At 37.8% G+C, this 524,437-nt stretch overlaps 5 protein-coding genes across 5 annotated transcripts; 2 read left to right on the plus strand and 3 right to left on the minus strand.

Annotated features, from left to right (window-relative positions):
- Positions 1–41,200: 41,200 nt before the first annotated feature.
- On the minus strand, positions 41,201–186,844 carry BTBD9 (BTB domain containing 9). Its single transcript, XM_026122935.2, has 12 exons — positions 186,746–186,844; positions 184,639–184,806; positions 178,997–179,207; positions 177,440–177,803; positions 175,559–175,823; positions 173,069–173,288; positions 169,439–169,558; positions 101,887–101,996; positions 86,715–86,904; positions 77,612–77,719; positions 57,625–57,703; positions 41,201–50,502 (listed from the first exon to the last, which is right to left on the minus strand). The coding sequence occupies exons 2-12, from the start codon at positions 184,718–184,720 to the stop codon at positions 50,308–50,310; spliced, it is 1,944 nt and encodes a 647-aa protein (XP_025978720.1). The 5' UTR covers positions 184,721–184,806; positions 186,746–186,844; the 3' UTR covers positions 41,201–50,307.
- A 2,253-nt stretch (positions 186,845–189,097) lies between these two features.
- Positions 189,098–198,809, minus strand: GLO1 (glyoxalase I). Its single transcript, XM_026123021.2, has 6 exons — positions 198,656–198,809; positions 197,403–197,485; positions 195,012–195,152; positions 194,031–194,098; positions 192,803–192,892; positions 189,098–190,283 (listed from the first exon to the last, which is right to left on the minus strand). The coding sequence occupies exons 1-6, from the start codon at positions 198,734–198,736 to the stop codon at positions 190,195–190,197; spliced, it is 552 nt and encodes a 183-aa protein (XP_025978806.1). The 5' UTR covers positions 198,737–198,809; the 3' UTR covers positions 189,098–190,194.
- A 1,902-nt stretch (positions 198,810–200,711) lies between these two features.
- On the plus strand, positions 200,712–368,624 carry DNAH8 (dynein axonemal heavy chain 8). The gene is made up of 94 exons (XM_064509531.1): positions 200,712–200,909; positions 202,722–202,959; positions 204,546–204,837; positions 205,490–205,624; positions 208,190–208,274; positions 210,169–210,317; positions 211,112–211,301; positions 211,658–211,821; positions 213,698–213,874; positions 214,220–214,333; positions 218,384–218,491; positions 221,411–221,512; positions 225,098–225,244; positions 226,079–226,276; positions 227,192–227,268; positions 227,718–227,817; positions 230,069–230,188; positions 231,480–231,615; positions 232,510–232,697; positions 233,739–233,819; positions 236,007–236,123; positions 238,677–238,796; positions 239,617–239,758; positions 240,809–240,915; positions 242,178–242,284; positions 243,801–243,861; positions 248,334–248,514; positions 250,627–250,820; positions 252,451–252,577; positions 257,406–257,641; positions 260,750–260,854; positions 263,889–264,002; positions 266,498–266,560; positions 267,735–267,835; positions 268,646–268,783; positions 271,783–272,023; positions 273,107–273,306; positions 273,678–273,831; positions 273,929–274,092; positions 274,973–275,075; positions 275,643–275,747; positions 276,019–276,180; positions 277,736–277,960; positions 279,027–279,199; positions 281,838–282,016; positions 284,009–284,196; positions 286,811–286,897; positions 287,032–287,139; positions 287,916–288,050; positions 289,759–289,920; positions 295,086–295,332; positions 299,591–299,832; positions 299,913–300,053; positions 303,906–304,143; positions 305,153–305,295; positions 309,128–309,262; positions 312,025–312,147; positions 313,920–314,133; positions 314,674–314,783; positions 315,345–315,508; positions 318,165–318,357; positions 318,789–318,911; positions 320,085–320,215; positions 320,532–320,685; positions 321,186–321,350; positions 321,793–322,019; positions 322,413–322,531; positions 326,599–326,702; positions 328,515–328,691; positions 330,005–330,172; positions 331,417–331,629; positions 332,960–333,097; positions 333,447–333,574; positions 334,672–334,843; positions 335,615–335,770; positions 337,946–338,101; positions 339,471–339,653; positions 340,082–340,187; positions 340,864–341,116; positions 341,216–341,406; positions 345,363–345,484; positions 348,157–348,275; positions 349,179–349,381; positions 350,319–350,392; positions 353,462–353,614; positions 354,933–355,088; positions 357,228–357,344; positions 358,065–358,166; positions 358,602–358,762; positions 363,033–363,189; positions 363,738–363,890; positions 363,982–364,171; positions 367,462–367,583; positions 368,167–368,624. The coding sequence occupies exons 3-94, from the start codon at positions 204,547–204,549 to the stop codon at positions 368,452–368,454; spliced, it is 13,992 nt and encodes a 4,663-aa protein (XP_064365601.1). The 5' UTR covers positions 200,712–200,909; positions 202,722–202,959; position 204,546; the 3' UTR covers positions 368,455–368,624.
- A 10,245-nt stretch (positions 368,625–378,869) lies between these two features.
- On the plus strand, positions 378,870–464,650 carry GLP1R (glucagon like peptide 1 receptor). The gene is made up of 13 exons (XM_026122947.2): positions 378,870–378,998; positions 410,140–410,236; positions 411,570–411,680; positions 432,362–432,471; positions 435,218–435,324; positions 438,804–438,957; positions 440,512–440,671; positions 449,099–449,159; positions 453,394–453,463; positions 454,196–454,284; positions 458,000–458,138; positions 459,090–459,131; positions 463,275–464,650. Exons 1-13 carry the CDS (start codon positions 378,915–378,917, stop codon positions 463,440–463,442), a joined length of 1,392 nt encoding a protein of 463 aa, XP_025978732.2. The 5' UTR covers positions 378,870–378,914; the 3' UTR covers positions 463,443–464,650.
- Positions 464,651–467,840: 3,190 nt separating this feature from the next.
- Positions 467,841–468,734, minus strand: SAYSD1 (SAYSVFN motif domain containing 1). Its single transcript, XM_064509532.1, has 3 exons — positions 468,541–468,734; positions 468,189–468,460; positions 467,841–467,981 (listed from the first exon to the last, which is right to left on the minus strand). Exons 1-3 carry the CDS (start codon positions 468,682–468,684, stop codon positions 467,972–467,974), a joined length of 426 nt encoding a protein of 141 aa, XP_064365602.1. The 5' UTR covers positions 468,685–468,734; the 3' UTR covers positions 467,841–467,971.
- Positions 468,735–524,437: the final 55,703 nt, after the last annotated feature.

A 524,437-nucleotide genomic window follows, 5' to 3' on the forward strand; every position in this document is an offset into this window, starting at 1 on the left:
TTTTAGAATGGTGAACTACAATTTGTGCATACTGTGCAATACCATCACTAGATAACTGCTCTTCTAAAGCATATGAAAAGGATGAAAGCATTATAGGCTTGTAATGGCTAGTTTTTAATCCTTTATTTTTAAAGCATATGGATAAGGGATTGATCGCCTAAATACAGAAGGAGAAGTCAAAAGTAGCAAATTCTTCCAAGGAACCTGTGTAATCTTTTCCTAACACTAATTCAGAGCTGCAAGATAAATCTTCTTTGACTTAAGAAACAAACAAACAAAAAAAGACATAGCTTCAACCATAAGCATATTCTTCATGCCATGCTCCAATTGCATATAAATAATTCGATCTGCCATCCATGACTACTGGGGCCCTCTCTGTGCCAGCCAGACAAGCACAAGTCTTGCATGCCAACTCTTACAGTCTCTGAAGGTGGCAGAACTTGAGAGGTTTGCAACAGATGAAGGGCTTACATAATGCTAGTGTAACCAGTCTGTTGTATCACCTCTCTCTGGTGGTATGCAGGCTATAGGGAGAAAGCATCACAACTACTTTTATGTTTGTGAAGAGCCCGAGAAACTAAGATTTGGTCCAACACTGGAATAAAAAAAGTCTTTCCTTCTTGGAGATACAGAGCTTGGTCACATTCCTAGAGTTGCAATAGGACTAGGACACTCACAGGATAGTTACACATAACCATATCATCTGAATCTGAGATGACAGACTACGCAATATCTACCTGCAGGCAGTTCACCAATTCATTTGTGTAATTTGGCGAGGATAGAGAAGTAATACTTGGCTCTGAAGTATCCACTTATTCCCAATTTATTTGATTACAGTGCCCGCATCTCATTTGGAGTTACAGTCCAAACCCACCCAAGGACAAGAATCAAGCTCCACTTGTGTATTCAAACATGCCGAATATACCAAACTAGTAAAAAATAAATAAATAAATAAATAAGAAGAAAAAAAGAAACACACACCCTATCATCCACAATGTGATTGCCATACAATACATATACGCACACAAGGTAATCCTCATCACTCTAGACTTGCAGGCCATACCAAGGAGCTCAGAGTCACTGTTATGCTGAGACCAGCGTGACAACCTCTCTTCAAAGAAAAGATTAGAGAACTCTGCTACCATGCAGAGAAGTCTCTGTGAGACTTCCTGCTCCTTCTCTGCCAGACATCCAAGACAAAAGAGTGATGATGTGCGATATACTGAGAGCAGTCTTCACACAGCACAGGAGCTAGTGAGGTATCTCCTATATTAGTCTTGTGCTCTATACCACTTGGCCATGATCTGCCTTTACTCCAGAGCTGCTCTCCTCCAGCAGTAGGAAAGGGCTTAAGACCAGCTTCCACTCCCTTTCTAATGTCATCCACCCAGTTTCTCTCCTCAGATAAGTACCAGATCAGGACTGTTGCAAACACTGGATCAAAAGCTCTAGAAGAGAAGGAAAAAAAGAGTGGAAGGTCTCCCGATGCCACCTTGGGCTGCCTATTCTTTCCTCTCCCACCCCGAGACTTGTTTCAGGCCCTGAACAACTGGGAAGTAAAGATCAGTGAAGGGACATACATACCCGACACAAACTTCCTTCCTACATGCCACTGTCCCAAGTTCCACTGGCGGTTTGGTATTTGACAGTAGTAGGATACTTTCTTGTTGGGGGTACAGATGCAAGACTTGGGTGGAATGACCTGCCCTCCTGGCAGGCAACAAGAGGGTTGCTTGACTAGTTTCAGGGTACACACAAATCAGCCCCTCGTGGTGGCCAGGTTGTGGCAGTTTCTAGCTGTTCATTTAGTGAACCAACAGTGCCCATTTTATCATCTTGAGCACAGAGCACAAGCCTGCAGAAACCAGCTTTACGTATAGATCCACCCTATGGGCAAAAAAGACCAAACTGTTCTTCAGTATGAAACAGTATTAAACAGTCACTAACTTGAATAAAGACATGCTTGCTGCGATATGTAACCAACACCAGGATCTAAAATTTTCTTTATGACATGCCAAAGCACTAGCCTTACAGTCTGATGGCATCTTAGCAAGCAAACAAAGCAACTATCCACATACTTTCACCAGCAGCTTACAGCACTGAGGAACGCAAGCAGTAGGTCTCTACCATAGCATCATTCTCTGTTTGCACAAGATGAGCACCTTGGCCATATTATTTCACAGGTTACACCTTGCTAAGGTGCAAGTCCAGCACAGGATAAGCCCTGCGCTAATGACTGCACAATGCTAAGATACAACATCATTGACTCCGTACTGAAGCAATGCTTTCGCTCAGTATTTGACTTTCAGAAGAGAAAGAAAACAAATACACATGGAAGACTACTGAAAGGACAAGGCATTAGCCAGGATGACTGGGACCTATACTAGATGCGACTTCTGACAAGCCAGCTAAGTTTCGTAAGGTTAGCTGGAGAACTATTCTTCTCTTTCTCACCCTGTTTGATTTTGCTTCAGATATTGCAAATGTGGCTGTTTCCTGCCAGAGGCAGCCCTTTGGGAAAGGATTCAAAGCATGCAATAGTATGTGTAAAGCACTGAAATACTTGTAAAAAGTGTTACATACAGACTATTAACAGGCCGTCTGCCAGTACTAATTTCAGAAAAGCATAAAGAACCCTTTCTACCAGAAATAAGCTGCCTGGGCGTAGGAGAAATGGTCACACATGTATTTATTTTAGTAAGTATAAATACAGCCAGTATGTGGGTCCTGGAGGAGAATGTGAACAAAATAAACCCAGGAGCTGAAGGTCGGGGTTTAAAGGACTTTCCTTTCATTTAAGTTCTAACAGCCTTTAAAGTAGAAATTCTCCCCCATCTCCCAAGGCTACATCTTCTATAGTCTAGCTCCTTGGTAGCACTCCAATTTCACATCTATATTTATCTAGTGATTGATGGACAAAATTTATTAAACTGTGGCATTTACAGCTGAGAAGTAAAGCTGAGAAGTAAGAGATTTATCAAATAAGTATGAAGACTTCTGGCACCTGGCTGAAATGAAACTTGTTCCTAGAAAAACTAGCAGCTCCTTCAATTTGACCATTAAAATTCCTTCCCTTGTCACTGGTATTTAAAAAAAAAAAACTCTAGGAATGCTGCAACGTCAGAGAAATTGCAAAAAGACTTTTCTGGGTTGTTAGTAAAAACTTCCAAAAAAAAAAAAAAGCGCTAAATGCCAAAAAATTGAGTTTTCTAACACTTCTTTAGGCAGCAAAGGCTGCAGATGATGTCACTCTTCAAAAAAGTCTTAGTTTTATACTGCTAATAATAATTCTGTAGACAGAAATGAAATGCATAGCATTATGCAACTATGTCACTATATTTCGGTGTAAGGATTTCTATTTAGAGTACCATGGGAAATAAACTGAGCAATAAACTTCCTTATAGCAACAAGAGGATCTGATGCCAGGAGACAAGCAGCAATCCCAAGGGCATAATGTACTGTGTGGGTGGGGTTGCACTAAGCATCCTTCAGCTCCACTCGGATGCAAAGGCAGTCGTGTACCTCACTGGAGTATTAGTCAATGTATGCTGCTTGTCTTGCAAAGGCGTTGATCAAACTAGCTGGCAAATTCAGTCAACAGCATTAGGGCTGTACTTGTATACAATAAATCTGGCTGAATCCTCGCCACCAGTCTGAGCCTGTGGGTGTTGGACAAGTCCAATGCAGAGATCTCCTGACTGTGAATTTGCTAGCAATACAGTGCTCAAGATCTCAGCATAACACACCCCACCACCCAACAAGGCCAGGAGCAGCAACACTGACTGGATGTCACTGACCACTTTTACAACACAAACAACACTGGTGACTCCCAACACAATACTGTACTAATATGTAATGAGGTATTTGTTTCCATAAGCTGTTGCTTAGCCTGGATGTGCAGATGAAGCTTGTTTTGTGAACAGCAGGACCAATCAGCCGGGACATTGAGACCTTCTTGCAGAGCAATGGCAGTAATCAAGAAGACAACAGCTTCCCCATTGTCATGCTTGACTTTACAGCCTGCAGGGCTTACCACGCACTGAGGCAATAGCCTTTGAACAGTTAAGCATATAAAGATCAAATTATTCATTTAATCACACAGAATTAATAAAAGTAACAGCTAACATATGGGCTATTTGAGGCCTGTGGATTAGGCTCAGGAACACGAATGGCTAGGTAGCAGAGATTCAAGCTTTCCACATACTTGTTTCAAAAAGGATATGGTATTCCTATCAGTCTGGCTCAGTGAGAAAGAGAAGTGAATCAAGATTTTGCAAAGCATCCCACTGTTGTGAATGATAGTGATCAAAAAACTAAGTACACAAACTTAAAAGGGTTCCAGCATCAGCAAATTTCTAAACTAAATAATCAGATTTCCAAGAAGTCTGGGCTATTTGCATGGCTCTGTCTATACAAGTTAATATTTCAGTGTCCATTAGGAAAGCTGAGTGATATGGGATGTGGATTTTTTGTGAGTACCAAGCACTCTCTGGTTTTATTAGAAGATGAAATTCTGCAAGATCAGGCCATAAGTTGTCAAAGGAACCCGACACAGTACATGGAGCTTTCTAGGAGTGTTTCCTATATAAGATCAAATAGGAACGTTCCCGTTCCAAATCCATTTTAGGAAGATTACTGGGCTCATTCACCCGGGCTCTCTTTACCTGAAAAGTGTATGTTCCAAGGCAAGTTGACAGGTGCAAGCAGTCTGAAGTGGTATTTCGTGAACAGGCATCATAAGAGTTACTCCTAAAGCAGAAAAACTTCCTGCTCTCTTCAGGAACACTTCTGTTAATGAATAACTGGCAGAAGTAGTTGGTACAGCATTTGGGAAAAGGAAATTAAATCTCAAACATGTCCATAACTGTCCTCCATTTCTTGGAGCTCTTATATTTGGGAGAATTGTCATTTTGGCAGCTAAACTGTGCCCAGCCTCGCTGAACTGAACCTTGTGGCCTACTCTCTGACCTCGATACAGCTGATATATTGGCAGAAAGACCATTTCCTGCTGGGGTGGAAACTGGGCAAGCTCTATTCTAAAATCACCAGGTCATGCTAGCCTGCAACTGCTAAGCTTTGTCATTGCCTTTGCTTTTAAAGCACTCCGGACAACCACAATGCTGCAAAAACACACCCATTTATTTAGCCAAATAACATTAGTTCTGCCTCCTATACTGATGCAGGAAAACTCACATTTTTATTGATCTAGGTAGCCTGTTTTATGTCCCCTCTTCATTATTTTCCATTTGTCCAATTAACGTTAAAGGAGAGAAGAAAAATACGCTGTGACAGGACCCTGAATCAGCTAGAGTATTCATGTGGAACTACTCCCCACCTTTTCTTTCAAATGAGCACATTTAAGTACACCAAGAAGCTCCCATTCTCTGAACTAGAATATGTTTTAGTTCATTAGGCTCTAAAATAAGCCCTCTCTTTAAATAGGGGAAAAATTGAGATGTGCTTGGTATAGCAGTCAACAAAAAAGTTTCAAAGCAAATCCTCCCTCCCTACCTCCCTCATCACTCCATCCTTGTGGAAGGAGAGAGAGAGACAGTCTGTTCTGCTGGGGACTCCCTACTCCGGTGTCTCTGCTCTTCTTTCCCTCTAAAAGATTTTCCCAGCTGAGAATGCCTGTTTCCTCTGGGAGAAGGTGCAAGGTTCTCCTCCTTGGGCAGCATTTCACCTAAGTGCAGCAGCTACAAGATAAACAGGCAGCTTTCCTCACTGCTACTCAGCTACAACACACTACACTTAAAACAAACTGAACAAGCAAACCGAGCAGCTATCCCATTTGTCACATATGCCATCTGGTGCCCTTTGCATCTAATAACACAAAAATAAGAACTGTCCTAGTGCAGCTAAATGGACATGCCTGAAATCCACATTATCACAGTAAACCCAATATGATGACTGCACACCAAGGGTAGCTAAGAAGTCATTTAGTATGAACAGAAGAGCTGGGAACAACCTAGCTAAATTTAAGCCAAAGAGTATTAAACCTTGATTTTTGATGTCAGATTTGACATGCAACTTAAAAATAAGCCACAAAGAGCTGTAAAGACAATATTCTTCACTGCACAAACAAGAAACTAAACAAAAGGCAGGTGCCAAAAAGGTAGCATTTGTTTTAGTCACATAAATAACATTTTCTATAACCTCCATTTCTTGATGTCAACAAATGGCAGTAATAGAGAAACTAAGATAACAGCAGGTCTCCATGAGCCCTGAGGTACCATTCGGTCTCAAGTGATGGACAATTGAGCACTGTGTGCCAGATGGTGTTAAAACCTGTGCTGTGGCTCTGCTCCTTCCGAATGGCTTATCTTTGCAGTAGTATGTAACTCGTGCACGTTTACTAAGCTTTGCAGGAATCAGAGGGGGATGGTTTGTGTTTTTTGTTTTATTTTTAAATGAAATGTGTGAACCTGTAATCAAAATGTTTTTTTAAAAAGCTCTCCATTTTTACAGCTTCCTTTGCCAGCTGCTGACATGTTTTATATCTATAAGCTTTGAGAATTTTCCTGGCTTTTTGATGTAATAGTTTTAAGAGCAGTTGTGTGGTTGTTCGATGCTTATAGAGATATCTAATTAGCTGGGATGAGTTTGGTGCCTAATCTGTTCCATTTCTGTTTCCTCCAACACATTTCCACTGATATCAGAATGCTAGAAACAGATTCAAACCGCACAAGCCAATCAATGTCAGATGCTGAACCCAGCAGATGAAGCTGCAAGAAGCACCTTTTGAACCGCAGAAATAGATTTTTTGTTACTAACAGTTTTACTGCACCCCTCTCTCTCCCTCATCTTCCCCACCATCCAAATAGGACATCTGAAAAAGTGTATTTTGGCTAGGCTGCTTTTCTCTTGCTTGGCATTATATCGGGCAGAAACAGCAGGGGTCCAGGAGTGGGGGCAGCAGGGGTGCCCTGTGTGGGAGGAGGTCATGATCTGCCCTGCGCTGGTCACAGCTGTTCCAGCTGGCTCTGCAGCAGATTAAAGCAACCCACCCTATGCCAAAACTGCAACCAGTCAGAGGAGCATATGTCACCTCCACTCAAACTTATTTAAGGGCAGTAGCCACTAGAAGCAGGAGACATACGAGGAGATGAAGACGAGGCGGTACAGGAGGACATGAGGACACACAAAAAGAACAATGCAAAGAGACACAAAAAGGAGACACAGGAGGTACGCTCCCAAAGGGACTGCGGCCCGTGGGAACCCACACTGGAGCAGGACATCCCTGAAGGGACTGCAACCCACAGCAGTTAATCATGGGCCTCCATCCTTTGTCTCTTAACTTTTGTACGTTTCGTCATTTCAGACCAATCCAGGCACTTCAACCCTGTGCTTCCAAAAAGGAGCTAAAAGCCACTGATTCTGGGACGTGGAAATGTCTCAGATACTTGGAAATTAATTGATTTCCACTGCTTTACTTCAATAGCTGAATAAAAACTATAATTATAAAATGGTGAACAATCCCACATGTGCAGCTCTCAAGTTAGACAACTACACAAGCTTGAAAACATTAAACCACTAATGAGGCAAAACTATCCAGCACTGAAAAGCTCTGCTGGACCACATGCCTACTGAAAACTCCAGGGCACAAAGATCTAAAGATCTGCTCCAGCAACTAGCAGTCAGTCTCCTTCAAAGGAAACAGAACTGCCTGTTAAGAGTGCAAGAACCATTAATAAGGCTGCATTATTTTCACAATCATCATGTATTTCGAGAGAGGAAAGTAACACAGGCGGTTTGGTTCCCAATGTCTGTAAAGATGCAAATTCAGACTTCCTTTCAGTATTGTTTACCCTAAAGCAGAGGCACACAGGAAGCAAGTGTAAGATCCAGCAGGTTCACTATTCAAGGTGTGCAAGGACAGAGGTACATGCAGACAACACTAGTAACTCCAACATGCATTCTGTTAACACAGAGCTCTCAGGTGTGATAAACAAGCAGCTTGGCAGGGCACCTAAATCCCACAGCTAGGCACCAGAAGATCCTCAAAATCCCTGTTCAACTAGTAGGAGTCCACTTTTAAGTGGCAAGGCACTTAAAAGTTAAGTGTAACACAGTGTCCAAGTAATTTTGTTATTCTATATGCAAGTGAAAATTAGTGCAATTAGCACATATTTCTCAGTGGCAGCTGAACTGTCCTACACTGCATATGCAATTTCTCCTTCTTCCAAGTGCATGGCAGCATCTTACCTTCAGCAGTATGAAGGGAAAATCAAGTCAGTTAGTGGTAAGAAAGAAAAAGAGATTCAACATCAGTAGAAATGCGACTCCTCTGTCATACAGAGGAAGTGCTGACTGTAGAGCTCCATGAAGCTGACACTAGCAGGAACCTCCTGCCCCCTAAACACACCCTTCAAGCATTTATCAATATGCTTATTTGTAAGGCCTTGTTTGAAAAATGATAGTCATTTGATTGATCTTTTTCTACAATGACAGAGGCACAGGGAAGTGGGAAGTACTGCTTGTGTATAAAAAGGGAACAATAAGTACTATATAGATCATGCAGTTCATTACGTTCTTTTTCATCTTAGATTCTAAAAAACAGCAAAAATGCTAAAGTATCATCAGAACTATTTGATATGAGTCTCTACACTCATATCAGGTCTAGATGCAACAAAGAGATATTAAAAATCCCATGCGAAGCCTAGGTGCCCAGGTCAGGGAACTGGAATGCCTCACATGGCATTTGGAATGCCTCAAAGCATGAGATAGCCTCTTCAGAGATGATACTAGATATCAATTCAGCTCATTATCATTTCCATTAGAAAAATGTAAATGTTAACTCCGCTACTTAAATTTTACTGCGAGACTCAGCCTCATTTGCCATTTGGCTATGTAGCCATGAAGAATTTGTTCTTACTGAAAGAAAACCTTGAATATGGAGAACATAAAGTGTGACAAATATTATAGTGTTTATACTTAATAGTTTCATCTACAGGGGGCTTTGGCAGTAATTAGCAACTCAGTCACCTGCCTTTCCTTCTGCTTTACACGGGACTGAGCTTCCTGAATTGAGACAAACAAAACAACCCTTTTCACACAGAAAAATCCTCAGTCATGTGGATTAAACATAGATTAATCACTAAGCTCCCAAAGCACATTGGAAACACTACACATTGCTTTGACAAGGAAAAAAAACCGGACCATGTCCAAATGAGATCGTTGTCTCCATCCAGGATATGGTTACAAGTGATTGAGTTACCATGGTGTACACCAAATTACAGCTTGTCAATTGAGCAACAGTAGCCAAGGCCACCTATGCCCTTAGCCCATTGCAAATGTAAAGTAAAACCACTTTCATGCTGGTTTAAGCTAAAATCTTTTACTCAACAGAGCTTCAGTAACATTTCACATGCTTTCTCCTAGTCTAGCAAACATAGTCCTTAAAACACAGTCGCTCAAACACTTGCTATCATATGAACATAGATTTAGGGAGGCAGCACTGAAGTTGTTTACATGGAAATTTGAACAGTCCACACAAAATAAGAAAATATCCTATTCCTTGGGATGTCTTATGCTGCAACATGGACTAGATGCAATTTTCATGCTTCGTATGAATGACGGCACTTCCAAAAGCTTAACATACCTTGTTATCACACTGAGGCACTGAGCCAGCACTTGAAGAGGAATGCCAACTCCTCCATCAAAAAAACACCACCCCTTGCAGCACCTGACTCTTCCTTGGCAGTCTCTCACCTAAGCAGTGACCAAGCTTGAAACTGCCTAACCCACAAGGGCTGGCAGGACTGCAGCCTGTGGCGGTCTGCTGGCAGGCCAAGTAAAATACTGCTCTGATCTGTGCAGTCAGAGCGTCTTTTCTCCAGCCTTGGCTGACTGCCTTTGAGCTGGATCCTGAGCCCCAGTGACCTCTTCAAAGAGACAAACAACTGCAACATATTGGAGTGATTGACTAGCACTAAAATGGCTGTGAAATCTCACTGCATCAGAATGAAGCACAGATATTATAACCCAACATGGCTGTGAACTGGAATGGATGGGCAAGAAACAGAATTCAGCATTTACTGATCCACAGTCACTATTGTTTTTCTCCACCTGTGCAAGTCTCAGCCAGGTCCAATAACATAGCCAGGTTTAATAACGTTGTAAGGTCACTAGTCAGGCTGAGAATGAACCATCTGCCAGTGTTTCTAAGTCAGCCTGGCTTGTTACTGGTTTTGGACCTACATTCATGGCACAGCCCCATGTTTATATCATGTCCAATATCCTTGGATTGGAAGACACCTCCATAGACTGTAAATGCTCTAGGATTCTAGATTAAAGCCAGGGATAACATGGCAGAACACAAGGAACATAGTTTTCACAAAAGGAATTTCATATGCACAGCCAGTTACTCTTATGAGCCCTAAAAACTGGATCCATAAAGGGACCTGCCTTTTACAGTGCTTTGCACTGCATCATTTTGCAATGCCAGAATAACCAGTGGAACCCATAGCCCTGGTTACGTGCCTAGGCTCAATATAGGATACATGAGGAGAATCACAGACCAGGATTCACAAACCCCAGCTCCCTGACAAGGGAGCCACCTAAGACAGGCCCCTGGAGATGCTAAGGAAGAGCGTAAAGAACTAGACCTGCACGAGGACCTCAGCAGGTATGTTGTGCCCAACTCCATCCAATAGGTTCCAACCACTGAGGCAGGCCTCAGCAGCAAGGGTCACCAGCGGTAAAAGTGTGGAATGGAAAAGGGGCCCTAGATAACAAACTTGAACTAACAAGCTGGAACCAACACTGTGGAAACGGGATGGGGGCAGCCAGAGCTACAGCCATGGCACTAAGGAATCCTAACATGCTGCAGGAATCCCAGATGGCATGGAGGATGTGGAAAGATGGGAGAATCAGCATGACATCTTCCTAAGAAACACCTGGGAGCCAGCAGTCAGGTACTTTACAGCCTTCCACTTACAGCCAGCAGCTGTGTGAGGGTTTTGGGTTTTGTTTTTTGGTTCTTTTTTTTTTTTTTTTTTTTTTTTTTTTTTTTTTTTTTTTGACACAGGGGCTAATAGTCTACAGAAGCATGTGTTTTCAATGCTAAATGTTCCTGTGCATCTACACAACCTCAGGGATGGCCTGGACCTGTGCACATTGCTGAAAAGAGTTACACATTTTAGCCATCTATTCAAAAGGCAGACTTGGACTATGAACCAAATTTTGCCTCAGCTTCATCAAGAAGAGCCAAGAGATCAGGGCAAAAAATGAGAGAACCAGAAGTTGGGTCACAAAGTGAGACTGGAGAACAAGGTGTCTAACCAAATAGGAGCTGCATGCAGGAGTCAGAAACACTCTCTTCTTCCACGTGCTCTCTGTACTCAAGAGTTGGGAGCAATTGGATGTGCAATCACTGCCTTCATAAGGCTGGAGCTGGGAGCATGTGCACATCTCAGAAATGAGAGAATAGACCTCAGGGTAAACTGAATAGCTCTGCAGTAGATGCTCCTCAGCCTCTGATTTTCTTGAAAGATCCAAGCTGGGAAATGTTGCTATAGCTAGCCCCACAGTCTGACTCTGTAGAAGAGTTATTAAATGAAAAGTTCCCCTTATTTATTAGCTCAGCAAGTAGAGAACTCATCCAGGACACAGATGGCTCACAAACACCTTGTTCCCTTTGTGTGTAAAGGTCAGAGCCTTAAGTCAGTTCCTTAACTGTCAATAGCAGGGGTGCTCCAGGCTAAGCTCTCTTTCTGCTATCCCAGCTGTTACTGCTACTGGGCTAGGTAGAAATCCTAGAAGCAAGTTCTCCCTCCCCCGGGAGGAATGCCCCATTCACTAGACAATGCAAAGACTGAAAGTGTGAGCCTGACCAACAAGAAGACTTGAGAATTGCTGCACAGCCTAAATGTGCCAGATACTGCCTCCTAAAATAGCCTCCTCAATAACTTCATCAGCTGTTGAATCACCAGAACAGCTCTCTTCACACCTGCTGCAATTTAATTTGTTTGACCACAGGTGACTAGGCTGTATATAATATTCTACATAAGGTGATATGGTCTCAGTACTTTCCCATTTCTGCTGAAAAATCCTCACTGAACTTGTCTGGGAACAGAATGCCACAAGGCAGGTTTAAGCAGGCATTCAGTAAGGAATACAAAAGGGAGATCATCATGGAGCACAGGCAGAGCCAGCTCTGTCATAACACCTGGTAGCCACATTCAGTTGGTTGAAATTCTCTCAGGATTCTCTTTTCCCCAACAAACTGGTTCCACTGTCATTATTACCGCTACCACACACACAGTGAAGGTCTTCATCACTCAGGAAACACTTTACAGTTCAGTTCCCTTTGCCCTCCAATTTTTTCTTCTAATATTGAGCCAAAGTTTATCACTCATCAATCCAAGTGTGCCTCAGAGATACACTTCCTGTGCCTCTCTTTACACACAGAAGCAGTCGCACAGTAAAATCCAAAGGGACATTGAATTGTTCAGCTCCTCAGCACTCATCTTTGCTATCTTAACAAAACACATGACAATGGTTGAACAGGCCATGGTGTTCCAACACTGGTTACTTTCCAAGTTGTAATTTTTTGCAATATATCCCTCTCTTATTTCTTTATTCGTATAATTGCTTAAAGGTCTTTGGGCTTAGCTTTTCATTATGTACAGCAGAGTCTTTAATCTGATTCAGGCTCTTAGGTGCAATGATACAAAATAATAATAATAGCTGCAGAATGGAGGTAATACTCCCCAGTTGTGATAGGTATGCTGGAAAGATTACTTGATGTTTATAAAGCTCTTTGAAACTCTCAGATGTAAGTCAAGCTAGTGATGCACAGGATTTATTATTCCTTTCACCACTTCAGAATCCAAGGCTAGCATCTCATCTAGCTGAAAAAGATTTTTATTGTATTGTAAAATGGAAACAAAACAGAATATATATAGTGCATGGTGCTTTATATATAAGGCACAGGCAGCACAGAAACAGAATCTTGTTATTGAAATAGATGTAGCTGAAGCTACACAGCAGGTAAAAGACCAGATTCCATGACCTCATATTCCATTTAATCAAAATTGTTCATATCTGGTTTCCAAAGGCCAAACAAAATTTCTGCATTTTTTTTCTCTTCATCAAGCATTTTATCAGTTTGTAATAAACCTTTGTAGTTGTTTATGATGTGAATCCCAGGCAGACCTGACCAGCAATGAAATGAAAATAAAGTGGATGTACTCTTAAACGAAATCACAGTTGTTCTGTAATACTCCATCCATTTAACCACCAGATCCTCACCATCCAAAGAAGCTGCACTCCCTCTTCCCCATCACAAGCTTCTGTTCATTCTCACAGCATCCCCCACTGCTCTATTTAGACACAGGTCCCCAGTAAGTTTTCCCCCCTCCAGTTCTGCGCTTGCCCAGCACACAGGGGAGATCATGCTGTTTTAATGGTGCTAGTTACATTATATGTGGTCCTGCTGTTTCTAGGAATAGACATGCTCAGATATCAATTAACATCTAATTGTTGGAATTAATCTTGTTCCTCTGCTATAGATGCCACAGAGATCAAACGAAGCCCATTTACAGCTCTATTTTTAATTTAGTGGAACTACAGTTTTTCCATCCAGTGAAAAATAATTAAGGGACATGGTGTCCAGAGAATATACAGTTCAGGAATCAGGATATTTATGAAGAAATGAAACAGGCAGCAAGAGATCATAATTGTTCGTTATAAAGCAAAAGCATCTTTGTTATTTCAAGTCTTTCCTCTCTTCTTCACCTTCTCACGAGCATTTCTCTTCAGTCCTTATTGCTTGAGTGATCCTCCCAGAGACACTGAGGTTCATGAGAGTGATTTGGGAAGAAGCTGACTTTATCAGCCTGGTGGACAAACCCTAACTCTCTGGGACAGCCTGTACACGAGGGCAGTACTCATGGCTGGGAAAACAAGTCCAGAGAGAGATAAAACAAGGAAATGGAGGGAAGGGATTAAAAACACACAAACAAAAAGTGTTTTTGCAACACTGCCTTGAAACAGTCACTTGTCCCTTTTATTATCTGCTAGAGAGAGAAATTATAGGCTACAGACAAGGCTTATCTGGCACCCCTTTGCACTGAATGAAGCCAACAATCTTCAGCAGACATTGCTCCCAGTCTTAAGCTACTGCCCCCATTTCCTATGTGCATGAACAAGGAAGACTTGAACTGGGCTGGTGAAGTCAATGTAACAGATTGGTAACAGATTGGATTAATCAGCAAGAGAAAATTGAGTCCTATATGATAAGAAAAGGGTGAACCTACAACAGATGCCAATGTAGAAAGCTTTGAGCCTAATCTTCTAAGAGGCCCTGTGAGATAATTCAGTCATGAGAATACACTCCTTCATGTATTAAACCAGAAGAAGCTGAAGGAGTCCTTGTATGCACTTATAATGCAGACCAGTGACATATATTTCTCATGCTATTAAGAAGGACTCTGACCTCTCCTCCAGTTTTCACAAAGGACTGAAGCGCTGCTTCCCCACTCCTTGACAAAGTGTAGCAACAGCAAGTTGGCTGGCTGGTGTTTCCTGAAACAAAGGAGAGATCTGATCCCTTCCTGGAAGCATCTGCCAGCTAATATTGATGAGATGGAGGGGACTGAGGCATCAGTGAAGTATCAACTGGCAAATAACGAGGTTTCTCAGCAAGCATGACAGCCCAGCTGGGTGAAGGAAGGGGTGAGGACTGATCTGAATAACAGAAGGTTAAACTGGCTAACTTCTCACACGTATTTGGGTGTTACAGGGCTCATTTGTAAATCCAGACATTGGTATGGCTACAAAGCTATAAAGAAGGCTGTGATTTCTACTGGTTTAGGTTACCTCTTGGGGGGGAAGGGCAATTGGTGTGAAGTGTAACTTCTCTCACTTCTACTATTTGTGAGAATCCAATTATTCTCTTAGTTCTTTGGCATCAGTGTCTAGACCAGAGTTGATCTCACGTGAGTCCACAGACCCTTTGTTCCCCTTTTCTGTCATTTCCAAATACAACACATAAATACCTTCTTTTATTTCCTGCTACTAAAGTCAGGTGTGGAACATTCCTGATTTGGTATCTTCATAACAGCTCAAACTACCTCTACAAATGCAGCTCAAAGAAAAGATGCAAGTCTGAAGCTTCTGTCACCTTTGTGGTCAGTTATTCCCTGTGTGAAGAGCTCATTTGGAGTGGATGAACGCATGCCAGATCTGCACCCAAAGAAATGTTAGAATTAAACAAGAGATAAGAACGGCGGCGGAGAGGCACCACCATTCCACGTGCTCTGAGCTCTCACAGGGCATCAAATCCCATTCTCTTATTTTAAAAAAGGGGTGGTGCCTGAGCTTGGACAACCAGACCCATCTTTCTCACGCTGAGTTACACAGCACAGTAGCCCTAAAGGTGACAAGTGTTGGCGGAGATCTGCTACATGTCACACTTGATTCAAAAACCTTCTGGTTCTTGTACGAGGGGGAAGATACTCAAAAATAAGAATCATCAGCTTGGCAAGACTTTCCTAGAAACAGGTCAAAGTTAAACATGCTTATGTGTGGGTGAAGGGCAGATGCAGGCAGTCCGCAGCAAACTGCATTAAGATAGCAAACAAAACTCTTTTTTCTATGCACATCATTAATTAGTTAATTTACATCCCTGCCAAGCAGCAACAAACATCCTTCTGCTGCTTCCCCTCCAACTCCCCCCACCTCCCAACCTTCCCATTAGGAACTCAGCTGGAGGCAAGGATGGAGTCGGACAGTAGGAGAACAGAGAACCTAAGGCATAAAGCAAATCCTAGTTCTCAAAATACTGATATATAATTCTGGCAATACATGTCAGTCCGAGACTTATAGCCTCTCTGTCCCCCTGCAGTCCTTACTCATCTCTGACAGTACAGCTCCAGACTGCTGACACTGCATCTCAATTCGTTTGATTTGCTTGCTACTTTTACTACCTTATTCCTTGAGTTCTCCCCTGTCCCTCCAAATTATATCCCTCCAAATCACTGCTCACCAGCAACTCTGGCTACCAACATCCATACCCTTGTGATCCAGGACTGTTCTGGAGCAAGAGAAAGTTATGTGATCAGTGAGAGAACTGAAAGAATCTATCCCATACTGCTTCATCGTCTCTTACAGTAAATGAGCTCTCTTTAAAAGACTGACATTGCAATAAAACAAGAACATAAAGAAAAGTGAACCTTTCCCAACACAGAGGTCTTAATGCTCTGTCCGGCTGAAACACCCACGAAACACAGAAAATAAGAACCATTCTAACTGGACTGGTAATTAACTCATTTGTAAATTACACAGAATTTTCTGGTGAGAAAAAGCACTTGCTATCACCTTGGAAATATATCCGATGGCATGAAAGAAAAGAGAGAACACAGAATTAAAACTTTCAGATAAAGAAATTAACCTTATTGTAAATCCTACGCATAAAAACAGTGCTTAAAACAGTAAGCCACACTTGAACACAAACACACTTAGATCCAGAGAAGTTAATAATCGCACTTCTTTCTTTCTTTGCATACCTCAAAGGCAAAAAATGAGATACGGTGATCTGGAAGCAATCAGCTCATGTTTTCAGAGCAACAGATACAGAGTTGAACTCAATAGTAACAACAGTTACAATTAAAATGGCACAAAAGTGAAAAAAGAATTCAAATTGCTAAGCACAACTGTGGTTTGGGGAGCCTACCACACGCATGGAAGGAATGCCAAAACACACGAGCAGACCCTGCACAGTCATGCATTAGATTTTTAAGCATTTTACACAGTATTTGTAAATAACAACCAGGGTTTTACTGAGTAGAACAAGGTGTCTAAATGAAAAACTGCAGTATTCTTTTTCTGACTTCTGTATTAAGTTGCAAAGCAACCTGAAATGTGACCTACATTCCTACCTCAGCTTCTTATCTGTACAATGAAGATACTAATATTCAGACACTTAAAAAATATATGTTACTATCTTTGACAAATGCAATATTAACTCTGTCATTTCTATGGTACTCATTACCTCTGCTTGAGGACTTCACAGTTTTATTAAAGGCACCAAAACCGCTTCATAAATTTCAAGTACCTAGTACAAATCATTATTACTATTATTTTATTAACACTTGTGTAATTGCCTGTTGTGCATACAATTATACAGTTAATATATGTAAATCCCACTTTAGATGTGCTTTCTCTACCTTTATTTGCATAACTAGCACCTACAGATGTGCATGCTTACACAGTTTTTTTCCCTTAGCTTTGAAATCTTCTGAAGTTTTCACTATGCTTACACATACTGGTGTGTTTTAGACATTAAAACACATTGTTGTGTGATATTGTTTACTGCAAAAGCAGCCATTTGCATCACTGCCAAAAAAATGTCATCTTCACATTTACATGTATGCAGAAGTATTTGTATTTATAGGAAATACTGAAAGAGAGCATGGTATTACAATGTCTTTTTTTTTTTTTTAAAGGGGAAAACAAAAACAGCCACCAAGTTAGGTCTTAGGCAGAATTAAAACAGCCAGATTCCAAACTATGAACCAAACACCTCCACTCAGCTGTTGCCTATTGATGGCAAGGGTCTCCTTTTATAGAGCAGCTGAGGTGCTGAAAGATGCACCTGAGGGCAGAATTAGGTATTGAGCATTACTCCAAGGACCATTATTAACTGGTAAAATGTAATATGACTAAAGAGTCCCTGAGGCATAGACTGGAAATACGGACTCCCATGTGATCTAACTACTTCGGTGGGAGCCAAATTTCCTTTTCCCAAGTATTATTTTTTGTATGATGACACAGCTTCAATAAGGCAGGTAACAAGTATTCCACCTCTTTCCAAATAAGCCACAGACTAGTATTTCTCAGGGTAGGGACAGATGTCACTTTGAAAGCCATGAGGTTGCAAAGAAAACAGTCTCTCATTTCCTGTACAGTTTCTCCAACAAGGTGTTATATACCAAGGTGACATCCCCATCTGCTCTCCTCCACTGAGGATATACTACGGAAAAAATAAAAGCTCTCCTCTCTTTGTAGGCACCTCCACTCAGTAAAAAACTCCAGACTATATCCCAGGTGTGTGGAGGCACCTTTCTGATTCAAACATTTGAACTCTACAGAAAGGCGTGATGGAAGATGAACTCTTCTACTCAAAACTTCCTACTGGCTAGCTCTGTCCTGCTCAACACACTGTCTTTTCTGAGAGTTATTTTGGTATACCTAGCTCTTCCTATACCTCATTCAAGGAGCGCAGGCAGCATTTGTTACAAGTTTTAGATTCAACTCCAGGGACAGGTGATTAAAAATAATGCATTATGACATTTAAATTGCCATGCTTTTTAGTGCTGAATCATTTTCAGTATCTACATCTTAGAGACTGACATAATGCAGCTGTACTTATTTGCCTTCTCCAAAATTAACAAACATCTTACAGATAAACACTGAGGGTTATTAAAAAAAACAGAGGAAAAAAAGTACAGAACTGAATTGATGGAAAACAGGAAAACATCTGCAATATTAGAATATAAGAAAAGATTTCAGCTAAGACTATAGTAGTCTTTCCTATGCAAGGGTGAGCAGGTCCCATATAGACCCTACTCTTTTCTATGATGTAGCACAAACAGGTGACCACCACCTCATTAGCCATGATACATGGCAGTCCCTAAGAATGATACGGGAAGGGGGAGATCAGCTATTATGAAGCCATGATTGGAAAAGCAAGGAAAACAACAGACAAAAATTGAACAAATCACACGGCATCTCTTGCAAATAAACCTAACGACAATGGAATTACTGTCAAATCAAATTATACAAATTACAGATCATAACAATAGCTCCAAAGCAGCCTGACTGTTTACCCAAAATGAAATGAGAAGCGGGAGGAGGACACCTCCAGCATATTAAGCAGTTCCTCATCTAGCAGATGCACGGCCTCACTCCACCAGCCTCCAAGGCCAGGCCTGCGGCAGGGCCAATGCACAGCCTGTTCCCCAAAACTGAGGGGTGCCAGAAGCAACCACCCACAGGAGCAAGTCGAGGATGAACTACACCCAGAAGCAGCATAATTCACAGTGTGCTGTTAACAGAATATAAATGACTTTTTGGTCTTGTTTATCCACAAGCACAGTACAGCCCTTGGTTATGGATGTGACTACCCTGTTGGAAAAGCATTTACAGAGACAGCCTGTCACCCAGAGAAAGATGAACACCCATAGCAGTAATGCTAACTTACCTCGCCAAGCGTGCCTACTGCTATAGCGGGTGAACTGTTGAGGCTAAAAAGAAAAGTCACTCATTTAATGAAGAAGCGACGCAGGAAGGACCTCGCCGCCACACCGACCCCGGCTGCCCCCACCTTACCTCCGCTGAGGCGCCCGCGGGGCCGCCGGAATCCAGCTCTCCCCGCCGGGGCTCCGCCAGCGGCCGGCACCCTCCCTCCGCCGAAAACCTTGCCGCCGCCGCCGTCCCGCACGCTCCGCGGCCCAAACGCGCCCACGCAACCCGCCGAGGCGACGGGTCGCCCCCCTCCGCCGCGCCCCGCGGCCACCATGAGGGGCGCCGCTGCGGCCGCCGCGGGGGGCCGCTCGAGCCGTTGGGGGCGACCGTTAAACGGCCGCGGGGCAGCGGCTGCTGCAGGGGCAGCGGCGGTTTTCCACCAGCAGGCGTTGCTCGGGATAGCGCCCCTCGGAGAAAAGGGGCTTTCCCGTGCAGGGCCCCAGCTCTGCTGATTAAACTCTGAGAAGTATTAAAGGTTGGGAGATTGCCGCTTTCCGAGGAACACCCTTCGGCTTGCCCACCAGGTGCTTTGTGAACTTCTCCTCATAGGTCTTTCTCTGCTATGTCTTTTACAGCAATATCTGATGAGAGGAAGATACCTCTCCCTAGGATGGATGAGCCACCTTTTTTGTAAAAAATAATCTCATTTTAAATTTGAATGGTCTCTTCTATCAGAATGATTTGTTTTTATCTTTTATTCTCTCTGTACAAACCACGCTAGATTTGTCGCTTGAGAGAAAGCTATAGCAAAGAAAAACTAAAACATGATTTCTCATAAAGCAATACGCAATATACAGTTGACATTATTAATACCAAGAAAAGAAATAGATGGCTTGGTACATCAGCCATCCCCAGAGGAAAAAGGAGGAAAAAGGACCTTTCCGCAGCAGGTTTTATGGAAAACTTGTCCTGGGCCCCAAAAAGTCCCAGCTGGCTCTTTCAACTGCATTTCACTGAGGATCATAGAAAAAAATAACAACCCTTAAATGTGTGATTGCATTAAGCTCACAGTGTCAGCCTTAATATGTCACTTACTCATCTGGCTGGGTGTGTAAAGATCAGAAAGCATTAAATAATTTGTAGGTTGTTTTCCCTTCACTCTTTGCTTGCCCCTCAGTCAAACTGCATTTGCTAGTGACTCTCTGCAAAAAAAGTATGTGAAAGAAACAAAACCAAATATTTCCCAGCTCAATTTCCATAGCAGTGTGAAGCTTGCACTGTAGCTCAGTTAAATCTTGCTTTGTGGTCTTGGCCAGACAAAGTGTTATTTAAGTCACCTGCTTTTGTTTTTTAATAAAATTGTCTTTAAAATGTATGAGGCGCATCGGAGGGGACAAGGTGTACAAGGACAGAAAGTGCACTGTCAGCCAAGTAAACAGATAAATGCTATAAATAAGTAACGAGAGGAAGCAGAAGGCCCTGAAAGACATGCTCATAAAGATGTGGGAATGCCCAAGAGGGCAATCTCATACAAGAGCAAATGCTGTAGCTTTGCTCCAAGACAGCCACCCAGCACAGAGACCATGGAGGAGAAAGCTAACGCTTCTCAGAGCAATAAGGCTCCAAACACAGGCACAGTCATTTCCAGGGCTAGAAATATTTATGTTTTACATAGAAATAGCCAGGCAGATACTAATTGGAGGTCACATGGGAAAAAAGAATCAGTTCCTGCTTACCCTGATGAGTACCGTATGAGTGCCCTGGAGGGATTAGATAGTCCGCAGTTTCAGTTGACTAAAAGTATATGGCATTGTTCAGTGATGACTAAGGCCAATTCAAGCAAATCTGGAACTGCCCCGTCTTCCTCCTCTCCCTTTCCCCAAGATGAGAAGGGCAGTACTTACTTTTCCTAACCTCATGTGCCCAACAAGTCTGAGATGCTAGGTAGGGTTTTTAAACCTTTACAGAATGGGCAGTAAATAATGTGCCCAGGCTGCTTGTTTGTTTTTAAGATATAAATGAAGAGCAGGGTGTCTGCAATCTGCCATAACTGATACATGAGGAAATACAGGAGGAAAAATCCCAACATCCATTTGATGGAAAGTGACACTGTCATGATACTGTTATATCTGAGTTGATGCCATTATTCCCAAGCATTTCACTGATTTGTTACATCACCAAAAACATAACCAACTGCCCAAATCACCGTGTGCCCTTTGCTTTGCATTTCTCCATTTAAACAGATGGAGACTGGGGGAGATACTTTCACACAGAGGTGCTATAAATTTAAGTACTATCTGATTTTCAGAGATGCTGAGACTTCTTAACTGCCAGTGAAATGAATGGGAGGGGTATTTACTCAGCACTGCTGAAAATTAGAGTATTTTTGCTCAGGTAGTGCTTAACTGAAAACAAAAGCCTAGTTTATGCACCCAGGTTAAAGATTTTGACGAAGATTTTGGTCGAGTGTCAGCCTGAGGCCAAGCACGAATTCCATGTGGGACATACAGAAAATCCTCATTTCTTTCTTCACTAATGGTAAGTGCAGCAATTTTGTCTCAGCTTGCTTTGTCAGTAGTGCATGGTGCTCTGGTGATTAATGGGTCTGCTCTGTTATGTTAATTCTTACTTGCCTATTAATAGAACTGCCCCCTTTTGGGGGGGGGGGAGGAACAGGAGGACTGATAGTTAAAATTTCTAAAACATTGGCTGTGGAAAGCCCTTTTCTCTGTTTCTTAAGATGGGGAAACCTATAGATAGATTTATTTTACCATGAAAATGCAACAGAGCCTGTGGCACATTAATTTTTCATATGGAGAAGATACAAACAGGTTGCAAGTTAAATAATTTACTTAGAACCCTGGAAGAGGTTACATCCTCCTTTTTATCTATCTCATTCACTTTTTAAATATAGATGTTTCTGAGAAACAGGCTACTGCTGGCTACTGAACAATTGTTGTGGATGTGTTTTTACTGGCTCAGTGGAAACCCCAGCTGATGAGCCCCTAATGTCAACGCTTCTCACCACAGCAGGATCAGGTGAACAGCAGTGTGAGGGAGAAGAAAGGACAGCTCTGTCAAGACATCTATCATAAAATGCACAGGTGAAACTCAATAAACTACTCCATAAAGGAAAATAAATCCATATGGTGATACCCTTATGAATTTATTCTCAAACCTTCTGGAACTGGTATTATTCCTGGATTCCCATCTACCAGGATTTCTGGGATTATCTGTAGATAGAGACTAAACCTTACCATGACTATTCATGTCTTTGTTATCTCCAGAGGAATGACTATTGTATGCTGTTTCTGGGACAGTTCTCAAACAACTTGAATGATTATTTCCTAGGGGCAATTTGCAACTGTAGATTAGTCTCTAACAATTTCTGTAGTCTGATATCAGACTACCAAAGTGACCTATATGTTCTTGCTATACTGTTCAGTTGCACAAATCAACATCAGGAAGGCAAAGCGCACAACCATTGGGAAACTCCTGTCCTTGAATTCAGCTTCCCGAGCTGTGGAACTCACTGGCTGTTCCTGCCTGTTACTGCTTGTGAGCTCTGTGCACGGCTTGTCCTTTGGCCTAATGGATGTTTTACCTTGTGCTTAAACTACAGAGAAATTTTTTACGTTGTGGTGAGTGATAGGAGTCTGAGAGCCTCGATTTTTAGTGCATTAAGGCCATGATGACTGATGCTTGTTTTTCTTAGGTTTTGTACGTAGAAACCAATGGAAATACACAGCTAGTATACAAACAAATAATAACAGTGCTTAAGAACAGAACTATTTCTGAATTATTAGTAGAGAATTAGTCCTCCATATATAAAAAACTAGTTATTGGATGAATACGGTAGTGCTAAATACAGAAAAAGAACAGAAAATGTTTGAAATGCACCAAAAACATTCAAAATATATCATAATATGAGAAAAATGTGAGACATTGTTTATTTACAACCAGTCCCATATTTCAGAAATCTCAATCTAAATATTAACATTGGAAGCACTTCTTTGCCAAGTATTCACTCTAGTTAGAAACTGATTTAGAGAACAAATTCTCCTGCTGCTTTCAACAGCTCCCCCAACAAAAAAGATCATCACAAGCACAACAATAAAGTGTATTTTCTAAGGCATTGCTCTCATGCTAGGACAAGAGGCTTTGGAACCTGTGTAGCAGCACCACTTGGAGCCTCCCACCACATCAGGAATGGCATTAGCAAAGAAGCTCCCAGAAGAGGAGTGTCTTAATCTTAGCTGAGTGATACCAGATTATAACCGCTCACAAAGGTCTTTCTACCACGCAAGGCCTACTAATAATGAATTAGATCACTGTCTTTTGTCTCTCACTGTAGAATGGTTTTTTTAAACTAAAAGTTTACAGAAATAACTGTTTTGAAAATTCCATGTTACAAAACTATCTGACAGATGGCACCTGACAGGGAATGTGGCTGCTTTGACCTAATTTACACATCTGAGGAGCAAAGAGCTCTCTGCACTCAGGATGGATAGTTAAATCATGCTTTACTATTTGCTGATGATCAGTTTACAAGAGCTGATTATATCAGATATTAGCTATCTTCCAACAGCTGTATGACTTCATGGAACAAGCCATAGCAGCCTGATTTTTGATTGCAGACATTACAGTGCCAAACAGTGATGAGTATGTGTGCAGTCCCTGCACTGAAATTTCTTCACACAAAATACACAGCGAGTAGCTCTGGGTATAGGATCCACTTATAGAAACTGTTACCTGTTCAGAAACAAAATTCAAATTCAGTGGGTAAATAATTTGCTGCAGATCGTTTGGACAGATCTACTGTGGCAGGCTAGGCATACTGTCACTGTTCTCCTCTGTACCCAGAAAAGAACTCTCATAAGGGTACATGCTGCAGATCAACATAAAGCAGAAGCAGAACATGAAGCATCTTCTGTATGGAAAAAGTGAATGTGATGCTTTTGTCAGCTGCTTCCAGTAAACGACATGAAGCTTTGGGCAGGAAATAGGAAGCTCTAATAGAACAAAGCCTTTCTAAAGGGCAAGTCAAGCAAGCAGTCTCTGAAATTTCCAAAAGAGCAAGCACATGTATTCCAGGCAAATCTGCTGTCCGGCTGGATCTGTTTGCCACCTGCCTTATCTCAAAGGCACAGCTGAAATAATAACAGGGATTTTGATGCTGATGAGCTTCTTTAAACATAGCTCATTAAAACCCAGGGTGACTTGGGAATGCAAAATGTTTACTGTAAGACACAGTAATGTGAATATCAAGGACTGCCTCTTTGAAGGCCTCTTTGCTGGCCAGCTTATGGCTGTGTGTTCAAGGGGAATGGAGTAAGACTCGTTTTACCTTCAAGAGGGGGTTGGGGAGGATGTGGGGAAAAGGGGGAATGTGTATTAATCCTAGAAGGTGCAGATAGACTAGATCTAGTCTATGCCAACATCATTGCCAATTACATGCTGGCCAAGGTAAGATTTACTCTTCTGGAGCTGTTACAAGGAGAGCTTTGAAGCCTCCAGGCAGGCTGGAGAGAGAACTACAGCAGGACTGGGTATGACATAGCGCTCTCCTGATTAAAGAAGCATGATTAGCCTACTCTTTACTGCACTTCCTAAGCTTGGTGATTTGAAGCCTGTTTCATGCTGATGATACCTGGCCTTGATCCTAGTGCATGGGGCCTTGCTGTGGAGGCAGCCAGCAACCCAGCAGGGATGATTAGTGGTTCCCCCCAGTCACGCCCACCCAGAAAAGGAAGAGGATAACTTCTTTATCTGAGCTCTGCAGAAAACCAGAAACCTCCACCAGCATTAAGAGCCAAGGGAAGTAGATACTGATCAGTAGGAAGCTTGCCACTCATATGCCTGGTCCACTCCTGTCTGCCTTCAAAGTACATTGTCTTTTGCACCCTCCCAGAAAGGCTCGTACTTCTCCCCTGGCTCCTGAATCATCTTTTTATTGTCACAGGGCAGATGGTTATTCGCTGAAGCTGGGGACAGTTAACCAGGCCTTTTCTATTAACATTCATTCTGAATCCTTATCCACAAGGGTGAAATGTCAAGGGGAGACAGAGCTCGTCTTTGTTGCTTCACATACATAAAACAATTGATTCTTCATGGAATTCAAGCATTGGCACAGAGGTATCAATCAAAATCCTAGCCTCTAACCTACAATTGTTTTAGGATGCGCATACCAGAAGAACATGCCAAAAGAAACAATGTACGTTTACCTCATTCATTGTATAGTAATAAAGAAGGATTTTCTGATACTGTATCTGACTTGCTGTTCTCCCTCGTCTCTCTGAAGCAGGGCAACAGAACACCTGTAAGCTCTTACCCAAATCCAGTATTGAAGACAGCAGAAAACTGACTATAATGCTTTGCTCTGCCAGCTCTCCAGAGATCGTACAAAAGTTCATAAACATTATTTCAGCCTCAGAAACTCCAGTGAGAGGCTAGAGACATTATTTCAATTTTTAAATGTGAAGAAACTGAGGCACACTGAAAGGCTATGACTCTGACAGGTGCCACACAGGCAAGCGTGGAACCCTGGATGGTGTAACCCACAGAAGAGGGGTTTGCTCCAGGCTGCTTCCTGAGAGCTAATGAACCCTGGGTGCACCATGGCCAAAGTCACCACACTGTGGGGTTGCTGCAGCCTAGAGGCACACCCTCCAACGACCCCATGATTGACAAGTCCAGACAAAGGAGAAGTGACATCGCAGACTCACACCATGAACATCTAGGTGCTGTGCAATTCTCCACAAAACAACCTGTTAATGGGTGCATTGTTACCAACCGAGTAGTGTTGTGGGCTGAGCACTAGGTTGTCTGTTGATAGGCACGCTGTTACTGACTAGAGCCATGTGGCTTTTGTGTGACTGTGGGCTGGCATTGTTTTGACTGGCTATAAAAGAGAGTAAGCCATATGTTGTCTGCAGACACGAGGACCCACCCATCAGCGGGGACATTCCGATGTCAACGGCGTAAGAAAGCTCTACCAGAGGGGTGGCCCATAAGGGCAAGGGCAGTCGTTGTGTCGTGCACCCATGATTTAACTGTAGAGCTCTGATATGTATATATTTTCAGTTCTATTTCTAGCTTTACTATACTTTTAGCTTTGCTGTAACCTCTTATCTCTAATAAATTTTCATACTTGACCAATTACGATCTCTTGAGCTCAGTGCAACTAATCCCGGAATCCGAAAGAATCCGGATGCCCCTCTACTGGCAGGTCACAGATTCGCACGTATTGCCTCAAGAAAAGATTTTAGAAATGTGGATTTCCTGCAACACAGCAGACTGGTCCAGGAAGACTGGGTCCCATTCCTACTGAAAGCAATGCCCTTGCTTATCTTAAACATGTTGGTCACACATTGACCATTGTCACCACCAGATAAATCAGAGGAAGGTATAAAATCCCAGTGCATACACTGCTTCCAGGGCATACGCTGATCACCCTTCTAAAAAGCCAGTCTTCCACTTGCTTTCTGGCTCTGTGTGTCTTACATTATTAGCTGTACAGCAGCCAAGCTTTAACAGGAGAGGGGAAGCTCCCTACAGCTATCTCTGTGTTGTATTATGGCACTCTCCTGGGAGATGTGAACTGTGAGGGTCCTTCAGATGGAAAAGCTAGAGCTCAGCTATCCAGATTCCTAGACAAGTACTGTAACTATTTATTTTCTAAAAGTTAGAGGCACCACCACAACCACAACATTTTAATAAGGTGCCTGTGACTGCAGTGCTCTGTGCTGAACTTAGAGCTGTTTAGGTAGAGGAGACTTAGATATCCTCCATGTCTTCTAGATGAGGCCCTTCAGCTTTCTTGTCTGATTTCTGTTTCATCATCAGGGCATTGCAGTTCCAGATGTTCTTTAAAGGGCATATTGCAAGCTTCTACTCAACTTTAGTGTCTCCAGGATTGGCCAAGTTTTGGAGGAAGAGGCTATTTTTGCTTTTATTTTCTCCAACTGTAATTTTGGAGAAAAGTGCCTGAAGTGCATCTAAATTCGTTGTAGACACCTAAAATCCTTCTTTCACACTAGCCCATCCTGAGTCTAAAGGAAAGTACTGTACAACATTCCAGCTCTGTAAAACAGAGTAACTAGTCCCTTACTGGGGAAAAAGGTATGCTTTTAACTTCAGCTGTTATGTTTCTCCAGGAACATCTAGCTCTTGAAATCCATATAATATTGGATTATTTGCTTTGTTTGAGAGCCAATTTCTTAACATGCCACAGAGTAAAACCTTCTTTAATTCCATAGAGAAATTAAGTAATTCTAGTGAGTGGGGTGATTGTCACTGTTCAATTCTCCCTTACCCATTAGAGAATCAGGAAAGTATATTAGTGCGGTTGTAGTGAAAATACAGCTCTCCATCACAGTCTTTAGAATGGCAAAGCAGCTGCTTTTAGCAGTTGGTTACATATTCATTTTAATGGATTTTTCCTTCCTCCCCCATTAGTGTCTGTGTTAGCCAAGAAGTGGAACATTTCAGAACGCTGCAGTGCCCTGCAGTTTTCCATGTTCTCCCAGGGAGGTGAATGTATCCAGGAGGCAAATGAAACCTGCATTGGTTCTCTCTAAATATTTGAGTACCTGGGATTTCCTTCAGTGATTTTTCATTTAGCTCCCTCTCTTTCTGCATATACATTTCAGTGGATGATCTAAGAAATACATCCTATTTTTCTGCTGAAAATGCTGACAAACAGGCTGATTTATGCAGGAAATCCTACCACTTGAGTATCTTTTTGCAGCCAGCTCCACCAAGGTCAAAGAGCTGATGCTATAGCCATCACATGACCCTGTGGAAGACTAGCATTTTTCCATGCTCAGGTCAAGACAGCTTTGCAATCCATCTTCCTCTCCTGCACCCTCAATTCATCTAGTCACCCTAGCCTTGCAGAGCTGTGATTTGCAGAAATCTATCCCATGCACATTACCGCACAATCACCTCTCTATTTTCTGGGACTGGATTATCTAAACTCTGATTTATCTATGCTATGGATACAGACATAGCTCAACTCTGATACACTTTTTATTATAGATCAGGTGCAGTGAGGGGGAACATGGACACACCACTTACAGGCTTGGAAACCATAGAGCTGTTTTGTATGGCATGGAGCCCCAACTATAAACCCTGGTGGTCTCAAAGCATCTCATGGCCTGCATCACATTGCAAAGACCAGGTGGGCTGGCAGACACAGCATGCAGGGACAACTTCCAGAGCCAGAAGGAGTAATGCTGAGCACAGCTGTGCACAGTAGCTCTGCTCAAGCTGGATCTGAGCTAACCTTGTGCAGAACCACCTGCACCTGCAGCTCAAAGCTCTCTGTTCCAGAGCTTGTTATTTCAGGCCATGATGTAGCTTGAGACCCAGCTCAGGGCTAGCACTGTACCGGATTAAATCCTCTCTCTGGAAGACTAGAGAACCCTCTGTGACTCTGCAAGAGCCAACCTGGCTCTGATATGGCCAGAGGTAATAAGTTCAACTGAACCCAGACTTGCTCAGACACAGAGATTGGGTATATTATAGTACACTATCAGCTGCACCCAGTAATAACTGGGTTTCTCATCTCATGAGTTCCCCATTACATTTGATAATGGAGAGTTCACTATAGAATCTCATCTTCTAGGCAACAGGATTTATACACATGGGGAGAAGACCAAATATTGCAGCTGAGATGTGCAAAGTTGCCAAAAGAGTGTAACTACAGCTACTCAGCATGCACATTTTCATTTTCAGTTCAATGCGTTTTGTACCAGAAGATTTTAAAGATGAAAAAGATGCCTCTGCAACCTCCACTGAGGAAGCAGCGCAAAACTTACAGATATGGCTTCATCAAATGCAACTTTGTTCTTAGCTCATTTGCTGTCTCTGATGCTTTATTTATTTACACGGAGATAAGATAGATGGATTCACTCTAGAGCAGAGCCTACCTTACATTTCCAGGGAATGACCAGGCAGAATACCATGACTAAGGAAGCTACTGGAGAGGCCACCTGACACAGAAAAAAATGGACTGGGTTTTCTAGTAGGGATGCTAAATAAGTTAACTGTAGTTTGTAATACATTTGGCATACTTTGAGCCCTTTCTCAGTGACTTTTATGTTCAGGAAAAATACAATACTTTGGAGGGAAATATCAGTAAATATTTTTTAAAGTAACTGATGGTGCCTCACTATTTCTCAACTTTTATCTTCACTCTCAAGTCCATGGCTGTCTTTTTTGCCCCATTTATGTGCATGACTTCCTTGAAACTGATTTCATTGTAAAGAGCACAATTTGTATGTACTTGCATTCTCCAAAACAGAGCTTTTGAGGATTTTTGGCTTCCCATGTTTGATTTTTGCCACAGCTTCTCGGTTTTCTCTTTGTTTGGTCTGGGATATAAAATCTGAGGTCCTGAGCAACTGTGTTTATTAAGGTTCCACTTTTTGAAAGAACCAAAAAATAACTAACTTTTCTTTGGTGAAATTCTATCATCTGTTTTCGTTTTTAATGTCTCTTTCATCTCTTTTTTAGGGATCTATACTGCCTTTCTTATTTATCCTAGTTCCCACATATCTCTTCTTTTCCTTCTCCTATTCTTCTTTACTTTCCCCCCTCTAATCAGTCTTTTCTCCTTCCTTTCCTACTTTTCTCCATTATGAGGTAGAAAATCTTGTTCTGCTTCTCAGTCATGTGGGATTTTCAACTTAGCCATGTTTTGATTGAAAAGCCTTCTCCTTTAATCGCTGGCTAGAATAGATAAGTATACCTTAATGTCAACCAGGCATGGTAGCACCAGAAAAAGGAAAGACTGAAGAAGCTAATGGTGCAAATGCCATTGCTCCCTACTAAGCATCCAGTCTTGCCTCGCTAGTCATATATTGGGAAGCAAGGAAAAGAGGCACAGAACAGAACAGCTGCCATTGCTTCACTCTCATTTGAACATAGCATTCAATTCTGACTGTTACAGCTAAATTTAACTGTCCTCTTCCCTACCACCTCTTTCTATCTGGCATTCTCCAGTGTTGTCCCAACTTCATGGGCAAGCCATGAGGCAGGCACAGCCATGTTTACCCAAAAGTCCTGCTCTAAGGTTGAAGTCAACTTCATGGGTTGCTGGGGCTTACCAGAAGTTTTGAGGTGATTGTTAGCTGACTAGTAATTATAGGAAAATGAATAATCTCCCTAGCCAAATCACTCCTGTCAGCAGCATCAGACCCCATTTGAATCCTGAGATATTTACACAGGTTCAGTTTCACCAAAGGGGACATTCGGGGTGGATGTTAAAAGGGAAAAGCATATTTTAGCAAATAAAATTTACATCAGTAAAATGTGAATCTGTATTTTTGCATCTGCAGTCAAGTTACAGTCATAAATTATACAAGAACATCTATCTGATTGCAGGGACCAGTCTCTGGTAGTCAGAACTGCAAGTATTTTGAATTTAAATCTTTCAGATGAGGCCTAGGCTTACCACTTTTGAGCGTGTATCCTACAGAGAGCTTAAACTATCCTACAACTATGGACTATAAATCCTAAACTTGACATTGTATTGAGGGATTTCTGTTTGCTATTTCCTCACTACAACCATTAGAGAATGCTTTTTCTTGATCAGAGTCCAAAAAATTAATTCCTACAGATCTCAGCCTGGCTGGTTGGTTAGTTAGCCTCTTCCTCTCTTTCTCTCATTGAAAGAGTATAACATATATACAAAGAGGCAATGGACATGGAAACTGTAATTATTTCAAATCCGTATTTTTACCAGTTAATCATCCAACAGTTTCCTCCCACTCTGCTTCATGTGTTGGGCCTACTCATTTCTTTTAACCATGAAGTAGTGCATCTGTCAAACAAAAGATTCTCACAAAGTCCAAGGCTGTTCTGAATTTAGTGACTGTCAGTCCTGATAGCCTTTTAACTAAGTTGATTGGGCACCTTTTAGCAACTCCATTCATGGAAAAAATGTCTTTCACTGAGCTGAGACATCAGATTGAATTCTGCTGGTCAAATTCTAGGATAGCCACTTTCCTGAGGGAGACTAGTGTCTCCCAGAGGGACATCTGCACCAAATACATGCAATAAAATGATTGCCCAAAAGAGTAATTGCAAGGAGGAGGAAGCAGAAGGCCAAAACATGCAGCGCTTAGAATTTATTCATCTAAGATGCCCTGCTTAGCTTGTTGGTTTCTCCTCCATGTCTCAGCAGATCTTTCGCTTACCACAGATATTCCTTTCAACCTCTGTAAATTTTAAATTCTCACCTCCCAGGAAGAATACAGTTGTGCGGTTTAGTGGAAGCATGCCAGGCTGAGCTTCACTCTAAATACACTTCTGTAAAAGTCTTAATTTTTTTCCTTAGAGAAGCCATAAATCTTGTTTAGTATCCAAGCCTGTTAAAGGGAAATTTAGACAAAACAGTAATTGAAACACAGACATAGTATTTGAAAGAAAGACAGCCATTACAATTCCTTTTGCCCCACGGTATGAATGAAAAAACCCCAACAGCCCAAGCTAAGTTCCTTATGTTGTCAGCTAGTTGCAGCAAATCTTTAGGAAAGACCATCCCAGGATAGAATATACTGGCTGCTCTCTGTAGATTTAAAACTGAAATGAAAACAGCTTATTATGCTTTCTACTGTGAGAGACTGTTGTTCTGTTGTTTCTCTTTTCTTATAACAGACATTTAGGCAAGTCATTTTGCATCCATAATCCAGTCTATAGTATACAAAACTCCCTTTCTTTCATTTGCTTATGCAAACTTACTGCTTTGCCACAGATCTTCTTTCTGTTTTGCTACCTTACCTATTCCCTCATGTTTGAAATTAGATTTTAAGTTCCTTGACACAGGGGCCCCATAACCTGATTTCCACTCTAGAGGTGTTTAGGATACATCAGGGTGACTTAAAAAACATATGAAAAAGCAAAAAAAAAAAAAAAAAAAAAAAAAAAGGCAATGATTCTGAACTCCACAGGCCCTCATTAATGCACATCTGTAGCAGGTTTTACTTCTGGTAAAAGGATTCTGGGCTAGACTTGAAGTTAAAGATTGCAGGTGGGTAAACTATGAACAAAGGCTATGAGCATGACATTTCCACTATAGTCTAGTTTCATTATACATCCGTTATTTTATGTGGATCTGCTAGTAGCCTGTCATCCATGTAAGTAAAGACAAATCTCTCTGCCAGCTAACTGATCAGAAGAGACTGTTTCCACCACAGACACTTGAGCACGAAAGCCAGTTGCTCAGCAGACTTTTTATAGTGTTACCGGAGTCTTTAAGGATCCCTTTGGCTCATGTGCAAATACCAGCTCTTTGGAAAAGGGATGGTCTTTAAGCCATGCATGCTCCACTGTTTCTATCACTCTCAAACACCTAGTTTTGCCATTGCCGGGAGGCTGATCTTTCATTCTGATTTTAAAATGAGTTTTATTTCAAGCATTTTCTGTAATTCTACGTTACAGAAACTAATGTTGATTCAGCCATAGACTTTAAAGTTACACTCTTAGCTTACTCCGCCTACTGAATCTAGTTAGGCACATGCAGTGTTCATTTCTGTGGTGTCTGAGTGTCTTGGCAGAATATTCCACAACAACTTTCATTAAGAGTAAATAGACTAGTAGCCAGACAATTGTGCAGTTACAAAGAGATCAAAAGCCTCTCTCAGATGTGCCTAGAATCTGCATGGGCTGTTCCACACTTCTCATTGCTTTTGCCAGAGTTCATTTTCTGGGTGACCTGGGACAGCAGGAAGTGGAAAGAAATTCTGAGAAATCACTGCGTTCTCAATTTCCGGGCAGCAGCAACAGCAGCACAAACTGACCTTATCTATCACTGATGAACTCTCCTCATAAATACAAACAATGCAGGAAAGCAGCTGATATTGCAACTTCTTTGGTAAAACTCCATGATTTAGTGTGTAATACAGTGACACTTACTGTGTAACTTTAATACGAAACTCCAGGATTTACAGCAGTTCATGTTGCGAGAACATTGCCAAACACTGTGATTTATAGGAGGTAGAAGTGGAAGAGTAGAAACTGTGGGTCAATATAATACACGGTCTCTGCTGGTTTTAGCTGCTTTGTTAGATCTTTGCTATGTATTTGCCAGTTAGCTGGGAGCCTTGGGGACCTGGATCACAGAGAGATCTCATGTGTGTGCCTTTTTTCATATGTATGTGTATATACAGTCATACATCTATAGCCTATTTATCCAGAAAAGGGGGTGAAGAGTTACAATTACACAAGCTTATACAGTAGTAGCTGCAAGACCAATATCTATAACCAATTGATTATTCTCAGAAGAAACTCTCTGATAAATCTTTTTTTTTTGAACTTACTATTCCTATTTTTGTGACATAAGCGCTATTGTATATCTGATGCTTTAGAGATATGAAGTACTAATAACAAATATTAATAAAAACTACTACTAATAAATGCTACATGCGCCACAGATCTTAGAATATACCTTTTCCTGGTTTACAGTCTTTTGGTACCCACCAATCATCTGCCTGATTTTGACTAAAAGGGAGAGGGAAAATGGAGGAAAAGTGGATGTTGGGATTGAGAGGCAGAACATCACAGCTGCTTGACTATTTTCTATTTTGAAACAGTGTGGAAGATAATGCAAAAAACATTTCAGGTAATAAACTTTTCACACTGTTGTTTGTTGCCATTAATTCATCTTTCTTCATTATATGCCTACACTGTTGCCTTAAAAAATCAAGGCAAAATTTTTCACAATGTTGCTTTTTGAAATCTGATGCCAATGTAATAAGGCATTACGTGCATCTCCTTTACAGCTATGGCTAAGAACAGAGAAATCCAATAGATACCTCAGTGATAAATATTTAATGCAGTAAACTATGCTATGCTGTGCTGTGACATGTCAACTAGTAACCCGAAAGAGCAGCAACTTTTTTTTGCATTGCACTGTGTGCCTTGCCCATCCTGAAGAACCTCACCTAGTCTGCAGCTCATTGGGCTCAGTCTTGGGATTTGTCATCAGTGGTTGCTGGTTTCGCAGATGCCTGCCACGCATCAGATGAGCTGCAGGCAGGCCAATGCACTTGCTTTCTCCCATCAGAATCTCTAGCACGGACGGTCTCCCACCATGACCCTGCAAAAAGCCATGATCTTTAGGACAGCATAAGTGAGACAGCAGGACAAATGCCCAGGCTTGTGAAGAGGGCTTTTTACTGCTTTATTATGAGCAATATGTTTTAAATTGTTTTATTTTTATTATTATTAAAAATCTTCTGAGTACCTAGATTTGTTTTGACAGTGTCAATGAGATATTCTCCTATTTTCGTGTTGAGTGGGTAGAAGTGGGATGCAGTACTACTATCTGTGGTATCCATTACTGTAATATCTCAGTAAAGACACTTCAGCCTGTACCATGCTGTAAATCTGCTTCAATGAAAGAAAATATCCTCCTACTTTAGGAGGAGGAGAGGTCTCTTCACTGTGATTCCCCAGGTTTTGCAGTGGAAATCAAGACATAGTCAGCAGCAACTAGTAGGAAGTCAAAGCTGCCTGCTTGTGATAGCTCCCATCTCAGAATGCTCCAATATGTGATACCTTCTGTTCACAGTTTGGTGTTTCTACAGCTTTCACTACTCAGATATTCAATTTTAAAAGCCTTCCCCAATTTAACATAGAACCCATGATGCATCTATAACTAGGGAGGATAATTAGATGAACCAGGCACACAATGGTGTTCCACTAAGGATGGTCTCTGTGACAAACCTTTGAAAAGCAAAAGACAAACTCCCGCTGGAATACACAAAGAAGCAGTAACCATATGGGGATTGTGATGTTGAATGTATCAAAAAAATCAAGAAGAATATGTCTCAGGATAAGTCAACATATGGCAAGCAGCAGCAAGGCTTAGACATTCTCAGCTTGGGCTGTGTGCTTCTTACACAGGTCACAGAATAAATGCTAATGCTAGGAAAAAACAAATACATGAAAGATCAAAGTTTGCACATGAGTTAAAAGCAACTCAACGTGTGGGCAGAGCAGGTAATCCATGGAGCAAAATAAGCAGCATAATATATTGCAGGCTGATGCTTCTAACACCTGATTGCAACCACAGGGGTTCAGTCATCTCAGTTTCCCCAGCCTCCAGCCTGTTTTTCTGACCACCAAGATTTGCACCATGAAAAAAAGAATAATCATACTTCATATTTCAGGACAGTCACTGATCACATGAAGGGATAAGGAGAATTTCTGTTTGCCTGAATTTCATACTTTGCTAACCACTATGGCATCTGAAAATGCACTTAAGTACAAAAATAAAATACTGTTTTTTCTCCACCTACTGCTTAAGAATTGTTTCCTAACTCTTTACTTTCTTCTGTCCAGGACTGCTCAACAGGTCAGGTATGTTTTAGAGGTCTCTTCTCTTCATTGAAGCATCACACATCAGTCCATGCCAACAACAATACAACTGACTTGACAGAGCAACAGTTGGGTGACAGCATCTACGCTAGGAATAGCTACCACTTTTTCTGGAGGCAGTTCACACATTCACAAACTGGGCAAATTTGTTTTGTGATGCAGCAGTCTATCATTCAGTGAAAATGAGTTGGCAGTTTCCAAGGTTTCCCCTATTCGCCTATGCCAACAGCTCTGACAGAAGGCCCTGGGGATATAACCATTAAGCAAACATCTGCGTAGGTCCTATCTATCAGCATCTCAGCACCTCTAGATGTGGGGATTGTCACGAAGGACCTGCCAGCTTTACCAGAGCCCTAATGCTGAGGCAGCTGAGATGATTAGCAGAAATTCTGACTCAACAGTGGTAAAGACCTAGAGAGACACTGAACTGCGCAAAGTAGCAAATTGCTGTTTTCCTAAATGTATTATGCTCACCTTGATAGGGTATATGTCAATTTTAAAAATAAAAATCTCCCTTGAGAACCTGCTGTAGGATTAGTATTGTCATCTGTCTAGTGTCATCTGTCTGGTGATGATACTTCATATTGTCATCTTGTCAAAATGATTAAGTGAGCTAAAAAGCTAAAGTCTTAGCGCTTTTACGATAATGCACAAAGGGTTCCTTCTGTTTGTCAGCATATGCTATATTTCAGTAATTTGGCTCTGAAGGCAGAGGGGGAGAAAAAAAAGGATGGGGAGAAAGACAGGTAAAGAAAAAACACTGATTTTGAGAAAAGTAATATTGTGTGATCTGCCCATCAACTTTAAAATTAAAATCACTTAAAAAAACAATGGGCGATTTTATTTGCATGGAAAAAATAAAATGACAATGCAACTTGCTGCTTCATAGTCTCAGAAATAAAACTCATATGACAGCCATTATCTAATAGTTTCTACCATGTATTCTGGGGAACAGAGTACATTAGTAGCTTCTTTGCTATGAAATGGACCACCCAACACTTAGATCAAAAATCTTTCCAAGCTTTCCTTCCTGAAATACAAGCCAGATTTCAGCCTTGAACATAGGGTATGGCGTCTGAAGAACATAGCACCCAGCAAAGACTGTTGTCTTTAGTTGGATCACTAGAACAACAGTGAACTTATGGGAAAGAGTTAAGCGTACATATTGACTGAAAAGCTGTTGCCTAGAGATATCTGTACACCCCTTTTGCAGTTTTTAATAAAAAAACACATTTCTTCTAACTGCCTCAAATGCTGACATAGTGCTTCTTTTCCCTATGATCCCCCTATTAGATTTTACCTACACAGCACTATAGCAGCAACAAAAATACAGATCTTTTTCTCATTCCATTCACTTCCAAGGCAAGTTGTTTCTGTTTGATATTATCATTAACAAGCAGGGAAATTAAAATATAACTCTGCTGTAAACTTATATATTTGCATCAATCTTCTGATGCTATACAAGTTCAAACATGGTCAAAAGATCATTATGACATTATGACTTTATATCAACAAAAGTCTGTTTATCTGTTTATTAATAGTGAAAATTTAACTTAAAATATTTTTGTAAAAGAAACAGTGGCACTTCCATTACGTAATGCTGAAGTCCGGGTGGCGCAAGTAGCTATAAAACCACACTGTGACAGCACCTTAGTAAAATCCCTTTTCATCCATAACAGAATAACAGAATGCGATAATGTCATGTCTGAATTAAAATGACAAGGATATTATTCATGCAGTGATCTAGCAAAGTGCACTCAGCATGGAAAAAAACACTTGTCAGAAACACATCTATTTGTACCACATTCACATTTCTTGAAAATACATGTCCTACATGTTCATTTTATTAGATTGTTAGAAAGCAAGACTTTTTGACATCCTTACAGCAGCATCAGTTTAATACATTGCAGTGATGGATTGACAGCAAATTGCCTTGTTAAACAGAATGGACAAGTAAAACTGCACTAGGGATCCTCAGGCTTGCCCTAAGCAACTTTCTAATCCTCTTTTATCATGCCCCTCACTGATGTGTTCAAGTGCATTTGTTTGTATATGATGTCTTCATACATGCTGTGGCTAATGAAATCAAAAAATCGGGCCACACAATGGTTATCAATTAAAAATTGATAACTTAGAAAAGAGCTCAGACTTCATCTCATGTAGATCCTCCAAGGTAAAAGCAATACAGAGTAGGTGGTGCTAAAATAACTTCTACTTCTAAACAGTTTGCAACCTTGAATCCTAGAATCCTCAATTACTCTGACTAATGAATCAACAGCAGTCCATATTTTCAAAGGCTGTAAATTTTACAAATTGAATTAGGAGTTTCTCATTAGCTATGTGCATGCACAGCTTGTAGCTGTTTGCAGAAATATGTGCACGTATGCATGACCTACAGGCAAAGTCGTCTCTATACTACAACAAGCTCAGTTGTCTCTAGACTCAACCCTCCATTGACCTGTGCATGAGCTCCTTCCAGCGGGTCACATAATTTGAGAGTAACTGAGGCACAGGACAGCTACAAGTTAGACTGGGAAGTAAAGCCACTGGAAAGCAGTTAGCACCCCAATAGGTTGACTGAATTCCTTGCCTATTCTGTAGCTGTACCCCTCTGGCTTGGTGACAGGTTGACTAACTGTATATGGCATATGCAGTCCCTCAGTAGAGGCTCCTGCCTTCTAAAATCATTAAGCTGCACACGCTGCAGTGAAGGACTATTAATGAAACAGGGGACAGACAAGCAAGTCTTATGCAAAAGCATAAGATCTGACAGATATGAAAATGTAAAGAATATTCCACAGTGCACAGAAGCATGGTTCTCATCTAAGTTTCTCCATGGTAAGTATGATGCAATAGGAAGAGTCAGGATGGTTTCTGTAGAGGAAATAATTACCTCACAAATATGTGAGGTTCTTTGAAGAAGTCATTGAGCGCAATGATAGGAGTGATCTAGTTAGTTTATTATATTTAGGTTTCTAAAAAGCTTTTGATAACATCCTTCACAGACTCCCACTTTGCTATGGGCTACTGTCAGAAGTACAATACTGGGGAGACTGTATCTCTAACCAAAGGCTCAAAGAGACTAAGCTGTAAGGATAGAGAAGGTACTCTCATAAATAAATAACTGTTCAGAAGACTGGAAAACAAATATACCTTTCATGATTCTATGTTCTAATAATACTTCTCTTCCTGATTAGATTTTACGCTACAGATGGTAGTACTTCAGTGTTAAACAATACTGTTATCTCCTTTATACATGTGCTATGAATCTTAACATTCAAAAACATTGAGATGTTTGATTAAACAGTACTAATAAAAGCTAACATTTCCATACATTGCTAACAACTGGTCCACGTCTTCTGTGCAAGCCAGAAGGAAACGTGTGCAGCAGTCAGTTTGTTGCTGATGGAGCAACAATTCTCTGAATATTTTGTTTCTCCCCAAGTCATTCAGTCCTTAAAAGGCTTAAAAGCTTAAACTGAAAACTTCAAACTTAACACTTGAAAAACCAGACAGTAATGAACATTCATAAATGGCACTAAAGTTGGCACTAGAATAGACAGTTACAACTTCCCAATGTTGCTGCACTGAGGGCTATTTTTATGATACATTCACTGTTATTAAATGGGATGCACTTTTTTCTATATCTGTGCCCTTCTGTTGCTTTTTAGAAAAAAAAATACACATTTCCTGCTACAGTAGCGTGGTGTATTATTGGTGGAGAAAACGGGGAAGAAAAAATGGGAAGGCACAGGAAGATGGAGGCTCAAATAAGATCTTACATGAGCATTTCTTTTTTGCCTTGAGCTACAAGGCAGCCAATACCCGCATACTTTCCATGACATTTAATTTTCTTAGCACAGCCTCAGAATATGTAAGTGGCAGTTAATACAGGGTAAATTACAAAACAATTAAGTAACAAAGATGTCCTGTTTATGTGCATTTTGCTCCCTATCATTAAGGCAAAATGATGGTTATGACTTGGTATGTTATCTGGTCTTTCTAGCTGAAATTCAAACAATGTGTCATAGTGTTTTAAGCTTAAATTGTCATTGTTCATTAATAGGCAAGCCCATCCTTTAGCATTACAAACAACTTTGAAAAAAGACCCCAGGCTGTAGTGTCCAAACTGACTGCGCACTTTGCTACTGTTTGGAATGGTGTCTGTAGCTCCACTTCAGCCTGTGCTCCTGTGTGATCCTTACCAGTAGATGGTGATTTTACAAGCCTAAGCACAAAGATAAGCTGGACACTTATCAGAGCAATGAGCAACATTTCTTCTTAGCTTTGTTCTTATCCAACTTCTTTTTTCTCCTCTCTATGCTTTGTAAGTTTTTTTTTCTACTGGTATAATGTATCCAACACTTGCTACGAGTTGCATTACCTTGAGCGTTACAAACTGCATTATCCCTAGCATGACCAAAATTTTGCCTGAGGGCTGCAATGGAGATTTCCAAAAGCTCTCAAGAAGCCTCTGATTTGTCAAGAAAGAGCAAAAGGCATGTATCTTTTTAACTTGGGTGAGAGGCCTGAGAAGGCAGATGTCTTCAGCATGCTCTACTATTCCTTGACTGGATTGTATTATTTTATGGCCTACATTCAGTCCATATTCTACTGGGCAAACACCATTTCAAAAGTAAGGCTTCCTAATATCAGCATTCCCATATGTTGAAAGTGTAATGGTTCAGTAAGTGAGGTGACTGGCAGCTTATGCTCCAAAATCTACACATCCGTTATTTAAAGGAACAGAAGGATCCTGAAAGTGATCTGACACTTAAAATCATTGGGCATTTACTCTGAAATCTAATGATTACTGTCAAACTTCTTAACTATTGCATGGCTAATCAACGCGCCAAAGAGAGTAGACCTAATTATATTATGTCATTGTATGGCTTGCTGTGGTGCCTCGCTGTGGTGCCTCTGTTTGACATTACAATTTGGTATCATACTTCTGACCTTCAAGTTTGACCTCTCTACTTTCTAAGTAACAAGGGTTAGACATTTATGAATGGTGTAGCAAGGCACACCCACAGCTACTTAAAAGATTACATGATAGAGGAATTGATTGTTGTTACTAGAGAACAGTAACTGCTTTTGGGCACGAAGCTCTGAAATCCAGGCACGGCATATAAAAATTCTGTTAAATAAATGAGGTCAGTAAACTAGGCAGGTGAAGGCCTAGTCATCAATCAAATGCTCAGCACTCCCACCCTTCATGGTAGTCCAAGAGAAATCAAGCGTTAAGCACTGCTGAAAATCAAGCCTTTTTTTTTATTATTTCTTCCTCAAGTTTGAACATATTTGCCGTTTTTGTGTAATGAAATACTAATTCATACATTTCTTCTTCCAGAGACTACAGTGGTACTTTCTGGTAGCAGCCAACTGTACCTGTTGATCTCCACATTCTTAGCAGCTTCAAGGATTCACATTTGCCTAAATGTCACTGCAAAAATCACCAATGTTTTCTATTCTGATATTAGAGTTATTGGGTTCTACATCAATAAAGGCCTTGTCAGGTTGGGAAATGAATCTAATTCTGCCAAAACTCTTCTATTGTCACATACAACATATAGCAGCACCAGACACGCTTTATCATTAGTTTAATAAAACTGCAGACAAGCAGTTAAACACAAAAGATCACTTTATTTCTCAAATCACAACCCTCTCATTCTTGAAAAGGTTCATTGCTAATTGTCACCATCTTAAATATATTCTGTATTTTTCCTGTGAAGTTAAATACTTTAAAGAAAAATCCCCAAAGAAATAAATAAAAAGCACAACAGTTTCACTTTACAATTTGCTTTGAGCATTGTCTGGTCCTGCATTCACTCTGGAGAGTTCTGCCCCTCTTTGAAGCTCTTAAAAAGAAATCCAGGCTAACCTCCCTTGTTCTCCAGAGTCCTCTGCTTATCGGCTTTTAATACAAGTTCTTAATACAATGCTAGAGCATGCACAGTATAGCTTATATTAAGTTTAATAATTCTATAATCTTTCATTACAAATATACACATTTTTACTAAGAAGGTTATAACTGCGATGCTTCTTTTTTACTAGATGTTCATACAAAATTCCATATTACAAAATGCTTGTTTGATGATGTGCATGTCTGCTGGTGAAAAGCTGCAAGGAAATCAGTACTAGCAATGTTTACCAGATTGTTCAGCAGGTAACTTAAAGAAACACACAATTCCCAAAGTTGTTGACTGCATAACCGCAGCACAACCTGCACCCAGCATTCTACCTGAAACCGAATTAGCCAAATGGTCAGCAATGCACATACATTGCAGTATAAAATGTTACCAAGGTGATCCAAACATGCTGTGAGAGGGATTATTCTTACACAACAAGCACAGTCCAGCACAATAGCACAGCTCCTTTGAACAGCCAGGAATGGAGGTCTGATGCAGCAGTTTTTATGATGGTTGTCACATTAAAGATAGATAACAGTAGTCCAGCGCAGGCAATATCATGTTCCTTCAAAGAGCTGAAAGGCCAAGCACTTCCCATATCAGAAGGTGTGCTCCCTAAAAGTTTTTCTTGAAAGAGATACAAATGAGAGCCTGAACATGTGGGGCTGTGAATTCATCCCAGTTAAGTGTCTTACACCAGATGCAGTATTCCTGAAAAGGCGATCACTGTATGCCAGGCTGATTTAGCTACATATTCATGCACTTAAAGAGTATTCAAAGACTACGATAAAGTATTCACTTTAGCTGAAACTTGTATCTGTTCGCAACAAGGTCTGAGGTAGTTTAGAACCAAGCTATGGTTAGGAAATACAAGAAAGAGGGAAAAGGATTTAATGTGCAAAACTACCAAGATACAATTGATAATTGCTACAGAGAAGGGGAGTGTAACCATAAAGTTTTAAACTACCGTCTGTCAAGAAGGAGAAGCACTGACAGAAATGAGTGAAAAAGTTCATTAAAAGCGGAACTCCTATTCAGCCTGGCTCCTAATATTTAATTCATGGTGTTTGAAGGAACAATGTTAACATTCACTCCAGAAAGAAAACCAAATGAAATTCAGCAAATCAGAAAGCAAATGAAATTTTACAAGATATTGGATAAAGTTAATAGACATTGGGCACTGAATGTGAAGTAAAGCTATATTCTCAAGACAAGTCCAAGTGCTCAGTGGGATGTTAGTATCTGCAGACAGCTGAAATACCTTCTTCACACAGGTTTCTCCAGAAACCTGAGAATTCTTTGAAGGTTCACTTTCCATGATGCAGTTTATTGAGAAAAAAACACTTATGTACAACAAATTAAGCATGTATGTGGTGCACAGTGAGAGAGAAATACGTACAATTATGTAAGACTTAAATTAGATAAGCCTGCACACAGCCAGACCAACAGCCAGGAAACCTCTTATTGACTTCTCTCTTCAGGATAACAGACACAGTGCAAACAGATTATGGAAGTACAAGGTCCAAAAGGGCCAGTATTTCCCATATCAACCAAACTGAAATTTTGCTCACGAGCACTTGACAGCCTACTGGTAGTTACCTTTAAAGTTTGATGCCAATGAACTGGGACTGAGATATTTTATTCAGCATATGGCGAAGAGGTAAAAAGAAATCTGTGATACATCACAATTTGGAGGAAAGTTCCAGGGAACACTGCAGCAACAGCAACATGGTGCTAGGTAGGGGGAAAAAGAAAAGGAGTAACAAGGAGATTGGGGGAGTGAGGTAGGAGAAAGTAACTCCTGTGAGCATTGGGACAAACAGCACTAGCTGGGACCACAGGACTCAGATCTTCATGTTGCTTTTCCCCTGAAACGACTGAAGTCGTGCTCCATTCTCTTCCTCTTTGCCAAGCACTCACATTCATGTGAATGATAGATTCCTTAACAAAATTCCCTAAGTTACAAAAAAGGCCACGTAGAAACACATCCCTGCAAATAATCACTACGAGACAGATAGATCACTTTCTAAGCCATATATGCACTGATGTATATATAACTACATTACAGTCTCTTCCCAGATCATTGCTTGCAACACTAGCCCTTGCTACCAGACTGATATTTTTCTAATCTAAGCGTTTAAACCCCATGAACTTGGCATTATTGCTTTAAAACATTAATTCAAAATGTTTATCTCTCCAAACTAATAAATATCATTCCAGTAACAGGTCCAAATCAGGAAATATCAATATTCTTGTTATTAAATTGGCATAAATAAACTCACAGAATGGTCCAAATGGAATCCTGGCCAATGGACAGCAGAAGAAACCTGCCTCTGCTAATCAGAAATGAATCTCTGTGATGATTTCAAAAGCACTTTCTCAGTGTGACATATTTCTATGAGAAATTCCTGTGAAAAATTTTACAATCTTTTAGCAGCTGAAAATATCTATAAAAACAACAGAGCTATAGAAGATGCCAGAAAACAATTCTGGGGACTTACCATGCTTCAAAAGCACAGTCTAAAATTTTTCATTAAAGAGGAAAACTTCTTAGTATCTATCAATAAACACATTTATAGGATTATAGGTATTAACCATAAATCACCTAATGACCATAGCTCAGAAGTAAAGAGACAACAGATATATATGTAGGCCAAAAATGATACCAAGAAAATGATGATTTCTGGTATGTGTGCAAGTTTCATAGCTTTTCCTACAGAAAGAAGCTGCAATAACTACTATTCATTAGGATTACATGGCATACAGTTTTAGAGGTGCAAACCCTGATCTGTACTACAATAACAGCCCTACTTACTGGATGTTTCAGAAGTCACTGGTCCTTTTTGGATACGTAGCATTTGTTGTAAAAGGGTATACAGGTGAGTTTTTTAAATGCCTCAAACGCCTTAACATAGACTGTTGATGTATCTGCCAGTTTTCAGGAGTTGCTGTATAACTCTGAAAATTATGAGAAACTAGGTTACATTCTTTCAATAGAGAGCTGAGGAACTGTACAAAGAGAGTGGATGTGCCAAGATAATAAACACATAAATAACTCAGTGAATTGCTGATGAGAAAATGTACTTGTAACACACAAACAGTGCAGCTCTCCTTCTTCTACAAAAGCCCAGGACCTAAAGTGGCATGAGGCAAAGGAGAGGCATGTTTACACCTCTACGCAGACTTAAGTCATCACTCATATGCAGATTTTTAGCTAAAATAATCTGAACTTCAATTCTCACAGCATGTATATAATAAAATAATTATATCTTTTTTCAGAACATTGAGCTGTATTATTCTATCAGGTTGGAGGCAAACGGAAAAGAAATAATTATCTGATGTCTGATTGGGTGATAATATCTAAAGCCAAGAACATATTATTACTCAATTTACTTACTACCACCATTTGTTTATATATATTCATTTATATATACATACACTACTACAAAACCTGCATATAATTGCACTTGTAGTCACCCTATTGGCAAATGACAGACATCTGCAGTTTTCTCATATGCAGTTTTCCATGTACTATAGCTATTAATTCAGGCTTTCCTCATCTAAGAAAAGTTGAGGGCTGATGTTAAAACTGTAATTTTCTAGTATGCATTTTTAAAATCAAGCATAGACCCAGATTCTATCACGGAATATGGGCATGATTTCTACAGTACTTCAGTCAAAGCTTTGTAATGAAAACTTGTGTAGGGCCAACGAACAGCCTGCAATTTTTTAAAGCAGTTAATGCTCACGTGAAGGCTCACTGTGTAAAGACTGCAAGCCATAGCTTACGAAGTAGAGAGGAGGAATATATACAATCACTGGAAGGCATCACTACCTTCAAGATGAGCATTTAATTTACTCTATTTTATGCACCTCACTACAGCCAAATTGCCAGTCCTTAACAACTGAGCAACAACAGCTTTGGACCTGATCACCCTTGTTTAGTCATTTACACATCTTAAGCAACCATAAAAAAGATTCAGTACCCTGCCACACCACAGCAGTAACCATTTCACACCTGCCTGCACAAAATTTGTTTAGTTTAGCAGCTTTAGAATTTGTTGTAAATTCAAGCTAAATAATTAGCGATTAGCTCAACTGAACACATACATGAATATTTAGGTACTCCGATAAAAACCTGGCCCAGGACTTTATTTGCTGTACCCTGAACCAAGCTTTGTGGAGCTCCTACGTTAATTTGCATTAACTAGGACAGCCGACAACATTAACGGTCAGTTCGGTCAGAGCGAACTAAGGATTCCAACCAAACTATGCCACTAACTGGAGGACAGGGAAAGGGGCCAGACCCCAGCAGTCCTCTGGGGACTTATTATTATTATTATTATTTCTGAAACATGTTTTAGTCCTCTGGCAACTGATATGATACCACATGAGCTTACAACTTTTAAATAGGTTAACACTTACTGGCTCAGATATTTACTAACTGCTGCAACCACGACGACCAAATCTTGCCCATTTTGATGTTCTGTGAGCACCCCTCAAAATTTAAGTCAACAAATATTTCCATGGAGAAAAATAATGCATATCATTTCTACTTTCTGTGAAATCACATCTAAATTCTGATTCCACATTAGTATCTTTGAGTGGGCATCTCAGTATAAATGGAATTAATAAATAACGATCAGATAAGAATATCATTAACTTTGTCTTCTAATCTTTACACAGACTCTAGATTTAAATAACATTGTTGAATAATGAATGCATATTCACACATACATTTGGTTAGAAAAGTTAAGAGTGGAAAAATTATTGATATTACTTCTTTTGCTTTCTTCCTCCCATGGAAAGCAAGCATTGTATTATCAAGTCAGATGCTAAACTGAAAATTTGCTAATTTGATTTCATAATTAGTAAAGATGAAGATGCATTAAGTTCATTTCAATTTTTCAGCAATGCTGAGAAGCACTAAACTCTTTCAAGAGTTGTTGTCACAGTAAACATTCAAAACTGATTTTTGCAGAAAGAGAAATAAATGGAGCTGTAAAGGAAGCAAACTGCAAAGAGGAACAGTTCCTTGCCTAACAAAACCAGTGATTTCTTCTCTGTGCCAAGTCCTTTACATCAGTCTTAGACTGTGATTCCAATTAAAATTACACTTCTTCAGAAGCCAAGATTAAAATAAAAAGAACACTCTACAAAAAGTAATTCCTAGAAGAAAATTCTTTGCTTTTTAATACTTTTCTTTATAATTAAAAAGACATATTTTAGGAACTTGTTTTAGAGCTGTTTGACAGTGGTTTGAAAACAGAGCTGTGCAATTTTTGCTCAGCTCAGAAACTCATTTTCCCAGATAAATCAGTTTTACAAATACTGAATTTGCTCTTCCTGAAATGAGTGGTTTTTGGCCATACATTTCTGTGAATAAAAATCTTTTCAATTCAGTTGGAGTAAGTTAATTAAATGAAGAGACTTTAGGAAGAGCTCTGTTGAGTTCCATATGAGTTAGGGGTAAGTCTGAACTCAACCTGTGGAAGAACAACCAAGAAAATGAAGCATGAGGAATTTAAAGATAGTGATTATTACAACAGAACTACTAAATAGAAATAATGTCTCAGTAATGACAATATAGTTAGTTCTGTTACCTAGAAATCTAACAGAAGAACTATTTTATAGTTTCTGACAAGAAGGCAAAGAACAGCTGGTCAATTTTGTTCTAACGCTGTTGCAAATAAAACATGCATAAGTGATATGCAATTCTGAATAATAAATAATATCTCAGCACTCTGCAGAGAAGCCCTGATGTTAAAAATCACCTCTTATTTAGCCAAACAGCACAACTTCTTTCCACTGAAAGAAAGAAAAAAAAAAGATTTCAGAAGAAAATGCAAGAATCATATCTGAAATTGGGAATCAATAAATACAATATATACATACACCATTAGAAAGAATGGGAATATTCACACCAAACATAAATCAGTTCTGTGTGATATTTTCTTTGTCGCTAGCGTATTATGTTGCTGAGGGAGTATTTAAGGCAGAGGACTACACCAGGCAATAAAGATATTGCAGTTGTTGGGCGAGGTGAACGAAGCAGAGTTGAGGTTCCTTAAACATTTTGACACTATTTCTTTGAATAAATAAGTATTCACACTAAAAAATGTTAGGATATGGTGATGCCTGTCTTAAAGGTTTGAAAGTTCTGTGATCGCATTTGATTCACTTCAATGACAAGGTCTAAGAATAACTGTAACACAAGAAATCATCTGTGAGAAAGGCCAGATGTGACTGAGAATCAGCCTAATACTCAAAAATTCTATTCATCTGTATGAAGGGATAATGCTAACATGGTTTTTGTTTTGACCAATTTATTTTTAAGGGATATTGGAAGTTCCTTAGGACCTAATTCTTTTTGCTTTGGGAATCTCTCATACCTGTTCATTCAGGTTCATCATACCTGAAAAGTGACCAGTACAGCCCTTGGCAGAGAGCTAATGTCATGGGAAATACATAGGCATTTTTATTCAACAGTGAGTCATAAGACAAGAACAAGATGACTTGCAATAGTTTATAGCCTTTTTTTTCTCGGATTGATTTGTATCCTGAAAATTAATTGTACATGTCAGAGATTACAAACTGAAAATCTTGCTCTTTGATAGCCTAAACTCAGAACAGCTGGCACAAACTTTTTTCATTCTTATCTTAACACATTCTCTACAACAGTGACTACTAAAGACTAACACAGCTAGGAAGTTATGGTCTTTGTTTATCCACAGTTAGTGAGAAGCTTGATTGATGAAAGTGCAAAGAAATAACAACACTGGCACTGAAGGACCTGTCTACCAAAGACAAGACATGCTCCATGCGTCTCACTAGTTCCAGCATGGATTACAACTAGAATAGAGGAGTTCTCTGTTTTTTTCTCTTCAAAGGAAAAAAAAAATAGTTCTGAATTTTTGGACCTTTAATAAAAGGGCTTGCTTAAATAAAAGGGTTGTGTCCACATTAGTTAGGCTCAGTTTTTTCATGGTAATTGGCAGCCAGGACTAGCTACAGGCTTATGAGCTATATCCTGCCTCTGAACTCAAGACTGTATAAGGCAGCCAGGGCATATATTGAAAGCTACATATAATGCGATGTGCCTGCATCTTCACTGAGAGACATTATAATCGGAAAAGAGCAGTGGGAAGGAAGGAGGCTGCATGCAAACATCAGAAGAATGGAACTGGGACCTGGTCATGGAAAATACTATAATACTATCAATAAAACCAAACCAATTTTACTGGAAATAAGAAAGAAGCAGCATATCTCCTTTAACGTGTCTACTGATTCATTGCTACCATTTGTTCTGTTTCTTCCTTTTTCAGCCCAACTGATAACCAACATGGAAATTCTTTCAAATTAAGCAGTGTGACAAATTAACATCCTATTTGCTATGCTGATATAACTCATTTTATCACTATGGTTATACAAAGGAAAACCGTATTTAACCTACACTACCTTTCTTTTTTTCTGACAAGACTATCTGTCACCAAGGAAATTCCAAGTTCATAAAACTGGAGGGCCAACATTTTCAAGATAATGTACCTCATGCAGAGGATCAACCCCCCAATCAGTTTTGTCAATTACATCAATGTTTGTCTTAATACGGAAACACTTCATCACATACTGAAAGACCAATGCAGAGCTCTTCCTAGAAGCCATGTGCATCTGGAGAGTAAGAGAGTGCATCATTGTTAATGTAAAAACACTTAAAATAAGCAAAGCAGATAATCGATCCAAACAGTCACAGATGGATAACTAATTCTGTGATGCGCAGTAAGAGCTAGATTTTTTACAATATAGTGTTAAAGCATCTTATTCTATGAAGATCATGAGAAAAGTTTATGCCTGGCCTTTAAATTTTAGGCTCCACAACGTAAAACATTCTTTTCTTGGATAAAAATAATAATCTGCAAATTCCTGTTTTTGTATTCTGAACATCTGCTTGTTAGCAGTCAAGTGCAGTTCCACTTTTCTAAACAAAAACTCTGTTGAACTCTTTTTGGAAATACAGGTAAAATGTATGCAATCATCTTCAAGAGCAGAAAATATGTTTTTCTCAAGATGGAAGCCTGATTTAGGAGTTTCTCCTTTGAGTATAAAAAATGACAAATCTGTACTTTGAAAAGTCAGCTAAGGTCAAGATTAATATAACATCCATTAATTAGTTTGTTGATATCATGAAGGCTTTTCTTGTCATCCCACTGATGAACGAATTTGCATCTCAGCAGGTAAACACGCTTGATACTTCCTTAATCTACTGCACTGCATTTGCTACAGCCAAAAACAAGAAACAAAGTGGTATACAAAGTCAAAATGATTTAGCAGACAGCTTAGTAGTTACAAAGGAATATGAATTAAGAATAAGCTTAAAAATAACATATATTCTGTACTGATGTGTTCCATAAAGATAAACATTTTCTTTGCTAATGGAAGCCTTCAGGGAACAAATACTTATTTCATATGCCTTCCATTCTGCTGTTCACAAGTCGTTTTACATTTCCACTGTAGCTCTGCCTTTTATTTCCTTCCGTTCTCCTTGCCTTGGTTAGATTAGAGAGGTAGGGTGTTAATGGGATACTTGATGAAGATTGAAGACCTATTTTCTCCCCCCTGGAGGCCAGCCTGATTTGAACAAATTGAGGAGAGTGAAGCAGTCTCTTCATGTCCTTGGGAAGCCTTTTCCATTTCAGCATTTCCAGCTTCCAGACATGGTCCCCTTTGTTCACTGAGAGAAAAAAAAAAAAGTGCGAGCACAAGAACATTGTGAATAATTTCATATAATGTCAATGGGTCTTCAAAAGCTCCCTTTCAATTCTTTTTATGGTTGATGAGCATGTGAACGTGAGGTGGATCCAGGAGGCGAATGCAGGGAACTGGTGCTTGCAGCTCGAACAGGGCGAGAAACAAGCTGTTGTCCACCAGTCCCCAAATCTGTTGTTGCCAGTTCCTTACTGCCCTCATCCTTGTGGGTACTGTTCTGTGCTGGGCACTCAAAATGCACACAGTGAAATACCTGGACAGAAAAAAAAAAAAGAAGATAAAGCAAAACAACTGAATGCTTAAATGCTAAATGCTCAAACAATTAACTGCTGGCAAAAGCATGATAAAAATAAAACAAAATCTATACGGAAGCATGCAGGCCAGATCAGTGCCAAAGCACAAATCAGAATGTTCATCATGAGATCCAAAGCATCTGTCCACGTGCCATGAACATTACAAAGTGATACAACTAATAATAGCAAAGAGTGAGAAGGTCTTCAAATTATACAAAACTTTATATATGGCACTGAAAATCAGACAGATTGTTCCAAAGCAAATAGAGATATTTATAAATCATATTTTCTTTGCAAAGTAACCTAAATACCTACTATCAGACAACATGCTCTTGGATGACAACAACAATATTAATTGTCTTAAACATACCTTATGATTTATTCACATCCTCAAAAGACCGAACGTTCACACACACTAGAAATGAAATTTTTATCATTCTCCATATAATTCTATTTCTGGATTGCCCTCTGCTGTAATCAATAATACCTCTGCAGACATATCCTGGAGTATGTAGATATGTCTTCAGAGTGTCCAAGGAGAATGCTCCTTCATCGAATGAAATATTCAAACAGTGATCAATTTCTGATGTTTCAAGGAATACTTGGACCATTGTATAGGTGATTATATCTTAGAGCAAGAGAACCATCTTTTTAAGCATTTTTTCAATTTATTTTCTAGTTTACTTACTCTTACTTATACAATACTTGCTCTCGCAGTGCTTGGGAGGAGAAGGGGAGGAACTCTTTTAAAATGTCACGAAATTTCTTTCCAAGTGATTTCTCATGGCTATAATTGCACAGTTTGTCACATGCTACACAAATATATCTTTTCTTACACTAATTTAAAATTTGCTATTTTCTCATGTATTGTAGTTTTAAAGCTAAAGCTTGATGAAAGTTAAAAATTGAATTTTAAAGTTACTGGTTTTAAACTTTCACTGAGTTAATTTTATATGCTTTTATGACATCTACTATTCTTTTGATAAGATTATAAATTCATGTCTTTAAATCTCTCCCCACAAACAACGGTAATCTCTTATAATCTTAACTGCCCTTGCCCTTATCCTTTCAAGTTAACATGGACAAAATCGAATACCATAAACAAGACATGGGTATACTATAGATTCATACTTCTATTTTTTACTCTCTCTTTCAAACAATTGAAAATTCTATTATTCTTTTTGACCGTCCTTGCACAAATGAACATTGAGTAGACAACTGCAATGATGTGTATGCAATAGTCCCTGGGTCTTTTCTGGGGAGGTAGCTAGTTAATTCAGATTCTGACAGTGTGCATGAAACCAATAAAAAATTATTCACAGTCACTGTTGTTTTTTTTTTTTATAGCTTCATTATATTTTCTGGTGCCTCTCAATGTAAAAATTCTTGCAATTTTTATACAGATACATAATGATGCATATTTATATTTCTATATATACATGCATGTTCACACATAAAGATGTACTGCTATGCCTCTACACAGATACATGCGAACAGACTACAAATATATCTACGCACATACGCGCACACACACATATATATACACATATGTATATACATACATATACCCACAAATACACACACATAAAATGGTTTTTCTCTAGATGCATTGTAGTGAGTCTTCTAAAGTCTGATTTATACAGTGGCATGAATTCTCCCTATTTATTATAGTTCTTGAGAAGCCAATTTTTTCATTCAGTTATATTTCTTGAGAAGACCTTTTCATATTTATCATCCTCTTATGTTTTTGAAGTGACAGCTATCGTCATTTTTCCAGGCACACTTATCAGCATCAGGAATTCCAGAAAAGAACAATAGCTCATCGATTCATCTCTGTTATACGCTGCTTTTCTTGAAAGGCAGTACAGCCTAATGAATAGAATGAAGGTCTACAAGTCAGAAGATTCTGTAATTCTACTGTATCCTATGCCAACTGTTTCTCATTTAAAATTTCCCTTTAAATAGTGATGTATGTATTTTTTTTTAACATAGCATGGATACCGCTAAAACTTAACCAATGCTAGTCTATTAAAACTGAAGCACCAGATTCTTAACTTCTAACTTTCATTTATATTGTTTCTTTCCTACTAAGCTCTTTAACTCTCATCTCAGAATGAAGAAGATACAATCGGTGATGACGATGAGGAAATTGTAGAAGATGTCAATGAAGATTATTGAAAACAACTAATAGTCACAATTAAATACTTACAAATTTACTCATGTAGACGTGCACTGAGACACACTAAGCAGCAATAATCATTTGAGTAAAATATTTGTAGACACAGTGATGAGAACTCTTTAGATGCAAGTGTCATGGAAAGGGAAGACTAGAGATCCATTTCTCACTAAAATCAGCAGGGGCTTGGTCATGAGGTTTATGTTAAAAAGCCACCTCCTTTCAAGGAATAACAGTCAGTGATGCCTGAATCATAAAAGAACTCCATAAAAAAATTTGGAAGAATGGAAATAGGAAAAGAAGGCAAAACCAAATGGAATCAAAAAAGAATGATGAAAAATGAGAACTACTCAGAAATATATTAATCTGTCTGCTGCCAAGTGATGAGCGCAGGAAGGGTGGAAGAAAGCAGTTGTGACTGCTGTGAACTGTGTGACTGTGAATATAGTGGTACGGTGATGCAAAATATCATCAGAATAAAGAGAGACATATAAATGAGGACCAGACCATCATGTTCACAAGAATGTTACAGAATGGAATAGAAGAAAGGGGAAGGGGATGTGGAAACTTAAAGAGATATTTCAGAAGTTAGGACAAATGGAACTTAAGGAACTGAGGTTGCTAAAGACAGTAGCAGGCTTTCCAAGAGATGGTGCTAGGGCATTTTGACCTAGGTAGGAAATGCTGCTAAAACAGTAATGCATCATTGTCTCAGTGTTCACAAAGGAAGATAAGAGCCAGATAACAGAAGTAGATATACTTTTCTCAGAAGAAAGACAAAAAATACTGGAAAAAAACATAAAAGGTGATAAAAAGAAAAAAGGCAAGCCTATCTGAACTTCAGACTAGCATGAGATCAATCCCACAACTCCACAGAAAATGACAAATTTTAGCATTCTGCAGGCATATTTCAAACCTGTTGGAAAACAGAGTGACAGATAGAGCTATGATATGACATTCTCAATAACTAAGCAGGAGTTAGATTTTTTTTTCTTTAAGACAAGATACTCAAATCACAGAGGTGGCAGGCTGTCTAGGCTGTAAGTTCAAGATGTTTGTGAGCTTATGAAAACCTTTTCTTATACAGCTTTGTTCTACTTAATTCCTACCATGCACTGCATTTTACACCTTCATAACGCATGGTAAACCATAACTAGTTGTTCTTACACCTTTTCTTTGTTTTTGCAAGTATTATTCACTCCATTTTAAAGAAAAGGAAAAAAGGGAAAGAATCAACAACTTGCTATACACAGTGCAACATTAACTTGGCGTTTATAACACAAAAGGTGAAATCTCAACCCTATTAAAATCAATGGAAATCCTACCACTGACGTCTATAGGACAAAATTTCAACTTACAGCTTGATTCCAATTCTGTGTTCATTCCATTAAGCTATGTTGCCTTCTCAGCTTATTGCATCCACCTAAAATTTTAAGAATTTTTCCATTTTTGCCTCATTCTCCCAGTATTGTGTGCTTTACAATGTTAGTCCCCAAGTGAGGAAGGCCAGTAGAACTGTTAATTTGAGGTAAATACATGACAATACATGGAAAGGTATGATTTAATGATGTCTGCAGGCATTCATAGAAAATTAATCTTGTTAAATAAATACTGTTTAGAAAAAGTTAAATTGTGAACAGAAGAAAAGTGTAGCACTAGTGTATTTCTTTTGAACTTAAAAGTTTTCTAAAATAATGCAGCACAAAACAGAATTTTTAGAACACTTTCAAAGCACAAATCCACAAGCTTTTCTTTCCTGCTTTCTAATCACAGACAAAATATGCCTTTTTTGGTACTCAGGAACTTCAAATAAAAAATACTTTTACAGTATGACCTATCCCATTGATCTGAAAACAAAAACCATCCTTAAAATGAACATAAATTAAAGTAAGTGTAATTTATACTGTCTCTGTGATCACTTTCTATTTTCAGAGTGATATAAATGGGCCTTAATGCCCATGGTATGTGGAAACAGAAACAGTGCAAAGTAGGAGATTATCGAGATACAGAACTGATTTTGTACACTCTATTGGCTGTATCTATGACTTGAAAGGAGACAGAGATGATGACATTAGCAGAGGAGGAACTATTCTGAATTCAAAGCATTCAATATTCAGCTAAACAGCAGTGGATTAGGGAAAGCCAGACAGTTGTACTTCAGAGAGAGAATTTATGTTGTAAGACTCAAAGAGAAGAAGGAAGGAAGGGGAAAAAGAAAAAAAACCCAAAATACAGTTGAAGGACTAGGAAAAGTATCTATTTTTATGGGGGCCTGACAGCAGAAGGCTTTAGAAGAAGTAAAATGAGTCATCAGGTAGTTCAGAATCAGAGGAAACTGCTTATGTTCTTAGTGAAGAGATTACTGAGACCATCACCTCTGGAACAACCCAAAACTTTGGTTACAGTGTTATTATTAAAACTGAAAGTATTAGGAATGTCTTGTTGTGGTCTTCTGCAAACAAAACCTTATGACAATGTTATGGATTATCAATTTAATACATATCAAAGCAATATAACAGTAGTATGTGCACTCTAATAATGTTGCTCGTATAGATTTTAGGAGAAATGCATTGTTTGAAAAATAAATTTCCTATAGGTTACTAAGACAAAAGAGAAAAGACCTAGAATGGGAACATGTATTTGTAGTCCTATCAAGCTACTATATGAACATCTGTAGCCTGAATTTGCACATACTAATCTTCATCATAGTTTTACAGTGCTTCACATAAATAACAACACGGTATGTTCAGTTCTTCAGAAATTATAATCAATTTCTACTTAGAATTATGCCTAAAAGGCCATTACTTTTCAGTGCTTAAAACTACCTTTAAGAATTAAAAAGTAGTAGGAAATGTTTCTTGTAGGCTGATTTGCTAAGCTTATCCAATGCACCTCATATTGGGTACCACTGGTGACAGAATATTGCCTAAACAGAACACTAATGTGATTTCACCCAGCAGTTCCCAAATTACTTTACTATGCACTTTATCTTGATATAAGTGGATCAAGTATTCAGTGGCAGAAATGGAACCTATTAAAAAGAAAAGCAAGAATAATAGCTAATCATATCCAATGACTAACCTATGAAATCTTTCTTTTACTGTTATCCAGCATAACAGATCTCAGTTTAATCAGATCTTATGTATAACTTTAAAATAAGTTTTGCATATGTAGATAATCTATGTCATTGCCACAGAGGCCAACACAGATGCATTTACAGAGAAAATGGATTTAACTCATCCTCCTTTCACAACCATAGTCTCCCACTCCAGTGGACTATCATATTTACAATTTCCCCACATTTTCACTATTATATTAATATTTATAGGAATATATAAGCTTTTAGATATACTGAAGTGCTTATAAAAAGAAATTAACATGCAAAGTAAATATTACTTTGCTTCTGTATTTTGAAAAACACATAGGCATTTTAAAGGGCTGGATAATACATATTTCCATTTGTGTCTTTATTTACTGATGCTCTTCATGATTGATCTTCTGATATAAAATTATTCATTTTTAGTAGATATATTAAATTTACTACATTTTTAGTATATGGTACTAAAAAAGTCTTTTTTAGTAAAGAGATGAGAACCTACCAATACTGACACGAGAGCAAATAGGACTATCTACATCAACCAGTAATAAAAAGGGCCTTCTGCATGCATATGCAACAAACCTTCCAGAGGCAGCTTCTGACTCTGTATTTCTGAGAATTCATTGATGAAGACTAAATTACACTCTACAAGAGACAGTGCTTACAAAAAGCTTTTTAAATTGCTATTCCCGTTCAGCTCATTGGTCAGCTTCTTTCCAACTGTCTGGTGAGAACTACTATTGACATCTGGTCATGCATATGATAGCAATAATTGCTCTAAAATTGGACATAAACAATGCTATTTTACAATTCTTCCAATGCCTTACTAAGGACCAGCATCCCCATATGCTAAATAAGATCAGAAATCCTGACTTCTTGTATTGTTAGAGTTGACAGACTCAACTAATACTACAAATTTAAAAGCATTATCCAAAGTTCATTGTAAAGGGTGGAAGTACCATGTTTTGTTGTGTTCTACACATGTGGAGTGTAGACAGGTGCACGTAGTGTACACACACACACACACACACAAGCAGCCCTTAGTGCCTCTGCCATCTTGCCATATAAGTTCCTAATCTCAAAGACTTGCAAATATTTCTAAACTTATATATTGTAAATAGTTTCACTGAAGTTAGTAGTAAAATCTGGACTTCATTTGAGACAATACACAACAATTATGAATTACAGAAGCACAAGAAAACAGAAAGAGGATGATACTGAACTCACAAGGTTTCTGCAAAACATGTTTTTTCTATATGAAATAAATGAAAAAATCTCTTGGTTTGGCTACTGTTGGTTAACTGATTTACTGAGTATGAAAATTAATTGTAAAAGAATCTTATGCAAATAAGATTTTCTTCAGAAGAATGAGATTTTTCTTATGTTTTATTCATTAAAAAGATGATATAAAGGTGATAAAACCAAGTAATCAGAGGCTATATGCCTTTCTCTAGTGCATTATAATGGTATTTTGATCATTCATCAAAATAAGGAATAATTTAAATATTAACCAAACCTGATAGGAATGTTTGATGGCACTGTGCAAAAGCCAAAACCAGATGCATTTCTTGTACTTTGTCAGGGGGTGGGGTGGGGCAGCACCCCTCCAGCTCTACAGAGTCTGGGAAGATGACAACAGAGTTCACAAATATTTAAATAAGGAAAGCATTCTTTCTTTGCTAGATTGCCAGCGCAAAAAGATTAGGCATTTTAGAGAGCATTATTACATTCATAGTAATATATGAAAACTAGGTATATTTTTATATATTCATGAAGAATACAGGTTTTCTTTTCTCTAAAGTTCCTTACCTCGTTAGCTGTGTTGTGAGTGCCAACTATTCTGATGAAAGATGCAGGCTGTTTATCAAAAGTGATTGTTTGCCAGGATCTGCAAAAAATCCAAGAAGACCATACAAAAAATATTATGAACCACGATCACAACAGCTTGCAGTAAAATATACAGAGAATCCATTCAAGTGACAGCACAGACTATCACTTAGTGGGACAGACAGAGAAACACTTTCCATGGCCTGAAATCCCAGCACCCCTTGTTCTTTTTTATTTTTAAGCCCCTCATGTTTTCCTGCATAACTTAGTACTATAATTTATATGCAAGAATAATACTTATACTATTGTTAAACTTAACAAAATGGTAACAGAAAATAAAATAAAGTCTAACACACTTCACTCTATTACTAGCAGACAAACAGAAGGACATGCATCCACCTGTGAACTACTTGTGAGAAATCATCAAAGCTGGGTTAAAGAAAATTATAGCTCTAGGAACACCAACAGAGGAACCCCTCCACCCCACTCGGTAACTGGAGGAGCGGAGGCAGAGGAAGCAAGCTCTCCTTGGAGAGGCCCCGGTACTCTCAGTAAATGAAGAGTGACGGATAAGCGTTCTCACTTCAGGTCATGAGGATTTCCCCATCCTAACACAGAGGCAGTGAGAAGAGCAGACCTTCCTGCAACACCTCCCTCCAGAGCTTTTGGGGTAAAAGGGCTAGGTTGGGAATACTATAGTCTTCCTCATTCATACTTTTCGGATTTGGGTGAGGTACAACAGGTCTTAAGTAGCCTAATGAACAGCAGGCAAAGGGCTGATTCCCACCATACTCTTGTGCTTACAGAACACACTGGCAGTAAAACAAAAGAAACAAACAAGAATAACAGGATCTGAAAGTTTCAGTTTTGTGACAGTTTCCATTACCCTAATCACATTAGAATTACAATTTTTTTTTTTTATTCTTAAAACATGAAAGCTAGGTACAGAATTCAACTTTCAGCAAAACTGGACTCTATCACAGAGAGCTTCAGTGATAAAATGTGGTCAAATATCATGATGAGCTTACTAAAGAGGAAAAAAATTGGATAAAGTTTTCTTGAATGTATTCAGAATACCTCCAAAAGTGCTCATAGAAGAAATAAAAGACCAAACAAAACAAGCAAAATCAGAACGAAACACCACTCACCACCAGTAGAATACATCAAAGCCTGGCAGCAGTAACAGCTTTGCTGCTCACTATTTGTCTTGAATTGTCTAGAATTTTTTCCTAATAGAAAACTATCATAATCTGTTTTTCACAAACATGGCATTTTTGGTTCTAATTTACTTGACTTTTATCACTGCTGTCAGGTTATATTTCCTTAAAGAAGATTATGAGCCTGCTAAAAACCCAATTTCAAGTAGCTTGCTGGTATTACTACATGAAGTAATAGATTTGAGTAGAGTTATTCATGATATATAAAGGTGAGGTCTGAATCAGGACTCAGAGGCACAGGAGTTATCTACACTGCATGGTTTATTTATATTCCTTTTACCTTGAAGTATAGACTCTCAAAGATGAGTGGCTGTGACAATTAGGTAACTATAACACTATTTCTCATGACAAACTATTGCCATAGTTTGCATTAATGCATATGCTTTTACACTTAAACATGTACACTTTATGCAAGAAAAGTGATGATGTGAAAATGAGACTTCCCTATTTAGTGATTTGGAAAATATGTTAAAATTGTGCTAAATGAAAGAGCTTAAAATCCTAAGAAAGTTATTAAGAACAGCCTATGCCATCCTAGCCTCTAAGCTGGAGTTTGTGTCCTACGACTGGAAAGAAAGATTAATTAGGGATCATAGAATGAAATATAGATGGTAATACATTTATTTATAGTGCTTCTGAGCACCAGTCAAATAACACTTCCAGAGTTCAGCACAGATTTTCTAAAGGTGGATGAAAATGACATATCTAACCAGTCATACAGCTGTGGAAGTTATTAAGAGAGGCTGATAAGTCTGCTGAAGATCCTTTTGACGACACACTTCTAGATCACCTCCTCCAGGAAACTCCTAAATTCATCTACTTCTCACAGCATTACACATCCCTATTTTCTGCCACACTGCTGTTACTAAGATCAAATTATAATTACCCTTTTATTAATATCAAAACATGATATAATATAGTAAATTTTTTTCTTGAGGATGTGAGACTTGAAGGGAGATTGGGTTTTCAATAAATTTGGTCCTGCAAATATTTTCATGTTTTAGTATGTGTCTATTTTACTTCCTTCCCTTAGAAAAAGAGAAAGTCAGAATTACAAACAGCTTGTAGAAGCGTTATTAAAATTCAATATTGCCACTAGAGAATTAGTTCTTGATGGGATAATGAGAACATTAGGTCTCTTAATTTATTTCCTCAGCAAAAAGGAAAAAGCAAAGTAGAAAACAATCCAAGTGGATTTGCGAAGAAGATACATTTGAAATAAGCAAGGCAAAGCTTCCCAAATAAAAAGTTGCACTAATTTCAATTACAACAGTATATTTGAGAATATCAATAAATGCAAAGCAACACCTCTCCCCAAACTGAATGAAATTATGCAGCAGAGAGATAATTTATACTGTGTAACTATTTCCATGTGGGAAGAGAGATTACCCACAGATCATTATCATGGCATATCTGCCCTCTTTTTCCATTTTTTGCTGATATAACAAATTCAGCAAGACTTCTGTTTATGTATCAAGTCATAACAACTGTGGTGTTCAGTGGTGTTCTTCAATTAAATGGAAGACATCACAGGTAAGCCTTGCATTGAGCTTGAAGTTTCTTTTTAACTTTCTCCTTTTGTTACTAGTTATCTCTTCTGGTACCATTAAAATAATTTCAATTTCTCTGTAGAATTTTTATTTTGCAATAGTTTTGTCAATGTGTAGCCAAGCCATGCATATATGCTTATTTTACTCTTTCCTCACGAGCTAGTCTTTCTATCCTCATAATCGCATCTGATGGTCTTTAGAAAAATTTTTTCCAAACTGTATATGTAACTCTGGTATCGATGCATACATATCCAACTGTATTCCAGGAACAGCTGCACTAAGCCATAATAAAAGCATCTCTTTTCTGATCTGGGATTAGATCCTTCTGTGTAATAGATGCCATTTCTCCACAGTTCTTCCCCTGTGCCAAGCAAACAAATCTTTCAAGCAAGTGGCAATATTTTCACCATTCTCTAACTAGGATACAATCATAAGGAAGCCATCAGAAACTTCTTTCTCCCATAAACTGACACGGTACCCTTGGACTCCTCTGTACTTTTTATTAGCAACCCTATATAGAATGCATTTTTCAGAGTTTGGCTTTTGTAAGCATTCAGGAAGTGTTGACCTTTTTTCTGCTTTCACACCTGTCTTGCTGGCTGATTCATTTTAGATTTGCTGCTCAATCTGCAGCAGTCCTGGTCATCACTTCAACAGCAGAAATAATCACTACCTCAAGCTGAGGTTTACATCTTGAAGATGACTAGCAACTATCAGCCTACGCAAATTTATACTGGATAAGGCATACTTAATGATAAGATAAAGGCACTACTACAAGTTGTTTGGCCAGCAAAAGTCTCCTGATGCCACAGCTCCATCTTCCAAAAGAAATTAGTCTTGTTACAGCCCTACAGTGTTTTATTTAACACTCTACATCTCACCTCAGCCACTCCACTTCTAAGCCTCTCGTTCTGCCTGACTCCCTGAAGGAGATGCAGTAATTGATGATTAGCATTCCAAAGCCATGCTTGCATCCTGTGAGCCTGTCATATTTAATTACATTTTAACTATATTCGTCTTCTATAATAGCCTGAACATAATTTAGATAATTATCTTTTGCTCTCTTATTCTCTGACTCTGTCTGTCCCACTTAGAGCTCCCTGCAACAAAAATCACTTTCTCTGCTCAAACATATAAACACACTCTTGGGCCAAGTGCTTTCATCTCCCCAACAGCAACAGCTGTCACTAGAAAACGCAATGGCTTTGTGCATCCCACAACCTATGTGCCACAATGTATTCAGGGGAAGAAGAAAATCATTATAAACCCCTCCACTTCCATGTTTCTTCCTGTCTTTTTATTTATCAGGCTATTGCAGGAAGAATGCAAGAAATACTGATGTCCACGTAAGCTATAACAACAAGTTTTTATTGTTTAAGCTACGTATAGCTCTACAACAGCATTTCACCTCTTAGAGAATTTAATGGCTTTTCTCAGCATTTTAAATTCTTGCCTAGTCACTCCTATGAAAAGCTGTTATTTTTCTAAGGATTTATTATACACAATGGGATATAAATAGCAATCCTTCCTCTTTATTTCCTTCTCTTCCAGACGGAACAAATTAAGAAAGAAATGAAAGTTTATCTTTTATTGAGGTTTTCTAATGAGCCACTGGCACTACAAAATATTACGACACTGTAGGCTCAACATAGCAGCACTAATTATAGCTGAAATCAAGTTCAGACCAAAAACATCAGACCAAAGAGGAAGCTTTTACATGTAACTAAAATTCATTAAGATCTGTTAGCCATATCGTAGTCTCATTGTGCATGCAGATATGCTTCAAATAAATAAAACTGGAGAGAGCTTGCCTCAGGTTAAGCATATAAGTTCTGTGTGCGAGCATTGCTTGTCCTCATTTTCCAAAGGGGGACACAGCTTCCATTTTGTTCCTCACTTGAGAAGCAAAACACAGTTGGAAGCAAATGTGCAAATGAGCAATATACCTTGAAAAAATTCAGTTATCAGCAAGTAACCTCGATTTCGCCTTGTAATGCTTGTTCACACATGCTTCAGCCTATGACTGACAAAACACCGCTTAAGTTTTTCGAATGTGGATTTCAAAGACTTAGGCCAACGGTGACTAGAAAATCATTTTATGAAATACAGCATTCACTATGATGGAATAGCGAGGAGACACATTTGTAAAAGCAGTAAGAGGGAAAGTACTGAATTCAGTTGTGTTGTTTTCCATACGTCAGTCTGATGGCTGTGCTAATAAAGACAATTAACTGGCATATGAAGCTGCCAAGTAAGAAACCATGTGTGCAGAGGCAAGCCAACAGAGACTCAAGTACTGTAGTATGCTCTGCCTGATAGGTAATACACCCACTTGTTTTATTAATGAGTACCATATCAATCTCTACTACGGAGTACTTGCAACATAAACACAAAAGTGCACTATAAATGCTACAATAACAGTTATTGTTGTTATACAGATTATTTTCATTTATAAAATACAGAAAAGGACTACGGCTACTTTATAAATTCCCTGTAAAATCACATTTAACACACAGATCCTGTTTTCCATTATTACAGTACAAAACAATACAGTGAAGTAAAGCCCGCTCTCCTGTCAAAGCTGTAATTTAACATACTAATTTAGAGAGTGAAGCCCGCAGAGCACAGAAGTCAGTTGTACTTGATATCCAGCTCAGCCCCCCATCCTCCTCTCCATCCTACCCTCCCAAGCCAGCAGAGGAGAAAAGGGAAAGTACGAGAAAGAAGATATCCTGAGGACTCTAAGGTTCTTTACATTTTAGATTTTAAATTAAAATCAAATTCAGTGCAGTTCTTCCCCTTGTCTCCCTCAACGACAAATTGAGGTTTACAATTGAGTTTCCATCTATTCTGCTGTCATCATGACAGCACTCCCACAAAAGGTGGCCTGTCACACTTGGTATTTCTAAAGATGCGAGGAGGGTGCAAGCAAGAAGCAAGGGCTTGCTTTCTGCAGCTCTCTTAGCAGACACGGAGGCAAAACTCATCTATTAATGCATCTTGATTATACCTATGTTATATTCCATTAATGAGATAGCAAATATACTTTATCCAGCGTACTAAGGAAAAAAAACACACAGGACTTGAATTAGTAATGGGAGAGGAAATAAAAGTGGTTGAAGAGAAATATAATGAGAGTCTAAAATAAATGTGAGAATAATAAATATCAGAAATTGTTTGTCGAAGTATTTGTTCCATAACTGCTTTAAATATCGAATAGTCAACATATGTGATCCTACCTTTTGGGAAAACTCTCCCCAAAAGAAGTTTTTATTCTGAATCTACTTCCCATAAGGAACACACAATTTTGCAAGTATCTGAAAAAAAATCTGTAGTTATTTATTCCATATGACTGCTCCCCCTAAAACAAATCCAAATAAAATATCTGTCAGCAGTAAGAGCTCTTTACTGGTCTGCTATAAATGTTTTACTGTGTATGATTTGCTGTAGAAACAAAATGCAGACTTGATAATGTGTATTTATTAGAATAAAAATGTTGACATAAAATAGATTTAATGAAATCTATACTGACTTTCTGACATTTTTATGAAGCTCCTAATGTAAAAAGTGTCCTTTTAGCAATCTCTACTTTCACAGCTTCAGTGTTGACATTTTCGCTGTTTTAGAAACAATATTACATAAAGAAAATGTTAAGATTTAGTCAAATTGAGCAACAGCAAAACTAAATCTAGTAACTAACAGTTAGATTTTCAAATATTGCACGTGCCATATAGGCATCAAGTGTCATTTTTCTATTGCATAAGCTGTGTACATATATATACATATATACATACACATATAATTGTATTTAGACTTTTATTTTTTATTTCAATGGGTTGTCTCTGTGCACTTCCAGAAACATAGTTTATTTTAAAAAATATTCGCCTAAATCAAATTATCATCAATTTGGCAAAACGCCACAAAACAAATTCTTATGCTGTGTCAAGAGCTGCGCATCTATTTCCTACACACAAGCCCTTGGGGGAAAGGGAGGTAGCACAGAGAGGCTGTGAAATAACTCAGTTTCTTGAGTAACTAGATCTATGAGTCAATCTTCTTTACATACTTTCATGTACACAGAGCACACAGGCACAGGATGTACATGCACAATCTGGCTGGATTGATTTTATTGTGTTTACTTGTCAGCAGCATTTATTGCTCCTGATTTCCATGTAGATAGTGAAGGCAATGAAGGGCTATCTCACACGTTAACATATGCACTAACACAACCAGAGGCCTGTTATTAACTTTGAGGAGACTTCCTCTTCCCATAATCCTACAGCAGTTTAGAAGTTATTTTTATTATTTTTCTCCATTCAGACTGAAGAGTTGACTAACAGCAGGTAGATAAACGATATTTTTAGAGACACCATACAGAATCATGCTCCCTATTAATCAGTGCCTTTGTGGCAAGTAGGCTAATGTATTTATCGCTCTTCTCTCTCTCAGTCCCTTGGGTATGATTTCACGGCCCACTCATAAACACTTCACATTCACAGCAACCACCCTTCTATTACTGCCGATAACATCTAATTGACAGGTCAAACATCCAAGGAATACAATAAATTGAACCACAGCATCTAAGAAGAATAAAATGGTGAAAAAAGCAAATCAGCGTGGACCTCCTCATACCAATGTATAAACACACCAAGATTTGCTGCTGGAAGGGAGGAGAATGGTAACCCTTCACCCTACCACCACACTGAATTATGTGCTAACCTCAAGGTCAGAGACAAGGCCTGCTGACTTCAGATTCAGACCCACGTGGGTTGCCTAGGAAAAACTGTAATCTGTATCCATGACTGCAGTAATTCAAGACGTGAGACTAAAGTGAATTAAGGCAGAAAAAACAACAAATACAACTTTAGTTTCTGGTATCGTGTCATAAAATCAAGATAAGGGAGCTCCCCTCCCCTGTGATTCTGATAAAAATAAATGTTAATATTTCATTCAAACTTTTGCGCCTTTATACTAAAAATACATAGACAATGTAGGAAAGTTCGGTAAAATTAATAGATACCATTTTAAAAACAGAGGAAACTGACTCACAATGAAGGAGGAAGAAATAAATTCAGGCAAAACTTGTTAAATTTGCAACTAAGGTGATAGGAAAGAGATAGAATGACTTCATAAATATATAGTTGAAGTGTATGAAGTCCAGTAAGAAAGAAAAAAGTTGTACAGGGATACAAGCAAATTAATGGAATGAAATTAGGTAAAGTGATATTCAGTACTGGTATCAAGAAAAAAAAATTCTTACTGAGGGAACGCAGTGTGATAGAAAAGCAAAAAGCAGAATGGAAGCACCACGTCTTAAAATACATGAAACAACTCACTAAGCATTATTCTAAAAAATATACTACATATGACAGCAGCACAGAAAGCCCAAGAGGATAAAGCTAAAGATCTAATAATTCTTCTCTTTTGTGACTCATGGATATAATCTGTGCTGATAAAAACGTTACTTTGAATAAATCAGTAGTTGAACACTGTGTATATCTTACAGTGTGCTGTGGCAATGCTGAAGACTACACCTGCTTAGGCCAGCATGAGAAAAAGTGCACTTTTCAAAGTTTTGATGAAGCTAGATGCTGAATACCAACAATCTAATTAGGACCAATCTTTAGAAGGAAAGCAAAATGCCACATTCAGCATAAGATGCATTAACGTCTGACTGGGCTCCCAACTATACAAAGAAATATCAACAGTCACTATATTTAATGACTTTGTCTGTAAGAAAGGGTAACTAGAGACAGAATAGGAACTTCCCATATAGTTCATGAACATCTGGGCATCTCCTGTTCACTGGGTTATTAGATGATCTTATGCAATAATCAACTTCAAAGCAAACAAACATTACCACAAAACAATGGTTCAAGTATGACGCATTCCTTTCCCAACCCTAGCAGATAGATGGGCCAGTTTTACAGGAGACATCCATAATTTGGATGAATTTTTGTAGTAATATTTACTTATGAAGGTGATGTGAGTGTGCCTGTGGGTGGGGGGGGTGCACATGTGTAGAGGGTTTCAGAAGAGGAAATACTATTACTCAGTGAAGGCAATCCCATACATTGCCACGGGATCCTTCTCTAACATAACAGCAGTACTGTAATCAGCCTTCTTAAGCCCTTACCCAGAAGCTATGAATTTGTTCCTCTGCTGACTGAAAGATGGGTTGATTAACAGGATGCAAGAGAGAAGTAGTATTCTCAAGAAAATTAGTATTTGTATTACATTTAGCAGAGTTGGTAATAGTTGGCCAAGAACATCTGTTGGGACAACAGGCTTCTCCAGACTTGCTTAACATTTCCAGACTTGCTTAACATTATAGGTCAAACTGGGAGACAAATGCTTGGGGAGGACATTTAACTAAATATTCTTTTGTAGACTAAATATTATTTTGGTCAGAGAGATTTGCAGTAAAGGCAATCAAGAAGGTTTTTTTAAAAAAATACTGGGCTGGTTATACATTAGGTTATATTCAGCTTGCAGAAAAGCAAAATTTTCTTGCGCAACTAGAGCCACTAAATATGAAAAACGGATTTGGTGTGAGACTGATATTTCCACAGTTAACATTTCTGTCTCCAAACTAAAAAAGCAGGTTTTCATGTCATATGATTTCCGTTTAAGTCTGGCAGATAGATTAAGTAAAGAAGCAAGGGTACAAAGAAGAGAGGACAAAGACAGTTTCATAATTAAATTTCAGGACTAAAAAGATGTAGATCAGGCTTTAGAGCTTCAGTATCCAGAAGTGTCCCCTGCCAAAAAATAAAAATCATATTTATCAACATAATACTGGTTCTACAAAGCCCAGTTCATTAATGCGGGCCAAGTAATTTTAGATCTTTTGGTGACAGATGTTAAAAATAGCCAAGGTACCATGTACAAGTAAATGCAGCAGAGAAGCAAGGAAAGTTGAGAAAAATGGAATAGTTCAGTGAAATAGAGGGAGTATGTTCTCTCCCACTATAGGCTGGAATAAGGGCTCTGAATTTGAATGTAAAAATCAGAGGGGTTCAAATTCCCTGTTTCTAAGCAGGGATTTGAATGCAACTCTCCAATGTCTTAGGAGAACAAACAACCCACTCGATGGAGTACTCCAGAGTACACACCCCAAACACACAATATTCATTAAGCTTGTGAATGGCTACTGCTTTTCAAAATCTTTAGTATCTTTTAATGGAAATGGTATCTTTAAATTCATAATTTTTTCTTCCATTTATAGTGGGTTAGCAGGGTTTGAAGCAGGGGATTAGATCTATAAAGTTTTCTTCGTTAGGATTTGGGAAAAAGATATCAGACCATTTTAGACCCTTCACTTCCTCTAAAACAAGCTTTATCTTTCTCATATGGGTCTAATCAAGTAATCCTCTGCATAGGAATGCTACCTCTATAAAGATGATAATATTCAAATTGGTTAAAATCTCAGCCCTAGCTCTGCAACATCTGTTCACAGAATATGACAGATGCAAACAGAAAGAGACTCCTCAGTAACTGAACATTAATACTTCCATGATGGCTGTTAATGCTGACTGAACTAAATCTACTTCAATGATCTAATTTTCTTTTCACCATCTATATTATTTATTTACATTTGTTTTAGCTGTTCAGAAACATGAAGTCTGAGTGATTCCGTAATCTTGATTGCTCAGGGAAACATGCATCTCTTTTGAATTTGCACAAATCTATCATAAGAGTGAGCAGCAAAAACAATATTAGAATAAGTAAAAGCAACTCAGATGCTGATTTTTCCCCTCTCAAATATTTCGCCTACTAAGCCAGGCTGTATCCGAGCACATATTAAAAAAAAAAAGCAAGAAAGTGGACTGAGAAAGACAGTGACGTTGAGGTGTATCCGAATTTACCCAAAGCATATGTGAAAAATACAGCAAATATTCTGAAATAGTTAACACCTCAGAATGACAGGTTTACAAAAGTGCAAGTAAAGTAATCTGTAAAACAGTTAAAAGTAAATTCCCTTTATCTTTAAGAATGACAGAGCCAATAAAAAACCCTGTTTAAAAGCTCTAGAAACTGTGTGCTCATACAAAAACTTTCACACAAATGGGTGTGGAAGAGACACTCTTTACTGCTCAGTGGTTAGCAAAGGTCCTGTGTCAGAGTGGAAGAAAATGATGAGCACTATGCAGGGAAATAACGGAAAGGATAAGTCTCATTATCCAACCCATGACTTTGCATTGGTAAGTTCTAAACTAGAGCTGCTCAATTTATGCAAATTCAACAAATGCAACTGTATATTGGCATATTTTTAAAAGTCAGGGGTATCAAAATGGCAGGTAAAAAGATCTACAAGAAGGCCATGTATCAGACAGATAAATGGCAGCAACAGGTTGTGATGAAAGCACCATGGCATCTTATCATGGTGATTCACAAGACTTACAAGGCAGCACAGAATCAACAATTCTGGCAGCAGCTGGCCTTGCTCAAACTCAGTAGGGATACAGAGTTGCAAGGATGAATATACAGAATTGAAAGAATAGCTAGTGCAGAACACACAAGAATGAGTACAGCAGCCAGAAACCAGAGAGAAGCAATTTCATTCATATTCATAACAGACAAAAACTCCTAACTGGTATGCTTCCTAACTACGCTTTATAAGTAACAGCCCAAGAAGTAAGAGAGTCAGGAAAAGGGAGAGAAAAAAAGAAAGAATATGTTTCAATATCAGAAGCATAATTTGGGGTTCATGAAATAATCAATAATCAACCTTCAGTGCTGTCTTTTCATTATTCAAAGCATAATGAAAACATATTTACTGAAAAACCCTCCTGTGTCCCACACTTACATTAGAAGCAGTGGCTAACTGCAGAGTGAGAACTTCCTTACATGTAATCTCTTGAAATAACAACAACTTGAAAGCTTGCCATTTTATCGCAGATGCTTTAGAAAGCTGCCTTACAAGGATCAAAATGGCAAAGCCATTGGGAAGTTTCACTTCTACTGAAAATTCAATGTAAATGTTCATAAATTCACAAAAGAAAATGCAGTTGAACACTTCCTTTGACTTTTATTTTAAATAGAAGACTATGCAATAGACATTTTACATAAACTTAACTATTACCATTTATTTTGTAAAACAATATCTCAAAACAAAATTGCTCACAAATGCATTCAAATTGAATTTATTACTATGAAAAGTCAGCATAAATTTCCTCTTATTTATCCAAGGGAAGTAGAAAACTAAGACTTGTTCTAAAGCATGACCAGAATATCATACTCATAAGTGGATAATGCGCTCCTGGAGGATTAAGGCATATTCATTTCTTCAGGATTTATATTATTGTTTGAAATATAAAACCCTCAACAGTTAAAGCAAAAAGGAAATCAGTATTACAGGAATCAAGTTGCCCACTCCTAGAAAACACTGTGGTTTTGGAGAACTCCCTGGGATATCGCTTTCGTGGGCTAAAGGTAAGGGCCTCTCTCTGCTTATTCTCTCCAACCCAGAAAGGAATAAATGTAATTCAGCTTGATTAGCACATCTTAGCTCTCCACACTCTTTTATAAAGCTATTTGTGTACATTAATGATAAACTCTGGGATAACAATTATTCTTAGTTCCCTATTCTTCACCAAAACGTATTTTCTGCAGAAGACGTCATAAAATAATAAAACATACACACAATACACTTATAACATTAGCTTGAAAATTTTTACAGGCATCTAAAGAGATGCTCAAGCCTTTAACTGCACAGGAGAAAAATCCAACACCTAACAAATAGTTCCTGATACTGTGGGGATTATTAGGTATTACTTCTGTTTTCTCTGAGGCAGAACTGAACAAACATCCACTCTGATATCAGAGTTCCTGTGCTGTTTTCTTCACTATCTCAGCAATAACGTACATGAAGAGGAGCTGAGAACATGCCAGTCACATGGCAAAGCAGAGTAAAGCAAAAAAGCCATCCAAACTTAAGTGCACACAGTACGTGCAGAGCTGCAGTGAAATGAGTTTATGGAAAAAGACATTCAAAGGAGACCAATGCATTTCAATTTGCAACTCAATGCTTCTCTTCTCAAGGTTTGTTCGAAAGATCCATGCATATTTGTGGCTGAAAAGCAACAGTGAGGACCAGAAAGTAAAAGTGGAAAAACACTGTATGAGACAACTTAGTAAGCTGAAAACCTTCTCACCTTGGCTAAAATAAAAAATAGCAAATTAAATACTAGATGCAGAATTTTCACATTTCTAAGAGCCTTCTAACATTCTGAAATAGGACACAACTCTGTTTTCTGTCTGTGAAAACTTTGTGCTTCATATGGCAGTTTTGTGAAACTGGATCTTTTTTCTTCTTTTGCTTTATTAGAATCCTTTAAAATGTGAACATATAAACACGGAAATTATGTACTTCGATGCCACTATCACTCAGGGCTTTTAAGCTCAATAATTACACAAAATGACCCTTTATATCTGTCTGACTTGCTCTAGCAGGCATTACTAGTAGTGTAATGAACAGATTAATGAGAACGCTCAGTTTATTTTTGTCAAGCAAGACTTGAAATTGAGTTCAACAATGTGAAAATTTCACGGGCATCTTGCTTAAATATATTCCATCTTAGTACTGTATGAATGTGGCTACACTGAGTTCTGCAGTTCTGGAGAAGACATTTGGATTTCACAGAGTTTATGTGAAGTTATCTTTGCATAAAATAGGATGAACTGCAGTCCAAATATACTCAGCTTTAAACAAGACGTACAAGAGCAGTTTTTTACTCTGTTCCACTCTGCCACTTGGCAGCTCAGGCATGAACCAGAATTAAGGACTGTACACAAATTAGACAAAAATGTTCTTTTCTCATTCTAGTTATGATAGGACAACGTAAGACTGCATGCAGCATGCAGAAAATTGATGTAAGCATACAAACAATTGGGAAGAAAAGAGTTGAGAAGTGTTCTATGACAGAAAAGAGTCATATGAAAGTGGTTAGGCAGAAAAATCATGGGTGAAAGTGGACATGAGCGAATTCTAGAGATGGGATCACAGGGCGAACTGGAGGAACTAGAGAAGTGCAGAAGGAAAAACCAATATTCTTGTGGTTAAGAATGAGAAACTACATATATGAATACACATACCACATGGAGCATGCAATTACGAACAAGGGTATTCAGACTGTATGAATCTTATCTGTAGGGCAACAGAAATAATCACATCACGATAAAGATTAGCAAGGTTTCACAAATATACGCCTAGGAGCAGAATCTAAAATTGAGTTAGCCACTAATGATGTGCCACTTAGAAGTATTTTCTTACTTTAAGTCCTTAAACAATATGGAAAATAGTCAATTGTACATTCTGAAAAGTGCTTTAGAACTGTTAAATGTATTAGCTGTTTTTAGCCTTGAACCTCTCCAGAGTGTTCTTTACCATGACTTATTATCGAGGGAAATATAACAGCATCTGAAAACTGGAAATGCACATAGAACATCATGATAGAAATCTTAAACACTGGAAAAGAGCAGTAAACTGAAAGTTGAAAACTACTCTTGAAAACATCAATCAAAAAATATTAAAGAAATAGAAATTTTGTTAATTAATCCCATCTACCCCAAATGGCTTACATAAAGTATTAATTACATTCTATATAAACTACAAAAAATTTATAGCAACTGAGCACAGAATTTAGGAATTGAAATAGCAATAGTACTACTACTACTACTATAATGTTGCAATGGCAACATGAAAGTAAGTCGAAATTTTTAAACATCTACCACAACACAGCAGCATACTTTGAATAATAAACAAGAATACAGCAGAAGAAATGAAATAATGCAATAAAATGTTATAAACCCTCTGAAAATAAAGTCATGCCAGGAAAATGCTAAAACTGGCCTAAAACAGTCACACAGACAGTTGATACCAATTCCCTAGGAACTGCTCATAAATAAACCATGTGTATTGCTCCCAAATCCTATCAGAGTATTCGATTCTTTTTTCCTCCTGGGAAATTGAACATTTTATGACAGCTACCATGGATTAAATCCATTACCCAACAACTACGCAAGAGAGAACTTTAAAGACTGACATTCAGCTGATAACCCTGACGATAGCCGGTTTCATATTTGCCTTTACAGGTGCTTATTTTATCAAAAGAAACATTAGCTCTGAGGTCTGACTCCTACTGGCCTTTGGTGTCTTCTGTTTTTCATTTGACTTTCAGACCTTTTTTCAGCATTTTTTTCTAACAAGTACGTGTCTCTATTGTTCAACAGTAACACACTTAAGCAAACTTTCCATAAATGCTCTTTTTCTAAATAGAACAGAACATGACTGGTTTTCATTACTGTCATACTGTGCAGACAAAAACAGTTTATTCTGGAAAAGAAAAAAATTAGCCTACATGCAGCATTTTAAAATTGACAATTACACAACCAGTATGCATTAATTGGCTCCCGCTTAGGGAGAGTAAGCAAGCTTTCCCTGTAAAGATAACAGACATCCAGTTTCTGTGTTCAGCCTCTTAAAACTATGAGAGAAGAGGTGGTTTAGGAGTAACCTGTCAGGTTCTCGCTGAGCAGTGAATTATTAATTTACATAAAATGCTACATGCAAATACCATTAAAACAAACAAAAGCAGTGTACTCAAAGTTTATGAGGAAACTTCATACTTCAATAGACGCTCAAAACCAATATATGTTATTTAAACATAATTTGTTTTCATTTTCTTTCTCATTATTTTGTTTGCCACTTGTCAAAGATGTCTGGTGAGGTTTCTATTTGCTGTCTTTACGATTCATCCTACTCGTTGTGCCAGAGATTCAGCAGAATTGTTTGGAGACCTCACAAAACACGTGCAAGACAGCAAGCTAATGACTTTAACACAGGATTATAACTTCACTGAAAGATTAGGTATACAGACAAGCCAGGGAGAAAAGGGAACAAATCTTATCTACATTTATCTTTGAAGACAGGGAAGTGAACAGAGAATACTACTAACAAAGTTTTTTTTTTTTTCAGTGCAAATATGTAAATCTCTCTTCAGATGTTTGCCACTGTGAAAGTCTCTTGAGTTTGAACTCCCTCCACTTTCATTTGCTACTACAGCATATGCTATATAGGAAAACAAGCAAGGTCTTATTCCCTTATTCTAAAGTCTACTGCATGACGATACTAGATGCAGAACTAATGCCAAAAAGTGTAAATTCACTACCTGGATTTTGCACGCATATAAAATTTGTAAAGGAAATGGGCATTATCTGGAGTATATTTTTTCCAAAGAATTCATATCTGGGTCTTACAGAAACACATTTATAATGATATCTCATAGCAGACTTAGCTCACTATTGCTCTGAGGGGTACTGGTAGTCGAATAGGTACAGTCTCATGCAGGGATACGTCTACTTTTCATTTCCCTTAAACAAAGGGACACAAGCAGAAACTATAATTTTTATACCAGTGTCAAGGGTTAGCCCTTTTCTGGCAGGGAACCATTGCTTCCACCCTATTATCCTGTAGTCTGGTTAAGGCAAATTGCTCAATGCAGGAATCTTTACCTGGCTGCCTAAACCCTATTAAGTGAGTCAAACACAGGCACAGTGCATGAGTTTGATTCTCACTTATCCTGGGGGAGAGTTTTAACTGCTTTTAGCGTGGGGTATTCTGAATCAAATTTCTCTCTCCTGTTGGAGCTGCGCTGTTTGCGTAAAATGCCTACGTATTTCTGGCAAGGGGATGGACAGAGACAGAACGACTCTTAACTGCAAAGTTACAGCCCTGGGGGAGGTGAGACACCTGCGTTCTGGTCAGAGCTCCATGAAATACTTAACGTAAGAACTCACTGCACAACACATTATGTAAGGTGCCTTAGGTGGCTCTAGGTGCTGGAAAACATAAAGTCAAATTCCCTGTGCTAAAGAATCTCCTGCATCCAACAGGAGTACCTTTACCATGATGCTTTTATATTAAACCAGGCAAACTGTAGCACCTCTACCTTCTTACTGCCTCTGTTCACCATGGTTAACAGGTTAACAGGGCTCTTCGGCCCCTCTATTTTGCTTTTGTTAAAATTACATGAAGTTAAAAAAACTTGTTTTTCTTATCACGTTTTAAATTTGGTTCAATCCACGACACCTTTTTTCAGTTTAGAAACTAAATCAAAAAATCAATTTTTCACATAGTCCTACGAGTGACTAGTTCATTTTTCTCCTTTTTGCAAAGATTTGTCTCCTTCACATACACATGCAGTGTATGAGTCACTGAATGATGATGTCTCTTCCAAAAAACTATTCTACATTTAACCATTTTAGAGCACTAAGAGCATGGCTGCTGAAACAGAAAATCCACTTTTGGGGCATAGCAGCACTTTTCAGTATTTTTCAAAACTCAGCAAACCCATGAAGTGGTCCAACTCTGACTATATGAAATTATGATCTCTTGTACTTTACAAAAAAGTCCTAATATTAGTAGCATTCAGCATTTACATAGTACTTAACTAACTAATCCTCAAATATTCACAAAGAATAGAAATACTATCCTCACATTACACATTAAACAGTATTATTTGTGCTGTATATTGATTTACTTAGTTGGCATTTTGAAAGCGCTTGATCTGTATTAAACAGATTAATGTTCTTTAAAATCAGTTTCTGCTAAAACAGTCTTTTAGGATGTTGGACCTAACTCTGCATACCTTCTGAAGAGACTGCTCAAGAAATAAAACTCAGTATGCAAGTAAAACAATTCATAGGTTTGATACCTATGTCCGGAAGGTAAATCTTCAAGAGAATTTAGATTTATCCATCTGCCACTACAATCAAAGTAATTTTTGAGCTTAAGCCATTTCAGCACTTTTGAAAACCCTACTTGAAAAAAAAATTAAATGTATTTAAAGGGTTTTCTTTTCTGTGCTGGGTGGCTGTTAAAAAAAAAAAAAAAGTCGATCTACTGATGGTAAAGGGCAAGATATTTAAATCAAATACATAAAAATGCTGTCAAATGCAAAGAAACTGCCCAAAAATGGGCAGTGAAGGGGGAATGGCACCAACATTTTAACTTCTATCAGTTACAGGTAACAGAGCATTTAAACATAACTGGATAGGGTAGCAAACTTTCAAAGAGAAGTAAGATTTTTCAAACTGCTCTTTTTTCTTTATACTTTTTAAACTCTCAAAAAATTGAGTTTTTCAGGTGCCCACTGAGCTTTTGTAATTGCTAGCTTTAGGAGTAGGTCTTTGAATTTGTTTAGCACAGATGATTACAGACAGTGCTATGAGGGCTATGCTTAATATTACGCATTTCCCACTACCTGACCCTGTTTAGACTTAGTAGACTGTAGTGTTGAGATTGGCATTTTGAAATATGGATGCTTGTGTGTCAGAGCACAAAATTGAGGAAAATACAATTCTCTAGTTCATATGAACATAGTTGCTGCAGCCATTACTTTCAGAATTTCTAGAGCACCTATGTTTTGAATTAAGATCATGAAGTATACCACAAAGCAGCAGCTATCTCTATTTCCCTGTACTTGTCCAAGGTTAAAGCTTTCAAAAATGGCTGGTTTGAACCTGGTCAGTAGATACCAACTTGAACTTGGCAGCCAACCAGCAATTCCACTTGCACTGTGCATACTTAAGCAACTGTTTTTTTCCACTGCTATGGACTATTGGTATGAATATGTCTAAGGAACAAGTGCAAAAAGACACTCCCCTGTCTCCCCTCTGATTTTGGCCTTCTAGTGTTCCTATTGTTGGGGTCAGACAAAAAGATCAGTCTTACCCACTGCACTGAGATGACTTTGAAAATGATTAAATCTCCTTTAGTCTTTCCCCAGAGCTGGAGATAGAAGCCAGGATTTCTGTTCATCAATATCCTGTCCTTTAAAGACAGTAAAAGCACACGTCTAGCTCTCTTTCGCCACCATGTCTACACCAGATTAGAATGCATGCTTGATTTTCACCATCTGTTAAAAGATGGAATATAAACTTTAGAAAATGTGTATCAGCAGTGTTGCTAGAAAGGACTGAATAGCTCTCTTGCCCAGTGTGACAAACTGAGATATCTCTCTGTCAATTTGTAAACTCCATTTTGGTTTCGTTCACACAAATACAGGATTGATGGTGACTGTCCCCATGTGAGTTGATGACTTCAATTTCATCCCACATGAGAAAGTGTCTCTTATGGGAAATTGACTGGGGGAAAAGGAGGGAAATAGGATTTTTATAAGCTTGAGCTTCCCTAGGGATCATCCAGAAGATCATATCCCATCAACATTCATTGAATGCTGAGCCTGCCTGGCTTTTGGATATGTAATATGTATAAATTTGCAGCCTGTCTTTTCAATCCCATGACAAGTATCTGGATCATTCTTTACTTGGAATTCGGACTATCGAATGGTTTAAGAGAGCTATTGGGGCTATGCACACTGAATTACTCTTTTGTACTAGAACAACAGGTTTTTATCAGCAGACCCAATAATTACAGAAAAGCCAATAGAGAGTACACATGTGCAGAAGGAGCCTGGAATTCTCCTGACTGATGTATACAAATAAAAATGAAATAGTTTTTCTGGTTGTATTTCTTTTTAAGAAGGATGTTTTTCTATGCAAGGGTCCTAGTCAAAAGCAGACTACCTGGACTATACACACTGACCACATCACAAGAGCAAGGCTGAGTTTAGGTAACTGAGTTCAACTGTTGATTTGTTTTGGTTTGGTCTTTTTCCCTGCCCTGCCCTGTCCCTCTAACTCCCCCGCAAAAGTACAATGTTCATATGTGCTTTGTTAAAGGGTGAAATAAAAGTGAAATTTTTGATTAAAAATAATCTTTTGCCAAGCAAGCTCTCTTTCCTCTCCCACTGTGTTTCTCCAGAAGGGATGATTTAACACTAGCATTAACATAAACACATTGAAACTCAGGAAACTTAGTTAAATTTGGAGGGATCACAAAAACAAAGGCATGGTAGTCAGATTGTTTCTGAGAATGAACAATTAAACTGGAAAACACAATAATGATCTGAATCTTCAGAACCTGATTCTAGTTTGAAAGTCCAGATATTCAGCCACACTAAAAGCTTCTATTTTTTAAAGTTATATTTACAAGGGTCTAGAGTTAGTAAGCTACAGGTTATGTAAAAATCATTTTTACAGTCAGTGTCAGCTACGTAACTATTGAACAAAAGGAAGTTCCAGTTCCAGTTTCCAGTTCCTCCTTTGGGCAAATAAGTGGAAAAAAATTAAACTTACTTGCAGGAAATTTTTGTACGATCAGCCACCATGGTCCATTGCTGCTGATTTGTTGAAACCTCAATGTAGTAGCTGTAGCTCCGATCATCACAGTCCCAAAGTAGCAACCTAAGCATGAAGAAGCATTTGAGTGGTGAGTACAATGAACGTTAACCAAGCTGCTCAAGTGTTCTAGTCCTTTATTTCCTCTTCTTAAACCTTTTTAAATTCAGCTGTTTCTTCTGTAATGTGCCTGTAATATTTAACAAGGTCCTTACTGTTTCTCTAACCTGAAACTTGAGTGTCTCTACTATCATTATCCTAAGGCCAATATCCATCTTACTAGCATTATTCTATGACATTCACCCAATTACTTCTAACTTATTTGAAAGTCAATGAGTGAACTAATTTATTTGGCAATGTGGAATTGCCTGCTTTAACCCTGAATAAAAGATCTGGTTGGAAAGTCAATGTAAGAGGAGAAAGAAAAAAAATCCAGTTTCTTTGACTAAAAAAAGACTGTCTTCTTACTTTTATTCTCTTGTTTTGGTAAACATACCAGAAATACTAAGATAAAACAAATTAAAAAACCCAGGAATTCCCAAACCTGGTTTATCATAAAACAAGAAAAAAGGCATTGGAATTGTTGACCAAATTGCTAAAACAAACAAACAGAAAAGTAACAGAGGTCTCAAGGATTTACTCCATACTCATCCTCATGAATATGCAGCCAAGTGATATATTAAAAATTAGCCTTCAGTTTCCATCAGTGTTCCACAGAAAAGGAGACAATGCATCAGGATTTAACCTAAGTACATCTTTTTCAAAAGGCATATCTAGAAAATAACAGTAAGTCATTCTTCTGATAAGTCGTAACCTCTCTACTCCTTTCCCTTAAATAGGGATTATCTCCTTGTTGTAACAGATGTTTGAAACCCCAATATCGTTCCTTGATTTTGTTTTGTTTCTGAGGATATGAATTAAAGAAAGTAGCATGATACTTGCAGCAAGACCAAGAACCTTCCCCTGCTGCCCCCCCCCGGGTTACACATGGGATTGCAGCACAAGCATCCACAAAGGGCAAGAGGGTATCTACAGACTTTAAAGGGGAAAGGGACTGGCCTAAACACTGCCAGACACTTCTGTAATTTCTTCTTTAGGAGCAGTGAAGTGTTTGCCATTTTTTCATTAACAGAGGTGACTTTGCTTCCATTTTACATAAATGCCTTGGCTGGTTTCATTCCACGGATTAGCAGGGTACAGTTCAGGACACTAATTGCTGTTCTAACTGTTTTCATACAAACTCAACAGCAAATGAGATAGTAAAACAACATCTCAAAAATCTTTGCTATTTGAGTTAGAGGTGACTGAAGGCCAGAGCAGCATGCTGCATTTACCATTCTCTGAAATTATGCTCTCTCATCCCTTTACCCAAAGTTTTTGAATTGCAAAATTCTAATTGAACAAGGTGCATCGTGGAAAAATGTTTTGCTGATTTGGTTGTTGTTAAACTCGTATTCTCTGAACCCTTACGCAGTATGCTAATGGAAAATAAACACCATACTACTCATATAAGATACCAGCTGTTACTGGTTTTTACGCTCTTCTGATCCTCAAGCTCTTGTCAGCAAACTTTGCTAGCACTTGCTAAGATGAATGCTTAAATCTTACAATTTATCATAGAAGTCAATGAACCTGCTCTAGTCAAATAACTAAAGCACAGCTAACCGTCCAAAAAAGCTACAACAACGCTGATGACCTAAATGAGAATAACTACAGCCACATACACAAATAGAGAACTATGAAATCCAGGTTATGCAGCCGAATTGGATTTTTCAGCTGTGAGAAAGAACTTCTGTAGATCCACACTGTTCACAGGTGCAATAGTCCACACATCCTTATCTGTGGACTATTAATGAAAACAGCTGAGAGATATTTGAAAAGGAACTTGTGCCATTCTAGACTTTCTTAGGCACAAAGTTTCAGTTTGTCTCTAAGAATTTCTTACAGGCCTGAGTTTCATATTCTAAATTCCCTTCTCCCAGGTGAGAAAGTCTTTCTTGCTTTCAGCTGCTACCTCTGCTGTGAGGACCATAAGTGCAAAAATTACTGCTCACCTTTAACATTAATAAACAAGAGTGCTAGACAGAGAAAAATGACCTAGCTAGTGGCCGAACACAGAATCCTCCCTCTTACAGTGAAATGTCCAAAGCAGAAGCTGGACTGTCTTAGGAATTAATTTATCAAGGACATGTGTGTCTGAAATTTTGCCCTAGAAAACAGTGCTGTTACTTCTGTTCAGAACAATCTGATTTAGCTCTTTATTTCCCATTTTGGAATCCCAGCATTTGAAGTGCAGCCAGGTGTACTGGACAAGCAGATTTAAAGTATGCTATAGTGATGCTTTCAACTCAATCTAGCTCATTAATATTATAAAAAATGATAAGCTATCAACAACAGTTTTAAGAAGTTAAAATAAAATACTTAAAAAGAAGCCTTTTAGCCTACATTTATACTGTCTATTTGCAGATTAAAATTTCAGAACTGATTTAGTAAAAAAATAAAAATCAAAAGAGATCTCCAGGACATCATACGAGACTTGGTTAGAAGAAAAAAAGAACCCTGTTTCATCAGATCCTCCGCATTCTGCTTTTCTACAGCTTCAACGTCTCCAAATACTGAAGAGCTGAATGTAGATTTTCTTTAAAAGAGTCTGAAAGTTTATGTATCAAAATCCTGAATTTGGTAACTACTAATAACAGATACTGAATTGATTTAACATCTAAATTTGGGCTAAGTCTTCTAAATGATAAGAAGAGGGAAAGGCAAAACATACATAAATTGTTTTCTTTTAAACAGGCAATTAAAACATAGCTAATTATGGTTTTCAATAGGATCTTTTTCATCAGTGGGGGCTCAGTGCTGTTTCCTTGATCCAGGTCTTCAAAGGTATGATCAAGAGTTTGAATTTCAGAAGTACACTAGGGACTGTAATTTTAACCAACAATACTGTAATTAAAACACAACTGACTTGGTTTTAGAGTGAAAGGCTAAGAGGACATATGTCCTCCTTTTAAGGACGTATAAATCGCTCTCTCCCACAACAACCTAGCCCAAGTTGAATGGCTTGAAAAAAGCATATGGCTTGGGATTATTATAAAACAAATAAACAATGAGCAAATTAAAGTTGGCAGAATCATTCATAAAGTAACTTAATGTGCATGATAAATACAGATTTTTGTTCCTTTGGGACTTGTGAAAGACAGAAAATACAAGTTTTTCCTTCACCTCCCTGCAACACCTTTTGTAGGAGAGAGAGAGGAGGGGGAGACTCACCATGCAACCTCTTTGGAATTTATTCTGCATGAAATGCCTTTCCTGAGAAACAACAAAAAACTATCAGGCGCTTACATGAATATTCACCAGTGCATACTGGGCATAAGGGCCACTTTTTATGCCAGGTACACTAATCTTTCAAACACATTCCAGGCAAACTACCAGGATAAACTTTTGCAGAGAAGCTATGCTTTCCTGTGATGGATACAAAATGGCTGGAAGGAGAATATTTTGCTGAAAAAGTCAGAACTATATTCATTAAAAATACCTCTGGTTATAGAAATATTGCCCATGTTCCTAGGACATCCCATACCAGAATAAAATGCTAAATTAGCTCTTGTTAGTAAATCTTGCCCTCAGGATTGAGAAAGAAAAGCTGAACAAGACTTCATCCAGCTCATTCTCTGCAACACCAAGAGATTTGAATGTATTTCTCATATGCCAATTCTTTTGGAATCTAAAGGCTAAGACTGTTAATCATTTAATATGGTACTGTTATTTACACTACATGTTGAAAATGATCCATTTTATAAAATAAGTACTTTTCAAATAGAAATAACTTTTCATGTTAACAGGTGTGGAAAACTGATGGGTTACCAGTTAAGTGACTTGTCCAACATTTCAAAGCAATTCAAGGATAAATTCAGGCATAAAAATCAGATCCTGCAGCTCTTTGCGTGATCATGTTTCCTCTCACGATCATAATCTATTATTCCCATAAAGATCTACACAATATTAACTATGGAAGTCCATTCGCTGTTGGCACTAGCTGCTAAAATCCTGCTCCCCCTTTAAGTACCTCACAACACAATAGATGAAGTAGGTCTTGGATGCCCCTTTATGAAGGAAGACAACTTGACAAAAATAAGTCATCCAGGGCAAACTGACCACAAGACAAAGCCAGGTCTGAAGCTGAGCAATGTGGCCTGCGAGGTTCTCCAGCCGCAAAGAACTGATGTGTCCAGAGGACTGCTTCAACAAGCTGTCTGCATATGGGCAGCAGAAAATCATGAGAGTAAAGGCTAATGACTGCGACCGAAGGTGTGAGAAGGGCTCTGACTGGGAGGAGAGAACGCTTCTCAGGCACAATACTTGCCCAAACGGCTAACTGAGGGTACCTTTCATAGCAGAGAAGCTTCCTGATGCTCTTTGTTTCTATTGAGCTCTGAAAAGCAGAACTTCTTAATTTTTTGGTGCAATCATGTTATTTAATAAGAAAGCACACAGACCTGCACCTTCAATTTCTCCTTCTAAAAGAAGTAAACCTGCAGAGCTTCACATATTGGCTGCCTGTTGCACCAAAAGAGCCTACAGTACTTTTTCAACAGTACTTACCACATGCAATATAAATATTTGATAATACCATGTTCTTAAATTCCATGCTTACTGATGGAAAACCGAAAGATGAGAAGAAATTAAAAAATGAGGTAACAACACTTCTTTAAAGAAGGGTGAAAAAACTGAAAATGCTATGAAAAGAGAGTATTTTTTATACAATTTTCATTATATTTTTGTGTGCAGTTGTCTATAATCCCCTTTCATTTCCTGCAGCTATTTGTTTCAGTACTTATCCTGTAGCACACTAATCTTTCTTAAGATCCTACAAAGGAGTCAGAATCCGCATATTTGTTATGTGCCTGCATCATCTTTCATTCTGAGTTATGACTGCACTCTCGAGTCAGGCCTGAATAGCAAATGAGCAGCAAAGAAAGAAAAAGTTCATAAGCAGAAATGGTATGGAAAATTAAGAAGCAAAGAGATGTACAAGATGATGATATAAGCAAACAGAAAACACGTTAAAGCTACTTGATATAATTTGTTAATTTAAGAATTGCTCTGAAGATGAAAATCACAACAGTTGGCCACCAAGTACTAGTATCAGTAATAAAGTCTTCAAAGAGATTAAAAAGGGATAGTGTTTTATCTGTTTTTACAGAGATGAAGAGTATTTCTACTTACTTTAACATGAAAACCACACAGTACAGAAGAATTCTCCCTCCCTCTATCACATAGACTGTAACAAATTCTGCTCTATCAGGATTTTCTTTCCTTTCCCTTTTGGAAAACCACAGAAAAAAATCCTATAAAATTATCAGTCAGAGATTGTAGTATAACATTATTATATTTCTATTCAAGACAAATGCTGGGAGAGAATAAGAGACAGCCATTTTGATATGGCAGCCTTTTCAATACTAAAGTTTTACCCATTTAACAGCTAAATAAAAGACACTTAAATTATGTTTACCATGATAAACACATCAATTGTTTTGTTTCTGTTCCTAGTTAAACATAATATTTTTTCTGTCATTGATAAAGGCCTTTTCGGAGAAAAAAAAATTGGAAGGTTATTTTCTTTCCAGGCAGGCGACAACGTGAAAAAACAAGCTAAAGCAAAGTAGTTTATTTTCTCTGTCTGTTAACTGTTCCAATCACCTTGTAATTTGTCCCAGGTGAAAGTCTTACTAAAAGAATAAACCTCTTAAACTACAAAATGTTTTTACTTCTATAACCTAGAGCATGCGATTTAGTTACAATTATTTGAAACAAAATGTTTTCCAGGCCTTTTCTGGTAAGGACTACTAATGGGCATTGACTGTCATTACATCTGTTTCAGAATTTCTGAGTAAGTTCTGATGTGGGTGTCAAGAGCTCTCAATTTATAAACAAATACTTGAAGTATTTGACATTAACAAGGTTTCAACATGGTCTCCCGCGGCATCACTGCATCCAAGCTGGGATGTTATAGTCTAGATGGGTGGACTACTAAACCAGTGAAAACTGGCCAGATTCTTTAGCTCAAAGGGTAGTGGTTAACGTTTGATAACTTACCTGGAGGCTCACTGCAAGAGGAGTCCCTCCGGAGTCTATTCTGGGACCTATCCTGTTTAAAATTGTTGTCAAAGACCTGAAGGAGGAGATGGAGTGAGCCTTCGCCAAACTTTCAGAAAACAGTAGACTGTGGTTTGCAACAAACACACAGCCAAGGGTACAGCTCACTTTCAGAAAAACTGATTCCTAGCCACTAGGCAGGCTAGAGGAATGGGCAAACAGGAACCGCAGGAAATTCAACAAGTACAAAAGCAAAATCCTACACCTAGTACAGGCCAATCCCCTGCAGTAGTACAGGCTAAGGTCTGACTGGCTCTGATGAAAAGGATATGGGAGCCTTGGTGGACAGAAGAAGAAACTGCACAAAAGGAAAAAAAAATTACACTGTGTGGCTAACTAAGCATTGGTACAGGCCACCCAGAGAAGTCGTGGAATCTCCAACCTTGGAGGTTTTCAAGACCTGACTACATAAAGCTCTGAGCAGGATGGTCTTATTTCATAGCTAACCCTACTTTCAGGAAGAAACTGGAATAAATGACTTCCTCAAGTCCTTTCCAACCTGAAGGATTCTGTGATACTAAGACAAATAGATAAATTTTGCAGAAATCATGCATAGAAGATACCTTCCTGAAACATTTAGTTCTCTATGCATACCTAATGCATATTTGAGTTTCAACAGTTCTTCTGCTTTATTCCTGCTCAGAATTTAGTTGCCATGGTAATATTTTCTGACTTAGAAGCTCTCTCCAGTGGCATGCTGATTTCTATACTACAAGCATTTACTACCCTTTTTCCAAAGGCTCATATACTTTCTCAGATACAACTATATTTAATGACACACCAAAGTTTTTGAACTTAAAAAAACCCATATTTTAACTCGTAATTATTGATTTATAACTTAAACCCACAGATATGATGACTCAGTTTCTGGCTGCGGAGTAATTCTGTGGATGCTCTGTGGATGGATTGTGGCTATCCTAACAAAAATACTCCAGGAAAATTTTTTCAGCTAGGTGGAAAGATGAGATCAAGGCAGTTTTCAAGCAAGGAGACAACAGGAAAAACAGGCAGAGGAACAGAATTCAAGCAGCTGTGGAAGATTCTTTCTTGTTCAAAAAAATCGCATGCTTTCATTAAGATGAAATAGTAATACTTTGTTTTCATCTGCATTTATATGTAATTTGACCTCTGTACCAGTCATAGATCCCACATGTCAGTTAATAAATTCTCTTAGTCTTTCACATGGTCAAGCCTCTGCTGCTACTTAATTTTAAGTTCAAAGTGGCATGCAAATGATATAATTACTTTTCAATTATCTTTCTTAAGAAATCTGAGTACTGTGTCTTCCCGTTCTTTACTTGAGATTCAATACTTCGTTGAACATTAAAAACATCGAACTCTAAAGCATAAAATATTCACTGTGGAAAATTGCTAACAGGCTTTTTATTTAACATGTTTCATGCAGTGAGCACAATGCTGGACTCTCGCTGTGCATAACTTCTATAAGCTGGTAAACAGACAAAAACAGTACTTCTGTTATGCTTAAGGATTTACCCAGATTTTACCTGATTCTAAACTCTATCTTCAAAGTTTTATAATGGTCATAACAATATCACAAGCTGAAATGAAAACACACAGCTTTTGAAGTGGGGAGCAATTATTTCCTTCAATTCTCAAGATTCAGGGCTAGTATGAGCAAAAATGGTATGCCAATTCTGCACTTATTTTTAAGAAAACTCCCTTAAAAACTCTACTTTTAAAAAACATAAATACAGTATGAATACATAAGAGAGTAGGCTCTAAGAGAACTGCCACCATCTCAGACTTTTCTTTACACCTCTGCTGATATTCACCTTAAATGTGGACAAATATTTCAGGCACAAAAATGGGCAGTTACACAATGGATTTCAAATCTCACTTGCTCATCCGTCAGTTGTCTACTGACAGAAAAAAGGCATAGTACTAGCTTCTGGCAATACGTATTTATGTATAGAGCCTCTGTTGCTAGCCAGTACCTAGGCTGAAGTTTCAAATTCTCCCGCTGGTGCTGTAATTTCAGAAAGCTTTCCTTCTTTTCTTCATTGTCACGGAGAATACACGTTCAGCTCCTGACAACATATTGTTCTAAGTTTACAGAGAACACTGTTTACAGAGAACACTAAAACATTAAGACAGGGATTCATATGTCTGATTTTATGAAACAAAACACTCATTTTACAGTCCGTGGATCTGAAGTTGGCAAGAATGTTTTTTTCTTCACCTGGGAACCGTTCTGCTCTCCAATCTATTTCCAAAGCACAAAAGAAAGGGAAACTGAAGAAGCAACTGAAGAAGCAAACAGCTTCTACTTTAGCCAAAACTTTGTTCTGTATACATACATAGGCCTTTACTGCAGAAAAAGCTCAGTGAACTTCATTCCAGATCTAAATACATTCATTAATCCAAATTTGTAAAGTAATATTCAGGTTACTGTGCCCTTATTACACATTCCTTGTTCAGGTAAGGGCTGGAACTAATTGCATAGTGAAAAGGCAAGCTAGGAGCAGGCAGGTCTGACACTGAGATGATAGCTGTCTTCAATAAATGCTTCTGTTTTCATAATGAGATGCATATGACAGAGGAACTGCACCTACTTTTACAACAAGCAAGGCTGTAGTTAAAATTCTATTTTAATATAATAGATAACTATACATCCTTAATATTAAAATTTTAATATTGCTATTATTGTGCCTCTGAAATGTATTTTTCTGGAATTGCATTGCTGCATCCTGACATACAATTCAATAATACATTTAATTTTTAACTTGCCCATTATACCGAAGTAAAAATCCAAATGCCAATTAGTAAAATAGTCCCCTAATTATCATAACTTACAAATGTCATATATTCTAAAGAAAATAACTGTACTCAGCAAAAGTCTCATTGTTGCCCTTAATTTTGAGAAGAATAATCCCCTTACCGTATTGATCCAATCATGTAGGGCTGTGCTAGCTGTACTACAATAGCTCCACTCCCAAGCTGATGGCATGTATACCCAGAATCCCAATCATAGTTTTTTGTGTCTCCATTCAACAAGGCGTTGCGACTTCGGCTTACACCCTCAATCACACTGGCACAGTCTGCAATTGTTGCAACATTCTCAGTGGGAACTGTGAATGTAAACATAGAGAAGACAGATGTAGTAATACAGCCAGAAAACAGTTCAGATGCTAACCGTCTTTACTTCTGGAAAGGATAAAAAAGAGGGAACAAAAATATGATGAACAAATGGAAACGTAATTCTGTTTAGTATGAATTATGAAGCAAAGTCAAGAAGTACAGATAATTTTTATAGCCTTGATTCCAGAACAGTTAGGTAAATTAACAGACAGATTCCTGTCTTGGTGACGACGTGACAGCACTTCTTTAATAGAGCTGAGAAAAAAAAGTCTTGTCTGGCAAACCTTTAAAAAATTTTAAACAGTTTCTTAGCTTCCTGTTCTCATGATGAAAACAAACTCATTTCTAAAAAAAAATAAGTGAAAATAAGCAAGAGAGAGATAGTTGAAAGCACTGATCTGGACTGTGGGAAATCAGGACTCAAATTCTTCAAAACGAGGCCTCACACTCTCTTAGCTCAGGTGACAATTCTCAACAGGTACCTGTTGGTACTCTTTTGACCAGAAATTGCACCTCAAGTTATAGACAACGAAAATATTTTTTAATATTTACTAAATACTTAATTACAAAACATCTTGGGTTACAAGAGGGGAAGGGGGACTGATAGGTCTGTTCAGCCAAATGGAACAGCGACTACAGAAGCATTTCTCACTCGATCAAAATCAGGAAAAAGGAATGACCAAACTCTGCAAAAAAGAAGCTATAATATCACAACATCAAAATAAAAGAAACTTCATAGAACTGATTCTCTTGGAAAAAGAAAAGCCTAAGTATAGGATGATGATTTTCCTCCTGGAGGGAATGATGGAATTATATAAGACTCTTTTTCCCCCAAGTTAATTTCATCAAAAAAAATCTATGCTGGATAATTCTTCTATTTTATATGCTGCCATAAAAATGCCAGCATGCAACTGCCATGCCAAAGAAAATCAAAGGTTTTACTGCAGAATATGGAACTCACCTTCTGTCATAATCCTTTAATGAAGTTATTGGAATAGTACAGGGAAAATGACTACATTTAGATAACTGAAGGAATTTTCAATTTAGTGAAAGCATTCCTTGGATGACCATAAGAACAAGGAGTTTCAGTATCAAATGTTACATTTCAATTCTAATTGAACAGCGTAGCGCTTCTCAACTGCTACCTTGTGCTGCACATCTATAATAAGCTTGCTCTTTCACCTTTACAACCCTCTCTTGCAATCGGTGTACATATCCAATGTTGTGGTCCATGTGTCAGTGCCATCCAACTTCAGTTCCTTCCTCTCCTTGGTACTCCCAAAGCTGAACACTCTAGTTTTGGAACTGCTGTTACAAACTGAGTTAGATAAGTGCTAACTTGACTGTTTACTAGGTATTTTTAGAAGTAAGGGAACGTTACATACCCAGCAATAAAAAATGTTGGTGTACTGGGAGTTATTTTTCTTTGGCAAAGGATGTTAGGACCTGGAAATCTTTCCTAGGAGAGGAATGCTCTTCTATTGATTCTTTAGTCCTGCCTAATCTGACTTAAGATCCAATGTTAAGTAGTTTCCCCTTCTTTTCAAAACAAACACAATTCATAGTAGAGTTAGTGCTGGATGTCATTTCAGCAACGTGAAAGATCAAGACAACAGGAGCTCCTCTGGGAGCAAGCTGAAAGAAGGAGGTGCATTTTCTTGTGCCCAGAGTAATTTCCCAACACTGTTTTACAAGTGCTTCAACATTTATTTTTTGATTTACTTATTATTTTCCTTTGTTAACATTTAATCAAGTACAGTGCTTTGTTTTCATCTGTAATTCAGAGGGACTAAGAACTTCTTCTAAGCTTTCTAGACATCATCTTCCAGTAAGATGACAGATAAATATGACAGGGTATTTAATATGTCCTACTTATGTCCAGCACTTTCTCAAAAAGCTTAGTTTTTGCTAACCTCTTCAGCTTTTCTAGCTCTCTCAGCATTTTCTTGTCTATCTCTATCCAGCAATCGAAAAATTAACATGACTGAAAAATGATGCTCTCTGAACTTGTGAAAAAAAGATCAGGATTACCTGTTTAGCCCTTGTCTTCTTGGGAAATACTGAAAACATTGACTGTTTGAGTTAAATGAGAACAAAAATTCTTCCTTTAGTGGCTACATAAAAAAGGGTAAGATTTTATGTGCCTGCACCTGATGAAGAACAACCAATTTCTGTGTGGTAACACAATCAAAAAAGGGGAGGAATGAATAAGTTGCCAAAAATTATCTGGCTGCCAATGATCAGTTTAACAAAATCTACTCATACAAAACATTTTTGAAAAACAGAACAACAACAGCCAAGCAAAAACATGAACTACACAAAAAAGTTAGAAGAAATACATAAGACATAAAACAAACACTATCTGAATTTTCACCTGGGAAAACAGATGATGTACAGTGCAGATGAAAATGGACTCGTGCACTATTTTAAGCCCACTTCAGACTGAAAACTTACTTACAGAGTTGTAAGGAGCAATGTATTTAAACTACTACTTTGTCTGAAAATGGCTGAAATACAGCCATATGAAATTTGAGAGCTAGCCATAAAAGACTCCAGCCAAAAAAAAAAAAGGTAAAATTTTCCTTGACGAGTTTGGATTCTGTGTTTTAAGTGTGCTATTGTCAGGAGCAGAATCTTCATAAAAAGGAACATGAGAATGTCTAAGTTTATTGCCAAGTAGTCCCATAATTCACTGTACTTGAAAAGCAACTGTTTCACAGAAATCTACCGTACTATCAAACATACTATCATCTCTGTGTGACTCATCAAAAGCTACTAAAACCACCACATTATTATTCTAGAAACCTTCTGATGCACTACCACTGAAAACAGACATTCAGAAGTTCTCAGATTCTTGTGGGGGAAAAAGTGGTAGACATTAGAAGTACTTTGCTAGGAAGGATCTGAATAAAGCAGAGAGATCAACAGTTCAAACTAAAAGCACATTGGCATAAAAAAAAATGTTTAGCTTAGCTTCCTTTCATTCACCGATAGTAAAGAAAACTTCCTTGGGTATCCATTTTATACAGGCATTAAAGAATCTTCCATTCTTCCATATATTGCCACTTTTTACAGGAAAAGGAAGCTATTGATAATTGGCTTAAAAAGGAGTAAAAGACAAAATGCCAAAGTCAACTTTCATATTGAGGGTCTATAGCGTACTCTGGATACTTTGCAAGCTATATATCAGGTATTAATTTAACACAGTGCAACTTCAGTTTATTCACCGTATTTCTTGCATCACTCTGTTCCCACTCACAGTTAATATCTGCACTAACCCACACACTCCCAAGATAATGTCACCCTGAATAGCTGCACTCCTTAATAAATGCCTGGAAACTGCTTTATTGTATATTTAATAGAATTCTGTGATCTTCCTTACAGTGGTAAATTAGAAAGTGATTCTAACTAATTCTAACTAATTGCAGCATGCAGAAGGTGCCACACTGTTCCTTCTCTCCAGCCTTCTCTCCAGGGGATGTCTGCCATTCCTTGTTTTGAATGTTCATAATCATTTTTCATACCCTCCTGATAAATTTATTAAAAACACCATCTGTTGGGGACTCTGCTCTGTGCTATATTTTCAGGTCTTCTGGTTCTCTTACTTTTCCCCCGTTAGAATTTCTGCTTCAATTTGTATCATCTGTTTACAAAAATGTATTGCCAAAACCAATAGCATAGCTTTTCTTTTTGGTTTCCTTTCCCCCCCCCCCCCCCCCCCCATATTCATCAGCTACCCAGCTATTCCAGTAATTAAGGTTGTAAGAGAAGACAACAGAGGCCAGATTACAAGTATGGAAATTCTTTTTTCACTGTTCATATAGCAGTTTCTCTGACAAATCTAATTTGCTTTTATGGAACAAAACGGATGTGAGTTAGCAAAGCATGCATATTCTGTAAGCAAACAAAAGTAGACGATTGAGCTTACAGATAGCAGCATGAAAAAGTTATTAAAACTTATTTCATTGTTTCCTTGTCTTATGCTGCAGTATGGAGTAATGAATAGCATAGCAGGATATTTAATTCCAGTAAAATTATTTTTATAAAGGACCATCATTTACAATTTACTCAGGATCATGGTAGGTATAGGTAGCTATATCAGCTATACTTAAAGATAAGACAGACATGTTATTCAACTGTCCTTAGAGATCTCCCAGAAGAAAAATGTGTTGGGAATGTACAGTAGACCTTGGTCATATCTATTTATTACTGCCTATAGAGATGTATTCTTGTTCATAAAAAGAGTTTTAGCACACTTGGTTTCCATAAAGTTTTTTTTTTTTCCTGAAGTACTCAGAAAAAAAAAATAAATGCAGCCTTTATAATTCATTGGCTTCTGTATCTGAGTCTAAAATAGTTCCTTTCATCTCCCAGTCTGGACAGGTCAGATTCTGCTTTCTTTGCATCCAGTGCAACTTCATTACCTTCATCTGGGTAACATGGAAAATCATGGACTAAAAATTCTCAAAAAAAATCTCTGCGGCACAGGAAGGTACAGAATGGAGCTGCTTCGGAATACGCATTAATAAAACTTTAATTCAATTCCTAAAACAGATACAGAGAGACAGTTGATCTGCTGAGTACAATTAGTTTATAGGAAGGCTGTAGTTCAAAACATTATGGGCTGTTGAATATATTCATAATGTAATCTAGATAATGAACAGTCAAAATTCTCAGCTAAAATGTCATCACTGCAACAAAGCTGCTCATTTTACTGGCTTTTCTTAAAACACATACGAAAGTGTCAAGGTGTACATGCAAGAACAGATAGGGGTGAATGGCATCACCGAAATACATTTCAGTCTATTCCAGAGCGATGCAGTGAGGGCTGTAAGACTTCGGACAACTCTTTATGAAGAAACAATTAACAAGAAATTATACTGGAGGAAGTACATTTTTGTTTTATTTAATCTGAAGAAGTGATTGTTCCCTCACGCTGTCACCTGTTAGATGCTCAGCTTTCAGTCTCTCCATTTCATGGTAAAATCGTACTTTTTCTCTACAGAGATGACAAGTTTCCTCACTAGAAAATGACAGGTAGAAAAAAAGAAAGCTCAAAGCAAAGGAAAAAAGAAGAAAATCAGTTTTTTCACTATCATATTGGGTTTTGCTTTTATTGTATTGAAGCAATTAAAAAGATGTTGGACAGTTTGCTTTCATTATTTTCCACTTGGCAAATTATTATTTTAAGTCTAATCTTTACTCAAGACACAAACTAACACTTGTTTATTTGCTATATGGTAAAAAAAAGTTAAGTCTCCAGACTTCTAATTAATGAGAAGTACAGTCACAAACTGCTCTTTCCCCTTCCACATATTCTTTCTTATTGCCTCGGGCTGAATCTACGAATCATCAGGCTGCAGGATGAGCCGAATCAACTAGCTGATCTGTCAAAAAATGACTTATTTTCCAGTGGTTGAGTCTTCTGTCAAATCAGCTAGCTAATCAAGGTTACTCACAATGCAAAGGAGATTTGACTCAAGAGAAACAACAAAAGATTATGATTGGCATTGGGACCACTAGGTTATTTAAAAAAGAAAACAAATCTTAACACACAGCCTTGCATTCTTAAGTCACAGGCCTGCACATCTTATGCCACATCTTATCATCACATTTTCATTCCCCACACATATACTACTTATGTTATACTTTTTCTCTACTTATTTCATAAACCCCTTGGGAGACAGGAAACTTGGTTAATGTTTGTATATCACGCATCACATTTGGGCCTTGCTGAAAGCCTGCAAGTACACTACCTTTCACAATATAAGTAATTGGCTAGTTGTTGGTTTTGTCCAGAGCTAGTTTATCACATACTATTAGCATAAGCATTTTTAAATATCAGAATCAAAGATGCCAGCACTGATCTGCTGGTAGCATATTCAACCACTGCTACAAAGTGAGCTTTTTCTTTCTTTCTTTTTAAATGAGTCTTTTTTTTTAAAAAAAAAAATTATTCCTTTAGTTTTCTGTGAAAAAGTAGACTTTTTTTTAATAAGGCAAAAAATTAAGGACTAGAATTTGGTTTTCACAACCGCAACTAAAACGGGAGTGAGAGAAACACAAGATAAATTATTCTGGTAATAGTTTTTGGACAAGTGGAATATAGTCAGGGTATGAGGAGAACCCACTCAAGAGGAAGAACTCTTGCAGCCTTTAATATAATGCAACTCCAGCTACAGCTCCTAAAAACACCTATTACCAAGAAAGACAGAAATGGGATGCTGATAACATTGCAAAGTTTCATTTATTTTTCTGAAATTTAATCACAAATTCAAGAAAAATCAATTCCAAATTTCATGCATCTGTTTTGCAATATGACTCCTTTCTATTTCATTTAAAAGCTTTCTGCAAGTCATATTAAACTGAAAACATTACAGTTTGTAAAATTTCAATCACTCTCACTGTTAGAAAGTTTCTTCCTATGTTTAAATGGAACTTCCTATATTTCAGCTTGTTCCCATTGCCTCTTGTCCTGTCACTGGGAAGACAGTGCTGAGAAGAGTCTGGGCTCTGTCTTCCCCCCCATCAGGTATTTATACACATCGATAAAATCCTCCCTGAGCCTTTTCCAGGCTGAACAGTCCCAGCTCTTTCAGCATCTCCTCATATGTCACATGCTACCGTCTTTTAATTATCTTTATGGTCCTTTGCTGCACTTGCTCCACTGTGTCCATGTCTCTATTGTACCAAGGAAGCCAGAATAGGACACAGCACTCCAGATATGGACTGAGCAGTGCTGAGTAGAGGGGAAAGATCACCTCCTTTGACCTGCTGGCGATGCTCTTGCTAACGCAGCCCAGAATGCTTCTGGCTTTCTTTGTTGCAAGGCCACATTGCCGACTCCTGTTCAGTTTCGTGTCCACCAGGACTTTGTCTGCAAACCTGGTCTCCAGCCTGTACTGGTACATGGGGATACTCCTATCCAGGAGCAAGACTTCTCACTTCCCCATGTTGAACTTTGTGAGACTCCCCCTCTGCCCACTTCTCAGCCTGTCGCGGTCCCTCTGAATGGCAGCACAACCCTCTATCAACCACTCCTCCCAGGTTCATATCATCTGCAAAATTCTTGAGGGTACACTCTGTCCCATATTCCAAGTCATTTATGAAGCGGTTAAACAGTATTGGAGCCAGTCTCGACCCTGGGGCACACTGCTGGTGACTGGCCTCCAGCAGGATTTCACGCTGCTAATGATAACTGAGTTCTGCAGTTCATTCAGTTTTCAAACCACCTCACTGTCCACTTATCTAATCCATACTTCATCAGTTTGTCAATGTGGATGTTATGGAAGACAGTGTCAAAAGCTTTGCCAAACTCAAGATAAACAACATCCATTGCTCTCCCTTCATCCACCAAGCCAGCCAACTCACTGTAGAAGGCCATCAGGGTGATCAGGCATGATTTCACCTTCATAAATACATGCTAATTACTCCCTATCACCTTTTTGTCCTTCGTATGTCTGGAAATGGTTTCCAGAATTATTTCCTCCATCACATTTCCGGGTATCAATGTTAGGCTGACCAGCCTGCAGTTCTCTGGTTCCTCCTCCTTGCCCTTCTTGAAGATAAGAGTGACATTTGCTTTCATGCAGTCCTCAGAAACGTCCCCACTGCCATGACCTTTCAAAATGATAGCCTCATGGTGACATTGGCCAGATCCCTCAGCACTCATGGGTGGATCTCATCAGGTCCCACAGGCTTGTTTATGTCTTCATGCTCCCCCATCAACAGTAAGTCTACCTCACCCTGGATTTTCCTACTGGTTTCAAGGGCCTAGTATTGCTGAAGGCCAGCCTCACAAGAAAAAACCAAAGGAAAGAAGTCACTGAGTCACTTCTCTATGTCCTTTGTTACCAGGTCCCCTGCCCCATTCAGCAGCAGGCCCACATTTTCCCTCATCTTCCTTTTGCTGCTGATATACCTGTAGAAACCCTACTTGTTGCCCTTCATGTCCATCCAGGTAGGCTTTGGCTTTCCTAACCCCAGCATGCTTGGAAAGTGTCTCTACATTCCTCCCAGGTTACTTGTTTCTGCTTCCATGTCCTGTATGCTTCCTTTATATAGCTGAGTTTTGTTAGGAGCCCCTTGTTCATCCATGCAGGCTTCCTGCCACCTTTGCTCATTTTTCTGCTTGTTGGGATGGACCATTCTTGAGCTTGGAGAAGATGATTCTTGAATATCGACCAGCTCTCCTGGACCCCTCTTCTCTCCAGGATAGTCTCCCATGAGAGAGAGCCCCCTTGGGGATCTTCCAAACAGACCCTTGAAAAGGTCAAATTCTGCTCTCCTGAAGACCAGGGTTGTGATCCTGCTTTTCACTTTTTTCCCCTCCTCTCAGGATCCTGAGCTCTACCATCTCATGGTTACCACAGCCAAAGCTGTCCCTAATCTTTAAACTATCACTATCATGATTAAGATTTACTGTTGAAGTCACCAAATGCCTACTAAATTCTTGCAATAGCTTTGCATCCTGCCCTCACTGCAAATTGATGATATTTGGGTGCTGTACTCCTACATTTCAAACTCACATTTGTGCCTTTGAAAAGTTCCTGTAATGACACTGAAAAGAAAACTGGGTTTTGGAAACAATGGAAGCCTGTTTTTCCTAATTTACTCAGCAACTCACTGGCAGAATTTGGGTACATATTCTAGAACTCCTGGCAAAGACCTTCTGTTTTCAAACTATTAGATATTGTCACCCTTTCTCCTTAACAACAATATAAAATTTTCATTTTATTAGTTCCGTATCAGATGAAATACACTGCACTCAGGTTACTAAACTTTCCTTCTTAAAACAGCTCAAATACAGTGTTGCACAAAAATCACTGCTATTTTAGTGTTTAAGTTAATTTCTATGGAGTTAGATCCATGTAAGTATACACATATATACTGTACTCTTTGTTCTGAGAGGGATATGTGCAGAACCACCTTCTGCTCTTTCATCTGTTCTCATGGTATAAGCCTATCAAAAAATGAATCTAACAAATCTTCTGATTTAGACTGTACTGTTATCTACTAGTAAAACTAATCCATAGCATAGACATTACACTGGAACCTGAACCTTTACTTACACTCTTACATACTGGTATCTGCTACTTGGAAGAGAGGGGAAATGAGAATTTGACTGGCCTGAAATGAAAGTGCCACTAATAATCATCAATGCTCTCTGCAACTGTCAGTCTGGATTAAAATAACTATAGAGAAGGCTGATTTTTCAGTTGATATCTGCTAGGGCTTGCAACTTCTGATCCAGTAAATCATACTAACATCATTAGAACTGGGCATACTTTTCACTGCCACCCAAGTGGCAGCTACAAGGCTGTTTCTTTAAACATTAGTATGCCTGAAGCAGACTTTCAGAAAAAACAACTGTTTCCGAAAAGCTTTGGAATTGAGCAGCCTTTGCTGCAGTGCTGGAAATGGGGGGGGGGGGGGGGGGGGGGGGGGGGGGGCGGCGGCGGCAGAGGAACTGGAAGTATATAAACAGATCTTTGTTGAAAAACTAAATATATCATGTAGCTGTTCTTTACTGTAGAAAGAGGGGGAAAAAATCCCTGGGGTACTTGGATACTCTTAAAATTTTCATAATTTCCTAAGGCTATGCTTGCAGCAAAGCTGATGTATGTTGCTAGGAAAACTTGTACAGTTTTGAAAGAAGGCTAACCTTTAAAAGGTGAAAAAGAAACAAAATACAACAACTTTGTGTAGATTTAATGCTAAACTGGACAAGAAAACAGCACCTCTCTTCCCTGGGAGAGAGATACAGCAGTATTTCACAAAGCTGTACTACAGACTAGGAAACTGATTTGACTGATTTCTCTCTTTTCACATTTAATTTTTTATTTTTCAATAACTGCCACTGAGTAAAAGACAAGTGAATGATCACTTATTCATTTCATTTTTTTCCCTTTAAAACAAGTTCTCCTACAGCATTGAAAGGTGCACAGCAGAGGGTTCACAATGGTTCATAAGTATTGGACAGCTTTCCCCAGCAGGTAAGGACATTCCAATGGCTTATATCCATCTCCTGCTCTTCAGTCATTATTCACCTTTTGGTGTGTAATGTACAAGTATAAAGACAGTCCTGCAGGCTGAGACAGACCTTCCAAACTGCATTCCCAATAACCTTAACCAGACTCAAGGTAGGATGGTAGACTACTCAAAACCCTTGTGCTTGCAATAGTCCTTGACAGCCCCTCAGCTGTGAGGACTGATAACAATATAAAAAAATTCTTTTAAACACTCGACTAAGTGAGGCTATCAATTTTTTTCCCATTGAAGTAAAAGAGAGGCACAGGTTCCTACACACTAGGGACCAAAAAACTAAATCGAACAAAAACTCAAATGAGGCTTTGTACAGAAGAAGCCTCTTCCCACTGTTGTAGACTCATGCCACTGGGCAGATTAGAAGCTTTTACAAAGCATTGTATCACACTGGATCTTGGATCTGTATCCAAAGAAATACATCTGTCACTTGTGAAAACTTTTATTTAATTTGTTTTGGATTTCAAAGTAAACATTAATGACTAAAGACCATTCAAAATTTCAGAAGCTGAAGTTCATTAAAAGTGAAGAGTGTCTTGTTTTCAGATTTTAAAAATATTTATGTCCATGTTAAATGAGATATTTATGTCAACTGTAGTGATTCCAGTCTGTAGAATTATTAACTTACACACACATTTAGAGACAAACAATAATATACCAAAAGGAAAATTACATCTCAACCCTAACACCTGTATTAGGGAATAACTTCATATGATTGAATTCATTTATGCCACTTCATTTAACAAAACAACGAACTGTAAACCAAGACTAAAACATGAGAAAGTGCTAGAAGGAGTATTTCCTGCTAGTTTTAGCTCAGAACTGCTAGTCAATTGCCAACAGGTTATATCAGTACTGCATGCAGTATTGTATCCTGTAACTGTACACATAATCTTCCATATAAACTTTTAAATGTAGTAAGTCAAGTTAATGGTTTGTCATGAAAACTTTGTATGTAAAAACACAGCAACATAAAATTGTGGCTATCAATCTAATGTATGAAATGACACTTCATTTTTATTACTAGTTTACCAGCCTTCTAATCTTCAGCTTACAGTGACAGTCATTAAAGAGATACTATGTATCTGTAATAATGTATCTGATAAATTACCCCCTACATATACAGCTTTCTGATCAAGTGGAATAGATCTAACGAAAATTAAATAACTACTCTTAAATATCCCTAAACAAATATCTCAGTGGTCTGATTTCTTTGGAATGAGATTTCAAATGACAAACTCCTTGGTTATTACCTTTAATGTTGTTTTGGTAGAAGCTAAGAGTCACAGAGTCTTTCTGAAAGGGTCATGTGGCCTTCAATTGCCTACCAACACTTAATTTCCTTAATAAAACAGGTTCTAGAAACAAGTAGTATGTTTGCTCTTGTCTAGACCATACTACATGAACAATGAATCCAGTAATTCTACCTCACGACGCTTTTCAAGGGTTGAGAATGAAAGCTTTTATACTCAGAAAGCAATTACAGCACTTTCACATATTGTGTGGAAGTTTCCTAGCTGCTTTCCAGTTCCCTCTACGCAATCCTGTCACTGGAGAGAGAGAGACATTCAAAGTCTTCATTAGAGCAGTAAGATAAATCTGTGCCAACTACCCTATTGACAGTCACAGGACTTTCACAGAAGTAGAACTGGGACAGTTTGCTTGCTCAAGGCAGCCAGACAATGTGCTACTTTACATTAACGACTGAAGCTATGTAACAATAGCACTAAATGAATGTAAGGTCATCTTTCTGGATCAAAATTGCTAAGAATACTTTTGAAGGGGTAACACTGATAGCCTTAAATTCAGGTGGAGCAGCTATTGAGCCCTTGCACCATTTCACACCTGCATTGCCCTCAAGTAGTCCCAGAATCTTTTCATTTGCCCCCTTCTCACCATGAATTCTACAAGATCATGCATCCAGCTGTTGCTGCCTCACTTACAGTCAGAAGTTGGTCCACATATGTTCTCTTCCAATTAGCCACTCACTGAATTCTTATTCTTTTAATCTGCTAATTGTATTGACTCCCATCCCTTCAATATCAAGAAGCTCAGACTTCTCTTTGCTTGTTGTAGAACACTTCAAGAGACTTACATATACAACAGCTTGGTTCATCCACACTAAATAACAGTATGGTTCCACTGATCACCGCAAATTGGTGTCTACCATGATTGACATGGAATGCTTGCCATTATGTAGTACAAACCCTATTTACCATGACTACCAATGGGTTTTGGTGGAGACGGTGGATTTCCTTGGATTCTAGAGGAAAGCACGTATGCAAGGACCATTACAGGGAACTCAAAGAACAGCACTATGTGCTGTGCCCTCTCCACACAAAATCTCCTAACGTGTACAATTCAGTATCCCTAGAGACTACCTGGGCTCTACTGACCATTTCTACATATATCCTCATGCCCCTTATCAAAGAGCTTGCCAGGTTTCTCAGAGTCCCATGATATATTCTATAATATGGAAATGCAAGAAGCATGTTATGAGTTGGTACAGAGCTTCTCTTGAGACCAGAGTACTCAGAATGAGTTTTTGAGCAAAACAAACAGCTATAGGCTTGTTCTGTCAAGAAAAGGGACACGAAGTGACTACGGCCATCAGTAATCAGTGGCTCTAGAAAGAAAGCAATGCATGCAGTAATGGCTTACTGCTTTAAAAACATCAAATGTACAATGTCACGGCATATCAAGTCATGGTCAGTGATTTAATCCAACAGTCTGCCAGAGCGTCCCTCATGAGTAAGAGGAAATACTGCAGCAAGCTGAAGCTGTCATTTAAGCTTTTTACACCTAGCCTTTTGCTATGTCCTTCTGCATGTTCTTGCCAGCAATCTACAGGGAATGACTGACACACGGATCCCACTAAGGAACACTAGTCAACCTGAATCCTGACAGACATAGCCCTAAATCTTGTTTTCAGGTGGCTAACCATACATTGCATTGAAATTTGACAGCTGCTCAGACAACAAATGAAGGGATCCTAGTTCTGACTGAGGCTCCTAGTGGACGACTTCAGGGTATATAGGATGGAAAAAGTTGCCAAACAATCAAGGGTATCACAGTTATTTTGAAATACTCAACTTCATGGTTGTACTGACCAACTGATGGGAATATGCCTGAGCAGAAGTGGAAAACACCAGCATCACTGGACACATCAGACCAGTAGAGATATTACTGCTTCTGCCCATGATGCTTTGTACCATCATCTAGGAATGCCGCTCCAAAATATGCAGACACAGGAGCTTCACAAGGCCCAGGCACGAGAAACGTTTTCTGTGGACAGGCTCCCACAGTCAGATGAGCCCCAGGAGTGAAGAGAGCCAGTCAGTTATGATGGAAGTACATTTCCACTAGCGTACATGGACTCACTACGCTGCCTATTGTTGTGACAAAACAACCTTTGAACTATCTAATCCAAAAAAATGGAAAACAAATGTGTTATTTGGGCCCTAAATTGAATATTTACTAAACAAAACTGATCACTGCGAATCAAATGCATATATATGCATCACTAATTTGCCTAAAGTAACTGTGATTTTGTATGAAGTTTCTATAAATTTGTAGCTGGAGGTGCTAAATATGAAATTTACCTCAAGGGTTTCTTCAAACTGAATATATTGTTTCTGTGCTAATTATCTTGCTGAAGTTTTCTTCAAACACTGTTCTTCCTTACTCTTTATTGTACTTTCTTGTCCATAACAACTGCAGTACTACTTGAAAACTTCTTGGAACAGAGAGGAGACTTTCTATTTGCATTATGAGACATCTTGTACACTTTGAGGCCATATGACATAAAAATCAGTAACATAAAGTGTGATTTGCTAGTCAATTTATTTATTCCATGATTCTAAAAAGACATCATGAAATTCCACAGCAAAGCCCAGAGATATTTGTATAATGCATGGGGAAAAGGCTGAAGGGATTTGGGCTAGTTTTTCACAGCCAGATATTGGTGTTTTCATAGAAAAAACTTAAAAGGAATGCGTCTTACTAAAAATCTTCCCTCTGATTGTAGCTTGTTTTTAAAATAGTTTTACCTTCCGTCTATCTTAGGTGCAGACTTAATTTTAAGTCTGGACCTAGAAAACTACTGAAGATGCACAAAGTTATTTTCCCAATGAATTTCAGGATATCTCTCATGTGAGCTTAACTGAAGAAAGGAGAGAGATAATCCTAACTGGATTACCAAGAAATCCATATTAAATCTTACTTTGACACAGTTTATAATTCAGTACTGTTGGTCTGTTTGGGATTTCTACCTTGAATAACGTGGTACCACGTAGAGGTACCTAAACCAGTTCTATACAGGCTAGCTGGGGCACCAGAAATAGCAGAACTCTACGAACGTGGCGTTGTGAGAATGAGGGTAGCCAATGTAATGTTCCTCCACAGCTAAATTTGTCAATGACTCTTTGGGGGAAAATCAACACACTACAGTTTACTTCCAGCAATTGAAACTGGGCTGTGTGAGAGGCCCTAAATGCCCAGATCCATCTTCACTGCAATATATAGCGCTAGTTACTCTATCCCAGTTGCAAAATTCAGGCTAATTGAGCTGGAGGTAAAAGCAACTGTACTATGAAATGAAGAAAAAAAAAATCTGATCAGCAACACAGAGCAACTAAATTATCAGTGTCTTTGTCATCAGAATTTAGCTTAATTTGAACTTTAGCATTCCTGTATTATCATTTAATTTATTCACAGAACTAGAATTTCAAAGCAGCGACAAGGACAAGCCAGCTAACTCTAAGCTTACAGTATCATTTAACTCAAGTTAGAGATCCTGTGTGGAAGCAGAGGCACAGCGAGATTTGCTATAATTTGAGATTCTAATGCAGTGGTGGCCAGTCTTCAAAGCAGAACTGTTCGCACCAATTCAGTTATTCATGTAAAAGGAAAAGGGTGATATCTCTTACCTATCAGACCTTTCTCAAGAGTAAAGGTTTTGTTGGTAAACATGCATTCAAATGCCACAATATGGAAAACTTTGTTCACTGTGTTGTGGGTCCCAACAATTCGGATATACCTATGGAAAAAAAGATAAGTAGCACAAGTTAAGTATGACAAAATTCCACACATCAAAGTATAAATGATTTGGTAGGACGGTATTGTGCAGAGCTGTAAGAACTGAGTAACTGTATTAAAAAAATAAGAATATCACAGCAAAACTTGCATCTGTTCAGGATGCTGGCTCCAGTAGAGTTTGAGAAAAACAGTAAATTTAAGAGCTGTGAAATTTATCATAATCTTTCAAGACTATAACTTGATGAGAAAACCAAAATGAGGGACCCTTCAGCTCAGAAATGGACTGTTAGTGCAAATGTGTGCTCATAATACGAAAACATTTGGAAGTTGCAAATAGCTTCCTGAATCTACCTGTAGCTATGGAGGCTTTGAAGAAAAAAAAAAAAGAAAGAAAGAAAGAAAAAAAACTCATTACCAGCTACTTCCCCACCACTATTAAGGATTCCATACACCCAATACAAACCCAATAAATCAACATGTCTTCCCTGCAGAAGCCATAAATTGTTTTTCTTTTAAAATGATCCTGTTTCTAATTCTACATGAAAATACATTGGATGTACAAGATGTCTGACTTTGTTGCTGTATCTTTTATTAATTACACACACACAAAAAAAGTATCTTAAAAGTCAAATGTTGCTAAACAAAGCTACCTCTAGGTTTCCTTCCTAGTTATACAGCTTGAACTTTTAAACTCTAATGCAAGATCAAATAAAGCTACCCTTGAACACTGAGAACTATTCACCCTTTATATTACATTGGAGGCTTTACCCTCTAATAAACAGTCATTAACCTTGACTCAGTCTGCTCCCTTCATTTTCTGAAGGCATCTGACAGTTCTTACTCTACATTTTGGAAAATCCTAAATGGGTTATTGTACACTATCTCAATAAAGCTAAACAGCATGGAAAGCTGCCTTGAACAAGTAACATTACCCCAGATGATGAGTTACCCACACTGCAGAAAGCTGTGTATGAAATGAACTCATTTCGGTCAAGAAATATCAGAATGCATGTCTTAAGCAATATCCTTTGTATGTTATATAAAGCAATCTTTCATTTATGTAGTATAATTATAGTTCCAATGTAATGGCTATTCACTAACACAATAATTTTGTCTTACATTCTTCATCATATCCAGTTAAAAAGATAAACTGTATTTAATCACCAAGCCTGGAAATTATCTAGAAGCATTTTTAAGTCCATGAGGCTGGCACGCTTGAGACACCCCACAGTTTGACTTAGGCAAGAAAGATGTATTGAGTTATGTTGCTTGTACAAAATACACTCTAGACTAATCAACAGAATATTACTAATAGAGGTACTTTGAGAAACTTCAGTATGCCTTAAAGAAATTAGAGAATAAACAAAACTAACGGTGTTAACAGGAACACAAGAAACAACTTTGTATCAGTACTAAAACCTAATTTATTCTGATTTTATCTGGTACAAAACTGTAACAATAGAGGAAATGTCCTGAACTTCTTTTTTAAAAAATATGCATATTCATATATACCCACACACTCATATATACATATATATGTGTGTGTATGTGCATGCGTGTGTGCATGTATCTCAATATCAAGTGGGTGAGAAAAACAAACCCAAGATTTGAAGAATCTGTCTAGAAAAAAGCACTTTTATAAAAATGCACACTTAGGTTAAATAGCACATTGCACCCTAGTTAGCAAAATTCTCTGTCAACAGGTAGAAAGGAACAGAGGGGTATTTTTATTTTTTATCTATTATTTTGAATAATAGTTGACTGTTTCACATTGGTGGTAACATGAAGTCTTGTGGTAACGTAAAACAAAATCTTATCCATCAAAATGATTATATATACATTAATCTTCAAAAGTATGTTATTTCAACACACTGTAATATTATTGCAATAGAGAACTTACTGATATGACAAAACACGTTTTTCCCCCAATGCAGTATATACATTTTATTTCTTCCTTATTCTCTTCCTTTTTATTCTTACATACGTTATTCATATACAGCTGAACAAAATTACACGACATAAGAGTTGAAAAAGAACTTTTATGTTAATATGACAAGTTTTGCATTCTTTCACACTAAAGAAGTCAAATATATGTTCTTAGGGTATTTTGTGTCCACTCCAGGTATCACATTCCCCTAACACAAACAAGAACAGATTCTGCAGAACCTGGGTGCTATCTAACTCAGTGGCAAAACTGTCTAATCCCTCTTTTCAACAGGTCTGATCACAACAGAGGAAACTCACTTAAAGTGGTAGCTACAGCATCCCTCATGGAAACTTGGGTGTTCTTGTATTCCTGTCAAAATATCATTTATAGAAACACTCAGGGTGTTCACACAGGATATACAACCTCACTGTAAGTTAATCTGCAACATGACGAAATGCAGAAATTCTGCATTTTGATAAGGTTACTCATGTTGGTTGACACTATCAACCAAAACTAAAGCTGTATTTGATACCATAAATTTTAATGGAAAAACATGACTGTTTGTTTTCGGTTTTTCTGTTTAAATCAGTAGGAACAATAGCTCATTAGAAAAGACGTAGATATACTAACATGATACTGCTTTTCGTTTCTGCCTAGCAATGAATCAATGCGCAAGACCTTTCGAGGTTGTTAACAGGGCTAAGGTGTAAACACCTAAGACTGCGCAGCGTAGTACCTAAGAGCCTGCTGGCTCCCACACTGGAATCTGGGTTGAGTACCTGGAGATAATGAGGTAACATGTAACATGCGACAAGCAGGGTGAGCAGGCTCCCTGTGCGACAGTCTACAGCAAAGCAAACCTAGAGAAAGTGCATAGGCCAGATGTGCATTGGAAAAAAATGTATCCTTTCCTCCATGCAGAGTAGGGCAACGTTTCCATCAACTTCAGACTCCAAAGCTGAGACCCTTTTCCAAAGAATACTGGTGCTGATAATCCCTCTTTATACAATAATCTGTTCTTTAAAAGAGCTGTCTGGAAAGAGATTCAAATTCAACTCCTCTTAATGGGGCTTCAAACCTGCAAGAAAGGTCCCTACCCACAAAGAGGTAGGCTATTCTGTAACAGAGCATTCTGTATTAGATTCACTGTATTAGATGCAGGTTTGAGGCCACTCAATGAATCACAGAGAAGTATCTAATCATTCCTCCTTCAGGAAGCATATTTCACACCCTATACACTAAAGAAGGTATAGGTTGAATGCACTCCTTTCTCTCCCCCCCTGCCCTGGCTGTTGCTCTGAAGTGACTGTACCACAAGGCACCACTGCAAGTTCAAAGGATACTCAATCAAAATTGCAGGAGTGAACAATGTCAGTAGTCCCTTACCTTTCAGAGCCTGACTTAGCAAGTTTAACTGTCTTAATATTTGCTTGTATTTATATACTTATACAAAAAAATAGAGTCTACAAGAAAATTAATCAAGTTTGGTTAACAGTATTTTCTTCCTGTCAATGCTGATATTTTGCATGCAACTATGGGAATACAAAAATGACAAGTTGTGGGATTGGATGTGCTGGGATGAGAAACTTCCCCACTTTCTGTACCCACTGTATGCTGTGAACAACAAATCAACTCACACAGAAATAAACTAAACCTTTTAACTGCATAATAAAACATTTGATTTAATCTTGATTCTTTGTGACAATTAAGAGTAAAGGTCAAACTTTGCATTGCTTTACAATTACCTTTCACCTGTTCAAGTGCTGAAGAAAAGAAAATCTTTATTTAAAAAAAAATCTTTATCTCTGTTCATCTTTAATATCATCTGGTGGTTGTCTCCCACCTCCCGTGTTAGATGCTTGTAGTTCTTGTAGTCCTCTGAATTAGAAGAAACATGAGGAAATGAACTAAGGACAATATTTTTAATAGGTGACGTAGTTCCCGAAATCTGAGACAGGTATCTTTTATGCCAATTAAATCAACACAAACAAGTTTATTAATTACCTTAGATAGCCACATAGAGTCATCCATTTGATTACCACAATATGGAGGGAAAAAAACAACAGAAAGCCCAAACCCTCAACCAGCGAAAAGCTTCAGAGCACTCTGTTGTGGGGTGGATGTAAGCTTGGGCAAGCCTGACTTGGTCCAAGACACAGCAAAGATGAAGAATTAACCACATAACCAAAACTCTAATGCCAAACTGTGAATTGGAACTGTATCATTCACTGAGACAGAGACATATGGACAAAACTGAGGAGGACAGACACTAAAACCACTACAGGCAGTTTTACCAGTGATCTAAGAAACTGTTCACTTTCCTCTCAGGAATGAAGCAGCTTTATACAGCACAAAATTTTCTATAAATCTTTTTGTCATGTGAGAGTAGCAAGGGCTAGGCTAGCTCCTCTGTCAAGTGACTTTATAGGCAACTTGTAGATGGCGGGGGGTGGGGTGGGGGACAAAAAGAATGCAGAAACATGCCTTAAAAAAGAACAAAGAAAACCTCGATCACTTTGGCGGGGGCAGCGGTATAAAAGTACTTCACTGACACATGAACAGGCCTATAGCATGAGAACTTTGCTCCTTTAGAAGACATTTTATTTAGGTGTCTGGTCCTTTTTGGGACTAATGGACACAGATGGTATTTAAGCACTGTAGGAGTTTCATCCGCATGTCACAGACTTCTCTAGTCACTTTTGGTTATGCTATACTTGGCCCAGAGACTCCCATGACAGGAATAGCAGATAAATCTGTACTATTCCTTCTCATTACTTATTTTATTTGCACTAACAAGAAAATTATTTTCTTCAATTAGAGGGGAACAGCGAATTCCACAGGAACTTGGCAGAATCTTAAACTATTAAAATTTGAATGAACTGTCTGGATTGATTAATTAGGCAGCCACACTGCAATGCCCTCATTTATTTTCCCATGTTTCCCACAGAGCAATTCTTCACCTGTACGTGAAACTATTACTTGGACACTCTGTTGTGGCTACAAATATTCATATTATATTCCTAAATGACTACATTATGTTTTACTTCTGCTGTTTCTGTTTGTACAGCTGACACATTTAATTCAGGTAACAGCTGCTGGTGGGGATACCACTGATTCAACTGTGGATACCCTGGAGATCTCCTAATATCTCAGCTCAGTAGGCTGCATCACAAAAGTACCTGGGGCATATGTGCCAAAGCATAAAAATGTACATACTCTGATTACTTTTAATTCTTCTTATAAAAGCACCAGTAAAAAATACAGACAAACTCTGGAATACAGTAATCATAGATTCTAATCCTTTAAGAATATTGAGGCAGAAGACTAAAGAGAGGTAAAGGAAATTAACATATATTTTGCATTGATATCCCAACTAATTTACTACCAGTGCAACCCAGAACAGCAAAAGGGAATAAAATAAAGAGCTAAATGCAATAGGTACAAAATTTGCTCTTAAGAACTTTGCATTTTCTTTTCCATTCATGGAGCACTTTAGGAGAGACGTCAGTGCTACTAGCACTACTTACTTCATATATTATATTCTATAATAATATAGAATATTCTCTAATATATTATATTCTATAACCACTTAGAAACCATTACCATCCATATTCTGATTATCACCACAACGATGTAGGAGTTACAGCTCAGCATACAAGGGCATTAGAAGACATTCTGTTTGTCTTTTAGTGAAAAAGGGAACTGTGCCATTCACAGCCATCTAAACCACATTTACTGACAGCTCAGTCAAACACACAATCTGTCAGACTTGAACAGCTGAATCAACAGAGTCATGGCAGAAGAATAAAAAAGGCAAGGACAAAGAAAAAAGCCTTACCAGAATTAAATCATGTGCAAAAGCAGTGCACATATTATACCTTAAAAAAAAAAAAAAGAAAGAAAAAAAAGAAAAAAAAAGAATTAAACTAAAAAAAGTGAAAAGTCTTTCTGTCTTTTGACAGGAGACAGTTTTTCCTGCACAAAGACAAGAAAATCTCTTAAAGCCTATTTTATAAAAATGGAAAACCCAATTGTTTTTATTTGGATATGGCTAGAAAATAGATGCAAAATATTGCTGACTCAAAGTAGCATTTCAAAACTATTTGCCCAGCAAATTATGAAACACGGGGTAATTCATTATCTTATGCTGAGTTTGCCTTATTTAATTATTTATGAAAAAGCATTTAGTATTAATATTCAAGTTGTTTAGATGTGAAGCAAGGATGGCTTTGTTGATTCCTTGTTTCAAGATACGACCTTATGTTATTAATGAAATCTTGCTTTATTAAAACCATTGTACTACCCAGTGATTTACAGATGAAGGTGCCAATAGCAAATCTCTAAGTCACAAGAAACATCAACTTAAATTCTTTAACAGTGGAGAATTTATACTTATAGGAGCAAAACTCCTAAAACATCATAACTAATGCCGTATTTTAAACTAGCAGAATATCAGCCAAGCGCTTTTCCCATGTAATGCAGCAATGCTCCCCAGGCCTTCTCTCACATGGAAGAATTGTGACAAGTTACGAGTAATACCTTTACTATTATTATTATTATTATTATTATTATTATTATTATTATTATTATGACAGATTTTTTCCAAGGGCCAAAGTCCCTCTGTAACCACGAAGGTATTAGAATTTTATTACTGGGCTTAACTTACCATTTCCATGCTTTGTAAATCTGTTACAACCACACACATAGTAGCTTCAATGACTACTTACTGAAAAAAAAAATCTATTTATTAAATTCATAAAGCTCAATATTTCAAGGCTTAATTCACGGATGGTAAACCTATGCACAATTCAGGGGCAGCTACCAACAAGGGATTTTATCTGTCAGCCACTGCACAAAAACCTCTGTTAAGGACAGTTGCACTTAAGAGGTGCAGAATTTATATACAGCTGCATATAAAACCATTACAATATAAAACCTGACACAAGAGCACAGCCTCTGCCAGATTATATCTGAGAGGGATTTTTCGTGTGTATACCTGCACAAATTTCATGCACACAAAGTGCATACATAGCACTCATAGTTTAAAAATAAAAATTCTTTTGTGCATGGCATTCGGCACATCACTACCAACACTTGTTATATAAAATTTCACTTACAACAAACAACAGAACAAAATGACCCAGAAGCCAGGTGTATAAACCTGTTATGTATTGCAACAGTCAGTCAACAGAGGAAACCCTTCTTTAGTAAATTCTTCATACCTAGAGAATTTTTAAACACACAACTCAGCAGTGAAAAGCTGAAGTGTCATGAACAAATTTTTGGCCAGAAGCTACTTACAGAAATTGCTATCAAAAAGTGAAACTCACCAAAACTTATCCCCTTCTTCCCCCCAAACAAGTGTGATTTTAAGACACGCGACATTTTACACCAATTATTTCAAAAGTTTTGTGCCTATGTTAAGACAGTCATTTTTGTCATTACTACACTTTTCAGAACACAGTTCTGGTGTGCAAACAATTATTTCACATAGCCTCTGTAACTGCTAAAGGATCTATTTATTTCAAGCAGTAGCATCACACGAAAATATACTAAACTACCTAAACCATAAGGGATCAGCTGTAATAATTAAGGACACATGTATTTTTACTAAGTGTTTGCGAAGGAGGAGGAAAAGTAGGAAACTGAATCAATCTCATTCTACAGAGTGAAAACAGAATTCCTTGACCAGAGCCCTAGCATGCAAACTTAGCTGGAGAGAGATGGCATTCGCCTTTGTGTTGATCAGCACCAACAACAGCTGAGTCCTGATTCTGAATGACCTTTTAGGAAACACCAAATTTAGGAAAACCAAAGAGCACAGTAATAATAATGGTAATAGAAATAGTACATAAGCCAAAGAATTAGTTAAACTAAAATTATAGTTTGTATTCTGTCTAAATGAGAGAGGTCATAGACACATATGACAGATACATTTTCAGGATGATCTCTTAAAAACTGTTAAAAAACAGTTTATAGGGAAACTGCATTCCAAATGAGCAACTGTCAACTTCAGTGATGAAAGCTTAACTTGGGTGCTAACTTTGTTCAACAGGATGCTCTAGACCAAAACAGAAAGCGACACCTTTCTGAGAATTATGCCTTGAGAGACTATTCAGAAGACAATTTTGTGGATTGCTCATTCAGGGACAAATGTATAATGCAAATATTCAAGGTAGTCTTTCAAATCAGTAATTACACTGCTTATATTATATGAAGGAATATTAAGTGTCACTGCAGTTTCTTCTCACTTCTAAATTGCCTGTACGATGGAGTTACTGAATGAATGGAAAACCACCACCAACAAAAGTGTTCTGATTCTCTCAACTGCCTTTTTTGTCATAGGTTTGTATCATAAATATTAAGAATATCTGCCCGATTTACATTTTACTTAGCCATGAATGTTTTTGCCAAAGTTACAGGAGATCGTGTCTTATACTGGCTTCCAGATCAAGAAATAAGCTGAGGTTTGGACAAGCCGAGTAGCCATTCACAGTAGAAACTCAAAGTTTCTGAAAGCCTACAGAGGCTGGTGGTGATCAAAAAACTCCTGAGTAGATTATTTTCTGGGTTTGTTGACTTTACTGGAATATTACACACATGCAAATACACCAAAGCTTTTAAAAAAACAGAACTGATATGCTACAATGCTTGGATATCTTGATATAACTTCTCCTCTTATAGGATCTCCCCTTTTAAGCTCAAATTGTGATTGTTTTAGTGTTTCTTTTCAACATAATGGAAGTGTGTAGCACATGTTCTACTCCCACAGCTTAACCAAACTCTTAACTATGATCATTCTGTATGAGCATTTTAGAAATGATTTAATAAAGATTCAAATACACAGAGAAATACAAATCAGACACTACAAAAAGGAAGACAAGTCTCATTAAAAATTCTAAGATACATGTTTTTCAGATTGGCAAAGCAAACTTCTGATATGAACCAGATCAGTAAAAACATTAACTAATTATTTCTAGAATCATAAAGTTGTGTTTTATGAGAAAAATCTGACATAATATCAATTAGCAAAATCAGCTGCTACACATATTTATGGTTGCTACCTTAATTAATCAGTGTCTCTAATCTGCATTGCTTACACTGTCCAGTATATTTAAGAACTAATTGTTAATGAATGCAGGTTTGAACTGAGCACTGAAATAAATGACAAAATGAATATATTATTCATGGGACTGTTCATCAGACATGGGCAATGCAACAGATTCAACCCTGTAAGCTTCACAGGTCTAGTTATTTTAAATCAAATTGTATTTTACTGAAAATAATAAAGATTACAAGTAGGCCTACATTAACCTGTACCAAACAATCCCACATAGTTCAGCAGCAGTAAGAAGAGAAGTACGATAACTTCCAATATATGAATACAGATACTAAAAATCGACAGAAACACAGGTTCCTGAAACAAGAGTAGGACTGTGTTTATTTTAAAGCCTTCTTCAGAGTATTTAAGAAAGATAACTACTTTAACGTTAAAGCATTTTTTGCTCTTACCACTTCCCTCTCCTTACGCCTTTTTTCCTGCCATCTGTTCTAACTGTAGAATGGAACCATATTTACCATATACAACTCATCACATTTCTCTTGCTGTTTTAATAAAGAGTCAGCAGAACTGTCTGAATAATTCAGAATAGCACTTTGCAACATTGCACCAACTCAACTGATTACAGTGGGTATGAGTTCACTGAAAGACTGTCATCAGGTTGGGGCACTACATTGGGTGCCATAGACCCAAAAACATTTTATCATTTTGTTAAAATGTAATTCTTAGTCTCTACAACATGCAAAAATCTTGTATTTAAAATGCCTATGAACTATGCTACTAAAACCTGTGAGCAGGTGAGCAGACCTGCAGAGGAGAGAAATATTTACTGAGCTAGGAAGTGAATTCAGATCTCCTACCTCTTTGTGTGGTGCTTTAATCAGTCTTACAGTTCATTTCACATTCAGAATAGCTAAAAAATAATAATCTGTTTTATATCTACTGCTACAAATCCTAAAATCAATTTGAAGGTAATGGAAGAACAGAACAAACATCAAGACAAGAAAGACATTTTTTAACCATATTTCTTCTATTTTGTATGTAACAAAAAGAGTTCTCTCATCTTTCCAAAATTTACTAGACGTGAAGTGAACTGCAGACAGGTTTTTCTAGGTGATACTTATCCATCAAAATAAAAAGGCCCCTGAAAATTAGCCATGAAGTTGCATTCTGCTGAAACATACTTTAACAAAATAATAAAAATCCATACATTTCTGAAAATCAATTTGGTTTTGTGCATCATTGTGGCTGGAACCTTATCTTTAAGCTAATCATATTCTGCCCTGGAATATGAGTTTGTTGTTGATGACAGCTCAGATGAAGCAAGAGTGAATATCTTTACTGACAGATGCAATAAACCCAAGGTGAAATAAATTAAAAATTTGCATGTAATCCTACATTAATAATACTCCATCAAACTTTTACTGAAAAGCTTCCACTATATCTGTAAATGTATGCTGCTCAATCCATACAAAACCATCTTGTCTAGGCCAGCAGTACCTAGGAAAGAGAGCTGAAGGAAGGAATTACCTTTCATTTTGTCTCAAGACATTAACATCACACTTCCACTGGAAAACTGAGAAACTAGGACATATTTATGTTCAAACAATCTTTCACCAAAATTACTGGACTTCTCCAGGAAAACTACAGAGTTACAGATTGTCCCAGATTATCACCTCTATCACTGAGGGAAGAAAGAAATCTCTTTGGAGGAAAACACAGCCATCTGTTATTTATACAATGCCTTCAGGTCACCACAATTTAACAGGACACGAACAACAAAACACTGCATTGCAGTGAAGAGCACTACCACTGCCAACACTTCTAAGGAAAGAATTTTACAAGAGTCCTGAGCACTGATAAAGAGAATCATATTGCATATTTGTACTAGTAACAATCTACCTTGAACTTCCTGAGTAAGGCATATTTCAAACGTTTAATAACAGACCCCACAGAACATCGAAAGAACATGAAAACGTCGGTACTTGCCTGCACAGAAATATTTCTAACAGTTGCAGGATGACTGTAGGTTCTGTACTGAAATGAGTTCTGTGGTCATGGAAAAAACCTAGAGCAATTACTTCCTCCAACATAACAATGAATTTCAGACAAAAAGAAATGATCTGACATAGGTAAAGACATTCTGGCAAGGGTTCTTTAAAATATTTTGTTAAAATACATAACAGATTACAGAGTATAATCAAATTAAAAATACAATGCAGCATGAAATCTGCCAAGGGAGAAGTTATTAAAATTAGTAATGTTTAACTACTGCCTAATACAAGAAACTGTTTTAAAATCCATTTTCAAAGAATGATTTTATCATTCTTTGTTGAAGGAAGCTAGAACAGAAGTAGAATAGAAACAGAGTATTTCCTTTCAGGTAGATAAATATTTATAGGTAAGAAGATGCTGTTTCTAAATCCTTGAACTAGATAAGCTTAAATGGGGGGATATGGGGGGTTGACGGGGGAAGGAAGTTTGAAGAAAAGGCAACATTTGCCTCATGTTATTTATTTGGGAATCAAACAGAGCTTAGTCTGGATACCTACCTTGAAGACAGAATTGCACTCAAACATCACCCTTTTGGCTATACATTAAGAAGTGCAAGAACTTTCATCAACAATTTCAGAAAAGTAAAATAAAATGACTGCGTATAAAAATTGTACTGAAAATGTTGAGAAGTTGCAAATTGAAGAACTTGGAGCCAACTCATGACCAAATGAAATCTGCTTAAATAATTTTAACAAGCTACCTCGGATCCCATTACATAATAAACTTTCCTCTTCTCCATTATGCTCTGCCTTGTTCAGTCAAAAGATTGGTAGTACTCAGAAAGGACAAGCTTTGGTCCCAGTGTAATGCCATCACTGAGAGTCTTTCCACTATTCAAGAAGGCATTGAATTAGGCCTTAATTAAGGTAAATCTTCGATATTTCTCTCCTTCATTAAACACTGCATTATGTCCACAATGAAAATCACCCAAACCTAGCTCTAAATACATTTTTTTCTCTACGTATAAAGTGTGAAGAGATTTAAGTCCTCTGACCCATCTAAACTCTTTATCAAAATACCCCTGATATCACTTTTTAAACTCCTGCATCTGTGTTTTCACCTTGATAGCAGCTGGAACAAGAATCTTGCCCATACAACACATCTCAGATCTCTCACCGAGATACCACAGCTGCTAAAACAAAAGCATGGATTTTATTTTAATAGGAAGTCATTTTCTTTCACTTCTGTTGGCTTTTTAATATTGCTGAATTTACTCAGCTAGAAACTGATTAAGATATGACACTTCCATGGGGGCGGGGGGGCATTCTTCATGAACTAAAAAGAAACTTTAAAAACATACTGGCAAATAAAAATGTTCTGTTAGAATAGAAATTATTGTAAAACCTTTACAATTATAGTTTTTTCAATACTCCCTATCTTGCCTAGCAAATGAGATAGCAAAACTAGTGATTTAAGACATTAGTTCTAACAATTTTACAATTAGGGATGTCCAAGTGAACAACTGAGCAGCCTATCAGAAACCTTAAGTGATACATTTATGTTTGAAGAGATGTGACAAGCTGACGTATTCAGACACCCACTTATACAAAATCCACTCAGGATATCCGATAGCTCTCCCTTGTTACTACCTCGTATTTGGCCTTCCCAAAGTGGTTATGATCATACAGAATTCTCATATTCCAAAAACGAGGCAGTCATTACAATTAGAATGACTGCCAACCAAAGGCACCAGCTTGTACTGCATCTTTTTAAAAACATTTTTCCTCTAAATAACATGATTCTTGTCTCAGAAGTGATACTAGTGCTCAGTGGTAAAGTGCATCTCTAAAAGGAAACCTATGATATAGGTGTATGAATCTGAGCTCCCCAGACATAACCTCCATTAACATATCAATTCAATTTACCTGAATGTGCTATATTATTTTTAAGCCATCCACTTCATTTTATTAAGCTGATAATTTCAACTCAGTACTAGATTGTTTTGATATACAGCTAAAACAGAAGTCTATGTATTGTATATATATTGTATATATAAATGTAATGTATTGTATATATTAATGTAATGAAAACTTGTTTCAGGAAGCAGCTCTTCCTGTCTGTCTAATGTTGTATTCCTAGCAGTGATTGATGTCAGTTATGACTAGAAGGCTATTATCAGGGTAACAGTATCTTTTCTTCCATAATAATAATATTCTCAGAATAATGAAATGAATCTCTATTTGGAAACAGAAGCAGTCAAAATTATTTATTGCTGCATTTTCATTAACTAAAAATTTACAGGGAATACAGAACTATGGCTTATTTTTGTCCTTCCCAAAGTGAACCTTTGAAATTCAGAACTTACTTTCCTCCATGACATGGCTGCCCACCTTCATAACCAACGCTGCAATTCACACTTCATTTTCAGAACTCTTAACATAGCTGCTCTTCTCAGCTCACACCCACCTTCCTAAACCATGTAAGCTCGCTTAAGCTGAGGCACCTCTAACCTGCCTGCTAGGTCTTGCAATTATCCTGGAATAGTAGATCCACCCAGAGTGAAATTGAATATATTTACAATACAACCTCCAAATTTAAGTTGAAATCAATAACTCACCTGTGTACTTTTCACCATAAAATTTGCAAGAACTCTTCTGCCTCCATATTTAGCACTTCCATTTTTATTAAAAAACAAGGTAAACCTGGTATTGATTTATGCAGTATATGTCCTTCCATGTATATCCTATCCATTGCTTCCATGCATGACCACGGAGCTTTCCTGACTTCCCACAACTCCTGATGGCTCAATTACATGAACCTCAAACCTGAACTTATCATTTTTTCACATTGGTGACACTCCCAGCTGTAACGGTGCATGTGTTTTGAGATGTAACACACAGCTTCCTGGGACACTTAAATCACTTCTCTTATTTACCAGTTAACATCTTGCTCTTCGTGTTACTACTAAATCTCCTTGCAAATGTCTTGTAGTTTTGCATACAAATAAACAGCAATCCACAGAGTTTCACAATCTCTCTGCTGTATTTAACTTCTGGTATGACGTATAGTAAGATTCCAAATTTTGTATTTTACGTAGGAGTAGTTTCTTTTTATGAAGATTGAAAAAGTTTACATTTACAAAAGGCTGCACTTCAATTTAAATTTATTGTAAATCTCCTGAGAAGCTACTGCATTTCACAAATTATTCTACTACATCTCCACCAGAATTAATTCAAAAGTCAAAATCCCAAACCCTCCAACATCCCAAATCAAGTGTCTTCTTTTATTAAGCAATCTTTTTCCTAGTAATATTGAGAGCTCTTCATAAAAAACAAATGCAGATCCTTGCTGATAATTTAAAACACAGTTGCAGAATTTTCAAAATATGAAATGGCTATGATATAGTCCAATTCAAAGCAGTTCTTTCTTCACTTTAGTCTTCTTGGTCTTTCTCAGTTCTTCCTGTAGAAGAGGTCCCTGAACAAAACTGAATTCCTCTTAGTGTCCCCAGAGAAATTAAACTCTTCTATCCTTATTTTCTGTGCCAGTTTTTCCTCAAACTGTAGATCGTGGCTACTTTGGGTGGGGGAATGAGAAGCAACTGCTATTACTGGTCAAAGGTCTTTGTATTAACCATGAAAACACTAATACCTGTTTAGTTACTCCAGAAAAGAATAGCCAGTGCTTCTGCCTGCAGCCAATATATACAGAGCCGGTTCTCAGTGTCTCGCCCCGAGACCCTGAACATCAAATCAGGAAATCTAATGAGGGCGAATAAGCCAAAGAAGTCAACAGCTCCAAAATGTTTGTGAAACACTGGTTTACAGAAACATTTTAAACTGATTTCAGGAGGAAGAGTCCCAGAGTATGATTATTTAGCAAAGGTAATTGAAGCACGGGGAGGCAAGATCATCTTAATTTTAATGACACAGCACCATTCATTTTACAACCTGCATCACAGATTAAAGCATATACAAGTCTTATAAGAACCCTCAGAAACTAAGCAGCTGAAATGTGCATCCCTGCACCTTATCTGCTGTTATTATCCATGCTAGCCACAATAAAGCTAAAATTTTAGCTGTAATATGTATGCCTAGCTCATGTTACAGTCATGTTTTCATCTTGATCTACAGACATATCAAAGAAGTAGCATTTCTATACGATCAATTTGCATTTATAATGATCTCTTGTACTCAGGAATTCTGCATTATTTGCTGATTTTCCACAAATAATTAAACAATAATTTAGTGGTTATATCTCAATAAATTTCAGCTCCAATAAGCTAATATAGCTGGAAAACTGATAATCATTTGTCCAGTGTCTGATTCTATTTTCTATACGTAACGGCCAAGTTTATATATTAACCACTGTGCGAAAATATTCCAATTAGATACTAGTTTAAGGGGTACATCTGTACATGACAAGCAATCTGGGAAATGGAAATGGGTAACAAAATGGATAATGCAAAAAGATCAACTAGCATAAGAAACTTGACATCTACTCAAAGAACATAGCTTTTCCTTTAAAGCGAATACGTGCAGGTAACATCAAGATTATTCTTATCAGACTCTCAGAAAACTTTTTGAAGAAGCTTGCTTTTAAAGTAATATTTAAAAACATTTTCAAAGTGAAAAATAATGAAAAAATACTCTTCCTTAATACAAATATGATATGATTTTACTGTACAAGTGGCATCTGTTAACATAATTAGCTTCAAACTTTAAAAATTCAACAAAGTTTTGTGAAAAAAGGCCTTTCAACAGAATCAGCTACCCTCTTTGGCACAACGACCTGACTTTTATCTGGCTGGAACCCATCTGTTCTGCACCAATCTGTTCCATAAACAGTAAAGGAGTATTACTATATTTCTTCAGTTCCTTAAAATACAAAACTTCTTGTCCTACACAAACACAGCATCATTTTGAAAATATCTGATGAGGCACGTATTGCCAATGTTCATTTGTAGGAATTTCAAAGATTATTTTTATTATAAATTGCTGATGTAGAGTAGCAATTTTTAAATGGTAAACCCTGTGCATATGCTTTTCGTTCCACACCTACAGTTTCAGTTTTCCACCTCCGTTTCAAGGTAACAATAACGTACATACACAAACAGAAAGGACATTTACAATGAGTAAGTAAAATAGGAAAGTATGTTATTCATAACTGCAAATTGAGAACATTGTAGTTGCATCCGTAGTATGACTCCAGCCATATATTTTTTGTTTTAGTGAAAAAAATCTTTTATCTTGAAAATGCCTATTCTACACATAAAACTTCAACCTTGAAATGACTCACATTCTCATAAATACTAACCCCAAAGGCCTGAGACACATTTAAAATAAAACCACGTTAAACTTTCATGACCTTTGAAATATTAAAGCATCATCATAAAAAGTAAATTTTTACAGGAATTACATATATTTTATTTCATGATACACTGTGATGTCCTTTCTAGAAAGCAAAATTTCAGACCTGCACTTCAATGAAGTATTTGGACAACAGACAGAGCTTTAACTAACTAAAGACTGAGACTGACAACCTGGTGACCTCTTTGGCCTGGAAATACCAGCCTTGCTTCTGTAGAAATGCATAGTTTAAACGACTCACTATTGAGAGTTCATACATGGCTAGCTTATCCCTTTCCTTTTAAGTCAGAACAAATCCTTCAAATACTCTTTTACCAATTTTCTTTTATATTTATACACAATATTATTGCTAGTGCCGTAAGACCACCATTAAACTTTCAGCCAGTAGATCAGGATAAGCAAGCTTTATCCTCTTCATTTTCAATGGATTAATACTCTTTGGCTCTTCTTCCAAGAGCGAAAAAAATCAGTTCAAGACCTGTTTAATATCACCGATCTCCACAGTATAGAGAATATGCTGTATTACTGATACACAATACAGGCTTACACTCAATATTCTTACTGTATAATAAATACAGTCTGAAAATTATTATTATAGCTATCCCTCTCCCCGCAGCATATGACTATGTTACTAGCCAAAAAACCCACTTTTTACAGCAGTGGAGATGAGAATGATGTTACATTCAGGACAGGACATCAGCAGCAGCACTTGCCCTACACAGACCACACAAATACACTAATTCTAATAGCAGCCTTTGAAATCCCCACACTTGCTCAGCTGAATGCTCACACAGTGGTCAACACTTCCAAACACATCCAGACACAATGAGAGAGAGGTTCTATTCAGCTATACCTGACAACTCACTCGTGGGGGCTCCTCAAGCGGGAACAGTTACGCAAAGATATAGTGTGCAGAAAAACATCATCATCATAACTCCCATTCTTCTTCCCCATACTATTATACTTAATGAGGATTGCCCAGGCAAACTTTAAATATGCTACATATATTTGTTTCTTTATTTATTAAACATATATATCTATATCATAAAAAACAAGTATTTCTGGGGGGGGGGGGTGTAGTATGTATGTGTGTGTGTGGGTACACATACATATTTAAAAATCACTAGAGAAATCAGCACAAAGCCAGAGGTAACAGCTGCAACGGACTTCACATTTGAGCTTTGAGTTTCAGATTTTAAAGTGAAAGTTAATTTTAACCTAGCGCTCAATTACAAAGATCCAATCAAAAATGTCTTAAAAAGGTTGACAAGAATAGCATTGTGCACCTGACCTGCTCAAGAGCAAATGTAAACTAAAGGATGCTCGTGTGATGCAGGTTAAAATGACAGTGTGCAATTGCTGATAAGAGGAACTTTGTGTATATTCAGAAAACTGCTCTTACAGAAAAGTGCTTTTACATAGCGCTTTGATGTTTTTGCATTGGAAAGACGGGAAGGCTGACACTCACAGAAAAGAGGATAACTAGTGAAGTAAAACTATCACAGTTAGAAGCATAAATGTCACCTTATTGCACAGACACCATACTTGGATATTACTAGTTTTGATATTATGCTTTAGAAGTATTTTTAAAAGATTTCTCGTTTGCGTACACATTTTTTTTCCCCTTTTCTCTTCTAAATAAAAATGTCTGGACTCAGAATGAACGAATCTTACAAAAGGTATTCTTAGCCTCTTACAAGCAGGAAGGAGGCATAGAATGAATTCCCTCATATTTAATTTAATATCAATAATACTGCCAGTTAACATCCACATTCAATAAATTCATAAGTTAGTATATGAAGCAGTATTTATCTAACACTTGATGTAAGCTAATTCCAACTTGCCAAGTATATTTGTTTTGGCAAGGCTGAAATTCCTTGAAGAAAAACATCCTTCCCTTTAAAAAAGGTCCACAGAAGGTAACAGAAGATTTGCCAAAATCTCAAAAACATCATCTATTTAACTCCTAAAATATGTGATAAACTTTCTAAACACTACCCCCACTGGACAGGAACTCAACGTTATGACTATTTACTAAGAGTGCGCCCCCCCCCCCCCCCACTGCAATGAATCATTTTATGAACCTACACAGCTTATAAGTTTAATAGCACAGAATATTACGGACAACAAGGGGGGAGAGGGTTGAAATGCCAATATGAAATTTCAAAACAGACTGCCTCCTCCAAATACGTACATTATTTTCTGCAGAAATCCCCAGGCATAAAAGCAGGACCAGCGACTATCAAATTTAAGGACAAATGACAACGATCTTGTCATTCCCAATCTCATAAAAAGAAAACATAATAATGATTTAATTCTTTTAAACTATCCATTTTTTTTTGCCAACCTTAAAACATCAACGTAGCTCTTGTTCAATTCAGTCTCCAGCTTCTTCTTTCTTTCTTTCTTTTTAATCCTCACTCTGCTGCATTTAATTGCCTTGGCATTGCCAGAACAGTGTCTGATCCTAACAGGTCAGCATTGATCACCCCATACCAATTGGTGCCTTCATTAAAGAGAAAATGAAGTAAAGAGAAGAGGCAGGTGTGCTCTCACACAGGCTGCAGGATTTCAGCTTCTCTTGCCCTTCTTCTCCCTCATTAACTAGAAACCAATCGATCAGAAACCTGCTCAGACCCACAAAAATTATTCATCACTTCTGACATGGAATGATTTTAACAGGTCACTTACTTAAAGATAGATACCCCAAATATTCTTTGAAGCCTGTTCCCTTCCATACGCTTTTTAAGCTGATGTCCAAGAGAAGGGAAAATCAAAGTGTTACACTCCTTATAAAGTTCTGGTCTAAACCTTGCACAGAATTCAAAAATATATCTCTATTAGTTATTTGCCCGACAAAATCTTTACTAATTTTACATGTACTTTATTCTGATGAACTTTTAATATGGCAAGAGAGACCATAAGGGGTCACAAGAACAGCCCGCTCCTAGCCTCCACCCCCATCTCACTTCCCTTTACTTCTGTAGACTTCAGAACGAATGTTCATCCTAAGGCTTTATGCAACATTTCCACCTACACCTCTACCTTTTTTAATACCAGACCACTGCTTATATCGCCAATAACTTCCCACCATGTTCCACGCTGTTCCTAATTTGCCTATACATTTGCAACAGAAGCCCTTTATCTCTTTTGTCAAAAACACTAACTGCTCAAATTAATCTTAAAAATTATTCTTCTTGAAATTTTATCTCTACTGGCATTTTTACAAGCTCTTGCTCTAATTAGATATTCCTGCTTTTTTCTTCTCTTTCTCCACTTGTAAACTCTGCAGAACATGGCTTATCCTTATCCTCTAGTCACTAAAACAGGTTTGTTATTTTATATTACTATCAGTTCAAAATACTGTCAGTTCAAAATATTGCCACCAAGGAAGTGCAGGAGGAAGAGAAACCAAAGAGATAATATAATAAACATACATGAGCAGGGAAAAAGATATTAGGAAGAAAAAGGAAAAAAAAAACACTCAAGAAGAGAAGTCAACAGAGAATAAGGGAAAAAGAAAAGAATAAAGGAAAGAGACAGCAGACAACAAGCAGAAATTGGGTAAAGAAACACAGGAAAGCGGAGCTGCTTTGTTTAGGAAGAAAGATAATTCCAATGAAAGAAAGTGACAGGGACTAGTCTCAGAAATACTGAGCAAGGAGGAGGAAGGAAGAGAGAGTAGATGGAGTAGATGACGGGGTAAACAAAAAGAGAAATGGATTAAAGCAGTTGTAATCAATCTTTTCCAAACTAAGATCGTCTCTTTTCACATCATGTTGCATCTAATCAAGATCAAAACATCACTGATGCCTACTAAGCAAAGGAGCAGAGAGAACTCAACTCCTCAGAACCTATTTGCAAAGCCCTGGCTTAGCAAGTCTGTGGGACAGAAACAAACGTGCATGAGCACAAAAACTAATACAAAAGGGGTGTGTGTGTGGGCAGATGGGACACAAAGCACATCACTTAACAATGTAGTCATGTTTGTGATGATATTCTGTTGCATTTCTGTAAGTCAGCCTATACCACTGCACTTCAATGGTCCTATTGCTGGATGAGACGCACTGTTCCAGGGTAAGTAACTGTCATCCAGCCCTGGCTAAAATATCCATGACTTACGTACTGCACTGCAAAAGCCTCACTTTTCTGCAAGAAAGCAAAGCAACAGGGAAAAAAAAACTCAGGAAAAAAGAATACTGAAAGCTGAACACAAACCCAGGCTATCTGCAGTTTCAGAGCCTCCTGGGCTTTGGGTGAATTCTGCACCTTGACCCACTGATCCTTCAAGGAACAAGCAATTGCAGCTAATGTATGGAAAGGAGCAGAGAAGTAGTGCTCATAAACAACTGGGTTTGCATATTACTTTTTGATATACCTCAGGCTTTTCCCCCCTGCTACTATGACCTTAGAATGCACAAAACCCATTATAAAAGGAACTTCAGAGACCACACCAAGGAATTATCTGCTTTAGCAGGAAAGAGAGATGACAATCTCTCCTCTTCCCACCCCTGCCACAGGTAAACCAAATGGCTTATCCCTGAGTCCAACCTCAGTCCAATGTTTTGGTGAACAAACAACACATTAAATTCTGTGCAAAACCAAAACCCTTTAACAACGTGTGTTTTAATACAATGCTTTCTTAATCTAGATAGTCTTTCATATACTTTTTGAAAACAGGTATTTATAAATTGAGTATTTGGGAAAAGTGAGAGTGAAAAACCATTTGCAATGAAATATAAATTCCAACAATTTTAAGAAGAGAGAATGTTTTACAGAAATGTGGTTTTAAAAAAGATAAAAATTTGCATTTTTAGACATAATAAAATTATACAAGACAGTTTCTCAAGATTTTTTTTTTTTAATTTAGAAGACACTGTGCAAGGAGTTTCATTTATTTCTAAAAAGAAGAGAGAGAAAGGAGGTATAGAGAACCAGTATGTCACTTTATGGTACACTGAATGGAAAGGAAAAATTTAAAAAGGCAGCAAAGCAGTCGTATAATCCTTTTATGCACATAAACAGCGTCATTTCTTTCCAAGTTATGTCTATTGTCTCATGAATTAAAAGAAAAGGTTTAGATTATTGTTTTAGCATTGACTGAAGTCATGAAACAACATTAAAAAAACAACAGGTGTTCTGCCTGTGATCTGCATAATAGAAACACGATGAGAGCAGTGAAGCCTATTTCAGCTGGGAGAAATTTTATCCATTTTATCCTATTCATCCTGGAGTCCTATTCCAAGTGTTAATTATACAGTAAAATGAAGTTACTGGGGACAAGAAATTAACTTGCTAAATTCTTCCTCCCCTCTATTTTCCATCGTAAGTAACATAAAATTAATTTCCTCTTGCAAAATAAAGATATGTTTCTTCCCCCCCCCCCAATCTGTGTCTTTGCTACTGGGGAAAGGGGAGATGAGGCATAGTGAGAGAGGGAAGGAAGAGAGGAAAAGAATACAGGCAGAGAACAACAGCACAGACTTCATTTTTCTTATGAAACCAGAGTACATACACTATAAAGGAAACGTGCTACACCATACTATTTACCAGGTACTCATTGACATTGCTCAATAAATCATAGTTTAGACACCACAGGGATAGATTATCCCATGTATCATTTCCAACTCATGATGCACAAGCTGCCAACCTGAACGCAGAAAAGAGAGGCACCGGATTTTAAGAAACAATACTGTATTGACCCTATGGTCATCTTCACACGGCTTTTAATCGAACTACCAATTTGAAAGTCACATACATAATCTACAAATCAGTGTCCAGAAGTCACAGCAAATAGGCTTAAAAGAATTTAAGAGGTCATTTAGTCCATCCCTTTGTCACAAAGAAAGAACAGTCTACATTTATAACATTCCAGACAGGTAAGTGCCTAATTCATTGGTAAAATTATCCAATTATGAAGCTTTCACAACCTTCACAGACAATCTCTATTTAGCTACTGTGACAGTTTTTCTTCATGCCAAATCCAGCTTTTCATCGCTACAATTCATGCCTGTTACTTCTTGTCTTATTCTTTATGAACATGAAGAATATATTTATCTCGCTTTCTAAGAGCTTTTTCCCATTGAGAGGTTTATCATGCCTCCCCTCAGACTTCTCCTCTCTACACCAGGCAATCCCAAATCTTTTCATCTTTTCATGCAGATCAAACTCTAATGGCTCCTGGTGTTCCATTCTAGACTCCTCCCACATTTCTTGAGTACGAAACTTCAATTTCCTCAAATGTCCAGAAGTAGCAGTTCCGATACAACTAAGGTGAACAAACGATGCTGATTTGTCTTACAAGCTATACTCCTGTTTATATATTCAAATATGCCCCCCATCAGCTGTTATGCTAGTCCCATGTCCAGCATGGCATCCACAAAAAATTCCAGATCCTTCTTCTGCAGACTTACTACTTTGCCATTTGTTCCTCATCCTGATTTTGTACATCCTTTTTTCCTGTACAAATAGAGAATCTTGCACTTGTTCTTAGAAATTGGATTCTATTTATTTCAGACCAAGTCTCCAATTTCAGAGTCAGTCAAGATCATTTTGAATTTTATTTTCGTCCTTCCACATAACTGAACCTCCTTTCAGTTTCATGCTCTCCTCAACTTTTCTTTTTTCTTTTTTTTTCTTTTGTTTTAAATATGGTCTCTGTTCTACCATCCAAAGCATTAAAGCATATGCTGAGTAGTATGGAACACAAAATACCCCATACAAAATCCCACTTCTTACATCTTTCCATTTTGCATTTTCGTATAACTATGTTCACAGGTGGCTCTCCAGTTTTATATCCATTTTATTATATTTTCATCTAGACCACATCTCCCTTGCTTTCATATAGAAATACCATGTTAGTGTCAAAAGCTTTACAAATGCTGATGAAATACATCTACTGATTTATTTCTTATGTGTGCCTTTTTCTACCTCAGAAGGAAACTAGATTGACTATTTGTTCTTGACAAATCCAGTTTAGTTGACAGTAATTTCCCTATCTTCTAGTGCTTACAAACAATTTGGTTCAATTATGTGCTCCAATATTTTTCCAGAAGCTGAAGTTGTGCTGTATGGACTATAACTCCTCAGCTCCCTCTTTTTGCCTGCTTTAAAGATGGGAAAAGAACAAACTTGGCCCCATACTCATGCAGTGAATAACTTTTTTAAGCTACTAGGTATAAGTTATAACAACTAGTTCAAAAGTTATTTTCTGGGGATTAGAACACAAGTTATACATTTACATAAATAAATAAAATGAGAATTAGAATATAAACTAAACTAGCACAAAAGGTTTAGTCCTGGTTTTACAACTATCAAATGTTAATTGCTATTACTGGCTCCAAGAAATTGGGGCCTTACACACGGCAAATTTTCAAGACCAATATCTTGTAGTGAAAACTTGTTAGTCACATAAGATGTAATGAATTCCAGAACAAGTACTCCCCACCATTCTGAACACAATTACTGCCTCTTATAGTTCCATTGGGACATAAATACATAATTCTGGAATCAACTTTACATGTCAGGAAATTATGCTACTGTACACATACACACAGTATAAAAGAAAGCAAATTTCAAAATGGAAGAGGAAAACTATGCCTTACATACTATTCTCTAAAGGGTGTAAATCAAGAACATATACAAAAAAGTAGACAAAGCGACTGCAACATTTTATAGCTTTTTTTTGGTCTTGTTTTTAATAGCATTTGGAAGCACGTAGTTTTAAAGAAAGCATTTCAGTGAAAATACTCATCTACAGTGGTAAAAAGTGAGCAGATGTCATAGATGCCAATAGCTCTGTTCTTTAATATGATGCGATAGTGTTCTTTATGATACAATATTAAGCACCTTTCAGAGATGTCCACTGGAACTAGTCATATTCTAATCTAACCTTCCAACAGAAATAATTTAGATAATAACTTAGACACCTCTCTATCCTTCCACCTTTCCCCTAACTAAGATATATGGCGCTTTCTCTGCTATATACACTAAGGAAAAAAAAGCCCCCAAAACAAACAAACAACAAACAAACAAACAAAAAACCACCCTGCCACAAAAACAATTCCTCCAACTTTCTGACCACTTAAGAAGATTCTATTCAAAAGAAAAACCTCTCCAGGGGATAGCTCATCTTATCAAAATAGTTCAGAAACTACTGCTCAATATATACCACGATGGCAAGTTTTACACCTTTTAAATATAAAACTGCATTTTTTTTGTAATACAATGACTGAAATCACTGGAAAATGTGGTATCTGATCTTCTGGTATCTGTAAAGTATCTGTAAAGGTTATCCTTTGTTCATATGAAAGTTTTTGCTTTCTACCAGAAACTTTGTTTCATTGCTACAGAAAAAGGTCTTTCAAAGACTGTCTCACAGCACCATATATGGAGGTTAAGAAAAGTCAAAAAAAAAAAGAAAAAAGAAAAAAGAAAAAATTTCTAAACCTAAATTAGGTGGTGGAAAGCAGAACAAACTGATGGAAGCCAGTTAGCTAAGTGTTGTTTTACCACTGTAAGTAAAATATAATAACGTTGAAGCAAAACAACGTGGAATTTGTTTTTATTACTATTTGACAGAACCATGTTTTATAAAATGGCTAAATGGGAAGCAAGACCAAGAGGGATAATTTATTGCATTTGTTAGTTTCATGGAAACGCCTGCATATTATTTGCATTGTTTCAAAATCCAGGGGCCCAACATCAGTGAGTAAATAGAAATCCAGCTGTGTCAATAATTACTCCTTCTATGCTTTGCAACACAAAGCTGAGAGCAGCCTTCCTACTTTAAATAAGCGTAAAAATTTTTTTTTAAATGGTCAACTCCTTCAGTAACACATTATTGTGTTGGCAACATAGATGGCCATATTTCATGTTAGCATTCTGAGATTATTTAGAGACAGTAATCTCTAGATTAAAGAGCAAAACCCAGAAACCTATGAGACAAATTCTTACCTTATCAGTGGATATGTATACTCTGATTAGACAAATGCTTAAAACCATGCTGGGGCAGCTGAAGTTACTGCCCCGCCTCTGCCCTGCTGGAAGTTACAGGCTATTTATATGAAGCCCTTTTCCTCGGCATTACAAGAGACTCGGTACCTATTAGTGCATCTCTACAGAGACACCAACCTTCTACCTGAGGAGGCAGTAAATAAGAAAAGGATCAGAGGTTTACAACGGGAGATCAGAAGCCAGTTAGATGAGAGGATAATGTGTATATGTTTCATTAGTATTGTATTTAAACAAATGTATGTTCCAGTATAAAGAAAGAAAAGCTATATTTGTACCTTTGGACATACCATATATTGGAGAGACAAGAACAGTCTCTCCAATAGCAGTAAGCAAGCTAAAATACACAGATTAAAGACATCTCAGAAAGAAGCTGAGTACTTCAGTAAGTTTAATTTTCAAAGTCATGTTATCATCCTTTTATGGCTACGATCAGATAACAGAAGAATGAGCAGCATTTCACAAGGCAGATTTATCATCTCTGCTTTTTCTAAAAGCTCAGTTATTTTACATTCCCTTTTCCTTCATTTGGTATGCAGATCTTAAAGGAATCAACAGAACACACCATGATTCTAAACGCTATTTTAAAATTAGAAATGTGAAAAAAATCAAATACAAAAATAAATACAATTAGAATTGTGTGAGAAAGATTTGTATCTTCTCATCTCATTACTCTAAAAATACCTTCAGTTTTCCTCTTCCATTGAGTGATGGGCCTACTACAGAGATTTTTTTTTTTTTTTTTTTTTAAAGAGACAGTTCCGTCCTCATAATTAGGAAGGATGATAGGTGAGAGACAGTAACTGAACGATAGTGTAGGTTTTCAAGGATGGCAGAAGGAAGATGTTTCCTGTTCTACTCAAATGAAGTACATCTCAACAACATCATCTCAAACAACAACAAAAACTGAATATACTGATCTACTGAAAACTGTGCATTATACTGAACTAGTACTAAACTAAGACTTTTCAAAAAGTTTAAGAATATTTAAGTTCTTACTTTCTCAATACCAGATCCTTCAAAAGCAGGCATATCTAGGAGTTCCTATAAATGGCCATATAAGTATCAAAAAAACCCCATATTCTATAAATAAAATATTTTCTCTTTTATCATTAAATCTCATTACAGCAAACCATGATTTATATAAATCAAGACTATACGTTCTGCAATTTAATTCTGTAGAATATCAACTCATTTATACAGCATGTTGCTGTTCAACTCATCTACCAGTAACTAGGCCAAAGTAGTCAAGGAGGACCAAGCAAATTCCCAGTCAAAACTCTAACAACCACAAAAACAACTAGTTCTAACCATGGAATAAAACTTGAAAACAGTGTTTGGAAACCATGCTTCTGACCAGGGATATCCGTATTACAGAGAAAATGCATGCAAGGGAGAAAAAATAGGTGATGTAAAGTCAGTTGCAAGTTAACATAGAGTAACAATGGAAAAGATTCAAAGACAGTTTTAATGTGGACTTCTTAACTCCAACTCTGGCACCATCCATATCTGATTTCTTTTCTAAATGGCCAGACTAGAAGGAAAATACCATGCAAAATAACTCTGAGGAAACAACATTGTCTCCTTCCTCTCCCAGGAGGTCATCCTTCTGTGAGGACATCACATGGAGGTGAACTGCTTAGTCTTCCAACTCCACTAAGAGTAAATTGAAAACTTTTGTAGGTTACAAAACCAAGATAGAAATACAGAACATAAAGCACGGTAGAAAGCACAAACTCTAGTGAGATAAATGTCCCTGAATTTTCAATAATCCAGAATTTTTAAATTACCATATGCTTATCTCTTATAACATTCTACAGGACTCAAATTATTGAAGTTTACAGTACTATACTTGTGATTATTATGTAAACTGTCAGACCATTCACTCAAAATGTGGCAAAGGCCACATGTGCAGTAATATCCAGCAGTTCACATGCTTAACAAAATGTAATAAGCAAACAAAAAGACAGCTTCTGTTCTCTCATATTCATTTTTAGTAGTATAATTTATACGTTTTTTCGGAGTAAAAGAGGTAAGCAAGCAAAGACATCAGCATCCATTAATTCCCAGTTCTGGGGTGCAATCATCTACTACTTGAAAACCTTGCTTGTAGCAGGTATTTGCTGTTTTCAATTTAATAGCACCTGTTCTAACGCAAAACAAGATTCCAAATGTGCATACTATAATCAGAAAAAGCAATACATACTGCACACAAAAGAAAACCACACTGGAAAATGATCAACAAACATTTTAAGACCTAGCTCAAAGGCTAGCCATGGCAAACAGTAATGGTTTGCAAAGTGTCACAAAAAGTACTACTATTGCATCAAGAACCACAAAGAATAATCTTACTGCCAGAAAAATAACACAAGTTTGATTTTAAGACAAGAAGCTAAGTAAAAAGATTAAAAATCAGAAGAACTACTATTCAGCTCTCAGTAACTTCCGTTTCCCCTCTTCTGCCTCATAGATCACCCACGTTACACAATCAAACACTGTTAACCAGTTCTATGTACAGTATATTGAGTCTCATAGAGTTTGTTCAGCTCAGGTACCCCATCGTATACATGCTGCTGTACTGCTTGTAGTGCAATAGCTTTATGCAGTAAAGCCTCTCCCTAGTATTGAGCTCAAAATATTAATCTCAAACCAGTTGTGCTCCAGTGTTTCAACACTGCAGTTCCGAAATTGAGTCCATGAGAGTCTGCAGTGTGGGAACAGGAGCAGTGCCACACTGATTCAATGTGATCCCACCAGGACCGTTCAGCCCACAACCCCCAGGCTGGCCTCTGCAGGGCCACCCAACTGTTTCCCACCCAAGCTTTTCATAGCAGAACATGTGTTAAGAACCCCCCCCCCCCAAAAAAAAAAAAACAAAAAAAACCAAACAAAAAAACCAGCTGCACAGCTGGCATTGGCATTGCTCTCAACCTCCTCCATCCAGAGAGGGAAGGAACGGAGGGCAGAGGCTTCCACGGAGGGCTGCAGAAAGCAAGTCAAGCCCCATGGGTGCTTAGGTGGGGCTAATGAGCCGCTCCAACCCTCAACAGCTCTGAAGTAAACAACTTGGAGGTGTCTGCACTGAACGCAGCAGAACAAGGACGAAAAAACAGACACTGAAGAATGTTATCTGTATTATTGCAGCCCCCTCCATTTTCCCAGTTAATCAACTGCACATAATTTTAAGCAAAGATAAGGGTCTATTCAAACTCCAAAAGCAAAAAGCAACGTCTCTCCCTTTCTCTGTACTAGGAGACTTCACTTCAGTTTAAGAAATAAGGTCTGCACATTAGGATTCATAGTGTTAAAGTAAAATCATTCATCAACAAGCTCTTCAAACTGTTACAGTAAGTTTCCTAACTTCAAGGTTTCATCTTCTTGAATAGTTTTTCCAAAATGAAGGAAGTTTAGTATTGGAATTTCAAAAGGAGTGAAAATGGAAATATCCCATTGTGAAGTTTATGGAATCTATTTTTCAAGTCATTACCGAGAAGAACGTTGAAATGAAACTCAAGACATCAGTTAATTTTCACCTTGGGATCATACTTTGCTTTCTAGGCAATCTCTTTACTATGAATATAACAAAAATAGCAACCTGCATCTACTTATTATTCCATTAATAGTTCATTCTCTATTTTAATATATGCTGATATGATCAATACATGATTTTTATCCCAGAATATCATTAAAAATAAAAACCCACAACACCATGCTAAATATCAATGTTAAGCGTAATAAGCATTCAAAATACTACATTGCTCCAGAAAAGGGAAAAAAAATGCTCCGCTCACTAATAAGAACAAAGTACTTGTGTCAGGCTAAGATCAAACAGAGGACGCCAGGTCATAAAAATGAAATTTTGTTAAGTTTCATGTATTTTTCACATTACTCATATTTTTCAAAATATGAACAGGAAAATATATTTTCATGTTCTCCATATTCAATTCTTAGCATATAAAGATTATGTTGCCAAGACACGAAAGTGAGGAACACCCTTGAAATACCATCATAAATCAGAAAAATAAAATTATTCAATAAGACAGATGTGATGTTGTCACATCTGTGGAATGTGATCAGTTTTCCAGACATACAAAGCATTCAAAATACCAGAAAAATATTTAAGTCATGAATTCTAAATTGTAGTATGAATGAAGTACATTATGAGGTACTTTTATCTTAATGTATACACTTACAGGTTAGAAACAAGTTCCATCTCCTAGATAGCCAAGAGAAACACTCTATTTCTAATATATTTTTCTGCTAGCAGATGACTGTTTATCTGTGAAATAAAGGTGGGAACTTTCCTTTGATCAGAGTTTACTAGTTGACAATCCAGCTGACAGTTAAATGAGAGAGACTGTCTAGATTGAAGTCAAACTTCAAGACATTCAATCTTCTTATTGCACTCTGGACAGTATAAAAGGGTCCTGACCATCAAAGCTTCGGTGACCCTGGCTTCTTTTTTGAATTTAGCTGAGAGAGCACACACACAGAGCAAAACTAGAGTAAAAACTGCAGTGAAGAGGTTGTAATTTGTTCCTTCCTCCACTTCATAAGCATTTTTTGCTTTATGGATGAGCATGAGATGTTAATTCAACAGAAACCATTCTCTGAACACACAAGCACACACAGACACACACCTGAAAATTCTTAAAAGAAATCTTATACATTTCAAAGTCAGAGTCAGCTCCTTTTAACATAGTATCTCAATTAGAACATGAAGAATGCAAACAGAACATATTTGGAAATAAAAAATATTAAACACCACATTTGTACCTTAGAGACACATTTTCAAGTTATCTGCTTGATGCAAGTTTCAAGAACACCAGACGCATAGCTTTGACATTTTTAATTTCAAGAGACATCAAATTTCAGTCTTGAAAAAAGCATTTTAAAAGTCCACAAAATGAGAATTATTCAATTACATTTAACTACTCTATTGAATAACTTCTAAGACAAGACTAATTAAGACTTTCTCTATTGATCCTTTTCCTTTCCCATCACCTTTAAAGGGTGGTGAAAAGACATCAGCAGTTGATTCAGTATTGTTTTCTTAGTTACAATATTGTCTTTTCATTTGAAACACAGACTCTGGTTTTGAAATGATAAGAGACCACGCAACAATTAATCTGTCCAACCTTTGCCTGTCTCAAAGATTTCCCTATTCTGCCCATTACACTGCCATCTTACTGAAAATATAGATGCAACAATAAATCACAGCTAACATAAAATTTATTCTGCAGCTTCTAATAACAGTATTTGGTCTGCACAAATACGATTACCAATTAGGAAATTTTTTCTGAGACAGAGAAGGAAAGGAACAAGTGGGCAGGGAAATTTTTTGAATAGATTTGTCCTTCAGCATTAAGACACCCGATAGATTTAATTTACTTTCAGACCCAACAAAACGGTTTCCAAACTCATGAAATGTTACACTATCATTCCCTCTCAATATATTCATTTTATCTCCAAGAGATAAGCCTTTGTCCCAGAACAATCACCTTGAACATGTCAATTCCCTTATTATACAGTCCTCAATCAGGGTTCAATTTTGGTGATGACATGAAAGACGCTAGACCAGCCTCCAACACTACTGACTCAGCAGGAATGGCAGTGACTCAGCTACACGGCCTCTCTCAGAAACAAGGTATAGATTTAAAAAAATAAAAAAATAAAAAAATAAATCCCTCAAAACATGATGCAAAGTACACATCAGTATCACTACCACACTCAGAGAAGCGAGATTTCTACAAAGTTTGTGCGCTACGTGTAAATGCTTATATTTTTAAACTTTAAATCAGTTTTGCTTTTAAGCTAAAATGGTTACTTTCTTGCAAGAGACAGATGCTAAAGCCTATTTTCAATTAAATTTCTAGTCACCCCATTCTTTGCAAAACCAGGAATGTCACACAGAGGGAATACTTTCAGAATCCAATGTAGATTCTATGAAAAATATCAACTCCAATTAAAACAAAAACAAATCTTCACCTGTCTTTTAGAAAAATGGCAAGACTTCGTTAAATAGATTTCTCTCTTCTTCTTAAAGATACTCCAGCAGATACAGCAATAGTCCACAATGCACAAAAACAAACTCTCAAATTCATCGGTTCACATATTGTACACATATCTACATTACTTTTAATGTCAAAAATAAGATAAAGCACACTGTTACTACTCACGAAATTGCACGGTGTTAAAAATACATCATTACTTCATACTGCTAACAAAAAAATTCAAATGAAAAATATAATTTCTATGATCCTGTGCAACAAAAGTTTTCCATTTATGAGGAACTGAGGAAAATTAAGATTAGTCTTCCAGAAGGGAAGAGAGTAGCCTTTATTTGCTGTCCTATTAACTTGACCAGCACAATAATACTTAGAAACAAATCTTTTGTATAACAATGTCACTACATAGAAAACTAAAATTAAAACCAAGCTATACCTCTGTTCAACACACCTATATTGGGAGAAAATGCTAGAAGGAATGCAGCTACACCAACAAAACACTCTATTAGGAAATTAATTTAAAATGTAGCAGGAAAACAATACTTCCTTTATGAAGGTTTGACAGTATATTACCATTGGTATAGTTATATTGCAGACTCCTTCAGACACAAACAAGCCATTTATGTTTACTTGAGAAGGATTAAGCAAGAGCAAGCTAAGGTTGTTTTATTCCTGAATGACAGAATCATCACAATGACTTAAGATCACTAGTTTGCATATACTGATCTCTCACGATTTAAGTTGATACACTCTGCAGTTCTCCTGGGCCATTTCCATGTATGTGCAACCTGAGCAACAGTTACACCCCTCATAAAATCTTTTTTGCAATGTCACGTCCCACAAAATATATTGTGTAACACACAAAATCTGCACCAGAAGAAGAGGATGCTGCTTACTGGCTACACACTACAACGTACTGGTACTGCTGAATTGCTACTGGAAGAACATTAAGTAGAAATTTTGGCTAGACTGCTGAAAGCAAATTGTTTTTGTCCATCACATTTAATGGAAGCAGTTACCTATCACTTAAATTCAGAACATTTTCCAGTGGACCCACATTCTCTTTTGCTCTTCCCTTGTACGGAAGCAGTGACAATAGCACAACCTTCTATTTCTAATATTCTGCCTACATTCTCCCATCATTCACACTGAGATTTAAACAATGAACAGGTGATAGTACTTTAACTCATTTTATTTGCAGTTTCCTCTGGCTCAACAGACACACAATAAAAGTGGGCTCTTCAAATATGCCTTGTTTTATGAAAGTTAGTTTAAGCCATGACACATTACGGGTTAATCACTTTTTATGCAAATTGTGCATAGCCCTGCCCTAATACTATCAAAAAGTTACTTCTGCTACCCTTAATATCACCTTAGTCTGCAAAAACGGTGAACAGAAGTGTTCATAAACTTCGTTAGTTCTCTGTGTTGAGTATACAAATCCTGGAAGTCCTATACTTTAACCTGAAACATTCCTGTGCATCACATGCCTGAACACCTTAACTTAAGCATTTGACTAACATTCTTCTCTATATTCTTTCTATGCCAAGATCTACACACACCCTAATTCCCCACTCCTGCCCCCACCAAGTTACCCACATGCCTTCCTCCATGGAGTCTCAGATGGTTCCCTTTCTTTTCAGTGCCCCCATTCTTAAGACAAATGATCGGTGTGTTTCATCCATTTGCTTCTGTGCTAAAATAGAGAATGCAATACTCCAAAGGCCAAAGCTCTAAATTCATCCCTGTCATCCCCTCCACATTTATGGTCCTTTTCCCATCTGAATGTCAACTCTCCCCCCCCCCCCCAAATGGTTATAATTAAAATAAGGGGGTACTGCTACAACACTGTGTGCTAATAGCTGCCACCAATAATTTCTTTAATCCATAAACTATTTCTGAGATAGCTAAACATGACAGTTCTGCTAAGCAGATCTGTCATACAGATATGGTCTCTCATTTCCCCTCCAATTTTTAACAGAACAAATAGGTTTTCGCTGTTAACAGCTAAATAGTTGCCTGGGATTCTGGAACAGACTAGATGCAGCTACAGAAATGCCATCAAAACAAGTGTACATGAAGGTACAGGCAAAAAACCCTCCTAGTTACTATACTTACTTTTTAAGTTTTAATTCTTTCACAATTTAAACACTTGCCAAATAAGATAAATAGACAAATATATATTTTCTAATGTTAATTTGAAGCAATCTTTAATTACTTTAGTTATTCCCTAATGGACAATGCTTCAAAAATTCACAACTGATTCTTGTTATCTTAATGGGACTAATTCATATTACCTGTCATAGGCTCAAAAACTAGGAGCCTAGATTCCATATGAATACATAGACATGTGCACACAGCTGCAAAGTGCACGCCTTCAGAGGGCTTTTCAGAGCACTGACACTAGGCAGTAGTCAGGCCCTTCATTTCAGCGAACTGACTCCCAACACAATTTCCTTTCCTTCTCTACTGTGTGTGTTTATGTACATGTATACGCATACATCTAACATACTGTTTCTGGGGGAGTGTAAGAGATGCATGCATCTGTATGTATATATGTATGCACATGTGCACGTGTGTACATACACACAAACACATAAATATATACACGTGTGTGGGTGTGAACGAAGCTTAGGCTCCTAAATTAGATGCATAAATTAGATGGTAGGAGTGTTCTAAAACTATCATCTAGAGAAGAGTAGCTTTGGTTTCATGGTTTTAGCTTGTGTACTAGTTTTCACAGAAAAATCCAAGAACCAGATACAGAAATATGAATAATCTAATACAAGTAGTTCTAGTAACATAGCCGAAGCTAAGCTAGTATTAGCATCAAACTGTGCGATTCTCTCTCACTTATTTCACTTCCTAAAAACATGCATAGCTCTTCTGAAAAGCTTCAGCTCAAAGAGATGAGCTAAAATGTCAGTGAGTAACAATTTGAAATCCACAGCAGAAAGACATTAAAGTCACATTTAGTCGTATGATTCGTTACTTCTTCAACATGCAATGAACAAGGCAGTAAATTGGAAAACAACATTACAATTTGTTCTGTTAGTTTTTCAGAAAAAGTTTATGATACAAAGAGGAAAAAAAAGTTACATCTTTTTAGTCCTACTGAAACTTACTAAATATTTAAAGCGGGTTTTTTTCCTTTTACTAAGTGCCTTATGGGGAGAAGGTCAATGTACATCAGTTGTAGGATTTAGAATCTTGTACAGCATCTATGTAAAACAAAATACCTTGTATTAACAAAATATTAGAGTTGAAATTTCAAGTCTATAGTATTTAATTTAGAATCCTGTTAGTAACAATAACTCATTTTCTTTACATATGCTATTAATCTAATTTATTAAAGATATTCTATAGATTTTCATATATAAAAGGGGTTGAGTTTACACTATTTTGGGAGTCATAGTATTAAATATACACATGCATACAAAATGAGGAAGTATCACATTCCCAGCTATGTTTTAACTTTAACATTTTTAGCACTGAACAGGCTTTAAAACAGCTAAGAATCTAATGTCTTTAATGTTACATTAAGCAAAACGCATTCAAATTAAAACTGAAATTCAAAATTTTCCCTTGGCTAGAGGGATAATTTGATGCTTGAATTGTGATTTTGGGCCCACTAGGTTAGCTAAAATTATTTCCCTAGAAAACAGCCATATTCATTTGTCAAAGTGTGACACACACTCTCTGCTTCCTCACAGAGGAATACAGTAAGAACCAGTAAAAAGATGGATGCATACAGCTGGAGCTAAGTAGTTCAGACTAAAAAGTGGGCTATAGCTTCCAATTCTTAACTTTTACCTATCCCAATGAACCAGGGTTGTACAGGGTTGAATAGAATATATGTGGCAAGACTGACTGCAAGACACCTGCTTTGTTATTACAGAGCACAGAAGTATAGAGTAAAAGAGGAATAAGAGTAAAGGAAAAAAAGAGAGGAAAGCTGCATGCTTCAGACAACTGAATGCTGCCCTGTTGACCTGACAGATTACCTTAATGTTGGTGTTTCCTAACATCCAATTACTGGATTTGCAACTTCACTGAATTTTCAGTGTGAATTTTTTGTGTAATAATTTTTGAAGTTTAAAGCCATAAGTCTATCATATGGTATAATACTTTCATCCATTTAAGCTGACAACAACATCCAGATTTATCATGAACACTTATTAACACTTGGAACTAACAACAACAGCAGATTGTCATTCTCCCTCCAGAACAGCAGGAGAAGTGAACGGGGCACCTTAGCAAGCTTCAAAGACCTTTGCTGACAACTGAGTGATACCAACATTCAGGAATTCCGGGTGCTACTCTAAGAATAAACTGGATGAGAGACAGGGATTCAGTCAGTCTACAGCCTCCTGGAATTATTCCAACCCAACCTTTTTTAAACCAGTGCTTTTCTTCATCATTAAAGTTTGAGATACCTACAGGTGCTATTTGTTACAAATACAAAGGTTACACAATTAGTAGTGTTGCTTCTGATTTTGCTTTGTTTCATTTACTTATGCTCAAAGATGTTTCAGCTTTGCAAAAGTGAGGCTTTCTGGTTTGATTTTTAAATATGCTTTTTGTTGAAAATCCTCTTGTATTTTGAATATATATATATACACACACCTGGGGTATCAATAAGATATTTACCATGAAAACAATCAAGAATAAGGTACACATTACCCACGTTGTTGATTTTAACCTACAAAATAGATGCAGAGGAATACCACCAATGAAATACAAAAATCTGATTTTAATTTTTTAAATCTAAACTTCATAATTAACATACAGGTATTTTAACAGAATGGACAAAAATAATGAGTTATTAGGCCCATAGATTAATATGAATCAAAAGGAAACAGTGAACAATAATAAAGGGCAGTACCAATTATATTAAAGTCCACATTCATTCAAGGCTTTTTCCAAAAGCAAAAGATGAACCCAGTATAGTCGGAAGGTAAAACTTTTTAAGACTATTAAAAATGAAAACCATTGTTTGCTCAGAACACCAATGCAAAACATAATGATTTTTAGAAACCTTACTGAAACATCCACTTAAATAGTATTAATTAAAACAGGCGAAAACCTAAACACTATTCATACATTTGATGCATAAGCTGATCTCTAAGTGATGACAGGAAAAAAAACCTGTGTCAGTCAATTATTGCACAGTTAAAATTCTGTGTTACGTATAACTTTTGTGTTACCTGATCCACAATTTGCAGTCCGCTACTCAGAGACAGGATATTGCCTGGCTAGGCAGACTGTACTGCAAAGGCAAGTATGAAACCCTGTGAAAGTCAAAAGACTTATTACTCTTCCAAAAAAACTGTGAGTAAAGAGAAGGGAGGTGAAAGCCAATCATGACAGCAAAGTGCCTCAAGGTGACTACAAAGACTACAGTCTAACTGGATTTTGATTGCACAGGTTTGTTTCTAAAAAACAAGATCTTTAGGAAAATGTATTTTTTTCCCATTGAGGACACATAGGAAAAGAGCAAATTTTTTCTAACAAGTTTCTCCACATCAATGTCAATATGGCAATTAGCAATGTGAAAATCATACTGCTGAGCTTTATTGCCTTTTCTGTGTTAAAAGATTTTTTTTACTAATTGATTTTGAGAGGGTACTTTGAGGATTGGCAGAAATCTTTCAAGCAGCCTTGGTAATATGCAAACATACAGGTCAAAACAAATCATTACAACTTCTGAGACCCTCAAACACAGACATATTGTCAAGGACATGTCTTGGAAATATCACTATAATCAGTGTGGCAAAATTCTACTGTTGTTTCTATTTTCAAAGTTTTTCCCTGTCCCTTTCTCTCTGTCACCCATGAGAAAATTCTAACACATCCTGAGAAAGATAAAAAGAAGGTAGATCCTCTAGTACCCCATTTTTTGAGAGTACTAGATCCCCTAGTACTGCAATGTTTTGAGATGAACAACAAGTCACAAAACTATTATCTGTTCACAACAAAAAAAGTATGAGGGACGAGAGGTGAAGAATGAGAAGCATGTTTAAGGTTGAACAAAATAATATGGAATAAGCAGAATTTCTTTTTCTCACTTCAGTCACATGAAGAAGCCAAAACATTTTTTGCCTTTATTTCAGAGGGGCTCAAAAATACTGTAGAAAACCTAAATGCTAGCGCTTCTAGTATAAATACAATAAATTCTGTTTTGATTGACTTCCCATGTATACTATTTCCATTATATAATGCAGCAACTCAATTTTTAATTTTAGCAATGCATACACAATGTCAACATTTTTACATGAGTATATGAATGCATCTATAATAATGCCCACTTTGTATTTATGACAAGAATGAAGGTATACGGCTATTAAACTGTTCTCCTAAAGCAGGTTCATGATGCAAACCCAGACTTTACAAGGCAAAAGTCATTTCAGCTCACTTACAAACAGCGCAGCAAATGTAAAAGCAGGTGAGAAGGGTGGAAGTATCTGTAATTTGCCTAAATGTTTTAGAAGCTTGTCCTAGAAAACCATTTTATTGTTATGAAGTGATATTATACTTCAAGATGAGAAAGCAGACAAATAAGGAGGAAAGTATGGCTAAAGAAAATCGCTGAAAGTCCTCCATCAGCTTGTCAACCTATGAAATTGCATAGAAGCTAATCAGCAGAATTTCTACTTTCTCTGAAAAGGCTCTAAGATGTCTATCACAAACATTTTTAATGGTAAACTCTCAGAAGGAATCAAGCCCATAAACTGGTCCAAAGAAGATGGCTTTTAGAAGTGCCATAGAAGTTAATTCCTCCTAAAAACTTGTTTGTAACACTTTGGCAGTTAAGCGTTAAAAAAAAACTTGCCCACCACATAATAACAAAGATGAGAGAGAAAATTAAGTGAAATAGAGTTGCCGGGTGGTGGGGGTGGGAAGCCCTTAAATTCAGGGGGCTTGGGGTTTTCCAAGACCACAAGAAACAGCTTGACAGAGCTCCCCTAGATAATTAGCATGACCCAGAGATTCTTTTTTACTTCATTTCCAATATATGAAGAGTTTTTTCTGACTCTCTGTTTAAAAGGATCTTGGAAAGCCCAAGCCTAACTTCCTCCTTTCTCTTCCTTTATTTTCTACTACATAAAGCTGGCTATTTAAGTTATTGCAATTTTGTTGCTCCTTTTACTACTGAATACCTTCCTTCAAGGTTTGTGAAAAACAGATGCCCTCAGAAACCAGAGGAACAGAGAAGAAATACAGTGCTGAAAACATAAATATGCTCATCTCTTCTAGCTTATTTCCAGCAATAATTGCAAAGCTGTCAGATGGAAATGTGAATTTCAAAATACAATCTTTTAGTTAAAAGCAGAGAAAACAAGATACTAGACTTAATGGTCCACATGGGCATACATCTCATGTTTCAATAAAAGAGTAATTGACCAAGTGCTTCCACAACTAATGGTAAATTCATTTTTACCTGACCAAAAAAGAAAGCAAAATTAATTCAGCTACAGTTCCTTGGGAAGATAGGATAGTTCCATCATGAAGAAATATCCTCATTAAAAAAAAAGGAGGGGGGCTTGTAACTGGACAGAGCATGAAACAGAAAAAAGACCTAAGGATTAGTCAAAAGATGACTAGTCTATAAGGTTATCATATCATGAATTCTCATATGGTCTTGTTGGGCCAGGGAACAGATAGTGAGGGGAGGGAAAGCAAAATCCTGATACTGAAATGATCATGTATTAAAGAGCCATGAAAGGGTAAAAAAAATTAAAATAAAATAAAAAAAAACTTTTATCCATTTTTCCACCTAATATTGTTCATTTTAATATTATTTAAATATTAATTAATTTCAGTTAAGAGAATTGTTATTTTTAATACACCTTAGAGCATGTCACACTAACCTCTAGTTATAAAATATTAATTTCTTTATACACATTGGGATGATGCTTTAACAGTCTCTGTTAAAGGCTGCTTTAAATTGCTATCACTTTCCTAGGGAAGACCCATACTAGAATGACAGGAAAAACATTTCTGCCTCCCTCTCCCCTTAACAGCAGACTTCCCACATACAGTCATTTGCCTGAGGAAGCTGTTGACTACTCATACATCCAAGGATCTTTCTTCTGCAGGAAGTCCACCAATTTAGTCCCTTGATAATGAAACCTTCCCTCAGGAAAGCCTGGAAAGCACTGCTGGTTTCTTTCTATATAGGTTGGCTGGGTCTACTCATTATCACTTTAATGAGATACTTGATTTTCAGCAGTAAAAGGAAAGCACAGTCCTAAAGCCCATCCTTTATCTAGATGTTTAGCATGGTCCTATCTATATACAATGCAAACCTTGTTAAAGATTCCTGAGCTAACAGCAAGTGAGACAGTATTTCTGTATGGATAGTCCAATATTGTTTGTAATATCAACTTAGATTCTGGAAGCAGTATATATACAGCTACATTCACTGGGATCGAGCTAGCTAGACCCTTCAGGAAAACCAGTGAGTCCAGAGTAGACAGTATCGTGAAACAGACTTTACTTCTGAAGTTTGTTCAGGATTTCTGCACAATATTTCATGGTACAGGATCAAATACCTCTAACATTATTCTATATGCCATTACTGTAGATCAGTCAAGATCACTGCCATTTTTTCCAGTTAACACATCTGTTAATATTAGTACTATTTATTTTTCTAATTCTACTGTTGACCTATTTTGGAATTCAAGAAATCGTGCCAGTCAAACAACAAACTTTTTCAGTATAAAAAAATTCAGAGATACTTTGTAGGCATAATGCACATTAGAAGAAACAGTGTCCAATAATCTGCACTTTCCTTCCTTCCATCATTTAAAATTGCTTTGGATTTCTAACAAAACACACCTGGCACAGAACTCTGACAAAAGACAAGGTCCAGGAACAGGGGACGAAGTAGAACTTTGAAATTTCAATTCTAGGGTTTTTTTTTTTTTAATTTCATCTATTTCTGTAATAAAAATCACGCAGAAACAAAGCAAAAGCAGTCTTTTTCTCTAAGTCTCTTAGTATTCAACAGGGTTACTGTTAAATAAGAACAGACAGCTCTAACTTTCAACTTGGGGAAAGAAATCCAATTCAAAGATGGTATTAAGACAGCAGTCCAATCACCCGACAATTAAGAGTTAGAATACAGTAGTTTAATACAAAGCACAGTGATAAAGACCAATAGTTGCAGTGTGGATTCAGTCCTACTGATCACAGATGAATGCACTGTCAAAATACATGCATTTGCAGAATAACATTATTTAACAATTCACAAAAAAAGTTGCTGAAGACAGAAGTCTTTGAATCAAGCATATTCAATTCATAAATATTTCCCTTTCTTTACATTCAAATTCTCATCATGTGTCTATTTGTTTTGGTATCTCACACCCAGGTAAACCCAACTTTCTGCTGCTGAAATTCTGAACTAGCTGGGTCATTTCTTTCCTTTCTACTCATCTGCTAGTCTCAAAATAAAATCACAGGAGACAGTTGAGCTGATCTGACAGCTTCTCTACCATCCAAAAGGAGAGGTCTCATTCCATTTTTACTTTTCTCACCTCAAGCTTCCCACCAGCTATTTCTGCCCCCAAGCAAGGAGTGCCAGCTCTCCTGATCTTATCAGACCTTTCATTTAATCAGCCCAACTCCTTAAGGAGGAGAGAACTACTACCCTATCATAGATCAGTGAGTTGAAAGTGCTCACAAAGAAGCCAGACATGCACCAAAGCCAGCACAATGGAGAGAGAAGAGTACGCTCCCCCAAGATTGGGAGAAAAGATCTACCACTCTTTTCAACTTTCCCATTACTTAGCTAAAGATAGATGTTCTTCCTGTACTTCCACAAACAGCTAAGCTAGCTTATGAACTGATTAATCTCCTAAGTTGTTTCAAAACACCATGGAACAGTTTCTTACAATCAAGAAGCATTACTGTAACAGTGGAACATCTCAGGGACTTAAATGCAGAGAAGCTATTCACCCATCACAAACTGAGTGTTTCTTCTCACGGCATTGGTTCAAAGCAGGGAAACAGCAGAATTCATATGCTGAAGCTGGTGCACTGAGGAACATGAATGCTAAATAATTCATATGAAATTGCATAAGGATTCTAAAGCAAACTAGAGAATCACACCCAAGACACAATTCCTATGTTTGTACTTTAAACAGAACATTCTTCTCTCTCTAGCATCCTCCTAATGAATAAGAGTTCAAAGGGTCATCAACTGAGATCTGACAGATGCATCAACATGGCATAATGTGTGGCAGGATTCAGATACCAAAGCTAGCTCTAAGTGGACTGGTTTGGTTATCAGAAGTCAGGCAGCCATATTTTCAAAAACATCTTACTCAGACCACCATGTCATACTAAGCTGCAGAGCAACTGACCTAAATGGAGCATCACATGTATGCTTTACGTGCTTACCAGTATTTAAGCTACCCTAGCTATCTCTATTTATAATGTTGTACCCACATACTTCTAACTCTCGAAACATAACAAAATTATTTATGACTTTGTAAAATGCAACTAAGCATCAGAATGCTGGACACAGGCACTGTCTTTCAGATATATTTTATACTTCCTTTTCTCTTCTTTAAAAAAGGGGAAAAAGTAGGAATTTCCTTCCAAAATTGTGACAAAATGACAAACTGCAATACGAATGTATTTGAGGCAACATAACACATACATAACATTAAAATATTTAATTAAAAAGACAGTATGTGGAGATGCATAACTAAAATTTAGTAGTAAAACTCAATAGTTCTTTCCCCAAGACACAAGCGTTCCTATTCTTCCTATGTCATTTCAGTTCTGATTAAAATATATTTAAAAAAAATCTCTTTAGGAAATATTACAATATTCATATTTAAAGCATTTTAGACATCACATCCCAATTTACAGCTTATCCATCAAACAGTGATAATACTTCATTTCTTATCAGAGATTGCTGTACGAACAACTGTTGTTCTTCACCCAGACTAAAGATTATTGGTGATGGCTCTAAAGGGAGTTTCAGTAAAGGTGGATTTGAAAGAATCCCGATTACTGCTACTCTGAAGGTAATTAAAACAGTGAACCTTTTGGAAAACAGCAAACAAACAGAATATAAAAATTATAGCCAGCCTGAAGATCTCGTTACAGAAGCTAGAAAAATGAAAAAGGACATACGATACAAGTATTTCATCTCCCACACAAACACTTAAACTTGGGAGAATAGTGGAGTTTTTTGGCTGATATACTGTACTTTTCCAAAACATTTCAAACATTCACTTCAGTGAACCAAACCAGCTAATCTTCATTTTGATTCATGGACATGCTCAGATGAAGCATCGTAAGTTAAACTAACTCCAGGGATTAAAGAATTCTCCGACATGCCATGACATTATTTTTTTTTTCCAAAAGAAAAAAAAACAAAACAATTCTTTTCTGGCTGTACCTTCTGTGCCAACAATGAGGTGGGGAGGATTTTTTCAACCACTATAGCTACGGACTCTTGATAACAGAATACTGTACTAGTTATAGGTTACAAATGAGAATTTGGATGCCCACATAGGTGACCAACTTGATCTTTGAGGCAAAAAATGTAATTGTGTGTTTTATATAAAATAAATTGCATCTAGTGTAAATAAAAACAAGGGTGTAAATAAAAACAAGGTTCCACTAACCTGCACAAAAAAGACTTGAGCTATAAAGTAAAATCTTATACTGAACTTTTAGAAGTAATTTTTACTTTAGGATAAATACTAGTTTTGCACATACCAACACAAATTTATCTGTCACCTAGGAACAAAGACATGAAGTCGGAAGAAAAAGTGTATTTGCTTGTTTCTGCAAGAAATGCAGAGGAATTTACTGGTCTTCAAATCAGCTCATGCCCTACCTTTTCTTCTAATAGCAGGCTTGCAAAGAGGTCTTTATTCTCAACAGTGTAGATTTCCCACTATATTTGTGATAAACAGAAAAGCTCTGTATGTTGCTTTTGAGTGCAAGATCAACTCATTCCCATATTCATGAAATAAATTACTTGTACTTACCTCAGTCTGTAACTCAGCTGCTTTTAAAAGGGAACAAACCACCATTTATTATTTAATGAGTCAGGGAAACACATGCTGATTCCTAAACTCTCATTTTAAGCTATAACTTCAGCTCAAACCTATTTTAGTTTTTATTTTCTGGGAACAAGTACCTTTTCTGGCAGATAGGTAAAATACTAGCTTTATTCTAGCAATAAAACAAGTATAGATGAGAAGATGGGCTAATCCATTTCCAAGACAATATTGCAGATTTTCTGCTAACAACTCTCTATACTAATTCTGAGCCATTAAAAGTGAATTTACATGATGAAAATAATCATTAAAAATATGTTACATTATGAGCATCTGACTTCCAACACAGTTTGCTATAAAAGAAACCACAACGCAAGACTAAAAACCTGAAGGCAGATTAGGAAAACCTTTTAACAAGACATAAAGATTAGATTAGAAAAGATTAGAATTAGTCAGATTTCTAGTCATAACAACTTACTGCATTTTTTAATTTCAAGTTGTTCAAAGGGCCCAGTCATGTCCCCTAATTACCAAATGCAAAATAATGCTATCTAAATAACATTTTTTACACAATAAAACAAAGGTTAAAAACATTTCAATCATTTAAGTGTATTTGGGCCCACTTTCAATCTCACACCTAATCATGCAAACTTACAAAACTAGCTTTACTTTTGCCAACTCTGTTGGTTTGCCCTGGCATGGCACTAGATAGGCTCACTTGGCTTTTAATCAACTAGGAGCAAAGAATGAACTTGCAACTGCTGACAGCAAGGGCAGAGCAGGCTCTGAGCAAAGCAGATATAAGTAAAAGTCATAGATAAAAAAGGCTCTGGCACTTCAAAAAGGACTTGCATATCTCAAATCTACCTTGGTTCAAGAAAGCAGTCCTAAACACTTACAGTCAGGGGATCATCTAGTGCTGGAGGAACTTGAAACTCATTAGAAGCCTCTCAGTCGCTTAATTTCTCCACATGCATAAAACTACATGGACAAGCTCTGAAGCACTACTAATTTCTGATACCTCTCTCCAACCTATGTTATGATCCAGAAACTAGCTAGAAGAGTCTTAATAAGCCAGAACTGCTTTTTAGCTTTTTACATTAACTAGGAGCAAACAACTCCTGTTAGGAATACAAGCTGTCTGGACACCCTTCTTGAAGACTTTCTCATGGCTTTTATTAGAAGTTTAAACTAAAGGAACCAAGTTGGGTATTTGGGATCTTACCTGTTATCCTTTCCAAAACCTGTTTACTGAAAGCAAATGCGCATATTTAGTGTTTTGAAAAGCTACCCTGGCAGCAAACAGCTATATATGGCATATTAATATGGTAGTTTCACAACTCTGGAAAAGAACAGAGGCACAAGGTAGACCCTGGAGGACATCAGTTTCTAATGGGTATCTAGGAATCAGGCAACTATCTTGAGCGCAGCATCACGATTTCTTTATGAACTCATAGCTCACAACAGCTTTGGAAGTATGTTTTATTCCTTTAACAAGAGCTGTATTATAAACATTTTTATAGCTTGAAAATTTACTAGATTCTGAGAAATTCTGTAAGAAAAAAAAATCTTAATCCCTTAATCCCCCCGAAAGATAAAACACAGTAATCACTGCAAACTTGCAAGTTCAAAACATGAACTCAAAACATGAACATGAACTCCCCACAAAGAATATTTTAGCATCAAGAAAATTACTATCCAGACCATCTCTACTAGAACTAATTTTAGCATTTCAGAGTTCTCATTTTTAACAAAGTAACATCTACACACTGGAGGATCCTATCTGAAAAACAGTAGGCTTTTCATGGGGCAGGGAGGGAATCTTTGTTAGCACTTTTAAATACTTTGTGGAAGAAATTTTAGGCTGTAGCATATTTATTCCAAACTAAGTTTTTCTGAATCATTCTTGCTCTTTATATTGATTTAATCAATGGAACACTTAACAAGGAATGTGCGGCTTGTTTTAAGATGAGAGAATTTAGGAAAGGAACTTCAACAGTAGTTTATGCTGAATATTTTATTACATTTTATTTAGTGCACAAATTATAGTTCTAAAATATAGAGTTTTAGACAGAAAGAACAATTTAACAAATCTTATATTATAAAAACAGTTATCCTAAAATATTATTACATGTGGTACCTAGCTATCTAGATAGTCAACATTCCTTGTTTGATCTTAATTGTGACTTTTTTATTATAAGAGGGGTTACATTTATGAAAAAGCTGAGTATTACATACAAGGGGAAGATAAAACAAATTATTGATTTGCAGAAGACTTTCGTTTAATATTCCTGACAGTAGTCTTTAAATCCTTCTAAATATAGTTGTATGTGTGCACAAGCATGTGTTTTCAGGTATACATATATGCAGGGGGGCTTTATGCCGCTACTGAAAATTCGGTTTAAAGGCAAAATCAAGTCTGCATTTGTTACATTTTTTTTTTTTATATGATACAAGCAGATTTCCTTATGCTTTTTCCCCTCGGGCGTTGTCTTCTAATAAAATAATTAGTTTTATTTTACTCCTAGTTACTTTGGTAAAAGGGCTTTAAATGAGAATTTAGTACCCTATGTGGGGGTTAAATACATAAGATATGCAGTTTTGTTTGCTGCTAAGGTGTCACTGTTCACGTTAAATGTTATGTTACAGTAAATTTATGAATGGAATACATAGCCTGTTGCAGGCATATTAGCTTTCGCTGTGAAAATACACTGTAGGCATATGATAAAACTATTGTATATATATGTTTCTCCTCCAGTATAATAAACATTGAACTACTTTGCAGACTAAAAAGCTCAATTTCTTGCTTGCAAGAGGTGCTCTTGCACTATTTAGATTGCAATAGGAATCTGAAAATGGTAGCATGCAATGTCTCAGAAGTGTGAGTAAACATCATCTTTTGCTGACATCTTTCTTTACTAGGAAAGGTATATACTGCATATAAGCCATAAGAACAAAAATTACATGAAATTTCCTGCTTGTATTCCCATCTTAAAACTGATCTGCCTCTGCATTGCAAATTTTAGTATAGTACTATAGCCTAAAGAGCAACAGTTTTTTAATTTGATATCATTTTGATCAATAGGCAAGCAATATACACATAACAGTTTTCATCCTCCAGCCCTTATATTCCTTTCCATGTGAGAATGCAAATGGCCCCAGGTCAGCAGAAAACAGAAAGATGTCAAACAGTAGAGACAGAAACCCTTTTCTGGACCCTTAATGAGGTCTCAAGAGCCCAAGGCAAACCAATAACAAATTGTACTTTCCACACATTGGGAAGGCAGGGGAAGGGGGGAGAGCAAGAAAACCCTGGAGCTTGTCATCTGAAATTAATTGAACTTAGCCATGCCAAGAAAACACTAGTAATAAACCCTCCCCATCTAAATTAAGGTTTTGCACCATGAAAAAGATAAAAATTTATGGCAGTAATCTCATCTTAGGTTTTTCAAGAAGAGCTTGCTGATTTTCTAGCACTCAGTAGAAAAATCCCAGAGCAGCAATGCCGGCAGAAATAAGGCAGACTTCTAAAAAGATACCACTTAATTTCTCACTCCTCCTCTTACACTGTTGCTACTCTTCCACTTCTGTTTATTAACTCTATCACTGTAATATGCTACCACCAGGTTTCTGATTCTATAAAGGCAGTAACTCCAGTGCTTCACCATTTCTCCCACTAAGAGGGGTTCATCAGTAATTTCATCATCCTAAAAGCAATCAGGAAATGCTAGACAACTTGGAATTAACAAAAAGACATCAAAGATCAAAACAGAAGAAAATTAAAGTATTAAATCTCAACTTCGGCCAGAAGATAATCTTCCTGTACAAGAGAAATAGATGTTGCATTTATTCCCTACATACTACAGCAACAAAATGATCCTGCATTTGCAAACCATGGAATACCGCACCTCCAGTTGGTGTTTCATGTTTTACTTCATACCCACTTATGTATCTTATATCCGATGAAAAAAAAAATCCAGCAACTTGTGTTCATTTCATCTGTTTAATACACAGCATCCTAACCCTTCATTAGAACACTAAGACTTTCCGATTCTTGTTTGCTCTGTAACCTAAGGCAAATTAGCCAGTAACTTTTAGCTCCTTTTTCTTCATCTGCAAAATAAGGATAACTACAAATTAATTTAAGAAAATTTTTCTTTAAAATTCTTTCAAGTTTCATAGAGTGCATGGATAATTTTTTTTTTTAAATCAGTGACATCCTTGATTGCTTCACTCTGTGTCATCATATCAGAAAACAAAAATACCTATACAGTTCACACAATAGTCTGTTGTGTCATTCAACAGTTTATTTCGAGATGCTTTTGGCATGTCTGAAAGACTGTCAGAGATCTGCAAGTCATTCAGTTAACAAGTTGAACTTCACACACAGAATCTTTGTGCTCTTAAGCATACTTTGTTCAAGTGAACTGCAGCCATTCATTTCATGGAAAAAGGAATTACTGGCCCCCATCTTAAGTCCACTATCTCAAAGCTGTTCCTCCACTTCACACAATAGTGACTATGCACAAAAGCCTGAGAAACACTCTTCTAGAACCCAATCTTCAGATTATTCTAGCTTTGCTATTCATTTTAAGGTCATGGGTCACTTTGATCCCTGAAAGGCAATGAAGCAGCTAATCCTGGAGACCATTTCCAAGCATATGAGGGACAAGAAGTTGATCAAGAGTAGTCAGCATGAATTCACAAAGGGGAAATCATGCTTAACCAACCTGAGACCCTTCCATTATAGAATGACTGGCTGGGTGGATGAGGGGAGAGCAGCGGATGTTGTCTACCTTGACTTTTGGAAGACTTTTGACACTCTCTCCCATAACATGCTAAGGCAAGCTGATGAACTATGGGCTAGATGAGCAGCCAGCGAGGTGGCTTGAAAAATGTCTGAATGGCAAAGCTCAGAGGGTTGTGATCAGTGGTGCAAAGTCGAGTTGGAGGCCTGTAGCTAGTGGTGTGTCCCAGGGGTCAGTACTGGGTCCAATCTTGTTCAATTTAGTCGTTAAGAAGAGATAGAGTGCACCCTCAGCAAGTTTGCTGATGATACAAAACTGTAAGCAGCGGCTGATACACCAGAGGGCTGTGCTGCCATTTAGAAGGACCCTGACAGGCTGGGGAGATGGGCAGAGGGGAACCTCATGAAGTTCAGTAAAAAGAAGTGCAGAGTCCTGCACTTGGGGAGGATTAACCCCACGCACCAGGACAGGCTGGGGGCTGACCTGCTGGAAAGCAGCCCTGTAGAGAAGGACCTGGGAGTACTGGTGGACGACAAGTTGACCATGAGCCAGCAACGTGGCTTTGCAACAAAGGACAATGGTATCCTGGGTTGCATTAGGAAGAGTGTCGCCAGCACGTTGAGGGAGGCGATCCTTCCCCTCTACTCAGCCCTAGTGAAGCCACACCTGCAGTGCTAGGTCCAGGTCTGGGCTCCCCAGTATAAGACAGAGAAGGAGCTCCAGGAGCAAGTCCAGCAAAGAGCTACTAAGACAATTAAGGGACCGGAGCATCTCTCATGTGAGGAAAGGCTGAGAGAGCTGGGACTGTTCAGCCTGGAGAAGAGAAGACTGAGTGAGGGGGGATCTTATTAATGTGTACATGTATCTGAAGGGAGGGTATACAGAGGATGGGGCCAGACTCTCTTCAGTGCTGCCCACTGACAGGACAAGAGGCAACAGACACAAACTGAAACACAGCGAGTTCCACCTGAACATACAGAAAAGCTTTTTGAGTGTAAGGGTGACCAAGCACAGGAACAGGCTGCCCAGAGAGGTTGTGAAGTCTCCTTCCTTGGAGATATTCAAAAGCCATCTGGATTGGTTCCAGAGCAATGTGCTCTATGTGACCCTGCTTGAGCAGGGGTGTGTGGACTAGATGATCTCTAAAGGTCCCTTCCAACCTCAACCATTCTGTGATTCTGTGATATTGTCTACACTGCGTCAAAGCACTAGAACTTTCCCTGGCATGATTTCAGCCTAGCTGAACTAGCACTCTATTCTCAAGCGCTACTCTTGGGCCCCTGCACAGGCCAGAAGTTTTTCTCAGTCAGCAATGGATGGTCAACCCATTCTGCAGACAAAGAGTTTAATAGTATGGATGTGGACAAACTGTGACAGTTTGTTTCAGGACTAAAGAATGGGCCTTGAGACTAGTTAGTTCACTAATTTTGATTCAGTTATAGACTACCTGAAAAGGTTTCAAAAGTCTACTACAACATTTACTAGAAATAAATATATCTTCTAGATAAAACAATAAATTCTTTTTTCCACGCTCATAAGGATTCCCTAGGCTTATGTTGCACAGTCTGTGTTTCTACATTTTGCACATGTAAGTCCATCTTCTGTACACAGCTTACTTCAATCTTTGGCTAATGCTCTCACTTTAGAAGGCTTTCTCTACTTTGAAAGCTTATCCTTCTATTCTCTTTTTCTATTCAGGCTTTCTAAACCCCTCCAATCTCTTCTGAGTCTCACATACCGCACATTTTTTTAAGACCTTATTTAATCCCCCTGATCAGGTTAATACTCTATTTTTGAAGAAATTCTAGAGAAAGCCAGCTACCTTTATCTAGGATGAAATTAGTTGTTTATTCTTTCAAGTAAGAGCCATAAAATTGGGATCAAGAAAGAAAATAATTTAGCATCTGTTTCCTTTAAATACAATAATGATCAGACAGATTTTCTGACAGTAACTTTGAGAATATACCAGGGTGACATTGACAAGAATTATATTATCTTGCATTTATATATTAATCTTATTATATCATCAAAAGATACACAAAAACGGTCTACAAATAATCTTGACTACATAAGAGGCATGTGTCATTTCATTTGCCAAAACAGTTCCAAAGCTAGGAAAAGTACCACAAACAACAAGGCAAATTATTGGAACAATCAACAATTGTCAACAAACAATCCTTCCTAATTCTGTTGGTCATGTTTGACCCATTTTTGCATTAAGTTAACATAGTACCTACAAGTTGTTGTATCAGGGTTAACCACAGAATTCACCTTGCTGTCCAAAATTTTTATGAATATCTTTTAACTTGGGACATCAACATGCTGCCAGACTAACAACAATCAGTTTCAGAAAGGGACTGAGGGCTGTCCTGGGCCAAGTATAAAACTCTTCCTCTTTCATTTTCCCTAATTCTTCCCTGCAGTGTGACCCAGGGCCCAGGTCTACTGACAGAAAATACCGATGTGCTGTGGTTATCTCTATCACCTTTGTCTGCATGTGAGAGCACATGTAAGCTATTGAGCCATTCAAGATAAACTAAGAACAAAGGAAAAGCACAAACACAAGATCGCTTTAAACTGCTATAGTTTAGTGTTAGCTCAGCAAAGAATTAAGAACATCAAAGATTCAGAAGAAAAGAAACTGATGTGACAAGATACAGAAACCCTGAGAGGCAGCAGAGAGGAAGAGGATAGCTGTTAGCAAAATCAAGGCTCAGCCCATTCCAGGCTATGGCAGGATGAACGTTTTCCCACTTGACTGTTAACTGGTCAGCAGTCACCAGCTGGTTGCACTGAGGGTGGTGGGCATATTCATGTTTAGTCAGATAGTGTGCTTGTCTCAGTTAATAACTGTGTGTATGAACAGTAACTGTCATCTACCCATAAACTATGTATGATTCTGTTTTCAGGAATCCATGGCTGGTAAAAGATACCTAACTGTGATACAAAGATTTCATGACTTCACCATGCATCTCTAACCACTGTGGGGAAAGCAGAGGGAAGAGAGATGGAAGTCTCAAGCTTGGTCCTTGGAGTTTCTGCCTATATTGAAATCAGCATCGTTTTTCCTTTCAGTAAGAGATGGGCAGAATTTCCTGCAAGCTCAACATGGGAGCAGGAACTTCTGGGCCAAGCATAAGAGGGTAAGAGAGGAAGGTGGGAGTCACAAGCTCAGCCTCAAAAGTCCCCACCACAGTGCTAACCTCGGGCACAGGGGAAAGGAGGACCAACAGGAACCACCCATCAAGTCCAGTGAGGCTTTCTGAAAGAAGATGAAGTAGTGGCAGATAGCATGGCATACCGGAGTCATGTTTTATAAATAATCCAAGAAACCAGTTGTGTTTTAACACCTGGTTTTCTAAACGAGAGTGAATCACCTCCAATGCAGCCCTGGCTTGGAAAGGGGTGAAAACATTACTAAAGGAATTAATACTTTTTGTAGCTATGAAGAGGTGTCCAAAAAGGCAGAAGAGGAATGTGAACATCAAGATATTGTTAATGCACAACTGAACCGCTGCTATATTTAACTTGCTCAGCAGAAATTTCAAAGTGGGCAATTGCTTTATTTTATATTTTTGAAAGTTGTCAGAAATTGTATTGTAGAAAACAAGCCACAAAGACAAGGGTGACCCTAGTGGCCCTGGATTAAATTATTACTCATTAAAGTTTTAATCTTACAGTAACAATCAATGACATAAATTCTTCTAATGCTGGAGTGCAACTACAACTCTGAAGATAGTAAAATTTTTAATTTTATTTTTAAGACCACCTTCCCCTAAAACTCTAAGTATGGCACAGTATATTCTGATCAGATGATGGCAAGTAAGTTCACAGAGTATCTTGTATTTTTCCCACCATATCTTACAGAACACCTGCTACTCAAAGCAAAAAGCACAAGTGTATTTCAGAATATTAGGATAGGAATTCCCTGATTCAGTTCTTGATATTGGTACTTTCTGCTTTATTTTTGCTACTTGCTATAACTCTCATATATATCAATGGTAACATAGAACTATGAAAATCATTTGACCTGTAACTGTATAATGCTTCAACACTCAAAACATCTGAATGTTGAGCAAGCTTAATGAAAAAAAAATCAACTGTTTTAACAGCTCACATGTACATATCTGAATTCAAATATCAGGTATTAGACATCACAAGCCATAAAAATTTTCATTATTCCTCTATTTTGATGCCAATTTGTACATTTCAGCTCCTCTTTTATGCCAAAGCTTGCATTGTTATGGAGATGAGACATATTAATCTATTCCATCCTCATATAACTTTGGCCTGGTGCATGCAGGAGTATTTTAGACAGCTTCTGTGAACCACTCAGGGCCCCAGAGCTTACTGATAACTGAAGAGCTGTTATGTTTGTACATTACCTGCTTAACCATAAATCATGATAACCATAAAGCCAACATAAAAGTTCTTCTTAAAAGAGTAGGAAGACAGGATAGCTTCATATTACTGCTAAGTCATTTCTTTCAGACAGTGTATGGAGTAGCACTGTCTGATTCTGAAAACCAGGAGTTGCAAGGAAAAGGAGTAAAGTGTGGAAGAAAGTAAAACACAGGGTGTACAGAGGACCCCAGAAAAATCCTCAGCCCCTTTAAAAAGGCAACTAGAAATAATAATAAAAAAAATACCGCAGACAACTAGAAAGCCAAGTCCCTACCTATCAGTCTGACGTAATGCTTCTTACACAAAAGCACTCTCCGTCATCTGCGATTCCTGTGGTGACCTCTGCTTTTTCTTTAGTTCTGCAACTACTTTAATTAATTTGTGTGGCAAGCAGATACACAGTTCCTAATTTCCAAAACAGAATTTTATTGGAAGGACTGAAATAAAATATGTAATTTAGCTGCTTATGCACATATGATCTAGTTCACAAAGCTAAAATGAGCAAAGATATTCTGAAAATATATTCAAGCGCAGTTACACCTGAAAAAGAAGAGATTGCAATTTTCCAGTTCTACAGATGCTTCTAGAATTCTGTCTGACGGATTAATCTGTAGTTACTCAGCTGCAAAACATTACTTCTGTTCCAAAGATTTTGAATATGAACTATTAAATCTATTTGATGGATAGCAATTCCTCCCACCTGCACTTAAGAAATTGATTTAATGTGTATCATCTTCATAGTGAAACATTTCCTTTTTAGGCAATACAGAAGTGAATAAATATATTTAACTCTTCCAGTTGCATCACGGCAGTTGTATACAATGTAAGCCAGAAGCTACTTTGGAAAGAAAAGGTTATGAATTTCATCAAAATGGCAACTTTAAACATTGTATCACCAGACTTACTTTAGAATAAAATGTGATAACAGATGTTCTTCATTCCCTAGATGCTTCTCTCCCCCCTCGGCTTTTTTTTCCAAGGTAAGCAACAATAAATTTGATTTTAGTTTCTGAACAGCTCAAACACTAGTTAACTAAAGTACAAAATGAGGAAAAGTATCAAATGAAGTAAATATTCAGAGAAGATTCATTTTAAAATCAGACAATTATTTCAAAAGTATTTATAAATGATACAGAACTGAAGTCCTAAATGCTCAGTGGGCTCATCAAAACCAGTATTTCCTCTCACTCCACCCACCTGCAATATATGAAACAATGCATCAGTCAATGACATTTTTAACTCAGAGGTCCCACGACTGCCAAAGCTAATAAAAGAAACAGGCAAATTTGGGCAGACTCTCAGTTTGCATTTCATGCACTGTTTTAAGCCATTTTCCACAGCAGATGACTTAAAGGAGTCTTCAACAATAATTTTTGGAAGAAGCGTGCATTAAATATGCTTGTAATACTGTGTTCAGTCAACTCCTTAGTCACTAAATGCCTTTTTAGATGATTTTAAACACAAACTAACATTGTTTACCAAGATTAGAAATGCATCTTTTGAGAAATTCCAACTTAGATTTTTTCTTTAACAATCCTAAACATTTTATATGAAAACTGTGTGGTAATTTAGCAGAGCTGTCATAAAGATCAGAGTCTCTCTAAAATTCAAAAAACTTATATCAGAGTCATCCTATTTCAGATGATGACAAATACGAAAACCACAATACAGAAATATACTCAAGCAAAACGCAGACTATCATCCCTTGAAATAAAAAGCAGGGACTCATCAGCATTGAGAAGAAATTCCAGAGTCTTCTCTTCTCTCCAGTTTCCCTAAATATAAACTTATGTAGTCTATCAAAGCACTCTTCTTTTACCTTTCACACTTACCTTATAATATTATAGATGTTTCAGGCTGTCCTAAAAGGCAAGCCATCCTTTCTCCTCTCTCCCCTACCAACATCCTCTCTACTTTATTTGACCCAATCCCCCCCTCCAAAAAAAAGTTTATCAGTTAAAACACATCTAATGAAACTCAGAACATTGTTCTCAACTTGTATTTAGCTTTGACATTTCCTGCTTCTCTTTCAGAGCCAAGAAAAATCTTGTTCTGAAAAATTCTTCCAAGAATAGAGACTTTTTCCTAATATCAATCAAATAGTCACGTCCTGAGCATGGGCATTACCTGCACCCTTTCTTTGTATTACCAAAGAAGCAGCATTACTCTCTTCCATCACATGAATATCTCCAGTTCATAACAAGAACACTCCTAACAGATGTTATGTGTCATACCCTTTGCTTTTTGTCAATGACTGACACATTTAAATAGCCTCTGCCCCAGAAAGTATGCAATCATCTAGGTATAGCAATCAGCAAGGATCAAAACCAGACGCAGACAAATGGAACACAAAAGGAAAGAGAAATTATTCACATAATTTAGTTCCAGCCATTTAACTCAGGCAGCTGATGTCATGAGAACAGGATAGTCACCTGAGGTTCCTCCTCATTGTCAGCGAGGAGAAAAAGGTTCCTCTAAAAGGTATTCAAAGCACCAAGTGTAGCTTCATGCTTTCTGTCAAATCCTGGAAGAGGTTCTCCATTCTCTATTAAATATGTATGTAATATAGAAAGATTAGCCTCCTCCTACAATTTGTTCTACCTTATGTTGGCCTCTACGCTGTTGCTATCAAGTCAGCCAACCTCTATCCTTGTTAGATTATTTCTGTGAAATGTTATACAAGTCTGTGCTGTGACAAAACTCACAGCAGTAGTCTCCGAACAATGCTTATGCATCAGAAAAGTAAATGCCTAGTAGCACACTTTTCTGCAGAGCATCTCACTTGTCACATGAAAACTAAGGTGAGCATCTGCACTTCTGCATTCATACTGCTGAGAAGAAACAGATATACATGGAAAGTTTGCTTTAAAAAAAATCCTACTTTTTTTTTTCCTTAAAGTCTTAGTAATAGAAGAATTCATAATAACTAACCAGTTCCGAGTAACCTACAAACCTGTTCTCGTCAAATAATGAATTATTGTCATTTATTCCTGGCATACATATAACTGTAATCTAAACCCAGAAAGTCAGAATTGAGAAACACTGATAACTAAACAAATCTCTAGAAGATTATCATTTTCTAACTACTTTGCCATCTGCGTCCACCAGCAAGATAGAAGGATTAAATTGGTCGAGACATCTCTCTTGAGCAATCAGGACAGTTTGGCGTTGATTCTCTTTGTCATCATCTAGCTGATAGGAAAGGAAAGTTGTGGTGGTTGCAGATACTTCTCCTGCTACCTTGCTCATGTATCATCACTACAAACCCCATAAACTCAGCTTGCACATGGCATTGTGTAACTTTTGAGTACCAATGACAGACCATTGAGTACGGTCTCTCATTCTCTGCAAAATTCGAAGATACTGTCAGTGAGTTGGGGAAATAAAATATTCCAAATATGCTGCTGGCCCCAAACCTTCTTGTAACATTAATTCCCACACAACAATGGAGGAGACAGGTTAAGAGCTAGATTTGGTGATGCCAACACACACCCAGTGTGCCAACAAACTGGCACAATCACAAACTGGAGGACCATAGAGAGCCTTCAGTATCTTCCCAAAAGTCAGATGATACATAGCAATTAAAAGGTGACTAGAAACTTCCCACAAGGCAAAGGATAGAGTGAAAGAAATTTGAATAAGTAAGTTCTCTAACAGTGAACAGCAACTTCTGTTAAAATGATGAATTTATGCTCATCTGTGTAAAGTATGTGAAAGTACTGTGAACTTCTTTTCCTTGACTGTAATTCAGTACTCATGAATATGTCTGACTGCTGTTGATGATAAAAGGAACATTCTCTTATTACTAATCTGAAGCATGTCAATTTGCAGCAAGAGGATAAAATACATTTATAGCTTCCAGTTTTACCCAAGAGTGAATTATTTTGCTTTCATCCATTTTCACTCTAGAGAAATAATATAGATTTGCCACATTGTTTCAATGTTTCCCTTTCTTACACACTTAGCTACAAAGGCAACATGAAGTATGACATAAAAAGTCATCTCTTTTTACAGCCTGTTATGTATGCTTTATAATTTACTACGAACTGGAACCATCAGCAATAATTTCCTGCAGCCCTTCACTTTGTTTTGATCTACTGAAGTTTCTTAAAATCAGTTTTAATCTAAATATACATTAAATCCTTCCTTTAAAAAAAGGATGATAGAAAACAATCTGAACAGGAAAGGTGTTTCTGCATACATATATACATAGTGTTTCACCTATTTTTTACTTTCCCTACTTGTATTAAATCAGAATTAAGAATATTAAGGTGCCTTTCTTAAGGGGGGAAGAAAAGAACCCTAAAGAACTCCAGAAAGAAAACTGAGTGGACAAAGAGGTAGCAGATGAGCATCGGCATGGATAAATCCAAGGAAAAAAGAATCTGAACAATGCTAAACTCAGAACTGAAAGTCACGCCTCAGAGAAGAGAACTTGAAGACATCATTGACAGTTCTCTGAAATCAGTAGCGCTCTGTGCAGCAACAGCTCCCTCCACGCAAAACCCACCCATCGAAACAGCACACCTCATTAAGAAGGGCACAGAGAACAAAACAGTGTCATTCTACTGCTATACCCACATCTTGAGCACTGTTTGTATTTATGGTCTACACACAAGGAAAATACAACATAGTCACAAAAGGCACACAAAATATGAACTAAAAATCATTAAAGTGACAGCAGCTGCAGACCAAGAGGGTTCTGACACTTCAAAGAAAAGAAGGTTGACTGGCACTGTGCTTGAGGTTTACAAAGCCACAATGACAATGGAAAAGGTGAATGCACCACTGTCATGCACCAAATCCTATGATGCTGGAACTAGGAGGTGCTTACTGAAACTAGTACAAGAATTGGCTAAACCAGATAGAAGCACGTACTTTGTGCAGTGGCTAATGAGCTCCTGGAATTTATTGCCTTAGGAAGTTGTGAAAGCAGATGCTAACAGCAGAATCAAAAAGCAAACTAAATAAATGAATGGACAGCAAATCTATACAGATATGTTAAAGGGATCAGGAGGAATATAAGGAGACCGGGCTACCGAAAATGGCCAGGCTTACATGTTCTCCCTAATCAGCATCTCCTGTTGTTATGGTCAGAAACAGGCTGCTTGACTAGATGTCCATTGGTTTAGCTCAACAGGACCTTTAAGTTCTTAGTCAGAATGAAGCTTGATTAGCAAACTTTGAAATTTTCTATTAATAGACACAGGGTAATTGAACTGAATGGAATACAGATTTAGAAATCAATATTTAATACTCCTTCCACCTGCACTGTTATTCCCCAATACAAACAAGGGAGAACATTGTATGAGGCAATGTAAAGAAGACATTACTTTACTGATCACAAATGACATTACGTTATCTAAACATTCAAAGATACTTCTTAGACCTCCAGTGAAGTATGGGAATATTTGTCCTAGTCTTACAACTGAAAAACTAGCATAAAACTATTAAGTTGCAAAAAGTGCTCCGTGGTGAAATCAAAAGTCAAATGCAGAATTTGGTGTGCTACAAAAACCATTCTCTCTCTTTTTTAGATGACATAACAAAAACAGACTAGCAGCTTCCAGTAGCGGCCTAAAAATGATAAATCACACATGCGCCTTTTTCTATAACTATTATCTGTACTGTAAATACACTGTCTTTTTAAAATATTATTCCCCTTAGCATTGAGATCTAGATTTTTTTAAAACATGCTATATTTCCTTTTTGCGATCTTTCTTCTCTTTCATTGCTTTTTCCTTCACTCACTCATTCCTGCCAGTTGAAGATGCTTACGCACCTTTTCACAGCTTGTCCTTCTTCCTATAAGCTTGGTTCTCTGTAACACGTGATTTGTTCATTTTTATTTACGGGTCTTTTCAGCTTGATCTTTTGTTTTCAGCGGTTTCTGTTCCCTCCATCTCCCCCCCCCCCACAAATTTCTCTTCTCTATCATCTTGTTCAGCAGTATCATAAGTCACCTTTTTCTCTGTGTTGATGCGTTCATGGCTGCTGTTCTTCCTACAGAATACATCAGCATGCACACACACAGAATCCATCATCCCTCCCCCTGCCCCTTAAAAAAAAAAAAAAAACATTAGGTGGTGAATTTTCCTTTCATGGACCACAAAGATACTTAACTGTGTCAATGGAACCATCAGCTTAATCTTCCCAACTAAAATTGAGATGAGAAAAAACAAGTACAGTCCAAGCTCAAATTCATGCTCAAAATGGGTTCTACAAGAACTTTTGAAGAGAAAAATTACACTGAACAAAGCAATTTACAGCTTTCCTATTTAGACACAGATTTCTGTTTTATATTAAAAACCAACCAACCAACCAACAGGACTTACTATATAGAAGGTAACTTGAGGTTTGTCAACAGACTCAAGTTTAACAACAAACAGTCAAATGCACTTTATTATAACATTCTTAACATCATCCAAATTATTCCATAAGTGAGCTTGGCCTAGTGCTGGTTGACAGATGGCTTTATAAACTTGGAAGCTGAAAAGCAAATCCATGTCAATGTATTTTTCTTACATACACTATTTGAATATTCATAATAACCAGAAATGGCATCATTATCAGCTTTGTACTTCACATGTGACTAAGTGTGGTACAGTCTGTTTCAAATATACATCAACATCAAATATACATCCCATTATCTGTTTAGAAATAGGGGAAAAACAGGGATGCTTCATACAGTGACACTAAAAAGAATTTGACAGATGGCCCTCATTGATCAAACAAAAATAAACCAAAATTCTTATGAATTCAGCAAAATTACATTTACTTTTCTAAAAGCTTTTCTTGTTAAATATATGATGGCAAGTTTGTACACCTAATTCCAGCTTCTGGAGCATAACAGAAATCACAATAGAGGATTTAAAGAAAAAAAATGTTGAAGATGCCTTTTAAACAAAGATTTGTCTTATGCAACATTAGCTTTAAAACACATAAGATGCTGTATAATTATTATCAACAATTTGTTAATTTAGTGTTTATATGTATCGCTACATATAAATATCAAGCTGAAGAACTACTGATAATTTTGACCTACGTTGAATTTATTTTCTAATGAGGTGAAATAACTTGAAAACAGACCTAAAAACAGTTTAAGAAACTCACTGAGCACATAGAAATTCCATCCATCTTACAGATAAAACTCTCTGCTTGTTATTATGTCAAAGGTGAGAAATATGTCATCTAGATCACTCAAAAGTTTGTTTCTTCTAAGTTATAAGACAAAAAACATAAGAAAAGAATATATCATACTTTTTTCTAATTCATGTCCAATAAACTGGATTGGCAGGCTCTTTCTCATATTTCTATTTATCAACATTATACATGATCTAACACAACTCAAGAATTTCTGTACAAGCCATACTGACCACTCCTATCTACATTTTTTCAGGCAAAGATTAATTTTCAGAAGATGAGCTGTGTAGCAGATTGCCGTGGTCAGCTTCAATGCACACTAGATTTTCTGCTTCTCTCAAATCTCAGACAGGCTCTTTAGTTTAGGATAACTGTAATTGTTATGGCAGAGAAAGGATTTGAAAAGAAGCAGCCATGTCTTGATAAAGTACTTGATAAAAAACATTATTGATTATGCCCATGGAGAAACTAGCTTCTGTATGACTGCTAATAAGAGGAACACACTGGGAGCTGAAATTGAAAGTGCAAGTTTAAGATCAAAAGTATGCATAAACTGAGATGAAAAGATGGATCTTTTAATCATAAAAATTCTTTCACAGACATAACAATAGCTTTCTTGAGCTTGTGTAGAAGATCTGCAGAGTTCGAAAAATCTGAGACTATTTTGTTCTCTAGGGAAGAGAAAAAAATGCCTGATTAAAGACATACTGGAAAAATATGTTTAAACATTGAAAGATAGAAAGATAAGCAAGCAGCAGCTAGCTACAAAAATGGAGACTTCAGGAAATCATTTCCCTGTATCTGACAAATTTAAAAAACAAAGCATTGGAAATGTGCCAAGAAAGATTCCTCAAGATGATCATCTCCTACTAGAAACATTATTTCTTTCTTCCCTCTCCAAAACCAAAAGATAACTGTGTGTTTACAATGAAAAACTGATTTCTCAAAATAACTTCAGTCAGACACCTCAAAGGTCTGGATGACATTTCAAAGTTACTTTCAATATATTTCTGTACCAGAAACTAAGATACTCTATCTTTGGCTATCATATCTTTCCTGTATTTATTACATTATCACTATATTACATATGGTATTCGAAATATGAAAAGATTTTGAATTTTAAACTAAGGCCTTGCATGACTCATAGTACTTTGATTACTTGAGGTAAACAGCAACAACAAAAAAGGTGATCACTTGCCAGATTTCAGTTACGCAGCGATGAGTAAGAAGAGCTAATTTGTCCTGTCCAGCAAGTATTTTGTGGCTCATATATACTTTGCAAAGTTTTTTTTTCCCCTGAACTTTGAAAAGTCAGCATAACTGCATAGTTAGAAATAAAGTACTTGCACATCATCCAATGCTTCCCAAAGCATGGTACCAACAACAAAAAAAGTTGCCTACAATTCCTCAAGTGTGGTAAACGAAGTAAAAATTGCCCAAGGTCAACTGGAGAAGCATTTGCAAGAAAGTATTTCATGTGGATTAATGACTATCTTGGTTGTAAGATTTTTTTCAAATACTTGCTGAAGGCCTTACCAGAGCTTCTGCCAACAAGTTAGTCTATGTTTTTCAGTTACATCAGAGGTATATTAGAGTTGCATTTTAAGTTAGAACAATGTTCAAAAGCCTCTTCTGGATGTCTACGTATTTTTTCTAAACAATGATGTTCTCTACAGGGGGTTAGGAGAAGAAGTAGAATTCCTTGCTTAAGAAAGCTATTACAAGCTCAGATTTGCAAACAGTGCCGCCTTCTCAGATTATTTTAAATACCTGAGGAAGTGTTTCAATTGCTTTGGGGTCATGAGTTAACGACACGCTTGCTTCAACATGTTCTTAAATTGAACAATACCCTGAATGCCTTTTTGCAAATTGTTGTTACCAAGTGTCCACCAAGCATAGGAACACTAAGCAAAATGGTATCTACTACAGATAAGGATGTCAGATCTGTTGGTAAGGCTGAAAGTGAAAAATTACTGCTTAATCAGTAATTAAGTTCAATGGCTCCCACAAGTGGAAAGAAAAATCAAATGACTGCACCATCACTAGCATCACAGACAAAGAACAGAATTTAAAAAATTCCTGTCTAGCCAATACTTAAAAATAATACCACTTGTGTGTCACTACCTGCAAAATAAATTGGGCACAATTACCAAAATTCCTTAGTTTAGACCTGTGTTACTACTGAAACATTTACTTCTTTTATATTTTGTTTTTCTTAAAATAGCTCAGGAGATACAGGGTCTACAATTTAAGATGTCTGCACTAAGACAGAGGATGACAAATCGTGTAATTATTAGTAGCATAAACAGCTGAAGCACTAAACAACCCCCCCAGTAATGTTAATGCCTAATAAAGGAAAGGCAAAGAATTTTCTCTGCACTGATAAACAGATTTTAATACATGAGTGCATCTTCTAAAGTAAAAATAATTCTACCCTAAACTTTATATAGGAGTTGAGTATTTTAAAGGGGATATATCTGAGCATTTAGTCATATCATAGCACTATTAAATCAAACCACTAGCATTAGACTCAACATTTTTCAGTTTTCAAGGAAAAAGAATAAATTTATATTATTTCCCACATTTACAGTTTTTTATCCATGTGTCTCTCTTAGTAAAAGCAAAAATGTAAAGTAATAATGAATTAATGCTTACTTTTGATTAGTCACTTTAAAATATCTTTACGAAGAGTAAGAAAATAAAATGTACTTTCTACAATAAGTATTTGGCAAAGACAATAAAATAGTAACAAATACAAATTAAAATTTGATCTTCCTCCCATTCATAACCTTTTTCAAATTCCAGTATTATTGGCAAAAGCAGCATTACTTTTCAGATTACAAATTGGTCTAGTTGGACAATTACTCCTCCAATTAAAATTCAGTGCCATCTGATGTGAGAGGAAAACATGAAAACTAATTTGAGAAGTCCCTACTTGTTTAGCATGCCATCTCTGTATTTGCGCTCTCTACAGCAGAAACAACAAATCAGAATGATTCCATAAACCTGGGAAGTTTAGGATACAAGCACAATATACATCAGCACTAATAGTTTCACTAAAAGGAATTCAAACACAGAAAATCTTTTAAAGCTGCATCATAGTGACACCTTGTGGCTACATTTGATCTGTTTTATTTTGAGACCTCTCAAAATTTTTATTTCCTTGTAATAGTTTTAACTTCTTCAAAATTTTAAATAAATTCTTCAAAATTTGTGGATTAGGACAAATTAAAAAGATGCATTTGCAAAACAAATAAAAGGATAAAAAGATGCATTTGCAAAACAAATAAAAGGATAAAAAGATGCATTTGCAAAACAAATAAAAGGAAAGGATAAAACAGAAAACAGCATTGCTTGTTCAAAGATCCTTAGAGGTACTAACATTCATTTGATAAGGTCCCCAAGTATTTGCTGCCTTTTTATTTCAAGAAAGAATTTTGGGTCAGACTCACAACTCTAACCATTATCACTATTTGAAGAGCTGTGCATTTCTATTTTTTTTAAAGGAAGCACTACTGCTCACTCATATTTGAACTTATGTCCTCAGGGTTCATGAAAAATACCCTAAAGGAAGCTCTTCTATGAAGTTCATCACTGATGTCTTTGAAACACAACACAATTCAGCATTGTCTTCTGTGTACTAAGTGCTATACATGAAATAGGTTTGTTTTGTTTTAATATTATCAAGAAGTTGGAGTTCACTTTTTCAGATGAACAACAGAACTAGTATACTGTTGGATTAGTAAATAGGTACATATTAAAAAATATTTCAGGATACAGAAGAAAAATAGTCATTTCAAAATCAGTAGCAAACCACACAAGGATAACAAACACACAGGCATTCTTATCTGTATTGCCTAAAACTATTAAAACAGGCAGTTGGATTAACTAAAAACCTGATACCTTTTCCTAACTCTGTCAGGGACCTGCATTCAGGACTGCCTTCTGTCTTCCATCTTTATAAAAAGACGTGTACAGCTTTACAAGAAAATTGCTATACAAGTGCAAACAGTGAAACAGGGACAAAAGAAATTGCTAATTTTAAAAATACAGAGCCAAATTAAAAAGTTACCTTGTACTCCCCTCTCCTATTTGCTACATAGTATGGCTGCTGAATTCTTAAAGGAGGTGGAATGACATGTCTCCTAAAATATTTAAAGCAAAAATCAAAAGTCTTTCTCAAATACTATTATGTCTTTAAAAAAGCCCAGGTCTTGTACCTAGCAGTGCCTCTTACTTAAAACAAACAAACAAACAAACCAAAAAAAAAAAAAACACACGCACACCCCCCATGCAAAATACAGCAACATCCTCTCATCTTTTATGATAAACTTCAATGCCTATAAAATAATGTTCCCTGTACAAAATAGCTTGAATATGTAAGTCAGGAATCACATCCTATAAATAACAAATAGATCATCTTTGTGTTTGAGAAAGCACAAACAATCTTCTCATTGTAAATAAAGAAATTCAGAGTCTTTAGTCTCTGTTCTTCCATTTTTCATATGCTAATCTAGGTGAAGGTTACAGCTGCCAAAAGTTGTTTTGAATCTATTAAAACACAGATCTGAGTAACAAGGAAAAATAATGAGTGTAAATAGTTGTATCATTTTACTAAGATCCACCAGCCTATCTGACCAGTTTGGATGCCTTGGTACATGCCTTGCCAACTACAAAGTATCTTTCATGCAAAGCACAACAATGTCCATAATTGCAAAACTGATGTGGATATTATGCAATGCTCCAAATAACCAAAATCAAAGTTAAAACAGAGGGCATGATATATGTAATACAATAAAGGACTGATTAAGCAGACTGAATTGGTCTTAGTTCATTATAATATAGATTGTTATTTTATTTCATAACTAACTGCCATAAAATTGCATCTTTCTCATCCAGCTTGTGCAAAAAGTACATTGATTACAGAGAAATACCAATCTGTAAATGGATGAAGATTCACCCAAGAGAAAAGTGAATGGTTTTCAAAAAAAGAGGGGGGGGAGAAAAAACTGCATACACGCAAATGGGAAATAAATTCAAGAGTATTTATTCACATGGAAATGCTAGGGTAATTTCTTAAATCTCAGATGAGCATGCTAGTTCAGCTCTTGACAGCTCTCAACTTGCATGACTAATATTTGAATAATTGTTCCAGTGCACTAGACACAACAGGCTGTCCTTCAACATCGAGTACAGAATCTATCTTGTTCCACTCTCTTATTTTGAGGAAGGCATGTAAATAAGAACTGCAGCCAATGCAGATATAACCCCAGTCTACACTCGTGATTCAATTCTCTCTTATTCTTCAAAAGCCCTTCTGATGCAGTGATACTATAAAGTACCTTCAGCTAAAATCATCATCTCTTAAAAATTGTTCTCAAACCTATTCTGCAAAAAAAACAAGGCACTGTGAAAGATGATTACTTTAGGATGTTCTGTTGACAACATATACAAACAAACAAACAAAAAAAACCCCCAACAACCTGCAAGGTTCCTTAAGTGGTTGCTTGCAAGGAGCATATAACCACATTACTAAAACCACAGGGGAATGAAAGTTAAAAATAATGGCCAGAAGGCAGAACAGAATATGATGTTTGCAATGCATTCCACAATTGTTGTCCATGAAAAAGAACATTTTGGCACTGGGTCTTACTGACTCAAGAATATACAGCAGAAGCAGTGTTGAACAATGCGAACACATAACTAATTTTGGCTTGAAATTAAGGCTTGAAAAGAATGCAGTGCTTAACCAAGTGCTAATAAATGCAAAGGATTTGCTGAGTTACATTACATACAGTCTTCCTTTAAAAATGGGGAGGGGAGGTGTTTTATGCTTCCAAACTGAGTGATTTTTGTTCAATATCTGTTGCTAATTTGATGATAATTCCTTTGCAGACAGAATACATAATCCACTTAAAGCCTATCTGCCCTTTGATGTGCATGCATAATTCTTATTTGTCAAAACAGAATGACAAATGTTACAGGGATGCATTTTGAGATAATCTCATTTGGCCCATATTTTAAATCTGTACTCACAAAGTTGGAGACAAACACACCACAGTACCCGATCTAGGAATTTACATCAGAGAACAGCAAGGGATAAGAATTGAACTCCCTCTCTGTAATCCGCTCCTTGGAGAGGGGGCATGTCATCTAAAGAGGATTCAGAAGTCTTTTTCAACCAAAAATGATTAAGTTCTGGCACCACCTGAACCTCTGGAATAACATTCTTCCCTCCATTCTTCCCTCTCTCTGCTTTCAGACAAGGCCACAAAGAGCCTACATCAAAATAAAACAAGGATGTTCTCAAAATTTAACATGTAACAATCTTATTTCCCACAGAGACAAAGACAGGTGGGGAACGGGGGGATGACAAATAGATGAACTGACATTTATTGCTTTCAGACAAGACTTTGGATGGCTGTCTTTTTGAAAGAAGCTTCAGAGAAGTCCCACTGTAAAATCCTAGATCTCTTCAAATTTTCTGGCTAATGTGATGGCTGACAAAAAGGCTGTCTTTAATAATAGCCTTTCCACTTCACACCAAGTTAAGTTTACAAAGAAAAAAAAAATTCCCATACATATGTAAAATGCCTATAAACTCCCTGAGGAATTTCACCAGTGCTGGATGATTTATCAGAGATTCCTTTAGGCAAAGTTTTATCAGACATACGCACAAACTAGGGGACAGTTCCAACCATTTTAAACACAGCATAATCAGAATCATAAAATGTACAGGGAAAAGGTGAGAATGCATTGTCCACACCAGAAAAGGCAAATTTTAAGTTAGTTACCTTCAGTATAAGCTTACTAAAACAGGATAGGCAGGCTGAGAAAGAGTTATCTGAGGAGGGACACACAGGTGACCCACTTTCCGCACAGACTGCAACTGTCATGCAGTAGCCAAGGTCAGGATAAAAGGTCACTGCAGCGAAGAAAGCACATCCCTTCCCTGGGGATCCCAAGAACTAGTGTGGTTAATAAGTAGTTTCTGTCTACAGAATAATTATTGCAATAAATAGAGCATTTTCTCTTTGGGTCTACAACACAGATTTTAATGATCACAGCGTGCCTTTGGAACCCAGATTAGCACACTCTGCCAGGGAGCTCAATTCAGTTATTGAGTAAGATGGCTTCAGGGGTGGCCACAAAGCTTCTCCCAGAATTCCCAGCTCCTACAGTAAAAAGACATCATCACCCCAATGATGATTAAACTCACCTAGCTGCTTTGTCTTACATAAAGTATTGCTCAAACTTCCTTAATCCTAATTCTCTCCACTCTGTCTTTCACAACTGGGTGTTAAAAATACTACTTCAATGCAACAGCAGAAAATATATAAAAAACAGATGTACAAGTTGTATCATCAGTAGTTAAAAGCATTTTGACTTTTCAGAATTAAGGAAAGGTGCTTATTACAGAGTGAAAAATACCATTATTGTGTTTTCAGAATGCAGCTGCAAGAGGAAAGGTGAGTATGATTCAGAATGAAAGACGCACATAATTAGAGATAGAAGCACCAGAGTTTTTATACTTGATGCCTGCATTTATCAGCTATATTCATACTAAAAAGCACTCACTGAGATAGACAGACTTTTTATTTTTATTTTTATTTTTTTTTTAAGACAACTGATGAAATTTGTATATATCATGTATTATCAGAAATGGATAACTAAGTTGCTGGATTTTTCAACTGCTTCTAGTGTCTATGTTATTTAATGATAGACATGCAACATTACATTGATGAACTAACCTGCAGACACGGGCAGGAAAGTACAGCTTCTGCCAGGATCGACAGAGGTACTTCGAGTGATCGATGACTCGAATCCAGTCCAACTCATCCATGGACACCTCAATGTAGTAGGAGTAAGACCTTTGGATTGTCAAAAAAAACAAAACAAAAACACAAAACAAAAAACAGAACAGAAGTGATTAGAATACAAGCAGCCACATTTTTGATACACTTATACACTTTTGGATTTTCAATTGTACTGAAACAAAAGGCTATTTTTTCCTTCCTACAGACCTGTGTCTAAGACCTCCAAAAGAGCTCCCTATTTCAAACTAGCTTTGAAAATAAATTCACTTGTCGTTATGTTAACAGGTGTTTTGAGAATAACTTCAAACATCCAAACACTCACAATCAGCAGTAATAAGATGAGACAGTCTTCTCTCAAAAAATGCAATGAAAGCTTTAAACTTACTCATCTTACATACTTGAGCCATAGAGTAATAATTTGTATTCCTTCTGCATGGATAAAATCAGTGTTGTAGTTATTTTTTTTGTCGTATTAAGAAGGAAAAATCAAAGAAAATATAGCAGATCATAAATGCAAACTGGAACCATTAACTGGAAGAAAGCAAATTTATTTTAACCTTCACCACTTCTGACACTCCCAGTTACTCATGATGTATATTGTTAAGTCTGTCACTAGTTACTTAAACATCCTAAAATTTCCTCATTAAAAGAAAAAGAAAAGGAAAAAAAAAGAAAAAGAAAGTCAGCAACATAATCTGTGTCTACTCCTTGCTTTATCAATGATCTTTAGTTTACAGTTTTGGTGTTTGGAGAAAGCAAACCCAAACTAACACTTAAAAGCCACAGGTATTTCCGTATTATATCTACAACAGTGACAACTGTCTTACAATGCAGTAGAAACTCCAGTTGTACTTCCTGTAAATTGTGTGTACTTCATTGTGAATTATGCATCAGAATATTCTCTTTCTTTTAATATACTAGTCTGCAATATTCACAAGCATTTCAATCAGACCATGTTAGCACTTATTCTCCTTTCACACTGATTTTAAAAGAATGTTTGCTCTTCCAGATATCTACAGACATTTTTTGTATTAAACAGTAATGCCTTTGTTAACGTTTTTGATTTTTTTGCTAAGCTAAGGATGCGGACGGACAGATATCTAAAGCGGTATTTTTCAAAAACACTTAAAGCGTTAGATAACTGTGAACACCAATATATGCACCTAGAAAGGTAACATAAAGGGTCTTTAAGATGTCAGTTCATAATCAGCTTTCACATATACAACAACCAAACGTGTAATATTCACAACTCATATAAAGACACTATATTTCAGCATTTTCTTATTACTAGCATATGCATATTTGACCAAGCAAGGCTCCAGCATTCTGGGGCCAGTACACACATGCACGTTGGATCCAAAAGTTACTGACTATCTGTCCTCTAGGTGGTGTGGATTCAGGAATCCTCACAACACTATACCTAGAATAATGCAAATTTGTAACCAATTCACAACATCCTATTTTCCTGGTTTCTAAAGATACCAAGCAAAAAACCAAAATCGCAAAAATACAGTTATCATACACAGGACACAAAAGCTTATATTTTCTTAAGGATGATGTCTATTTGGCAGATGCAGTTTGGACAGCTAGCCTCCCTAGCACTTTTATACATCAGATTCATCTGGTAATAGCATCTATATTACTACTGATGCAAAACATACCTATATTAATAGATAATGTATTTGGTTCCATTAAAAATGTAAAATGTATATTATCTATATAAAGATATCCAATAGGCCTGAGCTTCACCAAGACAGTTAAGGAGAATCAGTTGTTTAAAGGGCCACTTAACAAGAAGCCACAATGTGCTTGTATGGTTGCCAAAATCCCTCCTTTGAAAACTACATCATTCATGCACTACACAAGGGAGATGCAAGTGGGTGGCTGGCAATTCTTGAAATAGAAGAATAAAATAGGTTGGAAGAGATCTCTGGAAATTGTCTGGTCCAATCCCACACTCAAAGCAAGGACAACTTAGAGCAGGTTTCTCATGGCCCTAGCTAGTACTTCCAAGGATTGAGATATATTGCCTCTCTGGACAAACTTTTCATGTTTGACTACCCCCATTATGAATATTTTTCCTAATACTTGATTGGAATTTCCCTTGTGTCCCCTGCCCCTTGTCGTTTCAGTGTACAGCTCTAAGAGGAGTCTGGCCCTACCTTCTCTACATTCTTCCATTAAATAGCTGAAGACAGCAGCATGATCCTTCCTTTTAGCCTTCTCCTCTCAAAATTTAGAAAACCCAGTTCTCTCAGCCTCTCCTTATACACTGTTTGATCCAGACTTCATCATCTCAGTGTCCTTCTGCTGAACTCACTTCAGCATGTCAATGTTTTGTACTGAAGAGTCCATAACCGGACACTGTACTCCAAATACATCCTTTTGCACTCATCTCAGACAGTTTAGCTACCATGAAAAAAAGGACAGTTCAGGTAATACGCCTGACAGGAAGCAAAGACTGAAAGTCCAATATCAAACTTTCCACAGAAAAGAAAGATCAGGATGACAGTGAAACTAGATCCTAAATCATTGTAGTTTAAGTACTTTCTGATGAGAAAAAGCCATTCTAGAGGTCCACCCTAGCTGATATTCTGCCACCAGTGGTGGTTTATTTTACAAACCTCAGAGGAAAGACATGTTCTAAAATAATACAACTTAGTTAAAAAGAGAGGAAGGACAACTTTTTCAGTAATAAACTGGTAGTCTGGAAGTAATATAAAAGAAAGCTATTATATTTTCAACATGTTACTATATTTGTGATAAGTATCTTATTTTACTATTTTAATAAAAAAGTACTTGCAACTACCTGCAGTTGTTGTCTACCATATCGCAAAGTTTTTGTGACAGCAAGCTATAAAATGAATATATTCAGTCTGCCAGATAAAAAGAACCTTGCAATTTTCCTACTTACACAGTCGCTAGGTTGTTCAAAGATACATAATTTGATCTTTCATGCATTCCATAAAAATGTTAAGTAGTTGAGCATAAGTATAAGTTTGGGTATTGGCTAAGGTATCCATGATATACTTCAGCAGTCTCAGTATAGAGAGGCTTGTAATAACTCCTGCAGTTAGCTGGTAATGTATCTCCTAAACAATTTCACTACGTGTGAATTATTGTCAAAAATGTTTTTACTAAATGATTTTGATAAGATGAAAAACTTTGAACAAACATTCCTTCAATGTGTGGAAGAGGAACATGTAAAAAACACTGTCTCTACAATAGAACTAAATGTTATTATTCAAACAAATAAAAACAGTTGAAAATTAAGTGGCAAATAGAAAACTCAATTATTAAAACTGCTATTAGTAACACAAGCTATTTAACAAAGACAGTGAACACAATGAGATATTATGATATAGTCTAATATCACAAAATAGTCTGCTGTGTAAGTAACCAAAACTGTATTTGAAAAAGATTTTTTCAAATAAAAATTGTCAGTGCCATCTCCAACACTGTATCATGACGTTTCTATAAAATCTTTATGAACATTTAGCATTTATATGTTAGTATAGGTACAAAAAGCATTACTTTCCCTTTTTATGCCAACTTGGCACCTACCGACTGTCTCTGTCCCATAGGAGTATCCTTATGTGGTTGATTATTGATGGCTGGCCTAGTTTAATTTCAATACCAGAACGGCAATCATCATCGATTGGATGTCGAGAAAATCCATGATCCAAATCATAGTTCTGAGTGTCCCCATCCAATAAAGCAGACTTCAGCTCCCCTTTTACAACCTGGGCTCCATACTTCATTGTTGCAATATTTTCTCCTGGTACTAAAAAGAAAAGGAAATAGCTCCTTAATATTTATGTTCCCACAATACAAATTACATATTGTGAACATCAACTGCTAAAGTCAGAATGAAGATGTATGGTCAGTATCCTTCCTCCAGTGGTGGTGACAAACACATGGTTAAGGAAAAAGTACAAAAAAAAAGAGAGTCAGTGCAGAGTAATACTCTTCTTGTAAATCCATTTAGTTTCCAGCAATCCACAGCTCAGTTTCCTGGGCCATAAGTTGCATCTCTGTATTTAACAGCCAAGAATGGATTATTTTGTGAATTCCCCCCCCAGCTTTTACAAAATTGTTTACACTTCGATTCCAAAGCACAATGTAGAACTATGATCACAAGGCAATTATGCACTTTAACAAAATGTATTTTAAAAACTTCGCTTCCTCCATTTCACTTGATGCCCCTGAGTTTATACATGGTAGTAGTAAGTAGTGATCATTTACTAAAATGTAGTATCTATATTCTCAATGCCTTTCATGATTTTACAGAATTCTAAAGTACCTTCCTCATTCGGTCATTACTTTCTTCCTAGTTAGATACTTTTGGCCCACTTGGTCTCTCCTTGCAATCAACCTCTCACCATACCTCTGACCACCCTTATGCCCTTTCTATTTTTGTTTAATTTTGACTTTTTTGAGCTGGAAGGACTCTAAAACCATGCAAAATGCTCAAGATGTACATGCACCAATTTGCAGAATGGTATAGCCATGGTTTTTAATAACTATGCAACTTTACAGTATTTTGCAAAGCTAAATGAACCTGAGTGAAAAACTAGTGAAGCTAATGGGAAACTTGCTATTGGCTTGTTGGGCTTTGAATCAGTATGGTTAAGGGAGTCTTAATGCCACCATTTCATAGTAATAAACCTGTTCTAGGAACAAATCTTCCATCAAGATAATGGGGAATAACATTCCCTAACTCCAAAAGCAAAAGAAAATAGAGTTGAAAAGCTTTTTTTTCCCTTTATCTTCTCTCTTTAAAATAAAAAATAAAATAATAGGAAATTTGTCTTGTTTGAGAAGACAACCCTGAAAACATGATCTGAACACTAAATGATGAAAAGGTACCTCCTGAACTCTTTAGAGAGGTTGGCAAGAGAAGTATGAATTTTAATGATATGATAAGTCTAATACCTAAAGAACAGAATTTGAAGGGGTAAAATTTTAACTGTATTGTGTTGTAGTACTACTACAAAAAGCATTAAATGCACTGATGAACAATTAAAAAATTGCAAGTAGTCACCAGTGTTTCTGCAAAAGTCCCAAGAGTCTGAACTAGTACTAAAACAACCCAGAAATTCAATTCTCTTAAACGCTGTGATTTTGACAGGGTTAGAAATCTTGAGATTAGGAGCATATTATTATTAATTGAGACATGACTATGAACAAAAGGAAGTCAGAAGGCACCATTTAACTTTTTCAGATTTATCTACTGCACTATCAACAGAATGTCTTGTATGATAGGATTTTTAAAATATTAACTCAGATGTTTAAATGTTAATACCTGTAACTTCTAAGAGAGAACAAAGGGGAGATGTAGTTCTAAGAAAGCAGTTTTCCATTTCAGGTCTCATCCTGCATGATTGAGATTCTACAGTGCAGGTTGTAAAAGATCATTTAACTTTATTCTCCACTCTAGGGCAAGTATTCTTTATAACTCACATATTAAATAGCAAAGAAATAATTTATTTATAAAATGTTCTGCTAAGCATTAGATATTTTTGCTAAATTAACATAGAGCACAAACAACAAAAATCAGATAAAATGCTTCCCATGCATTTTAGGCTTCTATTATACAGTTTTGGAAAACTTACTTTGTATGGGCAAATGTAAAGTGCAAGAGAAATCAAAAATAAGGCAAAAAAGCGTTTAAAATTTTTCACAATAAAAAAGCATCAATACAAAACCATTAAAATATGTTGAATATCCTACAACAGATGCATTTTTATGTTCAATAGTTTTTGCAAAAGATTTTTTTTTAAATAGTATTTCTTCAAGAAAAAAGCCCATTACAATGTGCATGTCTGAACAGTATCCAAGATACCAATAATGTGCTGAATAATATTACTTACTATTTGAGGAATTCCCATGTCAAGAATGGTACATAAAGAGATATTTCATTATGTAAGCCTTTTACAAGGAGTAATAATAGATAACAACTCAAAAAACATATTAAGCACATCCTCCAGACAATTATAGTCCATCCATCACCAAATCAGAAAAAAAAATTAAAAAAAAAAAAAAGATGCTCACTTAACATGCCCCTGTAGTTGAGGTCCATGTCCCGACTCTCAGAACGAATTTTAATGGCATCTAGGATGGCATCAGGTGACAACAATCCAGAAGGTCTTACAACGTTTAGCAGTTCTGTTAGACTCATCAGTGGCAAACGTACTGCTTGCATGATTTCAGCATGGTTTTCCTTGGGGTTATGTTTACACCAATTCATCAAAGCTTGGAAAATGTCCTTCTCAGGAGCTGCAAATGAATCCCTTAGTACAATATTCAGAAGAGCAGCCTGGAAAAGGAAAATGAAAAAACTGCTTTTTATTTTATTTTATTTTTTCTTGCTAAGAAAATTAAAATCTAAAATATGGCAAAAATTAGCAAGTTTTAATTGGTAGTTATTAAAAATAATTCCCCAAGTAGTGCCTGAAGCTGTTAGCTTGGAGAAGCAACCAAAGCTTCCTTAAGATTCCTGAATTCTAATCTAGTTTCTCAGATTTAAAAAAAGAAAAAAGAAAAAGAAAAAAGCTTTCAGTTTCAGTATTGTATTTATGGCTTATACGTTCTAGCTACTCATGCAAGAATTATACAGTCTTTGAAGTAAACAACAGGCAATATTAAAAAACACCAGGAGAAATATGACAGAATGGAACTGTGGAAAACTATTCAAATTGATTTTATTCCAAGTTATTGCTTCAGATTTCCTTGGGAACTTAAGAAGTTATTTTTGGATCTGGCAGTATGGTTCAAGCATTCCTTCAAACACAGGCTGATAAAACTGATCATAAAATCAACTGTGGTTTGCAATCACATTTTTAAACCATTTCTAACTACTTGGGTTTGTTTTCCCCGTTCTTCTCTCTTTTGGGATCAACTTAGTATTAATAGGTAAGACCTCAGCAGCTCTTTTTCATGTGAAAACAAACGCTGATTGCAAACTGAGAACAAAAGAATTGAATAGCTTTTTGATTGTCATTTAGTAAGGAGAATAATCAGGAGTGTGCCTCAGAAAAGGACACTCCTCTTTCACATACCAGGACTGACTTTGCTAAAGACATCAGGAAGTATGTGCTTCCTGATGAATAAAGTTTGCTAATTTTCGTTTACCTTGACAACATGCTCTATATACACTATTCTTTATAAAATTGAACAATCATTCCTACAAGATGTGAGGCTGCTTCACCGGCATACCACATGAAAACACAGTATCACTATTACATTCAGCTCAACAAGGTTCATTCCAGAGCAACTGAAAAATTTCAACAGCATAGAACTCTCTCAGATTCCTGCACAAATACTTACTCATCTAACAGAAAAAAAAAAGACACCCCCCCCCCCCCCCCCCACACACACACACCCTGTAACATCCCCATATTCCATGATTTTGGAACATGACAACAATCAGCAATGAGCATAAATCACAGCAACCTCCAGGATGCTTTAGCTTACATTGGAGAAAGTTACGCTTCACAAAGACAGACGATATCAAGAAATTAACAAAATGGCGTATCTTCTGCTATCTTCTCAAGTCTTTTGCTTTATATCGCCTGGCCAGCTCTCAGAAACCAAATAATATTATATGAAGGACAGATCAAAAAAGAAAAAGTAAGATTAGGTTGCCCATTCCCACTTATTAGAATATTCTATTAGATTTAATATATTTAACTACACTGACAGGTTGGAATTGAATACATAAAAAATTCAGAATAGATCACCAGGATTTTCATTTCTCCTTGGTTCGAATATTTTCAACTGCCACAGTTTCACTAGTATACAGTGATCTCTGTTAACAAATCTGTAAACTTTCATTTTATGCCACCATTAGTATTTTATCATGGAGTTAAAACACAGTAAAATTAACATTCCTGCCAAAAAAAAGCAAAAAACCAAAAAAACAAAGAGAGATACCTTAGAAAGTGATAGGAAGCCTTCACTAGAGAGCACTTCTTGGGCATTTCTATCCATGAACATACAGCACATACAAGTTAATTTGGGAAGTGAATAAAGACTGGCAACATCAAAGGTCATACAAACATTCTGAATATTAAGTATGGTACAAAGATACTCAGATGTGGAATCCTCCAGTTCTGGGAACCCATATTTATGTGCTAGGCTCAGAAAGTCTAGGAGGACCTCCTCTTTCTCATCTCTCAGTGTGGCACGACCAGTGTAAATATATTTCAGCAGCATTGTAAATGCTTCTGCAGTGGTGTCCTGAAGAGGAATTTCTGCTTCAGGCTGAGATTCTCTCATTCCGCCATATAATAATGCTCTATAAGAAAGATAAAATTTGAGAAACTTGCATCCTAACATTTGCACTGCTAAAACAAACAAACAAAACAGACAAAAAAGTAGAAACAGATAAAAGATTATATGACTTCACAGCAGTCCCTGAGACTGCATAAAACAACGGAGATATGGTTTAGAAAATTAGAAAAGAAAAACTCTTATGCTTAGTATTTAAAGCGCAGGTCTGCTCTGAAAGCAGTTGCACAGGAACGAAATTCTAATATATTACGTTTTTAATCCCACAGAACAATTACTCCATCTCTACTTCGAACAATAGTTTGTAAAGCAGAAGTTCATATATTATCCTGGTACTTTTTTTCTTTCTCAGTGAAAGCACTAAAACAAACACACACCCCCGCCAAAACACAAAACCAACAAAAACACCCAATCCTGAAAACCTTTCAGAACGCAAATGAAACAACTAGTCCATCACCATAACAGTGGTGGATTAGCAAATCTCAGGATTGTTGATCCTCTGTTTCTTACTCTAAAACCAGAATATAGCAACCCTGCTGAAGTGCTGAATCTTGAAAAAAAAATCAACACACCAGTGACATTTTTTAAAATACGATAAACAGTTTGAACACAATTTACATTCACATCTTAGCTTACTTATTAGCTTAACCCTCTGACAAAATTATCTGGCAGAGGACTACTAGGAAGCTTTATTAATTATATTTAGAGCAAAAATGTCCAGCTCTCAACTACAAACAAACAAAAAAACCTGGATTAGTATTAGCCCTAGTTTTATCCCTCGTTTTTAAATAAATATTTTACCAATTTAACCTGTATCAGCCAGACCTTTCTAAGTGCTCAATTTCAACGTGTCAAAATTAAAGTTTTCAATGAATATGCTCCACAGAAGCATACCACCCATACTCTGAGAAAATACAACAATTTTAGAGCAGCAGTGTTTTGTTCTGAAGTTAGTTTCCCAAATTCGAGAGAAAGATAACTTCAAAGTCCAATTTAATGAAGGTCAAAAGAATAACATTATGACATGGTATTTATCTTTTTATATCCAGACACAGTGATTTGATGTGCTGGGAAACATTCACACAGAAAAGGTCACATTCAATAGACAGATGATTACACATTGAAAAGTTCATAGAGAAACAACGTATATCTTATCTGCATGAAAATTTCCTGCAAGCCTGACAAAAAGCTATACTTCACCTGAAATAATGGCACCTAGCAGCCAGGATCACTCTGTGTGCCGGAAAACGTTTCTTTTCTACAATAAAGGTAACATCACTATATTCTTCCCCATTCATTAGAGCACCAATATGCTCTGACAGAATGTGAACATGGTCAATTTCACCCACAGCTGTGTAAGGGCGAAGTGGATGGCTGTTACTCATCTTGGAGGGATGGTGATATTGGTAGCCTAAAGGGAAAAAGAAAATAACCAGTATTATAAAGGCACATATACTAAAAAAAGGTACAGATCAAATCACAACTATGACCATAAGTGAATAATGTAAATTCCAATATATTCCAAGGAAAATGAAACAAAGTTTTTCTATTAAAATTCAGTTACAACAGGACCGAATCCAGTCTGCATCAATTCTAGTTCACAGCAAATATTTCAGAGAATTTCATCACCGCACTACTCTGTCAAACCATTTACTCAAAATAAAAACACTTCCAACAAAAAGAATTAAAAATTAAACAATTTTATTTAAATAAAAATTACCACTCAAAAACAATCTGTCTGAATTAAAATGCTCATAAATTACAGACAAATAAGTTTACTTTTAACTCTGAAATTTCTACTAAAATATTTTTATCAGAAGTGAGTAAAAATATCAGTGTTTATAATTCATTCTTGTAGAATTCCAATTAACTTTCCGGAATTTATGATGACGTCTACTAATTAACAGACAAAGTTTGTCAAAGAGCAAAGCTTTACAGTGTACAATTTTTTTTACTCTTTCTACTCTGTTTTCTTGGTGTCTTCTTGTTCCCTCATATATTGAGGAAAATAAAACCACAAATACCTCTGTATCAAAAATGTAGCACACTTTACTGATTTACAATACAGATGAATGTGCTATTCATATCTTCCATTGAATCATTTCTTAAATCAAAAGAATTTTTGGTCGCTTGGTTTGTTTTAATTAGTTTATTTTTGCACCTAAGACTGTATGTAGTTTCACTGGCAAGAGCATCCACAGCAGAATTCAAGTCTTAAATCAGTTACTTATACTTCTTACACTACAGTTTACTTTTAAATAAAATGAGGTTAGCTGTTTCAGGTAATAACTCAACTATACTTTCAAACACTTTCTGTGCTCCAGGAGCTGGCCACTTTTCAAAAATGGGTGTGCACTTAGTACTCAGGAAAGATCGCATGCCAAAAGTAACAGCAAAACGATAAAATCATACCCTGTACATACCTAACATTCATCTTGAATAGGAAATATTCATGAGATGAATGCATTTATTTAGCTATATATAAAGTATAATCAGAAAATACACACCTGTTTCCAGTTATCTCCACTCCCACAGAAAAGCCTAACATGTATATGGGGTTAAGTACTACCTGCACTTCCATTACACATAGAAATGGTTAACCTGAAACCTAGAAACTGCAGAAATGAAGCCAAAGAACTTGAAACTAAACTAATCAGAGAAAGGATAGAAACTGAAAGTAAAATAAGAGAAAGATAGATATAACATACTAAATTGATAATACAGGTCACAGCACAAATGGGAACAGAACCCAGCTTTCCTCAGGCTGTCTCCACTATTTGAATTAGAAGCCATATATCCATGTGGGCATTACAGATACTGGATGAAGCCTAACTACGATAACACAGGATACCGTATGAAGTCATTCTTTTATCCTAAGAAGAGAGTAAATTAGTTCTCATGGTTTTTCATAATAACAGATTGCTGCTTCTGCTTTACTGGCTAACTTACAATTAGCTAAGGTATCTCTGCACTGAACAGATTCATGCAACAGACACATTTCCACTAACATTTATTTTTCAGCAAGCAGGAATAACTTAACTCACAGCAATCAATTTGCATCCACTTATACCAGCAGTAATATTTATCACAACATAACAATTATTTGAGAGTTTATAGGCTATAATAAAAATGAAATGTCTTCAAAACGTAAAAGCCTTTATTACACCAAAGGGGCAAACAAAAGAATGTATTAGTTGCAAACGTAATGCCCGCATACTCCTCAATACTTCTACACCTTACAATTCTAATTGCTGCTATCTTCGTTGTTACATGCAATAGTCAGGCAACCCAATCACATGCATTACACACACATTATCAAGGATTTTTGTACTATCATTCTTCTGATAGTTCCAGTTTTGATTAATTAGGAAAGTTCTCTTATGATACTTCATATATATAGATACAATACTACTTGCATATTTGGTTTTAAAATCTATTTTTAATTTTTTCTACATTCTACTTTTTTTCTTCATCCACTTCTCTCTCTGAAAGAACGAACAGACACTGTCCAAATAAAATTGAGATACTGTAAAAGTGAAAAAGGAAAGTCATTGGTTGCATACTAGCCTTACTCACAGTAGCTGCTTGTCATGCACCAACAAGGTGAAAAGTTTAATGGAAAATTGCTTCCATTTCACAAAAAAGATCAAAAGAACACTTTCATCCCAAGGGTATATAAACCCACCTCTCATCAAGATTCAGCATACAGAATGAGGAACACTCACTAACAAGTCAATGATGATGGAGTCTTTATATACACCAAGACCCTGAATTACAGCAAGTGTTCAAAGCAGAAATTTAGAGAACCCCATATGTCAGCTGCAAGTTTGTTTCATAGGCATTCAAGGTTCTCAGAATTGCTGGTACAACATATTGTCTCAAATTGCCAGTTTCAGCCAAGAACATATTGATCACTGGGAATACGGGACTCAAAGGATAGCTACAAGCCTCTGGTTGAGAAGCCTTTCAAATGCTGTAATGATACAAAGGGCTAGAAATTGGTGACTTAATCTGAATTAGGTACATGCCTTATATGCTTTCTGTGGATAACATCAGCATATTGAAATAGCACTCAAACTCATTTATTCAACCCACTACACAATTCCAATGCAACTTTCATCTCTATTGTAGATTTTCTACATAAAGCAGCTTCGAGAGAGTGATCCCTCTTTCAAAACCCAGAACCTAACAATAAATGGCTTTAGAACTCCCAGGCTGGGTTCTTCAGTGGTATTAACTCAGATAACCCTTGAAGTGATCTGCACATTTCCTGTTTAAGGAAGTAAAATGTAATATGCTGTTTCAGCTGTGGCAAGTTGCTATGAGCTCACCGATTGCCTGTATAGCTAAGTATGTATTTCTGGTTCTAATTTAAGGTATTAGTTATGATAAAAAAGACTGAAGCTGCCTGAAGCCTTGCAAAATCTCTTTCTAAAGATCTGACATCTATCATGACACAATGACACTGCATTCAAAGGATACAGGCCTTTGCTCTTCTTGGTGGTCAAGAATGACTATTTAACAAACTTCAGAATAAAAGGCAAAACTAACCATTCAAAACTATTTACAAACATCTTGCCAGCACCATAATCTATTTTGAGGAGTTATCCAAAGCTAATTCTAATTGCTTCAGAAGTCAGCTACTACAGCTTTGCTCATGCCACAAAAATAAAGTAAAACATTCTCAGTAAGTTTGAGTAGCTACTAAAACTGTAATCTTAAACAGCATTTGGTAAGACAGAAAGGGTTACAAATCATCTCTAACCAAGACCAAAATGGAACATAAACTCCTTGGTGGTCCTCTTCAGTCAACATGTGAAAAGTATGGGCTACCATTTATTGCATAATGTGTCAGTACAGTCTGTGTCAAGGCCGGGGGGGGGGGGGGGGGGGAGGGTTTCGTCTAGTTATACATCTTTTTTAGTAAATAATCTAAAAGCTGTCACAACATACAAAAATACAATCTAGAAATTGCTGCAACAACAGCAAAACAGTGAGATGTTTACTAAACAACTCTCAAACCGAAAGTGCAATAAAGACCAGCACTAAGTCACTCTCCCCCCGCCATTAAGGCTATCACCAAAGAGAGTTCTCTGAAAAACAGCGCTGTTTCAATGAAACATCAAACAGTTGCTTTTGTACCAGACACAGAATAAGGAATTTAAGAAATTGCTCATGAGTATTCTGGAAAATTTGTAAATAAAAGATGAATGAAAAGCATTTACATAACTGATGACCCTGCTGAAACTTTTTAAAATAATGTATGAAAAACAAATTAGCAGGTAAACAGACTAAGGCCAGAATTCAAAGCTTTATGAAGTAAGTATAGAGCAATCAACCTCATGTTCTTGAAACACTTCAGTCCTTTATCATCCAGTTTGTACCCATCAAGATAACATGGATTTTGTCTGAATTACACAAAAGGAATTTTCTTAAATATAATTTTCTTAAATTTCCAATTTTTCTGGAAATACAAATCATGATGGTTCTGAGCTGACTGGAAAGTACTTGAATAGCATTTTTATATTTTGAAATTATTACTTCAAAAAACATTTTACTGTGTTTTAAAGAACGAATAGTCTTTTTTTTTTTTTTTTAATAGAAATCACAGCAAAATACTATTTTAAATACAATTTCTATTACCGTAGTCTCACAGGACACAGGAAGTGTGACAGTAAGGCTATTGCACAAGCATAACATTGTTTCAAGTCATGTTGCTTGCTTTGCAATGAATATACTCATGTTCTTCTTATCCAAATAAATAATTTGTTCTTATACAAGTTTTGATACACTAAACCGACATCTCAGGAAATAGAAGGGTTTTTTGCAATTATTTCAACATACATACAGAGAAAAAGACGAGCAAATACTTTGATTCTGTCAGAACCTTAACCCAGGAGCTCCTTTATACTCTTCTGAGTAACAGAAAAATAATGTTGACTAAGACTGAAAATTGTACCAGAAAGGGGAAAAAGAATATAACCTGAACAGTTGTATTATTAGTATATAAAGTTTTTAATTAAGTTAGTGAAGAATTTTAAGTTTACTCATGTCAACCCAAGTACTAAGACACTATGCAAAACCTAAAATCTAAAATACAGTAAGGCTTTAAATCGCTGAATTATACATGAATGACTTCCACTGATACCTGCTTCATAGGGATGTTCATAACATTGAGAAAAATAAAGACTACAACTAAACCAAAATGTTACACTAATGTTATTATTGGCATCAGTCTGTATGAGAACTCCATAATGCACACTGTAAGTTTAAAAAACAAATTCTAACTTTAATAAAAAAACCCCAAAAAATTATTGACATCATATTAATAACTATGTCTGCATGCCTGACGAAACAACTGGTCCTACTTAGTATCCAATAATAATGTAATCCACGTGGTATGAATTTATTTATATAGAAGTTGAAAGATAATTTCTAGCAAACGCGATTCCCAGAAGTTTTAACTCTCACCTCCAACCCTTCTGTTGAGAAGTGAACAAAACAAAAACTTATCACGCTATTTACCACACCATTTCATGACAGCACTATGAACTACAGCATTGTGACTTAAAGCACACAGAAAGATATGCAGGGCTCATCTGTAAATGCATTCCAATTACTTCAGCACTGCAGTGTTAACATTTTATATTTTGCTCTGAGATGTATTCCTGTGATAGGATGGCAGAACTAAGTTTAGCTGCGTACAAAGAACAATATATTAGAGTTCAGATGACACGTTCACACATATACAAAATCAATATTAACGCACTTGATCGAACATGGTTAAAAATGGCATATAAAGTCTTAAACTGAATCTCAAAAAAATACATTTGCCCACTTACCAGTAAAGCTATCTGAAGATCTATAGTGGACGTAGCCTGTGGGCAGATGAGCAACTTCCTGAAAATTAGGGTTCTTTGCCATTCTGAACAACAAAAAGATTGAACAGCAAGCTCATGGAAATGCTATTCAGCAACATCCAGCTGCACAGCAAGTAATGTACCATATTCCTGAAACAATACATGAGACATATATCATAAAAAATAGGGAGTATGTGGCCCATGGCAAAATTGATTCTTTGAGATGCATGTTTCTCAGATTTTTTTTTAATAATTTTTTACATATTTCCATTCTACAGAAGAACATTAAATAACATTAGACTATAACACTAGAATTTTTTCTGAGCAGTCACTATTTAATTTTGACCACTTTTTTTTTTAACCGTCACAAAAGACATCAATATCTTCAAATTGAATTGTTCATGATAAGACACACAAACTTCATTCTGGCTGTCACTCTAGCTAAAACATAAGTGTCCTTGACCACACTATATTCCAGCACGAATCGCTTAAGAAAACAAGATCTATGCAAACTGTATCACACGTTTTATTCTCCCAGTATGCAAAGCTCTGTAAGTGTTCTTGTCTAGTTTAAGATTAACCATCTCCGTACCTCTTTTACACTACTTAAGGCAGTTGCAGATCTTTCTCCTGTGCAATCTTTTAATCTTAAAAGCAGAAAAGCTAAACAAAACTGTAGGGTGAGGAAATACAGAAATATGTAGACATTATGTATTTAAATATATATCAAGCAATGCTTCTCTCTCAATATATATAAACTACTGCTATTCTCATACCTGCTAGCAGGGAAAGTATAAACTTCATTTAAATTGCTAAACAGATGATACCTTGATCTACAAACTCTCTAATAAAAGACAGTCTAATCTTCTTTAAAGTATATGTTTAAGAAAGGAAGGAAGGAGAAGGAAGAAAAAGTATTTTTAGGTAGTCTCATAAACAGTAAAGTAACCACACTTCAATCCAGAAAATTGAAAACAGATGTCCCACAAAGAAGATCTAATCAATTTTTCAGGGGGAATAACAGGGCCATTTAAATATTTGTTCCCATATGCAATGTGTGTGATCAAATGGGCTTGTGTTATTAAAATATATTCAAAAGTCACTTACGAAAGTTCTTGCGTACTTGTTTTAGATAAGTATCAGTGAATACACCCCAACAGAACACTACGCTGCACGCACCAGATTTACAGATTTATAACTGGAAGACATCAAATATGCCTGCATACAACCGGAAGACATCAAATATGCCTGCATACAGAGTAGGCTCAGCTTAAGTCTTAAAAAAAAATTAAGCAATCCCACCACAATGGTTTTGGGACTGTAGACATACTGTGTTTTAAAAATAATGCAAGCTAAGAGCATTGCAGGGAAAGCAAAGAATATAGGCAGATTGTTTACAAGTTAATATCAAGCATTTTTATTTTATCGGATAACGTGACACAGTCTTCTATGTCAAAAGTAAATCTCATGAATCATAGTAGTGCAAAACATGCAACAGTAATACGACCCCAAAAAAGCCTGCTAAAACGTTTTGTGCACTACCACAAGGCCTGAAGACCAGACTAATTAAAGATACAACCACAGCAGTGTTGTATTGAAAAATGTAGACGGGCAAGGGAAAACGCAGGTGAAAAGGGAGCGTCGCAAACGGACAGCAGCGGAGAAGGATGAGACAAAATGAACCACGCAAGGTCACAGGCGGAGAAGTCAGGGCTGAAGTTTCCGAAAAGTTGCATGTCGCTGCTACAACCGTGAGGTGCTACAGAGGTGACACCGGCACTGGGGCCTCCCAGCTCCCCAGCCCCTGCAGAGAGCCGTCTGAGGCGAGGACAGCTCCCCTCCGATGAAACCGACGGGCTTCCTGCTACAGCTCTGCGCTCCACACCGGCGCCGCCCCCTCGCTCCCTCCCCGCCGCCGGGGCCGCCCGCGAGCGGCGCCCACTCCGGCCGCCACCCGGCCCCACGGCCCGCTGCCGGGGAGGCCTCGAGAGCCGCCCGCCGCGGGGTAGAGGGCCCCGCCGCCCCAGCCGCCTCCCTGCGCGGCGCGGGAGCCACGGCCCCCCGGCAGCGACCCTCCCCCAGGACTCACCGGCCCCGGCGACGACAAGACCTCCGCCCCCTGCGCCCGCCGCCGTCGCTACGTCAACCGGCGCGTTGACGTCACTTAGCAACGGCAGCCGTCCTCCTGCGCGCTGACGTCAGCCAGCAGCCGGCGGCAGCGCGTCGGCTTCCGTTATTCGGTTAGCGCGGGGGGCGGTGGCCGGTCCGCGGAGCCTCACGGCCACGGCGTGCGGCAGCTGCAGCCCGGGAAGCGCTCTTCACCGCCCGTGTGAAAATGCGGGTGCTCCCACGCACTACGTGCTACTTAATTCAGTGAATCGCTTAGCAGAAGAGAAATGTTACCTCGGAAGAGGCAAAAATAGCATTATGTCTGTAATCAACAAGAACATTTAACATAAATCTTACATTTAAAAATCTTTAATATCTGCTGCAGGCTAAAAGAATCGACGTAGGTATTTCTCTTATTTATTCTTGCATTTCACAACGGAGAATAGTGGTTTCAATTAGTTCTCTGTATGCCAGGCAAAGTACGGGTGTGGGGTTTTTTTTTGTAAAAAGCACACATTATATCCTGTAACTGTTTTTTACTACTTTCTTCTGACACTGTGAGTAAAACCTATTTTGCTGTTGTCCCTAAAAGTTATATAGACTAAGTCATTACTTCCTAGAGTTAAATATAGTTGCCTTTGCCATCTACTACCTCATCTACTATCAGAATGTTGTGCTTTGCCATGTACATAAAAATCAAGGGGAATTGCAAGAATTAGCAAACACGTTCAAAGTAAGTTTTATTTCAAAAGTGGAGAACTGTAGAAGTAGCCTACTGTCTTTTCATTTACCTAACTACATATGCCCTTTGATTCTCACCCAATTCATGAGCTATCCCTCCTTTAATTACTGGATTCCATACAGTTGTGTCAATAGCATTTCCAGTCACACCTGTACTTCAAAGCTTGGTGAAACAAATCTTGATGAAATATAAAAGAACAATGTAGATGAAACATGATCTGTTCTCCTGAAGTTAGATGCTTGTGAAAACTTCCTTGCTAAGACTTTGTTTATAAAACTCTTTAGATGAAATATTTGTATTAATAAGTGTTGAAATAAAAAATAAAGTGATTTTAGGCAACTTCACTTGGACCATTGTTACTCTAAAGAACTTCCCTATGCACACAATCTGATGCAAGATGCTGAATGGTAAGGAACTGCAGTTAGCACTTCTGTTTCAATTCAGTTGTATTTCATTTTAAACTCCTTTTTCAGAACATGAGCAAGAAAAGAGATGCATGTAAAAACACAGTTTACCCATGAAAATGCACATAAGCTGCAAACAACCAAGTGCTCTGTCTCACTGCTGTAGCTGTCATCCTTCTTGACACTATTCCTACTGGCTACAAAGCTTCAAAAGACAAATCATACTAAAGCTATGCTACAATAGTCTTCAAACATTAGAGCTCTCTAATTGGTGCTCTAAGGTTCTTTGCAATATTGTGTACCTTTTTTAAAGAAGTGAGGTGAGGTTTCATGCGTCAGCTGACCAACTGAAACAGCTGCTAAAAGGAGCCAGCCTTAATTCATTGTTCTGGAAACTGAGGATCCTTGAACTGGCTCCTCAGTTCTGCTCAATATATTGGCATGAAACTAACCCAGCATTCAAGAAAATCTTTGCCAGTTCAGGGAAATGAATCAGCCTGCTGGGAGGGCAGGTGGGAGAGCAGAGGAGTGTCAAAAGTGCCACAGTTAGGAGGAAGATGACAGTGAGACCATGTGGTGGCAGCTATTAAGACAGCTCAGTTTCTCAGGAGATCTCACTTTAAACAGTGAAGACAACCATACTGTCCCTACCAAAATATCCTAAAGTACAGGAGAGCAATCAACCTGACAGGAATAAGACAGAGAACAGGCTAGGTATTAGTACTGGAAGTGCAGGAGGGGGAAAATAGAGAATGCAAACATGGGGCAGTGTTTACTGTTGTGGAAAAAGCAAACTTGGCATACATCCAAGTAGGAGAAAGAGTCTGTTGTGCACGACACTGGTAAAGCATCACCTAAGTAGAGACCATCTAGAAAACATCCTATAAAGAACAATTTAAAATATCAGGGTTGTTTCATATGACAAAAAAATGAAGGAAGATTATCTTTTGAGTTACTATGTCTACCTTCTCATGAATTTATGGTTGCTTCAGCAGCTGCAGGCAGTGTCAAGCATACCAATAGTTTTACTGATTTCAAGTGTAAAAAAATTGTCTTGGATACAGTTTTATGAATGATTCTTAAAGTGGAGATCTGTGAAATTGCTGGATTTGTATGCACTATCTTGTCAAGCTGAGGCACACAGAACTAAGAATTCTTCAGATAAGGACATATGGCACACCCTGAATTTAAGTCATTAACACTATTTTTTGGTATTTTTAATAGAACATGGTAGAGAGCAAATGTGATTGTTCATACATTTCCATTTTCACTTATATGAGCCCAGGATTATTATGACAGAGCTATTGCTGTGCATTACCATTAAGTTAATACAACATTCCTCTGATCAAGTCTCACAGTTATGGGCCTCATCTTCACTGCCGTACTCTCAGTTCATATTCTTCATCTTTTATTGCTACGTTTCCTCTCAAAAAAGGATTCATGAACTTTCTGTTATCTAAGATTCAACAACTAGCAAAGCAATATGTTATATTGCTTTCAAGAGAATTTTGTTGTTTTCATCAATGCTTTATTTTGAAATGCCATTATACTATTCAATAGTTACATCACTGAAAACTTTACTCAACAGGAATAAGTGCAACCTGAACCACAATAAGCTGAGGCATAGGGTTTTTTTTGTATATTAAAGCTGGACATGTTTTACACTGTTTGTAACAGGTGCAACAGTATAAAATGAACTGATTCGTATAATGGATGTAAATGTTACACGTTTTCCTGTTATATACAGGTATATTTTCAGTAACTTACTCATCTTAAGAGGGCAGATCAAAATGCCTACTAGTAGGAAGCTGATGTTTCAGATACTGTTTTTCATTAAATTCCTAACACAGAACTCTACAGAGCACAGAAGTTTAATGTAGCCTCAGACTTTCATCAGATCAAAAATTATGAGCAAGTTCTTTCTGGTCTTAGAGGAGTTTTTTCTTAGTTTAAGTCTAAACAGTGAGAGATGCAGTGAACTTCCAGTCACACATCTTGTGAGAGTGTTCAGTGAAGTATCAACTTAACATTGAAGAGGAGAATCTCCATAAGGCCACTTCCAAAAGACAGTTGGTTGAATTTTCCTAATTGGAAGCAAACTGTAGTGGCATCACAGGACAACAAAGGAGAATTCATATACATTGAGGTTCCAGGGGATAGTCTGGAGGAGACTCTGAACACAATTGATTCTTCTCAATTAAGTGAGAATTTCACAAATGCTGTTACAGATTTTCTCCAGGGGACTGACAGTGTGCATCTCTTATACAATATACTTTTTCAGAACTAAGTTAAAGTCACCATGTGGTTAGGACTCAAAATCTCAATCCAGTAGCCATCAGGATCCTGAACAAATGCAAGTCCTTTCATTTTACCTGTAAGAAAAGATCAAGGTAAAAGGTAAGACTACATGAATGGTTCTTAAGCCATATATGACTATTTTGGAAAATGTGTTTCTTTTTTCCTTTTGCATGACACAAAAAGTAGTGCAAATCTGGACAAATTAGTTGGGAAACTATCTAAATTAATTTTTAATCAGCATTAGATCTTTGTATTGTCAATGCTTACTCTCAATAAAGCTGTACTTTAAAGCCACTTTAACATACTACCTTTTGTTGACTGAAATAAGTTTTCTGCATGTGCCCTGTGAGGCTGGAGAGAGAGGCAGAGAGGAACCTCATGAAGTTCAGTAAAAGGAAGTGCAGAGTCCTGCACTTGGAGAGGAATAACCCCACGCACCAGGACAGGCTGGGGGCTGACCTGCTGGAAAGCAGCCCTGTAGAGAAGGACCTGGGAGTACTGGTGGACGACAAGTTGACCATGAGCCAGCAACGTGGCTTTGCAACAAAGGACAATGGTATCCTGGGTTGCATTAGGAAGAGTGTCGCCAGCACGTTGAGGGAGGCGATCCTTCCCCTCTACTCAGCCCTAGTGAAGCCACACCTGCAGTGCTAGGTCCAGGTCTGGGCTCCCCAGTATAAGACAGAGAAGGAGCTCCAGGAGCAAGTCCAGCAAAGAGCTACTAAGACAATTAAGGGACTGGAGCATCTCTCATGTGAGGAAAGGCTGAGAGAGCTGGGACTGTTCAGCCTGGAGAAGAGAAGACTGAGTGAGGGGGGATCTTATTAATGTGTACATGTATCTGAAGGGAGGGTATACAGAGGATGGGGCCAGACTCTCTTCAGTGCTGCCCACTGACAGGACGAGAGGCAACAGACACAAACTGAAACACAGCGAGTTCCACCTGAACATACAGAAAAGCTTTTTGAGTGTAAGGGTGACCAAGCACAGGAACAGGCTGCCCAGAGAGGTTGTGAAGTCTCCTTCCTTGGAGATATTCAAAAGCCATCTGGATTGGTTCCAGAGCAATGTGCTCTATGTGACCCTGCTTGAGCAGGGGTGTGTGGACTAGATGATCTCTAAAGGTCCCTTCCAACCTCAACCATTCTGTGATTCTGTACTTTCATTCTTTCCTACATTACTGAATCAAGTCTCTCAGCCTGCTCCACAAAAAATGAATGCAAAGTCTAAAACCTCTTCCTCCTCAGCATTTACTGTATTTTTATTTCTTAATGTTAAAAACAGCTTTTGCTTGTTTCTCCTTCTCTTCCTTGGCTCTGTCAAGGATTCTTTCTTGAGAATTATTCCATTCGGTCTAAGCTGCTCCTCTTACATACTTAGAGCTGTGCAGTGACACGGAATCAAAGTCAACAGCTCTCATTTCAACCATCTTTTAGGTTCATCGGGGGCTGAACAAATTAAAAAGGGCTCAGAAAGTCTAAAATGCTAGCAGTATTGAGTTCAATTCTTAAATGAAGAAACTTGTTTTCAGGTTAAGTTTAGCAGTACATTTCTTACACTTGCTTCAGCTGAGAAGACAGTGAATAAGATGAAAATCATTTTAGGTCTCCTTTCAATTACTTGCTCTTATTCCTCTAGCAAGGGATCTAGAAAATCAGTTCCAATACCTGTAAGCTGAAGCTACTTTTTCTGTTTCTATCAAACGAAAAAAAAACCCCCATTGTTAGTACAGACAGCAATCTAGTTTGTATAGCCAGAAGGAAGAAGGAGTATCATAGATTCATGCATGCTGCTGGGTGTTAAATGTCTGTTTTGGAACACATTCGTAATAAAACTGTCAAGAGGTCTCTTCATGAAGGAGAATCCAGTTGAACAACACGAGAATTTTCACCACTGATTTCTGCATTTTAGGATAACTAAACGATGCCACTCTTTATTTATGTACTCTCTAGGAACAATTTTAGTTGTGCATCAAGCATTTTTGATTAAAAGTTACACAAGTCAAATAGAAATATCCTCATTCATCTATATCATACCAAGGCTGACAGAACAGTTAAGATATTAATGACTAAAAGGTGGGTTGTAGTAAATTTGAAGATATTAAAGAAGAACAAAGATTGCCGGAGAAGTTGAAAGCTACTCAGTTTTAATGGGTGGGGGTAGTTATGTCTTCCAAGTCATTTTATTTTAATATGAAAACAACCAAACAAATGTTAAATGTGTGAATTTGGCCCATGAGAGAGGAAATATCTGTAATAACTCTAGGCAATGTTATATATGGTAAAATAAGACATCAACAGAGCACATGAATTTTAGTGAAGGTCAAACTAAATATAGAATGTATGCAGCTAGGCTGATTAACCACAGTTGTAGTTACTGTAGTTACTGAGATGGCTCTACTATCAGTTTTCCCCATCGTGCAAGAGGGAGTAGGGTCAATTGGTTTTAGTATATTTTAAATAGTGAGATTAACTATTAGAAATGTATTATCCAGCTTTCTCTTAAAAACTACAACAACAACAGACCTACTACACAAAGTACATTTAAAATAAGGAATTAAAAAAATTAACTTGCATTTCTGATTGAGACTTACCATCATCTGGTTTCTTCACAAATTTCACCCCCAGTTCTTCAAACCTCTTACAAGCTTTATTGACATCAGGGACAGCAATTCCAATGTGTCCTGCGCAACAGGGTAAAAAGAATGAAGTACATTGTAAGTACTGTTGGGTGTTCTAGAAAAAAAAGTATGCTTAGCATTTCATATTGTCCAAAAAGTTTACATGCCATAGGTCACACCAGACATGATGTATCTGAGAAAAATATTATTTACAGAATGAAGAGCATTTCAAGTATTAACATTATTCTCCTTCAGAAAGTTTGCTTTTTGATGATGCCTTTTTAAAAAGAACTTAAGAGTTAAAATAGCTCATATCATTTATATGAGAATATTATATAGAATAGGAGAAATTAAGATTTTCAATCAAATTGCCTTGTCTGTATTGCCTTTCTGGAAGCACATCTATGTAACAGGATTTCTTTGCATTTGCTCAATTCAGCAATACAAGGATTTTATCATTAATGCTGTATTTGTAGAGACTAACATTAGCACTGCTCAAGGCCTCAGCTTACAGATCAATTCAGAAGCTTTAAATGTCAAGTAGCTAGATCTAGTCTGAATTTTATTTCTTAAGTGACCTTTCAAGGACTCAAAATATCAAATCACAAATTACTCTGTATCTTGCCACACAAATGCTACTCTCAGTCCTGCATATGAACAGAATTCTCCTTCTATCTCAAAACAGGTAGCTAGTATATTATAAAATAGAAACCCACACTTAAATCAATCTAAATATTATGATAATCCAATATGCAAGAGCAATTATTGGTTTTCATTGAGTGGTTAGTGATAGCATGTGTTTGCTTGCCACAAGATTAAACTCTTTATATAAAACTATAACTGAGACTCATTATTCTGAAATATATTTGTTTACATATTTTCATGATCTTTCAGAGTATATGTGCTGGAAGAAGAGCAATGAAGGACAGGATAAAAGCTCCCTCCCTTACTAGTGCTAGTACTGTTTCTTCAAATTAACCTACTAAGAATGTCTTCTCAGCCATGCAAGTTCAGAATTTTTATTCTACCAATTCTCAAAAAATAAAGCTTACAGCACACGTTTACCCAATAACCTTTGCACTGAATTTACACATTTTTTTTTTAAATGTCTGAACCTCTGTTTTTCCCCAATCAATGGAGGAAGAATGTAGTCACAATAAAATGAAGCTTAAAAACCACACATGGAAAACAAGAGACCTACCAAATCCTCGGGGATCTGAATTGCCATTGTGATAGGACTGATTTTCATCATTTTCAGTGCCCCAATTGCTGTAAGAAGTAATAATTACATATTTAAAAAGCAGCATGGATGTGAGCAAGTCCTAAATGTTCAGTTCTCCTCAGGAGGATAAGTAGCTTCCTTTAAGAAGGACCATCCGGTATTCTGAATCAGCAGAGAATTTCAAGCGTTGGCTGCATTCACTCAACTATCAGAAGATTTTCCCTAATCACAGGTCCTATGGACAGCCTTTGGAGTAGGACATTGGGGCTAATGCAGTCTTGTTCACAGTCATTCTGCTAGCTTTTAGGTTCTACATTTGAATGAGTCAGAGAGACAGCCCTACCTCATTCAAGTTACAGAGAAGGTTGTGCCGCATATGAGTCAGTGACTTACCAGTCACCAAGGAACATCAGGTGAAGCAAGCAGGTCCTGGAGTTAAACAATATAGTGGGGTACTGGGAGATTCTCTCTGTCTCTACACTTCTGTCAGTTACCATGATTTGAACATTAACAAAATTGTCTCATTGATATAAAGTGTATGTTTTGACTTAATATTTGCCTTGATTAGATTTTGCAAGCAATAGTTAATCCTTTATTGTGATGCTTCCGGGGATCCACAGGAAGTTCTAACCAAATCAGTTTTTCCTTGGTTCTTTTGAAATGTAGGTTTCCCTCCCCAGATGCCCATAAAATTGATACTCAAAGAGCATGCACATTAAAAAAGGCAGTAAGTCTTATTTCACACTTATGTTACCATTGTTCACCTATCAGTGTGAAAGAGCTCTGGAAAGATTAAGCTTGCCAAGTATCCATGATCTCAGCCACACTTTAAGGCTATATGACAGACATGAGGATGTTTTCACAGTAGTTATTACATTTTGTACTGAATCCAACAGGACTTCTACACTTTTGTTTAATCACTGTTAGGTATATGTCATCTCTTGCTATATTAATACTTACTGTGTCAGTTCAAGTGTAGCTTTTCTAGAGAAGGTCCAAGCTGTTCTCTCAGTTTTATCTTTCGGGATGTCATTTTTATCTTCATATGCCAGGAAATAGAGCGAGAACTTCATAGTAGGAAAATCGAATTTTTGAAGCAGTCTAAATGGCAACATTTGTTTTGAAATAGTTACTTAAAGAAGAAAAAATTCAGGTAGCCCGCAAGTGCACCAAGATGCATCTCCCATTTAAGAATTACTGCTGCATCCTTTTTGCCTTTCTCACTGTAATCCATATTTAAAATAGCTACATTTTGAACCATCAGACTGAAGTAGTCCAGAACACATTATAGGTCTATAAAAATTAGAAGATTTAAATGCTTAAAAGCCAAATTACAAGTAACTGAATAGCACGTATAAAGCCTAGGCTTGAGTCTGAAGTAGCCACTCACTCTTATTTGTACATATTTCCTCAGGCAGACCCTTAAGTCTGTCCACCTCAAAATGTCACCAAGGAATAAGAAGATTTACTTCCAAACTTATTCATTGGCACCAGACAAAGTTTAAGGACACAGCATGAAAAAATGATAATCATTACACATTCAAATGAAGTATATTTTACACTCTCAATAGTTATGTACAGTGATAAAATCTGTATTACATGTGAAGATTTAATCAGCTTAAATACTTGAGGTCAGAAAAAGCTGCTCATAAAATTTCTTCCTTAAGAAGACACCTACTTTCTCATGAAGCATATGATACAGACCATTGTCCTATAGAAAAATGCACAAGATAACAGACTGCTGGAGTGATCTCATGATGAGTACACACTGTTGCAAGCTTCAGAGAACTTTAAAGAAGACTCCTGTCTCTATTTTCACCTCACTTTTAGAGGTGATGTGGCACAATTCAAACTACATTTATATAGGAACTTTGACCAGAATAAGCAAGCATGCAAAACCAATCTAATTTTTTTTCAGATTACCTCAAGTAGCTGCTCCCACTGACACAATCTTAGTAAAATTCCCCACTACATAATGAATACTGCTTAAGCAAAGTCAAAGTGAGGAATTTACAATTGATTTTCTTACACTCGCATCTTAGGTGGAAGTATTTTATTTTACATTAGACCGGACTCACTTCAAGATGTTTAAAAATACACTAGAATTTTTTCTTGAAATAATTTGTTACAGATGTCAAGAATGTCCAAAGAGCCTTAGTACTGCTAGGTTATGTGACAAATAGCTTGTCTTCACAAGCACAGAGAGACAATGGCTGGTAGTGGTATCCAAATAATACCCTGCCTCAGCTATTCCCAGGCCCATCACAGGGGAGCAATCAGCACACCAAGGGCTCATCTCCACAAGCACAGAAGAGTACAGAGGCACAAGGGCAGGCGAGGGAACCCAAAACACCTACTCAAAGGAATGGACACCCTGTCTGGGTTCCTCCTAGGACTGTCCTAGGACATGATGAGCCCCATGGTCCAGGTGTGAAATGAAGCAAGATGAGTCAAGGGGAGCAGCTCTCTGTAGCATCTTTCAGACTGAGGTGGGTGACTGCCTAGTGGTATGGGACATGCTGAGGGATGCAGGGAAAAAGTATTTTGGGATTGTGAAAGACTTATAGTAAGGTATTTAGGGGAGGAACCAAAGTTGGAGAAAGGGAGGGACGCGGGTCATCTGGGGAGGTGACATGAGATAATCTGAGAAAATAAACAGATATGGGGATAAACAGGGACTTGTCACATGTGAACAGGGCTGGTCAGCATGCTTGTCTGGCCATGCCCTGTGCCTGACAGTGCCCTCTGTCCTATCTTCTTATTAAATTCCTCACTATCCTCCTGGGTGAGGGAGTCTCTACTCTATGCACATGTGTGTGTGCTGAGGTCTGAGTGCCAGGAACTGGAATCAGACCTAGGGGCCTGTGTACCTGTGGTGCCAGCAACTAGAGCAAGTGAGGGTATGCCAGTGAGTGGGTGGTTGCTAGCGAATACCAAGCTGGACTAGTGGGCAAGTACGTGAAGTGACCTGGGAGCCAGTTATGTCTGTGAGTCTCTAAGGGCGAGACCACAGGGACAGCTGGCTACCAGAGAGATCAGGGGAGTTCCAGCCAACTGCCATCAGTGAGAAGGAAGTAAGCAAAGTGTATGCTGATAATTAATGACCTACTTAAGAAAAAAAGAAAATTCTAGTCAAGGCCAATTTTAGTTCATTTGCAACTTAAGCATTAACAGTGCTGTGAAGTTCTCAAAGACTGCCATACTATCCAATTTGGCATTAGCTGATGGGCCAGAATTGTTCAAGTAGTTAGACCAATTAGTATAATTACACCAAAAAAAATCTTTTCTTTTTAGATGAATGTGCTATGCTAGTAGAAACAAAACTTATTATAGCATGCAACTTTCACTTACGTCATTCCAAGAACTCTTGTATAAAAGTCCAGTGACTTCTTAGGATCCTTTACTCTTAACATTGTCTGCTGCAGCAGAAAATCCTGTGGAAAAAAAATTCATCATCATGGTTATACATCAACCAGAATTTAATTATGCATATTAACAAAGATGCCAGTTAACAATGAATGTAGGCAACAGGCCCAGAAGTAGCAAGCAGAGTACTGCATCCAGTATAAACAAAGCCTTTTGTCCTGGTCCTAAAAATGCAGATTTGTATTAAAGAAAAATGCCTTTATAACATAAAAATTATACTGAAAGAAAAGCACAAGAGATTAGTACAATTCTTATCTTTATTATTCTTTTATGAGTTGTACTACATGTGAACTACTTTTGTATGCAAGCATATTAGATAGGTGAGTATTTGTTAGTGGGACTCATTGCGTACATTGAATTTACCTAAAGCTCAACTTTTAAATTCATTATTTTCATTATTTCCTTGGGCAGGGGGTTAATTTTCCTTCAAGCTCGGTGATGTCTTGGCACCAAGACCAGCCCGCCGTATTGTACGGGTATTCTTCTTAAATCACTGGAGGGCTTTATATACTAAGGGCTACTGATTAACTATCTTTGAAAAGCAGATAGTAGGCTAGTCTTGATACATGTATTTTTTTTTAAATCAGATGCTGAATACATGAAACGCTATTGCAAGGTTGTCCTAATAGGACAGCCTCTGCTCTGCAGGAGTGGGGTGGAGAGGCTCTGTAGCTGGGTTTTGTGGGGATTTTTTGCACCCCTTAATTTTGCGATCTGCAGAATCGTTTAAGTATCTTGTTAAACCACAGGGGAGCACAGAGAGGGAACTCACTGCCCTGAGTTCCAGCTTGACCGAAACCCAGCACACGAGCAGAAGCACTGATCCGGCGAAGTAGGCCATTGCAGGCCGGACTGGGGGAGTGGGGACTTGGGGGGGGCGGGGTGTCCCAATTACCCGCTGCAGCACTGCGCAGCCCGCTCTTCACTACGAAAACGCGAAGCCGGCCTGATTTCAAGGGAGGGACGCAGCCGCCCGCCCGCCCGCCGGGCAGCGGGGCGGGGGGCCGAGCTGGTCCCGCCGCAGCAGCCGGGGCCGCGCACCCCGAGCGCCCGGCCGCGGCCCTGCCGGCCCCATGCCGCGCCCCGCTCGCGGCACGTCCGCCCGCCGCAGATCCTCCTGCTGCCGCGGCGAAGGGTAGGGGGCCCACGGCGCCCTCCGCCACCTCGGCCGCCCCCACCTTGGTGCCGGGATCCGGCTCCGAGCAGGCGCCGTAGGCTGCCTCATCGCTGAGGCCGTGGAGCTCCGCCGGGGCGGCCATGTCGCGAGCGGAGCGGAGCGCAGCAGGGCGGCGGCGGCGTCTGCGCCCCGCCCCTGGAGGCGGCGGGGCCGTGACTGGGTGTGGGGGGAGGGCTTAGGGCTCCACTTTTTTATTTAATGTATCGGTTTGAGAGCTGCGGTGGGGTGTGAAGCATGGCCAAAAGAAAGGAGCACTTAGGTTGCTTAAACTGGGGGTATAAAGTCATTCAGTTCCCTCTTAAAATAAGTTTGCTAGACCAGCTAAGGGGGGCGGGAGCCTGAGACTGCAGAAGCGCTGTCAGCACATCAGAAGCGAATAACGCTGTAAAAATAGGTGAAATAAGGCCTCTCGAATCATTCACAACCCTTTCTGGGGTATGTTTCCCACATTTATCTACTTCTGGTGGGGAGGTCCAGATTGTCCTGTTTTCATACTTCATATTTCTAAACTACAGTGTATAAATCGGCTTGATGATACCGTTTGTATCGTTCACACAGCTGGTGTGACTGAGTATCATCTTACTACAACCATCACAGCTTATATAACCAGTAAGCTAAGGAGGAAGTATCAAAAAGTGTTACGCTTTTAATGGTCAGCTAAAAGTTTGAAACTAATGCACCCCGTCCCCCTGAAAATACATCCTATTAAACAAACATCTGAAAACAAATGAAACACTATTGATCAGATGACTTATTATTCTGCCCTAGTAATAAATGTGTGCTTTTAAATTTTACCCTGCTTCTGCCTTGTGTGGGATGTTCAGCAACGACTGTTCCCACAAGCATTTCCAGAAGCCGCCTCCTGACTGCAGGATTTGGTAGGTTAATCAGTTTAAACATGGAATGAAATTATGGATGCTCTGCATTAGTGTGAAGATGCATTTCCTCTACCCGTGGCTCACAGATAGAGGGTACCATAAAAATACCTCAACAGGCTTAGATAGCTCTGCCCAATGAATGGTGCTTTGTAAACCTTTCCAGCTGACTGTTTTCATCTTTCAGTGGTTTGAGAATCTGTCCTTACTCCTTTAGCACTATTTATAGACATGCCTGCAGTTCATTCATTTTTGTATATAAGATGTAGGTTTCTGTCTTTACCTATAGAAACTGGGAAAACAGTTCCAAGTGATATTTCTTTGGCTGATGCCCCTTTGGAATTATGCAGTGACAGTTTAGTATGAACAATTATTGCAGGTCTGAAAGATAAAAACATCTTTCTTTCAAAAACTTGACATGAAAAAGGGATGTTTTTTCCTGGATTGAATACTTGGAAAAAGTTTCCATTTCCCGGTAATTGAGGGAAAAAAGCACTTTCACAGTACAGAATTATTCTATTTTACTATCTATACAGTTCCATAAATACATATGGTGCTATGCAAACATTTAACACAAATCCCCAAACAAGGGAGTTTGCAGTATCAAGTGCTGATTCTACAGCCTGGACCATTTAAGTAGCTACATAGAGCTCTTCTGTATTCAAGACTGTCTTTATGACAGAATTAAGTTACTGCTTCTGGGGCTTAAAATTTTCTAACTTTATGTAGTAAATAGGAAAAAGTTTGAAGGGGGGAAACTGAGACAAAATTTTGCAATGGAGATACTATATACAGTTGTGGATTCAGATTAAGGGGAAATTCACATTAATTGATTTGCAGTGAATATAGTTCTTTCTCCTGTGCGTACATGCACCTGATAACGCAACAGACGACGCCTCACCCTCGCGGGGCCTCGCACTTTCTGCAGGAGCTTGCCTCAGGGCAGAACTGCACAGGCCACGGTTAACGCGCTGCAACAGGGCCGCAGCAACGCCCAGGCAGGGCGGGAAGGGGCAGCAGGGCGCCTCTGCCGGCGGCGGGCAAGCGGGGCAGAGGGGCATAGCCGCGCCCGAGGCGCCAAGGCCACGCGCCACGCCTCGCGGAGTAACGTCTCGCCACTGCCGTTACCAGCCGCTCCCTAACGGCCCTTCGGCCCTTCGCCGCACGCCTCGCTCTCTTCTTCTCCCTCCGCAGCGCTGTATAGTCCCGGCAAGGAGGTAGAACGCCTGCCCGCCCGCCCGCTGGGGCGGAGGGATCTGTCGCTGGCAGCGTGGGGGCTGTTTGCCCCGCCTTCCGAGGGGAAACGGTCGGTGCTGCGGTGGTTGCGTTGGGGGGCGGTTGTTTCTTTCTCCTTGTGGTGTGAGGCGCAGCTCCAGTCAGGTCGGTGAGAGTTGTTGCCTGCTTTCTCTGCCAAAGCAGGAGAAATGCTGGTTAAGGCTCCTCAGCTTGTCAGAGGAGAGTCAGGAGTCAGTAACCCTCGCGCTCCACCCTTGGGAATCCTCCTCTCTTTCTTCCCTCCCTCCCTCGCCGCCACCCTTCCTACGCCTTCTCGGATCTGTGACCCCGGAGCAGCGCTTGGCATTCCGGTTTTTTCAGGACTGGGTATCCCAGTTCCTATACTCTTGGGCCGGCTCCACTAGTTTGCTTGACTGCTGAAACTGGAAGGCTTAGGATGCCTTTCTCAGGGTAGTCTCCACGGTGAGGCTGCTCCATGGAGTTTGGAAACCTTGGCAGCTCCTGAACAGTGTGGAGTGATGGGTTTGGTTTTTCTCCCCCCGAGTTTCACTGCTGCCCACTGTGCTGCTGCTCTAAAGGGGTCAGGAGTGAAAATGAGAAGAATCGTATACCTTTCAATGGGCTGGTGTTACTGGTGACTCAGGTCTAACACTGTTTTTATGCATTTGTTTTAGAAAGAAACAGCATGTATCTAACATTTTTCTACAGATTTTTCTGTTGTATGGGGAATGCAGGAGAATCTATTTCATGCTGATTTGGTGAAAACTCCTAAGAAATGGCAAAATTTCTTGTGATTCAAGTATTTGGCTTGGATTCTCAGCTTTAGGTCTGAAAATCTAAACTTAAGAACATTAGAATTGCTATCCTAGGTCAGATTGCAGGTCTATCTCCCTTATATTTTTTTCCTCTAATAGTGATCAGTAGTCACTGTTCAATAGATGTTCAAGTAAAAAATACAAGGATCAGAAGAATATAAACTTCCATGGTATGCCCCTTCAGAGTCTGTTAAAAAGTTTGCACTCTGACAAACAGCAGGTTGGCAGCTGTAGATTTGTCTTGATTTTTTGGAGGTAGAGCAGTGACTTTCAGTTTGATCTAGATATAGAGGACACTTAAACTCTGGTGAAAAAGATAAAATTGCCATGTTTCTATTAAAAGAAAACCAACATTCACCTTTCTGCCTAGGATAAGACTGATTCTAGCTTGCTTAGTGAAACAAAGAAAAGGATTGATCATAATCTCTCAGTCTCTTTAGAAGTTCAGAGGAGTGACATCAACACATTTCCTATGTAAAGAAGAGAATTCAGATAACCTTCCTCCAGCTGTTACCAAAACTAGAGAGTGACAATCATCCCTCTGTCAAGACTTGTGAGAAAGACGGAGAGAAATAGTGCCAGCTTTTGGTATGGTGTAGAATAGAAGATACTAAGCCTTGGATGTGAGCTCCAAGAGGCAAGCAGAATGATTTTGTTAGTTTATGCCATGTTTGAAGTATACGCCCTAGGTTGTACTGGAAGCCGAACTCTGTTTCCATTTGTCTTACATGAACAGATCCTGTAGATAAGGCATAGCCTACTGGAGTTCTTGCTGTTCTTTGAATAATGTGAAGATCTCAGCTGAGCCACCAGACAACTTAAGTATTGATGCTTGGAAAGTCAGGGAGGATGCCAGTGTACAGTGTAGTCCTTGTTTCTAAAGGAACCAGTGAGAACCCCCTTTTTCTCACCTACTTGAGCTTTAGGGAAAGATATTATTGTCACTGGACAACTTCAAGAGAAAGAGTTAAGAGTCAAGGAAATTAACATCCAACATACTCCACCTGAATTTCAAGGAAGAAAGCACCATTGCCAACCTTATAGAGGACCAGCCCAATCAGAATGGAATTAATTAATTCAGATCTTATATTTTTAATTTATGACTTCTCTAAGTTGATTTTTCTTAATATTTTTCCTGTAGGAAAGAGAAGAACAACACTACAAGAGGTGATTTGCATGCTGAAGTCTACAGGACTGTGGCCACTTTGCTAGTCATGGACAAAAATAAGGAGCTACTAATGTAACATTATATATTACTCTTTGTGTCAGCCTCAGTTCTAATTTTCTATGTTCTGTGGCTGGCAGTAGTGACAAAGAGTATATATAACACACGGTCATACCTGTGGACAGTTGCCCTAAGGCACCACAAGAACTACTAGGTAATTCTTGGTATTTCTTTTAATCTTTATGGTTTATATTATCTTTATATTACTCTGAATAGAATGGCAATTTCCATGCTTTCGTTTCTGTCTGGTACCCCAGGTATTTATAAAGGTTCCTGAATGTCATACCTTAACATTGCATGTTTTTTAAAATATTCAGCATAGTATGAGTAAAAACATCCCTGTGAGACTAAACAAGCCATTTTTAAAAAAGGTAAGGACTTTAGGTGTAGCCGTCCTGATTATTATAATGCCTAAATGCTAGCTCTGCAATCCATGTGTAGAATTCTCAGCACTGAATAAAACTTTTAATCTTGTGTATATTTAGGAGTGGGATTCATAGCAGCCAGCAAATGCAGGTGGATGAGTAAGCCTCCTAATGGGAACAGGTGGAGAGCAGATTTAGATGCTTCCTTGCCACTCTGAATTGCAGGCTTGGGATTCAAAAAACAAACCTTACTTAGGTTTATGTGATAGTGGAATAGACAGGGGAAGAAAATTGTAGCAGCCTTCTTCTGCATAACATGCTACTGCTTAGAGCAGTCAACCATGAACATACTTTGTTTTAGACCATTTTAGAAATCATAGTCAGAGGGGGTCTAATCTGCTCCCAAGGACAGTACCCTAGCCACCAGGAGATGAACTGAGAAATTCCTTGCTCCTGTTGGAGAAGGTCATCATTTCCCTATGAACTGCAATGTTCCAGGAGTTAGGCGCAGAGTTAAGAGAAAGTTTGACTTTCTTGCGTTATGTTTTATATGCTGGTGCTCCAGGAACTTCTTAAATATTTTGTAAGATGTTCTGTGCAAAGAGATTGTCGGTTGGTGTGGTTTTCGGGACGTTGCTGTTAGCGTTAAGAAGCCACACAATCCTGGCCATTGTTATTCTTCAATCTGGGTATGTTTTTAATGTCAAAATTCTGATTTTTTAAAATGAAAATAAATCCTATTAAATAGATACATAGTAACACTATAAAAATTAAATGTTTCCACTCAAAAGAAATATTACCCCACATACTTCATTTTACAACATTAGTCTTGCAAACAGTTAAATGTATTAAGAGTGCTATGCATGGTAGGGGGTTCTGTATAAAAATCATGTGTAAATGCTTAGGGGAGCAATACTTCAAGACTTGATTTGGAAGTTTTTATGTATGTTCAGTTGTTGAGTAAGTGTATATTTTACAAATTAAAATATAAAGCATTTGTTTAAATTTTACTCAGTAATTTTTTTACTATTTCTCAGTAATCAGATATTCCCTGCAAGTATTAATAATATATTAAAACTATTCATCCCCCCAAAAATATAAACATATGGTATATTATTTGAAATCTCTCAGTCATCAACTTCACCATGATGTTTGTAACAGACATGTATATACATTTTCTGATATATTATCATAACAACTTGAAGAGAATCTGATGAGAATATTATGTTTGCATACCTGGCAAGTCAGTTTTTAGATGCACTCATTTCTCTCGTTTTTATTCTGTCTTGACTTTCTTCTCATTCTTCTTGAAAAGGTAGGTTTGAAAAATATGGATTATTGTAATATTAATTGATTGGAAAATTTCATATTTCAGAATGGAGGGGATACCAAGAGATAATATAGAAAGTTCAAACACTGGAGAAGATGCTGGACCCAGTCTCACTGCAGCAGGCAGCTCTGGGCCTAGCCTCACTGCACCAGAGGATTCTGCTCCTGGCCACACTGCACCACAAGATGCCGGACCCACATCTGCTGGCCATGCTCGACAAACAGCAAACTTGTCTTCCTTTCAAGAGTCTTCTCATCCTGTAAATCACAGACTGTCTAAGTTTCGCCGGAGCACCAGTGGAGTTCAGTCCTTGCAAGAAATTTTAAGAGAAAAACAGGTTTAGTATCCAGCATTGGATCTTGAAATAGGTTTCTGCATCTTTTCTCAGTTTATTAAATTCAGTTTATGTTGTTTCATATATTTTAACTTTTTCTTAGTTTACATTCAGTTTTTAAATTCTGCCTGTTAGAAAGTGATTGAGTCTTTGTTTTTAATGTTTTGCAGTATTTTCAGGTTTTATTTTAAAGCAATACAGAAAGGGAACAGGAGATGCTACTGAATAATTTACACTGAAGTAAAGCTTTACCCAACTTAGCTCCTGCAAATATTTGTCCACGATAAGTACTTCAGTTTTAAATTGACGTTAAGTGACATTTCTGTATCAATGCAATAAATTGGAATACAGATTATGCAAAAGAAAACCGGTTAATATGGCACACACATATCTTAAAAGCTGAGCTGTAGTATAGCTAATGCTTGCTTTTCCTTGACATATACCCAGAGTTGGCTTTGTTTCCATAATAATTCTTACTAAGCCATCCTGTTAGCCTCTGAAAATTTGTATATTTTTAATGAGTAGGATAGTTTTATGTTATCTTATAATATAAGACAGTAGAATTTAGCAGTACTTGCAATTTAAGTAGTAGGTTATTTTTTGTGGGGTTTTGTTTTTCTTTTTTTTAGTTTTAAAGACATGTTTAATGTTTTAGGCTCGATTTAAAGAAGCAAGAGAATTTCGAAAAATGAAAATTAATGCTTCCTATAAATATATATTTGAAGTTCTCAGTGTCAGGCTAGGTTTAGACTTAACAACTGTGGAAGAAATGATTTTGGATGCCCCTTCGGTAAGTCTCTTCTATATATTTGTTGAATTTCAATTATTAATCAAAATGTGTAACAATTCCCCCTTTGATATGAAATGTTACCCACCATTTAGATTGTTTCTGTCAGATAATGGGATTAGTAAGGCACACAGCTCAATTAAAACAATACCTAACTAAACTTCTTAGTTTCCTAGCAGATTTGCAAATATTCTCTGTGTTTTTGATTGTGAATCTTTCATCTTCCTTACCTCAGGAAAACAATAGTTATTGATGTTATTTTGACCCGAGGGATATGGATGTTATTTTGACCCCAGGGATACTTGTCGTATCTACCAGTTTCAACAAGTTTTATCCATCTCAGCCTGACATAATTATATTCTAAAAGTAGGATTATTTTTTATTTGTAAAGCAAATCCTCACTGAAATGCTGACGATTCTGCAAAAATACGTATAACTTCATAGAAATATTTTGAAAGTTAATAATGTTATTTAATAATAGGAGGGTAGATGAATTATGCACCACTGCGTTAATGTAATTACATTTGGAAAGACCCATGAAAGATGGGAATAAGAGTGGGTTTTAGAGTGAGCAGGTCCCATAACATGTGGAACTTGTGAAAGCTCAGTTATTCCTTGTGTGTGTGTTGAAGTGTTGCATCTTGCATAGTGTTTCAAAGTGCTTGCACAAACAGGAGCAACCAGCTAAACTGTTCTTTTGGTACAGCATCAAAAGTCAATATGGCTGTACTTATAAAGATAGGGTACTTCTTTGTCTGATTGCATGACATTATTCTTTTCTGTTAAAGAGATTTTTTACTTATTCAAAATTCAACCAGGGATTGTCGTCTTTGATCAAACAAATCAATTGTTAAAACTTAAGCTGTTCAGTTACAAGCTGAATTTGGTCATGATCCCAATTTATTGTTTATTGTTTGCTTATTGATACTTACATATCATAAAATGTATTTAAACAGTCCTGTTTTTTCTTATGCTCAAACAACACAGAGGTGCTTCAAGTATATAGTTTTAAATAACCCTGACTTAAAGGAAGATGGCTGTTCTACACTGAGTTTGATCAATTCAAATACTTAAAAACCTCTGGTTTTTTTTTTCTCTTTTGGCCATTTTTGCCATTCGAAAACTAGTATGGGAAATCATGTTTTATGGTTGGAAATTTTCCAGTTTCCAGTCCCTGTTTATTCATACAGGTTAGGCCACAGAGGCTGTGTCAACACTGTCCTTTAACAAATTATCTGTTATAAAATTCCCACATATATGAGATACGCAAATATATATATACACACACTGTCTGTCTTTGACATCCGCAGTCTAAGATTTATCCATTAAGTGTTAGCCTGTATGTATATTCACACAGTGAGTGTTTGTATCATGTGCACTTGAACTAGAAGCTGTATTTGCTGAAGTGGTCGCTACAGGGATATCTCACATCTTATCCTCCTTTGTAAAATCATATAAGGCCAAAAATTACAGTTTGACTTTCTGTTTATCTCAAGTTTGAGTGCTTTTTGTGGTTGTGAATCTTCTTCTGATTTTGTCATTGACCTTTTAGTACTTTATCCAATTTTCTTTTTTCTTTTACTTTTTTCTTTTGAATTTTCTGTATTTTTCTCAGTGACCCTGTTATCTTTTACTGTCTGTTACCTAAAGCAAAAGTTGCAGTGTCTGTTTCTAATTCTGGCTTGCTTTTACTTTTTCTCTTATTTTTGCACAAAATGTTGTCTTCATACGAGACCAGCTTTAAATAATGCCCACCTGGATGTCACATCACTGGCCTAGTACAGCTTGGAAACTCAGATTTTGGAGCCCACAGCTATAATTTCAGTGTTGTTTTTCAAAGTTGTAATCCATATATAAACAGCTTTTAGTACACAGGTCCACATTCATACTATCCAAAGCACCACGTTTAACATGGTAAAATCAAAATGGCTACCCAGAGACCTGTAGTGTTTCAGGGTGGGTGGTTTGCAGGTACAGCAAGCTAATTATGTGGCAGCATGGTTTCCCTCAGTTGTGATTTCTGATGGTCCTCTAGAGGTGAGTGAAAATCTTTGCTGTCAGGAAAAGGTTTTGGAACCATTGTGGCCACTTCTTATCTCCAAAATAAAATTCTAACATGTCATATTACTCCTGTTTTAGATACCAATCTTTTACATTTAGGGGGAGGGTTGCAAAGGCAGGCTGTGTCGTGTCATGCAAATCTGCTGTGTATACTTCTAAGGTTCTTATGACTGATTATTTCCAGTTTGATACTTTATCCTTACAGATCTCTGTGAATGACCAAATGTCCTCCAGTGTTTCTGCATCACTGGTTGAGAGCATAGACATTTGATATACAGACATCAGGAACTAGGTCACTTGTCTGTCTATGCAGGTTCAGTAATTGACAGTAGTGTTTGAAGGATCTATTCCATTGTTTTGTAATTCCTCACAACAGTGTAGGATAAAACATTTATTACATGTCATCAAAACTTTAGACAGCTGTCTGATCAAATGATTTTGCATATCTTAAAGGCATGTTAAACTGCAGTTTCTTGCTTAACAAGTATTCACTTTTTGATTTAACAGCTGGAAGCATTTGATATGTTTTTTGCCAAAGGAGGAAGTAAAACACTGAAATTTTTATATCAGGAAGGAGAGGCACCTGGAATAGGTAATTTTTAAACAGCATTAATACAGGCAGACTTAATCCCATCTGTTGTTAATTTAGTTTAATGTTTTCCCCCAAAACCCTGTCATTCACTTGTTCATAATTCTGCAGTTTTTCACTATAAGAATTGAAAATGGGCGTTTCAAATAATTGCTTCAAGATGAATTGTTTAGAAAATGTTCTGTCAAAGCATTTCAGCCTTTCCTGGAAAGAAGGCTATAAAAGGATAAGTTACTTTGCAGTGTTAAATCAGTCACAACCTTTTCTTTCAGGAATTATGCCCCATATATATTCAAGCAGAGCCTACTCTCACAAAACCTGTCTGAATTTGCCCTTGTTACAAACATTTGAAAAGTTTCAGTTTTCACATGCTCAGAAGAGATTTAGAATTTTATGTCTAAAATCTCTAATCATTTTTTGTAAGCACTGAACCTGTAGTTCCTTTACCTAAGTATACGTAACGATTGAATTGCATAGGATTATATCCCAAGAGGAACTGAGGGTGTCTGATCCTCTTATTACCCTTTTGTATAGATGTACTCTGCACACTCCATCTCTTCAGAATTGCTTGAGTGTGCTGCAGCAAAGGGTTAGTGATTCTTTCCTCCTAATTACTTCTCCAAAAAGAGTAGAACCTGTGCCGGAACTGAAATCTTCAGTTCAATGATGCTGCTGGTACCAAGAAGCCGACAGGAATAAGCTCCTTTGATTCCAATCTGGTACATAACAAACTAGAATAGGAGAGATGTGAAGGGGAAAAGTGGTTAGACTGTGACAGCAGTGGCATGTAAAGCCTCAGAAATGAGGTCTTAAGCTCCCAGAAAGAGCAGGAAAGTGGAAAAAATGAAACTTGAGCTAGGATAAATATGGCAAAAATCTCTCAGTCTCACTTAGAGAAAATGAGCAGAAGGATCTGCAACGGCTAAGTAAATTTCCTGTGCAAGCTTGACACCAAACTTCAAATTCTTGATTTCTACCATTCTTCAGCTGTCAAGGAACATCTCTGAAACATACGGCAAATTATGTCTCGTATGCCTTCTCTAGTGTTGGTCTTGATGGAAAACATAGAAGACTGTTGTTGCCAATTACTTCCTCACCTACTAACAGAAATGTGAGTGGTCAGCCTGAAGGTTGCAGATCTGATGATGAATCTTACGTGCATCAATATGCTGCCACATGTTAGATTTTGTCAATTTTTTTTGTTTGCCTTTTTTTTCTTTTTTTCTTTTTCTTTTTTTAAGGAACCTTGCAAACAGCTTATTCAGTTATTAGACTAATGCAGAAATTGAAAGGTAGGCACTCAAAAATGAAAAATCTGAATTAAGGTTGCCAGAATAATCTTAATTAATCCTCTTAGAGTAAATTGGTTATATTATATTTTTGAATGGAGCATTAAAGATCTATAATACTGCACTGCTTCCTTCTATCATCACATCTGCTCTTCTTTTTCTACCTCTTCTAATCTCTGTCACACTCCTGTCTACCCTTGTGTCTTACTGCCTTCTTACTGCAGCTAAACAATGACCTGTCTCCTGTTTCTCCTGTTTCCTTCTCTGTTACTCATGACATCTTCTGTGATAGGGTGAGTGAGAGTTGACATACAAGCTACCTCAGCCACTGGCAAATTACCGCAGATGACTGGCTCAGCAAATTGCTTTTCCATGCAGTCCAATGGTCCAAAAATTGCTTTCTGAGGCATACGTTGCATGTTTGGTGTAGATTTTTAATTGCATAATTATTTATAGCTATGAATTCTGCCTTGAGGGAAACTTTCTTCTTACACACACAAAAGAAAACAAATTAATTTTATGTTGTTTTTTATTTCACTATATTAATTTTAAGCATTTTATAATACCCCCACTTTTGAAAATAGCGACACCTGTGAAATTCTTTGCAGAATGTGGTCGAACAATTCCAGGAGTTGTAAAAGGAAGTAAAATGATGAAATTGTATGTGGATGCTGCACCAGACAAATTTGTAGGACTATGCTTATTTTTTGTTCGTTGTACAAATGACAGCCATATAGATGCAAGAACAATACACGAGGTATTCTCGCTTCTATTTTAAAACTAAAAAGATAGAAAGTAGCTTTTTGTTTGTTTGTTTCACTGTTGTAACATTATAACTTTAGTTACTGGTAAATGTCCTTTTTGAATGTTAGCTGTATCATATGCCCCCTACCCTATCTGCTTTGGTGAGACAAGGAACAGCTGTATTGGTTCAGCAAGCCCTCGGGGCACTTTGTTAATTCAGTGCTCACAGACCTCTGCTGAGCAAGAAGTCATCATTTAGATCGGTTTCGTATTCTCCTCCCTAGTGTTTTTGAAGAGGTTAAAGCCAGCAAGTACATCTGAGGTGTCACTGAAATCTCTATACTAAAAGGAATCATGTTTGTCTAGAAGACGTTACAGCAAATTCTGGGAGAGGAAAAGTTTCCTTGTATGTTTCTCTTTCACGTATCTTTGGATGTATGAAATACACAATTATCCAAAGCAAATTATGTAGCATATGGTTTTTTTCTGCTTTACAGCTATATAAGCCACTTTATTGGATATATGTGGCAGTGTTCAAAGGACAGCAAGTTGATAACAATCTGTCCTGTATATGTATGTTATAATTAATATGATTTCAAACTCTTAGGACAGAAAATCTATTATTCATTTATAGTATTGTGTATTATATGTTAAGAGTGTTTTATTCCTTTTGAGAGCTGAGAAGGTAAAATTAAATTAAAGGTTTTTTAGGCAAAATTGGAATGCCTTTATAAAAATATGCTGATTTTATAAGACTGTTTTCAGCCTAAGGTATTGCATTGCTAACAATCGTTCTGTTTCATACAGGATATATTCTTTTGTGTTTTGGATGCCACTGAAGGACTCCTATGTGGTATTAGGAACATGATAGAAAAGATTTTTCTCCCGGCTATCCTTGCAACAAATAATTGGGGTGCTTTAACTCAGACCCAACAAGAAAAGAAAGACAAACAGAATTTTGTGGAAACAATTAACAGATACCTTTCATTTTTAGAAGGTAGGCTTTGCATTTGGGAAACAAACATTCCACCTAAGAATTTCCCTTCGTAGGCAGTAAGACATATGTAAGAAATTTCTCCTGTTCTGCAAGGAAAAATAAAATGATAAATTACTGAAGTAATAAATACATGCGTGCATTAGTTTAGAAGCATCATGTCACTAGAGAATTTTCTCAGGAGGAACACACTGGATTTAAAAGAAGCACTTTCTATTTTATACGAGCGCAGTAAAATGGTTCTTGTATTGAAACAAGACTGATTACAGGTATACATTTCCAAAGTTAAATTGCTTATATTCATGGAAACAAATTTTAGAGTCTTTAATTCATTCTGTATTGTAATTGCTTTTTTCCAGGAGCTAGAGTAAGCATTGAAGGAACTGTTGAGTTGAAAAAAATAGATTACATTGATTTTTCTAAACTCCAGTCCTTTGAGGAAGTAACTGCAGCAGCTGATAATTCTGATATGGTTCGCCAACTAGAGGAAGTACTTATGATATGGTATAGACAAATTGAACGAGTAAGTTATTGTCTTAACATTTCAGTCCAACTTGAATGTGGACAGACATTTAAAATGACATACGAGACTTGCCTGAAGTCAGTTAAGGTTGCAACTGTATCTGGGCCAGGGTGTGCCAACTGTTATACAAGTGAGGAAAGAAGGCAGTCCTTATTCCTAGGAATTTACAATCTAGTAAGAATAAGAGTTTCTGCGCAGTTAACACAAGTAGTAAGAAGGAGGGGACAGAAGAATGCAGGAATAATAATGCTGGTGTAGATGACAATTCATATACTGTTAGGTATATTCTGTATGTTACTTAAGCTTCTGCTACCAGTCATGGTAACAGGTATGATTGTTGGCTAGAATGATTTCTGACCAGAGTCAGTATGGCATTTTTTTGTCCTGTGTTCCTACATATGGTCTGTCCTTAGTTATTCAAGAAATTAGTGCCTGAGATTTCCAGGATAAAGCACAGGATTCTTTCTGTTAGTACAGAATGTGTGTAAACTGGGACATACTGTATTTATAAGGGCATACTATATTTGGTGTATTTAGCTCAGAAGAACAAAAATGTAAATGAAATAATTGAAGAACTGACTACATGTTTATCTACATACAGATGAGCATACTTAGACTTTACACCTGTTATTAAATATATTTAATTAAAATAGTTCTTCGGCTTTTTAAAAGTGAAGTTGTATTTTGTGCATTTCGAGCCATAGATTTTGATTCAAGAAAAAATACAGGTATATGCCTAAATCAGCTTGATTGATGACAGCAGTTGAACATATGCATTACTTACCTTGACTTCAGTTTGATAATATGATTAAATGTAGTTCTGAATTATGATGCTTTTCCAAATCAGACCCGTTACTGTGTGACAATAATTACAAGTTTGTTTCTCTTTAGTTAATGTCTTCAAAATGTTTCTTTTGTTCTTTGTAATGATTTGTCTGTTCTGTACAGCAGACATGTCAGAATCATTGTATCTGGCATGTGACATTTAACGGAAGTTACTGAAATGGGTATAGGTGTCAGAAGATAAACCATACTTTTACTTACATTTAGGTTATTTTTACTGCTGCTATTGTTCTTTGATATTCTAACACGTGTTATTTTGGGAGCACGATAGCCAGTATATATGAAGAAACAATCACCACAGGAAAAGTAACAGCTTTTCATTTCTTTTTTTGAGCTGATACACCTGCACTACATTGCACTTTGCCAGGTAGAATCCCACACTTGGAGAAATGCTCTTTCAAGGGTCTCTGCACCAAGTTCTAGTGCAATGCGTAGACATGTTTGAAAATTTATTAGAAGTCTGTTGGGTTTAAATCAGACTGTATGCCAGATCCTTCCCATGTGGCATTCTTCTGAAAGTATAAATCTAAATAAATAACTAATTCTGATGCCACTTCCAGATCAAGTATATTTGTGGTTCATGTGGCATGGCAAAAATGCCATGATCAGGGATCAGTACATATGAAAAGAGGCTTTAGATTCTCTTTCAAGTATTTCTATGTATAAAGAGTCAGACAGTGGATGTGTATATACCTGAGCGCTCAAGAATTAGTCTTTTGGGATTGGGCTGTTGCAAAGAATAGGAAGGTTGATGCACATTCCACCCTGTTTATATACATCATGTTCAGGGATCACTGAGACCACTGCGTATTAAAAATTATCTTTCTTCAGTTCTTATGTATATGTACAGCCAGTGTTCCCATTCGTACAGACAACATATCTAAAAGAACAGCTAATTAAGATCAGAAAACTTTTAGTTCAGTTTTAACTTGAAAATTAGAGCATCTATATAACTATTAATTACACAGAGTAGCAAGTATTAACCAGGGATACAAATTCTATTTTCATTTGATTACTTTCAAATTGATTTCAGGTTCTCATTGAAAGTGAGCAGATGAGAAAAGAAGCTGATAATTCAGGTCCGCTGACTGAACTAGAGCATTGGAAATGTATGTCTGCTAAATTTAATTTCATTATTGAGCAGATCAAAGGACCAAACTGCAAAGCTGTCATTAATGTTCTGAATGTTGGACATTCTAAACTACTACAGGTAATTCTTTCTTCTTTTTATGTTGGTTTTGACCATAATAAGCAAAACTTGCAATATTTAGTTTGTTTCATTGCATTTAAGAGAGATTTTATGAGGAGAATTAAGAGAGGAAAATCTAGGTATTGTGCTAGTGTGCTTATTATATTGAGAGACAGAATGAGAAATTATTAGGGACTGACAAAATTTATCATCAAGGAAAATAAGTTACATTGCATTTTTTTGACAGTGCCTTTTAAATTTTTAAATTTTTTAAGTTACCAAGGTGTATTTTTGGCAAATCTGTATGTGGTAACAGAAATAGTTTGCAATGTATGAAGTTTTTTATGGTAATTTTTTTTTCTGTAGATGTGGCAAGATTTAGATGCCAGAATCACAGATGCAGCAAATGAATCAAAAGATAATGTGAAGTATTTATGCACACTTGAAAAAGCTTGTCAACCACTTTATAAGTATGATCTTGTAAGTATGTATGTATGCCCTCATTATTCTTTGAGCATAGCTTAAGCATTTACATAGAATGTCCACAGACAAACTTCAGGGTGAAAGGAATCTTCTTTCTATTTATTTCATAGTATTGATTTTTCTAAATATTTTCCAGGCTAAATGTTAAAATAAAGAATTATATTGTTATGCTTTAAAATATTTCATTTTTAATATAAAGTATGTATTTTTATTAATAAACAGAAATGCATATGATCACCCATTAACTCAGTCCTGAAATATTGTTTTTAAAATGAGCTAAGACCAGATACATGTTTATATAAAAAATATCTCAAAATATGTATTAACTGAAAATTCCATATGTGTCAATGAATAGTGACACAGCCATTACCAAAATACCAGAATTACACTTATATGGGGGAGGGGAAAAAAAAAACCTAATGAGGTTCTAAATGTTGCTTATATCAAGGTAAAATAATATTTTGATATGGAAATAAGGACACAAGGTGCTTCTATTTGCAGAAGTATCAGCTAGTCAGAATTTAAATAATTGGCTGTCCATGCAAACCAGTTAGCAAAAATTCAAGGTAACAGTTATTAGGTTTAATATTATCTAATAATTAGTATAATAGATATGTTTCTAAAGGTTGTTTCAGTATAGGTGCAAGAAGAAAATACCCTAGGGAAAACTGCTTGTCTCGCTTTGTTGTTTAATTCTCTCTGTTTTGGTCCTACCCCCCTCTTTACTTCTGTCAGGGAGTGTTGGATTTCCTTTGAATTTCTGACAGTTTTCCTACTTCAAAGTTTTAACTGAGGGGAAGTGAAAAGACTGTGGTAGTATACAATCTAGAGCTGATATTGCATGCAATAGTGGAGGAGAGGACTATGATAAACAGTATAACTAAGAAGCAGCTTATCTTCAACTTTTTACTGTATCACTAGAGGGTGCCAGGTACCAGGCTATAAAAGTCACGGTCAATTGTGTATCATATTTCAGCTGCTTCATAGGGTTTATTAAGATGAAGTTCTTATCTTAACAAACAAATTCATGGGTAGAAAGCCATTAAAACAGTTCATTATTTTACTAATACAGAATAATTAGATATAGTTCCTGCTTCAATGTGGGGAAATTTGGATAAATTTGAATTTCCATTTTATCTCATGGAACTTTGTTCCAAAGATCAAGATAATTTAGGCTGGGTTTTCTATGTTATTCCTCTTAAAAATAATAACATCCAAGTTAGATATATTCTGCTTTAAAAAGAACTACATTCTAATTTGAGTTGAATTTAGTATCTGATATTTAAAAATATTTTAAATATTAATGGCTTAAGCACGAAGTAGATACCGATTTAATAGAGTAATTAGTGTGTGCTTAATATCACATGCCTATTCACACTTGTAGTTCAAGGTGATTAATACTATATAAAAATTTAGATTGAGTGTTTAAATCTGGGCTTTGAATCAGAGAAATCGCTATATCTATACAGCCCAGTATTCGATTTTTCCCATTCTTTTAAAATTGTCTTACCAGGAGTGTTTTTATACTACATAACCTTTCCTTCACACTTTTTTCCCAAATGCAAATGCTTGCTATGTCTGTCCACAGCATTAGTATATTTACTTTGATTTTTCAGCCCAAAGTTTCTTCCAGCAGCTTGGCTTCTCTGTTTTGGGGTGACAGTCAAAATTGAAATTCAAAGTACAGTGCTTGTACCATGTTGGAAAGGGCTACATTGCTGTGATATGCCACCAGTCCTACTCCTTCAAGCCTTGGAGACATTACAAGCAAGAGCTCAGCCTGTAAGGTATCTTGCTCAGGTGAGCAATGAAGGCTTCCTCCAACCTTGGAACCATCAATCATCCCTTGGTCTGTTTGGCCAACATGAATTGTTCACCTCTCACTCCTTTGGAGAGATTGGGCACGAGTTTATCCTGGAAGGCTAGATTTTAAAGTTTCTGGCTAGATACTCATGTTCCTTCTCACCTCATGTGGGCTATAGAACTGAGCCTTTCTAGGCCTGCACCATTGTGTTAGCTTCTCACCTGTTTGTGTAGGCTGGTCATTTGCTGACAAGGAAATTCTCATCAACTTTACTGAAATAAGGCACTACAAAATAATGCCTTTTGCCTCTCCTCATTTAGTAACTTGCTGTTGAGCAGCTTTGTATTTCAGTGCCTTTTCTTCCCCAGAGTAGATTTACCTCTGTTGACAGGATCTTTTGGTCTCGGACATTTATTTGCTCTGTCATGTCTTCTAGTGCTACAGAGATTGTCAAATTTGGCATAAACTGCCCTTTGTCTTGAGAGGCAGCACCTGGAAAGCTACTTCTGTAGCTTTGCACTCCTTCTTTGTACCTGACTCTGTCAGCATCATCCAGGTGCTGGGAAATGCAGTCATTGAAGGCTGCACTATGAAGCAACATGAGGTGGAGATGAGTCTTCTCAGCAGCTCTTCTCAGCAGCTCAGAGCTGTGCAGCTCTTCTCAGCAGCACTTTAAGTGCTAAAGATGTAAACTTCAGGCCTGTCTTCTACTTATTCTCCAAAGCAGTGGGAGTGGCTTCATAGGTCAAAGGTAGGTACCTTTTGCTTCTTGGCATTGAGCGAAACGATCCCTTTGGTTTCAGCACAAGGAATTAATTTATTGGCTTATGTGGGATTAATCACTATGTCTGTCCTTTTCCTGGATCTTTTTAGGGGATGTTTGCTTCTCTGTGCCTTCTTTTTTGTGAGGAAGCTGACACCTACCATGAAATAGTGAATTTCTCCATTTTCTGAGTTTATATAAGATTTTCTTGTCTGTTCTGAAATAGATCTATGAGAGTGTTTCTTTTCTGTCACTCAAGACTGAGTTGGGGGACTTATGATATTTGCATGCCTCTTATGATATTTGCATATTTAAGTGCTTAAGAGTTTTAAGTATTCTCAATATTCCCATAATACCTTTGAGATTCTTCTTTAAACTGTATTTTTGGACAATTTTTCAGTGTTACTATATTATCAGATTTCATATCTGCATTAAGGAAACATGAATAATTTGCTGGTAGTCTTGATTCATGACTAAAGAATACTGTGGACATAAAATAAAGAAATGTTTTTCAATACTTTCTGAGCAATTAGTATTCCTTCAGTGGTACCACATACTTTGGTTGCTTCTCATGCCCTTAAAGAAATTCCTTTTTTGAACTGAACCCTCTGTACTAATGATCAGTTAACAAATGAGAAGGTTTTATCCAGTAACCTCCTTTAGAAGACATTGTGTTGGATGTAATGTGATACATATTGTAGTATGTTGTAGTAGCACAATTGAAATTGCACTTACAGGAATGCTCAGGCTTATTTGATACCTCATTGGTAATTAAAAATAGCAAATTCTCTACAATTTCTGTGTATTGTTAATGGATTATCATTGTTAAACATTATTTGGAAATACTGTGGAAGTGGTTGAATTACAAAATACCTGTAATGTCACAGTTTGATTTTAATGATATGAACAGTCATATACCATGAAATGCATGAAAGATTTAGGTATTTCATGTGGTTGAATGAATTAGGTACTCTTAAACGTTTAATGAAATGAACGTCATGACAGTTATTTCGTGAGTTCTGTGAAATGTCTGAATGAAACATTTAGCATGATGATTTCTATCACAATATAACTACACAGCATATATTTAACAGCTGTGCTTGAAGGAAAACCAAAGTATTAATCAAGGAAAGTCATTGTTAGCTGTCAGAAAAATATCTCATTTTGTGCTGAAAAATGCAGCTTTTACTGTTTAAATCAATGTTCAGTTTTGATCATCAAAATAATATGTTAAAATGTTTTTATGAATCTCTGATCTGATTTCTGACAAAATCATATGAGTTTAATTGTTTTTATTAGTTAAGATTACCTTTAAAACGGTTGAGCATGATTAGCTTTTTTTACAAGAAACATTTTTGTAAGATGCAATGAAATTTTGAGGATCAGTTAATATGATCTAAGGAAAAATGTCATTTAGAATTTCTGAATGGGAAATGCTAAGATGAGAAAAGTAAAATTTTTCTGAAAACTATGCTTTAAGGTATCAATGACACATGGAATACAAAATTTGATAAATGCTATACGAATGATTCACAGTGTTTCAAGATATTACAATACTTCTGAGAGAATGACATCATTATTTATAAAGGTAAACATATTAAGTATAATCATTATAAAAATTGTGATTTTGCTGAAAAAAATTTTGTTTAAATCAGCAGGACATCTGTTAAAAAGTAGTAATAGTGAATGCCTGTGAGGGAAAGGAAGAAACGTTTGTTGATCAGGAGAGGACAGTGGAGACTTGTATTCCAGAAAGAAACTTGTTGATATTCTTGATTCAGCAAATTTAAATTTTTATCTTCTTGATAAACCTCTTGATCTGAGTTTCATGACACCTACTTAGTTTTTCATGAAATCACTGACTCCCTAAAATTCTCTCAGTACCGGCCTTGAAGACAATATGAAGCAGAAGACTGTCAGTCTGACTCTACTATTCCTCAAAAAGATGTGAAAGATGAAAAGATTCTTCTTTCAGAACCAAGTTGTCCTTGAAATGTTAATTGAATCCCAGGCCATAAACTATGCTAACTTAAACCCAAAATTAAGACCAGCTAGATATCTATAGCAATGTCAGTGTCAGAATCCAGCTATTCACTGCAGCAAAAGATGGTTTGTAAAATGGTTTTAGAATAAAGAAGAAATCCTTTGTTACTGAATTATACCATATCTGCGATCTAAAAATGTAACCAATCAGTTTGCTTGAAACCTGCAGGAAGAAAAATTCTTTAAGATTGTTGTCATTGACTCTCCATTTTGCAAAAGGAAATTGTTCAGATTAATCATTTTGATACTCAGTCTCTCCCCTTCTCCAAAAACGTGTTTGTTTTCATAAGAACTTTTTTTTGGATACGTTATACTACCAGCTTCTGTCATTCTTTCATTCAGGTTAGGATTCAATCAGTGGTTCATTTCCAGTTCTGAAGAACAGCAAACTTAAGTAATAATATTGAACTTTTTACTCTAAATAAAAGACAGACTGCTCTTAAATATGGAGTTGTCATATCCCTTACACACAGATTTCACCCTAGATTTCAGTCTTAATGAAAGAGGTTTTCCTCAAAAATAAGTGTTTTCAGACCTCCTTACCCTTTGGGCTGTGGTATTGTAAAGCAGTATGGATACTGGCACAAATGGTAAGCTTGACTTTGGGCTCCTTTTCTTTTCTTTTGTTTTCAAAATAGACCTGAGGAGTGACCCCCCCACACATCTTAATCTCAAAAGGATAGATTTCTTAGATTTCTTCTTTGGGACAGCTGTTTTTTCAGCATATAGCTTGTTACTCTTTTTTTGAATCCATTGTTAAATTGGATGGTGTTGGTGAAGATACATAACTGTGAGAGCCTGAGTTACAAATTAGGAAGAAGATGAAAGTTCAGTTCTGTGGGAACAAACCACAGGGTGAGCAAACAAGCATGTGTCTTGCAAGACATGAATTCATTTCCTCCCTGAAGGAGGAGGCATAGCCATGTCCCTTGGCATATAAGATGTCATCTCAGTTCCCTGTTCACTATGGCTTTCCTATCACAGGATTGGTTCTAAGAGCTGTTAAGGTGGTTGAGACAGTTTAGGCAACTGTCTCATAAATCAGCTAAGAATTTGTCTAGCTTTTTGTGCGATGTTTTTATCAGGAACTTGGAGTCCTAGTAAGATTTGAACCTTGTCCTTCTGTCCATAATTGGCAAGCCCTTTGAGTCTCTGACAAACTGTTTCTTTGTCTGCCAATGAATGTGGCATTTCTGTTAGTTAGCTCCTCAAGTAAGGATATAGGGGAAATTCATAGTCCCCATTACATCACTTTTTTTTTTTTAAGAAAGGTATAGCCCTTACAGCACTGCAGGTTTTAATGTAAAGTGACACTTTACATTGTCAGAATTCAATTCGAGCTAGGACATTAAGAAAAACATGAGTTTTCTGAGACTTTTTATAAGACTGTCCATGGCTGAGGCTCTTCTCCATATATCAGATACTAAGTATGGATTATACAGTGTTGCTTTTTACATTGACTATTATATAATTGTTTTTGTACATTGACTCTTGCTAGTAGTATCTTTTACTCCATGGTGAAAGGGACTGAGCTTTTAGCTGCAGAGGCTAATTTGCAGACTAACTAGTTGTATGAAGTTGTGCTATGAAATAGCATGGAAAAAAGCCTATTTCAGTCCAAGCTTTTTCACCAAAGCTCAAGTAGCTTAAATGCCCACCCCCATGCCCCCCACTAGGGGCTTCTATTTAAAGATCACCACTATTTAAAGATGACACTAGAATGCTATTTACAGCTTTACCAATCATTGTATTGTATTACAGTGTGAAGCTGCTTTTAAAGTGGGGCAATTTTTTGGTCTTTATTTGGTTATGGACTCTCAAGACCTGCGTATAGAGCAGATGTGTGGGGAGAATTGTTTTGAATTTTCCACATTATTTAATGGATAAAAAAGGTTATCTACGTGTAGCTGTTCTCTGAGATGTTATCTGTATCTACATTCACATCCTATACTCCTGTCTCTCTATCCTTATAAAATTTGGATTTCCATAGCTGGGAAGTAGAAGAATGTTCTCTCCTCTGCATAGCTATAGCAGACCAAGGCAAAGGGATATTGCTAGGATAGAAAGTTCTTTAAATGGCAGTGTTTAAATAAGGGTATATAACAGAGTGCAACAGTGACAACGTAACTGAAGATTAGTTAGAGTTAAATAACTTTACTCTTTGTTCTTGAGTTATGGTTGGTGACATGCTATGTTTATGTGTGTATATTGCCGTGCTTAGAAATTGTATGTATTCACAAGTACTTTTTAGATACTTAAGCACACTTCTGGGGATGTTTTAAGACTTTTTTATAGGGTGTTTAGCTTACATACATAATATTTAGCCTATATTATTCCCATAGATAAAATTTATATGAACTTTGTTTGTTCTAAGACATGCATATGGGAGTTTTGTCTGATTTTGAGAAACAAGTAAATTTCCTTATAAGCTTGAGACCTTCTTGTTTACATTCGTCTGCACTAGGTTACAAATCAAATGGTCACGACATGTAAAGCATATATTACAGATGGTGGCTTGTCTCGTATATGGGAGCAGGAGACACCAACAGTCATTAGCAAAATTAAGGTTTGTATTTTGTTTTTTGATATTTTAACTGACTACCTGTTGATATTTACTGATAATTGCATCCTTAATGAAGGGGAGCTCTGTAATCAAATATTTTATTATTTAGAATTCTAGAACTTAGTGTGATAAGAATTTCCTCCTAAGTCAGTGCTTCGAGGTTAAATATTACGCTTAAAAACAATTGTATATTATATAAAATTTAGAAGAGAAACAGTTATTAAATATATAATTTACAATTCAAAGTAACCATGGAACTTGAAGGTAACAAAGAAAAAGGGAGGCCATTTAAAACGAATAACAGTACATAATTAAAGAATAGTAAGCAATTCAAAAAAAAATTGAAACAAAGCTGAATGAATAGGAAGAGCAGATAAAGCAAGTTGAGGGGAAAAAATTGGGAGATTCAGGGTAAGGACTTACAATGCACAAGAAGAGAGGCTTATTTCAGCCTCACTAGTAATGTGAAATAAAACATAAAGAGGGTGGGAACAGGGTACTGACGAAGAAAGAAAAACAAGATATGGTAGAGTGCCATGTAGGAATGAAAAACAGTATTTTCAAAGTGAGAATGATGAGTTTGGAAATTAAATGAAAACATATGGGAAGCCATTGAAAGGATTTTAGAGCATGAGCAGTACTGTAAAAGTAGCAAGATAGGAAACTGACCTCTTGAACGCTAGATACGTTGGAAAAGAAAAAAGCAAGGGAGGAGGACGTTATAGCTGTTGGAAGACAAAACAGGAGGAAGAACCAGAGTATTGTCACTGAGAAAATGGTTAGTCAGAGAAATAAAATGCATGGTGAGGAGAAAAGGTAAAAGGAATCAAAGAGGTTTCAAGCTGGTAAAAGTCTGATGGCACATCTGAGGTGATTTAATTGTATTATTCTGTATACTAGAATTAGTTTAATCATGGTAATATGATGCTCTGCTTGGAAAGATTGTTTTTGGAAGGGATTCTGAGCTGCTTCAAATCCTGAGGTGCACAACAAGCTTCTGATCAACACTGATTAGATCATTATCAGTGATCCTTTCTTTGGCATCATTATAGTAGCCTTGTGTGCTTTTGGTTACTAATAATCAAGATATATCAGCTAATTTGTGTAAAAAATGAAGGCAAGCAGGAGTGTGGCTTCTCAAGGCTGGAACTGTTAGGGAAACAACTTCTAAGAGATGCCAAAGAAAGGGCTCCAAAGGCTCCAGAAGCTTTTATTTTGGTAATGGTCCAGGTAAATGAGATGGGTCTTATCCCCCAGGGAAGTGTTTCAAATACTTCCTCTTCACTGTTTTCTTTCATGATGCCTTGAGTGTTTCCCCATTTCTTAACCCACTGACATTTGTTAAATTGTAATGACCTCACCTTTATCATGCTGATCCTTCACTGACTTTGGAATTCGCATCTTCACCATATTTGGGACGGAGGAATTTTGTGATCCTGCATAATCCTCATTCTTCCCTCTTGAGGATCTCAGAGGTGGTACCATCTCCCACTGCCACTGGGATACTGACATTTGAATAGAACCCCCTTCGTATGTTATAGTAGCTCCCTCCAGTACCATATTTCCTTGGCATTTTATGAAGGTTAAATGCCAAGGCAATCTTCCCCGTCTTCAGGTGATGGTAACATACTAAGAACAAAGTAAACACATACATTGTGCTTAACTGTAGGGTTACTGCTTTCCAACACTGACTTAATTCCACCTTCTCCATCAGACCTCAGCTGTTGGCTTCCTATCTTAGCCAGAAAGGCATGGGCTTTCATAGTCCCTTAAAAATGAGGTCCCAAGATACAAAAGAAAAATGTATCTAATATCTCTCTCCTAACGCAATGGGGTGATATGACTCTAATTGTTTACCTTATTGAGGTCATTCAGTGGTTTCTACAGCTGGCAAGCCCTCATTCATCATGTATGAGAGAAATATAAGCCCAATTTGTTATTGTGGTGATCAGTCTTCCTTCCTGTATCTGTATGTTGTTGAAGATCTGAACATTCCTTTCAGTGAGGAAGCAGAACCTTTTCTTGTTTCCTGTCCTTCATGGCCAGTGGTTATATGTGCCTGTATATTTAGACATTCTGTTGACTGCCTGTATATTGTGATAAAATCTGTTTTCTGTCTTCCAAGGACTGACCGAAGATTTCATACTCCTTTTATACTTCTCACCAATCATAACTTTTACATCTGATAATGTTTTAATATTTAGGCAAATATTTAAACAACCAAGCACAAGAGGGCTTGTTCTTCAATCTCGCTTTAACTCAGAGTTGTCAGCTACAAGGCATGATTTCAAACTAGCTGTGATTTTAAGCCCTTGGACAAGTGACCTCTTTTCCCAAATCTGTTTTCCACTGGCACTAGGGAGAATTTTCTAAATAGTCTTTCCAAATGGTATTTTCAACATTGCTGAAGTGGGATTATAGGTACAGTCTCAAGGACTCTTGCCTTTGCTGTTGTAATGTCTAAAGCCATCCTAAATGCAGACAGTGGGTCTGTTAAAGGAAATGCCTGCTTAGAGGATTTCCCTTTTGATCCTCTTTGACTGGTGAGATCCTGTGCTGCTTTAAATCTTTTGGGACAACTATTTCATCTTTGTGCATTTTCCTCCTTAGGAAGTAAAAAACATTTTTATTTCATCTGCCCTGTGATAGCCAGAAGCTTCAACCTTTTTCATGTTTACAAACTCTGCTTATAGACCTCCCAAAACTGGGGAGAGGTAGCATATCCAGTGCCAGAGAATCCAACATAGCAGTTTTGAAGTTTGCCCAAGAACTATCTTGTTCTTTGCCTTACCTAGTGCCCCCTTCTTCGTTTCTTTTCCCTTTTTAGAAGTAGACTGACACGTTGTCATCAGATCTGGTGAAAAATGATAGCAAATGACTAGGTATTAGATTAGCTAAAGCTGCATACTCCAGTTTGCCTGGCTGTTGTTGCCCCATATCTCCCTGTAGCTCTGTGCTCTTCAGGTAATTCTTTCAAAGTTGTTTCCTTGAGTAAGGCTGCCTCTTGTAGCTAACTTTGTTAGACTCAAATTTCAGGTCACTTCCAGATTTCCATTTTGGTGGAATTCATTAGCTCTTGTAAACAATTTCCTTTTTGAAGAGCTTTTATAAACAATTTCCTTTTTTAAGTCCCCTGAGCTCCAAATGGACTACTTTTATGCCAAATTTCATTCTGTTTCTTCCTTATCCAAGGGAAAATCTGGCCATTCTTAAGTAAAATAATGGCTTTTCTTAAATATTGAAATATCTCTCTTTTTAGAACAGGAGTCATCACCTGCTCTTAACTGGCCTCTAAACAATTCTTTGCTTTAACAAGAACTAAAACCTTCCAGCTCTCCTTTTGATGCTTCATCTCCCTGTGTTATGTCTTTCACTGGACTGTACAGCTCTATGTCAATATGTTAAAAATATTGCTACAAACAAAAAAGAAGAACAGCATATGTAAGTCATTACTAGCTGTTTACTGAAACTGGACTCGCTGATGATTAACTGCTTAGCAATTGACAGTGGGTTTGGGGTGACTGTTCCCCAGTCTGTCACTCATAAGCATAGCATAATGAGTATGATATTTGTTCCTTGACTTCTTAGGACTGCATTTTTCTATTGAAAGAATATCAGAAATGTTTTCATAAAACAAGGCAACAGATTTTGGAAACTCTAGGAGAAAAGACATTTGAAGTATCGGAGATGTACATTTTTGGAAAATTTGAAGCATTTTGTAGAAGATTAGAAAAAGTAAGTATACTGCAAGCTGTTATTATTAGTAGAGGAAAAACGGGTCCTCCAAAGAGCAGTTCAAAAGATAGACTCAGTTTTAGATGCGCGTAATCATCCTGTGAAGGAGTTTGTAACTCTTTATTGAGAGAAGTTAGGCACTTCCACAGAGTAGTTCATTCCAATGTTTTAGCCAATTAGTTTGCAGTGTCCTGAATTTGTCAGTTTCTTTCTGTTAGCATGTTAGTTACCTACTTAATCTAGATTTAGACCCATATTCTTGGAGATTTAAAGTTAAATGAATAATATCCCACCTCATATCCTGCTTTTGTGTTTTTCAGTGTCCTAAGTCATTTAAAAACTCCTCTTACCACCAAACACTGTTCTCTGATGATTCTGTTGTTCAATGTAGTCTTAACATTTGGCTTGCTAATCTGATGAAAGGGTTTTAAATTAGCATTGGTAGAGCCTACATGGAAAAGATCATAGCTGCTCTTAGGTGCAGAATAAGGTCAGAAGAGGGATAAAAAGGATAATGAGGCAGTTATCACAGAGTAAAGATTCTGAGGTTCTTTGACATTTTTCTATATCATGCAATCTATATACACTAATCTGTGTGGGTTTTTTTATATTGTGAAAACTCTTCATATCATTGACATGTGTATGTCATGTTTTAACCCTTTTTCCAATATCATGCCATTTAATCAGTCAAAACTGAAGGAAAAAATAAAAACTTTGCTATTTCTGAGTGCAGTAGTCTGTTTGAGAGGACTGATTATTGTCGATAGTCTACTTTACTCATGTTTTAGTTTGTAAATAAATAATTTACTAGGAGCATGAACATTTATATTTCAGATTACAGAGATGATAACTATTGTGCAAACTTTTTCTGCACTGAGTATGTCTACCATTGAAGGAATAGATATTATGGCAGTAAAATTCAGAAATATCTACCAAAGTGTTCAAAAGAAACAATATGACATCCTTGATCCACGAAAAACAGAATTTGATGTGGATTTTGTGGACTTCATGACAAAAATTGAAGGTTTAGAGGTAAGTAATATTGCTATCTGTGATGTACTTGGGGAAAAAATATCATCGCTATTTACTCGGTATCTCCTTGGACGCCAGTGAGACTCTGGACTGTGAATAGAGTATGTTGCTTTTCTTTTTGTGCTATCTGATAGAATTTGTTAAGATATGCTTCCAGATTTCAAAAGTTATTATAATGGCTTTTTACTTAATTCTTAAATTGTTTGCCTTTGAAGATATTTAAAGATCCTTAGCTTCAGACACCTGTATCTCTGAGAAGAAATCAAATAATTTCCTGCTTGCTTGGAAGTAAAGTGTCAAGTTCCACTACAGTGCAGTGTTATATAGAGAGTTTTGGCATGTGACTAGGAGCCACATGTGCACTCAGAGTGCAAAAATGGAACTGATTAGGGGAAATTGGTTCAAATGATGCCTACACATTTGGGATCTCTAAGGTTGAGTGTAGCAAGTGCCCAGGCTAAGGTATAAATTCACAATGAGACTCGCAGACAGATCACAGGAGACTCTTTCAATTTCTCCTCCTTCCAAAGGAAGCTGTAAGACACAGCACTCCATCCTCTTGTTGCAGGTCAGTTGCTATGCAGCTAAAATGATAAAAGTTGTGGGACCCGAGAGAATTATCTAGATGGAACTGGTTTCTAACTTGGTTAGATCTTGGGCTGGACAAAGTTACAACTGTTTTGAATAAGTTATCCTTTGATTCTTTGCTAAAATTGTTTGGCATTTTAAGAGATTATTTAGCTGACACTAGCTGTTATTGTATTTATTTATTATATTCAGCATAGATCAGTTAAGGCTGCTAGTTTGTGCTTTATAAGAAATAACAACTTTAAATGGTATTATGTTAAGAAATTATCATACTTCAAAATGCTATTATGTGACTAGAAAAACTGCAGTAAATGATGTATCTTTTAGATGCAAATACAAACATTTATGCGTACCTGTTTTGGAAGAATTTTGTCTTCACGGAATGCACTTCAGTTACTTCAAAGGTATTGGCAATTATGTTTTAAAATATTTTAAAGTAATTTGAAATGACCGATTAGCACAATTTATATAACACAGCTAATTTCAGAACTAATGGCCTAATTAAGAGCTCTTCATTATTGGTGTTCTTAACCATGTAATCTTTATAAGAAGCTTGGATTTTTAGCTTTCTGATATGCATCAAAATATTCTTCTGTTTCTTCATTTCATTACAGTTTATTTTGTAAATACATAAGGATATTAAAAGAAGAACATTAAAAAGAAATAAAAAAAGCCAAGGTAGAACTTAAAGAAAAAAAATTCCAAATCCAAGAAGCGTTTTCTAGATTTGTGCTTCTTTCATGTCATGTGACATTCCTGTAGCCCAAAATAAAAAAAAGAGCATTTGTGTTTCAGAAATACCATTTTTATGTATTCATTTTAATTAATTGTTATTGATTCTAATCCAATGCAGGTTTCAAAATCTGAGAATGCCATGTCTTCAAGAAGAAATAGCACATACAGTTGGTTGTATTCTTCAACATTATGTAGCAGAACTTGAAGCTACTAAAAAGGTATTTTATTTCTCTGCAGTAAACTAAAACACTATGTTAAAATAAAAATTTTAATATGAAAACATTGTATTTATTCTTCTGCCTATTTCATTAACTGACTGTCAAAGCTTCATTTATCATACTTGTTTTGACAGTCTGTGTGAAAGTGTATAGGCAAATATGATATATAGGCCATTTTGGCAAATGTTTATTCATAAAGATTTTACTTTATAAGCCAAAATCTTTGCTGTTACTCCTTCAACAAATATATATATATATATTTATATATATATAATATTTTACTGATTGTATACATTACTTGCATACATTTTTTTTTTAATATATGAGGACTATACATTTAATTTGCTTTTATCCATGGCTATTATCTAATGCTGTGATAGTATAAAATAGATACAAAATGGGGCTAAATTGTGTTTTATATCCATTTTAAGGTAATTTTCTGTGATTTGTATAGTATAGTGTGACTGTAGCATAAATGAGAATTTGACTTCCCGGGGACTATTCACATTACCTGACTTCACACTGAGTGGCATTCATTTAACCCGATTTTAGATATCTGTGAAGTAAATGTCTGCATCTGAGCTAGACAAGCTTTCTCCTTAAGAAAGGAAAAAGTACTTCTCTAGTCAATTCATCTAATCTATTTTAAATGTTAACCTGAGGATTAATATAATTCCCCTGAAATAGCAGTTTTCTTCAATGAGTATAAAGGGAATCTGGAAAACCAGCTTGATGCAAATATTTTCTGACAGATATGTAACTTTGGTCAGATGAATGACACTGAGGAGGTCTATGTGAGGAGGCAAGCCTCCATAAATTCTGGACTCACTAGAGAATGATAGATTTCTCCAAATAATAACTTAAAACAGTATCTACTCTGAACTGCTCTTTAAAGACTCCTCTGCCATTAACTCCATATGCTCACTATGTATAAGACCTCCTGAACCTCTGAGTTGTGACTTAATGTAATGAACATATTTTCAGCAATACTGGCTGCTTAAGAAATCACTGCCTCCACCCTGGCTGCTTTTTCCCACCCAGAAAAAAAAAATGTTTTCTGAGAGGTTTTCATCCAGATGAGTTCCTCTGTCCAGTTTACCATGAGGCCACTTGTATGTTTTTGTTGGCACTGTGCAGGAGGTAGTATAGGGAAGAATAAGTGACAGTAAATGAAGAGAGTGATGGCTGCTTAAGCAGTACTGCTGTTGGTGCAATCACAGCATGACTTTGAGTGTCTAAAGTTAGGTGAATTAAAATATTTCTATTTTTGTCTGTTTTATATATAAATATAGAATATATATATTTATATATTTATATTTGTATATACTATATATAAAAATATATATTATATGTATTTATATATGTATTTATATATATTTTTATATATAACTATAACTATATATGTGTGTATATATATTTGTAACTATCTAATAGGTATTATTGGATTTCTTTTCATCTTTGTAAGGTTTTTTTAATAAGAAATTGTTCCCACTGCAGCATTGGTTCTGAAGTTCTGCATAAGTGATTTGTCAATGCAAATGTCGAATATAATAATTTCAGGCCAAATTTTGCTCAGCTGTAGTGCAGCCATTCAGTGAACAGAGCCTCTTTTTTTCTTTTCTCTCAGCTTGGACACAAATAAAAGCATAGGCTGTATTTGGAGAAGCCTCTACAGGCAGAAGGCTGGGAAGTTAGTAGAAAGGAGCAAACTTCAGTATTTGGTCAGACTCATAGGTCTGAAGAACAATTTTGACATTTCTGTTTGGGTGAAACCTCTCAGTTAACAACATAGCTCAGGCCCTTGCTGAGGATAGTTTCCCAGCAAAGGAGGAAAGCCCACAGCAAGACTTCTCAAAACACCTTCTTACACAGCTTTTTCCACAGTGGCTGATTCAGTTACGCAGCTTCACCATATTGGGCCTGGCCTTGAATACTGGCAGCTCAGCTTCTAGGAGGGATGGAAGGGGTTGCAGAACCTGTTGGTGTATTCGAGGTCATGTTGTATGTAAACGTAGCTAAGAAACAGCATGAGGTAATGAAGACAGGAGACAATCGTGATAGTCGTATCAACATGTATATCTCAGAAAAGTAATGTGAGGAAACAATAAATTTTTCTTTCAGCAAACTGTCTTGTAACTCCAAATTTTCAGTTTGGGAGGAGGAAAAAATTACGGAACTAGAGAAAAACAGTCTTAACATTTCAACAATTTTTTTTTAATATGTATGTTTAATTATATTGTCCTTACTGTAGCTTTACCAAATTCAGAAAGATGACCCTCCTCTTGCTCGAAACATGCCCCCTGTAGCAGGAAAGATTCTGTGGGTGAGGCAGCTTTTCAGGAGGATAAGTGAACCGATAGACTATTTTCATGTAAGTTGATGTGAGGAAAAATTGTGTGTTTTGTCAGCTAGTGAACTGTCCTTATTTAATTTATTTCTGTATATTGGCCATACTGTTTGTGTCTTTGATGCAGTCACTTCTCATATACTGGGCAACCTGTGTATTTGTATGTGAATTGTTAGTTAATAGAGATAGGTTCCATGGTAACCACAGTTTTTGGTCGAAGATGTAGTGTGTCTCTGACTTACCACTGAACTAGCACCCGAAGCTGGAAATATGCACTGAATCGTTGATACTGATGTCTTCAGATAAAATATCATCAAAAGAAGTATTTTACAATTCCAGACAATGGTGTTTTTTTCTGGTTCTGTCTATAATGGATAAGACTGGTACTTGTAAATAAGACTTACATCCTGTATTTTAAACAATTATCTACTTCTTTTATTCCTCTAACTCCACAGGATTCTCTAAGGAGAATCATGTCTCCTTACTAAGCCATTGCTAAGAGCACCTCAAGGCAAAAACATGGACTATCTGACATCCTAAAATTGTCTGGTTCGCGTATTCTGGTACCACTGAAAAAGCAAGCTTATTATAAGTACCCACACAACAGCTGCAGTATTGCAACTGAGAATCCGGTCACCAGCTTCACTGCAGATGGCCTTTTCTATACCCCCTTTACATACAGCTGAAGATTGGTACCACCCGCATGAAGTTTGACATTTATGGCACCTGGACATTTGTTGGTGTTCCAATACAATGTCCTTTATTGGAATAGTCAGAATCTTGCTGTACTAAGACCTGCTAAAGCCATAACATTTCTTGAAATGTTTGAGTGGTTTTCATATAAAGTATTCAGGGCCTCCTGTTAAATTAACCTCCCGTATGCAATGGAGGCTTTTATTTTCCTGTTTCCTTTAGATGGGAATAATGATCACCTAAATCTACTCCAAAGAAGACTGACACAAGTAGCATTACTTATTAAAAAGAAGATTTTTAAAAATAATTTTTTAGTTACTGTTTGGTCTTAAGTAGAACTGAGCATCCATTTCACTAGGAATTACAGATGTGTAACACAGCATAATAAAGTTACTGCTCTTGTATGTATTATATATTTATTATTTATTACAAAGAAGTTCTTTTACTTCATTATGATGCAAGTTTGAATCATTAATACCTGATACAGTTTTTAACTCTGTAAATATAATTCGTGATATTGTAAACTTAAATAATGTATAGTAAATAGTTAAACTGAGAGGAACCCTAATAGTATGCTTTTCTTTTGATATAGTTTTAATTTGAATGTACTGTGTTTTAATAGAAAAATTCAGGTATCTTGACAAGTCCTGAAGGTAAAGCAGTTGTTCAATCATATAACAAAATTGCGTATGTATTGGTGGAATTTGAGGTACTTTATCATAATGCATGGGTGAAGGAAATTTCACAGTTACAGTATGGTAAGTAATTAAATATGTGTTATTGATTATGTGTTAAATATGTTATTGGCTGTTATTGAATGCTAAGCTTACATAAACCAAATTGGTCAAGTCTTAAGGCTCACTTGCCCTTAAAACATTCAAATTAATCATGATCGAATAAGCAGGTCCAATAATACAAATCTCTGTCCCTGTATGGCTTTGAAACTTGGTTTTGATGAGTGAAAGAAGTTAAAGGACCCAAGTAATTCATTTTTGTATTCAAATTTTCATGTATACTATTTAATAATTCTTCCTGTTTTTTTTTTTTTTCCCCTGATAATAGCTTATACAGTTGGGATAACCTAGTCCTTCTTGAGAAAGTATTACTTTTATGCCTAGAAAAAATTGTTTGATAAGCTTTAATATTTTAAGATTAAATGAGAATGTATGTTTAAAAAAATTCTGAGTATATTCTTCACATAAATTATAGAAGTTCTGTGGCTTCAAATCTGCAAGTAAATCTATAAGAATAAGATCTTGTCATCACATAGTCAATGGAGGTTCATTAAAAATCCAGTATTCATCTTCTGAATGAACATATTCCTATAAGACACTGAGCATCTCTTGAAAGTTTGGGGTCTCCAGGTCCCTAGAAAATGAAGCTCATTTATTTTTCCTAACTTGAGTTAGAAAATTACGTCAAAAATAATGCTGGACCTGATGCTTGTTTAGATCATGAAAAGCAGGCTTATATGGTAGAAAGCTAATACTGTGGTATTCAGTTCTTTAACTGAAAACAGCATGAAGCTATTTTGAAAGATACAACACATTTTTAATCACTATACAGAAATATTAGAAATCTATGCTCCATAACAATTTATATAACAGAAACAATTGTTTATCTTAGTAATTAATGTAAAAATATCTTTACAGCATTACAAGCTACATTACTTGTGCGTCATCCTAAAACTGGGAAGTTCCTGGTTAATTTTGATCCCAAAATTCAAGAGATTGTCCGAGAGACTAAATGTATGATAAAGTTGGGTCTGGAAGTACCAGAGCAGGCAAAAAGGATAGTAAAAATAGAAAATAACCTGAAGTCAAACAAGTTATATTTAGAGGTGAGCTTAAAAATGATCACTATTACTTTTTTAAAGAAATAATTTCTGTTTTTCTCTGATTAGTCTGTGATAGGTGTCCTTTAGCAACACATTTTTTCTAGGAGTAAGAGTTATTAGGTGTTTGTAAAAGAAAAAAGAAAAAAAACTTGTCAGCCTGTGTGCATGATAAAGCTGGGGATCAGGTAGTTAAGGGGAGAGTAAATTTGTGAAATGTGCAGATAAACTTAGAGGACCACATTTGAAAAGCCTGTTGTGCCTGTTATGTGCATAAGTGATTAAATATGTAAATACAGAAATAAGTAAAAACAAATACATAAAACCCATAAATATGTTTATATATATATATGTATATGTATGCATTTTTTATATCCTATGACATGATGAATATATTCTGGTGATGAAACAATTGGAGCTATCTAAACTGTATTCAGGCTTTGAAAATCAATAAAAAGCAGTTTTATGGAGTTTTCGAGAAGCATAGCTTGGAATTCTTACATAATCTTATTTGGAAGGTTTGATGACCCACAAAAGCATCAAGATCTCTGCAATATCTGCCAGAGAAGTCAGATTTCTGATGCCTGTTGTAGTATTTGCTCTAAAATTCTAAAGCAGCTTATATCTTGGGGATGAGGCATACAAGATTTTTGAGTGGTCTCTGGCACTCTTGTGTGTGCACACTCACTCTTAGAAAGCAAAAGACAAGCCAGAAGGATACTCTAGGTTTATAGATGGGACTTTAATTGTCTGAAGCATATGACTGTCTCAATGGCCATTGTGTACAGAGAGTAGAAATGTGTGGCATGAAGCCTGCTTTCTTTCCTCCTTGATATATTAATGTGACATGATACAGTTTTACTACCTTCCAGAAGTGATTTGCATGGGTATGTGCTGCCTGTGTAAATTCCTACACTTAATACATGTTTTCAACATTATTCTTATACTACCTTCCTTGTCTTTTCTGATGATTTTTTTTTGTTTGATTCAGTAAAGAAAGTACTTAAAATATTCTTCTTGAAATTATCCTTGTCTAATAATTAACAGGGTCTTCTCCAATGTTACGAAAATTTGTGTCAAGAAACACCAACAGTTTTTGTAAACTTAATGGCACCGAAAATGAAAAAGGTTAGTATTGCTAAATGAGCTTCAATACACTTCAGAAGAAGTTCAAATACCTTCATAATAGTTTATAATTTTAAAACATTTAGAGGGATATGTATGATGTGAATTTCATGAATTTTAGTAAAGTCTTGAAGACCCAGTATAAAATTACATAAAATTTGCTCTTTGAATCCCTTATACAATGCTCAAATAATGTGTAATACACTAGAAAAATTTTAATGTCTGTGAGATGTAAACCCAGTAGAACAAGGAATATGGACTTGGTTGAAGTATTCATCTACACAGATCTCTGGCTTTCACATGTTAGTAAGTCAACGTTATTTCAGTTTAGATGTTTTCATAGGAAAGTAAGCTTTTCTTTTTGGTGAAATACTAGATGCCTTAGTCTTTGTCTTTGCTTGGGGAGAATTATTAGCCATGGGAATTACGTTTGTCACTTCAGTGATGCAGAAAAGTTATTTACTATACTAAAGGTACCATTTTATTGGAGCTGCAGAATGTCTATCCTATAAGCCATTTTTGTTTCATCAGACCCTTGCAAATGTATGTATGTAGAAATAAGTTGCTCTAATGAACTCTTCTTTTTTTTTGATTGTAAATACTAGCATCAGAAGTTTGCAGAGTTTGCATAAGTTTGTGTGACTGCATAATCAGTGCGTACCGAAATCTGAGAAAGAAAAATTTGTCCTTGCTTTTAAGAGATAAATTTTAAAAGACAAAAGGGATAAAGTAGTCACGACTTCAGTGATAACACTATAAATACGATTATGCTGTAGAGGGAATTGTACACTTCTGTATTTTAGAAGAAACAATTGGCACAAGAGAAGGATGAGTACAGTACAAACAACAGCAGTAGAAGATGATGATAAAACTAATATGACAATGGCTTTTGAAGAAGGACAAGAAGTATTCAATTTATAGGAAGGAGGGTATCATTCCAGTCATAGACAGAACACAGGGAGAAAAGCACAAATGTGAAGATGGAATGAGCATATCTAACCTATGTCTACATTGTTATCATAATTTGACAAGAACTTGTTTGGTGCCTTAAACTCTTTCTAGGCTAGCTAAGTTGGTTGTCAGTAAAGGTATCAACCTAGCACTGTATGGTTCCATGTATTCTACAAAAACACCTGAAGTATATATTAGGAAGATAGCATATCTGTATTTGCTAGTCTTTGTCTATGTGAGCCAAATTCATTGTTCTAGCTGCAGTATAGATATAGCAAAAAGAAGCAATAGCATGAAAGAAGCAGGTGAAGTCCAGGCAGTGATTTGGTAAACATCAAGAGGAAAGAATAAATGTGAAAGGTGGCTATTCAGAATTAAGTATGAGTGGAACTAGCTCAAAATTTTTCAACATTTAAAATTGTACTGGCAGTAGACTGGGAAGTCAGTGAGTTCTTGAGTTCTTGAGTGCCTGGTAAGAATTTCGGGGGATCTCTACAAGAGAGGCTGGAAAGTTTAATTTTCAAGGCCTGGTGGTAGTACAGGACCTCCTTTTCCCAAGAGCCCCATCTCCCTTGGGGGTATGGGATCTGCAATGAATGGAGAGGACCTTGATGTAGGTGATGCAGTGACAAGAAAAGGAGCTGATTTCAGCTGCATGCTGAACATCTTGGAGATGACAGAAATCCAAAAGAGACAGACCATGGGGTAACCCAGAATTTAGTAAGGAAAGTAGTAGGGAAGGGAGGGTTTTGTAAAGTATTACAGAGGCAATAACAATAAAACTTGGAAAGAATCAGGATATGACTCAAAAAGGGAGGAATGAAAAATGTCATTAGGAATTTGAAAGACAAATAATTAAACTACTGACTGTGGTTGAGATGTAGGTCAAAGTACAGATTATAAGATGTGGTAGTGAACTTTTATTTTAATTCCTGGAACTAGTAGTAACCACTAACAGATACTATCCTGAACAGGAATGGGAAGATATTTGTTGGGCATGTACACTTGACAGTTGTGGAGAGAGAATATAGTATGCATTAACACCGCACACATACACCCTGACCATAAATATTGCATAATTTTTTTCCAAGTTTTCCTTGAAAACTTGAAACTTTTCTTACAAAATGTAGACACAACTCTTTCTTTCATCAGTGATTGTAATAATAACAGTTTTTGTTTTAAATTACACTTTCACTAAGCTTATTTTTGTCTATGAAATAATCATACTTTTATGCTTAGATGGAAGCTGTGTTGAGGCAAGGACTTACCATGTTGACTTGGTCATCTTTGACACTGGACAGTTTCTTTCAAGAAGTTGACGAAGTTCTGTATATGTATAAACAGCTCCTGAAAAAGGTATACGTTTGATCACTATCTAAATGAAATGACAGTTTAGAGAAATGATTTCAAGTACACTGCTCTTCATATTACAAATTAATCTGTGCTTAGTTTGTTTTGTACCACTTGAAATACATAAATCTTTTGTTTTTTAAAGCATATTCTTTTTTGAAGAATGAAGTTCTCAATGATCCCTCTCCTATTATTGCCCTCAAATGTTTGAACTTGGCTTCTTTTCTTTCAGTAGACTATATCTGCACCTGTTGTTCTCAAATTTTGACTGTGATTGCTTTTCAGAGTCAACCTCTACTTCTCTTTTTTGTGGTTGTCCATATGCACAGTCACAGAGAAGATATCTCTATGTAAGCTGTCCAATGGAGATTTTTTTTTAGCATTAACAGTATTAATAGCAGGCATGCTGTGAGACCGTATCCTCTGTGCAATTCAAACAATAACGGAGGAGAGTGTCCTTTTCCTCCGCAGTTCTGTCTGTGCTGTCTGAGTCTTGTGCTTTTATCCTCTCTTGGAGTTTGCTGCATAATTTCTGAATTCTTTTTCTGATTCCCTTAAGATGCTTGAAGACTTGTATTGGTTCTCTTTCTTTTCACTATATAGGGCTTCAGCCTTCAGCTTGCACTTGATATTCATATTGTCTTTCTGGCTTTACTGTTGAACTGTATGGCTATGATCTCTCCTACCAGGATCATAAATTGTCTCCCCTGTGGTAGAAGATTGCTAGTAGCTGATGGGTATATCCACTTCCTTTTCTGTATGGAAGAACATAATTATGGTGAAGTGCTCTGTTTGCCATTGAAACCCCAAGCTAAAATAAGATGGGCCTTGTAAGAAAACAGCAATTCTCTGAGCCTGAATATAGCTGAAATAATCATATTTTTTGATGATACACTCTATTTTCCTTGAATTTGTAGGTTGCATATTTTCTCTGACTTTCTTTCCCTTCCTGTATCAGTACACAGAGATGTAAACTCAGTCAGACCCTTGATTACTGTGCATAGGATACTCTAAACAGGTGGGAAATGATGTAAAACAAAGACATGAATGGTATTGTGACAAACAAGAGATAGGATATCACAGATGCAGAATTTCTTAGGTAAGAAGTTAAAAATTTGACAGAAATCAGCTTTACTTGGATTCCGCCATGACCAGTCCGTTCAAACATAGTTGACTGGATGCTAATAATGCTGTAATATGGAAACAAAAACCCAGTGAAAAGACAGGCTTATCACAAGCAGGATAGGAACTGAACACTAAACCATGAAGCAAGTCACAGCAAATCCCCTTTGTCTTGCGACTGGAAACATGGTCAGCAAGATCATGAACAAAGAAGCTAATCATCCTATGTTGACATAGCTTGATCTGTTACTTTGTTTAATTTAATCTATCTGTGTATCCTATATAGCTGGAATGGTCTGGAGGCAGACTTACTATTACTGCCAGTCTACTTAAAACTGCTGTCATAACAGCAGTGCTTCTCCAGGAATCTTTCGTCACTGCCGTGAGCCCCTCTGTAGATCTACCATGGATAAAATCATGCAGCAAGAGCCCTCTTCTACTTCAGCCAATTCCTAAACTTTCAGGCCAAAAGAAAAACAAATTTAAACAGCTGCTTTTAGTTTCACGGCCACATTTGATGCGGTTCTCAGGGCATAGGTAGGAGGTAATTCTTTCCATTTTTGTCTCTGTCATCTAATCTCCAAGGCTGATAGTCTCAAAGAGCTGTCAAAAGAAGCTCAGTCAGATATTAGACCATTGCTGTCATGGTGCAGAAGTAGTCTTGGCTTGTGCCATCTCAGAATGAATTTTGAAGTATGATGCTGATAACTAGAAATCTGTGAAGAAAGAAAGAGATGGAAACCCCAACTCCTCTGAAGATTTTGCTTTCTCAAGGCTTCATATGTCTCAGTTGCCCAGCATGGAACCAGCAGCTGCTTAAGAATGACAGGATTTTGTTTTTAAAGGACTGGCTGAAATGAAACTGTGCGCAATACTGTTTTTAGAATTGTGTTATCACACTGTGCAAGATACGAATATGTATGCTCTCAGCAGTCTAGCTTTTGTTTTCTGTAACAATAATTAACATACTGTTTCCAGATTTATGTCTATTCTGCTGTTCATATTGCAGATTGTCTGCAATGGGAGATATTAACAAAGGCTAAATTTTGTGTAGGGTACTCATCTTGCTAGATTCCCTCTGTAGTTAATGGAGAGAGAGGATGATTCACAGTAAGAGCAGTCTACAGTAAATTTAGTCCTTGTAAATATCCTCTGTGTTACTATAACTCATGAGGCATTTGCTTTGCTTTCTTTTTTCTCTGCTTCTCTGATCCTAAAGTCTTTTGTGTTGGTTACCTCATTTTTTTTCTGTCCTGATGTTTCAAATGCACTTTCTAAGAGGATTTTCAACCATTAAAGGCTTTTGTATTTTCACTGCATAGAGAGAGGATTTTTATTTCTCTACAAAACACAGTATATATTTTACAGTTCTCTCAGTGATGATACATCTTGTTTTAAAGATGATGGTATGGTATTAATATGATTTTTCATTTTTAGGTTAACGATTTAAGTGAAGTGCAGATTGATTTAATATTAAAAGAAATATCAAATACTCTTTTAATTGTTTTACCAATAGATGGTCCTACTAAAGTAGAGGACATGTTGATCTGCAATGAGGTAGGTGCCACTTTATATCCTTGAGCTTGAATTCTTGAGCACATTTAGAAAACAAGCCATAGTTAATATGCATCTAGAAAATATTTATTCTCACTGGAGAAATACAGTATATATTTTTTGATTAAATATTTTACATCATTATAAAATTTATATTTTAAATATATAAAATTGTATAAATGGGTTCTTAGGTATTTGAGGTACTGAAACTGTAACATTTCATATATAATTTTTATTTGTTTAGGTGCTTTATTATTAGAAACTCTTTTGTACGAAGATATGTGGACATATGCAACCAATTTTTCCCTGAATACTTATGCAAACTTTTGTTTTTAAGAAGAACAAAAAATACTTTCCAACAAGTTTATTTGAGAACTTAACAGTTTTCTTGATTCCAGATGAAACTAGAATTTTTTTGTTTGGTTGTTTTTTTGCAAACTAAGTACAAGTAAATAAAATTGATAAGGAGAGTTGAAAGGGTTTATTTGGATAATTTCAGATTGTGTCTTCCTTTCGATTTTTCAGTGCTTTAATTCGGGCTTTAAAAATACCATTACATTTTGAAAATGAATTCTTTTTCAATTAAGGTTATACTGGTAGTATAGCAGAACATTTTATTTGTATAATTTTGAATAAAGATTTTGGGTTTGGTTTCTCATTTTTTTTTTTGAAATGTTATTTCATTGAAATGATCTCTTTCCTTCAAACAGTCTCAATCTGAACAACTGAGTTTTCAAGGAAATATTTTGGCCCTACGTGAAAAGGAACAGAAAGAAGGTTATCAGTGATATTAAGATAATTCATTAATATTTTTATTTAACAGCTTTACTCTAAAGAATGTGCTGAATTATTGAATCACAAAAGTATGCACATTGAAGATGCTGTTCAAGAACTAATATCTGTATTTGAAACAATTTATGAAATTAAATATTCTAAGAAAGCTTCAAAAAAACATGCATTGCCAGGTAGATATTTATGTCTATTTATGTAAAATTTTCTACCCTTGTTCTACAGATTTAGCTAGTATGCATCAAAATTGAATTTAGTTAATTTTCTTCAGACTTCTTTCTCCAACCACAATTTCATCTGTGTCCCATTCTCTTTTCACTTACAACTGTTAGGTTAAACCAATAGCCTATGAAATTAGGAGGTAATTCGGTATTGGTGGAAGTTCTAGAATTAAGTTATGTCCTTCTGTTTATATTTACAAGTTTTTTTGCTCTAAAGGAAGAAAGTTATGGTTCCACTTCTCTTAGCCACTTTTTATAACTCATATATTTTTTAATGAGCAAAATACAGTGTTCCTTCCTTCTTAGCTACATCAGATATTTGACACTGTCTCTCCATGTGACTTTTCTGCCGCAGTGGAATTGTCTCACAAATATCAGCGCTCCATATTCAAAGACAGCCTTTACTGTTTGGTCAGCTTAGACTGATACAGTTGACCATCAACTGCCAGGGTGCAATACTCGCAGCTGATCAGTGTGTTTTGTCCCCCATTGCTCTGGGGTGTGTTACAAAGATTTTACCATTCTGTTTGTGGTCGGAGAAAGACATTCTACTTTAAGAAAATGTGTCTTTAAACTCATTCAGCAAGGGAGCTCCTTTTCTCACATGGAATTTTCTCCTTCTGGGTTCAGTTTTCTCCAAGTGCAGAGGCGTGGTCAGGGTTAGCTGTCCAGGTAGTACAATGTGATGCAACCAGAAAAATGTGAAAAGATAAGTTTCTGGTTTTTGTTATGTTGCTTATATTGCATTCTGGCCTTTTTCCAGCTGATATACACGTCTGCCTACCTATCTTTACATGTATTTGTAGTGCATGATGTTTGTTAGCCTGAGGCTTATCAGCTGGGCTCTAAATCAGATTCCTTCATAACTGTGTGAAATAAAACCAATTAAGTGATCCAGTTGCTGCTACTAAAGTAAATAACAATAGTGTTCTGACTGTAATGGTTGGGGAAGCAGACACAATTTTCAGTTGACAAAAAATACTTTTTTAAAATTTTCAGTAAAAGAAAAACACGTGGCATTTGGAAATAATGAAGAGGAGGGAGAAAATAGTTCTGTAGCTCCTCCTGGTGATGACAGCAAGGATGATGATAAAGAAGATGACTTTAAAAAGGTATTTTGTTGCGGGAGATTAACGGACAGCACGCCAATCAATATGATTAAATGCTGACACTTTATTGAGCCCGAATAGCGTCTTTTATATGCCTTAACCGTGATCACATGAATCAAACTATACAGTGATTGGTACATGTTCATTTAGCACGCACATCTGAAGAGTATGTGATTGGATAGCATGTACTGTCCACGAGGAGGCAAAGAAACTCCCCTAACCCCGTAAGTTCCTTACTGAACATCTGGGAGTTGTTTTTCTCGTTCCAAGGACAGCTTCTCACCATATTGCATGCCCTCTAGTAACTTTACCGGTAGGTCTGCAAAACCTACTTTCACACTCTTGCTATTAGCATTAGGGCTGGATTGCTCACATGTCCGTTTTCCTCCAGATAATCCTCCACATTTTATGATAAAGGAAACTTTAAGTGTGATCAAATTGGTAAAAATGAGTATCTTGAGTTTTGGTAACTGAATATCTACATAACAAGAGGAAATCACATGGAAAACATCAAACCACGTAAAAATCATCAAACACCTTCCCCACATAGTGAGTTTTAAGATGGATTTTAGTTTTAAAAGGTATATTCCATGTTATGTTGTTGCCTTTATTAAATAAATTCTTACTATGTGAGGGAGTTGGTATGTGAAGAAGATTGGAAAGAATATTCTGCCTAGACCGTAACACAGGCCTTCACTGAGAAAGGTCATGTTTGTACTTTTTAAAGCTTCTCTTCATATTGATCAGAGAAGGGAAGTGAAAGCAGAGACCAAAGACACAGAAGCTTGTAGGCACAGATGTAATAATGCTGTCAAGCTGCATTGTTTTGTTCTAGTGGTCATTACATGCTGCTCTTCTTTCTTAATCTAGTACAGTCAGAAGTTACTGTTTTTGACTCTTATTTGAGAAAGACATATATACACCAATATTCTTGGATAATTATTGTGTCTTTTTTTTACATGGAGAGCTCAACACCTGCTTTTCTGGCTGAAGTCTCTTATACACATTCAGAACTCAGTCTTTTGTCTTTGAATAAGGCAAATAGAGTTTCTTTAGACTTTGCATTTCACCCTCTTTTCTGTGCAACTTTTACTCATTTACTTATAGCTATTTTTCCTCTTAACTTCTCCCCTTGTGTTTCTCATGTAGCTTACAGCATAAATCCTTTCAGACAAGAACTAATCTGTTTGACCAGTACCTTTTGGAATAAACTTCTGTTCCTGTCTGAACACAACAACAAGTAACATACATTTTATTTATTACAGAAATGTAAAGAGATGGTTGCCTATTTCAGCCACCAGCTGCTAGACAGTCTCCTGAAAGCCACCCGACTATCTTTGGATACTCTTAAAAAGAGAATATTTGTTTCAAAGTAAGTCGCAAATGGAAGATTCCTTCAGCAACATTGCCAAAACACAGTTATTTCTACATTAGTGTAATAATAGAAATATACATTCACTCTGAGTGCACATGTATTATTAGTCAAACAGACGCAGATACTCCTTGACTCAGGCAAAGCCTGCAAGCATTCGATTCTTGTTGCAGTGATGCCTTGGGCTCACACTTTTCTTTTATGAATCACATCTTTATTTTATTAGTTCCATGCACTTCCTTTTGCACATAAAATGAAGTTTCTTTTCACTTTTTTTTTTCCTCCGCCTGCACACTTTTTTGTTTGTTCCCATTTGTTTCCTGTGGTATTGCTTTTAGGATGTTATTAGTATAGTTACTACAGTATATTTGTCCCACACTTACGACCAGAACTTGCATGACCATTCTAGGTCATATATGGTAGCTTGCCCATATGTACATCTTATTTTAGATTATCTCTGCAAACATGGCTATGTGCTCAGAGTTATTTCTCGTGTGTTGAAGATCATCCATACGCTCATTATGAATTCTATATGATTATGACAAGATCTATATAGTTGTACAATTTTATCATTCTCCTATATTCAGAATGATTTCTCTGGAGAAATCCTACTGGACTAGGAGTTTACTTCTGAGATGGATTTGCTTTGGTATAATATATTGTATACTGAAGAGCTAGCCTACTTATAATTCTAGCAAGATAATTTATTATAAGCAGGTAAAATTGACTGTTTTTGTCATTATGATTGTTGAAGCTTGAGGGTTTTTTTTTTTTCCTTTTTCTGAAGATATCCTCCAGAGAAAAGACATTGAAATCATGATCTTGTTGGCATCAGTAGGAATTCTTTTGGCTCCGTCCCTCTGTAATGATGAGAGAGTTATTTCAACTTTGTTTTTGGCTAGGACATCATATTGTTGAAGTCTCCCTTACTTGGTCACCATGTCATAGCATTTAAAAACTGTCCTTTGCACTTTTTTTTGTTTTGTTTTTAAATGGGTTTAGATCACACATTTATCATTTTGTACTAGCTTGTTACCTTGAAACTTCTGCTATTTTGTTGAATATTTATCTAAAAATGTACTGCAATAACTTTTACCCTTGAATAGGTTTTTGTGTGAAATGGTCAGTAGAACCTTCTCCTTCTTATGCCCTTCTCCAAACACTGACAGACTTCCATTGTTCTTAAGTTGAGAGGTTAAAATCAGAATCAGAATGTGTTCTAGATTAAAAAAAAAATCTGAAAGTAGTAGCTAGATCCAGAGTAACCTTTGTTTGAATGATGGCAATCTGTCTATTACCACTTGAAACTCTTTAAATATCATGCTTCTGGAAGTTTTGTCAGGTAGCTGATACCTTGATGTGAAATTCTCCATGAGGGTTTCTTCAGAAAAAGAACCTGAAAATGATATTTGTAAGATAATTTTAAGGGGTTTCATGGTGAAGTAGTCATGACATATTTCAAAATTGTTTTCAGCAGAAGTACATATGGGCGAACAAGTTTTTTTGTTCGTGCAAGCAAATCTGAAGAGATTGTTTCTTTCCTAAAAGCTGAAGTACACTTGGCTATTCCTAATGTGGTAAGTGATATGCTGTTATAGAAATAAGGTAAAATATACTGTATGGCAGTTATCTCTGCATTTCCATAAGCACACTTGAACCACCATCCATTCAGACGGAGGACACTTACTCAGGGCCTTTCAGTGTGCTGACAATACTGGTGCTCACAGTCTCAATGTCTTACTGGAACTTGCAGAACCTGGTGGTTTCTTTTTCTTGTGTGTTTCAGCAATTATATTGCAAACTGGTCATCTGTGGTCTTTGCAGAATGATTATAGTTTTCCTTCATCTTTAGTGTTTGAATTGTTAGGAATAGATTTTTTTCTTTTTTTCTTTTTTTCTTTTTTTTATTTTAGCCATCTTGTTCCTTGTCTGATTTAAATTCTTTGTGTAATAAAAATCATGAACAGTATTTTTTGCTAAGCTTGGCTGTAGTCATATCAATAGGAAATAAGAGGAACAGAAGGAGGAAAACTGAACGAAAGGTGAGAAGATTCAAAAGGAAGAGATGAGCTATGGATTTCTGTGTGCAAAGAACAAAAAGGCAGCCTGATTGCAAAGAGCTAATAGATGCATTTGTTTTCTTTTTGTAGAATAAGATAATTTTGTGTCAGTAATTTGTGTATTTTTTTTAGTTTATATATAAAGTAACTTAATAATAATCAGTTGCCTTATAATGATTAAAAATTTTATATTCATGAAAAGATAAAGAAAGGGTCTGTTCTATAGTGATATTCATTTCACATTGAACTTGTATTCATATTGGCATTCTGTTGTACATTCACACCGTGTACATATCTGGTGTTCAAGGTCTGTGAAGGTGTTAAATTTTTATGTTGTCGGTATTCATACAAGCATAATGCACCTATCTCTGTCCTCTGCACATGGAGTTCATGCAGCTATAGTAAGGGAAGTGTACATGCCTTTTTTTCAAGTCCTCCGAATTGTTTAGTTGATCCAAAGCAGCCATTGTGTGCTGTGGATAGAACTATATCATTAGTTTTTGAAATGCATCAGCATTTCGTTGCTGCTGGTGACTTCTTTTTAATGTATCTGAGCTCTAGTACTTTCATCTTGGGTTTTAGCCCTTGGATGGATATTATTAAACATTCGTTTTCCTTCTTTCCACCTGATTGCATTATATTTCACTTACAGTGTATAACCTTTATCTTCCTAACTGGTTTCAGAACCCTTATGTTTGGTGGCAGAAGAATCTCTTCTTCCAATGGACGCGGTTATTGCTGTTGTCACTTCAGCTTGAAATATCACTCAGAAATGTATTTTATTGCTTACAGGAACAATTAGCACTGTCTCTAGAAATGATCTATAGATCAGTGATTTCCATGGTCAGTATAGCTAAAGGAAGGTATTGCAGCCAAAGTGTGTCATCACAGAATTTGCTCCCAAACTTCTTAATTAAAAAAAGGACAAAAAAAATCTGATAAAAAACTTTCTTGGTTTCCTTGACTGATTCCCATGTTTTGCTGTCTTCATACCAAACCTACCCTGGTAGATCTAGGACATCCTGCTATAGTAGCAAGTGGAGAGTCTATTAGAGCTTATGTTCCAGGACCAGGTGCCTGTGGCAGTAACTCTTATTTCTATCTGGAGGTGTCAACAGACTAGTAGACCTAATGATGAAACAAGTAGTTAACAGAATATGAAATCAGCTAAAATGAGTTTGCAACATTGTTTTTTCCCTTCAGCATAGACTGTACATAGATATGCATGTTTGGTTTGGTGGATTTTTAAATTATTTCAGATCTGGCAATAGATTTTTTTTTTTTAATTGCCTCCATATCAATGCATTATAATATTGCTGTATCAATAAGTAATTGATTTTGCTTGCGTTGATGGCTGGCATTATCCTCTGAATTCTGACATCCCAAGACTTCTCTGATTGCAAAGGCATAGCTAAGGGAGAAAATTAATTTTCTGATGTTATAGGAGTCCTTTAATTACTTGTGAGGAAATCGGTGAGATATTGTCAGATGTAAGTTTTATGAGATGTAAATTATTTAATTAATATCTTCCTTAATTTAAATGTTAAGATTTAAATAATTTTTTTACAATTTGACCTGTTTAATAATTCTACTAATGATTTTCATACTTCTGGCATTTTGCTGTTAGCCCTGGTACAGTAATACAGATCTACCTGATAATAATTTTCTGCACATTCAATGTGGTAAGCATTCTTACTGCTAACTTACTTAAATAAATACTTGATTTTTTACTTTTTTCCCTTTGTTATTTAAGTAATTCCTAAAGAAAAATATAAGCTAGAATGTCCTGCTTCTCTCAGCACTGCTAGGTCATTTGTCATGTCCATTATTCTAAAACACACTCCTGTTCACATGCCTCTCTTCCTACAGATGTGCAATTCACATTTGAGAGTATGTTTAAGGATAAGGTCTTATTAGCTCATGCACAAATGGTACACTCCATTCTCCTTAAAATTCCTGAGCAGCAGGGAGTGTTACTGGACACTGGATTATTAGGAAAAGTTCCTGTTCATCTCAGAAGAAATGAGCTTTGCAGCTATTATCTTCATTCCAAAGGGAGGAGACCCTGGGGACCTATTCACCCCTTTAGGTGTGTGAATGTTTATATTCAAAAGCTCAGTTTCAGAATAGGGAGACTCACGTATAATTCTTGATCTCTGAGAACACTATTTCTGTGTCTCGATCGTGTCTTCACATCATACATGTGTGCACTGCACTAAGGTTAAGACTCGTTGCCATTTCAGAACCTTTTGACCTTTTCACAGCATCAAAGGCGTTTACAAAAATTTGGTCTCTGATAATCAGTTATTGTCAGGGGAAAAAAAAAGTTGTATTCTTATTTGGACAATTCAGCCAGCAAGGATGGATTGCTTCAGGGTGACAGAGTTAGCCTCTCTTTAAATGTTTAAGTCTTAAGGTGAATATACAGAAATAGTATTTTCTTCTCATATAGTGCTGGGAATTCATAGGAGCAATACTGCTTCTAGTGGTCAGAGCTCTTCTAATACAAGACAGATTTTGGGCTTGAGTCAGTTTCACAGTCTATTTAGGTAGTTACACCATGAGATCAGTAAGATTTTGGTGAATTCTCTTAAGCTGTATGGCCACATGCATTTATGTGACACTATATATGAGACTGCATGTTTACTGATGTGCCCCCTTCCCCCACCTTATCCTACATAGAATTATTTTCAAACAAGGACAGGACAAAGCCACATTTAATGTTATTGGCCCCAGTATAGTTCAAAGAGGTTCGGGCTCCAGACTTTCTGGCTATATGCGTACTACTAAATAAAATGTGATAGGAGCAGTTCTCTGACCTTAAAGCCAGCCGAAATAAAATGGCTTATATCCACAATCCTAAATGCTTTTCCTGCTGAATCCAGAAACATGCATTCAAACTGTCTATTAGGAACAGCCCCTGTTATGTTTTATGCCCCAAACTACGCCTGAATTTGGTTTGAGCGAGTGCTATTTTGCATCATCCGGAACTATGCTAGGGAGCATGCAGCATTTATACAGTGTGGTCAATGGCAGACCAGAGCCTACGTCTTTACCCTGCTCTATTTGGTAGTTCTCGATTCAAATCAGGAATCCTTGTTTTCCTTTCAGTACTTTTTACCGTGCACTTTGATAGCTGAATCTGAGTTTTCTTCATCTTCTAGGTTGGATGTTGGATAGCTCTGAGAATTAGGAGGTCAAATCCTTGCCAAATATAGAAGTTGAGATCTTCAGGACTACTGCGTGTAGTTCCTTTTGTTTACTAAATGCTGTGCTCTTGCAGAAGTTTTTGAAATAATACTACATCGTTTGTGAGAAAAAAGTTGTTGGTATTTATTCAACTAGGGCCTCTGGGACCTTGATCCAGATGGTTGTTGTAGATTGCCTGAAGTCATCCATGATGTGAATGTATATATAATAAGCACAAAAGAAGGAGAGGTTTTATTCCTGTAAATATTCTTCTTTAAAATAAGTTGTCCGTATGTACTTTCATGACCAGCCCTCTCATAATTCTCTCTCACAAAATTTAGGATCTTGTGGTTAGGAACAGAGAGGAGGATCATGACCTGCCATTTTTTAATTCTTTATGATTCTAGTGTGCAGGAAACAAGGCTTGTAATGCATTTCCACAGATTGTAACCCCCCACACACCCCTCAAAACACCCCCCAACACAACCCAACCCCCCAAAAAACTGTTTAAAATGTTGTAGGAATTGTAAAAACAGTTGTCAAAAAATATCCATCTACCTATACTTACATGTTTGCCCATGGTATGACTGTACAAGCAGAGAGTAGGTCAGTATAGCATGTTTCATTTTTTCAGAGGCAATTCTGATCCAGACAGGCTCTTAAAGTTACATTTTCCAGCTTCTCTCCTGGGGCAAGCACCACAATTCACCATGAGTGGAGTAGAAACAAAAACTTAGATGCAACTGAACATGATTTTTTTTTTTTTTAATCTCGATAATATTTTTAACTATTTTGAATAGGTAATGGTTCCCAGTTTAGATGATATACAGCAAACCATCAATCGTATGATTCAATTAATATTGGAAGTAAGTCGTGGAGTTGCTTACTGGGGACAGCGACATTTACAAAAATCTAGTTTAGCAACAGAATCGGGCACGCGACAAATTGCTTCAACAGGCATATTAGCCAAAAAAGAAGAAAGTAAGTTCTTTGCTTATTCGAACTTTTTATTTTAATAAAAATGCCATTATATTTAAATATTTATGAATATACTCACTTTGTTTCAAAGGGACCAACTGGTGATTATTTTGAGTTAATTTCTTGTTTTTATTTTCTTAGCTGTATTTCTTCAGGAATAGCTTTTCATGTTAACACTAGAACTCTGAGAAACAATAAGCAAAAAGTTCTTTAAAAAAAAAAAAAAAAGTTGCCAGATCCTGAATCTGTCATTTAATTCCAGGTGAAGTAAACTTGTTAGTGTATCTTTATGTCTATTCACTATAGAATTTGGCCCACAATAATATAGTTGGAGCCATAACCATCTATGTAGACCAGCACTCATCAGAATATTAAGATAGAACAAGAGGTAGTATAATTATTAGGTTTCAGCGAAGACTTTAATTGCTGGCTATATTCCTAGAATGGATTAGAAAACACTATGCATTTAATATTATTCTCTCATAGGATTCATTCTACAATTATTAGTCCACTGATTTGGATCTTTAGAGACAGGGAACTCGATTACAAGTTTCATCACAAAGTTCTCTGTGATCTTGAGCAATTCACTTACTTTCCTTTCAAGTGTTCGTCCATGTAAATATTCACACTATAGATAGAGGGGCAGGCATTGTAGTTGGATTTTTTTTTTTTTCCCTTGGCAGTGTTTCTAAGCATCTGTCCATATGCTTTGCAAGCATCCATAAAAGCCCAGATATACTTTCCCCATCAGATCTTCTTCACTGCTTGGCTGAGCCAAAGTGATCTGCACTATATTTGTATCTTTGTTGTGATTCCTTTGGAATATCCTTAACATCTTGTAGGGTTTTTTTTTTTTTTTTTTTTCTGATAGTGGAGAACTGGGAATTTATTCTTCTTTCGTTGGTTTTAATCTCTTTAATGGACTTAAAGCAAGGTGGCAGAAGATTGTCCTCATCAGATAGCTATAGTTTTTTCCTCTGCTTTGTCAAAATGTAACATCAGCAAGTGCCCATTTTTCATAGCCTTTAAGTTACTCACTAGATGAGACCATCACCAGCACCTGGAGGGGTATGTTATTGTTTGGACAATGAGTTCTATGGAGTCCACTAGCATGGATGGATTATCTGAGACTTTGTTTTTAGTGACTAGGTCCCTGAAAAGGTCCTAAAACTAAAAAAGAACTTGAAGTTGCATTCAATCCCCGGTGAGAACAGGAAGAGTGTGTTTTCCTTCTCCCATCTCCTAAATCTGTTCCAAAACTACTTGGGCCCTTGTTATGACAGAAGGGGCTCATTAGATCTCAGGGATATCAACCTCTACATTGGCCCTGATAGTCTCAACAGTTCCTCAGAGATGAAGGAAAGACATGATAAATTGCATTTTATTTAATTTGCGCTTACCTGGAGTTCCTGAAGGAGACAGGGCCCCTGTTTCAACAGCAATAGTATCATTGGAGCAGCAGCTACAAGTGTCTAAACTACCTTTGAAAGTGTATTTGGATGTGATAGATTTATAAGAATCTCTAGGTTGTCCTTTCTCATTTCTTCTCTTCATTCAGCTCTAACCGCTTTCAGACAAGACTCAAAAGACTCAGCAGCTTGTCATGCAGCCCCAAAGCATGAAAAGCTTTATTTTTGCACCCTTGAATGGTGTGGTTTGGCAAAACTTTTTCTTCTCTGAAGATGTCACTAAATGGAATAACAAAAAGTTATTCATTCAAAGCATGTCAGAGTTCAAGAAATTTGTAGTGTTTGAAGGGTTTTATACAATTAAAAAGCTTTTTAAAACTTATGAATAAAATAAGTAATAAATTTATGAGGCTTTGTCATGTTGTAGTTAAAATCACAGATACTGACAATGGAAGGAAGGAAATTAAATTTGGAGAATCGAAAAGGTTATTTTCTGTCCACGTGGGAACATTAACTCTAGGTTAAGCTTGCTCTAGCTGTATAAAGCCTAGCTTGAAATAGCACTCAGTACCCTCATATGAAGTAGACAGACAAATATGGAAAGTAGGATATTCAGCCTCACTGAGTGGCATCATTGCTTAACTTGGCATGCATAGTTTAGAGGAGAAGTATGGTTCATTCATTTGTATGTAATTTTGTTTTACAGAAGGTGTTGAAGATGTGCTCATCAGAAAGCTAAGAAATTTTTATCCAGGTGTTGCAGAACACAAAGATATTTCTAAATTAGTTGTGCTCCTCTCCTCCTCTGTGAATTCGATCAGAGAAGTAGCTAGTGAAGCTCTGCAGGATTTTCAGAAATACAAGGTGCTGTGGACAGAAGATAGAGATGCCAAAGTTAAGGTGAGTTTAATACAGGACTATTCTTCAGTAATCTCATTAGATGTTGAATTTAGAAAACATTGCAAAAAATCAAGGAAAAGGATGTAGAAAAGATATTAATAGCTGAAATTGTCATTTTGTCTGTCAGTAGCAGTAGTAGTACATTTCCTGAGCAGATGTAATGGCGTGCCATCTACTTTTTGGGTTGGGGTTTGGCTGTTTTTGGTTCTGTGCCATGATAAATACTGGTAATCTGGTCCTAATTTGTTAATTACTATTATTCTTGTTTGTGGAAATACAGATTTTAGGACACAAGACACTAGTCCAGTCTGACACAATGTATACCACAGCTCACAGAACTTCACACAGCATCAAACCCTGATAATTGTTCTCTTTTCTCTGTGGAAAGTATTTGAGGTGTTATTCTGAGTTTAATACGTATTTTTATTTACCACCCTTCTTCTAGTTTGCTGTTTTGGGGGGTAATTTCTGCATTCTCTATCCAAAAAATAATAGTCTACTCATTTATTTGGTTGTTTGAGCTGTAAGTTGGATCCTCAGAAGAGGTAGAAAAACGTAGCACCTAGTACAATAGGAAAAAGAGTTTGTTTCTAGTCAGAGGTCTCTAGGACTTCTGCTTTGGAATATTCACACTGTCCTCCTACAGTAGTTTTTCTTTTTTATTTAGAGTTTGAATTTAGAGGTTTGGTAGGAGAAAGTGAGATGACTGATTGCTAAATCTCCTTTATTTAATCTCAGGTTAATTCAGTTTTCTGTTATCTCTTCTATTTAATAGAATACATTGTAATGTATATAGATAGATCTATGAATATCCTATCTCTTTGTTTACTACAGCAGCACTGGTATCTCTTGGGTGTTGCACTGCAACTTATGCAGTTTATATGGCCTAAAAAGGTACACCTTATATGCAGAGCCAAGAATTTATTGTTAGTCTAATATTTTAACAGTCAAATCAAATAAATATTATTAGTTAGATGCAGTTATTACAGAAAAAGAATACTGTTACAGAAAAATCCTCAAAAGTCACACAGTTAAAATGGTTATGCACATATGCCCTCGTTCCTACCTCTTTTCTCTAGCACTATGCTAACCCTCCCACTGCCTATTAGGGTGCTCTTGGACAAAAGAATGGAAGTGGGAGAACAGCTTTCAGCATTTATCATTTTCCATTGCAATATAGGTATACTGGATGCAGCTCTCCTGTTGTGTAGCACTTCCAAAATGCAGCTTTTCAGAGTAACAAAACTTTCCTACACTTGAGGAGTTCTGCTCATGGAAGTACTTACACAACCTGTTCCGCTGTGATTGTTTCATGTGTAATTAAATTTATGGTGTATTGATCTCTGTTCGGTCACCTGTTTTCACAAAGCCAGTAGCTGCTTAATATTTCTCAGATCCCTATTTTTCTGTTAAATATGATTGGAATTTGCCAGCAAGCTTGCAAGTTTTTGACAGAGAAGCTGATAAACATGATTGCCTGTTCACATGCAATTTACTACTTTAGCAGGGCTGAAGAAGGCCAAAACTAGATATATTATTGGTATACTTATTCAGTAGCTGTTGCCTCTAGTTTTACCAAAAACATGATAAAGGATATTTGTTGATTATTGACATTTTAACCTATACACAGCAATTTCTGGCTAGCTGTCCTTCTCTGACTGAAATTAGAGCAGAAATACTTCACTATGCTACATTTGAGCAAGAGATGGAAGATTTAAAACCTATTATTCTTGTTGGGCCAATTGAATTGCATACAGGTATGACATCTTCTCCTCTTTGCACACAGTAAGATAATTAATAATAATTACTAAAGAGACTGTGTTTGTTTTGTTTATATGTTGCTTCTCTCTATAGTACTTTTTGGATTCTAGGGTACTTTTTATTTTGGTGCAAAATAGAAGGAAGACTTTCTGACAATAAAACCCAGCTTTTTCCCCTAGTTACTGAAATTTCCTTTTGTCGATCTTCTGATAGTGTTCTCTAGTTGTTTTCTCCGCACTCTCTGCTTCAGGTATTTTTGCAGGCAAATGCTTCAGTCACCTGTGTATAAAGGAAACAACAGACTTCATGAAACAATTAGAGCAAGTATCCATGCCAGGACTTAATCTTTTGGTTCATTATCATCAAGCTGTCTAAACTTAGTAGCCTCCAGGGACTTGCTGAGTTAGAAAACTAAATTATCAGCAAGATCCATGGGATCCATGACAATAGGAGATTCAGCCAATAATGCAGTTTCTGAGAGAAACATCCCAACATTGATTCAGTAGGACATACCTTAGTATGAAGTCAGTAGTGCATGTGTTATTTGTATTGCTGCACAAAACTCTACATTTTCCTGTACATCTGAATAATTATAATTCAAAGTCTTTTGAGTACATATCAAAAAAGATTTCGATGAATAGTTTGCTAAAGATAGAAAAACAAAACACTTTAAGAAATATGTCAGAATTGGGAAATGTGCCATAGTTCATAGGGATAATTGATGATAAAACCATAGCAGAAAATCAAGTGAACTTTTTGCCTGATGTTTACCAAGGGAAACTTTTTGAAACTACCCATACTGGAGTCTTTCTTCAAAAAGGATGAATTGAGAGATAAAAGTTGTAAGAAATAGAAGTAGTCAATGTATGGATAAATAATTATATGATGCAGAAAACTCAATGCAGCTTTGGCAGGGTGAGAGGCATGTTTCATAACTCTGTTAAAAGTCTTTGGAGGTGTCAAGAAGCATCTCTACTCTGAATGAGTATTTACTACTTCCCACAGTTCAAGAAATAAAAGGCTGTCTATGCAATTACCAATAAACAGACTCAAAGCAAACATCAGGAAGGGAGTATTCATGCAGTGCATAATTAAGCTGAGTAGCTAATTGCTGTTGAATGTTCTCACGTGGTGTAATCATTCCATCTTCCTATCCCAACAGTTTCTGTACAGAATTTCAGAACCACTAGAGACTGCAATACAAATGATTCAAAAAAACCCCCTCTGTTGCTGGACATTTTGAATGCCAGAGGGATTTTCTGTGTCCATAAATTAGAAGTAAAGTCAATTGCTTTAGCAGATTTTAGCTACGTTAACATTTAGATTTGATTGTTTCTCTTGACAGATCAGAAGTGTGTGAGCGTACAAGGCAGAGCCAGAGAACTTTAAGTTCCTCTTAGCTTTAGAATTGAAGCAGAATACTTCACCGGTGCAGAATGTTCATCTTCATCTTGGATGATTTCTATTAAAGCTGCTTTTTGCTCCTGTATAACTTGTGAAAAGTCAAATTACATCCTCTGTTTACTTGTGAGATTTCGTTGTGTCTCAGTGAGTGGCGAACTTGTGGCAGATGTTCTGTCTGCCATAGACCTAAAATGAGTGGGTTTGAGATTTTAAACCGTCGAATTTTCTTTTTGATCTGGGCACCCTCAACCATCATGAGCCAGAGCCCGTCAAGTCTGTCTGCTCAGCACAGTCCTCAGCACCTGAAGACCTCCAAGACTGATCAATCTGGGGCTCATTCAGGGCTCTTCTAAGAAATCTAACTTGAGAAAATCCTTTCTTTGGAGTGGTGAAGTTAAGTTCTGTCATGGCTGTGAAGTTATCATGGAAGCTTGATACATGGATAATGATTGTATATTACCACTGGTTTGGTCATCTCTGGCACAGGCTCAGCCAGTGAGGACAAAGAACTTTGCAGAGCACAACTCATTGTCTTTGGTATTGGCACAAGACTAGCATGTAGCTGCATTAGCTTCTTCACCATCAGTTTTTATCTCAGTAGGAGAGATTTTGAGCCATTTCCATGTTTCGCATCCACAGCTCTCAGAATATCATGTGTTTTCCTGTCCACCTCTGGTGTCTGACAGTAGAGAAGCTGGCACCAAGACCTGGTGCTGGAACATGTTCCCACAGTGCTATAATTAACAAGCCTCAGTACTTGCCTTCTGTAGCCCTGACAACTTGGCGCTCTTTGCCGATGTTATTCTGCAAAACAGTCAAGTGTGGAAAAGCGTGTTCTCTTCAGACAACTCTGTTGAAGAATGAAGCCGTTTGTACTATGACAGATAAATGATGGTGTTCCTCACTCCTCTCACCTCACAGATTATTAGGTAGCTGACTTGACTTCTCTGGACTGATCTTTAATCCCTGTTCTTTTTTACTTTCTATGGCAGATGTTACCACAATTGCTATGCAGAGGCAGGTAATAAATGAATCCCTTTCCAAATATTAGTGTGACTTTACATTTCTAATGAGCAATCCATATCTTCTGGGACATGAGTCTTTGACAGATCATCTGTGTATAAACTGTCATCTTCTTACATCAGACAAGACATAGAATCTGTACACTTTGACTAGAGTTCATTTCAGGATCTTAGTGGCAGGTTATTCCTAGATTTTTTTCAGTGAATAAGCAGATTGCTCATTGGACATCCTCATCCAGTTCCTGGATGCAGCTTCTTATTAGTGAAGCCATTATGGAGCAGATGAATTCACTCTCGAAAACTCTTGCTGACTCTTATTCCATAACCAAGAGGAGTGTTGGGAAGTAATGGATCCAAAAGAATATGGATTTAATTAATGCTTTCACTACCCCCTCATGTGTGACCACTGCATCAGAGGGAGCCAAGTCTGCTAAATTCAAGAACACAATGTCAAATCCTTTATGATCTGCAGAAGCATTTATTTTTCTCAGGCATGGTGCAGTTCCTGTTTGGAAATTGATTTATCTTCATGTGCAAATTCAAGCTTCTGGATAGGGTACAGTACTTTTCTTGAATTATCAGTGGTACTAGAGAAGTTTTCCTTTCTGTCCTTACTGAAGCCTAAATAGTATCTTGAAAGTCTTTGCAAGTTGCCTTGGATGCAGCTAATAGTTTCCCAGTCATTGTCATCTGCTCTCCAAATACCTGGACCATTTATAAATATATGCAGACATCTATTAGGGGCTTTTCATTTTTTCAAGATTTCTTTTATCCATTACAATTTTTATAGGACTTCTCAGAGTCCTCATTCTCTGTTAAGAAGTCTGATTTCATGCTGGGGCATGTCCCACCATTTGCTCCATTGAAAAAGAAGAATAAATTGGTCCATGCTCAACTTCATGAGCTGCTTCTGGTATTTGAGCTACTTCCTATATATTAAATCCTTTATCTCTATTTTGTGTTGCATTTTGCAATGTAACGTTGAAACTTACATAGTGTGTAGTACAATTGAATAGGAAGTTTAGTGTTGAGAAATGTAAATTCTCATTAAAAGGAGCGATTTGAATTATTAATGTAATTTACTAGGATATAAGTTAAGTAAATTTTCAGGAAAAAGACTTGAAAACTACACAGCAAAATGGATTCCTTTGCTTGCAGTCAGTAGCAGTAAAAAAAATAAAATAAAAGGGCGCATAAAACCTGAGCATAAAACAGTAATGAAAATACTATACTGACATTATGCAAGTCCATGTTCAGGAAAATGTAAGTACACAAAGATAAAAACAAAAACTTGGGTCCTTGCTGAAACTTTTTTAAAGACTTATTGAAAGTTTCTTTTAAAGAGAACATGAATGAGATGGTCCATGAGACAGGTATGAGGAGTGTTATATAGATACTGAATCAGGCAGTTGGTTTTAGAAGTTAAAATAATGTACAGTCAATTACATGGGAAGATAACAATTTAAACCTATTTAAAGGAAATAAACTTCATGAAGTGCACACTTTTGCCTGAGAAACTTTTTGCTGCAAGATGCTCTTTGGTGGCGATTCACAGAACTAAAAAGTATTGTATGTGCTATTGTACATACTATTATGTATTATATATAGAAAATGTGTTTATGTATACATATATACACATGCATAAATATATGTGCACACACAGTAGGGAGAGCATAGGAGCATCCAAAATTCTTATTTATGAATGTAAACCTCTTTTCAGATGAATAGCTGTGGTCATTTATTGGCCTTTCAGGTCTGATAGCTGAATTATTAAAGAAGAAAATGCTTTTTTCTTTGTAATGTGTGGTTTTTGTTTTTTGTGAACAGAATGCTTATATTCAGTTACTATCTTTCACTTTCTTTCACTGGAGTTGTTTAGTGAAAGCCTGATTTGTTCTAACAACGATAGTGTCAATGATTGGGTTTTTTTTACTTTACTGTGGGTTTGTGTATATTTTTTAACTGTCCATTATATGACTTGACAGCTTACAGTTCCAGTTACAAAGTATGCAGATCCCAGTGTTGAAATCCCAAGATACTATTTCCTCAACTAGTATAAACCATTTTAATATCAATAACCTTAATGGAGCTGGTTAATTTATATCAGTTAAAAATCTTGTCTGAGAATTTAAAAGAATAAATAGGCTTTTTTCTTTTTTATTCATCTTCTGTGTGTTCTATTAGATAAGCTTACCAATGCGTTTTACAGATAGTATAATATAGAAGAGATTATTTAAATAGAGTTGAAATTTTGAAACTTTTAAAATGAAGTAATTTGATTCCATGTGTGCAGATTTTTTTCCTAATTGCTGTTAAAGAGTGATATGTGGTGTTGTGTATATGTTTCTTACAACAAATTTTAAGATGTAGATAGAATAATCATTATGTTTTTAATCAGGACCACTGAAATTAGCTTTGTCAATTGAAGCTAAAGCATGGAAGATGCTCCTCTGTCGTTATTTAAATGAGGAATATAAAAAGAAAATAACAGACGTGATGTCATTCATAACTGAATATTTAAAGAAACTCTCTCGACCTCTCCGTGACTTAGATGACATCCGATTTGCAATGGAAGCTTTATCTGACATACGTGATAATAAAATACAAATGGATATGATGCTGGGACCCATTGAAGTAAGATGACTTTTTTTTTTTTTTTAATTTGATTTAAAATAGTTAAGAGTCAGGATTCATAAGATAAACTGAGAACCCAAACAATGAGTTTACTTTCCTGAAGGATCTAGGCTGAGAATAGGAAATAAAGTATTATTGTTATTTTTATTATACCTGATAGGAACCCTAACCATGAATCAGAGTTGGATATTTTCTTAGACACTGTATAAACACAGACTAGAAAAATATTGTCATATAAATTATAATTAAAATACAATCTAGGAGACAGCAAGCAGAAAGAAGCAGATGAGAGGGTATAAGAAAAGGGAACAATACTCTCCCATTTGCTGTGCTCGCATTAACCTTGATCCTCTTCCTAACTCCTTTATATCTATCCAGCCTCTTTGAATATGCCAGAATATATTCATGGAGCCACACATCATTTTAGGAAGTATTATATGCTGTCAGAAACTTGCAGCATTCTTCTAGTTTTCCCAATATCCCTTGGTAAAAGAAGATTACTAAGTTTTACATATATTTGGTATATATTATCACACTTGGAAATAATCCACCTAACATAACACATTTGTTTTATGTTTTCATCCACCTCTTACAGAAGAAATTGTATTACTTAATACTACCATTTTCTTTCTTGAAGATCATTTTACTAGCATGATGCCAGAAAGGACTATCACTTGATTGTCATTACTTTCGTTAGTTTTACATTAAGAAAATGGATTATGCCTTTGGAATTTATGTGGTGGTTTGTAAGCAAGGAAAGGTACAGAAGCTATTTGAAAGCAAGTATGACCCGCTGTGTAATCCAAAAGATGTAGAGGTTAAACAATTACAGGAAGTACCTGAACAATAACTTCAACATTTACAGTAATATGCAGATCTACTAGATGTTCTTTCTTAGTTTGACTCTCTTTGAGGTGCTTGTCAGGCTGAAGATACTGACGTGATAATCATAACCATAAAAGTTAAATAAAATAAGCAACAGGAACTGAGTTAAGCAAACAATCTAACAATGTCTATTTGGTGAGTTTTAGTGTTGCAAAATATGTAAATAAATAAATAGATTTATAACATTATATGAAAGAATAACTTTATTTTTACCTGTTACTGGTGCTTTGAGATGGATATTAGAATAAAGATTCTTTCACAAACCATGTATATTTTATATATATTGCAAAACTTACTGTCTTTCTATATTAATGTGAGTTATGCTAGTATCAATAGGATTGGTCTTGTTAGTAAGTCACTCTTAGACATGTACGTTTTCATGAGCTTTCCTTAAATGAAATAGGAATATAGAGCTGGAAAAAATCAAGAACTGAATATAGAGCAATGGCAACTGATCAGTAATTCGATAGTTCAATGTTTTGTTTTGTTTTCTTATGTCCTGGTGGATCTAATTAGACTTTATTGATGGGATGATTAGGCATTATGGTTTTTTACTGGAACAGGTTGAAGGGAGGGCTTGATGTAAGAAAAATCAGGAGAGAAAGGTGATTGGGAGTGTTCAATGTGGATTTACAAAGGGATTATCATGCCTGACCAACCTGATGGCTTTCTACAATGAGATGACTAGTTCAGTGGATGAGGGGAGAGCAGTGGATGTTGTTTATCTTGACTTTAGTAAGGCTTTTGACACTGTCTTCCATAACAACCTCATTGACAAACTGATGAAGTACAAACTAGGTAAGTGCACGGTGAAGTGGATTGAAAGGTGACTGAACTGCTGGGGTCACAGGGTTGTGATCAGTGGCGCAAAGTCTGGTTGGAGGCCGATCACCAGTGGGGTACCCTGGGGTCTGATAGTGGATCCAACGCTCTAACCTCTTCATTGATGGCCTGGACAATGGGGCAGAGTGCACCCTTGGGAAGTTTGCAGACGATACAAACCCAGGAGGAGTAGTTGATACACTAGAGGGTTGTACTGTCATTCAGAGGAACCTCAACAGGCTGGAGAAATGGGCAGAGAGGAAAGTTCATGAAGTTCAACAAGGGGAAGTGCCAAGTCCTGAACCTGGGGAGGAATTTGATGAGAGGGAGTGAAGAAGACAGAGTATGACTCTTCTCAGCGGTGTCCAGTGACAGGACAAAAGGCAATGGGCAAAAACTGAAAAACAGGAAGTTTCACTGAAACATAAGAAAAAACTTTTTTACAGTGAGAGTTATAAAGAGGTTGTGGAGTCTCCATCTTGACTGTATTCAAAACCCTACCCATGTTCCTCAGGACACAGCCCTGAGCAACCTTCTCTAGTCCATCCTGCCCTGAGCAAGTGTGTTTGGACTGGTGATCTTCAGAGGTTCCTTCCAAACTCAGTGATTCTGTGATAGAGATGTAAACTGAAACAGGAGGGAGTTCTAAATATAGATACATTCATGGAACAAACACTTGTGTTTATCAGTCATCTCGAACTGCACAGAATACGATTCATAGATCGAGGGACCAACTTACATATTTTACACTGCTATTTGTTAGCAAATTTTTTGCCTATGTGATGGGAAAATATATAATGATCTTATTTTTAAACAATTTGTGTGCTATATGTACAAAGAGGTTGATAAAACAGGAAATATGTGAAGTATATTGTTAACTGCTGCAAATGAGGACAAGGAATAAGAAAGGTTCACCTATAACAGCTACATATGGAGGCATTTGCTAGTTTGGCAAATGTAGTAATAAAGATTATATAGATGAGATGATAAAATATTTGAAAAATATGTATTTTACTCTGGATCATTACTCAGAGTTGAAAAAATTCATCAAAACCTACATTCGGGTAATGGAAAAAAGATACTGTTGAGATGATAAAACTTTATATATTTTTAATATTCAGTTTCTTGTGTTTGTATGTTTTTTTCCCCCTAGTATTTCATCCAGGACATGTTCCTTAAAGAAGTATTTTTTGCAATTTTTGTGCTTTACATTCAACATTCTTGTTTTAAAAGAAATTAATATTTTTGTGCCTCGGTTACACTAACAGATTTGCTTTAAAATGTTTCTTAAAAATTAATGTGTTTCTTCAAATTAAAATGCATCTTAAAACTTAAAACTAAAATGCCTCTTCTGCATGAACTTAAAATGCATCATTTATAAGGATTTCTTTTTTCATCTAGGAAGCCTATGCTATTTTAAACAGATTTGAAATTGAGGTTACAAAAGAGGAATCAGAAGGAGTTGATACACTCAGATATTCTTTTAATAAATTACAGACCAAAGCTGTAAGTATAGGAAACTGTCATTTTTCATTTGTCTTCATGTGCTTCTTTCAGAGTAAAAGTGAAAGTGTGGGAACAATTATCACTGCAGTCTGTCGTCTTGCTCTTGGCGTCAGTTCACCACCAGTGTTTATACTTTTGATTAGTATGTTCATTTTCTAATTCTATTTTTATAGAACTGTACTTTGAATATTTTTGTAGTTTTTAGATATATCTTTAAAAGCTATAAGAAAATGAGAAGTTAATTACTTCATTCTTTCTTCTGTCCTCCATTTCAGTTTTTGTTTCATTCTTGTATAATCAGGAAGATTACTATCCTAAATTATGTGGTTTTAAGAAACGCATTTGGTGCCCTTACCCTTAAGTAATGATTGTAGGCTTGCTTTAGTTGCTGAGGAGAGACTTAACACCCTCAAAAGCTTGGTATCTATTGGACATTCTCCTGAAGCATAAAGATTAGAGGGAAATGTATAGATGCTTTGATGGAACAATCCAGCTGGATCCTGCCCCACAGATTACCCAATCTATAAAAGACTCCAGAACATGTTTTCCAGTCTCATTTCATGCACCTTGAGCCTTTCTCTCATGCTTTTGAAGAAAGAATAAGTTGGTTTTTTTAAAAAAAAAAAAGAGCTAAGCCATCTGGGAGAAAAAGAATAAACTTCCTTAAATGTAAGAGGTGTTAACTTCCCTATGCTATTCGAAATTTGCCAAGACTCAGCTCTTCTAGAGAAACTCCAGATGTATCTCTATGAGTATAGTAAGAGTGCTCTGATGCTTAAATCTAGACCATTTCATGTGTTTCTATACCAAAGTAATAGATACTAGATTTCCTCAGTTTCCTCAGGAAAACAGGATTTGCTTTTTCGCATAGGTATTCTAAAAAGGTAGTGCTTAGCTCTTATTTCATTATGGAATTTATTAGCCTTGGTCCTTGATATGTTACATGCAGTAAGAAGACTGCCTTGCTTTGGTGTAGAATTGCTTTTCAATACCATCCACTAGACATGGTAATTTTTTTTCCCTATTCTTGCATCTGTGCACCTTTGAACTGAGACATCATTTTCTTTCTCTACTTAATCAGTGAAAAGGCATTTCTATACATCTCTTCGGACACATTTTTAGTGGAGACACAAATGGAAAACATTCTGGCCATACAGGAATCAAAGAAAGAGCAGGGTTCACAACATGCTTGGATGCATTGCAGTATTCAGGCACTGAAACTCATCTCATCTAACTTGACACCTACCATGCATGTGTATACGCTTCAACTAATCTTTGTGTATAATTAAAGTGTGCATCATCTCATCCTGAAATGAATGTAGAAAATGGATCAGATGAGTTGCGGAGGTATCTACTTGTTTCCCTTCTTTAACCATTCACTGGTTCTGTAAGGGTATCCCTGTCCACTGATTCTTCAGAAATCAGATGAAGTAAATGCCACCTAATTATCTATCTTTGAGGCTCTTGTGTACTTGCAAGCCCCTGTTGCAGAAGCCAGTCAAAGCTGATCTGTGCAGTCTGCAAGTATATGTGAGCTGCAGCCTTTGGCTCTGTGAATCATTAGCTGCTGATCATTATACAGGTCAAGAAAAGGAACTGGCTGGACAAGAAGATGTTTCATCATCCAAGTTTCTGAAATCACCTTCACTGGACAAAGCAGTGGCGCTGCTTATAAGTTTCCTTATAACTGCAGAACATTTCAGGGAAGAGATGGCTGCAACCATGGCTCACTAGCTTTAGCAGTTCAATGGTTTTATGCATTTCCACAGATTCTATTACTACCAAGAATCCCTGAAAATTTGAACTCTGATTTGGTCACAACAGATCTGGTTGCCGCTATTGTCCCAATTAACAGTCAGTCCTGGTCTTTACACTCCCTGGCTAGAACATCTCATTCTTCCTGGACTGCTTTTTCCAAATTTTTATTTGGGTAAATGTCAATTTTAGAGCATCTTCAATGTAAAATTGTAGCAGGAAGAATGTCTGGGAAAAGAGTGGATATGTCTAGTTACCTGAATATCATACAGTCAGATGGGGCTAAGGCAAAAATTTTCAGACTTTATGCTATTTCAGTTGATTTTCTTTCCATTTATCCCAGCATATGGCTGCAATGCTCAGTTATATTCATGTCCTCTTAAAACATTATGCATTAATAGGGCCATCTACTTTTGATGCCCTGTTTTAGACTTGAAGGCAGTATGCCAGTCAGTGTTAGAATAAGATTCTAGCAGAAATACCATAGTGTATACAAGCTTTTTAAATCAGGTACAGAACTAAAAAAGCACTTAAAAAGAGAAAAAGGTCTTTAATAATGAACAGGGATAGTTTGCGTTTAATTGCTCCTAAACATATTCAGTTATTTGTGTTCATTCTCTTTTCTTGTTTGGTTACAATAAAGAAGCTCTGTGGCAGAAAACTATTTGTAATGATTGTTTGTCCATTACCTATATTCCTGGTTTTGTAGATGAGGTTAGGGTAGTTTCAGAGACCTTGTTTCTAAGCTGATTTAACCCTGGGTGTATGCAGAAGAAAGCAGACCCTGGTGGCTGAGGTCTTGTTTAAGGTGAAAGGAACTTACATATCTACAAAAAATGCATGACTGAATCGATTACCTGTGAAATAACATCGCTTTTCATGTCTTCACACATTATAGAATTAAATTTACTTTCCTGCCTCTTTTTGGGGGGAAGTTTTTCTGGAGGCATAGAAAATGAAAAAAGATCTCTTTTCTCTCCGTAACTCCCCTTTTTTCCTCCTCCTTTCCTTGTAATGAAACATGTTCACTTAAAGGGGGTGGTTGTTGCTTGCTAGAGAGTTGTTTCTTTTATTTTGATTTTTTTACACTTCACTTTACAACTCAAAAGTTGAAGATATAGCACCATATAAGAAAATAAGTCTGCCTGTTTAGCTGAAAGATCATTCATTTTTGTTCAGACCTTTAATACTTTTTATGTAATAATTTTGGTTTATATATAATTCAAATATCTGTTCCTAATTTTTAAATAACTTTGATCATTAATCTTTTGCATGTCAGTCCAGTGTTCAAGATGAGTTGGTTCAAGTTCAGCCCAAATTTAAGAGTAATCTACTAGAGTCAGTTGCAGTTTTTCGTGAGGATGTGTCAAACTTTGAAACGTCATATGAGACGGTAACTGAATTTAGTAGTTGTCTGTAAGATTTGTACTTAGTTCTGCAATTTTTTTGGTTTACATCAGTTGGGTACCAGAATTTTAATCTGCTGAGCTACTCATATGAATGTTTAATGTCATAGTTGCTAAGCAGTCATGGTTATAGGTCAAACTCTTCTTTTTAAACTCTTTGACTTCATCTTTACAAGAAAATAAAATGGACCTGGGCCCGTCGCCTGGCCTTGAGGTCATGCACCATGGCATGATTCATGTATATATGGAAGAACTCTTCTCTCCAGAACAGGATGTCTTTTTCCATACTGCTTCTGGGAAGGCAGTCTCTGGGCAGACTGGGAAAAGTCTGTGGTCTGTGAAGTTCCCTGAACTGTACCTGGGTATTGTTTGGGAGCATGTTAGTAGACCTGAACCATTCAGTGAGCATGCTAATAATCGTACAGTATGGATGATCCTGTCATAGATCTCATTCTCATTGCCCTGCCCTTATTTGGTTTAGCAGAATGGATACAACCCTTCTGGTTCCTGTAAAAGAGCTCCTCAGCTGACATTTGTTCACCTTTATTTCACAGTCCTACCACTTTAAACTACATCTTGGACTGAAGGCCTCATTTCCTGTTGCTGTAACCTCATAGTCCTACCTTTTGACACTCCAGGCTTTTTCTTCAGAGGTTTATGATCAATATGCTGATTTTAATTGTTCAGAAATAGTTTCTTCAAAACTGTTACTTATTCCTTGACTCAGTGGTACAAAACTTGGAAGGCAGGATTTTGCTTAAAAAATAACCAAGCATATACATTTCCTTATCTATATGTTATTTTTTCCCAGCGACATAAATGCTATTTGATGCTAGTCAGATCGCTTACCTCTGTCTCTGAATGAAAAGTAGGTTGTGCTGCTGCACAATAGTGTACCATTTGATTCTGGTTTTGATCACTGAAGAGAAATCTCTTCTGGTCCAGTGAGTGCTGTTTAGCGTTTAAGTGCTTCTGTATTATTTCCTCAAGGGCTACAATAATGGCATCCTATCTCTGTCATTATTTCTGCTTATGTTGTTCTCTACCCTTAGTGTTTTTTGATGGAATGCTGCATTCAAAAAAACCCTAAAATGGGTATGGGTAAACTAGGTTATATAATGATCTGTGTTTTAATAATGATCCTCCTTCAAATGAGGACAAATGTAACAGTTGGATAGATTTACCATCTGTCTTTTATATTGTGAGTTTCAATATAGCAGTTACCAGGCAATTATAAGTTAATATAAGTTTCAGGATCAAGAACCATGTTTTCCGTTACAGTGTCTCCTACAGGAGCATGAAAAAATTGCTTGTTATCTAAAAAGGATAGAATGTATCACAGAATTCTCTCCAAGCTTTTATTATGTTTTTGATATTTTGTAAGATTAGTGAAGCATAATTATACTTAATCTGTGACTTTACCCTGATTTTAGCAGAGAGAGATCTGCCTTTGTGTATCTTGTAAGAGAATTTTCTTGAAAAATCAGCTATTTTTAATGACACACAAATTTCAGAAATTTCAAAAATCCTCTAAATGAATTAGTAAATGAGTCCTCCCTTATGAGTGTTTGAAATTATTAGCATGGTCATTACAGACATGCTTCAAAGGGAAATCATGACCATAATTCTTTGGGACACCACTTTTGAAGAGCCTGGCTTCCTAACCTCCTTTTCTACTTCTTCAGCATATTCACTGGGTTTTTTTTTTGGTTTTTTTTTTTTTTTTTGAGTGAAAGAAATTGAGGGAAGTTGTGACCTTTTTCTTAGAGGCCTTTCTAATTCGTGAAATTTGCCTTTAGTGACATAGTGACATTGAAGATAGCTGATTATTTGTGTTGATGCTGAGACTGGGGAGCCCTTTCACAAAGCTAATGGGCATTGTTTTTAAGTGATTCTAACTTCTGTAATGTGTACACAACCTGCAGTGTAAAATTGCAGTCAGTGTATTTGAAGAAATGCAATTGCTAGTATGTAATCTTTTTGCCCTTTTGTTCTCAATCTCACAAATTGTACTCGCAAAGAAATTTTGTGCAATCTGAAGAAACTGCAATGAAAACAGGTCACAAATGAAGAGAAAAAAAATACCTGGTGATGCATGACATGACTAACTTCTAATGAGTCAGAAAATCTTACTTGAAAAATTCTAGTACATGTTGTGGCATCTTTGATCGCACCTCAGCATTTACAAGGATTGTCTGAAGCTGCTCACTGGATACTTTGTTTTCATCAAAAACAGAGTATGAAAGATGAGTCTCCTGTCTCCTGATAGTAAATTTAATAAAGCTAAAGATTTTTTTTAGTTTTTTAAAAGTTGTCTTCTCTTAGAGTCACCATTGTAACTGTTGCATTATCAAGACACAAAACTTTGATTGATTTTGGCTACGAAAAAATTGTGCATTTTCTGATGATCTGTAAATATACAGTATGCCTTCAGTCACCTTGAGAATTAATATTCAATTTTTGTTAACTGTTTGTTTAAAAGGAAGGACCTATGGTTCCGAATATTCCACCTCAAGAAGCCAGTAATAGGCTACAGATATTTCAGGTAAGAAAATAAACTTCTAAATTTCCAGTAATTAAAATTAGATCCACTGCTGTTTATCAAAACAAGTTTAGAAAAAGAACTATTTACAATCTTTGGTAAGACCTACTTACCACAGTAGGTCTTGATGGATATTTTACATAGTATTCTGTTAACTACACTTTAATTTCTATCAGGCAGTGCTTTCCTTAATGTGGAGGGAATGGTTGATGAGTAACCTTGCTTCATTCTTCACTTTTCATGAGCAGGGATTACCTGTATGACATAGTAAGAGCAGTAAAACAGGGAAGAGCCAAGTACAACTTGATAAGGACTGAAAGAAAACCAAGTTACTTGCCAGTTGCTTGAGCCTGTCTTTTCCTCTTGTAGAGATATTTTCCATCAGAGAGCTGAAAGGCAAGCCTTGCCTTTTAAAATTTGTTGAGAACCTGAGTTTATGGTTCTACAACCACTTTTTAATCTATTTTTAATCCTTTTTCCCTTCTCTGTGGGTTATAGTAACTTGGAGATTTTTTTCAACAGGACTTTTTGTCAGTCTTGCATATTGTGTAGCATTGACTCTAAAAAGTGAATTGAAAGTTAATGAAAAGCACTAGCAAACTAACAGAAGTTGCTCAAACCTCACATTGAATCTAACGTACTGAAAATTGAGTGATTCTGATTGAATTTGATGTTCAGACATATTTCATTTATTTTGCCAAGAAAATACTTTATACTTATGGATAGTAATTGCCAAAATCATCATTCTTCCCTTTCTCTATATTGATCCTACATCTGTTTTTTTCTGTTTGACAGTCATTATACTTTTTCTGAAAGTAATTTTATTTTTGACACTCTTCAGTGTTTCTTTTCAGGCTGCATATGTTACCAGCTGATACAAATATTCTCCTTCTTCTGCCTGGATGATGTGGAATTAATTGCACATCCTATTTTTATAAAATGTTTCTTCAAAGTATTGCTTGTTATATACATGTTCACTAGTTGAACTCAAGATATGAGTATTATATTACATGAGAAATGCTTCAAAAATATTAAAGTGGTTTTTCAGATATATAAGTATGCCCCTAATAGGATTGTTTTAAGACAACTTTAGAACTGCTTAATGATTTATTATTAGAAAATTTTAAATTAAAAAAATCTGTGTTCAGTTTGCCTGTATGAATCCTAATTTTATCAGGTTAATTTTGATGAACTCTGGAGAAAGTTTGTCACGTACTCATCTGGTGAACAGTTATTTGGATTGCCTGTCACAGACTATGAAGTTTTACATAAAGTCAGGTAACTGTGGAAATACAGCTGTCTTAGGTGTATATTAAGTATGTTAGAAAGGCTTGGGGTAAACTGAAGAAGCAATAAAATGTTAGAGATCTAAAGAATTTGCTGATAGAGAATGATTTTACTTATTTATTTTATTAACAGAACCATAGCAGATTATTTTGCTCTTAGGACTATGCATAGAAAAGCAGAATAGAATGTCCTAGAAATAGACCTGTGTAAGTGTATGAATAAATTAGTATTATGTAATAAGACGTGGTACAAACAAGGAGAGGAGAGGTCTGCATATCATCATGCATGGAATATGTAACTAGAGGTCTATGAAAGTTAAATTTTCTGAGCTAATGCACTAATGAGAATCAAGTTCTAAAGTTTCTGCACTAACCATTTTGATGGTTTGATGATGATTCACACTGGCTGTATTTACATCAACATTTTAGTTCATATCCAGAGTGTGCTTCTGAAGTAAATTGACCAGTTGTCCCCACTTGCCATGCTTTACTTTGCACTTCTGAGCCAGCTCTGGGTATGTAAACAAGATTCCTTTTGGATGAAACTGAAGTTTTTTAGAACTAGACCAAAGCAAAACTACTCTAAAGTATGTTTTGTATGGCTATTGGGTCCTCAGCACCATCTGTCTACTCTTTTTTATGGATTTTATTAATAAATTGTTTTTTTTCCAGATTAAGAAGCATAATCTAATTGACCTACCTCAACACATTGTGATAATGTTACAGATATCACATATTTAAGTGTTCAGGGCTATCCACACAGATGATTGTAATTGTTGATACAATATTTTTTTTCTTGTAGGAAGGAGTTAGGCTTGCTCCAGAAATTGTATGGTTTATATGATACTGTAATGAACAACATCAGTGGTTATTATGAGATACTTTGGACAGATGTAGATATTGAAAAAATTAATGCTGAACTTCTGGATTTTCAAAACAGGTGTGCTCATGATATGAACTGTAACTGATGTTAAATGCATTAAGAATTAGGTGACTTCAATAAAGCTATTTGATATATTTAAATGCAAAGCTTCCATAAATAAGGTTTATCATGAAGTAATTTGGGCCCTTTAACGAGGAGTGGGATCTCACTATAATTTTAGTTAACCAGCCTTTTACCTGTAGTTGTATAATAGAAAGGCATATGATGAACTGAAGAGTGTATCTCCTTATCTACACCAAGAAGATAGCCAGAAGTTTATTTGGAAAAGGCAAGTTCCTCGACTAGGAGGATTAGCTCATTGACTTTAAGTGCGGAATGTAAGAATAATATTTCTGAGTCTTCTGAAATATTTTATCCCATTCTTAAAACATTTGTGCCATTTGAAATACTTCAACAGTGTCTTATATAGTATGGTTTTGTTAAAAAGTTATCTTACAGACCATTACAGTAAAGTTGAAAGCTTAAAATGTTTTTGATATTGTTGAAAGGATTAAGATGTAATTAGTTTGATTCAGAAGTATTTTCTAACCTTTTAATTTAACTCAATTTTTAATATTTTAAAAACTGTTGTTACTGTTTTGGGGAAAAATATAGTACAGAAGATTAAGACAAGGATTATTTCACAAAAGAATGACTGCATCATTGAGTCTAGTCCCCTGTTATCCTGCTGCATTATCTAATCCTGTTCATAAGCTTGGCAAGCTCCATCTTAAAACAACTTCAGCTTTCTTTGCACTTCTTTCCTCTCAGTGCTCATATTGGAACAATATTCCAGAATCTCTCTTTACAAATTTCCAAAATAAATGGCCAGTTGATACACACTTGCTGTTGTGCCAACATTTGGTATTTTAGAGTATATCTATATTGCAGTCACAGAGTAATTCAAGCCTATTAAAGAGGTTTAAATCAATCTTAGATAATGATAAAGTCTGACTGCTGGAATATAGAGCTCAGCAAGTGCTGAGTTACATTACTCTCTGAAATTGACAGCTTAACAGTTCATGTAGCAGTATATAGAAGGGCAGTTATTTGCATGACTGTAGTGAAGAGAAAATTGTTAGTAAAAATAGTTCTTCCTCAAGCTGCTGTTAAGTGTGCCACATCCCATCTGTTTAAGAAAGGTAATCATATCCTTTCATTATCCATTTTGCCAATATATCTTACCTCTTGGGGGAGAGCATCTGTGCTACAGAATGTGAAATTTCTTGATTGATTTTCTCTGTTACTGTTTTCTACTTCAAGGCATCCTGGTAGTTTAGTAAGTAATTGGAATATACTTTGTATTCCAAAACAAACTTTTTTCAAAGTAGAAAATGTAATATATATTTTCCTGAAGGTTACCTGATATATTGTATCAAATATATTGTTTTAATGCGTATAATCAGTAAGTGAAGAATTTCTGTAGTTTGGAATTGCGCTTCCGACAGCCAGAGTTGAAGGTTGGGTCTTAGATTTGCATTGTTTTTGAATTTCATAGAGGGGAAACATTAACCATGGACTAATAACCTTTCAAGGAAATATTTGCTAAAGAGGATTTTTCTTTCCCAAACTGGAGGTTGCATATGCTGTTAGAATGTCACAGACTAAGATTGTCTCTAAGAAGCAAGATATTGACAAATACCTGATGGGTAGTATCTCATCTTTGTGTAAAACAGTCTCCTGGCTCACAAGGTTCAGTAAGGGTAACAGGGTTCTGAGCTCTGGACCTTTAGCATGCTGTTCAAAATCTGCCTGTTTGCCACCTCTGACTCCCATGCCCTAAATACTGAACCCCACATTAACCTCACATTAAGTAGTGAATGAAAAGAGAGGCTGCATTTTCTCATTAAAAAAAAAAAACAAAAAAATCAGTTATTTTTAGCCTGCGTTGTTTCCTAAGGACAAGGTTGATCTGTGATATCACTGACTCTGCCTGTGCTCCTGCTTTTCTGCCTTTCTGAATATATATATATATTTAATCTATTGGCTACTTTTAACTTAATTTGGCAGATTTCTTACAAAATAACCATTTGCACCTATAACTTTTATAAAAGCCAAAACTTTACAATAGGGAGCAAACAGATGCAAAGTACTTTTTCTCCCCTCAGGGAAAGGCAGGCAGATATTAAACATTAGACAGCAACCAGGCAGCTAACAAACATGAATGTACTGTCAGGCTGGGCAGCACCAACATAACTCTAAACCAGACACAGACCGCTGTATCTTGCTTGGTTATAGAGGACGTTAAATTGTTTCAGTAGGAGGTAGAGAGTTAAGGGATGAAGAATGCATAACCAAGGGAAATACGAACCGGGCTTTATTACTTTTCCTGACGATGGAATACTTTATTATTTGCAGTAGGAGATTGCTTTGGTGAGTCAACTTCTGTTTAATTCTTAGTGGATAGAATCTATAAAAGTGGAGTCAAAGAAATAATTATTCATTTAACCTCTTTTTTCTCTCTCTCTCCCTGTTAAAAATGTCTCATTTCTCATTTTCTTAGCTAATAGTTTCATGACCACTAGCAAACTAGAGGAGAAAGTGGTCATGTATTTCTAACTTTGCTGTCTTTCTCAGAAGTGGTATGATAATATACAAGTGCAATGTGCATTACTGTTATTGTAAGTTGAAGCAAATATTACATTTGTGCAAGGATTACATGTGTGAAATCAGCCTATTTGGCAGGGTTCTGTTTGCCAGTACAGAGTTTATAATGATAAACAGCTAAGTGGCATATGTGTTCATGCAAACTGCAGTGTATCTGTTTATTTACAGAGAGTATATCAGTGGTTAAAACTGCTAAATATTGTGCATTTTTTAGGAGGGAATTTGCATTAGTTTTTCCTAAAAAGATAAATTTACACAAGTTGGAGTTTTACAGTCATTCTTTTGTAGAAAATGTTGACCTTAATTAAAAAAAAAAATAATCTCACCTCATTTGTTTTAAAAACATTTTAAAAATTTCCGATTTTGGCAAACATGGCATTTACTACTATATTAATTTAACTCAACTAAAGGTGCCGTAAGCTACCTAAAGGAATCAAAAACTGGCAAGCGTTTTTAGATCTCAAGAAAAGAATTGATGATTTTAGTGAGTCTTGTCCTTTGTTGGAAATGATGACCAACAAAGCAATGAAGCAGAGACACTGGAATCGTATAGCTGAAACAACAGGACATCAGTTTGACATGGAATCTGATACCTTTTGCCTTCAAAATATCATGGAAGCACCACTTCTTAAACATAAAGATGATATTGAGGTTTGTATATGCATTTTCACTGCTTTTTCATTTTTTATTATCAGAAAAAATGATATAAATGATTACTTATGAAATGATCACCTAAAAATTGTATTTTAATGTAATTAAAGACTCTAGCTGTCAGTTAGACCACACTATTTTAAAACTACATTGTATTTAGAAGTTCTTACCCATATGGACAAAGACATAGGTGGCAGCTGTGAAATCTTTGGAAAGACCTTTCTAGATAATTTCTCCACATTCCTCCTATCCCTATATTCTATAACTTTCCTACTCCATGTTAAACATAAAAAGCAAACAAAATTTCAGAAGATCATGGTCACTTAATTTTTTACTCAGTGATTGTTTTAAAGGTTTGCAAACAAATCACAGATTTTACGCAGAAAACTCCATGCTTCTTAGTATGTAATGTGAATACTTTCCTAGATGTTTACATCTTCTTCTGAACCATACATCTTCAAAACATCTCCCACATAACCTGAACAAAATTCTGGATAGAGTTTGGGAAGTTCTATAGGGTAAATATATATGTTAATGATATTATATTCATACTTCATTTGATTTTATGGAAGCATTCCAAGTGCATGTGCCTAAACTACAAGCGTAAGACCTCAAGCAAGGTGATGTAATTTTGAATTTAGCTCTGCTTTGAATAGAACTTTGGACTAGATGACCTCCAGAGGTCCTTTCCAACCTAAATTGCTCCTTGGTTCTGTAAATTGAAATATGATGACATTAAGCGTTCATGTGAAAGTGAGTCCATATCACTAATATCCAAAAAAAGATATAGAAATGATGATTCAGAAATCTGTTGATACATGAATAGCAAAATGTGAAGCTACAGAAATGGAATCTGCATGCATTTATTTTGAAGTGTGTATTTTTCAGTTATTCATACATTTAATTTCAGTGAGATTTCAATTAAAACGGGTAGAGTAGTCTCTGCATTTGTGTGATAGATGTCTTACTGCTTAATAAAATTTCATATATTGTTTTTAATTATTCCATTATTAGACATATAATATTAGGGAAGGTTTTATTTCTGAAGAATGTAGATGCTAAAAAGTGGTTCTTTCTTTGCAGGATATATGCATATCTGCTATAAAGGAAAAGGATATAGAAGCCAAACTATCTCAAATAGTTGATAGTTGGGGAGGCCAAATTCTGAGCTTTTCATCATTCAAAGGGAGAGGAGAGCTACTGTTAAAGGGAACTGAATCAGCAGAAATTATAACCTTGATGGAGGACAGTTTAATGATTCTTGGCTCTTTACTCAGCAATAGGTAACTTTTAAAAGGGTTTTTTTTGGTATTTTCAGAATTTTTGAATGTTGACCCTAAACAGAATGAAATAGCAGTTGTATTATTAGACTTAATCAGCAGTAAATGTGGATGGAATGTTATCCTTCCAGTAAAAAAAGACCAGAAGTTAAAATGGCTGATTAAAAACTTCCCTCAAGTGGCAAACTTTCGTAACAACAATCTATTCTCTCAATATATTTGAATATAAGCAAGTTGATACAAAGTTTTTAGGAGATTCTTCTTTCTCTCTGAAGTCAAACAAGTGTTTTTACCATTGTAAACATTTTCGTTTGTTACTTTATAATAGCTTCCTTTAGAATTAAATAATTTTTATTACCCCTCTTTGATTTTAGATACAATGCACCATTTAAAAAGGAAATTCAGAGCTGGATTTATAAACTAAGCAGCTCTACTGACATAATTGAAGAATGGCTGGTTGTGCAGAACCTCTGGGTTTATCTCGAAGCGGTTTTTGTAGGGGGAGATATTGCAAAGCAGTTACCCCAGGTAAACTTATAATACTTGTCTATTATTATGGATTAAAAACTGTAATTATTTCCAACAGACTGTTCTGGGAAAGTACTAATGTTTTAATCATATATAGGAAGCAAAACGCTTTCAGAATATTGACAAATCATGGATAAAAATAATGCAACGAGCACATGAAAACCCAAATGTGATCAACTGCTGTGTTGGAGATGAGACTATGGGGCAACTTCTCCCTCATTTACATGAACAGTTGGAAGCGTGTCAGAAATCACTTACAGGGTAGGAATTGTTTGGCTTTTAATGTCTTATTATTTCATGAATAGTTTATATAAAACTAGTATCACTTTTGTTACAGGCCAAATATTTGAAATGTTTCTAAGTGTGAATCTGGAGAGGGAATCTGCTTTTTCCAGATTATACCTATAGTTTCCACTTACTTCAGAATAACATACTTCAATGTCTAGCAATAGGAGAACAGTTGCCTAAACTTCCTGTAATTAGTTTTCTTCAAAACTCTCTAGGTAATCCTTAGATAATCTCCCAAGAATGGGAATTTGTGTTTGTAATACTTGAAGATTTTATTACAGTTTGTGTAATTTTTTTCAGATAAAATTAGATAGTAACCAAACTTGGAAGATCTGAGGGCAAAGTAGGCAATAACTGTTTACTGTCCATATTCATTAAAAAAAAGTATTTAAAATTACACATAAAACCCATAAATTTTTATGTAACTGTTCTGAGAATTATTGGTGGTTGGAAAGGTCATTACAACATTCAGCATATTTCTTACTTCAACTGTGAGAATACACCTGCACCCAGGGGTGATGATCTGTATGGTCCTACGAAGGAAGTACAGTACAGTTAGTGAGCAAGCACCAATTTGCTTTGTGTATGTATGAGCCAATAATTTTGTGACAGTTCAAAGCATGTTTAAAATTTTTTATTCTTTTTGAAAAGTATTCATTATTCAAAACTTTACTTGTGTGTTCTTAAAATGCTATCCTTAGAGATTGACTTTAGCATGTGCCAAATTCTTTTTTGAATTAAAACTATACCTGTAGAAAATAAAATATTCTTAATATTTCACTCTTATTTTGCATCTTAAGTAGAAAAATAAAGAGATGAAAAATTCTAATAAAAATCTTGTTTAATTTTAAAGATACTTAGAGAAGAAAAGGCTACTGTTTCCTAGATTCTTTTTTGTCTCTGATCCCGCCCTTCTTGAAATTCTTGGACAAGCAAGTGATTCTCATACAATTCAGGTACATCTTTAGTGATTTTTTTCTACTTATAACTAACAATTTTAAATATGGGAAAGCACTTAATGAATTAAAATCTAGCCATTTTATTCTTGTAACTTTTGCTTGAAGGAGAAATTTTCAGTTGTCTCTCGTTAGTCTTTAAAATATGAAGTGTGCATGTGTTATCTAAAAAATCTTCAAAATTGAAGACTCTAAAATATTGTCCTGTCTCATGATTTGCTGGAGCTTAGTGCTTCGAAAGTCAAACTAAGAGAAGGTACCTGTGAGGCTTTCCTGTTTTGCATACTGCAAATTTAGTCTGGCTAATTTGGATTGTTGCTTAGAGTTGACTGAGATATAATAGTTGATCTCATACAATCTATTCTGCTAGCTCAGTTCTGGAAACTGTAGCAAACAGCTGATGGAGGTACAATGCTACACAAACATTTTTGTAATTATTACATACAGGTGGCCTGAAGCTCAATTACCTTTGCAGAATAACCTTACTTCAGATTTTTTTTTCTATTTTTGTTAATATTGTATATTTACATTGAATGACTTCTTAATTGTCCTTAATTATTCTTACAGCCACATCTGCCTTCCATATCTGACAATATAAATGAAGTACAGTTTCACCCAAAGGATTATGATCGCATAATGGCAGTCATATCAAGAGAAGGAGAAAAAATTCCAGTAATTCTCTAAATTTCTTATAGTTTTTCAGAAATTTTCTTAATAGATAAATCATACTATTATTAAATAAGTATATATTAAACTGAATTATTGTTAATTGATCAATGTAATAAAATGATTATCTTCAATAAGTAAATTTCCATGTTTATTGAAATTAAATCTGTAATTCTCTTGAATAGAAATTTAGTAATTATTTTGTAACTAATGCTCTTGAAGAGAAATTTGGTAACTGTGTTCTATTTTGTACCTTTTACTTGTATTAATTTTTCAGTTGGACACTCCAGTGAATGCAAAAGGACCAGTAGAGCTTTGGTTGCTAGACTTGTTGCGTGTGCAACAGAATTCATTGCATGGCATAATTAGAGCAGCGTATTACCAAGTTAGTGACCGTGGATATCAGTTGCTGAATTTTCTTAATCACTTCCCAGCACAGGTGAGAATACAGGATGTGGATTTATGTGTGTAGTCTGGGATAGGGGAGGCGGGATGGAAAGAGCATGTAAACTGAGGTTTATATGAGGAAGCTACCATAGAGGAAACAAGGATATGGATTTACTTTGTAGCAGGCAACCCTTAATGACTTCAATTTTGGTAATCTATAGAAAGCATAATATTTTTCTTATAATAACTTTATTTCTTATATTTTCCTATAGTTAAACTTTAAAATGATTTGTCTTCTCCTGGGGAATATGAAGTCCATCTTATATTTTCTGTGATGGGTATTGAACCTCTTTAATATGTAAAATATTATGTAATACATATATGTATATAGAACGTATATATAAAATATTGTTATGTATAAAATATTTAATATTTACATGTATAAAATATGTATTTATAACAAAGTCGTGTATTACCTTAAGGTACTTGCTTTAGAAGCCTGTCACTTTTCTTTAAACAGATAAGGACTATCTTATTTGAATTTCAGATGTTTAAAAGGGGCTTAATTACCATCTGTAGAGATCTTCTTCCCCATGCCTTGCCAATGCAAATATTTCCAGATTATGATTGTATAAAAAAACATGTTCAAAGAATTATCTGTGTTAAAAATGGTGAACAGATATGGGATAGAAAAAGAAGAAAATGGGCTTGGGCCAAGAAATTTAAAGTATAGAGAATGAAAAGCTGTGTTAGAACGCAGAAGAAACTGGTCAGAATACTACAAATACTACAAAAAATTTTTTTTCCTCATTAATTTATCTGTTATTCTATCATAAATTTGCCTTAAATGCTACTAGTGATAGCCTAATCGCTCTATAATGGTAAAGTATTTCCTGCTACACAGTCTGTGTAACCATGAACTCATTGCAGATATAAAGAGATAGAAAAATAGGAAGAGTAGATAAGTCAAATTCTTAGGTCTTGGTGCTCTGTAAATGGATGAAAAATGTGGGGAAAAAAGGTACTGGCATACCTCTTGTCTATCCCAAGTTTTAGCATACACATGCCTGATGCTGTAAATCAGTCTGAGACTGCCATTTACACTCAACTTCCTATTACTCTCTAGGTTTATTTGGAAGCAAAGTAGTTCAGTGGGCTATTATCCCAACATGACAGTATGTTAGCCTGATAGCAATCCATCCCATGTTCAGCAGAATATGTATAGAATTTTTTGAAGTTCTTATATTAGCTGTGAACTGGCAATGGGAAATTTTCAGAGGGACTTCTCCACACAATTTAAGACCATTTATGTTTATATCACTGGAGTACTCTAATGGCTTGTAAGTGAAACTGAGAATTGTACTTAACTTGCTTGTGTGACATAAATTTTCATAAAAGATTTAAAATGTTTTCTCATGAGTTTCCAGTCCCACTGCGGAACCATTTAACTCAGGCACAATATCATGCTGAGATAGCCATTTCTGGGTCCAGTGATAATTTGGGACTCTCTGCACCATAATTTATTGTTGCTATTACACCCAAGGCATTGTAAGTCTGGTGTTCAACAAACGATTCTTTTTTTATTTGCTTACATATTAAATTTGTAGGTTGGATTATTGGGAATTCAAATGTTGTGGACACATGATGCAGAAGAAGCTCTACACAACGCTAAAGATGACAGAAAAATCATGCAAGTAACCAATGCGAGGTTTCTGGATATTTTGAATACTTTGATTAGCCAGACCACACATGATCTTTCCAAGTCTGACAGAGTGAAATTTGAAACCCTGGTCACCATTCATGTACATCAGCGTGATATTTTTGATGATTTGGTAAAGTACAGATTTTGATTTCTGAAAATTAAATATATTTTCTGTCATAGCGATAATCTTTCATATATGTGGTAGCTATGACTACACATGTGTATACATCTGTTTATAAGACAAAGATGTGCATAGTCTCACTGTAGTAAAAATAGTACATTTTTGCTTAAACTAGAATGAAATCTATTATTTCTGTCATCTACATTTTGTATCCAAACTTTTACATTTTTCCTAGAATGTTTCAATTCTCTGTTTCTTGAAGAATTACTGAGTCTGAGTGGGTGTTGTGGCTTTATCATCACAGATAATTTCCTTGTGGCTTGTTAGACAACCTCAGTAGTTGGCTGTAATAGGGCTAGGTATCCACTAGGTTGCACTTTAAGTCCACCCATTTTAGGGTGACAGCAAGGATAGCAACATCTTCCATTTCTCCTAGTTTTTTCTTCATGTCTGTCCTACTTTTTAGAGAGCAACTTACTAGGATTCTCTTATTGGTTGCATAGGAGAATACACAGCAGACAAACAGAAACAACTGCTAAAATCATCAAATGATGCCTGTCCCAAGCTTGAACTTTTTAGACTGTGCTTAGTACTTTGCATTCTTTTATTCTTTGAGGAATGCCAGCCTTTAATAATACATCCTTGACTTTTTTTTGCTGTTGACAGCACAAGCTTACTAGAATAAATTCCACATAATTTGACTTTAATGCCTCCCTCCTCACATTCCTTATTTCATTTATCAGGCCCTTTGTTCCAGTTTGTTAGGTGGATTAATGGAATGGCATTTGCTAATTTCACTTGGATGGTTAGATGCATTATCAAAGCAATTTAAGATTTATTTGATTAACGGACAGATTTATTCATTTGAATGATCAGGATATTTGTTAATATTCATTGAACATACATCTATACTTATTATACAATGCTTAAATGTATTTCAGTTTACTAACACCAAAACTTTAGCTTGAGTAGTCACTGATTATTCTCTTAATACAGATTATCATTATATTGTAGCTATCAAGGGCAATAAAAATGTGCTCAGATATAACATGAACATTTGTTTACTTTCTTCAAGGTAAAAATGCACATCAAATCACCAACTGATTTTGAATGGTTAAAGCAGTCCAGATTCTATTTTAAGGAGGATTTCGATCAAGTCTTGGTATGCATTACGGATGTTGATTTTGTTTACCAAAATGAATTTCTGGGCTGCACTGATCGTCTGGTTATAACGCCTCTTACAGACAGGTTAGAAACAATAACTACATGTAATAAACAATTTTTAAATATATCTTATTTATTTATCATAATATCTTCAGAGAGGTACATCCTGTTTTAAGTACTGTGTGAGCCAGGTAATTAATGAAAATCATCTCATACATTTGCTTAATCATACTGTAAAATAGAATGTCACTAATTTGGATGCTTAGTAATTCCTAGAAAAATATTATCAGTGCCCACTCTTAAAATATTTTAGTAACAGAACTAAATCATTAGTAACAGAACTTGATCATTATATACTCTACTGTATATTAATATAGTCTTTCTATTTTGAAGAAGAGATTAGGTCAAATGTTTAAAATTCTGTAACAAAAGATCCTGTGAGGATTTTATTGCTACCAATGTCTCCAAAAGTCTTAAGACAACCAGGCTGTGTCTCTTTTCTTATCAGTACTGGGAAACAGTTTAGATCTGCCCATAGGAATCTAGATTTTGATAAAGCCTCTTCTGCGTGCAGTCTTCTGCCATTCTTTCTCTGTAGCCAGGCAAGCAAGCAACAACTACTGACTTAAATTCAGATGTGGATTAAGAATTTTCTTTTTCCTTTTGAGAGTTTCATGGCTTCCTTTTTGTCAAATATCTTCCTCCATGTATTCCTTTCTTGAGATGTCACTTTTGGCCAAATGAGAAAATAGAAGGCCAAAAGATACTTCACTTGCAAAAAGATCCTCTTGACAAAAAATAACTTCCAACCTGCAGTCACTTTCTTTGCTAACAATGTGAAGTTTGGGTCTGTACAATTTTTGGACCACCTTTATTTCTCCAGAAGAGAGAAGACTTCTGTTGTGACAATATACATGGTTTGCTCAGTCCATTTCTGCAGCAGACTGTACTGTCCTCAACAGTCAGGTATTTTTGATGCAAAAAATGTTAAATTCTACTCAAAAATTTATCTTGACCCCAGTAGACCTGTAGAAGTAAAAGCTTCATGTCACTTTAAAGTTTCTTACTGGTTAATGGAATTGGGCAGAAAACATCAAGTTCTCTCCAGTACAAGTCTGGCATGAAATATTCCAGTGACTGTTGGGACCAATAGGGCCAGACTGTAGGGCCTAGTTATTAACTAGTATTTCAATTATTGATTAAAAACAGAAATACCATTATTAGAGATACATTCAAAGTTGAATATGTTCAGTTGATTTGTCGGTGAAGATACCCAGTCATTTCTGTAGAAATTTTGTCATTTAATTCCTTGAACATTACTTTGTAATAACTTACTGTGGCTGAAAATCATAACAAAGAATCACTTACAACTAACATGGTATTTTTGACTTTTTAAGAATTAAAAAAATAAAGTTTAGCATTTTTTCTTGGAATTTTTAAATTTGAATTCAGTATTAACAACAGGTGGCCTCAAAATTTTGTAAAATTCAAAGAACAAAAAATGTCAACAGTAGCATAAAAACTTCTACCCTACTGCTTAACCAAACAATAGATAGTAATTCTCCATGGGTCCACACTAGTAAGAAGAGAACTGTGCTTAAGGTAATGGGGCATAACATATCAAATGAAGTGAATTTAAATGTTTAAAAGGCATAGAGGAGAGCATCAAGGTTGTTCAGAAGTATGGAACAGCTTCTATACAAGAAGGTGGTCTGTGAATACTAGGTCTCTTAGAAGTAGCAGAAGTCAACAAAATCATGAATGGTGTGGAGCAGGTCAATTGGGATTTTTTTTAACCTGCCTCCTTTCCCCCCTCCCCCCCAAAAAAAAGAATTAGGGGTCACCAAATAAATTTACAAGGCTTAAATCAAAAGGAAATAGTTTTCCTCATAATTCATAATTAAATTGTGAAACTGTGTGCCCTCACATTTTGTGGAGGTTGAAAGTTTTAAGTGCATGGAAGAAGGTATAATATTCACAGAGAATAGGTCTATTAGTGACTGCTAAAAACTAACACCTGGCCCACAGCATCCTCAAGCAACTCGCTGCTGGAAGCTGAGAATATATATGAGGAAAAGGGTCTACTCTCATGTTATTTTCAGGTTCTTCCCCAAAGCATGGACTATCAGACGCTATTGGAGATAGTATACTGGGTCTGAATTGATGTAAAACACCTACCTTCTGATCTTGCCAAGTCTTGCTAGATTCACATACTAGTATGCCAAGAAGTTTTTCATTTTTTACCTGTGTGTTGTGGAGGGGACCATATATCCTCATTCTTTCATGCTTGAGGATTTAAGCAAAGGTAACCTAACCTAATGAAATGTGTACAGAATAAGGTCCTAAAGATTATGATCAGGTGGCACAATTCAGCAGCAAAATCTGCTCTTTTTACCTGCAAAAGGCAGATAAAAAATTAATGATAATTAAATTATTTTGTGGAGTGCACTAATATGTTAGCTCATCTAATAGTCACAGTTTGTAACCGGCTAGATAAATGCAAGATAGATATTTTTTATTTTAGAATTAAATGGTGTATTCTATGACTTTTACCACCCTGAAGTCTCCTGAAGTCTCAGTGACATCAATGGAACTGATTTCTGAGGAAGTAATGGTTCAACATAACAGTTGTAGAATCTATCACATAGCTTATTGTTATATATGCATATATATGTGAAATATATATTTCATATTATTTAATAATACAAATTAACATTTATAGGTGCTATATAACTTTAGCTCAGGCTTTGGGAATGAACATGGGAGGCGCCCCAGCAGGACCGGCTGGAACTGGTAAAACAGAAACGACGAAAGACATGGGAAAGGCTCTGGGAAAATATGTAGTAGTCTTTAACTGTTCTGATCAAATGGACTTCAGAGGTTTGGGTAGAATTTTCAAAGGTAAGAATTCATAGAACAGAATCATGTAGGATGTAGGATAGAAGGGACCTCCACAGGTCATCTAGTTCCACCTCCTGCTCAGAGCAGATCATTAGAGCGGGTTGCTCAGGACCTGTTTAGTTTTGAGTCTCTCCAGGGATGGAAATTTTGCACCACCTCTGGGCTTCTGTTTCAGTGGTAGAAATTCTTCTATTTATATTGAGTTGGAATTTCCCACACTGCAACTTGTGTCCATTTTCTCTTGTCCATCCACTGTGTATCTTTGAGAAGAGTTTTGGTCCATCTTCTCAACACCCTCTCTGTAGGTAGTTGATGACAGCAAAAGGCTGAACTTAGCTTTCTCTTCAGGCTGAAGAAACCCTATTCTCTCAGCCTCTCCTCCTACATCATGTTCTCCAGTCCACAAACATCATGGCAGCTGTCTGCTGGACTCACTGCAGTATGTAAATATCTTTCTTGTACTGGGGAACCCCAGACTGGACACAATACTCCAGCTGTGATCTAAGAAGTGCTCAATAGAGGAGGAAAATGATTTCCCTCAACCTGTTGGCTACAGTCTTGCTAATACAGCCCAATATGCAGTTAGCCTCTTGGGCTACGAGGGCACACTGCTGATTTGTGTTCAGTTAGTGGTCAACAAAGACCCCAGGTTCTTTTCTGCAAAACTGCTTTCTAGCCAGTCAGCACCCAGCCTATATTGTTGCATGGAGTTATTCTGTCCCTGATACAGGACTTGTTGAGCTTCATGAGGTTTCTGTCTGCTCATTTTTCAAATGTATACTATTGGGTGTATTGAAAAATAAGGAGTGAAACTATTCAGATTTCTGTTTTTTCTAACAAGCAAATAATTCTGGCAGAAAAGTGCCCAAAGCCATAGATATATAAATATGTTGCCTCTTTGTAAGTCAAGCTATTCTAAGTTTAAAAATCTTTGAAGTTATGACAGAATCACTTTGAAGTGATTTAGCCCTAAATAAGTAACAGTAATATACCCTGAATGATTTACTTAAATCTTTCACTTCTGAATAGCTGTCTTTCAATATATGTGAAAGTAAACTGCCACATACTGGTACTTCAATGGCATCTGAAAAAAAAATGCTGCTGCACATTTTCTCATGAAAATGGTGCTGAAGGAACAGCATTTCTCTTAGTTGCTACTAAATGCATAAGTTACTTTTACAAACTGAAATCAGGCAACTGTGAAATTAATCCTTTATGAGAATGTTATTGATATTAATGTAGTATTTCTGTATTTCTTTCCATTTCCTTTCTGTCTTCCTCTCTTTCTTTCATACATGAATTCACACAGGGCTTTGTCTGTACTTCATTGTTAACATTCTGTAGCATTACATGAAAAACTTGTAGTTTAGTGTGGATTTAAGATGCTGATGCTTGTGCATAGGGATATATGTGTTAAGTTTAATATTTTCTGACTTGTGATGATTTATGTTTTATTTAAAATTCCAGTTAGTGCAAAAATAATTTCAGTTTTTAATTCTAACTTTTATGATCTGAGAAGCAAGTAAAAAATAATTTAAGAGCATTATCAAGGCTGGAACACCCAAATGCAAATAAAAAACCATAGGACTTTTTTGTTGTAATATTTTAGGACCCTCTCTTGTAGTTCTAATTCACTTTTTTCTTCTAGATTAACAGTATTGTTTTTTGCAACAGAATCTAATTGTCGCTGTACAATAAAATGCTCCATTCACAGAAAGATATGTATCAAAGATCTGCCCAATGCTCCAAGAAATCAAAAGTCTTTTTTCTGGTTATTATTCACTATTAAACATTTTGTATAAATCAACTAATATCAACGCAGTCTGAATATAGATATCAAAATGCTCAGATGGATTAAAGGGAAATATAGGTTGACCATAGGGCTAGAAATAAGTCTAATCTTACTTCATTATTTGCAGGAAAAGACATGTAGTCCATAGTCTCAAATATGCATGAACAACAACAGATAATAATTTTTTGTCTCTGTTTTAGGTCTTGCGCAGTCTGGATCTTGGGGATGTTTTGATGAATTCAACCGAATTGAGTTGCCTGTCTTGTCAGTAGCAGCGCAACAAATTTATATTATTTTAACAGCAAGAAAAGAAAGAAAAAAGCAGTTCATTTTTTCTGATGGAGACACTGTAGATTTAAATCCAGAGTTTGGAATTTTCCTTACAATGGTAAATATAGTAAAAATCCCAGAGGAGTTACAAATTACACTATCTGAAAATTAATTACACAGCAAAGTGAAAAGAACCTATTTTATTAATTAGATGGTGCTGTCACTATAGAATTAGACTAAAATACCATAACAAATTATAAATAATCTGATTGTTCACGAATTGCCTGCCTTAGTTTTTGCATTAAGATTATTCATAAGGTTCAGTGAATTATGTTCCCTCATTCCTGTATTGCAGCTCATTATTTAGGCCAAGAGTTTGTCCGAATTTCCAGAATTCTCTGTGCTATTAGAGAGGACTGAAACACTGATAGACTTTACTAGTTAGAATGAAATGCTTTAACAGTATTAGTGAGAAAGCTACTGTTAGGAACAAAGAGAACCTCCATTGAAGTCTGGAGATGTAGGAAGAATGTTTTCCAAGGAGATAAGTCCTGTCTGTTGAGTACTTTATATGGATAGATGAGTTTTTCAAGCTGATTTACAGAGGCTAAATATGAGTATTCCAGGAATAAAACACGTGATTCCTGAGGCTTCATAGCAACAGTTCTTGTTATCTTGTGAGCAGGGAATTTTACAGTGGATGTTTCCTAATGCCTAAGCGGATGGCAATCCAAGATAGATTTATGGGAAATTGAAGTCTTCATCCATATTTTCAAGTGCAGGATAATAACTGAGGTGGTCAAAAATTTCTTTCAGCTACTTTTTATTTCTTAAACATCACCCGATTTTGGCTTTATTTCGTCCTTTCTCTGGGGGAAATTTTTTCCTCATACTGCATTCTTTGTTATTCCTAAGTATTCTAGATATAGTGCATTAATAGTAATTATGAAATAACCTCATACTATTGCCAGTGCTGTCTCCAAAGCGTACTGCTTATGAAGGTCTGACACTTCATCAGTAGTGATTTTACTGGTACCAAATCAGCACATTTTATGCCTGTGGCTTAAAATTGACTTCAGAGTTATTTCTTACATTTGCAGCATGTTTTAGGAAATTTAAAAGTCAAACTTTCTTGGTCATTAAAATTTTCTTTCATGTGATTTTGTTCTAATGTTTTGATGTGGTAATTTTGTTGTCAGTGTGTCATCTTTATTGTATCATTAAAATCTTCTCTATGCATGCTGTTCAACCATTATTAAAGTCAGGTTTGTACTAAAAGAGAATTGCAGCTTCTCATCTGATTCCTACTTAAGCAGATAGGATTCATTCACAAACCATAAAACATTCAGTGAGATTCCATACTTCAAGGCTAGCCTTTTAGGCACAAGAGATAGAAGAAGGGACATCCTGGTATTTCTTCGCTATAGGCTGCTTGTTATCCTTTTTTTGTCTCTTACTAGCCATTGCATTTTTTATATACCAGGAAGCCTACCTCTTCTGCACAGTTTGTGCCAGATTTTCCTCTTCAGTGAGTGCGTAAGGTTTGACCATTGTCAGTGATGTCAGCATAGAATACTCTATTCTCCAGTTGTCAGAAATTTCTTGTTAGAATAACTATCAGTTTGCTGATGATCTTCAGTCATTTTATTATAATTATCTCAAGCTACTGAGATCTCAGCGTAGAGCTCTATTGAGAGTGATGGCTCTTCAGAACCTCTCATGACTATGGTGTGTCATTCGAAGTAGTGATTGAAGAAAAAGTAGAAAATTTTAACTGTTACATATATTCTGCATGTTTCAAATGCCAGAAAGACTGACTATAACAGTCTCATTGTCAGTGTTCTGAGAAGTTCAGGAGACTGGCAGTCTACCAGCATATGAATGGGGTGTGTGGGTGTGTTTTCGCAAACTCCATCCCTTGATGTATCAAAAACAAAGAAGAGAGGACTTCTCTTTAAGAAACAAGTAAATGTAAGGTTCATTATTCCTGTGTGAACTAGGTTGTGGAATTTTTTTTTCTTTTAAGTCTTGAAACAAGTTCTGTGAGAACATATCTTTTTATGGGATTTGGTCAATGAAGAAATTTGGCAATGAAAGCTTTTGGATCAAGTATCTGTGTTCCTTCACATTATTTTTAGGCCATGAGAAAGCAAATGAGCTTTCATTATTGAATAAGGAATTTTATCTGCTTGTCATATTTAAACTAGGTTAAAAGGTTAATAGTATTCCTAGATTTCTTTAGCTTTCACCTTCTGTTTTTGAAAATGACATTTCTCAAAAAATATCAAGGTCTTTATATGTTTGCCAGCTTCAATTTCCTAGAATTATCCAAGCAGAGGAAGTAAGTATTTTTCTTTCACAGTCAGAGGGGAAAAAAAAAAAGAGAGAGAGAGAGAGCTGTTTTACATGGTTACAGGACGCAAATGTTAGATTAACCTTCATAAAAGCATTTTTTTTCCAATAGGGATGTACTGGAAGAAGTTGACCAAGTAGATGTTTTATTCCATAAAATTGTAAACTTCTTATAGCTAGCTTGCTATGATAAAGTTATACCAAAGTTATTGCATTCATAGTTATGGTTGAAATTTCTTCTTCATATTAATCATTAGTGGACAAAGAATCCAATTCTGAAGTGATGTAGGTATTTATGCATAAATCTACATTTTGTGAACAATAAAAAGAAATTTTTTTTGACTAATGTAAGTAAGAATACAGTGTGTTTTCTTTTGTAGAATCTTGGATATGCTGGACGTCAAGAACTACCAGAAAATCTCAAAATTCAGTTTAGAACAGTTTCAATGATGGTTCCAGATAGACAGGTACAATTAATGACTGAACTGAAAGAAAAAATATATTTTAAACTATTCAGGTATTTTAATTTGCTTACCTATCTTCAGAAAAACTAATGGAATTCCTAAAAACCAACCAACCAAACAAACAAACTGTATTTCAGATAATTATGAGAGTTAAGCTTGCAAGCTGTGGGTTTATTGATAATGTGATCTTGGCTCAGAAATTCTTCGTTCTTTATAAACTTTGCGAGGAGCAGCTCACTAAGCAGGTAATGTTATGTATTCCCTTCCCCTTTGTCTTAGTATTTACACAATACAACCCTTTAGGTTTTGGTTTATGTAGATTGTTTTTGAAGTGTCACTTTTGTGCTTTTTGCAAAATACTGAAATAGCTGAAATATAATTCAAACAAATATCTATATAAAATTTTTGAACAAATAGCCATGTTAATTCATGTTTGCATGGTGATATACACACATTTGTCTAAATTATTAAACAATGATAGTTTGTAGTTGCACATGTCTGAGATTCTCTGCCTCAAGGCTGCAGCCAGGAAAAATTAAGGCAATTTTCTGTAAGAATTAGCTAAGGCAAGAAAAAGCTGTTGGAATTTGGAAACTCCAGAAAGAACATCTCAAGCTTGATTTAAATTTGGCTTTTCTCCACAGCACTCTTTTCATCTGAGGCTTTAAGCTGCTTCAGTTGAAAACACCTGAGAACCCTGCTATGGAGGGCCACCAAATAATTCCTATGTGGCATTATTAATGGCGAAGTCAATTACATTTTAAGTAGAAAAGGAAAATAAAAGTAGAAAAGAAGAAAATACCATTCTTCCTCCCCTTCCCCCCCATAAACCTTATTATCCTTCATTTTTTTAATAGAATAATTCCTAAACAACAACAGTAATTCCTATTTTAACTACCTTTTCCAGGCAGGGTAACTAAACTATACAGTACACAAGTAAGGTTTGATACACTGATGAAATAAATCTGGGAAACTTGTTATTGATGCATAAACCTTTTTTTTCCTCCCCCGCCTGTTTTAGGTTCATTATGACTTTGGTCTGAGGAATATCCTATCTGTTCTGAGAACTCTTGGATCTCAAAAGAGGGCCAGACCAAGTGAAAGCGAATTAAGTATTGTTATGAGAGGGCTAAGAGACATGAACCTTTCTAAGCTGGTAAAAAAAAAAAAACAAAAACAAAAACAAAAACAAACAGACAAAAAAAACCACTGAATAAATAAAGATTTTAAAACCATGTATAATCAAGTCTTCTAGATACTTCATGAGTTTTTATAGAAGATGAGAAAAAATGTTAAACCTAACTTTTCTTTAAAACTTGGAACATGATAATCATCATGTGGTCATTAACAGCAGTGTGAGTTTATTAAACTGGAAAACAGTGCTTAGGGTGCAGAGGTTCTGAATAGGTTAATAGTGACAGAAGGTATTACATTTTCCTGAATTACCTGTGTACAAACTGATTACCATACCATAAACTGAATAATTGGAATATTCACTAAATCAAATTTTTTGAAGTCAGTCTGCTCAACAATGCGTATGTATACACCTGCCAACAATGCAACTGCTGAATTGATGAAGTGAATTTGTAATGCTGAGTCTAGTTTGCTTATGTGTAACAGCCATTTGTCAAAGATTTCTAGATGTTCATCCATCTGTTCCAGTAGGGTTTTGCTTCATCACTTACTGTAAAAGCAGTAGAATGTAAGAACAGTGTTGATGTACAGACAAAAAGAACTAGTGTATATACATATAGCTCAGTGAGGATGCCTTGGGAATACAATTGGTACGTGTACATAAATGTTATCATGTGTCTAAAATTATGAACATTGCTTTTGTGGATGTGCTGTAGCCATAATATCCTAACATAAAGAAGTCATTATATAAACGAGCTATTTTTCAAAGTTAGCATAAAAGCAGCAGACATCAAAGCTTAATAGAATTGGGAACAGTTGGTCATAGATTGAGTAGATACGTGTCAACTAGATCCTCTCCAAAAAAAAAATGGTTGCTGCCTGTAAAGCAAAAGCAATGTTAGCTGGCATGGTGAAAAGAGGAGAGATTATAGTGTGCCATAAAACCAATATGTATTGAATCCGTAGTTTTTGATATCCAGCAGGGATATGAATTCTACCTTTCACAATTTTTTTTTAAGTTTTTTGTAGGTGTCCTTTAAATATTAGGATTGAAAGATCAGAAATGTGGCAATTGTTTTAAGAATAGTTTTTTCTTCTTTTTTACTGTCTATGTGAGTTTATTGGGTTCACAGTGGCTTGTTTAGTTCTAGCTATATAGTTGCCATAAGGGCATTTGCATTAGATGAAATGTGGTGCATTCCAGGAAGTGAAAGTGTAGAATAGAATTTGGATAGTTCTGTTACAGAGTTAGTGATCGTAGTAGTAATGGAGATGCCTTGACAAATTTTGCATCTTTTGCTCAGGTATGGTCTAGATTGATTTGATGGTTTTTGGACTGTAGGGAGTTTGCTCCTGGTGAAGAATTTGGCAGGGTTGGAGCGGAAACTATTTTAGGACTGGAAGGAAAAGTTATGGGAAGATTTCTTTCAAGATAGGTTGTTTTTTCCAGTGTATGCTGCAAGTGTTGAGGGATTTTACAAATGGATTCCAGTGTATGCTCAGTGGGAGTTTTCTTTCAGTATTGAATTTGTTTCTCACATGGCATATTGGTGATACTTTCAAAATGCTATTTCCTTAGTGAACTGTCATGTTGGCTAGCTGTGTTTATAAGCATAAGCATCTTTTTCCTTACTCCTTACTGTGTATTATTTTACCATACAGATTCATTTTGGTTTGACAACTTTCTTTGGATAGCCATGCTTTAAACACTTCATAACTTTTTTTTCCAGGTAGATGAAGATGAGCCTTTGTTTCTGAGTCTTATCAATGACCTCTTTCCGGGGTTACAGTTGGATAGTAATACATATGCAGAGCTTCAGGCTGCAGTAGCTAATCAGGTTGAAGAGGCAGGATTGATTAATCATCCACCATGGAATCTTAAGCTTATTCAGGTAGACCTTTTTTTCTAAAATCTATTTTATAAACGGGAGTCAGAACAGCGTATCAGCAGCTAACCGTTGTCTCACTCAAGGAGCTATGCTGCTAACATGGAGAAAAAAAAGGTTGTATGTAGACCATATAAAGGAAGACCAATCCTCTTTAGATTATTGAAAAGAAGAAAAAAATGCCTTAAAACACACTGTTATCCCACCCTTTCCCAGATATGGTAGTGCATCTTAGTTACCTGAATGAAGAAGTAAGGGTCCTACATGGCTGTCTGGACATGAGTTTGTGAGACTACAGTAGGGATGGTTGAGCATAAGAAAGATTCAGAGACATCTTAAAGGCCAAGATAGTAAATAAAGAGTGACAAGAAACGCAGCCAAGGTACAAATTCTGTTAAGTAAGGGGTGAGAACTAAAAGATCTTTAAGAGGACAGAGAAAAATGTAAAAGGTATGTATTTCTGACTTAAATGTTTCTCTAATAATGGAGAGTTCTCACACTGAGTATGAGCAGACATTGTAGTAAATAGAGGTTTTTTCCACCTAAGTTTTGATAGTCATTCAGCTCACCTATATTGGGTCAAAAGAGTTAAAGTATAAGGATACGTAGAAGCCTTAGAAAACAGCGTATGTATGCTATGACCACCTTATGAAAACCTCTGACAAGATTAAGCATGCAATTGAACATGCAGGTAGGTACTATAAAATGAAAGAGTCAAAACCAGCATCAATAACAGGAGTGAAAGTGTCATCCAAAGGGTATTTTTTCCCTCAAGGACTTTCTTGATTGAAAGGTGAAAGCTATCAAGAGACTTAGAGGCTTTCTGGACTACAAAGGCTGTGAACAAATGCAGCTACTATTGATTTGTCCGTAGTTATTAAGTTGTCTATCTTCTGAGGTGCATTAGCCACGCTTCCCTACACACATCTCTATTTACAGGGCAAACTTAACAAAACCAACATGTAATAACTAGAAAACCAACAGGCATAATTAGAAGGTCACTAACAATTACAAATTGGTAAGCAAGCTAATCAGAGCATTGTTGCTCTCTTGTCTTTTTGTTGTGCTCTCTTTTGAAAGCACATTGTAATGAATGATGATGATATACATTATGATAGTTGTTCTCTTCTTATGTTCTTTGATTCTTTTTTTTTCTACATGCAGGCAGTAAGGTGTGAACACAGTTTCTTCTTAGACCATGCTTAAAACAGTGATCACCTTTACTTTATTGGCTATATTACTTGTTGAAATTGAGCTTGTAGCATTAATTAGTGAAATTTAATTTATTTTTTATTCCATTAATTGATGAAATTGAATTTTGCTTTGTAAAACTTGTCAGACAGAGAAAAATTATGCTGTCTTCTAATTTTCCTCATTTCACTTATCCCTACTTTCTAGATAATTGTTAAACATTGTTAATGGTTAAGATTAATACCCTCTACCATTAGTAATGGCTGAAAACTATTCTGCTCTAGAGGCATTTATTTGTAACTTTGTTGATTGCCATCCTGAGGGCATGGCTACAGCACCTGTCACTTTAGAGTATTTTGACCCTGAGAAATATGTTTACATCTTTTTGGAATACAGCCACAAAATATAGGCTTTCTGAAAGTACAGGCCTTGAGGTGCTAGGCTTGTTCATGGGCTATATAGCCTTAAATGGCAAAATGCATCACTGGCTCCTGTGAACTCAGTATCTCAAAAGAAGCTGACTGCAGACCAAGAAAAGCACTCTGAGCTTCGTGTTCACCTTCAGATTTCTGATAATTTGCAAACTTCCCTAGTTTAAAAAAAAAAAAAAAAAAAAAGACTACAATGTGATTTGCTGGATGAGAGAAAGGTGCTCAGTCTTAAGTAACAACCATATCTCTCTACTACTTCCTCAAATCATCCCTCATGTTTTTATTCCTAAGAGGATACATTGCCTTCCCTAGTATACTCTGCTACTTATCAGCTTTTCATTGTCCACAGAATTGGAGGAAAAGTTGTTATCCGCTATCATCTCTGCAGACTTTGAATATTCATATTTCTCCTAGCAAAGAAAGCTACCATTAGTGTAAACAGGAACCGCAGCTTTTCAGATTTTGGTGCGTAGTGGTTATTGGTTGTTTTTAGAGCTCCAGAAAAGAGTAGTTTCCTCATTAAACATCCCACTATAAAGGAATCTTTGAAGTTGAAGTATTCTGTTATTGATATTTTGTGTTCTTCATCAACTCCCAAAGTGTCTCTGCTTTACGCTCTACTCATTTCATGGCAAAACACAGTGTGTTGTGGGAATACATCTAAGAAATAGTATAGAAATGTTTGATCCAGAAAGAGATACTGTCTTCCTACAGAACCTAACCATATGGCTACCACTGCCATATTTAGAAGCTCACATTTTAAATTATCTTCTTTGGCAAAGAGCTGTAAGCACATAGAATTTTTGCAAAAAGATTTTATTTGTCCACCACACAGCCATTTCATGCTAGTACATGGCAGTTCTCTGCAGTTATACCAGTTATTTTCAGTCTGATATAGCTTCTTATCTAATTCTATTTCGTAAGATTCTTGAATGGACTTTGATTTTACTGCAACAGAGAGCCAAGTGACTTCCAGAATTGTGCTACTGGCCTTTGCTAGTGTCTCTAACAGTAGGGCAGTGGTGATGACCTAAAGAAGAAACTCCTGGCTAAAAGCTTATACATTTTTCAAGGAAGAGCAGTTTGTAGCCAAAGATTTCTGTTGTGATGGTGAACAATCAGAAGAACAATTATTTGGCCCCAGCATTGACATAAGGTCCAATTTGCTAAAACATTATGGATGACAACTCCCTGGGAGTGTTGCAGCCACCTCTAGGGAGAATATGTATTTACCAATCATACTGTTTCTTTCAAAGAATGTTATTCTGTGTGAATCAGACCTCTTTTACCTGTAGACACTGATCTAATTGTTGATGACATCAGCACTACGTCTTGCATCCCTGCTTTTGCTACCAAGACAGTACTTTTGAATATGAACCAGAGATGTACAAATTATTATTCCTTTCTATAATGCAGCCATTATCTGCTGTGTTTTGACACATTTTGAGGACAGGCAGCCCAGACTTTTTCAGATATGGCAGCATATAACTTTCAGTAAGCAAATTGTAACCAGCAGTGAAGCTATCCAAGCTCTGATGTTACCACCACAGACTGTACAGTGTATGTCCATTCTCCACCTGCTGAATATTCAGGCCTGAATGTAAAAGGCAAAGCATATCTGGTATGATATTACTTTCTCTCAACTTCCTTCTTTAGATGCAGCACATTATTGCTGCAGTAAGCATCTGTGTAAACATCTAGTTTCTTGTCTTTATTGTCATCTTTGGGGAATTTACTGCTTTATTCCATCCTTTGTTTCCTTTCCTATGGCTCCTGTTGGAGCTCTTTTTGGACCCATACATATACTAATGCATTTACTAGATATTTCTACCGTCTCACTGAACTACCACTTCCAAATAGGAACAAAGGTTACTTACAGGTAACCAGAGTCTTTGAGACACAGAGTTCTTTGTTCTTTGTCTAATATACATTCCCTTTTCTTTCTCTTCCTCTTCCCTGTCCTGGGCCTTCTGAAATCTTTTTTGTTAGGATTTCTCAATTGAGAAGGCAAGGAAAGGGTTCTGGCCATTCTTTCTCTTTCATGATTATGTGTCAAATGGTATGAAGGGTGAAGGCAAATTTGCTCCTACAAGCATTGCAGAAGGAAAAAAGCTCTCCAGAGTTAAGTGACCATCCACAGTCTAAGCATATATATGGACTACATATCTGAAAGAACTCCAGTTCTTGGCGAGAAATCTTTCTATCCAGCAAGATCAATGGTTTAATCCTTTTACATCCATACCCGTACTTTTCAGCTGTCATTGCACGCAGAACATAGAAAATGCTGTGTGCTGTTATTGAAATTATTTTACCAAATTTTTTTTACTCTCATTTTCATAATGCCATGACTCAATCAACATTAGTAACTGGTTATTTTAGGGGGTCAGAATTGCCAATTTAATTTAAAGTTGTAATAATAATATGTTTGACTATAAGCAGGGAGTATATTTGCAGCTCTAGGAGAAAACGTCTCTGTAGTTTTTAGATTAAGATTTTTAGAAATACAAGAAAGTTCTCTTTGTCATTTTATGGTGTTTCAGAATCTGTATTTACAATGTGACTCTGATTAGAGCAATCACAGTAAAATGCTTTTATGGGTTTTTTAGTTGGACTTTTTCTCATAAATTTCTGATGGAAATTATGAGTATAGCTTTTAAAGATCTTTATTTTAGTTCCATCATATGTGAAAGCTGTAGAGGAATTAAGGTTAAAATAGACTCACACACAAAAACTACTAAGGGTACCATGTCTGGACATAAATACTGAGTAGAGATGGTGGAAAGTGAAGGTGTCTCATGCATATCATACAATAGTGTTAGTGTTATGTAAGTATAGAAAGTTTAACTGTTTTTATAGGTTTTCTTGTCCTTTGATTGAATAATCATGTGAAACTGTGATAACTTTGATGTAAACCTGACCATAAGACATAACTGCCTTTCATTTACTACAAAGAAACAGAATGGGTATCTTATCACCTAATTTTGATGCCATAATGTCATGGTACATACAAATTTTTGGGAGGGGTCCATTGATTAACTGCTGTTTTTTGACCCAGAGGTATCCCTGTGACAGAAGATAATGTCTACCAACATAGTCAATACCCTCCCATGTCTGTAGGAAGTGCTGTGTCTATGTTTATTCGTATACTCAGATATTTGAGCACTCTAGTAATTAATCCATCTTCTCTTATGTTAAATATTTGCTACTATCCATTTTTTCTTTTGAATAATATAAAAAATTTATCTTAAAATCCGGTAAAATTATTTTTGATTTGTTTTGAAAAGTTCAGTTAAGATTTACTTCAAGAAACTGTTGTACAGTAAACTCATTTGGTGCTTGGATTAGGATGTATTTACCATTCCACAAAACAGTAAAAATCAGGAAGTTATTTGAAACACATAAAAATTATGAAGGGTTTTTTTGATTTTTCAATTCTCAGCAGATAGTTTTGCATGTGTAATATATTTTTAATCACTGGCTATCAAACATATTAAATGCAAGCAAAAATCTTCCAAAATATTTCTCAAAATATTTTGCTGTTCTTAACAGTTGTATGAGACTTCTCTAGTACGCCATGGGTTGATGACGCTTGGACCTAGTGGATCTGGAAAAACAACGGTTATGACTATGTTAATGAGAGCACTGACAGAATGTGGGCAGCCTCACAGAGAAATGCGTATGAACCCAAAAGCTATTACTGCTTCTCAGATGTTTGGAAGACTAGATACTGCAACTAATGATTGGACAGATGGAATCTTTTCTACACTATGGAGGAAAACACTGAAAGCTAAAAAGGGTATGTAAATACTTTGTGTGTGGTATCATTAAAATACTTCTTGAATGATATATTAAGAAAGAATCTTGTTTTGCAATTTGCAAATGTAAAGAATTTCCTTCTTGAATAAAAACGTATGAGAACATAGATGATGATACAGTCCACTCCTTAATACATGGCAATAGTTTCAAAGTTTATTATTTCATTATAATAATATTATATCTAGATAAAAGCTGTCTGTTTCCTTGCCACTTCAGTTTTCCAGCTTGCTGCGGAGGTGTTACTTGGACACTGTTGAATTAAAATTAAGATTTACTTGTCCTAATTGCATTAGCTTTCAAATAATGTTTTTCCATAGTTTTTAATGCTTTGAGTATCCATATTTCAGTACTTTAGGATTAAAATACCAAAATTCCTTTTCGCAATGGCATGTATTAATTTGTATTTGAAAAAAATAAAATTCTTTATATTAAAGAAAGGGAACTGTGGTTCCTAGAAGAAGGTTCTTTTAATAGAAATAGTAATTTTCTATATTCAAAGCTTCTTATATTCAAAACAAAGCTAGAATTTTAAAAATTGATTGCCAAAAATTAGGCATTTTCATATATATTTATGTACAAAATAAAATAAAGTGATTAGATTTTCAGAATTGATGAGCAATGATAGTTTTCATTGACTTAAATGTGTTCTATAAATACTGAACACCTTTTGTTTAGTTGCTGAAACAAAGATTCCTTATTTTAGCACCAAGATTTGATAACAGTGATTTCTAAGGAATGTGCTTTCAAAGCAGAGTTTCAAGGACAGTAGGATTCATTAGGGTAGCATGTGTTTTGATGCACGAGAACATTCAGAGTTCAAGACATAAACTTTTGGGACACAATATTTACTTCTGTCTTCTTTATCAGTGCCTATGAATATAGATCCGGAATTCTGTCTTACAGTGGCTATAAATTTTAATAATCTGAATTAATTTTAATAATATGAATTAATTTAATAATGCTGCCACTCAAGATTGGGAAACTTGTAGACCTCAGAGTGTCTGTAGGGTATGATGGTATTCCTTTCCTTTAAATAATAAAAGATGAGTGTACAAAGAACTAAGCCATTTCATTTCCTTTCAACTGCCTGGTGAAATGGAGTGTTCAATAGTTGGAGTTTTTTCAATATCATAAACTCTTCTTTACACAGATTTCTCCAAAAAGCTCTGGTCATTACCATTTGAAAAACTTATGTTCAGCAGTCTTCCCATCCTTGGTCAGTTATTACCTATAAAATTTTTCTTAAGTGGCTTTACTACCAAAAAAAAGAGGAGAAATCCACTGGGGGATAAATCAGCAGACCTATTTCCCCTCTTAAGTTTTTTTTGCCACAGATGTCTCCATTGGTTTGGGGTTTCTCTCTCTTCTCCTCTAAGGAAAATATGTATCATTCCACAAAGATTTGTAAATATAAATGCTCCCTGCAATGGGTTGGTGGATGTATCCCAAACCAGAAGTGCTAGATGTATAGCCACTATCACAGAAGTAATAACAAGTCCCTATTTCCATCTATCCAAGCTGTTCTGGTTGGAGGTAAGTCCTTCAGGCTTCAGACTCTTCTGGTGAGTCTGTTCCTCTTGCTATTTTTAGGGGTGAGAGAATCTCTGTCTATATCACAATCTTTTTGTGTCATCTAGATGAAGGAGGAGACTCAACTTTTCTTGGACTCCTGGATATTCCTCATTATTTAGTAGTTACCATGATTGTTTTCTCTTCATTAGACATTTATATTCTCCATCTTCACTTTGTTATATCTGTGTTGATATTGGCTAATGAAAGGGCTGGTTGCAAGACAAATGACTTGCAAGTTTAAAGCCTCCCCTGTCCCTCCACTCCTTACATTGAATCCTATGCCAGGATTGACTCAGAAAGCGCTAAATCCTAAAGCGTAGCAGCTTCAACCTGAAGTGCAGGAGAAAAGGATCCTTCCAGGAGGAGAAACTGAATTTCCATAATAACAGTTCCTTGCTAAACCAAGGGCTCATTATGCTGTGTTGCAGGGCAGATAAATATCTTATTGGTCTATGAATAGTTGCTCTATATACTAATACCCTGAAAACAGAGCTTTACAAAAAAGTTTTATGGTTAGATCACTTGCATAGGAAGTGAGGAATGTTACAGTGGAGGCTCTGCATTCTTCTCAGCTTGAGTAGATTTGTAAATACAGCTCTGACTTCTCAAGAAACTTCCCTGACTGCCAGGGAGGATGTGGGCATAAGAGAAAGCAAAAGGAAACCAGATACTGTAGTTCAGTAGTATAGGCTCTAAGCTGGCAGGGCAGTAACTTAAGATTCTGTTCCTAGAACTGCTTGCATATTTTACATTAGAGAGGCATTTGATAAAATTGCTGCTTCAGGGAGCTAGACAAGAATCTTAATTACTGGAATGCAAAATCACGTTCCTTTTGGAATCTCTACTTCTGATCCCATTATTTTTACAATCTTAGTTGCTAGTAGCTGTTTTAAAGGAGAAGTGGAAGATATGGGCAACAACAGCCTTTTAGTCTGGCCTCAATACCATGTAAGGTTTTACAATAGATTTTGAAGGAAAGAATTATAATAGAAAATGAGATAAAATGCAACATAGTGGTGAAAAGGATTTAATTCAAACTGAAACAGTTGTCACAAGGGATTGATAGTACAATCTGAAGTATATGTGTTGTTTCGATCACAAGCTGAGTAAGAATTCAGGTGCTCTCTGTAACATATAAAGTTGACATGCTCTGGAAGGAACAGATGCATACGAACAGATGTTTATAAATTGATTGTGACTTAGCTGCAGCTGCCTATTGTAAGAAAGATTCTAACACTCAGAGATAGTTATGTTCCAAGAAGAGCAATTAGCAGCAGAAGTAACTAATTTTAAATTACTCGTGATGCATTTTTGGCAGGTTATGAATTGGGAATGTCTGAACTAATGATGGACTAGACTTTAAGATTCAGGAGTCCTGGCTATTCTTGTGTTTCTGTCTTACTCTCCACATAAAGGATTTTTTTGTATTATTCTTATAACCAGCAAAGATATGTATTGTTGTATGTTCAGTGTTACTCCTTTCAAAACATGTAGAGTTTTACTATAGGACAATACATGGAGGGGGAACAATGCTGCAGGTAGTACTTTTTGTGGCAGGTAAAGCAACAGTAACAATGACACCTATAATAGCATGAAAATTTCATGGCTTTGGGACACTTGCAAAGCCTCATCGTAGACTTTTCTTTTACACATCCATGTACATAACACCATTGTCCAGGCCTCTAGAAAGTATTTGGACTGGCTGAACAGTTCCACATTATCTGACCAGATCTCTTGATCCATGCCATCCCTTCATTGTGCTCTTGTTTGTGAGTATTTGTATTTATACAAACAATTGCTCAAATATGCACAATTTGAATATACAGTGAATAAGATTCTCTGAGATATGTTTTTTCTGTCTTTCATGCATGAGCATGTGTGGGCATATATGTGCGTGCATGTGTGATATGCCTCACAGACTTTATGAACTACATCACAGATAAATATCTCAAGTCTAATAAGATCTAATGCTCTGCAAAATGAAGGAACTGGAGTGTTGTTGGGACAAATTTGCTGCTTCGTGCCTCTGGTCAATGACATGATGACAAATAGATGCCTGCATGCATTGACTTAGGGGAATTGTTAACCAAAACAAATGTGAACACATCAACAGGAGAATGTGTGTAGACAGAAAGACATATAGAAACATAATAAATTTTAAAAAAACAGCTATTCTACAGACATGTGACAGTCTTTACAGCAATATTGTATCATGAGCAGGCTTGGGGAGATGGTGTCCAGCTGAGACAAGAACATTAGTGAGATTTGTTAGGTCAGCTATGGAAGTTCAGTGGCATCACTGAAGAGAAAATCTGGAATGCTAATGCTAAGAAGGACAGAAAAATATGTTAGTGTCTGCAGTAACAAAGGTTCAGCCCTATGTTTTTTAGGGGGCACAAGGGAATTGTTGAATTGTTAGTTTTTTGTCTTTGAGATATAACATTGCAAAGATGTACATGCCCTCATTTGCTACTTACTGTTTCAAAAATGGTCCCTTAACTAGGTGTGCAACTCCTACAGTAATGAAGGTCTGTGGAGACAGCTGGAATTACTATAAAAATATCTTTTTATACATTAGTTAAGTTCTAAAGCATCTCTCATAAACTTATTTTCTTGCTGTTTCATCATGGAGATATGAATTATATCTCTTTTCATTGTTTTTCCAGGTGAAAATGTGTTTCTTGTTTTAGATGGTCCTGTAGATGCAATATGGATTGAGAATCTAAATTCAGTTTTGGATGATAATAAGACTCTTACTCTAGCAAATGGAGATCGAATTCCTATGTCTCCTACATGTAAGCTGTTATTTGAGGTCCACAACATTGAGAATGCTTCTCCAGCAACAGTTTCTCGAATGGGTATGGTGTACATCAGTTCTTCTGCTCTCAGCTGGAGACCAATATTGCAAGTAAGATTATCATTGCTGGCTACTCCTAACTTTACCTTGTTATACATCCTATATAGAAGAATATTGTGGATGTTTTTCAGGCATGGTTGAAAAAACGTTCATCTCAAGAAGCTGAAGTTTTACAAAGTTTATACGATAGAATCTTTGAACCAGCATATACATATATGAAATTAAACCTTAATCCAAAAATGGAGCTTTTGGAATGTAACTACGTTATGCAGGTAAACAGATACTGCATAAGTTTGTATAAATTGACTGATTAGAGTAAATGTGCAGAAATAGCAAACAGGATATTTGATAACAAAGTTTCATTTGAAAAGATTGTTTCCTGACGAAGAAAACCACAAGCTCAACGCTTGTTTGTTGGGCACTGCAAGAGGAACCGTTACGAGATGTGCAGAAGAAACTTCTACTTCTCTGTATCCCTTCATTTGTAGGCTAGCATTCTCTTGACTGGAATTTGCAGGGTCCATTAGGTTTTCAGAAGCAAGTTTTAATAAGCTAGTCGTCTCATTCCAGTTCTTTTTAAGCAAAATAAGTTTCAGTAAGGGTCAGTCTAGCCCTACTGGTATTGTCAGTGGAGAGAATGAAGAATAATTCTCTTTTTATCTTCAGATGTAATAGATATGATTTTGGGAGTCAGTTCCTCCAAGGTCAGCTTGGGAAGGTTTGATTCTGCTTTCCTATCGGTTGGAATTCTACTTTGAGTAGAATCACTTTATCAGTGATTTATCGATAATGATTATTTGCTTGGCAAATTTTGCGAGGCCATCAGTCCTATACTGCGTGTCTCTAGCTAAATTGTTTGAGTCAGTTATCATCTGCAGAGTCTGTCTTCAGGCTTTCCATCTGTCCATGTAGTCCCTGTTTTATACTGACAGTCTCATAACAAATTCAGTACTGCCTTTAATAAGATGGTAGACAAAATAATATTTTGGCTAACACCATAATTAACAATAAACCAGTCAATTAGCATTTGGTATATCTTTATTGTCCATTATGGATTTAACTTATGATTTTCAAGAGTTTCAAGTATTTTGCTGCAAATTAATAGCCTCAGTAAATGCCACAAAAGTTTGCTATGTGTAATATTGAATGGATTTTGGATATCTCAAGAATTCAAGACCACAGGCAGCAGCTATGTAATTCACTAATTTCTGATGATAAACAAGATGGAGGTGTTCTGCACAATGTTTTTTTGATAGAAATTATTTTTTTCTTCTACATTTGTTATTTGTGAAACCTCTGACTGAATTGATTTTTGTCTTCATGGAAGACTTTTCCTGGGACTAAAAGTTTCCAGGTGTTTTTGATGAGGGTTTGTTCAGAAAGTGTTAGTGTGTCACTATTTTACTCATGCTGTTGTATGGTAATATTTCCCTGATTTCTCCTATATTGAATATTTCTTCCTGTGGCAAAAATCTCTAGCAAGTTTCTGTCACAGATGAGACAGAGTAAACAATCATCCTCAGTGGATCTGGGTACTGGGGTTTACTTAAGAACCAGCAAGGTTAGAGCTTTTACCCGACTTGATTATTTCACACATTCACTCATTCACTCACTTGCTCCCCCTCAGTGTTACGTTCGCTAGTTCTTGATTTCCCTTTTCAGAAGGGATTTAGCTACTGATCAAACAGAAAGTTTTGTTGTTTCCATACTGTGCAGCTGATCGCAGCTACCAGCCTTGGGTGTTACTCAACAAGGTCCCTGGGCATCCCCCAGCATTTGTCTCCATGTATCTCTCTGCTCTCCAGGATCTTCTCCACTTCCAGGATCTTTCCTCCAGCCAGATTCTTCACCTCCTCCTTTCTGAGCTACCTTTTTTCTGAGATCACATCTTCTTTTCAGGAAACCTTTTTGTCACTGCCCCTTCTTTCTGGAATGCTAAGATCTGGTTTTCCCAGTCTAAATGGTCTATGTGCAGAAGCACTATGCATGATCAGCCTCCTGACTGGTTGATCTGTCTCATGTCTCTTTCTTAATTGCAGGATTCAGGATGTGCCACTTCTGTGTTTAATCCATGGGGTTACCAAAATTTACAACCAGCCCATATCAGTTGTGGCAAGCAAGTAGCGGACTTGTGTTTAGAAGTTCAAAAGTTCAGTTTTGGATGTTCACCCCCAACCCCCCACAAACCCTCCCCACCATGTACACCCAATCATCTGCTCTCTGTTAGCATTCACAATCTAAGCTTTTTTTTTTCTTCCCTGTGACAGTTTTGTGATGGTTTTATGCTTTCCTTCTTGCGATTGACTTTCTAACTATATACATTCTTCAGTTCTTCCTAGATGATTTTTTTTCCACTGTTTTTATATTTACATTTGTGTTTTTGGTATTTACCTTCCTCTTGCCTGCCTTATTGGGTGGACAAATACAATTTACCTAAGAGAGAGAGATTCAACACATTTTTTTATTTAGGGATGTCCTATCTTACAAACCTGTTGGAAAAGTGAATAAACTTGTGGGTAAGAGCAATCTGATTGGTGTGGTCCACATGAAGGAACAAAGGAATTCATCAGATTTTTTGACCAGAGATTTATATGGAAGTTAAGCAGTCATAGGAGAAGAGGGAAGGTTCATTTATAGATAAATAACTGAATAGAATATAGGAAATGTGTGATGGGAATAAAGGATCAGCCTTTAGGGTTGAAGGAGGCTACAACTGATTGAAAGTACCTGTGCTGAGACCAATGCTGTTTGAAATGTTTGTGAACAGCCTGCAAAATTTTACGTGGAAAAGCTTGTTGATGATATTAAATTATTCAGGGTAGTAAGGACAAAACAGCTAACCATGAAGAACTGTAGGCAGACTTTATGAGACTGAACAACTAGATAATGAAATGCCAAATGAAATTCAGTGAAGATAAACATGAAGGGATTCATGTGGGGGAAAAAACAAATTCTTCAGTGTCATGGATAGCAGACCTATGGAACCTCTTGCCAGAGGGTGTTATGGATAATAAAAGTTTGTATGGGTTCAAGACTCGTCTTGATATATTAATGGGAGAAAAATCCATAGAGGGTTACTAAATATAGAGGAAGTGTATTTGGCTCAAAAAGCCCCAATCTGCAGATGCCTGAAGCCAAGAGAGTACCAGCAGGAAGTGTTGTGTTTTTACCTGGTTTCTACTCTAAGTGTCCACTATTACAGATGAGATGCTGGGTGAACTGGAGTTTTCACCTGATTTGTTGCAACCATTTTTATATTTTTATGAGTCAGTTTATTTATATCTGTTTTCTTTCTTCAATAACTTGTTACAGAATATTGCTACGACCCAAAGCATCTGGGAAATTTTGAACTAGAGCTTGTTTTTGAAGAAACAAAAAGATTTTGTTCAGATAAACTGTGATACAACCAGTCCCCGAAGTGATTAGATAACAAATCAACTATCTTCCAAAGAAAAGAAATGTCATTAATTCCAGCTTATTGTCATTAATATCGATTGATCATTTTTTAAAAATTATTCTAATACCTGAGTTATAAAATAATCCAAATGTACTCTAACAGTTTAAGGCTTTGTCCTGTATTTTAAAAAAGGTATTATTGTGTTACTTTGAGCTTCAATTATAAGATCATATTGTGCATAAAGAATACTAATTCCAAGATCTAACTGAAAATCTGCTTCCTCGTTAAAAAGGCATATTTCGAGACAATGTGTTTGACATTATCTTGTAGAAAAGGAATTTAAGTGATTTTATCTATTGGATATGATTTTTTCTAAATATGATTTTATCTAAAGTGATTTTTTAAAATAATATAATTTTATCCAAACAAGCATCTGGTTTCATGAACATCATAGCTAGCAAGTTACTAGATTTCTAGAAAATATATTAGATACTGAGAACTTCTTCCATGTTTATAGATGGAAAGAAAATATAGGTCTTTAATATCTTTAATCCTGAGTTCATAATTTTAAATTTTAATATTATTCTTTGGTATCCTGTGTTGGTTTTCAAAATATATTTTGAAATTTGAATACATATATACACATATATTATTTATATGTAACTATGTGTAAAAATCTGATTATGCAATGCTTTCTTAATACATGATATTTTAAAAATGTTTTCAGTCTATTAATCTTCTGGAGGGTTTGATTCCCTCGAAGGAAGAAGGTGGTTTATCAACTATATTCCATCTGCATAAATTGTTCAGCTTTGGATTAATGTGGAGTTTAGGTGCCCTTCTAGAGTTGGACAACAGAGATAAACTTGAAGCCTTCATTAGAGCTCATGATAACAAATTAGACTTACCAGAAATCTCCGCTGGCACCAGTCAAACAATGTATGAGTTTTATGTTACCGATTATGGTAAGAAAAAATACTGACATTCTTTTTTAATACTGGTACTTTAAAACTGAATGTAGGTGCTTTGAAATTGAAAAATTAATCTTTTTGTCCTTAGTATTTGGTCATATAAGTACAGATTTTCTTTTGTTGTTGACAGTATAGTATTAATACAGATTCTGTATGCAGTACCTCTGGGGAGGTGAGAATTAACAAAGAAGGGATAGTTCTCATTGGCAATATTTTCTATTTTGTTGTTTTTAATTTCATTCTTACATATTCTTTCTATTGACTATTCTTAGCCAGCCTACAATGTGTAGATAATTTTTGCTCTTGCTGTTTTAGCTTAAATTAATTTTACCTTTATTCTTAATTTCTTTTGAGATAGCACTTTCTGTTAAACAATATAAACTAATTTTTATTTCCAGTTAATAATAAATTGCTATTTATCCATATGTTTGATAAATATTAGTAAATCTTATGATTTGTAAGACTTTGATTACTCTAATAATTTCCACAAAAAATTAGTAGTTTAAATAACATAGACATAACCAATTTCATAAATAGTTTACCATTATTTTTTCAGAGCATATTCACCTATAAATTCCAGTATAAATGCATCTATTTCCCATGTATCCAAATTCAGAACTTTTGCCAGCAGTGTTCATTTAGCGTATGCATGCACACTCCATAGTCTCGTGTCTTACAACTTTTTGCCAGCACAGTCTGAGAAAGAGCTTCCACATAAACATTCTTCTGGCTTATCTGGATAGCTATATATAAATTAAAGAACTACATTTATGTTTAGTAGCTGCGTAGACTAATTAGAGGTCACCACTAGTATCTCCTGTGTTAGATGCTAGGTTTGAGAAAGTTTATCCCTTTTTATATCTCATAGACTTTTCCCTTTAGGAATTACATTCTATATACACTCATAGTGCTCCACCCATATGTATCATCCAGGATTGATTTTCTTGGAATGCTGAATATAATCAAAATATTGTGAGATTTTTTCCATTTTTTGTCATTTCAGGTGACTGGGAGCACTGGAGTAAAAGAGTTCAGGAATATGTTTTTCCAACAGATAGTGTCCCAGAGTATGCATCTATTCTAGTTCCAAATGTTGACAATGTCAGAACTCAGTTTTTGATAGACACAATTGCAAAGCAACACAAAGTACGTGCAGGATTACGTATTTACCTATATGCCTACTACATGAGATAAATGCAAACCTACTTATAAAGTAACTGGGAGGTTGTAGTCATTCTTCATATTTTCTGTCTCTAGTCACAGTTTGCCAGCTGCAGCATTATTTAAATATGTTACTTTTTGTTTATGTTACTTTATTTTCATTTTTTAAATGTGAATCTTCTTTCTTTCAATTCTAATTATTTCTGAGTCCACGACAAAAGTTTAAAATATTCTTTTTATAGAATCAAAAACTGTGTTCCTGAATGTGTAACTCCAACAACCCATCATTTTTCTCAGAAATAGTTGTAAAACTTTCTTCTAAGTCTTTGCACCATATTCATTTTTCTGATTTGTGCTTTCTTGAGTAGAGGAATAAGGAAAATAGAGCTCACAAGACTAATCATTAAAAACATGAAATGCCTAGCCTTTATTTTATTTTTTTCTCTCAGTAGGAAAGCTGTAGTCAATTGCAGTAGCAATGACTATAGAAAAGGAGAGGATGCTTCTAACACAGACTTAGCCAGTAGGTAACAACCTGGCATCGTGGCTCTTGACACAGGCCACATTAAACGAGTTATCAAAATATATATATAGGCCTATTTTCAGAGAGGAAGATCTGAAAAATAAACATTTTGCTTTAGCGCAATGCTATTAAAAGCCTAGCAACTTGCTATGGAAACCTGTGCCAGCCTGTGGAGCTGAAGTCAGCATACTCCCTTCTGAGTAGCTGCAGCCAATATTAGAAATACCAGAAGTGCTTGAAGCAGTGCTGAAACCTGGCTTTTTTGTGAAGTCCTGGGATTTGGATAGAAATTTTGTTCACTGGCCTTGATGAAGCTGTTCCACAGGCCATAACGTGGCTGTCCCTTTGACATATCTGACAGATTATAAAAGCATTCAAAATCTTGATAATATTCAAATAATAAAGGTTTGTATGCTGATGCCTCGGGAGATATTTATTATATTTCCAGGTACATTCCTTTGGCCATCATTGCAGTACAGATAACAAACACTGATGTCATTCAATGGGAGCTTGAAACTTGGCATTTTCCAGTCCTGTGTTTCTGTCAGTATGTGGTTTATATCCACCTCTCTTCAATAGAAGAGCTTCAGCTCTCAGTGTGTCATGGGACTTATGCTTCCCTCTTCAACAGAAGGAGTTCCCCTCCATGGAATCAGTCAGCTTGCTTTGTTTTCAAACATTTTTCTTTGCTAAGGTTTAATTTAATCACATATTGAATTGTGATAGAGAAACATTTTTATTTCTTTTCTCCCCTGTATCGGATTGTAGCAGGATGAACTTTCATTCCAGCTGCAGCTGATTTACACGTACTAAATGAAACTGAAGTGGTATTTTACAGGTCTGGCTCCAATTGTAGGTTCTGCAGAGGGTTTATTATTATCTGTGTTATAATGGTCAGCTGATCTCTTGGATGTTCAGGAAATAGGGTAAAGAATGAGACCACTGTGGTATCATTGTGGCTGTCTGTTGGAGAGCATTACCTTAATGCAGGAAAAAATCAGTCTGGAGTATTTGATCATTTCAAATACAGTAGCAAGAGTCTCTTGCATTATCAAGTTCAGTGCCTACAATCATAAATAAATACATCAGCTTTTTCACAAACTGATTAAATTCCTTTCGTGGAGTGGATATAATGCTGAAGAGAATGCCATCTGATAAAAATTTAAACAGTATGAAAGTCTGAGCTGAAAAATAACCCACAGAGGATTCCTTCATCTCTGGAAAAAAGAAGCAGAGTTCTTATCTAGCTCCCCTTGTGAGATGAAATGGGAGATTTCTATAAAAGTTTTAAAAACAAAGAAGAATTATAATATTTATCCTTTGGTTCAGCAGCTTTCTAATTTAGGTTAGATTTTACCAAGACTAGAAGAAAACTAGGAAAGTCTGTCTTCTCTCTTGTCATTTCCCTGCGTAAAAGAAATAAATTTCACTAAGTGTACAGCTTAACCAGAAAATAAGGTATTATCTGAGAAAACAAAGAAAATTGCTATCAAAATTTTATTTCTGCCTGTAATTCTATTTTTTGATAATGCTATTCTGCTTTTTTAAATTGCTACAAAAATTGCTATCAGAATTTCATCTTGAAACAATAATTCTCCCAGTCCTTAAAAAAAAGATGCAATCAGAGAGGACTGGGAGTGTTATGAGTTGTAAGACCTAAAAGGTGCCATATTATATATAAGATGATACTGAATAACTATGCTGTCATCAAAAGGGGTTTTCTTTCCAAAAAATAAAACAGTTACCAAGGGGAAATAATCTTTAGGAAAGATGATAAGATTTCTTGACCCTTCTGTGAACACCCTTGGCTCAAGCCTGCTTTGCAAAGCTTAACATCCTGACTAAGTGACCTTGAGGCCCTATGCAACAGTGATCATCTTGTTCTTAAAAAGTATACCCCCAAGTGCATTGGTTTCATATTTCTCCATGGATACTTAGAGACAGCATGAATGTGACAGATTCATGAAATTCAGGGCAATAACTATGTGCCAAATTTGGTTACAATGAAAAACATATTACTGAGAGAAGACACGTGGGCTCTTTAAGGATCCAGAAGACCTTTCTTACTAAGATAAATCAGTTTAAATCAGTATAAATCATGTCATGATAATTAGGTTGGGACCATATGGAATTTAAGTTACAGACTTAAATATTCCAACAAGGGGAGGGATTAGTTAGGAACCACAGTGTTCCTTAAGGAAGGATGCTGACCTTTTGAGAAAAGTTCAAGACTGACTGTTTTGAAAACATGATTTTCTTTTGTTACTATTAAGTAGGAATAGTTCTCAGTTCCTTTCTACAAGTGGAAGGTAAAACACATTTCAGAATTTCATTGCTGAATTGCTTCCTCTTACCAGCTTCACTGGCCTGTCCAATAGGAGGCATGAACAGTACAATACTCACTCTAAATCAATTCTATATGTCTCCTAAGTTACATATTTTATTTAGTTTAGAGAAAAAAAGTGGATCGGGTGGTTTAGACAATACACAGAAATACAAGAGGAATTTCAATAAAGAATTACACGTCCAGAGATGGAAAGCAACATTCTTTCATCCACTAATTGTTTCTCATTTCTAATAACATTTCCTAGAAAGCTGTAGATGTTAAGCCTTCTGTACATAGTTCAGTAGCTGTTACTCTTATTTGCAATTATTGTCACTTCATGTCTCTACAGAGTTTTAGAGTATCTCCTTTAATAATTTGCTTGAGCGGAAATATAGCTAAATCTAGTCCATACTGTATTGTTAAATTGCTTTCAGGACAGTGCTGTGAGGAGAAAACTATCCTTATATCACAAAAAGCTTGTGTCACCAAAATAGCTCTAGCAAAAAGCAAATAATAGAAATATTATAATAAAATTAGATGTCAGACTACTTCTCATTATTAAAAAAGCTTTCTTAGAGTCATCAACTACAAGAAACTGCTGCAGTGAATGCAGTAGAAAAGTGGAAGAATTTAGGCAACAGGGAAAAGAACTTCCAGTACTTTTTCACTTGATCCGTTCTCTTTGGACTGTGTAACTTAACTATAAGGCAACAGGAGAAAAAACGTCTTGTTCTTTCTCACTTCTTCCTTCCTCTTTTGCCTGCATAGCTTAACTGATTTGTGTTGGAGAATCTGGATGGGATGAAAAACGCATACTGTGTCACTGCATATGGAGACATAGAAAAATTACTAGGATAATGTATCATTCAAAATTAGACACTAAAAGTGTCCCTTTTTCTAAAATAGCTCTTTTATGCATTTAATCAACAGTTTTGATAATGCTTATCTGATTTAAATGTCTATTACAGGCAGTTTTGCTCACAGGAGAACAGGGAACTGCAAAGACAGTCATGATAAAGGCATATGTGAAGAAATATGACCCAGAAGAACATTTGTCAAAATGTTTAAACTTTTCATTTGCTACAGAACCATTTATGTTTCAGGTAAAAAACAGGTTTTAAGCCATTCTTGCATATTTTTCTTGTGTAAGTATTAAAATATACTCAATTCTGATTATAAAAGCAGTGGTTTTTAAAGCTCTGACGTGATTTAGCAATAAAAAGCAATTTAGAATTAAAAGGATCTTTTTCCTCTAAGTCACTTAAACATTTCAGAAAATTTCTTACAAAATCATTTTTGCAGATGAGAATATTCACTCCTTTACAGATGCATATATACATAACTGCTGTATGCTTTTTCATTATGGAATTCTAAGAGTCCCTTTTTATGTTGAAGATCCTTCCTTGTCATTTTAGATTAATGAAAATTTTTGCTTAGAGAAAATCCCACTTGATCAGTTTTTCTTGACTCTCTAATTTTTATATACTTACAGTTGTAAAATATACTTACAGTTGTAAAATATAATTATAGTTTATAATTTATATTTATTTTTGTAAAATAAAAAACAGATTTCAACTTCTAGGTCCTTTCCTTCTGTCTCAGCTCAGGAGTCACTGGAACATCAATGGCACAATCTTTTAAGTACTCTGGCATAGCAACTTTGTACAGATTTACTGTTATATAGCTGCTAAATTCCATTTAAATACAAACAAATACTACAGATGATAGCTTTTCAAGTGATTGAAAGTGATTCAAGTGATGATTTATACCACTGTGCTATGATTCACTACTACTTTGTCAGGATGTGATGCTGTAAGTTGAATTGCTAGCAGAGACTTCATTACGTCTTCAAAGAAATGAATTCATGGTGAGAATCATCCAATAGGAGAAAGTAATCATCTGGGAAGCATTCTAACAGAAAACCTGCTCATGGGGTAGATTTTACAAACTCCATCCCAAAACCAAGATGAAGTGTCTGTTTTCAAGAAGCTAATTCAAAATGTTATTAAGAAAATGGTGAAAAGTCATAACTTAAACCTTTCTTTTTTTAAATTTCAAACTTAGAGAATTTCTGCTGAGCTTTTCTGTTAAGCATAAGATCTCTGGCTGTGGTATGTATCAAACTGTGGGATAGAAGAAGGCAGGCATCCTTTCAGGCACACAAGATGAATTAACTGTCAGCATCTCTGTCTCAGTGTTCTTTACTTAATGTATTCTGGTCGCTAGGGCTTTATTGCCTTGAAAACAAAACCCAGACTTCCTTCTCTCTGGAACAGAGAGATTGTGAAGAACTCATTGTGTCTTGTCTCTGCTGCAGTCCTGCTGTATCTCAAAAGGTATGCTCTTTCTTTTCGGCTAGCTAGCTGTTATATTGCTGGAATACACAGATCACTGCTGGATTTCCGGGAGAGTCATGGAGTAGAAAAATCAATTAAAATGCTTCTGAACAGTTCAGATGTTCACACTTGAAACAGTTTTTGAAGTTCGAGTGGTCATTCTGAGGACGTTTGAAAAAATGAGTGATTTTAGATGCTTTAGCCCTGCAACAAAGTTGTTAGTTTCTTGTGTGATCATTTTCTTTCTTTTAGCAGTTTCTCTTTGTCTGAATTTTTTGGGACACCATAATCACAAATCTCCAGAACCACATACTAGTGCGTTCTATATATGGTTATTTTAGAACACTCAACAGGATATTTTCTGTTGTGAAAAGCCATTGGTTAAAACTTCTTCTGGTTCTCTAGTTGTCAGTCCTTCCAAAAAATGCTATTAATACTTCTATTTGTATCACGATATATTCCACTTTTCTCATGAGAATAACGGTTACTCTTGTAAAAACAAAAAAATTATTGGTCTAAGAAAATATTTTCTACTACCTTGGGTGGTAATATTTTTTTGCTATTGTTTAAATTCCAAGTAGTTGTAGAGCTCTGAAGATACCTTTCAATTACATGTCAATGTTTTACTTGTTTATTGCATCCTGCTTGAAAACACAGTCTTAAAGGTTACTGCTACCAAAATGTTAAAATACTGCATTTCTTAGCTTACAAGACATCTTTTCCATTGTAAAAGGAATTTAAGTTGCCTTTATATGGTCTGAAGTGGTACTGCAAATATAAAGTAAGTGAGCCTAGCTGGCAATCAATCTTCAGACACTGCATAACAAACTCTATGAAATCAGCTCCCATTCCTCTCCAGAACTAACCTCTGGAAGGAAGGTTCTAAATGCATTTCTAAATAAGACCAATATTTATTTGGGGAAAAAAATGTGCTACAGATGGTGCAAATTCTATTTCTGCCTATTAGTATTCTAGTTCAATCATAACTATTATGATTTTATTTAATCCTTCATTTCTCAAATTCTGTGCTGTCTTCCCACTGTCTCTTACTCATTTGTGAAAAGCAGATATGCAACAGAATTCACAATTTCTGATCTGTTCATTTCCTTTATTCTTAGCAGTTTCTCTTCTTGTATTAATCTTGGTATGATAAGAGGCTGAAATAGAGTTCACAGTAAATTGGAATGTTTCATATATGGATAATGCAACATTCTAAAGTTAATGTCATTTTAGTTCATTGGCTTCATGATGATAATTGGCTATCAGAGCGGTTTGAAAACTTTGAACTTTTCTAGTAGCCAGTGTTGGGCTGACATAGTCCTAAATCTTGGGGATCTCATAAGAAAGAGTGCCATAAATAGGAAAACATTTATGAAGAATCAGAGGTAACACTGCTAATAAAAAAAAGGAAATAATTGGATAAGGAAACTGCTGTAGTAGAAAACAGTAACCCATTTTTTAATACATATTTAGTACATATTAAATATTGTTGCTTTAGATACAAGAAAGAACTTTCTTTCATTTTTTAGAGGACAATAGAGAGTTATGTGGACAAACGCATTGGGAGTACTTACGGACCACCTGGAGGCAGAAAAATGACTGTGTTCATTGATGATATCAATATGCCAGTTGTTAATGAATGGGGAGATCAGGTAAATGAATGTTTAATGAATACAATTTATTCTCAAACTATTACTAAGGTTTTTTCATATAAGTGGGAATCATTGGATTTCCTCAATATTTTTATTAACTATTAATTATCGGAAATGCTTTATAATTACAGTGCATTTATAAAGCAAAGACCAGGGAGCAGGTTAGATTTACTGAAGAGACATACAGAATAAAGGTGTCATATCTTATATATTTTCTCCACTTTTTTACATTTTTGTAAGACCAAGTTAAAATGTCATTATACTAAACTACCATATTATTAATTTGAAGTTTGACATTATTTTGACAGCACCAGTAAACACACTTTTTGCAAAAAAAGGTGTAATATGTAGGAAAAAGTAATAACAGTTGTCTAAATTCAAAGGTAATGAATTGGCTTGAGAACTGGATTAAGTATTTTTGTTCTTTACTGAGCCATCACATGTCTATATTTTGGATGTACAGCATTCATATACCCATGGAGACTGAAAATCAAGCAAAGGAAGTATGGCGCAGTTTCTTCTTGTAGTATGTCTGAAGTTTTTCTAGCTCGGGTGCGAGGTCTTCTGGGATGTCTATTCTAAGATAAAGCTTAAGTATACTTCCTGTTACTTTTTTTTTATTTTACCTAGAATAAATTAGAAAGTGGGAGACTTGGCGTCCTGCGCCAGGGTTGAATGCCCAGAATATTTGGCTTCTGTGAGGCTCAGAGTTTGGGCTAAGACGGCTCATAGTATTGGGCTTTTTTGTTAGCAGTGCGGGTGGTGGGTCTTGTCTTGAGAGTGGGCTTGGACACATGCGTAAGCGGCAATGTGAATATAAGTGCATCTGTGCAGACTGAATAGTTCCCCCTCTTCACTTTAGAAAACTATTTCTGTGCAAGTGGAAGCCAAGCAAGTGGCTTTAACATCTCTGAAGTGGAACCTGGGCTTTCTACCTATATGCCAGCTTACATCAGATCTTTGGTTTGCATCATTTGCTCTAACAAAAAAGACCTTCAGCTTTTTAAAAATTGAAACCATCACTGAATAATCCCCAACGCTGAACTGCTTGACTGTATTCTAGAACATGGCTGGGTGGCTCTGATGAGGCAAAGTCCTTGCAGGGCCAGACAGTGTCCAATAATATGAGAACAAGGTCCACCGTTATGGCACCAAGACACTGCTAGACTATTGCTTATGAGACTGGTGGTTTGTGATCTTTGTCCTGCTGCATATCATGTAGCTTTGTGGGGGTATGTGAGTACATAAGGCTTGCTGAATATTGTTGGAGCAGTTGCTATGGGGGCAAACTCTCGTGCCTCCCCATCCATACAAGCATGTGGAGTGAATTACCTTCTCAGAATGACCAAATTCCTGTCTCAAAAAGAAATGGTTGTTTGGGTTCAATGGAGGCCCAAGAGAGAACTAAAAATCATAGTCTGAAAACCTGGAGCTGAATGTCCAGCAGCAGAACATGGAACAAAACATTTTTTTTTCCCGTTCAGTGTCTTAACAGAAGGCAAATTTTGTTTAGTTAAAGGGAATACAATCACATTTTTTGGATATTATGTAGTAGTTTACAGCTCTGAAAGAATTTTTATGCTGTTTAATAGAAGCATGTGGGCCAAACTATCCTGTATGACTAGGGAAGATAGTATAATCTGAATCTAGATCAAAATAAAAACCTCTCTCTAGGGATTAGTAATAAAGTTAAAAGAAGAAATTAATTTGACAGTGTATGTTTTTTTTGTTTGTTTGAATTTTTGATTTCTATTTGTTGCATAAACTCACAGGTAACAAATGAAATCGTTCGTCAGATGATGGAAATGGAAGGAATGTACAGCTTGGATAAACCTGGAGAATTCACAACAATTGTAGATGTACAATTAGTAGCAGCAATGATACATCCCGGAGGAGGCCGTAATGACATTCCCCAGCGTTTAAAAAGACAGTTTTCTGTATTCAATTGTACATTGCCATCCAGTGTGTCCATAGACAAAATTTTTGGTAATTTTTCTCTTATTTTAGTACTTTTTTAATTAGTTTAATTTCAAAATGCAGAAAAACTGTGTTCTCTCTTTCTCACACAAATTCAGAGTATTTCCAGTGAAACAACTGGAGCTGTATTGCAGCAAAAATAGTGCTGTGGAAGACAAATAAGCCCTCTTACATGCTTGTCTTTCTGATTTTGGACACGAAAAGTACTTAATAAGAAAGCAGAGGTTATTTTCTGGAAGAATATGAACACTTCTGTTGATACATAGGTTGCCATTCCACTTTGGCACTGTCTGAAGTACCTTCTGTTGTGCGAGTTCCGAATTCTGGTAACTTTGTCAAAACAGCATTTTTTTAAAATCTAGGAGCTGCTGCCAGTTATTTCTATACCTGTCTTAGTTCAGAAAAGCCAGTGACAAGAGTGACAAACTTACTTCATTTGTAATTTAGAAGCAAATTAACATTTTAAATAAATACTTAGTCTTACTCACAACTTACCTTATTATATCTGAGACCTTTAGATTAACTATATGTTGCATTTTATCTTTTTAGGTATTATTGGCTGTGGATACTTTCATCCATGTAGAAAATTCAATTCTGAAATATGTGATATGGTGAAAAAATTGGTCCCAGCAGGCAGAATGTTATGGCAGTGGACAAAGGTACTGATTACAAGGAAAGATTTATCATATCAGTCTGAACACAGTGTCTGTTAGTGTAATTTAGGCACATATTCCTTAAGATCATATCTATAATCATGAAGAAAGCAAGATAAAGATGGGCTAAAAGATTGTTGGAGAGCTTATCAGGAAAATATCAGATTTCAATTTTTAAAACAGATGAATGGGTATATTGATACAGCCGTTCCTGTAATTTTATTCATATTATCTAAAGCTGTAATCAATATAGCCTAGCAACTGGGAGTGAAATCTTCATAATTTAACATTTTTAATTAATAAAACACAGAGCAATATATAAACTAACTAAATGTTCTAAGAACTGAGATTTCACATATAGTGCTAAATCATGCTTCCAACCAAATCAGATATTCTTGATGTTGACTTCTTAGAAGGCAGTTGTTCAGAATGGGATGTGTGAAAATTAGTATTTTTGTTATTTTTATGTTTTATATCTATATTATTATTTATAAATTTATATTTTATATTATTCTTTTTTCCTTCTGATTGTTGCTGATTTTGAACAATGACAATCTTTTTCTTTAGACAAAGATGCTGCCTACACCGTCTAAATTTCACTATATCTTCAACCTTCGAGACCTTTCTAGAATTTGGCAAGGAATGCTCACTATAAAGGCAGAAGAATGCAACAACAGCACTGTCCTTATGACACTTTTTAAACATGAATGTACTAGAGTAATTGCTGACAGGTATAACAACTGTGTCATTTTGTAATACTTCGTAGGTTTAGCCATTCACTTCATTTATGCTCACACATCCATAAGATTTCTTACTAAGATAAACATTATTAGGCCAGAAAGAAAGATGTTTACATGCAGTCTGCCTTGTGATACTATCCCAACAAATGTCATGTTATGTGCTGATAGATTAGATCAGTAATTGGATGGAGAACTCCACAATATATGCATATTCTGTGTTCTAACCTACGTTTTTATGCAGACTTATTTTTGGCTACAGAGAAACAGTCCCTCTGTAAAAAAAAGTGTCCTGAATACAGTGTTCCAAAAAAAAAAAAAAGTGTCCTGAATTTATACAGTGGCACACAAACCATAATTAAAAATTGCTTTGATCTTCTCACAGAAAAAGCTTACATTCCTATGATAAAAAATGACCCATCTCCTCCAGATCTCTTATGTGATTCGTAAAGCAGATGCACTTATCAGCTGTATGTATCAAAAGATCCAGGAATATTTTTGTGCCTACAGTGTTTCAATTTCATGTGAAATTCCAGCTGTAGTACTCTAGCTGCCAGTAAAATGTCAACATAGATCCACCACTACTGTGGATCTTAACTAGTATAATTACTTCTTATTGTGATGTCCTGGCAAAGCATCTTCTTTTTTTTTATAGAATTTATGTATTGACAGGAAATAAATGTTGACTCTTAAAAATATGTGTGTATATTTTATTAAACTGTATTTACTTTATGAAGACCTTACAAAATGAAAGCAGTATAAAATGTTTCACTGTAGACACAAAGGAGTAACAGTGCACTTTATATCGCTTTTGTTTTTAATTAAACTTAAAGGGCCTTGGAGTGGCAAGTACCTAGGAGTTACCTGCCACGACCTGAATTTGTAATGTGTTCAGCACAGTGGCAGATGTCTAAAATGGGATTTATCTTAAGATGCTGAGTGAATATATGGCATCTGGTCCAAATGGTTTGGCACAGAAGGAAGCAAAATGCATAATGATTGCCTTGTATTCAAGAATAGACAGGTTTAATTACGTTATCCCAGCAACTTGTGAGCATAAAGGAAAGAGCAAAGATGAAACCTTCCTAAATATACTTAGCATGTGGACTTTAGCATACATTCAGTTAAAACAGAAACAAAACAAGTAAGATATGTAAAGCTAGGAGTTGAATTAAACATTGCTGGAGCTAGTGGGTGAAACAGCTGCCATCCATTTCAGACAAATGGTAGAAACACATATCAATTATCATATCAGAAAACCATAGGGCATTGTCGACCAGTTTTGTTTACCATCCCTACCTGTATTTTCTAGGATCCCTCATCTCTTTCCATGAGGGCTCTGAATCAGCTGGCAGCCACCTTCTCTTTTTCCCCAGAGAGATGTATTTTAAATTGCATTAACAAACTTGAGTCAAGAGCCACGGAACAACTTGAACCCTGAAGAACCTGAGTCTGAAAATCCTGCTCACTTTCTCCCCTCTCCTTAGATACATATGCTGAGTTCAGAAAACGAATGCAGGAAATCTAAAATAAAATCTTACCCAGCAATTTTCAAAAATATAAAAAATTAAGTTTTCTGCTGACTTTAATAGTTATTGCTCTGTAATTTGAGAATGCCAGCTCAGTGTAAATCCACTGCAGCATCTAATAACAGCACTGACATTTCTAAATGCTTAAATTACCATATTCTATAAATGTTACAAATTAACTGAAATTGATATATATGGATAGCAATAGAGTGCTGGTGATATGAAAAGGGAGATAATGCTTAAATTGAATTTCAAGTTAAGATTTTAGCCATTGATACAAAAGTATCACAAAGCTTTCAGTGTATTTTTAGAGAGAGCCTGCTTTAAGGTTAGGAATAGTGTCCCTGGCATATACTTAAGTATTTTTACATTTTCTGTCAGTTGGGGAATTTATAAACACAAAAAGATTGTGTGCGTGTATTAGTGCTGCAGATTAGCTTTTAGATTTAGCAGTGGTTAGTGTTATAATATCATCTACTAACAATACAAAGAAGCTACACTGCTAATACTACTAGAGTGTGTAATGTATATTACATTACACACACAGGCTGTTTCTGCATTTCAGTGTATTACAGTTAGTATGCTTCGCCTTATTTGGAAAACCAGAGCATTGTGTACAGCATCTTCATGTGTCTGTCCTAGTTTCCTCATTCTGTATCACTGAAAAGGAAGAGAAGCAAAGATAAAAAGAATTTTTTTCTGTAGTTCAAGATTTACATTTCATTTCACATTTCATTTTCTGGAGTTGAGATAGTTCTTGTCTCTCATGCTTACCAATTTCTACCGAGTATCATTCTTGATTGATTGTCAGGTAATCACATTTCTGCTAGTCAAAGATCTTCTTGACATATATTAAAATCTATCAACAGGATGAAAGATACCATTGTTTAACCAATGAAATATAGTCACTAGAAGTTGTTTTTTTGCTGACTTCTTTCTTCTTGCCATTATATTAAATTGATTATTACACTTGTAGAACATGGTAGCATTTAATTTCTTTAACTATTGCCCAATACTTATTTTTCATTAAAACATTACGTATTTTTTCAGTATTTAATTATGTGGTTTTCCACCTATTTAACTAGAAATCTGCTTTTTAAAAACTATTTTCTGATTTTTAGATTTATTACTGCTGAAGATGGAGCCTGGTTTGATAAAACTATTACTAAAGCAATTGAGGAATATGTGAATACAAGCTTAGCAGAAGTTCTCCAAGCCGAACCATATTTTGTAGATTTTTTGCGGGAGATGCCTGAACCAACTGGTGATGAGCCAGAAGATTTTGTATTTGAACCACCAAAAATTTATGAGGAGGTATTTCATTTTACATCTAAAATACTAGGCATTGGAATTTTTCTTTAATTATTAAGTATGTTATATTGCTGAGGTCATATCATACAGGAAGTTTTTTTAAATACCTACCCCATTTCTGTGAACATATATCTAGATTTATCCAGTTAGCATGCAGTAAATCATTTTAGTGACATTAAAACATATTAAAATTGATAATGCCGTATAAATAGAGTTTATTAATTCCTTTTCACTTCACTCCTGTATTTTCCAGCCTTAGCAACAAATTTCTGGTTATACATAGGTACAATCACTAAAGCGAATTAACAAGATAATCTCTTTGTGTGACCAATAAATGAACTCAAACTGGCATGGAAAAATATCAGTGCAGTTTTAAATTCTGAAGGGCTATACTATTCTGTTACTGATTTTTTTTTTTATTATTTCTTTTTCAGGTCCCAAGCTTTGAATTTCTTTGTGAAAAATTGCAAATGTATCAGAGACAATACAATGAATGTATTAGAGGATCATTTCTTGATTTGGTGTTTTTCAAAGATGCAATGACACATCTTGTTAAGGTGTGGGGTTTGTTGCCTTTGATATTAGTATAGTTAGTGAAGGAGTGTTTCCTGATTCAGGAAAGTTACGTTTAGGGGACGCCTTCTGCAAAGCCACTCTAGCCCTCAAATTCGTTTGCCATCTTTGCCTAGTCATTATCAGGACCTAGGGAGAGCTACGTTCATTTTACCTATTTTCATATTTTATAATGAATAGCTTATTTTATTTATTAATTTAAACTCATGTGTATTCAGAGTTATGCAGATTTTCCTGACTAGGAAAGATGAGGTCAGGAAGAGGTGCATTTGTATTTAGTATATAGAATTGTTTCTGACCATTAAGTATTCATCTGGCTGAGTAACCCAACAGAAGAGGGCACTTCAAAGGCATCCTTACCTGACAAGTGACCACAACAGTATTAGGTAGAATTTGATAAGATGAGATACATGAAGAGAGATATAAATCAGTGCTGCAATGCAGTCAGTATATAGGTTAGTGGTACGTCTCAGTTTTCGTTCAGTTGAGGCCCTATTTAGAAATGAATATATAAGGGAAGAATTCATCCCAAGTCAGAATCAGTTACCCTAGTGTTACCTAATTACCAGTTACCTAATAGTGTTAAAGCAGCAGTCTAAATGTAGAATAGACCAGGTAAGTTCAGAGGGAACTGTACATAGAATGTTTGTAATCCCACTTTTGTATCTGGGAGAATGGTTAAGAAAACTTCTGTTATAACTCTGTGTTATAAAGGCAAGGAAAAAGGAAACATTAAAGGCAGATATATTGGAATATTAGATATATTCAGTCTTTCAAACTTGTAAAATTAGGAATATAGTACATTTCATTCTTCTATTTAAAGTTCTTTTATTGATATTAAACACATCCAGGATGATACCTTTAACCTACAGTGAGCTAAAAATCTCTGCCTTGATGTATTTAAATTCTACATGTGCCTCATGAATTGTAATTATCATATATTCTTACAAGCAGCTCTTTCATTTCAGTCACAGAGAATTCCTGGAGGATGTATTAGTGTTCTTTTCAGAGGACAAATTTTCTGCAAAACTAAGTATCCTTTTAATCATCCTTCCATTGTACTATACTAAATGAAGTGTAGAATATAACAGATTTTTTTATTTTGCTAATTAATATTTTTATTTTTCGATGCACTTTTCTTTTTTACTTCTACATAGATTTCCCGGATAATTCGGACAGCATGTGGAAATGCTTTACTGGTTGGAGTTGGTGGTTCTGGAAAACAAAGTCTTTCAAGGTTGGCCACCTTTATTGCTGGGTATAAAATATTTCAAATCACTTTAACCAGGTAAGAAACACAAGAAGTATATAAATGCCATTGATGCTATTGCTTTCTCTTTACACAGTCAGAATCTGAGAGTTTTAAAGTCATTTTATTTGGTATCTTATCACCATTTTAAAATGTAAAAAAGAAAAAAATCATTCATATTTGGTTCATATACAACACTGGATGAAGTCTGGGCTCAGAAAGTTGGACTATATGGTAGCTATTCCTTAGCCAAAATGTGTCTTTACAAATTATATTTGCAATATCATTTATAAAATAGTATAATCTGAAGATAGCAGTAATTCTGCACTGCTTTGATGTTTCCTGTTCCTCCTAGATCCTATAATATCAGCAATCTGACAGATGATTTAAAATTGCTGTATAGAACAGCTGGAGCAGAAGGAAAAGGCATCACTTTTATTTTCACTGATAATGAAATAAAAGAGGAATCATTTTTGGAATACCTTAACAATCTTCTATCTTCAGGCGAGGTAAGAGTCTGAAAATGAGAGAAAACATATTTTAGAAGAAGAAAACTGCAGCATTTGTTCTAACTACTTTATTTCTATTTATTTTGGTAATAAGATACAGAATTAATAATGATTAACTCCAAAATATCTCTCTAAAATATCTTAAAATATTTTTTAAGATAAGGAGCACAAGACTGCTCTCTGTATGGAGTTTATGTAGCTGTGTTTCAATATGAGACAGGAGAAGATAAGAAAATAGCTGTGGTGGATATTTCAGTAGCCTTTATTAAATGAGGATTCACTGGCCAGTCAAGAGCTGTACTCTGCCCTAACACCCTGAGCAGGCAGTTTGCCTTTAATGGAGCTACAGGAAGTGTAAACAAGGGACAAATTTGCCTTTTAATATATCTAAGCTGCATATATGCAGAGAGAGGTATACAAATATAAAAAAATAATTATAAACACTATAATAATTAAATCAATGCAGTTTACTTTCTTACCAATTCTAATTTTATATAAAGATTTCTAATTTGTTTGCTCGGGATGAGCTGGATGAAATCACCCAAGGATTAATACCTCTAATGAAAAAAGAGATGCCTCGGTGTCCTCCTACCTTTGATAATCTTCATGAGTATTTTATAACCCGGGCAAAGAAGAACTTGCATGTTGTCCTCTGCTTTTCTCCAGTAAGTTTTTTCTTTATATCTGTCTGGCTTACTTTCATTAGCAAATTAACTTAAAAACTAGTTGAAAATTAAATCATTCTTTACATGTTAAATTTATTTTCATTTTTTCTCCTAGAATAAAGTTGAGTATTCTCTCCTAATACGAATCAGTGAATGCAGCTTTGTGAAATCCTTGTTTGTTGCTTGGAAACAAGAATTTCGTAGAAATTAACCAGGTTAATTGAAGCTTTAAAATGTCAAGAAGCATCCCTCTTTGTCATAAGCGTCTTTCTTCAAATTTTGTAAACTATTGAATGTTCAAAATAAAACTCTTTCATGGAAAAAAAACTATGAAAAATATTCCAAGCAAGAAAAAATAGATTATTTTGTTGTTTATATGCGTTAAAGTTTTTGATCAGCCTAATTGGACCATATTGTGAATTAACAGTGTTACTCTCTTTAGGTTGGTGAGAAATTTCGTGCACGTTCTTTGAAATTTCCTGGCCTCATATCAGGTTGCACCATGGACTGGTTCAGTCGATGGCCTAAGGAAGCTCTTGTTGCTGTGGCCAGTTACTTCCTTTCAGAATTTAATATGGTCTGTTCTGCATCAGTTAAAATACAAGTAGTAGAAACCATGGGTCTTTTTCATGATATTGTTTCAGAAAGCTGTGAAAATTACTTCCAAAGGTAATATCTTATACAAATGTAATGATTAATCCCAAAAGTATTGCTACTGATGGTGTTTTTGAACTTGTTGTGTTATATGAATTAATAAATGTCTTTTCGGGCAAATACAAAAATGAATCTGCTCTGTCAATGTATGCAAAGGCCATGAAAAATAATTGCTGTTATGTTGCAAATTCATTATCTTCATTCCAACTATTCAGAAAACTTTAACATTGCTTTTGTAGATAAAAAACAGCGTAATTAGAAGTAGGACTTCCATTATGAAGAAATTTGATTTTGCCTGAATTAAATGCTTATTTTATATAAACTTCTGTTTCATTGAAAGTAATCAAATTGCTGTAAATACCAAAGATATATATTAAGTAATAATTTTGTCAAAATTCCATGTTTCAGGTATCGAAGAAGAGCTCATGTGACACCTAAATCTTATCTCTCTTTCATCAATGGCTACAAAGACGTTTATACTGAAAAGTTAGCAAGTATTAATGAACAAGCTGAACGTATGCAAATTGGTGAGTAAAACAGGGATAAATATATACTTCCATGTATGGTCTTAACTGATTTGTGGTTTTGATATTGGGCATCTTTTTCACTTGTCACTTAGAATCAGTTCTGCTGGATCACAGTCCAAAACTTACAGCATATGACAAGTGCTTCGGAGTACTCCAACTATCACCAACTTACAATGACCCTCTTACAAGAATGTCTCAAAGTAGCTTTAAAGCCAGCTAAATCATTCATCTCAGCATTCTTTCTATTAAGGTTTAATATTTCCAAGTTACCATTTGTAATAGGAAGTAGGACCTGAAAATGGCTGGAGAGAGCATCTGATTTCATAGTGTAGAGAGAGGCAGCTCTAAACACAGTTATTAATTTACTCCTGGACTTGTCTATGGAAATCATCACTCTACAACCTTAGTTCTTCAAAACTGATTTATTTCAGATTTCTGCTGTGCAATGAGTAGCTGTTATTTGTGGTCATTTATAGATAGGGATCTGAAACACAGAAAAGTATGGTTGAAATGTTCTTCTAATTTTTGATCTTGGTTTGAAATGACTTTATTTTTAGTATCAGTGCTGAATGGGTTCAGAATACAATTCCAGTTTTCTCCAGTCTGCCTCTGGATGCGCTTTTGTAAATCAGCTCTTGGTATCTAAAACTAGTGACCTGGAAGATAAGGAATGCATTATTAGCACTCACTTGCGGAAGAAGTTTGGCTTAAGCAGTATGATTTGACACTTACAGACTCTGGGGCAGAGGCAAGGTGGATCTAACTATCCAGAGAAACATGCAACTACTTTATTATGTGGGCCATGCTCTTTGTTCCTTAATTCTTTCATCCCGCTTGTTCTGAACTTTCTAACTTCTGCAGCTAATGAGGCACAAAGTGAATGGAACAGCTTAGGAAACTTAGTCTTTATGGAAAAAAGGTACTCTGCATAAATCTAGTGGAGTAGAGAGACCTCTATATGATGCAAGAGATTTTTCTTACAAAGGTAAAAGAATGTAGTATTTACACTATGGTTAACAATGCAACTTGTATACTCCACATGAACAAATGAGTAGAATAAGCATGTGTAGATACATATTTTAATCACAAACTATTTGCTGAATCAAAGTAGTCCATAGAAGATTAATTGATCCACAACATTTTCACATTATGCAGATTTCCCTGTATGTATCGTTACCAGTTCTAGAAATCAGGATTTGTCATCCTGCTTGAGATGAGGACAAAGTCCCTAAAGCTCTCAATATTTCTGAGAGTTTTTTTATACATACATATACATATATATGTGTATATATAGGGTCTTCTGTGTATTCGCTATCCAGTTCTTCTACTTTCAGAAGTAATTTAAAAGAACTAACCTTAATAGTTTCAGCATTATCAAGAAAACAACACTAGTAGATTTTCCTAGCCTCTCACATGACATTAGCTCTAATTCCTATTCTATTGTTCAACGTACAATGATTCTCCCTGTGCATCTTCTCTTGCAGCCTCTTATTTCACTGATGCTCAGAAAATCATGTTCTTCAGTTTATGGGCAATACTCATACCAGTTAGAAAGTATTCTAAACAGTTTTACTTGAATGGAAAAAGGTTTATTACAAAATCACAACAACAACACTGGACATCCCTGATTCCAAACACACTGAACTGTTTATTGCATCCTAAGGAATGATCTTCTCAAAAAGTTTGTTATGAATGCATCCATCTTGCACATCCATCCTTTAATCTTTAGTCTTTCATCATGTAATGTCAAAAAGATTTAGAAGGTTAAGAAGATTAAGCTTGAAAGTTGTATTAGTCTGTTAGAAGCTTGTCCTGATATGTGAATTAAATTGTGAGCAAAAGCAAAATTGTAAGAACTATCTTGATCAGTACTGCATTCTAGAAAAGTCCCTTGCTTGAGCACACTGAATGCAAGTTCATCAGCACTGCAACACATTTTGAAAGATGTGATGTAAGTAATCTTTTTTCTTCTGCTTTGTCAGTCTGGGTGGACTAAGCTTGTAACATAGATGAGGAAAAAACATAGAGAACTGATGACAGTTTCAATTATTTCTGAATACATTTTGTGTATTCTCTCAGAATACATCTAGGATCTTTGGTAGAGCACCACAAGTGTAGATAGTACAGCTTTTCATATAAGAATCTGGTTCTACACCTAGACTTCAGTTTACCATTGACAAAGTATGTCATCCAATTGAGTGACTTCTTCCTTTCCAAGGAAATTTGTTACTCTTGTATGCTTTTAGTACAGCTGTATGTCAGCCAGGCAAATGGGATATCCTCATAGCAGCCCAACCACTATTCTTCATCCAGATAAGTTGTACAGCCTAACCTAGCAATCCTAAACAAGTTTTCCTTCTCCAGGTAGAATCAACTAATCATTTTCTGTCTCTAGATCACCTGCTAATAGAAAGAGACAGAACTGACATCCTTTAGGTGCTAGGAGGACTGTGGCTTACTGTCTTAATAAAGATTTTTATAATTTTTATAAATTCTCTATTTCTTAATTGGAAAATTGTAAGCATTATCCTATTTCTTCAGTTGTTCAGACAAGTTACAAAATCTGCTTTGATTCTTTCTACAGGATCAAAATACATGGTGTCAGATCACTTGCCTTTTTAGTTTGTTTTAGGTAAATTGCAGCTGATATCAGTAAGGTTCTTACGTGGAGATCTACATACCCCTCTGTAAAATACTATTCCTATTTCTAATGCCTAGATCAGACATTCATTTATGACTACAAGGAGCCAATAACCTAACGTTATCTGCTGATGTGCTGCTGTTGACTAATGTTTCTTGGGACTGGAAGAAGCTAGAGAGGTTTCTTGTTTGTAGCTGTCTGGTCAACACCAAAATATCAACACCAAAAGTGGAAAAAGCAGGAGCCTCAATGTCCTGAGGCACATTTGTAGCAGTTGTGGGTGTTTAAGGGCACTGCATGCTTAACAGAGAATGCTAGCCTGAGAGTTTAGAATACAAGGTCCCTTCTTAAATGCCTGAGGGCTTAACAGCCAGATGTGGGAGGATTTTTCTTGTTTTCCAGTCTAATCATGGCTAGCCTTTTAAGAATTTGTTGAGGGCTTTTTCCAGTAATAATTATGATGATGACTGCACACCATTGGTCAGGTCACCCCTATTCTAATACATTTCAAGGACAAACTCCTTTAGGTTCTGTGTGAAAGACACTCCTGTAACTGAATGTTTTTAAAGCTGTTACTTAGACTTCTGCAAATACATAGACATACGTTAAACAATATACTGTATTTTTATATAGCAGTCTTTTTTTAATGTATGAAGTGAATACCTATATAGATGTGTATTTCTACGTGTTGTTCAGTATCAACCTTAATAAAAATTGCTATGAACATTTAGAAACAATGCCCTGGGAGAAGTGTAAAGCTCTGCTATTATTCCATCCTATTCTTTCTCACTTCTTTGTGGAACTCCAGTTGGAAGGCAGTTGTGGATGCTAATGTTTACCTCATGTCTTAATGCAATGATACAAACGCTCTTGTCCTTCCACACAGATATTCTGTTGCGTCTTGTGACTTTATGACACAAGATATCCTTGACAGATAACACTTATGACACTTGGTACCCTAAAATTTAGGAAACACTGAAAAATGGCAGGGGGAATCTCATTCTCTTTTTCCTCTTATGACGACTTCTTTTTTTTTTCCTCTTTTTTTTTTTCTCCCAGGAGTCTATGAGTGTAAGGGAGTATTTTTTGCAGGTAAAGCCCCAGCTATGCACTTTTAGATACTGATTACAACACTAAAAGGGAATACTAAGAAGCTTGGATTTAGCTTTGGAAGGATCAAACTTGTTTATAACTATTTTGCACCTTGTGAAATTATTTATATCAATGAAAAGTGAATGTAAAGCACAATCATGTTAGCATGACTGCTTAATATTCACTTTTTCTCCTTTACACAAATTTAAATGAGAACAAAAGCTACAGATCTAGATCATCTAGATCTCTAGATCTTTGTGATCTAGAGCTAGATTGTATTAAATAATTAGCAAAAAAAAGTTCATTTTTCTGAATTTTATCTTTTACTTAATAGGTCTGTCTAAACTGATGAAGGCCAGTGAATCTGTTGCTAAACTCTCTCATGAGTTGGCCGTTAAGGAGAAAGAACTGGCTTTGGCTTCTATAAAAGCAGATAAAGTAAGTACTACAGTGCTAAATATGCTAAACAGCAAATGGCAACAGATAGCATCAAGATATAGTGGAGTAAAGTAGTAGGGGTATAGTGGGGTAAACTGTAGAACCTGCGCATAATTTGTGCAAGCCAAAAAAGGTGCCTTTTAGTCTAAAAAGGGGTTGGCCTGGGTGTCTATACTGTGTTGATTCAACATATGCTTCTGAAAATGAGGCACTTGAAGATCACAGCAGAGGTTGGGATTGTACTGACTAGGTGGGAGGTCATGAAAATACTCAAAGATGGAGTGTCTTCTGTGTTTTTCCCCAATTTCTTTCCTGCTCCTGTAAGCATCAGATTCTCTCTCTCTCTCTCTCTCTCTCTCCCTCTCCCTCTCTCTCTCTCTCTCTCTCTCTCTCTCTGTGTGTGTGTGTGTGAGAGAGAGAGAAATCTCATTCCTTCTTTTTCCTCTCATGATTTTTTTTGAAGTAATTTTGAAAAAGTAAAGTTCCTCACAGCTGTAGTTCAGTTTAATATTGTGTGTTTTATAGCAACAAGACAGCCATGTGTTAATGTGACTATTGGTCTGGTATAAATCTAGTTTCTAAAACGACAATCTGGAAAGGTATACTAAAGAAAGTATTGCTACAGGCATTCTGTTTTCTGAAAGATAGCATCATACTGTGATGGTGCATGTTTACTATGCACTGAAGAGTAAACTTTTGGTCACGAATGGCTAAGGGACTGCCTGTATTCTTCAAGGCCTTTAATCTCAGAGAGACAATGACAAAAAAAGGATCAAATGATACTTCTCACATTCAGGACTATGACAGATATGCTGGTAGTGTTCACTTTGTTTAAATATTTAGATTTGATGCACATTCTGAAATAGCTGTCTGGCAATCATTATTTACATAGCCTCATAGTCAACCTCTTTAATAGGGCTCTGCTTATAAGTCATCTGAAGTAGATGATGTCTGGACAAACAATAAAAGAACAGACATTTATTGACTCTAAACTAAATGTCGTATTCTTTATATACTATAAATGCCTTTCTTTCACCCTTCTAACTGAGCCCTGTAGAAATTAGAATTGAATTTGGCAAAAAACCTGAGGTATTTTGGTCTTTATCCATCATATCTTCTCAGAGGTATTTGAAAGTATTATTTATGCTCATGTAATGCATAGAGAATGCTGACCTAGACCCTACAGCTGATACTGGTCAAAAACATTCTGAAGCCAGCTCTGTGTCAAACATGCACAACAGAATTAAACATATATGTACTTTAGAGTCACATATATGTACTTTAGAGTCAAAGATACAAACCCATAACTTATTTCTGTTGGTTCACTGGTGCTGGTTTTTGGATAGACTAATTAAAAGTGCGTCTTCATGGAGAGGCTGACCATTAGTGCAGATGGTTCCCCCTATTCCACTAGATCAATTAACTATACTATTCTTATCTGCAGAATTATGGTGAAAAAAACAAATACGTATTATATAGACTAGATTGTACAGACTCAAATAGGATAAAAATCTATTACAGGGTAAAAAAAACTTTTATTAAAAAGCCTCTATCAAGTGTTTTTCCCTTTATAAAATTAATTCATTTTTTACCATCAGTCTTCTGCTGAAAGACAAATCCAGTATTTCTTTGTGGGGATTCTGCAAATTTTGTTAATTTTGATTCTGTAATTATATAATGCCACATATGGCTAGGACTAGCTTGATATATTTCCATATACTAGCCTTCATATATCTGTATTCTGTTGTATTTGGTAGCTTAATCACTTGTTCCACCACTTTATACTTTTTATATGTTTATTGTCAATTCCAGGTACTAGCAGAAGTCACAGTAAGTGCTGAAGCTGCAGCTAAAGTAAAAAATGAAGTCCAAGGTGTGAAAGATAAAGTGCAAAAAATTGTAGATGAAATTGGTTCAGAAAAAGTGATAGCAGAGTGTAAACTGGAGGCAGCTAGGCCAGCATTAGAAGAAGCAGAAGCTGCATTGAATGTGAGTAAAGTTTTTACATTTTGATTAGTTTAGTATTATTTGAGTCACTGGTGAAACAAAGGCTAGTGCCACCAGCATTCAGTTGTCACTTAGTATTGACTGCTTTCACTAGCTGTTCACAGTTGATAGTCACATCTCTGATGAATATTTTCATCACATTTTGCTTTCACAAACACAGGGTTTATTATATAGTATTTGTCCAGAAACTACTTTCACCCTTCTGCTCAATGATTATAAAGGCATAGGTGTAAATCTTTCCAAAAGTTAAAAATGGATATAGAATTTAGAATATCTTGTTATTCTGAATTCAAAAGAATATTTCTTTGTGCAAAAATAATTGGTTTTCTCCATATTTAACTGGTTGCATCTTTCGTTTATGAAAGAGGAATAAAAGGCTGTCTCATCCTTACCCCCTTCCCCCCCCCCCCCCCCCAAATCATTAAATCTGCAGAGAAAGGGGAAATAAGATAGGGGCTTCAGAGAGATCAGAATCACGATTAAGAAATTTTGAAGCATTGATGCACTCCATAATTTAATTTCATTGTTCTGCCTGAACAATTATAAAGTAGAGAACTCTGGAACCACAAATAAATGGTGCATTGTACTGTCAAGGCTTCCTGTTCCAGTTACCAGAAGTTATGTGACAAGAAAAGTACTCAGTGTAAAAAGTCAGAAGGTGTCGTCTGCTCATACACTGATTTTCAGATAACAGGATAAATGAAAATTCCAAAGTGGTTGCAAAGTACTCTTACAAAATGTATGTGCTCCTGCATTATTTTGTGGACTCTGTATTTTTGTTTGCAGTCACTCCTTCTAGGTAGATAGTGGTGTGCATATATTTTGCAGACACAATTTACTTTGTTAGTTTTGAAGTTTACAAACACGTTTTGTTTTTATATGAGTTATTACTGATTTAAGCAAAGTGTCAATAATGCTACTAGAAGCAAAAAAGGAGCATCTCAGGCCTACAATAGCTTAGAAAGCAACACAAATAATCAAATCCATTTCAGAATAAATAATGACACTTTCTTCAGGCACTTATACTGACCAATTAAGTTAATGCCGCTGTATTTAATTTGTGATTTTGAGTGCTGTCTTTAACTCCGGGAAAACAGTCTTGTCTAATAAGTGCTGATTAAAAGTATTACAGTTTCATGAAATTATGACATTTAGTAAAGTAAGCCCAGTTACTGATTTGTCGTACATTCTTAATAGAGAAAAATTAATAAAAGAACATTAATATCAAGATATTGAGTGGGAAAATGTAATAAATGGTATTGAGGCAAGGTTCTGTTATATTTCTCTTCAAATAGACCATCAGACCAGCGGATATCGCTACTGTTAGAAAACTTGCAAAACCTCCTCATCTAATTATGAGGATCATGGACTGTTGTCTGTTACTATTCCAAAGGCAAGTAGATCCAGTTATCATGGATCCAGAAAAGCCTTGCTGCAAGCCATCATGGGGAGAATCATTAAAAGTAAGTAGAATTTTCAGTGTTTCTTAAACACTGGAAATAGCAACTTGCAAATCAGAGTATTATGATGCAGTTTACTCTAAAGAGGACAAAATTTGTAAAAAGTCAAACATATGGTTTTAAGATAGGCACAGAATATAGAGTTTATTTGGAAGCAGTTAGTAAACGATTTGCTTAGGGACTTTTGCAGTAGGAGCTTTAGATTTTCCTGGTCCAGTTTCGTATGACCTGACAGCAAATAAATAAATCATACCAATGACTTGAAAGGAATTCTTCATGGCCATAATATTTTCTTCCTATGGGCTCCTAAAATGTGATTATCTCTCACTCTGTGTATGTCTACCACACCCCAAATTCACATCCTTCTTTCTGTTTGGGGGAGTTGCAGGTTCACATTTAAATAGTCTTTTCTGTTTCTTCCAGGCTTCTTGATTACTTGAAAGATTACTTGCCTGACTAGGAGACAGTAGTTTTTGCCATTCTACATTTCAGAGTTCCTGGTGCAAATTCTTTGGGGAAACAGACATCTCTTCCCTCTAGAGTTTGGTCTTCTCCCAGGATTCTTCCTATGCCATCTCCCAACATTCTTTAAATTCTGTACTACCTCAATTAGTATATTAATTTGCTGATACTTTTGCCTCAATTTTTTTTGTCATGCAAATGAAGAAAAAATATGTATCTTGGATATGAATAGAGCTCTTATTTTTATTTGAGATTGTCCAGGAATTAAGAAAGCACCAAAACTTTTTATTTTCAATGGGCATAATGAAAAAGGATAAGCAATTATTCGATGACTTGCCTAAATATGTTAAACATTTAATAGGAAAACGTTCAAACCAACAATTTCCCATTCCAGAATAATTTAGATGACATTTCACAAATGCACAAGCAATTTTCTTTGCATTCTCTAGGTATAATACAAATGTATCGCTGAAGCTGTATCTTGGTTCAAATTTTTATGAAACACTACTTAGATGCCAAGATTAGCAAGGCAGGAATACAGAAGATGGGAAGTACATCAGTAACTTTGAAGCCTAGTTACTACAAAGTAATTTCTTAAAACTTTCAAATCATTGAAGGCATGTTCAAAACATAGTAGTGAACAGCAGCCCTAGTAAGATTAACTGTATCACATATCTCCTTTTAAGGAAGAATTTTGGGAGCTTTTTTTTGACATACTCAACTATGAATGAACTTTTGAATGTAAAATGAGTACCTTCTAAACATCTTGATGTTGTTTTTTCCAGATTATGAGTGGCCCATTTTTGCAGAGTCTCCAACAGTTTCCTAAGGATACAATCAATGAAGAGACAGTAGAATTACTCCAGCCTTATTTTAACATGGAAGACTACACACTGGAGTGTAGTAAAAAAGTGTGTGGGAATGTGGCAGGACTCCTCTCTTGGACACAGGCAATGGCAATATTTTATGGTGTTAACAGAGAAGTCTTACCCCTTAAGGTGAAGCATCATCTTTCACTTTTTGTTTGTTTTAAATGTAAATTATTTTAATTTAATTCAATATTAGTGAGATTTAAAAATGTATATTTAAATAGCTTTATTCAGGCATAATTGTCTGTAGACTGTAACAGCTAAGGATAAGATCAGAAAAAAACTGTGTCCTCTTCTTGACTGTAGACAGAACCCAGAGCAAACAAGTTAGAATAAAAATTAGGAGTGATTAGCTGTACTGTGAAGAGTAGTATTGCCACTGTCCCAAAAAGTTTTTCCAAAGGGCCCAAAATAATCTTTATCTCTCTCATAAAATCTCTCATAAAATCAGCATTTTCTTCATGACAGAGTAGCCTCTGAATTGCACTTACATAGCTATATACTCTAGCTTGCTGTATACAGTGAAACTTTTTGTTTTCCCCAGTTTTTATTATTATTATTGTTTTCAAAAATTTGTACCAGGACAGGTTCTTTATTCCTTCTTTTAAAAGTCCTGCAGACAGCGGTTTCAAGTTGAAAAGAAACTAATAGAGGGCCACAAACTATTTTGCATCTGTGCTTTCACATGATGGCTTTAAGGTGACAGAGGATTGATACCTTGTCCGAATGATAGCAATCTGAAGAGAATCTGGATCACATCAGTGAAGTAGTTTTGTGACAACAGCGGGAACCAAACTGAGTAAAACATTTTGTAAAGTCGTTTTTGCTTCAGTGTGGATGTTCTGTTTAATGTTCATTAATATTTGAAGAAAAAAATTTTATTTGAGGCAAAGACCATATGGAAACCCAAATTTAGTGCTTGGGGTTTTTTTTTGATTAAAAAACAAATATTTAATCCCTACAGGTACCATAGCATATTTAAAAAAAAAAATGTGAAAGAAGAAAGAGTCTGAATGGAGACTCTGAATCTTTTACAAATTGTAGCATATAAGGATATAATCAAGCTTGACAATAAAGACTGGTTGTTCTTCCAGACTCATCAAAAACTAGTACATCCATTGTAAAGATCTTTTGGATATGACTTTGTCCTGCCCATTGAGGTTTTTAGCAGCTTTCTTAAAGGTAGTTTTTAAAAAAGGAAATAAAATTGACAGTATATAGCAGGAAGTTGGAGTACTACATTGTTATTTAAGCTAACACACAAATCATAATTGCAGTATGTATGTGACATAGTTTTACAGAGGAAATAATTCATAGTATTTATATAAATGTTAATATATAAATTGTTTTAGTGTATAATTGACTACCTGCTGATTACCAACTAAACAGGCTTAAAATAATACATTGAAGTACATTCAAAATCCCATACAATTACTGTTTCAATATTCCTTCTTTTCAGGCTAATTTGGCAAAAGAAGAAGGCCGCCTGAAAGTAGCTAATGCAGAATTAGCAAAGGCTCAGGAAGCATTGGATGAAAAGCAAGCTGAACTGGATAAAGTGCAGGCCAAATTTGATGCAGCAATGAAGGAGAAAATGGTGAGATAAAAGTATCCTAGTATTACGAAAAATGCTTGCATGCAAAACTGTTATGTATTATGAAATTGATACAATCATCCATTTAGAGCCTGCTACCTTAAATGGTATGCCTGAGGTTCAAGTGTAAAAATAAAGAGATATGTAAATCCCTGTTCTCTCAGATTGCCTTTTTTCTGTGAATAGGTACATATATGATAATAACTGCACTTGCAGCTCTCAAGGATGATATTTTAAATAAATAAAATAACCATAATAAATATAATAAGATGATGAACACAGATATAAAGTAACTTTTTAGACTTTTGCATTCTATTTTTTAAATGAAATAGGACTTTTTTTTCAATTTTAGGACTTACTGAATGATGCAGAAACATGCAGAAGAAAGATGCAAGCAGCCTCTGCACTTATAGATGGACTGAGTGGAGAGAAAGTTAGATGGACTCAGCAAAGTAAAGAATTTAAATCTCAGATTAACAGGTATCAAATTCATAAAAGAAAAGACCAGAATATCAGTAAAAAATGAAGAGCTAGTAAGCAGTTTAGTAGCTTTAATAGCTCCTAGAAATCTTAATATATCTACACTAATTAATTGAACTATCATGAAAATTGCATTTCCCTCCCTTAAGTAATTGTAACTGAATGCTTGTTTTTCAGTTTAGAACAATACCTCAGATTTTGAAATTTCTTTCAAAAGGAATTATTCTAGTTCAGTCATGTGTTTGTGTTACAGCTGTCTCTCCTGTCCCCCTAACACTGCTCATTGTTCCAATGTTACTTGGGAAGTGAAACCCTCAGCTAGGTGGGAGGGAGGGATGATCTGAGGCTGACGCTGAGAAGGAATAAGGAAGGATTCCTAGACTGATAGAAGAGGAAACCTCCTTTTTGATATTAGTTATGATATATCTGAATGGAAGAGGGAGACCTAGAGACAGAGTAGTAACTCTTGTCCTATAGTCCATGTGCTAAAATACATGTGCAGGGCAGTAGGCCATATTCTGAGAAACTTGTAAACTTGGGAGTCTCCACTGCACAGCAGTCCAAATGTCAAAATGTTGAGCAGCCTGGGAGGCAGAGGTCTCAACTGTCTAGAAAACAAGAAACCTGTCAAATGGGCTGCTGAGGATAGAGCCTGAAAGTTTGGGGTCAGTTTCTGTGGAATACTTCTGTTTCCATAAATTTCCTATGTGAAAATTGGGCATTTCTGATGAGGCCTGCTAGCTAAATCATCCCAAGAGAATTAAGTTTGAATCTTTTGATAAATATTGTAGTGCAGAGATATTTTAAGAAATAGACCAATTTCTTGCTTCAGTTATGAAAGTAGGAATAGTAGTCATCAGGCTATAACACTTTGTTGGGGTGATGATAACATTTTCATACAGTACTGCTCTGGTGTTTTGTCACAAAAATATCTTAGGAGCACAAAGAAACTTCTTCTCAAAAAATAATGATTCCTTCCTTAAGCAGCCTTCAGAAGAGAAACATTCTTGTAAAAATATTTCAGAAGCTGATTGTCTAAATCAATAGAAATTGAAATTGTACATCACCTTTTAATTATGGTTATGTTCCTTTTCTAGACTTGTGGGAGATGTACTGCTCTGCACAGGTTTTCTTTCGTACTGTGGACCTTTTAATCAAAACTTCAGGAATCTTTTGCTTAAAGATTTATGGGAAGCAGAGATGAGAGCCCATAAAATACCCTTCTCTGAGAACTTGAATCTGATTTCTATGTTGGTAGATCCACCAACGGTAAGTTGTTGGTGATTGTGGGTTTCATTTTAAATTCAATGAACAAGTTCTGTTACTCTTGGGCAGCATTATGCTTTCTTAGAACAGAACCGGAACTCATGATACTACTCTCCAGTATAGTTCTGTGGTTTACCAAAGTTCATGGCAATTCTCACTAAACATAATAGTACTGAGCAATGTTTAGATAGAGAAACAAGTCATATATTATATAAGAACTCATCACCACATCTGCAGAATACATATCTATTAATACAGTGTGTTTTGTTGTTAGCTTTTGGTTGTGTCAGCATTATGTGGGTCTGATTTCAAAAAGAATTTAATATCAGAGAGAACATATAACAAAGAATGTATGAGGTCTTTTCATTGAAGTCACATCTGGAATCAAACAGGGGACAATGTCTTTGCTAGCATCTTCACACCTCCTTCAGCAAATATTAAGCTTCAAAACTTCTCCTAGCCTGGCTTTCTCTTAAAGCCATGATCCCAGTTCTTGATTAAGCTCTCTCTGAAGCTTCCTTGTCACTTTTTTACACTTTTAAAATATATTTCTCTCATTCTATAAAGTAAAAAACATCAATAAATGTAAAAGCCTCCAAACGTCTTCCTTCAGTATTAACTGATATTTTTTCAGCAGCTTCAGATATGCACCCCTTTTTGCTTCATGTGTCTATTGTTTCTTAGAACAGTCTTAATTGAAGAATAGTGATTTCAGTGAGATTTTTATTCCAAATCACTACTTTTTCTTTTTCTTTTCTTTCTTTTATTCTTCAGATTAGTGAGTGGAATCTTCAAGGACTGCCCGGAGATGATCTCTCAATTCAGAATGGTATCATTGTCACTAAGGCAACTAGATACCCACTTTTGGTAGACCCACAAACTCAAGGGAAAACATGGATAAAAAAGAAAGAAGAGGACAATGAAATACAGGTGAACAATGTTTTAAAGGCATAATGTGCTCTATCAGATTCCTTCAATTCTTATTGCTTCAGGGTGTGTCTGCATTTCACTCAATGCAATTAATATATATACATATCTGAGCTAACTTTAACTTGTCTGGACACTGACAGTAGTATAGTTGCATCAGCAGAGAAGTAAGAGATGCAAATCCCATTCAAGGACTTGTAAAATATTATATACTAAATAAATACTAGTATAAAAAATAGAAATAGGAAAAAGAAGGAGGTGGCCTTGTGTTTGAGACTGGTGAGTCTGTTCCATGTACTGGGGGCAATGTGGTGAAAAGTATATCAAAAGAGTATAGTGAGGCAAAATTATCAAGCAGCAGTCTGAATGGGAATATATTGGGCAACCATTAGCAGTATTACAGACAAAGGCAGAATAATTTAGAGCTGTGAAAATGTAGGCAAAATGTTTAAACTGATGCAGTCCTGGATTTAGAGCCCAAGATGGAATTCATACGTGAAGTTGTTGCTACAAAAGTAAATTAAGGATAACCTGTTGAAACCAAATCCAAGACAAAGCTCTCTATTCCAATGCTATTACAGTTTTAATAACTCTTTTATAGCTTAAGCCAATAAGCTAAAATGTCAGCTCATGCAAAATGATACAAAATATTCACATATCACCTGTTTGTTGCATCACAAAGAAAGTTAAGAAGCATGGGAAAAGGAACCTGTGTTGTAAAGCACATAACCAGAATGTTGCCAAATCACACAAATCCTCCTGAATCTCATTAAATTTTCTAGGTTTTAGGATGTATAGATTTTTATGATTTTAAGTTTTGCAGGAAAGTGAATGGAAAAATCTTGCTCATCATCTGAGTAGTAAAGCAAGCTGTAGATTTCATACAATATTTGACATTGGAAGAGACCTCTGGAGATCATTTAGTCCAACCTCTGTGCTCAGAGCAGGGTCAACTATGGAAGGTTGTCCAGAACAATTTCCAGTTGGGTTTTAAATATCTCTAAGGATGGAGACTCCATAACCTCTCTGGGTAACCTGTTCCAGTGCTTGGCCACCCTCACCATAAAAAAAGTTTCTTTCTTATGTTTAAATGGAACTTCCTGTACTTTCAGTTTGTGCCCATTGCTTGTTGTCCTGTCATGGGACACCACTGAGAAAAATCTGGCTCCATCCTCTTTAATCCTTCCCATCTTGGGTTTATACACATTGCTGGGATCCCCCCTGAGCCTCCTCTTCTCCTGGCTAAATAGTCCCAGCTCTCTCAGTCTCTCCTCATATGTCACATGGTCTAGTTCCTGAGTCATCTTCCTGACCTTTCACCGGACTCGCTCCAGTATGTCCATGTCTGTTTTGTACTGAGGAGCCCAGCACTGGACACAGCATTCCAGATGTGGACTCACCAGGGCTGAGCAGAGGAGAAGGTCACCTCCCTTGACCTGCTGACAATGCTTTGACCAATGCTGTCCAGGATGCTGCTGGCCTTTGCCACAAGGGCTCATTGCTGGTTCATGTTTAACTTTGTGTCCTCTAGGACCCCCAGGTGCTTCCCTGCCAAGCTGCTTTCCAGCAGGTTGGCCCTACTTCTTACCTGTAGACAAAATCTTGAAAATACTATGAGAGCTTTCTGTATGTCAGAATCTTGAAAGCAAAATAAAATTAGTGTTTATTTATTCATGATTTGTAACCATTTCTTAACGTTTGGAATCCCTTTTCATGATCTTTTAAAAATCTGAGTTCATAATATTGTAACACTGATTCATCCATTAGACTGAATTCACATTGCCAGAAAGAATTTCTCAAGACTTAAAAACTAAAATTAGAAAAGCTAATCCTGAGGACATAGAATAAGCTAAGTATCTCTGATTTGAAAGTTATCTCTGTGTAACTTCAATTCACAACAAACTGTGTCAGTTTTAGTTGTGCTCTCATAATGAAGTTTCACACATTCTATTACAACCAATCTTTTAATTTACCATTTTATGGTACTTTTCATTGTATACATAAGAAGAAATATTTCTTTCTGAATGAATTGCTATGCAGTCAACATTTGTTACTTTATTTAAAATTCAGATAACAAAAATAATGAAAAAAGGTCTTCCTAGTAAGAACCATGGTTTTCATGTAAGACCTTGCAGAAATGGTTTTGTCTTTATAACAATTTATAATTTACCTTTTCAGGTGACAACTTTGAATCACAAGTATTTCCGTACACACCTAGAAGATAGTCTTTCACTGGGACGATCACTTGTGATTGAAGATATAGGTGAAGAGTTGGATCCAGTCCTTGATAATATATTAGAAAAGAATTTCATGAAATCTGGAACTTCTTTCAAGGTTAGTAATCCAACAAAAGCGATAGAATAAGTAGTTGATTTTGTGATAAACAGTATTTTGTTTTTTATTCTAAACCTCTACTGAATCAGGCAAACTTTATATTCAATAGGACAATATGAAGAATCAAACTGAACAAATAAAATATAATATAGGAGAGAGATCCTCAGTATAACAGCTCAGTAATAAGTTGACAGATCTAATATTTGAGTTCAGATATAGAGGTTACTTCTGAGGTTTTCAAACTAGAACCAGTTATGTTTATCCTCTTGAATGCTTGCAATACATTCTATTGATTTTCAAATGATTCCATTTTACACACTTCAAGAATAGAATTAATAGGTTAGAAAAGATATCTCTCTCCCTACAGTGGAGTGCTGATTATAGCAACCACAGAATCTTTAATCTGGAATAGAAATGTTTTCTGAAGGAGCAATCTGAAAATCATGAAGTTTCGTTAATAATAATAAGCGTATTCTCAACCTTGAAAAGTCATGCATCATTCTGACCTTCATGAGATCACTCTCAAATTATAAAAGCAACCTCCCCCCCAATATCCTGAAATAAAATGATTGTGTACTCTATGTATTTCCATATGCATTTTTTCAAATAATCTTTATTAACTGGCTGGAATATGAGAGAGATTGTAGACCAGATTGTTGTTGATAATGAAAATAAAATGATTGTTGTGTGATTGTTTTGCTTTGAATGTCAGAGCAAAGTAGTATGCTTAAGGGAGTTTTGCAGTCCTGCTATTTCTAAAGCAGTTATTTGGAATGGCCTGGGAGGGTCATACAGTGATGAGATTTCCTTGTGTGAGTGTGGACATGCAGCTTTCAAGGAAGATTGCTACTTTGAAACATCTCAATTTCTGTAACAATTCTGTGGAAAACACTGAATGAATTTATAATTGCTTTAGAAAAATTATTTACGTTCCTCTTACTTTAAAAAATACAGAATTAATTTCCAATAATTTATGTTTCATTGTTGTGTCAACTTATTTCTTTTAATTCCTGAACAGAAGAAGAGAACAATGGTTACTCCAAAGCTCAGCTATTTCTACCATCCTCATTTTTGAAGTGTGATTAGCAATGTAGAGGTGCAAAAGCTAAGCTGAATGGTTCTGAAGTTTTTAATTAGAATCCACAGTGGGAAAAAATCCCTATATTTATCTGGAGAGTAACACTACTTTCATAATGTACTACAACTGCTAGCTTTGTTCATTGAATGTTGTTTTCATGACAAATTAGACTTGTGAAATAAATTTTCTCTGTTTGGCATTTCAAAGATGCAAATGTTTTGCTGATCAATATTATTGACTGTAATCAAGTTCATTTTTCTCTACTTTATACTGTTCTATCGTATTCCATAGGTGAAAGTTGGTGATAAAGAAGTAGAAGTAATGCGTTCCTTTAGACTATACATTACTACAAAACTACCTAATCCTGCTTTCACACCTGAAATTAATGCAAAAACATCAGTTATTGATTTTACTGCTACAATGAAAGGACTAGAGAATCAGTTATTGAGAAGAGTAATTCTTACTGAAAAACAGGTAATCTAACAGTGCACACAAACCATAGTGATACTTAATTATAGTTTATTTAACTATTTTTAGCATATGGGAGAAAGAAAAGCTCAAGTAGAGAAAAACATGTCCACCATTTTCTAAAATTTTATTCAGATTCAGTATAGAAATTTCTAATTAATAAAGATGCACCTGGGAGATTTTCTACAGATGGCTGTCAAGATGACATGTAAAAAATTGAGTACAAGAATTTGGCATTCATAAGGTACTTTAGACTGAATAATCACTGCTTAAAAGGAAAAGGATGTTATACCAACACATTTTAAAAGGAGTAGATTATGATAGCTGAAAAATAGAATGCACATTCCATGTGCAAAAAAGTGAGTGAATGTTAAATATGACTCATAGGTACAGTCCTTAAAGTGTCATGCCATTTTCTTGTTTTTTGATAATAGGAACTGGAGGCAGAGCGAATTAAACTCATGGAAGACGTAACTTTTAATAAGAGAAAGATGAAAGAACTGGAGGACAATCTTCTGTACAAACTAAGTGCAACCAAAGGTTCTGTATCAAAATGTTGAAGAACATGGATTTTTATGAGGCAAATTGAGCTGATTCACATTAGAACCTTTCCATACAGAAATTGATTTATGCATAGAAGATACAGTGAGAGAACATACAGTGGTAGAGATTCTGAAATATGGTGATTTACCAGAATGTGAAATATTTGGTACTATAGCATGCCATTATATATACATCCTAGACATTGAAGAATATTTTTAAGCACCTAAACATGTTTTGTGAAACAATTCAAATGCTTAAGAGCTTTCCGCCCCTCAAATGAGATATGGTATCTGATCATGGGCACATCCTTAACCCATTGAAAATGCAAAGTAAAATTGCCTAACTTAAACTGTATTGAATGTCTTTTGCAGTATATTGGGAGCCTGTACATGATCAATTATTGTCTCTGTGGTGAAATAATAAGGTGATAGCTTCCAGCAAATAGGTTACTAAATGCTTGAGTTGCACAAATACTATTAGGTGACCAATGCCTTTAGGACCCTATGTCTTTCATAATCTTTAACAATCAACAGACTATACAATAATTGAAGTACTGTGCATATATACCGTATATCTTGTGCATAGGAAAGTGGACACCTGTAGTTCATTTCTACATATAAGAAAGGAATTCTTATAAAAATGTCCTAAACGTATTCCATATTTGACTTTTTAGGTTCTTTAGTAGATGATGAATCTTTGATTGGTGTCCTGCAAACAACCAAGCAAACAGCTGCTGAAGTAGCTGAAAAGTTGTCTGTGGCAGCAGAAACTCAAGTGAAGATTAACACCGCTCAGGAGGAATATCGACCTGCTGCTACACGTGGAAGCATTCTTTATTTTCTTATTACAGAAATGAGCATGGTCAATAATATGTACCAAACTTCACTGGCTCAGTTCTTGAAGTTATTTGATCAATCCATGGCCAAGTAGGAAGACACAGATTTTTCTACTATTCAAATGTTTGTTTTTCCAGAATATTTGCTATTAGTAACATGCTTTCTTTTTGCTTTGTTTTAATGATTCAGATCTGAGAAGTCTCCTTTACCTCAGAAAAGAATCTCAAATATTATTGAGTATCTTACTTTTGAAACTTTCTCATACGCTGTCAGAGGCTTATATGAAAATCATAAATTCCTCTTTACCCTCCTCCTGACGTTAAAAATTGATCTTGAGAGAGGACATGTGAAAAACAAAGAGTTCCATGCACTTATTAGAGGTATGTTTAAAACATTGTGTTGTATGTAGAGGTAATTTCAACCTTTAAAACTTTTATACAATTTCAAAGTATGATTATTGGCTACATGGTTTCTACCAATAGTTTTATAAGAGATGGCTCTGTTCTCATCTCTGTTGTGGTCCAGTGCAGTTAGAAGCAATTCTACAACTCAGTTCTACCTCCACCATTTAGTCAGGCTATGTTCTATCCTGAGAACAACATGATAGTTCTGGTTCTCTCAATCAATAGATTTAATGGTTATTTATTTTGTATTACATCTGTATGCTTGTTTTTATAAATTAGATAACTTCTGGCTCTTTTGCTTCTCTCCTTTCATGGAGATGGATAAAACTACCTTCTAACAGTCCCACATGAGGCCAGGAGGCACTATAAACAGTCTGTTATGGATTTGAGGTTGAGCTTTTTTCTGACTTTTGCCAACCAGCTAACACTGACTTTTTCAGAACGTAATGTGCTTGTGTGGGTTAACTGGCCTGATCTGTGTCCTCTGAACTCTGTGAATTTGTGACTTTGCTGAAAAACGTGACCAGGATTGCTTATGAGGAGGTCCATATAAAAACTGCTTGACTCTTGCAAGGTTCAGATGAGTCTTGCAAAGATCAAATGTCTAAATAGTGAACCCACTTTCTGAGGATCATTATCTCCCTTTAATTAAAAAAGAAAAAGGGATAGGAAGTAAGATTAAATTTCCTTTTTTTTATGCCTGCCAGTTTTTGATAATTGGTTTATCCTTTGAGAATGGTATCCAAATACCACGTTACTACCCATGTGAGGCAGGGCATGCTTGGAAGCTCTTTCAAACTCGTCTGCTTTTATAAAGCATTAAACAAGGAACTGTGTCTTATGCCTTCTCAGCCCATAGATTCTTGTTTTCCCAGAGGAAAGTATACCTTGGGCATTTGAGGCATAAAGTCATGTCTTACCCCTTTCTATTGATGAGAATCTGTAATAAAATATGAGTACTTTTAGCAGTTTTTCTCTAGAACATAAGATTGCAGTTCCCTACAGTCGATTTGATGGTGAGAAATTCTTCTGGTGTATAAAATGACACCAAAGTGATAATAGATTTTCTGTTATTATTCACATGATATTAAATGGTAAAGGGGCAGATGCCTTGCCAAGGTGTCCTGCACTCTTAGGTATCTTCTGTAATGAAGAAATTGTTCCATTTTTCCTCCTTGGATGAATAGTTCTTAGTGCAAACTGAATGCCAATGGTACCAAACATCTTCAAGCAGCTGAAGGAACAATCTATTTGAAAAATATATCTCTCTCCCTCTTCTTTCCTTTTTCTTTCCAGGAGGAGAGCTTTCATGGCATTTCATCAGCCATATTATCAAAGGATGTCTTGAAATACGCATTACTATTTGAAATGAAAAAGTCCCTAGAACTCATTATTCAGCTAGTCTCGGGGGTTATCAGCTCTAAATCTTTCATCCTGCTGAAGTACATGAATTGAATTTCATTCTATTTACAGTTTTTCATTAAAGCAAAACACTAGGCCCTTCTTGAATATTTTAATGCTACAGCTTGAAGGTAACCTATTTTGCAAAACAGAGAAAGCAGGTCCCAAAATAGCCTTCATCCAAAAAATTTACATATGGACTTTTTTTCTAGTTTTATCCCATGAGGCTGTCACAGAATTTTTATTTAGAAAGAAACAAATGTAGAGAGAAACAAAATCAAAATGATAAAAGAAAACCTAAGGAACTGATCGAAAATTTTGTAGGTATCTGAAACTTGAGTATATCCTTTGTCAGGAGGAAGTGAGAGACTAATACTGATGAAGAATATAATCTCCTCTAGTAGAATGTAGCTTTGAGTGAGAAACTCCATGAATATAAGAGAGCATGTTACAGAGGAACTGCAAAAGGTCTTTGGCTTTGCAGGCTTGAATCAAAGCCAGAAATATTGCCACGTTACTTTATGGACAATTAATGATTACCTGTTATTATTAAAAATATATCTTTGGTTAAAGTGCTTCTCTCATAGAATGCAGTAATTTGCAAAACTATTCCAGTTGGATTATTGTATTGAATTTACAAAGGGTGTGATTATGGAAAATAGTATCATATGGCTCATAATAATAATTAGATTACAGATTTGTGTAAAAGTTTTTTGGTTATCCTCTCTTTGATTTCCGTTATTTCAATTTGCAGGGGCTGAAAGGAAGTTCTGGTAACATATGTGGATCCCAGATAGTCATTTCAAACTATATACCATACTGCCAAAGGCATCAGTAAAAAGATACTTGAAGGAAAGTTAAACAATTAGTTCCTGGAAATACAGGAAAATCATTATTTTCACTCCGAGATTTCATGAAGCATCTCTTTCTTTGTTTGAGGTTACTGAAGCTTGTCATCTCTGGGGAACAGGAAGGAGAGAAAGGGCAACAATAGAAAAGCTTTGGAATAAAAGCACATGAAGTGACTTTACATTTTTGCATGATAGAAATAATTTAGATTTGTATGTAGAAACTTCACATTCTTTAACACAACTTTGCCCTTTAATCGGTCCTTCAGTAGCTCAGGAAAACATTTAAATGATATTTTAAGCATATGTAATTCTGTTTCTTGATTATATCTACATGGATCCTTATGTGGAGGAAAGTCTCGCACAGTTTTTTTCTAGATACTGGAACCTTTCACATATACCTTTCTATGGCAAAAGGAAAATAATAAAAGTAAATACTTTTTCACAAATTACATAGTTAACTTGAAGTCATTAGCATAACAAACCACTAACTCTAAAAAATTAGCAGGATTAAACAAAAGATTAAGAATGTATATTAACGGCAAGAATATCAAGCAAGAATACAATGAGAAACACGTTGATACTTTTGGAATTCTCATTCTTCATTGAATAAATCTTCCTCTAAAAATTAAGATTTAAAAGAAAAATTTCTCTAAAAGCAAAAACTTCCCTAAAATCTGTTTACTACCTACTCTGTGCATTTTCTTTTGAAGTTAATTGTTCCCATTGACAGAATATTGTCCTGATCGAGCAAGGCAATTCTTGTGTTTCTAATTGAGGATATTCAGATAACTAGAAAAAGTTAGTTTTTCTGAATCACATGCTTATTTATCTCATTCCTTTAAAAAAGCAAGGCTGCTGGTTCCTAAAAATCATCACTGATAACATAAATAAAATCCTTGCATCATGGAAGCCTGCAGGAAAGCATCTCTTTGCTTTTTATGAATAGTAGGGAAAAAAATAGCATGTCATGGGGAAGTTCTTCACAGGAATATTTCATCTTTCAGATAATACAAAATAATATTTAATGTATTATCAACACACAAGAAAAGGAGAGGAAGTTATTCAAAGAATTTTCCATGCTCCAAAAATAATTGGTATCATTGTATAAACTTAAAAAACAAACTATGTGGAGCACATGACCTAGGATGAGAGGCTGAGGGAACTGGGCTTGTTCAGTCTGGAGAACAGAAAGTTTAGGGGAGCCCCAATAGCAACCTTTCAACACCTGTGGGAAGGCCATCAAGAAAATGGAGCCAGACTCTTCACAGTGGTGCCTGGTGGGAAGATGAGAGATGGGCACAAGTAGAAAGAAGAGACATTCAGACTATATGCAAGGGGAAACTTTTTACCATGAGGACAGTCAAGCATTGGAACAGATTGCCTAGAAAGGTTGTGCAGTCTCGATCCTTGGAGGTTTTGAAGACCAGACTGGATAGAGCCCTGATCTAATCTCATAGCTGATCCTGCTTTGAGCAGGAAGTTGGACTAGAGCCCTCTGGAGATCCCTTCCAAACTAAATTATCCAATGATCCTCTGAAATGAATACTAAGTACACAAGAGTGCAATTAGTACCCAAGTGAAAATGACATGAGCCAGAAAACATAATTAAAAAAGAAGTATCAAAATTATCTCAATCTATGGAATGTTGTATGTATTTTATCAGAATGCTTTTACCTGCAGGAGGTGCAGCACTGGATCTAAAAGCTTGCCCACCCAAACCATTCCGGTGGATCCTTGATATGACATGGCTAAATATAGTGGAATTGAGTAAACTTCCACAGTTTGCAGAAATTATGAATCAGGTGATACTTAATGTAATTATTTATTTGTATCTTGTTAATGGCTGGGTTCCCAATGATAATTCTGCTCCCGTATTTTACGTTTGGAATGCAAATGAATGATGTAGTTAAGGACAAAACGAGAAAGAGGATAGACAAAAGATGTAGAAATAAGCAAAGTTAGGTAGTGAGAATGGGGATATATTTATTTGCTCTACGTTTTTCCCTATATCTGCTTTCTTGTATTATAGTCATTGATGTAGATTGAGAAGAGAACAGGAGCAAAGAACTAGTGAAAAAGGAAGTCAATGAAAGAGGGACAGAGGGAAATAAGGAAGAGAAAGGATAAAAAAGTAGAGGCACCAAAAGGGCACAGAAAGTGAATCTATGAGTGTCAGGTTATAAATAATGCTTTTTTATGTTTTGAGTCTGATAGACTTTTAGAATAGATTGTTTGCTGTTTGTTTTTAAATACTCATTTCCATTCAAAGCTTAACATTCTACTCAGTTATGATGAGCTAGCTATAAAAATCCAACTTATTTTACCGCAACATATATGAACTTATGTGCACTTGTGACATGTTAATCACAATTATTTTCTATAGTTTGCTATAATTATCATGATGTTGTAAGTTAAAATACTCTCTAAACATTTCTTTTTCTATATTTGCTAAGCACTATTTGTTAATCTCACAGCCTGGACGCAGAAGGTGTTTGGTGCCCTGGAGGGCAACAGAGACTATATCTAAAGTGGGGTACCTGGAAGTGCTCCTGTCTGCTTCCCAACTGTGAATCAAAACGAGATCCATACTTGGATACATACCTTTCCTTTCCTTGTCACTTTGATTTCTGGAGGTATCAGAACAGGACACATGAATTGGAAGAAATTTGGGGGAATTCTAGTGAGGTCTCCACTCTGGGCTGTCAGAGGACCAGGACCCAAAAAAGCATGCCACTTTTAGCACACTTGCCACACTACTTAAATGTAACCATAGGGTTATCAATTTTTTATTTTTCTTTTTAATGTGTAGACTGTAATTGTTCAGCTATAAGATTCTTCTAGAACTAGTGCAGACACAATCCTGGACTCTGAAACACTTAGACAACAACATTACTCGGAGAGGCCTTTTGTTAAATAGTCTTTCAGTGCTATCTTAAAATTTCCTTATTTACAAGTTGAAAAATAGAATGTGACAATTAGGTGAGTTTACTTACAGATAGAGATGGAATCTGGGAGGGTGCCAACTAAGATCTAGGTAAAAAATACAAATATGGAAATAACATCTTTGTATGTATTCATACACATTATATATGTGTTCTGTTTATTTGGCTCATCGTATGAAATACATCAGTATCATTATTCCTTTACATGCAAAGAGAACACAATCTAAAACAAGAAAAATGTTTGAAAATGGTATGCCCAGTTCTCAAGGATGCCCATGTTTTTCTATTTTTCTTAACAGTAACACATTTTTCTCTTCTCTAAAAGGTCCTTCAGTCCCAAATTCCTAGCTTTGTTTAATTTATACTTAGCATAAAAGAAGTTTTCTTCTTTAAACATGTAGATGACCCAGTTTCTTTTCATACTATTACTAATTCCAGCTGTGGGTGAAGGAAAGATGATAGTAAATAAATATGTAATAAAAACTTAAGAATTATCTTACTGAGTCAACTAAAAGTCCCTTCAGCCCAATGCCGCATCTCTGGCTGTGGCCTATAGAGGATGCTTTGAGAAGGCACTTCCTCTGAGTATTCTCCTAGCATCTGCTCAGGTTAGTGTCAGATTATGTAGAATTGAGTTGTTTGCTGATAAAGTTATTTTTTCTCAGATTTGGGTTGTAGTTTACAAAGGGCCATTAGGTGTTATTTCTGAACCTGAGATGATAGGAAGTTTGAGGTTGGAAGAGATCCCAGTATGTTTGTTTCCAACTTCTCTTCCAGTCCATACTGTATGTAGATTGTTCTGATACACTTTCAGTTTGAGAACACATCAGTCAAGCAGATAGAGCTCCCTAGTTTATAATATGCATATGGGACTATTTCGGGACAGATGGTATCAATATGTTCCTTGGTTTCTTTCCAGTGATCTGTGAATATTGTTGTAGCTGACTCTTCTCAGTTACTCCATCAAAGACTCAATTGCATAGCAATTTTCACTGTGCACTCTCTGGCATTATCCCTCATTAATTTATTATTAAGTCATAGGTTCTAAAAGAAGCCTAAAGAATGATCATAGTGGTCAGACTTATTCTTCTTAAGTCAAAGTCTTACTAGAGCCCGTAATCTTCAATTTGCAATTCTTTGGCCATCTGAACTGGGCTGAGATAGGAAGATTTTTCTGTTGTCTCCTAGTGCTTTGCGTTTAGAATGAATAAATCATTCACAGTCTATTTCTGTTGTAGTATAGAATACTCCTTCTAATTAATGATTTTTCTTAACTAGCTACATGTAGTTGGGAGGAGAATCCTCCCTGGGTAACGTGATTAGCTTAAGAGCCTGCATCTTAAGAACAACATTTGTAATTTTAATATGTTAATGATAACTCACATGGCATATGTCTTAAAATGCTCTAGTCTCATAATGTTACATGTAATATATTCTATTATAGTGGCAGAATCTCATTAAAATATACTTTTCCAGAGGGATTTTATCATAGCTGAAGTGTATTTATGCGTATATTAACGTCATAAATTTAGGTTGCTCGTAATGAAAAGGGATGGAAAAGTTGGTTTGATAAAGATGCTCCTGAGGAAGAAATTATACCTGATGGATATAATGATTCACTTGATACCTGTCGCAAACTTTTACTTATCAGGTGAGCATCTTCAGAAATGTTGGGGAGCAACATACATTACTGCACCAAATATCTCCATCCATCAATATGTTGTTATCATAATAATGTAATTGGTTTCTGTACGGCATGAGATATTATTTAGCTTTCATTCATTTCAGAGCTATTCTCTGAAGAGTCTAAAAATGTTGTTTCTAGAAAATATTTTCTAGCTTTGCTTTTATGTCATGACAAATGGAAACTGTAAACTATGACACATTGCCGCCTCATGCAAAAAAACACTGAAAATGTAAAACCATTCAGATACTTTTCAAAATTATTTTTTTGCTTGTTTCTTTTTGAATGACCAATTTTAAGAGTGTCTAAGTACAGTGCCGTGGGCAACATACTAAGTCTCTAGTAAGCCTATTATTTGAAGTTTTTTATAGTCATGTCTTTTGGGCAGATGTGGGTTTTTTTCAATGGGAGCAATGAAGACACATCTCTGGCACAAATGCAACCCGGTGCAAAAGGGTTGAGTCTCTGCCCTAAAACACTGAGGTACTAGAAACTCAATGAAACATCTGTAGAATTTTACTGAAGGGCCAAAACAATCTTATGTTTCCCTACTTCCATTCTCAAATGCAAAAGCTCTATTTAAAATGAAAAAAGCACCAATCTAATAAAGGTACCCTAAATAGAGAATTTTAGTGCAAGTGCTTTATGTATGGCAAAGATGGAAGCAGCTGAAAAGTATTGGATAATCATAAGTAGAGGGAAGAGTATGAGTTCTGTGTTTTACTGCATATGTAAATGCAAACATACGAACATTTTTATCTCATGAAGCAAAAATCTCTACTTGATTAAATAAAAGTTTCTTATTTAAGTCTGATTTTGCAACAGGAAAAGGCACTGAATTTGTATCTTGATATATATTTTTATTTCTAGGTCTTGGTGTCCAGACCGCACTGTTTCCCAAGCCAGGAAATACATTGCAGATTCCCTGGATGAGAAATACACAGAACCAGTCATTTTGAATTTAGAAAAAACATGGGAGGAAAGTGACAAACGAACACCTCTCATCTGTTTCTTGTCTGTGGGATCTGACCCAACTATTCAGATTGATTCATTGGCTAGGAAGCTTAAACTGGGTATGAAACTAGTTATTCACTGTCATGAGTTGTTCAAGATACAGAAGGATAATGTAACTTAAGAAATTTTTTTCTGAAAAGTATTTTTTATGTAATGTTGTACTATTATTTATTCCTGAAGCGTGGTCTTAAAGGTTGCAAAAGTAATATTTAACAAATGACATCATGTTGAGGATCATTCTGTATGCAGTTGGGCAGTAATGTTTTTTCAGTATTTTTATAACTTATTATCATCTTTCCAACTCATGGATTGAAAGAGAGACAGTATTTACTTTCTTTTTTAATTTTGACATGTTGAGAATACTATTTTCTTGTTTAAAATCTTCTTAACTGCAAGTAACAAAATAATCAGCAATCTACTTACAAGATTACTTTCTAGCATAAATTACTCAGAAGATTTACATTTATATATTCTGGATTTTATGTCTACATTTTATGGAAATTTTGGAAATTGTGCATATAAACTGAGTTGGATGTCTAAACAAAGTAGATCCATATATTTATGATATTATTCATGTTAATATGTTCACAGTTGTGATTTTGCAATTACAGATTGTGCTAATTTAAGTGGCTTGTATTCCTACACGTAAAGAAAAATCTGAGTTTGTATTTCAAATACAATGACTTCATAGAAATTTGTGCCAAATTATAATAGACAATAGTAACATTAGTGAAAGTCATTCACTTCTGAAAACACTGTAAACATTAAGGATGTATATTTTAATGCTATTTACAAAGTTTCCATGTTTAGAAAATGTATACATAGTAGCATAATATGATACTGAAGGGATTCTAATTTAATAATTATATATCTTTGTGTAGAAGTTGCACCTAATTTTGATGTATTTTACCCCTATTTTGAGGGGCTGAATTGGAATTTTACTTGCTCTTTTCTCAAGGACGAAAGTTTAATAATGTATTTTCCTATCTGTTGTAGAATGTAGGACCATCTCTATGGGTCAAGGACAAGAAGTTCATGCCCGCAAATTCACTCAAATGTCAATACACCAGGTAGGGAAAAACATGTAAATACAAGTTGATGTTTAAGTATTCTTTTGCTTCTATTGTTGCATCCAATCTTCATTATTTTGCATTTTCACCTACCATCAGGCATATCTAAGAGTAAAAAAATGTCCTTGAGTGCCTGAAATTAAAAGCATTCCACTGCAGGATATGCTTGTGCTAACAGAGTCCAAGTTAATAATTCTGCCAGCAGTATTGTTAAGCAGCATTTCAGAGGTAGCATGTTCTCTTCTTATCTCTGTGCCGTTTTGCAAGGGTGAAAGGACATAGTGTCCTTATTCTGTCCTGCAGAAATAGCAGCTCCCACTTCTGTACTAGACTTTTTTTCTCCTATGTGAGCTACCTAGAAGCTGCATAGTTTCTATTAAATAATATGGTGAATGCAAACACAGCTTAAAGCTCTAGACACATAAGGATGTGCCAGGGGAGGAATTTCCTTACATCTCCTAATACCACCTCACATTTTCCTCACATCTGTGCTGATGACAGGGCCTCTTTGAGTCTCAAGGTTATCTAAGAATTTCCAAAAAATGAGAACTTTTTTTAAAGGTTGCAGTGTTTTATGTTATGGCAGATGACATTCTGAAACAGTAAAAACACGAGAAGTCAAAGTAGCAGTTCCAAAAAGATGATATTGAAACCTCAACTACAGCATAAAAGTTACAGAGTAAAGATAGTACTGTCCAATCAGCAAGACACTTGAAAGAGTTGTTGACAGTGTTCCAGATGAAGGCATAAAGACACATGTAAACTCAAAACATCAGGGATTATTTCAGCAGCCTGAAGGACTAAAATGTCTTTATTAATAGAAAACAAAAGAACTACATTGACAAATGAAAAATATTTTTCATAGGGCTTTAACCAACCATTGGTCCTTATCGCTTGTAATATTTTTCTGCATCTAAAGAATTCTGAACTGACTTGTGCTCACTGAAAGGTTTGCTTAGTAGCCATATTACTTATACCTTATGCAATATTTGGTTTTATACCTCCAGTGGGAGTATTTATCTGAAGTTAGATAAAAATTTAAAGACACAGATCCATTATGGGTTTTAAAGCTTGTCTCCTCACAACATAAGACTTCCATTTTACTGCTTTGGCTCTCTGTTAGCAAACATTAGATTTTCAGAAGCACGAACTGTGAAAGTGAGATCAGAGTACAGAGCATTGCATAGGAACACTGTTATTTTGAGACTGCTGCAGATTCATGATCAAGATTATCTCAGACTTCCATCTGAACTAAATAGGTCTTCTGTCACTGTACTCTGTAATGTTCAATCGCAATAAGAAGAGGAAATGCTTCATTCTTCAGACTTTCCTGGAGTCCTCTCCTCTTAAACTGATAGACTGAAATGTTTCAGAGCCTTTTCAGGATCTCTTATCTGTCATGCAGAAAAAAGAAAAGGTCAGGCAGTATCAATTCAGGGACTTCCAATTGTATTGCATCCTATCTTTGAGATATCTTCATTTGAGACAAAAAAAAATCCCTTGACGGATGCTATATGTTCATTTGACCATAGTAGAGTCTGCTTCATTTGAGTTTCCTGTTATGGACATACGTAATACTTGTACGTGGCCTTTATTGTGTACCTTTTCTAGACATTACAGTATAATACAAGGTTCTCTAGCTAATACAGCCTTTGCCATGGAAGTTCTCCATACTGTGTCCTAGTAACCTCTCAAGTCCTCCCAAATGTCATGACAGCTGATTTAGAAAGCACCAGTACTGGAATTTATACATGCATAATTTTGGGAAAAGAGAAAAAAGTATTATTAATCTTTCTGGCAGGTGACGTTCTTTAAAATGTATAAAGGTACATATACTTCTCTCATATTTCTCTGTGTCCATATCTCTAGAATGGTCATCATCAGCTCCAGGTTATTGGAATGGTGAGAACTGGGGCATCTCTACCTTTCTTTGCTCTTAGCACTCCAGTAGAGCTACTAGCAACATTTTCTGAATCACATGCCTTGCTGGTACACACATTTTACAGAGGGAGAAATAAGTGATCATCAGATTTGAAAGAACAAAATAAAATCAGTGAATATGAAGATAAATGTCTGCAGGTTTTTCTACCTCTGGATAAGAGTATTTAATATGATTAAAACTGCTGTACTGTGATATGTGTGAATAATTTTCAAAAGTTGAGCCTGATTCATTTTGGAAATGTGACAAATCAATTAAAGAAATAGATCCTCATAGAAGAAAGAAAAAAAACTCTTAATTTTTTCTTTATTTTTAATGTCTGTCAGTTCACCAGAAATATTTCAATTAGATTTTTTTATAAAATGTTATTTTTTTATATAATTAAGCTAAACCAAAATTGCCAATATGAAATTACAAGCTATAATGAAATCCACACATCACTGTTTAGAAATGATTAAATAATGTCCAATTTTGTTATCAGGCTTCTGATTCACCAAGCTTCTAAAGTGATGCTACAAGAACTGATTGAATTTAAATTCATAAGCAGAAGTGCAGAGAGAAAATAATCAAAATAGAGCTTCATGCAACTTCAGAGCTGAATAAGATTGAAATTAATATGCAGGAAGTTGAATTTCATACAAATGCACGTATTTTGGATAAACTACTAATTACAATTGAAAAGTTTTAGAGTCTTGTTACAACCTCTCTACACTACCTTAAGATTATGTTATTTACAAACAAGTTAAAAAAAAAAAAGGTATTTCTTAGGCTTCAGCTATTACTTTTTCACTCTTACATTGTTCTGCAACTGATGATAGGATTGCTAATTACTGTTGTTTTGTTGGAAGGAAGAAAACAGGAATAGCTTCCTTTTGCCACTAGGTAGCACTGATACTTTACTTAGAACATTGGCTGTGATTGTTTTATTTGCATTGTGAACTGTAGGATGTGGAAATAACTTTCACATTTACTTTTTCCATTGGCTTTAACTGTGACAAAACCAAATACTAAATAAAATGGTACTAAGTACTCAGGAACAGACTAGAGGGAGAGCTCAAAAACAGTTGTTTTTGACATTATGAATAACTTGTACTAATTTCTAAGTAGTAATAGTTGGTATTTTTATTCAGGGAGGCTGGGTGTTACTTCAGAATTGTCATCTTGGACTGGATTTCATGGATGAACTACTGGAAACACTTTTTACTGCTGAGATACCAGATGAGACATTTCGAGTTTGGATAACTACTGAACCACATCCTAAATTCCCAATTACACTGCTACAGGTTTGTCCAACTGTTTAGTTCAGGTACCTAACATCATTAAAGTTATTCAGATTAAGTGTGTACATGGAAATGAAGTAACTGGGGGGAAAAAAACTCTCCAGAAAAAAATGCACTTGCCTTAGAATGCAAATGACACTGCAGACATGATGGTTACTTACCAGTAACTGGAAGTCCTCTAAGATGTGTTACGTCTATGTATTCATGCTAGTTCTGTTCACACAAACACTTGGATCAAAACTATTGGTCTTTGCCTATATTCTTTTTTGCCCAGCCAAGTGCCCTATGTACAAGGTAATGCCTACAACTCATCTTAGACTCTCCTAGGTTTTCCTATCTGAAGTAAGAGATAAGGGGTACAGCATATGGACAGCATATCTCAAAGAACATCAACTACTGTGAAGTAACCTGTTTTTCACTGGGTAAATTATAAACAGTGGTAGATCTCCTGAAGACATTTTTCATCAGTACCAGGAAAGCTGCCTCAGCTCTCATGAAGTGTATTTAAGTCAGGATGGTTCCTGGCACTCTCACCGCTGGTCAAGTTAGTATCTAGAATAATAGTTGTGTGTTGAAACTTCTGTGTTTAAAGACCTCTTTCCTGTAGAAATAATGTGAGTCTTCCTAGTGTTCCCCATTCTCTTTTAATAAAAATAGATACTATTCCTGATATCTAGGATATGAAAGGAAATACTAGCCTAGATGCGTATGGTTTAAGGTGGGGAGGCGGAACAAATCAATTCTTTTTCAAATAAATCAGGATTTACCATAGTGTCCAGGAACATTCTCAATTTACTAATGGAGTCATAGCCACAGAGTCCAGAGCAGCAACTGTGAACATCTGCTCTGAGGAGAGAGAAGATTTCTATGTATTTCCTGTGAAGTCTTAGAAACAGAAATACAACAGAGTGGTTTGGAGAATTCTTACAATCTACCCTGTATAGTTGTCTTCCACTATCCAGTCATTGAATTAGGGATAAAGAACTATATGATGCCTTCTGAAATGCATGGCTAGGTACAGGTTATTGATGAAAATCCTCAGATCCTTGGACATCTCAGACGGTGGAACCCTGCTGCACCCTTCAGCAGGGTGAACAAGTTCCGTGTTCAGTATCTTAATGTATATCATAGGGCTTTCTGGACTTATCTAGTATGTGCTCCTTTTATGCAGTTAATAGTTAATTGCATTTCAACTTTATATCTATGTTTCAACTACTTACCTTGTATCTTTTATTAATAACTAATAATTGTGACATTTTAGTATGTTGCTGTTTTTGCTTCAGTAAATAAATCCAATTCCTTTATCTTTTTTACATGACAGATTGCTATAAAGTTCACAAATGAACCTCCCCAAGGTGTGCGTGCTGGTTTGAAAAGAACATTTTCAGGAATTAATCAGGATCTGCTAGATGTTAGCAATATGCCTATGTGGAAGCCTTTGCTTTACACTGTAGCTTTCCTGCATTCTACTGTTCAGGTATTTCTTATAAGGTTTACCATTAATGTTATAATACATGAAGTCACTTTAACAGGGGTTCCTGACAGAAAATACCCATTCTGCTATTCATTGTAGCATGATGTTGCAGGGCTGGAGCTTCTGATTTCTATAATTCCTATTTCAAGCTACTTTATTCGTTAATCACCTTTTAAATTTTACACGAATTTAATTCTATGAACATTTAGACTAAGGATTTTTCTCATCTAATTTTAGTTATCCAAAAGTTAGTCATCCAGTGTAAGCAAGTCAGCCCTCTCTGTAGTCAATAGAAATAGATAAGCATCCCCAAATAGAAAATCTGCTTATCTGTCTTAGGTGCCTTTCTGTAAGAGAGCGAATCATTCTCTGGAGATATATGTTGCTTTCTGTCCTTTGATTTTAAAGGAAATCTAGGTGCCTAGCTTAAAGTAGCTATCTACTTTCTAGATGGCTAAAATTAAGTAAAATTCCATCACTAAAGCCTTGTTTTTATCTTGTTTTTATCTGTGTCAATATGAATTTTCCACATTAACTTCAATATGAGCAAGGCTGTGTCCATATTTAGTACTTCAAAGATACAGAACTCCTGAGAGTACAATAAATGCCAAGATTTTTGAGCTCTCTGAATATGCCTTCTTTTAGTCAAAGGTCTCAAAACAGTTTAGAAAAACATTTAAACCTTGGGGTCTTCTGAGATGCCGGTATTTTCAATGTAGCAAAGGTGGTGAAAGAGGTAATTTTTCAGAGGTCTCTATTAAGACACAATCTTCTGCATCTTTTACTCCTTCTACTTTTTATAAATAGTGAGAAAGTTGTGCTGTGTACTTCCTTATGTAAATATACTGTACTTGGGAAACTAGAAGACCTAAGCTTATTCAACCATCAGTACGTTTAAAAAATATTATAGCTATTCATCTATTCAGAAAATTTATTTACGGAATGTCAGCCACCAAACAATATATACATTGTCCTGTCTTTGAACTGACCAATTCCTAATATCCTTTCGTGACAAGATTGCTATGATAAATATACCTTATACAGTAATTCAAAGAATTTGGCAGCAAATTATTATGCCTTTCTGCAATGCATTATTGGTTAATGCTGGCTCATCTACTTATACACAATACCAGATTTTGGAAAGATAAAAGGATATTTTACAATTCTAATTATTTTTAAATGTTGTAGCTAGGTACCTGAATGTTACTGAACATTAGCTAGGTAGCTAAATGTTAATTTTTTTGCCCTGTAGATTCTCTGATAGTATTTCACGTGTTTTCTGCCAACTATTGTTGACCTGGTTATTTAAAACTCTAATAAATATGTTATCACTTACTCAGTTTTAAAATGTCAGTATTGCTCTGCTTATTTCTTTAATAAATATCAGCACTATTCAACAATTTAATTCTTGATTTGTTCTTCAGTCTGAAAAATTTTCATTGAGCAAGGAGGTAATTGAGATGGTTAAATTATAGTTGTGAGGAATGTAAAACTGTTGGGTGTTTGAAATGTCTTTGGGCTACAGATTATATCCTCATATTTTTATGGTCAACTATTTTTCTGTTGCTACTAGCGTTATAATTTTATTTACAAATATATATGTTACAATAAATTTGAATCATTAATTGCTCAGGATCTGTGGAAGCATAGTGGAGGCAGACAGGCAACCATGCATTTTAAAACATTACACTGAAACAGTGGAGACAAAAGGGGAAATGCACAAGCCTTTGGATAACTGAGCATTAATGCATGTCATTAGTAAAAGTAGAGCCTAGTGAGAGTTGGTGAGTGTGCTGAAACTCCAGATGCTCAGTAATTCTTTAAATTAATTGCTTAATATAAAAATCTGAACATCCTGATCATCCACATGGACATGAGACATTTTAGATCTCAGTCTGATACACTGATTAGTAAAGATAGCAATAAATGACACTGTAATAAATTATGCTTTCGCTTTTTCTCTATATTTTCCCCTCATAGTGTACTTTAGGAACATTCTGATTATTACTGATGTATATGAGGCATATAGCTGTTTTCTATATTGTCATCTTTCTTCAGTTCAATTTTTTATTCCAACTGAACTTTAACAATGAAACAAAATAATATGGTGTTTCATAAACATATTTGTTTTCAATTCCTAAGGAGCGACGCAAATTTGGCCCTTTGGGTTGGAATATTCCCTATGAATTTAACTCAGCAGACTTTACAGCCAGTGTTCAGTTTATACAGAATCACCTAGATGAATGTGACATCAAGAAGGTGAATACTAAAACTTGTATACAATATATTTAATTGCTTTATATAGAATCTGTAATTGTTTTTTCTTCATATATTTATATTGTAATAGTCTATTCATCACTATTTTTTCAGTGCAGCTTGCAATGATCAAAGTTTCACATTCTCTCTAAGACAGTCAAGCTGAAATATTTTGTGTGCCCTATCATTCATACTAAAAAAAAGTGTAAGAGTTAAGAACTTCAGAATTTGATCTTGTTTTTTCAGTGCTATATCTGAAATATTAACAACTCCATATAAGACCTGTTTTGGAAAGGGAGCTAAAATATGAGGTTTTAACAAAGCCAATCAAACTGCACTGAGGCTGCCAATTGGGCTTCTACTACTAGCAAGGAATGATGTAATAGAATGGCCATTCCTTGCAAAGTAACGCATTGCCAGTAAAGAAAGATGAGAAACTGAAAAAAAAAGAAAAGAGGCAGTAGCAGCTGAGAGTGAATTCAGGACACACAAGAAATACCAAGGGATATTTCTAATAGCAGAATCAAGCCCAACTCTAGTTTAAAATTGTAGAGCTGAGCTCAGAAAATCCATTTGAAATCAAATATCATTTTTTTCTTCCAACAGTGATCTTTTCAGCTTGCATTTCAGAGTCTCCTGAGGTGCAGATAATATTCAAATTACAGGCTGGATACCTTCTTGTAATGCATTATAACGACAACCTTTTGTTTTCTTTGCATCCAGGGTATATCGTGGAGCACAGTACGCTACATGATTGGAGAAGTGCAATATGGAGGCCGGGTCACAGATGACTTCGATAAGCGTCTTCTTAATTGTTTTGCAAGGGTGAGAGACCTTGAAAATATAGATATTTGTCATTTTTATTGGCAGCTGTAGCACAGAAATCAGAAGACATTCTTTCTGCTGAATATGCACTTCTTCACTGACTTATGAGACATTTGGAGTAAAATTAACTTTTTCAAAATATCATTCTTTGCCAGTGAGGTCCTGCCCCTTGATTTCTCTTCAATGAGGAGCAGAAGAAGAAAAAAAGAAATATTTCTTAAATATTTCTTAAAATATTTAGAAATATTAAGAAATATTTCTTAAAAAGAAATATCTGGAACTCAGAAGACATAGCTTTTAATGATTTACTCATGTATTCAAATAAAAGTAGAGGTAGTAGCTAAAACAAGAACTCTGTTTCTCCAAGAGTGAAAACAAGATTAAAAACTCCAGTAGCAAAGTGATTTTGTGCTTTTCTTTCTGGATTTTGCACAGGTGTGGTTTAATGAAAGGATGTTTGACAGCACTTTCTGTTTTTACACTGGATATAAAATTCCAGTGTGCAAGACACTGGAACAGTATTTTGAATACGTTCAGTCACTCCCTGCCATGGACAGCCCAGAGGTCTTTGGTCTTCATCCTAATGCTGATATTACGTAAGTAGGTCTCAATATATTGATGCCAGAGACCCTTACTTTTACTATTTGGAGACAATTAAACCTCTATAAAATATTTGGGTAAAAGTATATTTTTCCAAGGAAATCTAGGTTTCATGTGAATTCTGCTATTGAAATGGAAACACTTGAAGTACATGTACATGATTATGAATGGAATATCTTCAGTTACATTTTACATGTTCTTTTAAAGCAGCCAGAATTCTTCTTTCTTACTCCTCATGGTTTTAGAATCCTTTTTTTAACTTGAAAGCATCATAAAACTTTTATATTAATATATTATACAAAGTTCTATACAATACAGCTAGAGAAAGTTTCCAGTGTTTGCTTTGTGCTGCTACAAATAGTATATTTTTCGGTCTGTGCACTCTTTTGTTAAATGATTCTGTGGATTGTCAGTAGGTTTACAGCATGCCTTTGGATGTAACCACAATATTTTGTTGCCATCAGTTCTGCCATTCCCATAATTCAAGGAAGGCTTTTCAGCTTCACCGAGTACTAACTCCATTTAAAATTTTATCTTTGACTTAATTCACTTTTTCATTCCAAATAACGTATGTAACAGATTGGTTTTATTTCCTTCTAATGTTATATGCTCTCTGAAAGATGTGAACCATTATCATATTTTTTTCACTGAAGTTCTTAATAATTCTGCCATGAATTATTGCATTTTTAGTGTGTCCATATTTGTCATTTCTTACCACAGTTACTTGCATTTTTAAACAAAACAAATGTTATTCACAGAATCACAGAATGGTTGGGGTTGGAAGGAGATCATCTAGTCCAACCCCCCTGCTCAAGCAGGGTCACGTAGAGCACATTGCCCTGGACAGACAGCTTTTGAGTATCTCCAAGGAAGAAGACTCCACAGCCTCTCTGGGTAACCTGTTCCAGTGCTCAGTCACCCTTACACTAAAAAAGCTTTTCCTTATGTTCAGACAGAACTTCCCGTGTTTCAGTTTATGCCTGCTGCCTGTCGTCCTATCACTGGACACCACTGAAAAGTATCTGGCCCCATCCTCTTTACACCTCTCCTCGGATACTTTTACGCATTGCTGAGATCCCCCCTCACTCAGTCTTCTCTTCTCCAGGCTGAACAGTCCCAGCTCTCTGAGCCTTTCTTCATATGAAAGATGCTCTGGTCCCTTAATCATCTTAGCAGCCCTTTGATGGACTTGCTCCAGTAGCTCCATCTCTCTCATACTGGGGAGCCTAGAACTGGACACAGTACTCCAGATGTGGTCTCACCTGTGCTGAGTAAAAGGGAAGGATTGCCTCCCTCAACCTGCTGGCAACACTCTTCCTAATGCAACCCAGGATACCGTTGGCCTTCTTTGCTGTAAGACCACATCACTGGTTCATGGTCAACCTGTTGTCCACCAGGAATCTCAGGTCTTTCTCCACAGAGTTAACAGGTACCAGAGTAGGCAAGGAATATTCTGACAATTTTCTGTCAAAACCCCCAATTGGTTCCGTATAGAGGCCTTAAATCTAGCTGAATTTATGTGAAATTAGCAGGTATTGCAAGCTGTTATTAGCTGGCTGAACCCAGCAGAATCTCCAGTGGTCCCTTGGTTGATGTTAAGGTTTAACTGTTTTGAATACCATGCTGCAATGGGATATTGTTATTTCCTACACAAAGCTGAGGTATGTTTCTTTCGAACAGTATTTATTCTTAATTTTAAATTCTAATATAGAAAACTCCTGATGGCAGAGACTTCAGCTATCAGACTATGATAGTCTGGTGAGACCAAATTCTGTAAGAAAATATCCTTAATATACATTTTGGAGTAGATTAAAATCCATAGAAAATTCCTTCCTTTTTTCTTCTTATGACACAATTTGCTGTGCAATACCGTTCCAGGGCAGAACATACCTAAACTGGTACAACTGCTTCATCTTATACTCACTTACAGGCAAAACTGACATTGGGAAAAGGATTCATTTAATGTTACTTTAGCTTCCTTTGCAGCTACCCAAAACTTTCTTTGTTTTACTAGAAATAGACTCTTATAAAGTGCAATTTCTCTCATCGCAAAGCAGACAACATCTAAAATAGATAAGCTGAATCATGCCTCTTTGCATTGCCTATAAAGACAATCCAGACAACCAGTTGTTATATAGACATCTACATTTAGATGTCTAAATGTAATCAGAGAAATCTCATTATGTAAATGTGATCTCTTTTGCAGTGACATGGTACTTCCCCTGCAAACTTGTTCAATCTTTGTTTTATTATTATTGTTTGCACCTGTACTTCAGCATTTCATTTCCAATGTAAAGCAAAGTTAGTTTTTCCAAAGCCCAGAAAAAAATTGTTTCAGAGTGTCTTATATTCACTGTGGCCCACTGTTGCATGAATGAAACTTTTTGTTTCTGTTTTATTCTCTCTTCTTCCTGGATGAATATTTTTTAATTATGTGCATATTAAGATGCATCTTTTTTCTCTATTTTTATTTATAATAAAAGTCTTCTTGTTCAGACTGCTGTTATTGATATTTGCTGCTTCTTACAATGTTCAGCTGATCATTCCTTCTTTCCAGAAGATTCCTGGCTTATATCATTAAAGAAAAGAAAATTGCTTACTTTGAGTCTGCTCCTTTGAGATTATCTTTCGAAAAGTGTTCTCAGTTACCTGCTTCTCCCCAAAATTTGCATATTGACTTCTTTTCAAATTGTTTTTATTTTTGTTTTGATTTGGAGAAAGACATTTTTATAATTCTGTAATATTTTTTATTTTAATTGATGTAATCAGAGGGACCTCCTCCTTCCACGTAGAATAAACTGACTGCACTTTTGCAAGAACAGTACTTATGGTATGTAGGGGAAGGTTCACATCTATATTACCAATAGTTGCTAGATCCTCCAGACCCAAAGTAAGGGTTACAATCACCAGAAGGTCATCCAAGTTAGGAATGAAGCCATGAGTCCAAGAGAAAATTAATTTCATCCAACATTTCTGCTAGTATGTTGTCTTGCATAAATCTGTCATTCTTCAAATGGGGCCATAAATGGGAAAAAAGGTTGAGAGTTTTGAGTTTAAAGTCGAGTGTCATTAAAAACTGTGAGAGCCCCACCATTCTTGTGTTCAGAAGCTGAGATGATATCCTCTGAGAAGCAAACCACCAGAAAATGATTTCTTACATTTTCTGATTTATAATTGCATTCAAAAACAGTTTATGTTGAAATGCTGCAGTATCTAGTTTCTGTAGTCTTATGATTTTATCTCTAAAGCTTAACTGCTTTAGGAGTTCACATGCTTCTATCCTGTGGCACAGTCTTTGGTTTCATTTCTTACATAATTATGTATGACAAAGTCATAGGTGGAGAGAGGTGTCATATGAAGGTTGATAAGTAAAACTGACATGTAAAATTAATCTTTGAGTCAGTATAAATTTATGTTCTGAGTCAGAGTAAGGTCCTATGTTTCTCATGTAGCTGATTCCATAAGGTGAAAGTAGGCCATGCCAGCCCTAACACAAACACATACAATGTATGTTTTCTTTCTTACTGCTTCTCATAGATCTATGCCACTAGAGAGCACTGTAACAAAACTACTCCTATAATTCTGCTTGTGCTGAGGGACTGACATTGTCTCCTATCTTTCAGCATCAAATGCCACATTAATTTATTCATTTCTTTCTACTGACTCAGAGCATAAATTTACATTAGCAGTGCCTATGCTGTAGTACAGAATAGAGGATTTTAATCTCCAATGTTGTAAATCTGTCAGCTTTCACCATTAATCCTGAACTACCTCAAGGCAGAACGAATTTCCTAATTAATAAAGGAGCAGCTTGCAGAGAAATATTCTTTCTGGTTACAGCACCTTCGTTGCTTCTTCCCAGCAAATAGTTGGTTAGAAGTCTTTATCAGGCTTATGTCATTTTCCCCCTTTCTTCAAAATCCCTAAAAATCATACGGTAGGTTTTTCTGCTGCTTCACTTTCTCAGTGGTCAAGAAACAGCATGTGGAACTGTCTCCTCTCAGCTCTGAACTAGAAAAGCAGCAAGCGTATAACAGGTTGGGTAGAGGGCAGTTCATGTTCCGATCACAAAAGCCAGACATTGTTCATGATCAGTGTGTTCAGTTTGGCGCCGGAAGTGAAAGAAAAGAATTCTTATTCTGAGTTTCAAATGTATTGGGGGACACAATATGTTTTTTCTCAGTATTCAACTTGTGTTCTACAAAGCATACAGTTTATGTGTTAAAAAATCCTGTGTAATCTCTAGCATATTTCTTATCCTTTCAGATATCAAAGTAACACAGCAGCTGATGTTCTGGATACTATTACCAACATTCAGCCTAAAGAAAGTGTTGGAGGAGTTGGAGAAACTCGTGAAGCCATTGTTTATCGTTTGGCTGAAGACATGCTGGACAAACTTCCGCCTGATTACATGCCTCATGAGGCAAGCTAATCTTAGCTGTTTTCTTACTATTCTCTCTCTGTGGAGTTTTTATATAAGGTCCAAAAAAAACCAGAACTGTTTTTATAATTCTTTATAATAAAGATTCTATTCTTAGTGGCAGATTCAAGCAAGCAGCAAACATCTTTTCTCAATTAATGTAAATAGAAATGAGGCCTTTTTATTTAAAAACAAAACATCTAACAATTGATCATGGAGACGTATCATGGAGACTGATTGGACTTCCAAAGGTGCATTCAAAGTTATAGAAAAAAAGTCTTGACTTTATTTGGCAGCAGTCTTCCATGCCTTTTGGGTGAAGTCCCATTTGAGCACACCTACAAGTAATTGGGTAGTGTCAACAGATCATGCAGACAAAAAGAATTAAAATTGCAACAGTTTTAAAGCTGTAAATGTTAGCTGGATAATTCAAAGTACAAGCATACTATTTACTTCTCTCAATAAAAAAAAGTTAAGCTGTCATATGTGACAGCCATATTTCAGTATTTCAGATTTTACTAAATTGCTTCTTCTGGACTCCCGTATTTTAGGTAAAAGCTCGTTTAATTAAAATGGGACAACTTAACTCTATGAATATTTTTCTTCGGCAAGAAATCGACCAAATGCAAAAGGTCATCGCAATACTCCGAAACAGTCTGAATGATCTTAAGTTAGCTATAGAAGGAACTATAATTATGAGTGAGGCAAGTGCAAGCATATTTACTATATACAAAATACTCTCTTTGAAACTATCATCTTGGTTGTTTCAGTTCATATATTGTAGTTTCATTCCAGAATTTGAGAGATGCTCTTGATAATATGTATGATGCTCGAATTCCTCAAATATGGAAGAGAGTATCTTGGGATTCTTCAACACTTGGCTTCTGGTTTACTGAACTTTTGGAAAGAAATAGTCAGTTCTCTACATGGATATTTGAAGGAAGACCAAATGTGTTTTGGATGACTGGATTCTTTAATCCGCAAGGTAGGGTACAGAAGGGACTTCAGTAATAATGTATTGTATTTAATCATAATTTAAGGGTTTTCACTACATATCTAATTTAATATTATACTTACAAAAAATGTTTTCATCACTGTCAGAATATGTTATAGAAGCCAAAATGATAAATGGGTTCCAAAAAGAGATTAGACAAAGTCATGGGAAACGGGTCCAATGGTAGCTATAAACATGATTGTCCAAACTTAACCTAAGCTTCTGATTGCCAGAATTTGGAAGGACATAAAGGGGAAAGGATTTATATATCATTTTGCTCGTTATATTATTTCCTTAAGCATCCTCTTATGTAGGGAGACAGGATGCCTGTCTTTTAGTTTGACCCAGGAATACCATTTGTATATTCCAAAAATGAAAAAAAATTAGTTAACAGATAAAATGTTCTAGCTTGTTGACATATTGTTGCAAATGATAATGATACAGCATCTAAAGAAAATACACTTTTTCTGCTTTTCCTGTGGTTTCAACCTGCTTTTTTAGTTCCAATAGAATTAGATATCTAGTCCCTGCAAGTTGCAAGTAAGAGCTTTAATCCAAAGCTTTAATCTATAACCTAATATATTGTCTATATACTGTACAGTAGCAGCGTACAACTATACCAGAATTCATGGCAATTATGTATCTTTCACATAGAATCATCAACATATAGTTTTCATAGTGTTTCCATTTTCCAGATTATTTAATGAGTAGTTTGTTCAAATTCATCAAGAATATACTGAGAAGTACAAGTAAACGTAATCTGTCACTATGTGTCATTGATCATTTTAGAGGGAGGAAGGAAAATGAATGATAACCATCTCCATGAATAACAAAAATCATTAACTTATTAGACACACGTTCCTAGAGGAATCACATTTAGCCTAAACAACTGACCATACAAAATTCTTGTGGGAAAATTATCTCATATAACAGCTATGAATTTTTTTTCATTACGATTAACCTCTAAAATCCTTGAATATTTGTAAGTTATCTTCAGTTTGTGATGTTGCTATTTCTTACTAATCTCTCTATGACCAGGACTGTAAAAACTACTAATATCCAAGTCATTTTTAGAGTCACTCTCAGAAACAGTTCAGATGACTGGAGTACATCAGATATATATGAGAGAATTCCAAATTATTGTTAAAAGCTGGTACTGAGAAGCCAGTCAAAACATCATTCAATTTGTATCATAAATGGCACAGCTGTTAAGTGTAGTGTCAGACTTAGACAGCGTATTCATCTCGGATGATTCAAGAGCAGCACTAACAGTGGTGTAAAAGAAGATAATGGACCAGATTCTTTTGACCAAACAAACAATTTAGCCTAAAAGCAAACAAAGCTGAGATACAGAAGGTCTTGAACTTGATGATTGCTTCAACTTCTGTGTTTTGGTAGCTCAAGAAAGTAGTCAGCGAAGCACAAACAGTGCACTGTGGGCTGGTGTTGGGTAAGTATTAGTTACTACGTTAATAGTACTGCTCACCAGAAAATAGTGAGTAAAGCAAACCATGCAGTAAAGTTTAAAAATTGACTGGAGTGAGGCAAATCAGAAATTGGACTACATCGTGCTGCCACTGCAGGAAAACCTAGACTGATTGCATTGGTGAATAAAGCTCTGAATCTATCATAGTACTGACAAATGCATTATAATGTTGAAACATGGGGAATATATTTTATCAGTTTAGTGGAAAAATCTCTTTATAGTACTATAGAGTATCATTAATAATTGTATTTAAAACCCATTGTCCTTTTTTAGCACTTATCAGTGTTTGTCTTCTATAAATTATCACTATTAGGGGAGAATGAATATGTTTGTCATGATCCAAAATTCCATGCAGTAGAGAAGGTATTTGAAGTGAACACGCTTATGAAAGAGCAAATTTAATTTAATATTGTACAGATGTAATTAATTTTTAAATATGTTTAGAAACCTAGATCAGACTGTTTTATTTGAATCAGAATGTATAGTATTTGAGGAATTTAATACATTTTGTTTTGTTTTTAGTCCTATGTTCATTTCAGATACTACATTAATTATATTTACATTGCATATAACTATTTTAACTGTGACAAGTATCTTAACTTCTAATTGGCTCTCAGCACATTAAACCACTTGCTATATCTTGAAATTCTGTCCTTCACTGCATGACCACATACTTTTATCATTACCCTCCTTGTCCATATCTCATTTGGTGGTTTCTCCAGCGTGAATATGCTTAAGTGGACAGCCAGCGAAGCCCTATTCTTCCTTTCCTTTATGTCCTATTGAGGAGTAACTGATGCCATTTCATCTTCAGGTCTTTATGGTGATAACTCTCCAGTATGCACTTCACTATTGTTAACTTTTCTCCTTTCGCCTCAGTCTATTTTTGACAGCTCCAAGTAGCATTTTTCATCCGGCAGCACAAAACAGCAGCTGCTGTTTTCTTGGTGACTACATTGTCATCCTCTGAGACACTGATACCGATTGTGTGTAACAGTGGGTTTTATTTTTTTCATGGCTTGTTCCTTTATAACACATCCTTTGCTGCCCAGTTATTTTTCATCTTGTGCTTACGCTATCCAGCCCTTTACCTCTCAAACCTTTGTTATTACAAACCTGCCTCTGTAATGTCTATTCAAAACAACACTCCAAAAATCACCTAGCGCACTGCTTTGATCATGTCATCCTCTACATCCATTTCTGTCAAGGACTCACTTTTCTCCACCAACAAAATACAGATTTTTCATCCTTCAAAGGTACTTCATTGTTTAGGTTCCCTACATGTAGTTATTTTCTATCACATTCAGACACATCTTCTGTTTCCCATCAGTGTAATTTCTTTTATTTTTTCTATTGCTTTCATTTTTAAAAATTGCCTGTTCCTAAGCTTTCTGTATGTAAATATCAGCTCACATAATTGGTATTTTGCCTACCTTCAAATTCCTTTTTTGAGCACAAATATACCATGCATCCTATGGTTTACTGCCTAATGATAAAAGGTAAGCCAGGATCCTGAACAAACATTTTTTAGCTATTGAACTGTTCAGTTAACAAAAGTATATTTTTTTATGTTCCATTTAAAAATATTTTTCTTAGTATAATGCATCATATGCCAGTGTTGTCTTTTGTGCCTATTTTTGGCCCCAAAGCAAATTTGGCTGTCGTTAGTCAACATGCTCAGTTTCAATAGAACCGTGAATATGTCTGTAATATTTTGTGCAGACCCATGTAGATACTTGAGCTAGATCTTTTGCCTTGTGTGAGATGTACCTAATCTGTGACTTAATTTCTCAAGGATTCCTGACAGCAATGAGACAAGAAGCAACTCGAGCCCATAAAGGCTGGGCTTTAGATACAGTTACAATACAAAATGAAGTGCTAAAGCAAACCAAAGAGGAAATCACAGTACCTGCTTCTGTATGTATGATGCACAAATGTGCTTCAGTATTAATTTCAGTAGTTAATTTATATTTTGCATCATTCAGTCACTTTGGATTGCTAGAGGAAAAGTTAATATTGTTTTCAACTCACTTTTTATTCAGCTTAGAAGTTAAATAACAAAAAGTATGAAGATTTTCACTTTTTCTTTTGCACTTATAAAAATATTTTATTAAAAAGCTTTTTGTTATACCATCTCTTGGTTTTTGGAATTTATGCATCTGTTCTATTTTCTAAAAAAAATGGGACAAAGCTACCTCTCTAAATGTTCTTCAGCTATGGAATAATGTATGTGTATTTACTGAATATATCGTAAACTTTAGAGGAAATTGCATACAGTATTCTGTTTAAGGGGCTTATTGAGTAACTTTGATTGCCACCCATTTCAGTAGCATTGTATTCTGAAAAAGGAGGATATTATAATTTAAAAATAAATAGAAAGATTCAATGTCAGATACTTCTAATATAAAATATATGTTCATTTTAATGGCTTAAGCCAATTATTCATTTTATAAGGCAGATGTTGTCATCTGCATAATGTATCTGCTTATTCTCCACACAGGAAGGAGTGTATATTTATGGGCTCTACTTGGAAGGAGCTGGCTGGGACAGACGAAATGGTAAACTCATTGAATCTACACCAAAGATTCTTTTCGTTCAGCTCCCTGTGGTGCATATATTTGCTGTTAATACACCTGGTCCTAAGGATACCAAAGTCTATGTTTGTCCTATTTACAAGAAACCCAGGAGGACAGATCTGACCTATATTACTGTGCTCTACTTAAGGACAGCAGTATCTGCAGACCATTGGATATTGAGAGGAGTGGCTCTCCTGTGTGACATAAAGTAAGCCTTGTTTTTCAACCATAATAGAAATGCAGAATATATGGCACCTGTAACCAAACATATGTGTAATTCTATTGCTTTTCTTTTCTGGCCATCAGTCATTATATCAGATCTTTCGGTGTTGGCTCACAAAATTTTTTTTCTCTCTCCAGTAAACTCAGTTGTTTTGGCTATTTGGTCATAGTTTTAAAATAAAGTTTTCAAAAATAAGTTCACTAATTGTACTCTTTGATGTTTCCATTACATTGCATAAAAAAGAAACACTGGTTTAAATAATGCCATTAATGCGAAGTGAAACACTGGTAAACTTTAAATGAGAAAAACTTAGCTTTTTCCAAGTCTTTTCTCATATACAGCTTTTAATGTGTGTTACAGTGAAATATGATGACAATAGAAGACAATAATACATTAGAAAATTTACCTTCTTTCAGGTAGATGTTTTGAAAGTATTCCTGGATTCTGCATGACACATGATTTTCTTTGCAGGAAACTTTACATTTAAAACAGAAGAGCATTTTGACCCATAATTTTTGCTTGAGCTTTTTTCAGGGTTCACTCCTTGGTGTTAAACTGTATAGATTAAGCAAACCTGTACCAGGCATGTTTTCTTTGGATTATCTGGCAGAGATGAGTCTGTTCTCTGTCCAGCCTAGCTGTGTAGGAACATAGTTGCAGAAGTAGAACAGTGCCAGCTGGTTAAATTGGATGCTTTCATAATTAGAATAGAGAGCCAAATTATCTACAGCTACAGTTATTTTCCTTCCTGCATCCCATCTTCTCTAAAACATAGGCCAGAATCCTTGGAGTGCCCATCACAGCATTATTGCCTGATGAGCATCCATAAATTATCCATAGATAATTAGTATTAAACTAATTCTATGCACTTAATACTAAAGAAGATTTGCGGTCTACATTCTCTCTTTAATAATCTGCATAAAATCTGTTCTTTCCTCAAATATCTTTATATGACTACAAAGTTTTTCAGTTACTCCCATGACTAGGCTGTGTTCTTCCTTCTGCAGTTTAAGAGTGATCAAATGCATCTGCTGTGGAAAAGTGCAGCTACTAATTGATGAAGTCCTTGGACATCTGATGGGATTTCTCAGAATGCTAGTGCTTTCTGTTGGAGGTCCCCATGCCATGTACTCTCTAGCAGAAGGCAATGGCATATAGGAAATTACAATATACAGATACAAAGTGGTTACCAAAGTAATGAAAAGGAAGAGTTCCAAGCACAATTAAATAAAGTTTCCTCCCTGTATCCTCTGTAGACTTAGTTAGATCCAAATACAACCAACCAGTTAAGGTGCGAGATAAGCATAAATTGGAAAAGTTAAAAGTTGTAACACAGAACGACTGCACAGAGTATAAAAAAACTGACTGTGAAACTGTAAGACATTTTGGTCCAAGTAATCAAAAAAAATGATGAAAGCAGTTTACTCAGAAACTGAAAAATCTTGACAACAACCTCTTTACCCCAACACATTTATTAATATTTGTAAATATCTCCTAAAAAACATTTGACTGGCTTTTGGAAGAAAAGATGAAATTCTTGTTTAGAGTACAAAGAATTCGTTTCATATCCTAAACAGCACAGTAATTTAGTTCATTCATGCCTGAAGTTTCTTTTCTGATCTTGCCTTTATTCTTAATTATTGTGTGGAAGCTATGTGTAACCCTGTGGATGTCTCCACAAAACGAAGATGTGCATGTCCACATTTATAAATGAAAGTCCATATGGGAAAATACAAAGGAAGATACAAGTTAATAATGTATGAAGTTATGTAACTTACACCAAAGAGGATTTTATCTTCTATACTGTCTAATATCAAAAAGAGAGATGAATAGTATATCACTGATCTCAACTAGTTCATATACTGCACCAGATTCTTGACAGCATCTCTTCCTTCTGTTCATTTTCCAATACCATTGTTCATTACTTGTAGTTTACAATGGCTATTTATTTCCATATATCTTTCCAGCTAGTTTATGGAAATAATCTATGTTTTGTGATAGCAACAATCTAGTAGCTATTCAGAAGGCCCTTTTTGGTCTCTGCATGCTTTAAGAATATTCACAAAGTATTTCTCTGTCCTAATGCCGTACGTGGGATAGCAAATCCTTACACTTAATTTGGTGACAGTCAGCTCTTCAGACAGCTAAGGACATGCAATTAATTGTTTGGGTCTTTTGCTACTAAGCCTCAGTCAATCACTACAAATCATTTCTCCCAGTTGGCATAATGTATAGGAATAGTTCCTAATTCAAGATCTGTCAGTCCCATGAATGCTCTATACATCCAGTATGTTGTAACAGACATCCAAAATTCCTAAATTAACTTTGATACAGTTTTTCCAAGTTACTGAGCAAATTACTTCATGAGCCTTTTTATGCCCATCTGCAATTCAGAACCCTGCTATTCAGGCTGTAAGACAATATAATGGTGCCTGAATAGACAAAGAGGAGAATGCCATATCTGGAGAATACAAATATGTAACAGATCCTCTTAAAAGAAGAAATACTTGAAATATGGCATAAACTAGTCTCTCTGAAAGCAAGTTGGTTGGTTGTTGGTCTAGTTGTTTGGTTGTAAATGAAATTTGTTCGGCGGAGTTTCAGAATATTCACATTCAACAGGAAATATTTTAGTAGCAAGATCTACAGTTTTCTTGGACTGTTCAGTTTTCCCCCCATTCACTGAATACATCCATTCTTAATAGTTTAGACTAATTTGTTATTTTTAGATAGTTTGGAAGAACATTTAGCAGCAGTATTTAGGTATCCTTCTGTTGACACAAGTAGTAAAAATCAAATTTATAGAATATGCAAGCTGCAGTTTTAAGTATACTGAAGTTTCTGCAGCTTTTTTAGTACTGAAGTGTAATTGCAGAGTTATGACAAGTCTTGACCAAATTTATTCAGAAGCCTCTGATTTTACACTCCACATGCAGGCACTGCGCATACTAAACCAAACACTGTTATGTGTTACATGTGTTCACACCATACAAGCAAGGTATTCCTGAGACGCATCTGGTTGTATAAAAGGTGAAAGAGATGCCTTTTCCAGTGAGTAGTCCTGTCTTCAGAGCACAAAATAAACAGGCACAGAAATAGGCTCAGAAATTCAGGAACACTTTTTTTTTCCCCCTTCACCTAGCAGCAGTCCCCCATAAAGGTCAAATCCAGAAAGAGACTTTGGAAATAGAAACACCACATGATTCTTTATATACAAACAGAGAATAGAACAGGAAAATGAACAACTGATTACATGTATGATTTATTTTATGCCTCTTCTATTAAAATAGCTGAATTATTACAAATATGCTAATAAAGTCTTTGGGGGGCATCTGAACAATCTCTGACTTACTGAACCAACTATTTAATAAAGGTAGGACTCAACCAAGGTATCCATTAGTTAGATGATGAATAATTAATTGATATCCAGGAATGCAAGAACTGACTTTTCTAACTTGCACAATCTTCACATTCCCAAATGTCTGAAAACATTAGTGTTTGTGGCTGGCCAGTTAGAAAGGCTGTTTTTTGGGGCCTTTAACTTAATCTTTATCTTGCTAATAGATCCACCAAATGGCCTTATACTGTTGTGTTCTTTATTATTAATCAAGATGTCATTCTTGGTAGTGCTCAGTTCAGATAGGTGAGGTTCAACCTTTAGCAAAATTATTTAATAATTTTTCATAAATAGTGTGTGTGACTAAGATCTCATCCAAAATTTAGCCTTAAAGTTGATTCCAATATTTACCTTAATTAATACATTATTTATCAGTATTTTCCCCTAAGCCTCATTCAGCTCCAGGGAAATACAACTTCATGATCTGGATGTTAGGAAACATTACCTTTTTAGCATTCTAGGACAAAACAACACATCCAAAGCAAAAGCAGTTTCTTTTTGCCCTTGCCCACCCTCATCCCATGTCCTAGACTTCCTTTGGGGAAGGAATCTTGGCAGCATGTCTTAACAGAAAACTATCTGTAGTTTCCTGCATATATTCACTAATCAGTAATCCCTCCTATCAGTGTTTATGTTTAATATTTTGATTAGTCAAGTGGTCCTTCAAAAGGTTAGCTAAGTAAAACTCCTAATTTTAGTTTTGTGAGGTAGCTGTCTGCTGGCTAATCACCAAAGTGGGACTTCTGTGAACAGATACTCAAAGGTAGAAAGACGATTTGCCTTACAGAAACTGCAGTTCAGAAAAGTGGTCTGTACAGAAGGATCCTGCAAATTGCCCTTCTTCCCTGCCGCTTCAAATGACTTAAGAGCAGGTTCCAGTATAATGATGGAACTGAAAGATGGTCAGGGTCATTTTCTCTTTTTTCAGGATGTTTATGATGGAAAGAGCTTTGGACTCAAAAGACACTGATTAAAAAATGGTGATCTCCTCCTTTCTGGGCACATGAGCACAAAAAGGGGAATTCATGTGAAAAGAACAGCTTTAGCATTCAGTGTAATATAAATGGCCATTCTTTCTGCAGAAAGGATTTAGCCTGTGTATATACAATCTAGACAGTTTCATCAAAATGGTACCCTTTTTCTCTAGTCATAGCCATGATAGCACATGGGAAACCCAGGGAATCAGCTCCCCATTTTGCTCATTCGCCCAAGGAATATTTTTTAATCTTTAGTTCTAAATGATAGACTAAATTATCATCTCCTTCTGAACAGACACATATTGTACTTCTTTCAGAGGATATTTGTCCCTAGAACCTGTCAGATGTTGCAGACAGGCTACTAAATGCTTGTCTCAGCATTTGAGAAGCCTTTTCTTGAGGGAGTCCACGTCCTTTCTACCAGACATCTTGCAGCAGAATAGACAGAAGTCGTATCTGCCTCGTTGGACAGACCAGCATTATGATCATCACACAAATATGTATCAAACTGTAAAAGGCAGTTCTCCTTTTCCATATCAAATTTTCCCTTGGTGAGAAGATACTGAATGGACTGATTTCCAAATAATTCCCTGAAAGAAGAGGAAGAGAGGTGAGTAATAATTCTGCCATTTTAATTAATAAATAATAATTTGACTTTATTCTTTCCTTCCCTTGTTCTGTGATTCATAGCTGGCTACTTCCTTCTTGTGAAAAATAAGGAGAGAAATCGAATGCAAAACAAAATATTTCTTACCATTATTTTCTTTCTGCTACCATCTTTCCTCTTCATTTTGTCCATCTTATCAGCCTGCTATTGCCCAAAATACTGTTCTTAACAAAGCCTACTTGAAAAGGTGAGTTTTAATTAGAAAATTTTGTATTAGGGAATAACGGTAAGAAATTCTCCAGACTGTGATAAAAAAAAAGTTGTTGCTTATTTCTTATATGATTGCCAACAACCTTTAGATTTTCTATACTTCTAAGATGTCTAAATATAGGAATGTCTGGATCAAGTACAGAGATTAATCAATATAGGGCCAGATGCCTCTTTCAAAGACATTTTATGGAAAAGATTTAAAGCAATTTCTTCTGTACAAGAGAATGTAAGCTTTGTATTGAAATTAATTATCTAAATCATTCCCTCCTTGCAATCATGATATAGAATAAATTCCACAAGGCAGCCAGACACAAAAATAGACACAGCTATTCCATTTCATTATGTAATTTACCAAACATTAGTTAAAAAAAAAAGTCATTTTTTTTCTGTCATCAAAAAATATATTGCCCAAAGAGTACAACCCATACTATCTGACAGCTGAAAAACTGGGCTGTCTGTTTTGCTCAAGCACTTATTCTTTTTGTACATTTATAAACAACAGGCCTTTAAGTCTGGAACTGCAAACTACCAATGACTTACACTCATTCATTCTGAATCTGCATCTACAGTGCTGTACTTCACATTATAGAAAACTGGTTGGTTTTGATTCTGACATTATATAGCTACTATGAGACATTTTATGTACGGATCACATCCTCCATGTAGGTAGGTAACTAGTAACAGAACCATTAGTACTTACAAGCATAAAATAAAAATAAGGAGATTTAATGCATAAATGCGTACTAGGACCAGTAACTGGAAGAAACTCCCCTACTTCCTAGTGCACTACACATTTAAAAGTTTTGTACATTAATCTGTCGTACATCTCTTTGCTGGAGCAATATTTTGATATAGTACGCTGTAAGATACAGATTATTACAAAAATGCTTAAATAACCTACTTCCCAAAATCCATGTTTCAAGGTATGATTCAGATAATTTAGTTTCTCACATATCAATGTATATGTAGCGCCAAGACAAGAGGACCTCCCTTCTAAACATCAATGTGCCTATATTCATTATAGTGGCTTATTTGCGAATAGCACTCATTTGCATAATGTTACTACGAGCCCTTTTTTGCCAGGAAATGCACAGAGGCTTAGCTGAACTTTTATGTCAGTTAGGTAGGTATCTGTACAAGCTAAGAATTCTGCAAACACCATCCACATTCAATGATTCAGTGCTAAAACTCTTCTGCTTCATTTCCTAAGCTTCCAAGTGATTTCTTTGATTAACTTCATAGGTGCTGGTCCTCACCTGAGATATGATAGCTTTTGTTCAGCTTAAAAAGATCTTTATAGACAGTTGCTCTTGGCTTTGTAAAGAAAAAAACCTGAGCCAAAACTCCTTCACATACTGTTACTATAAACTACAGTTACAAAGCATGAGAGTGAACAGTTAACAATCTTTCAGGTACATGGGCACCTCCTGGAGAGTCACTGTACAGGGTAACAGCTCCCTCAATTCTTAACATAAATCCTGAGTTTATGAAACACTTTAACTCTCACAGTCTCAGCAACTATGGACCTTGTAACTTCAAAAATACATATGCAAGGTAGGTCGAAGGGAATGAGATTTCCCTCAGAGTTTAATTATCTATTTGTACTGCTGCTGTTCTAGAGCACTGAATGGCTCTATCCTGTATACAAACTTTATCAATATAGACAGTGTTTATAAAAACAAAGGCCAGTAATTACTGGTCACGGAGAAGCACAGTGTGCTCAACATGCACTGAAAAACTGAAAAAGTTCTTTTAAAGAAGGCTTAGGACACTGTCTGTTATCCAGCAGATACCATGATAAAAACGTGCAGCTTCTCCATGAAACAGATTTTCCTCTTTAGAAAGCTTGACAGACACAAGGCATCAGTCTCATGCAGGACAGAGGTGTTTCTTTCTGCAGGCACCAAGGCCAGAGGTCACATCTTTCGGCCAGCAGAAGCTGAGGCTTTTTGAAGGCACAGCCTCTCATCTGCAGGAACTTCCCTTAGCAAATCACCAGTTACACTGTTTTTATGGAAAAGGATTATACAGGGAGGTTATGAAAAGCGACACTGAGCTTTTTCAAGGTGCACGTTTTTGCTTTCAAAAGATAGTAAGGTGCATTAATAATGCAACAAGTTCAGAACAGCACAGTAAGGACCTCTGCATTGCAAGGTAACTTCTTGTTAATACCGCTGAGAGGTTTGGTCCAACCTAGACGTAAAGGTACAAAAGAGAAGTTACATAAGCCCTGCTTTTTAAATACCATTTGCAGTCCTTCAGCTACAAAAGGAGCCTGCCTTAGCAAGCAAAGTTCTTAAGTTGTACGAAGCTTTCCTAAGTCATCGCATCATATTTTTCAAACTGTAAGGACCTCGGCTCCTTTCAAATTTGGATAGTGCAGTCAAATTTTCCTATTGCTTTCCTCAGCACAGTGCAATGTGCCACTTTCATGCTTCACTCGGTTCCCTGCTTTGAAAACTATTCTTCTGTTAACTCTGATATACAAGATTAATTTAAATTTTAGTATTAACAAATCCGCTAAGAAATATAATGAAAAAACAACAAAATAATGTTTTAGGGACAGCTTTCATCAATACTTCCCCAAAAGATTTGGACTTATTGGACAAATATTCTCTAGGAAAATGCCCTCTGTTTTAACAGTGATTTAAGATAACAGGATTTGTTCAGTCTTCTGAAATTAGATAATAGTTTCTTAATGGGCATAATGAAAATATGCCTTTATAGAATTTACTGTTTATAGATAATCCTCTTGAGTAAATTAAACTTAGTCATCTTTTCTCTTGCCATCATTCCTCTCACACTCCCTTTCCCTTCCATATTCCTCTTTAAGAATAACTGTGATCTAAAAAATAAGTAAATAAATAGTCACTTTCCCCTTTGTCTTCTTATTTACTTAGATTAAATGTGAAGAACAAGAAAACAGTTCAGTGTCTCCTCAGTATGACAGATTTATCTGAAAGTATCTAAAAATAAATCAAATGTTGAGATCCATCTGCTTTCCAGCTGATAATTTTTTTCCCCTCCATAAACATCCAAGTACATAACACCAATGTACTGTTCATCATATCTACTAGTAATCTCTGATTATATCTGGAAAGCAGGATTATTCCAGAGTGATACATGTCAGACAGAGAGCCCTGCTAAGGTTCTTGCCCAGAGCATAAAAGCCTTTTAAGCTCTTGTTAAAACAGTTAGCCCTCTTCTGTGCACAGGTGCTGAGAGTCATCTTGGGAGCAGAAGTCCTGGCTGACAGACTTAAATAATAAACCTAGTCCGGAAATAATAGAAAGCATTACAGATATGTATGTGAAATAGGTGTACGCAGGGCAAGTTGGTGGCTCTATTTAGGTGGAAGAGGTTTCTTTCCTTTTATTAAAGGTTTCTGTTCCCTGGCCTGAAGGAGGCTAGGTGATATTTTGCTCACTTGTCCTGTGTTTTTGTTGGTTTATTGAGAGCAGCTGTAACATTCATTGTGTTCACGTGGCAAGAGGTAAGGCCAACCTCTTGGCACTTCCTCATGGGATCAGGTGTTGGGCTCCAAACAAAATCTTCCTCTGAGGTATAACGATGCCAGGGCACAGTTCTCTCATACTTTTTCATGGGAGTAAAACGTCATAGCCAATTGTTGATTTTCCTAGCTTTCTAGCTATGTTTCTTAGCAGTATGGCAGATGCTCTCTGATGTCTTCATGGACATGCGATGACTGCAGGTAACAAAAACGTAGGTTTTACAGAAGTTACTTATCTATGTGTGGCTTATCTTCACTTAGCACAAGACATAAACAGACTGAGAAAAAGTAAGTATACTTTTTGCTGTCTCATTATCTTCATCCCTTTGAGACAACCTTTAGATCTGGTTTTGAATCTTTTAAATCCAGGGGCTAACTGATTTCCTTTGAGTCATGGAGTCTCTTCTTTGCTCCAAGCCATGTGACTCTGCCTGAACAGGTTTAACAGGTTTCTACAGTTAGAACTGCCCTCTGTTTTTCACTTCTCCTGGCTGTTCCCTAAGTCCTTGGAAATGTCCACAGATGAAATGCTGTAGTGAAAAATGTGAGTTTGGGGGGGGGGGGTTGAGTTTTTCTGGTTTTGTTTGTTTTCATTTTTTAATGGGGATAATAAAAGTTAACCTCTACAAGCAGCATAGCGTATCACCTGAAGCAAACATTAGGGTTTCAGCCAGCTTGAAGGGTTTGGAGATCATCAGCCTGCAATATGTTCTTTCTCTCCTCCTTGGGAGTAGTTTTTCAATCTGTTTTCTCTCAGCTTAGAAAAGGAAAGGAAGGAAGGAAATATTTTCTCAGGCTTCAGCCAACCAAATCCCCATCCCAAGTTCTTTCTGCCTGGAGTCAGCCATGGAGGTGTAAGCGCTATCCTGGCAGTTCACACGCTGAGGAATTTCATGATTCCAGGACTTCATAGCATTGATGAATGCTGTAATAGTTACCTTCCCAAAGCATCAGTCTGATGCATCTAACAGACCAATCTGAAATCTTTACCCCAGTTCTCAGTTCAATCTTGAGATTTTTCTTCTGTACCTGTTAAGCTTTGCATGCTTTCTTCTTCTGGGTTCAGGTGTATAATCACACCAGACATACGTGATTTAATAAAGATTTCTTTTTACTAGTCAGTGCAAACTAAATAGGTAAGGACAGCAATGTAAACCTGTAAGGGTAGCAAATTCAGAGCACCCCTTTGCTAGGCAACTCAGTTCTTGAAAATTTATACGTTAAACTACTGATAGGATTAATCTGTGCTGATTTTTTTTTTTAAGATGCTGACCTCTGATCTAACGTGCAACTCTGCAAATTCATGTTATAAATGGGTAATTGCATTTACTGTTATTAAAAACTAATAAAACCTAGACGTCACGAACAGCATGAAGGCCACCAACATATCCCAGCCTGGATAGTCAGATTTAAAAAAAAAAAGAAAAGGAAAAAAAAAAGGTTGACGAGGGGGTGGTGGAGGGGCAGGACTAGGAACACCGTTTTTTCCTGCCTTTTTCTATGAAACAACCCTTCGCGCTGACAACGCGCTCAGCCCGTCCGCGCCAGGCGCAGCGGAGCCCCCCGCCCCCGGCGGCGGCCCCGACCCGGCGCACCTGGCCCGGCCCCGCCTCCCGCCGCCACAAAAGCGGCCGTCGGGGCCCCGCCGCCGTGAAGCCGTCGCCTTGCCCGGCCCCCCGGCCCGGCCATGCTCTTCTCCCCGCCGACGGCTCCGCTCCGCCTCGCCCTCGTCCTGCTGGCAGCGGTGGGGAGGACCGTGCCCACGGGGCCGGTGAGTGCCGGGGCGGAGGGCAGCGCGGGGCGCCCCCGAGCCGGGCTGGGCTCCCCCCACTCACCCCCCGTCGCCGAGCGGAGCCGCGCTGCTCCCCGCGCAGGACCGAGGATCCGGCACGGAAACTTGCCGCGGGATGGCCGGGGCCGGCGCGGGGGTGCCGCGGCGCGGGGCGGTCGGGGCGCCGGTGCCCGACGGCGCCAGCCCGGCTGCCGGGCGCGGCGGGGCGGGAGGCCGAGCGCGCTGCCCCTTCCTCCGCGCTGGGCTCCTGTGCGCCGCCCGCCGCGGTGCCCGTGGTAGCGGGCGGGGGTCTGTTGGGAGAGAGATTGGGTTGAAATCGCGTGAAGGAGAAAACGCGTGAGGACGCTGTGAGTGCTGTGGCGTTATCCTCCGGGTAACTCTCCCCTCGCCCGCGGACTACTAAACTTGTCGAGTGAATTCGGCGCAGTGAGAAGCGGGGTGCGACTGTAGCAGCGGGAGAGAGTTTTAGGGCAGGCTGTGAAGGAGAGTGAGCCAGGTCCCCGGGGATGCAGCAGGTGTGTGTGTGTGTGTGTGTGTGTGTGTGAAATCCCTTCTCTGGAGGTGAGCGGGAGATGGTGAGACCTGTGACACTCTAGAACACAGTTGCTAAAATTTTCCTGAATCTGCCCCGCACGGCTTGATTGAGTGCTGCGTCGCTGGCACTTTGGTCAAATCGCACAAGTGCCTCCTCCGGCAGAAGCAAGGTGGAACGAGTGAGGCTGCTGGGTTCCCGCTGTTACGCATCCCTGTGGGTGCTGGGAAGCCGCTAGCTGTGCTGAGGTGCTTCCTGCAATTGCCTGGCACGGCCGGCCGTGGGCTCGGGAGGCTGCTTGGGCAGGGCTGCGCTGTGTGGACCTGGAAAGGCAGGATAACATCTTGTGAAGAGCTGGTCGGGGGGATGAGGAGGTGGTGGGTTAGGGGAGAGGTGAGGGATGAAGGAGGCTAACCATGGTTTGGTGGACCTCAGGGGAGTCTGGGAAGACTAGTGTGTGCAGGAGGGCAGCGGGGGTCACGGAGTTTCAGGAGACAGAAGAAAGAGAGAGAAGCCTTGGGGGGAGGAGGAGGTGAAGAAGCCTTGGGAAGAGCCAGGGTGGCCAGGGAGAGGTGAGGTGAGATGAGGGCTGCTGAGAAAAGGGGAAGGACAGGGTTGCTGATAACAGAGCAAGGCTGCTGGACGTGGTGCTTCTTTTCAGGTGCTGAAAGCATTTGTGGCTATTTGATTCAAACAGAAATGTAATAAGAGTAGTCGGTTTAGCTCCCGACTAGGTCCAGCTCTGCAGGGTCTTCTTGTTTTTTAGCTTGTGGGGTCTTTTGGTTATTTTATGATTTCCTTACTGTGGTCATTATGGCCTTATTAGAGGGGCAACAGGCACAAGTTGCATCAAGGAAAATTCCAGTTAGGTGTTAGGGAAATCTCTGTATCATGAGCGTGATCGAGCATTGAGGCAGGGGCCCAGAGAGGGTGGGAAGTCTCCATCCTTGGTGCTGTTCACTGTTTGACAGGACAAGGCCTGAGCAACTGTGGGAGCAGAACCAGGTGACCTCCTGAGGCCCTTTCCAACCTAAATTACTCAAGTGAGATGAGTAGTGTTTGCTTGCTGTAGTCTGTCGGAGTCCCAGAACTTTCTCTTAACTTCAGGGCTGTGTTTGGCTGCCACTGGCACGTGTGTATTTGTGTGTGGGGGACCAGAGCAAGGAACTAGTGCTACCTATGTGGCAGATGAAGCTGAGACCTTGTGCCAGTGCTGGGCAAACTGGTGAGGCAGAGAAGCAAAGTGAAGCGCCTTTTCCCCAGCAGATGGGTCTCCTTCGGCTGTATGTGAAAGTGAGGGGAGAAGAAAGGGGAGTTTCTCTGGTCTCAGCTCCATGATTGGCCTTTGACTTCAGTCTTGCAATGCATCATGTGCTTTTATAGCCTGCTCTGACACTAGAGGGTCTTCTTTGACAACTTGTTTAGAGCAGTGCTGTGGTTTTGCTTGTTGTATGCTGAGAAAATATACAAAATGTTCTGCTCAGTCCTAAGTGTACAGAAGTACTGGACTTTTGCAGCTGGGAGTCTTTGCTCAGGTTCGGTTTAGAATGGTGTTAAAGGAAATAATTAAATTGAAAATGACATTGCTTAGGGGCTAGTAGACAGCAAATTCTGATACAATGCTGAGTGATAACATATCACCTGCAAGGTCTTGTGGTTTAAATGGACAAGACAGATGTGAGAGGAGCACAGGTAGAATGGTCTGACAGGGAGCTGAGGGAGGCGATGTTTTACTGGTGCTGTGACTACTATTTACTTTGGCATTACCCCTCTCTCCCCAACCCCTTGAACAAGTGAGAAAGGGGAGAGGGCACAGGACAGGGAAAGGAAAGGAGGAACCTTAGACCATATGCAGAAGGAAGAAAAAGTAAGTCTGGAGTTTTTTTATATGAGTTAGTGCTGCATACTTGCCATCATCTTAAAAACAGGATGACTGGAAATTGCTTAATAAGTGGCTAGACCTTCCTTACTGCATGGAAGGTAGCAAAATGACCATGAGCTGGGAGCACATGGCTGCATTGCAGAATTTCATTACTGATGATGAGCCTGTGTCCTTTCCCTGCGTGGCCTTGAGCAGTAATGCCCTGCTACTCCCAGAGCTGACACCAGCTGCCTGCTGGTCCTCAGCATCCAATTGTACCTGGGATTTGGATTTCAGACTCCAGTTTGCTACATAGTATCTGTGCTCAAAGCTTCGATAAGATAGTCCTGAAGAAACTAGTTTAAATATCAGTGAAAAACAGACAGGAGCTGTGCCACAGTTCTTAATCAGGGGTTCTGTTCTTCAAACTGTCCCCGATATTTTTGTTCCTAAGGCTAAAATGAGATTAATACAAACTCCTGGGTGGAAGTACAAACAGTCAATGGAAAGGTTATGGATCTTGTGCTCTCCTTGACTCTTATTCCTGAGGGGGTTTGGTATGGAAAGAGACAAGTACTCATGTTGATAGCAAGTTTTGTATCGCTCAGAGTGAATATCTGTGGGGATTTACATATATATGTATTGTTGGCGCTTTCTTAATTACTAATGGGGTATTTAAGCTTGCTTAGATTTGGTAGTCTGTTCTCCAAACCACCAGTCAGGATGACTTCTAAAGTTGCAGATATTTGGGGTAGGTATAGTTACTACTACTTGCTCACCCTTCTGTAATTGTTGTGGTTGCTTCTAGTCTTGCACCATCTACTTCTTTAACCATGGATATCTAGTATCAGGTATTTTTCTGAGAGTACAGTCTTTGAATCCTGACAATCCAGGATGAAGAGATGCAACTTTTGAGTTTCAAATGCCTTATTTGTCTGCTGGGCTCTGGCCTTGACAGCGCAGAGATCCTAGTGTGTTTGCATGTACCAATACAGGCCTGCAGGACTGGTGACTATTTTGATTTATTGCATTCTGTTGTATGTCCTAATACTGAGAGAACTAACTAAGGCTCTTGATTACCACTGTCCTGGAGATTTGTGTTCCTTAGTCATTTTTGCACCTGATGGCTTCTGTGGAGCTTGGATGAAAAACAGATAGAAAAGTGATCTGGAAACTAGTGACTCCAACCAGAAGCACAGATGGACTGGATCTTTGCTAGTTGTGTCTCCTCCTGGACAAAACCCCTTCATATTTAGGTTGGCTGCAAGTTCTAAGTTTTTCTTTCTCTGTCTGTTTCTTTTTTGCCCCTGCTTTCAGAGGCTCACACACTGCTCGTTTTCTTTCTGTTGCCTGCACTATCAATATCAAAATGTTCTAGACCAGTCTCAGCTCATTAATCCTCCCTCTGTGATTATTAGCAGCACATACCGGCAGTGATATCGAAAGCAAATGGAGAAAAGGGTAAACAGACACGGTCTCTGACACTGAGCTACCTTGCTCTAGTTATTGTCAGATGATAGTTGGCCAGCTTCTAGGTAATGGGCCCCTTTCCTGGGAATGTGGCCAGGTTCTTCAAAACTTATTATTTACAGGCTCTTTAAATTCATGCCTATATTAGTGTGGTGTGAAACTGTAAATCACTTAATCTGTATTAATTAAGATAGCTATATTATTAAATCACAGTGTCCCAAATGAAGGCCAGAACCTTTTTGTATTCAGAAAGTGATGTTTTTGCAGAAAGAATTGTAATTTTTTGGAAACTCTATAAAGCTAGTGACAGTGCATTTGCTGTAAAACCAGATGCCCTAACACAGCAAATTTGATTATGCAAGCTAAGAAGAAGATACTTAATTGCTCGTTACAATATCTAAGACCTAGCTGTATAGAAAAACAATTTCAGGCAAAGTTGCTTAGAGAGCCTGGGATGTGGGGTCTCCAAGGGCTGAAGGAAAGCATTGCATTTCACACAGCAGAACAAGGAATTGTCCCTTTGCAGTAGTATAAAGTTCCAGTGTCTTGTCCAGGTACGTTCAAACTAGTGAACTTGCCACAGGCTGTTGTCAAATCTTTCCCTCCTTCCCCAAAGTTCTGGTCCTGTTAATGCGCCTCCCCCTCCTTTCCCCCCAAACTAGGCAGGTGTCTGAAACTGCTTAAACAAAAGTATTTGGGGTAAAGTAGCAGGCAAAATACAGGTGGGGGCGTGGAAGTGCATGTTTTGTGGAGATAGCAGTGAGGCAGATGCATCTCCCGTCTGTGAGAAGAAAAATTCATATTCTGGAGGTGACAGAAATGGAGTTTTGAATAGCAAACTCCTGCACTCCAAAAGTTGTAGTTCTAGCTGCTGTATACCTCAGTGATACTGAGTCTGGTGGACAAAGCATAGAGAGTTGTATACTCGTTGTCAAAGAGATTTTTAGAGGTATTATATCATATCCTGTTCCTGTTAGCCTGGCAAACTAAATTGAGCTTTAATTTGCTGTGTTGATGGATAGCCAGCTACTTGAGAGGATGTACCAGCAGGAGCTGTTATCTCTGACATCACCGGACCTTCATTAGTTTATAACTCGAGCTGTCCTTTGGAAACCTCTATGTTTCCTTCTGCAATGCTGTAGTGAAATGAAAACTATTATCTCAGTACTCAGGTTCTCTTAATAAAAGCTTCTGTATTTCTTTCTCTGTTGTAAACTAGTGTATGTATTATAGCCAAGGTCATCTGCTTGAGTTTCCTTGAAGCAATGTACCAGTTCTATTAGTTTGTGCCTTAACAAGGATAACTCTACACATGAGCAAAACATCTCTTTGCTATGAGGAAAGTTTCTGGACAACAGATAAGAGACCTTCTGTTTAAACCCCCCAATGTTGTTTTCTTGTGAGGCTGAATTAAAACAGCAGACAGGAACTCCTTTAATTAAAGCAACTCTTCCTAAGCTAGCTGCTCAGGAAAAGACCAAATTTAACACTTGCATCCTAAATGCTTCTCATCAGAACAGGGATAGGGTGAACAGTGTATAGGGGTATGTAACCTGCCTGATGGCGGGTAGCCCTGTCAAATGGTATCAAGTTGTATACAATGCAGGCAATGCCAGATTATCATAGGTGCATATAGGTTTGCTCCTGGTGATTGAATACTGTTCTGTGATACCTCTTTTGACTCAGTACTGGAAACAGATGTTTATAAATTGTAACTGCACCAGCTTATGATCCACTTTGTTCCAGCGATCACTTGGTGTAAATGTGAAGGAGCTTACGTGCTATGAATCTCCATGGATAAAAGGAGGATGGACAGACAAAGACACAACAGCATCATCTGCATGTTTTGTAAGCATAGAAAGTTCATCTCTTCCACTGTTGTAGGTGATTCTGCTCTTATTGCCATGAATGTGGAGCTGTACAAAAGGAAACTCTCTGCATTTCCATCGGGGCTTCAGTAGGTCTTGCAGTAGTGTGTTCCTGCAATCCACTGTGGCAGATTTCTTCATGGAGGAGAACAGGAGTGGATTTTCACTGATTATCTTCCCCTTAAGAATTTTTCTAGCCCTATTTTCTTCTTACAGAACCACTCATCTCCAATGTAAGTGAATAAATTGCTTCAGTTTAATAAGTGCTGATGCAATATCATAGGAATCTCTTTCCCAAATGCTTATGTGGAAGCAGCCCCCTTCCCCAAGTTCAAGCATGACTTTTTAATGGTCTCATAAATACTTTAGAATCAGTGCAAACTTATTTAATTGGATGAACAATTAAAAATGGCAACTGGGTAGAGAAACTGTAGTTTACAGATGTAGAAAAGAGTAGTTTCTCTAGCTAGTAACTGTACTGACTACATCTTATTATTGTTTCATTATAATTGATTGTTAACGGATTGGCATCTTACTGCTGTCTGGTATCGACTGCTATTCTTCTTGCAATTGATTGCATTTCCATTGTTAGTTCACCCTTTCCCCGTCTTCTTCCTAAATTGTTTTATGCTGGCTTTCCTCATTCCCATATTTTTCTGTCGTCTTCTTGTGCTCTTCCGTCTCTTGAGCTCATCTGCATTCTCCTATTCTGTTCTTGCCTTGTCTCCCTTATGCACTTCGCTGCTCCCAGTTCTTTAATGTCTTTAAGTCAAGTTTTGAAGCTTAGATGCTTGTTGTCTTTGATGTGTAGTTCTAGCCCCTGTTTGCTGCTGCCAATTCCTTGTTCTTCTGCTGTGCTATCTGCTGTGCTAGGGGAGGAGTTCGGAAAGTGAGCTGGGTATCCAGCTGTACATTGGAAATAGCTGAAGATTCAAGATCTGTGTGGAGGAACCTTCTGCAAACGTTACAGGAGGACATAGAGCACAACTGCAAGGCTTGTGGCTCTCCTGGTGTCCTGCCTTCTTCTCTACCTCCTGTTTCTTTAAAGGTCAGGTGAGCATGAGTTAGTCTGCCAGGTAACTTTGTTAGACTTGGGGCATGTTGTCTGCTCATGTACTCATGCCTCTTACCGTTGTTCAGATTGATTTTTTTTGTTTTCTTTTTTTCCTCTCTGCCCCCTCAGCATAACTGCGCTGCTTTATTTTATTTTTCACAAAGCCCTGTTCTTGCCAATTTGTTAGATATAATATCTTCAAGGGCAAACAGAAGAGGTGTGTGCATGGGCACATCTGTGTGTGACAGTCTTTGAAGTTTGGATGTGGACAGCCTCTGAAATGTTGCCGTTTTCCAGGCTGTCCCAGTTCTGACTGGGGCACTTTGGTCTCCCCTTTGGCACCTATTGTTCTGGTGCTGCTCAGCACATCAGTCTGAAAACTGAGCCCCGCTGAAGGGCCTAGCTTCAGGTAAAGCAGAACACATCTGTGATGTACCTTAAATGTCTAAAGATTAAGCTGGAGGGAAAACAGTGCTCTTGTGTATGCCTTTCTCTAAGTGAGAATCTCTGCCCTGAGAGACCTGCTTCGAGTGCCTCTCTGAAACCCGGCGCAGGCTTGTGGAGACATCATCGTGCTGATACAAAAGCATGCTCTAGTGTATGATGAGTTTAGAGTGCAACTTGCTGCTACGCATGGATGAGGAAAATGCAGCCAGAACAGAGCTCAGCGCTACAAGGGCTGCCTCCCGAGCGCTCTGGCTCTGTCTGTGATGGGTGTTTCCTTGGGGTTCTTGGTACAGTGGTCCGACTACTTGTGAGTATGTCTTATGTGCTGAGGCAAGTTGCAGAGTGGTAGCTGAAACTGTAAACAAGCTATACCACTCTGCTGAGCCGTGCTGATCAAGAGAGGCCTACAAAACACTTGCCAAAGGAGTGTGGGAATTGTGCCTCTTAAAATCGCAGACTCGGGGATGTTTCTGGATATGCAGCACCTCCCTCTCCCTCTGAGTTCTGCTAGCAGCAAATGTCTACCTGCCCCTTTCCCATAGGGAAGAACTGCCTTATTTTTCCACTTGCTAATATTTCCGTTCCCTTTTTGCTCTGTAGCTATCCGCTGTGTTTTCCATCAGTTGCTCTGAGTTGTGAGGGAGATAATGAATGGTCTGTTTGCTCCTCTAGAGTTTGCTTCTACCTCAGACCTGAAGAAGAGCTTATGGTTCTGCAGGTCTTTCAGATGAGCTCATACAGCTGAGGGCTGGAGGTGGAAGATGGACTACATCACATCTTTTCACAGACTCCGTATCCTTAGGCTATTATGGTCTACAGTAACAATACTATTGTGAAGCAAGTCTTTTTGTCTTTCAGCCTCAAGCCTAATAACAGTATAGTGCTGAGCTCTGGTACTGTAAATTTAGCTTGCTGCAGATTGCTTGTGGTATTGACAGTCTCCTGGATGCTGTTTTTCATCCTTACATACTCTTTTGTTCTGAAAACTGAAAATCATTTTTCTGCTTGGATCATATGCCAGTTGTCCGTCGCTCAGCTCTTTGCAACTAAGTTGATTTGCTTTTAATGTGGCCAGATTATGAGTCAAGTTTTGCCCATCTCTTTCTTCAGTTGAGATAGTTTTTCTTAGTTTCTGTAGATGGTGTTCAGAAAACAGGTCTATCTGGACTGTACTAATTATGTAGGGTGACTGGGTGGAGTGGAGGGGGGGTGATTTTTCTTAACCATAGCAAATGGGCCTCAGTCTTGTGTGAGGCTCTGACAGCAAATAAGTCAAAGGACTACTTCGTAACCCTGATGGGTTACCATGATGAACTGCCCCCCACCCCCAAACCCACCCTAAAACAAAACTCAATTTCCATAGCATTGTAGAACATCTATTTTCTTCTTCTCTGAAGTTTGCTATCACTGTAATGTATAAGGAGGATAGGTGGGAGGGTATGCCTAGTCATCTATGGTTCTGCAATTGCTGAGATCTCAGCACAGATTCAGTAGATGGAGTGAGTAGGAAGTGCAAGGTTGAAAGCAAACACTAACATCTAGGAATGCAACAGCCTACCTAGTATGTCCTAACCTCATGCAAGGTGAGCAACTTTCCTGCTGTTGCAGAAAAGGCCAGACCTTGAAGAACCTACAACTTCCAGGCAAGTCACCTGGAGAAGTGCTATGGCTAGTGGTACAGCTGTGCATCAGCTACGGTATAGATATAGCCCTATATAACTGAATCAGTGCTCTCCTGTTAGGCCAATCTCCCTCTTGCTCCTTCAGTCCTGCTTTTCCTAAATAAAAATACTCTCCTTTACAATGCTATTTATACACAATGGATGAGGCTTTTGTTTTTATCCCTTAAGATGGGAAAACTAGAGGTAGGTATTGGACCCAAATTATTTGAAATAGCTGTTGGCCTTTGCTTTTGTTAGATACTGTGATGTCTTCTAATTTATCGCCCTTTTCATTTACTATTTCTTAGCTAAGAAAACAAATTTATCAAGTACTATTTGAAATGCATCGCTCTAATAAAAAAAAAAAATCTGTTCCTTTAAACTCTGACACTTCAAGCAAAGTGTTCCCTAAAAAAGATCTAACAGGAAGTAAGTTATTATAAGCTGTTTACAGTGACACTACATGGTTATAAATTGCATCAAGTAAATGAAGCTGTGTTTGCAGTGGACTTCCAAAAAGCCCTAAATCGTTAATGCATATGATTACTCTAGATGAAGTATGAAGCATCACAGAGATGGTGCAGAAGATGCTTGGGCATAGAGGTGGTCAAAAAACCACAGTTCTTCAGAAAAACAGGTTCCAACACATTTAGTGTTGTGACGGATGCAGAAATCACTTTAACAGTTTGGATCCTGGCACTCTTGTGCTGTCAGTTGAATCTAGGTGACAGTGGACATGGGAAACTTTTCCAAAACCTGCATCCAGTCTCATATAGCTTAGTTGCCCTGTGGGCTTTCAGGGACATCTAATGTTAGTTAGCTAATGGGATAAACCTGCATAAATTAGAAAATATCTGGAGAATAATTCAGCATGTCCTAAATTTGTTCATTGCTCCTTGGGGATTGAGGCACCTGGTGGTAATGAATGAGGCTATTAAAGCTCTCTAGAATAAAACTGATTCTATTACTAATGAGATGTAAGGAGAAAAGAATGTTAACTTTACAGTTTGAAATTTTTAAGTTTAATGACCTTGCAATAATAAAGATGGCTGTAAATCACAGGAAATGCAGATGTAATTTGAAATTGTATTTCTTGAGTTCTTATTTGTTTTGATGTCTGAGATACATAGGTGTCTCAGGGTTGGAATGTGATGGAAAATTCTTAATGGATATATTTTCTGGTTTTTGCTTGTATCATAAAATAGTGTCCACCTCCTCATGGGGGTTGGTCATTGAGATGCTGAAGAGCTCTGTATTTCCTGTTTTGCCTTCCTCCTTCAATTCTGTTTACAGTAACTGAGTGTTGGGACATCCTCTAACGACTCTGACACATTTACAACAGTCTTTCTTCCCTGTTATTTTCCTTCCCTCCCCCCCTTCAGCATTCTTAATTAACGTTGGTATTTTGAGGCTGAATTTGCATATCATATTTCACCATTCAAATTTTTTCAAGATGCAAAGCTCTAATAGATCTTCTGAGAATTGATTTATAATCTCCAGATTGAAATCAGATTGACAGTTTAGGTGATCGCACCACGGGTGAAGCACTGTATATCAGTAGTGAAATGGGTAAGAGATTCCATGGATTAATCCCTTCCCCTACATGTTAGCTGTAGAGGAAATGATTGGAGTTGTGGACTGATAACTTTTGCAAAAGAAACCTTGAGTTAGTGCAGTCTTGACTAACTACTTTTGCTTGTTTTTGACAAAAAAGTACCATGGCCTTTCCAAATGAGAACGTGTCCTGTTTGGACCTTTCTGGTGGTCTTCCAGGATACTCTTTCTTTTCCCAGAGGGGATATAATGCTGACTGTAGTGTTTTTGAGGAGAAACTCTTGTGCCTTAATCAGGATACAAAGGTTTATTTTTAAAAGCCTGAAGTGTCTATGTGAGGGTGGATGGGAAGAACCTGCTTTCACCTATGAGAAGTGTTTTGGGGGTTATCTGCGAACAAGACCCTGACTCCTGTCTGTGGGAAAGGAAGGGAAAGGAGATGGCTAACCAAAACTTGGTCCGCTTTGTTGCTGTAGTGTTTGTGGTTGCTTTGGGCAATCGAAGGAGAGGTGTCATCCAAGGCAGTGGTTGCTGATGGCCAGGAGTCTAGCCAAACTGAAATCTCTGGCTCACTCGCAGAGCTGCTGTCCGTTCTGCTAGAGTTTTCTATCTATCTGGTCTTAACTGGTACCTGCTGTTGGATGATGAAAGGCCTCCTTCTAGGAAGAAGGGATGGAATAGTTATAATGAGAGAAGAAACAGAGCTGTTTGAGGGATTGTGTTGAATCTGTCATTATGGCCCCTGTGGAGGTCTGAGGGAACATGTGGTGGATGATAGATGACAGATCTCTAAGTTTGGGCTTGAGGGTGTGTCTGTAACTTCTGATCTTCTTGTGCTAGACCGTCAAGGCAAAACTCAAAGTTTTAGTATCTTACTCTCCTCACTTTAGAGAGACTGAGTTAAGTGATTACTGTTCCCATGGACTTACGTTTAGCTATTGAATTCGGAGACGGGTTAGTGTTTTCTTGCATTTTTGCATAGGAAGTAGAAATGGGAAGATGACACTCACCATTAGTGATAATGTAGGTTGACTGCATGTATGTATGTACATGTGACTATAATTCATGCGATAAGATGACACCACCTAAATACCTGTTTAGGGGAGGGAGAGAGGGTGATGAGCTTTCTTGAGTACACACTTGATTTAACAAGGCAGGGTGCTTGGATACTAATGTGACAGGTGCCTTGGAAATACCCACAACAGTTACAGAAGGCAGTAGAGTACTAAGCCCTTTTTATTTTGAGTCAGAGTTGAAGGGCTGTGTTTTTCTGAAAACGTCTTCTGTTGCTGTATAATTAATGAGGAGGGGGGAATTGCAGCTGCGGAGTAGACATCTTAATCAACAACTCTGTTTGTACTATTAAACAGTATGCTTCTTAGAGCCAGGAGGCACTTAACGATGAAATAAGCTGTCAGTTGGTGCTACACGTTCTGTTTAGTGAGGTTAAAGGCTGGAATATTGAGAGGACAAATCTAATGTAAACATCCTTTAGAGTTCATAAGGCTAACTCTCTACTTGCTCAGCCTTTAAATACTTAGTTTCCTTCATTTTTCCCTTGTATTGCCCCTTGCTTGTAGAGTTTTCCTTTTCAGGTTCAGCAACTTGGTTCACGGCCTGGCTTTAATCTTTGCGGTGTGCCATACCCTGTTGTCTCTGAAAATATACTCCATAGCTTATCTTCAGTAGAAGGATTTATAGTCCTCTTTAATCTTGGCTTTTCCATTCTGTCTGAGTTGCTTGGCATAAAGCTTAAATACAACTTAAAAGAAAATTAATATCTCCAAGTATTTCATGACTCTGCCTCCACCTTTGAGGGGGAAGGGAGAGAGAGAGTGAGCACCTGTGTACTAGCTGACCTAGAGAAGATTAATTTCCAGTTACTGTGCTGGAAAGAGAACATACATAAAAGTCCTGAATTCCAAATAATTTCTCTTGTCCCCAAATTACATCTGAGATGATGATCTTTATGCTGATTCTACTTTATGGCCTTTTTAAAAAATTTATGGCTGTTCTTGATCTTTCTTCTTCCCGCTATTTTTGTCATGCTGGAAATATTTGGAGCAAAATCAAAGTCTGGAAATAAACAGATTTATTACATTGTTCAAACTGTCTGTATCCTGCTCAGTGGACAGCTGGGATCAACACGGAAGTGTTTCTTGAAAGGCAGCAGGGCAGACTGGCTCACTGGGAAATGAGAAGGTGATGATTTTGTAGTAGCAAATCTGGAATACTGTCAAGTATGGAGTGACAGGCAGACAACACAGAAATAGTCAACTTCCAGTACTGTTGTGAGCAAGCAGCTTTGTGCTTATTTTGTAATGCTTGTCTTTCCTTTGGGTGTTTTATGATACAAACTGGAAAATAAACTATTTGAAGAGCTAGGGATGGAAAGTGTCAGCCTACTTTGGTCTTGACTTTCTCTTTAGGCTTCTTTTCCCTCTCATCAGTCTTTTCTTCCACCCTGGCGTTACCTCAAGTTTTGACTGTTTCTAGGCCAACTAATCTGACAGCAGTGTTTTGCAGATTAGCGTCCCTTCCATTAAAGTTTTGGTAGACACAAAGCAGATGGGCTGGCCAGGTTGTCATGTGTTTGTCCAGCTGGCAGGAGGACTGCCCAGGCTGCTCACCTAACGGGCTCCTCCCGTGACCCTGTCTCAGCCCTGGCCAAGACTGTCCTCAGGTCCTGCCTTCTTGCTGCCTGTCCTCCCTTGAGTGAGCTACTGCTCTTTTGGTGATGGTGTTTCCTTGAACTCCATGGAAGGAACACTTCTGAACAACTCCAACTAAGGCTGTGAGCTGGTGTGTGGGTTTTTGTGTGTGGGTTTCCCCTTCCTCCCGCCTCCCCCCCCACCTCACCTCAAACACTTGCTTATTGTAGTAGTTAGCCTAGTGAGGTCCTGTACTTGACTGAGATGCCACAGATTTAGTGATGGCCATGGGTGTTTGCATTAAAAAAAAAAAAACATTTTTCTTCTAACAACTGAGCCTATATAGCTAAAGGAGTCTTCATCTTAGAGATGGGAAGTGCAAAGGGTGAAACTTCAATGAATTCATGACTTTTTCGTTTTAAAATTGGAAACTGTGCAAAGAATGTTGAGACAGGTTTATATGCACAAAGACTTATTCACAAGGTCTGAATAAATCCTGATCCTCATAAAGGATGATGAGGTACCTAAGAAGGACCTGAAGAGAAGGTTGTTGGAACACTAAGTTTTTCCTATATCTGCTATTTCTATCATGATTTTGGCAATGGGCTTTAGGAATATAATCATAGCTGACCTTTCCTTTCCATTTATCACTTTTCCTTTCTACACATAGAAGGAATTCCTAAATTTGGCTCACTAGGTATAAATCTTAATTGCAGCATATTCTGAGAGATCTTTATACCTCATATAAGTCCTAAATATCACTGCTCTACTGACTTGGCCTTTGTAGGGTTTAAAATCTGCGATTCTACTTCTTAGTGATGAAGTTTTTTGAAAAAGTCTAGGAATGTTGGTGTTTTGCTTTCAGCGTGTTAAGAACGAAGTGTGACAGAGTAATATGAGGTGGAGCTGTAGAAGGGAGTTTCTTTTGAAAAGAAGCTCTTCTAATAAAATTGCAAGAGCATCTCTGATAGCTTTGGAGGAATAGTGAGGCTGAGATTTGCTGCATCTTATAGTGTACAAAATAAAAATGAATTTCAATACTGTATGTGGGTGTTTGCAACAAAGGAGGATGATAAGGCTGACAGATAAATTTGGACAGAATCCAGTAATTAAGGCTAGAAGGTGGCAACAGGAAGAATTAACGGTTGCAAACTGGTGCATCCACATTAGGTCCTGTGCTTTGAGTCTTGTCTTCCTAGACTCCACATATCCTCAATAAGAAGGAGAGCAAAAAAGAAGAAAAAGTTAAGGGAGAGATCTGTAGGAATATATATGACAGCAACTAAATCTGATGTCCAGAACGAGATGCCGAGCACTGTGAACTCTGCTATATTTTCTGCGTGCTTTGGAAGGGTGTGAGAAGCTCTGTGTGTGTGAATATGTGGCTGGTATGATGTCTGAGCAGGACTGTTACACATATGGCGGTCGATTAGGCGATTTTAACTTACGGGTGTAAATTTTCTGTCCTCAAAGTCTGTGCTACTAAGGCAAAAAAACACCTGAGGTGGAAGAGAGACTTTTGAGTGTAGTACATCAGTGTGCTACTTTGCTAGCTGTGAAGAGCGGACTTATGTTTGGGGGGAGGTAGTCGTGCATGAAAGCTTTTACCAGTCTCTAGAACCAGACATGATGCACAGGCCTGATAATACAGCACTTCCATTTACAGAATTTGACTTATTTACCAATACATTCCCTCTTCTAATTTGGAAAAGTAGAAAGCAATGTAAGCTGCTAGCTGAAACTGCAAAGCTGAAAGACTAAAAATGTTAAAGGAAAAACTTGCCACATAAAAGTACAATAACTTTTATTTTTGAGGCGTTTAAGGATGCTAATAATTTCCTGAATATTTCTAGCTGTGTAGTCTTCTGTAATAACTTAAACCATTCTTGCAAAAGTGGAAGTGGCAGCTAAAAGTAACTCCAACAGCGATATATAACAAACAGGTAAGGTAGCTGATGGAAAGAAGTAAGAATCAAGAGTTTAAAAAATGCTAATGAAGATGAAAGTGCCCAAGAAGTCTGTGGCTGATGGGGCTAAGGACAACACAGACTCTGCTGTCAGAAACCAACCAAACCCTAGCAGTGGTGGGGAGGAGGCATCGGGCTTCCCCTCTACTGAACGCCAGGGCAGAGCGAGGGATCTGCACACCCTCAAAGGGGGATAAGATGGGATAGAAAATTGCTGTACCCCATGGGACTGAGGGTGGAGTAGGTGTCAGTCTTATCACCAGCACCAGAGACAACAGTGCATGACACCTTGGTGTGGATTTTCCTGGCTTAGAAGAGAAATGTTGGCCTCTGGAGAGATCAGATTAATTGGGTGTTTAATGAGGGAGAATGGAGAACCTCTGCACCACAGCATCCAGAAAGATTAGTAGTATCATAATACTTTGTTATCATGATACTGTATGTAGCAATATTGTGAAAGATTCAGTTGGCATTTGACTTCACTAGTAATTCATCTAATACACTATTAGCAAAAGACTGAAAAAGATGTAATTTAACTAATGCTAATCAATCTTATATTTAGGGAAAACTGAATGTGGTGTGTTTTTTATGACGTCAGTCCCATGTGTTGATCAAAACTACTGTGATGTACTTCATGTTTTGTAAGATAATCTCTTTTAGGGAAACTTACTTGCATGATTAAGTCAACTTGGACCAGAACTAAGCTACGAATTCAATACTGAGGGTAACTAACCATAGTAGGAGCTTGCCTAAGGGTATAATGGTTTCTCTATTACTTGAAGTCTTCAAGTCAGAATTAGATGTGTGTCTGAATGGCAACGCCTGGTTAAACTAGCATGTGTGAGATTGCAGAAGTTACTGTGAGGCTCTAGAAGATGTTATTCTGGACCTAGACAGGCTGGAGAAAGGGGTAGAGAGGAACCTCATGTAGTTCAACAAGGGGAACTGCCAAGTCCTGCATCTGGGGAGGTACAACCCCAGGCATCAGTACAGGCTGGGGAGTGACCAGCTGCAGAGCAGCTTCGCAGAAGACTTGACCGTGAACCAGCAATGTGGCCTTGCAGCAAAGAAGGCCAATGGTATCCTGGGTTGCATTAGGAAGAGAGTTGCCAAGCAGGTCAAGGGAAGTAATCCTCCCCCTCTAATCAGCCATAGTGAGACCACATCTGGAGTACTGTGTCCAGTTCTAGGCTCCCCAGTATGAGAGAGATGGAGCTACTGGAGCAAGTCCATCAAAGGGCTGCTAAGATGATTAAGGGACCAGAGCATCTTTCATATGAAGAAAGGCTCAGAGAGCTGGGACTGTTCAGCCTGGAGAAGAGAAGACTGAGTGAGGGGGGATCTCAGCAATGCGTAAAAGTATCCGAGGAGAGGTGTAAAGAGGATGGGGCCAGATACTTTTCAGTGGTGTCCAGTGATAGGACGACAGGCAGCAGGCATAAACTGAAACACGGGAAGTTCTGTCTGAACATAAGGAAAAGCTTTTTTAGTGTAAGGGTGACTGAGCACTGGAACAGGTTGCCCACAGAGGTTGTGGAGTCTCCATCCTTGGAGATATGCAGAAGCCATCTGGACTAGATCCTGGGCAACCTGCTCTACATGACCCTGCTTGAGCAGGGGCTTTGGACCAGATAATCTCTAAAGGTGCCTTCCAACCTCAACTGTTCCATGATCCTGTTATGCAGGAGGCTGATGACATTATCACTGTATTTTCTTCTGGCCTCAAGGTGCTGTTGCTGGCAAAACAATTTCAGCTCGGGGAATTTCAATAAACTTATTGCGAATTAACATAAACTTGTAATTACTGATTCAGGTCTTGAGAAACAATGATGATGAACAATTAGACTTGACTTCTCCTTCCCCTTCATAGTCTTGACTCCCTTGTTTTCACCTTATGTTACACTCAGTCCCTCCAAACTGCTTCAGCAAGGTGGTGGGTGGCACAAGAGGTTGCAATCAGTGCACAACAGCCTCTTTCTGCTACTCCTGACTTCTTACTCATCTCTGCCCCTATGTAGGTCCTCCATGGGCTGCAGTCCCTGTGAGCACACCTCCTCTGGCACAGAGTGCCTCCTATTAAGAGTGTGTCCCCAACAATGTCCCTGTTTCTCCCTTTTGTGTTGCCTCTTACATGTCTTCTGTGTCTTCTTGCATCTTTCCTTTTTGTATCTCCTCCTGTGTCTCCTTTACTGCATCCACACATTCCTCCTTTGGTGTCTCCTGCCCCTAGCAGCTACTGACTTTTCTTGAATAGTTGTGGGCAGCACCATATGCTTTTCTGGGTAAAGTTTTGGCATGCAGTAGCCTGTTTTCCTCTGTTTCAGAGCTGGCTGTGACCAGCCCAGGGTGTTTCATGGCCTCCTCCCACACAGGGCACCCTGCAACCCATGGCTACCAAAATTCTGCTGTTTTTGCCCAATACATTTCACTGCTCACATCTGCGAATCACATATTTAAGAATTGCTTGAATATACATTCATTCAAAACTCTACTTTTAACATCATCACGATCTTAATGTATGTGCATTGTAAATTCTACCCTTGCAGACAATAGAGATTGACATTGTAACATGTACATACATGCCATAAAACCCCACTCTTTACCCTAGTAACCAAATTATTGGGGTTAATGCTATCACAGACTGTATACACTCCTCACAAGCTGGATCCCTTGTCCTTGTGACAGGGCCATTATAGCAGTTTGAATATTCACTGTGCTTTACAAGCAAATGATTAAGATAGTGCGAGCAATGAGTAACACTGCCATTGGAGGTGCCAATAGGTTCATGGCTGATTGCACCAGGGCTTCATCCACACCTGCATTGGGTGGTGAACAGTGTTTGCTTGATGCAGTGAAGGCATTTCTTATTTGGGGAGTAAAATAATGCACCAAGCAGCTTTGCTTCCCCTAGGGCACACTCCATGTCCTGTGGTAGCATTAGTTGAGCTCTGACCTTTCCCAGCATTTGTGATTCTTCACAACTTGAGATCACTGAAGGGTTTTCTGTCCTGCTTCCCCATGTCCTCCCCTTTTTGCTTCAGGAACACCTACAAGTCCTGGTGTGTAAGGGAAGAGCATAGATAACTTTCAGCCCTTGATGGTTTTTTCAAGGTTGACTGTCCTACTGGATTCTCTGCGTTGTCCTTAGTCACACTGCTAGTCTCACAGCTGTCTTCTGGCCTGCTCCCCCAGTGTGGTGTGTATAGGTCACACCTTGATCTTGGGATGTCTCAGCAGCTTATCAGGCAATACCAGAGGGTGCATTAGTAACCTGGTGCTTAGGTTAGAGGGTGCTTGGTCGCTGGGGCTTTTGGACTGTGGGATTAGTGATTGCTGCCTTTCTGGGGTCCCTTCCCCTGTGCCTGTAAACATGCTCTAGCAGTCCAAGCAACTGCAGGTGATTACCTCCTTTCTTCCCAGTCCCTCCACAGGGGTATCTTGTCTGTGGGATTGATCCTTTGCTCCACATATCCCTCCATCAGCCGAGCCCAAAGGCGGCCTCCCTTGCACAGGAATGAAAAGACAACATGTCGCATAATAAAGTCGCTGCTATTTAACTTTCCAGATTTTTTTCTGTAGCGTCTTCTCTGTGAAGCTGCTCTGTTCTTACAAGTGACGCTTGATTTAAGGTTAATGTCAGATAGGAAATATGTGGCTGTGAAACTACTAACATGGAACTAATGGAATGATTTTAATTCCTTTAAGTGACCTATCCATTTTCAGCTGTGAGTGGTTATTACTGCATGGTCACTGCTTCTCTCAGTGCTTTGAAAATTGGAGGTGAGGGAGGGAAAGCTTTGTGTGCAACTTAAACTATCCATTTTGGCAAAGCTTAGAGACTCAGCCAAGGGGACGGCTCACTCTTCTGTTTTTCCATTTGTCCAGGCTGGACAATTTTCTTGAGCAACTCTCTGTAATTTTTTTTTTCCTCCCTCCCTTGGCGATGAAGATGTTCCACCCTGCTTTTAGGGCTTATCATATCTTATCATATTGCTTTCTGAACACCATTGCGCTTACTGCCTACATGGCTTTCTTCCTTTGTTGCTGTCTTCTGACATGTTTCCTCTTTCTTTTGATGGTCTCCCCAAAGAAATGGGGAAAGCGTCTGTCTGCTCAGCATCAACATTAATGTGGTCACAGTTCATTTCTATGGTTTAAACCACAGAAACTTTTTAGCTCCATTCAACTCGGTGGAAATACAAGTAACTTGGGAAGGAAAGATGGACTGAGAGAGAGGGAGGCTTATTTATGTGGAGAATTGTGACTACATCGTTGTATCAGGCTGTTGCCACAGCAGACTTGCAGAGCTGAAGGCTGTGCTATTTACCGGAAATAAAGCAGTAAGATCAGGCCCCAGGGCCAGTAAGGATCCTGAAAAAGGAAAATCCACCAGTTTCCCAAATATCGGGAAAATGATGCTGCGAGGCTCCTACTGACAGAGATCAAAACCTGCTATGAAGTGGCCTGAGGATGGGGTAGGGATAAGCTTTGGAAAAACTGGAGGTTGCTCCTTGCATGCAGGTTCCTCTGCTGTGCTACTGCTGGGAGGCAGAAGCACGGCCAGTGCTCTGGATTGTCTTGCAGGACCTCTGCATGGAGCCTCTGCTCGTGATTCAACCTGTGCATCTAGTGCCAGGACCTCTGGGCAGCGCGGGGGCTGAGTATTAGTGTCTGAACGCTGCGTATGCAAGGTTAATGCAGCTGCGTGAATGTAGCTGAGGTAAGAACGTAGAGGAATTGGGAGAGCAGTGAGCTGATGTGTGCAGGCTACCGAAGTGGGTTGGAGACTACTTAATATTTTGATTAGATAAGAAGCAAAATGAGTGGGGAGAGAGAATTGAGGAAATTGCTGTTTGTTTGTCTAAGAGACCCGCAGAGGAAAATGCCTGATAATCTGGCCCAGCATTGACTGTTGAAAGAAATGTGTTTGAGTACCGGCTTTAATTAAAATTCTTAAACTGCAGAACCCCCTGAGATCAAGAAAAGGGATTACTGAAGCAAGCTGTCAGGATTAAGCATACAGTATCACAAAATAGGATTTCATTCTAACAAGCTGGATTCAATATTGGAGCTGAGTTAAATTGTCAAATTAGTTCTAAATCATCAAATTTATACTGAAAAGAATCAGCATAAATACTAAGGATGTGGAAAATGGCTTTCTGTCTGGTGTAGTGCTGTTGGAATGGACAGTGTCAGTCAAATCTATCATTTGAATAGTATCATAATATAAAATAAAATTACTGCTGTTTAAACCATAATCTTAATGACAATTAGAAAACATTTATTTCTGTACTGTAGCTAAATATTTTTTACCCCCTCTTCATCCTCAACAAATCATAAAAATTTTTCTTCTATAATTCATACTTGTTCAATAATGCTGTTTATAAATTTTAAATGTTGTGCATTGCCATTGAATTTAATCTCATGGAATTTGATCTCATATTTCCTAATATGGAAATTCCAAAAGAAGTTGTTGGACGCATATTTAAGCTCAAAGAGGCAGAAGAAGTTTTTATTTTATAAATGTCTGTATCTTCTACACATGCAGCTGTCCTGGTGCTAACTTCAGAGAACTGATATTATAGTCATCTCCTTGGACACATTAGAATAAGAAGAGAAACAGGACCAGAACTCACAAGGTCTGTTTTTATTTTGGTCACCCATTCACTTGCTGTAACATTTAGCATGTCCCATAATGTTTTTATTCTGCTATGTTTCCAGCGTGAACAAACTTAAGGTCTCCTTATCTTACTTTTTGAAAGAGGCATTTGAAAGTAGGCTAATCCAGATAGGCGGCAGGTCTGATCTGATTCCTGTGGTGATAGTGTGGTTCATAATTTGCATTGCAGCCTGGCAGTAAGGAAGGTCTGTGATTTGATTTGACTTGCCTATATTTCTGTGGTCTGTTTCCCTGGCCGAGAGGGACTGTAGAAAAACTGGGAAGTAAGCCCATTCTAGATAAGTTTGACAGTTACTTCTCCTGTGGAAAGGGGGAGGAGGGGGGGTATTTTCTGATCCTGTCAAATCAGGAAAAAAATGTGGTAGCATAACATTGTTACTATGAAACACTGAACAGCCAGGAATTGTTTGGGATCTTGAGTTCAAAGTCTTCAGCCTGCCTAGTCCTATGGAAGTCTTTAAAAATCATCGGTCTTGTAATAAAGATACAGAAAAAGTAGTGAGGAAAAAAATAAAATCCTTTAATATATTAGTAAGTGTTTCTGTTTTTAATAGCTTTCATTTCTGTGACCTAAAACTAAAGATGTCTTTGTAGGTGAATACTGTCTGATTGTAATTTTAAATTGAAGATGGTGATAACTGTCCTCGGGGAAGGAAAAGTTGGAAAGTTTAGGTTTCAAGTTGGAGCTGCTGTTGTTTTATTTTTGCCTTCAAAGAGGCTGAATTGTCCTCCACAAATAAAAGTCAGCATAAAACTGCACAGAGATCCAAACAAGCATTGTAGCTTTCATATCTGGTGCTGATTCTTGCTTGTGTCACTTCTGCAGAAAGGCAAGCGTACAGTCTTGTTAGCTACTCCGAGACCTCACAAATGCAGACTATTGGCAATTTAAGGTGATGTTTTCAATTTTGCCTGTCCTGTTAGAGGCTTTCAGCAGCACAGCAGAAGAAGTAGTTCTGTGTAGGGAAGTCATACTTTTCTGTATCCTGTTTTAAGGCAGAAAAAGTGGAAGGAAAAGGACATGAGAGGGGTTTTCATGTTCCGAATGGTCTCTGGAGGTGACAGTGTCCTCTGGATCCCCCCTGTTTCCCTCTGCCCAGGAACCCAGCTCTGAGGATGCTGTTGCTGGAGGGTGCAGTGTCAGACTTTGGCTCTTCCAGCTTATATGCCCTATTGATCCTGGTGTCCAAGGACTGCAAAATCTTCCCATCAAATTTTGGATGAAATAACATGAAGATCATCCAATGTGAACTTAACTTCAGGCAAGTTGGTTTGGTCCTTATTTGTGGGCCTGTGTTACTTCTGCCTGTTTCACATGACCAGAATGGGGTCCATGGGTAGCATCTCAATACACCTTTTCCTTTTGGCTTATCACTTTCTTGCTTTTAACATTTCCCCATGTTAGGCTGAGTTAAGATGTTATCCTTTATGTAACATTGTTCCTGTCTTGTTTTTGACAAATCAAGCCCTTGGAATATAACACTTGGCAGCCATGTGGGTTGAACGCTGAAAAGTATAACTAACTTTATATGCTGGCTGTAAAACACCACACTGCATCCAAATAAACAAGTGTCAACTCTACCGTATGTGCTGCAGTACTGCAAAGATGTTGGTGTATGGCTTCTGTCCTATCCAAATGTGATAGACCCACGTCATTGTCTCATGCTGAGGTATACCTATGACTTGTCTTCTATTTAATGTTTGGAGGGAAAACAGAGGAAATTTCCAAAAAGTGAGCTTCAGTGGTAGAATTTCTCTTGTATGCTCCATTCTCAAATGTGTCATAAAAGTTGATGAAAAATCTAGCAACTTGCAAAGGCACTACATATGGCTGCCTTGAGGGATGGGTAGGAGGGAAAGAGCAATATTATCGATAATGGGACGGTGGACCTTGAGCCACTGTGACAATGAGCTGCTGAGGGGGTTAACCTGGCATTAGTTAAAACCAAAATAAACTACTTCCTTCAGCTGGAACTGTAAAAGCCATATAGATTTAATTGCATTCTGTAGCAATCTCTAAACAATAATAGATGCAGAACCATGAAATTATATACCCAAGATTTTTTAAATAGCTTTGTGGTGATTATTTCCATATCATATCCTTTATCTTTTTGAATTGGAAAACTAAGTTTGTTTTGTCAGTGTTTGAGAAAATGAGCAAGCAACAGTACTATATTTTTAACCGGGAAAGTGTTCAGTGAGAGAAAGGTCTGTGAAGGTTAATATCTGGGTATTTTTTTTTTCTTGCTATTGAGCTTTTTGCAGGGATCCCAGTGATGGGATGACAGACTGGTGATCAAGTTTACATTGCTGTTTAGGGTGTGTGATCCTGCAAAAATAGCTGACTCTCTGCACCTTGCTTTCTGATCCTCCACCACAGTTCTTAAGAAGAGAGCAAGCGTCTGTTACACAAAGTCATTTGAAAAGCTGAGCTAAGCCAAGCTCCCTGAGATGCTTGGATGGGAAAAGTGAAAATACTCTGAGGATTTCCTGCCCAGTGAAAATACAAAAGGTTATCCACAACAAAGCAGTGTTCTCTCAGTCCCTGGGGTTGTGGTGAAGGTTTCCTCTGTTTTTTGAGCAAATCCTCTTCCCTTGCTCTTGGAAACTCAAATGTTCCAATTCCACTGCCTCGCATGTGACCAGCCCCGTAGGGCTGCATGCTCTTTCCATCTTCATGCTCAGCCTGGTCTGGGATTGGACTGTTACTGGCAATGTGTAGATAAAGAACCAATTTAACTAATTACATTTTAAACCATGATAAAAGGAGTTAAAATCCAACTTTGACAGATGTTCTTTGCTTTGTTTTGCTTCAGCATCTCATCAGAGACCTTCAGGATGAGTCAGTTGCCCTAATATAGGTATCTAGTGGTGTTTGAAATTTTGTACAGTGTTCAAGACCCTGCATGGGACTAGCAGATGTGCCACAGGGTGTAAAGGGAATTCGCACCTCTCTGCAGCTGTGCCTGGAGACAAAGCAGGACACCTGCACATGTCTCTAGCAACGGTAGGTGCCTGCGAGTAGGCACCTGTATTCTACCATAAATCTCTTCCAGTTCTAGCAACCCTTTCCCTTACTCACTGTCTCTGTAGTCGCCACTGTGAGGGTAAAAGTTATCATAGTATTTTTAATGGAAGGCTGAGTTCCTCTTCCGACAACATACACTACGTTTTTTTTCTAAAGCCATGACGGTAGGTCTCAACTGCTCTTCTCATCTTCAGCTTTGTAGGTTCCCCTGCTGCCTCAACACCACTCAACTTTGCTACCGTTCTTTCTTTAGCGTTGCTAGTGCTGCACCTTTGTATGTAAAAATGCAATTTAAACTCTGCTGTTTTGCCTGCTCTGTTGTGTAACAGTGTCAATACTAAGTCTTCCTCTACAGAGCACTTCACAAACCTTGTCTCTAGATCTGCAAAGCAGAGTAAAATCTTTTCTTACCGACGTCCTGTGATAACAATTTAATTCTCATGAGTGCTGGCACATCGTGTCTCCCACTAAAATTGCGAGATTGTTCTCTGTTCTCCCAGAGTTTGGTAGTTATTGTTTCTTTTGAATCTTGCATTTTTCTTTTGTCTCTCTGCATAGTTACTCAGTAGTTTCTTGTGTCATGTTTATGACTGGCTCATGCAATAAGTCCTTGGCAGCAACATTTACCAGAACAAATGAAAGGAGTTGTAATGAAAATAACGTTTACTGGTAACAACAGCTGTCAGACTAAATATGTGCCTGTTGCAGCTGTAAGCATACTGATTTGCGGGTCCTGTAGTGACCAGAGAGACCTCCATCCAGGCTGGGAGGGCTCTTCACAGGGTGGAAGGAAACTATGTAACTGTCCTCATCCCAGGTCTGTCCGTCACTGAGGACAGAGACAACAGAATATCCCTTCAAACTTAGGTTTGTACCAAATTTTCAGTCTAACCTACCTGGCCTACAGGAGCTTAATTTGTATGTCTCTAGAGGATAATGCTTAGTTCTGTAGCATGCTGAAATATTAGGCTGTACTTTATTCTCTTGATTTTAAGATCATATACTATGCAAGCTGGTTTAGATATTAAAAAAAAAAAATTCTTTGACATCTGTGCCTTTGCCAAATATTTTGCCTTGATCCAGAAAATGATAGGGGCCAGCAGATATTCTTCTCACTGGAACGTATCTTGTCAAAACAAAAAATTTAGGGAGGAGAAGAGAAGGCTGTGGTCGGGTTTTAAAGCAGGAATGAAGCGTCACAGGAGAGACTTGAGAGGTTTGGCCCCACAGTGAAACCCCAGACCTTGTGGTCAGTGCTGATGAATTCATCTGCATGTTTAGGCAGCTTATCTATTTGGAGTGATTCGTGGAACAAGAAGTCATCCGAACAGGGAGCTGCCTCCGCCTAGTCAATTGACATACTTAGAGTAGGAATACGCCTCCAATCACTTTTATTTTTGTCCTTTGAGATACTTTGCTTAAAGACTCCAGATGGAAACATTCAGTATTTGGAAATCTGCAGTTCAAGCCTCTTCAGAAGGTGCATACTTGCATCATGTTTTTTCCCTAATCTAGCAAGAATCAGCCTTTAAAGAAAAAAAAAATTGAAAAATGGTGGGGGGGTGATTAGTGCTCTCTACCCCTTTGGTTTTGGGTTTGCATAGGACTGAGTGCATTCTGTTCTGAAGCTGTGCAGGTGTGCAAAAGAGGAAAAAAATGCATAATGTCAGGCCAGAATGAGGGACTGTGTGGGGCAGTGGTTAGTTTCACCCAGGAGAGAGGAATCCTGAGATCAAGCTTCTGTTTAATAATTTTTAAAAAAGGTATATTTATACATATTTCTGTCCTTGATGGGGGTGCTGTTTGTTCTGTAGGGTGCTCTTCAGACAGGCTGGAATGTAATTTGGAAGCTTCTTGGGCAGAGGATGAAATGGAGCCGGGATCTTGTATGCTCCTGGCAAGTTATTGAAAGCGCGGGACTAGAGGCATGCTGTGTGCTTGAGGCATGCTCTGAAACTGGGATGGGCACCTCTGAAGAAGCAGGCGGACAGATGTCTCTTCTATGCATTGATCAGGTTTAAGTGCCTCATGAGTGCTTCCTCTCAAGCTCTGCATTCAGAAGCCCGAAGGCATAAAACTTCAAGTCTTAACCTAGAAACAGTGACAGAATAGAAGGATCTCCAGGGTTAGAGAGCTGTTAAGCCTTGTTTTCAAAATTTCCCTTTATTTAAGCCTGGTGATTTCCCTTCTTCCTGAAGGTCTGGTTGTAAGTGCTAAGCTGCTGCAGCTTAGGAGGAAACTCAGCTGGCAAACATGACCAGGGAGTTTGTGGCAGGACCTGGAAGTGCCTTTTGCAGGAGCTCGTCAGCTACCACTTCTCACTGGCAGAGAGGATGCTGAAAGGGCTTTTTGTTAAGCTCTTGAGCTACTGAAGTCATTGGTTCATTAGTAACCAAGGAACAGAAGTGTTTACAGGAAAAGCTCCTGGAAGCTGGCAATAGACTTTTCTCTGAAAAAAAAGCTGTTTTGATCCACTGTTTGTTTTTTTTCTTCTTCTTTTTCCAAAGGATGAGGGATTTGTCCAGAGTGGTCCAACTGCTGATGAAGTATCTTGTAAAATAGGACTTTGGAAGCATAATTAGTATTATATCATCGTATCAGTCAAGCAGCTTTAAAGAAGGGGCTAAGAATAATGACTTTATCTCAAAGGATGGCTTAGTCTTGTGTAGTGTATGACGACTACATTAAACTCAATATTGAAATTGCACAGCGCAATATAGAAGGGAAGAAGGAGATAATAAATATGGAAGTCTGGGGGATGCCGGATATCGTAAGCATGATCTCATCTTATGATCTCTGGGAAACCTATTGCTCAGGTATCTTAAATGCTACCTCTCCTGTACAACCTGTAAGGGAGGCAACACTGTCATTTTTGATGTACCTCCTCCTTTGATGTGCTCCCCACATCAATCCATTCACTTAATTTTGAAACCTTTGAAACGTGGAAATCATCCTTCTGGGGGGGGTGGGGGGTCTCATCCCAGTAAATGCATGGTGATAGATGATTACAGCAAAGCTTTCAGAGGTGCCAGTGCTGTGCTCTGCCCCTTTATGTTTCAGTTTTGTCCTCAGTTCACAGCCTAATCTCCATACAATACATAGAATAAAGCTGTGAGGTGGCCAGCTTAGCTTCCACTTAGTGTTAGGGTTTTTTTGATGCAGACCCTTAGTTTATGTGGACATACCTGACCCTTTCAACAGATCTTTATTACAGAAGAAAGAATTACAAATTGGAGTAAACATAACTAGTAATGTTGCAACAGTTATCTGTCTTGAAATTAGTTGCTGTCCTGATTTGGAGCAGAATAACCTTGAAATAACGTGCTGCATTGGCCTTACTTTTCAAAAGGGGCAGTGAAATTTGTAACTAACTTGGTGCTCCCCAGCTAAAAGGCTGTAAACATAATCTGAACCCTCCTTTCATGAGGTAGATCTGTCATCATTCCTGTCTGAGACAAGAATACCAAGGACATACCGAATTGTGGTTCAGTGCCAGGTTGCCTAGCTTTTGCTTCTGAAGACTAAGATTAGCATTTGGGAGGTCCTAGTTGCAGTATTGCATTAAGCCCTTAGTGGCAAATTGAAGTCTTGCATGTCCTGGAATGGTAAAGGCATAAAAAAGCTGTGAGAGAAGTGTTCCCATAAAAAAGGAATAAGAAGTAAGGAGAAATTTCCCATGTTCTCTCCTGTGTAAGACGTTTTGTGTGGTGGGAGAGGAGGAAAGAAGATAATCCTAGGAGACACCAGCTGCTTCTGAAGGTCTGAGAAGTCTCCCACTCTGAATTATGCAGTTTCATGGAGGATTTCATCTGGCCTGAGCCCCCTGCGCTACTCTGTGTGCTCAGATTAGAATAGCACTTTCTGAGCAAGGATCACCTTCATCTGCATAAATGCCATTTCCTGGCACAGCAGGAATAGTTTCCAAGATGTTGAAAAGTGATTAAAAAGCTTCCTTTTACAGTAGACTCTATGAAGACAAATGACGACTATAGGAAGAGGCTTTCCTATAAAGGTGTTAAGGATTTCTAAAGAATTCTGTCTTCAGACTTTGAATGAGCTAATTTATCACTAGAGATTAATTACACTTAATTATATAACTAAAGTGAAAGGCTCCCAGTCTGTCTGCTCTTGCCTGTCTTAATTTTCCTGCATCCATTTTATGCCACTTAACAGCATTACTCACCTCCTTAATGTCCTTCATCTCTTCTTGCCTTATCCACCTTAACCGGTCATCCATGTTTCCATCCGCTTCTCCTCCACTCTTTCTTTAATATATCTCCATCACAGCAAGACTACTAATGCTTTTTCTTCTATGGCTGTGTACAGCTGAAAAACAACAGCAAAAATGCAAAAAAATAGTGCTTACAAAAATATGTCCTATGTTTAGTAATGCTAGTTGCATTGTGTGTTTGCTCCAAATTCCATGCACTGATCCAGGGACCTCGTCTTCATATATGCATGTTTAGTGCTGTGATGTTGCAGAAGTAATTAAATCACTTTTCAAGAATATATGGTGTCCCCTATTTGAGTAACAACTCACACTGTGCATCTGTGGTGCCGTGTAGCTAAAGACTGTTGTTTACCTGGCCTAAAATCTCTGGAAAGTCAGAATTAGCATATATGAAAATGAAATTTAAGTTAATCTGTCCGATAACAAAATGTAATATTTAGCTGCAGCAGAGAATAAACTGTTGAACAGAGAGAACAAATTATGTAGTCCTGGGATTTGTATTTGATTGTCTTATTACAACAGGCTATAGATAATAGAAACCTGTCTACCAAATCAGTCATCCCCACAAAAAGGCATATCTAATTATTTTACTATTATGGTTTGCTAATCTCCTTGTTAGAGTTGTCTCACCACATTATGAGAAACCAATATAAATAGAATGTTTCTACTTTTTCATTAAATGGAGGGATAGAAGCTTTCTTTTCCTAAGCTGTAATTAGAGCTGGTTATACCTGCGTTCTTGCAGACAATAGATTAAAAACTTGATGTAGGGGAGAAAAAAAAAAAGAAATTTGTTTTAAAGGCTTGTTCATTCCAAATGAGCTAATTTTCTTAGTACAAATGTTTTTAGGATTATGGAGGTGTTTATACAGGTAGTCTTCATTTTTAAATGAAACTCTGTATGTATATCTTGCTTAAATAATGTATAGGGCTGAATTTGGCTTGATTTGACTGAGGTGGCCATCTGTGCATGAGCAACAATTGCTTTTTGGTTAGACATGTGATATTTAGTAGCTTCACAAATTACACTGGATGATGATTTTGCAAGAATTCATCCTAAAATTTCTCCTTTTAATCCATGTTTTAAAATGTTAACATGGCGGTGAGGAGGGAAAGCAGTACTATGTAATTTGAATAGCTAGCCCTGCAAAATGAAGAATTTTTAAATGATGCATGACCTGAAAGTTACTTTGTCAAGATTATCTGGCATAAACTTAAGTTTGCAGTCTCTTCCCTCTCCCCATTTCCCCGTCATCCATTTCTTTTTCAGGCTACAGGGATTTGCGAATGGCATTTTAGTTTTGGAGGCAGTGGTTGTAGGCTTCCCCTCCACTCATTCCCCTAATTCAGGCAGTACCGTTGTCTTTCTCCTTCATGTATGTTGAGCGCAGATCGCTACAACAGAGTTTTCTGTGTTTCCATAGGCATGTGGGGTTACAATTCAGTAGGATACGTCAATTGTTATGTGTGGGATTTTGGTACAGGCAAGTTTTGGCAGCACTTTTTGGCAAAGATGAGATTGGACCAGAATGATTTAAATCAGCAAGACAGGGGTCAGCTTTTCAAAGATCTGCAGGCTTGTGCTTGTTTTGACTTCAGTGGGAGCTGGCTGAATTCTTCTGAAATTCTGGCTACGAGGCCCTAGCTGCAGTCATGAGTTGCACGTAAATGTATGCAGCTAACATTCCCTAAACACAACGCAGACATCTACCAAATGTAGCTCTCACGACATGTTCAAGAGCGTCTTTGTGATTAAGCATAATGGTTTAATCCAGGCAGAAGCATGATGTATATGTTTTTTCTTTTCAAACACTTTTTTTGAATTGAAAGGATATAAGAGGAGAAGAGAGAGGACTTGAAAGACCTGTAGTCCAAAAATGTCAGCTTTACTTCTCTTCTTTTAAACCAGGGTGATTTCACTGGTGTTTTTTAAAGTCACACTGGTTGTAGCAGATAGCATCCAGTCTGACATTTCTTGAAATGCAGTATATGTTTGAAAAGATGTTTTGGTTTTAAAACAATCCTTCCCAGGCCTCAGTTTCTTCCTCACGCTCTGAAAAGGCTTAATAGCACACACACACACACAAAATTAGCAGTTGAAGCTGTGAGGATGAAATTACAAGGATTATTAACCCTCATGCTTCACTTCATAAACTGATCAACAGCTGAGGTTAAATGACTTTTTATCCATGCAGTTTTAGAGTGGTGTACCATTAGGTTCATGCTGTTGATTTTATGTCTCTTTGAGACACCCATGCTAGGCCTTTCTCTGGAAAAGTGTGCTGAGTTAGCAGCGTTATTGATCACTTATAGCCCGGTAATCCTTATGTTTGTAATTTGGTTTATACGAATGTGGGGAGGGGAGAGCAGGGTTGGTGTTTCTTTGCTTATATGCAGTGGGTGAGCTGGGCCCCTGCGAGCCAGGGGACATCGGCAAGAGCTGAGCGAGCAGCCTGTGCTGAGTTGTGTGGTTTAATAATAGCTCATTTCCTTTGTGATCAGACAGACTTTGTACATACCTTTTTTTTTTTTTTTTCTTCTCACTTGGCACTTGGGATAGTTGACAGTGGACTCTGCAGTCTGTCAAACTGTGCAAGGAGGAGGTGCCTGCTCTTTCTGCAGTTTCGGGGGAAACGAGCTGGATGCTGGGGAAGGCTGTTCATGGGAGGAAAGCTGAGCTGGAAAAGCTTTCATCTGTGCTCTGGAAGAATACTTGGGAAATATTGGCTGAATACAGCGAGTTAGCTTGGTCTCATTCATGGGATAACAGAAGTTGTGCTGTTGGAAAGAAACGCTCTGCTAAGAGGACTTGCTGCTGTTCCTGTTCTTTCGTGGGATAATAAGTCACACAATTAAGGCATGTTTGAGAGAGCAAGGCTAATTTGACTTGGGTTTATTGAGGACACAGAATAGTTTTTCAGTTCCTCATGGAACAAGTAGAAAGGGATTTCTTTGGCTGTAATGAGGCAAATACATAGCAGCGTCTCACTTCCCTTATCATAAACAGTGTGGTTTTGACTTGTTGGTAGTCGTCCTGACACCCACCTGGTTAGGCTGCATGCAAAACACGCAGTTTAAATGCTCAGGATGTCTGAGACTTGTGATTTCTCTTTCAGAGCTCAGATGGGTCCCTTTCTGGGGTTATGCAGAAGTGGAAGGAGTATCAGCTCCAATGCCTGAAATACTTATATGAGGCACCCCCCATTGTGGCAGGTAAGCCTGCTTGGTAGTGGTAGATGTATTAATTTTTAAAATGCTGGATAACAGTGGCAAGGAAGTGATTGTGAACTTGAAAGTATTTCTGCAGCTTATTTTCCAGTCCATTTCTTCTTTATCCCATTCTTTTCAGCCTACTGTCTGTGTGTGACTGTCTTCCTCCTGCTAAGGGGAAGCATTTTATACAAGAATTTCACTGTGAAGCAGTTCGCCTCTAGGTCCAGGGTGGCAAATGGTGGCTCTAGTGCATCCAAACAGCACACTGATGTAATACGCCTGCAGCTTTTGTAGGGTCAGGGTTGGGAGCAAGCATGGATGTTAGTAGGGCTGATCTATTGTAGAATCATAGGAGACTTAGGACTGTGCTGTTTGCATTGACCTGGCAGTATGTGGGCCTTACAGGCGGTATAAATTGCTTTGAGCATTGTATAATGCTGGAATGGCTAAAAAGGTGCCGTAGTGAAAATGAGAACGCAGCTTGTCTTAACAGTTGAGCTGCTGTAATGAGATGAGAGCAGCTGCAGTGTGCTCAGCATCGTCGTGTTTAGAGGACGCTGGTGACTTGTTAATGACACTCACAACTGGGCACAGTATGGCCACTTCTATGCTTCAGTGCTTTTGTGACACACTGAAAGAGATGAGATGGGTTTAAAGTTGTGTCTGTGAAGAATTATTTCAAAACTGTTAATTTTCCTTCTCTTAGCTATATTCCTACTGCAGAGAGAGCGAGCGAGCTGTGGCTGATGACAGCAATGTCAGGGAAACATTCATCTCCCTCCGCTCCATTATCTTGTTGAGCGGTTGAGTGCTGCCCTCCAAGAATGACAGTTTAATATATCTGAGGTTGAAGTATGCTCATGTTGATTAAGCTGTAATGCAAAGTTATGGTCGTGTGTGGGTATTTTGTTGATGGATCTATCTATTAGGTTAGATTTTCCCAACAGCGTGACTGTGAGCTGGTTCTTGGGAATGATTATCTACAATATTCATAGCAAAAATAATTTTAAACTAAACTGAGATATATAAGGGTGCAAGAGGGAAAAGACAGAAATGGATCAGTCTTAGGTTGCCTTTATTGTTCCTTGGTTTAGTCAACGATCCCAGACTGCTGTTCGGTCTCCTTTTTAACTCTCCTGTTGCATGGGGATAAGCGAGATTTACCTTTCTTGTCCAGAAGAGTTTAACTCCAAATCAAAGCTTAATTGCATAAAGTTATTATGGCTTATATGCACATGCCCTTGTTTCCTTTTATCTTCCACTCTTCAGAGTTTTCCGCCTTGCAGTAACAGTAAAAGGCACTGATGTGACTTTCCCTTCCCTCTCTCTGCAGAAGGCAAGTTCTGCAACCGAACATTTGACAATTATGCCTGCTGGCCTGATGGACTGCCTGGCACCTACGTGAACGTGAGCTGCCCCTGGTACCTCCCCTGGGCTAACACAGGTAAGCGCCCTTCCTTATCAGCGCAACTTTAAACTAGCCCTGTTTTACTTACTCAGCCGTTGCATGGATGGAAGCGGTTCAAACAGCAGCGAGTGCAGTCAGTTCTCTGCAATATAGCAATAGTAACTGAGCTCAGTATGACACACTCTATCTCCATTTAACAGGAGCAAATAAGAGGTGAGATTGTTTTTAAGGAAAGGGTTGTATTTAGTTTGGATTTTTGTACTCCCATCTGCTTCAGCTGCTTGAATAGTGGTGGCTAATGATCAGATAGTACCTTGATGCTTTTTGGAGATTGTCTAACAGTAGTAATGGTCTATTTTGAAAACTGAGATAAAAGTAGCAAAGCTGGAAGTTAGGTCTTCCTACAGTGGGTAAAGACAGAAGATCTAAGCTAAAAGTGCTTCCTTAGCTTTATGTGAATTCCTGGACTTAGGGCTATTTTGGTTATCTTCTTTTTTGGAATGCTGCAAGATGAAGGTATGGTCAGTGGTTGCAGAGACTTTTTTCTAAAAGACAGAACATCACCCTTAAAGATTTTACACCATAGTGTACACTGACTCCCCTTAAAGATAATGCATAGTAGATCACTTCATCTGATATTCTTTCATTGAACCTCCAGTTACTTGCATGGTTTGTCCTTTGTGAAAACCTTTCTCAGTTTCGAAGTCTAAATGTGACAATTTATTAACTAACTACCTTGATAATCTGTTCCAGCACTTAACTGCTCTTATTGTTGAGTGGGAGAGGTGTTTGGAAATGTTTAAATTCAGTTATGGTGTGTGGAAAAAGTGTCAGGTAAACTGTTGTGACCCTTTAATTTTCTGGCTAGCTTTAAGCTTGTGGGAGAAGGAGGGAGGTAAAAGTCCCCAAAACGTAATTGCTGAATCTGGCTTACTATTTTCACTTTTACCTGTGTATCTCTTGTATTAACGGTTAGGGACATTTGCTTAACAGGGGCATTTGTGGCGTGGCAGGGAAGGAAATTCTCTTTCAGGGAGAGATGCTCTGTTTCATTCTTCTTGCCCCAGTGTCCCAGCGTCCCAGTGCCATTTCATTACCTACTTCTGTCTTGCCTGCTTTTGTAAATGACCTGTATGCTTTGGTAGTTCTTCTACTCCTTTCTTCTGTGTGCTGAACATCTATGTTGGTTTGGGGGGGGATTTTTCTAGATGTTTTTGTATTTTGCTAGGGTAAATATTTTACTGTTGCTATTTCCATATTTTTAACTTCTGCAAAACTTTTGTGTTATATCTCGACTGTATTGGTAGCAACTGCCAATTTGGTAAGCTCTGAAGTTAGCATGCTGTTTGCTTATCCTTTCCAGATTATTAATAAAGATAGTAATTTTTAGAATGATAAACATGCTTCTATAAATGTATGGAATTAATATTTGCCTCCCAATTAGTTGTCATAGAAGTATCTGATGCTGCAGAAGTCTTTCCAATAATTCTAATCTTTCTAGATATCTAAAGCTTGTTCAGGATTAAACTCCTTCTCTCTGAACCTATTTACTTGCGGTCTTTAATCCTCTATACACACAGTTATATGACTTCCAATTGCACTTTAAACCATCACAGCTGGAGAAAGCCAAGCTTTAACACAGTACTGCAGATTAATAAATTATTGGAATGTGCAGTATATTTCATACTTTTGGAAATAAATAAATAAATTATCCTGGAAACTAAGTGTTTATTTCAATGAAAAGAATAGCAACATTTTGTATAACCATAGAGCTTCCTAGGGAGAATCGCAAAAGTGCTTCAGAAAGCAGTTAAACCTCTGGACTTGTTCCTTTGCTGTGCATATACCTCAATCCATATTTTGCCAATGAGAAAGAAGAATGGAACAAGGAGGGCTTTCCTTCTCTAGTATAAAGCAAGAAATTGTTGTCAATGTCAAGTATGCGATTTAGGGTCCTGAATTCCCATGACCTGATGCAATTTCATGACATCTTGTGGAGTCATGTTCAAAGTGAATGTGAATAGACTGCCAGAATGGAGAGGGTAACATCTTATAATGGAAGAGCTAAAGCAGTAGAAAATTGGGCCCTCCTGTGTCTTACAGTAATCACTAACTCATGCATATTGCTTATTCTTGCTTAGCACCCTACTTAGAACTTAAAATAGATTCTAGCACTGCTGGTTGCAGAGCTTCCATCTCTTCGCATAATGAGCGTGGAGAAAATGAAAGAAGATGAGACCTTGTTTGCAAAGTATCTTCAATATATCTTTGGGGAAGTTCGTCATTAAGTATGAAGTGCTTCAACCAAGCTTACTCATTTAAGACTGTTGTTTGATTAGCAGTCAAGTTCTCAACTGCATAATAAATTCCTTGGGGACTTCACACCCTACATAGAAGTCCCCTGGGGAATAAATCCAAACACTTAAAACTGACTGCTGTGTATGATGGGGTACTGAAATGGAGGAAACATTGAGCGTGAGTCTCTTACCATCTGGAAATTCCCCAAAAAGCATACAAGAGGTTGAAGCAGGAGCAGGTGACCCAGGAGGAATATAGGGACACTGTCTGAGTGTCCGGGATGGTGTTAGGAAAGCCCAAGCCCACCTAGAATTGAATCTGGTGAGGGATGTGAAGGGCAACAAGAAGGGCTTCCAAAGGGATATCAGCAGCAAAAGGAGGATGAGGGAAAATGTGGGCCCACTGCTGAATGGGGCAGGGGACCTGGTGACAAAGGACACAAAAACGACTGAAGTACTCAATGTCTTTTTCACTGCAGTCTTTACTGGTAAGATTTACCCTTGGGAATCTCAGTCCCATGAGAGCAGTGGAAAAGGCTGGAGCAAGGAAGAGTTACTCCTGGTGAAGGAGGATCAGGCTAGGAAATATTTAAACAAACTGGACAAATAAATAAGTCCCTGGGACCTGATGCATTACACCCACGAGCACTGAGGGAGCTGGCTGATGTCATTGCAAAGCTACTTTCAATTATCTTTGAAAGGTCATGGCCGTCAGAGCAGGTTGCTGAGGACAGGAAGACAGAAAATGCCATTCCTATCTTCCAGAAAAGCAAGAAGGAGGATCTTGGGAACAACATGCCAATCAGCCTCACCTCGATTCCTGGGAAGGTGATGAAGCAAATAAACCATTTCCAAACATATGCAGGACAAGAAAGTGATTGGGAGTAGTCAACATGGATTTACAGTGGTGAAATCAACCCTGATTAACCTGATAGCCATCTGTGATGAGACGCGTGGCTCGTTGGACGAGGGAAGAGCAGTGGATGTTATCTCGACTTTAGTAAGGCTTTTGACATTGTCTCTCGTAACATCCTCATAGACAAACTCATGAAGTACAGACTAGGTAAGTGGGCAGTGAGATGGGCTGAAAACTGGCTGAACTGCTGGGCTCAGAGGGTTGTGATCAGTGGCACAAAGTTCAGCTGCAGGCCAGTCACTAGTGGTGTAGTCAGTTTTGGAATCTAAAACTATTTAACATTGTTAATGATCTGGACAATGTTGCAGAGTGCACCCTCAGGAAGTTTCAGGTGATACAAAACTGCAAGGAGTGGTGGATGCACCAGATGGTTGTGCTGCCACTCAGAGGGCCTTGTCAGGCTGGAGAAACGGGCATGAGGGAATCTCATGAAGTTCAACAAGGGGAAGTGCCAAGTCCTGAACCTGGGGAGGCACAACCCCAGGCTGGGGGAAGACTGACTGGAAAGCAGCTTGACAGAAAAGGACCTGTGGATCCTGGTGGACACCAAGTTCAACATGAGCCAACAGTGAGCCTTCCGGCAAAGAAAGACAACGGTTTCCTGGGCTGCACTAGGAAGAGTGTTTTTAGCAGGTTGAGGGAGGTGATCCTTCCCCTTTACTCAGCCCTGGTGAGACCATGCCTGGAGTGCTGCATCCAGTCCTGGTCTCTGCAGTACAAGAGAGATATGGACATGCTGGACTGAGTCCAGCAAACGGCCAGGAAGATAATTAAGGGATTGGAGCAGGTGACATATGAGGAGAGGCTAAAAGAGCTGGGACTGTTTAGCCTCAAGAGGAGACGGATCAGGGGGAATCTTATCAATGTGTATAAATATCTGACAGCATAAAAGAGTAAAGAAGATGGGGCCAAACTCTTCTAAGTGGTGCACAGTGACAGGATGAGAGGCAATGGGCACAAATTAAAATACAGGAAAATACATTTAAACGTCAAAAAAATCTTTTTCAATGTGAGGGTGGTCAAACACTGCAACAGGTTACCCTGAGAGGTTGTGAAGTCTTCATCCTTTGAGATATTCACAAACCCAGTGGGGCATGGTTTTGCTGCCCCTGCTTTAAGCAGCGTGGTTGAACTAGATGATCTCCAAAGGTCCCTTTCAACCTCAACTATTGTGTGATTTTGTGATGTTTTTGACTTCCTGCAGGCATGAATAGTCTTATCTCTAACTGACAGATTAATTCCCAATTCCTCTCCCATCATAAGCAACTGTTGATTTTTTTTTCCGAGATGATGAGACTCTGCGTGACTACTTACTGTCAGCTCTGTTACAAATTTCTGTTGTTGTCAGCTGAAATAGGTGGGGAAAAGGCTTCACATGGTAAGAGTTTGTAACACTGGAGCTCTCCTTGATCAATTCATGACTTTGCAAACTTTGTGCTTGAACAGCTTTTATTCTTGTTCTAATCTTTGTCTAGTTCTAGTAGCTGTCAGTCTTGACCCTGTCCTCCTGCAAATCTCGACAGCAGATGCAGCTCAGCAGGTTGACCAGCTGAGTAGCAAGTTGAAAATGCTCTGGAGAAAATTTTTAGCCACTTAGCAGGTTTCTGTGTCACTAGTCCAGTCCCACATGATGTTAGCAGCCTTCTCGTCTCCACCTTCTCGTCTCCACCTTCTACCACAGAACTGTTCTCTTGGTGGTGTAACTTCTTGTTTTGTTAATGTGGCAGCTTATGAATCACTGCCTGCATTGTGAGGGTGGGTTCAGCAGTAGTAATGCTCTGTCCAGGCCTGGCATGGTCTTCAGATTGCTCTTCTACTTTAGGGTAAGTGAGCAACAGTAGGTGGGGTAACCAGTTTTTCCAAGACTTGTGAATAGAACTGATGTTCTTGGATGGTATGTGTCTATTCAGACTTGTGTGCATACAGAGACTCCAGACCAGTCATTCCCAAGACAAGCCTGTGGGGATGGGCTTGCAGTTCTGTTGTGCTAAGCAATGCCTGCAATCAGAAGGTTTTGTCTCCCAGCATTGCTCACCTTGTGATTGCAACATTTGTCTTCTGCCCTCTTTTTAAAGTGCTGCTTGCTAAGGCAGGTTATAAAGTACAGCAAGAAAAATCAATACTGTCCCAGTTGTGTGTCAGCACCCTCTAAAAGTGCTGAGCTTGACTTCCCGCTGGTGTTTTACCCAGTGTGTGTGTGTGTGTGTGTGTGTGTGTGTCAACATCCCTTCCAAATTCAGATATTGACACGCTATCTGCGAAGATGGACACACTAAAGGCTTGGAATATGTTGTGCATGAGTGGTATTTGGATAAAAGAAAGAGCTCATAATGCTAAACCAAGATTTTAGGCTTGAACTCTGGATCCACATACTACTGCGGACTTGCTTTGTGACAGGCAAGTAACTTAAACCTGAATCCTTAGAGGAATTTTAGTATGTAGCTTGCACTGAAATATTGGTCATCAGTTCAGGATGTGGCCCACAGCTTGGCTTTCATATGTGTTTCTTTAGTGGCACTTCACTACTACCTTTTGCCCATCTAGCTGCTAAATAAATGCATCTATTTGTGTGGCTGTGCAGCAAACTAGATTTGGAATTTTATCCAACTGAAATGTGTAGGCTTTTTTCCACCACTTTGAGGGTTGTTTTTTTTTTTTTTTTTTTTTTTTTTTTTTTTTTTTTTAATGCAGACCCTGGTTTATGTGATTGCAGACGTATTAGCATTTATCCACTTCAAGAAATTGGCCATTATGGTATTGCCCTAACTCACCAGGGAATTGTGAAAATAAGAATGCTGAAGACAACAGGGTACTCGGATATTACACCAGGCACAAAGGAACTGAGGTTTAGTGTAGCCTTTGCTTCAATGCAGGTTAAACAGTTGGTTGCCCCTGGGCTGAGAAGCAGGCAGCTGGTGTGTTACTCACAGCAGAGTGCAGGGGTTTGGTATCAATCATAGCAAAGGAGGAGCCGTGTCGCTGCCAGGCTATAACTTCACAATTGGAATTCGTGAAGTCATCTGTGTCCCTCCAGAACCATATAAAAGAGATTTGAGCGTGCAGTGGAGAATCCCTTCGGGACAATGAGGAGCAGTGACATTGGGGCTAACAGATGGAGGGGAAGATAATTGTGGTCTAATAAAGCATTCTTTTTAGGACTCTGGGGGTTAAATTCATAAGCTTTCTCTTCAGGAAGATGTTTCATATTTCAAAGTGGCATTTTGAAATACTGTGAAGATGTTAAGAGAGAACGTTAGTGAATTATCAAAATAAACACATGGATGAATTTCTGTGTTGCCAATTCTGTTTTAAATTCCTGCCATGCCTTCCTGCCCCTGCCTCTCCCCCCCCATAAAATCTTTAGATGAGATCAGACTGTGTTTACACTTCCAAAGCCCACTTCTGCTGCTTTAAAGCAGCAGATTTAACAGCAATTTAAACCTCGAATGGGCTGAAGTAGGTATTTGGCTCCAGCTATTCTTTGCTTCACTTCCGTTTGTGCTTATGTAGTTCTCACTGTTGGGTAAGTCCTCATGGGGAGATGCTGAAGTAGCAGGAGGGAGGTTATTGCTAAAAGGCCTTGTTCCGTGAAGTTTCCAGCATAGATTTTGGACCATGGCCAAAGCTTGTTGAAGCCAAATTTCACACATTTTTGGCTGCCTGAGTCAATGCTGTTGTTCCCACACGTGCACGTGTTTTGGCCAAATTTTGCCCTTAGGGAAACCCCAGAAAAGCTTCTCGATTTGCCACAGCACTGAAGTTCCACTAGGTGACGTTTGTGCATCCTACTATCCACATTACCCTGAGTTATTTTTGGGCAATAGCTGTCTCAAAGTCCCGTCGATGTGGAACCTCCCAAGGGAATCAGTGTTTCGTGAAGGGAAGGCAGGTGCCTCCGGTTGCTGTCACTGGCAGCTGTGCTCTTTCTTGTTACCTTTTTATAATTGAAGGCCAGCTGCCAATAACGCTGTGTAGAGTTGGAAAGCTTGGAGCTGCACAATTCTTCTTACAGTTATGCCTCCTTAGGGGTTCTGATAATTATTGTTTAATAGTACTAAGTCCTTTTTAATTAAAAAATCCTCCAGAGGTACTAGTTTCAAAAAAGAGTTACATGAACAGTAACCACATCAGTTGTTCCTGTAGACGGCACGAAGTCTAGCTGTGAACTTGCATAGCACAGGTGTAGCTTGGTACCATATTGGGAGATACTACTAACTCATCTTGTTTTGGATAGATGGACAGTTAGGGTGAAGGACATATGTGCTGGCACTGACCGCATTGAAATCTAGACATAAGGTGACTTATATTGAAATGCAGTATCAAAGATACTCTAGCTAATAATTGATATACGTACAGGTAACTAGTGCCTATACATAACAGGTACTAGCCAATGATACTCAGAACTCTGCTCAAATTCTTTTTAGGTTTAGGTTTTTTTGATTGTTTCTGCTCCAGCTTAGGATCTGTCCCTGGTTTCAAGGTGCCTGACTTAGCTGGACTGCTGGGCTGCATCTGTATTAGTATTTTGGTTTGGCATGGTAGTGCAGTCTTGAAGCCGCCCTCCCCCCCCAGTTGTCCCTGCTTGCTATGAGTTCAGTGTAAGCATCTGTGGGGTGTGTGTGCTGTGTGTAACTGTGTTCCTTTGGAGGAAACTGAACCAGAAGCTGTGCCTCAGGTACACATCAGATGCTCCTCAATCTTTGAGGAGATATAAGAGTACTGATTAGTCTGTACCACTATGAAGTCTTCGAATGTGACCATGGATGAGCCACTGGTAGACTCTTGAACTATCAAGCTTCTGTGACATCCTGAGTGTTTCTTGAGCTAGATAAAGGGCCAGATGGCTCATAGGCCTTTAACTGTTTTTGATCACCAGGCCTCAAAGCCTTGTAATGCTCCTATCATTTGTAGATCTGCTCTTCTCCTAGTTTGAAATCCTTTCCTTTCTTTAACTTATAACTTCCGTTGTCATTCACCGTTGCTCGAATCATTTGTCTCCTATAAATCACTTTCATTTCTATATTATCCTCCCTTTACTACAGTAGTTTTTGCAATGATGACACCTACTCCTTCATTCTCCCAGAAGATCAGGCAAAACACAGCCTGAGGACCCATGGAAACAGCACAGCTTTTCAGCCTATGCTGTGAAGGACCTGAATGTTTCTCTAGGGGCAGAGTAGCCCAGCAGTAATGTCAGAACGTTAGTAACCTTGTTATGGCCTCTAGTTGCTTCAGGGTCAGAGTCCAATTAAATCTAAGAATTTGAAGGGCTTCTTGAAGATCTGGGGCAACAGCTGTACCTTGGGAGCTGCACAACAGTTTTGCTCAGTCACAAACAGATCTTAATATGGGGATGGGCTAACAAATCTGTTGTTGGGTTTACTTAGGGGCCCAGACTCAAGGCCTTAGTCCTCAAGACCACTTTGCAGAGGAGTGCAGAGACTGGACTGCTCCAGAGCGCCTTTTGCTGGACCTTACAAAATCTTGCTGCAAGGACACATCCAGAACAGCTCTGTCCCATACCCCACTATGGCTTGCATGTATGCATGTGGGAATATTTAGTGCAGGGGACCAGATTAAACCTTGTCTGGTTTAATCTCCCTTGCTTTTTGTTTAATCATCCAGTTTCACTGTTTGAGATCTATTTAAAATCAAGATAGTTACGAAATGGCAACTTGAGTGTATAGCTAAACTACCAGCTTGTCTTTTAATGCACAAGGAAATAAATTTCACTTCAGATATTGAATACAGTACAGATGATTAGACATTTATTACATTTCTTCCCTTCTTTGTTCTAGTAAAAGCAAATTTCCAGAAAACTTTAATGCTGGAAAGGGGTGTGACTTTTTTCACTAGAAGAAATGTCACTTTGCATTCGCTAACCATAAAACAATTCAAAATTTACATTCCCCTTCCTTGGGCTAAAAGCTATCTCAAGCTAATTAGCAATCTCAGTTTGCTATATACAAAAAAAAAAAAATCAATCTTTCAGGTTCACCTCTGCTTCTGTTTGTTAGTCTCCATCTGGTAGTCAACCAGAAGACTGTAGAACATATGCTGCTTATCTCAAGGGTGAATGTAGGGACTTGGATGAAACCAAAAATTTCATTAACATGCATATTATTATTACGAATCTGTTGTGGGCTGTATGAAAAAGCAATTGTCCATTTTGTATTTGTTTTAAAAAAATGAAATATATTTGTAAATAAATTGCTGGTTAACTTCAGATTACAAGGAGCATGCTATAGACCAGTGGCTCATGAGCCTTCAGTTGGGGTGAGTTATGTGACTTCCTTTAGGGGGAATGAAAGTTTGTATGCACTGGTTGCTCTTCTGCCACAACCAAAATACAGACATTCCTCAAATGTGTGATAGGAACAGAAGGAGCCTTTTCATATAGCCAAATGTTGAGGTGTGCTTATCAGATGATGTAGGCAGCTGCAGGTAGTTTGTACGACAGGTACAGACCTGGTTCCCTAAGGGCCTCTAGAGGAAGGCTGATGAGTAGCTCAATTTATTTTTCCTCATAGCTGGATTTAGCATAAAGGATGGACACCCTTGCCACAGCATATCAGCTTTCTGTGACTGATCTGTGGGAGGGATAGTAGTTAGCGGGACTGCATGTTATCCAGCAGTTTTTTCATTTATAACTGTACAATGTCTTTGTTTTGCTAAAGTAATTCCTTGAGATGTAGTGTCAAAGATATCGAGGCACACCGCTGCAGAGGCATAGCTGAGCCTTGTTCTGCATCTGCTTGAGTACTTGCTCCCAGGTGATCTGACTGTGAACAGGTAATTTAACTGAGAAATAAATAACATCACATTGAGCCATAAAGAAGTTGTTGGATGACCTCTGTGCCTTACCCATGCTTATCCAACAGGCTAAATTCAGCAGAGATGTTTGAGCTCACCAATATCCTTGTACTTCATCTGTGCTCTCATTGTAAGTCTTGTCAAGTATACAGCAGCTGCCCACTCACTTTATACTTGTTCATGCTGCCAGTATGCGCTTTTAAAGGAAGAGACCTCAAACTTCTCTTCACATTACTTCTACATTAAGCATGTAAATACTTAATTACTTTACACTTACAACTTGCGGTTTTTAATTATGGTGGACAAAGAGTAAACTGAAATAAATAAGGGCCTGAACAAACAAAGTACTTGCATGTGCTACATACTTAAATGCTTTGCTGAAAACAGGTTATTATTTGTCTGGCTTACCTAAAGGTTGCTAATTAGTTGAAGCATCAATTTTCCAGCTCCCAAAGATGGGATAAACAGGGCATGCTTGGTCTTCACAGCATAGGTTGGGTGCAACTTGTCAGCAGAGCTGTATGATCTACAGCCCACCTCTGCCTCCCTTCTACAAGGATCCCTGGCACTTCCCTTTGTATGAGAGGAAATGTGCTTCATGTCTAGTCTACATAGGCCCTGTCACATAACAAATATTTTCTGGTTTCATCAAGAGCTTGAAGAGCTGCTCGAAGGGATGCTCAGATGAATTCAGGTGAAGATACATACAGAACTGAATCTTACTAGATAACTATATATTCAGATGCTGTATGTAGAGGAGTACCACACTTTTTGCCTCTTGAAATTTTTATTAGTTCTGAGTAGGTTTACTACTAATTTTTTTATAATTGTAGTGGGTTTTTTTTGACGAAGTAGTCAGGCAAAAAATGTGGACTGACTTGAAAGGTCTCTATATTTAAGTAGTTTAATTATGTAATGTTCTCCCCTTCAAGCCCATTTCACAAATGCAGCTGTAACTTGAAAATGTGCTAAGCTACACACAATGATTGCACTTCTCTGTTAATCATGTACACAAACGTTTTTCTTATTTGCAATATTTTTCCACTAGTGTGTTTTGCTGGTAACTTTCCCCTTGAGAGTTTTCTGTGGTAGGTCAGACCTCCCCTGAGAGACCCAGGTTCCTGCCATGAATTTTGGAAGTATGTCAGATAAAGACTCCTCCTCAAACATGTTCCGAATGTTGACTATTAGAATTCCCATCACTTTAAATTTGCTTTGAGTAAGAACAAAGTCTTTCTGGGCAGCAAAGAGGGCTTATGAGAAAACCTGGGTATATGACTAGTTCAAAGACAATGATGACAGTGGTGGTTGGCATCCTGCCAGCTTCATCTGACCTTTCTGAAACTAATTTACTTTCTTACAATTGAAATAAGCAGAAGTGAATTAGGCAAGTAAAGCATCAAGCGCTCATCAGCATATTTCTTCTGAAAGCAAAAACCTAACTTCTACACGCAAAACCTGCCTGATGGTTGCCCTAGAGCTTAATGAAGCAAGGTGACAACAATTTCCTTCAAATAGAACCAAAGCATGGATATAAATGAAGAAAATACTGAGCTTGTGTGGATAATGAATGGTAGTGGGCCTCTCTGCATTTTAAAAATGGGAGGCAGCATTAGCAGTGGATACTCAAGGAAAGGATTCTACGTCAGCAGGAGAAGAGCACTTTACATCAGAAGAACTGTGTGTCCATCCAAACAATCCTCAAACAATGAAAGTAGAGTGGAAATGAAATCTTGGGGGAATAGAAAACTTAGGGGAAGATACCAATAGAATGGTGTAAGAATTCCTGATTTTAGACCGGGGGTAGGTTCCAGTTGTAGGATGGAGAGGTAGAATGAGAGAAAGGTTTAAGCTTGGTGTGAAGATTAGCTTTGCGATGGAAAGGTAAATCCAGACATAACTGCAGCTTTAGTGGCTTCCAGTAACCATTGACAGGAAAGATAGTGGTATCTGTAATGAAAGCTCTTGATGCTTTTTTTCATTTGTAAGAGCTTGCTTTCAGTAGGTTACAAGTTTATGAAGCTTTGCATGGACTGAGATGTACCACAACAGAAATCTCTTTTAAGGCTGAAGTTTTTGAAGAAGCTTTTGCCAAAGTCCTTCTGTGCTTCCACAGGTGTGGAAAGGGCTTAGATTTTGGTGGGGAAGGAGGAGATGGTTCCTGTGGCAGTGGCGATATGCGTCTTGCTGTTCCTGGGTGATTTTCTTATATCAGCTCCGTAGACTTTCTTGAGTTCGAACCTACATTCTCCAAAAGCCGCATGAACGCTGAGCAGCAGTCCTCTCTCCTCAAATCCTGCATGACAGTCAGGCCAAGCCTTCATCTCACAGACTGGCTAAGCATGCTTTGTTTGCATGGCTGAGCAGGACTTCTCATGCTCTTGGGGGCTGCAGCAGGCACTGGACCTGGGAGAGAACAGAGGTGCTTTAGTGATTTCACCCCTCCTCATTGTTTGGCTGGAGCAGGAGGATCTTCCTAACTGCAATGGGGAGGGCTGAGGCATGGTTTGAGGAGAAAAGAGGAGAAGTGGTGAGATGCAAGAGGAGAGAGGCTGGAGTCAGGGTGCAGGGGTTCTTTTTTAGCTCTGATGTTTTTGATGGATGGTGTAGAAGAGTAGGAGCTGAAAGAGAAATAGGAAAATGCGGGAATGAGATGAATGGGTTAGTGGTAGATGGTTTGGACAGAAGCAGTCAGGTGAACGTTGCAGGAATGGGGAGGGTTGGAGGAATAAAGCTAAAGAGGAGACCCAAGGAGGGGAATGCAAGTCGGGGAGAGAGGGAATGATGTAACAGCAAGTGAAAGGAGAGGGGCAGAGGGGGCAGAGAGAAGAGCAGGAAGAGTTTGGAGGAGGAAGGCGGAAGAATGTGTTAGGGTATGTCTGCTACAGAGCTTGAAAATGCACTTCAGTATCCCCATGTAGTGCAGCAGTGAAATCCACTGACAAAGCCTGCGGCACATGGCAGTGCCCTGAGCAGTAAGGTCAAATGCTGTAATTCTTGCTGCTGGTGGTGGGGATTTGCGTAGCACTTCTAGCTCTTCTTACTGTGAAGATGCCCCCTATATCTGTAATGGCAGATCTGCAGAGAGTCTAAGAGCTGTGTCTCTAGGAAAGCCTTTACCAGTTGATAAAATTTTTCTTTATTGCTTCAGGCACTTTAGCTCACATATACAGAAGTAATAAGCCTCTAACCAATGCCAGAGTGCACTGCTTGCTCAATACAAATGTATGTCTTTGCTCTTTGAAATGCATGAGATGCTTCATTATATTTGTTCTGCTTTGAAGTATCCGCTTCCTTTGCTTTCTGTAGATAGCGGGGTAATATTTATGGCATTATGGTCCTCTCTAACTGAGGTTTGGTGATTTGGATTCCTTTTCATGGTATGTTTTGCACTTACCTGCACTAAAAGCTTTTAATTGTTTTGGATTTTTGCTATATCTTTGCAACTGCCTTGTGAGGCTTCATAAATTAGGATTATTGCATTGTTGGTTCTTCGAAGGGTTGTTTTTGAGGATAACTAAATACCAGCGATTTCCCTGTTGCCAGTTTCCCTGTTCCCTGTTGTTCGGCAGTCTGTTTGCAGCACCTGGCAGTGGTTCTAGCCTGCATTTTCTGGAGCTTCATGTTGTCATTCCATCAAGCAACTGGTGTTTATTTGTGTGCCTCCTTCCCTCTCCCTCACAACTCTACAAATTTAACATACTACTAATCAGTTGGCTTTTCTCGAAGTTATTTTTCCTTGCTTTAGTTCACCAAGCAGCACGCTAATGGCTTGCCTAGTTGTTTCCTTTGCTTTTAGCTTTTTCTTTCACTGTGTCTGCATGTTTTGTTTGCTTATTTTTATGTTTTTTGTTGCTTATTTTTATAAGTCCTTGAAGCATGGGCATTGTAAAGTAGATTTTTCCTCCCAGGGAAACCTTTGCTTATGTCTTTTGTCGCCTTTTAAGAAAACTTTTTATTGCATCACTTTTTTGCTTTGTTTTAACATCCTTTAACAAGATGTCTTTTATTAATTACATTAACTTATTGATCCAATAACTTGAAAGCACAGAACCTCTTAGCACTGTTTTTACAAGTTTATTATGCATAAAACTTCCAGTCACGTTTGTTGTTGCAATAAATTTATTCCAACCCTCATTTATTCTGAACAAAACTTTTAATGATGCTTTTTGGTACCTTACCAAACCTTTACAAAGCTGTACCATTATCATAAATACTTGTTTTTCATAAACAACCTTCTTTTATTATATTAATTCACATATCTTTTGTAGTTCATAGACACTCTCTATTATTAAACCTTATGCACAAATACACGCATGCATTTTTATGACTTGTTTCTTAAAGCATATTTCAAAAAGTTCTGTTAGGTTTTAGAGTGGTCTAACGCAGCCAATGCAACTCTTTCCTGATACAAGTAACTCAGCTGAAATGCTGAAAGAGTACAGCTCCTTCAAGGTAACGCTTGGTTTAGAAGACAATGTTCTTACTCAGGATATCTTATTGGATTTTTTTTGAGATACCACTTTCTACCTAATGAGGTAGAGGTCATAACTTAATGAATACTTTTTTAATTAGCATGGTCTACTTTGCTTACAGAACCTTCATTAGCATCTAATTGGCAAGGAATTTTTGATTACGTAGCTGTATTTTATCTTTTTTTCTACGGATCTTTTATTCCTTCACTATACAGGATGGATGTGCTTGTGAGATCTGTAGTAAAGGGGACTCTTCTCTGTAGGATCATTGCCGCCTTAACTGTGGGAGTATGTGTTGAAGGAGGCAGGGTATTGCAGAGCTGGCAAGGATGGTCTCTCCACTGAGAGAACTGAGTGCTCATGCAGAACAGATTTTGTGGCTGCATACTTTTCTCATGTGTAAGTCAGACTTTGATATGTGGGCAGAATATGTTCGTTCTTTTTGGAACATCTGCATGCAAACATGAGATACTACTATTTTATTTAATGATCACTGGAGAACTGAATTGGTGGTCTTTCAAAGGACTGTATGAATAAGACAGGAGTGCTGTATTTGGTGTAGATTTTGTTCAGTGTGCTTAAATATGACTTGACATCTTACACTGATAATGATGAATAATATCCTATTAAATGGCCTTCCTTTATTCTGTACCCTAAATGAAGCAGTGAATTCTGCTGGAAAAATGTATGACTGTGCAAGTAGAAACAGAGTTAATGGGTGGAATTAAAAATGACACAAGCAGCTTTAGCTTAGCACATCCTAATTTTTGAACACTTAGCTTTGTAACCTTAATATCATTCTAAAAGGAATATTTTTATGTAAGTATTTATATGCGAGCAATAGCAACATCGCCTGAACAGGCCAGACAGCATCACCTCCGTGTGAAGAGTCTCTGACTTCACACTTGTGATAGCACAGCACAAGCTTCAGACACTGAGAACTTCCTGGGAATGTGGGTGGACTTGTGCAGCTTGCAGTTAAGTAATGCATCGGTGCTTGCTTAATGAGATTTCCCTGTTTCTTAAGTTGCACAGTGTAAAGGTATCTCAGTTAGGTCTGTGTAAGCCATCATCCATCTCTTGGAAGGAGTGTGGATGCCTGACCCCTTTCTCTTGTCACTCTCATTCAATGCAGTACATTTTTTTTCTTTTTCTTTTTTGGAAGAGCCTAGAGGGATTCTAAGATCTTTTAAACTAGAAATTAATGATAGGTCTGTCTCTGCTGCAAGAACTTGAAGTGACCACCAACCTTTCTGCCTTTAAGACAAAATGCAAGGTGTAGCTGTTTGTTATTGTATTATCATCACTGAAGCAAAGCAGTCATGATGACTGATACACGGTGAAGGAGGAGGAAGTGTGTGTGTGGGGGTACTAAGTAGAGTACTCATTGTTAAACTGCCTGTTGAGGTAATACAGTTTTGGATGACGTGGCAGTGAGCCCAGCATGAATGCACATTTAGATAAATGTGATTCCTGGACAGTAGTGCAGGTTGGAGCCCCTCCTGCTCCCTGGAAGCTTCATGTTCAGGCTGCTCCCTGGTGCTGTGTTTCCAGCACGCTCACAGGTGAGCACACAAGTCCTGGCGTGAAGATGTATTTGCTCTAAGAGACACCAGGACTGGGGCTGAGTGACATGTACGCAGCAGCTTGTACAGCACAGAGGGACTTCTTTCAGGAAAACAGTGCCGAGGCCACACCAAGTGGTAACTGAGCAGAGCTCTTGGTAGGAGGTGAGAGCTCCTCCATTCAAATGTATCATCTTCCCCATCAGAGGGCAGGTCCCTTGCTTAGGGAGCAAGCCAGCCTGGCAGGACACTACTGTGATGCTCATATGCTACAGAGTCACTGCTTTATGCAGTTAATTGTTACCTTGCCCAGAACATTTCCCTTGTTGGGAATTGAAAAGATATATTGACAGAGGAGAGGTTTGTAACGCTTGACACAGCAGCAAAACAAAACTCCAGTCCCTCCTCTTCTTTTTCATGTTCTCTCATCTCTGTCTGGATAAAAGTGATTGGATAGGACATTGTGTAATTTGTTTTTATGATGAATCATGTTCCAGTTTATCCTCAAAGACAAGTGGGTGAGTAATCTCATACCAGCCTTCACACCCTCCTATAGCAAAATGCAGATTAGGTTGGCTGTTTTAAGCAGAGAAATCATTTAATTTGGTTTTATTTCTAGTAAAAGGGGGCCGGGAATGAAATCTTTTCCTGCCATGCAATAACATATTTCCCCAAATATAAAAGGATTTAGCCAGAGGTAGCATTTGATTTGATTTACCAGCTTATTCAAGAACAAGATAGATGGTAACATTAACTTCAGTGCTAACTCCTGGCCTTCCCTCTCTGTTTTTTATCAGTTTACAGAGACTCTTTGAGTTTTGAGCATCAATCTATGTTCTAACATGTAATTCTAACGAGGTGTGATTGACACCATTCAAATAGACCAGCTTCATTAAGCTCCTGTTCGGAAAGGTGTGCAGCTTCCTAAGTGAAGGCATTCAGCATGCAGGTGGACCAAAATCAGGTTCTCGGTGTGTTGGCTGTAGATTTTTTTGGCTGTCAGGATGATCACTAATTCTAGAGTGTAACAGTACGTGTGAGCTGAAACATTGCCTATGTGATAGTGAAAAGCATTGCAATACAGGAAAACGGTATTGTGGGGTAGTAAGGAGTCATAACCATTCAAAGGAACTTTTTAGAAAGACTGTTTATCGTGCTAATCTATTGGAACTGGAGCTGATCGTTGTATGTTAAGCATTTGCACCCTGTGTTAGCATTGCCTTAAAGGCAGGAGATTATTGATTTGAAGTAAAAGCTCATATAACAACAAGACCTAAAATCTCCACTTAAGGATTTTATCAGTTATTTTGGAGGCTAGCCAGGGTGGAGTGTGGCACTGAGATTACTCTTTGCATCTCTCTTCAGGGAAGCAGGGACACCAGGGGAGCGCGTTCAATTAAGGTGACATCTCCCAGGAGCTGTTGGTCATTCCTTGGTTGAGCGGTGGTGGGTATCTGTCTGCGAGGGAGCCCGTCGCTGGGAGGTGGGATATGGTGGCTGTTTGCCTTGTACTTCTGGGAAATCACAAGGAGCCAGGAGTGGGTCCAGGGCACCGCAGGCCTGAGAACTTAACTTTTTGCTTTAACATTTTCTATCTAATGAACTTTTTGGCTGATAAACGATTCCTGAGACTGCACACACATATACTCCCTTGCTCATGTTCACACTCTCATCTGTTTGGATTTTTGATTTGATTAATACTTTTTGCTTCTTAAGACTCTTCCTGAGGCAGCTCAGTTGGTCTTTGGTTGCCTCTGGGTCCTGCACTGGCCATCGCCTTTGTGGTGGGCAGTGAAGCTACAGCAGCCTGGTGCACCTGTGTGCTGCTACCCAGCAGTTGATAACAGCTGCCGATTCAGTTTGAGTGTTTTTGATATGTAAAGATGGCAAGCACATTTCTTTCTGGTATAATAGGGTTACCTTCCCTTCATGAAGTGAAAGAATATGCTCAGTTTTCAGTAGAGAATGAAGAAGACTTGTATGAAAAGATGCATTAAAATGGTCAAAACTAATCACTTCAACATAATTAAAATGCTCCTTTTTATATTGAAGGGAAGCTTTTATTTTTCCATTTTTTAAGTGGCTGCTTTTCAGTATTTTTTGAGCTTTATGATATAATCAAAAAAAATTAAATTCATGTGCTTGTGTTATAACATGATCTAATATATAAAACATGGTGATAACTAGCATTTTTTTCATATCTAAAGGAATTGCTCTGTCTTTCTGTCTGATGGCAAATTTGATGTTCAGTGTACTATAAATGTGTGCTAGTCCATTCTCCAATATGTATACTAGGCTTCAGTATACAGTAGAGTTTTTCCTTATTATTTCAAAAAAAATTGTCAACAAAAAATTAACATCTGTCACTGTTTGATTTAGAAGAAAAATAGGTATATTGAGGTTCAGCTTTCATCCCAATTAGACCTTGACAGTAAGAAGCCTTTAAAGGGGAAAAAAAAAAGAAAAAACAAAGAAAAAGAAAAAACAAAACAGTTTCACAAATTATTTCTCTCCCTTCAGGAATATAGTGGATTTTTTTTGTGAGATTGTTTTTCTTAATTTAGTTTTGTAATACATCTTTGTTATAGTTCATGCAATGGCAGTCAGACTAAATCTCTGAGTCCTATGATCCTCTAGACTTCAGCCCCCTGGATTTCAACTTGATTGACTTTTATATATGATCTTTACTGATTCCTCCTCACCCTGATTCCTGTCTTGACAGCTCTAGAGCTCTTTGTGGTGCTTGCATAGATGTTTTCTATGGGTTACTTCAACTTGCAGTTCATTAAATCTTGAGGAAAAACTGATGCTTTCATATTCGCTACCCTCCACCCTATGATGTACTTAACATTGTAGCAACATCTCCCCATAAGGAAGTAGTTGGCGCTCATAGTAGATAATGAGAGCAAGTGAGAAACTATTCATAGTATTTAATAAATGTGAATGTATATATTATAAGTGCAGGCCTAATCTTGCCTCCTGTTTTTATGTAAGCATATGCAAACAGAAATCCTTAATAAGATAGAAAATACTCCACCAGATAAAACTACTTTTATCTCAGTTACTATTTCATTATCCGCCAAATACACCAATAACATGTATACTGGTATAAATACAGCAATTACGAATAGACTGTGATTACCAAAATCATTATCCATTACCATTTAGAATCCTATTTTCAAGTGACTCATTAGCATATCACTGTCTATGTAATTTTTTAAAACACCAGTCTTCACTGACAATGCCTACTGCTAGTCTACCACTGACAATGAATTATCGAACAAATTACCGGTTGTCACCTAGTATACAAATAGTCACCAGGTTATTTTGTGCTTTTTTATCATCTCAAATAAATTTTAGCATATGAACATTTTTTTAAATGCTAGAATTTCCCATTGAACAGACTACCAAGTGCTAGCAGGTTCCAGTTTGTGCTAATGGTGGAACTGCCTGACTTACTGGTGTTAGCAACAGGATGAGGTTTCAGCAGGGAAAGGCTGGGATTCAGTGAAAGCTGTAATCAAGACATGTCAAAATATGCCTGTGCAGAATTGAATCCTCTTAACTCGGCTTCTCATACATCAGTATGTCAGAAGTGTTTGTGTCTTGGTAAGGGGTAGCCCTGATTGATGGATCGCCCCAGCATTGATTAGCAAATGGCAGCTTCTCAACCTAAACGCGGGTGGCTGGCTTCCTGCGCCACGAGTGCAATTAGCGGGGGACTTCGTTTGCGAAGCAGCAGCGTGGTTGCTGCATCTGCGCCATGATACCGGGGCAGGCTCTGAGCTGCTGACACGTGGCAGTGAGAGTCGTCAGGCTTCCCCAGCGCTGCAGCCACCAGGGAGAGCGTCTCCCTCTTCTGCACTACGGTTGAGCGCTCACTACCCTGAGTACTTTTGTTTTGGTGCTTTGGTCTGATGTAATTTTATTATGAGCCATTTCATCTTATCTGCTTTTACAAGACCAAGCTCCTAACTGCTTTTGAAAGGCATTTGATTTATTGCTGGTTTTGCTATCCAAACATGTAGACAGAAGGAATAAAAAAATATATATGGGTAGTTTAGGCAAAGATTTATGGCTTCATTTTCTAGCGCAGATGTTTGTATAAGCATTTACATTTTGAGGAGCTTGCGTTAGCATATCTGTCCTGAGGTTTCTCTGTTGCTGGCTCGGCATGAGCTCAGAAGCGAAGAAATACTTTTACTTTTTGTGTGCCCTCCTTTCTGTGTGAATTTTGTAGCTGAGGCTGAGTGACTCTAAACTTTGTGAGGCTTTAAATGTAAGATTTCCATGAACTGGAATTTACACATGTTGTAAAACGCACACAGAGATTTTTTTCCCCATTGCAGCAAGTATTTCGGAGTTATTTCTGGCTGGTTAGAGCTCATGCCGGCGGGCGTGCTGTCCGATCCCTTTGCAGAGCTGTTCGCGGGATCGCCGCGCGCCGGCCCCAGGGATGAGGAGCAGAAGTGCTGGCTGCAGGTCAGGAGCAAGCGAAGGGCTCCTCCGGTAACGCCGCGCGGCCCCCTTTCAGCTAAGGAAGCAATCTGTGAGGAAGGCAGCTTGGGCTGAGCCCCTGAGCGCTCTGCACGTGCTGCCCCCACTGCAGGCTCTGCCCCGTTAACCCCGCTACCCCTCTGCTTTCCGGCAGTGCTGCATGGGCAGGTTTACCGCTTCTGCACCCCGGAAGGCACGTGGCTGCTGAAGGAGAACTCGACCCTGCCGTGGAGGAACCTGTCCGAGTGCGAGCCGTCTGACGGGGTAAGGGTTCCTCTCTGTTGTCGTCATCGTTATTGTCTAGAATAAAACAGAACAGAAGAAAAATAAGTATATTGATGTTCACACGTTTTTGCCCTGCCAAAATAATCTTAGTGACTCATCCCGGCTGTCTCACTGCAGCGAGTGTAACGTTAAAGCAACGTTAGGCCTCTCCTCTTCAACAAAGTTACGTGCGGGGTGGGCAAGGGCAGGTTTAAATGCACGTGAAACGCCCAGGAGAAGTGAAGCGGGCAAATGCAGGCACGGAGCCCCGCTGGGGGCTCTTGATTCAGCCCAGGAGCACGTTGTGGTCGGCACGGGGAGGCTCCCTCCTGGCAGCGCTCGTGGGGGAAATGAGTTGCTTGGGTTTTGCACTTCACTCTCAGTCGTGGTAGGATGGACTCGAAGTGAAGTCGCCACACATTAGTCCTTTGTGTTTTCTTCCATCGGGAGAAGGTTGCTCGAATAAAATTACTATTTGTTCTCTGTGTCTTGTTGACAGCTACTAAGTCAGTTAAGATGAACAGAAATGAAAGATACTTGCTTTTCACCATTAGGCGTGCTGCTTTTTGTTTGTTTGGTTGGTTGGTTGGTTTGTTTTAGGGTTTTTTTTAACATTAATTCAACATAGGCTATTAAATTAGGCCTGTCAGTTCCATTTTCTTGCTCTGTGGGGAGCTGGGACCCCTGGCACCATGTCAAGGACAAGGGAGGGCTTTTCCAAGGGGCTCCCATAAGCCATTGGCATCACTTAGAGCATTGCGTGCGTTCTCGAGACACGTGACACCATTGCAGCTGGGCCGCTCCAAGGGCGATGCTTCTCCTCAGACCTGTGTGCTGAGTACACAGTCGCTATTCAGGGCTGCTGGCAGCTATGACAGACCTAGCCAAACCAGTTCAAATATACGAAATTCCCAAGTGCTCTGCAATATCTGTGTCGTCTGGAATTCCTCATTTTTCAATGCCTCATTCCTCAGAAGGAACAGATGGCTGCAGAGTGGAAGGAGATGGGAAAAGAGATTATTTTTAATCCTTCAAGTATGCTAAATTTAACTCTTCCTCTTAATTTGTAGCCTTATTCCTTGTCCTTTCCGCATCCTTGAGTATCCCAGCAGAGAGCATTATCTTAACACAAAGTGTTTGCCACCATGGTTTCTTCCAGAGCTGTGCTGAGAGATGCCAAGGAGACAGATGCCTAATGGCAACACCTGGTCATTTGGCACCTGTCTCATTTCAGTGAACTGTGGTGTTTATGGGTCTACTGGAATTTGATCCTGAAAACCTACATTCACAGTGCCACTCCTTGAAATGTGAACCACCAAGTTTGTTTTTCCTTTTTCCAGTTAAATGTATGTAGAGCCTCAGATTACCTACTTACGTCTTGTGCACGAGAACAAGAGGTTGGTTTTGATAAGTTTACTTTGTATTATGTTACAAGTGTTGCTAAAACACAATGCCAAGGGTTTGTGAGTGAATCTTTATAAAAGAACATTATTATCTTTAAGTATAAAATATCGTTTTGATCTGCATAAATGTTTTGAATTATCAAGTCTCAGTAGTTTGCCTGAGCTTTGATACTGAAGAGATCTTTCTTTTCTCTTACATAAGGCAGGTCTCATATCCTTCCTCTTAAAACATTAACCTAGCAAATCCCTGAGCAGCAGCCTTTATGTTCGCCTTAAACCCTTCTGGCTATACAAAGTACATCTGAATAGCTGTACTTATTTCTGAAATACAAGGAGTATATTCCTTTGTACAGCACAGGTCTCGGGAGTCAACCACAGAATCAGCTGCTTGAAGTAGGCAAGAAAAATGCCTGAGTCTTAGACAAAGGTATGTGCTTAGAAAAGAGCCAGAATATAGAATATAAAAGTGCCTTGGAGCCTGAGCACCAAGCCTGTATCATAATTCAGACCCACCTGTAGCTTTTCACACAGCCCTCCTCTCCCCAGAGGTTTGGGCCAGCACTTGCAAGCTGGGGTGTAAGTGGCGGTGTCTGCAGCGGGGCACCGAGGAGACCCCCAGCGCAGGACTGCCAGGGTGCAGACAGCCGTGCCGTGCTGTCGCTCGTGCGCTCTGGGGCGCGTGCTGGCCCCTACCCACTCACCCCCAAGCACTGCCGCGCGTGGGTCGTGAGATGGTGTGGGCTCAGGGCTGCTCCCAGTAAGTAGTGTGGTTGAGGCAGGAGAGGGACTGTCCGGGGGAAAAAAAACATTCAGCTGTATGAACGGAAGCCACGCTTCGCTGCTTAGCCTCAGAGCCAGGGACGGGGGCCTCGCTTGTGCCATTCCCAAGTATAGGTGTAGCCAAAGGAAACCCTTCAGTGCAGCAATAAGGGGATGGGCTGTGGGTGCTCAAGGCTGAAAACACTGACTCTGCCACTTTTTTTGCAGGATTGAGGTATGTCTGTTCTTCTTGCCTAGCCATCTGTTTAATACCTGCTTGTAATTTACTCCTCTCCAACTTCATGATAAAATAATGCCACGTTGTCTACTTTCTAGCAATGTCCAAGTGTTTGAACATCTGGGAGCAGCTGGGGAGTTAAGATTAAACTTTTATTTCTTTGGAACTTATGAAAAGTGGAAGACTGATTTGATACATGCCTTTAAACTTTGAAAGTAAGAGAATGACTTTTGGATATCATTAAGAAAAGTTAGAAAGCAGCTGGGAGAAAAGAAGTGAAGCCCATGAGCTCTGTCTTTCTCCCATCCCCCCCTTTTTTTTTCTTTTCTCCCTTATATGCTCGCAGGATGCACCAGAAGAACAGCTTCTGAATTTGTCCATCATATACACCATTGGATATGCTCTTTCCTTCTCTGCCCTTGTAATAGCAACTGCCATTCTTCTTGGATTCAGGTAACTGGTGAAGCTCTGAAGAGAGCGGAGAAAAGTGTTATGTTTTTCTAAATAGCAGTATCGGACTTTGACAGAAACATTTCACTTTTCCCTTCCTCCATCACCTCAGTATTCCTCTATCCTTGTCACCTCTGTATTCCTTCCTGCAATCAGTTCTTCTCAAAACTCAAGTAAAATTTCTAAACTTTTGTAGTATTGCCAGTATGAATGTATGGAACATATGCTGTTTTATCAATTGGAATATTGTGTTGTGGTATTTTTTATTTCAATTAAATATCCACTGGAAGAGATGGAAGAAGGAGAGATTCCTGCATTCCCTCATGACATCACCTTGGAGACTGGGCACTCATCTGGGAAGCAGGAGGACCCTTAGGATAGAAGTTTTCATTTTGCATTGCTTGGAATTACACAGATCATAGACTTAAATCTGGCCCATTTCCACTCCCCGACATGCAGGGTGTGTTTCAATGCAGAAATGGATTTTTGACACAATTTCTCTTTTTGGAAAACTTTCCTAAAATCTCATCTCTTTTGCAGTATGGAACAGAACCTGATTTTGAAACCTGAAAACTTTCTGTGAAATAAATTGCTGCCACCTGACCAGATTGGCATACTGGGTTCGTCCAGGTATGCACCCACAAATTGTATGGCGTGCATCAAAATTAAGAGTCTAGTAACTGTAAAGGCTTCTTGAGTTGGGTACATGCCAATGCTGCACTGTGTAGGTTTGCTTAAAAGGAAAAAAGCTTGCACTCCAACAGAGATCTCTCTTTTTTCCTCTGTAAAGGCAGTCAGTATGTCACTGATTCCAGCCAGACATGCCTACAATTTGGGGGTGCTGAGGACAGGAGACTGGTGTTCAGAAAACACAAAGATATGCTCCTATTCTGTTGTGAGAAGGAGCTCCCTCTGTCATCAAGTCCCACTCCTGGCCACTGCAGACAGCCATGTCCTTTTATCCCACTGACATGCTGACAGGGCTGCCTCTTAAAACAGCATAGGTTTCTATCTCATGATATTCTTATTTGGAGTTAGGTCAGGAACCTTCAATGCTCTGGTGCTTAAGAAGCTTTCTTCTCTGACGATGATGGGCATTACGAGCTAGTTCTGGTGCAAGAACTGTCTGTTAGCAAGACGGTCCCTTTCTTTTCCTCCATCATTAGTCCTTATACCAGTAATGTATTTGAAGAGGTCAGTCATGCCTTTTAGCCTCTATTTTCTCAAACTAAATAAGGCAAGCCTTCTAAAACTGTATCACACCTTTTAGCATCGTATTATACCTCTTCCGTCCAGCGGAGAAGCATAAGGCTAGGTATCTCAGAGAAGATTTAAAATTGCTACAAAAAGGTAGAGACATGCTCACCCTCTGTTAATACCGCGTGATGATAATTATGATTTGTACGTGTTGCACCTATGCAACTTAGGGAGTTATATGACAAAACACCAAATGGCCTTAAAGTCTCCAAATGTCTCCCAGGATAAGTGCTTTCTCCTTGTTTCACTGATCAATGACACTTTTTGAGTAATCTTAGCAGCCTGTGACCTTTACATTTGCATACCATATATTTTTGAAGGAAGCACATGCATATTTTTGGCAGGAAACAAAGAGCAACTTTTTCACAGATGACTGCTAGGAGGGAGAGAATTTCGATATCCTGATTTTTAGTGGAGAAATTCTTCAGCATTTTTTCCTTTAATTGTAACGTGAGGACCTCAGAAGAGTGCATGCGAAAGAGAGAGAAGGGAAGGAAAGGATGTGTTACATATTTGATGAAGAATTCTGTAAGAATTTCTGATTTTGAAAATGAGGCTTCAGAGACATTAAAGGGACGGAGAACCTTATTAAAACTGTGCAATCAAACTACTTAGTGATTTCCTGTCTAAATTGTCTGTGGATAACTTCAGCCAGGAGGACCTCATGAAATACATGAGACCTCTTTTTTTTATGTTTTTTTTGTAGTCCTTCACCATAACTGCTCCCCCCTGACATTGACTGTAATCACTGGATTCTGGCTGGAGCCTCTGCTTGTGGCCTTTCCCCAGTAGGTGCGTGCACTTGCTTACCTGCTGGGGAGAGAAACTTGATTGAGTAGCCGCAAAATGCTGGTCTTCTGCACTTCCATAGCAGGATTTTCTTAGACTACAGAATAACCTTCATATTTGTTTTTGATAACCATTCATCAGAGGAAGCAATACATCTCTAGTGTCTAGTTTTGCCTCTTCCATCACTGAATTTCAGTGATGGAAGCTGAATTAGACCCATAACTTCGTGGCAGAAACCACTCGTGTAGCTTGCTTTGGCTGCAGTCGAAATAGTCACTACCTGCAACCTATTTTCTTCAATTGGCTAATTTACATAAATGTTCAGTCAGATTCAAATGTCTGGCAATTCTGAAGAGTGGCAGTGAACAAGTTTTGAGTCAAAGGAAAATAAATATTTACCATAGGTAAATTTTGCAATGACTCGTGACTTACAAGAAATTCTATTTAAGCTGTACAGAATGAGTTCTCCTTTATCTTCAGTGTAAAGCTGGTAACTTGTAGAGCAAGTCTACTTTCCTACCCGAATTCATAGAGCAATAAAAATAGGCAGTTAAAGCACAAATTCATTGAAACTGTTTGTAATATGTTATCTGTATTTTTTAGGGTCAGAAAAGAATCATATGCAGTGTAGCTTCCTTTGAAGCGAAGTGCGTACCCTTGCAGTGTTTAAAGAAAAAAGTTTGTGGGCAAGACTGGTAAAATATTGGCAGCACTCTGCTGTTGGGTGTCATTCCCGTGACTGCATTTTCCTTTGCTATCCCTTAACGTGCTGTTCTCTGACAAGTAGCAATTTTGTCGTCTTTTCAGCTGGCTGCTGAAATTCATTTTCGTTCTTTGTTTTCAATTCTGAATACAGGGGTGAAAATTGTGTTCCTTTTAGTTCCACAAAAGGTATTTACAATTCCCCTAGGAGGCAATTTGAGTACAGTTTTTTCTCTTCTTGTCGAAGTGGTGGTTTACACGTGGGATATTTTTCTTTGTGGGAAGGGATACTTGGGCACAGCCTGAAGCTTTACTGCACATCAGTTCCTGAGCCCTGCCAAAGTAAACCTGTGCAGTGAGATTGGGATCAATGCGAATAGATTAGATACAACATTATGTGAAAGTTGAATTGTTTAGTCCTTCCAGATATGCATTCTGAAAATCACCTTATTTTTACACTTTTTAAACTTTTAAAATAATTTTTCCTTACACACTGATTTCCTCTGCAGTCCTGCAAACGTTCACCTTTGGGGTGAAGTTTTGAATGTCTTTTCCTTGGTATTGATTTCTTCCTGCAGAAAGTTTGAAATCCCCACAACCATTCTCAAGTTGTGGGATTCCCTCTGGCATTTCCTGATTTCAAATTGAGCTCATCCTTCCCTCCTTCATTCATTTCTGTGATTTTGCAGCTTCTACACAGTCACTGGATGATGATTGACTCTTCCTTTCTACAGACATCTGCATTGCACCAGGAATTATATTCACTTGAACCTTTTCACCTCTTTTATCCTCCGTGCCATATCCGTCTTCATTAAGGACTCCGTGGTGAAATGGATGTACAGCACAGCTACACAAGAGCACCAGTGGGAAGGACTTATCTCCTTCCAGGTAGGGGCAGGCACTGTGGTGGTTCTCAGGATATTGGAGTCATCACTGTGATGTGTCTGCATGACAGCAGGTAATTTCATATTGCACAGTGAGCATTGTCCAAAATATTGTTTTCAGTTCACAAATTTTCCCTGAATCTTGTAGCATAAGGTAAGCGGTTGTGGTAGTGCCACCCTGGGCTTGCTGCAGACAACTAGTTGATGCCATGGGATGTTTCTCTGCCTGCGGGGAAGGGGTTGCCCCTTCTGGGTAGAAGAAACGTGAAGAGTTGGATCTTTATGACCAGCACACAAGTGCCCATGTCTGCTGCGAATTCAGCTCTTCCAGTGGTGACAGCAGAGTGTTTGGTTCCCTAAGCCAGCACCCTCTGTGACAGGAATATCCCTCCAATATAATGATCAAATTATTTGGTCATTCTTGGAGACCTTTATGATCTGTTAATGATGGAAAAAGGGAAGTGTCCGATTAAAATGCAAATTCAAAGCATTTAGAAAAGCTTTGGAGGAACAGGCTAATTAAATACTTATAATCAAATGGAAAGGATATACAACTCTTTTGTGAATATGATGAAAGCATGTTTTATGCCTATTCCCCCTTCAGATTTGTTATACAAAATGTAATTGAATCTTCAAAGAAATGGATTTTCATTATTTGTATAGCTGTTGTGATTCTAGAACGTGGGTCCAGTGTTTGCTACTCAAATACAAAGTTGGGATCATAAGGGGTATTTCTTCTGATGGATGGTTAGTATCCATCCTTTTCTGACACTCTGCCTGAGGCTTAAGTACTAATACCACATGAGTGAATCCCATATGACAATTGATTTCTTCTCATTTGCAATATGTTGATTGGCAGAAAATAATACTGTAATACATACCTTAAATGCAAGATTTGGAAGTGTTCACATTGGATTGTCAGTCATTCTCTCCTTTCAAAAAGACTAGGCTTTGTGCTTTTGTGTGTACTTTATCCAGCAATGGTTTCATCAGATCTGATGGATAAATTAATTAGGTAATTAAGTTTCATACCTATCTAAAGCCCTGCTGACTACCTCTCTGTAATTTACCAGCCAAGAGAGTTTTTGCACTTAAATGTGATGCACTGGGCAATATTGCTCTTCTATCGAAAGTCTTTTGCTTTGGATAATAGTCAACATTGTGGCATGAAATATTTGCTCTTTAGTAGAGAATTTCTCAGCTGCAGAATATAATCTCTGGGCAACTGAATGTATTTGCTGAATGCAATTGATCTAAACACTATCTTTCAGTTGCTCTTCTTTTATCTTTGTGTGCTGTTTTCAAATTAAAACTCAGGGTTTATGGAGAGAAAGTACAGAACGTTTAATCTTTACATTTTTTTAAAGGAGGAATGTTGTTCAAAGCACCTATCTGCTGTGGATAGCACCCTGTCCTTTCAGTATGCAGGTGTGATGAGTTTAGCAAACGTGGTTTTGAGGAGGGAGTAACAGTAGGAGTGTGAACTGGTCTTTTGGGTTTGCCTCTTTCTTCTCAGCCCCAGTTGCATTCATTTGGGCTGTGATTTCTTCCGCCACAGGAATCACTCAGCTGCCGTTTGGTCTTCGTGATGATGCAGTATTGTGTGGCTGCAAACTACTACTGGCTGCTGGTGGAAGGCATGTACCTGTACACCCTGCTGGTACTTTCAGTCTTTTCTGAGCAGAGAATTTTTCGGCTTTACCTTTGCATTGGCTGGGGTAAGTTGCTTTTTCCTTGTACCTGTCTGTGGCTGAGTGCACCGGCAGATGGTTTAACAGGAAAAATTGCAACTACTTGTGGAGCTGCCCAAAGCGAGTCTGGTGCTCGCCAACCCGTCTCTGTTCCCAGTACTGAGTCTTGCTGGAGACCTGCCGGCCGGAGGCTCCTGGGCGCCCTCCCCATGGGGCTGCGGGCTCACGGCGTGGGGCTGGCGGTGCTAATCCGTGCTGCCCTGCTTCATCTTGTGGCATTTTGCCTTTACGTGAGAACTACTCGTGGGCATGAGAAAGCAACGGTATCTTGTATGAGGTCGGGGATGGAGGCAGAGACCCGCAGTCGACACAAGCTGGGGCGTGCGGTGGGGCTGACGAACGAGGGGCTGCTAATGGGAGCCGTGAGGCTGGTTGCGTGGGCAGAGCAGGCGGAGGGGTGACCGGCAGGAGCAGAGGCACCAACGGTGCGGGTGTGTGCGAGGGCTGCGATGGTTTAACATCGCTTGCTTGAGCCAGAGTTGCCTTCTGTAGAAGTGCTGAAGCTGTGATTCCTTTACTCTCCAGTTAGCCTGAAACTATGTTAGCATTCAGGACTCATCTTATTTTTGCTATGATCTCTCGTGCGTTTTTATTGCTTTTTTTTCCCCTTCCCTCCTCCCCACCTCCTTTTGGAAATCGGGCAACTTTCAGAAGGCTGAAAGTAAATCTGAGTAAATACTGCAAGTGCTTTCATACATACTAGTTTGAATATTTAAATTGTTTTGACCATATCCTTCTCACTCTATGAATTTGTCAACTGTGAATATTGTAGCAAATTAGTTCACTGGTAAAATATATATAAATGGCCTACTGAGAATTACTCAGCCTGTTCTACTGAACAATGATTTATGAAGAGCAAAGGCTTTCTGACATATCGATGGGAATAAATAAATATAAGTAATAGCAGTTTCCTGATGGAGAGTTTTAGTTAAAAAGTTCTGTATCTTCCATTATTGTTTTATATAGTGCATATAGCAAAATCACCAGCGTCTTATATAACATTTGAAGTAGGTATGTTTTAATCATATTTTAAGAATAAAAGAATAAAAAGCTATCCTGAAGCACTGAAGTCATGAGAGGAAATGGAAAAGAAATTAGAACAAAAATTATATTCAGCCAAATCCTGAGGGTATTGTGTTGTTTTATAAGAAATAAGGGATAGGATGGTTTTGATCTGAATCATTTCTAGTTACAGTTTGCCTCTTGCAAGAACAGAAGGCGAGATCAGAAGACACTGTTTTGCTTTTGTTCTTCCTTAATAATGGAAGTTTCACTACGGTATGTTTAATTTCAGGACGCGTTTTTGAGTTTGTGGAAATGTCTGGTAGTGCCACAACTTGGCACTGGATGTATGGGCTTCATCCATACTTCCTAGAAAAGCTCCGCCAGTGCCATTCAATCCTCATCTGTATAATTTCTTGCTATTCCAGCCATGGCTGCATGTGCAAACCTTGCCAGCGATTCTCTATCTTCAAATGCAGAGGCATCTGCTATTTCAATCCTGCAAAGCCCTCAGCGCTCCTAGATCAGTTATACCAGATAACAGTTTGGTCTCTAACAACTGCTGGGAGGAAATTAATGCTTTTTCCTCTCTTTCTTGCTTCCTCACCTGTGATTGTATTTTTTGGGGGGTGCTCAGGCCCCTACTCGGGTCCCTTTCTGCCGCGAATGCTCAAGAGATTTTTTTGAGCAGACTGATAGCCTCAGCGTAACGCCTCAGCATTTGCTTGAAGAAGACGAGATGTTCCCTTTCTAGCTGAGAGAGTCCTGCCCTTGGAAAAAGTTTATCAACTGTAAAAATACTACTTTAGCAACAGGAGGGAGTTTATGTATTTGGAAAAAAAGATGTTATTTTCTGTTACTATGTTGATTGCATCAGTATTGGCTACGGGTTCTCAGAAGTCCCCAGGATTTTGGATATGCAAGTGCCTTATATAGTCAGTTGGCCAGCAAATTGCCTTTTGCCAGCAGTACAGTGTGCATTGTATGGGATGAATCCCACCTGTTTAAAGGTGAATCAGAAAATAAATATCTATTTGATTCTGTCAGAGTTGATACGGTACCCTGAACCCTTATTCTCTGTTAATGAATTGTTCTCTTACATACAGGCTCATCTTTTAATTTGTTCATTACTCATTACTTGCTGAATATTTATGTTTTAAAATTTAGCATATGAATTGTTCACCAAGTTAATGGGTGTTACTCGTATCAGGGTTGTTATTTCTTTGGATTGTAATTGAACTTCATGATCACTCACAAACCATATACTATTGTTTCTACTGTCTGAGTAACTTCTGTAATCTCCCATGTGATCATGTGTTTGCGTTCATACTCCTCTCAAATGTGCATGTGAATAAAACTGTATTCTCTTCAAGGTCTTTTTTCATCTGAGTGTTTGCACATACTCTTGGTCACTATATTTGCCCTGTTGCACTATTTTTGCTGAATAACAGGTCTCTGAACAAACACGAGGCTAGAACAAATTCATTCCTCTGGTAACATGAGCAAAGCTGTAATGTAAGGACCAATTTTCAAATAGGTCTCAATACATATGTTTCTCCAAGCTTTTAAACTGTGATATAAAAGTGTTATATTTTATCATAAACAGGGGGAAAAGTCTGTGTAATTGTGTAATTTTTAAAAAACAACCCCCCAAAGTACTTTCCTTCTCCCATTTTCTGTCTATTGTGATCATTTTGTCTCAATTGAAAACATGGAAAGAGTAAACCTGCTTTTCAAATAGAAACATGGAAAAGATATCTTACTTAGTCTGCATTTTCCTAGACAGTGGGGAGTGTAAAGAAAAATTAATAGGTATTTCCCAGTTATATTTTTGCTAAATTACAAGGGTTTTTTTAACATTATGGATCATTTCTTAATGTTACTATTATTAGACCATGTTCCATTTAGTATCAGTTCAAATGAGTAATTCTTTGCTGTTGAAATGTTTTATAAGGGAAAAATCTGTTTATTTCATTTTATTGTACTTTGCAAACGCTAGAAAAGTTATAAAATTTTGACTGATATAAAGAAAATAATTCAGTTTTACAGATTGGGAGTCATTTATATGGACATCATGTATTTAGATAGGCTTCTATAAACATTCCTGATTACTTGTGAGGTATCTGTATTCCTGTTCATATGGGGCTCATGCAGTCTTGTGCAATACTAGACTTTGAGATGGCAGTGTTAAATTTTTCCTGTTTCATTTAATGTGGCAAATGTCTTGCTTATGTCTTCCTTTTCTTCATAAAAGCAGATTTTTATACATTTGTGGCAACGCTGAGTTCTATATATCTTAATTCAAAAAAAGGTTTACACCATTTTCAAAGCTGATAGGGGAAAGAAAAGGAGAAACAGTGACAGCATCAAGAAACCAAATTTTTGTAAAGCGTATTAATAGGCTAATGGCCAAGCAGGTAGATGAGTTGTTCCTTTCAGTCCAGAGATCAGCACAACAGTAGCTAAATAGGATGTTGATTGAGATACACTTACTATCACTTGCTGAAAAAAAAAAAAAAGTAGAAATCTGTTGCTATGCATTGCTGGTACCCTGTGCTTCCTTCCTCTAGCATAAGAGATCCTTGACCCCAGGTCTCATCTAGAGAGAAAGGAGAAAGGGAAGGAGGGAAAGAGAGAACAACATAACTAAAGAGGTGGAGAGGATCACTGTTTTGCTTGTTTCTCAGGATGCATAGACTGCCCTTAATGCAGTCGCCCAATGCAACACATTGTTCATCTAGTCTGAGTCCAGGCGAAGAGTCCCCGAACCTGACATTGGCTTCTAGCAGCTGCATTGTGCTGTAGAAAGTCATCTCCTGAGAATAAGATTTCATTGTAATCTGTGTCTCTGCATCCTTCAGCAGCATCCTTCAGAAAAGACCTCCTCACAAGGGGAGGAGGGAGAGTGGTGAGACAACAGCAATGTCCCACAGTGACTGTGTGCGACACCCAAGCAGGAAGAATGACATGAGGAGGCAATTTTCGACACTGAAGACTAAGAAGAAAACGTTAATAAAAAGCCAAACGTTCTCTGAGCTTCTATGGCAATTTTACACCCAGCTGCACTTGCAGCAGGGAAACTGCCATAAAAAATAAATAACTCTCCTCCCCCCATCCCTTGCCAATCCAAACTTGCTCTAAGGAAGAAAAAGCTGAGGGAATGGAGCTATTAAAGGCAGGAAGCCAGGCTAGGATGTCAAAATCTACATCCTGATTGCAAGGAAGTTCTGACTGGATCAGAGCCAGGACGAAACCTTCCTTCAGAAGCCCAGTATGAACTCAGTGTAGCAACTGGATGCAGTCATGGCACTAGCCATTTCTTGCCTGTTTTCAAATGAAAACCGTGTTTCAGACAAGGATGTTAAAGTAGCTTCTATGCCCAGAGTGAGCTTGGTAGGAAGTGTATCAGTCAGGAGTTTCTCTTAATTCTTTGTGCTTTTCGTCTTCCAAATTCAGCTCTTTCATCCTTTTCCTTTTTCAGAAAGCAAAAAAAATCTTTTTTTTTCCTCTGTTGCCTTCCATGCTCTTACTCTTGATACATCTAGTCATGTTTGTTTATCTGTTGAGTTCCTCATCACATACTCCTTGCATTCATACATTAAACAGTTTATCAAGTCAGTCTGTCCTGGATGGTTTCTGACAAAGATGAGGGTCAGAATTCTTCTGCCACCAGCAGTGCCCGTCTTCTTGGTGTGGCCTCTTGTCTCAGAGGTTGGATTTCTCACCAAGTGGAAAGCAATGATGTCAGGGTATATCTGAAATTCCAGCTTATACATGCACTCACTAGTCTTTAAAATGCAGTATGCAGTGTATGTCCTTATGTCTCAGTAGATCAGTGGTCCTAAAGGGGCAACCTTCATTCAAGAAGAATCACCATGAGAGGAATCTCTCTTGTTCCTTGTACATCTTTCTTGCCTGAAGTCACCTTTACATAAAACATGGTATGATGCAAAGCTAGCAATATAATATGGTCTGTAAGAATCAAAAGTTGCCTGCATGTCAGAGGGGACCCTGGGGAAGTAAAGTTGGCATGAAATAACACCACCTGGTGACATCTTTCATGGTTTCTGTTACCAGAATATCTCAGACACATTAAATGGAGAAATCAGTTTCTACATGCTGCTCTGAATCTTATCTGGACGTTGTAGCTTCCATTAACAGCTCCACTAGTTGCTCCACTAGTTGCTCCCCTCTCTGCTCTTCAGGGACAGTGGAACATTGCAAAAAAGTCAACCCAGTGTAGGTTCCCGAGCAAAATTTCTGACATCTTTCTTTTGCTTACCTCAGCCTATTATCATTCAGTCTAAAACTGCTGAGATTTTTTGATGTGGGTAGTGGCTACTTTTTCCTACCTTTTTTTTTCTTTTTGCTATGCAGACACCTGGGCAGGTGTAAAACAGGTAGGATAGAATGAAAATAGGTAGTTTGTGCTGCTTATTTATGCAGTGGGGTGTTAAGATGTTGATTTGGCAGTATTTTCTTATCATCTGTAACATTACATAATTATTGCAGCCTATTTTTCAGAAGCCCCATCCCCTGTCATTCCAAGTTGAACTTTATTAGCTGAGCTGTCAGCATGCTTATTTCCTAGCACACTTGACAGATTTCTTATTCATAGTGTGTTCAAAGATTTTTGGTCAGTTATCAGCTCGCAAGCATCAACATGGCACAGGCCATTGTAAATAGACTATTGCAGTTTCTGGCTTTTTCAACAGTGATGCAGTGCTGACAAAAGTAGATACAAATGTTTCCATAATTCAGAGACCTTTTTGTGGCCAGTTAATCTGGAAAAAGACCAGGCTCAGGGCTTTCTGTATGAGGAAAAAGTGAAGCCGGAGTGAGCTCAGCTTGTAAGTTTTAAAAGAGGTGCAGTATCTTCTCAGCTGGTACTCTTTGAATGGCAGCGGCAGGAGCAAGAGGTGTAGGAAGGTCAAATGCACCAATACAGCTGCGTGATTCACAGGACTGAAATACTACGTCAAGTCTATTCATGAGTGATAGGTATCTGTAGAGTTTATTCGAAGAGCTCTATATAGTTTGCTTCCAATGTCTGCTCATATCAGTAAGATTTTGCCTGACTGAGTCTTAGAATAAATCAGTGAAGCATCTATAATGACATTTACTTTTGTGTCAGTTAATTCAGATTAGTTAGGTATCATGATTGTAAAGTAATCTATACAGCGCCTCAGTGATTCTTGCAAGCTAAAATCATTGCAGAGACACTACAGACTTGCTCTTTTGCTGTTGTGGATGTCTTCTACAGATATGTGGTGGATTAGGGAGTATCATTGGTGCAGTTTCTTATTTAGATCTTGGACTAAGGCTTTGGAAAAATGGACACAATTCTCCCTGCTGAGTGTGTGTCCCAGACATTATGTGGAGCCACCCATTTCTTAGGACAAGACTTTTTGAATTTGGTAGATGTCAGATTTTATCCGTGCAGAAATTACGTTGATATTCAAAGCTTACATGTATGTGTTGTGCTGTGTATTGCTGTGGATTTTTAATGTGGAATACAAGGTGGCTGATGGTGTTGCAACACCAGGGGCCTGTATCATGAGCAGGAGGGGAGGGAGCAGAGGATGTTGTACAAGTCACCATATTACCTATTAATTTGTATAATATTTGTGTATCAGATGCAGTTAGAAAATGTTCGAGCAGCGTGATGCAGTTCAGTAATATCAGCCTCTGTCTAGCGAGGTCCTTTTTAAATACAGTATTAATAACAGATTCTCACTTAATTCAAACGTCAAATAATGCAATTAAATATGGAGAGATTTCTGGTGTATCCAGAAGATGGAGATATCCACAAATCATTACCATTATCACTGTACATCTCTTCCCTCCACCAACAAACAGATTTTGTACTCTCAGTGTTCGTGTCTTATCCTGCAAATTTCATATTAAGGGTATCTTAATTCTCAGTAAAGTCAAGAAAGGAGTAATTCAAACTGTAATTATTTTTGTGAATTAAAGGCTCATTTGTGTTTGGAAATGATTTGCAACGAGCCTGTTCTTAATCTTTAATGCCAGCGTCAAAGCAGCACTGAGTTCTCAGTAACTTTACTCCCAAAATACTGTGTACTCTCAGCATCAGGTACATCCAGGGAACATGAGTCAACCCCCTGCCCCAATCATCTCAGCTCATTTCCTTATCTTTGCTGTTGTTCTAATTACTGGTATTGTTCTGCAATTTTGTTTCTTGCAGGTTTTTTTCTTCTCTTCTTTTTTAACTGATTAAGGTGAATAATAGGTCTTGGGTGTCTGTAGCATTTAACTGATCCAGTGGTAGAGAAAGAATACAGTACAACAAAATAGAAGGTTTTTACTGACAATGCCCACTGCAGATGCTCCCTGAAGATTTTCAGACTGCAAGACATCACTGTTTTTCCTGTCACACAGTTCCTGACAGAAGGAGCATCTGCCCTGTGCAAAGCTTAATAAGTTTTCACAGTGTTGCGCACTAATGTGCTTATGATTCCTCACCATAATGACTCTTAAAAATGCAGTAAGAAAGCACAGTAAATATTGCCCTTCCCAAATAACCGACTTACAATGTCTGACACTGTTCAAGGAGATATGCAGAGGAATTGCAGTCCATCTCAATTCATCCTTAGGCAGAAATTCCTCATCTTGCCTGTTGATACTCAACCTGCTTTCATTGCTTTGTGGGGTTTTTTGGGGGGGGGCATTTCCTGTGCTTGCTATTGGTTGACAGATCCACTTTAAAATGACTTTTCAAGTCCTAGGCATTTCATAAGCGACAGAAATTGGGTTGAGAGCCTCGGAGGTTGTAAAGCAAGTAATGGCTGTGCTAGCTAGTTTGGCTTTTGTCATCTCTCTTCCCCTTATGCCCCAGAGAAACCGTGACCCACAGTAACGCAGGTGCCCACAGGTAAGCGTAGGGCCAAGCCTCTTCTCAAGACCCGATGCATCTGCTGCCACTGCTGCGACCCCTCAAGGCCATGCCCGTGCCCCAGTGGGGGCCCATGGTGTGGGGTACGCGGGGCTGAGCGTGCTGCAGCCCCAATGTCAATGGGCAGCTGGAGCACGGCCAGCTGGCAGAGCTCCCAGAAAGTTAGTTTCCATCACTGCTCCCTGTAATTCTGCATGGAAGAGCTGGTACGCGCCAGTAACGGGGTGATGGTCTGTTGCTGTTCAGCGTTCATGCCTGTCAGGAGCTAGGTGGGGACCCAGGTAAAATGAGTTACATGTATTAATTATTTGCAGTGAGTATCCTCCTGCCAGTATTGGCAGCCACCGGTGGTGGATAGGAGCTGCCACCCTGCCACGAGTTAATGATGTTGCTCATCATCATGTGGGGGTTTGTCCTTCTTTCTGCTTTTCCCTCTCTCTTAATGTCAGTGTCTACCTTGTCTTCTTTCTTCCCAGGTGTGCCAATGCTGTTTGTTATCCTCTGGGGAATTGTCAAGTACCTTTATGAAGATGAGGGGTTGGTTTAGCTCTGATTTTCTAGCTATCTCATTTGTGCTGTGTGTGCATTGGCAGGTCGTTGTTTGCTTCCTGTTCGGTGTGATTTGCTTTGGCAGTGTGCTGAAACCTCATGTAATTGCTTGTGTTTTGTCTGAAGATCTTGCATAACATTTCAGAAAGGAACATATGTTTCTTTCTGGTCAGGATTTTCTGCATGTCTAAATGAATCTATCCTTTTGCAGGTCAAGGAAAGGTATGTTTTGTTTTTCTGTAGTTACAGTATCAACAGTAGAAGTCATCATATCCAACCAAGACTGCTCCTGATGCTGTGCCTTTGGCAGGAGCCTTTGCAGTTATGCTTCAGAGAAAGGCAAAAGCCTCCCACAGTACTTTGCCTGTGATCTGCACTGGTTAGCTTATGCCTTGCAGCAGAGATGTAATTACCTATTCTTGTTTAAGCTTTCATTATTTAGGTCTTCAGAAGATAAAATCTCATTCTCTGTTTGGCTGCATTAGTTTTGCCCAGACCAACTATAACCCACAGAAAACCGCTGCAAAACACAAAATACTTTTTGTCCACTTTTACCATAGTGGCTGTTCTGAGAAATTGGCATTATATATACTTCATATACCAAATAGCATTACAGCGTTTTTTTTAAACAAGAGGGAGGAAAGTGGCGGCTTCTCCTTACCAACAGTGATTGCCTGGAAATATTTGAGTAGCTTTCTTTGCGATGAAATAAATAGCTTTATGCTATTTTCCTTTTATTCTAAATGTACTGCTTATTGGGTCTTCCTGTTACGCAGTTTCCAAACAACCCAGCCAGCACTTTTTTAGAGGGTTTTTGTTTTGTTTTTGTTTCTCTTTCCAAATGCAATCCTTGCTGGAGCGATGCTGATGTGCAAAAACTCAGTTTTAGTCAGAGCCACCTCTGGACTTTCTTTCTGGTGTTCATGGGACAAGGTATTAAGAACTGGCTTTTAGTGCCTTTCATAATATCGAACCAGTTCATTCAAGTTGCCTCTTCTGGCTAAAATAATGCTAGGATTTTCTGACTTTCCTCTTCAAGGTTGACTCGGTTATATTCTGAAATAAGATCATGGCTCTACTGAGGTATTGCAAGTTTTGTTGAAATGATCAGGATAAGTATAAAGAACGCGTCATCTCTGAACAGCCCATATTCCATAGGCAAGTCTCGCCATTGTTGTAGAAAATGTATTCAAAGTGCTCACGCTGAGCCTCCTGCATTATGCAGTGCTCAGAGCTGATTTATGTTTTCTATTAAGGAAAACTGTCACTCACTGCCTTCAGCGGACCTTAAAAGGGGCAATTTTGCACTTTATTGAATTTTCTAAATCTTGTATAAATATTTTTAAAATACAGTAATAAATAACCATGTGCAGCAGCCCTTCTGAAAGGCAAGATTTCTGCGCCTTGGGCAGGCATTTGTTGGAGCAGCGAGGGATATCTTTCATGCTGTTTGCCTTCGCGCTGCTGCTATGGATGTGCAACAGGCTGTAAATTTCATTTGTGTCTCAACTACTTCCCTAGTTATGAGGAATAACTGGAAGTAAATGTGGTTGGGGCTGAGAGTCCTGAGTACGTAACCATTTGGAAAGAAGGATTGGAGCCTGCAAGACCTCCTACTTGCAGACTGGCTCCTTCTTTCCTTGCTAGAAATACTGCAACTGTGAACTCCTTTAGACATCAGTTACCGTTTTTTAAAAAAATGGGCTATTAAAAAAGACTGTGTCCAAATTGCAAACAAAATTAAAGCAAGCTGTGCTTCTTAATTATTAGACTATGCCTAAAGAGCTAATACTTAAACATTTTTGTTTCTGTCTGCAATTAATTGTGGAAGCAAGACCGCCAACTTGCGATCTTTTAAAAGTGGAGCCATTCAGCCGTACCTCTTCAAGACAAAAATTCAGTGTTTTCTTATTTAGAAAAAGCATAGCAGAATGGTAAGCAAAGGCAGAAACTTCCCAGTATCATTTATTTAATTGGACCAATTCCTCATTCACAGTTCTGATGGTATTAGTTGCTAAGCATCTTCTGAGTGGTGCTGAGCAAACTGCAGGAATAGATCCCAATCACAGTACATGTTGGTATATCTATCAGTGTAGCAACCCCAGAAAGCACAGGCAGACAAGAAATCATGTACAGATCTATCAATTTTATTTTCTAGACACTTTAATAGCTGTGACACTTTAATTGGACTATAATAGTGTTTTTATTGCACATATTTGTATAAATTTAAAAGTAGCTTAAACTGCTTGGTGTCACAGGAAACAAATTAATGCGCACAGAAATGTAGCAGAGTTAATGTAAAGGACCATTTCTCAGCCTCTGTCATTATCAGGAAATTTTAAAATTGTCTCTGCTTCCACTGCAGCTGCTCAGAAAATTAAAACTCCACTTCCAGTCATGCCTGTTATCCTGCCTGTCTTGGGAGATTCAAATAAAATTAATTTTAAAGGCTACATGAAGCCAGTTCCCAGTCATGCGTACCAATTAAGTAGTTTGTCTGTTACTCAGATTTGAGGTCAGGTGCACTGACTGCATGCAGCATGTACACCTCTTTTCACCAGTAGCTAAAATACAGTAGAATGAAATCAGGTAATAGAGCAGCTGGTTAAAATAAAGTGTTTGTTGTATGCATTAAACTGAAAGTAAAAACGAAATCCTGAGCCCTTCCCAGGCTTCCAGGACCTGCAAGGGAATGTGGAATTGGCACAGCCAAGCTAGTTCACTTTGCTCTATAGTATCTGCGTGTGTGTTGTCATGGCCTGGGCACCTAATTATATGCTGCAATTTTGCTAGTTTCCATTAAGTTAACTGTCCCATTACAAGCTGGGGGGTTGAGGGTTTACCCTCAACTAGTGTCAACCAAGCTGAAGTTTCATAGGCTTGTTAAGAAAATTTAAGAAAAATTGCATATATTTGTGTATTGGCCGATGAGATTTGAGAGGAGGGAGAAACCCTTTTTGTGAAGGAACCTACTTTTCCTTTAGTGCTGTTTCATAGCTTATGTTTCACAGACTCAGAAACTTTTGGCATTTAACTGCTGGCTTTACTGATAACTTTTGCTTTTGAGTAATGCTGAACAGTGTGGCAGGAGGCTAACAAAGTTATTTCATGCAAACATTAGGGATGCTGTTGCTGCTATGCAGCATGGATAGTTTTGAGATGCATCTCTGAATAGGGATTGCCAGACCGTGGTATATTTGTACCACTGCTTCAAAGTGGTGTGTGAACACGGCCTGACAGCTGAGCTGTTGTGCACACGTGGCCGGTAATATGGTTGGGAGTGGCTGGCTGTGGCCAGATTGGGACCCAAAAGAACTAGGTTTAGAAACCCCCCGTGTAGAGTTCACTTCAAACCAGTGATCCCAAACTATGGCTTTTGAGCATCGTATTTCTTGTGAAAGTTCTCCAATGTTGCTCAAGGACACAGGAACTTAAAAAGCTAAAACTGAAGCTTACAGCGAGAATGGAGTATGATACTGCTTGCAACATGTGACTTGCTTTGCAGAGGGCTCAGTTGGCCAGTGTAAGTTGGGAGCTATTGCTCTAGTCTTTGGGTTTGCTTGCTTGTAGTTTTTAAAAATTCCTTTGGGCCTGAAACCTATCTATACATGCACTGAAGGAACTGGAGTTTGGTGCCTTAATTGCTTTATCCTGGTTGGAATTAGTAGGGGCTTATTGAAAATAGTGGCAAATAAAATAGATGACTGAATCTAAATACTGACAGGAGAAAAGTGATGGTGGGTAGTGTGGTAAAGAACTAACAAGCAGCTGAATAATAAGACTGCCTGACACTAGAGATTTCAGAGTAGTAAGAAGTAACGCAGAAAGAGCAGGATCGAACCACACAGGAAGGTCTGACTCAAATGATTTCCCTTTCAGCCAAATGGTGTATTTGGACCTTGGTTTTAATAGAGTAAATCTTCACAGTTAACTGATGATAATTCATAGCAAAGTGTGGAGGAGGGCTAGCCATTAGCAGGCAAGGAAGGCAGGCAAATAATATCCAGTTGGATTATGATAGCTGCAATAGTACAAAGCGTTCAGTGTTTCTAAGAATTGAGCAACTGCATCTGTTTCCATGTCAGCATGATGTGCTTCTCTGGTATCTACTTCTCAGTATCGTTTTCCATCTGTGTTGCTTTGACATAATGAAAAGCGAGGGGTTTTAGTAATGTACTGAAACTTTTTCTTCTTGTGTTCCACCTTTTTGCCATCTCCCTAGTTGCTGGACCAGAAACTATAATATGAATTACTGGTTGATCATCAGACTGCCTATTCTAATTGCCATTGGGGTGAGTATGGAGTGCGTGCTGGGAGCTGGCACATTTCCATGAGAACAAAACAGGCTACAGCACAAGGAACAGATGTGCACGTGGCTAATGGGCACATCCAAAGGCTGATGACCTCTGAGAGTACTGACATTTTCATTCAGGAATGTGATCTTGTGAAACCAGATTGGCTTCTGTCACTGGAATTCCTGAATAGCATTTTGTTTGTTTAATTTGGCCACATGCTGGCATGTTGTAACAGCAGCACATGATAACAAAACAGCATGCCACAGGAATCCAGTCAACTTCCCTACCTGGGGAAAGCTGCAACAGTAGCTACAGCACAGGAACGCAGAAAATAATATTCCAGAACTGAGCTACAGAAGAACAACAAATTGTGTGATGTTGTGGAGAAATGCCATGTTATGCAGCCACACAACTGCAGCTGCCACACAACTGCAGCAGTCACAGACTTCCAGTCAAGACAAATGGGACAGTCCACACCTATATTTAAACTCCCTATGTCTGATTTGCTGGAGATGTTGGTAAGCTCCCCTACTTTTAGTGACCTGCTTGCATTTTCAGGAGGATAAATTTCAGAGCACAATTCCTTAGCAAGAGTTGAATTCCATGGCAAATTTGGCAGCTGCAGAATAACAGGATGTGCAGGGACCTTGTAAAGCATACTCAAAGCATACTTTTGAACACTTACTGTATTTCTTGATGAAGATATAAAATCTTCTTTCTTTTCTCCAGGTAAATTTCCTGATCTTCATCAGAGTTATATGCATCATCATCTCTAAACTACAGGCAAATCTGATGTGCAAAACTGACATAAAATGCAGGTTTGTCGTTTGGTGGTCTGATGCTTTTTTGTGCTTCTGGAAATGGAAGTAGACAAGGAGGTAAATGAAAAGAAGTGGGTTGAGAAAGATGGTTAAAAATCACAGGGACTGAGTAATGCACTGATGATGTCATACATTTGTCTGACTGCTTGGATAGTCAGTCACCAGTGAAGCCTCCTGGTGAAGCCAGGACAGGAGTTGTATCTGCGTTATAGATAAATAGAGGACTTGATCTCTAAGTTCATCAGTTTACAGTCTTCCATAATATTGGAAGAATATTCTTAAGCAGGTGTTTTTTAAATGCTTGCAGCATATGCAGATACTTACATAATTTGAAGAAATATATGCAAGTGAGAGAAATAATAGTTGAAACTTCAGTGAAGATCAAGGTGGTGTCATTTTGAGCACTGCCCCTTGTTCTCCTTGCCACTTGTTGTAATGGGACAGACTTTTAATCCTGAATTTACTAAGAATGCATATGATGCTTCAAGACAGATGTCGGAAATGCTCAAATTTTATTTTGCAGACCCTGTCTGTGTCTGGGTTCATCTTTTCATTTAATCACTTTGCTAAGATTTGTGGTCACATCTTTCATTTCTAGGTGTTGGAGAATTTCCTTATTACAGTCTGAGAAATAATGTACAGATGACAAGTTAGTTTTAAACTAACTTAGAAATACGGTGAATTAACCTGTGTGGAGCTATATGCCGTGGTAGATAGACTGCTGCCACTGCTAGTTGACTTAGCTAGTTCAAAGTTGGGTGTTTCTATGTTGTCAACTTCTAAGCTAGATACAGTATATATCTTGGTGTTTTCTCATCAGAACATAGAGCTGACTTTTATGTTACCTACCTTCCTTACTTCACATGAAATTATGGAAAACCTAATGAGTGTTTGGAGCTTGAAGTAGAAGAAGGGACTCGGGAATCCTTTTAGCGTGCTGTAGGCTTTGCTTTCATCCATACTGTTGTTTTGAATATATGTGACCTTCATTTACCAGGCTTAATGTTTTGGGTTCTGTTTTTTTCCAGTTCAGTTGTCTCCCTTTTCATTTGGGACCACTTAGAAGTCTGACTGCAAAGTTACCCTGTCAAGGGAGAAAGCCCTTACTCAGTTGGGTTTCTGCAGACAGCAGTTTCTGCAGACAGCAGAAAGGTTTGATGCAACTGAACCATCTTTCAGTGATGTTCTGATTTTCTTCATGTTGCATGTTCAAGAATCTGCTGTGTAAGCAAAGAAGCTTTATTAAGAAAGGACTTACCTAGCAACAGAGCCTTCGTCACTGATGAATAATAAAGTCCTGGTGGTTCTCCTTGAGGCTGGTAGTTATAGCCAGTAGCTTTGGGGAATTCTGCCTTTAGTCAAAGAGTTCAGTTAATTGGTGTGCCTCTAGTGCCAAGACCAGTAGCCAGAGACACCTGTGCAGTAAGTCATCAGAACTTTTTTTTGTCCCTTTTCTTCTGCTCCAATAGATGGAAGACACTAGTGCTACTTTGGAATGTGTTATTTTAAAGAAGAATCAGTCTAGGTACCCCGGAAAGTCACTGGCTTAGATGCAGTGATATATAGAAAGAAGAAAAATCTTTTCTTGCTCTTAGGCCAGTTTTTATTCCTCCTCCCTCCTGCTGCCTGTTCAGCTGATGAACACCTCACAACTCCCTTTTTTTACCCAACTGATGTCTCCAGAGCCAATTCAGTCTCAGCTTCTTGCTTACCTCTATTTCAGGCAGGTGGCGGTGGAGAACCACTATGACAAGGCTTGCTGGTAAGCTGCTCTTTTAAACAATCTCCCTATCTGCTTAATGGAATGACCTGCACTGGTCTACTAGGGATTTGCATCTCTGCTTACCTATGTATGTAAACTGTTTAATTTAGATAGCTGCTTAGATTCACCATCCCTTAGTCCTTGTGTGCCCAGAACATTGACAGGCTAGTGTGTGCACTGACAGAAACCTTAAGAAGTTCAAATGAGGTAAATGCAAAGCATTTGCACTTGAGGAGGAATAACTGCATGCTGCAGTACAGACTGGGCACTGACTGGATAGAAAGCGGCTTTGCAGAAAAAGATCTGGGTGTCCTAGGGGGTAACAGGTTGAACGTGATTCAGCAGTGTGCTCTTAAGGCAATGTAGGCTAACTGCAAACTGGGCTGCACTACCAAGAGCCTAGCCAGAAGGCGAAGAGAAGTGATTGTTCCCCTCTATTCAGCATATGTAAGACTACATCTGGTGTCTAATTTGAAGTTCCCCAGCACAAGGAAGAGATTGCCCCCTCTCCTGGGACTTGCTTCAGTTTTTCACCAAGATAGTTCAGTCTGGACCAGGTGATGTACAAGGAGGTGTTGAGAACTGGGTTTATTCAGCCTGGAGAACAGAAAGCTAAGAGAGGACCTAATTGCAGTCTTCAGCTACCTAACAGTGGTTATAGAGAAGATGGAGCTGGATTCTTCTCCAAGGTGCACAGCAAAATGACAAGGGGCAGCTGTCACAAGTTGTAGCAAGTAGTTGGATGTAAGGGTGGGAAAAGATTCAAAATGAGAGTGGTCTGACACTAGAATGGGGTCCAGGGAGGCTGTGCAATCTCTAACCTTCAAAACCTGACTGGACACAGTCCTGAGCAACCTGCTCTAACTTCGAAGTTAGCCCTGCTGTGAACAAGAGTTGGACTACAGACCTCCAGAAGCCCCTGCCAACCAGAATGATTCTGTGATTCGGAATAGCAGTCAACAGTCCTAGAGCAATCAAGATTTACTATGCATTAACAGCTTTACCGCTTTAGTGATTTTTGTTTCTACTCTACTGGAAGAGCCATCATAGATCCTTGTGAGACACTGGCAGTGCTGACAGGTTCTGTGGCCAGGTTCTGTGGCCCAACCGCATAAACTCCCATGTGAGGTTCAGACATCTTTCATTACCTTGTTAAATGGCTTAGCATGTTTGCCTATCAAAAGAGAGTTAAGGACCATTCTTGTCAATGTTTTCCAGTACTTGTAACCCTGATCATTGCTCTCCTACAGGAGAAAAATGTTTTACTTCAAGTTGGTTTGTTTTTTCCTTTGCTAGTTGTGCCTTTGAACTTGCCTCTTAAATCAAGGAGTCATCACTCTAAGATGGTTTAACGGCTTTTACAGAGTGTTTTGCAGTTACAGTTAGTTACAATGCTTTGAAGATTTAACACACCAGGACATGGGAAGGAATAACAAGTACTCTTTCTCCCCGTGACAAATGTCCCCAAGACATTTTTAAAAGATTCCAGTCACTGATAGATTATTTCTTTCAGGCCATCAACAAGGTAGGTTTTGATCATCATTCCCACTTGTATACAGGTGGAGAAACGGATACAAAGAAGACATCTCAGATACAAGCACATTATTGTGTTCCTGAGTTTGGAAGATTTTCCACGTTAAATACAGCCAGAAGCTGAATATAGAACACTACTCAGAGCAGCAAGTGGTCTGCAGTGAAGTGGCAGGGGCAGTGAAAACACGCTGAAGCCTACTCAAATTGTTCTGGGCTATCTCCCCCCCCCCCTTTTTTTTTAATCTAGAGCCTTTGGAGGAGGATCCCGAGACAAAATGATGGGGCGACTTACCAAAGTTCACCATGTGTCAGAAGCAGAATGCAGAAACAATGACTCCCTGAGATCAATTTGGATCAGCAGTGATCTATTCAGTAGCTACTTCATGGCATTGTTTTTTCCTCTCTTTATGATTTTAGGCTGGCCAAATCTACACTGACTCTGATACCACTGCTGGGGACCCATGAGGTCATCTTTGCCTTTATTACTGATGAGCATGCCAGAGGGATGCTGCGCTTTGTGAAGCTTTTTACTGAACTCTCCTTTGCTTCTTTCCAGGTAGTGATCACATTGTGCACATTTGGCCAGGATGTTCTGTAACTGCTGTTTGAGAACCTTTTCTCTCTCTTATTCATTGCATGTTCCCTTTTCTTTGTATTTCTCAATTTAGCAGTGGATATTGTAGGATTATGATAGTAGGAGGGAAGTGTGCAGACTAATTTTCGATAGCTTGTTTAGATGTTATTGTCGCATATTCTTATTCCCAATGTCTTAAATTTCTCACGATAAACTGGTCTTCCTATCCTTGTATTAATTTTTGTTTCCTATGAGATATCTTGAGGCAATAATGAAATTGTCTGTGATTTCCTGTAACTGTGCAATGGCGCTGCTGAAAGCAAGTTTTGTGCCTTCTCCAATGTTTTTGATACTTTTCTAAAAATCTGTGCTGTGAGAGGTAGCTGTCCACAACTGTAACTGCATGTGAGGAAGATGTAGGTTTACTGTGATTTTTATTTAGGTGCTGCCCTAGTTATGGCCATTTCAGAAGAATGTCCTTGCCTAAGGAAATCATTATTCTTCTAGTTTCCCTTTTCACCCACTCATTCCCTGTTTATCAAGCATAGAGTTGTATTTAAACTTACTGTGAATTGTTCATATATGAAGTATTTATAACTAGAAAACAGATAAGATTTTCTAAGGAATCCTTTGAAAAAAATGGCAGAGGTTGGAGAAAGCAGTAACTTCTTTTTATTAAGATCATGTGCTTTGAGACGGACTTTAGTCAAACTTCACTTCCACCATCAGAGCTGACAAGCCCTGTAGGAGACTGTTCACTTCTGTAGCTTGTGGGACCATAGATTTTTTTCCCTCTTTCAGTCTTGCTTTTGTCTCACCATGGGACATGTTGGTGTGAAATGAGACAGGCCCAGCCCTTTGCAGGTTTCCTTAGCTGGGTAGGGGAACTGTTCTGCTCTGCTCACTGCTGTTCTGTCTTTTTCTTGATTTCAGGGGCTGATGGTTGCAATTCTCTACTGTTTCATCAATAATGAGGTAAGAGAGACACTGGGAGTTGTGCCAGTTTGCCTTATCAGCATCCACTGTAGAAAAAGGAAATCGAAAATAGTCTTAAAGTGTTAAATTGTCCCAGTCTAGGACTTTTTTTTTCTTACAGACCCTCCTCTGTACAACCAGACAGGGTAACTCCTCAGATACAGGCTGTGGGAAGGAACCCAAGCAGCATAATTTAGGAACAGTACTTGTGACATCAAATCTTGCAAGTTTTCTTGCTCACGTTTGTATAGTTTTTAGTGCTGGAGCTTTCCTTATATTGAGAATTACAGGTGCTCTTCTTAATCTGTCTCATAGCTGGTGAAGTTAGAGAGTCCTCTCAGCTAATGTCTGTACACAATCTGGTTTACCTGTGGCCCAGCTACTTGAAGATGTCATCTGTCCCCTCATACAAATGGAGCACTGAGCTTCATGGAGTAGTAAGCTCTCCCACAGGCCCAGAAGAAATTTGACTAAGGCTTTGTGTTAATCTAGATATGAGTACTATCTTCTACAGCTTGTGCTGAACCCTGGCCCTGTTAGGGATAGAGGATTGTTCTGTTTCGATATTGCAGGAACCACTTGTGTTTGCTACCTTTTAAGTATTGTTACCCATTCATTGAGCAGCCAGGTTTGCAAGGCAAGCAAACACTGCTAAGCTGGCAGCACGTTATTAAGCCTAATACACATCACTGTGTTTTACACTCATGCTAAATTTATTTGTCTCTACAGTAATTCAGAATTGTTTATTGAGAGATAGGCCTCATCAAGGAATTGGAATAGAGAGAAAAATGGTCTAGTTTTATAGTTATGGCCAGGTTGGATTCAACAGATAGGTAGCAGGCATTCGAATTAAGTCCTGTAGGAGACCATTCACTTCTGTAGCTTGTGCATAAGATTTTGTTAAAGTGAATATGTTAATTGTACTGCTTATGAAAGTCAGGGGTGGGTAACAGCAGGCTTTGCTCAAGAATGAGAGAACACTTGTGTAAAATTCATTGCATAGCTTTACAGGTGTGCTTTAATACTGAGTTGCAGCACTGTCGGCTGCTGCATCATCTATTTCTTTTGAGTCACTTCGGTCTTTGCTCACACATTCTCTGAGCTGTTGCAGCCAGCTCCCTGATGAGTAGAGCCTAATAATCACCTCTGTATGATGCAAGGGCAGAGGCAAGTTCCGTTGCAGACAAAACTTCAATGCAAACCGTGAAATGGGTAAGCTTGTTTCCTTGCAGAGAACTTACTGTGAGGTAGGCTGCTTAAATCTGTGAGGGGTCCTCCAAGTCTCTTGTTGCTTGTTCTCTTGCCTTTGTAAAATAATCGCTAAAAGCTAACGGTAGTGTGTTCAGCTTGATGGAAACCTGACAGACAGTCTAGGGTGAATGCTTTTGTTTGTTCCATTCTTGTTGAGAGAAGGAAAAAGAATTTTGTCAAACCCAGTTATCGGTATCCATAAAAAAATTCCAGGTAAAGAGTTTGATTAGGTCCAGTCTTTTCTATTTCTCTTCTAAACTATATGGGAAATTCATGCTTTTCAGACAGTTTTTCATCTGTCAGACTATCTGTGCCTGACACCTATCCTTATATTTTTATATATCTGTATTTTAGTTTTGTTTGTGGCCCACTGACTTAACCATATAGCATAAAAGTTTTTTGCAAGTCTGTGCCAGATCAAGAGCAAGAATGAAGTTAGCAGTTACATTAATATCCCTTTGTAGAATCTACTTCTGGAAGAACATTAAAATACCTCTGGTCATATTTCATCTGAAAGAATTCTGGATCTTCTCCAGTATTGCTCCAAAGCAAACTGCAGAGCCTCATCAGATTGCCTGTTATCACCAATGTTCCTTGAAAAATGAGCTGGGCTTAATATGATCACTTTTTCTGCAATTACTGTTGCTTTCTATGATAAATATTTTAACCAGAGAGATTTTGCTGCTTTCTACCAGAACAAGTTTAAGCTGATTCAGCTTCCATTCTCCATGGTCTTGCTACCTTGCCTCCTTCCTATTGCAGTGGAAGTGCACATCAGTCTCTTCTACCTTTAAAGGATCTGTCCTGACTCCATTTGCTTTTTTAATTACTGCCCAGTCTTCCTTTTTCTCTTTTAATTGAGTGCTCTCTATACATACCATCCACTGAGCTCCTCTACCAGCTTCATTCTATGTCATTTCAGGTCTAGTTTCCTTTTACTGTTGAGATGGCCTTGGCAAAGTTTAACTTCTTTGTGAACAGATTTCAGACTCATTGCCACAGTCTCATCATGCTTGCCCATCTACTGCATTTGATGCAATCAGCTGCTCTCTTTTAGAAATCTTTTCCTCCTTTAACTTCCATGACTAATTTTTTCAGGTTCTTCTAGTTTTCCCCTTGCTCTTTCAAAATATCCTTCATAAGAATTCTCATTCACCCCCTTTCTCATGGGATTTCAGAATTCTTCTCTTGATTGCCTCCTCCTTCTTTAGCTTATTGCAGGGGCATCTCATCCATACACAGAACTTCCTAGGCTAATTATTATGCTGAAAGATCTATAGATCTACCTCTCTGCTCAAGAACTGCCTCCTTATCTACAAAATAAATCTTACTCCATCCCCTCCTTCTTTTAAGGCTGCCTCCTGGATTCATTATTTGAAAATGGACAAGTGAAAAAAAAAAGATACACAGCACCTGGGTCCCTGGAAAGTTTTCACTAGAGTACGAAGTTTTCAGCAGCCGGGGTATGACAACACGCCTGTGCAGGAACCGCAATTGCTCCCTTTGGCTCGATGGTCAGTACCAGAGCCCTCAAAGAAAATTAAAAGAAGCTTTCCAGAGAAGGCTTACTTGAGGCCCACAGTGGACTTACTTCCAAGCTGAAGTACACACCATAATGAATTGATTACTGTAGTTGCACTGCTGTCCTTTTCTAAATAGAGTAAAAAAGGTTCAATTTTATGTACTCTGCCTTACATGTTAAAAGCTAATGGAGGTTCTTATTTTAGGCAAGTAGCAAGAACTTTGCCTGTGGAACAGGAAGATCTAAATTGTTATTGCTGCTGAAGAAGTTTCAAAAACCCTTCGCAAACTTCCAAATGGGTACAGAGGTTACAATGTGTAACACAGAACCTGTGACTAGATGAGCATGTTTTGTACCTTAAAAACAGTGGTATAAATAAAGAGATAATGTAATTATTGTTTAAAGAGAAAAAAAAAGTGCCCAGAAAGAAAACCATCTCATGAAAAACAAGAAGTGTAAGCATTGTCTTTTCTATGAAATAGGAACAATAGAGTGGCAGAAATGGAGTGCCGTCCTTTTTGGCTTGCTGAACTTCTGCATATGGTATTGTGATCTGGTTCCATACTTTGTTACGATAAAGAAATGATTGATCAAAGTGCTAAACATGCCTGCCAAGCCATATTGTCAGAAGTATTGTTTTATAGTTACCTTACAGCTGGTGTGATACCACTTGGGAAGACACCTGCATTTTTACAAAATAGTTTGCTTTTATCCTTTTGCTTGCTATTCTTCTCAGTACCCTAATTAGGAACTTGGAATTCTATACTGATTGTGTCCTTTAATGCATACAAGCCTTGAATGTGTTAGACTGTTTGTGTTTCAATTCTGAATAAATCTTTATTTTGCATGGAATTAAAAAAATAGTAAATACTCAAAGAAAAAAATAATTAAATACTCTTTAAATAAAATCAGAAGTTAAAACAGAACTCTAAAAATACCTCTGGTGACAGTATTGAGCAGGAGGCCAGTCCTTTCAGGCATTTCATTGCTGATGACAGGCAAAAATCAACTTATTTTGTAAGTAAGTGCAGATAAGGCATAGACTACATTCAGTATTGCAGCAGAATACCACTAGGAATAAAATAATGAAGACAAGATTTTCTGGTGTTCTGTAGCATAACAGAGCTTTATTTCTACAAGTAAAAGTGAATGCTGTCATTATTTAAAAAATGGAATACCCTACGATGGACTAATAAGATAATTAAATAATTTGAAGCAGTAATATTCCAGGCTTAAAGCATTGCCAGCTTTATAAATAGTGTAAGTAGTGATGTGTTTATTTTTTTTTCTTGCCCTTTTCTAAAGGAATCATTTCAAGATCTGATTATTTCTACATTTGTTCCTTTTGTTTCTTTTTTTGCTTGTGTTAGGTTCAGATGGAGTTTCGGAAAAGCTGGGAGCGCTGGAGATTGGAACATCTGTATGTCCAGAGGGACAACAGTATGAAACCACTGAAGTGTCCAGCTAACAGCATCAGTAGTGGAGGCACGGTAGGCAGTAGTGTCTACGCTGCCACTTGCCAGGCCACATTCAGCTAAGATTTCTACAGAATCAGATTGTGAAAAAATGAACTGTACAATATGCCTGAAAACCCTGAATACCCAAGGAAGTGGCGTAAGTAGAACACCTCCAGCAAGAAACTTAAGCGTACGCTGCTCGTTGCCTGCAGGCTGTTGGACAAAGGTTTCTAGAGAAAGCAGTCAGGCTGTTGGACAAAGGTTTCTAGGGAAAGCAATCTGCTAATCTAATGAACACATCTGAGGAAAAATTGATCATGTCTAAAGTCAGTTAAGAGTTTCCTCCTATTTGTACACAAGGCCTCCAGGTGTCCAAAACTTAAGCATAGCATTGATCCAGTCTGAAACCACAGGGTCAATGGCTTATTACTGTGAGTGGGCGAGCTGACTGATTGACTGATTAAATTACGAAGATACAGAATATGATTATTGGCAAAAAATACATTTAGGCTTTTAAGGGTATAGGGCAAGGTGCTATCACCAGTTTGAGAAAGAATAACTTAGCGGAACACAACGTGGTTTCGGAAAGAATCAGTTTTGTAGTAAGAGCTTCCCAAAGTTTCAAGTTCAAAGTATGCTAATCTGTTTTCTGGGTAGGTGAAGAACAGCATCCTGAAGAGCTACAACTGCAGCAGGTAGTGTGGTGCACATTCCTGAATGCTCTTTTTAAGCTTCATTCGAAAAAAAAACCCCACATCAAAACTACTGCCTAATAGGGCCCTCATCTGTTATTAATAAAGTACATGTCATCTCTTACTGACGCTGATGGAAGTATCCCCTGCCTGCACAGCCCTTTAGCTTTTACATTGTACTCTTCAGCTCCAGCTGGCACACAGATGTAAACAGGGACAGGATAATGACTTGTGCTTCAGAACAACATTGTCCTTCAAAGCTACACTCTGCTTCTTGTGGATGCAAGCAATGCAGAAACTAACTTGTGGCCACAATGTCTCTTACCAGACCGATTTGGAAAAGATAGCATTAAGTGTCTCACAGTGTGTGCTCACTTCTATTTCTTCTCTAGCCTGGCCTGTTTTCTCCAGGCATGAGATACCTGCAAGATGGTTTACTCATAGTTGCAGGACTGAAGATGTTCACCAGATGAGTTTAATGGTGCCCTTTCAGCACAGAGTACAGTTTGCGAGCTCCCAGACCCTTTGGGCAAGGCTGCCTTCCACCTCCTCACCTGGCAATCAGATGGATTAAAAAAAAAAAAAAAAAAAAAAAAAGAGAGAGAGAAGGCAAGGAGGGGCACCCTTAAGTTTAGAATAGTGGGGTGTTGTTTTGTTTTTTAAGACTGCAAGGGCTCTTGCAGTGAATGCATCTAAACTGCTTGTTATCTGTAACTATTGCTGATGGCTACAAGAGTTAATGTTGGGGAAAAAAAAGTGAGAGGTACCTTCACAAGAGGGGCTTGGGACACTGCCTCACTTACTTACACTTAAGATGTGTAAGCTTTACACATTTTTATCCAGCTTAGTCATTCAGGCTCCCTTTACAACAAAGGCTAAGCTGGCAAAGACTGACTCTCAGAATATCCCTGCCCAGAGCCTCCTTGTGATCAGTAACTTCCACAGCCTAGCAGTTAGACTGCTCAGCAGAAATGAAAGTTATTTTCAAGTCGTTCTTCGGACTTAAACTCACATCCCCCACTGCCAGGAAAGTCACTGAATATTCTAGGATATAAGTTGACATCTTTCCTGCCTGAAGCTAGATTGCTTTGCATGGAATTATTTAATCATTGTAATAGAATCCAGACTGCCTACAGGGTGAATTAGTTTTGTAATCATCAAATTAGAATTGGAGAGGAAGAGTTACCTTCTTCTGCTGTAATGCTTGTAACTGAGCTCTAGGGGAAAAGTCAGGCACATCTGTAGAAATCCACCACAGGATTCTCAGGCTGCCCTATGTATGCTGAGCATGCTGGCTTCTACGCAGGCCATATCCAGTCCATCTCTTCGTAACATCAGTAGCAGAGCTGACTTTGCAATGAAGCATCTCAGGTTCTTCTGTAAATATAATCACTAGCTTCTATGTAGGATGGCCATTAATACAATACCTGACTACTGCATACATATATGTATGTTAACTGCTGTCCTGCAATTTAATTAACTAGCTTCCTGAATGTAGAGTATACTTGATGTTTTTATTTTACACCTATCCTTAAGTGCTTTGAATAGGAAAACACTGATAAAATTAAAATCACTGGTAGGTGAACAGGCAGCATGATGACCGATGGAATTAACATCTGTGCGATAATGCATATTGGAGGGAATAACTTCATTCATGAATATTCAAGAGTGGGTGCTATTTTTCCAGGGCCCTGCTTAGTTGTGTGCAAACCTGAGAAAAGTCTCTGCTACTTGAGCAGCTGTGAGCAAGATCACAGTTTTACTACAGCAATAGGAAGTTACAGGAGAAGTCCTTTAACTCACTAACATGCTGGAAAAAGTATAGTATTCTATACAATATAGCCATATATAAAAAAATAGATCTTAACAAATTAGAGAGGACAGACATAGGAACGGACAATAAAAGTCGTTTTATGTGTGGAAGCAAATCTGTACTTAATTGCTGTCAAAAGATTTCTTTCAACAATTTGTAATGTTTTTGACTTGGCAGGCTCTTTTTGTTCTTCCCAATCACTTGAGAACCTAGGGGCTTCACATCCATAAGGAATAGCTCCAGCACAGGATGTCAAACTTACCTTTGTAACTGATGGCTTGTTAGAACCCAAGCAAAATAATGAACAAGATGAAGTGGGATCTTAGGCTAGCAGGAGGGTTTGGTGGGGTTTTTTTTTTTCCTGATTAAGCTCTCACTTCTTCAAACCTTTTTAAAATGTCCTTCAAGTACTGAGGAAGCAATTCAGTGAAAGGGATTCCCACCCAATAATGAATGTATTTTGAGAAATACTTTCAGCAAGGCCTAAACAATGATTTCTACATCCTTCTTTATCTACATCAGTAGAACCTTTTACAAGCCTATGTTGTTAGTCTTGCCACCTCTGTTTCAGAATTTGTAGTGTACATTTATTTCTGAGTAGCATGAAGTAAGTAAAGTGACACAAAGCACTGGAACAGATGAACTGTGTGAATGTTTGTGTTTGTGCCTTGCAGCTTCATGCTCACTTATTGTGGTAAATTGTTTCAAAAAGCATTAAATACAACTGTCTGTAAATTCACCTGGAGGTTATGTAAGTGAAATTTATAGCAAATGAAAGCTCTATTTCCATCCTTGCTGCTATAAAGATTTATAACTTCATGAATGTTATCTTATATTTAATATTTATTTGCATGTATTTCCTTGTTTAAAGAAACACCCACAAAATCTTACTGTAGGAGATGTCAGACTACCACTTCCACATAAGCATTATGTTGATGTATATTTTTATTCTTGTGAATAAAGCTGAAACTCATAAAATTCTGTCACTCATTGGTGTTACTTGTTTAAATATTGTCTGACAACCTCTTACTCAGTACTTAGCAGGATACTTTCCAAGAACGGAAAGACTGGCAATTTACAGTTCTTTCAAGGAAAAAAAGCTTTATATTTGTGGCTTTATCTCTAATAAAAAAAGGCCTCTGAGCCTGCAGAGGCTAAGCTGATGAAAAAGAAATGCAGTGTACTATCTCTATAGTGTCAGAAGTCATCAGTAAGGGAAGCTAGGACTCCATGTGATTTTGCATCTCGATCAGAGGATGGTGGAGGATGTGCAAATCAGAAAATTCTATGCTTGGCTTTAAATAGCATCAGTAATTGATGAAACAGATAAATGGTAGATGCTAATGGTGGAGAGCCACTGAGAGATGCTTGGCAGTGTTAAACATATCACTTGTGCCTTAATCTACTATTCTCTCTCCAGTCCCATTAAATTCAGTGAACACTGCCCTGTGTCTCTCCAACAAATGACAGAACCTGTGGTCACTCAATCCTAAGCACTGTAAATCACTGTTAAAATAGAGAGGGCATAATGAAACAGGACTTGAACATCTGTGATTTTTGCTCTCCCCTGAGTCTTGATCAGAATAAACAGCACTAGCTAGTCTAAAGTATGACTTAGTATTAATGATTCATTTTAATGCAATTATATGATTATATGCATTAGGTAATGCAATATATTAGATATGCTAGTGGATCATACAAAGGAACACCTGACAGTCTATGGGATGATGGTGACAGATGTCATCAACTGTGCTATGGTAAAAGGAGAACTCAACTCAATGACGGGGCAAATCCCCTTCCTTCTTAGAGTGCCTAGCATTTCCCTGTCTGCTGCATGTTCACCTGAACCAATTTTTTTCAAAATGATAGTTAACCCCCCCTCCCCTTCCCCATGCATTACCTGCCGGGGATAACAACTAATGTTTTGTCTTATACAGCAGATGATGAAAGCTCTAATAAGACACAAACAGGCAATTTCCATCAAAATCAGATGTTTGCAGCAGAAGAAACAGATAAGCACGGCCAGAAGCGGTTGCAGTGCTACTGCCCCTTGTCTGTCTGTCCGTCTGTCCGTCCGTCCTTCCTTCAGAAAGGGGGGGAGGGTTCTACCCAGCGCTGCGAAGAGAAGCAGTCAGGCATGCTGCCAAAGGCCGAGCGAAACACAGTCATGTCCGTCCACCCATCGCCCCCCTCCCCTTAACTCGCGACCAGCGCCCCGGGGAGTCGCCGCGCCGGCCCGGTCCCCGCCGCCTCGCCGCCCGCTCCCGCCTCGCCCAGCAGAGGCCTCGCGGCTCCCGCCACCCCGCCCCGGCGCGACACTACCTGCCGGCGGCGGGCCGGTAGAACAGCTCCCGCTCCAGCTGCGCGGCCGTCAGCGTCCCGGGGATGGCGGCGCAGCCGGGGTTGAAGACGGAGTAGGCGCTGAGCTCGCCGCGCCGCCGCTCGGCGGGGCCGCGGGTGGCTGCGTGCATCCAGTAGAGGCCGGAAAGGAGGCCGAAAGGCAGCGCCAGCCCCAGCCCGGCCGCCAGCGCCAGCAGCGCGCCCCACAGCAGCACCTTCAACGCCCACGCCGGCGCCGCCGCGCCGCCCCGCGCCTGTGGGGGCAGCAGCCACACGCCGCGTCAGCACCGGCCCGGCGGCCCCGCTCCGCCCCCGCCCTCCCCTCCCCGCTCACCTGCGGCCCCTCGGCGGCCTCGGGCGCCGCGGCCGCGGCGGGGGGCTCCGCGGGAGGCTCCGCGGGGCGCGGCGGGGCGGTGGCCGCGGTACTGCCGCGGGCGGCACGGAACTCCGCCAACCGCCGCTCCACGGCGGCCGACATGGCCGCGCCTGCGCAACACGGCCGGGTCGCCGCGCCTGCGCCGCAGCCGCGTGGGCGGAGCCGGGGCGCGCCCCGCCCCCGGGGCAGCCGTTGCCAGGCAGCGCGGCGCCCAGCGGACCGGGCCGGGCGGACGGACGTCTAATTTAGGAAGGGCTCCGGCTTCGGCGTGGGCCCGAGGGGGGCCGGTGCAGCTCGCCTTGGCAGCGCTGAACAGCTGCAGACTGCCAAAACCAACAGCTAAACCGTCGCCTTTTTTTTTCTTTCTTTCTTTTCTTTTCTGTCTCAATATTTAAATCCGAATCATTAATTTAACAGCAACTCCAAAAAAAAAAAAAAAACCCAATCCCAAAAATCTAAAAAAGGAGGACAAGGGCCGGCGTGCCCTAAGCACAGAAGGGCAGAGCAGCAGTGGTAGATGTTGACAGCTGCAGAGGCGGGCAGCACGGGCATGACCCATATTTGCAGCCGGGCGAGAGCAGGGCCATGCCAGGGCGCCGGCTGCAGTCGCGGCAGGGCCACCAGCCCTCCGCCCACCCCAGGCAGGTGCCGGCTCAAACCACCCTAGTCTCTGTTTAAACAAAAATTTAAAAGCCTGAGAACCGGTTCTGTCACACCATCCTTCTGTTACACCGCTGCAGCTGAAAAATAGAAACTTACAGAAGGTGGCTCTTAGCCTCAGGAGTAAAAATACTTACTGCTCTCCAGCTGTAATAGTCACCAATGAGACAGCATTTCGTCCCGCAGTGCTGTTTCCAGTTACTTACAGCTTTCTCAGAAGTGACCTTTAGAGCTGAATATCTCATGCATGTGTCAGCTCAGAAGTGAATATGAGAAATCCAATAAAATCAATTTGGGTGTTCTCAAGTTATCTTAATGCGGAAAAAATTGTGGGTTTTATTTTTTTTTTCCCAGCTAAATCATTTTTCAAATGCCTATTTTATGCTCAGTTACCACATAACTTTCTTTTAACCTTTAGACTTTGCAGAAAAAGTGGCACAGTGAATGGCTTTTTTTGTCTTTATTTGTGGAAATTTGATTTTGAAATAACAGACAAAAATGTTTTAAGATAGTATGCACAGGACATATTATTGTCTTTTGGATATTTTCCTCCCCTCTGATGCTACTGTGTATGCAAACAGCTTATCCAAGAAGTGACAGACAATTCCATATGCCATGTTCCATATGTGTCATTAGTAAAACTAAGAGTTAGGCTTTTTAACACCAACTTTGCAAGCCACATCCAGTGATTTACATGCTATCAAAAATTTGAAATTTACTGTTTTTAGTACATATTTTGCTATTGGCAAGCCAAATAACTATTTTATAGCTGTGTTCAGCTATCAATGTACTGTTAGAAAACACAGGAATTGCCATGAATCAGGCTTTTGAAATCTCAGTGCACTCCAGTAACCTCATCTGTAAATGAGTGTTACAAAGCAGACAAACACCTAAATAAATTGGTATCCATGAAGTCTTAAATAACTTCAGTATATCCTGTTTTTAAACAGTTACAGTGAATATATACTTAGTTAAGTTTGTTTGTTTAATAAAACATCTGGACAATTTGTTCCCTAATCCAATATTTATAAAGGTCCTGGATAGTTCACCAAGCCCTATCTATCTTTGGAAGTGAGTGTTTAGAGTGGAAAATTTTTTTGAAGAATATAAATTCTCTGCAACTCCTGAGTTGCTTAATGTTTTTCTCACTATGTATGTGACAGACAAATCTAATACAGTCTTTTTCAGGTGTCAGGTTATGAGAAGAGTCTCTCACTCCTTTGCTGCAGCTGTCATCAATAATTAATCAAAATTGCTGGGTGTTTTTGATAGATCTCTAATGTTTCATGCTTGATAACTGAAATTCTAGAACTACTCATTAATTTTCAGGAGACAGCATTAACATCAGTTTAAAAACTTGTAACTTTTTTTTTTTTAACTCTGTTTTATGGAAAATTGTAATTGTTGTGTCCTATAACACAGAGAAGCCCACATGCATATTTGTCTTTTTCAAGAAGAAAACTTAATATTCTTTATGTATATTTACTTCAGCACTTTGGAAAGCTTTTCCTTCATCCCAGCTATCAACCTTTCATTATATTTTTGTACTTACAATGCAACAGAATCTTTGCCAGTTCAGCATCCTACTTTCAGCTAATTATCACAGGCTTAAGGGACTACTTTTTCAGCAGTTGGGACCTTCCAAACCATATGTAACTTTGAACATGGCACTCAGTCAGCAAGAGAACCGAAGGAGATGCAATGGCTCTAAAAAGAATGGACAAAATAAGAGATCTACCTCAACCATGTCCAAAGTGCAGCTTTCTTTTTTCTTTTTTTTTCTTTTTTTTTTTTTCTTTTTTTTTCGGTGATTACAGAGTTTTTTCTGAACTAATTTTCAAGCACCTCTGCTGCTTCCAGCTCCTTTTGGAGCAAAAGAACTGAGAACTAATTTTGGGAATTCTTTTTACATGACAGGAAGCATATAAACTATATCTGGCAAAATATCAACCCAACTGAGCTAAGCAGCATTGTTGATAGCAACATCTAGATATGATGGCGCCCTTTGTATTTCTCACTGTCATGAGTACCCCTTAGCATCAGCAACCTATTTATTCAATAATAAAACTGTAGAGCTTTTGTCAAATGTTTTGGAGTGCTGCTACCTCTTACAGCTTTAGATATCTATTCAAGTCAAGTTTGCGCATGACAGATTTTTCAGATGTATCAACAGTAGTCAAGTCACATTAATGCTCTTAATGGATTAATCTAATCCATTGACAGGAACTTTCTCCTTCATGACACAGGCATCCACACTCACTGACTTGCTAAGTGCCATAAATGCACACGGAAAGGCAACCCATTATTATTATAATGACCTAGCTTAATTAGTTCAATGGAGCTGAGGGAGCATTAGCTATAGTTGTTCAGGTCTTGGAGAACATGCACAAAATAGATTGGACTGCACAGACTCATACTTGTCTAATTCCATGCAGACCTTTTTGCATATCCATTTACTAATCAGTTCTAAACTGCAAAGACGAGACATTTCCTTTGTAAAAAATGGTCATTATTTTTTGATCCTAAAATAACAGCCTTAGGGTACTTTGCATTTAGCGACAAAGGAAGGTTTTTTTCTTTCTTCTTATTACTTTAGTTTAGGTTCTGAATTGCAAAATTTCACATGTCCGCATGATTTCAAAATGTGTGCATTTGTGTATTCAACAGTGCATGCTAAAAGGCTTTTAGATACTAGCACTTACATTACTGCTTTGTATGCTGAAATACTCTGTGTTTAAACACATTAAAAGCCAGGCAAGGCAGAATTAATAATGTTTCCATCACAGCTATCTGAAAACTTACTTATAATTTCATAGGAAACTTCCATTTGAGGAAAAGAATGCAGTAAATATCCCTTTACTAGCACAATGTCATCTGTAGATGTCAGATATTTAGTGAAATGATTGTAACAGAAGAGGGAGATACTTTTATTTTATTACTTTTGGAAGATAACACCCTATAAACAGTCTAGCTAGGATTGTTGTTGTTATATTCATAACTTTGATATGATTAAAAAGTCAAAGTTTTGAAAATTGTTATAAAACTTAAAAAAGGTCAGAATACTGCCTTTTGATTTTCATCAAATAGCAGAGAGAGTGGGAAAAAACACAGCTGGCACCTGAAATTTCCTATAACTCACTTCAGTGGAAGGAAGGCTAATTTGCTCCTCCTGTCTGTCAACATTGGTATGTTGTATTTAAACAGCTCACTCTTCTCAAAGCTTTGTTTAAAAACTACTTTGTAAATTAACTATCAAAGCACTTTTGTGAAGTTGGCTATGCATGATGCTCTTTGGGCTTAGGATGAATATATTTTTATTCTGTGTTTGCATAGAACCTAACCAGAATAGTCCAATTCCAGATGCTGTAGCAATACAGTTAACTAGTACCATTGTTTCCATGTTACAGAAAGGGAAAATAAAGTAAGGAGAGTGTCAGAAAACATCCTAAAATCCAATTCTAGTTCTGAATTCTGGTTTGACTTATTTTCCTCAAATCTATCAGACTTTAAAAGAAAATGCTATGCCCCATAAAACAAATAAAGGATTAGGATGAAAAAAAAAATGTAATAAATTAACCACTCCTCCCTCACCCCCGTTACTCTTCAGACGTCATTAGCTAAGAGGACACCACAAACTTCAATGTTCATGTTGACTAACAGTCAATTAGTTTTCTACAATCCGTTCCGCAAAAACACAAGGGACAGCAGTGCACTGACAGATTTGATTTTCAGAGAGGAATGCCCCAAAGGGGCCTGCAACAACCTTTTCTCATGCTTTTACATCTCTGCCCTCTCTGATGATGCAAATCATCCTCAGCCAAAAGCATGAGACTGTACTCACATCTACTTGACAATGTACATTGCAACCAGCTTGTGTCAACATCAAGCTCTTGCTCATAGATGTAATTTGCCTACGAACAACCAAACTGTGGGACACTGCACCTGCACCTCTGAGATAGGTATACCAGGCATTAGGGCTTAATGCTATTTCTTATTTCCCATGAGTTGTTCAGCAGAACGCAAGAAGGAGTGAGACATCATGGTGGTCCTATTCCTCTTTAGCTCTAAATGAAAGAAATGAACTTATTTTTTAAAAAATATTTAAATATCTATCCACATAATATACAGGACAAAAATCAAAACTTTTACTTCTGACAGACTGTCAGATTGTAATGCAGTACCATGGGTTTACAGCTTTTGCCAATTTCTACTCATCTTCATCTCTTAGCCACAAGGACCTACACTAGATTTTGGATTATTTATGAGGATTACTGCCAGAATCAAATCTGCTCTGCCAGAGCAGATCATGAAAGGTTACAGGGCAAGGCCTTCCCAATTCTTTTCAAAGACAGGAAAAAACTAGCCAGTCTGCCAAGAAACTTTAACCTTTCAGCATGACCTAGAAAAACACATTCCCAAATTGCTATTCAAACACTTGATGTACCAACTATTTCTTTCCAAGCTATGCTAGGGATTAGTCTAAATGACTGTTGCTGATTGCAGCAGAAGCTTTGGCCCTAAACGGTGCAATAATGCACAAGGCTTTGCTGGGGTTCACTGGTAAAATTCAGCAGGTGACATACATACACAGGTAGAAGATAACTACCCCAAAATGAGAGTAATCCTTAAATTCATCTGCCAGTTACAGCAGGGATTTTCATAGGACTGTGAGTCCTGGGAGGAAGGCAGAAGCAGAAAGCTTTATATCCCTTCAATGCAGAGGTAAGGCTGTTGTGCCAGTAGAATCGCTATGGAAAATTTAGTATTTGGAGGAGGAGGGGGGAAAATTCTCCAGCTGTTTTTAATCATCATACAAAACGTGGACACCACCATCGGCACAAAGTTCCTCAAGTAGTTATGGATTTTCCAGTGGAAGTGACCATTACTTTCGTGCTCTGTGCTGAATCCAGAGCTGTCAGCTATCTCAGCCATGTACCAGACAGACATCAGGTCATACCCCTAAGGATGACCAGTTCGTGAATCCCAAATGAAGTTTGTAGCAAGATGCTACACCATGATGCTCTGCTGAGTTAAGATGACAGCACTTTTGTAAACATATAGGAGTACCCAAGAAAGCTTTCTGGGCAAAGCCTAGCTAATCACCTGGGCAAAGGTTTTGTGCATGGCTTTCTTGGACTGCAGCACTTAAATTCTGTCCAAGTCATGTTTAGGTAACTGCACCTGAACTCACCTGAACTTACACCTGAATTCATCTAGGGTCTCATAACAGTCATAGTGGATCAAGTCAAATTCCAGGGTGCAATTCATCAAACCAAGTGTAAGGGTCTGCTGGAAACAAGTCAGAGAAGCTCCGCTCTAAGTGATCACATGCTATTTTGGATCTTACCCCCCCAAATATTCACTTTTTTGCTTCAGTAAAAAATCCCAAACAAATTTATCTTCACAATTGGAAAGGAAACATTGGAACTGAAGTGGATGTGACCAGAGTAAAAAAGTGCAATAATGGTAGAGAGCTCTCAGGAATGTGAGCTCTTGCTATGTAGGTTAAACTCAATAGAGTGTTATTCTCGGAGACAGAGTAGTTTTCATGCCAACATTTGTTCTAATAAATGGAATAAAGGTCAAGAAGCAAAATGTACATGAGACAAATTGGGAAAAGAGAAGCAAGATGTAAATAAGTCTTAAATCTATAAAAGACAGAAACAGAATCATTACTAACTGCTGAAAGCTGGTAAAAGGCAGCTTTGCCTGTAGCTACAGATTAATAACTCTTTGAATAAAACAAAGTTGCCAATCCTGACTTGCAAAAAAACCCTAATCAGTAAAATCCAACACATAATGCAGGAGCCTACCTCCAACTTTCCACTTTTATGCAAAATCTTCAGTCTTACACCAGTTACCAGTTTCTTCATTTTTTTCTCATGGTTTAGGTTGGGACTGATTGGATACAGGTTTAGCAGCCCAGCTGTGCAGCAGGAAACACCACAGTTCTCTCCAGCACCACAAGAAGGAGCACATCAGGCAGACTTCATATTTGTCTCCTTGGTGATCAAGACAAAATCTCAGACATAAAGCCGACTGGGTGTGAGAGAAATAGTGATACCAAACCAGACCCTCAGCTCTCCTGAACTCATGAGGCCCTGCGAGGTGAAATCCCAACCCCATTGAGGTCAACAGGAACTTTGCCAGGGCTACCCTGGAGCTGGGATTTCATCTCCTGGCAAACTGAACTGAGCTCATACCTCACTGCTTAACAAGACCTGCAGGCCTCACACGAGATTGCTTCATAGTTAAGCAAGTTTATTGCCCTTAAAAACAAAGCAACACAATGACAACAACAAAAGCTTGTCAACTTTTTTTTTTTTTAACCAAGACAGATCCAGCCAGCATTTATTACCTTGTAAGTATTCCTCACAAATTTTGTACCTTACATGTCTAGGGTTTCAAAATAAGATAGATGACACAAAGAGAACAATTAGAACTTGAATAACATTAGCTTCTTTTACATACATTATGAAAATAACCTGGAATGGGGCCAAGTGTCTAAACTCAGGGCTCAGAACTGAGTCCAGCTAGTTCTAGTGCAACAAGAGCATGGAGTACACATTCTGCCTTTAGTGGCTCTACAAACTCTGGGTGGTGTTTTGACATTTTTGGAGTGTTCCTGAAAGACACTCAGCATTGCACCCCCAGTAGCAACCAGTTCAGCATGTGACTTCATGCCTGACCTGCCTATTGACTTCAATGAAACTAGACCAGCTTCTAAGTACTTCACTTGACTGCAGCCATGTAGGCTGTGCTTTGAGCAACCAAGACAAAGGCAAAAAAACCCCATTCAAAACACTGATGTTTCTCATATATTGGTTAAGTTGAGATTTCAGATAGAAAAAGATTGAGGACTTTTTCTAGTTCATTTATATAGCACGCAGGGCACTAAAGGATGCACTATGTTGTTTTGTCAGGTATTCTGATGGATGAGTAAGTGGCTTCCACAGACAGGACATTGCAAACATTTAGCATGTATTACCTTGTCAGTTCTGTTTGAGCTGTTCGGTAAGGACAATGAAATGAAGCAGATGATAGGCTATGAATTCATGAGGTGGAAATATTTAAAGACTAATATTCACAGGCCTATAATTTATGTTTCTAGAGAAAAGATAAATTTAACCAGACAACAGCAGAATTCTCCATGTTTCAGTTTTGTAAAACTGAAGTGCTTGTTGCAGAGTCTTTGCATGCAGAAGTTGAATTCTGACCTTGCGTGCTTATTAGCACGTATTTTCCTCCCCCATCAGTGTGCTCGAACCCCCTTCCAGCTGAGTTCCACTGAATTTCAGAATCTGTTTTTTCAAGACTCTGGATCCTGCAGTACAAGGGGTAAGAGAGCCACGGATTCAGTCATGATGCAACAGAGTAAACTGAAGGAGAAATGATAGCACCCTCTGCTGTCATTTTGTATGACTACCGTAAAGCTTTCTGTATAAAGTTCAGTTGCTGGAGAAAAGCTGCCAGAATATTTGGTTCATAATTTTTAATTCATGTTAGAAAAACTGTCACTGCCTGTGATTTCTTTCTCTGTTCTGTTTTTTTTTTCTGTTTTTTTAATGAATGAAGTATTTCAGAATTCAGACTAGTCTGTCTTTTAGGATCTAAATAGAACTGCTTCTGTGGTGTAAGAGTCACCTTTCAAAATATATCTATTCTTCCAATAACTGTGGTTTTCATCACATTTCATTAACATTGGAAATCTGCAGAATACAAGTTTGGATTACATCTTCCTTTCCCCTGTTGCAAATATATTCAACTCTGACACCAATCTGCTGAAGTCATATTTGTGGGTTGGCTAAAGAGGCCTGAAGGGATTTAATTCCAGGATTAGGGTCTAAAGCACAACTTACATTAAATTAAATGAATGTACACACACACACTCTCTCTCTCTCCCCCTCATTCCAGTTCCCCTTCTGGGAAAAGCATATGTTTGTGGTTCTGGGGTGAGTAGGTTATAAAATAAAAGTAAATTCACATATACAGAGATTCTTTCATGACGCATGTATTGAGGAGTACTTATTTGCTGTACAATTGATCTGATAAATCTCAGATTGTTTTTCCCTTTTTTCACCCACACAGAAACAAAGTGAAATATACTGGACTTACATTATTGTGATCTACTCAAGAGCATCTGGGTCTCCTGACCGTGGGACACCAAAAAGGGAGCTCTGGACCAATACCAAAAAAATCCTGTTATTTAGGAACATTACGTGGTGTATTGAGCCAAAAATGGATAAAGCCTTCCTGTACCTTTAATGTGTCTTTCATTAAATGGATTTCAGAGTTCAGTTTTTGGTTTTTCAACTACTGCTTTTCCTCTCCAAAGGAAATTTTGTATTCTGTCTTTTTTTCTTAAAATGTTCAGAATGAAGATTTTAAATTGAAGCTCTGGGAAATGTTCTTACCTATTCATTAAAACAAGCTGTTTTGCTGCTAGTGGTTTTAAAATTCTGGGTATTAATGCTCACTCACATACTTGAGCAAAAGTGATTCTAAGTAGTTAAGTGCAAAGTAAATACCGATAATATATATGAAACAGAATTTTACCAAGAAAGAACAAACAGAAAATTATCCCAGCATTGCTTTTGTGTCGTGTTGTCATTGCCTAGATTTCTTAGTATGCAGTAAAAAAACAAAAACCAGTGGGAATCAACAGGACAGGACTGATGATGTTCTCAGTGGGCATGAACTGGTGCATGCAAAAATTAGTAGAGATGCAGAGACAGATATCAGCAAGTACCTGGCTCGACACCACTTATGGAAGATACAGGCCTAAACCTAAAAAAAATCAGGTGCGTTGTTAAGTTCAGTGTCTATGCTTACCTTGGAAAGAAACCTCAGATTGAACAAAGTGGCATCTGCTATACAGTTATGTATTTGCTATGCCTCTTTACCTGCAGGTTGTATAGCTAGACGAACTTCTACCCTATCTCCAGACTCATTATAATTTAGCCCTGTGTTACCTCTCTCTAGTTCCCATATTGCCGCCTCAACCTCACTTCACAAATGAAATCCCTCCCTCTCCTGTTGTTCCACATTTTTGTGCTCTCTAGTCCTGGCTGATGGCAAAAGAAAAAGAAAGATCCAGGTTTGCAGGTCACTGCTTCAGTCCTCCCCTCCTCTGGCTTAGCAGGGCCAGAAGGCCTGCAAGGCCACTTCTGTCCAACGACGCTTAGGTGCTTCATTAGAACCCTTTCTCTTAATGCTTCATTACACTTTAGTTTTGGCATATACATCCAGTCTAAGGCAAAAAATATCTCCCCAGGGGCTGCCTTTCACAGCATGTAAGACAAGATTCTTGGTTCAACCTATACCTCTGTGCCCTGTGGACAAGTTACTACTGTATTTTGTTACTGCTGAGCGACATCTCCAGCAAAGTGGCAATCGTTTCATAGTCCAGTAAAGATTCCTCTCATCTCTCCACGAAACCCAATGTAGGGTCAGAAGACAACTGTGGTCCTTCCTTCAATATAAACAGTATCTGCGGCCTGCCGGGCTCTCAGGCAGTTTTAGGGCAGGCACCACCCCGAAGCAGCCAAGCACAGGCAGGTGCCAGGCAGTCCCAAGCAGCAGCTGAAGGTGCTTGGGCACCAGGGCAGGTGGGCTCTCTGGAGAGGGGCAGGCCCCAGCCTGGCTGTGGGCTGCCTGCTGGCGCTCTGCCATGCAACAGCAGCAGGATCAGGGCCCAGGAACAGGAAAGCAAAATCTTGCAGTAAAGAAATTCAGAGGAATTTTCTGTACACGAAGCTTGCTTTCCCTGTGACTATGATTCACGTCTCCACAAACGTCTATTTTAATCACGCCTGCTTATGACCACTAGGTGGTAGCAAACATGCGTTATTGGGAAAGGAAGGGTTTCCGGAGCTCCTCTCGCCACCCTGGCGAGTCTCTTCTTCCCTGCCAGTGCACCCTGGCTCTCCCCGGGGCAGACCTGGAGTCCAGCTGGTGGGGCGGGAGGTGCTGGGGAAAGACCTTGAGGAGCTTCTGTTGTATAGCTCCTGGTCCAAGGTCTTCCTAAGGAGTAAACACTTCTCAAACCTCAGAAAGACGAGAGGAAGGCACATCGCGCAAACATTTTGCTGTTTCAGAACTACAAAGTAGGTAGAAGGTAGTGCTTGGGGACTTTCTTGCTGAAAGCATCCCTAAAAACTGCAGAGGAGCACTCTGATGCCGTGCCGTTCCAGCAGTGCTGTCCGACACACAAAGTGTCAAACACATGGATGTTTTCATGTTCGGCTTGTTTCCTTTGGGATTTCACGTGTGGTAGAGCCATATCTAGGGGATGTCCTAGAGGAGGCCAAAGAGAAGAACAAAGTAAAGGCAATTCATGCTGTTCTCAGGGCACTTCTAATTCATTTTAAAAGTGCAAAAAAATTAATAAATTAACTATCTTTTGGGATGGGGATTCAGGCAAAAGCTTAAAGATTCAGATTTTGATGTCCTTCTGCTCTACATTTGTAATACTGCCAGCACTAGAGCTGGGTGAAAAAATATGGAAGTTCTGATCCCATGGAAGTTTGTCCCAGTCTGGGAGAAGGAAAACTCAGTATTCTTGAAATGGAAGATATTCTGTGATGAAAAACACAACAGAGCAAGAGAATTGCCTCCACATAAATAGGGCACTCATATGGGGAAAGAAATTATAAAAATAAAAAAGTCCTCTGGTTTAAATCCCTACCCTTATTGATTCAAGGCAGGTGCTTGAAATCAAGGGGTCATTTATCAGAGGCTCTGACCCCCTGCATTAGTGCTCTTTGGTCATCTCATGGGACATGGCCACGCAGTCTATCTCTATCCAGCCTCTGATTATTTCTGGATCTTTTCCAGCCTAGTGATCTTAATCACCAGGCTATGGGAAACTTCTGTTGAAACATTCCTGCAAGAAATATGGATTACAAAAAAGTGTTTTTTCATTGGCAAATGGCTCCAGGAGCTCCTGGCCATGTCTGTTCAATGGAGCAGGAAGGCTATGTGTGCAGAGTAAAAAAATAAGCAAGTGCCTCAGAAGTGATGGGAGACTGCGCACAGAGAAGTGGCGATCTGGAGAATACAGTGCAGCAGCCCGGAGACCCACACCTGACCTCCTCTTGTGCACATACAGCGTCCCAGCTACTGCTGAAGCCTAGTGGAAATGGTGGCAGAATGACTGTGCAGTCACTTAGTGTCACCCAAGTAGCACCCAGAAGCCTGCAATTTGTTTTCCTTCTTCAGCTCCTCAGTGTTTAAACTACACGAGCTCAGGTTCCGTCAGAGAGATCCTCACTAGACTGCAGTGTAGTTTAGTTCTTATTGTTCGAAAAGAGAAAAACAGAGCAAGGAGAAAAACAAACAAGACAAAACCAGTAACTCTTAATAAAATAAATTGTTTCAAGAGCAAATATTTGGAAAATGTACTAAATCATCAAACAGGACCAAATATATTAGATATTTATTCCTGCAGGCTGCTTAGGGGGTTGGTTCACAGGCAAGGTAATCAATAGTACATATTTTTCCTGATCTTTGCAACATCCTAGATAAAGCATTTTTGCACGGATAAACTGTTCAGCAGTTTCTCCAGTATATTAAACACAAGCAAGCATCAGGCACTCCTGTACTTCTGCTATTTACATTTTTTTTTTAAGTGGACAATATTAAAAAGAATTCCTGGCTTATTTGACCACTACATAGCTTCATATCCTCTTCAGCAGACAAGCTTGCCTTGGAACCCAGTCCCTGTAGCACTTCCATTTCCTCATATAAATTGTTATTTGTCACAGTTCCTGCACTTAAGTTATAACTCAGTCCTGCTCCATTTTTAGATTTCACCATAAGAAGGAATGCTTTAAATCAAGGTGAATACATTTCTGTTACTAGAGTGGGCTTCACAAAGGCTTTTCCTGATGTCAGATCTTCTCTAGTCTCTTGACAAACACCATTGCTTTTGTAGATGAAAGTTTTCCCACTAACAGGATATGTAGCCTTTCACCTCTAAGATGCTGTTTTGAATCCAGTCCCTCTCAGTTGCCAAATAAGTGTCAAAGAGCAGCAATTTAGATTTCAAAAGCTGAAGAATCTTGATCTAATTTCCAGGGAAAAGCACAGAAGGAATTAATTACTCTTTCTTTTGAGATTGGCCTTGCTAACAAAGAGTTAAAAAAAAAACAGAAAAAAAAGCTAGCCCAGTTAAAAAATTTCAGTTAAGGAATAAAGTGCACATTTTCAGTAAGTCAGCAGTGAAGCAGCTTACAGATTTAGCGGAACCTTTCTTAACTCTTAAGACTTCATAGAGAGTTAAGATAACAGCTATTCTTCTCGAAAATGAGCCACGGGATTGATGTGGAAATTTCTGGGCAAGGCCATGGACTTGGCAGGGACAGGGGCCCGTAACTGGACAGCAGATACATGCAGTGCACAGGCCACGCTCGCAGGACCCCCATTGAAATTTAAAAATTTCTTGCATCCATGCTGATGCTTTCAAAAGCATCAGCCTGCGCAGGGCTTTATTCAAATTGAGTTGACATACAAAGCAGAAAATACTTTCCCTTTTTGCATGCCCAAATCATACCTATCCCATGGTTGAAAAGAGAATGCTGTTATCTCATTTTTCATGGCTGATGGCCCAGGAACAATAGCAGTAATCAAATCTCATGCTGCATTTCATTAACCTGGTCCAATTTTCAGCTGTGAGCTTTGCATCCTCAAGTATCCCTCTATTTTCTCCCTAACAGCAGCAGATACACAAGTTTGTCTTTGCACAGTTTTTCTTTATAGATGTAATAAAACTGTGTTTTTCTGGGGCCCCAGAGCTTTTGGGTAAGCCTGGAGTCGGGATAAATGGGGATGCTGGCCCTGAGTGTAGAGTCCAGCATCTGCTGAGCACACTATGCTGCCTAAGTAAGAGCAAGAAAGCATCCTAAACAAAAAGATGACCATGAGAAAAGGAATTGGAAGGAAGACTTCAATTAAAGTTAAAGCCATAGGATTTGGCATGCGCACATGTGCACACACACACACAAAAAAGAAAAAAGAAACCCCCACACTCACCATGCGTAGAGGCAGGAAAGAGAGAGCTGCACTTTGTGTATGGTGTGTACTGTGCTGGGGGAATACAGGTGCAGTTGTTGGCTCTTGCCAGTCCTTCCAGAGCAGCTTGCAATCTTTTCCTTCTTCTTCTTTTTTTTTTTTTTTTGGATTAAGGGATGATGCCAGCTGCTGTGGCACCACTCCACTGAGCCATAATACTGCTCTATCAGCTGCAGTGGGCAGACTTCATTTTCAGTTATTTTCAATTTTTCCCTCTACAAAAATGTCTTTCTGGTTCTGGCAGGTTTTCGCCTGTTCTTCCTGGTGAATGTTGAGGCAAGGATCTGCTTTTTTTCCCAGTGCTATCTACGTCTTCTATGAAGAACTTCCCGTTGGCTTAAAGAGTCTCTAACAGACCTTTTGTTCCTGACATACTTATAAAAGCCATTGTTGGTCCTCACATCTTTTGTTGCCTTCCTGTCATTTCTGATTTTGTTGACCTTTTTCCATCATTTTCCCCATTTCTTTGGCTTTGTGATGTTGTGCTGATCCTGTTGATTTATATGTCTTACTATGTCTTTATGTGTTCCACACCCAAAGGCTGAGGTAACTGTCCCTTTTGTGCTCACTGAATACTTCTGACTTAGTAATAAATTTCTTGACATCTCTATTATTTAACTTTCCCACTCCAAGTCTAGGCTGTGCTGTGCTCATTGAAGTTCTTAGCCCTTCCTCAAAAGGTCAATGGAAGTCATGTTTGTGGATATCAAGAAAGAACTTGGCAACAAAAGCTTAAGTCTTTCCATATTTTACTTTGCAGAAACTTAAAAATAGAAATATAAAGAGAATTGATGACTTTCCCCAATCCACATTTCTAACTAGATCAAGAATGTTAATTACTTTAGTGACGCACATTTTCACCTGTGTTCTCAATCTTGAAAGCACCATATAGGTATTTCTCTCAAGAACAGGACTGGGTATCATGTCAGCGAGTGTTTTCCTAGGATTCTCAGGCCACTAGCTTTGAGGATTTTGCTACCTGAAAAGCTGAGCTTGGTCATCTTAGGAATATTCTGAAGAGAAATGGAACAACAAATGTACGTGTCTACCTGAACATGCAAACATTCAGTAATTTTACCATATAACAGAGTTGAATCAAGAGTTCAGTCTCTCATTTTGGATTCTAGCAACAGCTCAGAGTGAGACACTGGAAACTCTGGAAATATGGAAGACTGCTTTACAGACTTTAAGCAATCCAAGATCTTCAAGTGCAAGATGCTTTAAAAAGGGAACAGATGATTAATTAGTACCATGTTATCCTATGTGATACTGGACTTAATGCAGGGAATGGACTTAGTCCAAAACATGAGCCCGAATGTAATTTCAAACATGACAAAGTTCAAAGCTGCTCAGTCAGCCATTCAGTCCAACCATTCCTCCCTCTCCCCACAGAAATGCAGTATCTACAGTCTTTTAAGCTAGATGGTAATTTGTTCTAGAAAATTTCCCCTTTGAACAAGATCAGATGTTTTGTCTCTTAAAGCAACCTAGTCTGCTGATGCAAAGTTTAATCTTTAAATGAGAGAGAACTGTAACATCAGTTTTGAGCACATAAAAACAGCGACAGCTTCTGCTGCCTGGTCATACACAAGGCATACAGGATGAAATGCTTCCTCACCATGCAAACAAATATGCCTGTGATAATCTATGTCTAAAACACAGGAATCTGCTGAAGGAAATTACTCCCTGGATAGAACAAGATGTTTTCAGTGGAGAGAAAGACATTCACTAAAAAGGGACAAAGTAATCTTGAAATTCATCTAAGGGTGAAATTGTTTGGTTTTCTTGTTTTTAATTTGCACTGCATTGACTAGTTAAATTCTCCATTCTAAGCAACATAACATCCGTAGTTTTGCTCTAACCTAAACTAATTAAAACTCATTAAAGGCAATTGTTTAGGAAGTTAAATCATATGTCAGGAGTATGAATACAATACAACCTTCAATTTCTTGAATACTGGATGCCATTTTATTTAAAAGAGCACCAGTTAGGGCAAGCAATCAAGGCCAAGAGGATATGTGAACCTTAACAGTTTATTAGGAAGATGTTGTAAGATCAACAAGATAGACCTCAGGCTGCTGTATTAATTGAGTCTTACTCCATATCCAGCAATCACATACCATCTGAGGGCAAACCGTTATTTTTATGCTGTGGGCCCCAGAAGAAAAAAATTTGCAATATCTTTTATATTACCTTACCTGCAGATGTGCTTTATTGAGGTCACGTACACACATCTCAGTAATTTTTTTTATCAACATCCTGCACAGGAGTTTGTATTGCTCTTTACACAACACATGCAACCGCAGAACTGCTTCACCTGCCAGGTACATCCACACGCTAGGCGTCTCAAATAAAAGATTTCCTGTTTTGTTCACTTCCTTGTTCTGCTTTTACAAATGACCTATTTAAAAATGTCAACATTGACACATGTAATGCAACAGAAACAAACATAAATATAAAAACTGGCCCAATGGTAAAGAAGGTGGCCTCCTCCTATAGTCACTGTAATATTTGTGGGTGCAGCCTACATGAGGCTATCTAGTCTTCTGACAAGAGAAATACATTGTTTCTCAAGAAGAGTTTATACTTTCCAGAGCATGTATATAGACAGACATTCCTTCCGATTAAATTTTTGGTAAATGTTTCCAATGGATCACCCCATATTTGTAACCATTGAGTTTCAAACCTGAAGAGTGCAGATTTATTTAAAACAATGCACAGCACTTGTCTGGAACATGTACATGATTTTTAAAAAAGGATATCACATATTACTAGGTTTTGCAAGGTCATGATGATGCTCTCTCACTTGACCTGGTAACAAGTTAGTAGGCTATGTGTTTGCAGTTACTGCATTTCATGCACAGTTTAATAATTTCTATGACATTTGTTTTACAGACTCCTTAAAAACTTAGTTAATAAGAGACACATCCTCTAAAAATAGAGGTATATTTTCTGATGTAGTTTTGCACTTCTGGTAATGACAAACAATATGGGAATGTACAGAAACGTGGACAAAGTTGTTCTTATGTCTTGATACCACAGTTTATATTAAGAAACAAGCAGTCGTGATCAAGACTGTTGTCATAATTCTGAATGTGCTCTCCATGCTTGAACACATGTTCAAAACCCTAGTTTACCTAAAAGAAGTTAGCCAACCCAAGATCAAACATCCCCCTTGCGGGGGGGGGGGGGGGGGAGGGGGGGGTGGGGATGCAGGGAGTGGGAATCACCAAGAATTCTGGACTCCCACAAGCCTGAGTTTCTGCCGCGGAGTGCCCTATGCCGCCTCGGCAGCGTGGGGCCAGTGTGCCGTTGCTCCAGCAGTGCAGGAGAGGCTGGTGGCAGGGTCTGGCAGGTGGTTCCTGCTGTCCTGAGCAAGCAGAAGGGGCCAAGAGAGGAAGCAGGGAGCAGGTCTGGGTGCATGGTGTCTCTATTCCCAAGTCCTGCTGAGAGGTGTCTGAGCAGGAAGGGAGGAGGAGCAGGAACAAGAATTGCCCCTTGGTAATCACAGTCCCTCCCAAGCCAGAGCTCTCTGCCCCTGCAAGCATCTTCCTAACTTATCCTGCCTCTGACCCACACTCAGGTCCCTGCTCCTTTCCCTCTTATGTGCCAGATCTCAAAGTCCTCAGCTCCCTCCATTGTAGGGACCCACCAAGAGCTCAAATTACCTAACTGCGTTTGCTCTACTACTTCTTCCCTTGCCCTCATCAACCCCTTTCCTTCCAGCTTTCCTTCTATCCCAAATCTCTTCTCACCACTCCTGTTCCAAATACTCCACTTCTTCCTCTCATGTGTCCCATAAGTTAACCACAACATCCACAACCTCTCCCACCCAAGAGCCTCTCCCTGTTAAGCCCTTTCCTGTTTCAAACTCTTAGACCTGACCCTGCAACCCACCTCTATCCTGCTGCCAGTTCAGTCCAGGCATGTTTTCTTGCTTGCCTCTGCCCCAAACATGCACTACCCCTTAGCTGCAAGTCCTTTCCCACCTACTTCCCTGCCTTGGACCACCAAACCCACTGCAGCTTTTCAGTGCTTCCTGCTCAGCACTGCTGATGTGCCTCTTCTGCCATTCCCTTCCCCAGCAGCTGAGCGGTCAACTAAAGTCTCCCCCTCTCTTGGCTCGCCTTGAAAGGAAGGAGTCAGTGATCCTCCTTTAGCCATGATTTCAAAAGCCCAGTTCTACTCTGCACTTATCGGATGTCAACAGGAACAGAAGAATGTTCCAAACAACATGTTGGGGTGAAGAAAAGGGTGTAGGGTAGTCACATTTATCAGTAAGGATACCTGCTGTCCCTGCTGCCCCTAGCTCATCATAGAAATGACTGGCGGAGAAGGGAATTTGCCTAGAGGAAGCAGCAAGACAGAAAATTTTGGCCAGGGCTGCTTGCACCCTGGCAGGGTGGGAGGGGATCAGAGCAGGACATACTCTCCTCCCATAGAGCTGCAGTGCAGTTGTGTCCTCCAAGGCACTCAGAGGAGCACAGCCCAAGCTGCCCCACCTGCATCGTGACTGAGCTCTATCTCTGGCCAGAAAGAAAGGGAGGACTGGACCCTCAGGTTCTTGGGAACAGAGTAGAGTAATCCACCAGTAGTCTGAACTTAACCAACAGGGGAAATTTCTGTTTTGGATTTTGAGAAGCTTGCAAAACAGGCAGTAAATTTTTCCCCAAAGCTACGTATGAACAACTGCACTGCAGCAGCTCAGTGTTACTTGTAGGACATTATGATAGTAACAGGAAAATCACTTAATGTATATGGTTGCAAAATGGTACTGAACAATATTTGTGAGTGTATCCTTGAACGTGTTTCCACCACTGAAAGTGACTAACGCAGTGCCGGTTAGCCAAACTTTCTCAGCATACCAGTCGGTACAGAGGAACAAAGCAGGCAGACTGTTGCATGAACATGTAGCTGCTATGTAGCTGGTAGCAAGGATAGTTGGCATGGCAGTGTTAAAAACAGCATCCTTTCTGCTTGAGTAGAATTTCCTGACAATGTAAAATTCTTTCCTTAGAGAGTGCAGAGGCTCTTCAGGATGGCTAAAGCAGTGCCATGTATGCTGACAATAGGCATCCAACTTCTGGGGGAAAACGAAACAATCTTTTTCTCAACATACTGTAAAGAACACTAATGAACTCATGCCAATTTGTGTGCTGCAAACACTTTTGGGGCACCAGAGCATTGCTTAGTTTTGGCTGCACTAATCTAAGCTCTTATAATGCGATGCTCTTCAAGTGTAGCTTTTAAGTGTAGTGTAACATACCCTGGAGTTACACCAGTACAGCGGTATTTGATTAGTATATGATGTGGGTGCCTGTAGTACCAACAGGCAGAAAAGCCTGCTTTGTTGGCAAAGGTAATTTAAAGAACTGATTCTGTCATGACGTTAGTCTTTAGAAAAAAAAAAAAGTGTCTTTTTCCCCTATTATCCTTCAACCTCTGAATCCTCCAAGTAACGTCCTGGTTACTTGCCTGCCTCTTCAACTGAAGAAAGCAAAAGTAGGAGGCAACTCAAAATTTCTAGATCTGAATACTGAACCCTTTAGAAAATTTTAAGCCCCTATTCAAATCCACACATTGCTAACCCTTCTCAGAAAGCCGTATCAGTCTTTCAGTGAAGAGCTTGCAATGAACAGCAGCAATAAAGATAACCAATCAGCATTGTAATTCGTCTTTCTTAAAGATACTGTTTACAGTGCACACATACGTGCTATTATGTATACTATCATAGAAGAAATCAGAGAGCTGGGATTACCTGCTTTATACAGTTATATAGCTCCTCCAACTGTAGAAAAAGCAAAACATTGAACAGGACCCTTGGTAAACACATTTTTAAGTGGTAACAATCTCACATATAGTATATACCATTTGAGTTGTAAACCTGCTGCACAGTATGCCTACAGGGAATTGCAAACTAGATAGAGTTAGTTTGAGCAAGAGTATCACAAATCAAAATCTCTCAAAAATATATATTCAAAATGCAACCTAATGCTGCTGGAACTAAAAATCTCTCCATTAATCATTTACAGTAAATGGCTAGGACATACTCGAGCACTTCAGATTCTTTCTCATAGATGTCACATGCACAGACACTACTGTACTCATGACTAAACACGTGATTTGTAAATTCTGCTGCTGGCATTACTGAAATACCAGTCTTAAAACAACAAACAACATTTCCTTTACATGCCAAAGAAAACAGGAATTTTAACATCTTGAGCCTTCCCTGAAGATGGCAGGATTCCCTTGGTTTGCGTGTCACTCTCAGAGTGTGTTATGCCCATGTGAGGGAGGAAGACTCTCCTGTTTTTTTCCTCTTATTTCCCACTGAGGAACTATTTGACCACAGACTCCTATTACACCCCTCCTTGTTTCCAGGCTGTGCTCATCATTCATTTCTGAAGCTGCTAGATAGGGCAGTTTTGTACAGAAATCAAGTAATTGCTTCTGCTCAAAGTCCCGTGTCAAACAGCAGACTTGCAGGGAGGAAAAGTGACAGGTTAGGGCTAGTTGGGTCTCCCACAGTTTTGGTCCTCCTTCAAAAATCCCCTTCCCTCCTACCAGGCAAATGTTTCTAGTCCTCTTCTGCTCACCTATCCATGTAGGCTCTGGTTTCCTTCTGTCACTGAGATCTGTGTGTGGGCTGCCTCTCAAAAAGGACAAATATGCAGCTCCAGCAGCAAAGCAATGCCCTGCAGTCAGGCCACTGGTCCTCTGCCTGGATAATCTGACTCCAACTCAGAAATTGCTAGAGGGCCCTTCTACCCTTGGCGCTTGGCTCCTCTTGCCCCAGGTTTGTCTCCCATCGTGCAGTGGCATGCTCAGCTGCCAAGTATTCCACTTAGGTAACGCTTGGCATTTCCAGCCCCAGGGCCTCAGCGCTGACGCAATTTACAAAATTATTTTTTTTTAAAGCCACAAATATTTTGAATTCCTAGCAACTGAGAAACCCGAAAGCAAGAAAGCAGAATTCTTCTGCCAGGAGGCAAAGCAGGAAGGCTACAAGGGGCAGAAGAACGGTAGGCTGAGAACTGCTTCCTCTTCCTACTCCCTCCTCCTTCTCTTCAAACTTGCTGGGAATGCAAGATGGAGTGAGAGAGGAGAAAGAGAAAAAGAACTGTGTGTGTTTGGGGAAATATATTTGGGAATCCTCTCTCCAGGACTAGAGGTAGAAAAGATCACAGGAAGCAATGGCTGCATCCTTCTGTCTCTCCTCCCTAGCTCTCCATCTCCATACACCCCATGTAAAGTATCAAGATAGGTGAGAGACAGATCTTACTCCTTTTTTCCACTTCTTCCCTCATTAAAAAGACAGAGGCATAGTTAATGGTTAATATTTCTGAGTTAATGGAGCAAACAGTTTTCTTTTCCCATCTTGCCCACAGTTTAATTATGAACTCTAGGCTGCCTTCAGGCTACAAAGGGCAAGAAATCAGGGGATACATCTATCCAGAAATGCTGTCAGTGTTTGATGTCCCTGGGCTAAAAATAAAAGAATTAGAATGGAGAATAAAACCAATATGCAAGCCAAGGAGCTTGGAGTCAGGGGAGAAAAAACAAACAAACAAAAAGAAAATCCAAAAGCTAGGCTGAGGGATAGCTGGGAAACAAGCAACATAGAGGACTTCCTAACTCAGCAGTAACACTGGAAGCTGTTTCTGTGAAGGCTGTTAGTAAATGCTCTTCGAAGTTGTCACAAAAATGAACAAATAAATGAATGAGCTGTGGCCTCTACAAATGTGGCCTCTGGGTTTGCCAGCCCTGAACAATCAAGGAGAAAAAAAATCAAGACCAGAAGGTCTTAAGTCAGAAGAGTGACAGGGAAACCTAGAAACCCTGCAAGGGGGAAGAACAGCCAGAGGAACTGGGGTACCCCTGCACCCCTCCAAAACACAAGGGAAACTTTAGGATTGCCTGGAAGTATACAGTACTTTGAAAAAAAAGTGCTCAAGCTTTGTATTCGTCTGTCAGGGGAGGCGAAAGCAAAGCTGAAAGAGCACATGGGTGCGAATGCTAGTACACAGCTGACACTCCGCAGTGCCATAAGCGGTCGCTGTGCAGCTTCACACTCACAGGGACCCGGCTCCGACGCTTGATGCTGCAGGAGGAGAGGGCAGCTCTCCATCAGGATTATTGCATGGTGAGAGAGGACAGAGTTCACAGAAGCCTACCAGAAGCTACACTGCAGATAAGGGAAGGGGAAGGGTTTTGAGCATTAGTGCAAATCAAAACTAGACCCCAAAATATTTCCTTTAAGTTCAATCCACATTTTTCTACAGCCCAAAGAGAACCAGAGCTCCTAATCTCAGCATCACAGCTAGATGCGGGAGATCAAGATGTTGATCCAAAGTTTACTAAGTGTCAGAGAAGGGCGTTGGGCTAGCCTTTGGATACAATAACACAGATGACTGTGTTGCAGTTATAAGGAATATGAGGCATATACAAACAAGCTGACTTCATGGAACATATTAAGGTCATTACTATTTGCACAAGCCATAAAACATGATGAATAATCTAGATATGCTCAGAATTATTAAGAATTTAAAATTAATCATTATCAGCACTGATAACACCCAGAGAGCTTGCTTTTTGAAAGTCAGGCAGGTAGGTAGTCAGGCCAATTTCTAGAAGCTCCAAGGACTATCTGCCAGAGTTTAGCACTAAAAGAATCAGGTACCCAAACATCAGATTCCTAACTTTCCTGCTGGGAAGAGAAGTTTAAGTACCGAAGACACACTGTCTACAGACTGCAGACTGTGAAAATGCTCCAGCTGACAGAGTAAAGAAAAAGATAGCCCAGTTTTAACCTGTTTGTAGAACTCAGAGTCATCCTCCTGATCTGAGCCTCTTTGTTTATTGTCTAATGAAATTGCCTTGTTAATCAGCACGCTTGAGTTTTCTGGAACAACCGATTGCTTGATGAACGTTGTCTATAGGAAGGATATAGGCTGACACTTAAAAAAGATATCCAATAACTGTTTTACAGTCTTACGTCTTTCATACATAAACATAATATTTAAACTGAGATACTGGTATCCAGATTATAGACAGCAGTATTTACATGGATGCCTCAAAACCTAGCTAGCTTTCTAAAAGAAAGTGAGCCCTTAAGTGACACCAGAAAACGTCATCATGTGGCACAGCACTTCATGAACACTAGTAAGGTGATTTACATTCAAAACTAAGGTTGGCAGGAGAGCTTTTGTTGCTATTGGAAGAAAATATCTTGCTGTTAGAATAACCGAGCACTTTCAAACAGGAATTAGAGTGGCCTGTTCAAGCCCTGCAGTACATTTGTAGCATAGGAAAGAAAAAAACTCAGATGCTATTGTGAAAAAAGACAAAGATAATATGTATCCTTTTCTTTGATTTAATTTTGGAACCATTAGCACATGTGATCAGGTTATGTCTGGGATGAATTAATCTGGGAAAAAGGAAGACAGTAACAGTGCATTAGTGTATGGTCAAAGCATAGCATTATAAATCTAATGATATACTCATCATTCCACTAATTGAAATGCCTTATTTTGCAATATCAATAAATATAATCTTTTCCCTATCAGAAAGGTGGCCAGTAAGATCTCAAAGCCACTACGATCTACCTATGTTTTTATTAAAAGGGTTTTTTGTTTGCTAGAATACTAAGGCTCTTCTCTATGACAAATCTGGCCACTAGTTGGCATTATTACTTCACTCAAATAAATAGCCTTTAAACAAGATGTACAACTGCAAAACCTGAAACCTACAGCTCAAAAGTGTAGAGGTCATTTAGCAACATCCAGGAAAGGTGATGAGGGAAAAACGGAGGAGGAAGTAATACATGACTGGAAAACTATTTTTCCCTCCCCTTCCATGCAAATCAGCAAATATTTAATTCTACCTGGAATACTGGAGGAGAGACTGAAGAAATCTTAAGCATATTTGTCCAAAAAAACCCCATAGTCACAATCAAGTGTACTTAAGCGAAAGAGTCCAGGCTAGGAACCTAGATCCAGTGCTATTCCCAGTTCAGGAAGCTTAAGTAGCAGAAACACAGCTGTTGACTGCAAACATGAAATCAAAGTATGTTATATCCTGGTGAGCTGCTACTTCTATTGCAACTCTTATTATGCAGCACTACACTGGAGACATATCCTGTTCTGATTTTCAGCTATGAACTACTCATAATAAGTGACATCTTCTCATTGCGGAATTTCTGTCATTTTTAGAGCTAAGGGAAGGATTTGTGCCTCATCTTTCTGGACAGAATGGGCCACTACACTTGTGAATTTGTGTGCAAACAGGCCTTTTGCACAAAAAGTCTGCCTGCACTGGCTCCAAGAGGCTCCTTGGCCCCATCCGCTTCCCTCAGGAGCTTATTAAAATAGACAGTGTGTCAGGTCTGAGGCTGTGGCTGTGCACCCACAGACAGGATGGCTGGTGCCTCTGAGCTGTGCCTTGCGCTGCTAGCAAGGGCGCTGGGTTTGGCCACGTGAGGTGCCTGCAGGAGGCCTGTCCACCCCACAAGTGGCCATGAGCGCCAGCCATCCCTACGTCTGGTCAGTGGGAGGAGGAGAGGGGATTTTCACCTTTGTAGCCTAACTTCCAGGGCTGATATTGAAATGGTTAATGTTTTGCTCTAGCTGTTTGTCAGGCTTCCTTTCAAGTAAAGTTGGGCTGACATTTCAGTTATACAGAAATAAGCTTTCAAAAATACCCTGTTCTCAAAGGAAAATGAACGCAACCTGAAAGAGCTGTTTTAGAACAATACAAAAGATGTAATCTCTGTAATACTGCAAATCCTGGCTCACACACAAAACCCACAGACTGACACTAGCACATTAACTGCAGTGAGTCAGTCACAGAAGATTCTCAAATTAAATCCTCGTCTACACTACTGACACACTTTATGGCCTTAGGTGTGTCTCATCAACACTCCTGAGCTCTAAAACACACATAATACTTACCACTTACTGAGCATTAGGGAGATTAATTCATTCTTGACTGCAAAGTGCTAAATAAATGTTTACAACAATTAACAATCAAGTAGGATGTTTTCATCACCAAAAAAAAAAAAAAAAAAAAAAGTGAGTTGCAAGCAGACTATGTGAATGGTGGAAAATAAAATTAAATCAACCTCCCCTTCCCTTATAATGATCTCTAAAGACTTATTTGAAAGCCAGAATGACTACAAAAAGCAATCAATCAACCAGTCTGTGGTTTTGAGAGGTAACCCAACATCATTTCTTTAAGAAAGCACTGTAGACTGATACATAACAAACGTAAAACAGTTAAACTTTGCAACTGTTTCAAATATACGACTTTATAAAGTCTCATGATAGCAGCAGATCCCAATGTCCAAGACAACCCCTGTTACTTTGAATTTAATTAAATTAAACCAATCACTAGATTATGCTAGGCCACAGTGCAATCAATGGATGCTCATAAAGGTTATAGTAAACCATTCCCAAATTTCCCGCTGTTGAGTATCTTAGCGATTGTTTGCTATTGAAGATGCTGAACATTAGAAACACTCAAAGGTTGGAGTTAGCAGATGTAATGCTGCTTAAAACACTCATGTATACATAGACTAATCTCACTCATCTCAGTGAGAAGCAACTGAACTATGTACGATGTCTCCCAGTTTATAACACAGACTGGAGTCTGATAGCCAATTGTACTCATTATCAAGATCTATATAAATTCTATCCAAATTATTTAGCATTAAAAGTTTCCATCCTTTGAAGATAAACAGGTTAACAAGCTTTAAAAATCATTAATGAAGTAAGGCTTGAGGAATATCCTTCTGTGCAGCATAAACATTGGCTCAGCTAATATCACATGCCATCAACGAAGAAAGATCACTAGCAGACCCAGGCCAAGATGCTGTGGGAAATGAGTGGAAGGCAGCAACAGCTGGAAATATTTGGCTCATACAATAAAGTTTTGAAACCCTTTGGATACTGGGTTTCCAAGAGTGGTTTTATACAAAAATATTTCATTAGCCCTCACATGAGAAACAAGATCAGCAGCACCCAGGTGTGGGATGACATTGTCACCTGCTGTGAGGTGGCACAAACATCCTTCCCCCTCCTCCTTGCCCCCCTCTCCAAATGTCTGTCTGCAGAATGCATGCAACACAGTACATCTCCAGAGCTAATGTTATGTGTCTGGGTAGGAATATATATACACATATGTGCGTGTGTGTGTGAATTTATATATACCTACACCCATAAATAAAAATATTATACTTGCAAATATTATACTTTTTTTTAGGCTGCTTTGCTGAGGAAGTGGGGTGTATAAAATAGTGCTGAATGTCTGTCCAGCTTTGCATTCCCTAATGATTTCCAAACGTGCCAAGCAGTTTTTAGCCACACTTTACAGATGGATAAAAGGTGAGAAGATGCTAAATTCCTACAGTGCTGTATAATATCTGCAGGAGGGTAGAAGATACTAGCAAATGCCCCCTTCGTGGGAAAGGCTGCAGTAGGGGTTCAACAGCTCTCTGCTGTGTCAAACCATTAGGGACACACAGGCACACCGCATGCTGCCTTTTGCCCAAGCAGTACTTTGGTGGAAGGCGGGAATAAGCATGTGGGGAGCAGAACGGCAGGCAACATTGGAAGGAGAACAGATATATTAGTGGAGGACTCAGAAGAGACACAGCAGGTAAATCTGGAGGTGTTTTTTTTTTTTTTTTTTTTTTTAATTCTTTTATGTATTCATTTTTGCTGGCAGAAAGCTGGGATGGAGCATACGAGACTTGAGGAAACTAGGTTTCTGCTGCAATGATTCCCAGCTGTTTAGACATCTCACTTAGTCAGATGAAACCTGCTTATCCACTGATCAATGTGATGGAGGCTGAGAAAAATAAGAATGCAGATATGGGTGTACTGAGGTAATGGCAAGGAGTCCCAGTCATTGCTAGGACCTGACTGTGCTTGCTCCACAAAGGTAAACAGAAAGGATGATTCCTGCCCTAAAAATATTTGCATAAATATTTTTCCTGCCCGTCCTAAAGCAGTGAAACCCAAACCAAACATAAACCAACCACCATCTTCCATGGTGATTATAGCCTTGCCCAATTCTGTGCACAGTGACAACAGCTCACGTGTACGAGAGAGCGCAAGGAAAATTACAGCAGCAAGACCTCGCAGTTAGCAATGTGTTTTTGTTCCTCAGCTTAAGGCACACAACAGTAGCTGGTTACATGGCTAGTGCTTTAAAACAATAATCTCTATAGAAAAAAGGAATTAACTATGCACTGTTGAGCAATGTAAACTGGTAGATAAAGGGATGACTGGTACTCTCTGAAATTTCATAGCTGTTTCCCCTTGCAAAAGTCATAGTACAGAAGCCATCAGAGAAGAAAAGTAAATATCTCTGCTCCTGCCCTGCGTATCCTAGGGAAGGAGAGTCACTCCTGCTGTCATTACATGGTGACATGCCGAATTCTGCCATTACGCTGGGGCAAAACGAATATTTAAGGAATCCAGAGAGTGTTCCTCTCCCATGATAACATTTTTATATACCGGAAAGGAGGAATAACTGAGACAAAACAAGTTTGGATTTAGTCAGTACAGCATGACGAGCTCAGTTGTACCCCAGGCCTTCTCTTGAGTAAACAGTGATGTGTCTTGTGAAATGTTCAAAACAACAAAATAAATAGCCTTTAAAGACACAAGCTGTCTGTATAAACAGAGGGTTCTGTATAAACAGAAACACTACTGGATTACCAGCACCTTTTGAGGAAATAGAAAGGAGCATGTCTCCCTTCCAGGAGGAGTGGGGACATCCTGCAGTGAGGGGCCCTGCAATCCCCGGAAAGCAGGCGAGCGACTGGCATCCCGGTGGCGACTTCCACACAATACCTGCTCCAGACCAGGCACCCGCTGCGAAACACCCCCAATACGCAGAACCAAACTAATGCCTAAATAATGGCGCATAGGAAACAGCCATAGTTTGCCAAAAGCAGGCAGCGAAAGACAGACCGAAGGCACCATTGTTGTGCTAGATCCCTCCAATGTGCAAAAAGACCATTAAATAAAATTTGTTAAATAGTTTGAGGGAGAGGAGGAAACAGGACAAATCTCTGCTGATCCCTTCAAGAAAGGGGCAGAAGTCCTAGCACAGGATTACCAAAATATAAATACAGTGCAAATAGTGATCCCGTTTCCTTTTGAACCTAGCAGATACCCAGGAATTCTTATCTCCAGGAATTCTCCAAATTAGTTACACAACCCCTTCTATAGGCTTATCACGCGCAATTGTCCAACAATTTAAATTCCTCGCTCCCACTACTACTGGGAACTTCACTCCTTAAATGCTTAGCAACCTCCCAGTTCCCAGCCTGAATGTATTGATGACCAGATGATAACCACTTCATCTGGGGCTTATGTTATCCTCTTACACAAGATTTTCCCCTGATTGATTCATAACCCTCAGATCCATTTAGAAGTAGTTGTCCTATCTCCTCCTAAGCTTCTCCCAGCCTGGCTAGACAAATCACGGCCCTTTTGTCTCTCTTTGTAAGGAATAACAGGAAAACTTCTAAGCCATTCCATCTCTCTAAGGGCTCTACTAGTACCTGTTTGAATTCACATTAACCTTTTCAAAGGTAGGTGATCTGAGTTGTATATCTGAAACATTATCATTGCTACTTACAATGGCATGAATTCCTTCCTCCACTAGGAACACCTTGCTTAGTATACCATAAAAGTACATTTTCACTCCTGTTTCATGCTGGCTGCTCATAGGCATCCAAAACTTTGATTTACCATCACAGTCTTCTCTCTTTTCTCCTGCATTCTTATTTTTTTCCAAAGACATGGCAGCAAATATGGGCGAGGAAGTTCGCTGCAGAGGATGGCTGTGGCACTGCTTCTACTGTGCTGCAGACTCTGTGAGATACATGTCATACTCTGTGCCCCTTTCTTTGGTGGGATTAGCACACTAGGTGAAGGGAATATTTCACAAGATTTAGTCATTGCAGTAGTACAATACTCCTCCACAGTAAGGTATTAAATTTCTTAGTATTTCTCCATTGACAGATACTTGTGGTTGCATGTAAATTGAGAGGGAAAGCAGCAGAAGTATATGAACTACCAACAGGTAACCAATTTTGCTTACGGATAACTGACTTATTCAGCTACAGAAGAAGGAAATAAATACTTTATTTTAGATAAAAAGCACTATCAGGATATTGCTAAATGCTTTGGCAATCAGCAGGCAACAGTGTGGCACTGCTAGAGAGCATACCCAGAAACTAAATCAGGTAGCATAAGAAGGATTTTTTAAATCAGAGAAACAGATAAAAGCATTTTCTGGGTCATCCTCAGCAGAGTTCATTCTGCTTAATACAATGTGTTCAGAAGTGACAAGCCCCAACAAACTGTTTTTAATGACCAAACTGGTCAGTCAAATACGATTTTCACTCTTTGCAAATGCAGGAGTACATGTTGGCAAGGAAAGATATTCATGAATCATAGCAAAACAGCAGCAGTTTAGAAGGGATCACATTTACTCCCGCTTCAAAAACAGAGAAAACCCCCAAACTTAATGACTAAACAAACAGCTTTCTGCAGTGGCATCTTTGATGTCCCTTGATAAGATTTGGTGAAGAGCTTGAGGTGATCACTGGATAGAAGGAGGGAATGGAGTCACTGGAGCTCCACAATTAAAAATCAACAACAAACAAAAAAAACCCCAACAGCTCCCTCCCAAAACCCAAGAACCCAAAGAGAAGCTCTCCAAGATAATTTCAGGAACAGGTAAAATTAGATTAGCTCCACTTCACATCAGATGAAGCATTTATTTTGGTGAAGCTATTTCAGTTCATTCTAAAGCAGGATATGGTCCATGACCTCAAAGCTTTAAGGAGACAGGTCAAATCAATTTTCAACAGTGGTGACGGAAGTGAAATACTAAGTGTCTGGCCTCAGAGATCTTAAAAGTCTTAATGAGAGCCACAGGGATGTGAAGCCACAGATGAAGAAAGTGCCTGACAAGTGAGAAGATCTGAAGAACAAGGGAAACCAAAAAACGGAAGCTCATAGGAATTTATAGAAATGTGGAGGAAGAACCCTAGCGACATCTGCAGAAAAGAATTATAAAACTGCCAAATGCAACACAAGTGAATGACAAAGAAATAGCATTCACCTGTACTGAAAATTGGCCTGCCAGTTGCACCACCCATGCACTTCCATGGCTGCCAGTACCAACAGAAACATCGCAGCCATCAGTACCAGTAAAGAAATAAGAACACAATTAATTCTTACTTTGATTTTACATATTTGTATACTTAGCAAATAAAAAAAAAATTATGCAAAGTTTCCTGTAATACAGTTCCATTAACTTCAGACATACAGTTACTCACAATGGTCTCAGGAAAAAGTGTAACTTTTCTACCCTTCAGCAGGTCAAGGACATATCAAAGAATTATTAAAGAAAATGAGCTGAAAGTTGAGAAGAGCTGGAGCTAAGATTTTACCTTCTTATTTGAAATGTTACCTGCTTCTGGACTGCACAGCATCACAGGGTAAAAAGTAAAATATTACATAAAAAGAGTGCTTTCACACAAACTCAGGAAACTAGCTCTTCATGATCTGCAGATAGGTGACTATGAGAAGTGATCTGCAATAACATTTGCCACAGGGATATTTGGTTATAGTATAGACCATAACACTACTCACCTAGGAAACCTGGAAAGCTGAATGCCTTCTTGGACAGCCGGCTCACGAGAGGGACATACTCGTGTTGCACTCTCTTACCTTTCCTGTTAATTAGCCAGTGAGAGGGGCCTGTGGGCTTTTATGCTACCCTACCCCTGCACAAACTTAATATCACTACTAATTTCTTTTCTTTCTGACAATCGCATTTATTTACAATGTACATAAGCAAAGCTCTGCTTCCTTGAGCACTCCAGGAAGCGCTTTCTTTGTGCCTGTTGCCAAGCATCCTTATAGCTAGTAAGTGAACCCTCAGGGCTCTCTCTCCAGCTTTGTGCTTCAAATAAATGCATAGTGTTTCTGTAGGCTTTCATTGGCTGCTACTCACCCAGATCTATGCTTCCCTAGAAAATTCAGCTGATTTTGCTATCATTCAGCTGCTCACAAACTCTGCCCACATAACTCACCATGTCACTGAACTTTCTACGAGATCTATACCCTAGGCAGTGCTGCTTATTATTTCATCTATTCCAGAAAGGAGCTTAAAACCTTTTTTACATTTACTGAGAAAGTTTCACCAAAGTCTTCCTCCACTCCTTTTTCCACAGGCTCTGTTCATACCTTCCCCCAAGTAACAGACCATTTCCAAAGATCAGCCAAAAGACAAGGCAGAAGGTTATGTCTCTTTCACTTTTGCTCATTGATACAATTATTTTCCACACAGGAGTCAAAGGGACAGTCTTGGATCTTGGGCTTGAATCTACAGTCAAGGCAAGCCCTGTGTTCCCTTTCCTTTGATGGGGTATCTGCACATGGACCAGATACCAAAACTACAGAGAGCAATAGCTAGGCAGGGCTGAATTAATCTCTCTCCAGGCCCCCCACCCTCTAACTTTCCTTGGGAAAGCTCAAATCCAGGCTCGATATTTTGGTACACTATGTATCAAGGCCACAACGTGCAAAGTTGCAATTTAAGGTGCTTTGAATACACAACAGATTTCCCAGATGGGAATTTCCTACATTATTATTCTTAATTTTCCATTTCCTAACATTCAAATACTGAAGAATACATCTATGCATACTCAGCTTTGAAGAAAACAGTTAAGCAAGGACTAAACTAGGAAAGAACACTTGGCCATCTACAACAAGACCATTACATTAACTCCTCTGAGAGCTGGTCTTTTGAATCTAACAAGCAAATGCTGTTTGTTTTTTTTTAAAAACAGTCACTAGTGATTATCAGAGGAAAAAAAAATAATTGTTGGGAAAAGGTTGGTTTATTCACTGACCAACATAACATTTAACTCCATCCCAAGCTTTTTGCAGTGTGATACACTGCAAGATGATGGTATGTTGTGTTCCAAGAGTCAGATTCAAAGGTCAGGAAAAAACAGCCACCCAGAACTTGAGTTCAAACAAAAAGGCATTAGTCTTTGGAATGCAATTCCTGGTGGGCACACACTAGGGTCAACTTCTAGAAATATCGGGAGACTTATTTTTATTTATAAACTAATTCTATGTACAAGCTTGAATGAGAAATGTGTCTTCAGGCTGTTCCGTGGATTCCAGGACCAACAACCCCCCCTTTTTTTAGGGTAGCATTAAAAATAAATAAATAAATAAATAAATAAGCAGTCTACTCAAGAAGTCCTAAAGATATACAAATAAAATCCTAAACTATCTCAGAACCTCCTTTTTTTCTTGCTTTCATTACCACTAAGCACCGGGGGCAGGAGGGAGGAGAGGGGAGAAAAAACAGTTTTTCAGCACAAGCTGAATGGCAACAGATTAGGACCCTTCCAGAAAAAGCTGGGTGAATGAACTGCAGACTCCCAGATCTTCCCCTTTTAAACCAAGGCTGAACCAACTGAAAGCTTTTTACCACCTGCACCTAGGTCAGAAAGGAATGGCAAAAGGGCATTCTCCAACATAATTCAAGCCCAAATATAACAAGTTTTGTCACTCAGAGCTGGTACATTGTGAAAGGGAAGGCACATCAGATGGGTGACACTCAAGTCCAAGCTTCCAAATTAAATTCAGATATCACCCCTCTTCACTCAAAGTAAGGTATAAGTATTGAGACTAAGGAGTAAGTGTTGGCAGTAGTATCTATGCCCAGGAGAAAAGGCCAGGCCCTTCCAGGCCCACAATTACAGAAAGAAGTCATATAACCTTTGAAAAAAATGCAAAATGTTGCATGAAAATATAAAACCAGCTATTTGTCCAAACAGATCACCACAATAACATTTGCTTATAAGCAGAAAACTTGATCTTTAGTCAGATGACATTATAATCATTTCAGTACTGGATGTTTCTGCAATTTCAGGGCCACATGTTTAATTTGATTTACCAACCTTGTTTTACAAGATGGTTGAGAAAGTCCAAAAGGGATTCCGTTCCACTTTGTGTGTCTCTACCAGCATAACTCTTATTGCTGCATATTTAGCTACTATAGAATATGGTGATAGAAAGAAGCCCTCTCAATATGCATGAAAGGGAGGAAAACACAGGTGAATTTGCCCTGAGGTAGTACTAGAGAGGAAAAAGGTTTTCCTCCTCTTTTCAGAGTACTTCTAGTTTTTGTCTTTTTATTATAGTGCAGTTTTTGTTTTACATATCAGAAATGTCATTCCCAGGGCAAAGTGAAATTGAAATCCTGAAAAGTTCCTCTGATCTTGGCCCATTAGTGAAAGCAGTTTGAAATGTCTGCTTCTACCAAATGTTTTGTTGGGGTAACTCCTGCCAGGGATTAGGTCTTAATGCTTTATTTCCATTAGAACGTCCTTTGAACAGGATTTTATAAGCGCTTAAATGAAATGAGGAAACACTTAGGTCAGAACTTGTTCATAGCAATGTTTCTTCAGTGCTTTATTAATACAGCCTGGGATTGAATGAACTGCATTGTATCAGCTGACAATCAATAAATAAAAGTCACGGTAGTTTTTTTTTTTAATTATTATTATTATTATAAGTTCAGTGACCCTTTCACAGTATCTCCAGGGAGAGAGCTCGGTAGGCAAGAATGCAATATAGCTCACTGAGAGACAATCTGAAAAGGGCACATTTGCTTGCTGGTGTGTGTAGATGTAGTGTGGTGTAGATATCTACACACACACACACACACCCATAGACAGTACCTCAGGATACACTCATCTGAAAATAAGCTGAGCAATTTGGCAGTCTGTGGGCCAATCTGGCAATCTACGGGCCAGGTTTTGTTCACAGTCAGACAGGTCTGTATCAAGGTCACACCCATAATTCCACTGAATTTAAAAACAGAACTAAACTTTAAACTGGGTCAACAAAAGCAGTATTTGAGTCTCTGAATCCAGTGATGAGAACTGAAAAGCACTTAGAGTCTGAAAAGAAAAACCTTCCTCCTTTAGCACTTCACTGAATGGTTTAACAAATAAATTAACAAAAAATTAATGAAACTTCCATTAGCTAAGTGTGAGAGCATAACACCCTCCCACTCCCCCCACACATTATAAGTCTTGATCGCAATTCTACCTACTAGCAATTGGAGTAGGTCCTGGAGCATGAAGTCTAACATCCTCCCTAACTTTTGTTAGTATTATTTATTACACCTCCTCTTCTCTAGTATACTTTTCTTTTTGGTGGCCTTGACTTGTTAGATTCCCACACTGTGGACTGTAAAGAAATAAAAACAAATACAAATATTCCACAGGACATAGCAGGCCTTAAGATGCCCCTTTTATGGAGCTTTACCCTGCAGGATGCTCCAGATGGTTTTCAGCATATGAATGACCAAGAAGCAACATAGTAATGCCTCAAAGAAGGAATATTATTGGGAAAGATATGTTGCCAGAGTATATTTGCATTCTAACAGCCATGAAGAGGTTAATTGTAGCAGCATTGGACTGTATGCCTGCATGGTTACAGTCCCAAAAACTCATCCTACTATAAAAATGTCTCTATATTTCTTGTAACATTCCAGTCTTTGGAGGAAAAAAAATTACTCCCCTGGTCTGCAGTAAGTTACAGTTCCAGGCTAAACTTGACCAGCAGAGAAATGTTTCTCACCATCCACTTTTATATGAATAAAAGATGCAATCAGTTTCTGTTGCAGAAAGTCTCCAGCGCAGCCAGGAGACTTATAATTTCATGCAAGGTTAGCTTGCATCCCCCTCCCTACCCTCCTCCCTACCAAACCCTGCACCTGCTCAGGAGCTGCAGTGTTGCTCTGGAACATGCTTCTGATTTTCCACGCTCTGTATGATAAGTGCAGCTTCTGACATTCCCAGCTGTCTCAGATACACAGTGCAAGATTTTCTAACCAGAAAATCCATTTCTTCATGATGCACCATGCTTAAAACTCCATCTTCAGAGAAAGCTGCAGGTTCTTGAGTCCCTTTTGAAATTAAATCCTACCCGTTCATTCAGTTTGCCCCCAAGAAATTAAGTTCTTCAGATTACTTCACCCTTCCTCACTAGTATTACTCCTTATAGACAAATTCTTCCACCTTCATCTGAAGTCTTCTCAAAATAATTACTCTTTGGTTTTGGTTACATATAGGGGCAAGAGGAAAATATTTTCTAGGACACTTAAACAAGTGAGGGCTATGGAGGTTGGCTCAGTAATGAGGTACTGTGGGAAAGGCAAGGTTAAGTGCTGTGTGACAAATTTGTGACTGTCCTCTTTAAAGAAAGAAAAAAAAGCACCATTTAGTCATTGGACGATGCCCCTCCCCATCTGGCCCCCTCTTCCCCTGTGCTTGCCAAACTTCTTTCCCCACACTGGCCTTTAGTAGCCTCCAGAAATGCAACCTATTAAGAAAACAAACCATAAAGGCCCCATGTTGGCTCTTCCTTTCCCATCCCATCCTGTCTTTCCCAGCCCCGGTCCCCTCTCTCGTCCAGCATGGCTACCCCGCTGCACCATGAAACACTACAACCCACCCACACTCCTTCCTGTGCCCTTTCTCATTGCAGATGAAGATGGAAGAAATTAGCTCAAAGCCAGGTGTCAGGTCCCCAAACTAAATATTGTCCTAACAGTGAGAGTCTCAGGTACACAGATGACTGTGGTTATCATTGCCCTTTACCTGTACTGTTTGCATTAATTCCAAGTGGCTGCAAGACGGCTGCCAAGGCTCCCAAGAGGCTACTTGTGCAGCACACTGATGCCACAAATTGAACACCGTACAGAGATGTAATAACTTGGATTTCCAAGGAATCTCTCCACCTTCCAAAACGCAACATGTGACATCTCCTTCTCTGGAAATGGGTAAGAGGTATACACAATGCTTATTTACACCTTGTATCAATTAAATGTCAGAAGCTGATTTCCTGCTTTACTTTGTTATTTTTCTTTGTCAGGCACCCATGCATTCAGAGGGAGGCTTTTTGCTGCAAGCTCCCATGCTGGGAAAGAGTTTGCCAAAAGCAGTCAGTTCAGCAAGGTTTTTCCTCATCCTTTTTTGAAGCAGTCTTGTATCCTCCTCTAACTCTTTCTTTAACTTCCCCAAATCTGCCTTAAACTTCAATGGTGTGTTCAAAAAACCAGACGTTGTCTTTTCTAATCCTCCAACACGGAATCCAGGAGCTAATGAGGAAGTTACTTCCTTAGGGTCCTGATGCTCTTCCAGATTTGACTGAGAGAACCTGAACTTACCAGAAGGTGTAGAAATTCAAAAAAGGTTTGGACTTTTGAGGTCAGATCCACAATCTGAGGCATAGTTTATTTGTTTATTAAACTGCATTATGATTTCCTGGGAAACTTTAAGTTGCTTATATCCTATGAAGTAACATCACTGAAATGAAACAGTGGGTCACAGTGTCACAGCTGGAAACCTTGAATCAATCATAACAAGATCTCCAAGTTTCCAATTCAGAAGCTCTGAAGCTGTAAAGTATTTTTCCTCCAAACGGTACTTAGCTCAGGGTTCTGTCCTCCATGGGTTCGTTGGGAATAGGATTTGAAATTAGGGTTGCTTCTGGGAACCCTAGTTTACTGGTTATGGAGAAACTCAGTACCATAAGCTATGGTACAGCCCCATCCGGCCAGGAGGCGGGGTTACGCTGCCATGTCCCATGCTTTTTACAGGCTTTGGAAGTGCATGAAATGTAGGTAAACTGGGCAAGTCTGATGACAGAGATAGGCATGGCCTCAGGTGAGGGAGGAGACAGATGAGACAGACACAAATTGCCTGTGGCAGAACCAAAGAGCAGGAGTTATGGATATAGGATCAAATGAGAGATCCAGAGGGACAACTGAGAAAAGTAATTCCTAAAGTACAAACTATGCTAAAAGGATGTTCACTGAGGCAGAGGATGCAGCCACACAGATGAGTGCATGGAAAAGGCCCCATATACAGACACATCTTATGTTCAGCTTTTTCCGGCTTGACCAATGGATGGCAATGGTTGGGCATCTTTACGAGGCCACAGATGAGGGTGGTCGATGAATGACAAGTGATTTGGATAGGCCTAGAGACGTAACCCTTCAGGTTTTCCAGAGAATGGGTGGACTTCAACAACAGTGCATACACTTCAGAAATACTGTTTTCTCCAATGCTTGTTGATCAGGTCACTTGTAGAGAAGGAATTTTAGTCTGTCTAGCATCAGTTATCTAAATATTCTCTTCACTATTGAGACTGCCAACAGGGACAGTGTTTCTGGTAATAGATTTACAGAGTTGGCATCTAGCTAATATGAAAACCGGAATCCACCAATAGTTTTGTATCTCCTCCTTGGAGGTGCAAAATTCCACAGCTCTCTACCAACCACTGAATACCTCTATTTTTTCCCCAAGCTCTTTCACTGACTACAATTCAATTTCTGAGTTTAATATTTTCTTGGAACTCACTTTAGCTATATCTGTAGAGGGGAAAAAGAACTCAAAAAGCTGGCTTCATCAAAAAAAAAAAAAAAAAAAAAAAAGAAGAAAAGAAAAAAAAAAGAAAAAAGAAAAAGAAAAAGCTTCCAAAGACAAACAGAAGAGTATTTCCTACATGGCTTAATAGCCCAGCTAGCAGTCAATCAGTCAAACCAAAAATTATTAACACTAATAAACTGAGAACTTTCAGCAAGAACCAGAGGAAGAAAAGTTAAGTAATGAGTATTCTTGCTCTCACATATAAAATATAAAGGATTATTTCTTAAACATACAATTATTTTAGTACCAGTTCCAGCTGCATGGAAAACAGAGTAATCTGATACAATCTCAAGTTAGTCTGATATGGTTTGATATCCATACACTGCAAACACTTGTTACTTTTTTAGCTCTAAAGTTTATGTCCAAGTGAAATCAAAAGGAGGAGGAGATGGTGGGAATTGAAGGTGTCCTTCAAGGAATGACAACAAACATGAAGCAATTAGATGACTCACCTGAAGTCACCCAAGGAATTCTGGACAGAAAGAAGGAATGAGGTCAGATCTTCTGATTTCAAGATCAGTGAATGAGCCAGAAAATAGTTCTTTCTTCTTATCTCTCCATATCTGAAACTCGTTACGTACCAAGAAAGAATTTTGGAAAATTTTGCCTATAGAAAACTCCAGAAGGAAAATATAATACTCCATTTTCCAATACACGAGAGCAAAATTAACATAAAAAGATAATTTTACTTCCTGAAAAGTGAGGAAGATCCCTTTATCCTTCAAAACAGTACAACATTTGGGGGGGCAGGGGGAACACACTCTATCCCTTCATCGTTCTGAAAGAAAATTTCATAAAAAGAGTTGCACAGCATTGTACCCTTCTAAAAGCTATCAAGAGAACACAAAATAAAACCTCTTCCCAGGATTTACATGTGTTATATGAAAGACTGTGAAAGAGAAACAAACAAGCTGATGGGACACTGATGAGCCTTGAACAATCCCTCTTCTCATCAGGATCCAAACTGGGTTTCGAAAGCTGTTTGGGACATGCCTAGCTATTTCTGTTCTACAGCAATACAGTCATGGAAAGTTTTCATGTACCACAGCAAGGCCACAGAGCAAAGAGTTTATCACTGGAGTGTCTGAGCTTGCACAATATAAAACAAACAGGGAGTAATATATGACAAAACATTGAAAGCAGAATTTTGGACTCTAATTACCTGGTTAGAGGCTCTTTTGAATGGTTTGTGTGGGCTAATAAATTTCTTGTTTAGAGAACAAGTCTACTTTGTCTGGGCTCTAATCTTGGTTTTATAGTAGATTGCTATCAGTGCTTTTTCTCTGGAATTTAGTATCTCTGCACAGATTTAAAAGAATAAGTCATTTTTCTATTCCTTTGAAGCAATAGCATGTAACATAGCTGCTTCTGTATAATTTTTGCCCATATTTGGAGTGAATGATAACTGACCTGATTCTCAATTATGCTTTGGTTCCCTTAGGCTGTCCAGCAAGGAGAACCTGCAGAACACCTCCCTCAATAGCACTGCATTGGCATAGAGGCTCTACAGTATTTTTTCCCTCCCTTTCCTCCCTTTTGTCCAGTATTAGGGCAGAAGCATGCAGTATTACAGCTCTCAGAGGTGCGGCCAAGCTTCCCAGTGAGAACAGCTGCAAGCCAAATACAGATTTTAGCAGAGAGCTGCTAGACACGGTCCCCGTTGCTCAGGGAGCTTGAGGTCGCTCATGGGCGAAGGTGACCCTGTGGTTCGCTGTGGTTCAGGGATGCCATGTGGTGGGATCGACAGGTGCCTGCATTCAACAGCAAGTGAACAATGCCAAGTTTGGCAGTTCTTGCTGTACTGTGCCATGCAGCGGAGGTCCTGCCCACTGATACACCTTTGCTGGCCAGATGCCGTAGCAGCAGCATGGGAACACCAACATTGCTTAAGAGCTATGGCTTTGGCTGCTTCCAAGCCATAATGAATAAAGCATGAAGAATAGTAAAAATCATCAGGACATGATATTTTTATATAAAATTCCAGTGCAAATCCAGGGAAATCAAGGAAAGCAAGCATAACTTGCCCCACTTTGTTATCCACCTTAAGGACATGTGGAGTCAAGAGGAACAAAGGCCTCATGTTTATATGCATCACCTTAAAGTCTTTCCATTTTTTCTCCTTGTTTAGTTTTCCACAGCCACTTGACTGAAGTGATTAGGGAAGATCAGCTTTACAGTTCTGTGATCACATCATCACAAATGTAAGACTTCTCCAGGAGAGCAGATGTGCCAAACCAACCCGAGGATGCTGAGCTCAATGGAAAGTACACACATCACATGTTTACTGCCACTGCCGGGAGGGAGCTGAGAGGCAGCGTCTTGGTGACATTTTGTTCCTGTAAAGCCAAGAGCTGTTCTATAAACTTTGAATGTCCCTTGAAATTGTTAGTCTCACACCAGGAGCAGGTTAGAGATTTAAAGAGAACGAGGTTACTTAGTCTCAGTCCATCGTAACACGCACAAATAATACTTGCTAGGGAATGTTGTTAGCAAATTAGGCCCTTGAGGAAAACCTGATTGTAACAAGAGGAATTTATGGTGTAAGAGCAGGGTGACATAGAGAATTAGTGCAAGCTTATCTCACTCTGCCCTGTTATAGTAGGCACATGTGTGCTTAGCTGCAAGTTTATTTTTTTTAAAAAAAACTATCCATATTCCAAAAATCTGCTAAGCAGAAAACCAGATGTTTTCATATCATCTATTATCCAGAGCTTCCCCTATGCTCTATAAGGATCAGTGACTTAAGTTTTTACCCCCTGCACCCTGCATCAGGTCCATTTCTCATGATCCCTTCGGAAAGCTGCTCTTAGAAACTTGGCCCGAAGTATAAGGTGGCTGGCCCTGCACAGGGCCACAAGAGCAAGCAGGGACAAGAAATGTGAAATAGGTGCCATGTGCAAGGAGCCAACAGTGAAAGGATTCAAAATACAGGATGAAAATAAATGCAGCTGCTGATCTTTCTGCCACAACAGATGTCTACTTTTTTTCCTCTTTCAAAGCCACACAAATAGCTTTCTTCTGAAGCAGCCTTCACCTGCTCTTTTGTTACTTTATCCCCTGTTGGGATGCAATAGATATATGCACACCTTCTTTATCAGGCATCACAAAATACCTCAGTCCTATCTAGTTCTTCTCTCTGGGAAAAGCACAAGGCTGCTACCTACCCTACATTTATTTATATTTTGTCTGATATAGTTTGGGAGAGTGCCAAGTGGTTTAAAACAATAACAAGAGCTGGCATGGAAGAGAACACCGAGTATTCAGTCTTGTGTAAACCAGTAACAGCATGCTTTTACTAAGGGAGGAGATGTGTTATGGAGAAAGAAGGAAAGAAAAAAAAAAAAAGAGTGCAAAAAAGAGCCTCCTGAAAGAAAAAATGCACAAGGCAAAAAAATGACTGTTCACAGCTGAGCCTAATAAATTGCACCTGCAGCCTGTGGGAAATACAGCTTTGTTTCAACTATGCCTAGTTTTGTGATAGATGCAGATTTCACTTATCTTCCTGTTCCCTGTTTTATACACTTCCTGCATTTCATTGTCACCAGTGTCATACAGTTGTAACAACACAGAAAACGTAGTCAGAATTGCTGCGGTGACTGCTTATACAACTGTTCCTACTCTACCCTCTCTGCACCATGTTTTTAGAGAAGCATGACATATCACGGTGGGAAAAGTGCATTTAAAACTGCTGTTAATGAAGCACAAGTCTTGCATGTGATTTACCTGAGACAGAATCCTCCATAAAGTAACTTAAAAATGGAGAAGTTGTATAAAATTGCTTTCACTCTGCAGAATAGGAGAGAGCAACATAACAAATATAAGAGAAAGATTTTTAGACTGCTACTTGTAGATGCTGCCTTCCTCTCACAGCAGTTCAGTCCACCTCCATTTAGTGAGCATCCTAAAAATTTTTTTAGAAGAGCTTGGAGGCGTGCATGTACCCCTTACTAGATCAGCATTAAATTCAGTAAAATATATATATATATATATATATATAAAAATACATTCTGTTATATATAGACATACTTTTGTTATTAATGTAACATCACACCGCAGAGCTTCCATGTTCCTCTTGAACATCTTCCAGACAAGCTTATACATTCCTCCAAGCTCATACATATAATATTTAGCTGGTTTCACTAACATCTGATTTAAATGTGACCATTAGGTTCTGGAGGCTACTTTAAAACACAGACTAGAGAATCCCTCTTTCTGTCATTTTGTTGTGTTTGAAGACTCTTCCCTCAGGGAATTTTCTGTGGTCAGGAAGCATTTGTCACAAACCCACTATACTACATTTGCCATAAAAAACAAGAAGTCCATGCATTCTCCATTTCCTTTCCATGAGCTATAGCTTATAACGTCTCAATTAACTTCCATTTATTTTAGCAATTTAGCAATTAATTTGAACATGCCTTGACTGCTTTACTACCATAACTTCAAAGTCAAAGTGACTGGTCATGGGTGTAGGAGCCTGGATGCTTGTTACATCTCCCTAGATAGATTCATTTCTGGACTTACTGTGCAATGGCCTCTTTTTTCCCTAAGATGGTCTAATAACACGTAGATACGTAAAATTCAATGGCATGAAAAGATAAGAGACTGCACTATCCTCATCATCAGATCATGGGAGCTCCAAGAAAAACAAAGGCAGCTCAGGCTGTACTATGAAATAAAACCCAATTGTTTCAAAACCAGTGTTGATACATCTTTGATCTTTTCAGGGGATTATTTACAGCAGATCTTGGTAATAAAGGTATAAAAATGCTTAGCATTCAAGGCATAGGCAATGCTCAAGAACAGAGGATATAAAAGAAAAGCCAGTATTTCAGAAAAGAGTGAGAAGTGAAGAACAGCAAATCCAACAGTATAATCTGGCAGCAGAATAACTGAAGGGCTAGAGAAATCCTATCACTTTTTTAGGCTCCCAAGGATCAGAAGTATTTGGCAGACACTTTAGACCGGGGGGGGGGGGGGGGGGGGGCGGCGGCGGACACTTTAATTTGAGGCTTCAGACATTATTTATAAAAATGCCAACTCATAATTATATTCATTGAAAAACTCGTACTATCACAGATGTGAAACGTGTGTTTTAGGACATGACTTCAGAGTACCAAAGTTGCCAGATACATCTACAGCTCTACCTCTCAGTCTCTCTCTTGCTGTCTCTAAATATATATATACACACACATATATATAAAAAAGATATTTGTCTTTAAAATAGATTACTAGTAAGTCAAAACATCCTCCTGATTGCACTGAATTTTTTGGTTTAAAAATTGATCTTCACAGCACTGATATGCATCATTTTTGTGGGGCTGGGAAAGCTGCAGATGCCTGCACTTTAAGATCCCATGTTACAGAACAGCAAGATTTCAGCGATGAAGAACATGGCCTGCTCTCCAAGTATGATTCGCAGTAGCTAAGCCCCCAGAGAAACAGAGCTAGTGGATGATTGCCAGTAGCAGCATATTCTAGAAAGGTTAAAAACAAGCCCCGAAGACATAAATAGGTGCTGTTTAAAACAAGCAATGTTCACAATCTGGCAGACGGTGTTTCACCATAGTCAAGATAGAGACCATGTTTTCTCCTGGCAAACAAGGGCACTCCTACTAGATGTTCTCCGCTGAAGCAACAAAAACAAATCAAGACCTGATATAAAAAATGATTTGTCCTTGGCTAAGTTTAATCTCTTTTGGGGACCGCATCCTGAGAGCGCCCTGCCCTGTTCACTCCCACCAGCTCCAGAGGGGAACGGCAGGACCCACCACCTGCAGGGGGTTGCGCAGCCAGCGGTGGGACGGGGCTTCCTCGTGACCATGTACCATCTTTGTCAGCCACTGACACAAGAGGGATTTTTGTCAGTGGTTTTTCAGACCATATGAGGGCTGGCTGTTCAAAAGCATCAGGATCTGAAAGACTCCCAGATACCTCCATCATTTGGCCCAGGCTCAGCACAGTTCAGTGCAACCTCAGCAATCGCTTTTGATATACAGCAGTGCAAGAACACAGCACCTGAAGCTTCTTACTGTAAGTTATATACCAAGCAACACTACAGACATTTGGCAGCCATATAAGGAACAATCCTGGCACTGATCTGCTGTTCTTGTTTAAGTCTCTCTCACCTCAGACCGCTGCAGCATAGCTTCTGCCCATACAGCCTCCCACGCACTTTTTGGTTGCGCAACCCTGTGTCTCAGAGCAGGAGCAGAAGAACCCGGCAACTCAACGACCAACTCAACAATCCCCAAACAAAACAAGAACCCCTAAACCTCAACAAACACCCCAGTTGTCCTTAGTTCTCAGCCCCACTGTGTTTGTGCCCAACACCCCTGAATCCAGCAGGTTTGCTAGAAGGGCTATTTTCGCTGCAGCCCTCAAATGGAGTAACTCCAGTGCTCCGCTGTCCTCACTGGGGAATGCCCCAGAGGCACGGGTGGCACAAGTGCTCCTGCCCCGGCAGCATCCCCGTACCAGGACAGCTCTGCACTGGGACCAGCTCAGGCTGAAGCTGCCTCTGTGCAACCCTTCCTGCTCTAACCTACACCAACAAGCAGGACCCAAAGGGCTTGTTTCTCCACTTCATTTTTATACCAGAGAAGAGCTAGTTTTGCAAAGCAGACACTTAGACAGACAGGATGAATTCTACCTAGCCTGTGCAGTGCTTTGTAGAAAAGCATTGGTTATGGAGACCAGCAATACTTGTAAGGAAATATTGTTGTTTTCTATTCCTCTGAGGTCCCGACATGGAGTGAGGGAGAACCGCAGTACAGGGCAGAGGGAATTCCTGCCATGCTTGTAGGGACTACCAGAGCCAGTGTTTCTAAAAGGAGAGTGGAAGCTTCTTCCTCTGCTCTCAAGCTGCAGGTGACTGGGAGGGCCAAGGGGGAAGAGGAAGGGGAAATAACCTCTTTCAGCACAGCGTTATCAGCCCTCGGGATCTCCTAGTTCTCAGTGCAATTCAAATGAGACATAACTGAAACTTGCCTGCTCTTCCCTTGATCTCTCTTTGACAAATTATTATTTCTACAGCTCACCACTCAGCAGATGTATTAAAAAAAGAAAAAAACAGGCCTACCTCTGTGCATCCAGTACTAAAAAAAGTTAACCCAACTAAGGAGGAAACAGAGACATCATCACTCACCAGAAAGCATGACAATCTGTAGACTGAATAGCTTGTTTTTATGGGTTGCTGTTAAAATACCAGTTTGAAGCCCAGGTGCAAGGAGGAGCAAATAAGCAGGTGCACAGTGAGCAGGCATCGCAGCACATGGCACAGCTGGGCCCGTCAAGGCGGGCCTCCTAGTCGCAGGTAGCAGATACACAGCTTTGGGCAGGCAGGAAATGTCCCTGTGAGCCCCGGTAGCCTGTGTCCCATCCCTCTGGAGACACGCCGAGCCAGCGGTGACCGTCTGTCTGCAAGGGAAGGCCCAGGAGGGGCTAGCGTTGCTCAGGAGAGGAGCGTGGCAGGAGCTACACCCACACCCATTTGGGCCATTGCTACTGGCAGGGACAGTATATAACTCGCAGGGAAAATGAATGTGCCCCCTCCTCAAGAGCACCGCATGGTGAGATGTGTGTACCTCCACACCACTCGCAGGATATATCTGGGTCATGAGCTAAAGAATATAAAAGAATGTTTTTTTCTCTATCAGAGGAAAGGCCTGTTTGCAACTCCACTTACATTTTTAAGCAAACAGCCAGAGGGTCGTTCTCTCCCGTTTGAGAGGCAGACAAGGAGGAACTTGTTTATTTAAATTGTAAAATTTTATAGATGGTCTGGAGTTGGGGGAAGCATTTTAACCAGCTGAAGCTTGAGCTACTCTAGGGCTGGGAAAATATTTTCTTTTCCATCTTTGATCTGGGTGGCAGAGGACAGGAAGGTCTAATTTTGCAATGCCTCCAGTCAATTTTGTTTGTGAGTGTCCCAGCACCACAAAACAACTTTAATCCTCAAGTCATCCTTCCCATTGATCAGTTTCTGTACTCATCTATTTATAAACCTACTTGTCCATTTTCTCTCCAAAGTCAGCTTCTGTCAGATTAAAGTAAAACAACTCTACACTTCATGTTCCTTCAGCCTCAGCCAGGCAAAGTCACAGCAGGGTAGCAAGGAGAGGAGGCTCTTGGCAAAATCTCCACCAAACTTCAGTACCGCAGTTCAGGTGCTGTCCCTGTCAAAATAACCAATCCCAGAAAAAAATTCCTCTGTGTAGTTTCTTAGATTTAAACATAATTTATTGGGTGTCTACTTCATACTCTCGTGATTTCCAAGCAATTGCCCCAAAGGCTTTAGACAATACTTTCAAGGCAGGACATGTACTTAGGTTAGATACAGAGCTTTCCTCTACACCACAGTCTCAGATAGAGATGTGCTAAGGAGAGTTACACTGCTGGGAAAGGCCTCCTGCCGAGGGAAACACATAGATAACTGGGCATGGATTTGGTGAAACTAGGAGACTTAAAAATTCCCAGAGCTACGAGAAAAGTCTGGACCAGAGGATGATGTCCTGAGTTTAGATAAGGGAATATAAAGGCACCAAAAATATTTAAGATGCCAGTATACCTACTGATACACTTTTTTGGTTCCAATAATCTTTTCATTATCTTTGCTTCTGAGAGCTTCTCCTGTCTCTGCCCTCTGATGCTAAAGCTGTATATGGTGTGGGTGTTTAACCAGTCTCCACTAAAGATGTCTAAAGCTTTCACACTGGCCATTTACCCTTTGCAATCCACAGAACTTACAAAGCATGTCGCGATTTACCCTAAAACCTTCCCAAAATCCCACAACCACATGTCCAGAAAAAAGTTGACACCCACAGGTTTTTAAGCGAATGCTCCTCTTCTGTTTACACCATGAAGCTGAAACTTCTACTTCAAGCTGTATTTAAGCTTATATTTATTTAAGCCTCTTCACAGCAATTTTTAAGAAACTGTATTTTGATCAGAGATGTTGGATTGATTACCTTGGATGCAGAAGGCCTCTGGTAGCATGCAGAAGCAGTAGGCGCAGGGTTATGTGTTATTTTGGCGTGTCCTTATGAGGTAAAAGTATAGAGCAGCACTGAAATATGTTATTGGAAGTTTTATGGCATGATGGTACAACAAAGAATGCACAATCTTTTTCCCACCTTGTCATCATGTATTTAAGGTTTTATAAGAATGGATTGCTTCCTCTCATGATATTAAATGCCATTAAAAATCCACTGGTAATATTTTTCTCAGCTTTTTCTCAGCTTTTTTGTCTTCCTTTGTTTTAACCCATCAGATTTCAAAAATTTAGATTAGATTGGTTTTTTTTAGTACAGCGCAACAAAATGCATACTATCCTTTTGTAACAGTTACCTGTGCCCCTATATACAAAAGAAATGGTCCACAGGGACTTTAAGAAGAGGAGTTCTCCCTGCCTCTTTTTCTTGTTATTTCCACCATACCCACATATTTACAAAAAGCATAATTTTGATTTTTTTAAATTATTATTTACTGTCTTGTGGTTGGATGGTGCCATTTCCAAAGCTGTAAGCTGACTTGGCTTTTTACCAACATTCCTAATAATACTGCTGCATTGGGAAAAAAAGATTCCCCATAAACCACCTACATACGCAAAAATTCCCTTTGGAGAAGAGGCAAAACACCAGGTTGGGAAGGGATAAGGGTCAAATCCATAGCTCATAATTACTCAGCAAAACCATCTGAGGTTTTGTGGTATAAAAGTGACATGACTATTTTTTATAGTACAATGCTGCACTGATGCTGTCTTAACTTGAGAGATTATTCCACTTCTTGACTCACCACTGACAAATGACCCCAAAAAGCAGCTTCTAAAGGAATAAACAAGTTCAGTGATAACTTAGTAGTGAAAGAAAACTAGCTGTTTGAGCAATCTGAGACACACAGTACCCCAACCACAATGCTGCCAACAAAAGTGTCATTTCTTGCTGCCCTGTGACTCACTGAAGAGACCAATAGAAAAACCACAAAGCTCTTATACTCCTCTCTTACCCATGCAGCTTGGATCCATTTGCTGGGAACTTGGATGAGAGAGGGGCTAATGCTGAGTGGCCTCCAGCAGCACACTACTTAGGAAATGTAAACTAATGCTGACTTCCTCTGTTCAAAGTCTTCATGATAAAACTTTGAACTTAAACCTTGTTAAAACTAAAGTTGTTTCACGAATATGTTGCGCTTCAAAGAGACTGAGCATGCCAGCAGTTTCAAGCTTGCTGTATGTGGGACTTGCAATGGCATGTCAGTGTCCAGATTCCAAAATATGCTGTATTTCATGCCTTGTTCTTCTGCAGAAGCAAAATAGAGGGACAGTTTCCTTCTGAAATGATGCTATCATTACTTCCACAGAGGGAAAAGCCCCTGCAGAAACACGGGGATGTACACGATCAGGATATAATAGTCAGGCAATTGATTCCTCAAAGGTGGGTCTGCTAGGAGATTATGAGCCATCTTATCCTGAGGGACACTGCTTTTACCAAAAGGTAATGAAAAAAGCATGACTGGGATGTAATGATCGGCGAACAGGAAGGTCCTCTGAAAACAAGAACAGCTGCTGCAAACACTGTCCAGGGCAAAAAGAGAACAGAGCAGGAAACTTGGTGGACTGGGGATGCTTGGTGGCTTTAAAAGCTCTTTTTCAAGTCCTGCAAATTGCACTGAAATGTGAATGAGAAGGGCAGGTAAACACTAACTGGAAGAAATGTTCTTTTTGTCTGGTCCAGTCAATAGCTGAGGCCAAAGTCAACATAGAGACCTAGGTTTAGTCATAAAACACCTCACTCTGTCTTGGTGGCTTGGGGCTTTTTCTTCCTCCCTTAATAATGTTGTTATTATGCCCAACAAAGAAAGATTTCATGTTGTTTGCTTAAATATTAACTACTTATGATTTGATGAGAAATCACTAACCACAGGTTTCCAATAAATATTCTACAGTGATCTGCCAATGTATGACACATTTCCTCTCCTCTTTAAGGACATTTTAGTTATTCTTTCTAATGAGGATGCAGAAAGTCACAACTACTTGGCAGAAGTTATTGCTTTATATTCCTACTAAAGAGGAGTCAGAAAATTATGCTAACATATTATTGACAAGACAAAAAAGAAAACACAATACCTGGGCAAAAGACATAAAAGTCTCTGTGGAAAAAAAAAATCATAAGATATGGTCCCTGTGCTTTTCCCTTACACTTTTCTTTAGAAGCAGGAAACTTGAGGCACTTGGAGCAGTGTTTCAAGTTGGCACGGAAGCAGGAGTAGGCACCAAAGGAAATTTAAAGCTGTTTTACGTGAGGATTGTTCTGAGCACTGAAATATCTATGAATTCTCCATCCAGATATGTCCCATGCAAAGATTTAGAAAAATAGCAAAGGCTGTTTTTCTGTGGAAAATCAGTTCTGAAATATGTAATTTTTTTCTATAAGTGCCCGGTACATGTAGAAAAAGTAACTGTTGACAAACAGTCTAGTTCCAAACTGGCAGTACATGGGGAGGAGGAGGCAGTGCTTACTAAAAAGTTAAAATATTAAATGAAAAGTACAAACTGTCATTTATTTTTGTGTCTTTTGCAAGGGGCCCAACTAAAGCAATCATCCTATTTTCTTCTCTGAAGAGTACATGTGTGTACATGCCTTTTGGTAGGTGGTCCCCAAAGCTAAAGGCAAGCCAAAGTTGGAAACCAAAATTTCAGAACAGCATTTGCTACCCACTGTGCTATATAGTGGACTCCTTGTCACTTAAGCCAACTAGAAAGTAAACTACAGGTTATCTCCCAATCTGAAAACTTCCCAATATCGCAAATAAATTATTTCCTAGATCCCAAGAAGGTTGTGGTTTGTATATAGTGTACATGGAAGATAATGAAGCATTCATTGCAAGAAGCTGGATCTCATCTAAATCCCCTTGGTAAAGAAAAATTGACACATTTCAGACCTCTACTGAAAGGCAGGAGGAGACATCTGAAATGATGAGAAACGTTTGTGCTACACTGTTATCTTTACCGTTTCAGACTGCACCAAGGACATTTCCTTTTGGCAGTCTATCCATTTCTGTGCTTGTGAAGCATGCACGGGCATAATTGAAGTGGCCTCTTTTTTATGTTACCTCATTTGGAATTGCTCAAGTGGTCATTTAAGCCATCAACTGAGGGTTCTTCCTCTCCATCCAAACCCAGCTCTGATGATTCAGACTGCAAAGGTTGCAACAAAGCTAGAGAGTTTCCTCTGCACAGAAACAGCAGTTTCCACATAAACCCCTCAGTGTTTTCTCTCTAATCCGTGGTACAGAGGAGCTAGAGAGAAGCAGGACCAGAGCATGTGCAACACTTGTGTTACCAACATTTTGAGCTGACAAGCCATATGGAAATTTAAACAACCCACTCAGGGTTCCTGTAATTTTCATAGGAATGAGTGGACGAGTGGAAGGCCACATGTGTCCCCAGGGAGCCAAGGATATAGGTAGCAGAAAGCAATTTTGTTCGTCTTTCCTTGGGCTTTATCTTTTGTGGAGCATAGCACTAAACCTGAAGTAAAACAACCAAAATGCTACCACATTATGGTGGCCAACCATAGCTATGTAAATGCAGCTAATGTATATTATTTAAGTACTGCATTCATCATGAACATATTATATAACCACATTATTGCATGCTTAAGATTTCACTTACATCCTCGCTGTTTCAATATCATGACTCAGAAGTGAATAATTATTAGCTTGTTTTCCAGTTTCTTTGTGGTATCTCCCATTGATGCATGTAGTGCAACATGAGGAAAAGACAGCAATGAAATAACTCAGGCCCTGTCACTGTACGTAGATCTGAAAGCCAAATCTTTGGTCATTCTTGCATCAAGTACCACTCACTTACAGGAACCATTCTGCTAACCACTTGACCCTGATTTCTCATTAGAGCCTGCAGAAGGGGCCCACCAGAGGCATTAATCAGGAATAGATGCTAGAGGAGAGCTAGAATACCCTGGACAAATCTATGTATCAGTTCCTAACGTCAAAAACTAGCTATGCATTAGGGCTGTGTCACCAGTTCTGTGAGCTATATAAGGAGAGAGGTGACAGAAGTGTTTTTCTCCCAGCCTTTGTATGAAGGCTCCCAGAGCAGGAGCGATCTACATTCAGGCTGTGACACATCCACCCTTCCCCTTGCAGGGTTTGATTCTGGCTCCTAAGCCCAGCTAATCCCTTGAGCAAGTATTACTTCTCCTGAGCTGGGTCCCTGTATTATTAGCCTCTTTCCTCACCCGTGATGCTCATCTGCTGGCTTTGTTCCTCGGTCTGCTCCCACTTGCTGTATAGTGAGGACTGTTCAGAGGCCTGGGCTGGGAAGACAACGTGTTTGGAGTCTGGCACTCACACACTGGCTTCATGGTCTATAGAAGAAGCTGACTTGGGTGTCCCAAAGCTGAGAACAGCAGATTAAAATCATTCCTGGATCTCTGATTTTTATCTCAAAGTGGAAACATACAATTTGACATTTTCTATTCCAAGATTTCCCCAACAGTCAGCTTCTTGGATCAGGTCAATGCATTATAAAAGCCTGTTTCTTCAAAGCTATCACCTGGATCACTGAGGCGCCTCCACAAACAAGTGTTTTGAGAAGAAGCTTTGAGTATATGCGAGATGCCTATGAAGATGGACAGTCAGTCCTAGGGTCACTGATGGCTGGGGGAATCAGACCTCACTTTCTACGTGTTTTGGGAAGAGCTGTCCGTTCTTTTTCGTATGATTGGAACTAATCTACCAACCTAGGTGATTATTGAAAGAATGGCCACAGCGCTCTCCTTTCAGATTACGCCAACATTTTCATATTGCTATACCTTGTCTTCTGTAAATTTAACACCCTCTCAACCCCAGACCCCAATCCTTTGGGTCTGAAAATCACTTGGAGAGCAGCCTCAGCTTTTGGGATTGAGAAAGAATTTCTTGCAGCGATGTTCTTTGTTATTTTTAAAAGCTACTTGTTCTTAGGTCATTTACTTGGAGTGTGTTTTGGATGTGTTTTTTCTTCCGGCTAGGACTGCTAGACTAAATATTAGGTTGTACACTAACTAGCGGGAGCTACAAATAAAGTCCAGGAAAAAGAGCAGCGGAAGTAGCTGCTACTGTTGAGCAGATGTCCAGCTGCACTTGTTGAGGGCCTCTATAGCCTTCAGACTGGGTGGCCGGAAGCCACTAGCAACCTAAACTAAGTTACCAATTATGGAAAGACCTCACAACAATATTTTCTAGGCTTCTCTCATGCCATGACAACATTAAGACAATAGGAGACCTATTCAAATAGCCTTTTTTAACTACTTGATTTTTGAAAAAAAATTGTCAGAAAATGGCAAATGTTCAAAACGGAAATTTCAGGAAAGTATCTTGGAGTCATAGAAATTTAGGACTAAGAGGACCTCAAGGTACCACCTATAGCTTTGTTTGATCCAGATAAGGCCAACTGCACCTAGACGTTCCCTGGTATATGTTTGTCTCAGCTATTTTTAAAAACCTCCAATATCAGAGTCTCCAAAAAATGCTACTTAGCTTGTTCCAGCACTGGGCTACCTGTAGAAAGTTCTTTTCAGTTCTGCAGATGAATGCTGATCTCTTCACCTCACTGTCCTGCCTATACAGGGCATGGAGAGCAACTGATCACTGCCTTCTTTGCAACAGCATTTTTATATGTTCAAAATCTGTTATCATACGACCTGACTTCTTTCACTGAGATATTCCTTTAAACTTTCTTCATTTTCTAGATCTCTCTTATCATTCTTCTTCACCTTTCCAATTTTTGGTGTCTGAAGTGAAGTGTGGTGCCTTTGTCAGAAGATTTTTGAAAGTATATGCCATCGTGGATACATTTTTATGTTGCCTTCATTTTATAAAAATACGAGGCTTTGAATTTTGGGACAGGCTAAGTCTATAGACCACAAAAACCATTTCCCAATGAACTGCAAATCTGGGCTTCTTTATAACAATATAGTAACTTGGCTTACTTCGTGTTTAAATTATTTTTTCTTGCTAACAAGATATATACCTATCTGTGATGATAGGTTAATATTATATTTCTGTCCAGCAAAGTTAACCCCACTGAACTTTCCTTTAGCGCTATTTGCTCATCACAACAAAAGTCATTGGAGCGATAGCACAGATCAGTTTTTCCATCATCTTAGGTGTCTAAGTTGTACATCAGTGGAACGGGTGGTCCCTGATATTTATTTGTGGCTGTCCACAGCAGAGGCAATTCCTTGACTTACTGTACCTGTTTCCAACACTCAGTAAAATGAGATTAATAATACAGTCACGTTGCAAACATTTGCTAGTAAATATGTGCATTTTTTTCAGGCTCTTTCTTACGCAGTGTTTGGGCATCTGTCAGTTGAAAATGTTGTGCAAGTGTTTGGCAGTGCTGTGTTAACAGTTCTCTCATGCAGTAAGAGCTATTGGCATTCTCCGTTGTAGACTTCTTTGTTTGTTCAATGTGGTGATGAAAAGGCACATTGTATTGCCACCAAACTCTGAGTCACCCTCCCCACAGAGCAATCACCCTTTCTTTCCGTTTGGGTGGAGAGAGTATATTTCTTACTAAGGGAGCGGTGTTCTCAGTCCCGAATTTCTTGATAATATTTAGTAAGCTGAAGCAGGCTATTTTATATTGAGGAGACAGAGAAAAGGAGGCTTATTGCATGTACGCTGGTAAGCTTTTGTCATTGCACTACTAAGATCAGGGCAGCAGTTAAGTGCCGCTTGCTTTTTTCCAGAGCAGTTACAGATGGGGGGAGAGGAAAGGAATATAAATATAGGTGGTGCTGCTTACTTTGCAAAAGTTTCTGGCAGATCCTGGCTTTAGCAAAGGAATCTCTCAATCTTTTCCAGACATGCTGCCTGTGTACTGCCTCACTTTCTAACAGAGACATTCTGCTGTGCAACCACTGGTTTTTACTTTCCTAAGGATAAGAAGAAACAGCAATAGCAGGATAATTTCCCTGGTAGTGACTGCTTGCCTACAGTGGACACGGGTCCATGGTAGCGGGGGAGGACAGGTGGCAGAGGGAGAGTGATGGAGCTGTGACTGCTCATCTTGCACCAGGGGTCGGGATTTGAGCATGATGAGCACTGGTTTATCCTGCTGCAGAGAAGGTCGAGCCAAAGACTTTGCAGCTGGATGCCAGTTCCTCATGCCCCTAGATGAGAAGCAGAAGGGAGGAGGGGGGAGGGAGGGAGGACAGGGTTCAGACCCAGGGTTTTGGCACAAACTGCCCCCCCCCCCCCCCCAGCTCCCCATCCCTTGCCCATTAGCTACCATAACACCCTCAGCAGTCTGGGCAGGGGGAGGAGGGAAGAGAGGAGCAACTAAAGGAGAGCACAGGAGACGCAGGGTGGCATATTAGAAATTTGCTGGAACTGGTCAGTTGGACTGCAATATGAATGGGCTCCGGAGAGTTAGTCGTAATGCAAAGTTTCGAAATATGCACAACTCACACTCAAAAAATGGCTTGTGTCTGAGGGTGGGGAATGTTTTCCCCAACCCATGCTTGCAAGGCAAATAGGAAAATGGGAAAAGAAACATTGTCACTATGGTAAACTTTGTTTAAGTAAAGATAATTGCACTGAAATTTGCCCAGGTACCTCTCATTCTGTTTACCTGCTTCCTCGAGACTGTCCAGGGCAGGTCAGGGCAGCTGGGTCCCAGCCGGGAGCAAAGCGGAAAAGGAGAGTGTCTGAAAGCTTTAGTTTGTACTCAGTAAGGCCCTTGGGGATTTGAAGTAGGCTTTCTTATGAATCAGAAAAAAGTGATACTGAGTGTCCAGTTTTTCTTAAAAGCCTGGCCTGCAGTAGGCTGTAATCAGATAGATTATGCAGTAAGCTTACTTTCTCCACATGGAGATAGTAGCTGGTAGCTGATATTTGCATTTATGGTGTTGTTTTTTGTTATGTGGATTTTGGCCCTCATTTCCCAAATGAATGAAAATTCACGTCTCCTTATATACAACCACACTTCAGTACTCTGTCTGACGAACAAATCATTACTTAGAGCAATAGCAGTAAAATCTTCTGATGTATGGTATCAAATTTATTTTAAAAACTGTTGGATCTTACAGCTTGTCCTAATCTCTACCTGTGCTTAACTGGGCACCAGTGCTGATGCTTTACCATCACTGACCTGGAGTGATCATCCCAAAGGCATTTTGGAGTAGACACCTCTTGTATGCTACAAATAGTTTAACTGTGACCATCTTTGCACTACTGTGGTGTTACTGATAGCAATCACTTACCTAGATTTCTCATTTTTGCAGGAGACAAGTGACAGGATTATATGTTTGAGCCTGATGGGAGAAAAGATTCTTCCCAGCTGGTCTGACTTTGAAAAGATCTTCACTTGCCTCAACCATGTATCAAGTCACTCTGACCTGCTACAGTTAGATTTCCATAAATATAATCTAAGAAAGGAAATATTTGCTTTAGTTAACGCTGTGGGAAATTACAGGTCAGCTACAATTCATTCATCCCACTCGTCATTATAATACACTTGGTGTACATGCTCTTCCTTTGATTATTCAGAACATTGTTCTAAATCATTTCACGCTCAGAACGTATTCCTGCAGATGGCGAGAACCAGCAAGTTCAGGCCGAATGAGGGTATTTTAATTTACTGTCCCTCTCAGCTACATTGACAACAATGGGGAAACCTAAGCTTTGACAGAATGGACTACAGTACTCTCAGTGTAAAATTCAACTCTAGGTTATGCCCAGATTAGGCACTTGCCAGGAGCCAAAGGAGAGTGTCATCTGAAGTGGGGATGCAAACTGATGGGGAGTTCTTCCCCCTTTGACTCTCTCCTTTCTTTCTGTCTTCATCTGAAACCACTGATAAGACAAGTAATAACTGACTCGCCTTTTCTGTAGCTCCCACCTTGGGGTGCAGGGGGTGAAAAGCAATCAGAAATTGGCAATATATACAAGGAGTTTGCCTTCATAGTAGAGTGATAATAATATTGATTAGAAGCTCTTTTAATCTTATGATTTCAAAGCATTTCACAACAAGGCGAAGTCAGAGTGTTTTACTCCTTTTTTTCGCTGGGACAACTGGGGCACTGAAAAGCCCTAGAACATGTTCAGAGTTACCCAGAAAGACATATAGGAATTCTGAGCCTGGATTCAATGCACCAGGCACTCCCAATAACACTTTTAAAAAAATTATTATTGATTAAAATAGTGTAGGCTGGGTAACACAGGCCGAGATATCTTCAAGGAAGCAAACGTAGTCTCTGCAAGGGTCACATATGCAATAACAGTGCACTAGTAAGGACTTTGCCTGAGCTGGCATCTCCTTTCAAGCTCCATTGGACTTTCCCAATACTTCTGCCTGTGGCATTCTCTAAATATTTTGAAACAAATATTCAAAAGTGCCTGGCCAATGTCTTAATGATGGATACTCAACAGTCCTTTGAAAAGATTCAAAGCCAAATCCTTGCTTCTGAAAAGTCTGTTTCAGTCCTGAAATTCTGTGTAGGGATAAAGACTTGTCACTTGTCATCAGAGACATCGATCCTCAGGAAAGAAAAAAAAAAGTATGCC

The sequence above is a fragment of the Dromaius novaehollandiae genome, chromosome 3 (assembly GCF_036370855.1).
Source record: "Dromaius novaehollandiae isolate bDroNov1 chromosome 3, bDroNov1.hap1, whole genome shotgun sequence".
NCBI lineage: Eukaryota > Metazoa > Chordata > Aves > Casuariiformes > Dromaiidae > Dromaius > Dromaius novaehollandiae.

Coding starts and splice junctions, on each gene's coding strand:
- BTBD9 (XM_026122935.2), bottom strand. CDS start 184,720: ATGGCAAAGAACCCTAATTTTCAGGAAGTTGCTCATCTGCCCACAGGC. Junction 177,804..178,996: donor GCTAGGTGCCATTATTTCAG/GTGAAGTATAGC, acceptor TCTTTCTTATAG/AGCATTATTATATGGCGGAA. Junction 175,824..177,439: donor GCTTCCTATCACTTTCTAAG/GTATCTCTCTTT, acceptor TTCCTTTTCCAG/GCTGCTCTTCTGAATATTGT.
- GLO1 (XM_026123021.2), bottom strand. CDS start 198,736: ATGGCCGCCCCGGCGGAGCTCCACGGCCTCAGCGATGAGGCAGCCTAC. Junction 197,486..198,655: donor AGCCGGATCCCGGCACCAAG/GTGGGGGCGGCC, acceptor TTTTTTCCACAG/GATTTTCTGCTGCAGCAGAC. Junction 194,099..195,011: donor GCTACACTTGAACTGACACA/GTAAGTATTAAT, acceptor TACTTCTTACAG/CAATTGGGGCACTGAAAATG.
- DNAH8 (XM_064509531.1), top strand. CDS start 204,547: ATGGAGGGGATACCAAGAGATAATATAGAAAGTTCAAACACTGGAGAA. Junction 299,833..299,912: donor GCTGGAGACCAATATTGCAA/GTAAGATTATCA, acceptor GATGTTTTTCAG/GCATGGTTGAAAAAACGTTC. Junction 304,144..305,152: donor GTTTTATGTTACCGATTATG/GTAAGAAAAAAT, acceptor TTGTCATTTCAG/GTGACTGGGAGCACTGGAGT.
- GLP1R (XM_026122947.2), top strand. CDS start 378,915: ATGCTCTTCTCCCCGCCGACGGCTCCGCTCCGCCTCGCCCTCGTCCTG. Junction 438,958..440,511: donor AAGGACTTATCTCCTTCCAG/GTAGGGGCAGGC, acceptor CTTCCGCCACAG/GAATCACTCAGCTGCCGTTT. Junction 449,160..453,393: donor TACCTTTATGAAGATGAGGG/GTTGGTTTAGCT, acceptor CCATCTCCCTAG/TTGCTGGACCAGAAACTATA.
- SAYSD1 (XM_064509532.1), bottom strand. CDS start 468,684: ATGTCGGCCGCCGTGGAGCGGCGGTTGGCGGAGTTCCGTGCCGCCCGC. Junction 468,461..468,540: donor AGGCCGCCGAGGGGCCGCAG/GTGAGCGGGGAG, acceptor CTGCCCCCACAG/GCGCGGGGCGGCGCGGCGGC.